Genomic DNA, 576716 nt, shown 5'->3' with positions numbered 1-576716 from the left:
TTGTTTTGCACACAGGACCACGACATACCATGTCTCTATGCCTTTGGCTGAAGAAGGGGCAGAGTCCACCACAGAATGAGATGTCAGAATAAGAAGCCACCAAGAGTCAGACAGTGGTGGCACATGCCTTGAATCCATGCACTCAGGAAGTAGAAGAAGGTGGATCTCTTTGAGTTCAAAGTCAGCTTGGTCAACAAAGTGAGTTTCATGACTGCCAGGGCTACACAGAGAAATCGTGTTTCCAAAAAACAAACAAAAAATAATGCATACAGAGAGGAAGGCAGAAGTTTTCTCAGATGTAAGGCTAACCCACCACTGTGTGGTGAGTCATTGATTGCTTGCCCCTCTGTGGCACAGACAGCTCCATCAGCAGGCGCTGACACCATCTTAGAAGTAGGGGCTCTGAGTACAGCATTAGTTCTTTTATATGAATTTCTCCATGTTTGGTACCTTTGCCTCCCTACTTTCAACCATTCTAAAGGTGAGTAAACATCCCTGGAAGGCAGTTTGGCAATGTGAAAAAAGAACCCTTTGGCCCATTCCAATTTCTAGGAACTTATGCAAGAAAACTCGTTGGAAAGACATAAACATTTATGGACCCAAAATTATCTTAGGGCTAAGTATTCCTGAATCAGAAACTAACCTAAAGGTCCAAAGAAGAAGAAATCTGTCCAGTGCGCTATCCACCTACAATGAAGTGTATTCATTGTGGAAGCACATTTAAGACATGGAAGGTTCTTGAGATGTAAGGTTGGATAAACAGTAAAGGTGTGACCCCGTGCTTTTGTTTGTTTTGTTTTGTTTTTTGAGATAGGCTTTCTCTATGTAGCTTTAGAGCCTGTCCTGGAACTCTCTCTGTAGACCAGGCTGGCCTCAAACTCACAGAGCTACCTGCCTCTGCCTCCCAAGTGCTGGGATTAAAGGCATGCACCACCACACCCAGATATATCTGTTTTGAATGCCTGTATTTTTTTTATAGGTTCAGTGTATTTTGTATTAGGAAGCAAAGACAGTCTGGCTTTCATTGGACAGGATGATTTTCTAACTTGTTAAAAATTTCATATAGATTATTTTTATTCTTCAAAAATTTCATACGGTGCATTTTGATCATACTCACCCTCATTTCTCCCCCTGACATCTGTATTTTGTTACAGGTATTTTCATATACAGTCTCTCATCTGAAATCCCTGTATGAAATAGGCAAGTTACTGCACTTAAGGCTGGGGATCCCAGATATGGAAAAGGAATATGGCTCCATTCAATACTTTTTTCATTCCTGTGACCACACGCCTGGGCAGTTAAGGAGGAATGGTCCATCTTTACTCAGGTCTGAGGACGCTGTGGCAGGATCCCGTCCATGGCAGCTGGAGGAGGTTTGCTCGCAGCTTGGCAGAACAGGAAGTGAAGAACGAGAAAGGCTGGTGTTGCCGTGATGCTTTTCTCTTTCCCCTTCTCTATGTATCCAGGATGCCATGTCATCACATGGTGCCCCCAACATTCAAGGTGAGCCTCTCTCTCTTCCTCAGTCAACCCTCTCTGAAAACACCTCCAGAGACAGGTGCAGAGGTGTCTCCTGAGTGATACTAAATCTAGTCAAGTGGGCGGTCGTGATTGATCCTTCCTGTGACTGATCCAAGTTCATGAGCTGACCCAGCTGTGTGTTCATCTCGGGCCCTTTGGCTTACACTGTTCCCTGAATGCATGACTCACGCTCTCAGTAATAAAAACTGCAATCACTCTGAACACTCCTCCATGGGACCCCTAGGACAGATGTTTGTTCCTCATTCCCTCGATCCTTGCCACCACTGTAAATGGCTCCTCAGTTGAATTTTCACATTGGACAAAACTGAAACTAATAGAAATTTGTCCAGTTTCACATAATAAACACTGAACTTGAGACTCCAATCAATATTGTCTGTCTCCAAAGCTTGGGACAGAGAGCTTGTCACCAAGAGTGTTACTAACAAAGAATGGGACTGGGAGGGGATTAATATCTATGCTGAACCCATTGAGCATTCTTTCTTAATGAGAGGGTGTTTATGTGTGTAGGGTGTTCATGTGTGTGCAAATATCTGGGTATATTCATGGGCACACAATCCTGGGTGTCATCCTCCGGAATACCAACCATCTCCTTCCTTTCAGACCAGGTCTCTCACTGGCCTTGAGCTTACCAAGTGGTCTAGACTGACCAGCCAAAGAGCTCCAGCCATCCTCCTGTGCTCTGCACAGACATTACAAATACACACCACCACGCCTGGCATTTTTACCTGGGTTTTGACATTGAATTCAGGTCCTCATGCCCACAAGGTTGCTTTACCAATGGAGCTATCTTTAACCCTTGGGACATTTTTAATACTTTTTGAAAGGTAACTAAAACCTGAGGTATCTGAGTGAGCCTGTGGCTGTGTGATCACCCATACAACACACTCAGAAGATCCTATACTTCACTAGGGCTCTGGTGTCCTCATCTTGGAAATTTTTAAAAATTTATTTATTTTTATGTGGTGTTTTGACAGTGTGTGTGTCTGTGTGAGGGTGCCAGATCTCCTGAAACTTGAAAAATGCTCAGCTGTGAGCTGCCATGTAGGTGCTGGGAAATGAACCGAGGTCCTCCAGAAGAGTAGTCAGTGCTTTTAACTGCTGAGCCATCTCTCCAGTACCCCATCTTGGAATTCTTTTTTTTTTTTTTTGAGACAGGGTTTCTCTGTGGCTTTGGAGCCTGTCCTGGAACTAACTCTGTAGACCAGGCTGGTCTCGAACTCACAGAGATCCACCTGCCTCTGCCTCCCGAGTGCTGGGATTAAAGGCGTGCGCCACCATCGCCCGGCCCCATCTTGGAATTCTTAATAATTTTATTTTTGTACATATTTTGTAAGTGAAGTCTGGGGAAACACTGGAACAGGTCTGTGGGTAGAGGAGACAGGCATGCCCACACTGTTCCGTGATGCCCCATCAATGAAAAGTACTTGCAATACTCATGGCACGCAATCCCAGTTGACCATGATATGTGGGACACTGGGTACCAAGTATGGGTCTGTGTGTTGTGGGGTATTCATTAGAGAAAACTGCTTGGGCATGGGTTTAAGCCCATAAAAAGTCTTTGTTAGCTGACTGCCAACTTCACTAGGTGCTCCAGATCCCAGTGCAGCATCCAGCCTTTCTCAGGTTGAGCTCTTAAACACAAAAGCCATGTTCTGGGTTGACATACTTCAGTTAAATAGACCAGGTCGCCAGAAGCAGAGCTACAGAAGCTAAAAAGCACATTACAGACCTTTGATGGGTTAGGTCTTTGTTTTCATTCTTGGCACGGGGTGCTGTCTATGTGCAGGGTCTTACAGCCTGAATGACACTTCCATCATGGAGTCAGTTGTGTTAAGGTCAGGTCTGGTCCCTATCACGAAAGACTGGGTTACCCAGTAGAGGCCACACTTTGGTTTCTAACCAGACCGTTCTCTAATGAGGAGAGATGGTAGCTGTTCTGAGAAATGCAGCCAAGCACAGAATCCTAGCTTATCCCGGCTCGTGTTAATTGCCTGTGTCGATGACGGCCTGAAAGTGATGAAGAAGAAAAACAAATGAGCCACCCCTGCTGTCTTTCCTTTCAGGCCCCCTGCCCTCTGCTCCCTCGCAGACAGAAGTCGAGCATTGGGAAAACACTCAGAATTTTAAACTAGCCCTGAAAGCCCAAGTGGTATTTTGACAAAACCCAGAATCATGAATGTTCTTATGGGTGATTTTTGTGGCTGTGGGCGTACACGATCATTAGAGAGACAAGTGTACCGTGAACCTTGAAACAACACAGTGCCAGCTATCAGCATTACTCATTTACAGCCTTGTTTCTGCCCCACCGTTCTCTCCTGTTACCTGCCTGCCAGGGAGATTTGCTCTTAAGGAAAACAATTTCATCCTGAGTCCGTGAGTGCCTGGTAGCCCTTGGAGGTTTGTCCCATTCACTCTGTTTTCTTTCTGAAGGCATGACGTGGGTGACTGTGATCTGGGCAGTTACATGAGGAGACAGAGGAGAATGGAGTGTTATATCTACTTGTAGAGATTAATATGAGTACTAGATTTTTCTTTATAAAATATAAAACATGAAGGAAATAGAAAACCATGCAGCCCTAAAATAATCCAATATGTAAAAATTTTTACTCATAATAGGTTTGCTGGTTAGCATCCCCACCCCTGCCACAATTGATGAAAAGACCAAGACCTGGCTATTATGTAACAGTTTCCTCCAAGGTTGAAACATTCCATGCCGCAGGAAGCTCCTCAACCCAGAGGGCAAACAATTAAAATAGCTCCAGGAAGTCCCTGAAGCTGAGCAGACCCACTGGGCCCCCTCACTGCCAGAGTAAGCAATAAAAGCTGAGCGTCCCTCTCAGACAAGTCAAGCAGCAAAGAAGTCTCTGAGACCAGACCAGGTGCCTGAGAGAAGTAGAAACCAGCCTGGTATACATAGTAAGTTCCTAGACATCCAGAGCTACATAGTGAGACCCTATCTCACAAAACAAAACAACAAAACAAGCTAAGATCATTCTTCAAGGTTTCAGCTAGACCCAACAGTGTGGGCCTTCAATGTAAAAATTAAGTAAAGATAAAGATGGACTGAGATAGCTCACCAGTGAAGGGCTCACCTGCCGTGGCTGAGACTGAGATAGCTCACCAGTGAAGGGCTCACCTGCCATGGCTGAGACTGAGATAGCTCACTGGTAGAGTGTTCACCTGCCGTGGCTGAGACTGAGATAGCTCACTGGTAGAGAGTTCACCTGCCATGGCTGAGACTGAGATAGCTCACCAGTGAAGGGCTCACCTGCCATGGCTGAGACTGAGATAGCTCACCAGTGAAGGGCTCACCTGCCGTGGCTGAGACTGAGATAGCTCACCAGTGAAGGGCTCACCTGCCATGGGTGAGACTGAGATAGCTCACCAGTGAAGGGCTCACCTGCCATGGCTGAGACTGAGATAGCTCACTGGTAGAGTGTTCACCTGCCGTGGCTGAGACTGAGATAGCTCACTGGTAGAGTGTTCACCTGCCGTGGCTGAGACTGAGATAGCTCACCAGTGAAGGGCTCACCTGCCATGGCTGAGACTGAGATAGCTCACTGGTAGAGTGTTCACCTGCCGTGGCTGAGACTGAGATAGCTCACTGGTAGAGTGTTCACCTGCCATGGCTGAGACTGAGATAGCTCACCAGTGAAGGGCTCACCTGCCATGGCTGAGACTGAGATAGCTCACCAGTGAAGGGCTCACCTGCCATGGCTGAGACTGAGATAGCTCACTGGTAGAGAGTTCACCTGCTGTGGCTGAGACTGAGATAGCTCACTGGTAGAGTGTTCACCTGCCGTGGCTGAGACTGAGATAGCTCACTGGTAGAGAGTTCACCTGCCATGGCTGAGACTGAGATAGCTCACCAGTGAAGGGCTCACCTGCCATGGCTGAGATTGAGATAGCTCACCAGTGAAGGGCTCACCTGCCATGGGTGAGGTCCTGATTCAGTCAACAGAACTAAAAAGACAAAAACAGAAACATAATTACATAATTTTCTAGAAAAAAAATGTGTTTGCCATTTCATAGGCAAAGGCTCTTCGCTGTGGCACAGAAGGGTGTTATGCACAGGGACTGACAAAAGCCAGGCCTGTCATCCAGGGGCCTGAAAGGGCTAGGGTGTTAGCTGTGGGGCATGGAAGCTAAAACCTTACCCACACATCCCCAAATGACGCTGCCTTGTCAACCTCACGACTCATGTGATAGTAAATCTTTAGCACTGAGCTCTCCGGGAGTTGAGAGATTAGGGCTGACTAGTATTGTTGGAGATCTCTGTGGCGTCTGCATGTACCCCCATGGCCCATACAAAAGAATGGCTGGACAACCTTCAGAATTAGGTGAAAGCATGTATTTATTCTATAAGAAGAACACATGCAGTTATGAAAAGGAAGGAACACACCCATAATCTGAGCACTCAGGAGCCTGAGCCAAGGGGATTACAGAGAAAAGGGGCTGGGCTGCACAGTAAGACCCTGCTGAGGACATGGATGAGAAGGAAGAGGAGGCCGTGGCAGAGGGAGCAGAGGCAGCAGAGGCTTGTATAAAGTGATCTGTTTGTCAGTGAATGAGGGCATCGCTTTCGGCTGGCACTGGACTGTAGGGCAGAAGCCATGTAGGGGAAAATACGATTAGGCTCTCTCACCTGGTTCTGCCGTCGACATTTACATGAACCAAGTAAGATAGCCATGTGTGCTGGACATTGGTTTCTAGAATCCTCCTTTAACCCATTCACAGAAGGCTGTTCTGAACCATAACACAGACACTACCGGCTCTAAAGAGCAAGCTTCGGAGCTTCCTAGATGAAAGGCCTCTGTGTCCTCCAATCTGAAAGGGGGAAAATAGTCACACGTGTAAGGTAAAGTTGTCCAAGAACCCAGTAACAGATTTAAAAAGCACAGTAAGACTACTTAATCGGAAGCGGGGGAGAGAGGTGTTAGAGAAGAAGAATTTTAATCGGTATTAATGTCATTTCCAAACTGGTGAATCAGTACACATAATTTAGAGCTAGTACACTTTGAGGCAGAAGTGTAATTATACTATTTATAATCACAGAGGCTAGTTTCTATAAGAGCAAATGACAAAAAAGTAATCGCTATGAATGAAAGCAGTCCCGGAAGATCCAAGGGCTGTCCAGAGACAACTCCATGGCAGTGATCAGCTGGCACTGGGGGAATGGGGTGACCGAGGGGGCAGCCACATGTATAGGCTCCTTCTGGAATGGGGTGACTGAGGGGGGCAGCCACATGTATAGGCTCCTTCTGGAATGGGGTGACTGAGGGGGGCAGCCACATGTATAGGCTCCTTCTGGAATGGGGTGACTGAGGGGGGCAGCCACATGTATAGGCTCCTTCTGGAATGGGGTGACTGAGGGGGCAGCCACATGTATAGGCTCCTTCTGGAATGGGGTGACTGAGGGGGGCAGCCACATGTATAGGCTCCTTCTGGAATGGGGTGACTGAGGGGGCAGCCACATGTATAGGCTTCTTCTGGAATGGGGTGACTGAGGGGGGCAGCCACATGTATAGGCTCCTTCTGGAATGGGGTGACTGAGGGGGCAGCCACATGTATAGGCTTCTTCTGGAATGGGGTGACTGAGGGGGGCAGCCACATGTATAGGCTCCTTCTGGAATGGGGTGACTGAGGGGGCAGCCACATGTATAGGCTCCTTCTGGAATGGGGTGACTGAGGGGGCAGCCACATGTATAGGCTCCTTCTGGAATGGGGTGACTGAGGGGGCAGCCACATGTATAGGCTCCTTCTGGAATGGGGTGACTGAGGGGGGCAGCCACATGTATAGGCTCCTTCTGGAATGGGGTGACTGAGGGGGGGCAGCCACATGTATAGGCTCCTTCTGGAATGGGGTGACTGAGGGGGCAGCCACATGTATAGGCTCCTTCTGGAATGGGGTGACTGAGGGGGGCAGCCACATGTATAGGCTCCTTCTGGGATGGGGTGACTGAGGGGGCAGCCACATGTATAGGCTCCTTCTGGAACAATGAAAATGTCTAAAGTCACGTACAGTGACAGTCATACTGCTCCATAAAGAGCTAAAAATCACTCTGTGTTGTTAATTCAAATATTTTACTTTATTGTTCTTTTGTTTCCTAAGAATTCATACAAGAGTATTTTATGTGTATTTCCATCACCTCTCCCCTCACTCATGACCACTTCTTCTACAATTATCATTACATATATGCATATATGTGTATAACATACAGAGAGATTCAACCTATTGAGTCCTGCCTCTCACTACTTTTGGAAACTTCGTATTTGGGAAGTGGACTAGTAGGTTTTGTATAATATTATCACTTCCTTTAGTTCGCTGTGACAAAATTATGCATTTGGGACAGTAATTCTCCAGGACCAGTATTAGGGCCTTCTCGGCCTGTCCTGTCTAGGACATGATGTCATGTCTTATTCTTGGTGGTGCTGGCCTGAGACTCTTGGTCAAGATGGCATCACTGTTTTTGTTTGTTAGTTTGTTTTGTTTAGTTTATACAGAGTTGCAGTTTTTCTTATTGACTTCAATGTCTTGGGGAGATGAAGCTAAGGTAAAAAAATTACTGATGGCCTCCCCAAAAAGTGATATACATTTAATATAAAGCAATTTGATTTTTCATTGATTTTTCTTACTTTGAGGCCATACATTTGGAAACCAAATATAGTGTCTTTTAGATGCTTTTCCCAACAATTTATAAATTACTGAACACTTCTTAGCATCAACTTGTTAAGTACGCGATGGCTCATTGGAGCACTAACAAGAAAGAAATATCCCCAAACAGTTCACCTTTATTTTCCAGGCATTAAACATAGATTTTCACAATACTATATGAAGTTACAAAGACAGATATCCAGAGTAATTCCCCAAGAAGCCATCACTAATGCTAAGCGTGGGAAAGTGAATGGTTTTGTACCGTTAGGCTTAAGTAGGACAATTATATACGTGTGAGCATTTCTTATATCAGATGATAAACTCTACATTATTGGCACATAAATCAGTAATGACTGAGGAATTGCCGCTTTCTTGCTTCACAATTTAGGATGCTCTTGACTTTATTTCCTCTCTTTTATGTGTGTACACACATGTGACGACTGGAAATTGACGTTGGGAATCTCCCTAACTTCTCCACCATATTCCAAGAGCTCACCGATTTGGCTGATCTGGCTAGCCAGCTTGCTCTGTGATCCTCCATCTCTGCCTCTGAGTGCTGGGATTATGGGCAGGCTGCCATGGCCACAGCATTTATGTGGGTTCTGGGGATCCGAACTCTGGTCATCACAGCCACACAGCAAGAGCTCACCCAGTGAGCCATCTCTCCAGCCCAGAATTTTTTTTTTTAAGACATCAAAGCAAACACCAAATAAATAGCAACGATCTCTGCTTCCTTTCTGGACTTGATGTAATTGCCCCGAAGAATTTTTCAGAATATTTTCCTAGCGTTTTGTGAAGCACTTTGAGTGTGTGCACCGCTTTTTGGACAGGCAGTGTGTGTGATGGGGGGGGGGGGGGGGGTTGTCTTTAAGAATCTTAGGGAGGAAAACTTGTCTGAGGAGAACTTTATTGTTTATTGTTTATATGTGGACTTTCAACATAAAAAGGTGAAGAGTTATTTGGTGTCCTTTATTTTCCACTTCTCCCAAAAAGTGATACATGCTTTTCTACAAAATGGTTTGATTTTTCATCAGTTTTTTATATTTTATTAGTCCCTTGAGAATTTTCTACAATGAAATTGACCGTATCCACCCCTCCCCCAGCTTCTCCCAGCCCCCACCCCCCAGCCTCTCTAGGCATTAACTTTGGGTTTATATGTTTTTTTTCTCTGCCTGTCAAGTCCAAGCAGTGGGGCTCATGTGCTCTTGGGAATGTGGCCTCCCGCTGGCATAAGGTCAGCCTCCCAGTGGCGATAACACTGTTTTTTAGAAAACCTGATTTTGCAGCATGATCTCACCTCATATGAGACCCTAGAGACCGAAGCACAGTGCACACGACCTGCCTGGGTCTGTGTAGGGTCCTCTGCGTGTATGTTACGGCTTCCAGTTTAGTAGTATGGGATTTCCGAGCATGCAAATGAGCCGGCTCTCTTGATTCTTCTGCTTTTCTTGGGCTATCTTCCTTTGGAGTTTTTGTTTGGTCCAATTGTTATGTTTTAGCTTTTGTTTTATCCTATTTTATTATTTTATTACTATTCCTTAGAAGCCCACTGTTTCCTAAAAAGAGACAGAAAGGGAGTGGATATGGATGGTAGCGGGAGGTGGGCAGGAACTCAGAGGAGTAGAGGGAGGGGAAACTGTAATCAGGATATATCATGTGAGAAAAAAAATCTATTTTCAATAAAAGGGGAAAAAAAGGAGAAAACCGTGATTCTCCTCCAGCAGCTATCAACTGCTAACAGCTCCTCGGTAGTGGCGGGGCTTCATGCCCATCTCCTCTCTCCTGGCGGGATCTGCTCAGGCTGGAGCTTGCATGGGTTGTATGCACGTTGTCCTAACTGCCGTCAGTCCCTATTGCAGCTGCCCTGTTATACCTGGAAGATACTGTTTCTTTGTGCACACCCACCAGCTCTGCTCTCACTGGAAGATACTGTTTCTTTGTTTGTGCACACCCACCAGCTCTGCTCTCACTGGAAGATACTGTTTCTTTGTGCACACTCACCAGCTCTGCTCTCACTGGAAGATACTGTTTCTTTGTGCACACTCACCAGCTCTGCTCTCACTGGAAGATACTGTTTCTTTGTGCACACCCACCAGCTCTGCTCTCACTGGAAGATACTGTTTCTTTGTGCACACTCACCAGCTCTGACTCTCACAGTCCTTCTGCCCTTTCTTACACAATGATTCCTGAGGCTTGGGGAGAGGACACAGTGTAGATGTTCCATTTAGGACTGAACATTCCTCAGTCTCCTGCTCTCTCCACCTTGGCCAGTTGGGTCTCTGTGTTATTCATCTACTGCAAACAGGAACTTCTCTGTGTGGACTGAGAGACGCATTGATCTATAGGTATAACAGTAAGTCCTTAGGAATCGGCTTAATGTACTACGTCCACTTTGCAGAACAATAGGAGTAGGTTTTCCCCTAGGGCCTGTGACAGCAATTTGTGGAGCAGAACTTAAATCCAATCAGAAAATGACTGGTAACTCCCTCGATGTCTGTGCCACTGTTGCTCCAGTGGGTACTGGTGTTCCTTCTTAACTTGAGGTAAGGCAGTGGTGTGCCCCTGGGGCATTGACTGTCATTGTTGCTGTCACTGTCGTCCTTCCTCCAGAGTGTGCTCTCCCTGGCCCCCCGAGCTTGCATCTGCACATGACTTTATTCATAGTTGCTAAAGCAGATGGTGGTACACAGAGTGAGACAGCTACAGCCCATCCATTCCCCTGAGGGGCGGCCAAGCCTCTCTGTGCATAGGAGAGGCCCTGCAACACCATCTCAGAGACAAAGCCCAGCTCTGAGATATTCCTCTCCTCTCGACTTCATAATGACGGTTCGTAAATTGGTGGCTTTTGCTCCCTCGGTGAAATGGAGCTATTTTAAGAAAAGGAGTGGCTGCTTACAGCTTGACTCGGTCTGCTTGTGCGGCTGTCACAGAACGCCACAGGTGGGGCGGGGGTTCTGAATAAAGAGTCTTAATTGACTTCTACAGTTCTGAAGGATGGGAGGCCCAAGGCCACTGGACCATGTCTGGTGAGGGGGCCCCTCACAGAGTCATAACACAGTAAAGTCCAGCACTTGGTGACAGAGGTCTCTAGTGAGAGTGTAAAAATACCACAACTCCTTGTGGATAATAACTCCCTCACTCCAGGAAAACAAGGGCATCGACCCAGTAAGGGGAGCAGACCTTGTCAGGCAGAGCAGGGGCAAAGGGCCCTCTGCAGCCATCTGCCTCCCAGGTATCACTCGCAATGTATAAATAAGAATCCCAGCTTCCTCTCAGACAGAAGCATGACTGACAGTCGGCGGCCCTGTTTCATATGGTTTAGTCTGTGGTTCTGATGCAGACAGCAGGCGGTTCCCTTGTCCAGAAAGAACGAGACAGTGGTAAAGAGAAAATACTGTTTTACACACTAGAGACCAGTCCGGAGCCATAGGCAAAAATGCAGTACAGACCTGAAGGCGGAGAAGATAAAGGGCAGGGATGCAGATGTGGCTCAGCTGGTACACTGCCTGCCCAGATGCGCAGAGCTCTGACTTTGAGCTCCAGGGTCACATAGACCAGGAATGTTGGCACTTGTCTGTAATACCAGCACTGGAGAGGTGGAGACAGGAGCATCAGAGGTCAAGGTCACCTCTGTGTGCACAGTGAGTTCAAGGTCATCTGGTGCAAAAACAGGAGCTCATGATGTATTTTTCTCATTTCTTATATTCTAGAAAATTCACAAACCAAAACATTGAAAAGCAAAACAGTGCTTTGAGGAAAGACCTGCCCAGGACGACAATGAATATTTTAATCATAGGACTTGCATATATTGTGATAAAGATGAATTACTACCAACTCTAGGGGGTAAGGATGACTGAGATCTAGACTTGAAAACAGAATCTGCCAAAAAATGTTGGGATTTTAAGTTCATTTGCTTAAGTTTAAAAAGTGTCAATTAACAACGATATGGAGTACCCAGTTATATTGCTGCATCGTTTTAATTTTTTAATTATTATTGTATCTTATGTGCATGGGTGCTTTGCTTGCATGCATGTCTGTGCACCATGTTAGTGGAGCTCAGAGAGGGCATCAGATGCCCTAGGACTAGAGTTGGCTGGGAGCCACCACATGGGCACTGGGAACTGAACCCAGGTCCTCTGGGAAAGCTGCAATGCTCTAAATGCTGAGCCGTCTCCAGTCCCATTTTGATGCATCTTGATGTGGTAAGCAGGGCACCACAGTTTGGCACAACACAAGGGTAGAACCGAGTCCTCTAAGAACCATGTTCTGGGTTTTGTTTCTTGATATTCTGAGGGCCGGAGGGCTAACAGACTCACACACACACACACACACACACACACACACACACATTTCTTCTGCCATCTCTTGGTTCCAGAGTCTCAGTGAGGGAGCCTGAACTTAGCTGCTTGTCCTCCTCCGTCTGTTTTCTAATAAACCTTATTGGCTGGAGATGTAGTTCAGTGGTAAGCACTTGCCTGTTGGAGTGTGACAGCCTGGGCTGGATCCTCAGCAACACCTCCCCAAATGTGTTTTCCTCAGACCAAATGATTTTCATTTCCTTATGCTTTAAATCTCCCCCTCCCTCGTCACTCAGAACCACTCTTCACGTGGATGGCCGTGGAACTCACTTGTGTTGCTTATTCCAAAGGCAAGCAGCCTCAGAGGAGAGAGACAGAGACAGCACAGAGGCGAGGGTATCTGAAGACAGAGGTGGAGGACGGGGTGCGGCCTCAGCGGGGACCACAGGAGCCTTCAGAAGCTGGAAGAGTGGAGGAGGGACCGTTCCTACGGTCTTCAGAGGGAGCGCACCACCCTGCTCTCCTTAGCACTTACTTTTACCTCCAGAGCCAGGAGAGAGTGCAGTTCTGGTATTTTAAGCGGCTGGGCGTTTTCATCTGTTAGAGAAGCTGGTGCTAAGATCTGGAGGGGTGAGGGCGGAAAGCGAGCACAGTGTGACTCTCCAAGTTGGTGTAGAGGACATAGACATCCCCAGATCTGCCGCCCCCACCACACACCAAGGAGCAGTCCAGCCTCTGGGAAACAAGCTCTGTGGACAAAGGACCGTGTTGTTTCCCAGTGTGCCTGATGCAGGCACCAGCCCTTGACCCTGGAAGTGATAAATGACTAATGTTTGAGCGAAGGGTTAAATAAGCAGAGGAGAGACAGCACAGGCCTCCCGCTTACTAAATCACCAGCCGCTGTCCAGGACCCCGAAGTCTCTGACTCTGTGGATGCCGGAGATGCTGCTACTGAACCAGGTCCACACTGAAACCCTGATGGGAGCGGGGGTGCTTTCCACGGAGCCCCTTGATGTCGAGGCTTAGGGATGCAACAACACAAAGTCCATCCTGCAGAGGAGACCAACCAAAGGAGGAGAAGGAGGAGCCAGCGGCCTCACCTCTGTCCCCACGGCTGAACAGGAAGTATCTGCCCACCTCCCCGTTGGCCTATGCCACCATCTGTGGTCCCTCCACCTGCAGTCACTAGTCTTCCAGTAAGTCAGCTGCTTGTCAGTGAGTATCAACCACTCAAGGGTGGACGAAGTTTCTTCCTCCTATGCCCACTGAAGGAAGGGGAAGGACAGATGCAGCCGCCTTTGAGAAAGGGCTTTCTCTGGCTTTGCCCACACACCACCACCTCCCAGCAGGGTGGCTGGGAGTTCCTGGGGCAGATGATAAGGATAGGTGAATGGATAAACAAGGTGAGGCATGAAATACAATAGAAGACATTGCCCTTAAAGAGAAGGAGTTCTGACCCTGCCAGCCCCACTAAGAGTGGATCTGCACAGTGCACCCACACAGGACACCCAGAGGGGTCTAACTCAGAGAAGGGAAGCAGTGGCTGCCAGGGACTGGGGGGATTAAACCGCAGAGTTGTTTAATGGGACAGAGCTTCGGTTCTGTAGATGGATGATGTTGGTGAGTACTTAATGTACTCTACCGGCTAAGGCGATCATGCTACCTTACGTATATCTCACTGCCATTTTCGGGGCAATTGCGGGGCACCTATAAGCTCAGCACTGGGGAGGCGGAAGCTGGGAACTCCTCAAAGCTGACCAGAAAGGAGAAAAATGGCCCGACCAGGTGCTCCAGTTTTGTAATCCCGGAGCTGGGGAGGGGCGAGCTGGGGCAACTGGACTCCAGGTCTCTTCGGCTGCAGAGCAAGTTTGAGGACCCAGACACAAAGTGTTTTCAGTCAGTTTTGCTTTCCCACACAGAGGTAGAGCGGACTCTGAGCTACAGTTTGCAAAGTGGGGTCCCAGGACCAGCACAAACACTTTAGACTGTCAAACATGAAGGTTCCCTGCCCCAATTTGGCTCTCTTGACTCAGCAAATCTCAAGGTGGTGCCTGGCGCCCGACATTTTAACAAGCCTCCAGGTGACCCCTCACGAAAGGAGTCCTCTCCAGCTGCCCCTGTTACGTGGGACAGTTGCACCTGCCCTTTCCGACAGGGTCTGGGAGCAGCCAGGAACAGGTATCCTGCAGCAGGGTTTGAGCTACGTTAAACTCGCTCCTCCAAGGGTGGAGCCCCGGCCGGCCCCGCCTCGCACTCCTACAGCCCCACAGGTAGCCTGCTGGGCAGGGCCTGGAAACAAAGTCAGGGAGGCTGAACTCCGGCTTGCCAGTCGCCAGCCAGGAACCTTGGAGTCGCCACCATGGGTACGTGTGCACGGGTAGCTGGGGCGGGGTCTCCGGGAGCAGGGACACGCGAGTGTCCCGGGCGCGCGGCACCGGGCGAGATTGCGAAGCAGGTGCCACCGGGCGGGGAGTGACTCGGCGCTGGCAGCAGGAAACGGACTGGCTGCAGGCTGGAAACCAGGCACAAAGTTTTGAAGTCCCCTCTAGGTGATCAGACGCCAAGGATGGGGGAATAAATGCTATACCTCCCCCCCACCCCCGCCTGCCTCTTAGAAACTCCGGTTTTCATTCTCTCGATGCCAAGTGGCTGTGGTCTCGGAGTTGGGCTGAGTTCTGCGAGAGATGGCAGGAAGGGGCGGTGCAGGGGGGCTTGGGGGGGGGGGGTCCTGGGGGCTTTGCTCTGCCCGTGCCTCTAGCTGAGAGAGTGATCCTGGAATTCTCTAGGAAATCCCTGGCCCCAGGGTAAGTCAAGTCGCTTCTCTGTGACCTCCGGGTTCTACCACAGCCCTCAGATTTAAAAGACACACAAATTCAGTAGCCCATCCTTGAGTAGGCCTGCTCTGCTTCAAAGCAAGCCGGCTCTGGAAGTGACTTAGACTCACAGACGAGGCCCTGAGGCCTCCAGTCCCTCAAAGCCGAGATAACAACGGGACTCTTCCAAAGTCCCCCCCGCGCGCGCGTTGATGGCCAGCGTCCGCTTTTCGGGTTGCTTGCGCGGGCAGAGGCCTCTGAGACCCCCACGTGGCCTGCTGGAATTGTGTTCATTTTACCTTGCTACCCTCCCCCTCCCGCCTCACTTCCTACTGGACCCACCAGGAGTTTTAGAAATAGCAGCAAGGGAGTGGGTCACACATTGAACGTTGGCTGTAGCAAAGTGCTGTTCCGGAAAGAGTTCTCCTGTCATTTTAGACGGAAGGCATCAGGCTGCCTACGGTACCCTGCTTCTAAGAGGAGCTCCTGATTGCACTCCCCCTGACACTCTTGTAACGTGGCTGGGAGCCGCTTTGAGCTGCTTATGTTGGACTCTGATGTCTGGTGCCTGGGTTATCACAGGATTCGCTTTGTGGGAGATGTGTTTTGCCCTTCTAACAGATAGCTCCGGTGAGGACAATTCTCAGAAACCTGGAAGAGAAGAATATTAATGTAAATTACTAGTGAATTGATGGATACTAATGACTTAATTATCGATTAATTATTAATTAATAGGGATAAATTGATCTTAATATTAAAAGCATAGTGCTCCAGAGGAATGGGCGTTTCCTTGTTTGTAAACTTCCTCAACTGGAGTTGTGCAGCAGAGGTTAGCATAGCATGAGAACAGCAGCCAGAGGTTTATGTTCAAACCAGGGTTTGATTTGTAGACATCTCAGCTTTTCAAGATCGAGAGCAAGGAAATGGATAATATAATTAAAAAGTGTTTTTGAGGCAAAAAAAAAAAGCTATAGTGACTTGCTGTCTTGAAAATAATTGTTGGCAATTAGAATAGGTCAAAAATGTTTCAGGTACTGTGAGATGGATGGTGAGTGAAATAGAGGAGAGCCTTCTTAGAGAGGCAGGTGTCCTGAGCCGGCTGGCTTCTTCATGTGTGGTTCCGTGTTCACACCGCAGAGCCTCCCTCCCCAGGAGCGAGAGGTCGGAGTGAGGATGACCAGGAAGGAGGGACCTGTGACTCTGTGGCACTCAGGCTGTGCAGGTGCCTGGACTGTGGATGTCACGGCCGAACCTGACCCGTGTCTGGTTGAAATCTTAAACCTCAGACTTGTTTCTAAGCAGAGATCGGCAGTCTTTTCTAAGCAGGGCCACGGTAGTGACAGCTGGGCTCTGTCCTTGGAGTGTAGAAACAGCCCCAGACACTCTGCCAATACGTGGGTGGAACTGTCCCAATAAAACCAGTTACAAGTACTCACTGTCAGACTTTGTATAGCTTTCTTTTCCCTTTTAGCTGGCTTTAAAAAAATACTCCTTTTAAGTTTTTATTGAATTTTATTGATTTATTGTGTATGTGTACGTGCTCACAACTCATCCACCCTGGTGGTTTTTGAGACAGAGTCTCATTCTGCAACCCAGACTGGCCTCACACCCATAGTAATCCTCCTGCTTCAACCTCCAGAATGCTAGGATTTCAAGTGTGAGCCAGCACACCTTGCATTTTATATAATTTCCAATTTTTTTCAATCACTTAAAAACAGTCCAGCATTCTTAGCTGCTGAACTGGATGCGGCACTGAGCCCATGTCTGCTGTTGGCTGACTGAAGGCACGCACACTGGACAAGAGGCTGTTTCCACACTGGCCTCTCGGAGTGTCTGGTCTCTGAACAACAGAAACTCTCGCAGATGAGCAGCAACCTCAGGAGAGAGCAGCGGCATCGCCTTTGGAAGGCTGAGGAGAGAGATGTGCATTCACTGTTTCTAAGACTTGGTTCTTTCCTGTCATCTCTCTTACCTAAAACTTTGCAGCAGCCGAGGCTGGATTAGATGCTGCTATCAAACACATTCCACCCTTCAGTTCACTGATGCTGACTTACTTACGTGGGCTGTGACAGTTAGCTCCCGCCTGTGTCCCAAAGCTCCGGGTTACTTGAGAAGTCTGCTTCCTTAGTGACGCCTGCTCTATTGCATACCCTTCCTCAGATCCAGCCTCGTTTGTGCGTCTAAGGAGTTTTTCCAAGTCAGCCTCTTGCTTGGGTGTGAAGGAATGTCCCAGCCTTGCCTTCCCTCCCACCTAGCCATCTAAAAGTCCTTCCTCATTCTCTCCAGTGTACAGGGCTGGAGAGGCAGGGAAGCTGGCATCCCGCTCCAGGCTGGGAGTGAGTAGCTGGCAGCTGAGGGTTCTACACATGGATGGAAGACCTGGCTAGCAGCAAGAAACGAGAGGGAGCTGCTAAGCTAGGCTCTTGCTAATATTTCTAATTGTATTTTTCCTTTTTTAACTTCTTTTTTGAGGCGGGGTCTCAATTCAAATGCTTTGGATCTGAAATGCTCTTGGGCTTCTCCTGTCTCCACTTCCACAGTGCTGGGGTTACAGATGCTCTCCACCCATCTTCTGTGACTTGCAAGGTCAAATCCAAGACTTCGCCCATGCTAGGCAGTCACTTTACCCACGGTGCTCCATCCCTAGGTGGCTTTCTAACTTTACACACATGAACACACCTGGGTGAGCGCCACCCCTCAGTGTGTGGCTCCATGGAACTGGGATAGGAGCCAAGGATGGGTTTCTACACAGTTCTCAGGACGCCCTTGCTGCTGGTCCCAGGACCACACTCTGAGAATGATGGCTTACAGTGACCCTAAGTGATCGTGACTGACTGCTTCCTCTTCTCCTTGACCCTTACCCATGTTTAAATGTTGCTATTGTGTTTTAGAAGTTAGATGGTAGGAATAATTAGTCCAGCCTGTCCCCTGGGTCTGTGTGCGGACATTTCCATTGTGATGGGAACATTTGTGGCAGTTTGAAAAATGACTGTGGAGACCAGGAGAATCAAAATGAAGTGATGGTCTCCTGGGCCTGGCAGAGTGGATATAAAGTCCCTGATTTACATAGATGCTTACTTCCCACAGAAGGTCATGGAGCAGCCCTCCTGGAGCAGATCGTATCCTCAGGGCAGGAACCGAAGTTCTTAGAAACACTTCTGTCCTCTGAATTAACATTTCCGCTAAGATATGACAGCAGAGGAAGCAGCAATGGAGATGGAGGAGTTGCTGCCATCTTCCTGCTAGACCTTGGCTTTGCTGTTCACACACCCACGGTGCCTCCTGGGGGGCGGACTCTAGAGAGAAATCACGCTTCTCGTTTTCTCGGATTTTCCAATTTTCATTCTGCCCTTGAGATTCCCGAGGCATCTCAGGGGGAGCAGATAGCAAGCTAGTCCACCTTCTGGGGAACCTTGCTAGCGGAAGGAAGGGCATGCTCCCATTCTACAGGGAGAACCGCTTGGGACAGCATGGAACTATGCTTAGAGGCTGTGACTCCTCTGCTCTGTTCCTACTCTGGGGCCAGAGCTCCACCACACAGTGGCAAGTGGATTCTACCTCTGCAGGAGGGAAAGTGGGTAGCTTTCTCAGGTGAGCTGATAAGGAAATAAAAACAAGGGTGAGTCCCGAGGGACAGCTGCACATTCCTCCCCCATGACAGAGACGAGGAAGAGCAATGTTATCGAGAGCAAGTGACAATGACTGACTCAGAGAATCCTGTAAGGCTGAGGTTGCAACACAAGGAACCAGAGTCTCTGTTTTGTAACTTCGTCCCTTGGTTTACAAGCGCAGCTGCTATTGGCTGTCAGGACAGAGGTAAAGCTCTGCTCAGCTTGGAAAATGCTGTTGCTGGGACTAGAAGGATGGCTCGGCAGTGATGAGTCCTTTCTGTTCTACAGAGGACCCAAGTTTGGTTCCCAGCATCCACATAAAATACCACCTGTAATTCCAGCTCCAGGGGCCTTACCGCCACCTTCTGGAATCTATGGGCACCTGCACTCACATGGCATGTATATGAGTGCACCTCTCTCTGTCTCTCTGTCTCTCTGTCTCTCTCTCTCTCTCTCACACACACACACACATAAAATAATCTTTTTTAAAAAACAGAAGAAGAAAAGGAAATACACTGTCCAGGGAGAAGAGGGAGGGCAGCTCCCTCACCAGATCGCAGGAGTTCTCAATGCAGGGAAGATTTCCAGCCACTGGATAGGAGGTGGGTAGAGGGGATAACGCACATGCGCCTCACTAGGAGGTTTTGGTTTAAGAATCAGATTCAGGGCTAGAAAGGATACAAAGTATTCTTAGGTGGGAAGACACAGGCAAGGTTCTGAAACCAAACCCTTTAAAATGCCTGCAGCCTGCCTTCAGTGACAAGCTTTTGTAACAAAGGGTTCACTTGTGATTTGAAACATTCTTGAGGGAAAGAACACGTGAATTTTTACTCCGTGGGCTCCTTTCCCAGGGCTCCTGGAACTGAAGTAGCGCAGGGTTCTATATCTGGGCAGAATTTAGGACTACTTCCCAGGTCTTTTGCTTCGCTACATACTAACTCTAGCCAGCTGATTTTTCCCTGCCATGAAGCAGTTTGGGACTGAGTGATCTCTGATCTTGTCCAAAGATAACTCGATCCTGCAGCCCACCAAGACCCTGTCTGCTGACTCGCAACAGAAGGTGTGGTCAGAGAATCATGTCTGGTTATAAGACAAGACTGTGTGTATGTAGGTGCACACGTGTGTAGAGACCAGAAAGTGATGTCAAGTACCTTTTTTGCTTGAAGTTTTTAAGTTTGTTTGTTTGAGACAAGGTATTACTATGTAGTCTTGCCTATCCTGGTGCTCACTATGTAGACCAGGCTGGGCTCAAACTCACAGAGATCCGCCTGCCCCTGCTTCCCAAGTGCTAGGATTAAAGGTGTAGTGTGTGCTACCATGTCTAACAATGTCAAGTGTCTTCCCTAATCTCTCTCCACCTTCTTTTCTCAGACAGTGTCTCTGTCTTTCCGGCTCATCAGCTGGCTGACCTGTGAGCTTCAGAGGCCCTCCTATCTCTGCCTCTGCGATGCTGAGATGTAGGTTTGCCATGCCTGGCTTTTCCTGTGAAAACCGAGAATCTGAATTGGGTCCTCAAGTTTGCACAGCAGGCGCTACTGACGAAGCCATCTCCCTGGTCCTTTAGAAACCATTTTAAAGGGCTGAGGATGTCGCAGCATAAAGTAACAAGTAGTAGATAACAAACAGCCTCTGACAATTAAGGGCTGGGATTTGCATCTCCAAAGTTCATATGTAGAGAAGTCCAGGCCCCCAGTGTCCTGAATGTGACGTCTCTAGAGACCAGGGGGTTTGCAAACGTGACTAATAAAGATGAGGCCATAGTAGAGTGGGATGGGCTGAGAGTTCAGAACACCTAATATCTTTATTATAGCGGAAATTGTGGGTATAGGTGCGCACATGAGAAGGATGCTGTGTGGGCATGAAGAAAACCAGGCGATGCTTCCGTCAACAGAGGAATCCCAGAAGAGGGGTCCAGAGCATTCTCCCACTCTGATAACACTTCTGATCTCAGACCTCTGGCTTCCAGGACTGTGAAACCCTGGATCTAGGCTGTTTTTGAGTCACCAGCATCATGCAGTACTTTGGATTATAACCCCACAAAATGCATATGCTGGCCAGGAGCTGTGCCCCAAGACTAAGCAGTGGATGCTAAGTTGAGATGAGGACCCAGCTGTGGTGCACGCACGAAACAGAGCGTGGTCTGACTGACAGATGGAAATGATATACAAGGGCACATTATCACCGAAGTAGGTCAAACAGAAAGAGCGCCCTGGCATCTGGCCCGCAACACAGACATGTCAGGAGCTGCTATTGGCACTCTGCGGTGTGTGGTACCCACTGCTGAGGAGCTGAAGCTAGGCAGCAGCTAAGTGGGCTTATTTTCCGTGTCCGTCTCCTGAGGAGCTGTACTGATAACCATCACACCTGTTCAGACTCAGCAGGTTCATGGGGTGTGGACTCAGATCAACGACCATGGCCAGTCAGGTCTTTGGTAAGGTTCCTAACATTGAGCTGATCCTTTTAGCAGTTAGGCAGTTTCTTTATTCTTGGGGTGTTTGGTTTTGGTTAAGACAGGTCTCTCTATGTAATGCTGGCTGTCCTAGGACTCACTATGTAGACCAGGCTGGCCTTGAACTCACTGATACCTGCCTGCCTCTGCCTCCCCAGAGCTAGGACCACCATGCTTGGCTTCCCTTGCCTTGGCAATGAATGGTACAGAAAGAACAGTCCCTGATGCCGTTATCATGCTGACTCTTCTTCTTGTGGTGTTTCTCTTCACCCACTGAACAACTCGAGATAAGGTCCATATTTCAAGGTCTGTAATCATCAGCAAAGTCCTTTTTTCCAGGGAAGGAAAAATGCCCAGAGCGTAGGACAAGGATATTTTTAGAAGGGGTAGGAAATAGTTTTCTCTCCCTCTGAAAGTGCTGGTTCCTTTCTCAGACCTCAGTGAAGGCTTTGTTCTTATCCAAGATCCCAAACCCAACTCCTGGGAGTGCACTGTGGGACCCGAGTGTTGCTGAGGAATCTCAGTCATATGACGTTCCGACCATGGGTGGCATATGCCCACGAGATTGCAATATACCGCCCCTCCAGGTTTGTGTAAATACACTCCCTGGTGTTTGAACAAGAATGAAAACATCATCACGATCTTTGCCATTGATGATGAGTTACGTTTCTCAGAACGCTTCTTCTTTATCCGCTATCACTGTATTGACATCTAGGTAACAAAGCACTACTTAGAGATCCTAACTCTACATGGTTTAAAATATGCTCTGCGTACATCCCAGTCCCGGGAAATGTCCCTGCTAACGGAGAAATGCTTTGAAGTAGTGGCTCTCACTAGAATCTCACTCTTCCCCCTGCTTTCTCTGTCCCTCCACCGCACTCCAAAGTTTGTATGAGAGACATGCGTACTGCGTCCTGACCGTCAGTAATTTTGTCTAAAATTTCTAGACAGTAGAAAGTCATATCTATTATGTCATATCTATCAGACATAGTGACAGCAAAAGCCAATGTTTAGTCAGTGGTTAGACACACTGGCTCCACTGAGCTCTCTAGATAAGGGCATCTGGAGTCTAGATGTGGCCCTGATCCTGCTCACATCTCCCAGGGCTCTAGGAACTGTTCTGGAAACGTCACTCCAGCCTGCTGAGTGAGTGTGGTAACCAGGACGACAACACAGCGATGGCCTAAAGTAGACAAGCCTTGTGGAAACTGAAATCTGAGTTCAGATCACGTCGGAGCTTGTGCCCCCAGGTTCTGCACTTGGCCTTTCTATGATAGCGGTCCTGTTGACACGGGGACATTCAGATAAGAAATGCTGACTTTGGTGTGCGGCCAGCAGAGAGCTCTGCAATCTATAAAAAGAACGGAGTGACCTCTGCCCCGGAATGATGAAGGCAGTTCTTGGGAAGTCACACCTTTCAAAACACAAAATGCTTCCCGTTGGTTGGCTGGGTCCCGCATCTCAGGGTTTTGCTTGAGTGAGGTCGGACACTCCTTTTCCATGATAAAATTCTAGATGTGATGAAAGGTCAGCTAAGGTCTCAGCCCACTAAATATTTCCCATAACCACATAAGCATTTAATGTAAATCAGTGCTAGGTAATATTTAATGGAAATGCACAGCTCCTGCCGTGGAGATACGGGGTCCTCCCCTGTGAACCAGAGTGCCTAGGGACATGAGAAGGGCCCTGTGGTGAAACTCGCCCTGGCTCTGTGGACTCTGGGCTGACCGCTCTTCCTCATGAGGACATCCTGGGCTCTAATGTCAGTCTCGCTCCCTGCTTTGTCCTTAGGCCATGGGGGGGCCACATGCTCTGAGGTTCAAGTAGATAGAACATTAGGGGCACTGCTGTTTCTTCAAGAACACAAGCCACCCTAGGATAAATCAGGACACTGAAGAACACCTGTAGCCTGGCTTGCCTCCTCTGACCTGCTCCCTGGTGACTTAAGACTCTTCCTTGTCTGCGGATGAACGCTGGCAGTGGAGAGTGTACAGCCCATCCCAGCAGGGAAGTCATGGCAGCCAAAGGATAGTCGCAAGGCCTCCACAGACAGGAAACACAGAGGAATGGCCTCTGGTGCTTAGCTTGTCTTCTCCTTGTTCCGTGAGCACTTGAGAGTGCCATTCAAGGTGGAAGGCTCTTGGCCATAGTGCCTCCATTTTACTAGTGCAGGAAGCCAGGTAGAGAAACCTTCACAGAGACTCTTTCTCCACAGTGTCTGCGTGAGCTCATGTGTGCATGCACGTTTGTATCAGTTGCAGGAAAGCTTGCAAGAGCCTGTTCTCTGAAAGTGTAGATTCTGTGAATGGAGCCTGTGTCTTCAACCTTGATCTCAGTGCCCTTCCCCTCTGGGCCTCTGGGCCATCCATCTTGTTGGCCCTTTGTGAGCTCTTACAAAGCAGGGGGCGTTGTTTATCTTTGTTTTGCTATCCAGTTACCCAGGCTTGCCCAGGACCCCGGATGCCAGCTGGCAGAACTGAGATTCAACCGCAAGTCTGACCCCCTGGCTCTCATTTTATGCATGGCACCTTCAAAGCAACCCTTTCCATTAACGAACTCTTAACTGAGGGGAAAAAACAGTTTGGTTATGGTGTGAAATCTCTGGCTCCAGCTTCAAGAGCAGGAAGATCTGGGAACTGGAGTCCTGGGAGATAAGGATGGTGTTATTTCCTTCCTTGGAGCAAGGGCTGAAATAACATCAAACACGCTGAAGTGGGGAGAAACACAAGACAGTCTGGTCTGATGTCTGGGGTCACGGCTGAGCTGGGCAAGTGGAGGGGTTCCCCAGCTCAGCTGACAGGAGTAGGGAGGGCTGTGCCTGCCAGGGAGGTGAACGGGGCCTGGTTGGGGGGAGGACTACATCGTCTAGGTCAAGAAAAGAGCTCCTCTTGCAGAACTGGGGTTTTGCTTGCTGTGGGACAGATGCGGGAGTCACACAGACTGACCGTACTTGGTGGCAGTTCTGAGGGAAGGATGTGAATGGGGAACAGAGACAGAGACGTGGAGCAGTGGCGGGTCAGTACCTGCCCAGCTTCTCCTTTGCTTCCTGATCTGGGCAGTTAGCTGGTCTTCCTGGTTCTCAGGGCCAGAGGAGTGATTATCTTTACATACAGAGATCTGCCAGGCAAGAATACCACAGCTGACATGCGCTTCTCAGAGTGTGAGGTCCCCAGACTGCAGCATCCAAGTCACCTTGGAGCTTATTTGACAGAGAGATCCTTCCTGTGTCTTGATACGAGACACAGTGACCAGAGCGGTTTCCAGCATAGCTGTGCAGGGTGTTCACCCTGCGCAGGGCAGCGTGCAGGGGCCACAGCCAGGGCTTCGGCATCACTTCTAATTCCCCCGTGCAGCAGTTTTCAATGCGTGCAACCCTGCGACTGGATAGAAAAATGCAGTCGCATGTGTCTGGCAGACCCATGGAGTCAGCAGCTCTGAGCTGGCCCAGCAGTCTGTTCCCACAAGCCCCCCAGAGAGTCTCAGAAACAGCCCAGCTTGTAACCCTTGACTGCTGAGCCATTGGCTCCTAACAGAGGCAGGGAGCCTCAGGAGCAAAGAACTCTAAGATGAGGTCAATGGAGTATGGGAAACGGGAAGAGGGTGGGTTCCCCTGAAAAGGGACACAGTATGATAAATATGGAGCAATATGTCATTTTTGGAAACAGAGAAGGTCTAGAGAAGACCAAAGACAAGGGTGTGAGACACCCCAAAATTCAGAGGAGGGAGACAGAGGAGCAGAGGTCTCTGCTTCTGAGGTCATGGGACTGAAGGATGCTCCTCAGATTTAGGAGGTAAAATGCCACACTAAGTTTGGAATCTCATGGTTCTTGTTTGCACCATATTCTCATTTGTTCTGCTGACAACAGCTGTTGTCACAGTGCGTAGCATAAAAGAGACAGGGATGTTAAGGTGTGTCGCATGCTTCTTCCACTGAGAGACTCAATCCCGTAGGGAGGTAAGAACAGGAATGACCCATCCTTACACCACACTGTGTGAAGGGAACGTCAACGCCAAGGCTAAAACTTGAGTGGAAAGGGACACATTAAAGGGGGTAGGGCACCCAGCAACTGGTGGCCATCTCCCATGTTACGAACTTTGAGAGAACACTCGGCATATTCAATGGACAAACAGTTGGGTTTCACAGGGTCTTTGCATGGAGAAGGGCCGGAAGGAAGGCAGGGTTAGGAACAGGAAAGAGTGGTTGAATCCTCTCTCTGAATTAGGCACCCAAAGCATGCTACACCTCAATGATCTAACCCTCAGAGGACTCTGAGGAGCTGTGAGGTAGTGAAGACCACACTGGAATGCTTGGGTTTTATACAGAGGTGGCCTTTGAAGTGTTTGAGGAAGAAATGGTTTGGTCATGATTTTCTGAGCGCTGGTTCTTTCTCCTCCTGAATGATCACAAGCATTGCCTGAGGACACCAGTCCTCACTGCAGATGTGATGGAAGAGTCCTGGCTAGGGATCCCAGAGAAGCCACGGGTGCTGACTCGAACACGACTTTAACATTGGTGTTCTGTTTTTCTTTCAGGGATGTCCAAGTCACGGGTAAGTATGCTTTGGCCTTCTCCTGTGTCTTTATCCTGGAGTTGTGCAGTGTTCTGTCCCTCGGTGGCTGCAAATGGGCTTTGTTCACTTGACACGCTGTGCTTGGGGTGTAAGGAGCGGTCCTGAGTTCTGCCGATGTCCTTTCATTTCCTGCTCATGCTGGTTGATTTATTTCACTGCAATCTATGTAGGGATGACAAGCACAAGCTGTAGAAATCACAGAATTCAAGATTCTGGGTCTGAATGGCACTGAGAATTTATTAAGTGTGCCGTGGATCTTTGCCCAGCCTCCCGTGCTGGCACGTGAGTGTGGATCAGTGATGGACATGTCTGGATATTATTTTCCTTTTTGTCAGAGCTGCTTTGGGTTTCCCGTGAGCATCTTCTTCATCGTGGTCAATGAATTCTGTGAAAGATTCTCCTACTATGGGATGCGTGGTAAGTCTCGGGCTCACCTTGCCCTTCTGTAAGAACGAGTGTTCCCTTCGCCAGCCCTAACTCAGTTCCTCTCTTCCATCTGCCCCTGCGAAAAGCACTCCTGGTCTTGTACTTCAGAAACTTCCTTCGCTGGGACGATGATCTGGCCACGGCCATCTACCACACGTTCGCTGCCCTGTGCTACCTGACTCCGATTCTCGGAGCCCTGATTGCAGACTCGTGGCTGGGGAAGTTCAAGTGAGTGACTGGAACTTTCTCATCACACAAGCGCAGACGCTCATTGTGAGCTTTGTGGTTTGGCAGGATAGGCGCGGGGAAGGAAGCGTCATGGAGAAGAAGCTTGTAGAACATCTGTGGCCTTGTTTCTGCTTGCTATCACGTTCCTAACACAGCACTGTGAACTCTAGAAGGTTGTGCGTTTATCATGGTTTGGTTTGGTTTGGTTTGTTTATGCCCAGCCCCAACCAAACTGTATCATTTTCAAATAGTAGCAGGGACACTGCAGAGATGGGACAACAAAAACTGCCTGATACTCAGGCCTTGCCGCCTCGTGTGGCTTGGTGGATGGAAAGCCACTGTGAGCACTCACCTAACCAGAGGACATCTCGTGGGACACTACCAGGCTCTCACCAGAATTTCATCCTGAGAGCTCACGTTTCTATCCAGTTTTGAAAAGTGGGCGGATCCATGACTGGGCGCTGGGAAGTTTTGCAGAATGGAAACAGACAGCTACCTGCAATAAAGTAGGATTCTCTCACCTTTCTAAACACAGGACAATTATTTCATTATCCATCGTCTACACTATTGGACAGATAGTCATCGCGGTGAGCTCCATTCACGACCTCACCGACCACAACCGTGATGGGACTCCTGACAGCCTTCCTGTGCACATGTGAGTCCATGGCTACTGTGCCCCACCCCCACCCCCTCACCCCCTCACTCCCTCACCCCCTTACCCTCTAACCCCCTTACCTCCTCACCTCTTCACCCCCTCACCTCCTCACCTCTCAGCCCTCACCCCCTCACTCCCTCACCCTTCATCCCTCACCTCCTCACCCCTTCACCTCTCACCCCTCACCTCTCACCCCCTTTCCCCTTACCTCTCACCCCCTTGCCCCCTTACCTCTCACCCCCTCATTCCCTCACCCCCTCACCTCTCACCCCCTCACTCCCTCACCCCCTCACCTCTTACCCCCTCACTCCCTCACCCCCTCACCCCCTCACCCCCTCACCCCCTCATTCCCTCACCCCCTCACTTCCTCACCCCCTCACTCCCTCACCCCCTCACCTCTCACCCCCTCACTCCCTCACCCCCTCACCCCCTCACCTCCTCACCCCCTCACCTCCCGACCCTGAGGGAGCAGAGACAGACAGACCAGGGGGGCTCACTGGCCAGCCAATGTAGCCAGGAGGAAGAACCCCAGACCAAGAGAGACTTCATCTATCTCATTTTAAATATTTTAAGCAACATTAGTAAAACATTACAAAACTTCAGATTTATAGTGCCTAACCTTGGGCAAAACTCTAAAATCCTAAATGCTATGGGTTTTTCCTTTTCAGATAATTTTTTAGGCCGGGCGATGGTGGCGCACGCCTTTAATCCCAGCACTCGGGAGGCAGAGGCAGGCGGATCTCTGTGAGTTCGAGACCAGCCTGGTCTACAGAGCTAGTTCCAGGACAGGCTCCAAAGCCACAGAGAAACCCTGTCTCGAAAAACCAAAAAAAAAAAAAAAAAAAAAAAAAAAAAAAAAAGCTCAGATAATTTTTTAGGTCAGCATATGAAGTAATGGTGACTTTTCATGCATGTGTCTTTATACTTTGTCATGATTCTTTCTGCTGCCCCATGGCCTCTTTTTTTAATCCAGGAGGTAAAATGTTTGCAGCTAACCTGGAAAATAACAAAACTAAAATTGAAATAGAGAGCCCTTGGTCCCACAACCTAGTCATAACCATTTCTCATTTGATCTGCTGCTCTCTGGCCTTTCCAAAGGGAGGAGATCGCAGCACCTGGTCAGATGGTCTGATTTGCAATTAAGTCATGTTTCCAATGTCATTCCATGACCATCACGAGTCCATTTTGATTGACACAAGGCTTACGTTGGTTCAGTTGGAATTTGTGTGTTTGCGTGTGTGCTGAGGACCACACCGTGCATACTAAGCATTGACTCTACCCCTGAGCTACACCCTCAGCCCTTTAAGGAATATTTTCATGTAATCTTTCTTTTATTAGAAATGATAAGGCCTCCCCAAAATCCACATATAAATCTTTGTTCAGATTTCAAGATATTTTCAATTTCGTGGGTGAAAAATGATTGGACAAAGATGTGACTTAAAGGCCTGTGGTGTCGTTTTCATTCAACACTCAGCCCGGGGTCCTGTGCATTCTCTGGGGTCCTGTGCATTCTCTGGGGTCCTGTGCATTACCCAGGTTGCTGGGCATTGAGGCAGAACCTTCAGGTGACAGCCGCTGCACCTGGTCCTTGTAGGGAGAGCATGGGGGAGGCTCCCTCCTCTGAGGACCTGCCCTCAAACCACTCCTTTCTCCAGAGCGCTGTCCATGATTGGCCTGATCCTGATAGCCTTTGGCACAGGAGGAATCAAGCCCTGTGTGTCTGCATTTGGTGGCGATCAGTTTGAAGAAGGTCAGGTAAGAATGTGAATTCTGCATGAGCCTCATTAATGACGGACAGCCCTCTAGAGATCAAATCTCTGGAACAAGTCAGATCTCTGTTCCATTCTTCTCCAGGATACTTGAAAGCAGAATACTAACCAGACTAAGTCGGCAGTGAGTTCAGCTCTGAGCTTATCATCTCCCGTGATTCCCAGCCAAATTGTCATGATCTAACTTTGTCCATTCCGTGACAGGAAAAGCAGCGGAACCAGTTCTTTTCCATCTATTATTTGGCCGTCAATGCTGGAAGTCTGATCTCCACGATTGTCACACCCATACTGAGGGGTAAGAACCATCTAGAAGGAGCTGGTTTTCTCTCTTTAATTATGAGAAAGTCAAGTAACAAAGGCCAAGTCTTCAAGGTTTGGTGGCACAACTTTAATCCCAACACTGGGGAGGCAGAAGCGGGTGGATCCCTGTGAGTCGGAGACCAGTCTGGTCTCTACTGGGAGTTCTGGCCCAGCCAGAGCTACTCAGTGAGACCCCTGTCTCAAAACAAAGGCTGGGTCCTCATCTTGTTGGTTTTGCTTTGTCCCTTTTTCCTCCAGTGGCCAAACTGCCACACACGCTGAGATACTTGTCAAAATCTAAACTGTAAACTTTCCTGCATGTTTTACCCACTTCCAATCTCTCTTGACTCCTTATTCTAGGACCCCTGGAGACCCCTAGTCATCCTTCCCACACCATCGATTTTCTAATATAAGATGTGTTACGTGGGGAACGATATTGTCCACAGCATTTTTGGGAAAACATATAGCAGGCTATGGCTGACTTTTGGTCCTTGCCTCTTTACCCTCCTGTGGTGTTTCAGTGAGTTGGGAACAACTTAGTGGGCAAGGTTTGTCCTTCAGTTTCCAAAAGAAATCCTCAGATGTGTGAGAGGAGTGTTGGCTTACACTTATAATCCCAGCACTTGGAAAGCAGAAGCAGGAAGCTGCAAGTTCAAGGCTAACCTAGGCTTGCAGTGAGACCCTACTCCACAGAACCAAGGGCATATAAGAAGAAATGGCGCCAAACCAGAGAAATAACAGAGATGAATATCAATAACTCTCAACCATGACCTAATCTTTGCTTGTTCACGCCCCACAGAGAGCTTGTGAGGTTTCCACGCAGAGTGGAAGGTTTTTCCGCTATTTGGACAAACTAACAAACCCTCAGTGTCTCGGGTTGAATCCAATTAAATTGTGAAGTTAGGATCATAGTTTGAAGATGGCAGACACTTCGCCCATCCTAATTTGGTTTTTATTCTTGAACTACAACTCCCTCACTTCCTCTCCCACTTCCAGGTTCTTCCGACCAATGAACATGTTTGAATTACAGAACAGGTCAAAGGAGTGGCTTCCTAAAGTAAAGTCACGACTGCACACGCATAGTAAAAGGAACGTGTGACGAACTGGGGAGCCACAACCCCTCAAACAGGGATTTGATTGACAGTGCTCGAGGGACAGGCCCTTCGGCTTTGTCATGAATGGGGACCACGTGTGCAGGCATGAGCAGGGACATCTACGCAACCATCACTTCCCACTAGTTAACTCTTCTCCACAGGATTGTGAAACACCCAGTTTAAGACAAGACCCAAATCCCTGTGGGATCCAGTCCTTCCAGAAGGCGCCAACATCCCACTGAAAGCATCTGAGGGTTTCTGCTCTCTGCCCTCGGTCAGAGTGACCAAGTATGGGTCACATCCAGGAACCTAGATATAGCCATCATGTAGGTCTGACTGCTTCCCCCTATGAAGGCAGAGTTGAGGAGTTGTGACCAAAGACAAATGGACCTGAAAGCCTAAAAATCAGTTACTGTCTGGCCCTTCCTAAATCATACGGCACTTAGCTACCATACTGACAGGACACTCGCGATATTGAAAGGTAGTGTCCTTGCCTTAATTCTCTGACCCACATATTCAAGTTAGAGTGTCCAGGTCATGGCTATCTCCACTGGTTAGAAAATTCACTGGTGAGGGGCCAGTGAGGTAGCTGCACAGGTAAAGGTGCTGACCCACACAGTAGGAGAGAATGGAATCCTGTCCTTTGACTTCCAGACGCACGCCATCACACACACACACACACACACACACACACACACACACACACACACACACACAGAGAGAGAGAGAGAGAGAGACAGAGACAGAGACAGACAGACAGAATAAATGTCAAAATTTAAAAATAAAACCCATAGAACAAGCTATAGAGGTAGTTTGCTCAGCTGGCAATGACATCATTGAAGCAAACAACTAAATCCAGAACATGAAGCAAAAACAATATGGTGTAATCAGGGAGGGTTTTTTTTTTTTAAGAAATGGGATATACTAGAAAAAATGATGCATTTTAATCATTATTTCTCCTTAGTTCAGGAATGTGGAATTCACACTCAACAAGCTTGTTACCCACTGGCCTTTGGGGTTCCGGCGGCTCTCATGGCTGTTTCCCTAAGTAAGTAAAAATGGGTTGAAGGGACACAAGCCCATGCCCGGGTCATGGCTAATTTTTTACGTCCATGTGCCAAGTTGTAAGAGAAAGTATTGTGAAGACCTGCATTGGATGTTTGGCATGCTCTCCCTCTAGGAGAGGAAAAAGTGAGGCGGCTATATTAGAGGAGGGAAACGGGATCAGCTTGAGTAAAGAATCTAGTTCAATGGCCACTAAATACTCCTGCTAGGATCTAAGTTCCCATTGTACATCATGCCAAGGGTGTCTACTCCACCCCTTTCCTGCTGGAAGGAATATATGTACTTAGTAGTTATATTTATTTGCGCATGTGTTTTTTATATCAGTGGCTGTATTTCTTTTTAGATTACTTTTAGCTGGTATGCAGAGAGAGAGATAAATGGATAGATGATAGATAGATGATTGATTGATAGATAGATAGATAGATAGATAGATAGATAGATAGATGATAGATAATTGGATAGATGGATGAACAGATAGATGATAGATAGATAGATAGATAGATAGATAGATGAATGATAGAATCTAGATTCTACACATGTGCATTAATTTTGAGTATTTTTTTCTTAAGAAATGAAAAGATGTAATCTGGAATGTTCTGAGTTGAGAGTTAGTGTGAGAAAGGCCTGGCCAATGGTCCTCTCAAGTCTCCACGGCTCCTTCGACCTTTCTCCAGGTTTTGTTTCCAGGTCTTACTAGTATATATATAGAACTATTTTTCCACCTCTTTTTATCATATTGAAGCAATTTTGCATTGTTTTACCATTATGAAACCATTGTCCTTACCCCTTCCCAACATCTCTTTTCTCCCATCATCCTTCAAAGATGGCCGCCCTCCTCTAAAGGGCTTACATACGCTTCTCTCAGTTCTGAGTAGAAAAAGACACTTCAGGTGAATTCTCATCTAGTCCATGTAAGTCATTCTTAAGAAAAAGATTCTGTCTCTTCTTATGAAAGAATTAAGACCACAGGCATCTGAAGCTCTTCTAGAAATTTCTGTGCTTGAGCTAGGCTTCAGTTTGTCAAAAAGCTGAAAGGTTAAAGTAGTGTTTAGCAAAGGGGAATGCTGGCATGTGCCAGCATCAGCAAGTTGGTCATGAAGGGCATCTGCAGAACAGTTTTGACCCTGAGGGCAGTGACTGTCAATGCCTCAGGCTTAACGAGAAGCACGCGATACATTGATGCTCTGAGTTATCAAATTGTGGCATTGGGTGATCTGGAAACCTAATGTAGGCTCTCCTACAGAAGTGCTGTCTTCCTGGGTTCTTTTCACAAAATGCCTATTATTACCAAGCCCCACAAAAGAATAATAGCCTCACTGAAAAGGGTCTCTCATAGTTATCAAAGCAGCCGTAGAAGCAATTAATTATAGCCCTGCTCCTTCTGTACAATAGTTGGAAGTGGGGATTCCACCATTGATGATTAAGTAAACCTTTCAACAGATTAATCCCTTTCTCCTGAATATTAAGAGCAGGAAGAAAATTCCTCTTGCTATTACAGCCAAAAATATTAACGCTGTATTTATTGTCTTTGTAGAATAATGTAAGCCAATGGCATGCAGAAGCTCCTGTGCCCTTGCTCTCCTTTAAATGGCTAGGACTTGTGTTCAGATAGCTGTGCTGAATGGCAGTGGGGGGGAGTGATAGAGGCGTGAGGCTGTGGTTTGTGTGTTGCAGCACAGATGTCCTGCTCCCCAGAGGCAGGAGCAGTTCTTTACCCGTGAGGCAGGGGAATGGCGCTATATGCAATCCCATGCTTCCAGACAACGGGATGGTACAGATACATGAGCGTCTTTCAGACCACAGGGAGCCCTGGCGCAGGCCACAGTGACACCTCTTCCTCTGCCCTGTACAGTTGTGTTTGTCCTCGGTAGTGGGATGTATAAGAAGTCCAAGCCCCAAGGCAACATCATGAGCAAAGTGGGCAAGTGCATCGGTGTAAGTGCTGTCTTCCCCTCCCCTCCCCCCTGCTCCTCCCCCCCTTCCCTGGCCACATTACATCATTCCAGAACTTTCCTCTGCCTTCCACCTCCTTCAAATCAAAGTTCAATTTAAAAAACAAAGAAAAATTCAACAAAGTTTTGATTTTCCCTTTAAGATGATTTTTTTAGGGCACTTGGGAGTTTTTTCTGTATACAACTTACCAAATAGAGCCAGGTGGTGGTGGCGCACATCTTTAATCCCAGCAGAGGCATAAAGGATTACGAAGGAGGCAGAGGCAGGTGTATATCTGAGTTCGAGGCCAACCTTGTCTACAAAGCAAGTTCCAGGGCAGCCAGGGCTGCACAGAGAAACCCTGTCTGGGACTGGGTTTTATGTATTTTGTTTTTGCTTGTTAATTGGCTGCAAGAAACTTAAATACAAATGTGTTGGAACATTCCTATTGAACATGCTTTTCTAGACAGACTAGGGGTAAAGTACTGACATGGGACCCGAACACAGGCGTCTGGATTAGAAAGAGAACTTGTTGAAGGTTTCAGCAAATGCGCCATGCTTGGTATCTACTAGTTAAAAATGGGCTTTTCCTCCCATCTTTGTCCATTAAGAGGGAAATCGTTGAAATGTATTTTTCTGGTATAGTTGATTCTCTTTTTAAATTAATTTTTCTTCCTTTCTTCAGTTTGCCATCAAAAACAGATTTAGGCATCGAAGTAAACAATTTCCCAAGAGGGAACACTGGCTGGACTGGGCTAAAGAGAAATACGACGTAAGTCACCTCTCCCATCTTCTCCAGTGGACCTGGCTGCTCAGGAAGCAGGCGTGAAAGGAAAGCTCAAAGCAGAGTGTTAGCTACATGGGCAACACCTTTAGCGTGTTCGCCTCGCACTTAATAGCACGTGAAGTACATCTCTGTATGGCTAATAACCAAAACAGTGGTTATCACTGGCCATGGTAGAAGTGAGCCTGTCTTAGCTGTCCACTCCGGTCAGCTTCCATTACGTGGAACAGAGGAGCGGGGGTGGTGGTAACCTTGGGATTGACATGGAGTAAGCTCTGGTGGCTGAACCCCTAAACAGCTGTTCTCCCTGGGACCGTCACGTGTGCAGAACATTCTGGTTTCCTAAAGCCTGTGGCCATGTTCCTTAGACCGAATAACCACCCCCAGCTTGTCCTAGATGCAAATATCCCAACTTTGCAACAGAGCAGCAAGTGCTGCCGACTCCAGCCTGGGCTGATTTCTCTCCGTGCAGGAGCGGCTTATCTCACAAGTTAAGATGGTCATGAAGGTGATGTTCCTGTATATCCCACTTCCCATGTTCTGGGCCTTGTTTGATCAGCAGGTATGTGTCTTGTTTCATCAGAAGGTAGTGAGTACTGCTAGGTCACCCGGTCACACTGCATGTTCAGCTCCTAAAAATCCTCTTCCAGTTTTTTTTTTTATTTTGCTGATTTAATTGTTGCATCAGATTGAGTTTATTGGTTAAAACATACCCTGAGAGGTTCCGTCCACATGTCTGTTGTGAATCAATGAAGAAAACGAGGTTTGTTTACTTAGAGTAACCCTGGGGAGATTGCCTCAGAGCGTCTGGGACCCTTGCCAGTCAGAACCGAGGGCAGGGTTTTGTTCTACTGACCCAGTACGGCAGGAAGGTATTAAAGAGATGTGTGCTAGATCTTCTTAAAAACAGAATAGTGAGCTCAAAGCACCAGACAGGCTTGGAAATGACTGGATCCAAGTCCTCCTAGTGCTTGACCAGACCAGACTTGTGGCTTTGTTCTTTTGCATTGTTGAAACAGTCACGCACTTATACAATGTATTTTGATCATATCCATACACAATCACCTCCTTCCAACTGACCCATCCCACGTACCTCTTGGCCTCATGTTCTCCTTTATTGTTGTGATGATAACCAAGGTCCCGTTAGTGCTTCCCATATGTGCACGGACGTGATTTGAGACCATGTGTAGGACACACACTGGGGTCTATACAATCATGTCAGTTAACCCAGCATACAACACTTGCTAGTTGAACAAGGAGATACTGTTTCTTCAAGAGACTAAACAGCTAGTCAACACTGTACAGACAGGACTAGCGGAAGGGAGGGCAGTCCCTGGAGAACATTTGAGCGTGCACACACCTCCTTGTCTGTAGTGTGAAGCACAGAGCATCCTGGCAGGACAAAGGAACCACCTTGCATGTTGGGTGGGAGTCTAACTGGAATCAGACTTGCACGAGAAGTACAGACATCCCCACAGCTGGGTGACTTGGCTCAGAACTGACCCCCCACCCACCTCTGCTGTGAGGCCCACATTGGACATCACACACAAGGCCCCCAGTGACTGGGGCATACTAAGAACTCAAACAACACAACTCTGCCATTTTCCTTGCTGTCTTCCCCATGGAGTCGATGGGTTTCTATTGATCCATTGAGTGTTTAGTTGGCCATAAAACATCATCACATCCTGTAAGAAACAGATGAACAGTTAGGCTGCCCAGATTTAAGGCCACCTCCGTCTTTGATGAGAAGCATTTAAACCCCCTCCCTAGCTTTCAGAAGATGGTTCTCAACAATTGTGATATTCGATACTGACACCAGCATACGTAGAACACCATGCCCCGATGAGCTCACCTGAGAGGAGATACCATGTATTCACACAGCCTTGTGCTTTCGCATCCTCTGAGGATTCCTTTGTCTTGGGTCCTTCATGAATCCCAGGGCAGAGTTAGGTCTGCGGGCGTACCGCTGGTCTCTGTCTTCTTAGTATTGTGATGGAGTAGAAGCCAGTTGGATGTTTGTGACGACTTCAAATCCCATACCATTTTTGTCCTGACTTAGAAGGTTCAGTGGTGGATCATCACATTCTAAAAAGCCACACACCCCCATAACACAATCAACGTGTTCATTTTCCAGGGCTCCAGGTGGACGCTGCAAGCAACAACCATGAGTGGGAAGATTGTAAGTCTGCCTGTCTTTGTGGTCCTTCTGTTCTGGTCACCACCTCTTCGTGTCAGTCCCCTGGCCCCCTTTCTCCCTCCCTTTTATGCCATTTTTTTCCAGTAATATTTTCCTCCTCTTTTTTAGGGAAGTATGGAAATTCAGCCAGACCAGATGCAGGTAGGAGAAACCCCTGGGGTCCCTTTCCAAGGTCCACGTGCTTATTGAGACAGCGCTAACGGCCCCTCTCCACTTCCTCCGCAGACTGTAAATGCCATCTTGATTGTCATCATGGTCCCCATCATGGATGCCGTGGTGTACCCTCTCATTGCGAAATGTTTCAATTTCACGTAGGTAGCTGCTTGATTGGGGTTGATGGAGATGCTATTTGGTTCAGGGTTTTGCAAAGACTCTGCTTCCAGAAGCATCCACCGAGATCAGCATTTCTCAACCTATGCATCATGACCTCTTTGGGGATCAAAAAACCCTTCACAGGGGTCACCTAAGCCCATCAGAAAACACAGCTATTCTTATTATGATTCATAACAGTAGCAATACTACGGTTATGAGGTAGCAACGGAAATCATTTTCTGGTTAGGGGCCACCACACATGAGGAAATGTATTAAGGGTGGCAGTGTTAGAAGGTTGAAAACCACTGACCTAGAAGGTGGGGCATTTGTTTATTTTTGCGGTACTGGAGATTGAATGAAGGAGACTCATACATGCCAAACAAATGTTCTTCTGTTGACGTAGAACCCCAAGCTTCTTTTTCCTTTCTATTTTGAGACAAGGTTAGTTTTAAATTTATTCTACAGTTCAGGTTGGCTCTGAACTTGCAAGCCACCCAGGGAGATGGCTTACAGGCTGTTCTACAAGGCCTGATGGTGGTGAAGACTTTAAAGAAATCAATTTAAGAGAGATCAGGGACATGGGGGATATCTCACTGGGTAAGAGACCTTGCTGTACAAGCTTTAAGGTCTTTGTTCAGACCCCTAGGACCTATGTCAAAAGCCAGGCATAGGCAGTGTGCGCCCACAACTTCAGAGCTGCAGGCAGAGACAGGCAAATCCCTCGAGTGTAGTGACTAACCGTTAAGCCAAACGTGATAAGCTACATATCACTGAGAGATCCTGCCTCATGGAAATAAGGTGGGCAGGGTCAGAAGACACCTGACAGCCTATGGCTTCCTCATGTGCATACATAGGCTTGTATAAATCCACACTCATTTGCATGATGCACGTATACAGTTTTAAAGGGAGATGTTTGTATTCAGTGTTTCTGAAAATGCTCTATTAATGGAAGCCTGAGAAAAGCTGATAATCAAGGCTATCATTTGTACATACATGAAGTGTTAGTTATGGCCACAGGATTTCTGGAAATTAAATGTGATAATACAGATAAGGGTTCTATTTGGCCTCACTAGTTCTGGCCATGAATAACAACAGGAAAAAACTCAGAGATGGCTCAGCCACGAGGAATGGTTGCCTCTCAAGCTCATGGTCCAGGGCACCCAATACCTGTGACTCCACTCCAGGGGATCTGACACGATCTTCTGGCCTTGAGAGTATCCTCACATGCGTGTGTACATACACTTAGAGCATAATTAATAAAGCCCAGAGACAGAAATTGGGGTTCAACCTGAAGATCAGAAAAGCAAAACAACCAGCCACTGGCTCTTTCTTCTACTCAGTCCAAAATGGCGATCCTGCCTCCAGGAATCTCAGAATGAGACTGTGAGTGAGAACTGTCTCCTCCTGTCTTATATTCCTCTCTAGTGCTGGGATTAAAGGCCTGCACCACCATCACCCAGTTTCTACAGCAAACTAGTGTGGCTACTGGGATTAACGGTGTGTGTCATCACTGCCTGGTCTGTAAGGCTGATCAGTGTGGCTGTTTCACTCTCTGAACTTCAGGCAAGCTTTATTTATTAAAATACAAATGAAATGTCCCTACATACACTCACAAAACAATGACAGCTCCAGAGGTGGCTATCTTTGCAGGGAAGTGGCCGGGCTGGGAGAGGCTGAGGCTTTCCCCTTAGGGCCCACTCTTGGTTTGTATGGGTGAGACGGGCTGATGTCCACTCTCCTCCTGTCTTCATCAGCTCCCTGAAGAAGATGACAGTTGGGATGTTCCTGGCTGCCATGGCCTTCGTGGCGGCTGCAATTGTGCAGGTGGAAATCGATGTGAGTTTTCTTCTGGACCCCTCGTGAGCTCTTTGGGACTGGGAAGATTCGAGGAGACAAGGGGGCTCTCCCCATAAGCAGTACGAACTGCTAGGGTAAAGGATAGTGGGAGGGTGCTGGTGGGGAGGAGGGTGCACAGTGGGTTCTGTCCTGGCAGGGCACAGGAGGTCCTGGGACTGATGGACAGGCTTCCTTAGTTGGAAAGACAGCGTGCGTAGCTTCTCTCTATAATACAGTTTCCCTATAGGGAGATGAGTTCACAGAGTTGTTCTGGACGCTTTGATGAGAAGAGGCTTATCGTTCACAGACAGGCACTTCAGAAATACATGCACTGTCCTTTTCAGGGAAAAACACATTTTGGATTTTAATATATCTACTAGGGATTAATGACTAAACCGATCCTGAAACCTGTTGGGTGCACTTTTTCTAAACCAGCCCAGTGCTGCCTGCTGGAGATAAGACTTTAGTTCTAGAGAAAAGGACAATGCGATTCATAAAACTGGAAGAGAAACTCTCTCTCTTCTCACACACAGTTCATGGCAGTGAACATTCACAAATGAAGTTTCCCGTCTTAACCATTTCTAAGCGCGCAGCTCAGTATGGTTCCCTTTACCATGGATCCCGCACCAAACATACTTCCAGAAATTTTCCATCTGCCCGAATGAAGCCTCTGTGCCGTTCAGAGCTAACGCCTCCCCCTCCCCTGGCCAGGCACCACTCTACAGTCTGTCTCTAGGATTCTGCTCTGAGCATCACAGGATCATAACTGTTGTATGATTTCTAATTGGTCTTAATAATAAAAACCCCGGGTCATATATAGGGGTAAATGCTGAAAGACCGGAAGTTGCTGATCCTTCCCTCTACCAAATCCTCAGACCAAATGGGGTATCCTGTCTCTAGGGATCCTCAGACTGAATGCCATGATCGCCTGTGTCCTCCCACCTTATATTCCTCTCTCTGCCCAACTGTATCCCTTCCTGTCTCCACCTTCCAAATGCTGGGGTTAAAGGCGTGTGACTCCCAAGAGCTGGAATTAAGGGTGTGAGCCACCACTGCCTGACCTCTATGGCTAACTAGCGTGGCTAGCTCCACACTCTGATCTTCAGGCAGGCTTTATTTGTTACAGCACAAAGAAAATATCACCACATATAATCACGGGGCATTTTCCTTTTGTGGTTGGCTTCTTTATAATGCCCTCAAGGTTTACCCTTTTTAGAGGATATAAGAAGATCCCCTTTGTTTTTAAGGCTAAATAATGCTCCATGGCTATGCCAGATGTAACCAGCGGCTTGTCCGGCTGTTTGCCTGTCTCCCTGGGTGCAGCTATAGGCTGCAGAGGAGAGTGAGCCCCAGACCCAGGGTGACAGTGGCTGTCCAGGAGTCCTCACTGTTGATATCCTTCTCTCTTTCCTAGAAAACTCTTCCCGTCTTCGCTACAGAAAATCAAGTCCAAATTAAAGTCTTGAACATAGGAAACGGTAACATGAATGTGTATCTTCCTGGAGAGAATGTGACCCTTGACCAAATGTCTCAAGTAAGTGAGAGGCCATGGGGCCTCCTTGTTCATCTTCTCCCCTGGCTTACAACCCAACTTGGAAGATCCGTTCTTGTATAAACCCCAAAGCCAGTCTAAGATTGTCACATGCCAATGCCCACGACATATTACTCTCTAGGCCAAAGGGCCTCTGACTTGAATGTGGGCACTCATCACGCTGGTACCCTGGAGGAGGCCAGAACTACTACATTTCCGTAACTTCCCGCGTGCTGCTGCTCTGGGAAGCTGCCCTTCCAGCAGCAGGGAGGTTCTGCGGCTCCAAACTGGGTTGACAGCATCCCTGAGGAGATTTTGAACAGTATCTACAGACAGTTCTTTGTCTTTACAAACCAAGAGTGTGATGCTGGCATTTCACGTATGGAAGCCAACAGGCGCTCAGCCTCCACAGGGAGGCACACACAGTGCTGTATAAAGAGGTATATCTGTCCTGGTGTTCACAATGCTGGTGTCAAAACCCTACTCTAAAGGTTATTGCCCTTGAATACTGGTTCCCAGCCTTGAGTCTGGTCACTTGGAGAACCTTGAGGTCCTAACCTCAATGGTGTGAGTTCATCTACTCCCATTCCTGGTCCACTGCACTTTGAGCAGTGAACTTAGACCTGACAAGCTGATGACCTTGTTGAAGGTGTTGGAAGCTTGGCTCCTGCTCATCAGGAAGCCCATATTGATGTTACCAGAGCCATTCCTTTTCCTCTGGTGGTTTTTGTTTATTTATTTATTTATTTTAATGTGCATGAGTGTTTTGCCTACATATGTGCCGGGTACCCTCAGAGGCCAGAGGAGGGTATCAAAGCCCTTGGAAATGGAGTTATACATGGTTGTGATCCACCATATGGATGTTGGGAATCAAACATAGATCCTCTGGAAGAACATCCACTTAACCGTTGAGCCATCTCTCCACCCCCAGTTCCTGGTACTGTTCTTTACATAGTTTTTTTTTTAATGCCCTGGCAATGCTGGAGCATGCATGGGCAGCCTATATATGGCCGTTCTGTTGAACTTGTCCATATTGGGTTTCATGGTCTAAGATGATGAGGACGACAGACCATGTCTCTTCCTCAAGAGGGCGCCAGATCTCATTACAGATGGTTGTGAGCCACCATGTGGTTGCTGGGAATTGAACTCAGGACCTTTGGAAGAGCAAGCAGTTCTCTTAACCACTGAACCATCTCTCCAGTGTACCATAAATGATTTCACAGAATGAGTTTCCTTAGAGCAAAACAAAATAAAGTGTTTGGTGAATGATATAATCCCTGTGGCAATGCAGAAGAACTGTATGGAAGGGTCTATGTGGGTGGGAGGCCAAGTGTGAAGTCACTACAAGGTATTGGATGTATATGAACGTGGATTGCCATGTAACATGGCATTACAGTGTTCAAATGCACAGTGCTAACTCTACCTCCTCCCCCACCTCACCCCCATCCAGACAAACGGTTTCATGACTTTTGATGTAGACAAGCTGACAAGCATAAACATATCTTCTCCTGGATCTCCAGTCACTAAAGTTGACCCTGATTTTGAGCCAGGCCAACGCTACACCCTTCTAGTATGGGCCCCCAGTGGTACGCTTGTGGTAAGTAGGCAATACGTTCAGCTTTCTCTTGGCTATTTGCAATATTAGAGACACAGATTTCAAGTTTAGATTTTATTCTGTGTTTGAGTATTTTATCTGTATACACATTATGTGCACCCCATGGGTACCTGGTGTCTGAGGAGGTCAAACAGGGCATCAGATCCCCTGGAAGTGGAGTTGTGGATAGTAGTAAACCACCATGTGGTGCTGGGAACCAAACCCAGGTCTCTGCAAGAGCAGCAAGTGCTCTTAACCACTGAGCCACCTCTCCAGGCTCAGGATACAGCTTTTTATTGGCATGACGTTGCTTTATCTATATAGAGTACTATATTAGCCAATCTTCTTTCTTCAAGAACACAGGTCATTTGACTTCCAGTAAAGGGTTTGGCTGGTGGATAGGAAGGATTAATATTAGTTATGATTTAAAAGGAAAACTAGGGCTCAGTTGTGCTGGTATGCCCCTTTTTCACCAGCTCTCAGGAGGCAGACACTAGCCTGGACTGGTAGCAAAGCCTTTCTCAGCTGGGCATAGTGCCACACGCCTCTAATGCCAGCACTCAGGGAAGATACAAAAGGATTTCCTTGACTTCCAGGTCAGTCAAAGTGACACAGAGGGACTCTGACTCAAAAAAGCAAAAACAATAAAAATGTAAAGGTAAATGATGTTTTGCTGTGATGAGTGTGTGCCCACACTTATGTGTGCCCACACTCTTTCGTGTACATGTGAAAACATCACATGGATACATATGTACATGTGTAAATATCGCATGGATACATATGTAATTCTCAGAGGCGTTTTGAGATAAATCACTTACTGTGTCTTTATTTGTGTGAGTCTTTTCAATGTGCCCTTCATTAGAGCAGTCTTACCAAAGTATGGCGTGCACAGCAAATACAAGGACGAAAATAATTACGGAATATTTGTTGACAAGATGCAGACATGTCATTTGGTATATGAAGAGTGAAGATGTATTTGAACCAAATAAAGGAACTTCAGTCAGTCTGAAGGGAATTTGAATATGAACACACAAAAAACTCGATGTGCAATTAATGCTATCGGCCATCTGCTTAATCAGGGAGCTGTTGAGGGGCTCGTTCTGTAAGGGGGTGTCCAGCCTGTGGCCCGCAGGCAGCACACACTCCAGGGTATCTCCGAGCGTGGCCCAGCACAAATGTGCGTACTTAAAGCTTTAGAAGAGTCGTTTGCAATGATTTTCCTGACTCATCTGCACGGCTCTCACACATGAGCTCTGTATTGACAACACAGTGTTGCAATGTCCGAAGGTCGGACAGTCTGAATTGTTGGAGAGTCATTCTCTTTGGAACCACTGACATTCAGAGATCAATAACAGCAGAAGCATGTGATAGCCTGGTGGGAATGCAGGGATGAAGAAAGGGAACCCTTATCTCCCAGGACAAGGGCCAATATCATGAACTCGAAGTCTGAAGTATTAGTGTGAATTGATTCTAATGAGCTAAATATTTGGAAATCATTTTATTGTCTTATTTATGTATGTGTGTATGAGTGTGTGTGTATTGTATGTGTAACGAGTCTTTCTCTGACCCACCAATCAGCTCCCAAATAACAACACAGAGACTTACATTAATTATGAAAGCTCAGCTTTTAGCTTAGGCTTGTCTCAACTAGCTCTTCTAGCTTAAATTAACTCATTTATATTAATCTGCCTTCTGCCACGTGTTGTTAGCTCTCTTTCATCTTGCACTTCCACTTGTTCAGTGTCTCCTCCTGTCCCCACCTTTCTTCTTCCCCACATCCTCTCTGCCCCCAAAATCTGCCTAGCTATTGACCATTTAGCTTTTTATTAAACCAACCAAAGTGACACATCTTCACAGTGTACAAAAAGATTATTCCACAGTCTATGTGTTTGTGTATATATGTGTGTTTATGTGTGTATATGCATGTGTATGTGCGTGTGTTGTGCATATGTGTGTATGCGTGTTGTATATGTGTATATGCATGTGTGTTGTATATATGTGTGAATGTGTGTTTGTGTGTATGTCTGTGAATGTGTGTATGTTTATGTGTATGTGTGTTTATTCATGTGTATGTATGTGTGTTTATGTGTGTGTATGCATATGTCTATGCATGTGTTGTATTATGTGTGTATATGTATGTATGCGTGTTGTATATGTGTATATGCATGTGTGTTGTATATATGTGTGAATGTGTGTTTGTGTGTATATTCTGTATGTTTATGTGTGTGTTAATTCGTGTGTATCTGTTTATATGTGTGTGCACGTGCACATGATGGCACATAAGAGAGCAGAGTGTGCCTGTCACAGTGTGTGTAAAGGCGTGAGAGGACAGCTGTGGCTTCCGGGGTGAACTCGGAGAGACAGGCTTGCCCAGCAAGGCCTTCCACACCAGCCCTCTCAACATCTCAGGAATATTTTTATATTATTTTTCTCTCTCTCTTAGGTGAAAGATGGGCTTAACCAGAAGCCAGAAAAAGGAGAAAATGGAATCAGGTATGGAGATTTCTGAAACTGTGCTTTAGCTTCTAGCAGAGCTTGGCACATTCCCGTCATCGAAGCTAGTTATAACACGGGCATGGAAGGGCTCCGTCCTCACCAAGAGTGCCGGCTGCTTCAGCCAACATAATCCATCATCTTAATAAATGAGAGCAGAAAGTCCACTTAAGCTTCTCAACTGATGTAGAAAATCAGTCTGGCAGAATTCAGGATTCATTCATCTCACACACACACTCTCTCTCTTACACACATACACACACTCACACACTCATACACACTCTCTCTCTTACACACACACATACACACACACTCACACACACATTCTCTCTTACACACACTCACACACATACACACTCATACACACTCTCTCTTACACACACACTCACACACACATTCTCTCTTACACACACTCACACACACACTCTCTCTCTTACACACATACACACACTCACACACTCATACACACTCTCTCTCTTACACACACACTCACACACACATTCTCTCTTACACACACTCACACACACACTCTCTCTCTTACACACATACACACACTCACACACTCATACACACTCTCTCTCTTACACACACACTCACACACACATTCTCTCTTACACACACTCACACACACACTCTCTCTTACACACATACACACACTCACACACTCATACACACTCTCTCTCTTACACACACACATACACACACACTCACACACACATTCTCTCTTACACACACTCACACACATACACACTCATACACACTCTCTCTTACACACACACTCACACACACATTCTCTCTTACACACACTCACACACACACTCTCTCTCTTACACACATACACACACTCACACACTCATACACACTCTCTCTCTTACACACACACTCACACACACATTCTCTCTTACACACACTCACACACACACTCTCTCTTACACACATACACACACTCACACACTCATACACACTCTCTCTCTTACACACACACATACACACACACTCACACACACATTCTCTCTTACACACACTCACACACATACACACTCATACACACTCTCTCTCTTACACACACACATACACACACACTCACACACACATTCTCTCTTACACACACTCACACACATACACACTCATACACACTCTCTCTCTTACACACACACATACACACACACTCACACACACATTCTCTCTTACACACACTCACACACATACACACTCATACACACTCTCTCTCTTACACACACACATACACACACACTCACACACACATTCTCTCTTACACACACTCACACACATACACACTCATACACACTCTCTCTCTTACACACACACATACACACACACTCACACACACATTCTCTCTTACACACACTCACACACATACACACTCATACACACTCTCTCTCTTACACACACACATACACACACACTCACACACACATTCTCTCTTACACACACTCACACACATACACACTCATACACTCTCTCTTACACACACACTCACACACACATTCTCTCTTACACACACTCACATGCTCACACACACTCACACACACTCTCTCACACACATATATTCTCACACACTCACATATACACACTCTCTCTCTCTCACATACGCTCCCACACAGATCTGCTCTGTGGTTTGTATTTGGCTCTGAACTGGAAGCACCTCTGGGGTTTCATTTTGTCCTCAGAACATTTCCATTGCTTTGATCCTTAGAAATGGCCCCTAACACTGGAAACCTTGGACAATGTAGATTATGGGATTTAGCCTATTTGTTTATGTGTATATTTGTATGTATATATGTATTCATTTATTTATTATGTATATATGTGGGTGTGGAGGTCAGAGGGCAACTTTCAGGACCTGTCTCCATCTTACAGCATGTGGGTCCTGGGGACCAATCTCAGGCCGTCAGGTCTGAAAACAATCGCCTTCACCCACTGAGAGACCTGCCAGTCTCTTTAAATCTTAGATAGCTTATTTAGTATGCGTGTGTTGGGGGCATGCGTGTGCCCCTGTGCGCGTGTCAGAGGACAGCTGTAGGAGTCAGCTCTCTCCTTTCACTGGTAGACTCCAGGAATCAAACTCAAGTTGGCGGCTCACTAGTACAAGGTGTTTAAAAGCTTTTGTGTGTGTCTGTGTGTGTGTCTGCGTGTATGCGTGCACACACTTACTGGAATCAGCTGTTCACGAGTACAACTGAAGTTTTTAAAACACGCATGCACACTAGGAAGCCAACCCTCGTGTTGGTCTTCACGGGTGTCCATGTTGTTTTTTGCCCTGGCTGGCACCTGGAATGCACCGGTCAGGCTGGCTGGCCAGTGAACCCCAACCTCTGCCCTCAAAGCTTCAAGTGTGCTGAGTCTCCTGCTTTAGAGGCAGGCGCTCAGCTGACTGAGCTACCTCTTCAGTCCCTAAAAGATTAATGTAAACAGTGTCTTTGTGTGTAGTCTACGTGATGAGGTTGTAAATATTAAAATATCTTCAATGGAGTCTTGAAGAAGAGAACTGCATAGTGTTCCCACCCACGTGTGTGGTAATAGACAAATCACGTTTCTGTTAACACTTTAGCCCCTCCCACCCACGTGTGTGGTTATACACAAATCACTTTTCTGTTACCTGGCAACAGGACTGATGGTTTCCATGGTGCCCTGGAGGCAATACGGAAAGTTCTAGAAGACTAGGAAAGGTTGATAAGCAGAATGGCTTCTAAACCTCCATGAAATCAGACTTCTGACTAATACATAAATTAAAGAAAGGAGACACAAAATTTCAAGCAAATAAGGTTTCAAGCAAATGTCATCAGCACATTGTGAGATTTAAATTGTCATGTTTTAAATAAATTGGCAAGAATTCATGCAAAAGTTGGCTGAGTGTCTGAGAGAAAGAGTTCTTCTCAGTTTAGAGCACACAGCCGGCTGCCCACAACCTCCCGTAGCTCTGACTTCAGGTGATCAGACATCCTCTCTGCCTCCGCTGACATCCACACGCATATGTCACACACCCAAGGGCCACACACACAGACAGAAATAAAAAGTAAAAATAAATCTTTTCAAAATTGGTTGAGAATTTGTTTCCCCCTGCATTTTCACTAGATATTGCTATATATTACATATTCATAACCAATGTTTCTTAGCATGCTTTTAAACATATACTAATATAAAAGTTATTGTCACCAGCATATATTGCTCTATAGTAATGCTACCAATAATATTATGTAACATGTATAACTTTACTATTACATATTGACATCTGCGTCCCTTATCTGTTCCCTTGACCACACACTGGCCTTCCATTGCTTAGATCTCTAGTCCAGGAAATTCAGCTCCTTCTTAGTTTCTTAAAACATAATCATAATCAGTATCCTCACCTTGTTCTTCATGTGGATATAGTTTCTCTATGGAAGTATTACTTAAATTTTTTATCATTTTTAGTAAAAAAAATATTGTGAACCTATATCCACTATATATAAATACAGTATCCATGGGGCTGAAGGGGGCTCAGCAGTTAAGACTAGGTACCACTCTTGCAGAAGATCCCAGTTTGATGACTAGAACCCAAGTCCAGCAATTTACACCTGCCTGTAACTCCAATTCCAAGGTATCTGATGTCCTCTTCTGGTCTCTGAGGGCACCTGCATGCAAACACACACACACACACACACACACACACACACACACACACACACACACACATTAAATGTTGATATGGCATCTTTTAAAAAAATTTTTTTGGCCAGGTGTGGTGGTACACTCGGGAGGCAGAGGCAGGCAAATATCTGTGAGTTCAAGGCCAACCTAATCTGCAGAATGAGTTCCAGGATATCTAGGGCTGTTACACAAGAAACCGTGTCTCAAAAATTATTTGTGTGTGTGTGTGTATAATTTATATATACAAATAATTATATAACTATAAATATAATATATATACACTATTCTATCAAATAAATGCCATGAAGCTGGTGAAACTGGGCCATATATTTCAGAGATACAGTGGTTAAGTTGTTCTTTATAGTACTTAGATGGCCATCATTACTTCTTGTTCTATGTATTGAACTATCTGCTATAGTCAGACAAAACAAACAACTCCCTTGGGGAAGCACCATGCTCATCCTTAGGGCGGTATAAGAATCTCAGAGTCTTCAGTAGCATAGAGTCTCTAGCCTATGCTATGGTTACATCTGTAACCATCTGTTCTCGCTGAAACATTCTGTATGGACCTAGGAAGGCAAATAGCTTACCTGCCTCCTCCTGAGGTTTAGCAAGGGACAATGTCAAGGCTGATTGATATGTAGGGGCATTCATTAACTAGGCATAGAAACAGGGACAGGTTCCCTTTCTTTCTAGAAGACAGCCAGGCTTTGTTGGTGCTGCTTGCATGGAAACTTTCAGAGTTCAACATGTGAAGGGCCAAAAAAATAAAAACCTTGCTGGAAGGGCGTTCTCATAAATGGGTGGGCAGAGACAACCGTAAGATAGCTAACTTCCTGCCTCTAGACCCCAGGAATTTTCTGTATGCATCTTAAATCCCTTCACAAAGGAACATAGCCTAACATGGGGTCCCAGACTTGGGACAGAGAAGAAATCATTCCATGGTTTGGTTACGCGACAGATGGCTTTCTGTTCCAGATTTGTCAACACCCTTACCGAGGCGCTAACCGTCACGATGAGTGGGAAAGTGTACGAAAACATTGCCAGTAACAATATCAGCAATTACCAGTTCTTTCCTTCTGGCCAGTAAGTACCTTTTCTGGGCAACTTGTTTCCAAATTCAAGGTTGCTTAGTATTTTTCTTTGAAAGAAAGAAAGAAAGAAAGAAAGAAAGAAAGAAAGAAAGAAAGAAAGAAGGGAGGGAGGGAGGGAGGGAGGGAGGGAGGGAGGGAGGGAGGGAGGGAGGGAGGAAGGAAGGAGGAAGGAAGGAAGGAAGGAAGGAAGGAAGGAAGGAAGGAAGAAAGGAAGGACGGAAGGAAGGAAGGAAGGAAAAGGATACTCTAATACCAAGAACCGTAACCTCTGTTTTCTTTCTTTTAATAGAAAAGAATACACAATAAACTCCACAGAGATTGCATCAACCTGTCCAAGCAACTTTAAATCCTCCAGCCTTGACTTCGGCAGTGCCTACACCTATGTGATCACAAGGGCGGTTAGTAGCTCATTCCAGCACAGCAGATAGCCCGTTCATCCTCCTCACAGGCACTCAGAATGTGCTTACGATTAACAAGAGGACTTGGGACCTGTAAATGGGCTTAGAACTAGTTCAACTCACCACTAATTCTTTTTTTTAATTGTGCAAGAGCATGTGTGCATGCGTGTGTGTGTGTGTGTGTGCGCACGCGTGTGTAGGTACAACCTTTAGGAATCCATTCTCTCTTTCCACTGTGTGGGTTGCAGGGTTCAAACTCAGGTTTTAGGTTTGGTGGCCCCTTTCCCCACTGGCCCACCACTGATTCTCTAACTTATTGTTGACTTTAGTTGACCCAGCAGACTTAGTTACACAGTAGCTCAATGTTCCTTCCAACCAGTATTTGATGCTTCCTTATGGACTGTTGACTTTAGGGTGCACGGTTTTAACTGACGGGCTTCCAACATTGTATTTAAAATGGGCACTGGCTTCATAAGGTGTGGGATTTAACCTTAGAAGGTCAACTCAATTTGTCTGTACGAACAGATGTTAGTCTAAAGGGTGTCTCTGCTTCCTTCTCAACCACCTGCTTGTTGCTTTGGTGGTCTAGAATGACGGCTGCCTGGAAGTGAAGGAATTTGAAGACATCCCACCCAACACGGTGAACATGGCTCTACAGATCCCGCAGTACTTCCTCCTCACCTGTGGCGAAGTGGTCTTCTCCGTCACGGGACTGGAGTTCTCCTATTCCCAGGTCTCTTGTTTCTTCCTCGCCTCTGCTGCCTGCTGCCCTCAGAAAACTGCTGAGGGAACTTGATTTGAATCTGGGATGTCCACAAGCTTAGAGCCTCTTTTGTTTGTTGGTTGTATAAGACTGGGTCTTAGTATGTAGCTCAGTTGATAAGAGTGTTTTCTAGCACACGTGCAGCCATGGGTTCAAACCCCAGCACTGTCTGAAACCAGGTGTGGTGGTGCCCTCCTGTAATCCCTGCCCTGGGGAGGTACAGGCAAGGAGGTCCGAACTTCAAGGTCATCCTTGACTATATAGGAAGTCTGAGGTCAGCAGAGATATATAACACCCTACCTCAGAAAAATACTACTTTTTTTTTTTTTGCTTTTACGTATATTTGGCTAAGTCTTATTTAGGGTTTCTGTTGTTGTGAAGAGACACCACGACCACAGCAACTCTTCTAAAGGAAAACATTTCACTGAGGTGGCAGCTTACAGTTTCAGGGGTTCAGTCCATTATCATCATAGTGGGGAGCATGGCGGTTGGTTGTGTGACGGCATGCAGGCAGACACGGTGCAGGAGAAGGAGCTGAGAATTCTGTCCACAACTTGATCTGAAGGCAACAGGAAGTGAACTGAACTAAGCATAGCTTGAGCGGAGGAGACCTCATAGCCCCCCCCACAGTGGCACACTCCTCCAACAAAGCCACACCCACTCCAACAAAGTCGCACCTTCTAATTTTGCCGCTTCCTATGAGGGGACAGTTACATTCAAACCACCACAGCTAATTAAACAAATTTTATTAGTACCCTAATTAGAGCTTAATATCTAAATATTTGTCGAAAGCGCAGTCAAAGCCATTCCATCCTGGCATCTTTTCCTTCAGTATTCGTGATGATCAGCATGGGCAGGTCGCCCTGTTCTGGGATGACCACACAGTCTGACAAACTGTGACATAACTGTCGAGAGCATGAGGAAGGACGTGGCAGAAGGCTAAGTTTGCAGCCCAGAGAGTAGTCCCCCTTTGGGGGAGAACATGCCACAAATGGCTTTGCCTAAAAGACTGTGAGCAAAGACCATTGCCTGTAGATCTGCCCGTTACTAAGACACTTGTGTGTGGAGAGAGGCCTCGCCTCAGGAGGGTTTTTGTGCTTCATCATGTAAGCGATACCCTCCTCATATTAAAATGACCCTGACCTTGTTTTTATTTACTTATACACATATTTATGTTTAGAACAGGGCCATGCCATGTTGCCGAGGGTGTCCTCAAACTCACGGTTTTCCTGCCTCAGCCTCCCAAGTGCTGGGTTCTAGGTGTGAGATACCACACCTGACTAAACCTGACTTCTAACCTGCACGTCCAGGATGCTGGGTGAAGGGAGAGGTAGATGGGGCTCTTCTGGCCTGAAGCAGGACTCGGGTCGTAATCCGTTCTGCTTTGCTCCCCCAGGCTCCTTCTAACATGAAGTCGGTGCTTCAGGCAGGCTGGCTTTTAACTGTGGCGGTTGGCAATATCATCGTGCTCATCGTGGCAGGGGCTGGTCACTTCGAGGAACAGGTACGAGGGAAAGAAGGTTGGGTGTGCCTATTTTTTTCTGTCTTTTTTGAGACCAGGTCTTACGTAGCCCAGCTTGGCTTCAAACTTGCTGTGTATCTGAGGCTGACTTTGAACTTGCTGGCTATTGGTGGTTATCACCATGACCCTCCCTAGCTATCTATAAATAAGTATCCATTCGAGTCAATGGCTGAATAACATTACCGGGCCTGTCTGCTCCAGCTGCCACACTGGTGCTGGGCAGAATCTCTGCTGACTCTTGTTGCTTGGAAACCGACACCAGATTAACCTCCTGATGGGGTCTACTATCAAAGGAAACACCCATTATCAATTCTGTGAATTCAACTCAAGAACCCTAAAAAATAGACATGTGGACTAGGGGTGTAGCCCCATGCTAGAGCACTTACCCAGCATGCACAAGGCTCCGGGTTCTAGTCCCAGCATTGGAAGAAGAAAAAAAGTAAAAAAACCAGAGTCCTTGTGCAGAAACTTCCCAACAACTGAAAGGCATTCTTTCAATAGCTACACCTTCCCATTTAGAGTACAATGAAACACAGGCTTGTCTGATGCTCAGCTTGGTTGCACACAAGGGCTACATTGTTTCCTGTGGCGGGAATGGCCATAGGGCTTCATGCTTTTGAGCCCAGGTACTGTCAAGAAATATTTATACATGTATGTGTGTGTGGCGGGGGGGAAGGGACCTGAATGCATATATGTATGCCATTCACCTGCAGATGCCCATGGAGGCCACAAGAGCACTCTGAACCCCTGGGCTGGAGTTTTGGGGTTGGTGGGTGTTCTGGGACCATTGGCAGATACTCAGAACCATGAAGCCATCTCTCCCACTCGTGTTCAGCACACTCTGTCCTGCAAGGCCACTGCTTGGTCGTTGGTGGTTCTCATCCCTCTGGCACCTGCCATAAACCTGAAGCATTTCAGAAAATTGCTGGGCGGTGGTGGTGCACACCTTTAATCCTAACCCTCAAAAGGCAGAGGCAGGCAGATGTCCGCAAGTCTCAGGGGTCTGCAGAGCAAGTTCCAGGGCAGCCAGAGTTGCACAGAGAAACCCTGTCTCAAAAAATCCAATAAAAAATCAGAAAATTTCTCTCATCTTCCCAAAAGTCTGGTGTTTCTACACCCCATGTTAGTAGGAAAATGTCCCCGTTCCTTGAACATTTGAGAAAACCCAGTGTGTCTCTGCTGGGTACCCCGCTTTTTCTAGCTGTTTCAAGGCGTCTTCCACCCAGAAGTAGCAAGGAGATGGGCATACAGTACCATGTTAATGTGACCTGTGGTTTGTTTTTGTTTCCTTGCTCCAACTGTGGTCCTCCCAAGTGGGCTGAGTACGTTCTGTTCGCCTCATTGCTCCTGGTTGTCTGTGTGATATTCGCCATCATGGCTCGATTCTACACCTACGTCAACCCAGCGGAGATCGAAGCTCAGTTCGATGAGGAAGAAAAGAAAAAGAGCATAGGAAAGGACAACCCCCTCTCCACACTGGAACCTGATTCACAGACAAAAATGTGAAGGTCGGGAGGCAAGGGAGTCACACAGAGTCCACGGTGCACCCTGACCTCTGCCCCAAGGGGGTAGGACACTCTATTGCGAGCCTTTGATGGGGAAGACTTCAGAATCATGAGCCAAAATATTAACTAATAACAAAGCTGTTTTCTAAGCTGCCAGTGGGAGCCTTTTAATCTTTTTTTAAATTTTTTTATTTTTATTATTTTTGGTTTTTCAAGACAGAGTTTCTCTTTGAACAGCCCTGGCTGTCCTGGAACTTATTTTGTAGACCAGGCTGGCCTTGAACTCAGAGATCCACCTGCCTCAGCATGTGCATGACCACCGCCTGGCTTTATTTAAAGCACACACTTTATTTTTCTCTAACACTGGGCCATGTCTTGCATTTCTGTCACAGAAGTGAACTGAGTTCAGACTAACTTAATTTTGAAAAGGTAACCATCCTGTTTATTTCTAACACTTTTATGAAAACAATGTTGAGTTTACAGAGGGCTTTTGAAAAAAAAATAGAAGATAGTGAGTGTCAGCAGTTTGAGCTGAAAACTGTGCCTTAGGTCTTGTTTGTTTGTTTTTCTAGTTTTCTTTGCCCTTCCTTTTTAAATTATGTGTCACTCAAAAGACCACCCAGTGAAGGCTAGTCATGAGCTGTGAAGTATCACTGGTGTGAAATAAATTCTTGTTCTTAAGGATATGAGTTTGCGTGTCTTATCTGGTCCAACTACTCAGTACATGCTCGTTAAGATGTTCTCAGAAGTTAATAAACACATTAACAAATGCAATACCGCATAGGGGAAACCCCAGGGACATGAAACACCAAAGTTTATTTCTTCTGTGTTGTAGGAGGCTGCTTGTTTGTTTCCAGCTGAATAATCACACAGAAACCATATTATTTAAACCATTGCTTGGCCAATAGCTTAAGCGTATTTCTAGCTAACTCTTATATCCTAAACTAACTCATCTCCACTATCTGTGTATTGCCACGTGGCTGTGGCTTACTGGCAAGTTTCCAGCAGGCAGCTCACATCTTTTTCCTCTGGTAGCTACATGGTGTCTCACTGACTCTGCCTTCTTTCTACCAGCATTCAGTTTAGTTTTCCCACCTAACTCTGCTCTGCTAAGCCACTGGCTGAAACAGATTCTTTATTCATTAACCTATAAAAGCAACACATATACAGAAGGACTTCCCACACCATTCCTGGTACTGTTTTTCCCCAGGGTGGAAAAAAAAAATTTGTCTTTTACCACTAATGTCTTTCTATGTACATATATGTATATATCTCATTCTGTTTTTCTTGAACTGATAAATATTCTGTACTTAAAGTAGAGGTTCCTTCTAAGATATTATACACACCTACTGCCTAATTCATCCTACAGATATTTGGTGCATTTTTTGTTTTGTTTTGTTCCCAAGACAGAGTTTCTCTGTGCAGCCCTGGGTGTTCCAGAACTTGCTCTGTAGACCAGGCTGGCCTTGAACTCACAAAGATCCGCTTGCCTCTGCCTCCTGAGTGCTGGGACGGAAGGTGTGCAACACCACCACCCGGCTTATTTGTTTGTTTTAAACTCCCACTCTTTTCTTTATGGGTGTGTCTTTTTATTGGTGTTGTGTCTGCGTCTGTGTGTGTCTGCCATATGTGTCTATATGTCTGTATGACATGTGTGTGTGTCTGTCTGTCTGCCTGCCATGTGTATGTTTTTGTGTCTGCCGTGTGAGTATGAGTAAACTTAGCCAGGCAAGGGTCTCATTGGAGCTGGAGTGACAGGCAGTAATAACAACAACACAGAAACTAGGGACTGAGCAGGGATCCCCTGGATAAGCAGACAGTGCTCTCACCGGCTGAGCCACCTCTTCAGCCCAGTTGTTTGTTTGGAGAGAGGGCCTCATGTATCCAGGCTGGCCTCAGGCTTGCTGTGTAGCTGAAGATCTTGAACATCTGAGCCTCCTGTCTCCACTGCCCAAACCCTGGAATTACAGGTATGTGCCACAATGCCCAAATTTAGTTGGTTCTGTGGACAGAACCCAAGGCTTTCTGTGTGGTAGACAAGTGTTCCATCAACTGATTTTCATCCCTAGTCTACTACATGGAATGGAGCTATAGTTTAACAATCCCTGATGCCAAGCCCAGGATGGTCCTAGCTTGTATTCCTGTGCAAACAGGCCACAGTGCTTAGACTTCATACAGGACACACAGGAAAGTGACTGTTAAACTTTGCCAAGATAAGGTAGAACAGTCCTTCAAATTTCCTGCTTCATAGAAGAGTCTACCAGATGTCCTAGGCCTGTAGGCTGAAGATGGATGCCCTAACATTGCAGAGGAACTTTGAGTGGCTGTCCAGGCAGTCAGATATCTCTGTTATTGGGTATATCCTTCTGGGGTCTTTGCTGGAATTAAAGACTAAATAGAGTTATAGTTTTCCTTAGTTATGATAAAAAGTAAACTAGGTATAAAACTTTGAACTCACTAAGATAGATAATAAAGAATTTTCTCTAAATTTGCTAAATACAAATGGACTAAATCATAAATGTAATTCTTGATATTTGTTTTTATTGTATAAAGTTTATGTCAAAGTTAAAACCTTTTCTTTTTATTTAGACATAAAGGGGAAATGTTGTAGAATGTTAGTTGGAGATGTGTTATATTTCTTTATGCTGGGGAACATTTGTTTTTTTTTTAATTTATTTATTTATTAAGGATTTCTGCCTCCTCCCCGCCACCGCCTCCCATTTCCCTCCCCCTCCCCCGATCAAGTCCCCTTCCCTCATCAGCTCGAAGAGCAATCAGGGTTCCCTGACCTGTGGGAAGTCCAAGGACCACCCACCTCCATCCAGGTCTAGTAAGGTGAGCGTCCAAACTGCCTAGGCTCCCCCAAAGCCAGTATGTGCAGTAGGATCAAAAACCCATTGCCATTGTTCTTGAGTTCTCAGTAGTCCTCATTGTCCGCTATGTTCAGCAAGTCCGGTTGTATCCCATGCTTTTTCAGATCCAGGCCAGCTGGCCTTGGTGAATTCCCAATAGAACATCCCCATTGTCTCAGTGTGTGGGTGTACCCCTCGCAGTCCTGAGTTCCTTGCTCGTGCTCCCTCTCCTTCTGCTTCTGATTTGGACCTTGAGATTTCTGTCCGGTGCTCCAATGTGGGTCTCTGTCTCTGTCTCCTTTCATCGCCTGATGAAGGTTAATATTCAGGAGGATGCCTTATATGTTTGTCTTTGGATTCACCTTCTTATTTAGCTTCTCTAAAATCGTGAATTATAAGCTCAATGTCCTTTATTTATGGCTAGAAACCAAATATGAGTGAGTACATCCCATGTTCCTCTTTTTGGGTCTGGCTTACCTCACTCAGGATAGTGTTTTCTATTTCCATCCATTTGTATGCAAAATTCAAGAAGTCCTTGTTTTTTACTGCTGAGTAATACTCTATATGTATATATTCCATACTTTCTTCATCCATTCTTCCATTGAAGGGCATCTAGGTTGTTTCCAGGTTCTGGCTATTACAAACAATGCTGCTATGAATATAGTTGAGCATATACTTTTGTTGTATGATAAGGCCTCTCTTGGGTATATTCCCAAGAGTGGTATTGCTGGGTCCAGGGGTAGGTTGATCGCTGGGGAACATTTGTTTAGTGATGCAAAGATGTGTTGCATTCTTTTATGTTGTGTTTGTTTAACTCTATGAAGTGTGTTACTTTGCCTGCCTAAAACACCTGATTGGCACAATAAAGAGCTGAAGAGCCAATAGCAAGGCAGGAGAAAGGATAGGTGGGGCTGGCAGGCAGAGAGAATAAATAGAAGGAGAAATCTGGGAAGAGAAGATTGAGAAACAAGAAAAGGGGGAGGAGAGGAGGACACCAGGAACCAGCCACACAGACAGCACAGAGTAAGAAGTAAAGAATATAGAATAAAGATAAAAGCCCAGAGGCAAAAGGTAGACAGGGTAAGTTTCAGTTAAGGAAAGCTGGTAGAAATGAGCCAAGGTAGGCTGGAGAGATGGCTCAGAGGTTAAGAGCACTGACTGCTTTTCAAGAGGTCCTGAGTTCAATTCCCGGCAACCACATGGTGGCTCACAACCATCTGTAATGGGATCTGATGCCCTCTTCTGGTGTGCAGGAAAACATGCTGTATATATAACCAATAAATAAATCTTTTTTTTAAAAAAAAAAGGAAGAAATGAGCCAAGGTAAGGCTGAGCCTTCATAAGAAAGAGTAAGACTCTATTTATTTATTTGGAACTGGGTAGCAGGGCTCCCAAAAAGTAAAGAGAAAATAAAAACGAACTCCACACTCCAGCCCCTCTTCCTCCATTTCCACACCACTCCTTGCAAGAGTTTTGCTGATCTTGTTCCCTGACACACTAAGTTCCATTGCCTCTCTGAGCTCCCAAAATGCCGACGATTCCCAGATGTCGGTTTCCCAGCTTTCTGACTCAGTTCTGGGAGCATCGTGTTCACCAGTCTCCACCGCGGACTGATCTTCCACTAAGTGGGGACTTTTGACTTCTCAGGCCTGGCTCTTTGCCTCTCTTGGCTCGTTCCTTGGACTGCAAATGCACCTGGCAACAACTCTAGTGTGAAAGCCTAGACTCGAGGGAACACTAATTCTGCCACTCTGTCTTCACCTGGCTCTTCTCCTTCCTGCAGCCTTTCTCTAAATTCCATGCTGATTGGCAACACCCAATTAGTGCGCTATCCAACTGTTTAAGTGCTGTTCTGCATAGGGAGGGAAACGCTAGAACAAACCTTACACCTTATCCCTAAAGTCCAGGACATTGTCAGTAGTTTTCAGTGTGGGGTGCTATGATCTCTTTCCATTGCCTTGGTCTCGTGCTGGCTCCACAGGACCCCTCTGTGTGTTTTGTTTGTTTTCGTTTTGCAGATGAAATCTGTCTCCAGGGACTAAGTATCTTTAAGTCGGTTTTAAATTTTAAAAATGCTTGAGAAATGCTTGACTATTGTTGGCTATTTTAACCATTATGGACTCTGCAAAAAAATTATATTCTCTTATGTTATGACAACCGGCTAAGGCTGAACATGCACTGAACAGTGGGCATGTGCAGACTGCCTATGGGCTCAGCAGTCTCCTGAATTACCCGCAAGTGTGGAAGCCAGCCACTGTCCTGCAGTGTGGCGAGTCGCCCACTCAAGGCCATCCCCACAGGCTCTCCATTTGCCAGCCCCACATCTGCTACCCTGTTTAACCTACTGTAAGGCAGGCGTCAATCTTAATCCTATTAACAATGAGGAATGTTTCACGACCTTCATTTTGGAGATAAGAAGCTTGAGGAAGAGGGCCGGAGAGAAGCTAGTCATTTAAATCATTCACTGCTCTTGCAGAGGACCCAGGCTTGATCCCAGTGTGGTTCAGGCATCTCTAACTCCAGTTCCAGGTGGTCTGATGCCCTCTTCTGGCCTCTGAAGGCCAGTGCACACATGCTCTTACAGGAAAACTGCTCACACATGTAAAATAAATCTAAACACACACACACACACAAACAAACAAAACACATTGTTTTAAACTGGCGAAGAGCAAACTTAAATAACTTGCCTCAGACACATGCCTAGTGACTGAGCCAAGATTTGAACTCAAGTATAACTGAGTCTTTTCCCAGGAGGCTCTAGCACCTGCCGCTTACCACAACCTGCCTGACCTCGAGATTATAGCAGCTCTGTCTCATAGCACAGTAAACTTGATGGTTAAGTTAGTGTAAAGGGAACCAGGGCAAGGCAGTGTGGATGACAGGGCCCTAGAGACAAGTGTTCACCACCAGCACCCCGGGATGGACACCCACAGCTGCCTTGATGACCGCCTGAGGGGATGCAAGACTGGAATGGTGGCTCGAAGGACAAATCAAGGAGGCAGGACGACCTTGACCGTCTCAGGGGAGGCTGGGGCTCTCCTCAGGCTCCACGCAGGCACTAACTTCCTCCCCAGGAGCCTGACTGGAGACACTCCCATCGCCAAGAGAGGTCGTGAAGGTAAACTCTGACCTCACCATGAAGAAGGCAGTGGCGGAGTGGTGGGCGGGGGAGCAGGGTACAGGGACACAGGTGTGGGACCCGTGAGACACAGGAGGAGAATGACAGTGGTAGTGTGGCCGGATCCCGTGCCTACCTGCTCAGAAAGCATTTAATCTTACAACTGTGGTGAGATACACAGGAAGTGGAGCTAATCCTTTATAAGGGTCCAGAACCATGGCGGAAGTCACACCGACACGATTGCGCAACCGTCCCCTCCATGAGTCGTCAAGACACTTTTCCCTGAAGAATCGAAACCCTGCGTTCGCTGAATCCCCACTTCCCCTCTTCGGGCCGCCAGAGTGAAGAAACAAAAAGGGCACATTCTCCTGCTGGCTTTCTGCCTCCACTCACCTGTACCCTGGGATACTGACCTCGGGCTTTCTGGAGAGTCCTGGGTGTCAGAGCTTCTGTCTCAACCCTGATCAGAGGCCACTAACGAGGCGACCTGGGCGTCTAGGGCTTCCAGCTTGTTTTTTTGTTTGTTGTTTGTTTGTTTTATTTTGTTTTTTCAATGAGGCCAGTACCATCACTGTCTGCTACAAGCAGGGACTGAGAGGCTTTGATGTGACCCTCTAGCATCCTGTGGGTACTGGCAATTTCAGGGTCACGTGAGTTTTTCATTCGCTTTAATGTCTGGCTTGTCTAATGAGACTTCTTGGCTCCATAGTTTAAAGGATCAAACAGAGCAGGAACCGAGTGTGGCAGCTGCTATTCTGGGGCCCCGAAACAAAGAGCCCCACTCTTCCTAGGGCTGAGTGTCCCGTCTGCTTAGTGGGAACCAAAGACAGGCCTGTGTGCTGGGGAAGCAGCCCATCCTTAGCACTGAGCCAAGACTTCTTCCTCCCTGTTCCCAATGTTTAGGTCTCTTGGTCTCCAGTTCACAGAAAGGCCAGCCAGCTCAGAACTGGGCTGACCGACTACACAATTGACCAGCAGAGGGAGCCAAGTCTCTTTCCCACATGGTGCCTGAGCGCAGTAGTAACTTCTTTTATTGTTTTGTTCTATTTTGGTTTGGTTTGGTTAATCCCAATGGCAAGAATAAGACCACTACCACAATTTGAGCTGAATTTCAAGCAAGCTTGATTTTTATTGGAGTGCACCCAAGAGCTGGCCAGTGACCGCCTCCTAAGTCGGACTAAAGAGAGTAGCCCTGAATTCATTTCTTGGGCCTTTTTTAAGGAGTAAAATCACTAGTAGTTTTACTGAAGAGATAATGGAGTAATAAGGAAATTAAAAAAATTCAAATTCATCATGTGTTCACCCATCCTGTGATGAGGAGGGTCACGGGAGGGCCAGGATGGGTCAAGGTATTCTCAAAAACAAATCAAGGTCATAGGCTGGGAAGGTCAGGTTCCAGGAAACAGAGCTACTACACTCTCACAGTAAATAGAAACTTATTTTTAAAAACACAGCATAACGGCTCCTGCTTTACAATGGAGTCAGGCAGGCTCCTCAGGTCCCTCTGAGTAGCCCTGGCTGTCCCACATCACACTGTAGACCAGGCTGGCTTTGAACTTGTAGATCTTCCTGTCTCTGTCTCCCGAGTGCATGCGCCACGGCCGCCAGACCTGATTTGTTGGTTTGTTTGTTTGTTTGAGACAGGGTCTCACTGTACAGACTTAGCTGGCCTGGAATCCACTAAATAGGTCGATCTGGCCTCCAACTCACAGAGCTCTTCCTGCCTCTCTGCCAGCTGAGATTAAAGGTGTGAGCCACCATGCCTGATGAGAAGAGACTCCCAAGTTCAGCAGCCCCCACCACTCAACCTCGATTTTAGCTCCAATATAAGTGACAACCAGTGGCTGACACACTAAGAAGACCACTGACCTCCAGTGGACCAAGCTTCAGAAAGCCACTAACTACAGTTTGACTTAGGTTCTTGGAACAGTATACAAACCTAGACAGACTTCGTGATAGGTCCCATGGTGTGCAAAAACCACAGCCCACGTGTGTTCAATAATTATTTACTAAGAACCACGCAGGCATCCAGGAGAAAGCTGGAAAGTCAGAGAGCTTAGAGAGAGAGGAGAGGAGGTGGGTGAGGAGAGAGGGAGGGAAGGAGAGAGAGAGAGTCCGATTGTCCCCAAAGAGCTCCCAAGAAAGATGAAATAAGGATATAAACAGAAGCTCTAGGTAAGAAACAGAAAGTACGCACAGTGCTGGGGGTGTAGAGCGTGGAGGAGGCTTCCACCCCAGAGCACGGCTGGACCGTATGACACACGGAGGGAGTGGAGGAGGCGTCCCCCAGGTAAGTGGAGTATTCTGACCAAAGTGTAACCAGTTTGAGAATATCTTGTGTATGGGTTTGAAGCACTGGGGAGGCTGTGGAAATGCTATGGAATAAGAGAAACACCATGAGCCGGACGGTGGTGGCTCACGCCTTTAATCCCAACACTCGGGAGGCAGAGGCAGGTGGATCTCTGTGAGTTCGAGGCCAGCCTGGTCTACAAGAGCTAGTTCCAGGACAGGAACCAAAAGCTATGGAGAAACTCTGTCTCGAAAAATCAAAAAAAAAAAAAGAGAGAGAGAGAGAGAAACACCATGAGTGTGCTCGCACGCGCACGCGCACACACACACACCACACATCACACATGCGCATGCACGCACAGCACACATCACACATGTGCATGCACACACAACACACACATCATGCATGCGCACACACACACACGCGCGCGCGCACACACGCACGCACGCACACGCACAAGGCTGGTCAGCCACCCTCCGAGGGCTGCTGTGAGGGGGCCAGGCCAGTCGAGTTCGTTCTCCGTTCAACCATTGCTTACTGATCACCCACCCTGAACCAACCCGGACTAGACACTCAGGGTACAACAGATATTAAAAGACCCGTCAGTGTGGCAGCATGGACAATAATGTGATCAACAAGGGACCCGTGGGCAAGGGTCTGATACCGGAGAAGGTGTTGAAGATTTAAAGGCTTGGACCAGGCTTAGAGATGTAGCTTAGCCGATAGTGTGTGCCTGCCAAGAAGCCCTGGACTTTCTCTAAATAATAAGGATGTCACTGGTCGGTAGAAAGGGCGCTGAGATCGATTACCCTTCAGGGAAGCTTTGTGGGGACGATTGGAGCCGTCTGGGTCGTGATGGAGGTCTGGAAGGGACACGGCCTGCAGTTCCAAGGGGCAAAGAGAATTTCTTGGTTTTGTTTCTATACCATGGTGAAAGTTCCATTCCATGGGACTTAGCCTGTGTACCAGGAGTCATCAGGCCCAAAGACACTAAATCAAAGCCAAGTTGTAACTCACGCTTGTCTTGGGGCTGGGGGAGGCTGGCTGGGCTTGCGGCTGTAATAGGGAGGGCATCTGCATAGCCACAGCAGGTGTTTAGGATCATCCTGGACTAGAGTGTGGAGTCTTCAGTAGGTGTGGATGATGGGGGAGGAGAGCACGGGAACAAGAGGTTCTCTTATAGAGATCTAACCGGTTGGATCCTCCTTCACAGTAAAACCCTGCACAGTGGCTCGTGCCTGTAACCCCAGCCCTTGGAGGTGGAGGCACAGGGGTCAAGAGTTCAGGTTATCATCAACTACAAAGAGAGTTAAGACTAGCCTGGACACATAAAAGGGCAACTCAAGAAAGGACGGTCAGAAAGCTCATAAACCACCCTCAGGGGGTTGAGGGCAGCAGTTGTTCAGGTCTATCCCCTGAGCCAAACTACTGCCATCTTCAGGAGTTCATCTGGGCCTGTTTGCCAAAGGTCATCAACGCCTGGCAGTTAATAGTCCCTGCTGGAAAGAGGGCGTGGTGAGGGTCATAAGACTTGTACCTGAGTATCCAGTACCCCCTCCCAGCCAGCTGTCTGCAATTCTGTCCTAATTGCACATGGAGTCTGGATCTTAAGGAAAAGTTAGAGGATGTAGGTGGAGACGGATCAGGGGAGTACCCCCTCTACATAGGCACTGAAGAGTCATAAGGCACATAGGTGCCAACCTCCTGTGCAGTCCTGTCTGTAACCTTGAACCCGTCGCTCCGTAAGAGAAGCTAATAAACCCTTTGGTTCCTCAGAATGAACCTGAGTGCAATCACTCTTGGCTGTGTGTGGGAGGTAGGAGGAGGAGGTGGGGGGTGTTTGCTTCTTCCCCATGGGAAGGCATTTTAGCCACAGAAGCCACCACCACCATAGCTGGGGGCAGAGAGGCCCGAGAGAGGGGACCACTGTTGGATGCCTAAAGAGGACATGTTTAGGGTCTTTGAGAAGTTGCAGGAGGCCATCACACAGGTTGAGAGCAAGGGAAGTGGTCAAGGGTGGGGACAGAAGGGCTGTATTCAGTCACAGCTTTATAGACATACTGAAGACAATAGTTTCTCAGAAAGGTCCCTCACACTGGCCGGTGCTGAGATGGGACCCCATTTAGCAGAAGAGGTCAAGCATTGAATTGGGATCCCTTGTGACATACAGAAGGGCAATTCAGACCAGTGCGGTGGTGGGCGAGGGCTGCTGGGGACACTTTGAAGGTGAATGAGGCCAGAGGATTCTATGGTGGACTGGATAAAGGAGATAAGAGGACATTGGGACTTTCAGGACGGCCCACCCTAAGGGCTCTGAGTGTTTAAATACTCAAAGTTGTCCTCAGCGGAAGTGGATCAGCATCTCCTGGCTGCCCCCAAGGAGGCTGAGGCATGCGGCAGTCAAGCAATGTGTGTGAGGGACCAGGTTTGCTCCTACAAAGAGATGTTCTAGCTCCCCTCTCATCTTTCCTTCCCTCTCCCTTCCCCTCCCCTCTCCTTTTCCTCTTCTCTCTCCACCATCATTATTCCGTTGTCTGCTTAACAAGTTTCGTCAGAGAGGACTAGAAGACACTTCTGGTTCCCTTTGTCCCTTCAGTCTTGGGAGCAGAGAAGAACCTACAAAGACCTTCTGCCAGAAGGAGTCATGTCTACAAGACTCCGCATTTGAGTGCCAGGGACAGTATCGAAGCGTGGTCACAGTTTACACTGCAGAAGCCAGGGTTTACCTTGAGGTCCATTTGCTCCTTATGTGTCCTCCACCGCCTGGACTGCACACCAGAACTGTGAGCGCTGACCCCCTGAAGTTCGTCTGGTCAGGCTGTAACAACGAGAAAAGTAACTAACGCAGGGAGCAAGCGCTTGCCATTCTGAAACTCAGTTCAGAAATATGGGTTGCCTGGCAGTGTTGCCCTCAGAGAGATGCTGTAAAATTTTAAATTACAAGGACCAACCATCCCCATTCGTCCAGAATTGAGGAGTTCCATGGACAGAGGTGAGCGAATAGCTTGAATGAAATGAAAGTGGACGTAGAAAGTGCATGGATTTTGCACATAGGAGGTGCTCCATATGAGCTGGTGATTGGCTCTGCACATAGTAGGTACTCTATACGAACTGCTGATTGGCTTTGCACATAGTAGGTACTCTATACGAGCTGGTGATTGGCTCTGCACATAGTAGGTACTCTATACGAGCTGGTGATTGGCTCTGCACATAGTAGGTACTCTATACGAGCTGGTGATTGGCTCTGCACATAGTAGGTACTCTATACGAGCTGGTGATTGGCTCTGCACATAGTAGGTACTCTATACGAGCTGGTGATTGGCTCTGCACATAGTAGGTACTCTATACGAGCTGCTGATTGGCTTTGCACATAGTAGGTACCCTATACAAGCTGGTGATTGGCTTTGCACATAGTAGGTGCTCTATACAGGCTGCTGATTGGCTTTGCACATAGTAGGTGCTCTATACAAGCTGGTCATTGTTTTATTTCTTCACCAACAAATTCTTAGCAAGCAGCTACTATATACCAAATGTGGTTTAGTCCGTGGAGGTGCAAAATGGATGCACCCTTGCCTGCTTTGATAGATTTTAAGGCATTTGATGAGCACTCAGACTAACTCCTTGGAGTTTGACCATGATTGAGTGAATAGTGAGGACTGTATGGCTGGACACTGGAGAGGTAGCCTTAGGCATTTTTTGTCTGTCCCCTGTAGATGCCATCAAGCATAACGGGCATCTCGGTGGTTTCCTATTTCTGCGTAATGGGCATCTCAGAGGCTGGGCAAGGACCAGAGCAACCCCAGATGCCCATAAATTTTGACTCAGGTGACCCTCATGTTTATCTGGGTCCTATCGTAGCCACAAGATGGCAGAAGAGTACATTTGTGGGTAGCAGTAACAACATTGTTTTGTAAATGTCAGACCTATCAGGACTTTTTCTTGTGTACACATCAGAAGGCCTTGTTAAACACTAAGCCTTTACGTTTCTAGACGTTTCGACCTTGAGATTGGTGGAAATGTACTTAACTGGTCCAGGGATTCCAGCAAGGGTTGCATTGCTCTTCCTCAGGATAGCACCAGGGGTACAGGACGGCACTGGGGGCACAGGACAGCAATGGAGTTTACTGAACTGGGGGATACTGAGGAAGTGACTCTCACCTGTGGGTTCTGTGTCATCTCACCAATGTCTTACCCGTTCATTTTCATTCACTATATATTGTTTTCCAGGCATTGATGCAGACCCCATGACCTAGCAAATACAGAGACAATGGTGGCTGTTGATGAATGCTAACAAAAGCTGAGCAAGAGTTCAGAGAATAGTGAATGACCACTATCATAATATTATAAATATACATTATCTATCAAAAAAATTTCTGTTGGTTTTAATATCTTGCAGTTTTTCCAGAACCTTCCACAAAATGCCATATTTCGGAGTTCCAGAGACGTCCTTTAGAAACAATCTTGGTGTATCCATTGCTTTTCTGGTCTGAATCCTCTTTTTGCCTTTCGTCCTCCTGGGATCTCTCAAGTCTGGAAATGTGCTTAGCTTCCTCTTCCTTTTGGTTGACGCTTTGCTGGGTACAGAAATCCAGATGGAGGTGGCTCTCTCTTGGGAATTTTGAGAGCATCCTTCCTTGACTTTCAGCTTCTGATGATGCTATTGAAAGCCCAGGCCAGTCTCCATATTTAATATTTTATTTGGTGTGTTAGCTACACATGGCTTCAACAAAATACCTGGCAAAAGGCAACATCGGTGAAGCAAGGTTTGTTTTGGCACAGTTTGAGAGAACAGCCCACCATGAGGAGAAGGCAGAGCAGCAGGGGCCTGAGGCAGCAGCTCACATTGGGACTGCAGTCAGGAAGCAGCGAGAGATGAACCCTGAGGCTCAGGTCGCTTGTTCCTTTCTAGTCAGTGCAGGACTCCAGCCCAAGGGGGGCGCCACAAACATCCTGGTTGGTTCTCCCCTGCTCAGTCAGTGTTTCTGGAAACACTCTCGTGGACACGTGAAGAGGTGTGTTAGCAGTGAAAATTAATGATTCGAACTTGGGAGCCGTTTTCTCCCTGGAAACACGTACGGGCATCCTTTGGATCTGTTACAAGTTGTTTATGCTGCATCCAAAATGCTGGAGATTCTCTTTATTCATTTATTTTTATATGTGCGCTGGTGTTTTGCCTGCATGTGTGTCTGTATGAAGGTGTCAGACCCCCTGGACCTGGAGCACAGAGAGTCGTGAGCTGTCGTGTGGGTGCTGGGAATTGAACCCGTGTTCTCTGGAAGAGCAGCCAGTGTTTTCAACCACTGAGCCATCTCTCCAGCCCCAATGCTGGAGATCCCTATGATAATGTTTTATTTAAATTAGAAACAGACTGCTTGGATTTGGGGATTACTTTTTATCAGTTTGGAGAATTTGTGTATATAAAATGAGATATCTTAGGGTGGGAATTTTTTTAATGTTTCTTATACAATTTATGCACACAATCTGAAAGTATTTTAAATTTATTTATTTATGCATTTATTTTTTATGTGGGGCCTCACTATACAGACCAGGCTATCCTGGAACTCACAGGTATCCACCTGACTCTACCTCTTGAGTGTGGAGATTAAAGATGTACATTATCACACCCAGCTCCCTGAAGAGCCATCTCCAGCCCCTGAGAGTCGATATACAGTATTTTTTACACATTTCCATTCTGACTGCCGCGTGCCACGTGAAGGCGGGTGTGGAATTTTCCACTTGCAGCTTTATATCAGCAGCCAAGAATTTTCAGACATTTAAGCATTTTAGATTTGACGTTTTGGATTAGGGATGCTCAGCCTGTAATTTGAAATTTCATGGTGATGTGTCTGGTGTGTCATTTTTATCCATTATGTTGGGTGTTCATGGAGTCTTGCAAATGAGAGCACATGTCCTTTGATTATCAGAAATTGTGATGATTTTATCTTTAATTTCTTCCCTTCCATTGCCCTGTTTGCTATAGAAGTCTTAACTCAGTGTTCTCGCTCCTTGTCCAGCCTCGGGTACTCTTACCCTGCATCAGGTCCTTCTAGTTCCTGCATTCTGTTTTGCTCTGAGATTGCCTCAGCTATGTTCCAGGCTTCCCCATAGATTTTTGTTTTTATTTCTGCCATCATGTATTATAAGGATCTTTTAAATTCTGACTTGAAAGCCAGTTGTGGTGATGCTCACCCATAATGCCAGCCCCTGCAAGGTGGTGGAAGAGGCTCCGAGACTCACCGTCATCTTCATCTATGTGTCTAATCTGAGACTAGCCTGGCCCATAAAGCCCTAGATAAATAGATAGGCAGGCAGACAGATAAGAATGGGTAATTTAGGTATTTGGGAGTCAGAGGCAGGAAGATCTCCTCAGTTGAAGGCCAGCCTAGGCTACAAAGTAAGTTCCAGACCATCCCAGGTGATATATTAGGATCCTGTCCCCCAAAAAGGAAAAAATCCACACACAATAAATTAATAAAACTGAATTGTTATCTGTTACAATACCTGGTAATATTTCATGGTTGCAACATCTTATAACAGAAGCTAACATTTTTACATCTTTCTTCCTGTATAGATTGTTTTCTCCAAACTGCTTTCTTATATCTTTTCTGATGTGCTTGTTCCTAGTATATTTTCCGAACTGTGTATTTCATGAAATGTCTGAGACTGTTGTCTGCCTGCCAAGAGCTAAGTCGCCAGCTCTAGGTACCGACTCACGTCGTCATTTGGGATTGTAAAGGGATAAACTTTTCCTTACAGAACTTCAAGGGCACTGTTGGTGCTATGGGGGTCACCCGATCCTGAGGAAGACACCCATGCACACTGTAGGTACGGTGTGATGGCTGTTCTTGGTTGTCAACCTGATTACATTCTGTTGGGTACACCGTGAGGAATTTTTCTTGATTGAATCACCTGAAGCGGAAGATCCACCTTTAATCTGGGCCACACCTTCTGGTGGCAGTGTGTGTAAAGGACACGGAAGTAGGCTGCCTGCTTGCCCTGTCTGTCACTGGCAAGTTCACTCCTTCCCTGGCGTTAGAGTCCAGGCGGGTGGACCTAGAAAGGCCATGGGAACTACAGAGCCAGGCACCAACAGGGATGGATTGTGGCATTGCCACAACCTGCTTAACAGAGAGACTCAGAATGCTGCAGGGAAGGGACCTGAGGGAGCCAATCAGCGCTGGAGGGGCCTGAGACAGCCAATCTGCGCTGGAGGGATACAGGTCCTAGTCATATAGCTACTTGTCTACTGGAGCCGACTTCGGCATGGAGGTTTCTGATTTTTCAACCGGCCACAAGGGTGTGGGAACAATGAGAGCAAAAGCGGTGAGGGCAGCGTGGAGGAGAAACGGGGGTCATGACGTCACGGTGGGTATGCCCTTGATGGAGAGAGCCCCTGTGGTCTCCCCTGTGTTCTTCCCAGCGCCTCAGATCCCACGCTGTCCTAGGACCACTTCCTTCCAGAGAACTCTGATCAAGCTTCTCATCCTGCTAAGTAGTCGATGTTAGCTAGCTTTTGGTTTCTAGGTTAGAACAGTTATCTTTTTTCCCTTTTAATACTATTTTATTTTAGTTAAAATATAATTACATCATTTTTCCCCTTCCCTTTCCTCCACTCCAGGGTCCTCCCCCTTTAAACCCCTCTAAGTCAGTGTTCTTTTGCTGTAAAGAGACTCCATGACCATAGCAACTCTTATAAAACAAAGCATTTAATTGGGATTTACTTACATTGAGAGATTTAGTCCATTGTCATGGTGGGAAGAAGGGCAGCCTGCAGGCAGACATGGTGCTGGAGAAGGAGCTGCGAGTTCTACATCAGCAGGCAGCAGGAAGAGGAAGATACTAGGACTGGCTTGAGCATCTGAAACTCCAAAGCCTACACACCCAACCCCATGATACACTTCCTCCAACAAGACCACACCTCCTAATCCCTCTCAAGAAGCACCACTCCCTAAGTACCATGCATTCAAATCTATGAATCTATGGGGAACATTCTTATCAAACCACGACAGCCCCCAGTTAGTTACTCTAAAACCTATGACCTTTTCATTATTACATATACTATGCATAAATATGTAAATACAACCTGCTGTTGCTTATACATAGGTGATCTCATGGCTGACCACTTGCTATTGGGTTGACCAGTTAGGGGGCTCATCCCTGGGGAAGACAAATTCACCCCCTCTCAGCAGCCCCTTGAGATTACCCCTTCCATATAAACATGCTCATTAGAGTTGACCTTGTCATGTCTGGCTCAGGCAGCCATGTTGTTGACACATCACGAGAGTTGCTTCCCTGTTGTTCTAGAAGACACAGCCTCACAACAGACTCTGGTTTCTAAAGCGTTTCTGCCCACCCCACTCCCCATCTTTCCTGAGCCTCAGGTATAGGAGCTGTCCTGTAGATGTAATACAACACATTATATCATGTGCTGCAGATGTATCCATTGGGGCGGAATACATGCTCACTTGTTCTCTGCCTTTTGGCCAGTGTGGCTTTCTGTAATTGTCTCTACTGCAAACAGAGACTTCTTAGATAAGGAGAGCCATGTATATAAGGTAAGTAGAAAGCACTTAGGACAATTTCTTGTTCTCTGGAGACAGGGTCTCACTGTGTAGGTCTGGCTGTCTGAAACTCACCATGTAGACCAGGCTGGTCTTGAAATCACAGAGATCACCTGCCTTTGCCTCCCAAGTGTTGAGATTGAAGGGCATGGCTGGCCGGCCTGGCCACTTAGAACAGTCTTAAGGAGCCATAGTAGAAACTGTTTTATTTTTAATGGTTTGACCTGAGAGAGGAGTTGGATTTAGATTAGGAGAACATGGCTTCTTTGTGGGATCCATGGGGACCAGGCTTGGCCTTTATTCTTGCCTCTGGTTATCCTACCAAGGGGTCTCTTAACATCACAGATCTCTTTCTGTGATTTGGATGTAGGCTTTAAAAACAAATAAACCTGTGGATGGTAACACACTTCAGAGGCTGAAGTGGGAGGATCACTGTGAGTCCCAGGCTAGCTTGGACTGCTCAGCAAGACCTTGTCCCAATCAGTCAATAGATAGACAGATAAGTAGGTAGGTAGGTAGATAATAAATTAGATAGATAGATAATGGATAGATGATAGATAGATAGATAGATAGATAGATAATAGATAGATGATAGATAGATAGATAGATAGATAAATAGAGATAGATAGATGATAGATCATTGATAGACAGACAGACAGACAGACAGACAGACAGATAAAAGTGGTCCAGTAAGATGGCTCGGGGGTAGAGGTGTTGACCATTGAACTTGACAACCTGACCTTGACCCCCAGAATTCCTGCAGTGAAGAGAACCGACTCCCAGAAGTTGTCCTCTGACCTCCACACATACAACACACACACGCACACATGCACAAATATATAAAATATTTAAAATAAAGGCTAGCCTATTGTTATAACAATTATTAAAACACTTTATTGCATTTGACCTAAATCACAAAGTGTTTAATATTAAAATGAGAGAGATTGAGAATTGGGAAAAAATACTTTACAGTAAAACAAATATCTGATTTCCAGCTAAACTGAGGACCGCAGCAGCCTCGGCCAGCTTTAATCTATGCAACCAACACTCTCAAGGACAGAGGACGAGGAATTACCACACCAGTTCTCCTCCAGAAGGAAGCCACCCACTCTGACCTCTCTGAATAATCAGGGCTTTTGTTCTCATTCTATTGTAAAATAATAATGATGATAATTAGGTAGTGACCTCTGTGAGATGTGAAAAGATTTTTCAATTAAAAGATAAACTTGAGGGCAAGAATTTTTATCGTTGATAATGACCACATTAGCCAAACTAATGAATTCATGGTCAGTAGGAGTCCAAGGAACTGTGTTTCTGTAATGTAAGAACTGTCTCAAGTTTCTCACAAATTAGGGTGCTTGGAATTGGGATTTTGAAAGCCAGCCAAGGTGAAGGCTCACGATCACACAGAAGAGGCAATGTAACACCACTGGCTACCAGCACGGAGCACACCTCACTGGCCCCTTGTGTTAACTCACTCTTCCCACAGGGCCTGGAGTTGGCTAATACCTGGTTTTGCCGATGGAGCTCAGCCAGCGCTTGGACATTCTGCTCTGCATCCTAACGCCTCAAAGGGGTTTTCTCGCCTGTTATTTAAAGCAAATCTAAGGTGTGTTTTTAGGAAGGGTTGCTCAAGTGCAACTCTGGAAGGACCTAGATTATGAAATTGAAGAAAATTGTTAAAAGGAAGCCGTGGACAAAAAGATGGACTCTCCCTACACTGCTGTGTAAAGTAACACAGAGACACGCCTTGCAAAGCTTTCTTGATTTGTTGAAGGACTTTATTGTGGAATGAAGAATTCTAAATTTACATGAGCAAATGAACACATAAAAATATGAAGGAGCCTCTTCAGAGCACCAAGGGCTGGAGAGAGTGCACTGCTCCTGCAGAGGACCATAGTTTGGTTCCTAGCACCCCACACCCAAGCAGGTGGCTCACAGTAGCCTCTCACTCCACTCCACGGGGTCTGACGCCCTCTTCTGGATTCCACGGGCACTGCACCCAAATAAGATTTTTTTTTTTTGAGGCAGGGTCTCTTGCTGTGGAATAATCCTCTTGAACACTGAAAAGAGTTGTCACTCAAATTGGTTTAATAAAATGCTGATTGACCAGTAGCCAGGCATGAAGTACAGGCAGAGCGGCAAAACCAAGAATGATGGGAAGAAGAAGGGTGGAGTTAGAGAATTTTGAGACCACGCCCCAGTGGGCTGGTATCTCAGCGGCTATTAGCTGAAGGAGCGGAAGGAGCTCCCACAACAGAGAATTGCTGGCAGCAGCAGAGAGATCAAGATAGGCAGCTGATCTGAGGAAAGGTGGCAAAGCAGAAATAGAAATATGGATTAATTTAGGTGTAAGAGTTAGCTAGTAACAAGCCTGAGCTATTGGCCGAGCATTAATAATTTATATTAAGCCTTCAAGTCAATTATTTGGAAAGCAACTGCCAGGTATTTGGGAACAGGCAGGTAGAAGAGAAATGTCCAGTTACAGTCTCTCTATATAGTCCTAGCTGTCCTGGAGCTCACAATGTAGACCAGGCTGGCCTAGAACTCACGGGGATCCAACTGCCTCTGCTTCCAGAGTACTGAGATTAAAAGCATGCACCGCCATGCTCAGTTTCTACACATTATTCTAAAATAATAATAAATCTTTTACAATAAAAAAGAAGAGCACCGAGGAAAGAGTATTCTGTAAGGTCAAGGACCATGAGGAATTAGGTTAGCCAGCCCCAGTTTCACGGTGCTGGAGGAAGACACCACAGGTGCAGGATTGCACTACAGACAGAGGCCTGAGGTCAGGAACCCAGATCTTCCTTAATGAGCTTGGCGTGCGTACTAGATTCAAGGCTGTTTGCTGTATCTTCCTTAAAAAATAGGCTGGAACTGGGTGGTAATGGCACACACCTTCAATCCCAGCTCTCAGGAGTCAAAGGCAGGCTCTGTGAATCCGAGGCCAGCCTGGTCTACAAAATGAGTTCCAGGGCAGGCTCCAAAGCTACACAGGAAAGCACTGTCTCAAAAACAAAAAGTCCAGAATGCAGACGCTTTCATCTCAGTAACTGTGCACACGTGTGAGTGAGACCAGAGACGACTGTCACAGATATCAGAGCAGACTCGGGAGGCCAGGTGTGTTGGCGCATGCCTGTAATCCCAGCACTGGGGAGGCTGAGGTTGTGTGTGGTTTGAGGCCAACCTGGGCTACATGTGAGGTCTTCCCGGGAGGGAGAGGGGGAAGGAGGCCCTAGTTATATGGGCATTTAAAGTGTAGTAAAGATGTCACCTCAAATCAATTGGACAAAACGTGGACTTTTCAACAAATGGCGGTAGGATAATAGAGCAACTCTACGTAGAAAAATTAAATTGGATTCAAATGTTACTCAGAATGAGTTCCAAATGAAGATTTAAATATTTTGAAAAAGAAGTAATGTGAAATTATACACATCAATGAAGTAATTATATATCCAATACTACTGGAGAATAGTAGGAGAACTTAGCTTGATATAAAATGTCCTCATTTTTTCCTTTTTCCATTTTATTGTGTGTGCTATGTTCAATATATATATTTTACACGTTTGTGGGCACCCATGGTTGTGGGTTCACATGTGTACTTGTGTGTGTAGGCAGAGATTGCTTGTTCGTTTCCTGGATGCCCAGACCTGAAATAATCACACAGAAACTGTATTAATTAAAACAGTGCTTGACCAATAGCTTAAGCATATTTCTAGCTAGCCCTTACATCTTAAATTAATCCATTCCTATTATTTTTTTATTTTACCATGAGGCTCATGGTTTAGCAGTACTTGTTCATGAGCATCTTTCTCCTTCAGTAGCTACACGGTGTCTCCTTGACTCCGCCTACTTTCTCTATTTCTTCCAGCCTGACTATATTCTTCCTTGCTATAGGCCAAAGCAGCTTCTTTTATTAACCAATGCTAATAGAACATATTCACAGCATACAGAGGGGAATCCCACATCATGAGTGTGTGCTCATGTAAGGCTCAATGTGCATGTCAGGAATCTTCCTCAATCTCCAATCTCCTTTATTCACAGAGGCAGGGTCTCTCAATCAAACCCAGAGCTCACTGATACAGCTAGTCCGGCTAGCTGGCTTGCTCTGAAATCCCCTATGTATTAGTTACTTTTCTGTTGTTGTAGCAACATAGTGTGACCAGAAGCGCCTCACAGAAGTGAACGTTTATTTGGGCTTGTGGTTCAAGAAGGTTTAAGGGTCCGTCGTGACAGAGGGACAGAGCAGCAAGCCCAGGCATGGCAGGAGGAACAAGAAGCTTATATCATCAAATGCAAGCACATTGAAGGAAACAAACTAAGTGGTGTAAACTCTCAAATGCGGCCCGAGCAGGGCTGTACTGCCCTATCGCAGCCCCAGACAGCACCACCGCCTGGTGCCCGAGAGCGCTTTCTTTACAACTGTTGCCCGCACCCCACCCCGTTTCACTTCCGCCTAGCGTTTCCATAGGTTCGGGGAGGGGGGGGGGGTTAAACCCTGGCTCTCGTGCTTGCTTGGTGAGCACTTTAACCACTGAGCCATCTTCCCAGCCCTGAAAGCTAAAAGAACTATGAATAACAAAGCCAGAATCCTTCGCATTCCAAATGCCGTCAGGACAGAGACTGATGAGGGCTAAGATGATGGGCGGATGCTAAGACTGCTGGGGAAAGCTTATCTGATGTGATGGCTAATTTGATGCCGCTCAAGATTAACCTTTAGATTGGTGTGGTTTAAAGCCTATCTGCCTTCGTGGGATTGGTGTGTGTGTGTGTATGTGTGTGTATGTATATGTGTGTGTATGTATATGTGTGTGCACGCGAGTGCGTGCATGGGGGGGGGGTGCCCATTCAGAGAGTTGGAAGCCTTAAAGATAGGAATCTCCCAAGGCAAAGAATTCTACCCCCAGACTAAATCCACTTTTTGTTTGTTTTTGTTTGTTTGAGACTGACTTTTCTATGCCAGTTCAGGCTGGCCTCAGACTTAGGGCAATCCTCCTGATATGAGCAACCACGCTATGGTGGTCTGAATGAGAATGGACCCCCATGGACTCAGAGATTTGAATGTTTGGTCACCAGGGAGTGGAACTATTTGAAAAGGATAAGGAGGTGTGGTCTTACTGAGGGGAGTGTGTTACTGGGGGTGGGCTCTGAAGCTACAAAAGCCCAATGTCTCTCTTATAGACCAGGGTGGCCTTGAACTCACAGAGATCCACCTGCCTTTGCCTCCCAAGTACTGGGATTAAAGGCGTGCATCACCAAGCTCGACCACAATAACTCCTTCTTTCCTTCCTTCCTTCCTTCCTTCCTTCCTTCCTTCCTTCCTTCCTTCCTTTCTTCCTTCTTTTCTTTCTTTCTTTTGGTTTTTTGAGACAAGGTTTCTCTATGTAACAGTTCTGGCTGTCCTGGAACTCACTTTGTAGACCAGGCTGGCCTCAAATTCACAGAAATCCACCAGCCTTTGCCTCCCAAGTGCTGGGATTAAAGGCGTGCACCACTACTGCCAGGCCACCTTAACTGGGGCTGTCTTACTGTTCAGTGAGCATGGTGGTGTACAGGCAGACATGGTGCTGGAGAGGTGTCTGAGAATTCCACATCTGGATCTACAGGCAGCAGAAAGAGAATGCCACACCTGGCACAGTTTGAGCATCTGCAATCTCAAAGCCCACCCCTCTTCCAACAAGGCCACACCTACTTCACTAAGGCCAGACCTCCTAATAGTGCCTCTTCTTATTAGTGGGGCATTTTTATTCAAACCACCACCACTCTGTCTCTTCATAGCAATAGAACAGTGACTAAGACGCATACTCAGCTTCTTTCTTTTCTTTTCTTTCTTTTATTTTTGGAGACATGGTCTTACTGTAAAGCCTGTCTCTATCTCATAGCAATCCTCCTGCCTCAGCCTCCAGAGATTACAGACATACACCAGCACATTAGCTTAAGAACTGCTGGTGCCAGTTAATGGTGGCGCAGGCCTTTAACCTCAGCACTCGGGAGGCAGAGGTAGGTTGATCTTTGTGAGCTCGGGGCTAACCTTATCTACAGAGATAATTCCAGGACAGCTGGGGCTGTTATACAGAAAAACCCTGTCTCAAAAGACCAAAAAACAAACGAACAAAAAAATAATTGCTGGTTGTGTTCTTTCTATTACTTATTACCTCTTTTGTGATGGTGGAACTTGAGCCCAGGGCCTTTTGCATGCTAAGGAAGCATGACGCTGAGCTACACCCCAGTGTGGACTAACCTCAGACTCAGGCTCCACCCCCTCCCTCACTTGCTCTTATTCCCCTGACGCATTTTCAAAGTTCTCCTGGCAACACATTGACTGAAGGAGAGGAAAGGGAACTCTGTAGTGGGGAGACCCTGGGGGCACCCAATAACTGAGCAATCGGCAGTGGTGGGACAGGCCTGTTGCCTCCTGATGTCCTGATGTCAGGCCCTGCTAAGGGGTGGCATCCTTTAGGCCGAAATCAAACCCCAAGAGGGCAACCCAGTTCCAATCAAGAGGAATGCAGATTGCAATCATGGGAGATCGAGCTCAGATGGGGAGGCATTGTCACAAAGAAATGGCCCATAGTCTTCAAAATATGCCAGTAGCACTAAAGGAAAAAGAAAAATCAGGCTGACAAACCGGTCCTAATTAAGGGAAAATAAAAAGGCATGTCAACAAGACCAGATTCTGAATCAAGGGGAAATCGTTACAAATACCGTCAATAGGAAATCCATTAGGTGATAGTATGTCATCATTATTATAAAATCCTCTAACTTCTGCTATAGTTTAAAAAAAGTTCTTGTTCTGAGAGAGAAGGGGGGGTTCTCCTTTTTCCAGTGTCAAATGACAAAAATTCAGATGTATCTAGGTATAGAGCATATCTATAATCCTGGCATCCAAAAAGCTAAGGCAAAAGGATTATGAGTTGAAGGCCAGCCTGGGCTACATAGTGAGTTCAAGGCCAGCCCAGGTTATAAAGTAGGCTGGAGGCTAGCCTGATTACCTAGCAAGACCATCACACACACACACACACACAGACGTATACAGACACACAAAGACATATACAGACACACACACAGAGATGTGTACAGACACACAAAGACATAAACACACACACAGAGACATGTTCAGACACACACAAAGACATATACAGACACACAGAGACACACACAGAGAGACAGAGAGCGAGACATGTACAGACACACACAGAGACACAGAGAGAGACGTGTACAGACACACAAAGACATATACAGACACACACACACACAGAGACATGTACAGACACATACAAAGACATATACAGACACACAGAGAGACACACACACACACACTTTAGCTCTTGAACTATAGGTATGATAAGCAGGGAGAATGTCAAGTCTTGACAAGATTCAAGAAGCAAGACCACATTGTCTAGGGTATGGACCACATTCCATGTGTTTTCATTACACCCTGACCTGGAGCATCAGTTCATGTCTGAACTACAGTTCGACACAATAAGTCTGCACGGTGTTCTTTGTTTGAATAACTGTTGTTACTACACTCACAATTCACGGTAACCTACGTGCACGAAGTCAGTATGTCCCCAGGGATAATGCAGTCAACTGCTTGAGCGTCCAAAGGCGAGCCTGACTTCAAAGCTGACTCACAGACACTCGCCAGTCAATCACCAAAGTCATGCTGGACCGTGGTTGGTCTGTGACCGGATGTTTGCAGGAAGACAGGAGTAGCAGGACTCAGACCTCCTCCAGGTGATGCCTGAGTCCTTTGGATTCCTAAATTCACACCTGGCATTCAGTCCCAACTGTGAGGCCACAGAGTACAGTCTGTCCTATGTCAGCCCCATAGAGAGCTGGTTGCTAGTAAGTTTCCATTGAAGGAATTATGTAGGGTGTGTGAATGAACGTTTGGTAGATTGGGGACCTGCTGATATTCAGTCATGGGTAGCTTTAAAGGCATCTGCAGTGACCTGTAGGGGACAGGTTTGATTATTCTTTGTTCTCTCTCTCTCTCTCTCTCTCTCTCTCTCTCTCTCTCTCTCTCTCTCTCTCTCTCTCTGTGTGTGTGTGTGTGTTTGTATGTGTGTGTGTTTGTATGTGTCTGTGTGTGTTTATGTGTCTGTGTGTGTCTGTGTGTATGTGTCTGTGTGTTTGTCTGTATGTTTATGTGTCTGTGTGTGTATGTGTTTGTGTGTGTATGTGTCTGTGTGTGTAGGTGCATGTGTGTATCCCACATCCAGACAGAAACCAGAAAAGGCAACCGAGTGTCCTTCATCAGGGCCACCAGCTTTTCTTCAGATACAGATCTTCCACTGGGACATGTTGGGAGCAGTAAGACCCCAGATCCTGAATTTCTTGTAATCCCCTGATCTGAGTGCCTACAGCTGCTCTGAGCACGGGACCTTCAGGAGTTCCTGATGGCAGGAGAGTGGTTTCTGGTGGGTTCGGCTGGGGTGTGGCTATCTCTATATAATCTGCCCCAGAACACAATAAAGGGGGTATTCTTGGGGAATTCAAGGATGACCCGTGTCGCAGTCTCTCTGTCTGTGTGTGTCTGTGTATTTTAACCTCCAGCCCCTTGCCTGAAGCTCAGTAACTGAGTGCCAGCGCACAGAACGCAGACACAGGGGCGTGGTGCGCGGCAGGGACATGGAACTCGCTGGTCAGGTTGCGCTAACTGACGAGCAAACCCCTGGGATCATCCTGTGTCTGTCTTCCTGACCCTGGGGTTGTAAGTACAAATGGCCATGCTCAGGATTTTATGTGGGTTCTGGGATCAAACTCGAGTTCTCGTGTAGAGATATCTCCCAGCCGATACTCCTTTTATGAGACAGGGACTCATGTAACCTAGGCTAGCCTAGGTCTTCCCACCTTCGCCTCCCAAATGCTAGGGTTACTATCATGAGCTACCATGCTCCACACCCTCTGTAGACGGGGATCTACAATCAGTTGATTTAAGAGTCTTTCCTTTCTTCTTCTGTCCTTCCCCCTTCTTTCTTTTCTGAGACAGAGTCTCACTCTGTAACCCTGGCTGGCCTAAAATTTGCTATGTGGACCAGGATGGCTTCGGATTCACAGAGACCCCCTGCCTCTGCCAGTGGAGTTCTGGAATTAAAGGTGTGTGCCAACATGCCCAGCTAAAGATCCTTTTAAATTATTTTGAGACGGCACAGGCATCTGGAAATAGCTTAGCAGAAAGGGCTGGGGTTGGTTTCCAGAAGGGAATATTCTCATGTGTGACACTACCCCCTCCTGCAGCTTCCTGTCCTCTGTCGAATGTCACCCTGGAGACCAGGGTTGCTCCCATCCACCCAGCGCTCTTCTCTGACTCAGCACCTGGCTTATGGGGTTGCTCTTGTTTTCTGTTATAGCAACCTTATCTGGTGAGTCAGGACCAGCTATGGAGGAGCACACTGAGGTTCTGGGGGAGGAGGCAAAGGCAGACTGTCCCCATGTTGGCCAGAAGGCTACTCTGGGAAGAATGGGCTATAGAGGGATTGGAACAAGGTCATTTCAAGGGGACAGTCCCTCTCTCTTTCCACAGTAACATCCACACCAGGCATGCCACTTTGAGAGATTTTCATCTGAGCATCTGAGTGCTCCTGAGGCTCCAGTCAGGACAAATGAAAGGAAAAACAACAATAACAACAACAAGCAAAAGAGCTGACAAGCTGGCTTGGTAGGTAAAGGCACCTGCCACCAGGCCTGATGACCTGAGTTCAATCCCCAGAATCCACACGGGGGGGAAGGAGGGAACTAACTCCCAACTGTGATCTCCACGTGTGCACCACGGTGCACACACATACACATGCACATACACAAACACACGTGCACATACACACAGATATGCATACACAGACGCACACACACACACACACACACACACTACACAAACAAATAATAAAGTAACAACGACAACAAAAAGGAGTGCAGTTCCTTCAATTGAAAGGAAGTCTCCTAACCTCTGCACTCACATCAATCCCTGCAGTTAGAGGGTGAAAGAAAGGCAGAGGTTTCTCCACTCTCTCAAACACATGTGCTTTCTTCTGGTGATAAGACAAGCACTCACCAACGTTATGACTCAAACATGTTTCTTCTTAGACTCAGGAGCCACTTCTTTCCAGTGGAATTGTCCTGAAGCCCTGTCCTGTCAATCTGGTTTGCAGATTCCAGGAAGAGGTGGGCCTGGCTCCACACAGGGAAGCCTGTGGTGTGAGGGGCTCCTCCTTAGGCAGGCTGTCCCCATGCTCAGCACATTCCAGTGGACGAGGAGCTATTCCCTCACTAATCACAGCATCTTTCTCTCTATCCTGAGAGAGAGGCTTCTGCCTTGGGAGTAGAGTCTAACCCCCCTCCCTGTGTGTATGTGTGTGCACTTGCATGTTTGAGGTTTGTGATAGCTAGGTTGTGTGTCAATTTATCACAAGTTAGGGTCATCTGAGAGGAAGTAGCCGCAATTGAGAAATGCCTCCATGAGATCAGGCTGTAAGCAAGCCTGTAGAACATTTTCTGAATTAACAATTTATGGAGGAGGGCTCAGGACACTGGGGCAATGCCTCCCCTGGTCCTGGGTTCTATAAGAAAGCAAACTGACCAAGTTATGAAGAGCAAGCCAGTAAGCCGCACCCCTCATGACCTTTGCATCAGTTCCCACTTCTGGGTTCCTGCCCTGTTTGAGTTCCTCTCTCAGTTTCCTTCAGTGAGGACCAGTGATACAAAACCCTTTCTTCCCCATATGGTTTCCAGACAAGGTGCTTCATGACAGCAATGACTACCCTAGAACAAGCTTGTTTGTGTATGCGCAGGTGTGTGTGTGTGTGTGTGTGTGTGTGTGTGTGTGTGTGTATGAAAGGTAACATTGGGTACTGTTCCTGGAACTGATTGGATGGGGCTGGCCATCCAGTGAGCCCTAGGGATCCACCAGACTCTACCACCCCATTTTTAATCTCATTTACCACAATATTTTTAGGCAGAATGGGCAGGAACTCATGTCAAAGCTAAGGCGGGAGATGCTGAACACATTGATCCACCCCCTGTAGCTTCCAGGTCCCCAGCTGTTGACAGAGGTTTCTGTCCCACCCAGTCCCGCAGCCATTCAGTCCCAAAGAAACACACAGAGGTCTACATTAATCATAAACTGGTTGGCCTATTAGCTCAGGCTTCTTTCTAACTCTTACATTAACCCATAATTCTTGTCTGTATTAGCAACGTGGCTTGGTACCTTTTATCAGCAGGGCATTCTCATCTTTCTTCCTCTGTGTCTGGATTACAACTGTAGACTGAGTCTTTCCTCTTCCCAGAATTCTCCTGTTCTTATTGCCCCACCTCTACTTCCTGCCTGGTCACCCCACCTATACTTCCTTCCTGGCTACTGGCCAATCAGCCTTTTATTAAAGCAATACAACTGATAAATCTTTACAGGGTACAAGACCATTGTCCCACAGCACTTCCCCCCTTTTGTATTTTTTCAAAACAAAAATTCTGAATTTAATCTCCTTTATTCAGCTTTATTCCTGACCATTATCCATAACAACTTGTAACCAACACTGTAAACAAAGAAAAACATCCATAATCCATTTTGGGGGGAAATGTGGGCTTGGTTTTCCAGGCTACTTCCTGGTGATTAGGAGCACTGATAATCTTACGGGGACCTAAAGAAAATTTTGAATTATGGTCACATACTGACTGGAATATTTTGTGAGGCTTTCTCATCTCATCCTGCAGTCTTGAGGCTGTTCTGGATGTAGAACTCAGACATCTGGGCCATCTGCTCCTATCAGAGATTTATAAGGGATCTTACTTGATCAAACCTGATTTTTCTTAGCCCAGAATGACTCTACAGCCTCTTATTTCCTGTGGAAACAAAAGCAAAACCTCTTCTCCAACATAACATAACTTTTGACTTTAATTTTGAAGTCAAGGCATTTTCAAAATATGTATGTTGGATTAATCCAGCAACATTTATAATCAAATGTCTTTTAGCAGCTTTTGCTCCTTCCTCAGCATTCAGACAATTCAAAGACAACACAATAATATACAGTGTCCAGATTTCCAGTGTATTTTCCATTTTTACCTGGCTTTATTTTAAACTCTTTTTTTTATTTTTAACTTTTGGTTTTTTGAGACAGGGTTTCTCTGTGTCTTTGGCTGTCCTGGAATTCACTCTGTAGAGCAGGCTGTTCTTGAACTCACAGAGATCTACCTGCTTCTGCCTCCCAAGTACTGAGATTAAAGGTGTGTGCCACCACACTCAACTACTCTCTCTCTTTCTTTATTTCTTTTTAAAAAAAAAACTTTGTCCTTTTTCTTTTCTCTCCCAAGCCTACATATATTTTTAAAACACACGCTAAACCATTTAGAGGTTTTCTTTATCTTTGAATCAATCTTTACTTTATATCTCTTTTTTTTTGACCACATGAGTCTTTAATTTGCTAAGCAGTATTGCTAGAATTAAAGCCGTGGTTTTGATGGCTGGATCCAGCCCATTCCTTAGCTTTTTGAAAGTCTAGACTCATGGCGGAGGTACTGGCAGGAGCCGTGTTTATTGTCATAACTCTATGGAGTTTCAAGGTCCCTGCTACCACTAAGAAGCATGCTGTCGGCTATTCATAAACACCATTTAAGTGTTGGTGGTAGGTCCTCTTAAAAGAGCTCCAAGGTTTTTGCAGCTAAAGCTGAATCAGGAAGCCTCTCTTAAATGAGATGCCCTTGCCTCTAGTAAACAGAGCTCACCTGAGAAAAAGCAGCTACCAAGAAGCTGTGCTTAACTTTGTTCTTTTGTGTCTAGAATTTCTTCCCAAATTCTCTCAGGTTTTATGTGGATGTAGTTGTCCACATTGGCACCATTTGTTAAATGATGCAGGTCAAAGAATACCAGGCTAACTCCAAGATAAACCAATTGTATTTTTCTTTATTATAAGGGGCAAACTCATGAAACAGGAACGAGAAGTCCAAGCTCAGCTGGGTAGCACAGGAACCACAGAAAGAGCCCAACCCTGGTGGACCAGCGTTTGTCTCCAGGTACCCAAAAGGTCCCACCCTAACCCGGTCCCACCTCTTAAAGATGACTGGCTGACAGCGATTCCCATCACCCAGTCACAGATATTTCCACTGGGGACTTGCTATTGAGGACAGAACACAACCTATGAGCACGAAAACACCAAATTGAAGTCCACAAGAACAGAGTTTCCCAAGTGACCAAGGACGGTTGTTGCTAGCCCACATGCCTGCTTTTGTCTTCAGCCTATAAAGCCAGGTAGATGGAAAAATCCCCGAGAACTGTGCCACTCTGGGTGGCGTCGGACCCATGAGGTATATTGTCCTATCACCCAGAAAACCTTGAGACCCCAGTATCACACTTCCCAGAACACCAAATATCCCTGTGATATTTTCTTCCATCCTACCTGGTGTGTTCCCTGGGTCACAAGCCCAGAACTCTCCTGATTGGAAACTCTATCACCTTCTGCAGGCTCCCTCCTTAGAGCCCCGAGTCACAGGGAAGGAGCTGCGAGCTCACGCCCACCTCCATCGCTTGCTTGTGCAATCCCTCCTCCAAGACTTCACTCTGAGCTCAGGCCCTTGAAAAGAGAAGCCGATGGCTGAAGAAAGGTGGAGAAGCAAGAAGTCACCCCAAGGAAGGGCAGGTAAGAGGAGGGGACCCTGGAGGGAGGTCTTATTCTGCAGCAAGGTCACCAACAGACAGTGACAGAATCCACGCAATGCAAGTGTAATCAGGCCAGTCTGCCTGGCTCCCTTTGTTCCCTTGTGATTTGATAATGGGACAAGATGTCTCTTTCACACTTGTTCCTTCCTGAGTATTGGTAGTCTCCAGGCTCTGGTCATTTCTTAAAGACACCTGAAGCAATAAGATCACTGCCAAGAGTCTGACAGCTAATAGAGCTTCTATGAGAACAGAGTTCCAGAGGCTGTGACTTGTAGGGATTCAGCAACCAGCCCAGAAAGCTGAGGGATTCCCCTCTGACGCCTAGGACTAGACAAATAACCTCAGTTTCTTTTCCCTCCTAACTTTGAACCAACCAGAGAAACGGGCCAACAGTAGTTGTGAAGCTGTCCCATTGGCTGGTGAACCCACTCCTGTGGGCTTTTTACCCAAATGACACTGAACCCGAGCAACTGGATTCCATTTTAGGACCTTTTTAGAGTCAGCAAGAATACTTTCAGGAAGCTTAAGACGAGACGTGTTGTGCTCTATCAGAACCCCTTATGGTTTCCATTATCTCCCAGCCCGTCTCGGTTGAACTGTGATGTTGGAGTCCATTACGACCCTGGGAGGCTTTCCCAGCCGTCTTCATTTAGAACCGTCAGCTCTCTTCACATCCGGTCCGGCTTTGTGCTTACTCACCTCGCTCCTTCCCGTCTAACCCCAACCTTAGTCTAGCATCGAGAGGCTCTGGCGCTATTAAAACCGCCGGAGAGCTGCAGCGCGCTTGCTAATGGAGGCTGCGAGACGCGTAGAGCGTGGCGTTCTTCGCATTAGAGGCGCTGAGAAGGGAAAAATAAGCCGCTTTGACCTGTGTGCCAGGAAATTTCTCGGTGCTCTAATGAAATGAAGACACTCTAGACCGGACAGATGACCAGCTGAAGAGCAGGTCATTGAAACGATCTTTTATTATGAAGAGTCAGGGTCGTTTATTTATTATTATTTTTTTTATAAAAATAGATCAACAAGGCTTCCCAGGCTAGGTCATGTTCCCTTCTCACTGAAAGTTGTGTGTCCTTGTGGACTGAGACTGTTCAAGGGACTCTGAATGCTTAATGGGAAGGTATGGGGGAGGCCTGGAGCCGACCCAGGCCGGCACAGTGTCCTGTAGGGAAAGTGGCTGACTGTGCCTGACCTCGGCTCTGCCTTCTTGATGGCTCTTCAGTGCAGTGTAAAAGAATAGGGTGCACCTCTAATCCCAGAGCTCGAGGGCGGGGGGTGGAGGGGCCCTGAGGCCAGAAGCCTGTTGCAAGTCTGAGGCCAGCCTGAGCCACATTGTGAGACCTTCCAAAAAAAACCCAAACCCAAACCAAACCAAAAACCCGTGCTGGGGAGATAGTTGAGTTGGTAAAGGGCACAGAGACATGTGTTTAATGCTCACAACTACTTTTTTAAAGCCCTAGCTCTTTGTACTCAACACAACCGAGAAAAGGAGACAGATGCCCTGGGCTCCATCAGAACCTGGTCTGCGATGCCCGGGCCAGTGAGAATGCAGAAAAAAGAAAGAAAAAGAGGTAGAAACTACCTGAGAAACAGTACACATGCGTGTGTATGAACACGTGCATACACTCAAGAGCGAGGGTGCCTCTTCGACCGCTTCAGCAGCAGGAACAGAACCAGCAGACCTGATGCAGTCGCTGCCTGTACACCAGCCAGGAACTTGGTGTTGTCCACCGTGCAAGGAGGCTTTCGCAAGGAGTGTTTCCCACCCCAACCATTTCTCAAGAGCAATCTTGTACATCAGGAGGCATCATCAAAGTTTAGTTTTAGTTTTCCATGGCACACCAAGATCTCCACAGGACATCCTAGGGCTCAGGGCCCCTCCATCTGGCTTTAGTGATTCTCCTAGAGCTCAGGATATGAATTGAAGAATGTCCGTGTGTCAAGTTCCGCCTGAAGGTGCACTCTGGGGTTGGCTTCCCTTCTCATAAGCATTGTTATAGAAAGCATGCCCTCTGCGTATCTTTCTCGCAGTGGGGATTGGACAGAGAGCCTCATGCATAGTAGGCAGGCTCCCTACCCTGAGCTCTGTGATGCTGACTGGAGCCTTGCCTTTCTCCCTGGACTTGAAGTTGCTGCTAGACTGCCATTCCTAGGACAGTTCTGTCCAGTCTGGGGGGCACTACCTGCCTCCACTGATTGGAATTCCTAAGTTTCCAGCCCTCAAGTTGACAAAAAGTGGTGGCATTCCTGTGCCAATCCACACATGAAGTAGCCTCACAGGACACCCAAGAGTCAGTGTCAGAGGGCTCAGGGGACAATGGCATTTGCTTATCCAGTCCAGTGCTTAGAAAGCATGGTCCCTGGGCTACAGCCTCTGAGAGACCCACCTGTGAGGTCCTCCCAGCATCACCTCCACAAGTCCCCAGGTGATTTCAGTGCTGATGAGGGAAGAAGTCAGGACTTCAAGGAGGCTTTGTTGGCATATGCTGCTCTTACTTACCTTCCGGAGATTCAAACTGACTCCCCAAGAAGACAGAGGTGATCAGACTCAAACTCCAGGGTGTCCTGCTGTATCCTGCCCCACATCCTAGCAGGAAAGCCACAGGTCCCATTGCCGGGGGCCCTGTGCAAAGCTGGCCCAGGGAATCCAGAGCTGGAGGTAAGGTAAGGCTTTGGTTTTGAATTTCATGCATCCCGTAATATATACGCACATATAGAACACATAGAGAACTTCAGATTTCCTGGAAAGTTGTCAGAATAAATTTCTCCTCTAGTTGTTTTATATCTATTGGCTCATGCGCTGAACAGTACCTGGTTGATTCTCAGAAATACCTCATCAGAAATATCTATTGACGGAGGGACCTGAGGCTAGCAGGAGGCTTTGCTTTTCTGTTCTTCCACTGGCCTGGGGTTTGCATAGTGCTGGATTCATGGTTTTAATTCTGATCGCAAAATGGGAAAAATGCCAAGTAAGTACCTGAAAAAGGAATTTTGGTTAGAATAATCACCCCCATTTTATGGGATCTGAGCAAAAAGCATAGAGAAATCCATCTCAGAATGTTCTCCACACTGATTGCAATCAGAACCACCTAGAAGATTTTAGAAAGACCTTGGAACCCTTCCTACCAACAGAGACCCGGGAGTTCAGTGAGCTGCAAGCATTCTTCTGCCATCAAGAGATGGGATCTGAACCAGATTGCTTGATTGCCAAACCCTAGTTCTGGTTATGACCCTAGCTCATGGAGTTCAAAAGTTAGGTGGCACCCAAGTCACATGGTAGACACACCATGAGATCATGCTGGGTCCCTACTGACTTCCTTCCCTGTGGAAATACTTGTCCCAGTAAGAACCGTGTTCTCCTGGTCGGGCCACTTCAGGACTCACTTCGCTGCCGTGCTGACCTCAGAGAGGAACCCTTTGGGACCCTTCTTACCAAAGGACTTATGGGACATTTTAGAGTGTAGTTTACTCGGCAGGATGTTGCTTGCCTCACATGTGCGAGCCCAGGGTTCAAGCTCTAGTGTGACGGCATGTACCCATCTCCTGGCACTGGGAAGGTAGAAGCAGAAAGATCAGAAGTTTACAGTCATCCTTAGCTGCATAGGTTGAGGTCAACCTAGGCTATGAGATCCTGCCCCCCAAACAAGAAGAGAGCAAGCTCACATGTCAGCCAATTGCTTGTGTTTTTTTTTTTTGAGGGGGGGGGGTAGGTGGGAGGAGGATTCGAGACATAGTTTCTCTGTGAAACAGTCCTGGCTGTCCTTAAACTCACTCTGTAGACCAGGCTGGCCTCAAACTCACAGAGATCCACCTGCCTCTGCCTCCCAAATGCTGGGATTAAAGGTGTGCGCCACCACTGCCTGGCCACTTGTAGGTCTGTACTGCTAAGCTGGCCCTTGTTTTCTCAGCTCCAAATCAAAAAGCATAACTGTCCTTGTAATGTTTTACACGTATTTATCTTGCATACGTGTATGTGGGTGTGCCCACGCCACACTGCACACGTGGAGGTCAGAGGACAGCTCGTAGGAGTCAGTCCCCTCCTCCCACCACGTGGGTTCCAGGAATCAAACTCAGGCCATTAGACGTCTTATTACTATGATAAAAAAAAAAAACACCATGACCATGGCAGTTTATAGAAGAAAGAGTATTTGGGCTTACAGTTCCTGGGGGCTAGAGGTCCATCATGGGACCAAAGCAGCAGGATAGGAACTGGAGCAGCAAGCTGAGGGGTCAAGATGTTCTTGAGCCACAAGCACGAAGTGGAAAGAGCTAGTGGAAATGGCTCCAGTGCCCAGACTCCCAAAGCTTACAAGACCACACCTCCTTAACCTCCACAAACAGTGCCACCAGCTGAGGGCCAAGCGTCCAAACACAGGAGCCTATGGGAGGCATTCTTGTTCAAAACTCACATCAGGCTTGATGACAAGAACCATTACCAGCTGAATTGTCCCCCCTGGCCCCTTTCTCTTTCCTTTTATCTCTTTCAAACATCAGCAGAAGGAAACCTCAGCTTGATTTCCCTGCCACACGGCTTCCTCACGGTTTCTTTGAATACCTCCCTATCCTGTCCTTTCCACAGCTGCTTGCCAAACTCCATGACTGACTTTCTCTCTCTTCTCCATCTCCTTCTTCCTGGCAGCCTCCTGCATTTTTATTTTGCCTGGCCTGTGTTTTCTTCTCAAATGCTACTGTAATTGTTCTCAGGTTTCAAAAAGGAAAGGAAGGAAGGGAAAAGGAAAGAGGAAAGCTCTGCCTCCTGGCGTCTGGTGGGGATGGGGCTGTATGTTGCCACACCCTTCATACTTACAAACTCTGCTCCCTCTTAGTCCAATGTCCTTGGACAAATTGCTTAACCTCCCAGTTCCTCAGTTTCCTCATCTGAACAATTGGGATGATGTAAGCAGCTGTCACCAAAGGTCTGTGAAACACTAGGAACACGGTGATCACGTGTGCAATGCCCAGTCACATCAGCACGGCTTGCACACCACGCTGAGGCTCAACATTTTCCCATCAGCTAGTAATCCAGAGCTAGCAGAGAGCCCAAGTTTCCCAGTCGCTGTAGAAAGGTCCCATTGTTTGAAATCGCCACTGAAGATGTCCTGTCTTCTTTCATCTGGGCCACCCAGTGGATGTCCAGTTGTGTCTATTTCCACGATCTCCACTAGATTATTTTTCTGTGTGTGCATCTGTGGTGTGCCTGCGTGTGTGTGTGTGTGTGTGTGTGTGTGTGCGCGCGCACGCGTGTGTGTGTGTGTGTGCATTGCATGCCTGCCTAGTGCCCACAGAAGCCTGAAGAGGGTGCCAGATTCCAAGGAACTGGATTTACTTATGGCTGAATTTGCCATGTGGATGCTGAAAACTGAACCTGGGTCCTCTGCAAGAGCAACAAGTGCTCTTAACCTGACAAGCCATTTTTTTTAATTATTGATTTTATATTTTGTTTTGATTCTTTACCTACTCAGTTTTTAATATTTGTAAAGGTAAACATAGTAATAGAAGGGCTGAGAGATAACTCAGCACCGAGTTTGTCTTACAAGCAGGAGGATCAGAATTCAATCCCCAGCACCCACGCGAGCATCTGGGTATGGTAGTGCATGCCTACAAGTCAGAAGTAGGAGGGTCCTTGGAGTTCACTGGTCGGCCAGTTTAGCCTAATAAGGTGAGCTTGAAACCAATGAAAAATGCTGTTTCAAAGACGTGGATGATGTTCCTGAGGATGACACCTAAGGTTGTCCTCTGGTTTACACATACACACCTACACACATCTGTACACATGCAAACACATACATGTGCATATGTAAAGCATATACATGCGATGCATATATACATACCACCTGACATACATATACATATATGTACAATCCACACATACATTGGCATACGTAACATGTGTTTGTGTGCATCTGTTGGGACCATTTGGAGTCCTGGCCTCCAGCTGCTCTTCCCTGCTGGAGATCTTTACTTTCCTTCTGATTTGAGTTATTGAAAGCTGTGTCAAAGTTGTTTACCAGCTCTGCTTCACGAGCACGTGTTGCCTTGGCCTTGAGGATCAGAGGATGAGGTTTTCACCTGCTGGCCCACCTGACTGTTGGGTATATAAGCCTCCATGGTGCTATTGAATAAGGGGCTTCTTACCAGTGACTAGAGATCCATGTCTCTGTCTCTCTGTGTGTCTTTGTATGTTTCACTCTCCAGCCCCTTGCCCGAAACTCGTGTACCGTATGGTAGCGCATAGAGCGCAGACAGGAGTTGTGCGCTGCAATTGGAGGTCCCATGGAGAGATCAGGAACTAGGGAATGCTGAGAGGTTGCCCTCAGAAGGTGAGGGTGGACTGGGGTATGTGTTAATCCTGACGTCCTCTGCTCGGGTTTCAGTTCCAGGCTGTGCAGGCAGCAAGTGAAAGCCCAACCAAGAAAGAGGGGTAAGCAGACAGGATCATTCCCGGCCAGCGGGGACATATTGGGGAATTAAGATGGGAATTGTTAGAGGTATCTTCTCTGCCTTGTTCAGAGAACAGTCAGTTAGTTGCTAGGGAGGAATTTGATGATTTCGAGTCTGTAGAGGATAGTGAGGAGTCATTGGAAGATGAGGAGGAAATAATACATAGGGAAATAAGAAATTTAAAATTTTAAAGAACCTGTATTATGCTTCCATTGGGTCGCATTACCCCAGGGTGTGTCAAAGAGCCCCACTATATGCCAATCTTATGTGGGAGCAGCACTACATCCTATTAGACAGAAAAATCCCCATCTTTATATAATTCATTATGTGGATGATATCCTATTGGGCACTAAATGTCTGGAAAAAGTACGCGATGCATTTGCTGATATGCAACAAGCCCTAGCAGCTGCCAGATTGATTATTGGAGCAGAAAAGATTCAAGGCATGCCTCCGTATTCTTATCCGGGATATATTTTTCAAAAAGGAGAAATTAAACCACAAAAGTTGTAGTTTGATTATGCTCATCTTAAAAGCTTACATGATTGGAAATGTTGTTGGGGTGACGTGCAATGGATGATTGGACTCTATTATCAACTGATGCAATAATTGATGGCCATTATCCCCAACATTCATTACTAAGTTTCTTTAAAAATCATCCTGTTATCTTTACACGGATAGTAAAACTTAGGCCTCTGGTGGGAGCTCGAACAGTTTTTACGGACGGTTTCCCAAAAGGAAATGCTGTGGTAGTTTCTCAAGGTCTAGTATTCCAAACACCTGTTGGCAATGTCTCTGCTCAAGCAGCTGAAATAATAGTCTGTATTCTAGCATTACAAATGTTTCCTGATAAGTCAATTAATTTATATCCTGATGGTATTTACATGTCTCACATTATTGCTCCTTTAGAAACTGCTCCTTATATTTCTCCCGTGTCCCGTATACCACAACAATTATGCTGTCTACAATATTTAGTATGATCCGGGCAGGATCCTATTTTTGTGAGTCATGTTAGAGGTCATACTTAATTATCTGGACCTCTGACCAAGGGTAATAAACTCGCAGATGCATATACCCTAATGTTATTTGCCAGCCCCGAAGAAAAGACTTCTAAACTCCATAAAAATATCACTTAAATGCTCGTTCTTTGCAGCACCGTACTGGTCGCTCCTGAGCCACTGCCTTACAAATGACCCCCCAATGTTCCGCCTGTGCTCCTTTTCATAATACACCCATTGCTGGAGTTAATCCTCGTGGTCTTACACCAAATGACATTTGGCAGATGGATGTTACCCGCCTACCCTCAGCTGGAAAGCTGAAATATATGCATGTTTCAGTAGATACTTGCTCTAAAGTAGTTTTTGCTTCGCTGCATAGTGGAGAGAAAAATGAAGGATGTGATAGCTCATTGCCTGCTGACTTTTGCTTATATGGGCTTACCTAATGTTATTAAAACAGATAATGGCCCTGCATATACTAGTGGAAAATTTCAAACTTTTTATGTAAATAATGATATTAAACATATTACAGGTATTCCATACAACCCTGCTGGACAAGCTATAGTAGAAAGAATGCATATGGTTATAAAACAGTATTTCACAAAAATAAATAGGGGGGAGTATATTCTCTCTCCCCATACACAATTGGCTTCTATTTTATTTATTCTAAATGTTTTAACTGTGGATTGTGAGGGTCACTTGGACATGGAAAGACATTGGAATAAAAGTTCTCAGTCCTTAGGATGGGTACGATGGAAAGACCTTATTACAGGACAGTGGAAGGGGCCCAGGCCCGTGTGGCTAGGGTGAGAGGAGCTGTTTGTAAACAGCCCCAGACTTCTGCGTGTACTTCTTAGTGTACTCCTTGGTTTCGTGTTTCTCATTCTCATTGCACTCCAGGTCCTCGGGTTCTTACAGAACTTCATGTCCTTATTCATGACTCTGTGAGTCAGCTTTCGAGCGAGGTGTTTGAAATGTTCATCTGTGATGATTCTGCCCCCCTTGCAGTCAGGTTTGTGGTAAGGATTCAGGCAGTGGACAATAAACTGAGGCATCTCCTTTCTGAATGCTTCCTTGCTTTTCTTTGCCAGCTCACTGGAAGTGTCTGCTTCTGCTGTCTTGGGCTTTTTTGATGTCTTCATGGGCTTCCCAGGTCCATCTCAGCTTCATGCTCAAGGCTTGCATCATTTGGGCTTTCCTAAGTGGGAGGACCCCACTGAGTCTGCCTTGTGATTACATGGTAGTAATAGATAATCCCTTCAGGATCTCAGGCTGTCTTCCAGTTGGGAAGTAAAACAATAGTTTTGGGGTTTTTTTTGGGGGGGGGGTTAAGTATTCCTTCTTTCCCAACCTTCTTTGATCCCTCTTCCTGCTCAGACATCCTAAATTTTCTTTGAGATTTCCAATTGCCTTTTATTTAAGAGGTCCTCTCTCTTTTATGTCATTTTTCTCAAAAATTTTTTTTTAAATCTTTCCTTTCATTCGTAACTAAAGAATCCTTAGTTGAATTGCTGCTTATTTCAGGTGTATTGAGTGGTGTGTGATTGGGATCCAGTCCACAAAGTACGTAGGAAAAATGGACAGTACAGCAAGTACATTCCCTGAGGCAGCTCCTTCCTCCGAGTCCGCAGCTGCTTCCTCCCAGTCAGCTGGTCCTCCAGGCTGAACCCAGAGCCTTCACCTACAGAAGAGGCACTCGCTGGATCCAACTTGCTCTAATCACTTTTCTCACCCTGCTCCTGATGTCTGGTCGGCGTGGTGGCAGAGCTCAGAGCACCCTTTATTACTGATATGACCTCATCTAGGTTTTTCATCTGCTTCTTAAACCTCTCGACCATTACAGACACACTGGAATGATCCATGGCAGCCAGCGCCTGGCCGAGAGCTTTGTTCCTCTCTGACATATTCTCATCCAATGTCACAGCTGTGTGCACCTTGGAAGCTACTTCATCCACACAGGACGCCATCCAGAGGCAATTGACACAAATATTCACAAATATTCTTTTTTTTTTTTTTTGGTTTTTCGAGACAGGGTTTCTCTGTGGCTTTGGATCCTGTCCTGGAACTAGCTCTGTAGACCAGGCTGGTCTCGAACTCACAGAGATCCGCCTGCCTCTGCCTCCTGAGTGCTGGGATTAAAGGCGTGCGCCACCATCGCCCGGCAATATTCTTCTTTTTGAGAGCAAGTTCAGAATGAACTTGGGCACACATCAGGTTTTTTAGCTGGTGGGCCTTTCTTGTTGGGAGAAGTGCCACCCTACATTTCTGTGCTCTTCTGATGAGTGCAAGCCATCCATCCGGGAAATGTCACAAGAGGAAGTTTAGATCTGTGTTTCCTGGTGCAGTTCTGTGCTACAATTTTAGTAATGAGAATGCAGGTGTCTTCTGGTGCAGGCCAGCAAATAAACTCCAGAGATTATCTCAGGCACCCTGGTGTTGACTCAACGGTTTTATTTATAACCAGCTGTGACATTACCTTTCGCAGAATGTCCTAACTGACAGCTTTTAGAAGACCAGTTTAATCAGGTTTACACACGGCACCAAAATACTGGTTTTGTAGCCTTTTTCCTGCTTCCAAAAGTCATGGAAATTAAGGTGAAGTTTGGCTATGGCAGTAGACTGCCAGTCCTTTTCTGGGGTACCATTTTTTTTTTAAAGAACAGGCACATAACACGAGCCAAAGATTATACCTTGATTACGTTCCCAAAAGGCAGATATGCTGCAAACATGCAGAAATTTAATTCATTTAATTTGGCACATGGAACTAAATTTTGTTCCCAATATCTGTGTATTTCAATTTGTTGTGCAGATTTTTGTCCAGGTTTACTGAGGGGAGGGCGTAACTCTGCAGTTGGTGGAGCTGTCTGTGAATGTGGAGACGTCACACCTTAGACAGTTGAGCACGGCTGTCCTCGACAGTGTACGGTTGTTGGAGACTGTGCAGGAGAGCACTGACAGGCTTGGTTTGAATCCCAGACACCATAATTCTGTCCTTGGACTGGCTCTGGAGCTTGTGCTGGCATTACCGGGACATTGGAGCCTTGGTGTGCCACACTTTCATGCTGAGCTCCATACTGTGAACTGGAGACTTCCACAGAGGCTGCCACCTGTGGCAGCACCGGCATTGTTGGAGGGGCAGCAAGGGATCCACACACAGGCACATACAAAACAATGTGCGTGTATACTTACACATATGTGCATATACGTTCTTCTTAAAGTAGCAATAGTGAACTCAGGAACGTAAGGAAAATCCTTCAGTAATCCTACTACACCTGGCACAAATCCTTGCTGTGGTTTGATACTGGGAGCACACAGTTCTTTGTTTTTTGTTTTTACAGACAGGGTTTCTCTGTGTATCCCTGGCTGTCCTAGAACTCGCTCTGCAGACCAGGTTGGCTCCAAACTCAGAGATCTGCCTGCTCCCTAGTCCTTGCCATGATCTGTCCCATCCTGCGAGTCAGAGAAGCCCCCGGAGAACTCATAAACTCACGTTCCTGGCAACCCAGCTGCTTCGATACCATCACCTCTGAGCACCATTTGGCTGCATTGCGAACATTCTGACCCTGTGCCAGGGCGCATTCTGAATAGGTAGCTTTCCTGGTTGCTCTATGAGATGCAAAGCTAGACTGGGGCCTCCACAGTGTGGCTTCTACCCACTGTCATGCTGTGTTCTCCTGCACAAAGCAGCGCTACCTTTCCACTGGCCATGCTGACCTCAGAAGGGGCATGGTCTAGCGGGTGAACACTCAGCGAAGGGGTGCCAGTCATTTCCGCTGATGGAAACTTTAAATCCGCTTAAGCTGTTTAATCCAGGCAAGTCTGAATGCGGTTAAGCCAAGGCAAGGATCCAGAGTGGAGAATTGGACCAAGATCTGAGCAGTCAGTCTCTACGCTCCCAACAAAGGCAAAATCTGGTGCATTGAAGTCAAACCTGCAGTGGTTCCAGAATCTGGTGTTCCAAGCCTTTGGAAGAAGGTCCAAACCACTGCAGGAGAAGCAAGGGTGAAGGCAGTGCTTACAACAGCACAGGGTTAAAGACTGCTCTGTGGCACTCTGAGAGCGAGCTCCCCTCTGTGCACTCGGCGCCCAAGGCACAGGGAGCCACGCTGACCTTGACTGTTAAGAGTCCTTCAATCTTTTTTTTTTTAAAGACAAGGTCAAGACTAGACTAGAGATCCACCTGCCTGTAACCTGCCAAGCGCTGGGATTAAAGGTGTGCATCACCACACCGTCAGGAAACCAGCCTTATGTGTATTGATTAGCATCCTGGCCCACTTCCATAGTTCAAAAGGTCCTCCCAGCCTGGCAAGAGAGCAGGTGAAAGTGCTTGCTGTGTCCCACCTCAAGATGGAGGAGAGAACCCGTCCCACAAAGACATCCTCTGACCTCATACACACAGCTTGCACACACCCTACACACATTCTCCCTCACACACATACAATAATAATGGTTTTCAGGCCCTCTCTTGTCTCCTACAAGGTTCCTTATTACTTCACTTCTTCCTTAATTAACTGTCAGAAGTCCTTAGCTGGACTGAGACCAAAGCCCTTCCACTGAGGAGAGAGAAAAGATGCTTAAGCAGCCAGAAGTGCTTCCATCGTCTTTGCAACAATGTTGCTATTGGCTGGGAGTCCGACAAGGTTTTAGGGAGCATGACCGCTGTGCACATCTGCGTCCACACACCCCTTCCCACTGAAACCCTGGTTAAGTGCTTGTTTCTCTAAAAGAGACTCCTGGCAGCTACAAGGTTCCTCCTCTTGTGGAGATTGCCAGAGGCCTCTGGCTGGGATTTCAGAACGCTTAATGTTAAAATTTCGATAACTCAGACTCAAGGATGAACAGACCTTTCACCCGGGTGAGTCTCAACACCGCCCAAAAGTTCTTTTATTCATTTAAGTAAAAGCAGTCTGTCTTCATCCTAACATGTCCACAGGAAAGCGTTTTCTCGAAAGAGCTGAGATCAGCACTGCGCGGTTGATATAAGATTAAAGCAAAGAGGCCAGCTGCTGTAAGATACACTCTTGTTGGGCCATGGCCTCCTAACAAGTTCCCGCTTTTCACTATCCAGTAATAGATATTTTAGATATTTTGTTTTTGTTTAGAGACGGGATCTCATTACAGCCAGGTCTGGCCCCAAACGCACTTAAGTAGCCAAGGATGACCTTGAACTCTTAATCCTCCATTTCACAAATGCCTGGATCACAGCAATACACTACCCCCACAGGGCTCAGATGTTATTTTTCCCATTTTATATGAGAAACAAGACCCTCACTTTGTAATATCAGATTCACGAGACTAGAAAAGGCCAATAGTTCTTAACATAAGATTCTGCAGACGAGGACTCCAGCAGGGTGTAAAGGCGGAGGGCTGGTGTGACAGTTTCGCTTCAGACTGGCTTTTAAGGCTCCTAATTCCGTGAAATCCTTGCTCTCCTTTCCCCACAGGCTGGTACTTCAGAGAGTTACAGTCCTCACACTCTCCAGCCTAGTTCCCTTCCCAATTCCCTGTCCCGTGAGATCAGGATGCAAAGCCTTATGGGATAAACGTCCTGAGGCAGCAGACTGCCTGCTCTTTTCTAACACTTAGACAAGTGGGTACCAGGCCCCAGCCAGGAGGGGAGAAGCCCTGGAGTCTCCTGCTTGTCTGTGACTTTGATGAGTTCTAAGCGCACCTCACACCATGGTACATTTACAGGGTCCATGACAATGCATGTTTACATCCAGAACCCTTTCCTGGGACTTTGACCAATCCCTTGCTCTTTCTCATCACTGTGCTTCAAGCCAAGGCTTAGAATGAAGCTCATGGAAACATCATGTCATGGTGGTTCTTTGGGTGGCCTTTGTGTCCACCTCAGTTGCACTTCCTCCTTACAACTTGGCCTGCTTCCAGGTCATTTCTGGTAACTTCTCTTGGGACCTGCTGCCAATTTCCCCTTTACCTAGAGCTCAGGCTCTGTCCAGACTGTCCTCTTGCAGCTCTGGGTTCATGATAGTATCAAGGATGAGACTAGGAAGCTAAGGCTGTGCAAACAGAACTCTGATGGGGGTGAGCTGGAGAAACTGGTTTTGTAGAAGCAGGCGTTCTGGAGAGGGATTGACATGAAGCAAGTCCTGAGGTGGGAATGCACACCGTGGTAACATTTGGGGGCACAGTCTGGTTCTTCCTGTAAGTGTGAGCATGTGTGTGTGTGCGCGCGTGTGTGTGTACGTGTGCTTGAGAGTCTTCATCCAGATACTACATCTCCAGGAGCTGTTGATGTGGTGGGCAGAGTTGCAAGATTGGCCTGTGTCCTTCATTAGACTTCCTCTGCCCTTTGTAAACAACGCCCTGCAGGACTAGGGACCGAAGCCTACACCCTGTTTTTGCTTCCCTTATCTGCAAAGTATGGCTTCTCAACGTGACTACTCTGGACATTTGGGGCTGGATAATTCTCTTTGGGGAAAGCGGTTCTTGGTAAACTACGTATCTGACAGAATGCCTCCCTCTGCCCATTAGCTGCCAATAGCAGTTTCCTCTTAGATGATGACCATATGTCTGTGGAATTCAAGAGATTCCCCGTGGACGGAATGCATTGCCAGAGAAACCAAAGCTGGGAATCACAAATCTAATAGTCACTGTGTCAGGAGAAGGTGGGGGGGGGGGCGGTTAGCAGGGACATGGGACATCAGGTTGTCACTGGGCCACAGAGTGAGGCTGGAGAGAAGCACCTGTCATTGTGAGCAGCCATCTTGACACACAGGGCTCAGGTGATACCCTGCTGTAAAATCTCAAAACCTCATCTGTGTGGCAAATTATTTAATATGCACGTATAGAATTCAGTCCTTGTTTTGTGTTTACTCACTCAGCCTAAACAAGATACTAAAAAACTTTTATATTTATTAATTTTATAATTTTCATATTCAATTTGTCCTTTAATCATTTCACACATATATGCATATACATCTATATACACATACACAAAGATATATATATACACATATATATATATGCACACACACATGCGCATATATACATGTATAATACATTCTGATTGCTCTCAATCCCCACCCTCTCTGGTCTCCCTACCACCCATCAGGCCCCTCCTCCATACAAATCCATTTCTCACTTTCATCTCTGTTTTATTTTGTACCCACTGAGTTTAACCAGGGGTGTTCTGTGTCACCATGGCTTTGGGACTGTTCACTGGAGGCTGGCGGGCTCAGCGGCAAGTACACAGTGACTTGTCCCTGTCCTAGAATCCATCAGTAGCCAAAGGCTTGGAAGGGAGGGATGAAGTCCCCTGAGCCCCTCCCCAACCACGACTGACCCTGACAGGCTCTCCTGTAGGTCTTGTGACCGCAGCTGCTGTTGAATCCATGGCTGCGATGGCTTTGTCATTTCTAGAAGGTAACGTTTCTTAGCCCTTCCCCATCTTCTGGCTCTTACATTCTCCCTGTCCTCTCTTCCGCAACATCATCCAGAAAAGCATCTTAAAATGAATATCACACTGAGGGCTGATCCCAAGATCTTCCCTAGAGCGCTAATCGAGCCCTCTACACTGAACTACAAAGTTTCGATTTTTTTGAGACCTTCTGTTTTCAGCGGTAGTGGGAAGCAGGTCACAGACAGCACCTCACTGCCCCCTCAGTGGCCTGAGGAGTTGTTTCCAGAGACCTCTACTGAGGTAAAGGAAGGATTCTTGACCTCACTGCAGAGAAGAGAAAGCATCGCTATGCAGTATGAGGTAGAGTTAAGTTTACTAAGGGAGTTTTAGCATCTCCCTGAGAAGGTTGGTGGGGAGCTTAGGGCAAGGGCTTCTCGGGAGAGAGTAGCAACCTACACACCCGCACAGCAGCCATGTGTGAGGTGGGTGGCTTCTGGTTACTCTCAAAGGGTTGCTAAGGAACTCCCCAGTAAATGAGGTCACAGGGCAGTTGCTGATGTGTGCTGCACAGGGTAACGACCCATGAGGTAAAAGTCCCAAGTCGCAAGGGCTGCACAGGAAGTTAAGATGTTTTTCAGATTTATTTTTATTGGGCTGGAGGGATGGTTCCACAGTTCAGAGTACTTGCTGCTAGAGTTCCATTCCCAGTAAAGATGTCTGGTAGCTCACAACCATCTAAAACTCCAACACCAGGCTCTCTGACACCCTCTCTACTCCCAGTGCAAGTGCACATGCATCACACACACACACACACACACACACACACACACACACCACATATGAAAAGAATAAAATCTTTCAAAAAGAGTTGCTTCATTGTTTCTGTTTATTTGTGTTTAAATGGATGCCGTGTGATGTGTGGGTGTCCACTGCAGCCAGAAGAGCATGTCCGAGCCTCTGGAACAGGAGTTGACAGGCAGCTGTGAGCCACCTCATGTAGGTTCTGGGAAACCAAATTTGGGTTCTCTTAAAAAGCAGCAATGGCTCTTCACCGCTGGGTCATCTTTCTAGCCCCAGGTTAATTTTTTGTTTTTTTTAGAGACAGGGTTTCTCCATGTAGCTCTGGCTGTCATGGAACTCACTTTTAAACCAGGCTGGCCTCTAACTCACAGAGATCCTCCTCTCTCTTTCTACTTTTGTGAGTCCTGGGGGACTGGAAGCAAGCTGTCAGGCTCACCTGCAAATGCCTTTACCAACTTGCTGGTCTGTTTCAGCATTCTTATCCGGGAACATCTACATAAAATAAATAAATACTCTGTCCCAGCAAACTTGATGGCAAGAGTTGTTACCTGTGCTAAATATTTTTAAATTTAAATGGAATGTATATTGGTGTTTTGCTTACTGGGCACCATTTGTGTGCCTGGTTCTTGGTGCCTGCAGAGGCTAGAAGAGGGCACCAGGCACTGACTGGATCCAGTGGTTAAGAGCCACCAGGAGGGGACTGGGAATCAAACCTGGGTCTTCTGCAAGAGCAGCCAGTGATCTTAACCACTGAGCCATCTCTCCAGCCCTATATGCTTGGAATTCTTTATTCTTGGCTGGAGAAAGACTTCCATTGGGACCCTAGAGTGAAGGATTCTTCTCTTCTCATGTCTCCTTGATCTTCTGTGTCCCTCTATGCTATCTCAGTCTAACTATTGTCCAGGCTGGCTGATAAAACTTCCAATCATGCCTCAGGCTCCAAAGTGCTAGAATCGCAGGCGTGTGCCACCACACGCAGCCGGATGTACCATTTTAAAAGCTTCCAAAGCTCTCAGCCCCAGACTTACCACTAGCATCTAACAGAGTGCTCTTGTGACTTGTTACTGCATAAACAATACTAAGGATAATTGAGAAACAAAAGCCTCTTGTTATTCCCCCCAACACCACAATCAAATGTTTTCATTTCTGTCTGGTCTTCACTAAATAAATACGTTTTTCTTATACATGCCATCTCTTCGATCATGTGCCTGCCCCCCCCCCCAACCACCACCACCAACAGTGAAATACAGTGACCCTCCTGAGGGTCTGGGGATGGTGGAGCACTCAGCTGGTAGAGCGTTTGCCTATAAGCACACAGCCCTGGGCTCCGATCCAGTCCTGCATAAATCCCAGTACGCAGGCGCTAGAGCAGAGGGTCAGGCCTCTGAGTTCATTCCTGACTGCGTAGAGCGTTCCAACAGAGGCAATCTGAAAAATAAATAAATACATAAATACCTTGAAGTAAATCTAACCTTAGGTTTCTGCCTTCTAACCAGCATTTAGGGGCTGATGTTACCGCGAGAGGCTCCTTTGGTGGGTAAGGATGTTCTGAGAGAAACTGCGAAGGATACAGGGATGCAGGGTTCACCCTCGCTAGGGATGATACACAGTGGCAGACCTCCGGGGGTTCACGCCCCCAGCGGATGATACACAGTGGCAGACTTCCGGGGAGACAGCTTCAATCCTATCTCACACACATCCACGTCACTTACTCACCAAAGGACTTTAAACTAGAAGTGTCCTTAGGTACCATCCAGAGTTCGCGCCTTACAGATAAGAGATACGTTGACTTTTCCAGATATCAGGAAGTGTCGATGACGAGGCTGGAAGAACCCCAAGCCTCCAGAGTCCCCGAAGCTGATGGATTTTCAGGGCACTCTTCCTTATTGTACGTACGTCCGTAAAGTTCTCTAAAGCACAATGAAGGAGGAGCTGGAGTGGGATTGTGTCCCCAGAGTTCATAGGTTGCAAACTGGAGTCTCCAATCAGTACATCGATGATGCTTAGGGTGGGGCCTTCGGGGGGCACTTGAGGATAGATGAGGTCGTGAGACAGGATGCCCGTGACCTCGCTAAGCTATAAGAAGAGCAGGGTGGAGAGATGGCTCAGCAGTTAGAAGCACTGGCTACTCTTCCAGAGGACTCAGGGTTGAGTTCCAGCACCTGTATGCGGCTCAGTGTCTGTAACTGCAATTCCAGGGGATCCCCTGTCGTCTTCAGTCACCAGGCACCAGCATGCTGTACAGGCAAAACATCCACACATGCAAATTGAATTAAAAAGAAGTAAATTAGAGAGAGCTGAGCTGCACCCTCACCACGGCCGTGTTGCGATGCATTGAGAAGGCCCTCATACCATGCTGGCGCCTTGCCGTTGTACTTCCTGGCCTCCAGGACCGCAGAGAATAAACTCTGTGTGAATTGCTGAGCATGTGTTATTCTGTCATAACATCAGAATTTAAGACAAGAGGCTCATAGAGTTGATTTACTGCAAAGGATTTTTATTTCTGTTTCCTGTACTGCAAGTGTTTGAGTCTCAGTCTGTAACATTTAATGGAAATTGTTCCCACCAAAAGTGAGAAAATATGGGTTTAATCTGTTCGCTACAGTTTATGAGTACCGAGCCCTAGGCTAGCTTAATTTCTTTGAGCCTTGGTTCTATTTGAAAAAAAAAAAAAAACAGCAAAGTCCAAGAGTCAATGAAAACTTGAGAATAGGTATCAAATGTTCTGTCCTTTGACCTAGTAGCCCCTCACTTCTGGAAATCAAAATAACTCTGTGTTGGAGAAACCACATGCTCACCCTCCTTGGATTACAGCTCCTGTTTTCTGAGCCTGCCAGTATGTGTGCCCTAGCCGGTGTGTGCCATTGTGTCGTTAGACACGGGCATTGCGGGGTTACAGGAAAGATTGCTGTCCACAGGAAAAAACTGCCTTGTCTGGAAATATGTAAGACGTCAGAGGCAGAAACAGGAGTTAAGCTCCCATCTGCCTCCCTCACAGCCCATTTCTTTCTAATATGTTGGTGTGTGTGTGTGTGTGTGTGTGTGTGTGTGAGAGAGAGAGAGAGAGAGAGAGAGAGAGAGAGAGAGAGAGAGAGAGAGAAGGTTATTTAAGACGTCCGCAGTGGTAACTGGGGAGGTGTTTTAGTGGACAAAGCACTTGGCCTATGAGGACTGGAGTTTGAACCCCAGCACCCACATAAAAACCAGACAGCTATCACTGCCAACCTGCAACCCCAGCAGAGACGGGATTTCCAAGACCTGTTGCTAACTAGACTAACCAATCAGCAAGCTCTTGGCTCATTGAGAGGCCTTGTCCCACCCCACAACTGGCAATGTGTAGTTTTTATTCATTAAAGTATTGATTCTGGTTTTGTTTTATTTTCCTGTTCCTTTCCTTTCAGTTAAGATTTACTTTGCAGCTCAGGCTGGCCTACAACTCTTGCCTCAACCTCCCCAGTCTTAAACGATATTTAAGCCTCCTCCTGTGGCTTAAGTACCATTATCTTGAAGGTTTTTAGTGTGGATTCCTCAGCTAGTTCTGCTGGGAGGCACCAGGGTAAAAGGAGAGTATCTCCATGTCCAGGACCTGAACACAGATAGCACTGAATGCGACAGCCTATCGATAGCATTGCTGGGCTTGGGACGGGGGTGGGCAGCAGCCACGTTCTGTGGATCAAAGAGCTAAAGTTTGTAAGTTCTGGTCTATTCGTGAGGGTTTGATTCAGTTACTCTAAAGTAGAATCTTCTACTTAATATGTGGAAGTGCAATTTTGTTTGAAACTATTTGCTTCTTGCTCATTAATTTCTGTTTTTTTTTTGTTTTTTGTTTTTTGGTTTTTTTTTTGCTTTAAGATAGGGTCTTACTACGTAGCCCAAGCTGACTTAAAACTCACTATCCTCCTGCCTCAACTTTCTGAGGTGTACCCCATGAAACAGCTGAAAATTAGACTTCTTGCAGGACATCCCATGGTTGTCAAAGCCCCTATCACCTTCTGTCTGTGGCTTTGGTATCCTCGGCTTCTGTCCCACTGATTGCTCTACCACATACATTCCAGCCAGGCAGATGGGGGAGGAATAAGGGAACACCTCTACTTTTAGGGCCACTACGCGGAAGTTACAATCAGCAGTTCTAGGCATATCATGTTGCCTAGAATTTGGTTACAGAGGATTCTGGGAAATGTAGTCCTTATTGGAGTCACCACAATTCTATCAAATAGGGGAAGAACGGATGTTGAGGGGTGTTGTAGTACGGCCGCTTGTTTATTCCTGGCTGCCTTGCAACTCAGCCCTGAAATAATCACACAGAAACGGTATTCTTTTTTTAAAAACATTTATTTATTTATTTATTATGTATACAATATTCTGTCTGTGTGTATGCCTGCAGGCCAGAAGAGGGCACCAGACCTCACTACAGATGGTTGTGAGCCACCATGTGGTTGCTGGGAATTGAACTCAGGACCTTTGGAAGAACAGCTCGCGCTCTTAACCTTTGAGCCATCTCTCTAGCCCCAGAAACCATATTCTTTAAAACACTGCTTGGCCTATTAGTTCTAGCTTCTTATTGGCTAGCTCTTACATATTAATTTAACCCATCTCTATCAATCTGTGTATCACCACATGGCTGTGGCTTAACAACAAAGATTCAGCATGTCTGTCTCTGGCAGCGGCTCCATGGCTTCTCCTCACTCCGTCTTCTCCCAGCATTCAGTTTAGTTTTCCCAGCCTAGCTAAGTTCTGCCCTGCTATACATCCAAAGCAGTTTCTTTATTCATTAATGGTAATCACAGCATACAGAGGGGAATCCCACATCAGAGGGACACTTCCCACAGAAGACTGTGGGAAAGCAAGCCAGGGGAGAACCATGGTCCTGGTACACTCTCTGAGGACCAGGAAGGGAGTGCTGATAGTGGAACCCAACAATATATCCTCAGTCTAACACGTTTCCTGTGCTGAAGAATGAATCCCCGTCTCAGGGATGCTCGGAAAGCCCTCTCACTGAGCAACAGCCTAGCATGTTTTTTGTTTTTTGAGACAGGGTCTCACCATGTAGTCTTGAATTCACCGTATAGCCCAGGCTAGCCCAGAATTCTCAACCTTCCTGCCCCACCTCATCTCCTATATATTGAGGTGACCACAGTTGTGTGCCACCTCATCTGGTATGTACCACCTCAACTGGCTTCAGTCCGTCTTACACTAAGTTCCCACTAAGGGCTCTTGTTTACCTGTGTGTTGGTGCCCCTAACACTTCAGGATCCAGTAAGTCAAACTCTGTATTATTTGCCTGGGCCTTTAAAAGTCCTTGTGTGTTTTTTATCAGAGAAGACGCCTGGCTCTAGTGGAGGCTGGAGGGAATGTACGTTAGATTGTTTGGCAAGATCTATCATCAAATATGTCCTTTGACCCTGGCATATTTATTCTACATATGCACCGTGAATAAAATCTAGTCAAGGTTATTCCTTACAGCCTTTTTCTAATAGCCAAAGAATGAAAACTAGCCAAACCCTATCGGCAAGAGACTAAGTAAATAATGGAAGGAAGCCATCCAATGAACTGATCCAGAGCCATCAACAAGAGCGATACCCTGCTACGGACATATTTCAATACACAGTCACACAGGAAGTTTGGGCCAATGGAGCACATATATTATAACACTCCCACAAGATTATATTACCCAGTGTCCTTGTCACCATCTCAGTTCAAGTAAAGATATTTCTGGGCTGACTTTCCACGACCATGACATTTCACAATGACGTAATTCTCAGGATAGGCTGCCCCTTTAAGTGATATATTTTAAAACGAGCCAAAGAAAACGGAATATGTTGTGTATAATTTTTGTGTAAAAGGTAAAAGGTATAGTGGTGGCGCTTGTACCGTACAGAGAAACTCTAGACTAACGGGCAGCCACATAGTAGAATGAGCAGAAGCTTCCACAGCGAGCAAGGGCTGTGCCAAAGTAGCAGGCCTCCTGAGCACGAGAGAGCAGAGGAAAGCAAGGTGGGAAAGGAGAAGACTGGGAAGGAAATGTGGGGTGTGGGACCACTTTAAGGTTCTGGGAGGATCTAGAACAATGTTACGTCCGTGTTCTCATCTCTCACATGGAAATATGCAGGTTTGATGGGGTGGCTCAGTGATGACCTGAGGACGGACTCGGGGACCCACGTGATGGAAGGAGAGAACCATCCCTCAAGTTGTTCTCTGACCTTCACCAAGTGTCATGAGTGCTATACATATACATCAAGACCTCGTCAAAAAGGGAAAGGAAGAAGCTGGTGAGAGGGCTCCGAGGGAAAAGGTACCTGCCAACCAAGCCTGGCAACCTGAGTTTGCTCCCTGGAACACACGGTAGGAGAAGAGGACCGACTTCCATAGTTGCCTTCTGACTTCCATACACTCGCCGGGGGCTCACACTTACTCCCCTGTAAATAAACAAACATAATTTAAAAATTTAAGGAAGGAGTCTTGGTCTGTGCTATAATAACATGGATGAACCTTAGGGAAATTACACTAAGTGAGATGAGGCAGTCACGGAAGGACACACATGACAGGATTCAACTTAAGTGAGATGCTTCGTGTGGTCTGGTCCATGGAGATTGAAAATGACAGAACGGAGAGAGAGACTAAAAGGAGGAAGCCCTAAGGATGGTGGGCGGAGAGAGGGATCAGATGAGGAACAAGAACTCATTTCCAGGCCGGCGTGTGATCCACATCTCCTCCCAGAAAGGAATAATTGGAGTCTTTGGGCCAACTTCAGGATTGTATGAAGGAGGAAGCTGCAGCCTGAGAGATGGAGAAGCAGCTTCCAGAAGGTTCTAGGGTGGTTCTCCTTGATATTTCTAATTTTTAAAATGCTGCCCGGTCATTGTATAATGTGTTCTCTTTACAACGGGAATACTGCGTCTATTCATGGAAAAGTCTCTTTATTGAGTAATATAACATTTTTTTTAAATCACAGCTAGGGAGAAACCTAACAATATTATTTCAGGGCTTTTAGAAAAGGACAACAGAGAACTCTCAGTCTCGAGTCAGGGAGCCATCATTCCAGGCAGGCTACAGTGAAAGAAACACAGCTGCAAGGAGAGACCTAGGCTTGCTTTTATTAGTTTATTTATTTATTGGGGGTGGCAGGTACATGCTCCACAGTGGAGGGCAGAGGGCAGCTTGGAGGAATCAGTACCCTCCTTCACCATGTAGGTCCTGAGGACCAAACTCAGGACTGCAGGTTTGGTGGCAAGTACCTTAGCCAGCTGAGTTGTCTTTCTAGTTCCTTTCCTTCCTTCCTTCTTTCTTTCTTTTCTTCCTTCCTTCCTTCCTTTTCAAGACAGGTTTTCTCTGTGTAACAGCCCTGGCTATCCTGGAATTCTCTCTGTAGACCAGGCTGGCCCTGAACTCACAGAGATCCACCTGCCTTTGCCTCCTGAGTGCTGGGATTAAAGTCCTGTGCCACCACGGCCATCTCTTTCTTAGGCTTTTGAGTAAATGGGAAAGATATGTAATTTTCATTAAGTTTTTTAAAGCTCTTGGTTACAGTTAAAGTTTTTTCTAAAACAAGAGCGACACACATAAGTATGTATATAAGCCATGCACTTTGTATAAATAAATATAATGTATATTTAGCCTTCGAATGTTTGGAAATAAACACAAAAGTATACATGTAGGCGAAACCAGCAGGAATGAGTGACAGGCAAGCCCGTATATCCTGAACTTGTCTGCTGGCAATCTGTCTCTCGCTTGGAGCGTCTGGAAAGCACAGCCCACGGGGAAGGCACTGGAACTGGGCAAGGGTCAGAGACAGTGACGTCCGGAGTGAGTGTGGGTCCCTGGGTCAATGTGTTGGGGGTAGCGAGCAAAGGAAACTGGCTTGCTCAAATTTAGCCCAAATGGGAAGTGGGTTGACACTCAGAAGGTCACAGAACCCACAGGCCAGAAGAGCCTTGGTTTCCACAAGGGACAGGAACCAGAGGGAACAATGTCACAGGCCAGGCCACTCGGTTTCCCAGGACCTCCTGTTTCCCATCTGCGGCCCTGCATGAGCAATACCAGGAAAGGCACATTATAAAAAGTTGTGCACGCAGGAGACAGACGATGTACCGCAGAACCAAGTGAATACGAAATCTAGCCCTGAGGAAACAGAGCAGAAACCCAAAGACTTGAATACCCAAGCTCAGAAAAACAGGTCCAAAGAAATCAGACAGAGGCAAGTCAGTGCTTGCTACAGTATAGCAATCGAGAGTGTGGGAGGGCGGGTTCTTCAGACGGCTGGGAGGTGCTGGCGGTGCCTGCCTGCTGCGTAACTGTGTGATTGTGCTGATATTTATCCACTTAAAAGAAGAAATCTCCATGTTAAATTCTTTCCTCTTTTTTTCTTTTTGGCTCTTGGTTCTCTCTGTCTCTCTGTCTCTCTCTCTTTTTTTTTTTTTGGTTTTCGAGACAGGGTTTTTCTGTAGCTTTGGTTCCTGTCCTGGAACTAGCTCTTGTAGACCAGGCTGGCCTCGAACTCACAGAGATCCGCCTGCCTCTGCCTCCCGAGTGCTGGGATTAAAGGTGTGCGCCACCACCGCCCGGCTACTTGAGTATGTTCTTTGGCTCTGCAATGAACTTCTTTCCAATTTCCTTTTTAAAGAGTCAAGCAATGAAGGAAAAAGGGGGACTGAATAACAACAGTGTAGTAATGTAGTATTTTTTAAACAGTGAGGAATGTTCCAACAGAATCCTCCAGACACTGAAAGAGCAGGCAGAGGCCTCTGCAGAGCAGCCGCTGAGCCGCTGAAAGGGGAGGGCCTACAGCTCTAGGGCTCTAGGCCAAAGGTTACAGCTCTTCCAGAAAGTGTCTAGCAGGCTTTCTGGTTCTTAGCAGAAAACCACCCCTAGAGTGAAGCGGGGGAGGTGCAGGGGACTCCAGGTCCCACAGACTTAGATGCATGTCCCTGGAGCCACTGCCAAGGGCAGAGAAATCCAGAGAAGCTTCGAAAGACAGAAGCTGGATCAGTGAGTAAACATTAGAGTCAGAAATCAGAGGTGCTGGTGGCACCAGCTTTAATCCCAGTACTTGGGAGGTAGAAGCAGGTTCAAGGCCAGCCTGGTCAACAGAGCAAATACCCAACAGCTAGGACTATGTAATGAGAACCTGTCTCAAAACTTTTTTAAAAAGAGAAGAAAAAAAAAAGGAGGCTGTTTGCAGAACCAGTCCTTGGCCCTGGGGAACAGCCTTTTGCTGGAGATGGGATACACAGGTAGGGATGTGGTAACGACTGAGCAGAGCCCGAGCAGAATTCTCAGAGAAAAAGGTCAAGTTCCCCTAACGGACCTAAAACTACTGTAAACACAGGTCCTCGGACTAGGGGTGTGGCTTTGCAGTTCAACACTTGCCTTGCCTGTCTGAAGCCCTGGGGTTCCACTGTGAGCCTCGCAGCCACAAAAACTCTTCAAACCTGTCTCATTCTTACCTCAGTTGCTCACATCCAAGTCAGGTGGTCATTTTACAAACGGCACAGAATCCGCGAGACAGGACAATGGGCTTGGATATATATGTTCCTAGCGACTTTCTCTCCTCTGATCCACCAAGGAGGTGAGGTCTTTGCCACACCCCCTTCCGACCCACACCTCCTTCCTCCTCCTCCTCCTCTTCCCCCACCCCACCTCCTACCCTAGGTCCTCAGCAGAAGCTCAGGCTGCTTCATCTGAAACAGTATCTCTGAAAGTTGCCTTCCTCTTTGGTTTTGTTTTCTTAAACTGAAGAGACGATAGTTTTTCCTCTTTCAAAAAATGTTTTCTTTACTTTTGAAAATTTTATCACACGCGTGTATATTGAAATATGTGACCCCAATTTCCCCCTTCCTACTCTCCCCATATACTCTCAACTCCTCCTCCACTTCATGTCTTTTTCTTGATAACCCAACCAAGTCCAGTTTATTCTGTCTATATGTGCATGAGTGTGGAGAGAGTGATGGGCTTAAGATGACAAATGATGTGAATGGAAATATCACAGTGAAACCCTTTATTTCATCTAATCGACATATGCTAAGAAGAAAACAAAGCAAACAGAAAGAGAAGCGCAGGGTTTCCCACGTTCGTGGTGTTTTCAGTTGCTGCCTGCCCATGCAGTCAGCGCCGGCTTCTCTGACTTGGTTTGACAGTGCCCTCTCCCAAGGGCTGGCCTCTGAAGTAGTTATAAATCTACAGCATAAATCCAGAGGGACAGCAGCAGACCAGCGGCTGCCAGGAACAGAATGAGGAAGGATGTAAGGAGACGGTGGAGGGTGGGAGACACATTCATTATCTCAGTGGTGGTGGTTTCCTGGTATTTACATATGTCTAAGCCTGTCAAATTTGTATTTTATGTGTGTGATTCATAATTGTATTTCTTACAAAGAAAGAAAGAAAAGAGGGGCTGGAGATGGCTCAGCAGACAAATGTGCTTGCCACTTGAAGCCTAACAGCCTGAGTTTGATTCCCAGAACCAACAGGGTGGGAGAGATCAGACTCCCAGAACCAACAGGGTGGAAGGAGAAATCAGACTCCCAGAAGCTCTCCTCTGACTGCCACACATGCACTGTGATATACGTGCACACACACACGCACACACACACAAAGTAAATAAGTAAAATGTAATTTAAAAATGTAAGCCAGAGGATGAAGCTAGAGAGGTTGCTTTGTGGTTAAGAGCATGGACTGTCCCAGAAGACCCAAGTTTTCTTCCTAGCACCCACATTGGGCTGCTCACACCTCTGTAACTCCAAGGAGATATAACACCCTCTTTTGGCCTCCATGGATACTGGACACACAGAATACACCTATTAACTAAATAATAATACATAATAAATAAATAAAATACATAATTAAAAATAAGTTATGACCATATGAAAGTAGTTACCGGGAAGATAAATATTTTTAAAACCAGAATAAGGGAAGCTAATTAAGTTAAATAAGCATGAACTAACAGCTGCATACAAGAAAATTTATAAAATAAGCAAAGGCATGGAGGAGCCGGGCAGTGGTGGCGCACGCCTTTAATCCCAGCACTCGGGAGGCAGAGGCAGGTGGATCTCTGTGAGTTCGAGGCCAGCCTGGTCTACAAGAGCTAGTTCCAGGACAGAAACCAAACAGCTACGGAGAAACCTTGTCTCGAAAAAAAAAAAAGGCATGGAGGAAAAATACTTACAAAGAATATTTGATAAAGGAGCTACATTGATTTGGAATTGGAGATACTGGTGTTGACCAATGATTGCTTGATAGATTGTGTTTACCTGGGTCTAATCCCCTCACTCATCTTTATCACCATAGTAACAATGTCAGAAGACATTCTCAGGTAGAAAAATAAATTCGTACGGGTGCTAATGAGCGGGTGTGTCTCCTAACCCCACAGATCCCCAAGCTTGTTACTGAAACATCGTAGGGTTATCTGATGGCAGTGAGATTGCCTGGTGCACACACCCCTGTGCAGCAGCTGTCCTCCATCAAAGGAACTACAGAGGCCAAGAGTCAGTTCTGGGTTTAAAAAGCTGTGTACGTGCGTGCGCATGCGTGCGTGTGTGCGTGTGTGTGTGTGTGTGTGTGTGTGTGTGCGCGCGCGTGTGTGTGTGCGTGTGTGAGTGCGCGCGCGTGTGCGTGTGTGCGTGTGTGTGTGTGTGTACGTGCGTGCATGTGTGTGTGTGTGCGTGTGTGTGCGTGCGCGCGTGTGTGTGTGTGTGTGCGCGCGCGTGTGCGTGTGCGCGTGCGCGTGCGTGTGTGCACGCGCGTGTGTGTACGTGTGTGCGTGTGTGTGCGCGTGCGTGTGCGTGTGTGAGTGCGCGCGCGTGTGTGAGTGCGCGCGCGCGCGTGTGTGTGTGTGCGCGCGCGTGTGTGTGCGTGCGTGCGTGCGCGCGTGTGTGCATGTGTGCATGCGTGTGTGCGTGTGTGTGCGTGCGCGTGTGTGCGTGTGTGCGAGCGCGTGTGCGTGTGTGCATAGCATAGCACATGTGTGGAAGTCAGCAGACAACATTTGAGAGTCTGTGGGTCCTGGAGAAGGAAATCAGGTCACCCACCAACCCCGGATTCTGGCTATATTCTGAAGGCAGTCTAAAGGTTTGCTGGCAAGTATCTAGGAGAGAAAGAGTGAGATCAGCAACGCCTCTGGGGCTTTTGACCTGAGGTCCCCGGGGGAAATGACCTCTCCATTACTGAAACAGGGAAAGTAGATGAAGAGCTACGAGAGGGAGAATTGAGGATGTGGCTTAAGGTCTGCTCATAGGTGTGTCACATGCATCAGGCACTGGATACAGCCCCTAGTCCAGAGGGAACTCTGGAGTCATCACCATTGCATACTGGATCTTACCTAAGATTACAGTATGGCTATGGGAGGAGGAGGATGGGTAGAGGAAGCGTATGTGTGGGGGGGTAATATGTGTGTAAAGAAGCAAGAGCTTAGTAGTCAACAGAAAGCCAATGATTGATAGGCAACTTAAAAAAAAAGCAAGCAATTACTGAATATATACTAATAGAAATAACTTGCTTGGTATCATTAAGACCATTTTTGCCTCTCTGGGACATAATTTTTCACAGGATCATTGAGACATAATTCACACATCAGACAATTCATCTATTTAAAGTGTACAATTCAGGGGCCAGCAAGATGGCCCTACAACTAAAGTCTGGTGGCCTGAGTTCAATCCCCACAAAGGTGGAAGGAAAGAACTCACTCCACAAATGTGTTCTCTGGCTTCTATATAGACACTGTGACCTGCACTAGTATAGTAGTAGTAGTAATAGTAATAATAATGATGATGATAATGAAGTTAATTTTTTAGAACCAAAAAGGACAATTTGGTGCCTTTCATGTATTCATAGATTAGTGCAACCATTATCATTATAACAAAACTGAGAACATTTTCATTGTTTTAGAGAAGAGTACTGACCATTAGCTGACAGCCCCTAAATCTCTAACCCTTTGACCATGAAGTATTACTTAATGGGAAAGTAATATTCTACATCCTATCCTATGGGTCTACATCCTATCTTATGGGTCCGCATCCTATCCTATGGGTCCACATCCCATCCTATGGGTCCGCATCCTATCCTATGGGTCCGCATCCTATCCTATGGGTCCGCATCCTATCCTATGGGTCCGCATCCTATCCTATGGGTCCGCATCCTATCCTATGGGTCCGCATCCTATCCTATGGGTCCACATCCCATCCTATGGGTCCGCATCCTATCCTATGGGTCTGCATCCTATCCTATGGGTCTGCATTCTATCCTATGGGTCTGCATCCTGGATATTTCCATATAAACAAAATCATGCAGCAGGTGGTGCTTGCAAACTGGCTCCTCTTCCTGAGCAGTTGTAAGAATTTTTTATCTTTCTGCTAGCTACCCAGTACTCTTCCTAGGACAGAACTTTTTGGAAGAGTTTCCTTCAGTCTTTCTCTGTACTCTGCTTGCTGGGAGCTGGGTTATTTTGTGATTTAAACCAGCATGAACTTTGTAAGTGTTTATCAGCATTCAGCGGAGACATGGCACCATTGGAATAGCATCTGCTTAACATACACGAGGTCCTGGATTTGCTCCTCAAACACATCACCACTCTGTGGTAGGACACGCCTGCAGTTCCAGCATTTAGAGGGTGAAAACAGAAGGATAAAACATTTAAGTTATGGGGAGAGGGATGGCTCATTGGTCAAGCGCACAAAACTGCTCTTGCAGAGGCTCCAAGTCAGGTCCAAGAGTCCGTGTTAGGTGGGGATCCGACACCCTTTTCTGGCCTCCGCGTGTATCTGAACTCAAGTGCACACACTCACACTCATTTAATTCAAGGTTCTAATTGGCTACATGCAGAGTTTGAAGCCAGCCTGGGCAACACAAGACCTTGTCTCTAAAATAAAATCTATAGGGTGACGTGTGGTGGGGCACGTCTTTAATCCTAGCACCTGGGAGACAGAGGCAGGCAGATCTCTGTGAGTTCCATGCCAGGCCAGTCTACACAGAGAGTTCCGAGCCAGGCATGGCTACAGTGAGATTCTATCTCAATAAAATAAAGTAGTAAAAGGAAGTTTATTATTTTTCCCTGTGAGCCCAGTGTACTGTGTAAGGGGCAGACCTTCTGCACTTCTGTTGAATCATGTATTAAAGTTTGTTGGGTGTGAGACAGGAAGACTCCTTAAAGCTCAGGCCGGCTTGGCTTCAGAGCGAGACTTTGTTTCAAAAATACTGGAGGGAAAAAAAAAAAACCCTGCTTTTGATCCCCAGAACTGAAGAAACCAGCAGTAGCGGCACACCAGTAATCCCAGTACCTAGAATGTGGAGGTAGAAGGATTAGTAATTCAAGGTCATCCGTGGCTACACAGAGAATCTGCAGCCAGCCTGGGCTATGTGCTTCAAAACCAAAGCAGCAGCAACAACAATTAAACCCCCCAGATTCAGATTCAGCGGTGCTGTTTTTGTTTCGTGAGTCCAGAAGTTCCCGTGACAACAGCTTATTCTTCCGTGCTGGCACTTGACGTGGCAATATGCGGGACATATTTGGTAAGTCAGATGATGGCCTTTTACAGAAGTGGCTTCATGTTTGGGATGGAGTCTCCCTCATAAAAAACAAAAACAAACAAACAAACAAAAACCCCATTAGAATGAGTCTTCTTTGCTTGCAGCTTTCAGGTCTCCATGTTATCCATCCGAAAGGACGATTTATCGAGTTTGCCAAAGGCATTTCATTTCACATGTGTTTGCTACATGAAGAAATTTTGTGAACTGAAAATTCTTTTCCAAAGCAAATAGAACATTTACCCTCCCCACCAAACACAGTTAACTACACGTCTCTTGAGTTAAAGCCTTGTTACAGCTCGAATCAGAAAGCTCCTCCTGCTCCAGGGGACGTGTTGAGTAGCTGTTCCCCAGCTGGTGGTGGCTATTTGGGAAGTGGGGCTTGACTGGTGTAGGGAGAATGGGCCTTTGAAAGACAGAGCCTAGCTCTACTCTCTGTCCTGTTCTATTTCTCATCCGTTCCCTGATGGGGTCTCTGTGTCTTCCCCACAACGATGGATCGAATTCCCTCTGAAACCATGAGCCAAAAGAAAACCTCTTTCCTTAAGCCGTGCCTGTCAGGCCTTTGCTCACAGGTAATTACACAGCATACAATCACTTGTAACTCTGACACCCTTTTCTGGCTTCTCTGGGTACCACACTCTTTTTTAAAAAATATTTATTTATTTATTGTGTATATAATATTCTGTCTGTGTGTATGCCTGCAGGCCAGAAGAGGGCACCAGACCTTAATACAGATGGTTGTGAGCCACCATGTGATTGCTGGGAATTGAACTCAGGATCTTTGGAAGAACAAGCAATGCTCTTAACCTCTGAGCCATCTCTCCAGCCCCTGGGTATCACACTCTTATGACGTATATTCTCTCTCTCTCTCTCTCTCTCTCTCTCTCTCTCTCTCTCTCTCTCTCTCTCTCATACGCACACAGCTGTTAAATATTTTTTGGCCGTAAAAGATATACAGGAAAGATGGAAGACAAAAGGACCATAATGTCCTGAGCCACTCTCAGAAAATGTTCTTTATTCTAAGAAGAATGGGGAACTGCCAAAGACTTCTGTGTGAGAACAATGAGGTGTTGGGAGCAGTGAACCCCCAGATCCTGAATTTCTTGTAAACAACTGTTTTCCCCTGATCTGAGTGCCTACAGCTGCTCTGAGCACGAGACCCTCAAGGGGTTCCTGATGGCAGGAGAGTGGTTTCTGGTGCGTTCGGCTGGGGCATGGCTATCAGCGAAGGATCCCTATATAAGCTGCCCCTGTACACAATAAAGGGGCATTCTGGCTTCAAGGATGACCTGTGTCTCTGTCTGTCTGTCTCTGTGAGTCATCGTGTGTTTCACTATCCAGCCCCTTGCCGGGTTCACAAACTGTATGGCGGTATAAAGAGCACGGACGGGCATGGAAGAGCCAGAGCTGAAGGCCAGGGAGAAAGATTTCGGGGTTTGGAAGTGACACACAATCCTGGTGTGTACCCAGTCAGTCACCTGCGTCTTCTTAGCCCTGGGCTCTGGTCAGTGAGTTTGGAGTCTGGCTGGAAAATACTGTGTGGGTAACCAGCCCCCAGGGGAATGAATGCTCCTCGAGGTGGGGCACAAAAACAGCAAGGCTTTAGAGCAGGGGCAGCAGATGGGTTAGAAAATAGGCTGATGGAACTGACTCAACAGGAGAAAGGGCAGTGAGGGCCAAGGGTGCGTCTCAGGATTCTGAGCAGGTATGCGCGAGTTAGACCAGGCCAAGGACACAAGAGAAGCAAGGTCATGTTATAGTAGCCCCAAATGGACTTCAAAAGATGTCAACAGTGGGTCATGCTTCAAGAAAGCAACAGAGTCACCCACGTTAGGGTCTTAAATGAAGAGAAAGACAGTCAGTTGCCCGTGAGCTATGTCTGTGTAGGTCATCAGTGAATGGAACACAGTTTCTGTGGGGTGGTCCGCTGTGCACCGGATTGGATGGGTCTCAGTGAATGGAACACAGTTTCTGTGGGGTGGTCCGCTGTGCACCGGATTGGATGGCTCTGACAGTATGGACCAAAAAAACCTGTCATGAACGGACCAAGTGATGAACAGATGCTTAAAAGAAATCCCACACTAGCTCAGAAATGAGAAATATTTATTTAGGGGTAAACTCACAAATCAGAATTCTCTGTTTGAACTATGGACCTAGATGGAATCCAGCAATCCAACAATCCGAACAATTAGCCAGCAGCCAGTGAAAAGGAGGGAAAAGGGGCCGGACACAGGTTCTGCATCCCCATATTTAGTACAAGAGGCCACGCCCCAGTAGGTGGGTAACCACAAGCTACAAGCCTTCCTGCAGCAAACCTGTATAACTGGAAGTTTCTCTCCCAACCACTAGTTCCCAAATAAACACTTAGAGGCTTTTATTTGAAATTACCTGGTGTGAGTGAGAAGGAAACACAGAACACGCAACAAACCCACTTAGGGGTTTATTAGAGGGGGCGTGCACAGGCCTGGGGAAGTCAGTGTGCAGAGGGAGAGAGGGCTGAAGATGGCCCTCCAGCTTTTAAGGGCTGCCTAGTGCAAGTGCACAGGAGATGGCGTGGTTATGTCATATGCAGATGACGGAGCACACACATGCATGCAAGGGCTCATGCAGCTGCACCATACGTAGATGATGCAACCAGGCGAGGGGGGGGTCCTTTAACATTCCCAGGGCCATTAGGCACTTGAGGGCTTGTCCACACATGTGTGGCCCTGGAACCCGGAAGTGTAAGCCATGTTGTGTGGCTGATTCATTTCAATATTAATAATGAAAGTTTGGCTGATGGCTCAGGCTTGTTACTATGTTGCTCTTGCCTTTAACCCATTTCTATTAGTTTATATTTTACTCTGAGGCTCAGGCTTGTTACTATGTTGCTCTTGCCTTTAACCCATTTCTATTAGTTTACATTTTACTCTGAGGCTCAGGCTTATTACTATGTTGCTCTTGCCTTTAACCCATTTCTATTAGTTTATATTTTACTCTGAGGCTCAGGCTTATTACTATGTTGCTCTTGCCTTAATTAACCCATTTCTATTAGTTTATATTTTACTCTGAGGCTCAGGCTTGTTACTATGTTGCTCTTGCCTTTAACCCATTTCTATTTATATTTTACTCTGAGGATCATGGCTTGCTACCTCACATCTTCTCAGGTGGCTGCTGGCGTCTCTCTCAACCCCTCTTTTTTTCTCCCTGTCTTCAGTTTGGCTTTCGTGTCCAGCTATATTCTGCCCCGTCATAGGACAAAGCAGCTTTATTATTAACCAATGAAAGCAACCCATATTTGTAGCACACTGAAGGGCATCCCACAGCAAACATAAGTGGGGCTGTAAGTGTGGCCTGAAGCAGATCAGTTCTCAGCCCTGAAATGCCAGGTACCTGAAGGCCCCTTTGATCCTTTGTGGGTCTGTTTTTATTTTGTTCTTTGTTTTGTTGCCACAACAAGGAGGCAAATCCACAGCCCTGAGATCTTTTCCTTCTCCCCCTGTAGCTCAGTTTCTAATTGGTCTTCATAATAAAGTCAGTTATTAGGGGTGAAAGAAGAAAGATAAGAAAAACAGACCAGCCAGCCACTAGTTCTTATCAGTGAGCTATGACTGCAAGTTTTTCAATTTAAGCATTTTCTAAATAACATAATTGTAAATTTTTAAACTTACACATGTCCAACTATAAATAAACACGTATTAATTAAATGATTCGTCTGCTGCCTCATGCCAGAATATTCTTGGATCACAAGGAAACAAAGTAAACCCAGATTTCTACCTTATAGGCTGCATTTTTTCATGTGTGTATGCGCATGCAAGTATGCATGTGTGTGCGTGTACATGTGTGTGTGTATGCAGTCTTGGGTGGTGTGTGTGGTCTTGATTGGTGTGGGATACCTCCTGTATCTATTTCTCAAATTCTGAGATTACAGGTCTGTGCCCCACACTTGATTTATGTCACGCTGTAGATTGAACCCAGGGCCTCTTGCATTCTAGGCAATCATTCTCCCAATTAAGCTACATTACTAACCCAGTCCCTCGCAATTCTACTCCTAATACTTGACTGTGTCTAAATTTAAAACATCTATCTCAGCCAGGGGTATGCTTCAGTAACCCCAGCCCTTGGGAGGCAGAAGCAGGGGGATTGTAACTCCATGGGCAGTCTGCTACATAGGGACAACCTCAGAATTACAAGGGCAGGGATGTAGGTCAGAAGTGACACACCCAGCACGCACAGGACCCTGGATTTGGATCCCAGCACACAAACAAGACAGACAAGGAGAACCTGTATCTTTTCAGTTATGTAAGACAATAGTCTTCCTATTAAAGCTGGTTTTGGCAAATTTCTCATCATCTGAAATCAACAGTTTAGAGAAAGAGAAGACTTGGATCGGGAATAGAAGGCGTCAGAGAAAGAATGGACTGAGAAACTGGCCTGGGCAATGTGGAAAGCAGCTGGAAGGCCTGGCTGGGAAGCTGGTGTTCCCTGATAGCCGTGAGACTCAGTCTGAAGCAGGTTGCCTTGCATTAGGAGATGAATTGTTTGTAGAGTTTGGACTCTGTAGGGTCCTCATAGTGTCTACATACCCACAAAGAGTAGCATAGCATTTGGAAGGCCTGCTGATCTAACAGACAAGGATGCTCCCTGCCAGATGACAGTGCTCCCTACCAGTTGAAGATGCTCCCTACCAGTTGAAGGTGCTCCCTACCAGATAAGGTACTCCCAATCAGAAGAGGGTGTTTCCTGGCAGATGAAGATGCTCCCTACCATATGAAGGTCCTCCCTGCCAGAAAAGGGTGCTCCCAGCCAAAGACAATTGGCCAGGAGCTCTGGAACCTCAGGTGTTGTCCTGTTGCCTGGGACCACGGGCGTGGACACTACTTCCCGTTGTATCACAGCCTGACACTCAGGGCGCTCTTAGTCTCAAAATAGTAAAGTGTGCTGCTTTCTTCAGTGTCCTTGAGTAAATTGCAAAAAGAAACAAACAGCCCTCAGCCAAGTTGGTCATCAGGAAGCTCTGCTGTCTTGGAACACAGCCACGCAGTACCGCTCTAGAGGACCTGCAGGTCCGTTCCAACAATCCCACATCCGAGGTGTGCTTCTTGCCAAAGGCACAATTACGTTATCGTGAGTGAGAGTGAGCCAGAAAAGCAGGTGAACACCCGGAAGTAAACATGGGTCCAGATGGGCACGTCACACGTGTCGTCTCACGTGGTCCTGCTCTTAAGACAGCGTTTGGCTCCCTGCTCTGCTCTCACGGTCTTGACATCCCTGTTGTGGGTCACGCTGCTACTCTGCAGCTCGGGCTGGCTTCCAGCTAAAGGCAGCTCTGCTCTAAGTGCCGGGAGTATAGGTGCGAGCCACCACACCTGTGTCACGTATGTGTGTGGTCATGTGGTCTACACATACATGCAGGACAGAAGTCAACATTGAATGTCTTTCTCAGCCGCCACTCTGCATCTTTATTAATCAGTTGTTTGAGACAGGGCCTCTTGGTGAACATGGAGCTCACCATTCTGCTATGATGGCTGGCCAGAGGGCTGTAGAGATCTGCCTGACTCTGTCTCCCGGCTGAGGGTTTGCAGATACTTGGTGCTTCAGATGGGCGCCGAGTCTCTGACTACGGGCCTTCCTGCTTGAACAAGCACCTTTCTGACTGAGGATCTCCTCAACGACTTGGTGTTTCTTTGTTCTCGTTGTTGTTTGCTTTATTATTATTATTATTATTATTATTATTATGTTGTTGTTGTTGTTGTTGTTGTTGTTGTTGTTGTTGAGATAGGGCTTCAGGGAGCCTGGCTGGCCTCAAACTCATATCTGGCATTGTCTTTACCCTCCTGCTTCTACCTCCCAAGTGCTGGGATTGCAGGTGAGACAATGCACCAAGCTTTTGAATGGTTGACACATTTTCATGTGGTATCCCCCCCACTTAGTACTCTGGAGAAGCCAGAGAAGCAAGTGAGCCTGCTCCTCCAGCTTCTTCAAAACATTCCCAGGCTCCTCCTCCTTCCTGCTGAATGGGGCCATAATTTTCCCCATGGCCAAGGGTCTCATCAGCCTATGTGTGAAATTTACACTGTAATATCTTGACTCAACAGGCTTGGCCTTGATCTCTACTTGGTTTGTCTAATCCTTAAAACTCAATAGTTCCTAAACTCTGATCCAAGAGGCTCTTGGGTACAGCTGAAGATTCAGAAGTACCATGTGATATCTTATGGAAAATACAGCAAGACTAGACATCTGTCAGACACCACACTGACAGGGGCTAATACTGTTTCAACATTAGATCATACAATATTTTTTGCAATGAAGTCATGTCATTTGCAAAGTCAATGCTATATTTTTGGCAGTTGATGAGATTAAAAAAAACACAAAAAAATTCAATGTGGACAAGAAACGAAGGTCGTGGTGTCTATTATGGCTCTAAGGTTCGGACATTATACAGTGTTCAACAGGAATACATTCCTTTCAGTCAGTGAGATGGTTCAGGAGCAGAATTAAAATCTTACTTTAAGGGACTGGAGAAATGGTTCAGTAGTCGGATGTGTTGTGTTCTTCCAGAGGACCTGGGCTTGGTTCCCTGCACCCAAGGGCAGCTCAGAATCACCAGTGTGGAGTTCTGGGAGATCTGATGCCCTCTTCTGGTCTCCACAAGCACTGTACATATATGGTGCCCAGATTCACACATAGGCAAAACACACATACATATAAAATAAAAATAGCAAAATTAAAAAATATGTTATTTAGACATTTATAGTACTTTCTCCTGCTCTCTGTGTATATATGCATGTATGTACACATTCATATGTACAGGCACATGTATTCTGTGTATATATGTGTATGTAAGTATGTATGTATTCATGTACATAGGTGCATGCACGTGTGTGGATGTATACACACATATATATGTGCATCCGTGTATACAGGAGCATATATGTGCGTATAATTACATATATACATTTATATGTACATATGCATGTATATGTGCATTCATGTGTGTAGAGACATGTATATGTGTGAGTATATTTATACATGCATGTACACATTCGTGGGTATAGGCACATGTGTATATGTATGCATATGTGTATGCATGTAAGTATTCATGTGTTCAGGTGCATGTGTGTTTATGTATGCATGTATGCATTCATGTGTCCAGGTACATGTATGGATGGATGTATGTAGAGATTAGGGGTCACTCTTGGGTGCTGTTTGTCAGAAACCATACACCTTATTGCTTTTTTAAAAAAGCAATTTTATTTACTTATTTATGCTTAGTCTTTGTTTATTGTTGGGGAATGTGCACATGACATGTATGTGGAGGTCAGAGAACGATTTTGTCGAGTTGGTTCTTTCCTTCCACTGAAGATCAAACTCAAGTTGCTGAGTGTGCACAGCAAGTGCCTTTGCTGGCTGAGCCGTCTCACTGGCCCTCACCTTGTCTGTTTGTTTGTAGGCAGGGTGTCTTACTGGGACCTGAGCTCATCAGTTAGACCAGGCTGCCTAGTCAGAGCCTTCCTTGAAATTTACAACTCTGTCTGTCTCCACGTTCCTGGGATTACAGGCACATTCCACCATGCCCTGATTTTTATATGAACCCTGAGGATTGAACTCAGGGCTCCATGATTTTGCAGCAAAAGTGAACTAAGCCGTCTCCCCCTACATTATTAAGGTAGAAGTATTGTTAAGTTATTTATACATGTTTTTTCTTCCCTCCGTCCCTCCCTCTGTCCTTCCCTCCCTTCCCATTTGGTTTCTTGAGACAGGGATTCTCTATCTGGCTGTTCTGGAAATCTCTGTAGATCAGGTTGGCCTTGAACTCAGAAATCTGCCTGGCTATACATGGTTTCTTAACTTGTCTGTTAGGTATTTCTTTGGGCTAAGAGGTGTTATGAAAAAAAATCAAGGCATTATAAGGAGGATATATAAGAGAAAAATCTGCGACCTCTGTCCTAGAATAATGACCCCACATCCTCCCTACCCAGAGCCAGAAAGGCTCTTGTGCTTTGATCCCCTCCCAGGAGGCTGTGGGGCCACAGAACAGAGGGTGTCCCTCAAGGAGACTGGGCTGGCAGCGACACCTGCTCATCTCCCTTTTCCCTTCCAAATGACAGCCTTTAAAGTAGTTATCACAGCGTTCTCCCCCAAAGGAGGGGATTCTGCTTCCCTTGGGCGATCAACTGCTGCCCTGGGAAGGGCCCACTGACACCTGAGTAACAGAGATGCCTGCTGTTCAGAGACCCAGGAGATGGGAAATTCTGTAGAAGCACTGGCATTGAACTTGACTACTCAAAGGGTTGGCAAGAGTCAGCTGCACTATTACGGGATGGAGGCACACACATGGAGTTACTATAGTGTATGTGGAAGTTTCTTCCGGGTTGGATATGGCCATTGCTATCTTAATGTTTTTACATTCATTCATTCATTAATTCATTCAATCACTCATTGTGCGTGTCTGTTCCAGTGTGTGGAGATCAGAGGACAGCCTGTTGGAGTCTGTCCTCTCCTTACCCTTTGGGATCGAACTCCAGTTGCCAGGCTCGGGAGCACCTCCTTTACCCACCTCACCAGCTGCAGACCATGGCCATCTCTGATTCAGAGCAGCTGTCATAGCCGGCAGGTGACTCTCCAGTCATTAGCATTGCCCTGTGTGGGCATCAGAGAGGCTTACTGGGGTCCCAGGCCCACGGCCCACCATCCTGGAGTTCCTCAGGAGGCCCGCCCCTCCTGAGCTGCGAAGGGGCGAACACTGGACTGGGACCTCTCCAACAGTGTAGCCCAGGGGTGACGCAGCCGCGTTCGAATCACCGTGTTCTTGTTAGCGAACCCAATAAACGTGTGGTGTCACCAGGCTGGATCCTTTCACGGTGGGCTCTCAGTGTGGTCTCTACTTGAAGTGAATAGACATGTCTTACACTTCCCCAGGAAAATCATACGAGTTGTATGTGTGTAAAGGCACATTGTATGAGCAGACGTGTGTGTGTGTGTGTCCTGTGTCCATACATGTGCTGGGCAGCCTCAGGGCAGGTCATATCATGCCTAGAATCTTTTCCCTCTGCAGAATGGCCCCCCACCTTGCAGCATGGCAGGCCATCTGGATCGGGTTCTTCCCCACAAACTTAGCTTTATCCAGTGAGATTTCATATACGCTCCTTCGCCCCCCCCCCCCCCGCAAAGATACTCTTCTCTCTGGAATTACGAGGACCCACAGAGTAGCTCTTGACGTCATACGCAGAGAGCAGATGAGGGTTGTACCTGATGAGAACTTGAAAGGAGAGAAGAGAAAGGGCTCTGTCCTTGCCCCCGAGTCCACCCGCACTAGTTATGTCTGTGCTACTGAAACCAAACACCCAGTAGCAACAACTGGAGAAAGATTTCTTTCTTTCTCAGTGGATTTCAGTCCTTTACAGACAAAAGGCATGAAGGCAGGGAGGCTCAACATGTGGCAGTAGGAGTGTGTGCTAATAGCTGTCCATGTCCACACACAGGAGGCACAGAGCTACTGGAATCCGGTGGGGATGACCTATAAGTGACCCCAGTGACCTTGCAGCTTCCTAAAGGTGCTTCAAACCTCACAATAGTCACCAGATTGGGGAGAGGTACTGAAAACATGAGCCTGCTTTCTCTGTGGTCCTTGTCTATAAAGCTAACACTTGGGGGTAGAAGCAGGAGGATAGGTAGTTCAGTTACATAATGAGTTCTAGGCCAGCCTAAGCTATGTGAGATCTTGTTTTAGAGAGATATTACACTCTTAAAAACAAAGCCAAAAAAGGTGGGTCCAGGCAACTCCTTCTTTGCTAACACGGGCGGCACAGTAGTACCTACGCTCCTGCAGAAGTCAGAAGTGTGGCTTCTTGCAAGGTCAGAGGCTGGGGAAACAGGAGCAGGGTTTGAAAATTGCATTGTCAGTGGAGAAGACCAGCAAGAGGAAGACAAGATTCTTGTGGGTGACAGGACAGAGAAGGAGGGGTGTCAGGGTACATCCAAGAAGTCATGTTGCAATCACGAGCTGAAACACTTAAGTAACCTACTAGTGCGGCCCAGCTGAGGACCTCGGTAAGGTGCAGGGAAGCTGGGGAAGACTTGGAGGATGAAGCCGAGGGAGAATGTGAACAATACAGTAGGGTTGGGAACTGTGTTATCTCTGAGGTTCCTGGTGTTCCGATGAGTCAGGATGGGTATTTTTAGAATTTGAAAGAGTCGAATCAGCAAGTCGTTGATCTGAATGGGAGGTATTTTGGTAGATGGGCGGTAAAAGTGTGTTTCTAAAGTTCCGTTAAATTCAGGATCTTGGTTCTGGTCCAGCAATTTGATTTTAAGAGCTAGCATCCCCTCTAGAGACCCCACGCTAACTGCATTCTGAGCGGTGAGGTGTGTTGCTTCTCTGGCTGTGACTCTGAGACTGGATGCCCTTTAAGAAGATTTGTTGATGATTCCTTTCTATTTTGTGTTGCTTTTAATTCAGTATAAAAATAGTTGAAAAGATTGGGGGAGGGGGGCACCAGGAAGATGAGTCTTTGGGTAAAGTGTTTTCAGTGCAAGAATAAGGACTGTTTGATTGGCCGTGGTAGTACACACCTTTAATTCCAACACTCAAAAGGGCAGATCTCTGTGAGTTCAAGGCCAGCCTGGTCTATACAGTAAGACCCTGTTTCAAAAGAAAACAAAAACCGCTCCTAAATAAATAAGTAAAAGGACTGGCATGCAGATCCCCAGATCCTACGGAAAAGCCAGGCAAGCATAGTGGACATATGTAATTCCAGAATTCCAGAGGCTACTAGCTAAACTTACTGGAATCAGTGAGCTCCAGGTTTAGTGAGAGACCCTTCTTCAGTAAGGTGAGAGCAATTGCAAAAGATGCCTGTTGTAAACTTTGGTTATTTATTTATTTATTTATTTATTTATTTATTTAAGATTTCTGCCTCCTCCCCCGTTGTCAACTTTGATTTAAAAAAGAAACCTAATGGGGCTGGAGAGATGGCTCAGTGGTTAAGAGCCCTGGCTGCCCTTTCAGAGGACCTGAGTTCAGTTCCCAGAACCCACATGGCGTCTCACAACCATCTGTAATGACATCTGATACCCTCTTCTGGCCCACAGGGATACATACAGGCAGAATATTGTATACATAATAAATAAATAAATCTTTAAAAAAAAAAGAAACCTAATGTCAACTTTGCGCAGGCATAACACACACACACACACACACACACATCAAAAACAACCCCAAAATACCAAAAACAACCCAAAGCAAAATAGGCCCCCAAACCAACTAACCATAAAACAATGACAAATGAGCCTGCTGGAAACATTTCAGATTGAAACCATAACATCACTTCAAGTTTGGCTTTGTTTTACTCAAGTGAAAAATTCTCCCTTGTACTTGCTGAGGTTGGAGGGAAGTTCTTGGTACTTGTTATGCAAAGGGCCTCAATAGCATTACTAACCTAACTAGGAAACCAAAAAAAAAAAAAAGGGCTGGAAAGTCTATGTATGCTATATACGTCTTTTTCGCAGGAGAATCCTTGAAGGCAGGGTCATTTCTGCAATGACGTCAGGCTTACTGAAGTCATTTGTATTCTGACTCTGAAACTTTGACTCCTTGGCACATTTTACTTTGTGCAACTATACAGCGTTCTTTGGGCTCATAATTCTGCAGACCTGATTAAAGTGAAAATTAAAATCATCTTTTTTAAAATTGATTTTTATTGAGCTATATACATTTCTCTCTGCTCCCCTCCCTGACTCGCCCCTCTCCTTCAACCTTCTTCCCAAGGTCCCCATGTCCCCAATTTACTCAGGAGATCTTGTCTTTTTCTACTTCCCATGTAGATTAGATCCATGTATGTCTCTCTTAGGGTCCTCATTGTTGTCTAGGTTCTCTGGAATTGTAATTTGTGGGCTGGTTTTCTTTGCTTTATGTTTAAAAACCACTTATAAGTGAGTACATGTGATATTTGTCTTTCTGGGTCTGGGTTACCTCACTCAAAATGATGTTTTCTAGCTCCATCCATTTGCCTGCAAAATTCAAGATGTCATTAATTAAAATCATCTTCCACAATGTATTTCCCTTGTCAGGAGCCAGGGCCAGGAGGTTTCGAGCAGCGGAGTGGCAGCCTGTTCTTGTAGGATGAATGACATCACGCTTTGGGGGATGATTTTGTTTGTGTCCTTTCTGAGTCTACTGGAGAGCAAACCCAGCCTATTGGAGGGAAACCTACACCCAGCCTCGAGAGGGAGGGAAACCCACACACACAGCACTCCATGAGGCTTTGTGTACTGAAGCCTTTAGAAGTTGATTGGCAGGGTCAAGTGGCCACTGTTCAGAGTGTGACAAGCCTTGTTAATTGGCTCTTTGCTGAGAAAAATCTCACACGAGAATTTTTCTAGTGAGCCTGTTCTAGTAGGCGCGTCTAAACTGCCTACAGTTCCGTAGGGGCTGACCCCCGATGCAACCAAGAGCTTCCCTGCCTGGATAAGGTTTTGAGATTCTGCTCTTCTGGGACATTGCATTTCCAAACTGTAGTCACACACAGGGACAGAGCTGGAGCTGAGGGGAAAGCTCAGTGCTTATGTGTCCCCTGGATCCATTAAACTCTTCCCTGGGAGTTCCTGTTGCGCATTCCAAGTGATTTCTTTGCCTTGGGGGCACTCATCAGAGAAACTTTCTAAGTTCCAGGACAGAGGGGTGGTGTCCCAGCTTCCCTGCATGATAAAACCACTGGACTACACCCTAGGAAAGATGAAGCAATACCTGCCCACAGGCATGGGAAAGGAGAGTGGAGGCTAGCTCATTCCACCAGCTGAGACTGGGAAAACCCTGGAACAAACTCCAAGTGACAGCTTGTGCAAATGGGGTTACATTTGTCCTTCCTTGCAATTCAGAAGTCCTAACCCTCACCAACCGAAAGCGAGCAGAAATGTGTCTGTTCTTGGAGACAGGGTAGATTAGGGTACCCCTTATCTAATCTGTTCTGATTGCTGTCCTTAAAAAGAGATCAGGACAAAACACACTCAGAAGACGGGGGAGGGGAGCCAGCCTGGAGCCTCAGAAGAAACCACCTTTGCCAGCACCCTGACCTCAGACCCCGCAGACTAACGCAGGCTGCAATGAAAAGGTGATCTGGGAGTTGTGTCCTGTGGGAGCCTCCTTGGCCGCTGTATGATGCTTTACTCGTGCCTGCTCCCGTGTAGCTGGTGTCCTTGCTATATGTCACGGGACAACAATGGCATGTGTTCTTCACATAGATGCTAATCATCTGTCTCCAGGTCCTAGACAAGTGTAAGAATTGCCAAGTAGCTATTGGCTACTTATCAATCTGCTCATCTACTCATATTTGTATTCTACCTTATGAGGCCAAACCAGCTTCATTATTAACCAATGGTATTCACAGCATACAGTGGGGAATCCCACATCCTCTCTCTCTCTCCCTCTCTCTTTTGGGGGTTTCTCTGTATAGATTTTTGGAGCCTGTCCTGGAACTCGCTCTGTAGATCCGCCTGCCTCTGCCTCCCAAGTGCTGAGATTAAAGGCATGTGCCACCACTGCCCAGCTCACATTTCTCTCTTAAAGTTCACTGTGTAAGCCCCTTTCTTTAATCTGTGCATTTAAATTGCTGATGACTGGGTTGCCTAGCTGTTCTTTATAAAGGGACATTTGGGGGTGTTTATCTTTCCGACTCAGAAAGTCAAGAATGAGAGTTATTGTTGAACTCTTGTTTTATGCCTTGCTCTTCAAGCTTGGTAGAGACTAGAATTGGTTTAGGGGAGACTGATAAACGGGGAGCCCCTTATGTGGAAAAGGTTCCATGTAGGCATGTGGAAGTGTTCTGTGTGGCCCAGAATACATGTCAAGAGCACAATTCATTGCTCAGTTCATGTCTTTAAGTGAACATGAAAGGCAAAGAAAGGGATTAAAATAATTTGATGTATTAGTATCTCCATGGAGACCAGAGCCATGCATAATCTTTATGGAGCCCCTCACAGTCTCTTTTTGGAATCAGGGAAGTGTACAATCTGTCATAATTATGTATTGGAGGTGCAGAGAAAATGATAGGAAGCAGAGATGATGATCGCTCCCCCACTTAGCCGCAAAAGCAGCTATTATAACCGAGTTATGGTATTGTATACTTCCAAAGTTAGGAACTGGGGAGACTCGGTTTCTAGGATGGCATCAGGAAAGTGTCCAGGTTCCAGGGTTTGCATGCCCAGCCTTGGACTGTAGGCTTGGCAGGTAGTTCTCATTCACAACAGGTGGGGTGAATGAATGAATATATGCAAGCAATTCGCTGTTGGGCAGGATCTGATTCTGTACGGGGGTCCTGTCAACCTTCTCTGCTCTGGGCAAAGAAGGGAAGGAGCCATCCACTGTCCTGCGGACACTGAGTAACACCTGCAAAGGTTGTATGCGAACCGGCAACTCCCACATGACTGACTGCTTCTCTTTCCAGGAACGTGGTACTCAGTAGTACAATGAGGCCCAAGATCAGTCAGTAAGGGAGTCACAGCCACTGAACGCCGGTCACTGTGCCCAGGTCAGTCAGATCCCATTGTGAGTGACAAGTTCACCGTGATGGGGTACAAAAGGAGATGCTGATCATGTTCTGTAAATAATGTCGCATTGCACCCCCAGTCTCTTGTGGCCTCTCTGCTGAAACTTAGCCCAGCAAAGGCATTTCTAAGTTCTCTACAGTCATCGGTCAGAGCTCTGTAGCATTCCAACTGTCTCCCTTCTTCCCATCACCGCCATGCTATAGGCCTGCCTGAGTGTGCTGACCCTTGGCAAATATTTATTTTAGTACGACGTCTTCATAGGCCTGGGTTAGCAGTGACTGAAGAAATCATTTTCAAGTACAAGGAAAATTGGGTGTATAATTGGGCTTCTCTCTCTTTCCCTCTCTCTGTGTATGTGTGTGTGTAAATATTACCTTTTTATTTTTTTATTTACCTATTTATTATTCTGGTCTCACATAGCCCAGGCTGGTATGTAGCTCAGTATGTTGGAGAGACTGGCCTTGGACTCCCGATTTCCTTTTTCTACCTCCCAGTGCTGGAGTTTCGGATTACATACATGTTTTTCTGTGTCCTGTATCTTTCCTGACAATATGTAAGGAAAATATCTATATTATTGTATTAGTTACAGTTTCGTTGCTGTGACAAGACACCATGACTTAGGCAACTTTTATAAGAAAGTGTCTGTTGGGGCTTGTTGTTCCAGAGGGACTCTGCCATGGCAGCTGAGGGCAGGAAGTTGAGAGCTCACATTTGGGAAGGGCACCAGACTCTGACACTTGAAATCCCACTGCCAGTGACTACTTCCTTCAGCAAGGCTGAGCCACCTATACCTCTCCCCTAACAGTACCCACCACCTGGGGATCAAGTGTACAAACAGACGAGCCTGTAAGGGACATTATCATTCAGCCACCACAACTATGAAACATGGAACCTAATGAAATCTGACTAGCCCTGGCTGTCTTGGCACTACGTAGACCAGGTTGTCCCTGAACTCACAGAGCTCTGCCTGCCTCTGCCTCCCAAGTGTTGGGATTCAAGGTGTGCGCCACCACACCCGGAACTCTCTTTCCAGGTGGCCTTGTACTTGTGGAGATCTGCCTGCCTCTGCCGCCCAACTACTCACTACACCCTTGAAACACATCACAAGGTACTTTCCTCAAGGCTGAAGTCTCTTAGCAGAGACTCTCCTGTATTTTCCTTTGAGTTACTCTGGGCAGGACCCACACCCTGCCCCCCTTTTTCTTTATGTGCTTTTTTGTTTTGTTTTTAGGTTCGGACTGTTTGTGTAACACATAAACTCTTGGGTATCGGGGTTCATACTTTCAATGCTTTTTAGTTCACTCTTGAAAGGTAGCAAAGCTTCTCAGGTGACCCAGCGTCATCCATCATGAAGACTTTTGGAAGGATACTGGAGGATGCGTAGGCAGTTGTCCGGGTTTCCAAACAGAATCGGGTTGACATTCTCTCCTGATGCAGGGCCCGGAGGGAGCCCGTGCTCTTGGAACACCTTGGAATACAAGGACACCTCAGCGAATAATCTCTTCCCCACCTCAGTTGCGGATTTATGCCTGGCCTCCTATTTCTGACCCTTGGGAACTCATTTGGCATGCCTAACCTTGCACAGCCGTGGTGCAGAATGGCCATTCATGAAGGAGGCCTCAGGGCTCCTAGACTGTGAGACGCAGCGATTCTGAAAGACTCTTCGACCACTTCCTATTTGCCACTTGTAAATAAAGTACTTCCTGGAGGCGCACGGACCCAGTCCATTCTTCCTTGTTGGCTGCAGAAGAGGCAGGCTAGAAGGCGGGCAGAACTGGTGCCCAGAGTGGGCCTGGTGGCTTCAGGAGCAGTGAAGCGAGGGGAGGGCTGGGTTAGAGTCTAGACGCGGTTTCCTTCTATTGTCTACCCTTCCTCCGTCACCCCTCCGCACCCCACTTTCCCTTTCTTGTGCTCTGCTAGAGATGGCAGGGGTGGAGGGGAGTGCGGGGAGCAGCCCTTCCTCGTCTGGTTAAGTTTCCACACCCGGCGGCCCAGGCGAGGCTGAGTTCAGTAGCCAAGACACCGAACACCAACCCTCTCTATCTACCCTTGGGGTTTCCTTCTTGGTCAGGATGGAAACTTCGCCCAGATAGAGAAGACGCATCCGCCCGGGTCTTTGGGAACAGGCCCCTGGCTAGGCCACTCCAGGGACACCCCGAGTGCAGACTCCGGCCTCTGGAGGGCCTGGGAGGGTGCAGAGGGAAGAGCAGGAGGGGGCAGTGCTCTCCGCTCCCCCACTCCGCTAGCGAGGCCCGCCCGCTTCTGGGTCCCGAAGACCACCCCCTGCGCGCACTGCCCCACGCGCGACCCGCGGAACCCCCGTGGATCTCCGCTCTCCCGGCCGCTCGCTCACCCGCCCGCAGGGAGGCGCGACTGCGGCCTAGGGCGCCCGGCGGCTCCTCCTCTCCCCATCCCCCTCCCGGAAGCGCGGGGCGGGGTCCCCGGCCGGGCCGCGGGGGCGGGCGCGGGGGCCGGGCCGGGGCGGGGCGCGGCGGGCTGTGCGCGCCCACTCGGCTCCAGGCGGCCAGCGTTCGCGGGCCCAGGCCGCCGGCCTCTACCCGAGCACCGCGGCGGAGCAGCGGCGGGAGCCCCGGGAGAAGCAGCCGCAGTCGCGCGAGGCTCCTCCTCCACCCCCGCGCGCGCCCCTCGCCGCCCGCCCCGGGCTCCGTGTATGGGGACGCGGCTCGCCAGCCTCCGTTGAGACCGTCCCCCGGGTACGGTGGCCTCGGGCTCCAGAGCCCGCCCCGCCACCCGAGGGCTGCGCGCGGCCCCGGGCCTGCTCGCTGCGCGGCTCCGCGCGTCCCGGGCCAGGAAGTGGCGGCGCTGAGCGCCATGGCCCACTCCCCGGTGCAGTCGGGCCTTCCGGGCATGCAGGTAGGCTGGGGCGGCCGGGGCGGGCGAGCTGCGGCCGGGGCGGAAGCTGGCAACTTGGCGGTGTCAACACGGCCGCCTACTCCCCCCCCCCCCACGCGGCGGGCCCGTTTCCCCCGGGATCTTCGCCAGAGTCTCGGGCGGTGGGGCTCTCTCCGGTGTGTGTGCACGTGAAGGGGCCGTGGGGTCCGCGGCCTGGGGCCGAGGCGGAGTGCGGGAGGGAGCTTTGCGCTCCCCAACTCCGACGCGCAGGCAGACGGCCCATCCGGGGCAGGAGTGTGAACTAGTGCCCTTGGAGGCCCCGCTTGGGTGCCCGGGCCCTGTGTGGGCCTGGGACGGAGGCAGCGCGACTCCGAGGTCCCCAAGAGTCTCCCTCCCCGGACTCACCCCCCCCCCCCCCGACTGGAGACCCGAGCGCAGGGCGGGGAGCGCGTCCCGGCTGCTCCCAGGCCGGGCGGGCCGCAGGGCGGGGTGCAGGAAGGTGTAACCTCGCTGGGGAGCCTGGTGCGGAAAAGTGCGAGGCTGCGAAGCAGGGAGGCGGAATCCACACCTCCGGGTGCGCCCTGGTGTGCAGAGCCCAGGTTCGCCCCTCTGGTGCCAGGACTCCGCGGCTGGACTTTTCACCCCGGCTTGTCCCAGCCCATACTTTGTGTCTTCTTTGCCTGCCCCGTGACTTTTCTGTGAAGGGGATGGGGGGGGGGCGTGAGGGAGTTGAGTTTCAAATTTACATGAATGCACGGACATTTTTTTTTCCCCCGTCATTGAGGACTGCTTTCGGTTCTTGGAAAAACAATCACTAGTCTGTTCTCAACTTGTGAAGTTTGTAAGCGCACAAATGCTGACAGAAGATTGCGACTGAGACCGCAGGACCAGTCAGAGTTTTGCTTTCCCAAGCGAGTCAACGGAAGACTTTTGCTAAAACCCCGAATATTGACGATTATCGTTTTATAGATGCAACAGGCGCGTTTTCTCTGGTTCAGGATTGAGTTGCAGTGTCCCAGGCCTTGGCCCTTACCGCTTCTGCCCGCCTCTTCTGAGGTTATTTCTTATCCTCCTCCCTTTTTTAATTTTTTTTTATTCATACCTCGAGAAGAAAACTGGATTTCATTGACCAGGTTTGAACTCTAGAAAAATAGAAACTTAAAGTCAGCACTTTAGTGACCACTAGAACCCTAGTCATTTTAATTTATTTAGGGATGATAAAGTTGGAGTTAAGAGCGACTGGAAAAAGATGGTCGTGGAGCCTCACCTTGTGCTTGTAAAATCCTGATGTTGCCGGCCATTAGTTAGTTACAAGTCAGCTGCGGCCTCCTACAGCTTTGCTTTGGTTTGAATTTAGAGGCAAGAGATGAGGGTGGACTGAATGAGAAACACTTTCTTAGGACCTCTTGGGACATTAACCGTTTCTTCAGCGTTTCCTTTTCCTGGCTACTACAGTGTCTTAATGGGGACCCACATTGGCTCCCACTAACCTCAGCCTTTGTAAAAGAAAGTGTTTGAAAAGATGCATAATCCTGGCACAGTGCTGCGAAGCCGGCTCTCTCCCTTTTGTTTTTAAAGAATGGGCCAAAATTCTTCATACTAGGAAAAGAAAAAAGTCAATAACTCCCCCCCCCCGCCCCCCCTCCGTGTATTTTCTCAGTGGTCTTGTTTTTTGTTTTTCAGTATAAAGATAGTAACTTTTCAGTAGATTAAATTTTTTTTTTGTCGGTTTTGGTTCCATAGAGGAGGGAAAGTGGCTTCCCACAGTCATTCCTGCCCTTGTATACATCTTCAAACCACATGATAATTTTTTGGCACCCTATTGGAGAAAGAGCACCCCCCCCCCCCCAGGAAAGTCAAATGAGAACGTTTGTTTGCCTCCTGGAGTCAGCAGCTGCGGCCTCTCTAGGAGCTCTTTGGAGGATTACATTAAAGGCACACCTGGCCTTGACTCTAGCCAGTATAAAACTGGGGAGAAATAGGCACCCCCTTTGCCATGATTCTTATGAGGAACCGCGATCTCACCTCTGGGCTAGGACTTAGGAGATGGGTTAAATTCTTTGTCAAGCTGGGTGCAATATTGGCTGTCTATAATCCCAGCCCTCAGAAGGCAGAGGCAGGTGACTCTTGTCAGTTGAAGGCTGGTCTTGTTTACGTTATTGAGTTCCAGGCCAGCTAAGGCTTCGAATGAGACCCTTGATCAAACAAACAAGACAAAGTTTGGCAAGACCAGGGAGCAGCTTCAGACAGCCCAAGGAAGATGTTAAGAAAATTCACCTGAATTCAGGAATGCTTTAGTATAAGGACTATTTTTATGGCATCTGTTGATTATTACAGATGAAGAAAGATAGTATCTCTACCTTTTTATAGCTCTGTGAGGTAGGAGTTGAATGGACCAAGGTAAACTGGTGTAGGTGGGTGGCTCTTCATTGCCCTCAAGACAGCACCCATTCTCCATGCTCCGCCTTATTGTTCCTTTGGCGACTGGTACACATCATTTTATTTTAGGTTGAGTGGTTGATTGACAGCTCTTCCGTGGTCCTTGGTGAGGGGGTGGGCGGTGGCACACCTGGCTGGTTTTTGTTTATTTACATGCATTGGCTTTTTTTGCCTGCATGTATGTCCATGCGAGGGCGGCAGATCCCCTGGAATTGGAGTTACAGGCAGTTATAAACTGCTATGTGGGGTGCTGGGAATTGAACCTGGGTCCTCTGAAAGAGCAGCCAGTGCTCATAAGCACTGAGCCATCTCTCCAGCCTCAACCTGACTGTTTTGATGAAACTTTAGGGGATTTTCTTGGTTTTGTGATGGAGGATAATTAGATTACAAGCTGAGGGTGGCAGCTGAGTTGTGGCTGTAAGTACCCCTGCCGTCATTGTAGCGAGCAGCCCTTGCTTTGTGCGTTTGAGTTCCAGTGAACATAAAGACCTAAGCTGGAGGTGGGAGCACCCATTTCACGCTAGAGTTTGCATTAAGTTATGGTGCAAAAAATTAGCTTTTTGCTTATAAAATTCTTGGGTAAAAGAATTTTTGCCGGGGGTGGGGTGAAGTGGGGGTGGGGATGATGGCACACGCCTTTAATCCCAGCACTCAGGGGGACCCCTGTGAGTTTGAGGCTAGGCTGGTCTACAGAGTGAGTTCCAGAACAGCCAGGGCTACACAGAGAAACCCTGTCTCAAGAAATGAAATTTATGTGTATGTAATGTGCACTAGGCGTGTGAAGGGTGCTGAGAACCAGACTTGGCAGGGGTCCGTTTCTGCGGTACTGTGTATTTGTGTATGGGATTCTGTAGCACTTTTAAGGCTTTCCTGGGCTGTGACCCTTGTGTAAGAGAGAGGCTGGAAGCAAAAGCTTCAGATCCTAGCTCTGTTTCCTTACTCCTTGTGTTAATATGCAGTCTGGCACGTTAAGAAAAAGCTGGTTTTAACAGTGAATTGATTGCACAGCCTACAGGTTCATGACCCCAAGTTTAAAATGTACTGAATTAGGGAAGTGATGTGAATAAGAGGGCTGGCGTGAAGTCAGCATGCTTTGAGGTTTTGAGTTAAGAGACCTTGTGTTTGCAAGTATAGGTGATTTAAAGGGATAGTTAAGGAATCTTAACTATCTACTTGCTGATGTTATCCTGTGTCCCTTCTGGAGCTCCTGGGCAGCAAGCCCTTGCTGTGAGGAGACCTGTGCACTGGGTCGCCAGGAAGGGTGTTCACTAGTACGTTGGAAGTCTGGAAAATAAGACATCAAGACCATTGCAGTTAATTCTGCCTCTGGCCTCCCCATCCCCTCGTGTGGTGTATTTTACAGGGCTGTGCTCTCGCCGTCTCCCCTAACTGCCCTCCTGGAGATACCTGCTCCTATTGTTGCCCTGCTCGGAACTGCACCCCGGGGGTGGTTGGGTGCCTTAGGGACTTTCAGTGAAGTGGCGAGGCCTAGGTTCCAAGAGCTTCATGGGTGAGGCTGCACACAGAAGGAGGTTTAGCACTTTCTGGCCCTCCTGTTGATGAGTCACAGGGAACCAACCATACAAGGGCTCCAGATATGCAGGTCTCTGGCCTCAGATGGTCAGCAACCCTTGCAGGATGAGCCCTAAGAAGGTTCTGGTGACTGGGGCCCAGGAGACCAGGCACAGGCTTGGAAAGCGTCAGGCTTCCTGAATGCAGAGACAGGGTGTCTAGGGGCCTGGAGCTGAAGCCCGAGGTTCTTTGTGTTGTCTGTGTTCTCAGGCGTAGGTGATGGGGAGAGTGGGTTCTGGGTGTGTGCCCGGTGTGAGGATGCCCAGGGACGGTGGGAACTTTGGTGTTCCTGAACAGCTAACTGATGCCCTGTAGGATTCTCACAGACCTTGGTGACTTGAATTTGGTGACTTCTGTCACACACTTTGCCTTACTCTGCGGTCTTGTGTGATCGCAGAATAACTGAGGAAAGTCAGGTACATACATCTTCCTGTTACTTACGTCTTTTTCTCCCCAAGACGAGTTCTTCATGTTGTCCAGGTTTGCCTTGAACTCAGCCTCCTGCTTCCCTCCCCGTTGGTTGGATGACTTACAGTTTATACAGTGCTTGGCCGGTGCTTGACCCCAGCCCTTGCACCTCTCAGTCTTTCTGTACCTATGTCCATTCTTTTTTTTTTTTTAAATAAAGCGCCATTTCTTTTTTAATTAATTAATTTATTTATTATGTATACAATATTCTGTCTGTGTGTATGTCTACAGGCCAGAAGAGGGCACCAGATCTCATTACAGATGCTTGTGGGCCACCATGTGGTTGCTGGGAATTGAACTTAGGACCTCTGGAAGAGCAGGCAATGCTCTTAACCACTGAGCCATCTCTCCAGCCCCCCCATGTCCATTCTTAACGCTCCCTCATCGCTAAGAAATTGTTTTGCTTGACCCCTTTGTCTATGTTATTCCGCTGAGCCACATACTGTTCCCATCCCTGAAATGTCCTCCCTACCCCCCTGTAGGGAATGGGCAAGGCTGTAAATTATTTTTTAATATTTATTTTATGCACATGTGTTTGCTCTGCGGTTATCTCCTCGGATCCCCGGACCTGGAGTTAACAGGCAGTTGTGAGCAGTTCCCTGTGTGTGTTGGGAACCGAACCCTGGTCCTCTGCAAGAGCAGCAAGTGCTCTTTACTGCTGACCCATCCCTCCAGCTCCGAGACTAAAACAGTTCTGTGTGTGTGTGTGCAGATGTGCATGTCCTCGTGCCGTGGCCTGTGTGGAGGTCAGAGACCCAGTTTCTGGAGTTGGTTCTTTCCTACCGTGTGCGAGATCCAGGATGAACTCAGGGTGTCAGGCATGGTGGACCCATCTTCATGTTTTTTAAACATTAATAGCTTTTGGTTCTAGTCCCAGACCAGGGAATGTACTTTATTTTTTCTTTTGAGACAGGGTTTCTCTGTGTATCCCTGCTGTCCTGGAACAGGGGAACCTCCAGCTCGGAGCAGCCTATCTCACCCAGTCTCCCAGGTGCTGACTCAGGGAAGGTTAGTGATAGTGATAGATACAGGCACCTAGTTACCTTCAAGATTGAAGAGCTAATGTCTCTGAAAGTAGTGTTTCTGGGCATGGCGGTCTCCTGGTGTCCTGATTTGGGCGCGTTTTGTCCTCTTGGCGCTGCTGTGCCCACTGTGGAGCTGAGCTGCCTCTCTGGTCTGGTGCAAGTTGGTGGAGTTCTTCTGTTGGTCCATGGCAAGGTGCGGTATGAGCAGCTAGTAAGGGGTGAGCCTGTTCCGTCTTCCTGTGGTTTTATGGGGCACACCCTCCAGGCCCTGGTCCAGGAGTCTGGTCTCTTGCCACACAACTGTGTTTGGGTGATTTTTCCTCGTGATTCAGACTTGCCTGCTTGGAAACGGGTACCTGCAGGAAGTGGGCCCCGCCCGGTCTCCCTGCTAATGGTCTCTGTGCTGCCCTAGCTGGGGTGATTACCACTAATGGAATCCTGTGGCTGGAGTGTGTGCGGGAAGTAGACCTGCATGTGTTACTCCTGCTGTGGAGAGCCTGCGCTGGCCTGGCGTCCGGTGGTCATAGTCACTCTCATAACTGATTTTTACAGTGCAATCTACCAACGTGTCTTGGTGTCAAATGGCTTCAGATAAGAAAATGAGGCCATTGGAACATCCGACTGGTAGGGGACTGTGCCCAATCCTAAATTGCTCTTGGAACTGGACATTGGCTCATGCCTACTGTTGTAGCGTTTGGAAAGCTAGGCGAGAGGTGTGCTGTGAGTTAAAGTCCGGACTTGACGGTCATTTCCAGGCCAGCCTGGACTGGAGTGTAAGACTTTACTCTGGGCAAATCAAGATGTGACCTAGCTTGCTGCAGAGAATACTGGAGCCTCTGCAGAGGCCTAAAGACGTGTGATGGATTCAGAGACTTTCCCTCATGTTTTCTCAAGGCTTATGGTCAGCAAAAGAAACTAGCGTTGAAAGCTACCCGGGTGTCTTAGTGAGTGGCCTGACACGGTAAGTTTTATGCAAACGCTTACCAAAGTGTAGGTAGGTAGTTTACGTCTCTTCCTGTTTGTACAGAGGAATTTTAGACTCTGAGGTTTGAAGGTCTGGTGGGGCTCCCTGCCCTTTTTGTTTTTACTCAGGTTTTGCTTAGTCTTTATTGAAAACATAGATTGGATGCACATGGTTTTGCTGGGAAACATGGCGCTTGCCTGTCCCTGCTGCCAGTTCTTACTCCCCAAAGGCCTCCCTCTGAACCCTGTGTGACCTGTGCCATCATTCCTCGGCTGGTGTGGACTCAAGTTGCTGCTTGTTTCTAGTTCTCGGAGTGCTCCCTGGACCCAGGATTCTGCAGATGAGGATTTAGGTCTGGGTCTGTCACCTTCTCCTCACAGCACCTCGGTCCTGGCAGAGCTCCTGTTGTGACCTTGGTCAGCTCTGCCAGCAGCGTCTACCTCACCAGGTATCCTGAGCTCTGCTGGGCTGGGGCCCTCCAGCGTGGTCCACTGCTCCCCTCTGGTCTCTTGGCTGTGTTCCCTAGGTTCCTTCGCTGCTGTTTCCTGGTGGACATCTATGTGTACCCTGTCTTTGCTGGCACCCTTGGGTGGGGTGGTGGGGTAGTGGGGTAGTGCAGCATGCACTCCCCTAGTGAATGAATTAGGGCGTGAGCTCTTTATGTTTACCTGTCGGTTGGTGGTGTGGCGTAGTGTGAAGTTGTAGGTTTTCTTGCAGAATTGTGTTTTCAGTCCCAAGGGATAAGACAGCGTCTCATGTTCTAGGCAAACACTTAGCTACTGAGCTATATCTCCTTGTAGTTATTTTTTTGTTTGTTTTGAGACAGGGTGATGATCTGTAGCCGAGACTGACCTCCAGCCCACTCTTCTGAACCTGGTGATACAAGCGTGTATGCCAGTGTCCTGCGGCCTCCTCTAGGGAATTTGAAGATTGCTGTGTTCTAGCTGTGTTCTGTTGGAGTGCAGTGTGCACCAGGACTGGTTCCACCCACACAAGCCCTCCTGCCCTTGAGTCAGGAACAGCTCCTTTGTGCTGTGAAGGTCCACGGCTATGTCTTGGTGTGAGTGTTGTCTTTTTTTTATTTTTATTTATTTATTTTTTTTGCAGGCACTCAGGAGGCCTGCAGTCAGGCAGCTGGTGTCTTGTGATGAGTTTTTTTTTTCCTCCCTTTTTGAAACCACCATTTGGATGCTGTGCCTTCTCATCTGGTCCTTACCCTGTGATCTTACCCTGTTAGAGCTATTTTCTGTCCCTTGTCTTTGTCACTGGCTTTCTGGGCCATTGTCTCAGCTTTTCAAGTCTCCCAGTGAGCATTTCTGCGCCTGCTTTCTTTTCTTTTCTTTTTCCTTCCCTTCCCTTCCTTTCTTCCTTTTATTATTTGTTTTACATACCAACCATAGTTCCCCCTCCATCCCCTTCTCCCACTCCTCCCCTCCCTTCCTCCCATGGGGAGTCAACAAAGCCTGGCACATCAAGTTAAGACAGGACCAAGTCCTTTCCCCCTGCATCAAGGCTGAGCAAGGCATCCATCCCACCATAGGGAATGGGCTTCCAAAAAGCCAGCTCAAGCACCAGGGATAGATTCTGGTCCCTCAAATAGACCAAGCTACACAACTGTCTCCTATCTGCAGGGGCCTAGTGTGGTCCCATGGCGGCTCCACAGCTGTCAGTCTAGAGTTGTGAGTTCCCACGAGCTTGGGTCAGCTGTCTCTGTGTTTCCTCACCCAGTCATGATCTTGACCTCTCCCACTTGCTCATATAGTCCCCCTTCCTCACTTTGACAGGTCTCCTGGAGCTCTGCCCAGTGCTCAGCTGTGGATCTCTGCATCTGCTTCCATCAGTGACTGGATGAAGGTTCTCTGTTGACAATTGCACCCACCTCCCATGCTCCTAGTTTACCCAGGATCTCGTCTGTTTCACCTTCCCAGGGTGATCCATGTATCCCTCTAGGGTCCTCCTTGTTACCTAGCTTCTCTGGGGCTGTGGATGGTAGCCTGGTTATCCTTTGCTTTACATCTAATACCCACTCATGAGTGAGTACATCCCCTATTTGTCCTTCTGGATCTGGGATACCTCACTCAGGATGATTTTTTTTTCTAGTTCCTTTTGCCTGCAAATGTTATGATGTCATTATTATTATTATTATTATTTTTTGGTTTTTCGAGACAGGGTTTCTCTGGTTTTGGAGCCTGTCCTGGAACTAGCTCTTGTAGACCAGGCTGGCCTCGAACTCACAGAGATCCGCCTGCCTCTGCCTCCCAAGCGCTGGGATTAAAGGCGTGCGCCACCACCGCCCGGCGATTTCATTATTTTTTACACCTGAGTAATACTCCATTGCTCCATTGTGTAAATGTATCACATTTTCTTTATCTATTCTTTGGTTGAGGGCATCTAGGTTGTTACCAGGTTCTGGCTATTATGAATAATGCTGCTGTGAACATAGTTGAGCAAGTGTCCTTGTAATATGGTTGAGCATCCATGCTAATGCTGGGTCCTGAGGTAGATTGAGTTCCAATTTTCTGAGAAATCGCCGTACTGATTTCAAGTGACTGTACAAATTTGTACTCCCACCAGCAATGAAGGAGTGTTCCCCTTACCCCACGTACTCTCCAGCATAAACTGTCATCAGTGTATTTGATCTTAGCCGCTCTGACAGGTATAACATGGAATCTCAGAGTTGTTTTGATTTGCATTTCCCTGATGACTAAGGATGTTGAGCAATTTCTTAAATGTCTTTTGGCCATTTGAGATTCTTCTGTTGAGAGTTCTCTGTTTAGGTCTATACCCCACTTTTAAATTGGATTGTTGGTATTTTGATATCTAGTTTCTTGAGTTCTTTATATATTTGGAGAGCAGTCCTCTGTCACATGTGGGGTTGGTGAAGCTCTTCCCCCATTCTGTAAACTGGGCTGTGTTTACCTGTTTTCCTAGACTCTGACAACTTTTGTGATTCTCAGTGTTCCTCATCATAGTTGATTTTCCTTTTTGTTTGAAGTATGTTTTCTGTCCTGGGCATAATTCTTTCCAAATGTCTACTTTTTTCCTTTATTTTTCTCTTCCTCCCTCCCCTTCCCCCTGTAGGGTCTCATTTTGTATCCTTAAAGTAGGAAATGTTGCCCAGGCTGTGCTTGAACTCACATCTTCTTACCTTCATCTGAGTGCTTCACCACACTGGCTGTGGGGAGTTGACCGTAGTGTTTTCTGTCAGTCATTCCTGCTGGACAAGCCCGGTGGCAATGGTCTTCTAAAGTTGCTACCTTTTCCCCCACTCACCTAAGTGGAGCTGCCTGGGGCGCAGGGATAGACACAGGGGCCGTTGAGCTGTTTGAGGACTTCTACATCAGACTTCCCTTGCTGGGTCACTGACTCCAGGCACCTCTGTGGGGATGTCTCTGCGGAGAGACTAGGACACAGTCCCTGACAGAAGCCGCAGTGTAAGGAAGGAAGGGCTTATACTTGAGGAGAGCGCCCCGTCATGGACTGGAAACTGGTGGGGGGTGAGAACCAGCTGGCCACCTGTGTCTCCAGACAAGAAGCAAAGGGATGTTGGTGTTCAGCTGGCTTTTTCCTTCTGGTTTCTTTTTTTTAAAATTTATTTATTTATTAATTATGTATACAATATTCTGGTGTGTGTCTGCCTGTAGGCCAGAAGAGGGCATCAGATCTCATTTCAGATGGTTGTGAGCCACCATGTGGTTGCTGGGAATTGAACTCAGGACCTTTGGAAGAGCAGGCAATGCTCTTAACCGCTGAGCCATCTCTCCAGCCCCTTTCCTTCCGGTTTCTAATCAGTTCTGGGCCCCGATGGTGCCAGGAGGTTCCGTGTGGGCCGGCCTTCAGTTAAACGTCTATGCAAACTCCCTCAGATACACCGGGATGTGCTCTTAGGCGATCATGCCTGCCCACCGAATGGGGTACCTCCGAGAAACCCTCGCCGCCAGTTTCTGGTTGTTGGGGTCAGTGCTTTTTCCACTGGAGCTCACAAGCTGGGAAATCTCAGATGCGCATTTTCATGGTTAGGATGTGTAGCTTCTGGGAAGCAGGGGTTGACGAGATCATAGTACAGTCATTAGAATGGGGTGGATCTGTGGGGAGGAGACTCCTGGGCTGGCATGTCCCCATTATTGCTTTGTGGTCCCTGGCCCTTGAACTTGCCATCCTGGGCTATGAGAGTTAGCTTGTCCTGTAAATGACTAGTCTGCAGTGTTCCCTTCCGGTATCAGGACAGGCTTCAGCGCTCTCTCTGCGCTCCCTAGCAGGAGCAGTCTCCTGGCCCGGGCAGGTGGAACAGCCAGGTCTTGCCTTTGGCTGGATGATAATGAGGACCTGGTTGAAGGGTCCACACTGAACCTGGCCATGGGGCTGGGGATGGGGAGAGGAAGGGAAGGGAGGCCCAGCCTGTGGGGTCTGATCTCCTTGAGTGCTGTGCTGGTGAGACCTGGGGTGGGCTGCAGCGGGAAGAAGGGCTGGTGGCATCGTTCAGTAGGTTCTAGCACGGAGGATCCTTGGCTCTGCTGTGAGGAGAGCCCTGGCTTTGGGTCCAGTGTTGTGTTTTCCTCTTCCAGGTGTTTGATTTCTCTTGCTGTGCTTCCCAGCGTGCCCAGTGCAGAGCTGGGCTCTATTTTCAATATGTATATACTTTCATTTTTAGAGTTTTAAGTGATGGGGACCCAGGGCCTTTTGGGAGCATTCTGCATCAGAGCCACACCCTAGCGTCAGTATGCGAATACTTTTAAAGAAGAGGAGGAGTTTCACACGTGGTCATCACTGTTTTCATTACTTTTGAGAACAAGTCTTCCCCAGTTAGTGATAGGGCCGTCCGTTGCCGTGGTGGTCTTCTGTCTGGGCTGCTGCAAACTTGGTGGTAGTAGTTGTTCTTGTTTGCCTGACTGCTAATGACGGGAGCCTGCCAAGGGTGCCCAGCCTTCCTGGAACAGTGCAGGGATAGCGGGGAGCTTGCTCTCTGCTGCCACCCTCCAGCCTGTGAGTGAGTGCCCAGGCTGACTGAGGATCTTCAGGCCCTCAGACAGTAGCCTTGTTCCTCCTGGTTAGGAGTTGAGCTCCAGGTTAGTTTCTTGGAATTATGGATTGAGGGTGTGGTTCCCTAGGCCGCTCATCTCCTTTCTGCTGAGCCCTGTAGGTCTCAACTCTTTTTGGGGGTGTTGAGTAACTTTCACAGGGGGTCACCTAAGACCATCAGAAAACTGATGTTTACATTATGATTCATAACAGTAGCAATAAATGAACACTTAAGAAGTAGCAACGAATCTAATTTTATGGTTGGTGGGGGTGGGGTTCCACAGCATGAGGAGCTGTATTAAAGGGTCACAGCATTAGGAAGGTGGAGAGCACTGCCAAAGCTGGCTCCCTACACTGCCTGTCAGGTATTGTCCAGAATGAGTTGTTGCGGACAGGGAAGAAGCCCTGGCGGAGGTTGCTGGGCTGCTCTCTCCCTACCGCTTTGATTCTGAGGTGGGGTTACAGGTCTGTGCAGGTCCCAGGTGTGTTGCTGCCCCCGCTGTTGTGCCTCCTTGGAGTCACAGTCACACTGGGAAAGCAGCACGGTGGCTCCTGTGTGTGATCTGTGCGGTTCCAGGCCGGCCCGTGTGTCACAGGACAACCAGGTCACCTGGCCGCTGAGTTAAGATCAGTGCCTGCGAGCGGAGGCTTGCATTTTATCTGGGAAAACTGACTTTGGAACCTCTGTTGTAGATTTGGGGCAAAGATACCTTTAAGCTGCAGAGCTTGGCCTTTTCCTCTTGGAGCGTGCACTTCCAAACTGTGGGTTGCTGCAATGTGTTCATTTCTTTTTGACCCTGGAAACTTCTTGTTTAAGGAGCACGTTGTTTGGAAATTGCCTGGATAGCTTATCCCTTGTGTAGACTTTCGTATGATTTCCACTGAAGCCACTTTCTGGTTCTTCTAGATCTGGGATAACCCGGCTTCTCATGGGCTGTTTTGCCTCTGTGTTGGGTCATCTCAGTCTCCCCATACACCAGCCTTTGGTTTCCTGAGTTTGGATCTGTCCCTTTGAGTCCATGGCTGTGCCTCTTAGCTGGTAGCTCCAGATCACACAGCTGCACACACCAGATCCCTGGCCTTGTAACCACCTGTGTTCTGCCTTGTGGTGATGCCCAGGACAGCGGCTCGCAGGCACTTTTCTCTGTCTGGGATCCAGGGTTCTCTGCCATCAGCATTGACACTTCTCTTGAAGTTCAACACTGAACAGAGCACATGCTGTGCCTGCAGGACCTCCTTCCCTGCGTGCGTGTTGTTCCTCAGTACCCTCTAGTTTGTTTATTGAGCTGGAGTTTCTCCTGGCCTGAACTCACACTGAGCAGGCTCGCTGACTGGCCAGCTGAGCCCCAGGTCCCTGTCTACACCACCTGGTGCCAGGATCTACGCACCTGGGTTCTGGGGAGCGAGCTCAGGTCTGAGCACTTTCCTTGCCTCCATCTGTATTTTAGTCAGTGTGTGCTCTGTGCCCCAGTCTGAACTTAATACCCTTTTGCCTAAGCTGGACTCTGCTGTTTTTCCCAGCATTAAATATATTTCTGAACTGAGAAAGAAAAAACAAAACAGTCCAGTGTTGTTGTTTTTTTTAATTTTTTTAACTTTTATTTTTAACTTTGTTTTTTTTTTTTTTTTGAAATCGGGTTTCTCTGTGTAAGAGTCTTGGCTGTCCTGGAACTCTTATTTTTTAACTGTTTGCACTGTTAAGAGTAGTTCATGTACAAGTGACTGAAGTAACTGATTGATTGGCTGTTTAGTCCAGAAGTGACGGCTATACTTGTATTAACTCTTCTGAGCTCGTTAGATTATACTTCCAAACTTGGAGGATTTGGAACTTGATATTTTTTTAATTTTAATTGCAGTGTGACAGTTGTGGAATTTGTTAGAGTTGTTCATTATGTGTGTGTTTGAGCCCCAGGGCAGACAGCACAGGGTCGTCAGTGAATGCCTGCTACCCGGAAGCTGGAGGAGCACCCTCGTTACGCAGAGTCAGGAATGCTGTCTTCCGCCGTGTATCTGGGCAGAGATGAAGAGCTCACATGACATGAAGCTGCACGTTTCTCGGCAGTGAGCTGGCAGAGGTGGAGGCGTGGGTGTGTGGACAGAGTGGACGCAGTTAGCGTCCTCCAGATTGGCCTGGGCTGCAGCAGGTGTGCCTGGTGCCAGTTCATTCCCTGAGGCGTGGAGCAGAGGCCTCTTTGTGCTCACACGGCTGGAAACCGTTTTCCCTTCCCTGCGACTGTTTAGACAGAGCACACAATCCTGTTTGTGTGCGACTGTTTAGACAGAGCACACAATCCTGTTTGTGTGCGACTGTTTAGACAGAGCACACAACCCTGTGTGTGTGCGACTGTTTAGACAGAGCACACAACCCTGTTTGTGTGCGACTGTTTAGACAGAGCACACAACCCTGTTTGTGTGCGACTGTTTAGACAGAGCACACAACCCTGTTTGTGTGCGACTGTTTAGACAGAGCACACAACCCTGTTTGTGTGCGACTGTTTAGACAGAGCACACAACCCTGTTTGTGTGCGACTGTTTAGACAGAGCACACAACCCTGTTTGTGTGCGACTGTTTAGACAGAGCACACAACCCTGTTTGTGTGCGACTGTTTAGACAGAGCACACAACCCTGTTTGTGTGCGACTGTTTAGACAGAGCACACAATCCTGTTTGTGTACGACTGTTTAGACAGAGCACACAATCCTGTTTGTGTACAGGATTGAGACGGCCCTCCCACTTGTGTAAGTTTGGTCTGTTGTGTTCTTACACAGTGTGGGATGTGCTGGTTCTACTGTCCCGTGGGAGGTTTTTGTTGTGGTAGCCGTCAGTTCACCCTCGGCATCTCAGAGCGACTGGTGTGAGAAGTCAAGATGACGTAGGAATGGCAAGCTTTTGGTTGAGACTGGGACTCTTGGTGTCCTGGAGCTTGTGTGTAGACGGACCAAATGCGAGTGGCACACATCCAGCTCACTTCCCTCTCTTTTATGTGTGGCCTGTTGCACAGATAGTTCTTCAGTGGTAGCTTTCTGGGAGCAGCTCTGGTCCTCCATCTGTGTACAGCGGAGCATGGGTCAGCCCGTCTCTGCTGGGCGACTGTGATGTCGAGGCCTTTGAGACCTGGTGGAAGGGCCTGCTCTGCTGTTCCTTATCTACCCGGTCTGCCTGCCCCTTTCCTGCACAGGCCTTGCAGTCTGGGCATAGTCTGTTTGAGCAATGTGAACTGGGTGTGGGGCCTGGGAGAGGCCTGGGCACTCCCTTCCCCCAGGAAACACGCAACCCTGCCCTGAATATAGCAGGTTTCCCTTTGCCCATTTCCCCGTGTACGTGAAACTTTATGTAGTGGCACTCATAACATCGACACCCATCCATGGGACCATAAACACTCCTGAATTTCTATAGACTCAGGGTGGAGTAGTTCAGGTCTTCACAGGCTTCCGTCCGCCTGTAATGCAAGACCTACCTCGTCTTCAGGGCAGATTTTTTTTTTAAAGAATCTTTCTCTCTTGCTCGCTTGCTCACTCGTGTGTGTGTGTGTATGTGTATGTATATGTATACGTGTGTGTATGTCTATATGTCTGTGTGGTTGTATGGGGTGGTTCATCCACAACAGACTTGCAGAGGTTATGGTTCCGTACAGTGTGGTTCGGTGCACGTGAGCGTTTGGGGCTGTGAATGTCTTCCTCAGTCACACTCCATCTTGTTCTTTGAGACAATCTCACTTCTCTTGGAGGTGTGGATTTCTTTAAAATGAACTAGCCAGCACCGGGGAGGGAGCTGCCTTTCACCGTGACCTCTCTGACCTCTCTGGTACTGGGAGCACGGATGCTGGGTATCTTTATGTTTGCATGGCAAATGCTTTTCCTGACTGGAGTCTCCCCAGCCCTCACCCTCCCTCTTTGGACAGGGCTTTATTTATACTAGTCCAGGCAGGCCTTGAACTCTCTGTAGCTGGAGACGAAGAGCTCAAGTGTCTGCTTTCATCTCCCAGATGCTGGGCTTAGAGCAGTGTGTGTCAAGTGTGTGCACACCCAGTGTTAGAATTGTGTTTGAATTGTCTGTCATACGACCATTTGGTGATTAACATTCTTGTTTTTAAATAGCCTTTAAAAAAACAGACTTCTATTTTGTGTGAATGGTTCTTTTGCTTGTGTGTGTCTGTGCACCATATCCATGCATGTCCAGTGCCTGTGGAGATCAAAAGAAGGCATTGGGGTCCCTGGAGCTGGAGTTAACAGACGGTTGTAAGCTGCATGTGGGTGCTGAGAATCGATCCTGGACCCCCATCCCCCACCCCCACTGAGTTCTCTTTCCAGTCCCTGGTTTTTGTTTTCCAAATTTTGCTCCGATTTGTTTCTTTCTCTTCCTTCCTGACATGATCTTACTGTGTAGTGCAGGATGGTTTGGTCTTGAACTGCCTCCACCTCCACAGTGCTGGGGTTAAAGGTGTGCACCACCGCTGCCCAGCTTTTGTGATTGCTTCTTGAGTTTTCAGAAAGAAGCATCTTTTCCCTCTGGTTTTCCGAGAGTGGGCTAGTCCAGCTGAACCCGAAGCCAGGAAGCTAGTCCCAATAAGAGTTAGGAGGACCAAGTTATTTTATTTTATTATTTTATTTTTTTTGTTTGTTTTTTAAAGAACACTTTGGTTCAGGATGGCACTGTGGTGTGTGGATGTTAGTTCCGATTGGTCAGGAGAAGTGTGAGCTTGACTTGCGGGACCTGTCTCCTCTCCTCTTCTGTGGCCTCCTGTGTCCATAGCTCTGGGCTGCACTATCTCTTTCGCTAGCTTGAGTTTTCCTTTTGAGATTCGTAGTTCAAGTAAGCTGCAGTCCTTGGTTATTAGAGGAAAGGGCATGCGTTGGTCTAAGTATCACAAATGAAAACTTTGCAGTCTCCTGAGGGAGGTGGAGGGCGGCTGCTAGTGTCCCAGTCCTGGGGCTTTGGGTGTAGGAAGCCAACGGAGCATGTTGTTGTTTTCTTTGAGTTGGATCTGTAGTCCAGGATGGCTCAGAATTTGTCCTGGTACAGGAGAGCCTTCTGCTCACAGCGGTTTGTCTGTCTTAGTGTCCTGGTGGCTGAGAGTCCAAGCAGGTTGTACAAAAGCATAGACTTGAAGTGGAATTAAGTGCCCGGATACAAACAAGGAGCTGGATTTTCCAGAACTTGGACTGGAAGGAAGGAGGGGACGATGTGAAGTCACAGGTTGTCCTGTTGTGTGGCTTGGTCTGTAGCCTGCAATAGTGGGAAATTCTTGGTCTGTAGCCTGCGATGGTGGGAAATTCTTGGTCTGTAGCCTGTGATGGTGGGAAATTCTTGGGTTTTTTTTCTTACTTACTCCTTGAATTTTGAGGTGTTTGAATTGATGAGCAGCTGTGGATTGGTACCGTGTGGTGGACTGGGCAGGAAGAGTGAGCTGTGCTGTTCCTGTCTTGAAGTAGGGAGGCTGGTGGGAGGAGGCATGTGCAGGAAGGGCAGGCATGGTGATGGAGTGTGCATTTGTGGGTTAGCAGACACGGGCCCACTCACTGGCACAGAGCGTGGAAGGTGAAGAACCTGTGGTGACAGATAGGGAATTCTGCAAGTGGACTGAAGCAGAGGGTGTGGACAGCCAGGTCCACAAATGGGTTTGGACTTGGAAGAGTCCAGGCCAGGGAGTGACTTGCTAAGTAGGTCAGTGGCTTCAAGCAATGTAGGAATGGGTGTGACCCCCTGAGTGACTAAGAGGGAGGAGCCCTTGGGGTTGGTCACCAGGCTTTACCTCCCCATCCTGGAGTTCTGCACTGAGACCTCTAGGCCGAGCCCTGCTGCCCCTGCTGACCACAAGTGCCCAGGTGGATCCTGTAAACGGAGGCTGCACTTTCATTTCCTGGCCTCCCAGACCCGAATAATCACACAGAAACTGTGCTAGTATTTGATCAGTGGCTTAGGCATAATCCTAGCTCTTACATCCTAAATTAACCCATTTCTATTAATCTGTGTATCGCGGTGAGGCTGTGGCTTACCGACAATGTTCAGGCTTCTTTCTCCTTTGGTGGCTACGAGGTGACTCCTTGACTCCGTCTACTCTCTATCTCTGTTCGGATTTTTACTTTGGAGCTATTGGCCAAAACAGTTTTATTCATTAACTAGTAAAAACAACACATATATAGAAGGAATTCCCACATCAGAAATTTTGAAAGCTTAAAAATTTGTTTTTATGTTGGGAGTGTTTTATTTGCATGCAGTGCCCTTGGAGGCCAGAAGAGGGCATGGGATCCCTCAGAACTGGAGTTACAGACTGTAATGAACTGCCATGTTGGAGGTGGGAATCCAGCCAGTGCTCTTAACTGGAGAGCCATCGCTCCAGCCCCCTTTGAGAGGTCTACTGAAGGAAATCCTATGTCAGAGCCCCTCATACCAATTATGTCTGTCTCGTTTGGCTCTGAATCTCCTCGGCAGATAGTTTAGTGTCACTCATGGAGGAGGTCACGGCGAGTTGGCGGCAACCCTTAGCAGGGAGGCTGTTTAAAGTCTTGGTCTTGGGTTCGTCATCAGAACTCAGCTGGCGTCTCTTACAGACTGTCACATAGGCTTTCATTGTGAGTGGAGTGTATGAGTCTGTGGTCCCAGAGCTGCTGTTTGTAGTTGGGTTTGGTGTTGCCCAGAGCACATGGGGTTTTCTGGTGGTGGATACTCATTACTGGTGATTGTGGTTTGCTGTGGTAGTTTTTCTTACCCAGTTTGTGCAAAGAGGAGACTAACTTGAACACACCCCTGAAAGGCCAGATTTGATTTCCTGTGTCCTGTTCCTGCTCACAGGGACCCTGTGGCTCTCCCATGTGTCAGATGGTTCTCGTACCTTTTCTGAGGGGATCCTGGGGACAAGGAACACTCTGCCAGTACTGCTGGGACAGGGTCTTAGGAAAGTGCTTGTTGGCCACACAGTGTCCCTAACCCAGAGCAAACCCTCTGACAAGGTTGGGACCCTGGCCAGTTTCTTCCTTACACCCTTGAAGCCAGGTTACCAACTGTCCCCCAAGGTAGGGCAGAGAAGTCCCAACGGAGAGTTCTCTCTCCCTCAGGTTGCATCTTCTCGGGGTGGCTTCCTTCCTCATACATTGCCAGGGAATGCTGGAAAGAGCCTCACTGAAGAGCTCCGTCTGTAGCAGAGCAAGGCCGGCATATGCAGGGAGTTCCTTTAAACAGAAGTGACAAAAAATAATTTAATATGAAAAACATCCAGAATACACTCATTCTAACACTGCTCTTACCATTCATCCTTCCTCTCCTGGGACTACGCCCACAACTGTGGCCCTGGCTGCCATCTTCAACAGCCACATGGTGGACCCAGGGTCCTCCTCAGTCACAGCTGACACCGGTGCTCAGGATACACACACAACTCTAGTACGGGATGCTGGGCTGAAAACTGCCTCCAGCAGCAAACCCCTGAGCCGTTTTCTCCAAATAACAACTCCCTGCATATGCCGGTTTTAATGGGAAAGAGATTTGGGGCATCTCTTAAGTTGATTTCTTGTTTTCTTTGTCCTGCAAGAGGCACTGTGCTGACGGTGATATGGAGATGACAATGGACAGAACCTGCTGCTCTTAGGAGAGGCCGCGCTACTGTCTCAGGCAAAGAGCAGCGAGTGCGCGGGAAGCTGAGCTCTCCGGGGTTTGGATCGTGGCAGCGTTTACTGCCCTAGCCTTGTTTTATACCAGGGCCAGAAACTCATCTTGGTATGGGGTGATCCTGGCCCCTTAGCTCAGTGTGCCGCAGAGAAGGCCATCTTTTGAGAGGCCAGCCTGCGGACTGTTACTATGCTCTCAGAGGCAGGGCGGGGGGAGGGGGCGATTCCCCAGACACTGCTTAAAGCCACTCACACGTGGGGTCTGGAGACTGAGAAGGTTAACAGGAGGGGGTCTCTGTCTGTGTGGCTCTGGGGAAACCATGCTTCATGCTGGGTGGAGACTTGCTGCAGCTGCTGAGGGGTCGCCCGAGAATGTGAAGTCAGTGAACACGTTGTTCCCCAGGGTGAAGTTGGGTTTGTTGTAGGAGCCTTAGAAGATGAGGGCCAACACTGGTCAGCTCTCTCCAGGAAGCGAGGTGCCATGTGCCCTCCCCAGACAGCTGAGCCTGACCAGGAGAGTCAGTGGGGTGCTTCTGCAATACCGTCTGTCTTCTTTCTGTCCATGTGTTCCCGTGGAGATGGGACTGTCTCCTTATCTAGGTTTGCTCATGGAGATCGGGGCTCCTCTCAGCCAGGCCTCTTTGCTTTGGTTTTCCTCATAGGACCTTCCCAGTTGAGTCTTAGGGTGAGCCCTCTCCAGAGTGAGTAAGGCAGGGGACTGGTTCCCCAGGGCTTCTGTACATGGCCTGCTTTCACCTCTCAGTTTGATGTCTAAACAAATTTCCCAAGGCACTGAATTTGGTGTTCAGGTCCCTGTCCTGTCCTGGTTCCTGTGGTGGCTGTTGGTCTACATGATGTCTTCTCCCCAAAGAGTATGGGTTCTTTTTTAGTGAACCTTTAGCTCCAGAGGCTGGAGCTGGAGGATGAGTTGGTGGTCAGCCTGGGCTACAAACAATGTTTCAGAACAAGGATGATGGTGTACAGCTCTTGCTTAGGGTGGCTAGGCCTTCCATCTTCTCTTCAGCTCTTTCTTTGTGTGTGTGCGTGTGTAATGTAAGGTCAGTAGTAAAATGAAACCGTTGAGCTGTCTGTCTTTGCTCTAAGGAAGAAAGTCCAAGAGCTGCGGGGAAGGTCATGTGACTTTATTTTCCTTTCCTGACAGTTTCCATTTGAGATTCATCGACCTCTGACCCGTACTTAAACCTCTGTCAGTACTTAAAGTGCTTTCTCCATCTTGAGATATGGTTCTTGGACCACTAAGATTTATTGCTTGTCTGCTTTGTGTAACACGTGTGCTGGAGCCGGAGAATGCTCTCAGGCCACACCCAGTGCTGTGACTGACACGTGTGCTGGAGCCGGAGAATGCTCTCAGGCCACACCCAGTGCTGTGACTGACACGTGTGCTGGAGCCGGAGAATGCTCTCAGGCCACACCCAGTGCTGTGACTGACACGTGTGCTGGAGCCGGAGAATGCTCTCAGGCCACACCCAGTGCTGTGACTGACACGTGTGCTGGAGCCAGAGAATGCTCTCAGGCCACACCCAGTGCTGTGACTGACACTTGTGCTGGAGCCGGAGAATGCTCTCAGGCCACACCCAGTGCTGTGACTGACACGTGTGCTGGAGCCGGAGAATACTCACAGGCCACACCCAGTGCTGTGACTGACACGTGTGCTGGAGCCGGAGAATACTCACAGGCCACACCCAGTGCTGTGACTGACACGTGTGCTGGAGCCGGAGAATACTCACAGGCCACACCCAGTGCTGTGACTGACACGTGTGCTGGAGCCGGAGAATGCTCTCAGGCCACACCCAGTGCTGTGACTGACACGTGTGCTGGAGCCGGAGAATGCTCACAGGCCACACCCAGTGCTGTGACTGACACGTGTGCTGGAGCCGGAGAATGCTCTCAGGCCACACCCAGTGCTGTGACTGACACGTGTGCTGGAGCCGGAGAATACTCACAGGCCACACCCAGTGCTGTGACTGACACTTGGCAAGCCGCCCTTGCTGGGGAGCATAGAATGTGTGGGTGGAGTATGGACTTGGGTGACAGGCACAAAAGAGAAGGACACCCCCCCCCCCCCCCCCCCCCCCCCCCCCGTGACCTGGGAAAGAACAGGTGTCAGAAAGGGGTAGAAGTGGTACAAAGTAAATATGGGATGGGGTGTCACCTCCTTGTCGATATGGTTATTTGGTTCAGATCATCCCTGATGTGGCTATGGTGGCTACTTTGCTTATTTCTGATTTGCTTAAGGGGCAGAGAGGAAGCCTGGGTAGGTCTCCATTTATATGTGTGGGTGTGGGTGTTATGCCTGCATGTGTGTCTGTGCATGCGTAGTATCCAGGGAAGCTAGAAGAGGGCCTTGGGTTCTTGGGCATTGGAGTTCCAGGGTGGTTGTGAGCTGCCATATGGGGGCTGGAAATCAAACCCAGGTCCCTGGGAGAGCAGTCAGTGCTGCTCTTTACTGCTGGGCTGTCTCCAGCCCTGCAGATATATTTTAAATTGAACTTAATCCTTACTGTAAGTAGGAAATTGAGTGACTGACGATGTCTGCTTATTGGTGAGATGTTAGTTGAATGTGACTGACAGAAGACCGCTTAAATGGCTCAGTTTTACTTGGCCAGAGTCTAGCCTCTGAAATGAGCATTTAATGCAAAAATAATATTAAAAAATATAATTTCAACTCTGAGCCAGTCACAATGCCCCTGAGAAAGACTGGTGGTTCATGGGATACCAGTGTTGGCTCAAAGTTGGTGTGGTGTTGTTGCTGTGTTGTGTGCAGGAAGATGAACCTGCAGAGGGACAGAGCTGTTTCTGCTTAAAACAGGAAGTGGAGCCACAGACTTTGACCTCATGTCAAGAATTCTTTCAGTTTTGGGTGACTAGCAGTCGGATTGATGTCCAAACCTAGAATGTAGACCTTTGGAGCGTCTACAGGACATAGGTGGTCTATAGTGTAGTGTGTAGTCCTAGCGTCTGCAGGACGTAGGTGGTCTATAGTGTAGTGTGTAGTCCTAGCGTCTGCAGGACATAGGTGGTCTATAGTGTGTAGTCCTAGCGTCTGCAGGACATAGGTGGTCTATAGTGTAGTGTGTAGTCCTAGCGTCTGCAGGACATAGGTGGTCTATAGTGTGTAGTCCTAGCGTCTGCAGGACATAGGTGGTCTATAGTGTAGTGTGTAGTCCTAGCGTCTGCAGGACATAGGTGGTCTATAGTGTAGTGTGTAGTCCTAGCGTCTGCAGGACGTAGGTGGTCTATAGTGTAGTGTGTAGTCCTAGCGTCTGCAGGACATAGGTGGTCTATAGTGTGTAGTCCTAGCGTCTGCAGGACATAGGTGGTCTATAGTGTAGTGTGTAGTCCTAGCGTCTGCAGGACATAGGTGGTCTATAGTGTAGTGTGTAGTCCTAGCGTCTACAGGACATAGGTGGTCTATAGTGTAGTGTGTAGTCCTAGCGTCTGCAGGACATAGGTGGTCTATAGTGTGTAGTCCTAGCGTCTGCAGGACATAGGTGGTCTATAGTGTAGTGTGTAGTCCTAGCGTCTGCAGGACATAGGTGGTCTATAGTGTAGTGTGTAGTCCTAGCGTCTGCAGGACATAGGTGGTCTATAGTGTAGTGTGTAGTCCTAGCGTCTGCAGGACGTAGGTGGTCTATAGTGTAGTGTGTAGTCCTAGCGTCTGCAGGACATAGGTGGTCTATAGTGTGTAGTCCTAGCGTCTACAGGACATAGGTGGTCTATAGTATAGTGTGTAGTTCCAGCGTCTACAGGACGTAGGTGGTCTATAGTGTAGTGTATAGTCCTAGCGTCTACAGGACGTAGGTGGTCTATAGTATAGTGTGTAGTCCAACAGTGTCTCACCTTTAGGTGCTATAAATAAGCCATTAACGCGTTAGCAACATGCCTGAGGAAGGACGTGGAGGTGCAGTGACCGTGGAGTCGGGAAAGGAATAGGTAGGCAGCACTGTGGTCTGTTTGTCCCCAGATTACATATCAGTCTCCAAGGCTAGAACCAAATCCCCAGGTGATAGTGAAGGTGGGGCTGTTTGTTACCTGAGCAGATCCATGCTAGTTTTAGGTCAGCTTGAGCTATACATTGAGTGGGGAAGAGAACATTTGGGATGTATTGGTGAGGATAGAGAGACCTCACAGATGCGGTTAGTATCTGTGTATAAAAGAGGGGCTTGCTAGTCCCTTCTGCCATGTGCCAACTCTGAGGAACAAACAGACCCTTGCCTCTCAGATCTGCTGGGACCTTGTGTTGAGGGTTTCCATCTTCCAGAGCTGTAAGCAGTGTGTTTGTGTTGTTTGTAAGTTGCCTAGTCTATGGCACTTGGTTCTAGCAGATGGCATCAGGGCCATGGCGGACACTGTGAGTCCAACTGTGTTCATCAGCTGTGTGTGCTAGCTATTCAGAGCTGCTGGTTACTGGAGAGAGTGCCTGGGAGAGCTTATGTCTGCTTGGTGGCATGAGGGGCTAATGAAGTGCGTGCATGGTCACGTGTGTGATCTGGGGTAAACTCTGGAGATGGTCATCCTTTTGTCCCTTGCATGAGTTATTGTCCCATATGCAGCCACCAGTGAAAATGTCCAGAGTTGTCTGTGATTCTCTGCTATTGCAGATGTAGCTCAGGAAAAAAAAATGCATTGAAAGCTTTGGAATAAAGTACAATGGGAACATTTGTTATTACCAGTAAAGAAAAAAACCCACAAAGCATGTTGGGTCCAGTGTGATGGCTCAGGATAGTGCTTCTATTGACTCCGACAACTGAGTTCAGTCCTCAGGACCCACATGGTAGGAGGGAAAGTCTCAGAAAAGTTGCCTTCCATCTGACCTCTCCATCCGTGCCCTTGAACGTCCAATTGCATATTTATATACAACTTACACACTCATAAGATATGAATTCAAAGCCTTTGTGCTGGGTGTGGTGACTCACACCTTTAATTCCAGCACTAAAGGGTCAGAGACAGGAGGATCTCTCTGTTTGAGGCCAGCCTGGTCTATATAGTGAGTTCCAGGCCAGCCAGGGCTAAATAATGAGACCCTGTCTCTTGGGGAGGGGGTAAACCACCACTATCACAACAGAATGAAATCTCTTGAGGGGTGGTGGTGCATGCCTTTAATGCCAGCACTCGGGAGGGAGGCAGAGGCAGGCCAGCCAGGGCTACACAGAGAAAACCCTATCTCGAACAAACAAAAAACAAAAGTTCTTCCTATTTTATTACTGTGTGTGTAGTTTGTGTCTGGTTAACACACGGGAAGAGGAAGGTGGAGAGGCAGATGGCCAGGAGGAGGGGGCCATGCACTTGACGCACGTGTTCTGTCTCACACATGTCAAGTTCTCCAGAGGGGTTTGCCCACTGGAGAGGAGAGAGTTAGGGTCTCAAGAAGCAGGGCACAGGGAATGGTGAGCCTCGGCATGGTGCCGTATGGCTGAGAAAGAACTACAGCTTGGGCTGAGTTTACTGGAGTGTGCGGTGTGTGTGCGGTGGAGGCTGTGGTCCTGGGGTGTAGGAAGACGTGAGCCGCGCCGTTCACCTGGTTGGTTGATTAGAGAGAGTTGGCAGCAAGGCCATACTACTTGATGCACCCATCAAGTAGTTCATAGCTGGGTTCATAGGCTGAGCTCTTTACCCATGGCATGCCAGAACACGAATCATGGACTGGAAAACCAGCCTTACCCCTCCTCTGCTAAGTCATTGAGTTCCCCATCTCCATCATAAAAGTTGCCTTTACAAACCTTTAGGGAGAAAGGGGGAATCGAGATGTTGGAGATCTTGGAGATAGGGTGTGAATGCCTCAGCAGGAGCAGCAGGAAGGGTCAGTGTGTTCTGTCTGTCTGTAGTTGACAACACCCGCGTTTGGTTCTTTAGAGGTTGCTGCTGCTTGCTTTTGGCACACCAGAGCAGGAGAGAAGTGGACATTTCTCTGATGGAGGTTGCCCCGCCTGCGCTTGTGGGATAAGGTCCATTGTGGGAGACTGTAGACAGATACGCTGCCTTGTTTATCTTTGGGTTGTTGAACCACAGACCAAGTAGGTCTGGTCTGTGAGGGTGATAAGGGTCCTAGGGCTGGTCTGGAGACTGAAGAAAGCCCCAACCCATCATAGCTCTTCCCTTCTGGTAAGCTGTTCCCCTGGTCTGATTTCATCGTTTAAGAAAGAAAAGCAAAGTTACTAGCAGCCCTTTAAAATGACCCTGGGAATGTCAGTTTGCCTTTGCAGCTCTTGGTGGCCCCGGAAGAGCAGACCTTTGAAAATGAGAAAGCTTTCCTCATTTGAGCTCTGCTGCAGCTCCCATGCTGCGTGAATGTGATGCAACCCCTCCGTCTGTGCATGGTTGCAGGGGACCTGTGTGCATGCCTGCCTCCTCTGCCTTCACCATAGTGAATGTCGGTGACATTCCAAGACACAAGTTCTGCAGTCTTAGGCCTTTTGTGGAGAGACAGAAGGCTTCAGGAGGGCCAGAGATGCTCAGTGGTTAAGAGCACTTGTTGCTCTTGCAGAAGACCTGCGTCTGGTGCCTGTTTGGCAGTCCACCATCTGTGCCCACAGTTCCTGGATCTGATACTCTGTCTGGTCTCCACGGGCACTGCACACATGTGGCACATACATTTACATGCAGGCGAACACTTATAAACATCGAATTAAATTGCAGGATGTGGTGCACAGGCCTTTAATCCCGGCACTTAGGAGGTGAGTTCACGGCTGGCCTAGTCTGGCCTCACAACACTCTTGGTCCCATTGCCACATCTCTCTAGACTCCCATCTCAACTTCAGAAAGTCAGCAGTGAAATGTAAACAGATATTTAGTGGGTTTGTTTATTTTTTGAGCATTTTTATCTTATTTGTTGATTTTCCTCATGGAAAGAATTGTTTGAGAACAATACAAGCACAGTGCTTGATGTCACACAATTCAAAATATCTAATGTTCTGTATAAGATCACTCATCCAGCCTGGTTTAGGGTGGTGAATCTGTCTGCTCGCCGACCTCCGCACCAGCAGGATTTGATCCAGGAATAAACAGTGTTTCTGAACTCAACTCCGGCCTGTTATATCTGCCATTTTCTCTGTGTGGATGTGTGCACACATGTGTGAGGGCAATGCTGGAAGAGGTGTGTGGATGTGTGCACACGTGTGAGGGCAGTGCTGGAAGAGGTGTGTGGATGTGTGCACACATGTGAGGCAGTGCTGGTGGAGGTGTGTGGGTGTGCACACACGTGTGAGGCAGTGCTGGAGGAGGTGTGTGGATGTGCACACACACGTGTGAGGCAGTGCTGGTGGAGGTGTGTGGGTGTGCACACGTGTGAGGCAGTGCTGGAGGAGGTGTGTGGATGTATGCACACACACGTGTGAGGCAGTGCTGGTGGAGGTGTGTGGGTGTGCACACACGTGTGAGGCAGTGCTGGAGGAGGTGTGTGGATGTGTGCACACGTGTGAGGCAGTGCTGGTGGAGGTGTGTGGATGTGCACACACACGTGTGAGGCAGTGCTGGAGGAGGTGTGTGGATGTGTGCACACGTGTGAGGCAGTGCTGGAGGAGGTGTGTGGATGTGTGCACACATGTGAGGCAGTGCTGGCGGAGGTGTGTGCACACGTGTGAGGCAGTGCTGGTGGAGGTGTGTGGATGTGCACACACGCGTGTGAGGCAGTGCTGGCGGAGGTGTGTGCACACACACATGTGAGGCAGTGCTGGAGGAGGTGTGTGGATGTGTGCACACGTGTGAGGCAGTGCTGGAGGAGGTGTGTGGATGTGCACACACACATGTGAGGCAGTGCTGGCGGAGGTGTGTGCACACGTGTGAGGCAGTGCTGGTGGAGGTGTGTGGATGTGCACACACGCGTGTGAGGCAGTGCTGGTGGAGGTGTGTGGATGTGCACACATGTGAGGCAGTGCTGGTGGAGGTGTGTGGGTGTGTGCACACACACGTGTGAGGCAGTGCTGGTGGAGGTGTGTGGGTGTGCACACACACACGTGTGAGGCAGTGCTGGAGGAGGTGTGTGGATGTGTGCACACACGTGTGAGGCAGTGCTGGTGGAGGTGTGTGGATGTGCACACACGTGTGAGGCAGTGCTGGAGGAGGTGTGTGGATGTGCACACACACACGTGTGAGGCAGTGCTGGTGGAGGTGTGTGGATGTGCACACACGTGTGAGGCAGTGCTGGAGGAGGTGTGTGGATGTGCACACACGTGTGAGGCAGTGCTGGAAGAGGTGTGTGGATGTGTGCACACATGTGAGGCAGTGCTGGTGGAGGTGTGTGGATGTGTGCACACACACGTGAGGCAGTGCTGGCGGAGGTGTGTGGATGTGCACACACACGTGTGAGGCAGTGCTGGTGGAGGTGTGTGGATGTATGCACACGTGTGAGGCAGTGCTGGTGGAGGTGTGTGGATGTGTGCACACACGTGTGAGGCAGTGCTGGTGGAGGTGTGTGGATGTGTGCACACACGTGTGAGGCAGTGCTGGAGGAGGTGTGTGGATGTGCACACACGTGTGAGGCAGTGCTGGTGGAGGTGTGTGGATGTGCACACATGTGAGGCAGTGCTGGTGGAGGTGTGTGGATGTGCACACACACGTGTGAGGCAGTGCTGGTGGAGGTGTGTGGATGTGCACACACACGTGTGAGGCAGTGCTGGCGGAGGTGTGTGGATGTGTGCACACACGTGTGAGGCAGTGCTGGTGGAGGTGTGTGGATGTGTGCACACACACGTGTGAGGCAGTGCTGGTGGAGGTGTGTGGATGTGTGCACACACACATGTGAGGCAGTGCTGGTGGAGGTGTGTGGATGTGCACACGTGTGAGGCAGTGCTGGTGGAGGTGTGTGGATGTGCACACACACGTGTGAGGCAGTGCTGGAGGAGGTGTGTGGATGTATGCACACACACGTGTGAGGCAGTGCTGGTGGAGGTGTGTGGATGTGCACACACACGTGTGAGGCAGTGCTGGTGGAGGTGTGTGGATGTGTGCACACACACATGTGAGGCAGTGCTGGTGGAGGTGTGTGGATGTGCACACGTGTGAGGCAGTGCGGGTGGAGGTGTGTGGATGTGTGCACACACATGTGAGGCAGTGCTGCTGGAGGTGTGTGGATGTGCACACACATGTGAGGCAGTGCTGGTGGAGGTGTGTGGATGTGTGCACACACGTGTGAGGCAGTGCTGGTGGAGGTGTGTGGATGTGTGCACACACATGTGAGGCAGTGCTGGAGGAGGTGTGTGGATATGCACACACACGTGTGAGGCAGTGCTGGCGGAGGTGTGTGGATGTGTGCACACACGTGTGAGGCAGTGCTGGTGGAGGTGTGTGGATATATGCACACACACGTGTGAGGCAGTGCTGGTGGAGGTGTGTGGATGTGCACACACACGTGTGAGGCAGTGCTGGTGGAGGTGTGTGGATGTTCACACACGTGTGAGGCAGTGCTGGAGGAGGTGTGTGGATGTATGCACACACACGTGTGAGGCAGTGCTGGAGGAGGTGTGTGGATGTGTGCACACACGTGTGAGGCAGTGCTGGCGGAGGTGTGTGGATGTGTGCACACGTGTGAGGCAGTGCTGGTGGAGGTGTGTGGATGTGCACACACACGTGTGAGGCAGTGCTGGCGGAGGTGTGTGGATGTGCACACACACACGTGTGAGGCAGTGCTGGCGGAGGTGTGTGGATGTGCACACACACGTGTGAGGCAGTGCTGGAGGAGGTGTGTGGATGTGCACACACACACGTGTGAGGCAGTGCTGGCGGAGGTGTGTGGATGTGTGCACACGTGTGAGGCAGTGCTGGTGGAGGTGTGTGGATGTTCACACACGTGTGAGGCAGTGCTGGCGGAGGTGTGTGGATGTTCACACACGTGTGAGGCAGTGCTGGCGGAGGTGCGTGGATGTGTGCACACACATGTGAGGCTGGCGGAGGCCAGAGGTTGGATCTCGGGAACAGGAGTCCCAGGCAGCTGGGAGCCAGCGTGTGGCCGTGACTGTGGAGCTGTCTCTCCAGCCCCGGCCTGGCCTTTCGATCTCTCATAAGCTCCTCTCCTCCAGAGCAGACGTGTTGAAGCCCTGCTTTCCTCACAGAATAAATGAGTAAGAAACAATAAGTTTAGTGTTAACTCTTGGGACAAGGAGAGTCGATAACCACTGTTAGCATTTTAGTGTCCGTCTTTCTAGACTTATGTAAGTGTGTATGAGACAGAATCAATCCCTGTAATTAATGCTATCTGTCCCTCTCAGGCTTGTGTGGTGAATACCTATCTCTGGTGGCAGGCCTGTGTGTTGAATGCCTATCTCTGGCTATTGTCAGGCCTGTGTGATGAATACCTATCTCTGGCTGATGGCTGATGGGAATTGTGGAAATCAGAGGTTGACAAACCTACCCGGAAGAAGTAGGCCCCAGGGGTGTGCCTTTGATGCAGATGTCTGGTCCGACCTGTCTGTGTTCTGTCCGTTCTCCTCCACGTGTTCCCACTCAGTGATATTTTGCTGAAGTTCATGGATCTGAGAAGTGGGGGTAAAATCTGAGCCAGAGCAAACTTTCCCCTTTATGTTCTTAGATGGGTTCTACACGGGAGTAACTGATGTAAATAGTTTAAAGGTTACAAAAAAAAAAAGATGAAACATTTGAGTGACCCCATGTGTCTAGTTCCTTCTCTCCCTTCCTTCCTCCTCTTCCCCTCAGTCTTGTCTTCTGAGGCTGATGTTCTGGCTCTAGTCTCAGTCAAGGCTGACCTTGACTTAGTGGTCCTCCTGCCAACACCCATTTTCCTCCCACTTGTCTAATTCTTACTCTCTGGGAGTGGGGATTTTTGCTGTTACTTCCATTCATTTACAAGTGTGATAAAGGCACGTGTGTGCGCGCGCGTGTTTGTGTGTCTGTGCCTCTTGTGATCCCTTTTCTTCTTTTCTCTCCTGGAAACGCTTCTCTACTTCTCTTGGCAGCGTGAGATGCCTGGGTGACTCTGGGTCATGGCACGACTGTCCCTCCACCAGGAATCCTGTTGGTGACTTTGGTCCTGCATCCCTAGAAAAGGACGAGCGCAAACCGCTGCCTTGTAGGGGTCTGGAGACCTGCCCGCCTGGTCTCACTTCCTCCCTGCGTGGGGCAGGTCTTGGGTGCCTCCCCTCCCCCCCACACCTCCTCTTCATTGTCTGGTTTCAGAGGAAAGCTGCATGAAGCCAGTGCTTTCTGCTGGAAGTCTCTTTAGACTCAGGTTCTTCAGTGTCACCAAGTCCACGTTAGGGACGTTATTCTCTTATGGCTTGTGTATGATACATGGTTTACTCTACACATTAGTTGCTTTCCTTCCACAGAAGGGAGGAAGGCTTGGTTTTGTTCATTTGGAGGTTATGGTCCATCGTGGTAGGGAACAAATGGCAGGAGTCGGGGTCACATGTGTCTGCAGTCAGGGAGTGGAGAGAGATGAACACAGTACTGACACTCAGCCTGTTCTTTGCTCTGCTACTCCAGTCTGCAGGATGGAGCTGCCTGCCTTCTTGAGTCTTGTCTGTTTGGCTAAACCTCTCTGGAAACACAGACAGAGGTGTATGCCCTGGTGGTTCCAGTGGAGTCTGGCTGGCAGTGAGGGTGGACCACCAGTGTGGACCAGTCTGTGTGGGCGATGACTCGACCAGATCCCAGGTAGTAAATGTTATTTTGATGCCGGGACTTTCGAAGATGGGCATCCAGGTTAGAGTCGTGTTCCCTGGTTTCTCATTGGTGGCAGGGAATGGCTGTTCTGGTCTGACTGGCCCGGCCTGTCCCATTCTGCAGCGACTTCCTTGATGTGTTTGCAGAACTGAAGACACTGAGGAGACTTTCGGGGAGCTGTGTTTTGTCCCTGGTGATGAGGTCTGTTGGGAAGGCTGAGCCAGGGTTGTACCGCAGACAGGTGCTTCAGAGCCTCAGTGCCCTGGAGTTTATTTAAACAAAGAGGAAAAGGCCATAATGGGATCAGACAAGTTGCACCTGGCACTTTGATTGACGTGGCAAATAGAGAAGTTGGAGAAGGCAGCATTTTCGGTCCATCCCAAGCCTGACTGAAGGGCTGTAGTAACTGAAGGAACAGCAGGCAGCTCACAAGGAAGGTCGGCCCTAGCTGGGCCTTCGGAGACAGGCCAGAGAAGCGGGAGAAACCACAGCAAACCCTTCAAAGGAACAAAAACCATATATCAAGGAAAGGAGCATGGGATTGATTTTTTTTTTTTTTAAACAACCTCTGTACAGCGTTTAGCTTAGCTCCAAACACTGAAGCTAACACACCCCTCTGGTACTTTGGTGAGAACTCCGTGGTAAACTCAGATGGAGCCCCCACCCCTGTAAGGTGGACTGACTTTTCTGACTTATTTGATGTAGAGAACAGATTTGTCACCTGTCTGTCCTTTAGGCTCCCTGGAATGTTGATGTTCTGTGTAGCTGGTTCATCTTTCTCATGGGCTCCCTCCTGCCAGTCTCTGCTTTCTCTTGTCTGTGCTTCATCCGTGTTGAATATTGGTTGCCGTTTTTGCAAGAATGTTGTGAGCCCTGTCTTCATGGAAAATTAAATCCATTTCCTGAATTCCTGGCCAGTGTTTCCAGGGACACTTGACCCAGAAGTTAACTTTCTGAGGCGTCTATAAAGAATGCACGGATCTACTAAAGATAACATCATATAGTCTAGAAGTCAGTCTACTGCCCGGGTCGCTCTTCTAGGAGGCTGTAGACACCTCATTGTCATATGTTAAAAGCAAAGTCTCCCTGACAGTGGCTGTCCTGTGTCTTCACTGCAGGCCTGATAGGACCTCTCTCAGATTGTTCAAGACAGAGAGTGGACGGACTTAGCTAGGTGGGTGCTGGTGCAGAGTGGGCTGAGGGTTCACCTGTGAGCATACATCTGTGTTAAGCATTTAGTACAGTGCTTTTGGGCTTCCCTGCCGGAATGGCTGTCCTTTCCTTGCGGTGAGACTCTCGGCTGCTGGGGACCCTGATGGCAGGCAGCACCCCCCCCCCCCCCCCGTGCGCTCTTTTTTCTTCTCTGTGGCCTGAAGCCATTTCTTGGGGTTGGCACCCTGGTCTGCTGCTTCTCATCTGGCAGTTTCTCCTGTGTTCCTTAAGGACCAGAACACGAGAAGGGGCCGAGGTCCCCTGTGCAGTGCTGAACGTGAGACCTCAATTGGGTTTCAGGTGGTGTGGTTTTGTGTCGGGAGGCCATTTTTAGAACGGTGTCCTTCTGAAGGGCTGAGGTTTGTCAGAGTCGAGTTACTATACCTGACTGAGAGCTACAGTTCAATACACCTGTGCCTATGGGCCGGCCTAGGGAACAAATTTGTTTTATTCATTGGATTTGGCTTTCAGGGACTTAGGTCTTCTTTCGCGGGGATGGGTAGAGGGGTTTTGTTGGAGGGTGGTGTACGTAGCTATTTTTTCTTAGCTGGAGAGCAGGGTCACGCCTGCCCTCCCCCTCGCTGGCATTTTTAGGCCCAGAGGAGCTGAAGGCAGGGCAGGCTCCTGTGCGTGCTGGCTGGAGTTCTGAGATTTTGCCCACAAATCCACCTGCTGTTACTGGGCTGTATATTTGGAGTTGGGCTGAGAGGTTGAGTTGAGTTGTGGTGGCCATACATGGTTAAGTCTTCACGGTTGGTGCGTAGACAGGAAGTGTAATGAAGAAGTGGGGAGGAGGCTCTGCTTTCAGGCCTCACTCTTGACCTCCAGGGAGAGGGGCTTAGCAGAGAGCTGTGTGGGGCGGAGGACCCAGGAAATCCACTTCTTTGCCATGTGGTTTAATGTTTGATTTCTTAATCTGATATTAGTGAATCACCCTGAAAACAGCTACTTAAACGACGGTCCGCTGACAAGCACCAGTGGACTTGAACCCCAAATCTGTGCTGTGTTTGGATGAAGTTCGAGTGTGTGCCCCGGGGCTTGTGTTGGAAGGTTGGTCCCCAGTGTGACTGTGTTAAAACGAGGTGGGAATTGATTGCCCTGGGAAGAGAGGGCGGTTAGAAGAACGAAGAGCCCATCCCTAAAGTGTTCCGGCTTCACCTCTTTCCGCGTGTGCTTTCTGTGTGGCCCATGCGCCCGTGTGACACAGTTCAGGAGCCAGCACTCTGCCTTTGACCTTCAAAACTGTGAACTAAATAAACATCTTTACTTTCTGATCCAACCTCAGGCATTTTGTTGCAGGCACAGAAAACGGGCTTACATAGTTGATGGAGTTCACCTGTGTTTCGGTTAACATGGATAACATGGATAAACTGGGACTGGAGCTGGAACTAGCAGAGGGTTTTTTCTGGTGCGGTTGTTTGAAGGACTGCCTGGGTTTAGTTGGTCCTTTGTCCTTTTCCTAAAGAGGAAGTAGCCTGGGGACAGTGCCCGTTCCGCAGCGTTTATTTAGGATTGTGCCTCCCTAAAGCATTCCCGTGTCCAGAGCGCAGTGCAGTCAAGCGTGGCCTTCTGTCTTCGAGCGGGTAGAAATATAAAGTTATAAACAGGCTGTGGCTGCTCACCATGGGGATGCTGGGGAACAGTGGAGAGAAACAGAAGCCGTGACTCCTGCTGCTGTTTCTGGGCAGTCTCTGGAGAGTGAGTGTGTTTCAAAGGCCGTGCTTAGAGGGAACTGAGTCATTCTCGTTTTCAAATGCAAGACTTTATTTCTGTGCTGCAACAGCACCAAGGCACCTACAGTAGGTGTGAACATGGGATACACTGCACACACTGAGAGTCAGCGGCTTTCAGGAAGACTTACACCCCGTGCTATTGAGGTGTGGCCTCAAATCTTGTCTCAGCCAGAGCTTACTTCATGACCTTGGCAAGTCTTTGAAGTGGTGAGGATTAGGCAATTTACCTTTTGGCATAGGGCATATCTCTAGAGAGGTAAATACTAAATTCGCTATTAATAAGTAAGAAGTAACAAATAGCTAAAAGGAAGTAATTTTAAATTTTCCCTTAAGCCTCTGCATCCTGGCCTGATCCTTCTACATCATGAGCTTTGTTTCTCCTTATCAAAACTTCCTCAGACCACTCAAGGGAAAACTTTAGGGAAGGGTGTTAACGTTGGGGGGGGGGGGTAACCACTGAACTTCCCCACCGTGCTTCAGGGCGTTTCATTCATCTGGAGGCGGGATCTTGTGTGTAGGCCAGCCTTGAACTTGAGATCCTCCTGGCGTCATGGTGGGGGGCAGCTCCAGTTGTGCGCCATTGCCAGTCTCAGAGTACTCCATGAATACCGGGCCTCCCGGTTTTGGTCAGTTCCAGCTTTAGCACCTCTGCTGCCTGTTGGCTGCCTAGTGAAGACCAGATGTGAAGTATGTTTAAGTCAGCAAGCTACGAACCAACACAGCAGTTTTTTGTTTTTTTTCAAAAGTTCGTCCGTTCACTGGAGTTGTCCGCTGTTACCCTGTATTTTCCCAGAGGCGTTTGATCTTAGGGATGCTGCGGTCTTTCTGTGTAAAGATGGGTCAAGTGTAGTCACAGCTTTGCTGAGATGTGTGTGTATCTGCATGCTCTTTTCAGGTGTGCAGTTCAGCGTGTGTCCCCAGAACTTCACCAAATGGCGTCCTTGTCTTAACTCTCTGACAGTCCCTTCACACTCTCTTCACATCCCAGCCAAGGTGACAGCAAGTCTACTTTGTCTACTGTGGATCTGTAACTTTGCCTTTCCTGTCTCCATATGAGTTGAGACACACGCCATTGTCTCTTTTTATACCATGTGGTGATGGTCTTCTGGGAACTGAGCCGTGTGCTTAACTACATAGGTTCTCCACTTAGCACGTAGCCTGTGCCCCAGCCTCTTCTTATTTGGAGAGAGGTTCTCAGTAGTCTACAGCCAAGGCAGGCCTTGATTCATCTGCTTTAGCCTCCTGCAGAGCTGGGGTTGCAAACTCAACAAAGATAAGCCTACCCCTGCCTCACACTACCGTTTTAGGTTTTGAGAAATGGCCATACTGCTTTCTGACCTTGCTTTGTCTTTGAACAGCAGCAGTTTGGGTGGTCCTGTTTCTCTGCCCTGACCACCTGGTGGGCAGCGTCTTAAACAGTGGGCTTTTGCAGGAATGGCTTCCCTGTTTGCCAGAAGAGCAGAGCCAGGCTCAACTGGACACAGAACTTGAGGCTTCCCAGGAGGGCCTGCAGGTCTGGGCCCAGCTGGAGCTGAGTAGATTAGCAGCAATGGCCCTCACTCAGCAGCCCCAGCTGTTGTTGGTGATTGTCCTCACAGAAGAGGGATGTAGGCACAGAAAGTGCATGGCCTGGCCAGGGTCCCCTCATCGTGGGAGCCCGGGGTTGGTTCCTTAGTGTGTATCTAAGAGGCGGTAGGATGTTCCAGGTAAGAAAGACTTAATGCCTTCCCTGCTCCTTGCCTCTACTGAGCACTGCCGTTCCCCTGCCTGCTGGCCCTTCCAGGGTCATCCTTCTGTCACATCAGCCGGCCTTGTGGACTGTCTTCTGTCTGTCAGACTCTCTCCTCTTTTTTTGAGCTCAGTGTAAGAGACAATTCAAAGTAAATGGTGCAGTGGCCCAGAGGTGAGAGTCCATTCATTCCAGGTGGGGTTCCTGCCTCAGATGGGTTATGTGTGCTGTTAGAGACGTGAGGATGAGCAATCTGAGAGGACCAGCTGAGCTCGGACAGCTGTCTCTGTGTGCGTGTCCTGGGGAGCCATGGTGACGTGGGACAGGAAGAACTCAGTGTGCTCACCACTGTGTTTCTCTCCTTTCATTGGGCAGCTGGAGCACTGGTAGTCTTATGACAGATGCGTTTCTCAGTGCACAAAAATGCACAAAATGCTCTGGAGATCGTGGCAGTTCCTGGTTGTCCTGTCTCTGATCTGCAGTATAAGCCGGCACGGTCCTGGTTAGGAGATGGACCAGTGCTGCACCAGACGTCCTGAATTCTCTGAAATGCACACTGAACCTCTTACAGAAGTGTCCTGACCCAGTCAGCTTGGCGTGTCACCACAGAGGTCTCATTCTTCCCACGGTTGCACCGGACAGCTGGCTTGGTGCCAGTTGCCCAAGAGCTCCACAGAGAGCCTCAGGGTTTCAGTGGGAAGCAGGGCTTGGTTAACCTGAATGCCTCGTGATCAGTGCCGCCCTTGCAGTCCCTGTTGTCGGTCTCTTCCCTTCTCCTGGAGCTGGGAGGCCCCTCAGCAGGACTTGTGCAGTCCTGGTCAGGCTTTTGAGTCAGGTGAGCTTCTTAGCTGCCTTTAAAAGCCAAGCCCCCTTAGATAAAGGAAATTCCTCATTGATTGAAGTCTGCATATCCCCAACTGTTTGGTCTGATTCTTAGACTGCTTGGTTTCTTGACACTCACTGACTGTCTCTGCTTTTGTAAAATATTCATGTGGGCAGGTGAGCTGGCCTGTGAGGGTGTGGAGGCCGCATCGGGTTTATTCCTGATGGTGTTCTAGTGTGACATGGGTGTGCTTTGCCAGGCAGGCACCCCGTGAAGTGTGCTGTGTGGCTTACTGCGCTTTGCTGAATTCTGCTCCCAGGTACAGGAGACGCGGCTTCTATCCTGCTCCCTTGAGCCTGAGGTTGTGCAAGATTTGACCTCGACTTTTCTGGGGCCTGCTGTGAAGTCCGTGTTCCCTTTCTTACGGTATTGTTATGGAGTCTAGGTAGGAGTGCTTTTAAGTCAGCCCAGCATGTTGCATTTTTTAAAAAAATTTAAAAACTTGTTTTACATCTGGCTGTGGTTTCACCTCCCTCCTCTCCTTCCAGTCTCCCCCTGCCTCTTCTCTCTACACCCCATCCACTTCTCTGCTTTTGTTCAGGAAAGAGGAGGTTCCCCAATGATATCAACAAAGCATGGCATACCAAGTTGCCATAAGATCTCCTGTGTATTAAGGCTGGACAAGGCGACCCAGTATGAGGAGTAGGGTCCCAAAGTTGTGTAGCATGTTGCCCCTCCACCCCCCGACAGGGTTTCTCTGTAGCTTCGGAGCCTATCCTGAAACTTGCTCTGTAGATCAGGCTGGTCTGGAACTCACAGAGATCCGCCTGCCTCTGCCTCCCGAGTGCTGGGATTAAAGGCGTGCGCCACCACCGCCGTCTGACACGTTGCCTTCATAAGGCAGCAGAGCTGATGTTCGTAGGAATTATGTGCCCGGACTGCATATGCATGAACGTGGGTCTTTATTAAAAATTCCAATATTCAGTTCCCAGTGAACTATCTAATTTATTTGGAAGTCCGTATGGTTTTTCAAACGTTTGCCCAACGTTACTAGCCCTGACTTCATCTCTGGGCCTGCTCAGTGCCTGGGCAAAAACCCTGACCTCTATTCTCTTTCTCTGTCTCTGACTGTTGTGTGTGTGCACACACGCCCATGTGTGCAGTATGTACAGAGGCAGAGGAGAATGTTGTAGCCTGTGCTGTCACCCTCTGTCTTACTCCCTGGTGACTTGAGCTAGGGCGTCTCCAGAGCTCCCACTGATGACCACTAGGGGAGCTAGGAAGCTGCAGAGGGTTCATCCTTGGGACTTGGGTGGCAGTGTCCTCTGGGTGGGGATTTTGTTGGAGAATTGTGACCACAGGCTAGTTGAAGGCCAGAGCTTTGGGTCTCATTTGGATTCCCTGGCTAGCTTGGGACCCTAATGAAGCTCAGGCTGGCCTCGACGTTGGAACTCTCCAATGAAGACAGGTCTGGTACCTTCTGCTGTCAGATGCTGGGATTTAAGACAAGCACCGCCATGCCCAGTCCCCCTTAGTTTACCGGGCCCGAGTTTGTCTTGTTCCCAGTCAGCATTTATCCCATCTACCTCCTGCCTCTGGTCTCTTACCTCCGTATAGACCTTTCTTGCCGTGTAGCTGGGTGACTGGCCCTCAAGTCCTCCTCTCCTTTTCCTTGTGTTTATCATCTCTGAATGCCAGCCCCTCCCGTCTCTCTCCTGCCTAGCTGTTGGCCATTCTACTCTTTATTAGTCCAATCAGGTGTTATAGACAAGCAGAGTAACAACAAATGTTCCACAGTGTAAACATTGTAACATCTCCAACAGTCTCCTAGTTGTCTGGACATGCAGGCTGGCATTTAAAGTCTCTCTGTCTCACTTTATTATCTGCTGATTCAGTGGAATGATTATTCAGGTTTCTTTCTAGCCTACGTGGTTGTGGTCGATGCTGGGGTGTGGGACTGAGTTTATTAAGCAGAATAATGTGAGACAGCCCAAGGCGGTTTAGGTGGAGAGCCGCTGCTGACGGGAATAGAGCTCACCTCATAGTGGTCCTTGGCCAGCTAGTAGCAGCGCCGATGACTTTGAGAGAACGTTGATGACCGCAGCTGACTGCCGGCTCTGTGAGCCTCTTTGAGCCGTTTGCTAAAGATGAGATTGTGCTGGCTCATTTTTTGTCAACCGGACATAAACTAGAGTCACCTGGGAAGAGAGGCTGTCCACTGAGATGGTGCCTCCATTAGGCTGAGCTCTAGGGAAGTCAGAGGGCAATCATGATTAGTGATTGAGGTGGGAGGGCCCAGCCAGTGTGGGTGATGTTACCCTTGGGATTCTCATTCAAATCACAACCCTGGCCACGGGCTGAGCTGAAACCGCAGGTGAGTCTAGAGACTGCAAGATGAGAACTGAGCTGCCAGGCACCTCCCCTTCCTGCTGTCACTCACGTGGGCCTTTTCCAGATGCCCCTGGAGCTGGGCTGGAAGCTGTATGTGTCTTACTGGTGTAGGCTGCCTGCTGAGGTCAAGTCAGCCTGCTGAGCTAGGCCACTGGGTGCTCTTTGGCCATACCCTACAATCTTGCAAGAGCATAACCTCACGGCGATGCTGTGTTCATCTCCCCAAAGGTTCAGATTCAGCTGACCAGGCTGCGACACGAAGGCGGCCCAGGTGGAGAACCTCTCCCTAGCAGGGAGGCCTGCTTGTCAGGGCATCTCTGTTCAGAGCAGAGAGAGCCCCACAGCCCTGTGAGGGCCTGTGGCTGTTGGTATCAGCACCTCTCACCAAGACTGAGAACTGTGGAGGAGTGGCAGGCCCTGTGGGGTGCTGGTGGTGATGTCCACCCAAGCCCACTCACACATTAGCATGTTTGAGGACGAGGTCCAGGTCGGAGGAACCACACCAGGAACCCACGGTGGCCAGGGTCAGGGAGGGTGGCTGCAGCCAGGAGCTTCCAGTCCTGTGTTCGTGACAGAATGACCTGACGTGGGTCTGGGCACAGGCACTCAGGTGAGGGTCCCTGTAAAGTGGGGCAGCCAGGAGGCTGTGACTGTCTTTGTTAGCCGTGTGTTGGGAGCTGCAGAGACCTCTGTTGGCTGCAGGTTTCCCTGGATAACTCCCTATAAGAGGACACTTGGCTTTTATTAGGTCTTTTGATGTATAAGCTTTATGTTGACTTCTGTGTGTATATGTCTGAGTTCATAAAAAGAACAGGTGTGGGGGAACTGTGTTTGAACTTTAACCCTGGCAGAGTGTGGGAGCTTCCGGTTGGCAGACCCCATGCGTGCAGACTGCCAGGACTACCGTCCCCACCGAGAGCTGATGGAGACTGATGTGCAGCTTAGCCCGCAGAGTGGGGCTCAGGAATGTCTTTTGCTTGCCAGTTATCTTGAAGGTTTGTTACCCACGAGGAAAATCATTGTATTAAAAATTAGAAACATAGTATGAAGTTCACCTGGAAAAAGTTCAGCCTAAGGAAATAGCCCAGCTGTGTTGTCTGTGCAGGGTGCGTGCATACGTGTGCATCTGTGTGCGTGGTGTGCTCATTGTGTTGTTTGTTGCCTGTGTCCTCTTGTTGATCATTTTGACCAGACCTTTGAAGTAGGTGGAGGGGAGGCCGCTGTAAAGATGGAGGGTTTGGAGAAATCATTTAGAAGAACGGTGGTCATAGTTTTAGGTGTAAGGGTAAGAAAGGAATTGGGAACAGGGTTTCTGGTAGGTAGTCATGAATGTCATTGGCAATCTTGTGTGGGAGAGCCAGGGACACAGAAATACACCCCCCCCAATTTTTTTTTTTTGGTGGGGGAGACAAAATTTCTGAGTAACTATGGAATCTAGTTAGGGAGAAGTGTTGGAATATTATTGTCAGTTGTGTGACTTTTGTTTATGCTGCATTTGTTTAACTCTGTGAAGCTGTGATTCTTTTCCTGTCTAAAACACCTGATGGTCCTAATAAAGAGCTGAATGGCCAATAGTGAGGCAGGAGCAAGGATGGGCGGGGCTGGCGGGCAGAGAGAATAAATAGAAGGGGAACCAAGAGGAAGGAGAGGAGAGCATCAGGGGTCAGCCACCCAGTCACCGGGAAAGAAGGAAAGTAAGGTTTACAGAATTAAGAAAGATAAAAGCCCAGAGACAAAAGGTAGTTGGGGATTATTTAAGAAAAGCTGGTAAGAAACAAGCTAAGCCAAGTCTGAGCATTCATACCTAAGAATAGCCTCCATGTGTGAGTTGCTTGGGAGCTGGGTTGTGGCCCCAAGAGGAAAGATCCAAAAGAGTGAAAACCAGCAGCAGTGAAAGGCGGGGATTCTGTGACCCAGTTCACCTTCAGGAGAATGAGCTCTAGGCTGAGGTTGTCTGCCAGGTTCAGAGGAGTAGGTTGCCATGCCTGCTACCAACTTATTTCCCTGGTCCAGACCCGTGAAGCATCCTGTAGTGTCAGGGATGGTGATTGACATAGACCTAGGCAGGGGCTTTGCTTTCATGGAGAGACTAGGGGATGCTTAGCTTCAGCTGTGGTGGGAGTGTGTGCTTGCCCTGAGCAGAGTGGGCTCTTAGAGCCGAGCACCGAGCACCACAGGGCTTGTGAGGACTTCAGCTTTCACTACCAGGATGGCTTGAAAGAAAATGGTAATAGCTATTCAGGTTTAAAGCACAAAGTACTCAAGTCATCATAGAACTATTGTAATGAATTCTCTCCAGGGGTCTGAAGTATAGTAAGTGCTGCAGAAGCCTGGGCCCCGTGTGGTAGGGCACTGCACACCGCGTTTTCTCAGAGGCCCCAGAAGCCCTAGAAGCCCTCCTGCACGGAGAGGTCAGGCTCTGCTTCCTATTAGGGGGGAGAAAGAGAGAGAGAGAGAGAGAGAGAGAGAGAGAGAGAGAGAGAGAGAGAGCGAGCGCGAGCGAGCGCACGCGCTGAAGTACCCACTGTGCACAGAGTGAATATACAGTAGAGAAATGCTCTCAGATGGTCTTTATCATTTACTTGAAATCCGGTCACCATCCTGGGTCGATGTTCAGTTGCTCCTGGACTTGGATGCACAAATTGTTCTCTTGAGACTGTAGCTAGACGCTGTCTAACCTACAGGGCACCATAGGCAGGCAGCAGGGCTGCCAAGAGAGCACCAGCTGTTTGCCGTTGACCAGAGATTGACCGCCAGCTGTACTGTGTGCTCCGAGAGCGGATACTAGGACATGTACTAGCTGCCGGGCCTTGTGTGCGCTAGGTATGTGCTGGACCACATCTGTGTCCCGGCAGGCCATTTCCATGACACGCTTGGCAAGCCAGGTGAGTCTTAAGCCAGCTTTCCTTTAGGAATGGCTGCTCGAGGCCTTCTGCTGCTACCTTGCTCTTCAGGGGGCCTCTTGCCTGGATAACAGCCAGTTGTCCTAACGTCCCTCTAGGCTTTGGTGTGGTCTGAGATGGGCTGTTCATGAAGGCTTAGGAGATGTGGCCTTACTGGAGGAGAGGTGTCATTGGGACCCCAGTGGGCTCTCAGGTTCCAAAGCCCGTGCCAGGCCCAGTCTCCCTTGCTGTGCCTTGAACTTTCCAGTAAGGTGTGAACTCTCAGCTGTTGCTCCAGTGCCTGTCCCGCCCCCCCCCCCCCAAGATGTTGTGGACTGACCCAAGGAAACTGTGCCTGCCTTAATGGGTGTCTTGGTCATGGTGTCTCTACAGAGATAGAACAGTAACTAGACAAGCTCATTACCATCTCGTCTGGATGGAACTTAAAGCTTTTCACAGTGAAAAAGTAAAAGGTTCTTTGTGTGCGCAAAAAGCAGAGTTGAGAGTAAAGGAGACGTAGGTGGCAAACATTTTATGTGGGAGTTGGCCACTTATCTTTCTTTCAAGGCTCATTTCTGAGCATCTGGATTTAGAGAGGCCTTAGATGTCCATGGTGGCTCAGGCCTTTCCTTTAGACTTCCATGGTGGTGCAGGTCTTTCCCTTAGACGTCCATGGTGGCTCAGGCCTTTCCCTTAGACGTCCATGGTGACGCGGGCCTTTGTTGGAGCCTGTTGTGCCTTCTCAGCAGTGAGGGCACTGATCCAGCTCCACAGCGCGGTATATTCATTCTATGTACGTGACCGTTGTCCATACCAGCTTTTCTAGGGAGAACCCAGGCTGTCCGCACCCACTGAAGAGTTTCTGTGAAGGTGTTGACTCCAGGCTCTTCTGGATGCCTTCACTGGCTTCTTAGGGTTCGAGAAGCTGGGCATGGTGGGGAAAAGTTTGGCATATTCTCAGAGTCTAGGCTCAAACTGATTATTTTGGTTAGTTATTAAGAGTTCTGACCTTTATGTGATTAAATATTATAAATAACTGGAGCTTTTCTAAATCTGTCCAGATTAGAAAGAAACAAGATAAGGTTTGCGTGTGTGTGGAGGCTGGAAAGTCAGACTGAGAGCTAGCGACACGGCCTTCTCTGGGAGAAGGGTGGGAAGTTAGGACGACAGCCACCAGAGCCGCAAGGCACGTGCCCTCCGCGCTTCCATCCGACTCCCGAGGCCCAGACTTCTTAGCTGGCAAAGGTTTTGTGATTTAGAGAAATCAGTGCTTTAGTGTCGTCATCCATTTTTAGTTACTTTAACTGATTACCTCAGATTCGTGAAATATAGACGTGCTGTCATTTCCAGAGTGGCAGGGCGCCTGCTGTGTGTCCCGTGACAGAAAGGCCAAAGGAGCTGGAGACGGAAGAGTCTGCCTGGCTCATGTTTTCTTCATGACTCTGACCCGTCAAGAGTGCAGCCCCTGCATCCACACCGTCCCTCGGGGTTCCCACCATTTCAGTGTGAGGTTTGGGGGACACACGCCAGCCATAGCACATGCCTCTGGTCTGCAGACATTGCCCTCAGTTATGCCAGGCTTCCTGATTGGGGGACACAGAGTCTACACTCTTAGTTGTATGAGAGAGAGGTGGGGCAGAGGAACATTCTGCTCCTGTTTCAACATCCCAGCTCTTTCTTACAGAAGGCGATTGAGGCCTGTGAGGGTCTCAGTCAGGACTAGATGCCGTGGGACCATCATTGCCTTTCAGAGCATTGGTTCCTTATGTCTCGTGGACTGGGGATTCCCGCCTGCAGCCGTGCTGATGACTGAACCTTGGGTACCATGACTGGTCGTTTTCCCCTAGAGGGGCCATGCGTGTGTCCGTGTATGTATCTCTTGACCTTCCTCTATGTTAGAGAAGGCTGAGCCTCCTGGCCCCTGACGCCTGCCCTGGGGACCAGTGGGCCTCCTGCAGCCAGGTTCTGCTTCCCTTCAGGGACACAGAGAAGCTGCATATTTTCTGGTTGGAGGATGTGACTTCTCAGCTCAGCCCAGTCTTTTCTACGAAGGAAACTCTCAGGGTGGTTGGGCATTTCTTGTCCCCCCCACTCCTGTCAAGGAGGTGTTTTCCTCAGAGAACAAATTCCGCCAGTAAAACCCTGAGCTTCCCTTTTCAGATGGGTTACCTTTCTCATTGCTTTTTTCCTGGCCGGGGACGACACCAGCCATGTAATGAGCTTATTCAAGAATTGCCCGGGTACGGGGCCTTGACCTTGTGGGAAAGGCTGTCTGTGGAGCTCTGCTCTGTTCACCTTAGGTGACTCCCTCCTTGCCAAGGGCAGTGTTCAGTGGCACATTTGAGCAGATATGAGGTGTCACATTGGACAAACATCTGCTTTCCAAACCATCATAGACCGGGTGAAAGGAAAATGGGGGATAGATTACAACCAACCCCCCTCTCCATTTAGGAAACTCCCTCCCCAGTACATTTCCCCTACAGTGTTCTCTTTACACTACAGTTTATCTCTTAACACTGTTTTGTTGAGCCACAGGCCATCACAGGACTGGGTGCCTCTCACACTACTTCTTTTCTATCACTGTGATAAAGCAGCTCACACACATGCTTATTTGGGTTTACAGCTCCAGGAGACTAAAGTCTGTGGTGGCAGGGACAGCTCACAGGGAGTGGCAGGAGTTAAAGCCTGCCTGCATCTGACACACCTCCTCCAACTAGACCACACCTCTTGATCCTTCCCAAACCGTTCCACTAACTGGAGACCTAGTATTCAGCCATATGCAAACCTATGGGGACCATTTTTTACTCAAGCCGCCACACCATTCTCCCACCCCGTCTCTCAGTGTGGGTGTGTGTGGGTGGTGGGTGGGTATGGGTGTATGCATGCGCCTGTGTACCCTGTGGCTAGTGGCTGCGGTTAGCTGGAGTGCCTGTGCAGCTGCTCCAGGGGCCAGAACAGGCTTCTTTGTGTTGATGCAGGTGCTCAAGAGGCTTCAGTTGAGAACTGTGTGGTCCTGTAAGACTTGACCTTGTCAGCTGTTCAGGGTTTGAAGAAATCCCAGGCAGACACAGGTTCTGGGGTGATAGTTTAGTGTTTGCTAGAATAGCAGACACAGGTGCATGAGGTTGAAGGCCTGGGGTCAGTGACTTCTTGGGGCACTCTGCTAGTGTACCTCCTGCTGCTAAGGGCTGTGTTCCACACACGCGCACAGTGTGCCCTTGTGGTTCAGCACCAAACTGCATCAGGCTGCAACTTCTGTCTCTTCAGGGGTCTGTGACCTGAGGTGCCGTCATCTCAGCCCTCGGTGGCTTCCATCCTCACTCTGTACTAACTGTTTTGTGGAGTAACAGACAAGCCAGGCAGCTTCCAGTTTCTGCGTCTGTGGGTGCTGGGCAGGAATGAGCTCATGCACGTGCCAGGGCTCCAGGTCGCACCACCGACTACAAGGACACTGGCGCTCATTTGCCGCCATGTGTGTAGGGCAGGCTGGATTCTTAGGCAGGGAACCTAGTAACAGTGGCTTCCACTGGCCTCTTCGGTGTTGGAAGGGTTTTCTGTAAATTATTATTATTTTTTAAAAAAAAACTCTGCAAAGGAAGTACCAGCGTTTACACATGAGGATTGAGCAGTCAGCAGGCCAGCAGTTGGCGTGCCCAGGCTGGCTTTGCCCTTCTCAGGAGCCCTTCTCTAAGTTCGTCAGGGGATAGTCTCAGAGAGAGGTTATTCTGTGATTTCTGATGTGGGTCTGGTTGGTGTCTACGTGAACCAGGTTTTCTTACTGCTCAGGGAACATTTACTCTCAGTTTCATGCCACCCTTGGTGTGGCTACTTGGATATAGAGGTGAATGAGGCCTGGCCCTCAAACTTCCTCAGCTTATTCTAGAACATAAGGCAGTGCGGAAGAGGCGGGTCGTGGGAAGACAGTTCAGTAGGGTGAGTGACAGTGTCTGGGAAGAGCTCATACCTAGTAAGCGTCCCATTCAGACTGGTAGCAGAGTGGGAGCGGACAGTGCGGTGTTGGCCTGTCATCTATGGTGGTGGAAAGGAGTTCTCAGAACCTTCTGGAATGCTTAAAAAAGTGGATTGGATGCAGCTCCCCCAACACTCACTAGGTTGAGTGATTAGTATCCCAGTTGATTCTGTTCATCTGGGTGGGGGAATCTCCAGCCCACACGCTGGGCCCCAGAACTGGCTGGCATCCCTGGGAGAAGGAATAGAGAAAGAATGGAAGGATGGGGTTAGGTCTCGGTGGTTTCCTGGACTGAGGGCAGGCTGTGGAGGCCAGGTTACAAGGGGCGGAGGGAGTGGCTGATGAAGCTCCAAGGAGGTTGCTGCATCATTGGTGACCAGCTTGCCAGACTGCGTGGCCAGGGCAGGCGGGCGCAGAGGGCGGTCAGGAACCTTCAGCAGAGAAGCATGTGAAGTGGGGGAACTGATGAGGCCGAATGGGGTGCTTCTTGTCTGTCCGAAGTGGGAGGAACCTGAGCGTGCTGCCCGGGGCAAGGAGCCAGTAGACAGGGATAGTGGGAAGGAGAGCTGCCCGAAGGGCTGCTGGTGAACCTTTGTACAGAGATGGATTCCAAAGTCCCGAGATTAGTGTCAGCCTTGAAGAAAAGGAAGGCCACTCCACTGCACCCTGGAGGGAAGGAGGTAAGAGGCTTGGGGCTGCCAGGCTGTTGGAGGAGGGACATGGATGCCCCCACCCAGGTCTTTGGTCCTAGCTCCCTGTGTGTGGGTACCAGCTGAGTTGATGCAACATGCTGCCCCACCCATGTTCTCCAGCCTCCTTTGGGGATATTTCCAGAAATGATTTTGAAGAGTGCTTGCCTAGTAAACCTGGCAAGTTTAAAAATGGAGGAAAATTTAAAGTTTTCCTACCAGCTTTCAAAACAGCCCCCACTTCGGGAGCCTACCCTCAGGTCCGAGCACTTTCTCAGACTGTCTTGGAGAAAGTCGTGAGTGGCAGGACTGGAAACGGCAGCTGTTCAGTTCAGGACTGCTCTGTCTGTCACCCCGCTAAGCCGCAGAATGCTGAGTTTCAAGTGCAAAGGAAGGTGAATGGGGTTGAGTGCATTTAGCTTCCTGTGAGCCTGTGTGTGACAGGGCAGCCCCTTCCATTGTGCTGAGTGACAGCCTTTTTCCATGTGTTGTGTGGAACTCCACAGCACATTTCACTTCGTGTGTACCATGTCCAGCATGTAGACACCCTCTGCCTCCATGTGATTATCAGTGCCTGGTTCTTGTTATACGGTGTAGCTCAGCGAGGCTCCCAAGTTACACACTGTTGTAAGCCAGATGTTTGGAACTTCAGCTCTGAAAGCGTGTGAGTGGCTGGCACCCAGTGACAGCAAGGTCATTGTCATTGTGTTGCTGGTGTAGGCATGTCCTGTGCCTTTGACCTACCTTGTCACTGCTCAGTGATAACCTTCTTTTGTGCCTCCTTCTCAGCCCCCCTCATTGCTCTCTTTCTTGCCCCCCCCCCCATGCGATTTCTTTGAAGGATTAATAATAGACTTTTAAGGATCAGCCAGCATCCTCTTCTTTCAGTAGGAAAATGTGTTTACCAGACTGGCTTTGGGGCTTCTCATGTCCTTGGGAGTTACAGGTTTTGGGTGTCAATGGTATTTTGCTCTGGGCAGGACTGTGTCTTGTCCCCTGTTTGACACAGAATGACTGCCCCTGCTGAGAGCCCTGGGACATGGCTGTGTGGGTGTTGGGACCCAGCATCCAGATTATTGTTAGGACATGGGTGCTGCATGTAGTGGCACCTTCAGGCTGATTCATGCGCAAGTGCTCTAAATGTATTTTAGTGGTTACGTCCTGTGGGCAGTGGGATCTGGCTGTAGTTATGGTGAAGAGAATAGCTGTAAGGGACAAGTAGGGCTGTATCTATTTGGGGTGGAAAGAGTCTGTTAGAATTAGACTGTGGTCCCGTTCCCCCCGCCCTCCCGTTAGGTGAGAGCTGATCCACTTGTAGTTTAGCGAATGTTCATCTGTGTTAGGACATGCTGGAGATGGGTTGAGAAAAAAATGGATCCCTTTTGCTTGGAAAAGACTAACTTCTCACCTCTTCCCTCCCTTGCCTCCTGAACCCAGGGATTCACAATACTACGCAGCCTTCTACTGCAGATCAGTGCCAGCCCAGGATCATGTTTTTAAAGTAGCTAAATATTTACCCTGGTACATTTCAGTATAGATTTCAGGCTTTGCCTTCTTTATTCAAAGTTTGCGTTGTTCTTGTCCCACACTTGCTGTGTTTGTTTAACCCGCATGGGTAGACACGACCCAGGCCTAGATCCTGACCCTGGAGAGTGTAGTTGCAGCAGCCTGGTCCTCCTCGTCCCTCCCAGGCCCTGTTCACACCATTCAGGGTAGAGTGTGGGTTCAGCTGTGGCCCTGGGAACACACACCATTGTAGGGACCCACTGTGACTCTGGGAATTCTGACATCTCCTTCCTTCTCTTCCGCAGAACCTCAAAGCGGATCCAGAGGAGCTTTTTACCAAGCTGGAGAAAATTGGAAAGGGCTCTTTTGGTGAGGTGTTCAAAGGCATTGACAATCGGACTCAGAAAGTGGTTGCCATAAAGATCATTGATCTGGAAGAAGCTGAAGATGAGATAGAGGACATTCAACAAGAGATCACAGTGCTGAGTCAGTGCGACAGCCCATATGTAACCAAATACTATGGATCCTATCTGAAGGTAAGGCTTAAAAATAACGCTGCTTCCCCTTGTGCCGCACTGGGCTGAGCGGGGGAGTGGCCGTGTCCATGGAGGACTCTGATAACACAGCAGGTTTCCAGAGCAAGGAGAGAGTCTTTGACCTTTGCGTTCAAGACGTGGCTTTGATGGCACCATTATCATTGAAAATGCCACTCACCAGATTTTATTTTTGGTGAAAGCAGTTGGTGTTGACATTCTGTTTCAGAGAAGAAGCTGAGGGGGCTTTGTTGAAACTGTTGATTAATTTATGACAGTAGCCACTGATCACTCAGGGTGGCTGCGAGTGAAGAACCTCCTGCCACCCTAGCCCGTGTGTCTTCATAGTTAAGTTGTCGGCTGTGCCCTACGGCAGCGGTGCTGTTTTCATGCTGCAGAGCGTTGATGGTGTTGATGAGGTAGCAGAGTAACTAGTGTCTACTCTCAGCTTGTAAGAAGCCAGGTGAATCAGTAATCAGGTCAGCAGAAGGAACAGTAGTGGAACACTACGGAGGGTCCCTGGCCCCCCATTCTTTGAGGGGTGAAGGTGTATTAGTAGTAATATAATGTGGGTGTCAACCCCTTTGGTAGCCTGTGACCATCGGCAAACACAGATATTTACATTAGGATCACTACAGCAAAATTACAATTGTGAAGTAGCATTGGAAATAATCGTATGGTTGGGGTCACCGCAGCATGAGGAACTGTATTAAGGGCTGCAGCCTTAGGGTTGGGAACCGCTGCATTCATGTGGTTTGACCCTGAATAGAAACTCTCATGGTGGATCTCCTAGGGTCATTCATCCATCACTGAGAGAGCCCAGGGCGACTCCTGTGTTCAGGCCCTGGACATGGAGTCCTTAAAATGGAGATGTATTTAGAACACTTAAGAACTGGTGCAAAAACATCTCTTGATTTCTGTGGAAGCCAGAACCTCCTATCCTATGTAGAAGCGAGTGTTTGCTAAGGAAGATGGCAGAGGTGAGTCTGTCCCTCCTGGCTGTTTGCTGGACACATCTACTCTGGTGTGAAGGGAGAGAAGAGGGTTTGGTTCTTATGGAAATGTGACGGTTATCAGTCTGAGGTTGAAAATTTTGAGATCCCTCGGTTTACCAAAATGAGTATCAGGAAATGAGAACGAGGAGGTAATGCTATTCCCTTGTTGCTGTGAGAGAGAATGGCAGTCAGCTTTTAACTGAAAATGGTGACTTGTAGGGTTAGGTGGCGCCGGGTTTGAACCTCGTCAGCATTCGTTTTTAGTGTGGGGCTGCTGGAGCTTGTTCTCTTTCTGATCCCTGCTTCCTCGTTTGTGAAATGGGAAAAAAACCAAACCATGGTAAGCACGTGGAGGCTGCAAAGACGAAATGGGGATTAGTAAGTGAAAGCTGTCCTTCCCTCCGCTTCCTCATCAGATCACCCTGCCTCACTCCTGCGTGTGTGTCCAGTGAGGGCAAACAATGGCGCCACCGCAAGAGGCGTGCTGTGGGGGACCCGGCTCAGCTCTGGGGAATGCCCAGGCCTGTGCAGCCTTAGACGGCCCTGGTTGATCTCACGGAGGTTGCTGTGAGGTGTGGAAGAGTCTTACAGAATTTGGATATTTGCAGCTGGATGGTTATGGGTGGCTGTAAAACCTTGTTTTGTTTTGTTTTTTTTTCCATTCTTTACTACTAATACAGTTAGCTTATATTTTAGCAAATACTTATCTGAAGTTAGGAAATTTTGGAGATAGGGTCAGGAAAAAGTGGAATTTTTGCTTAGAGTGAACCAATCTCCCTTCTCTTCTTTTTCCTGGGGATTGAATCTAGGGCTTCTCGTACACCAGATAATCTATACTTATGTCATAGAACTGTAGAATAATTTTTTTTCTTCCAAGGTTAAAATTATGACCATTGGGACTGTTGGTTTTAATTGTCAGCTTGACACGGTTCACCGCAGAGGTCCTCACTGAGGCTCCTCTACATCAGGCTGGCCTGCAGACATGGGCTCAGTGGGACGGTCTTAGAATAACTGACATGGAAAGACGCACCCCACTGTGGGCAATACATTCCCTAGACAGAAGACCTGTGGAGTTGGTTGTTTTTACTCTCTGTTGGGGGGTGGGGGTGAGGAGAGCTGCCACCAAGCTCCCAGATAAATACACAGGTTTATTCTTACTTACGAATGTCCATCTTTAGCTTCTTCCTAGCCAGCTTGTCTTAAGTTATCCTGTCTACCTTTGCCCCTGGGCTCTCACCTTCCCCTGGGCTCTGTACCCTTGATGTCCTCTCTCCCTCTCCTCCCAGATTTCTCCTCCTGTTTATTCTCTCTGCCCGCAACCGCATATATCCTTCCTTTCTGCCAAGCTGTTGGCCATTCAGCTCTTTTGTTAGGCAAAGCAGCGCAGTAGCATAAGGGGAAAGACAGCACGGCATCCAAGCTCTCCCCTTAGGAGAATACGTAAGGCATGGGAAGGTCTGAAAAGTGACGACATACCATTTCAACAGAATTCACTGCTGTTCAGGTATTTAATTTGGGGAAAAGTAAATCAGCTCAGATATTAACCAGGTGTCTCTGCCTCCTCCTCCCCGGGCCACTGTACTGACCTTTGTACCACAGCACACGAGGACTAACGGGACGGGGTGGGGCTGCTGTGGAGTTGTCGATGGTCGGTGTGGTTGGGGTACAGAGGATCCTGCTGCTGTATTTGGTGGTGTTGGCTAGCCTACCAGATCTCTGTGTTGAGGGTCTCTGCTCCGATCCTCCGCAGTGCTCCACCGACAGGCAGCCTCTCCGCTGACCACTGCTAGAGGATTGGGCTTACCTCAGCCACATGACTCGGAATTCATGTCTAAGAGCTCACTGTTAGTGTGCTAAAGTGGGTTGTCCGGCTCTTTTAGAAACATTTCCCTGGTCTCTGCCATCATCCCAGTTCTAAAGCAGGTCACACGTGAGACCCTGGTCATTTTCACTGGCTGTGTTTTCTTGTCAGAGTGTCACTATTAAGGACACTTCCCACATGGGGTCATTATCTCATTTTGGGTTCAGATCCTGAGTTTACAGTGAGGGTTTTAAATTTTTTTTTTTTTTTTTTTTTGAAAATCAGTTCCTAAAAGTTGTTAAGGTGTTTTACCCACAAGATTCACTGAAGTTAATACTGAAAAGGTCCCCGAGGACTTCTGGGAAGGACCTATTCTGGTGAAGGGTCAGTGTGCTGGGTGCATTCCACACCTTGCTTTAGAGTGGCATTTCTCTGCCATATTCTCTCTTTAAAAAAAAAAAAGTTGAGAAACAACTTTATTTATGAAAGGTGGCCAGAGTCCTCTCAGAACTTGTGAAACTGCTCCTTGGTGGCCTTGAGCACATCAAAGCGCAGGGGCCTGCACGCTCCCGTGGTGACAGTGTTGTCATCTGCACATCCCTGAAATGGGAACAGGTGCACAGACATGCTCTTGTGGTACTTCTCAAAGCCATTATACTTGTGGATGTAAGATAGTCCCAGCCAATGACAGTGGGCGTCTGTATCTTCATCCCTGAAATGGGAACAGGTGCACAGACATGCTCTTGTGGTACTTCTCAAAGCCATTGTACTTGTAGATGTAAGATAGTCCCAGCCCATGACAGTGCGCGTCTGTATCTTCGTCTGGGTTACAGCACCAGATGGGGTTCGACCTCGGATGGAGACGTTACCATTTAAAGGACAGTTCTTCTCTATATAGCTGTCCTCCATGGCCTCCTTGCGTGTCTTATAGAGCCGAGACCAATGTTTTTGCAGTACTGAGGGAGCTTCTCCCAGCAGAACACACTTCTTGGTTTGAAAGATTGAGGATTGCTTTTGGTAAGCATGCTCGGTCTGAATGCCCATCATCTTCCCGGCAGGAGAGGAAAAGAGGTGTGCCAGCTCCCAGGTTTCCTCCCTCACTGCCTGCCCTAGAGGAAATGAGAAACCAGTCTTTATACTGCCCGGGAAAGAGAGAGAAAGACGTTGGTGTGAGTGGCCAGTGTCTGTCTGTCCAGGTCTGGACTATCTCCTCCAGCATAGTACATGGCCACTTTCTTGACCTTAGATATTCTGAATTAGCACAACAGAATGCACTTAGCTTCTGTGTGTAGCTGTGTGCTGGCTAGTCTTATGTCAGCTTGGCACATGCTAGAGCCATTTTGGAAGAGGTAACTTCAGTTTGAGGAAATGCCTCTGTCAGATTGGTCCATGGCAGTTGGGCATTTGATTGGTGTGGGAGGGTCCAGCTCACTACAGACAGCGCCACCTCTGTGCCATTGGTCTTGAATGCTATAAAAAAGCAGGCTGAGGAAGCCATGAGGAGCAAGCCAGTAAGTGGCATTCCTTCAATGCCTCTGCTTCAGTCCCTGCTTCCAGGCTCCTGCCCTGACTTCCCTGAATGCTGGACTGCCAGCTGTAAGATGAGATGACTCCCCCCCTCCCCCAACACACAAAGTTGCTTTTGGTCATGGTTTTATCACAGCAATACAAACAAACCCTAAGACACTCTCTAGGGAGACACCCATAGCACACACTGTGGCTCTTTGCCTTGCCTGTACTGTGTTACAATCAGAGGAACATTAGGTCCTGTTAGAACCGGACAGATATTTCCCTTCATTCGGACCTTCTTCTAGCTGTTTCTCAGAGAGCCGACCCCTGGTTTTGTCCCAGTTCCAGCCCATTTAGGGATTCTGATGGCTGCTCACTAAGGTGTGCGTCTTGTTCAGATACAGAAATCTACACCTAGTCTCATCAAAGCGCAGGCTTTCTTACTCTTATTTCTAAAGACAGAATCCCACCATGTTTTACTGGAGTGGAAGAAATAAGATATTGTTTTAATATTGGTACACGGGAAATGATTTGACATTTTGGGACTGGAGTCACTGCACCAGGTTAAAGGGCCAGGGGAAGTCACAGCTCGCCCGTGTGGAGGGTGTGCGTGAACCGTGGGTGTAGCTTGTGGCCCTGTCTCACAGGCAGTCCTTCTAGGCATTTGCTTTCTGAAAACTGCCAGGAGAATTTCCTGTGTGAAGAAAGCTCCCTCCTGGTAGTTAGAGCTGTGTACGATGTCCAATGTCTGTGTGTTTGGATCCTGAGGCGGTCCTCTGTGACCCTTGGCCCTTGGATGGCTGTCGGGCCCTGCCTCAGGGTTACATGTGGCTACCATGCAGAGAGAACATGAAGTGGCCTTGCTCCCAGAACCTCTTAGATATAGTGAAGCAAAGACAGGCCACCTCAATCTGGGCTCTGAATGCTTGTGGGGGTAAGGGCGGTCAGTGGGGGCAAGGGCGGTCAGTTGTGCTTGGTGAACACTGCAAAAGGTCACATCTGGGGCAGGAGGGGAAAGGTCGGGGCTAGTTTCCTGGTCTGCAGAGAGAGTTGCGCCAGAGAGACCTTGTCTCGAAAAACAAAAACAAAAAAGAAGGAAACTGAACTGACTCTACCGGGTAGGGGGTGGGGAGGTAATGCTAGTTTCCCAGGGCTGTGTTGTAGGCGCGAAGTCCAGGTTCTCTGGCTGCTGCTGCTCAGTGCATCAGGGCCACAGTGAGCTCAGCTAGCCGCATCCCCAGGTCCTGAAAGTTAGAGACTTGAGTTTGAAATCGCATGGGGTGTGAGTGACAGCGTCCTCTCCTTCCTTTCAGAGTTGGAGCACAGTGTGACTGACCAGGTTGGTCTTAGGAAGACTGTGTGGGTGAATCTGATGTGATGTCACTGTGTGCAGAGAGGAAGGGTGGCCACTGGAGGACATGGGGATGAACTTTAGAGGTCGAGGTGCGTGCGCCGTGTGTGCGTTGTATGTGGCGGTGCTGGTGGTATTCCAAGACTCTGGAGGCTGGAGATGGGCAGGAAGATCACATGTGTGAATCCAGACTGGACTCTTGAGAAAGACCCTGTACAAACTCACTCTGGGTGTGTTGTCCTGTGGAGTTTCTGGAGTGACGTGGTGTGTGGCTTATGTACATCGCTGTACTGAGCTAGGCCCAGCACCTGACACTGTCTCCTGGAGGCAGCTGGCTCTGGCCTGGAGTGGGCGCTGGCTGGAAGCTCTGGGCTGCCTTTGGAGCTACAGTGCTTCAGAGGAGAAGCAGTAGGTGCTGCCCTATGAAGTAAGTTTGGCGTGTCTGGGCTAGCAGGCTTGATAGCATGTTCTCGAGAGCTTGCCAGGCTCTAAGGAAGGCTTGGTGTGCAGCATTCCTGAAGGATTTAATGTGTCACTCCCTTCTCCCTGGAGATGTCAACGTCCAGGTTCTGGATCACTTGCCTGGTCTCTAGCCTGAGCACTTGATCTGTCTGGGAGACTGGAAGCCTTGGTAGGAGCCCAGTTTGGTGAGGCCAACTTAGCACCAACAGGTGGCTCTCTCCTGTCTGTCTGCTCCCAACCCTCCCGATCCATCTTTTCAATCTTGGGTGGTAGCTAACAGTGTGGGAGTGTACACACTTTACAGACCCTTCAACGATACACGTGTGTAGTGTTTACATTGATGCCTGTCAGGTTGTCTAGCTATGGTTTTAGCGCATATGAGAGACTATTATGTCATATTGTGTCATATAATCTAAGGGGCTTGAGTTCTCCCTATGACTCTCTGAGATGGCTTGCTCTTGGAGCTTTGTGGTAGTTTGAAGAGGTTCCTTGAATGTATGGTTTGTCTGCCATTGGAGACAGGGTCTTGAACTCTAGGTTCCCCTTGCTTTCAAATGTTGAGGTGACAGGTGCCTATTGCCACCCACCTCTGGAAAATGGTTTAAAATGTGGCTGACAGGACAAAGGGCCATGAAACATTACTAAGACAGCTACTGAAATTTTCTTAGGGTAAAATATAGTTGTTTCCAGGGTGGGGATGCTGTGAGGTTTGTGTATATTCTACACAGGGGAGGTAGAGCAGTCTAGCACTCGAGAAACCCCAGGAGGTGAACGCTGACTGACATCTGGGTGTCTGTCACTGTGAAGCTTTTCTGTCAGACTTGTGTTGAATCTGTGCGCAGACATTTCTGAGGTTTCTCTGACCTTGGGTGTGGGGGCTTACTTTCCCTGCCATAAGCTTGGAATTAGGGAGTCATGTGATACAGTCCTTTCAGAGTGGTCATGACCTTTGCCCTTAGGTCTGGCAGGGTGACCTCTCACATCCACCTAGTCCTACTTATTGCCTTCCCTGGCTCTGCTACCTCTTGGCAGGCTCACAGGTTTAGCACCTCGCTTGGCCTCAGGTCCTGGGGAGACAGCTTCTGCAGCAGCTCGCGGAGCCTCACATTTGGTCTGCCTTACCTGTGCTTTCGTTTTATTTTTAAACCTTCATTTTGGACCCCAGGTTTTCTGCCTCAGTCTCTCCAGAGCTGGCACTGCAGGTGCGAATGAGCTGGGCCTCAGTGAACCAGCTGGGGATTGGTGAGAACAGGGTGATACTTTAACTGAGAACACATCAGTCCACAGGGACCTGCTTCACAGAGCAGACCTTAAAGGGCAGGCTGGAGAGCCTTGGTGAGGGGTGGGTGGAGGAGAAACTCCCGGTGTCTCAGTGTAGCGGGGAACTGTGGTTGGCCACAGTTAGTTGGTGTTTTCTGCATTGCTCGCGGAGAAGATTTTGAACCTTTTCCCATCCTGAGGGAGTGATGCAGAGTGAGGTGAAATACCAGTTACCTCGGCGTCACCAGTTTGCCCTGCGTGTGCCTTGAGGTGCCACACTGCTCCGTGAATGCGTGCAGTTATGGCGCGTCAAGGAAAGTAATAAAGACTTTGCGGGGGTGAACAGGTTGAGGATGCGAGGTCCTTACTTGTAGCTGCTTTCAGGGAAACTGCTAGGAACGTCTCCCAATGGAGATAGAAGGGAAACTGGCCACAGCCACAGGACCTCTCCGCATTCCTGGCGGCTTCTCCCTCTCTCCCAGTCCTGTCCTCTCAGTGAGCTCACAGGACATGTCGGGTAGTGGATACCCGACAGCTGGAGGGGTGCGCTGACCGAATACTCTTCCCCGGTCTCAGGTCTCCTCTGCTAGGCCTCCTCACTCCCACTGGAACTCCGCAGGGTTTGCATGCTGATCTTCATCAGCATGTTCTCAGCGTCTCCATTCCAGCTCATAGGATGCCACTCTCCTAGTCGGTGACCTCACGCAGCGCCACAGTCTTCAAGGTTGAGAGCTTGCCTTGTGCTGCAGCCCAGCACGTCACAAGACTGCTCTTGCCTTGATTCTTGAGGCTGCAGGGCATACTGTCCCCAGGCACACCTTACAGCAGCACAGGCTGGTTCTGATAGGCAGGGCTTGCTTTGATCATTTGCTCCTCTGTTCTTTTGTTCAGGCTTTAACCACAGCAGTGGCAGTAAACTGATGGTCATTTGTCCCCTTCTCTCTTAGGAAGTAGCTTAAGAGAGTATCTAATAATTGATACCCGAGTCCAGAGGGCTGACCTCTGAGAAGCTGGCTGTGTGGAGGCTGTGTGCTGGGCGGTGCTGTGTGCTGGGCTAGGTGGATCTTTGAGCGTCCTTGAGCATCTGTCAGCTTAGGCCAGTTGAGCTCCAGCTTCAGTGAGACACCCTGCCTCAGAGATAAGGGGAAGGCCAGCCAGAGAGCGCAGCAGGCAGCACTTTCTGCTAAGTAGGCCCAGTTCTTGTCTGTTGTTCTCTGACCTGTCTGCTGTTGAGCAAGTACACTTGTATGCACATAGTCCTTCTGTAGACTGTGAATATATATTCCTCTTAGTGGTTATAATAAAACTGAATTTACCTATAGCCAGGCAGAATAAGGCTAGGCGGGAAAGCTAAATGGAGATCAGGGAGAGCAAAGGGCGGAGTCAAGAGATGGGAGCCAGCCGCCAGAGGAACACATCCTGTGCCTGCAGTGAGCATCAGAGCGGTTCTCTCTTGCACATGGGCTGTGTGGCCTGGAGAGGAGGATGAGCTGGCTCCCCCTGTGTTACTGTGCACTCAGCTGCTTAAAACTGACCAGGGGACCCCTGCCCTCCCTGTCCTGTGCCGCAGTCAGGGCCCCTTCTCTGTGTGGGCGACCAGGGGACCCCGCCCTCCCTGTCCTGTGCCGCAGTCAGGGCCCCTTCTCTGTGTGGGCGACCAGGGGACCCCGCCCTCCCTATGCAGCAGTCAGGGCCCCTCCTCTGTGTGGGCGACCAGGGGACCCCGCCCTCCCTGTGCAGCAGTCAGGGCCCCTTCTCTGTGCGGGCGACCAGGGGACCCCGCCCTCCCTGTGCAGCAGTCAGGGCCCCTTCTCTGTGCGGGCGACCAGGGGACCCCTGTCCTCCCTGTGCCGCAGTCAGGGCCCCTTCTCTGTGCGGGCGACCAGGGGACCCCTGTCCTCCCTGTGCCGCAGTCAGGGCCCCTTCTCTGTGCGGGCGACCAGGGGACCCCTGTCCTCCCTGTGCCGCAGTCAGGGCCCCTTCTCTGTGCGGGCGACCAGGGGACCCCGTCCTCCCTGTGCCGCAGTCAGGGCCCCTTCTCTGTGTGGGCGACCAGGGGACCCCGCCCTCCCTGTCCTGTGCCGCAGTCAGTCTTCTCCACCATAAGCTGCTCCAGTTTGTCTGGCACAGCTGCCATGGCTGTGCAAACATGGTTGTTTTCTGCGTAGTAAATTTCAGACGAAAGCAGTTACCCTCGTCCTGGAGAAAATCAGAACGGCTTGTGGAATCCGTGATGTCACAAAGCAGAGACCCTCACTTGCTCCCGATGGACTAACAGCAGCATGGGGATCTTGCTTTGAGATCACGAGGGAATGCTTACTTCACTGTCAGCTATGGGGCAGGCTCAGTGCCAAGGAGTTTATAAACTGTGCTGTCTCTGAGGCTGGGCCCAGAATTATTTCTCTCCTGAACACACTGTGCTAGTGTAATTGAAGAAGGTCCCTGGAGACATGTGGCAGTTTTGCTTGGAGTTTTTATCTAAAAGACTGAATCGAAATAAAACCCCACTTAGGCTAAATATTTTACAGAAATGCAGCTGTTTTCAGGGTGATATTACCTATAACTTAAATATTAATGAACTTTGTAGTTCTTTTTGTTCCAACACATTCATATTTTGCATATGTAAACCTCAGTGTGGGATCTAAACACTGTGCTGAGCAGTGATGCCGCATGCTCTCTGTTCCCCAGCTGCTGTGCTCCTGAGACATGGTGTGTGGTAGGGAGTCGAATATTAACTATTATACAGTGGCTGCCTGCTGAAGAGAAGGCTTAGTTCTAGGGGGTCCCACGCCGTGCTCAGGCTGGAGGCTGGACGACATCTGTTAGGAATATACCGAGTGGATGGCAGGACAAGGCCCTTTGCCTAAGACTCCCCAGAGGCTCCCTGCTAGGTTTTCAATGCCCTAGTGGTCCCTGGGCAATGTGTTAAGTAGGCAGTACTAGACTGTAATCCCAGGAGTTCAGGGTCATCACCAGCCACACAGTTTGAGGTCTTCCTAGGCAAGGTGAGCCTTTCTTTCAAAAACACAAAAGCATCTGGAGAAACAGACAAAACTCTCAATTCTAAAACAAGCTAAGCCAAACTTAAGAGGTAGGAGGTGGCTCAGTGGTTAAGAGTGTTTATCAGTATGTAATAACCTTATCCCCTGTTTATTTGTGTGTGATGACCCCGCCTCTTGTTTAACTGTGTGATAACCCCACCTCCTTGTTTAACTGTGTGTGATAACCCCGCCTCCTTGTTTAACTGTGTGATAACCCCACCTCCTTGTTCCTTGTTTAACTGTGTGATAACCCCACCTCCTTGTTTAACTGTGTGTGATAACCCCACCTCCTTGTTTAACTGTGTGTGATAACCCCACCTCCTTGTTTAACTGTGTGTGATAACCCCACCTCCTTGTTTAACTGTGTGTGATAACCCCACCTCCTTGTTTAACTGTGTGTGATAACCCCACCTCCTTGTTTAACTGTGTGTGATAACCCACCTCCTTGTTTAACTGTGTGTGATAACCCCACCTCCTTGTTTAACTGTGTGTGATAACCCCACCTCCTTGTTTAACTGTGTGTGATAACCCCACCTCCTTGTTTAACTGTGTGTGATAACCCCGCCTCCTTGTTTAACTCTGTGTGATAACCCCGCCTCCTTGTTTAACTGTGTGTGATAACCCCGCCTCCTTGTTTAACTGTGTGTGATAACCCCACCTCCTTGTTTAACTGTGTGTGATAACCCCACCTCCTTGTTTAACTGTGTGTGATAATTGTCTTCCTGTTCAACTGTATATAATAAACAAGGGTGCTGAGGTTTCTCTATCCGAGAGCTCAGTCCACTTGACCTCAGCTTTTCTCTGTCCATGTGTCTGTCTTTTTTTCATTCTCTTGTTTTCCCCATCAGGCTCATCCCTGGAGCCGGTATAGACTTGATTGGTTTGTGTAAGAAGTTCAACTGTACATTAAGAGAGCACAAACATTTCTGAGCTGCCCCAACCCCCCACAGAGTAATCAGTGATTAATACTCATCTTAGTTTGTGGGCTGCCACATCAGAGTACACAGTGAGCAGTCCTAATTGCCAAAATTGGAAATGGGAGGTGCTTCGCTGTCGGGAATGTATGGTGACACCACAGAGTGCTGCCTGCAATTCTGATGAGTGTCAGTCAGAATACAGGCGCATCCAAAGTACAATGAAAACCCCGTCAGATTGTGTGTGTGCGATGTGTGCACAACATTAGATGAAGTGTGTTCAGGCTGGGCCTCTTCTGTAAGATCTACTCCACAAATCCCACACACATCTGACCTCAAGCCCTTTCCAGTAATGGATGGTCAGCATGTTCCACAAACATCACCCCATGGTGTAAACGGAGACCGTGTTTTGTTTCCCAGCCGCCCAGACCCAAATAATCACACAGAAACTAGTAATTACAACACTGTTTGGCCATGGCTCAGATGTGTTCCTAGCTAGCTCTTACATCGTAAATCTGTTAATCTGTGTATCACTGTGGCCTACTGGTAATGTTTGACATCTTTCTCCTTCGGTGGCTACATGGCATCTCCTCAACCCCGCCTACTCTCTCTGTGTGTCTCTGTTTGGATTTCTGTATAGCTTTACTCTGCTGAGCAACTGGCCAAAACAGTTTTATTCATAACAACAGCAACACATGTACAGAAGAAATCCCACACCACCATAGTTCTGGAGACTGGATGTGGGGGACCATGGCTCGGCAGGTTTGTTTGCTTCTCCTCCTGTCCTCGTGAGAGCTGCACTTTGTGCTGTGTCCTCATGGACTTCTCTAGCGACACCGTGCACTGCCACCCTGATACTCTCATTGTTACTTCATCCTCCCCTTTCAAAGATGCTGTTTCCAAATACAGCCATGTTCTGGGGTACGGGGGCGAGGGGGTTAGTGTAGCTGGAGTTTTAGGGCGAAAGGCCCAGCTCGCTCTGTTCATTGGGCCCAGTCTCAGCCCCCCCCCCCCACTGAACCAGAATAAGAAAGTAACAGTGACTGCCAGATAAAGAGGTCCAGTGACCCAAAGTTAACCTTTGGGGTTCTGTCCTGGGCTTTAGGTTTAAAAGAAGGAAGAACTGGGGCCAAGGGCAAGGAGGAAGTGTGATTAAGAAGTCTGGTTGATCTTCACCTCAGATCTAGTTCTGCAAAATAGTCCAGAAGTTATCATGTTGTCTCTGAGGGGAGCAGCCTTGTCCTAAGGAAGAACGGACTTCGTTCTAGAGTACAGGCTCCTGTCACAGGTCAGCGGGCAGGCAGTCTTTTCTGCTTCTGGACAGACAGGGAGGTGGGGTAGGACAGGTGTCACTGGCTTTGAGATGAGTGATTTCCTTGAATTGAATCAAGCAGAAATATGACAAAATAGGCTGAGTTTCCTGGGTCAGCCCCAGAAGTCTGGGTTTCATACCTGGTCCCATGAACCAATAAAGACACAGTAGTGAGAGGTGGAGAAAGGGCAGTGACTCCCAGCCCCATCGCCTCATGTCTGCCTTTGGACCTGGGAACTGACGTGTTTAGATTTCAGGGAAGGCGAGCGGCACACACCACTGAGCAGTCTTGTCAGAGGTGTGGTCTCATCCGTCACAGGCTCTGCCACTGTCTTAACTCCATGGTGTCCTGCAAGGTGGCCTGATGAATAGTCTGTGGATCTCTTCCTGTCAGACAGGCTCCTCCTCGTAAGCATGGGGTGTGTGTGTGGGGGGTATCTATTCTAAGATACCTTCTCCTGTTCCACACTGTCACAGACACACATAAAATGGAGGAAGAAATGCCAGGTCATCTGCTTCTAATTACCTTGTAGACAGTGAGGTAATTTTTTGTTTTTATTTTTTTTAAACATAAATAGCTTCTAAGTGCCTATCATATTAGGATTTCAGAGGGTGAGGTGGGGGCATGTATTAGGGTTTCTGTTGCTGTGAGGAGGCACTCTTATAAAGGAAAAACATGTAACTGGGGTGTTTTACAGTTTCAGAAGTTAGTCCATTATCATCATGGTGGTGGAGAGGGAGCTGAGAGTTCTGCATCTTGCACAGGCAACAGGAAGTGGTCTGTCTCTCTGGGAGTAGCTTGAGCATAGGCAAGACCTCAAAGCCCGCCCCCACAGTGACATACTTCCAACAAGGCCATATCCTCTCTAACAAGGCCACATCTCCTGATGGTGCCCCTCCCTTTGAGCACTTTCAAACCACCCCAGGGGCGTGAAGTTAACACTTTGGGGGAGCTAAGGTAGGAGGGTTCTAAGTTCCAGAACAGTATTAGTGAGCTGTGACTTCACCTTAAAACCTCAACCTGCCAGCTAACCGAACCCAAACAGCAGCAATGCGAATGCCCTGTGTGGTGCAGGCAGGGTGAGCATTTGGACATTGTTGGAGGCTGTGGTTTACAGTGTCTACAAGTGTAGTCATTGGTCAGCTACCTGTTAAAATTGAGCTGGATTTTCTGATCAGTTCTTATGGGAGAATGATGGTTATGTGAGTTCCTCAGTGACTCCTGATTGGTCTCAGACTAATCTATGCTGTCTGTAGGGCTAGGACTAGTTATGACAAAAGACACAAACCCTCTGATGGTGTCTGTAGGGCTAGGACTAGTTATGGCAAGGGACACAAACCCTCTGATGGTGTCTGTAGGGCTAGGACTAGTTATGGCAAGGGACGCAAACCCTTTATGGTTTCTAGAGATCCTTTCTAGCAAAGTTTCAGTGGAAAAGAAAGTATGCCCCTGTGAGTAGGGTGTTAGCATTTTGTTAACAGGGGATTTTTACAGTGTGTGTGCACACGCCTGTACATGCGTGGACCATTTCTCTGAGGGATGCAAGACACCACGGTAATTTGACAGTCCTGTGGTTGGCAGCTTGGGGGCTGTGGGTGGCAGGGAAGCTCCTCACTGTATATATACTTTGGTACTTTAAGAATAATTTTTGACTCCTAAATTGACTTAGTAAGCAGATTATTGAGTAGTGATCTTATTTCCCTGAGAAGAGGGTCACTGATGGTTTACATGGAAGTTACCGTAAAAATTATTCTGTAAACTTTGTTGTCGTCGCCATTGGCCTGCTTGTGTGTTTTCTGGCGTTCACGTCCCACTAGGAACATTTGTTATGAGGTCTGAGGTCAGTGGTCCTCCTGAGTAGTCCAGCACAGGCTCTGCAGACTTCCTCACCCCGACTGAGGCCTCTGGTAAAGATGAGTCATTTTCAGGTTTCGTTTTGCTTTCAACCGTTTGATCTGGTTAATTGGGCCAGTTTGGTTTCACCAGGTTATTTCCAGGCGTTTGTGGGTGCTGGCGTGACTGGTGTTTGCTTAGTGAACTTCAGAGTGTTTCCATTTCATTATCTCTGGGTCACACGAACTGTGAGGTTTGAGTTACTGAGGGAGGGGTGTGTGTGAGAGAGAGACAGAGAGAGAACACATCTCCTATCTCCTGCCTGGAACCCTTGCAGCACAGGCTGGCGTTGAACTCATGGTGGTCTGTGTGCCTGGTCCCCCAGGTGCTGGCACTATGGGGTGAGTCCCTGCTCCAGGCCCAGGCTACCTTCCAGCTCAGCTTGGCAGGGTGGCCCTTGTGTGGCGTTGGGGGATTGAGAGGTAGTGAGTGCGGCTGTGGAGAGGACGCTGCCAGCTTTCAGGGCAGCCGAGTGGCCACTCTGCTTGCTCACCTTCTGATTGCCCAGACAGGTTAGCCCTCTTCCTGGTGGGGCGAGAATGGAGCGAGGAGACGCTGGTGCTTTGGACCCTTGGTGTTCTCAGGTGCAGCTGCTCTGCTGGGCCCTGTGCCTGGGCAGTGCCCTGCCTGGTCTAGGAGGAAGCGGGACAGAAATGGGGTGCTCATCTTTCTGTATCTTCTTGGCCTTTAACCGTTCGGCTGTTAAGTCCCTGGTAGTCTTGGGATGACAGAAACTGTCCCAGTGCCCCTGTGTATCAGGAGAGTGTTTGGTTTCCTTGGTGGGCAGGTTCAGGAGGAAAGCGGGAGCTGTGGGCAGCTGTGGGAGGTGGCCCTTTGAGAGGTCTGAGGGGCAAGGACACCGTCACTGGGTTTTGTTTTTCAGGAAGAATTGGGGTGGCAGCAGAAAGGTTGCTTCCCTGGGCACCATTGCACAGTGGTGGGGTGGAGGAGGGGGCAGACACTGGGTGGGGTGGAGGGGGTGGAGGACCCTGGGTGGGGTGGAGGAGGGGGCAGATACTGGGTGGAGGAGGGGGCGGACACTGGGTGGAGGAGGGGGTGGGGGAGGGGGCGGACACTGGGTGGAGGAGGGGGTGGGGGAGGGGGCGGACACTGGGTGGGGGAGGGGATGGGGGAGGGGGCGGACACTGGGTGGAGGAGGGGGCGGACATTGGGTAGGGTGGAGGAGGGGGGTGGACACTGGGTGGAGGAGGGGGTGGGGGAGGGGGCGGACACTGGGTGGAGGAGGGGGTGGAGGAGGGGGTGGAGGAGGGGGCAGACACTGGGTAGGGTGGAGGAGGGGGTGGGAACAAGAGAGATGGGAGCTCAGTCAAACCAGTCCGGTCATGAAGCCATGAAGGAAGAGACCCAGGGCCGCTCCACTCATCCCTCGTTCAGAAAGCAGCTTCCCTGCAGGAAGAGTGAGCTGAGGGACGCCTGCCCACAAGCTTGTTTGTGGGATGAGGTTCGGGTTTTCTTGAATGTGTTGGGGGATTATTTTTGTTCATTTGAGGACAGTTTCGCACTTTGGCCTTGATGGCCTATAATTTACTCAGTAGCCAAGACTATCCTTGAACTCCCTGCCTCTGGTTGCCAGGCTGTGTGCCCAGAGCCACTGTGCTGCTGCCCCCCCCCCCCCCCCGAGTCAGCGTGCACACTGGCATCTCCACAGAGCATCACGCTTGTCCTTGCCCATCCTTCTACTTAAGTTTCTTAAGACTCGAATAAACACCGTGTGTGTGACACAGTGGATCCCAGCACGCCGTCCAGGGCCTGGTGCTGCCCTCCAGCCTGTCCTTGCCTTTGTATATTAATAATCCAGCACCTTAAAGGCTTAGGAAAATACTCTTCATGCACTGGCTTCAGATGGCAGAAGTGACATGTGGGTCGTATGTGACTGTCAGGGAGGTGACATGTGGGTCGTATGTGACTGTCAGGGAGGTGACATGTGGGTCGTATGTGACTGTCAGGGAGGTGACATGTGGGTCGTATGTGGGTGTCAGGGAGGTGACATGTGGGTCGTATGTGACTGTCAGGGAGGTGACATGTGGGTCGTATGTGGGTGTCAGGGAGGTGACATGTGGGTCGTATGTGGGTGTCAGGGAGGTGACATGTGGGTCGTATGTGACTGTCAGGGAGGTGACATGTGGGTCGTATGTGACTGTCAGGGAGGTGACATGTGGGTCGTATGGTGATTCTGGGTGTGTTGGATCTGAAGCCACCTTAGGGTTCATGGGCTGAGCGCATGCTCTTCCCTTTGCTCATGGGGGCTTGAGAAGTTGGGTGTCTTGAGCTGCTGTGGTGATGGTGGATCAGAAGTGTCCTGTTCCTGACTGCTGCATTCAAACCCTGACTTAGCTCCAGGTCCTCAAACTGGGCTGTGTGAGGGTGCCCAGTGGGGTCATTTCAAGACAGAAGTGCCCTCAGTCCTCTTCTCCAGCAGGGATCCAGGCCAGTGCTGTGCTCAAGGTCATAGTGCAGGAGGGTCTGTGTCCGATTGTCATTTGCACATTTGCTTTGGTGTTTATAGAAATGTGTGAGTCCAACATAATAACAACGTCTTCTTTCCAATTGCTTAAATACTTTTTCTAGTTTTGTTTTAAAACTAACTCCCCCCTCTTTGTTCTGCTTCTGTAGGACACTAAATTATGGATAATAATGGAATATCTTGGCGGAGGCTCTGCCCTGGATCTGGTAAGTATCACTGTAGCTTTGTAGCACAACTCAACCTGTTCCCCTGTGGCTATGCAACACACCTCAGCCTGTTCCCCTCTGGCTGTGTAACACACCTCAGCCTGTTCCCCTGTGGCTATGCAACACACCTCAGCCTGTTCCCCTGTGGCTATGCAACACACCTCAGCCTGTTCCCCCTGGCTATGCAACACACCTCAGCCTGTTCCCCGTGGCTGTGCAACACACCTCAGCCTGTTCCCCGTGGCCATACAACACACCTCAGCCTGTTCCCCTGTGGCTGTGCAACACACCTCAGCCTGTTCCCCGTGGCCATACAACACACCTCAGCCTGTTCCCCCTGGCTATGCAACACACCTCAGCCTGTTCCCCTGTGGCCATACAGCACCCCCTCAGCCTGTTCCCCCGTGGCTGTACAATATGCCTCAGCCTGTTCCCCGTTGCCATACAACACACCCTCAGCCTGTTCTTACTCATTGTTGGCTTGATCAGGAATTCTTTATCCATTTCACTTCTTTTAAGGAAACATAAAACTATCCCTAACCTGTTTTTGTTTCTTACACAGAATTTAAAATTATAGTGCTGTTTTGAAAGCACTGGTGTAGTAGTAGGAGCCCGCGGGGCTGCGTCCCGACCGCCTGCTAGCTTATGCCCAGAAATAATTACACGGACACTGTATTCTTTTAAACACTGCTTGGCCCATTATATCTAGCCTCTTCTAAGCTAACTCTCGCACCTGGACTAGCCCATTTCTAATAAAGTGTGTAGCACCGAGGTGAGCTTACTGGGAAGATTCTAGCCTACGTCCATCCTGGGCTGGAGCTTGATTGCATCTGCCCGGGAGAGGGGAGCATGGCGTCTCTGGTCCAGAGAGCAGAGCTGTTGAGTCTGAGCTCACTTCCTCTTCCTCCCATCATTCTGTTCTGTTTACTCCACCCACCTATGTTCTAACCAATAAAATGGGCCAAGGCAGTTTATTAGCCAATGACCTTCCTCCATCACACTGGGGGAGAGGGTTGCTTTGTGATAAATCAGTAAATTAGTCTGCAGAGCAATGAAGACTTTTTTCTGTGGTTGATTATTTTATATTAGGGCTAGTGTATTTTTCTTATCAAAATCATCACCCTCTGGTAGAGTAGCTATTACTACTGTAATAGCCACCATAGGTTTTTGGTTCTGTTTTTTAAAGTTTTCTGTGTATGGGTGTTGTGCCTGCATGTATGTCAGTATGCCTCTTCCATGCCTAGTGCATGAAGGGTCCAGAGAGGGCTTTGGATCCCCGGGAACTGAAGTAACAGGCACTTGTGAGTCTCTGTGGAGGTGCTGGGGAGGGAACCCCTGTGTTCTAGAAGAGCAGCAAGAGCTCCTAATTGCTGGACCTTCTCTCCAGCCTGCTGCCATGGTTCTTATGTTTCAGATGGGAACAGCTCCCAGCCTAAGCTCATCACATCTTCATTCCCAGAATCGGGGCAGAATCTGATTATTGAGGTTTGGCATCAGGCAAGATGTCGCACACCTTTGATCTTGCCCATAGCGCACCAGGATGGAGAAAATAGTGCCTTACTGTTGACTCTTTTCTGTTCTGCCTGGTTTCTGTCCTCCCACCAGGTCCTAAAGAAACCACACAGGTCTATATTAATTATAAACTGATTGGCCCATTAGTTCAGGCTTCTTATTAACTCTTATAACTTATATTAACCCATTATTCTTATGTATGTTAGCCACATGGCTTGGTACCTTTTTCAGCGGGGCAATCACATCTTCCTTTTTCTGTGGTTGAGACAGTACTGGGAAGGAATGGATTTCCTCCTTCCCAGAATCCTGGGACATCAGAGCCCAGGCTGGCCTGGAACTTGGGGCAGTCCTGCTGTTAGGACCGCCTTTTAAAGGGCTAGCTGGCCACACAGGTCTGTGTCTTCTCCTGGCTTAGGGGACCTACTCTGTAAGAGCTGCTGTTAGGGCTTCTGTGTCTGTACACTGTCTCAGTGCCATGAGTTCAGTGACCTTTCCCACAAGTGAGGATGGATGCACTGTGTCTTACGAATGGAGCCCCCTTGCTGTCTGCTGCTTTTTCTGCTTTTCCTTTTTCTTTAGTTTTTCAAGTCAAGGTTCTGTCTGTTTTTAAACAGGGATTGTACACATTACATTGCTTCCTTACAACTTCTTACGAATTGATACCAAGGAGTCAAGAGAAACAGCTCCTTTGAGTTTCTCAGAATTAAAGTAATGACTCTCCCAATTAAAGCTAATGATGTTTTATGTGTGCATTCTATAGCATGTTCTGAAAGTCTTGGGGATTGAAGTTCTGGTGAGGGGTAGCTTGAGGAAGGAGTGGCTCACACTCTCCTCACAAGGTGCCCGTCCAGCCTCCTCCTCTGAGTCTTGGCCAGTGCTCTCCACTGAACTGATTCTCAGGCTAGCAAACATTTTCTATAGTTGTCCCCGCCTCAAATTTAAGTAGAATTAATTGTTAACTTTTTGGTTTTTAGCAACAGGGTTTCATTATGTAGACCCAGCTGACCTTGAACTTGCAGAGACCTGCTGTTTCTGAATCCCAAGTGCACCATGACGCCTGGCCCTTTAATAGATTTCAATTGTTGAGGCAAAATATCTGCTTTATGTGAAGATGTCTTTCATTTTAATTATGTTGTCTATTTAGCATGGATTTTGTTTCTTAAACCGTGTGTACGATAGCTTCTAAATGACTATCTTTTTCTCTTGTTAGTTAGAACCTGGCCCTTTAGATGAAATTCAGATTGCTACCATATTACGAGAAATTCTGAAAGGACTCGATTATCTACACTCGGAGAAGAAAATCCACAGAGATATTAAAGGTGGGACCTACTCTTGTTTTTATTTATTTATTTTTTTGAAACACCAAAGTGGTCAAACTCTCTGTACGTCTGTCCTGCCCACTCTGTCTGTCAGGGTCAGGCAGGCTGTTGTAAACCCCAGGGCACCTTGCTGTCATGGGCCCTCGTGCCCAGTGGGGAGAGCATGCGTGGACTCCCAAGGTGACCCTGAATATAATTGTATATAATAATGTCCTCCTGCTTGGTTGTCTTGTAGCGGCCAATGTTCTGCTCTCTGAACATGGAGAGGTGAAGCTGGCTGACTTTGGAGTAGCTGGCCAGCTGACCGATACCCAGATAAAAAGGAACACCTTCGTGGGCACTCCCTTCTGGATGGCGCCTGAGGTCATTAAGCAGTCAGCCTATGACTCAAAGGTGAGAGCCCGGACCACACCCAGATATTTGTCCCTTTGGTTTGCATATGTAGTGTTCCTTTGTGGTAGCTGGTAGGCCACAGAGGTAATTTTGTGACCTTGGTTCACGTCAGCTTCCTTCTCCACCTCCCCACGTGCCATTGGCGACCTTGTCCTTCTGGTCTCTGTGACTGTTTGATGTGGTGGGGACCAGGAAGGCGCGGGTATGAGAGTGGGCGCAGGCGGCCTTCTGAGACTGCAGACCCTAGATATCGATAGCTTAGGGCAGGCAGTGCTGTGCACAGGAAGACAGTAGATGGGGGCCAGGGCCTGGACAGAGCTCAGCTGCTCTATGTAGGGCATCTGGAGGGAATCAGCGAGCCCACAGACAATCCCACAGCAGGATGGAGCAATCGTGGTTCTTTAGTGACTGCCACCATTTGTTCTGTTTTGGGTCTCGGGACCTTTATTCCCAGAGGCTCTCGAACCGCAGGAGACTGGAGGTGTTGCTCGTCAGGCTGCCTGCTTGTTCCTGTGTTTTCTTGCTTTTGTCCTTTAATTCTCTAAAACCTTGTGATAGCTCATTCCGTTTCCTCCGGTCAACGGCCCATGTGCAGTAAACATGGTCATGGCAGAGAATTGGCCTTCCTAAGCCCCAGACTTCTACACAAAAACAAATTTAACCCAGAGACGAGCATAGGTTGGACATTGCTCTTTGTCTTTCATGTGTTTACATCTTGTCTGTGTGGGTATGCACGTACGGTGCTGGCGCTCTGGAAGGCATGAGATCCCCGAGATGGCATGGATGCTGGGACACAGCTAGGCTTCTTGTGAGAACAGTATGTGCTCTTAAATGCGGAGCTGTCTTTCCAGCCCCTCAAAAAAAGAAAAAAAGATTAATTTATTCCCCCTCCCCTTTGGAGACAGTTTTGCTCTGAGAGCTAAGCCTGACAAACTGGTCACCTACCCGCTTTGGGATTGCAAGTATGTGTTAGCATGCCAGACCCCTGCCTTTGTTTTTCTTTCTTCCTTTTTTTTAATAGGACCCTCCTCCGTGTGTAGCAGATTTCCTGCCTCATTAAATGATGCTTGAAGCATAGGATAACTTGCCTTTGGGACTCTTGTAAGGTATATGACATTACAGCATGCCGTAATGTAGAGGTATCTCTTGCTCTGGCTTGGTGAACTGTGGTGATACTGTAGCTCAGGTAGACGCTCAGGCCCCGGACCCAGCAAGCAGCAGACGTGATCAGGTTTCTCATTTCTGTCTCTGCATTTGCTGCTCGCTGGTCCCGAGTCTTCTGGGAAGTAGATGACCTCATGACTACTTCTCTGAAGTCCCGTCTTGTCCTTTCCCCCCCGAGTTCTGTCATGTAGGAAGGTAGGTGTATTGTCTGCTGTTCACTGTCAGCGTTCATGTCTGAATTTTGGTAGAAGAGAGACTAGAATAACTACCGTGGTCATTCTTTTTCAGTTGTAGTAAATTAGCTTTTCAACCTTGGCCCTTAGGACTTGGGACCCAAGTCACCCATTTCTGTTGTAGCCATGGCCACTCCCTTCTTGTTTCCCAGATCTTTCCTGGTCTTCTCGCCACGGTGCGTCTCTGCCATGGCTCCTTGGTGCAGTCCACTCTGGTTGTTTTGGATAGGCTGTCCTGCCCTCCCCTGATTTTTACTTGAATCCCCAGGTGCGCATGTCCTAAATATAGCGGTAGACATGCGGTTATGTTGGCTGGGACTTGCTGTGGTTCTTTATTTTGGAAACTTCATTAAGTTAATTGGTTGTTCTGAGCTGGACTAAGTAGCGCTGCTGGCTGAGTGTTTGGGAAGGCCTCTTCTGTCTTCCTGCTCCTATTTATTAGGGTGGTGATGTGGGATGCCCCTCTGTATGCTACGATTACCATTGGTTAATAAAGAAACTGCGTTGGGCCTGCACAGGGAATGGGGGAGGACTAAAATGAATGCTGGGAGAAAGGAGGCGGAGTTTAGGGAGAAGCCATGGAGCCCCACCAGAGACAGACGCCGGAGGGAACTTTACCCAGTAAGCCACAGCCACATGACAGTATACAGATTAATGGAGACAGGTTAAATTAATATGTAAGAGTTAGCCAATAAAAAGCTAGATCTAATGGGCCAAGCAATGATTTAATTAATGCAGTTTCTGTGTGATTATTTCGGGGCTAAGCAGCCGGGAACTAACTAGTGGCCTCCTCCTCCAGGGTAGATTGGGTTTAAACATGGATCTTTATTGTGGTCTTTGGTTATATGCCAGATGACTTGATACTAAATGGACGTGCCAGCTCAGTCCGTGTTTGTCAGTGGGTGCCCGATGCAGGCAGGGGGGCTGCACAGGTCCCTGCGCAGGTCTGGCTGGTGCTGGAGGTCCAGGGTCATGCCGGGTTGTTCTTGGTTAGGTTTAGGTCACCCCATGTGTGGGAGCCTGAGGAAGCAGGGCCAGCTCCTTTCTGCCTTGCCCCCACTTTCAAAGTTCTCAGGCCTCTGGGTGCCGCCAGGGCACAGCTCACCTGAAGCAGAGACCATCTCTGCCAGGTCTTGTAATGGGGTCAGCTGAGCTGATTGTGCTGTGCCCAGAGGTCTGGGTGGAGACCCATTGCCACAGGCCCTGTGGACACACGGTGGTGGATACGCGGTGGTGTCATGCTGTGCCTCAGAGTCACACACACTTCACAGGGGACAGGCGAGAGACTGGCCTGCTGGGATGCAGCTCCCTTTCCTTCTTGCCACCTTCAGGCTCGACTGGGGCGCGGCGGTGAGGGTTTCTGGTTGCAGAATGGCAGGTGAGTCCACTCCAAGGGGCTAAGGGTCAGGGATTGTCCTAGTCCTGTGACCCCCCTGGAGGAGCCACAGTAGCTGTCCCTTTAGGGCCTGCACTGGTGATGTTTTATGAGGCAGTGATGAGCAGAGGGGCCTCTAGCACAGTCCCCATGTCCTGCTCACCATAGAGTGCCCTGAGACTGCTGTGCTCCGTTCACTACAGTGACCATTTAAGGAACCCAGTGTGCGCACTGACATGATTGTACGTGGGCTTGGGCAGCAGGGCCACCCCAGGGCTGCTGAGTCTCACTGCAGGGTCCACAAGACCTTAGGCTGGGAATAGATGTCACAGAGTCTTAGTCAGGGCAGGAGCTGACGCAGAGACCACGGGCACTGTTGACTGGCTTGCTCCTCATGACGGCTTACTTTCTTTCTCATATACCCCTGGGCCACCAGTCCAGGGGTAATGGCACTGCCCACAGTGGTCTGGGCCCTTCCACATCAGTCATTAATCAGGGAAATAAAAAGCCTCATAGGCTTTGCCTATTGGCCAGTCTGATGGGGGCATGTTCTGAATTAAGGGTCTCCTTCCCAGATGACTCTGGTTTGCTAAGTTGATAGAAATCCAACCAGTACAGAAACTACAAACAGAGAAGGACTTGACCTTTTTGTTAACGGCACCAGGGAAATTGGCAGTGGAGACTGTTAGAGGGGAAAGAACCTTGGGTAGCCTAGCCGTCCCCTGGGACATGTGGACACCGTCCGGATCCTAATTCAGATAAAGCAACTGTGGAAGGTTTTCTGTTCCTTTTTTTTTTTTTTTTAAATAAGCAGTTGGAAAAGCTTAGTTACTACCTGATAGACTTATAGATGTGCCAGGCAGTGTTGGCACACATCTTTAATCCCTGCATTTGAGGCAGAGGCAGAGGCAGGTGGATCTCAGCGAGTTTGAGGCCAGCCTGGTCTACAACTGTTACATAGACAAATCCTGTCTGTAGCGCGGGAGTGGGGTGGGGTGTGTGTGTGAGGACAACTTATAGACGCTTCTAGATAAACTCACTGCAAGTTGGAAGTACTGAGTTGAGGCCGCATTGGTCGTGTGTGCCGCCCCCCCCCGCCCCCGTTTTCCTCTTGTCCAGTCTGGTGGCTGTTGTTGCCCAGGCCACAAAAGAGAATTGCCCTGCACACTGCCCGAGAGAGCTCCAGTGCAGTAAGCTGCATTTCTGCTGATCGCATGTTGGTGTTGTGGACTCACTAGTTGAGAACTACCAGTGTTGCTAATTTTAGTGTCAGTGTGTAAGCGAGCCTTGTTTGGTTGGCATATTGAAGCGGGGTGTGTGTGTGTGTGTCGAGACCCTGCTGTGTAGTGCTAGGTCTTACAGTCACTTGTGTGTGTAGCTTGTACAGTGTGCTGGGATGACAGGCCACGAGGCACAGTGGCTTATACGATGCAGATATGCAGCCGTATGGAGGGCATCGTATTAATGTTTTCCATGTCTGTGTGTTTGACCATTTTTAATAGTAAACATTCTGTTGGGTTGGTAGAGCGTTTGCCTAGCTGTTGTAATAGGAGCAGCGGGGCTGCATCCCCGGCACCCGGCCGCCCACATGGCTAGCTTATGCCCCGAAATAATTACACAGACACTGTATTCTTTTAAACACTGCCTGGCCTCTTATTGGCTAGCTCTTACATATCGATCTAACCTATTTCTAATATCCCTGTAACACCATGAGGTGTCTTACCAGGGAAGATCTTAACCTGCATCTGTATCCGGTAGGAGAATCATGGCGACTCCTTGACTCAGCTTCTTTCTCCCAGCATTCTGTTCTGTTTACTCCGCCTACCTAATTTTATGTCCTATTAAAGGGCCAAGGCAGTCTCTTTATTTAACCAATGAAATTAACACAAAACAGAAGACTCTCCCCCATCACCTAGTGTGCATGAGGTCCTAGGTTCGGTTCCCAGCACTGCAAAAGCAAACAGAACAAACTATGTTAAGTTCCAGGCACAGTGGTCAGCCCTTTACACACCCTCCTGTAACTGCCTCCCCCCTGAAGAGGCAGCTGTCCAGTCTATGTTAAGTTCAGGGCACAGGGGTCAGCCCTTTATACACCCTCCTCTAGCTGCCTCCCTCCTGAAAAGGCAGTTGTCCAGTCCCACGAGACCTTGATTGCAAAGCTGGTGTGGGGACCAAGGTGCCCACTGGATCTGCACAGCCGTGCACCAGGTGCTGCTCAAGGGTTGACGACCATAGAGATGACAGTCAGGATTGCTCTGTAGGGTAGGGGTATGTCGGTAAATCTGTCCACTCGTTTTCTGGGCTTATATTTCTTATTTAAAATGATTGTCTTTCAGAACCTGAGATTAAAACACACACCCACCACACTTGTCTGAATATACTCTTGTTCTCTCTGGCCCTTACAGGCAGACATCTGGTCCCTCGGCATCACAGCAATAGAACTGGCCAAAGGAGAGCCCCCACATTCCGAGCTGCACCCCATGAAGGTGTTATTCCTCATCCCAAAGAACAACCCTCCCACACTGGAAGGAAACTACAGCAAACCCCTCAAGGAGTTTGTGGAGGCCTGTTTGAATAAGGAGCCAAGCTTTGTGAGTGTACCCCTTTCTGTGGTCTCAAGCCGGGGTGAATTTGCTCTGTGGGGATGGTTTCAGTCATCGCTGGCTGTCTCCCTGATCTCACACAACTTTGCAGATGAGTTTGATTTCTTTAAATTACGGTGACTTTGTTATTGTTGTCATTTTACTTGTTAGAGATTTAAGTTGTAATTATTTTGTTAAAAATTTTCTAGCATCTCGTATCCTGTTGTCCCTGAGGGGTTTTCTCCTCGGTGTGGGGGTGGGATCCTGGTTTTGTTTACAGACAAAAGTCAGGATGGGAACTGGGAAGCTGCTTCAGCAAGAGCAGAGGCTGACCTGAAGATTGTGCTAGGAGACAGACAGGATACTCGTCACCCACCGTCTCTGCTTCCTCTCTCTTTCCCTCCGAGTTTACTGTAGTGACAAAGCCCGGGAATTAGCTGCTGGGAGCTCTGCCTCATTTCCTGGAGAACTGGGACTTTTCTTAAAGAAGCCTGTGTACCTGTGTCCCAGGTAGCATCGTATGTGGGTTTCTGTGAGCAGAGTTATCTGGACCTCAAGAATATTCATGAGGGGGCCCTTAAACCCTTGTCTAAAAGTGACGAGAAAAATAAATATTTCACAATAGCATCATGTAATTCCCCCATAGGGTACCAGTTCTGGCAAAGGAATTCATCAGGCTCTAAAGCACCATGGGGGCTGCGGGTTGAGGGCAGCAGATCAACGTTTGGTTACTGGGTTGGTCAGGGCATGGCGAGTGTGGTCTTCGTGCAGTCCAGTTGTTTGTTTATATCAGGGTAGTACAGTGGCGCTCGGGAAGAGACCCAAGTGTGTAGTATATTCTTCTAAAGCTGGTCCAGTCCTCATTTATTCCTGGGGTACACCCTCCGCTTCGGCTTGAGAAGCCTCGAAACTGAAAACATGGCACTTGGTTGTGTTTGGAGTGTCACGGGCAGTGGGTGGAGGGGGAGGGATTGCTGAGGCCACCCGGTTCTCAGGGATCATGGTAGAGTACATGCTGTTCTTGTTAAGAAAAAACATAGATTCCTGGAGCAGGGGGACTGTGGGGTACCGGGCGGGCCTCTGTGTCTGCTGCCCCTGCTTGGGCCACTCTGCATGTTGAGGGAGCTTTGTGCCGGCAGGTGGGGAAGCCATGGCTAAGCTGGGTGAGTTGTTAGGTTGGAGCTGTACCATGTCCAGGTGGTTATCTAGCTGTTGGCCCCAGTCGCGGGGTGGGGATCGTAGGTTCACATGTCTGCTTTTCTAAACTGGAAGTGCTGGTGACCACGGGAACCTGGCTGGGTCTCTCCTGACTCTGCCCTAACCTGTTATAGATGAGTCGAGTCATCGACTTCATTTTAATTTGTGGTATTAGCCCAGCCCTATAGGAAGTCATGAAGAGTATGTGTTTCCTTACTCAGCATCTGTCATGAGGTACACTGTAAACCAGGAGATGCACGCTCTTGGGCAGTACCATGTAAACCAGGAGATGCGCGCTCCCAGGCAGTACCACATAAACCAGGAGATGCGCGCTCTCAGGCAGTACCACATAAACCAGGAGATGCGCGCTCTCGGGCAGTACCACGTAAACCAGAGTTCTTTTGTGATGTTACAGGTAGGCGTGTTCTTTCTTTGGTTGAATGGTTCTGGTAGACCGTTTTTGTCCTTGTTGGAACTCCCTGTCAGGTCTACCTTGTGCGGGTAGGCTCAGGCTCGGGAGTGGTGCAACTCCTTTGGAATAAGCCTGCAGAGGAAGCAGACTCAGTAGAACCAGTGCTGTGTGGTGCAGCTGTCCGACATTTTAGTCCAGAAGCCTGGCTGTTCAGGTGGAACAGAGTAGAATATTTGGGCACGTGTGTTTTCCAGAGACCCACTGCTAAGGAGCTGTTGAAGCACAAGTTCATAATCCGCAATGCAAAGAAGACGTCCTACTTGACGGAGCTCATCGACCGGTACAAGAGGTGGAAGGCGGAACAGAGCCATGACGACTCCAGCTCAGAGGACTCGGATGTGTAAGTTGTCCCCTTGAGGTCTCCATGCTTCTCTGCGGGGGTATGCATGCCTGTGTGTGGGTAGTTTAGTTCCTCATGCATGCGAGGCCGGCCCTGTGCATGGAGCTGTATCCCGGCCCTCTGGACTGATGCTGAGTTCCATGTTGTACCCATGGCCTTGTTTGGGGTTCTTTGACCCAGTGCACTGCCATGGAGTTTGAGTGACATCTGTATTAATAGGAGCTTGCACAGGACCGTGGCGAGGCTTCTGCTCTTCATTACCCCCTGCCATCAAGGTCCCAACAGACAGTGTCCTTGTGTGCAGTTCTGAAGAGAAAAGAAAGATTGATTTGGGGACTCTCGGTGTTGCCAAGCTTTGTATGGGGCAGTTACTCACTGAGTGTGGGTTCCCCACTCAGCACCCACATTTGTTGACTGGGGTGTGAAGCGATTGAGACCACTGACTGGAAGGTCATTGGGATGCTGTTGCTGGGAGACTAGTGTCAGCTGCAGGGTGGGCCAGGCTGCGGCAGGGGTCTGCATGGAGGTGCCATCCCAGCGCATCTCAGGTGCCAGGGACTTCCAGACTTAAAAGCAAGTTAGTGAAACTGTCTGAAAATAAAATACACAGAGTGGCGGGATTGTTGCTTAGTACCTGGCCGGCATGTTAGCGGCCCCGGGTTTCAGCTCCAGTGAAGGGTTTGGTGCAGGAGGCAGGGATGTTGTCCAGTTTTCCGCAGCACAGGGAGTGGTGTCACAGCAGTAAGGGGTCAGAAACAGTTAGAGCTGCTTATGGAGTGTGTAGAAGACGCATAGCTTAAAGCGCTGTTGCACCATGGAGAGCAGGCAAAAGACACAGACCTGTGTACACTTGGAGCCATGAGAGCAAATGGTGTCACTCGGGGTATAGGCCTTAGGGAAGGGGCCAGCCCCTGGGTCAGAGTAAAGCTGGGACATGGAAGCCAGACTGAGCAGGCCGGCTCTGTGGGTGGGAAAGGATGGGGGCAGCAGGCAGGCCCGGTCATCGCCATAAGGACTGAGAAGGCCCTGACTGAGCAGGGAGTGGGCACCTTGTCTGGCAGTCTGTAGAGCAGTAGAGCCTTGGTGGTGGCACCCAGGGCAGAAGCGGGCTGTGGACTTGGGGACAGTGACAGAGATAGCAAGAGGAGGCCACTTCTCCACCATGAAGCTGTGTGGCAGCAGTAGGGCAAAAGAGGACATTTTGAGCCATGGCCAGAAAGAGGTTCTTGGAAAGAAACCAAGGTTCAAGGGAGACTGACAGAGAAGTAGAGGAGGAGGTGGCCCTAGAATAGTGGCACTGTCTGCTAGTGCAAGGGCAATCCCAGAAGCCATGTTCCTTCCTGTCTGCTGTGCTGTGTGGCGCGGCTGCAGGTGACTTGGTGTGAATGGGCTGTGTCAGTGGGCTGGGCAGTTTAGTTCGAAGCCCAGCCCACGTTGGTGAACTTGGTGGGATTTCTGTGTCAAGGGAAACAGATGGCCAGGCATCTGGAGGCAGCGACTCTGGGGACTGGATCTTCACAATCCGGGAGAAAGATCCCAAGAATCTAGAGAATGGAACTCTTCAGCCATCAGACTTGGAAAGAAATAAGGTATGATAGTGGCTCAAGCCTGCTCCTGTGCCCGCACTCGCCAGCCAGTGGCACACACAGCGAGCCTGCTGCGGGAGTGAGGTGTGGGACTGGGAGTGAGGTACTGCTGTGTCCCGTCTCCTCCTGACCCTCAGCCGCATGGTGGAGTAGGATGTGGGGTGAAGCTCACACATGAAATAAAGCTCCTGCCGGACTTCAACCAACTCTGATTTTATGCTGGCGTTTTAATTTTGGACCCCTAAAAATGAGTGTTGTGTTTAGAGATTTAATTTTGATGGGGTGGTTTTCAGCCCACTTAAATCTACAAGAAGCTGTATCTTAAAGATCTTGTGGAGCACAGAGGTTCAGTTTGTCAGGCCGTGTGGACCAGTAGCCACCTCTGGGGTCCCACAGGTCTCCTGATGGGGTGATGGGAACTGGGCCTCTTGTATAGGGACTGCATGGAGTTCCTGGCACTAGCCTTCTGGAGTGATTTCCCGTGGGTGCCCAGCTTCACAGGTGGCCCCTTGACCATCTCTCTCACATAGTGAGCCCGAAGGGTTTCCAGGAGGAGACTGCAGAATCCTTACCTGGTCCTGTTTCTGACGATGCCCTCTTCTTCCCCAAGGTGAAGGACATCCCAAAGAGGCCTTTCTCTCAGTGTTTATCCACCATTATTTCCCCTCTCTTTGCTGAGGTAAGATCCCTGGCTGCCTTTCTTGGGGGTGGGGCTAAGGTTAGGAGGGAAGAAGAGGGGACCAGGGCTGTCCTTTGTAGGTGGCTGCCAGTACGATGGGGGCAGAGGCAGGCTCAGCTTCTGCCTTGGCATCCATGCCAACCACTGGCCATGGGCCCTGCCTTCCATAAGCCAGGCCGATGAGCAGGGAAGGCTGTGTGGATTTTCTGATCTGTCAGGGGCTGTGCAGGTTTTACTGGACTCAAGCTGCTGAATTATTCCTCAGGGACAATCTCAAATCCACCAGAATGAGGTAATATCCAGGAAGTCAGTGTCATTAGGGGTAGTCGGCCATAACTAGAGGTGAGGATTCAGTGCTTGTAATAGTCATCGAAGCTCAGTAAACAGCCTGTTCAACACATGAGCACAATCCACAGTGGAATGTTCCCATCGCTGCTACTCTGCCTATGTCAGGACGATCGTACACATTAGTGATGCAGCCATTGCATCCAGCACTGTTGTGGTGAAGGGGGCCAGGGCTCTGGTTCTCCTATCTTTCTTTGCTTCTGCTTTGAGACACAGATCAGAGGCAGGTGAGTGGCAGGGACTGTTAGCTAACACAACGCCACAATGGGCCCTGCTTCTGTGGGCCTCCCCAGTGTGGCCCCTTAGAGACAATGTAAGGAATCCCATGCTCTTAGGGCGACAGTGGTCTGGTTGTTCTCAGCATCCTCAGAGTCAAAGCTGTGTTTTCAGGCGTGTTTACAGACGTGGATGAGGGAGACTGGGGACTGAGCTGCTAATGTCAGTGCTGGGAGGTCTGTAATCCTGAACTGAGCTCAGCCTTGATGTGAGGGACTCTTGTGTTCTGTGCTGTGAGCACCTCCAGGAGAAGGACTTGGAGTTGGTCTTCATGCTGGGAGGTGTGTCTAAGCACACAGTTGTGACTCTCACGGAGCACAGGACAGTGTTGCCCGAGTCCCAGGACTCAGGGTTACCACCTGACAGCGCTCTTGACCCCAAAGGCTGTGTGTCTGAGTTCTGCCCTGACCCACGGTAACCCTTAAGGAGTGACCAGGGTTGCGTGTGGTTGGCATTGATAGCACTTTCTGGGGTAAGGTGAGGGCTGCACAAGGGAGGAAACTGAGTTCACCGTCTGAATCGTGTGTGGAGGTGTGCTGGGGGCTGTGCACGGTCAGGCTCATGTGTGAAGAGTTGTGTAGAGTTGCTTGCCTGCATTCTGGCCTGGAGGAGTCAGGCGAGGGCCTTCTTTTGCTCTATAGACACGATGTTCACAGAGACCCAAGATGGCCCCAAGTGTCAGCAGCCACAGAGCTCAGGCCTGATTCCTTATCAGCCTTGCTTGGCGGTGGGGGGATGGCGTCAGGGTTGCTGCCCGGTCTGTGCACATGCGTCTCACTGTTTGTGTGCGTTTTCAGCTGAAAGAGAAGAGCCAGGCATGCGGAGGAAACTTGGGGTCGATAGAAGAGCTGCGGGGAGCCATCTACTTGGCGGAAGAGGCCTGCCCTGGGATCTCTGACACCATGGTGGCTCAGCTCGTGCAGCGGCTGCAGAGGTAACGGGCTCTGGGCTAGAGCTGGGCTGTAGGAGAGCCTGGTGGTGCAGGCATGGCTTCTGGGACTAGACAGCTGCCACAGGCTGCAGCTGGGTGTCTCCTGGATGCTTCATCCTTGTCTGTTCCTGTTGTCCCCCCAGACCACGGCTTACAGCAAAACCTCTGGGGAAAGGCTTGTTCTGAACTGCACACAGGAAAGAGGTGACTCCGGAAAGGACCCCAGAGTCTTGCCTTTATAGTTCTTACCAGAGAAAGGCACGCTGCCTTAACACACCTCTGCAGTGGTCTAGGGAGCAGAGAGGTAAAGCCCAGCCACACTGCCTTGTTCAGATACCAGCGGATTCAGTGCAGCGGACTCCGAGCCAGGCCTGGAGTCTTGCCTGTAGGTCTGTGCTCTGGCCTCAGCGAGCTCCCATCCCTGTTCAGTGGCTTTGGGCACATAGCCTTCATGTTGAATAGATCTTACTGTTAGGGCTAAAATATAAAAATGACTATTTTGGTGGCTCCCAGTCTTGAGGCCATTGAAGGAGAGAGAGGTCTTTTTCAGACTGCCCCTGGTTTGCGTCTGAAGGTAACAACAGCTCATCACAAAAATAAAGGAAATTACAGCTTAAAACCAGCTGTATCCTCATCCAACAGGTCGTTGTAAGTTCTTAACTATATTTGATAATTTCCTTTGCTAACTTATAATCATTATAAACAATTATCTAGTGAGATATTTTGCATTGTTTTCTTTGGAATCAAGCCTTTGAAATCTGATGTGAATTCTATATGGCTACATCTTTCTCAGTCCAAACTCAGATTTCAAGTAGACACCCATGGCCTTTGTAGTAAGTGGGCCCTCCTAAGTCATCAGATGAGTGGTGGGGTCCTGATCTTGTCTCTGTGAACATGGCTATGGCTTTCCATTTTTCTCCTTGGTGTTCCTGAAGGCCAACCAGCCACAGGGTGGTGCTCACCGGTGCCCATCATTTGGGCTTCTTCCTAGCTCATTCCCTCATGACTTGTTTCAGACAGTCTCCCCAGAGTGACTTCTGTATGAAGTGTCTTCAGTGAGAGCACTGCGTCCACCACAGGAGGAGCGGCTCAACCATAGCGGGGCATCTGTAGTTCTTGATGTTTGAGTCTTAGATGTGGCTCAAGTGTGCTGCTAAGAGCATCCTGTGGACCCGTTTGAGTATGTTCAGTGTATTATAAAGGGACTCTGGGAGTCTCCTGTGATGTGATGTCAGTTTGGAATGACATTATCTTGGCCATGGCACTTATACCATTTAGCATTTAAAAGCAAGACAACACAGACTTTTTCTTATTTTTTAAACAAATGGCATGGATCCTATGGTTATAACCCAGTTATTACTATCTCTTCTGATGTTATATGCAAGGTGTTCATGCAGACACACAGACCCTTCTGGGCCATGATTTCGAATGCTCCTAGGACGTGGCTCACCTGGCCTGCATTTGTAAATTGCTGAGTTTAGACTCAAACTGGCCTGAGTTCTCTGTCCTTGGTAGCACCAGTTTTCAGAAATAGATCCTGGGCTGGAGCAGGCTCGGCATAGCACGTTAGGTGCATTCTACAAACAGGAGTGTAGGCCAGCACCATACGCTGGCTTCGCATGCTGCTGTGTGGCTGTAACTCCAGCATGGGATGGGAAGTTGGCCACAGAGACACAGGTGGATTCTGGCAGCTTGCTGGCCGGCTCGCAACCAGAAGGGTAAGCTCTAACCAGTCGGACAGGCTGCCTGGAGGATGGTAGAGGGAGAGCCTGTGAGTGGGCCCTTGGTGTCATTTGGTGACCTAGTGACTGCCCTTTTCCACAGAGGCTGAACACAGCCTCTTTTTATGTATTACGAGTTTTTGTGTTAGAACCAGAACTTTCTTGAATGATAGATCTGTTAACCTGTTGATTCTTGTGCTTGGTTCTTGGACATTTTGCCCTGGTGTCAAAACTGATGTTTACTAATGTCTCTCTTTGCTTTCCCTTAGATACTCCTTGAGTGGCGGAGGAACGTCAGCTCACTGAAATGCCTTTTGCATCATCTGGGTTTGCTCTTTCCTTTCTTCTTCATCTTCCTTCTTTTTAAAAGTCAGTAAGAGCCTTTGCTGACTCTGCGAAGAGGTGTCATGGAGGCCCACCCTCCTGTAGCCGCCAGCACCTGCCCAGGGACAGGGTCCTCACCGTGCCACACCAGGTGGAGTCCTTCCGATGGGGTGGGGGGCTACTCCTTCAAGCAATTATTTTATTTTTTTATTGTTTTTAATTTTAATCATAGTGCACATATTCAAAGAAAGTATCTTTAACAAACCCTGAAATGTATATTTGGGTTGTGACAAGGCGGTTGAAGACTTGCGACCTCAGGTACCTGCTTTATGTTGCTTGCGCCTCCCCCGGGAGACGAGTTGCTCTGGTGGATCAGTGTACAGATTTGTATATAGCGTCATTTTTACGGAAAAACTTTTGGCGTGCATAAGGAATCACTGTGTACACATTGGCCAAGTGCTTCTGTAGATAATGTCTGTGGAGTAAATATTTGACAGGCCAGAACTTGAGTCTATTGCCTTGCCTTTATTACATGTAAATTTTGAATTTCGTGACCAGTGATTTGGACTTTATTTTGTATTTACAGGGTCTGTCATTAATAATAATTACCCTCCCCCATGGAACACTCCTGATTGTACCTCAGCAGATGCAAACTTCCCTCTGGGTTTCCCTGTGCCCCCTTTGGTACACTTGGAAGTTTTTCTTTCTCATCAATGGTACTGTTTCTTAGTGTTGCAGTTGGAACACATCTTGTCTCTCAGAGCTTTAAATTATTCTGATCTCTCCCGGATGAAGTGCTCTCGTCTAATCTTTGTTGGGTTGTGCCACTGTGTCTGCACCAGATGCACCGTCCTGTCCACTCCTTTCCGTGGAGCCTTGTCGTAGAATCTGCACATCATCCACCCCACCTGGAAGTGTCTGAATGCTCACACAAATAAATTTTATAACTCACTCATTTTGCATACCATTCTTGAAACATGGCACTGCAGAGCAGACGGGGCACCTGCTCTGCACGTTTGTGGTTGTGTGTGTATAGAGACCCCAGGGAAAAGTGCCCAGATGTCCAAAAGCCAAATGTCCAGGTTAGTGCCCTATGCAATTGTGTGTTGGTCACTGAGGTGTGGCCAGTGCTGTGGTTTGTGGAACTGCTGAAGCTCTTGCTGGGGACGTGAATGGTGGTTTCAGTTCTCTTCAAGGAGCTGGGTCTGCTGGTGATGTCTGCCAGGCTCCCTGTTTCTTCATGTGCTACAAAGCATTGCTTGGCAGGGTGGAAATTCTTGAGTTCTCAGAGCAGTTCTTGCTAGTCTTACTCAGACCGCTATAGTGTTTTTGCTTTGATGCTAATTCTTGTCCTCTTGTTGGAGCACTAGGTCTCGAGGAAGATAGATAGGTTTTGGAGCAGGACCTTTGGGACATCTGCGTGGCCTTGTGCCTGGTGTATGGTGGCCTCAACGTTACAGGAAGGGCAGGCCAGTGCTAGAGGTGTTGGCTGTGAGACGATTGCTTAGAATAAGTGGGGGTAGGGTCTAGGTTTTTAGACTATTAAATTGTGATAGTCTAAAAGTAGATTTGGGTTGGATTAATAATTTCAATCAATACACTTTGGGTAGGGGAAATAGAACCACAATTGTTAGTTTTCGGATTTTTTGTTTTGTTTTCGAGTCTATGGGTGTTTTGCCTGTATGTATGTCTGTACATCACATGTGTGCAGTACCCTTGGAGGCCAGACGAGGGCGTTGGATCCCTTGGGACTAGAGTTGTGAGCTGCCATGTGGGTGCTGGGAACAGAATCCGTGTCCTCTGCAAGAGCAGCCAGTGCTCTTAACCTCTGAGCCATCACTTTGGCCCCAGTACTGTTATTTTGTACCAAGAATGTTACCCTGAACCATGAAGTTTGAGACTATTTGATGTTTTCTAGAGTACTCTGTGCTGCAGTACCCTGTGCTTTCCTGTATGAGGCTATTGCAGGACTCACTCAGAGGGTCAGTCTGTTCTGCGGAGGAGCATCCTGAGGGCAGCAGACATTCTACTGTCTGGAGCCCTGCAGTCTTACAAATGGGTAGCAATATAAATATTGATAGTGAAGCCAGTTTCTTCTTCCTTTGTAGCACTGGGACATGAGCCAGGGCTTGCTATGTGTTGGGTGAGGGCTTTCCTTGTAATGCCTTCCACCTGTCTTTAACACGAGCCACTGTGGTTGAGCTGCTGATGTGTGTTGTGTGACCGCAGGCAGATCCTCTGCAGTCCCTAGACTGTATGTAAGGTACAGCCTCCTTGTGAAAGCAACACATGATTCTTTGTAGTTTATTGGAAACTCTGCTGGGGATGTGGGGTTTGACAGTTTGAAAGGATCGAGTGAAGTGTTCCAAGGATACATTGTTTAGCTGAAGGTTGTGTTTTCACCTGTCCTTTGTTCAGAGCAGGGCCCATTTTAGATCTACCACCCGTGCCTGCCTTGGCATCACAGGCTGTGGTGGGTGAGCTCAGCATCTCCCAGAAGTCCCTCAGTGCTACATGCAAGCTGTTCACAGCTCACGGGCAGTTTCTGGTGGTGACGAGGCCACCAGTCTGGGAGAATGAGTGCCGTGTAGTTTGAGGCTTCAGGTCTGGCTCGAGAGACAGATGGTCATTTGGGAGCTCAGGATGGCTAGGAACTCAGGATCCTTTTGCCTTGGCCTCCTGAGAGCTGGGATTACAGGTGTGCACTGCCATGCCAGCTCATTGATGGCTCTGTCCCAGGGGGTAACAGCCTCTTGATTGATCCACCAGTGAATATGGGAGATTGTGGGTTCCTGGCAGCTGGGGTTTCTCTGTGGAAGAAGCCCACTGTTCTGTTCCCGAGTTGCTCATCAAGGTTCCTGTTTGGTTCTCTGTGTAGTGTTTTATACTTTCTTGGGCAAAACCTGTAATTGGTTTATATGCATTATATTTCTTAAAAAACCTGGCTTCTATGTTTCTGCTATAAGATGTGGCAATGAAGGTGGAAACAGTCTGGAGGTCCGAGTACCATGCTGTCATCAGAGGTCAATAAAGCTCTCAGAAGTGACTGCTGTGTTTGTGTTTTGGGGCCATCAGACTCTTGAGCTTCCCTGCAGCTGTATGGAGGCCAGAAATGCCAGTCACACAGTCTGGAATCACACTGAAGAAGTCATCTTGTCTCCAGCCCTCCAGGAATTTGGTAACTCAGGGAGCCTGTTCCCAGCACTGCTGGTGCCCGGTGATGGGGCCAGGAGGACTCACCGCAGAGTCTGCATGGCCATGACCTCTAACCTCCCCCTTCTCACTTGGGTGTGTTTTCATCAATGTGCCAGAGTGTTGTATCTCAGTACCATGCCTGGTGGGTGTCCTGTCCCCTTTCCCGCCCACCAGTACCCCCTTCTCCCACCACACAAAGACAAGACAGAGCTCTTGGTTTTGCCTTCAGACTTCCGTGTGCTGGATTGTGGCATGAGGTATTTTTATTCCCTTTTGTTAGTACTTAGAACCATCTGGTACATTGTAAGGCAAATGATTAACACATCTCACTCCTCATCCATCGTGAGTCATGGACACTAGCCACAGCCCCTTGACTTTGGTGGGGGTCTGCTTCTGGGATGCAGGGCACCGGGTGAGGACTGTGCTGATCTGGCCAGCTTGCACTGTAGAGGGCTCTGCATGAAGGGAATGGCAGCCACCCAGTCACCCTAGGGAACAGGGCAAAGTTTTCCACTGGGAGACTCAGGTAGCGTTTGGCAGCCAGGTCCCCAGAGGAGTCTGTACAGGACGTGGGCTGTCCTCCTGTCCGTACCCCATGCCCAGAAGGAATGAGTATAGAAGGAAAGACTTGAAGACAGGCACCGTAAGAGACTACTAGAGAGTGTGCAGGTTCAAACCATGGCGTCAGGAGGAACTGGGTCCAGTCACCAGGGCTGGGACTACGTACCATGACCATACAGTGCTTCCCCGGGAAGCTCACTCAACGCCCCATAACGTAACAGCACAAATGGCCCCGGTCAACAACATACAGCTTCTCATGCTTGTGAAACAGACAGGAAAACATCACAGCCTAAGAGCCCCCACTGTACACACCACGGTCAGACAGTGACGCCCAGGTATTGCACTGGAAATCCGCTTCTCTTAACAGAAAACAACCCCACTACAGTTTGTAAATAGGAATCACAAACAATTTGGTCAGCTTCCACCAAGAAAATGGGTCTGGTAACCAGGTCTCCCTGGAGCCAGACCCCTCGGTGGAATGGAGTGTGCCGCCATTGCTTATTAGTTGAAAGTGAGTCCTACCAGTGTCCTATTATTATAAAAGTAGAAAGACTGGAAAAGAAATGAAATCCGAAAATGATCTCATTTGCTTAAGACTGCGCCATGTGTTGTAGACCCTGGGAAAGTCCATTCTGGAAAATAGCAGTCCGCAGGTGAAAAGACAACGCAACCCTTCCCTAGGAAAAGCGCACTTGTGTCTCAGGTGAATGGATGCGTGGGCCCTGCCCTGGGGTGCACCTGCAGGGCAGAGACGGGCATTTGGCACTCTTGATGACAATATCTCAATACTGACACAAGCTAAAGCGTCCCACGAGAATGGCAAGCAAGCCCTCCCATCCCTAGGCCTGGAGGGGAAAGACTGCTGAAGGAGAGATTAGTACTGGAGAAGACAAGGTTTGGAGAGAGGCCTGTGGAGGGAGGTGGGCGGGAGCCATTGCGCATCTTCAGTGTGTTCAGACCGGTGTGGATTTTGCTAGGCTTCCTTATAACTCCCAAGAGAGCAGCCGTGGCTGGAACAGCCAGTGTGTCCAGCCATCAGTACAGGTGAGATTCTTTGTGACTCAGGATGTGGGCCCGGGAGGCTGAACTGGTAGCACTTCGTATGACTTCCATCCACCTAAACAACGGAGAGGACATTTTACCTTGGGCGTCTTTATATGCCTATGTCGGTTTATGATAACGTTTGAGAACCATAGCAAGCCTTACATGACACAATTCCAAGGGCCGTGTAGGGCTACCGTCCCATATGACAGGACTGTCGTTTGGGACACACCAAGTCTGGCACTGCTGGTTGTCACAGTTGGGGGTGTTACTGGCACCAGCTCCCAGGGTTTGGGGATACATATGCTCAGAATAATCTATCCCCAGTGACTCGGTTCAACATGTCTTGGGTGTATATATAGAGGAGGTCACTGCTCTTAGGATTCAGCATGGTAAGGCTAGTTGGTGATGCAGACTGAGAATCGCTGTCTTCTGGGCCCATCTGCAAGCATTCCTAGGGTCTCCTGGTGGATCGAGAAATGCTTTGGGCCAGGGAAGAAACAAGCAACAAGGCCAGAAGAGAACTCCCAAGGTGGGGAGCTGGCACGCTGGGGCCCCTGGTGCTAGGGGATGCGCTGCCAAGAGTTCACATCCGGTCATCTGGCCACCTGTTTCACTGCTGGCTTCCTGGCTAGAAGATGACCCCTGCACCAGCGCTCAACTCACTAGGTCCATGGGGACTGCGTGTGCACCGGCTTCCTGGCATGGTGGGCGCATGGTGGAGGACCCGGCAGTGTGGGCACGTGCTCACCATGTGTGGTAAGGACGGAAGTCACTGAGGAGTTGGGATGCCACCCTGTGTAGCCAGGCCTACAGAGCACACACTAACTTCCCTAGAGAAAAGCCCTGATGTCGGGAAGAGGATCACTGTCCTGAGCATACACAGGAGGGGGCACCTACCTCTCGAACGTGTATTCGCTTTCAGCCCTGAAGTAGTACACGTGGGACTTGAAGTGCAGCTTAAACACATAGTCCTTGTGAATGTTCTCGGATTCTGAGGGGATGGTGAGTGAGTAGCCCAGCAGAGGCAGGCTGGCGAGGGGGTGATTGTCCTGCAAACGGAGAGGTGGCTTTGAGGAAGTGGGCAATAGTTAATCAAGGGCTAATCTTGAAAGCCAGTCTTGGCCGGTGTGCCATGGTCAGGTGAGTGAGTCTGTAAAGAACACGGTCTCTCTCTAGGAGAAGACATTCTCTGTCTCCTCCCTTAAGAGCCAGACACCTGGCTCGGAGCCCCCCCTAGGAGGTGTGTTCACCTCAAGACAATGTCTCCCCATAGTGCCAGTGCCTGGAGTCACCATGAGGTCTGCCTTCCTGAGTCCTCGAGGACTCAGAGAAGCAGCATCAGTCCTTTGGGTGTTGGCTAGAGCCTAATACACTTTTAAATTCCCTACCAGTGCTTTGGGCTCCCTTGCTCTTTGGAAAAACGCCCCCCCCCCCCCCCCAGCTGGTGGCTGGCCCACCGCAGGCCCCGGTATTGTCCTTTTCCTCGAGTTCCTACTTGGGTCCGCTCTTCGTCCCTGAACATCTGTTTGTGTCTACTGTTAAAATTCAAGAACACCAAGAGGGACCCCAAGTCTTGTGTTCAACACCCCCCCCCTTCTGAGCAGCGGCTGTAAGGGAGAGTGTAGAGGCCATCTGAACAAGACGGGCCCAAGATCTCGATGGACGTGGCTGGCTGGAACCCCGCACTGCCCGACATCTGCGTGTGCTTCATGGAGGCACTGCGCTCTGCTGGAGCAGGCAGACCCCAGGTCAGGGCCAGCTGCCCTGTGGGCACTCACTTGGTGTGATTTGTAGAAGAACAGGCAGAAGTTGGTGAACACGACCCACAGCTTCTGCCATCCGTTGCTGTTCTTGAACTTCCTCAGCAAGTTCCCAGACAGCTGGTTCTGAAAGACAAGTGGGGGCGTCGGGAACACGGATCCTTGCCATCCACTGCATCTCAGGAGCCTCTGAGGGTGGGTCCTGAAGACCCAGCCCTAAGAGCAGGTTTCTCACGGCAAGGAATCCTTAACGGTAGTCACCCTTGAATGTGACTAATTTAGGGAGTAGGGGGTGGCAGGTATTGTGGTTAGTTACAACTAGTCATGCTAAGAAGGGCCCTAACGAAGTGATTCAGGGGCACCATGCAACAATAGACTGTCAGGAATGGCTGGGATTCTGGTCTTTTCCCTGGGAAACCAAGGATTGAAGGAGGCCTTCCTGAGCGGCTCTATGCTGCCACCTAGTGGGAATGTCCAGAAGTCACGCCAAGCCCCTGATTCCTTGAATACACTGTAGGTTCCTGTAACAATTCTACAGGGCAAGGACACAGGCTCCCCTGACAGGACAACCTTTCCTCCCTCTGTCAAGGTGACGCGAGCAGAGGGTGGTGAAGCAAGCTGGAAGGGTAATGGTAATGAAAGGTAATTAGTACCGCCCACAGTGCACGGAAAACGGTTAGGTGGCATTATTGCACATCTTAAACAACCAGGCTGGAAAGAGCAGCAGCACATTCTGCCGAGGACCAGAGTCGGGTTCCCAGCACAGGCATGGCAGTCACATTCATAGAACCCCATACCCCGCCATACTTCAAAACAAAACTTGGAGATAACTTCACGTCTGATTTACTCCATTTTCATAAATGCCACTGTCGGTAAGACCCCAGAGACTAGGAATCGGTATGGGAACATTTAGGGGTCCTACCCTTCAGCCGCTCAGCCTGACGGAAGAAGCAGATGTGAACAGTGCGAGTTGAGGGGGTGCTTCAGCTATCCCTCCAGATGCCATTGCTGCAGGAAGGGCAAGGGGGTGTCCAGGGAGTAGCAAGCCCCCCCCCACACCCTTCTGCTGGCCTTCCTCTTAGAACCCTCGCTAAACAGTGTCGCTGCTTTGTCCTTGTGGCATCTCTGGTCACCTCCCCAGTGAAGGTTCTAGCAACGTCTGGCCTGTCAAATGCCACCATGCTGAGCCCACATTCATAGGGATGGCTCGGCTCAGCCTCCAGCTGTTTGGGCTGGATTCTGAAACAGCAGGCACCCTAACTTGTTGCCCTTCAGGGACTGATACAGCTTCAAGTTCAAGTCTACCGTCCCCACCTCCAGGGAATATGGTCCATCACAAGTGACAATCCTACAAGCAGATACCCAGATGCAGGCCAGAAGCAAGGGCAGCAAGCAGCCCCTCGTCAGGCAGGGAGCTGGGAATGTGACCACAGGACACCAAGGGAGAGCTAGGGCCTTGGGTCCCAGATGGGTTCCCTTGAAAACGTCTTTAGGGCACAGCTGCTGTAGGAAACTCAGTGAAGGCCACTTGCAGAAACACAATCCCAAGACTAAGAGCTTAAAGCACATCTCCAAACTGCTGTTGTCCTTGGCTCACACTATATGACCCAGGCAAGTCACCCCCGTGACTAGAGGAGACTAGAGCCTCGAGCTGGCAGGTGGCGTTGGCAACACGATGGGACAGCTTTGGAAAGGTCTAGAAGTAATCCAGAGGGAAGGCTCACCTTCAAAGCACCTATTCAGGCATGAGTCACAGAGCCCAAGCAGAGAGCCTGTCTTGGGACGTGTCCTGTGAGCTGTAACCTGGCCCTTCTAGAACCACCTCATCCGGCTTCAGACATGGCTGTCCTCTGGTGTACCCCATTTCCCAGGGACCCGCAGCTCACAGCTGCTGAGGTAGGTATCAGGCTATTGGTTGGCTTTGGGCTACACTGCTGTACCTGAGCACACTTCCCCGTTCTGAGTCCACAAAACAAAGGGAAACGTGGAGAACAAAGGAGCCTGGCGAGGCTTAGCAGTGGCGGGAAGAGCCACGCGGCATCTACAAAGGAGTGCGCCCACTAGCCCAGTGGTGGAGACGGCTCTCCGCTCACTCCGTACCTCTACCGCGATGCTGAAGTCCACCATGGAGACGCTGGTGTTGCGGTGCCAGCACACGTGCACCATCGTGTTGCCACGGTGAGGGGCCTGGCGCTCCAGCGAGGTCCGTGAGGCGCTCAGATCATCCTCGGACTCCTGGTCAGCCGCTGTGGCCTCATCTGGGGACTCTGCAGGAAGTCGTGAAAGGTGGTGTGGATACCGTCCCCTCCCCTCTGATACAAGCTTGCCATCGTCCTCACACCCCAGAGTGCCGAAGAAAGCGGGGTGGGAGCTCCCAGTACGGCCCAAGAGGCCCAATGGGTCGGAGTCTAATGAAGCATCCTCCCAGTATCCTCTGCGGTGGCTGGGAATCCTTCCTGTCAGCGGACCACTGGGCCTGTAGCCTGCTCCCCTCCATAAATACCGGCCGATACATGGCACCCTGGGCTTGGAAGAGATGGCGTACCCATTCTCACAGCCACTTGAACACTGATGCCAAGGGCACGGACAGGAGGCCTACCGCTCAGAGGTTCTGCCTAGTGTGCTCTGTCCCCTGGGAAGCGGAGCCCCACACCTCCCCATGTGGGCACATCCCCACCACTTACTGTTGTCAGGGGGACTGCTAGCCAGGAGCTCAGGGGTGGGCCCATTGCTTTTCTCTGCCAGGGCAATGGCCATCTGGATGTCCTCCGTCCACTTTTCCATCTCCGACCGGGAACTGCGGACAGAGATGGCGTCAGCTTTTCAGACCGCGGAAGGTCAGAGGCAAACTGTACAGGTCGGGTTCAGGAGTTACCTGGCGGCCACGATGATGGACTGCCGCTGGCCGCGGAGGGTCAGACAGTGGGGCACACCCCACTCCTCTTCGCTCTCCTCGACCTGTGGAAGAGTCGTTAAGTCAGTGGTGAGCAGCCAGCCAGGCACCTGCTGCATCTGTGGACACCAGACTGGCTACCAGGCAAGGCAGAGTTCAGAGCGGCCTCGGGGCCACAGGAGACCTTCCCACAGTCAGGGAAGGTCTCAGAAAGGCTAAGGGACATTCTGCATTAACTCCTTCTGGCAGCTCACGCAATTCCTCTCTACCTTCTGAGAAGGTTGGCATAGCCAGGTATATACACAGAGGCAGGTGCCCTGTGGACACCTGCTCACCAGGATGTGTGGGGTCTGCCTCAGTGAGGAAAAGTTGGCTTTGTCTTCACTGAAAGGGCGACTAGGGTTAGCCATGAGGCACAGGCGAATTTGTACCATATGGCTTGAGTTAACTTGCCCTGGAGTCTAGAAAGACCGTCCTGTAGCCCATGGGTGCAGAAGAGGTAGTGTTTCTAGGGCCCTCCTTGATAGTGAACACGGAAGTACCTGCTCTTCACGAGGAGGGCATGCAGGGCTGGACACTTACCGTCATCCCGTACAGTGGGAGCTGTCCATGGACTTTAAACTGATTGGATGCCGTTAGCCCCCGGCTGGTGTACAGCAGGACATCGTTGAACTAGAGGGACAAGCAGAAGTGTGTGGGGAAAGGGTCCCTCTTACCTCTCAGTCCTCCCCAGCCACGGGACCCTCCTCGCCCACTGGGCGACATGGTTCTGGGACTGTTGAGGACGCACGGCTCGCCTACTCACCAGAAAGAACATTCGCTGCTGGAGCCCCTTCCCGGAGAGCTTGCTGAGGCTGCCCAGGCGGATGAACTCCTGTGGAGCACACAGAGCCTCAGTTTACCCAGAGTGTGAGAGGCTGAGCTGGTGCCTGGATTCTAGCCTCTGAACCCTGAGACCCCTGACCCATGATACGTATGGCACTAAGTGGGCAAGTTCTGATTGGGCAACACTGAGACAGCACTGGTTACGAGTGGTGGATTTTATGTGCGTTTTACTCCGATCTTCACCTGTTTTTCAGCTGGACACTAGTGCATGGCTGTAATTCCAGATACTTCAGAGGCTGAGGTAGGAGAATCAGTTAAGCTCATGAGTTGGGGGCCAGCCTGGCAAGACTCCCATTTTAGGCCAGCATGGTTGCACCTCAATTCCAGCATTTGGGAGGCAGAGGCAGGTCAGTCTCTGTGAGTTCAAGACCAGTCTAGTCTATGTAGCTACACAGTCTCTAAGAGCTTCTCAGTTGACTGCGAACAGTTTAGGGCAGCAGCTTGACGAGCCAATGACCGCACTTGTAAGGGCGCTGAAGTTGGTGGGGCCATGCCGATTCTACCCTCACGCGTAAATGCGTTCCCTTTGCTGAGCCGGTGGCACACGTCAGGCACACGCCTTGTGCCCCTGTTAGCGCCATACAGGAGCCTGAAGTTCCGTGCTATTCCCATGTCCAGACACATGAGCAAAATGCTTGCCCAGGAGCACCTTCGTGGCTGTCACCCATGACAAAGCCTGTGACGCTTGGCTGTATGATTGCCATTCCAGGCTCACTCAGAGCGTGGCTGTTACTGCCGTGGGGCGGGCTGGGCTCAGAGCGTGGCTGCTGGGGCCTCCAAGCAAGTAGGAGAATCCTACTTTAATGAGCATCTGGGGTCTGTCCCTTAGTGAGCAGACTGCCAATCTCAAGAAGAACCCTATTCCTCAGTAAAACAGAGCTGCCTGCCCCACAGGGGAAGCCCACCTGACAGGACCTAACCTAACTCCTGAAGCCACAGGAGACTGATCCAGTGCTCTCTCCACAGTGAGCAACTTTACAGACGGTCTCTGCACCGGGCAGCATAGTATGGTATGTATTTTATAATGTTCAGACAATATAAATGATTCCATAAAGACTGCAGATAAGGCCCCGGTAGAACCAGAGCGGGGACCACGGAACTCACGGTCTCTCAACTTGCTTCCCAGACACTTTCTTGGTGAGGTTTGCTGACAGAAATACCTAAGGCGTCTCCCATGGGTCACATGGATTAAAAACTGCCTGTGCAGGGGCTGGGGACTCTCTGGGTACAGTGTCTGCTATGCATGCTGGGGGACCTGAGCGTGGACCTTAAAATCCATGTAAGCAGGCAGGCGTGGTGAGGTGCACCTGTGATTCCAGTGCTGGAGGGGTGGGGAGGGGGAAGGGTGGGGGAAGGATGGGGACAGGGAGGGAGTGGAGTGGGGATAAGGTATCCCTAGGACTCGATGGCCACCGAACCTAGCCTACCCTGTAAGGCCCAGGCTAGTAAAAGGTGTCTCAAAAACACAAAAATAGCCAAGGTGAGCCACACTGGAGAAAGCTCTTTAGCGATGAACTCTGGCTTTCTTTCTTTCTCTCTCTCTCTCTCTCTCTCTCTCTCTCTCTCTCTCTCTCTCGCGCGCGCGCGCGCACTTGCCCTGGCAGAGCTGACTGTGACAGATCATACCCTAGTACTCAGGACCAAGAGCTTTCCCCCCTTCCCTCCTCCCTCAGGGGCTGGAGGAGACTGAGGCCCTCTGACGTTACTCCAACACCTTGAGCTTACCCTTCCTGGGATCACAAGATTGTCGATGCCAATCAAATCTTTCTTGAGCTCGTGCAGCTTCTGGAAGTTCTCCATCTTGATCATTGTCCCGTGCAGCTGTGCCACCATCTCTGTGATCTCTGCCAGTGCAGCTGAGGAAGGGAGACAGGCTGCAGGTTAGCCCAGGCTGGACCTGCGGCCCCATGTTCCAGGATGGCCTTGTCACGGGATGCTTTGTCTCAGCTGGTGTGACAAACTCCAGGCCTGCTCCATCCTCAGCCATGACCACCCAGTTTGGTCCAACAGACATTTACTGGAAATCCAGTGGTCAGCAGGATGGGAAGAGGCTGTGGCTACAATGATGGTGTCATGGCCCCATGGTGCTCACGCACAGAGGGGCAGTCTCTATCTTCATGGGATTCTGCATCCCAGTCCCTCAGCAAGGCCACCTATGTCTCAAGTCAGTTAGTCCACTTAACTGCCAAGGGTTGCACAGTCTTCTCCCCTTGTGAGCGACAACCTCAAAGTTGGGAGGGGCCTTTAGCCATCTCACGTTGGCACAGCTGACTGGTAATACCGGTGCCACAAGACAAGGAGGAAGAGAGAGCAAGAGCAGCCCAACAGAGGGTCAGGCAGAGGTTAAGGCTCTCGGAGGAAGATTCCATCAGAAGGGTTAATGAAGGGGAGACATGGACCCAGGAGGCTGGAATCACACACCGAGGGTCACAGGCAACAGCAGTGGGCTCCTTTCAAAGCCTGGGGTACAGGACGGCACTGTGCCTGGAGCATTTCCTCCCACAGATTAGCAACCCCAAGCTTTACTTTGTCAAGTGTAGAGCCAGGAGTGCAGTGCACACATAATCCCAGCCTTAGGGAAGTAGAGACTGTAGAGACTGTACTTCTGTGGATGTGAGTTCTAAGCCAGCCTGGCTTTCATAGCGAGTTCCGCGAGTTCCAGGACAGCTGCAGCTAATAGTGAGACCCTGTCTCAAAAAACCAAACCTCTGTGTTGGACTCCTCTGTATATTCTAGAGAAAGTCTCAGGTCCACATTCTTCTGCTCCTCGGCAAGGCCCTGTAGGGTTCTAGACTGTGTGGTCTGTGTTCACTGCCTCAGCCTCACTCCCCGCCCCATCCATACCAGAGCTCAGGGAGCATCCACTCTCTGGAATGAGCACTGAGCTCTCGTCAAAGCTATTTTTGGCTGAACGGTCCTGCGGTCTTGGGATAAAGCACCTCACGCAGGTGTTCTACACAAGTTGATTGTTTTGAGACAGGCTCTCGTGTGTCTGTGGTAGTTTTGAATGTATTTGTCCCCTGTATCTTGTAGGGAGTAGCACTATTAGGAGGTGTGGCCTTGCTGGAGTGGGTGTGGTCTTGCTGGAGGAAGTGTGTCACTGTGAGGGTGGGCTCTGCGGTCTCACATGCTCAAGATACAGCTGAGCATGTCTGTATGCAGTCTGGCTGGCCTGTGCCACCATGCCTGGCTCTGTAACACTTTAGGTAAGAGCCAGGGCCTTGGCATGATGGTGGATGCACACATTCATATAATGCATTCAGGAGCCGCCTGCACAGGGCCCATGCTGTGCACAGTCCTAGCCTGATACCTGAGGGGACTCAGTAGACCTGGCCCTTGACAGGACTTAGGGTGAGCCCAGGGTATGCAAACTTCAACCATCTAGACAGAACATGGGACAAAACCAGCTTGGGTCAGAGAACCCTGGCTCAGTGAGACAAACGTGTGTGGGATTCTAGCTCTGACCTTGTCCTGAATGACACTTGCAAGTCCCCAAGCCTCAGTTTCCTTCAAAATGGGCAACCCCAGTGATCTCCTAGCACTATAAAAGGAGGCTTGGTACAAGGCTGGGCACTACACCAGGCAGGGAGCTGAGCAAGCTCAGGTAGAAAACACGAGGGGCTGGGCTGAGTGAACAGGGCGCTAGGTCTGGGCTCCAATTGTTTGCTTCCCCACTGTGTGACCAAGCACAGGTTTCTTAGTCTTTCTGGCCTCAGCTGTTACCGTCTATAAAATGAGCTACCCCGAGACTCAGGCTGTGGCCGAAGCCCAGAAATAACAAGCAACCTGAGTCCATCAGCTATTTCCTCGGCAGGCCTAAGGTGGGAGTCTAAGTCTCATGTAGACAGGTGGAGGCCGGCCTCTGGGAATGGGCTGGCTAGAGATGACGTTCTCCCAGGGTCCTTTGTCCCTGACCACCTGGCTCCGAAGGAGAGGATGCATGCAAACAGGGAAGGAAAGACATTCCAACTACCTGCATCCCCTCCCCACAGGAAGATCAAGATGCAACCCTGCCGTGACAGAAACCAGACCTTTAGCAGGTGGTCCGCAGAGACCCCAGGGCGCACAGCAGCACAGCAGTCCTTACCTCGGCAGTCCCTAAAGTCAGCATGGCTCGGAGGGTGGTGCTTGCAGAGCCGTTCCAGGACCTGCTTGTAGTGCATGAGCCGGTGCAGCGGGCGCAGGAGGAAGGTGTTGAGTGGCAGGTAACACACCTTCTGCAGCTCGAAGTCTCGGCAGAAATGCTCCAGCCGCCGGGAGCCCTTGATGGACGTCTCCAGTGCCTCCAGGGCTTCGCTGTGCTTCCACAGGTGGGCTGCCAGGTGCTTGGGGAGGAAGGGGAGACCGTCCTGGTCAGCACGTTCACACCAGTGTGACTCACGGAGACGGGCAAACCTTTGTGCTCATTATTTTATTGCAGTTCATTTTTTTTTTCTTTTCCAGATGGGGATGTGACCACAGGTCAAGCTCTCCTGGTCATGTCATGAAGAGGACCCCAACTTGTGCCAGGACTGTACAGAGCTGAATGCACACAGTGAGGGCACATGTGATGGACTCCATTTGGACATGTGTCCCTGCGAGCTGGCCAAACGAACCAGCTGAGCATGCTTAAGCATGTGCAGATGCATTTAGTGCCTGGGCTGGGAGTGGGGCAGGAAAGACCCTGCAGGCAGGCATTGCGCTAACCCAGTACACTGCATTTCTGGAAATTGCTGCCCTCCACACTGTATAAAGTAATGCCAACAATAAAACAAAATGAGCAAACTAACAAATGTAAAGAGAAAGGCGGCAGTGCCCTCCCTAACCTGTTTTGCCTTCGCAGAGCCCCACGCTGCAAACCCGTGCGGTGCAGGCATGGTGCTGCAATGCCGTTGCAGCTGAGGAGGGTGGCAGAGCACAGAATGCCAGCCTGCAGAAAGTGGGGAGAGGCGCTCAGAAGAGAGGTGCAAGAAGGTGTATTTTTAGGTCTTCCACGCTGGTTAATGGGCGAAGGCATGAGAAGACACATGGTGGCTGGTGATCAGTAAGTCAAGGAGACGTCCCTGGGGTGGGGGAAGGGCCAGACGCGTCTCCCCCGCCACTCCCAAGGCCCACAGTAGGGTCTTGCAGGCTGTGCTCCCAAATAAGGGGAATTTGATTTTATTGTTTTTCAAACCAAGTGGCAGGAGAAGAGGCATCTTAGGAATGGGCAATGACCGGAAGTACCATGGTAATCAAATCACACCATGGAAGAAATGAAAAGCCCACGGGATCAGCAAGAATGAGCTACACGCGGACCATCCCAACCACAGGGCATCCTGGGAAGGATAGACTATGGAGGTGGTGGGATCAGTGTGGGGACAGAGAGGGGAGCAGAGGGCCTAGGCAGGGTCTCATGACCACAGTCCAGACTGGTCTTGAACTTGACTTCCTGCCTCAGCCTCCTGAGCAGCTGGGATCACAGGCCTCTGCCACCAGGCCCAGCTCCATGGCGTGTGTTTTTAAAGGCATTACTTAAAATGATTCTGTATGGTACTCTTACGGTGGATGCTTGTCCCCCACTCAGAATGTCCAGTACCAAGAGTGAGCTCCAGCACGGACAGGAGGCTTTGGACAATGGTTACACAGCAATCCTGGGTCCTCAGCCTTATTAGCTGAATTATACCCATGAGAAACGTTAAGATTTGGGTGTGTGGGTGAGCACCCTACACACTGATTAAAACTTAACATTTTTAAAAGGCTCTAAGACGCCTGTTACTACACCCCTGAGTTTGGTGCAGCTGCCTCACTGTGCAGAGACTTTGGCTGTGGCGCCCGCCAGGCTATTCTTGCTGTGCTGGATCTGCACCTAACTTCACCGTCTGCCACGGCTGCTTGCCTATGCTGCCCCACACTGCCGCAGGGTGTGCCTTGGACATGGTGAGGCAGGGAGGGATGCCTAGGATCCAGGAAGTTACATCTCGGTCTTAGTTAAGGAACTGGGGAGAGCCAGGCGGTACTGGGTTGCACCTTTAATCCCAGCACCTGGGAGTCAGAGGTAGGCAGTTCACAGAGTGAGTTCCAAGACAGCCAAAGGAAACTGTATCTCAAAAAAAAAAAAAAAAGAAAGAAAGAAAGAAAGAAAAGGAAGGAAGGAAGGAAGGAAGGAACTGGGGAGGGCTGGAGATGTGGCTGACAGGTAGAATGCTTGCCGGATATCTGTGAGGCCCTAGGCCAGTCTCCCAACACATAAACTGATACCACACACACACCTCCACAGATACGACACGCCCCCCACACCCACACCCACACACCCCATACATACCATCCCCACCTCCCCCACCCCAACCCCCGCACATCCACCATACACATCCCCACACAGACACCCCCACACACTCCACAGCAAGGTGCTGACAAGACTTGAGTAACCCAGCAACCTAGCCAAATGGATGATGGGAATGAAGGACCCCCAATTCTGTGAGAGCCCTCCTACATAGTAGGTTCTTGTTTACGCTGGACATACATCATGGTAGCAGCATGAGTGGCTGCCTTCTTGGGGATCACCCCTTTTCTGGGACAGTTATTAGGTCCTGAGGTCCTAACATGCCCCAGCAGCTGAGACTTAACACGTCCTCTTAGGAACGCAGACAGATGTGTTCAGCAGATGAGCAGTGTGGATCAAAGCCTTCTGTATCGCAGGCACTGCTAAATGCGTCCAAATGAACAAGAATCTCAGACATTTGTAGGAGAGGCTTGTGGGCTAGAACTCCTTAGCTCCCTTAGGAGGAGGGAGTTTTCATTGTTTGCTCCTATTTAAAGAGAGATTTGCCTTTGATGGGTTTAAAGACACAGAATTTACTGGAATGCTCAGATACTTTGGCAACTACGATTTTGTTATGCACAAAGGAACCCAAAATAATGGACTGAAAATGAAACGTACAGTTTTGTGTATGTCGTTTTTAAGGTCAGGAATGACCTGTGTATAAACTCCTGTTGCTTGTCTGCAAGGTGGAGCTTTTAAATCAGACAGCTATTATGCTCTGTCCAGTAACATTCCTTAGAACGGTGGAGGACAGTCTGACCACACGCTCATCCTTGATGCTTCCTGCAGGTTGACAGGCCAGGCAGTGCACGCCCAAAGAAGGGGCTCCTACCCCTTCCCTCCTCCCCAACCGGCTCACCTTCATGCCCTGGATGTTCTTAAGCATGACATCCCCGATTCTTTGGTAATCTCCTCTGATGTGGGCATTTGAGCGGCCTTCCCTGGGGCAGCAAAGGGAGAAACACAAAGTGTTAGCAATGAAACACCCACTTCGATATCTCCCTTCTAATCACCCATCTGGACCCCTCACCAGTGACTCCTGGTGCTGGGAAAAAGAATTCCTTTTCCATGCACTGGGGAGGCTGTGGTAGGAAGACAACAAACCAACAGAACTCCACGTGTGTGAAGGAGAACCTTGGTTGGGTCCGGTAGAACTGTTTCCCTTCTACACACGGGTTTGGGAGATCGGTCAGCATAAAGGTCACTTACACCAATTGGCTTTTGAACCGATTCAGTCCTTGAGACTAGCAGATACTGGCAGAGAGCAAGGCACGACTCCTAAATCAGGGCTTCTGTCCCAAGAGCCCTCAGCCTGAACGAACAGTGACTGAGGACAGTCGGGACAGCCATTCCTGGAGGGGAGGGGAAGGACGGGTGGCCAGCTGCAGGGGAGGTGGTGAGGGACCTCCCTCACATGGAGTACTAGGGCACCGCCTGGGCACCTCAATTGCCCACCTCAGCACCTCAGATGGCATTCCTAACTCAGGGTTCAACCAGCGAAGAGCAAAGGTGCCAGTATTTACTGACCATCCCCACACGCCCAATGATAAGATGACCATGACCTAGGCGCTGGCTCAATGCAGTCCTCAAAGCAAACTTGGGAGGCAAGCGCGGACCTTCCGCCTTTTATTGCCAGGGAGGCTGAGATCCACGCCTCCCCTGCCACGAGGCAATGAGCTTGCCCTTGGCCACGCTACCACAGTCTCTAGGGCGGCACCTGTACCGCCACGCCAGTGCATCTCCTAATCTAGTGGTAAGAATGGAGTAATAAATGAGGCTTGTACTGACACCCATTGCTAAGGCTACCCCGAGGCCAACTTACAGCGAAGAGATGAGCTAACAAACGAAACGGCAAGAGCCAGGCACGGGATGTCAAGTTGAATATACCAGGTGCCCAGGGAGCAATAAATGAGCCCGTGGCTGAAGTGACAGAGACGGGAGCTCCTGATCCCCCAGCACCGAGAAAGGACTTCTGGGGCCGCATGTGACGCTTTCTCTAGTGGGTGCTTCCGTCTGTGGCTCACCAGAGTTGGGGTGGGCAGGGCCTGTGCACAGGTCTCATAAGTCAAGTCCAGGAGCGGTCGTGCCAGTGGACTGGTGACTGCCTCCACCCTGAGCCCCGGGTTTCTGCACTGTACCCGCACACATGTGGCATGGAGCATGATTGAAGCCATACAGAGCAGGGTGGAGCAGGAGAGAGGCAGGAAGGGAGTCCCAAAGGACGCCATATCTACACTTCACTTTTCTTCAGACCTAGCGACCCAGGGCCCTTGTTTCTCAGACCTTCAGGTGGCTTTCTAAGGCCACTGGGGATGGATGACTCCTGCCCCTGACTCAGACCCAGGCTCTTCCCCGGGAAGCCTTGGCCAACAGCTAAATCCTGCTTATAATTCCATCCCTCAGATGCAAGTCTGTCGTGTCCCTGGCGTTTCTGGTTGTTAAATGCCCACTGAGTATACGGGTCATTTTGCTGATCCAGGCTTGGTTGGTCATTTAATGGCTGCTCCACCTAAACACTTGACATAGAGAAGGAATTAAATTCACAGGACGTCTAGCCTAGAGGATGCCTTCCGTTGTTCAGAGCATCCCGTTGCTCCTTCATCTGGGTTCTGGTCAGAACTGGGAAGTTCTTTCCTCTCCTGCTACCCTTCATACCGAACCGAGAAGAAATTCCACTCAAAGGAAGACCCTTCTCTAAGCCGGATGTTCAACTTTCTGACAAAATGGCATACACTCAGACAGAAGGAAGACTCAGCTTACACATGGAGATGTCCTGGAATCTGCCTGCATAGATGACTCAGAATTTACAAATGGGTGTGCCATTCGGTGGCACACGTATGAAGTCTCCTCAGTTCAAAGAATGCAATTTACAACGAGCTTAAATAAAGACCCTTGTTCAAGACAAAATCAAATTCAAATATTAGCAGGCAGAGAATAAGAGTGGGAACCAGAGTTAATTATTCCATGCCCTCCATTTTGAGGTGTGATCTCAAACTGGTGGTGACCCTTCTGCCTCAGCTTTCCGAGACCGCCAAAGATTACAGGCATGCGCCCATGGCCTCCCATGTCTGCCAACTGCTTACTTTAAAAACTCTACTACTCTTAAAACTTTCAGCAGAGGACTTTCCTTCTTACGTCTACTTGTTATCAGAGCTCTTCCCCCTCCTCCTGCGCAATCTGGACTCTTGCTGTACAGAGAACACTACGTGGGAGGCAGTGATTGGTCCTCATGCAACATACAGCCACTGATACTCCCTCCCCCCCTTTACTGGGCATCAGCTCTGGGTGATGTCATGGGAACAGGCTGCAGACAAAGCCCCCGGGCAGTGAGTTCAAACACAGGACAAACCCCTGGGACCGGGGACAAGCCCCAAAGTCTTGCTGCCCCATGTGAGACTCATGTGTGACCACTCTCCTCCACTGGCTGCCTCTAAGTCTACAAATCTAAGGCATGTGTCTTACTAAGAACAGCCCAAAGGTCACTGCATTATCAAGATCATGAAAAAGTCATTATAACTTGTCCAGAACATCCTCCGGATGTCAACCCCACAAGAAAAGGGTCCTTGTTCGTAAGGCAGGGCCACATAGCTGTTGGCTGGACAATTACCACACACTAACCAGAGTTGAAAATTCTTTTGACAATTTCGCTAGGAAAACCAAGACTCACACAATGTAATTAATTTACTTCCAAGAGCAGCTACATGTGACCTCAGCAAAGGACCTTGCATGCAGACACACAGGGACAAATGTCACACATTTCTGAGGCCTTCTGGTCCCGAAGGGACACTTCTTTCACCGGTGTGAGCTGGTCAGTCATTTGGCATCAGACTGACCAGGAAGGGGCTCGTGGACGTCTCATCTGATCCTCTTGCACTGTTTTCAGGGGGACCCTACCCAGGTTTCTACCTTCCCCCCAATTCTCAGTGGCCCATGGACATCTCATCTGATCTTGCACTGTTTTCAGGGGGACCCTACCCAGGTTTCTACCTTCCCCCCAATTCTCAGTGGCCCATGGACATCTCATCTGATCTTGCACTGTTTTCAGGGGGACCCTACCCAGGTTTCTACCCAGCTGCCCCTTCTTGGTAACTGTGTGTGGCATGCACAGCCTAGCATGATGGTGTTCATATGATCACCCACGGCTCTCAGTTCCCTTCTGCCTGTCCGCACACCGGCAGGATCTGCCCACTGAGCCCCTCGGCACCCAGAAGGCTGAGTGGCTTTCTCTGTGTGGGTTTGAGCAGCCGAGTGAACAGTCCCTAGTGTTCAAAAGGAAAAAGCATTCCAGCCACTTTTCAGAGCTCAACAAACCAGTTACTATTTTTGGGGATGGTGTAAGTTGGTTTTTGCCAGCCTGAAGCAGGCCTTGGTCCTCCACTTCTGCGGCCTACGCATTCCAGAACATTTCCTGGTATTGGTTCTGCCTGGGAAAATCATGGTGACCACTACGCATGTACCAATCTGGGGAACTTTTGATACAGGGAAAACTCTAGATTTCTTTCTTTTAACAGTAGTAATTGAAAATGGCAAGGGACTGGGTGTGGTGGCACATAATTCAATCCCAACACACAGGAGGCAGAGGCAGGGGGATTGCTTTGAGTTTCAGGCCAGGATGGCCTGATCTACAAAGCAAGTTCTAGGAAAAACCAAAACCAAACCGAAAAAAATCCCAAACCTAGAAAATAGCATGGAATAAAGTCTAGAGTTTGATACCAGCAACATGACACCATTGCTTTCTTTGTTTGTGACCTCCATGGACACAAATATAATGAATGCTCGCTGAAGGAAAAAAGAGGGGAAGAGGTCTGTGCAGGAAGTCTACCACATCAGCAAATCTAAAAGTATTCCAGATTCAGGTAACGTTTTAGAAAGCTTAGTTTGGGCCCAGGAGACGGCTCAGTGGCAAGTTCAGAAGTTGCCAAAGCCTGAAGACCCAAGTTCAACTCCTGGGACCCATGTTAAAAATGCTGGGTGTGGCTGCTTGCATGTGTTAGTCCTAGACAGAAGGTGGGGGCAGCAGCATCGCACAGAATCACGGGGGCCAGTTAGCCTGGAGTGCACGGCACAACAGAGACAGGAGACCCCCATCACAGTCAGACAGAGGGCAAGAACCAACTCCCAAATGTTATCCTCGGTCCTCCATATGTCCACCATGGCAGGAACCCATTCACGCCTATGTATCACGCATACATCCACACAATAACAAATTCAGAACGCCAGCGTCTTCTCATGTATGAAACAGTCCTAGGAGGACCAGACCCCGACGCACAGTTTAGACGTGAGCAAATACTGCTCTGCCGTGGACGGCCAACCGTTTACCTGATTCCGCTGTGAGCGTCAAGCAGCGCCGGGGGTTGAACTCAGGGCCTCTTTCTGTGTGTGCTAGCAAAGTGTTCCTGGTCTCCACGTTTGTTCCTTAACTATCTTAATTAACACGAGCCAACCTGTGTTTCCCGTGTCACAATAAGTAAAAGTATGAACCCCGACTAAGTCTGTGTGTGTGTGTGTGTGTGTGTGTGTGAATAACTGTGCAAACTGGCCTCCATAAGAAACTTGTCTGTACCCCGTTCTTATCGACTGTATTCAGTCTGTGGTTGCCTGTTTTATGCAGGCATTACTGTATTCCATGTCCTCCAAAGCCAAGCTGGCAGGAGACAGTTTATAGAACAGTTCATGTAGGTTCCTGGCTTTGGGCCTTGGGTAGGAACACATAGAAATGATGGGAATGCCTGTTCTAACACCTCAAGCCAGGAGGCTGACTGGACAGGCCCCGGGGCCCACAGGACGCATGTACCCCATGACCTAAGAAGCCCCACAGACTCCGCCTCCCGGAGTCCTTTGGGAATCAATCCTTTAACAAGCAAATCCTAAGTGTTCCAGTCATTCCTGAACTCAAACATTTTGTCATGCTTGTAGACAGAAGGAAGAAAAATAATTCGATCCACTCTGAAATGCATACCAAAGAATCCCAGATTCAGCATCTGCCAGAGGCACTGGGTAGGGGTGCCAACCGTTCCCCAAATACAAATCTCATCCCCAAAGTTCACACTAAGCAGGGCTGACAGGAGCCCAGAAATCTCCACTTTTCAAATCCCCTCCATGGTCTTCAAGTATGGCCGGTGATGGAGTTTGCATCCTGGATAACTACTTTCTGGAAATGGACAGGCGCCCTCTGCTGGAGAGCCAGAGTAGTGGCGTGCACCGCGCACCGCTGAGCAGTTCTGCGGGGCTGTGTCTCAACTCTGTCCTCTGGTACAGAAAGGACGACATTCACGCTTCTCACAGGACTAGCCTACAGGCACTAGAAAAGTTGTCATGTATTCGAGGCTCAGGCCCCCATTCTTCCAGTCATTTCATTCTGGATGGGATACAACCTCACTACTTCCTTTTGGGGGGAACAGGGTCTCTCTGTGATGCGGGAACTCACTCTGTAGACCAGGCTGGCCTCGAACTCTCACAGAGTTCCATCCCTGACTCTGGAGTGCTGGGATTAAAGGCCTGCGCCACCACTGCCTAGCACTGCCTTATTTCGAATGTGAGCCTCAGGTTGAACGTTTTGGCTTCAGACCATCAGCAATCCTCCTGCCTCTGTCTGACGAGTGCTGGGATGACAGGGTGGAGCCCCTACCGTTCCCACTCCCATCTGCCTTCACAGGAGGCAGCAATGAAGCCTGGGAACGCCTCAGCCGAATGAGCCCTGCTGAGTGGCGTTCTACATTCCTTGTTCTCAGCAAGGCCAATGTTGTACTCTGTGTTCATTCTGATTGTATTCTGCCCATCCCACCAACACCACTCAAGGGAAGGCCATTTTATACCACCCAGATATAAAATGCTACAAAGCCAGGCACCTCTTAGGTCATGCTGGACCTGCCCGCTGATCTCATGAAGCAGGGGTGAGGCTTTGCTTCTCTCTTAAAGGAACATTCGAAGGCCCCAGTCTAGCACCATGAGAGGGACGAGCCACAGAGCAGGCTCCTTCAGGACCCACAGTCACCAAGTGCCCCCTCCCCGCCCGCCACTTCTGATCAGAAAGCAAGGAGGGCAGAGCACACAATGCCTCTGTGGTTGCACATCACACAGCGGCTCTGCTGCAGCAGGAGCGGCCCAATGCCTGTCACAGCACATCACACAGCGGCTCTACTGCAGCAGGAGCGGCCCAATGCCTGTGGCTGCACATCACACAGAGGCTCTACTGCAGCAGGAGCGGCCCAATGCCTGTCACTGCACATCACACAGAGGCTCTACTGCAGCAGGAGCGGCCCAATGCCTGTCACTGCACATCACACAGCGGCTCTACTGCAGCAGGAGCGGCCCAATGCCCGTGGCTGCACATCACACAGAGGCTCTACTGCAGCAGGAGCGGCCCAATGCCTGTGGCTGCACATCACACAGCAGCTCTACTGCAGCAGGAGCGGCCCAATGCCTGTCACTGCACATCACACAGCGGCTCTACTGCAGCAGGAGCGGCGCAATGCCTGTCACTGCACATCACACAGAGGCTCTACTGCAGCAGGAGCAGCCCAATGCCTGTCACTGCACATCACACAGAGGGTCTACTGCAGCAGGAGCGGCCCAATGCCTGTCACTGCACATCACACAGCGGCTCTACTGCAGCAGGAGCGGCCCAATGCCTGTCGCTGCACATCACACAGAGGCTCTACTGCAGCAGGAGCGGCCCAATGCCTGTCACTGCACATCACACAGAGGCTCTACTGCAGCAGGAGCGGCCCAATGCCTGTCACTGCACATCACACAGAGGCTCTACTGCAGCAGGAGCGGCCCAATGCCTGTCACTGCACATCACACAGCGGCTCTACTGCAGCAGGAGCGGCCCAATGCCTGTCACTGCACATCACACAGAGGCTCTACTGCAGCAGGAGCGGCCCAATGCCTGTCACTGCACATCACACAGAGGGTCTACTGCAGCAGGAGCGGCCCAATGCCTGTCACTGCACATCACACAGCAGCTCTACTGCAGCAGGAGCGGCCCAATGCCTGTCACTGCACATCACACAGCGGCTCTACTGCAGCAGGAGCGGCCCGATGCCCGTGGCTGCACATCACACAGCGGCTCTACTGCAGCAGGAGCGGCCCAATGCCTGTCACTGCACATCACACAGAGGCTCTACTGCAGCAGGAACGGCCCAATGCCTGTCACTGCACATCACACAGAGGCTCTACTGCAGCAGGAGCGGCCCAATGCCTGTCACTGCACATCACACAGAGGCTCTACTGCAGCAGGAGCGGCCCAATGCCTGTCACTGCACATCACACAGAGGCTCTACTGCAGCAGGAGCGGCCCAATGCCTGTGGCTGCACATCACACAGAGGCTCTACTGCAGCAGGAGCGGCCCAATGCCTGTCGCTGCACATCACACAGAGGCTCTACTGCAGCAGGAGCGGCCCAATGCCCGTGGCTGCACATCACACAGAGGCTCTACTGCAGCAGGAGCGGCCCAATGCCTGTCACTGCACATCACACAGAGGCTCTACTGCAGCAGGAGCGGCCCAATGCCCGTGGCTGCACATCACACAGAGGCTCTACTGCAGCAGGAGCGGCCCAATGCCTGTGGCTGCACATCACACAGAGGCTCTACTGCAGCAGGAGCGGCCCAATGCCTGTCACTGCACATCACACAGAGGCTCTACTGCAGCAGGAGCGGCCCAATGCCCGTGGCTGCACATCACACAGAGGCTCTACCGCAGCAGGAACGGCCCAATGCCTGTCACTGCACATCACACAGAGGCTCTACTGCAGCAGGAGCGGCCCAATGCCCGTGGCTGCACATCACACAGAGGCTCTACTGCAGCAGGAGCGGCCCAATGCCCGTCACTGCACATCACACAGAGGCTCTACTGCAGCAGGAGCGGCCCAATGCCTGTCGCTGCACATCACACAGAGGCTCTACTGCAGCAGGAGCGGCCCAATGCCTGTGGCTGCACATCACACAGAGGCTCTACTGCAGCAGGAGCAGCCCAATGCCCGTGGCTGCACATCACACAGAGGCTCTACTGCAGCAGGAGCGGCCCAATGCCCGTGGCTGCACATCACACAGAGGCTCTACTGCAGCAGGAGCGGCCCAATGCCTGTCACTGCACATCACACAGAGGCTCTACTGCAGCAGGAGCGGCCAAATGCCCGTGGCTGCACATCACACAGAGGCTCTACTGCAGGAGGAGCGGCCCAATGCCTGTCACTGCACATCACACAGAGGCTCTACTGCAGCAGGAGCGGCCCAATGCCTGTCACTGCACATCACACAGCGGCTCTACTGCAGCAGGAGCGGCCCAATGCCTGTCACTGCACATCACACAGAGGCTCTACTGCAGCAGGAACGGCCCAATGCCTGTCACTGCACATCACACAGAGGCTCTACTGCAGCAGGAGCGGCCCAATGCCTGTGGCTGCACATCACACAGAGGCTCTACTGCAGCAGGAGCGGCCCAATGCCTGTCACTGCACATCACACAGAGGCTCTACTGCAGCAGGAGCGGCCCAATGCCCGTGGCTGCACATCACACAGAGGCTCTACTGCAGCAGGAGCGGCCCAATGCCTGTCACTGCACATCACACAGCGGCTCTACTGCAGCAGGAGCGGCCCAATGCCTGTCACTGCACATCACACAGAGGCTCTACTGCAGCAGGAGCGGCCCAATGCCTGTCACTGCACATCACACAGAGGCTCTACTGCAGCAGGAGCGGCCCAATGCCTGTCGCTGCACATCACACAGAGGCTCTACTGCAGCAGGAGCGGCCCAATGCCTGTGGCTGCACATCACACAGAGGCTCTACTGCAGCAGGAGCGGCCCAATGCCTGTCACTGCACATCACACAGAGGCTCTACTGCAGCAGGAGCGGCCCAATGCCTGTCACTGCACATCACACAGAGGCTCTACTGCAGCAGGAGCGGCCCAATGCCTGTCACTGCACATCACACAGAGGGTCTACTGCAGCAGGAGCGGCCCAATGCCTGTCACTGCACATTACACAGAGGCTCTACTGCAGCAGGAGCGGCCCAATGCCTGTCACTGCACATCACACAGAGGCTCTACTGCAGCAGGAGCGGCCCAATGCCCGTGGCTGCACATCACACAGAGGCTCTACTGCAGCAGGAGCGGCCCAATGCCCGTGGCTGCACATCACACAGAGGCTCTACTGCAGCAGGAGCGGCCCAATGCCTGTCACTGCACATCACACAGAGGCTCTACTGCAGCAGGAGCGGCCCAATGCCTGTCACTGCACATCACACAGAGGCTCTACTGCAGCAGGAGCGGCCCAATGCCTGTCACTGCACATCACACAGAGGCTCTACTGCAGCAGGAGCGGCCCAATGCCTGTCACTGCACATCACACAGAGGCTCTACTGCAGCAGGAGCGGCCCAATGCCTGTCGCTGCACATCACACAGAGGCTCTACTGCAGCAGGAGCGGCCCAATGTCTGTCACTGCACATCACACAGAGGCTCTACTGCAGCAGGAGCGGCCCAATGCCCGTGGCTGCACATCACACAGCGGCTCTACTGCAGCAGGAGCGGCCCAATGCCTGTCACTGCACATCACACAGCGGCTCTACTGCAGCAGGAGCGGCCCAATGCCTGTCACTGCACATCACACAGCGGCTCTACTGCAGCAGGAGCGGCCCAATGCCTGTCACTGCACATCACACAGAGGCTCTACTGCAGCAGGAGTGGCCCAATGCCTGTGGCTGCACATCACACAGAGGCTCTACTGCAGCAGGAGCGGCCCAATGCCTGTCACTGCACATCACACAGCAGCTCTACTGCAGCAGGAGCGGCCCTTTGCTATCTTTCCTGCATGTTCAAATGCATGCTTGGCAGACAATCAACTCTCCCCACTCTAGTGCATAGGCCTGCATATAACTTATCCTTAATAATGTGAAAGGCTCTATTTTAGGTAAAGTTTTATCAGATTTTTCCATTCTGTAGTATGCAGATATTTCCAGTTTATATATATTCATCTGCATCTCCCAGGTCAGGATTTTATTTGGTATTTAGTGGAGAGCCTCAGTATTATTTTTAACTGCTTTTTTATTGGTGATATTTAGGTCACCCTAATGTTTTAATTTTGTGATGATGTCTTCGCTCATGTCATGATATTAAAACATATCCTTATGAGGCTGCAGAGATGGGTCAGCAGGACAGGGTGCTTGCTGGACAGCCATGAGGACTGGAGTTCAGGTCCCAGCATCCATGTAATGTCGGGTTGTTTCCTGTAACTCCCAGCTCCCAGGCATCCACTGCCATCTTCCGTTCTCCGTCTGCACACAGACATGCATGTAGACTTGCACACGCGCGCGCGCACACACACACACCTAAAAACATTATACCCTGTGCTGTTAAGTTGGCTCAGTGGATAAAAATGCTTTTCACGTGTCTGGTGACCTGCGTTTGACCTCCAGAACCCACATAAAGGTGGGAGAAGCAGTTCCGCAGAGTTGTCTCTGAACTCCGCCTACACACTGTAGCCTGTCTACACACAGAAACATGTACATCTACAGCAGCAACAAAACAAAAATATTTATATTCTTATGATAATTAAAACTGTGTGTATGTGTGTGTCATAGACTTTGTATTTTCAAAGTATTCTTTAACCTCTTAGATACAGTACAGCATTTTCTATGTATATGAATGCATACAACATATACGCAACATATAAAACACACAGCAATGACACGCCAGCTCACAAATCCTTTGCATCCCTGCCCATCCCAGCTTGCCTGAAGATCAGAGAGTAAAACAGCCCCACAGGTCAGCCTTACAGGCAGTGGTGGCACACACCTTTAATCCTAGCACCAAAGAGGAATATAAGACAGGAGACCGCTCTCACTCCCAGTCTCATTCTGAGATTCCTGGAGACAGGATCGCCATTTCGGACTGAGGTAGAGGTAAGAGCTAGTGGCTGGCTGTTTTGCTTTTCTGACCTTTAAGTTGAACCCCAATATCTGTTTCTGGATTTTTATTATTGTGCTAAAAGAACATGTGGTTTGAAGAGTTTGCAATCAAAGGTATTTGTTGTTGTTGATGTTTATTTGATTTTTGAGACAAGGTTTCTCTGTGTAGCCCTGGCTGTCCTGGAACTCACTCTGCAGACCAGGGTGCCCTGAAACTCAGAGACCCTCCTGCTTCTGCCTTCTGAGCGCTGGGCCTAAAGGCAGCGCCACCACTCTTGGTGGCTGTTACTGTTTCCCATTGGAGATACTTTAAGGATGGCTTGCTTCAGGCCTGTCTGACTTCATCTCTGCTGCACACATGGGACAAAGTGGAACACAGGAAGGACAGAGGGAGGGAGCGGGGTGCAGACGGGACACACAGACTTCAGACTGGTCAGTACTCACCACAGGGCAAGTCGCTGCTCGATTTCCTTGAGAAAATTGGTATGAAACTTGTGCAAAGGTTCAAAATTCGGGAAAATGAGACTTTTCAGGGCTTCAGGCATGGAGTCGTCTTTGCTGACTGTGCTCTGAAACCACTGGGGATAAAAGGGGGAACAACTCAGAAGCACGCAGAGGGGTGAATGTTTGCGGGGAGGAGGCCATGAACCTTCCCACAGGATCCTGAGCATTTCAGGACTGTCACAGGCGGGGGCAGGCCTTCCTGATCCCCCACTCCACTCCAACTGTTACAGGTGGACATAAGCCTTCCTGAACCCCCCCTCCACTCTAGGACTGTCACAGGTGGGGGCAGGTTTTTCTGATTCCCCCCCTCCACTCCAGGACTGTTACAGGTGGACATAGGCCTTCCTGCCCCCCCCCCCCCACTCCAGGACTGTCACAGGTGGGGGCAGGTTTTTCTGATCCCCCCCTCCACTCCAGGACTGTTACAGGTGGACATAGGCCTTCCTGAAACCCCCTCCACTCCAGGACTGTCACAGGCGGGGGCAGGCCTTCCCGATTCCCCCCAGCCCCCTCTGATGGGAAAAGAGTCTATCTCTTTCTGACTGCTCTCTCCAATGGTTCTCCAAGGCTTGCTCAAGCCGGGGCTGAATTTCTCATGAGCAACTACTTGAACCAAGTCCCCTCTCAGGCCAGCTCACTAGGGAACCGTGAGTTCGAGGTCATAGGTTACTCTTTGTTCATCCCATAAGGAGATGCCCTGCCCACTCCTTCATAAAAATGTTGGGCATGGGGTGGCACAAACTACTGTCCACAGTCACACATGTCACCAACATGAGTGGGAACCGGGTCCCAGTATTTGCAAAGCACTAAACACAAACCTCATCCCAACCATGTGGGTGTCCCTCTTTATGGGCTATAAAATCACGGGGTCCAAGTGCCCAGGAGCCCCCAGCTTGGCTCCTGAGACTGGACAGGCCAGACGACAGCAGTCAAGGCACAACTTACTATAAAGACAACCCGAAGTCTCCCTCAAGCAACATGATCAGTTACAGACGATGACCGAAACCCAGAAGATAGCAGACTGTCTACTTCTCAGTTTCCTCTGCTTCAGGAACATCTTTCCTGTGCGCTCACAAACCACCATCATAATATTTTTAAGAGATAATTCCAAATTAAATATACAATTGGTGGGCTGGAGAGATGGCTCAGAGGGTAAGAGCACTGGTTGCTCTTCCAGAGGTCCTGAGTTCAATTCCCAGCAACCACATGGTGGCTCACAACCATCTGTAATGAGATCTGGTGCCTTCCTTGCCAGCAGCACATTATATGCTTAATAAATATTTAAAAATAAATAAATAAATATACAATTGGCATTAATTGCCATGACCATGATCAGGATCCGCAATCCTTGCAGTCAGGCAGCCTAACTCTTCGGTGCCCCCCACCTCTCCCAGCACGGGAGCTGAGAACTAGTTTAACTGTGGCAGAGGAAGAGCTGTACACACCGAAGCGATGACCTCGAGGTCCTTCAGGTACGTTCGCTCAGTGGTGGACACTTCCTTAGCAATGAAGTAGGCCTTGTCGGTCGGGAATCTCTGCAAAATCCAGAAGAGAACAAGACTGAGCAGTCACGTTTGGGTGGCAGTCTCTTGAGAATGCCTTGATGGGAGACGGTGGTTCACTGATAGGTAAATAACGGGTAGGTCCCTTGTTAGCTACAATCAAGTCTAAAGCTTTCTTCCCTGTGTGTGTGAGATGTGGGATGTCCTTCTGTATGTGGGTTGCTTTTATTAGTTAATGAATGAAGCTCCTTTGGCCCATGGCAGGGCAGAATATAGCCAGGCTGGAAGAGATCTATAGAGAGAGTAGGTGGAGTCAAAGCAGATGCAGAAGGATACAGAGGCCATGTAGCTTCCCAAAAAGCAAGAGGTAACAAACCACGAGCCTCGTGGCAAAATATAAAATACTAGAAATGGGTAACTGTGATATGTAAGAGTTAGCTAGAAATACACCTAAGCTATTGGCCAAACAGTGTTGTAATTAACATGGTCTGTGCAGCCAGGAAATTAACAAGGTCTCTGTTTACATAGGCGTGTGCTGGGGGAGCAGGCTAAAAGATGGCTTTCGATATATAAATAGCATCAGCTAGAGGACCCTAACTAACTAGGCAAGGGTTACACAATCTCCAAGGAAACTCAGCCATGAGAAATCAGCATCCCGAGACCTGGTGCCACGAGCTGCGGTTGAGGTGTTACAAGAAGGCATTTGCAGTGAATGTCAGTGGCTGGATCAGAAGGAGATGGGGATGGCAGCGAGTCTTGGCTCCCTGGTGCCTGGGACCCAAAGCGGGCCACTATTCATGTCTTGTTTTTTCCTTAAGCAGTAAGTAAAAGGAAACCTTGGCAAGTGTCGTGATATTTTGTTTGTAATCTAGTAAGTCTTGCCTGAAGATCAGAGAAGTAGAGTCGTCAATCACTGGAGAGTTCTTACCTCTACCAATGATCAGACCAAAGGAATGATCCTCTCTCTCTCTACTAATCCCCAGACTGCATCTGTCGAGCTCCTGTCTCCTCCTACTTTATATTCCCCTCTCTGCCCAGCCACATCCCTCCTCTCCACCTTCCTATTGCTGGGATTAAAGTCGTGGGATGCCAAGTGCTGGGATCACCTTTGTGTAAGCTCCATTTCTCTTTTAGACAAATTCAATCTCGTGTAGCCCAGGGTGGCCTTGAACTCACAGAGATCCATCTGCCCCTGTCTCCCAAGTGCTGGGATTAAAGGTGTGCGCCACCACTGCCCGACCTCTGTGGCTAACTAGTGGCTTAGCTCTGCACTCTGATCTTCAGGCAAGCTTTGTTAGAGCACAAACAAATACCACTGCAGACAAGTCTGGGGGTATTCATGTTCACAGCAGTGTCAGACACAACAGCAACATACGAGATGAATAAAAGCTGCACCCTGAGGGCTGGGTCAACAAAGTGTGCTCCGTCTGCACGATAGCTCCAGCCACGTGGGAGGAGGCATTCTGATCCACGCCACAGAACAGGGATGGACCCCAAGGACGTGAAAGAAGCCGGTCAGAAACAGACAGCTGCGGTGAGCAGTCCGGGTGGGTTGTCAAGGAATGGGGAATTATTAGTCGACAGGACAGAGGTTTTTTGGGGGGCTATGAAAAGGCTATGAAAACGGAATCCTGGTGGTCCTGGGGCAGCTGTATATTGAAAGCTGGCATGGTTTACATTGTGGTTATTGTCCTATCCCCCCTCCCCCATGGATCTGCACCTTTCGCCGGCCCTCTTCCTCATCATCGGTCCTCGGGCATGCTTGGTCATTCAGGAGCGGGCTGACCAAGGGGGAGGCCTGCTTGGTGTCGGGACTCAGGTTGGGAGACAAGGTCGCGTTGGTCGGGGCAACTCCTCCCTGTGAGTTGATGGACAGTTCTGAAAGGTGAGGACTGCCAGTCAGGGAGCCTGTTCGGGGGGAGAAGTTTTAAAAGAAAAAGAGTAATTCCTTCTGGGCAACCGTCACTTCTGTAAATCTCAGAACATGGCTACCACATGACAAACGTAAGGCACTGCTAAGTTTCCCGCCCTCTATGTCGTAGCCGCCTTGAGAGGAAGGGTACCCAAAGTCCGCCTCACTCAATGCAGCCCCAGTTACGTAATTAAAGATAAGACAGAGACCTGTGCAAAGGTCACAATTAAGGGCGCTTAACAGCATAGCACAATCCTATTTTTATCTCGTAACTACCACTTCCGCTTCTAGAAACTACTCCAGGGAGTCGTGGGATCTACGTCACAGGGAGACACAGAAAGAATGCTTAGCACTAAGCTAACAGGCATCTAAGCAGCTGGTACTCAGGACAGGGCCACATCTGGTGACAAGGCGTCACAGCTAACGGAGGTCAAGCAGCTAAATTCCCCACGCTACAGAGAACAGAAGCAAGCTCGTGTACCTGCTTGTGATGTCACTCCATGTCTGCTACTGATTGGGACAGAAACACTAGCATTACACGCAACGGTGGTCATTTAAAGACGCAAGCCGGAGATGCCATTAGCACAGTTCCCCTTTGTGACTCAGAAGTGACAGGCCGTAAGTTAGTCCTCTAGAAAGGATATCGTGTTAAACAACAGGAAAACGCAGGTTACCTAGTACAGACAGTCGCAGAGGTTACACACGGGACGCTCAACCCTTTGGGGCTACGTGAGGTGTTTCAGAGCACACTTCTAAGCTGTGTATCCAGACCTGACGTATTGGTAATTCTGATGCAGAGTCGACCCTGGGTGAATGGTTTCTGATAAGGAAATGAAGGCAGTGCCTGCCCCCACGTTCAGTTCTGATCCATCGCTCCTTGCTACCCACTACTTGGTTAAGGATCTCCATAGGAAAGAGTTTTCTGGGAATATCCTCATGCCCCTGACACCATTTCCCCCCTCTTTAGTTGTTCGTGTGGATCCTGGAAGTACAGGTTACAGCAGGCTAGAGTGGCTACTGCAGGGTGACAGTGACTGTGGTCCGAGCAGGCACAAATCATGAGGAAATCACCGCATCTCCCCTGCTCCCAGGTTGCTCCGTGAATGACATCACCCACACAGAGGTGAGGAGCCACTGCACCCAGAAAACAGCAAAAAGCAGCTGCCATGGCTACTGACAGCTGGTCAGTGATCCTTGGAAAACAGGATTAGAGAAGGTGAAGGCTTGCAGAAGTCTGAATTAAAAAAAAAAAACCTCACATTTTGAATAAACCTCACTGAAATAAAGTCCTGGTGTTAGATAAAGTCCCCATCACCCCCACACACCACCAGATCCCAGAAATCCCGGAGAAAAAGGCCAGAAATCACTTCACAAATGTCAATTTTATTGACACTAGTGCACAGCTGCATACAATGGTTAGGAAAGAATGGAACTTGTTAAATAGAAATAGTGACACACTGGAATTGCAATTGTTTCAAGATACTACGCTACCCTCTTAAAAAAAATTCACAGAAAAATGTTACCACTATAAACAGAAGTTAGAAAAGCAAAAATTCTGGCAGTTTGTGTCAGATCGAAACATCCCATGCATTTGTGAGAGGCTGAGAGTCACTGAACTGTCCACCAGTCACCTGGTTACATGTGGGGCTTACCGTCAGCTTGCACGAGATCGGGTGGGCCAGGCATAAGGGACAGCATGCTGGGCCTGGGGCTGCAGTGCGGACAGAGAGAGGTGGAGCCAAGGATAAAGAGTGGTTAGAAAGCTAGCTTCAGATGGGGCAGGCTGCGAGGAGACCGTTACCAGCATGCTGTGGACAGCTTCCAGTGACAGAGAGCAAGCTGCCACGCAGAGGAGAGATAAAGTGCACACATTCAGAGACAACCACATCCACCCTCCACAGGTGAAAGGGGCGTCCCCTGGCTAAGCTCCCCCTTGAACGCTTGCAAGTTAGCTGACTGGGCAGATTGGAAGCCTAAGGCCACAGACGGGTTCCTGGAGAGGTGACCTGACAACTTTTAAAGAAGAGAGTTGGTTAGATCTGGAAGAATTCCCATTGGATAGGATGATGGAAGGCCGGACATGGATGCTCTGGTCACCCAAGGTACAGATAAAGTTGGCACAGCTCAGGTCTGTCCACAGGGTTCTACACACGCAACCTAACCACATCTGATCATCTGATTTATAGGTGCAGTCTGGGGTAGTTAGTTCCCTTTTCCCAAGAGGAAGAGTGCGGGGTGTGTAAGCCGCCAGACCAAGACGTGGAGGAACACGGATACTCTGACCTAGGAATCCACCAGCAAGGCTAGGAAGGAGAAGGCCCAAGTTTCTGCAGTTCAGCTTCACAAATACCAACTGGACCTATGGAGACGAGAGGTTTTGAAACTTTCCAAGTGTCTTAGGGCCCCAAGAAGAAGTCACTGCTCGCCACTCGGCAACCAATGAGATATGCTGACAAGAGCAATTGGTGAGTCATTACAATTCCCTTATTGACCTCGGGACGGGATGCTGACAACCCTGTGTCGAGAAGCAGGCGTGAAGGGTTTGTCTAAAGCAAGCCATAGTTCAAGGTTACACAGAGCTAGTGCTGTGGCTACACAGAATTGGTTTTTGGATGAAGTTGCCCACGTTTCCTGGGGAAGGATTAACAAAGCTTGTTCAGCCTGCTGTCTGTTTGGAAGGCACAGTTCCAGGGGGTGGGAGCAGGGAGAAGAAACACAGGATTCATCTTCACCCTTCCTTGCTCAGTGCAATGACTGAGCTTGGGCTTATTTTTTTCTCCCAAATGACTTTTCTCTGATAACAAATGGACATAAGGTAAATTTCTTATCAGTGAGCTACAGGCAAATACATCCACAGGGCCCTCTGAGGAAGTGCCTGGACATTAAGGCAAAAGGTGGGAAGAAGTTTAAATATATTAGGGAAAAGATCAATTGCTCACTAAACCTCTGGAAATTTTGAATGGCTTAAGAACGATTTTTTCCTTACTTCTAAAAGTTGCCCTGCATTATCTTAGGCACCAGGGCCAGTAACTCTCAAGCCCCTGTATCTCCCAACCATTTCATTTCTTCTCGCACTCATCTGGATGAAGAGGTCCGAGTTTATGTCATCCCCAGTGGACAGCAACCCCAGCCAAAAGCGCTCTTGAGGCGTGCAGTTCCGGCAATTGCCTTTTCAAATCTCCTTAAATGGACACTTCGCCGCCCCACAAGTAATTATGTGACTTCAAATTAGCCCTGCTATATTTATGGATTTCAATCTATCACCCAGCTCACAGCCTGCCTTTATAGCTTTATCGTTTTCATTTAGAATACATTCATAATTCTTTTCCTGGCCTACGGGGAGGCTGAGCTCAGAGTCTAGGGACAGGCTCTTCATCAGAAGAGATGAAATAAATGGCCGTGGGCAGAAGAGGGGTAGAGGCTTCTAGAAGTGAGCCAGCTTCCTGCCTGTCCCCTCTGAGGACTGGGCACAAGCTTCCCTTTGACCATCGACATCTTCAGCTGTGCCAAGGCCTTGTAAACAAACTTACCCGATCCTGGGAAGGAGAGGGGCAGGTAGTTTAAAAATGGCATTTCAAATACTTGTAGACCTGTCCTGTCTTGTAAATAGTCAATAAGCTGATTAATATCTAAGTTTTAACTTGATAGGGTTTTGTGTGTTTTTCCTGTAAAAGAGAAGTAGAAAATCTCACAATTTAAAAACTAGAACCTCACCATTTGTTAGGCACTGAAAATGAGAACGTGAATGGCCATATTATTTCTACTTTCAATTTTCCCACTATTCCCTCAGATAAACTTACTTCTTTTCCAAGTTTCTAGATCCTATGATTCTTTCTCTCTTGTTCATGACTCTAAAATAGTTTACCTAGGTACTCAGAGTATGTCAGAGGCATGCGTAGGAAAGACAGCAAAAAATTCAGGGCTCTTTTAAAACCCACAACCTCTCGTTAAAAGAGAAGATAACAGAACCTCACTGGAGGTGGCCGATTCAGAGAGCTCACCATCACACTGAATCAGAGATGGCTTGAGGTGACATCGCGTCTCTCCATGGGAATAGCTAGCACTAGCTGCTGAAACAAGGTTCCCACGTGAAAAATCAGAGCAGCTGACCAAGGCTAGAGAGTATCCGCTTCTTGATACCTTAGGTGGCTGGGGGTAAGTGACATGTGCCACTCAGACCCAGTGTCTTAAGGAAAACAGCTAAGCATCTTGTCACACTTCACTATCAAGCCATTCAGAAAAGCAACGGGGATGCAGAAAAATCCCGACTTGCAGAAAAATCGAGAGAAATGTCACTAATGTCACTAAGGGTCAAATGGCAGTGGATGCACATGGCTGTTCTTACTTATACGGCAAAGACATAGGAGAAGTCCTGCTTTGTTTCAAGATGGCAGGGAACTGGTGAACTTGGTGGCGCTGTTTGGGATGAGGAACACGGAGCCTCGTACCAATAAAAAAAATTACCATCGTGTATGAAGGACAAAGATTCAGCCATCAGTGGGAAGGAACAATTACAGTTTTTTGTTTGTTTTTGTTTTACAGCAAGATGCCTGTTAGAACAAGGTTATAAGGCCTCGAGTTTAGATTAACATGAGATATTAATACCATGCAAACAGTTTACATGAGTTTGGCCTTCCATGCTTGGTCACCAAACTCATGCTTCTCAGAGCCAACAGAGAGCTTCCTGGTGATAGAATCCATGCTGTGCCAAGGCAGCGCGCTGGCCCGCAGCGCAGAAGGCAAGCAGAGCGCATCCGTGCGAGCATGCAGTGAGGGTGCCCGCTGACAGGACAAGGGGCTTACCCGCTGGAGAAGCCGCAGCCCACACTCTACTCCCTCCCGACAAAATCAGTCCACACAAGGGTCTCACTCCCATTGAGAACACGAAAGTCTGTGTCCTCTGTTGGTCAGCTGTGTGAGCCCCCAGTGCAAGCTGCTGTCAGGGATGCGCTCTGCTCCAGTGACATCCGTCCCCCCTTTACAGCAATCCTGCTCTCTTCCAAGGGCTGGCCCCACCCCCACAGCTACCCCTGTAAGGAGAGGAGGAGGCCACAAGTCTGCCTGCCTTCTCCCAGCACCCTGATGAACGTTTCTGTCTGCCATTGAGTGAGCAGGATTGCTGTGTTCTAGAAGAAATGAGTACTCCAGGTACAAACTGGTATTTAAGCAGGGTTTTGGGCTGTTTTAAAGAAAGGACATCAAACAGTGCTCCAACAATGCAGGGGACAGAAGGTACGCCATGCTCCGAGGATCAAGACAGAACGTTGAAGAGAAAGGTTTCTCCCCCAGGTAGGTACATGCCGGCCAAACACTGTGTACAACGGACAATGGAAAGAAGGTTTTCTCAGATTTATTAAACAAATGACAAAAATGAGAATGAAGTCCCCAGCCTTTCTACTTGAGGATTGATTCAATGCATTAGAAAATTTTAATACAGCATATCATTGGCTAGAGGATTAAGTGCGCATACAGAGAGAGCAGGAGGAAACTGGGTTAAAAACATGGGCCAAGCTCGTGAGAGTTGGTTAGTTAGGCCTGCAGCAGCTTCCCAAGGCAAGAGGAGGTGAGAGCAAGGGGTGGCCCCTTATCCACTCTGGGTGCTTCTGGAGAGAGAGGCTGCTCATCCTTAATAACTGAAGGACTAAGTGGCCTTCCTAGAACCCCACAGGCAGAGGGGTCAAAGGAGCGACAGGTGCCGGTGCTCTTCTGTGAGTGACAACAGACAGGCCAGCACTGCACCACACACTCCTAAGGGACCTTCTAATGTCTGCTACTTGAGAGCCAGCTGACCCAACACAGACTCGAAGCCTCAGAGCTCCCTGTACCCTGCGTGCCCCATGCCCACTCCAGTCTCTGTACACGTCCTGTTCCATTCTGCAGTTTTCCACTGCCCTTCCGTATCCTGAACCGGCTCTGCCCGGCCCCAGCAGGAGGCTCAAGGATCTCCTGGCACCAGCTCCCGCAAGCATCACTAGCTTGGCTCCGTCAAGCTAACCTTTCCAACCCCATCCCAATCGTGCTAGATCAGGTTTCCCAAGCCAACAGCTGAGCTTCAATCCTCCTGCCGTCTGGAGCCATCGCAGAGCAACAAACCTGACCAAGAGCCCTCATGAAGAAATGTAAGCGCTGCCTTCCATGGGGAGTTACTGTCCAATACCACAAGAGGGATGCAGGGGAGCCTCCTTTCAGGCTATGCTGGGAGGCCAGCATGGGCTCGGTGTAGTCATCCTGAAGAAAGGAAAGCCTAGGCTCTTTGGAGAGTTGGCCTCCCTGGCTTCTGGTCAGGGGTTTAATTGTTTGCATGGAGAGAAAACAGTTCATGTGTGACAGGCTTCATGGATGGCCTTCTGGGAGTGCTATGCTGCTCATGCCTAAGGACCCACACCTTTCCCTGCCCCTGCCACAGCTGGCCCACGTACAAACCCACACTTTCAACCCTTGCTGCCAGGAGACACACGGAAGTCTCCCTAGGTTCCTAAAGGAAGAACCACACAGCTTTCTGTCTGATTCATAAGGATCTTTGCTCTAGACTCCGTGTCTGAACTATTAGGAAACTTTAAAAATGCTTTTCACTGTTACCTCTTTAAGAGAAAACTGATACTAAGTGGCATGCTAACTGTGGTCAGAATGTCAGGACTTCCTGCTAACAACCAGCACCTGGTGGTTCGTCTCCAGTGAACTCATTTCCCTGTCTGACATTTCAGCTGATCCCACGGAAAGGGGTGGATTAAACTAACAAGAGCGGTGCCAGTCACTGCTCTGAGAAGCCAGCGCCCCACTGATCATGCCTTTCCCTCTGTGTGTTCGTCTGGGTTTGGCCAACGTGAAGCCATAGTCTGTTCTTCAAAGATCAAAGGGACTGGCTCAATTATCAGGACGTTTATGAAAACTCCTGCATTTCATTTTCAGAATGTGCAGCAACAACAGACAGACTGGAGCCAGGCCATGGGGTGAAGGCCAGCCCTGAGGGATGCAGAGGAACAATGAGAGAGGGAGAGAGGGGGGGAGGGAGAGGGAGGCAGGGAGGGAGGGAGAGAGAGGGAGAGAGGGAGAGGAGGGAAACGGAAAGAGAGAGAGAGGGAGGGAGGAAGAGGGAGGAAGGGAGGGGAGGGAGGGGGAGAGAGAGGGAGGGGGAGAGAGAGGGAGGGAGAGAGGGAGGGAGAGAGAGAGGGAGGAAGAGAGAGAGGGAGGGAGGGAGGGGGAGGGAGGGAGGGGGAGAGAGAGAAGAGGAGAGGAGAGGAGAGGAGAGGAGAGGAGAGGAGAGGAGAGGAGAGGAGAGGAGAGGAGATCAGGAAACAAGTTCCTTTGGGAATGTCAAAGCAAGGACTGGAAATTCTGGCTAACCAAAGCAAAGTACAGGGCACAGGCAAAGCCAAGCCATCAAGACAAGAACACAGAAAGCAAACTACACCTGCCTGGTTCATTCCTGCTCAGTGTACCTGAACTCAGAGGCTCTGCACTTAGAGTTACGGCCGCCCTTGGATGCCCATTTTAAGTGGTAAAGCCAAGCATAAGTACATGGTCAGCGAGTCCAGACAGAGCAACGACAAAACAGACCTCTCGGCACATTTGATATCATTTTACCAATGCTAAGAACGTTTCCTGTCTGGATTTTATCCCTTCTTCAGAAAAGGGCTGATGACACCGGGTCAGGATGACTCCAAGGCTAATGCGACCCCTCCAACTCCAGGGGACCAGCTGACTCCACATTCTTGTTATAAGTGTGAAACGGTTTAAACCTTCAGCAATGTTCGAGCAGAGAGTGGTTATTATTCACATCTGAGGCACAGGCTGAGCAGCACTGTGTGAGGAACTCCTGGATGTGAAGTGCACATGGAGGAGAATCCGCTCCACAGACTTCCTCGTCTAATAAAACCCCACCGATGGCACCCAGATGACCATTCCAGGGGGCTGGGACAGTTCATGCTCTGGATCTCATTAAATGCATCTCCTCATGCTGAAGGAATCTCTTGCCCTTTCAGTTTGCTCTTAAGGAGGATCAACTCGGGAAACCACAAACGCGTCGATACATATTTCACAATAAAATCCTACAGAATACAATAATCTAAAGGGGCCCTAGCATAGGAAGCCCCTGGAAATCCGAAGGATCCTCCATTCTAGTCCATGCTATGTATTTTTCACAGCCAACCCTATTATTGGATTCCCTTACCTTAGTTCACTTGACACAAAGGTAGGCCCTTTTTAAGTCCCAGGTTGAGACTTTGTGGGTTTGGGAAAGCCTCGGAGCCCAATCTACAGTGGCTGGGAAGGGGTGCTCACTTTGCTGTGCTTCACACGGGGACAGTGGGGAGGGTGCGTGACCTGCAACCCCGCTACACTCAGCGCCCCGAATCCTGACTCGCGCTCTGGAGTCTATGAGCAGAGGATAAGCTCCATTCTCAGCATGACAGGTGCGTGGCCTTGGAACAAACCTGTCCCCAGTTCTTTTAGGCACTAATAACTTGCTGGGACTGTCGCCTTCACAAATTCTAGCCAAGAAACAGAACTGAAATTGCCCAGCTGGTACGAAACCACTGAAGAGGAAACTCTGCCTTACACAAGCAAAAGGTGACGCCAGTCACCTGGGCACACAAGGATGGGTCAGCCGCTTGAAAACACAGAGGTAAAGCCACTTCTGTGGGAAAAGGCAAAGCAAAAAAACTGCAAGAACATGCTTGGCTCTCCAGGGTCATAGGTACGATTTCTGCTGTGTTCACACGACAAGATCAACAGCACGCATTCCTGTTTCAGTACAGACTTCTGTCTATGGAGAGTAAGGACAAGCCCTCTAGAGAAATCACTGTCACAGTTAAACTAATCAAATGACTGACTTGGCTCAACTCCTAACGGACGTAAGTTTTCCTACGGCAAATTGATAGCTTTTCTTAAGACCAGATAGAATATACAAAAACAAGTTAAATCTGACAGCCCCCTATAGTAGGAAGAGCGGCCATTCGCATATAATTATCCTTGTCATTCAGGATTTTCACATCTAATTTTAATGAGAAATACAGACAAGCGTCTCCAAAATTAAAATGGGGAGTCTGGAAAGTCTGAGGGCATTAGGAAATCATGAGAGAGAAGAGCAACGCCAGGTGACTAAGGGGATGGTCGCAGTTCTGAGGCACAACACTTGGCGCCTTGCGAAGTCGCCTAACCCCCGGAAATGAGCTTGCTCACCTACAGTGAAGGTTTGCCTAGGTGAGTGCCGAAGCCTCCACCCGGCTCTGCAAGCCTTCTGAACATACAGGTTATCTACGGTAAGGTAGGGGAAGACTGCCTCCGCGAACAACTGCCGACCCCTCTCCAGTTAACTGGATCAGCTATGAAGGAAAAAGCAAAAATGCTTGCATAAAAAAGAAGTCTTCTGAATATTTAAAACTTGGCTTCTCAGTATTCCTGCTGACAAGATTCTGAGATCCACAGGCCAAGCTTGACTTCACTTCCTGAACAAGCTCAGCTTTCCGTCTGCGATGCAGCCACAGGAGGGGAGGGGGTGTCTCCTAAGATGTTACAACTCTTCTCAAAAGTTTGTCATTACTTCAGATCTAAAAATGTTTTTCTATGATTAAAAAATTATCAAAGACTGAAAAATACAAACGGAGGCATTTTAAGACAGCAGTGACCCTGCTAACATTCTCACTCCACCCTAGGAGAGTCTCCAGGGTTGGCAGGTCTGACAGAGAACGGACCCTGGCTGTCCCCACAGAGCCATCTGGGAAGTCCAAGCTGGAACCCTGGCCAGCAGATCCAGTCTCTTGGGTGAGAATCAGGCACTACTTATCTGAGAATGGCTCAGGGGACACCACAGGACAGTCAAGGAAAACCAACGAGAGAATTGAAGCCCCAGCCCCTTGATCTACAGCGCAGAAAGGCAGGTGCCAGGCAGGGGCCTGCACAGTTTTGAAAAAGTCATAGAAATATCCAGGTGTCAGCGTTCCCAGTGGGGTGGCTGTTCATCAGAGCACAAAAGCCAAGGGCAGTGATGAGGCTAGGCACTGTGTGACAAACAGGCGGGCAGGCACGCGGCTGGCTAACCTGCCGGAGACAACAGTGCCCATGGCGAGGTACTGATTTTTCTCTGCCTTACCACTCAGGAGTATTTCTGGTTCACCAAGAGGTTCTGAGAGTCAGAGAGCCATTTTCTAAAAAGAAGCCTAATGATTTGACCCAGTAATGTAAACCCCAACCAACGGAGCAAACCCAGGTAAATAAATGGTCGTGTTTGGGGATCTGACAACATCCACAGCATTTCACAGGAGACCAAAAGGACCCCACGGTCTTCCCATTAAGATTTCCCCTTTCTCTCCAGGATGATTTTACCAACACAATCTCAGCTTCCAACCAACTTCCACTTGGCCTCAGATTTGTCCGTGCCTCCTTACAAGGTCCCAGAAGACGGCCCCCCTTTTACAGAGGGAAAAGGCATGTGAAGGTCAACACTTTTCTGTGACCTCAGTGACATCTCAAAACTCGCAGCCAATAGGAGGGGAACCTGCACACACAACTGAACACACAGAGAAAACGACCAAGTCAACATGATACACTGTTCACACTATCTGACCCATCGTAAGCTAATTCCTACTCCCTTCGGCCAGCAACGCAAACCTTCAGCAACTCGCTGTTAGTCTTCCTGGACACTTCGCACCATGCTTTCTAGAAAGCAAGCCACATGTGTGACGTTTGTGCTCCTCAAAAGTAGGGGGAGTCAGGCATAATCCATAGATGTGTGCCTATTCCAAACGTCGTCTAACAAATGTTCACCAGAAACGAACAAGTCACTGAGACGGACCCTCTGTGCGGCAACCCGGATTCTACGACTATGGAATCAACAGCTGGCCGCCTGCCTCCTCCCAGTCTTCCTCACTCATCCTCCCCCTCCTCCTCACTCAGCCGCAAGCCATGCAAGCCCTTCTGACTCTTCCTCTTGGACGCAGAGCTCGGACTGGTTGGGCAGTCAAACGCCAAGGACTTCCTTGAAGGGCTCACCATGGCAGAGTCCGAATCACTGGATTCAGTCCCACTGCCGGTAGAACACTCGGTCACTTGCAGAGGCGCCCGCTGACCCACCACACTGCTGGCGCACACAGCCTGCGTGAGGGAAACCTCTGCGGTGGGGCCTGTCCCAGAGGTACCATTGGCTAGCATCCTACCCTGGGGAGCAGCCACATTGGCCAACCCTTCTTCCTCTTCCTGGTCACCAAGCCTCTCCATGGCCTCTGGGGTGGGGGCTGCCTGGCTAAGGATGAGAGGATCTGTCTCTGACTTGTTATACCTACTGGGAAGATTCCGCAGGTAGGGCCTTTGCAGGGCGGGGGAACAGTCTTCATAGGGAGGACCCTGCTTTGGGGTGGTATCTTCTCCCATACTCTTTCCCCTAAGGTCATGTCCGTTTTCAGAAACATAGCCTTGGGACCCAGTTCTGTCCCAGCTCATATCTGGGCTTGAACTTCTGCTGCAGGGGGACAGTGGGGTGGCCAGGGGGCTGTGGCCAGCGGAGGCCCTGAACATTTCATCTATCAGGGAACTATGTCTCGGGAGCCCAGGGCTCCCACTCAGATCAAAGGTAATATCGGCTGAGTCGTCATCAAGGAACTCTCTAGAAGGAGGCCGGGAAGACTTGGTGGAGGGAGGGGAAGTCCTGTGCCTAGCCTCTGCTCGCCTCTCGTCCCTGGACAGCAGGTAAACACCACTGGTCAAATCACCCTCATTGTTGTCATTTGTTTGGGAGCGTGACTGGGACCCTGGTTCTCTGAGAAGGTCGTATTCACTATCTACATCACTACAGTCAATGAAGGGAATGGAAGCACTGCTGCCTCCGGCAGCCCGGGATGCTGGACCTGTGCTTGGCTGTGGGGGCTGACGTTGACTTGGCTGGGCGCCCTCCTTGCCACCCTCCTCCTCTTCCTCTTCTTCGGGCGGCACCACGGCGGGTCCGTCTGCAGCTCTGCTCCCGGGAGAGCTCTTGGACGGAGGAGCGGGGCTTTGGTGTGGTCCCGACTCCAAGGTAGAGACTTTCGCTTCCTTGGCTTGCTGGCAGCTCTGGCGGCCGGGAGACTCAGACCCTTCTCCAAATGTAAGGCTGGCGTTCTGTGGAGACTGGGCAGAGAGAACAGGGAAGGGCAGAGGGAGATGGTTACACCAGAGCGGAGGGCAGAGAGAACAGGTGAAGGATGGAGGGAGATGGTTGCACCGGAGTGGACAAAGGGTGAGGAAGTGCGGTTTAATTTAAAAGTCTCTCCTTCGAATTCCAGAAGCTGGAAGGAAAGGCACGGAGAGGCCAGTGTGGCCTCCTCAGAGCAGGAACTGTGTGCTCAGGCAGAAAGTGAAACTCATGACCTTCGAGGTGGAGATGCGCACCAGGCTGGGTCCCCAGCACACGAGCTATACACTGCTTTCCAGGACCCTGATCTCAAGTGGGGATTCCAGGGGTCTATGTAGCGGATGGCTCTTTCGGCCTATGAAAGCCTTCCTAGAAGGGCCGATGGGACAGCAGAGAAAGCCGTGACGAAGACCCTAGGAAAGTCACAGGCAACTGCACTTGAGAGAAAGGATAATATGACAGGTGCAAGTTTGATGTCAAGAGTCACACAATGAGAACACCTTCTCAAGTTCTTTCTCAAACCAACTGCTAGTCTCTGAGAGAAAATCCTGAAAACAGTGTACGAAGACGCCAGTGCTGGGGTCAGCGAGCACTTGCCACACTCAGAGTAAAGGTGACAATATTTCCTGCTGTTGCCTGATCACTAACACAAGTCCTTGGGATTCTGTCGGCAGAGTCTTCTCAGCAGGAACTATACCCAGCATTATCTCTACAGGTCCCTATCAGTCACAAAACATTTAGCTGGTAGGTAGGTTTGGTCTCATGAACTGCCATGTGTGTTTCAAGTCTCAAGCTCAGAAGATAAGCCAGCAACTGAGAAGCTGCATGACAGCCTTGCTGCGCACAGCCAGGCTCGGTTCAGAGCCAAATCCCAGAGCAAAGAAAGGAGACAGGACCAGAAAATACTGTCGGCAAGCCCAAAGCTCAAAGAATTGAGGAAAAGAGCTCCGGCTGTCCACGACTACCCACTGACCTGTTTTGGCACTTCTGAGTTCGATGCTGTGGGCTGTGAAGAAAGGCTCCTGGTGGAATGGATCTTGCTGTGTTTTCTGAGGGAAATCATACAAGGTAGCTAAAGTTAGGACAGCTCTGATTAAATGAAGCAAACACCTTCTGTTTGACACATTAAGTCCCTTTTCGATCAGGAAGGTACCCAAAGCTACCTTTGTGTGTGTGACATACGCACAGTACCTCAGAACATCTGTGTCACTGGGGATTATATGTCACTCCTCCTGAGCATCCTGTCCTAGCTGCTGAAGGACCACGGATGCCTGAGCTCTGTCTGTTAGCCATGGGGAAAGTCAAGGGATAGGAGTAGCCACCAGGCATCTGGGACGGAACTGCAAGCTAATAACACGAGCATCCTTGTGCCTTTGGTTCACTATTTTCTAGATCAGATGTATGACAAGGGTAAGGACCACGTAACATCTTATTCTTAGAAAACGTAAACCCAGGAGACAAAGGCCTGTAGGGAAATGGAGACTCAAGGGAGGGCCTAGAGGGCCCCCGGCACAGGCCCTCGATTGTCCTCTGTATCCACTGAACAACTCATGGGATGGTTTAAATACACCCCAGTGTACACTAGTCTCTTCTTCACAAGGGAAGGTCCCAGGGTGTCTGTGGACCGTCAGAGCTGCCTCCTGCACGGTCATCAGCATCGCAACTGCTAACAGCTAGGAAAATGACAGGAGTATTATCCTTGGATACATCAACAAGGCTGTTTCTGGTGAGCTAGTGGCTTTGATACACAGAGGCAAAAGTTTCCTGACATCCTGAAACACCATGAGGGATTCATGGCTTATTTTTAGCAAAATTAGACAAAAGCATCAAAATGACTTGAACATCTGTTAATAGGGAGTGAGATCAATAAGATGTAAGCACCCTAATTCTCTAGAGCTCAAAGACAACAAGTTAACAAAGCAAATTAGTGTTGCATGTATTGTATGCATGCGTTTATATAAAATGACAGCATGTATATAAAAGAGGTGCCACACACCCAGGGCAATCCTCCAGTTTTTTAAATTAATAAGTATTGAAACCCAGAAGGAACATAAATCTAGAGGTTTCTTTTTGAAAAGAGAGGTAGGAATTAAAAAAGGTTGCGACCCAAGGTAGTTTTATCTACTTCTGTTAGCTGTAGGAGCAACAAACAAAAAGAACTAAATATATCAAATACTAACACATGTTAGCATCCTGTCCTCTGCAGTTTAGGAGCAGAAGTATTTGGATTTTGGAATATTTACACTTATACAACGAGATGGCATAGAAACAGCATCCTAGTCTGAACGTGAAATTAATTTGTTTCTTATGCACTTTAAACACACAGCTTGAAGGTTATTTCATATAATATTTATAATTTTGTGTATTTTTGACTGGGATCAAGTGTGGAATTTTCCACGCAGGAGTTTTAGGGTGGAGCTCAAAGTTCAGATTCCTCCAGCTCTTGTCAATGTGAAGTTGTAAGAACTCGAGTATCCGCTACGTCCTGTCTATATTCTAGGGTGAATATCCAATGCAGTAACACGGGAAACAGAAGGAGATTAAGAACGGCACTCACAGGCAGCGGAGAGGGCGGAGGCCATGATGTCACTCCTCGCCTTCACCTTAGTCTCCCTTGGGAGGCCGAGAAGTGCGGACAGGCTCTAGGCTCTGGAGCTCAGGAGACCTGTGCTACTCGCTCTGTGTGTTAATCTCAGGGTTTCCATGTTTAATCAGAGAATAAATGACCACTGACCATGCAGGGCCAGCATGAAGCCAGGAGCCCTGAGCAGAGCCTGGTGAACACCTTAAGCCACGAGCGTCTGCTGCAAACAGTGATAGCCACAAATCCTGCGGGTTCTCTCCCGACCTTACCTGACTAAAGTTAACAGAAACCTCAAGCTGCATCCTCAAGTGTGTCCTCTTGACCAGGACAGGCCTGGAAGACACTGTCATCTCTACACTGGGCCCACTCGGCTCTCTATCAGCTCTCCCCCATTACCTGCTACTGTATCCTCTCCTCACCCTACCTTGAGGGAGCACCCAGGGTCCTAAAACGTGGTCCAACCCTCGACTTGCCGAGGTTGACTGTGTGGTTGACTGACTCACCCCAGACTGGATGAAGGAGCATTAGCTCCTCAGAGAGAATGGCACTGGCTAGAAAGGGCTCCTTACCTTTCAAACTGCACCTTCTTGTGGCCTCCTTCTTTAACATAGTCGAGAACTTGCTTCTGAGTCCGACCACTGAAACAAAGACCAGGAAAGCAAAGGGAGATGACTTGGAGGCATTTGCACTTAAACACATCTTCTTGCCGGGAACCTTTAATCCCAGCAGAGGCAGGCAGATGGCTGTGAGTTTAAGGCCAGCCTAGTCTACAGAGTCCCAGGACAGCCAGAGCCACACAGAGAAACCCTGCCTTGACAAGAGAAAACCAAAACCACATCTTCTCAGGCAGGTAAGAATAAGAGCAATTCTAAGAACCTTTGGGTTTCTGTCCATTTGACCTCTTGCTATTTTCCTTATAGATAATAAGACAAAACATCCAACTAAATAAACCCACGTAACCATGGTTGGTCGTGAGGCTGCCGTCCCGGGAGTCTGCATCTGTGAGGGTGGAGAAAAGGAACACTGTACTTAGACCAGTGTTCCTCATAGCACAGTGTCAGTATTGTTTGAAAAATAAACAAAAACGTGATCCTAAGATGGCCAAGTCTTTGCCCGTATATGACATGATGCCTGAGAAATGACACTCTTGCCTACATAAATAAACCGCTTTCTGCAGGAGAGGGGCTAGGGGTTGACTCAGTGGTAAACGCTTTCCTGGAATGCACAATACCCCTGGACTGAAGCCCCCAGAACTGTTAAAAACCACACTCACACAAGGAGCTACAGGCAATGGGCGGAGGAAGAGTCAGTTTTCCCCGGGGACAGCCTCTTACAGGTTGTCCTTGCTCCAGTGGACGGTCCTACACCCAACCACATAGGGGCAGCACTAAGTGGACACAGTGGGCTTAAGAGAGAAATGAGAAGCTGGGAAGGGAACTACAGGGGAAAGAATGGGCATGGGTTCGAACAAAACACGTTGTATTCATGTGTGAGATTCTTAAATGATATAAAAAGTTCATCTCGAGACTTATGCTGGGATTTGACTGTGAACGGGAGATGGCTAAGTCATTCCCAAAAGCTAAAACAGAACCTCGAAAGGCAACACAGAGCAGGCTGGCATAAGCAAGCCAGTGCCTCCATTGGCCGTAGACCCAACCGTGGTTTGCCTTATTCATCTGCTGTGACCGCAATAGCCATGATGGGTGGAGTCTCAGGAAAACGTCCACATGGCGATTACACGGGCTCGTGAAGCGGCACCCTCACCTGAACCGGAACGACGACCCTCGGCTGAAGAGAACTGGCTTTGGTTTTGGCTTGGGTTCTTCAAAGAGTCTAAAAAAGGCGTGATGCTCCACACAGATTTTCCAGAAGGCCTTGCAGAAGTCTCGGCCGGCCATCAGGAATTCCAGGGTGTCTTGGTATGAGCTCTGAAAAGAAATACAGCTTTTATTTTCCCTGTACCGCTCATAAGCATCCTGATGAAATGTGAAAAAAAAACAAAAGAAATTAATTTGTCCAATAAAATAGGAACTGTGTATTTAATGACAAGATCATTAATCCAAAGATTGAGGAAAATATGCTCGTTCGCAATGACGAGGCAGGTCCCTTTCCTGCCACCTTCTCTGCAGACTCTTAGGAACTACTGGGAACAGTAGTGGACTCCATAAACTGCATTTTCTTGGCTTCTGCTGCCTCTTTAAAAATAGTTCAAGTATAAACACACATCCCTTCCTTAAAATATCTGACCTGTGTCTCTTTTTTCTGTTTTCTTCCTCATGGCTCCTATCCAGGTTGACCTTTTTCCTCATTTTATAAAATGGTGGATGTCACAGGCCTCCAAGTGATCCCAAGAACTACGGAGGAAATGAAGCCCCTACTTGTCCAGTACAAAAGTATTAATGACTCTCAGGTGACGAACTTCTGTCTTTTGATTCTGGAAGGAATATGGCAATTTTCTACTCCTACGCTCAATGTTTCCAACTTCAATGGCCATGTTACATAAACAAAAGCTCCCAGAGTCCTCAGCATTCCCAGCAGCTCTGGCTATTTTGGGGGTTCTCAGAGTTTGCACAAACCCAACTTCAGTGTATGCTGTGGCCGTTCCCACATAAATGGGTTTCTGGAACTGGAACTGCATTTTCCCACAGAGAATCACTTATTGGGGGGTTTGCTTCCCAGTCAGGCCTATGAATCCACTCCACACAGTGTATCTGAATTCTGAACCTAGACTGCCCCGGTCAGCCCTGCCTTATGGGATAAAGGATCAGTTTCAGATGGGGTCATACATCAGGAATGTATTATGTATGCATCTCCTGTGTGGCTTTTGGCAGATGAAGAAGACACTCTTCTCTTTCTGGAACCCACCTCAGGGTAGGTGGCAGTTTTGGGGATTCTGGGGGAACTAAAAGAGATAATTCAGTCCACAAGAACGTGCTTCCCAAAAGTGCAAGGCAGCAACAGGAACGAGCAAGTCAGGACTGCTTCTGAGCAGGGGAGGATAGCCAGGACGTGGCAGACTGCTGACTGGGGTCCCAGGGCGGGGCCGCAGGTGGACGTGCAGCCACAGCCTGGCTCAAGTTGTTTGTCAGGAAGGTGAAGGGTCTTCTCCTTAAGTATGCATCCTTTTATCCCTCCTTGCAGAACTCAAGCTATCTGATACACAGTTCTCCCCAGCCCACCCTTACAGGCCAGCCGCCAGGAAAGCCTGCCTCATTCACAGCTCGGCTGGTCCCCCCATTATGTTCCCGAGTGACTTACGTTCACATCCGGTCGGAGCTTGATAAGAAAGCGCTTCCTCTTGAAGCTCAGTTTCCGCACCTTGGCCCAGTTAAAAGCATTGATTTTCGTGAAACCCTAAGAAGGAAGAGCAACCTGTGAGCCTGGCCATACACACGAGGCCCATGGGAACCCCAGGCGGAGAGAGGGCCAGGGGCCAGGTCAATGGCTCAGGAAAAGCCTTTGATGGATGATTCCCAGGCTCAGTGTCTACTGACTGCCATATTCTCTTACACTGTTATTGCTCACTAATTATAGAGTTTGGCATTCAAACCATGTCTGCCTTCATGCGGGGAAGGCACTGGTCAAGGTAATGAAAAGAAGATAAATAAAAACGAAACCATGACAACCACCATACCCATAACAACCGTCTCTCGTGGAGGTGGAGGACCAGGTATTGTATTTAGACTGTATCTCATCAGACCACACACAAAACTCAGCAAGACAGATTTATTATCTTCATTTCACAGAAAAAGCGAAACTGAAAAAATGTCTCTGTGAATGTAAAAGGAGCCCTAAGAACGCCATGCCCAGCCATCAGAAGTGGTGGGAACAGAGCAGCAGCCGCAGACCAGGGATCCACGCCACAAGAGTCCCTTCTGCACACAACTTAACTGCCTAGCAATGTTCAACATTTAGATCATATTAAACACACCCAAAGCACAGGAATTAAATCACGGTACTTCTTTCCTCTCTCCGTGACCTCTGGAAATGCTTAAAAGCTTGTTTTTGAAATTTAACAGTCATGACAGAACACTAGGTTTTACTGTTCTTTTTCTTTCTTTTTCCTTTTTTTAAAAAATTTTGTTTTTCATGACAGGGTTTCTCTATGTAGCCCTGGCTGTCCTAGAACTCACTCTTAGACCAGGCTGGCCTCAAACTCACAGAGATCCACCTGCCTCTGCCTCCTGAGTGCTGGGGTTAATGATGTGCACTTGTTAAAAGTTTGTTTTATTGCTCTTTAAAATCAGGTATTCGTGGATGATCTGTGCGGGTGAAAACTACTTCCTCAGATACCATACTACTTTTCAAAACATCCTTCCTACGACACCCAAGCTCCAACTGTTAAGGATGTGGTTGTGCGATATTTAGTGTGTGCCATGAACAGATTCTATTCACGAGCAGGGGGCTGCTACAACTCATGTGTGTAAGTTTGTGTGTGAGTTCGTGTGAGTGTGTATTTGTGAATTTATGAGAATATGTGTGAGTGTGTGAGTACATGTATGTGGTATGTGAGAGAGAGGGGGAAGGAGGGAGGGAGGGAGGGAGAGAGCGTGTGTGCACGCGCTTGGTCACAGAGACAGGGTTCTATTGACCCTGTAAGCTCACTGACTGGGATGGCTCTAGCAACCCCTCTCCTATCTCCTCCCCAGGGCTAAGATGTCAGCTGCAGGACACCAGGCTCAGCCTTTTAAGTACATGCTTGCGACCGCAGGTCTCCATGTTTTCCCGACTGAGCTGCCTCCCTCTCCAGCTCCTTTGTAGCTCAGGAAATAAGCAGAGCTGTCCGAGCTCACAAAGGCATTTATGCTGCGTGCACCCTTACAACTTTAAACCTGGGCAGACTCTGAGCAACTTCATAAAAACAGGTATCACTGTCTAAACAACCACTCACAAATAGACTACCTACTTATGCTTATTTTTAATTTTAAAATTACATTTATTCACTCATGTGTGGGAGGACACACAGATGTGGAGGCCAGCAGACAATACTACTGCATCCCAGGGACTGAACTCTGGGCCCTAGGCTGGAGAGCAGGTGCCTTTACCTATGGACTGATCTCACTGCTCCTGTCCTCTGTGCTTAAAGAAAAGCACTGTGGAAGGATTGAGGGGGGTAGATTGTGGTTTGGATACAGTCTAAAGGTTCATATGCTGGGGGTTTGGTCACCAGGCGACATTAAGAGGTAACAGGATATAGAAAAACGAGTTGGGGCTGTGGTGTGTGCTTTAGCCCGTGAGAGAGAGAGGGGGTCGGGATGGTGGTGTGCTGTGTGGAATTTTAGTTCTCCACGCTGTAAACTTTGTTCTTTTCTGCTAGGTAGTTCGGGTGGTTTTGCATAACAGAAAAGGGGTTACCAATACAAGGGTGGTCATCATTGTGTTTTTATAAGATTCTAAATCTAGATAAATGCATTTGTGAAGCTGCACGCTAACTATGGGCAGGCATGCAAATCATACCTGAAGGCAGGCAGGCAGGCAGAGAAAAGCGTTGCTCAGAGAAAGCCATCCCATAGTACGGGCAGGGGATGAAGACCACGCACATCGACGAGCAAAGGACAGGACAGGCTAAGAATGCAGGGGCAGAGTCTGTCTAGTGCGGGCAGGGGATGAAGACCACACGCATCGACAAGGAAAGGACAGGACAGGCTAAGAATGCAGGGGCAGAGTCTGTCTCTCTGAAAAGTTATCGTGATGCTGTTCTTTCCCAAAAGCACATCAGCTTTTAAAACTGGGCAAATTAAAGTCCCGAATAAGCTGACTGAACACAAATTAATGTGAAAGGGGAATAAAGGATCAATTTTTAACTAAGTGTGAAGATGTCACCTCTGAGTATGGGAGGCGATCGTTCCTGTACACTGTGTTCTCAGCACAGGCCTACTGGGAGTCATTAGGGTCTATGTTCTGAAAGATCTATTAAACCCAAACAAATCTCTAGCGTGGAGTCTCCAAGCAGGACAAGGAGGAATGCAGAAACAAGCGGACAAACGCACACACAGTCTAGAAGCCGAAGGCTTTCTTGTTCACTTGGAAGTAACTACCAGAGGCCTGAGCCTGGCCACCTGCATGAACCTGGGGGAAGAGCCCACTCCCCTCCCTCCCTCCATCCACAAGGGAAAGGCGCTGTGTTCTCCACACCTGAAACACTAGAATTCCTGTGTTGGCGACAGCCAGGTTGATCTTGGTGCCTTCCCTGTCCTTGGCAGGGTGCAACCGGATTCCGTACATCTCCAGCCGCCGGGCCACCTCCAGGAGCTGGAAATCTGACTCTGCCGGGGTTTGTCCACTGACAAAGCAAGGAAGGAAGAGAAAGGCTGGGGGATTTGAATTCCCCATCTCTATTAATTTCAGATTAAGTGCTCCTCCTGAGAAATAAAAGGCACTTCATGGCGAGCCGCAGGGCTGCCCGATCGGATGGCACCCAGCTTCCACCCGCTAACCCCAAAGCCTCACAGTGAGGACAAAAGCCCCATTGCCAGGGTAACACGAAACCCACAGTCCATCTCCACGCCAGGCAGCTTTTTAGGATCTCAGTTTCCTCTAGATCACGCAAAAGTGAACCACTACTGTGTTAATCAAGTTGAACTTGGAGCAGAACGCAAGGCCCCTCCTAACTCTCTGGGTGCAAAGGCCTCGGAGCCACAGGGGGAAAGGTGTTCAGTGTCCTTTGAAAACATTCTCCTGACCAGACCAAAAAACGGGCATGTGAGGAACATTCTGCAGTTTCCCCACATTTAACACGATGCCTGGCTTGACACACACGTCCCTGTGCTCCATTGAGATGATCATCCGAGCTCCTCAAGTCTTACACACTCCCCTACGTTCAAGGGTCATTCTGTCTCAGAGCGAGGGTCTCAAACACTCAACTCTGTAGTTTTTGAGTGCCCAGAATGGACTATAATACCCCAGTGAAACTCTATACTCCTTCCTTCAGCCTTTGGTATATGTCGCTCAGCACGTGTGTGCGTGCGTGTGTGTGTGTGTGTACACCTGTATGTGCACACGTGCACACCCATGTGCCAGGAGGCAGAAAGCGAGAACCGGAGGGCAATAGGAACCCAAGCACGCAACTCACATGTGGCTGTGGTGGAACTCCACGATTTTGTCTTCCAGCGCATCCTGCTGAGGTACATACTTATTTTTTGCTAAGTGTTCTCTGTCCAAGGCTTCATCAAAATCCCCAATCTCGGCTACAAAGAAACAGAAAAGAAAATGGGCCACACAGGGCAAACCGTTCAGAATGTGTTACGGTCCCAGACTGGCAAACCCAAAGGTGACCCTGGATGAGCACAGCTGGTGGGGACCGTGAGGAGAGCAACCTCAGAGCAGGGATGGAGCGCATTTCACAGGTAGAGCAACACGGAAGGTGACTGCTGCTCCTCCTTGATGCTAGGAGTTGTGAAGAAAACTTCATGATTTCCCATCTCATATGCTGGTTTCTTCTTTGTTATAATGCTATCCTGACACACGGTAACTGCACACACCAGCAGGGCACCGTGTTTACGGTAACTGCACACACCAGCAGGGCACCGTGTTTACGGTAACTGCACACACCAGCAGGGCACCGTGTTTATGGTAACTGCACACACCAGCAGGGCACCGTGTTTACGGTAACTGCACACACCAGCAGGGCACCGTGTTTACGGTAACTGCACACACCAGCAGGGCACCGTGTTTACGGTAACTGCACACACCAGCAGGGAACCGTGTTTATGGTAACTGCACACACCAGCAGGGCACCGTGTTTACGGTAACTGCACACACCAGCAGGGAACCGTGTTTACGGTAACTGCACACACCAGCAGGGAACCGTGTTTACGGTAACTGCACACACCAACAGGGAACCGTGTTTACGGTAACTGCACACACCAGCAGGGAACCGTGTTTATGGTAACTGCACACACCAGCAGGGCACCGTGTTTACGGTAACTGCACACACCAGCAGGGCACCGTGTTTACGGTAACTGCACACACCAGCAGGGCACCGTGTGGCCTCATGAAACAAACGCACAATAAGAGGTGGGATCCTCGGGGTCACTGTTGAACCATCAGCTTAGATATTCATCATTCTTTTCCGAGAAAATCCTATCTCATAGTGACTCTGAAGGATTCCGCTGTCAACACATCTACCCAGCTGCGCTGTGGGAAACTGGGAGTTCTTTCTTTCTCCCTATTCATCCTATACATGTGGACGATTGTTGAGTGATTCAGTGTAAACAGACCTAGGAGCTTCAGGACTTACAAAACAAATTGTTGAAACTCTTACATGTGACAGCCCAAATCCATTGTCACAGAAGAGATGTCACTGGGAGGAAAAGTAAACATTATGGTTTTTGTTGTCATTGTTGTTTTACCTTAAGAGTTTACCAAATTTCTTACCCTGTCAGAAGTAACAGGTCGGAGTGCAACTGTGTAGACTTTTCACCCACAGGCAACACAATGGGTTTTCTTGGGCAACCTCAACATTGTCTGGAAATCGCTGTACCATAGACACGCCTGGCCCTGGGCCTTAAAGGACAATTGCGCTCAAGCACCAGCGAGCAAATGCCTGTCGGACTCTGGGAGGCACGTCCCTCCTGTGCGCCCTATTACTGGTGTAACTGGCTACTAGACTGTGGAGGGCCCTGAACTAATGGAGCAAGTGTGGTCACTATGACGTGAAGCAGCCTGCCACATCCAGCCCGTTCACCCGCTGTCACCATGCACGGCCTGCACGCTGGTCACACGGCTCTACTGAGACTGCTTGTCCTGCGCTAAGCTGTGCCGACTCACCCAGCAACACTTACCAGCTGCCTCTGCCACAACAGGTCACCTTGTTCCCTAACTACCTCTTCTGGATTAAATCTCCATTCCATCACAGAAAATGGTGCCCAGAACTGAAGGGCGCCCTGGCCTGCAGACACGGTTATCAGCGCCCTGCACGGGAGCTTTGATCTCTTGCTATGGCTTCTTCTGTCTGGTTAGAAAGCACAGCTGATTCCCAATATTCAAGATAGATCCAGGGGCTGGACAGATGGCTCAGTGGTTAAGAGCACTTACTGCTTTTCCCAGAACCCCTATGGTAGCTCCCAACCACCCGTAACTCCAGGGAACCCTCTGCAGTCTTGGTACCTCTGTGTGTACCTGGCACACGTATGGTCCACATACACACATGGAGGCAAACACTCCTAAAACAAACGAGGGGGATGGCTCAGTGGTTAAGAGCACCTGCTGCTCTTTCAGAGGATCCGAGTTCAGATCCCACATCGGAAGGCTCACAAGCACCTGTAACTATAGCAGACTTTATGCTCTTTGGCCTCTAAGGGCACCTACATATGCTACATATACATAAATACACATGAAGTAAAAAATCCAATCTTCAGAAAAATTAATCATGAGTTATAAAGTCTCTGTGAACGATGAATTAGCAATCAGTGCATGTTGTTCTGAAGGGAAACCTGGGGTCAGATTTCTGAAAAATCTCAACACGTTGGCATGAACTGACTTTGGTGTTTCTGTGTGGCTCTATTAAGAAAGTGCTGTCTAATACACACTCTTGACTCATCCACGCAGAACTCATGCCCAAATGAAGCTCATTCAGTACACATATGTTCTCTACAACATATATCACAGTGTGCTTAGGGACAAAGGCAGCACTCACGTGCTCAAGGCAACCAGATTTCCACCATCTTACGTGTGTCCGCAAAGGACGCTGAAGGCACAAATGTATTGGTTTGGGGATATATTTCTGTATCCAGGCTGTATCTGAAATGAGGCTGTGCAGTGAAGACAAAGTCTAAACTTTGTAGGGGACTAAGTTTGGGCTTCTCAGCTCTGAGCAAACTCTTTTCCATCCTGAGGATAGAAATGAGGTCGGTTTAAGGGCTCATTCAGCTTTTGCTTTGGCGTCAGGGTGAACACGCACCCTGGTCTCTTCCAGGTCACCTGTTTGTGGTCCTCCTCAAATGCAATCGCTGCATGGGTGTGAAATAAACTCACTTCCGGAGCGTTCCCCTCTGTGAATTACTTGGGACGGAAGTGAAGTCCGCAGCAGTCTTGTGTCCTAACACTAATGACGAATACTGGACCACTAGATACAAGGACAGGACAGGGTGGATTTGGTGCACTTGTCCACTGCCCACCCACCCTTGTCCTTTAAGACAACTGAGATAACCCTGTATACCTGTCCTTAAAACAATCAAGCCGGGCAGTTGAAGTGCAGCCTTTAAGCTCAGCACTCAGGAAGCAGAGGCAGGCGGATCTCCATGAGTTCGAAATCAGCCTCTGTACAGAGGTCTACAGAGTGAGTTCCAGGACAGCCAGGGCTATTATACTGAGAAATCTTGCCTCGAAAAACCAAAATAAACAAATAAATAAATAAACAAAATTGTTGAGTGCACTTAGTGTCTCTGCTCTACTGAAGGCATCCACAGTAACACAAAGACAACACAGATATTCTTGACTGTGCTTCTGTGTGCCTTGGACTCCTCCATCAGACCACCGTCGGTCCAAGAGGGTTCTCAAAGGGATTCCAAAGAACTTACACTGTACGATATGTGAGATCAGGAGGGCAGCGCTGGTGTCGTTACATGTCAGCCTGCCCTGAGCCAAGTCCTGCTTCACCTGCAGAGCGAACAGGTACCTGTGAAAGTCAACAGAGATGCAGGTTACATGGGTGAAGGCAACGGGAGGGCAAAGCCAACGGGAGTCCAGAGGCAGCTTCTTCCTGGCAATCTGAACACACAGTAAGAAATTAGAGAAAGGTACGCACAACCAGGTAAAGAAACAGCTTAGAGACACTGAGGGGCAGTGAAGGGAGCGTGAGCTCAGAATCGCTGGTTTTCCATGGAAGCACGCCCTCCTAAGTATGGTGTATCGAAGGTACCTCCAAAGCCAGATCTGTGACAATCTGACCAGAACAAGAATGATTAATATAGATTAAAACATACTGAGTTTATGAATTAGTAAATTATGAATTAATGAAAATTCATGAGTCCACAGTGACTGGGGGTTGGTGAAAGAACAAAGAATTTAATATATCATATTCCACAGTCCATGCGAACATGCTACATAAGAGGGAAGAGGTATTTCTAGGGTTTTAGTGTTATTAATAGTTCTAACTTTCTATAGTGTACACTTACTTTGTAAAACAAAAGACTGCTTTGTTACATTTTAGGGTGTTGCAGTGGAACCTCAGGTCTCGCACACGTGAGGTGTGGTGGTCTGGACAACAACATCCCCCACAGGCCCAGATGTTTGAATCTTGGTCACCAGTTCATGGTGACGCTGGGGAGGTTTAGGAGGTGTGGCCTTTGGAGGAAGGGTGTCACTGGGCCGGGGGGGGGGGGGTTGATATTTCAAGTTTAGCATTTTGGCCTCCTGCTTGTGCTTCAAGATGTGAGCTCTCAGCTTGCTGTTTAGCCACCACCCCCCGCCACCTGTAACCTCTGCTTGGTCATTCTCGCCTCTACCTGTCTGGAACCATAGAGACTTTCCTCTGAGTTTCCTTGGTCGTGGTTCTGTATCAGAGCCACAGAGAGGCGCCTGAAACACAGGCCGGTGCCCGGCTGCTGAACCACCCGCTAATTAATTCTAAAAAAGAAAAAGCCCTTAACAATATCAGCCACATAGACTTCCATAAGAACTAAACGGGGTATAGCGGGGAGCTCACCAGGTTGGCCATGCAGATGGAGTGTCCCAAACCCATAGTCACATGGACAACCCTGGTTAGACTCGGTGTGTGTCGTGGTGGTGGAAGGGGGTCTCTGTCACACACACACACACACACACACACACACACACACACAAAGCCAACAGACAGGAATGCCCCCAAATGACACAAATATGGAACAGGGACTTGGGGTGCTAGACTGACAGGAGTAGGAGGGACATAAGCGGGGAGGGGGAAGAAGTCACAATGTGTATTATATACAAGCATGAATCTGCCAAAGAACAAATTTATCAGATAGGATAACCCATGGGGAGAAAGTAGTTGAAACAATTCAACAAATATTAACTTAAAAAAGTAGCAACCAATCTTCTTTAAATTGTTTAGGGCATTTCATGGTTAACAACTAAAAATGCAAAGGATAAAATAAAAAAATACAAAAAGGGTGACCATCGCATAGGCAGAAAACAAAATCACCAGCAGCCGACAGAGGGGCTTCCCAAACTTCCTTCCTGCACGTGTGCCCTGTCCTGTGTGTGCCCCTACTACCTGCTGTCCTGCCTCAAAAGCCACAGGGAAGAAAAGTGGGGAACAACCTGCTTGTGAGCACGGGGCTCCTGGAGGAAGGGTCGGCCTCATCTTTCCGGATCGGGCGGTGGTGACGGCTCACTGAACCCGATACTTCACAGACCCATCCTGTTGTTCATTTTCAGACCACCAAGAGGGTTTTATGTTTTAAAAGCATTGCACTTTGAATAATTTATCAACGCAGACACAAGGTCCTGTGTCTACACAGAAGTGTTTTGGGACTATTTCTGGCCAGAGTCTAGCAGGCTTTGTGGGTATTGGTGACAACCCCAAGAGGCCAGCGTGACAACAGAGGGCCTTGGACGTGTCTACACGTGTGTGGTGGGTACGTGTTTTCCGAAGGCTGCAGGAGCTTGTCACCTTCAGCTATGCTCAGTCTCTGATCTCAGGCCGGGGTAACATGAGAAACAGCTTCCTGGGCCTGACTCCATGGCCTCTGCTAACCGCATGGGCTGAAAGTGGAAGGCACTGGCTGTTCTTGCTTTCAGAACTTAGCAACACCTCCGGGGCTATAAATGGAAGCAATCCCGGCAGGCCCAGGGAGCCAGGCTCACTCTTTCTCAGGAGGCACTGAACACAGCTAAACGGTGACAACAGAAAATGCTTCCCACGGATGGGCTGTGTCTGGGACAGTGAGACAGGAATGGCCAAAGCCTTTGCTTCTGGAGATGGCATGCCCACATTACACACACAATCCCCCTGCCTCATACCCTGTTGGCAACACACTGATGCTGTGATTCGTATCATTTGGAAAGTCTTAATAGTGTTCCTATTCGTACTAAGTAAGATTAATTCAGCTTTCCTGGCGGTTAGCGGGAACCTCTGCAGGCAGTCTACAGCAGGATTCTGGTAGAATCTATTCTGCTGGATGAAGACAGACAGAGGAAAAGGGAAAGGCAAAGTGGCTCTGTGCATCGGCACAAGGGACAAGTCTGAGCTCTGCCACAAGAAAAACTGGGAGTGGGGTGGGGCTGGAGAGACGGCTCAGTGGCTAAGAGCGCTTCTCATGGGTAGACACAGTAACTGCTTGCTCACCTGGATCCCACGAGACTTCCAGCCCCACACTCTAGCATCCCCAGGGCAGCCAGTTTTCAACATTACCTACCACTGGGATGCTTTCTCATCTTGATGTGTATTCCCCACACCCCGGCCTCTGTGGCCTTCTGCAAGTGTTTGGACGTACGGTGTTTGTTCCTGCCGTGGACACTGTCAAATTCACCTACCTAGGGCAGCAAGGAAGATGCAGTCTTTATTTTAAAATCCCCCCATACCATGTGTGTGCGCGCGTGTTTGCGTACGTGTGTGTGTGTGTGTGTGTGTGTGTGTGTGTGTGTGTGTGTGTGTGAAGCTATCCAGAGAAGCCAGAAGAGGGTATCAGATCTCCTGGAACTGGAGTTACAGATGGTTGTGAGCTGCCCAATTTTGTGTGCTGGGAACTGAATTCAGATCCTTTCAGGCACTCTTAACAGAATTCAGAATGGCTTCACAAAAGAGAACCCTAAAACTGACTCGGGTTATAACAGATTGGGCGGGGGATTGATGCTGACTGGGGCTAAGATCACTTTCCTTCGTGGTCAGTCGCAAAGAAACCAGGTTGCAGGAAGAGCATGTCCTTCTCCTTCATCTTGTAGGCAGAGATGGAAGAGAGGAGCGTTAAACATCTAAGCGCTGAAGAGACACGGTCAAATAAACATTATGGAAAATATTTGGCCAATAGAAACTAGTTTGCTTTTCCTCTTTACACTACAGTGAAAAATGTCCAGTTGACAGCTACTAACCTTGTGAGTTCCTCTTGGAGTTGTGTGTGGTCAGGTGGGAAGAATTTCACCACAAACTTAAGAACAACATGCTTTGGCCCTGAAAAGAACAAAAAACATCATTAAGGTGTGTAGTGATGACCGTTTCCCAAATCACCAAAGAACGAGACTTTCCGAAGCTCATCATTGCCCCTCCCAGGTTCCCAGAGTCTAGCCATAGCTGCTAACACACATCTTCAGGTAACAGGAATTCAGCTTTCTAAGACAGGACGCTGACGAGAACTCTACACACGGTTGATGGTTCCACAGATCCCTCTGGAGCTGAGTTACACTTGGGTTTTTAAATCAGCCAGCTGTATTTCACAGGATACTTTTGGTTTGTTGCTTGTTTTAAACAGGATCTTAGTATGTGGTTCCAGTCAGCTTCACACTCACGGAGAGCTGCCTGTTCTGAGTCCCGAGGGCTGGGATTAAAGGCAAATGCCACCACACTTCACAGACCAGCCTCAAACTGTCTGAAGGGGAGACAATGAAAATGTAGAACACAGTTGAGGATATGCAGCTGTCTACAAAGCCTGGCTGCTACCGCTATCCAGCGTGCAGCTAGCTCATGAGCCCCGAGGAGGAAATAAAAAAGGGTGGGTTCTGTCTATGTCAGCCAGTCAAGGGCTTTACTGTCTCGTGCCTATTTCTAAGGAGTTGGGACAAAATCAGGAAGTAGCTGGGGATTGCAGGGAGAAAGTGACAGAAAACTTCGGGATTAAAGCATTGGGCGTTGTATGCAAGGAGTACACAGACAGAGGAAACACACTCTGCACACATGCATGCAAGGAGCGCACAGACAGAGGAAACACACTCTGCATACATGCATGCAAGGAGTGTACAGGTAGAGGAAACACACTCTGCACACATGCATGCAAGGAGTGCACAGATAGAGGAAACACACTCTGCACACATGCATGCAAGGAGTGCACAGATAGAGGAAACACACTCTGCACACATGCATGCAAGGAGTGCACAGATAGAGGAAACACACTCTGCACACATGCATGCAAGGAGTGTACAGGTAGAGGAAACACACTCTGCACACATGCATGCAAGGAGTGCACAGACAGAGGAAACACACTCTGCACACATGCATGCAAGGAGTGTACAGGTAGAGGAAACACACTCTGCACACATGCATGCAAGGAGTGCACAGACAGAGGAAACACACTCTGCACACATGCATGCAAGGAGTATACAGGTAGAGGAAACACACTCTGCACACATGCATGCAAGGAGTGTACAGGTAGAGGAAACACACTCTACACACATGCATGAAAGGAGTGCACAGATGGAAGAAACACACTCTGCACACATGCATGCAAGGAGTACACAGACAGAGGAAACACACTCTGTACACACTTTTTATTTAAGTCAAAACAGAAAAACCGACGCTAAGGATCTTGAAATATTCCTCACTTAACTCTAAAAATGAGGGGAATGGCGGCACAAGCTGCAAGTCTTCGGCCAGCCTGGGGACAGGGAGAGGGAGGGAGGACGTCTACCCTTTCATGTCTGTCAGTCACTGACTGAGCACAAAACAACCACAGTCGGACGAGTCAGACAAAGGCCACTGCCATTTCCACACCCACGGGGCCATTCAGGTCCAAAGGAGCCCAAAGCTGGGAAAATCTTTATGTCAAAGCCAAGTGATGGTTTTGTCACACAGAGCCAGGATCCAGTTATGACCTCACGACTGCGGATGCTGTGCCACCACAAGGGGGCGCCTCACGCATCACTACAAAGATAGGGGACACTCTAGGGCCTGCCAGTCGTGGGGGCTGCTCTCGGTAATGTGTCCCCCAGCTCCACTAGCTATATCACAGAAACATGAGGGAACACAGCCTCTCGTTACTTAGCGTGAGTCACTGCTTACTTTAAATACCTGGAGAAGAGCATCAATTCCAACTGCAGGAGCACCCCCCCCCCCCCACCGCTGCAGTCTTTACCTCCACAGCAATGCCTAGGAGTGGCCCAGAGGGGTTTCCCTAATCAGAGAAAGCCAGTTAGGGTGTGGGGTGAGCTTCAGGTGCAGCCAAAGCCTTCAGCTCCAGTCTCACCGACTTGATCTGGGCCCTTTGGGCTGACTTTAAGATCACAGCTTATCTCAAAGCAGTGAGAACGATAGCCAGAGATAGAGAGGGGGAAACAAGCTTCCTCTCTCCCAGTGTTTTCAGGGCCCTACTGATCTCTTCAAGCATGCATGCTGCACTCACATGAAGCTCTGCTCGACAATCAGACACACACACGCACATGCCCCACTAACACACACCCTTACATACCCCACACACTCCACTAACACACACCCTCACACATCACACACACACACACACCACACATACACACAAACTGCTCACACACACCACACACTTCACACAGTCCTCACACCACACATATCACACACACTCTATACACACACCCTCACAAGCATACCACCCCCAACACACACTACACACACAAACCACACACACTTCACAGAGTCCACACATTCTATATACACACACATACCATTAACACACATTCTCACACACCACACACACAAACCACTCTTACACACCACTCTACTCACACACAATACACACACTCCATACACACCCTCACACATATACTACCCCCCCACTTACACACACACAGCACACACTTTATACACACACACTCCATACACACCCTCACACATATACTACCCCCCCACTTACATACACACAGCACACACTTTATACACACACACTCCATACACACCACACACTTACACACACACAGCACACACTTTATACACACACACTCCATACACACCCTCACACATATACTACCCCCCCACTTACACACACACAGCACACACTTTATACACACACACTCCATACACACCCTCACACATATACTACCCCCCCACTTACACACACACAGCACACACTTATACACACACACTCTATACATACACACCACACACTTACACACACACACTACACACCCCCTCACACACATACCCCCACACACACAATTAAGCACTTTCTCCTCAGCCAAAACCAGCATCTGATTTCATAGGCTTTGCAGAGGGAGATTAGAAACCCTCAAATCTATTTTATGAATACACGGCTCCACCCTTCCCCGGGGAACACGACAGTAACAGAAACCAGCATAGAGCAGACAAGCTCAATTATTCCGAGGCTTCATAGCAAGCATTAGTCACAAATCAAGTTTATTACAGAGTACGATGTATGAAAACGGCAGACGCCCACACTTTAGCACGTGTGGGTTAGTGGTACGATGTATGAAAACGGCAGACGCCCACACTTTAGCACGTGTGGGTTAGTGGTACGATGTATGAAAACGGCAGACGCCCCATACTTTAGCACGTGTGGGTTAGCGGTACGATGTATGAAAACGGCAGACGCCCACACTTTAGCACGTGTGGGTTAGCGGTACGATGTATGAAAACGGCAGACGCCCCATACTTTAGCACGTGTGGGTTAGCGGGTGACGACAGGCTGTCACAAGAGAAAGACAAATCTGCATCTCTAGTGTTTCATGTCACAGGAAGACACCCCTGTGGGAGTCACCTGGCCTTATGTCTGCCACAGCGGTGAGCATGAAGGGTATACTTACTTCGGATCTGTTTCGCAATGGGCTTCAGGAGGTCCAGCCACACCTAAGGAGAGGAAGAGCAAAAGGAGGTTTCAGTGGGAGTGCAAAGATCTGAGACCATGCCGAGCTACTGAAATGAAGACACGTTCGAGAATCTCAGGTTGTGAGCATTGGTTTTCCCTCTATTTCCTTTAAAATGTTTCTATTTTATCATCTTCTGTGTGTGGGCATGCTGCCTGCACGGATGTCTGTGCACCACATACACGCAGTGCTCCTAAAAGTCAGCAGGGGGCGTCGGATGCCCTAGAACTGAAGTTACATGTGTCTGCTGGATACCGAACCCAGGTCCTCTGGAAGAGGACCGTCATTCCAGTCTCTGCTAGCTTCTTTTGTATAATCCGCAGAATCTATGCCTGAATCTGACAATTAAAACCGTTTTGAGGGTATGGGGAGTGGCAGAGGTTAAGAGCACTGACTGTTCTTCTGTAGGACTTAGATTCAACCAACACCCACATGGCAGTTCACAACAGCCAGTAACTCCAGCTCTAGGGGACCGGACACCCTCTACTGGTCTCTGTGTGTAATACATGGATGTGGTACACTAATACATGTAGGCAAAACACATAGACTACACATACAAACACTTACATAGAACATATATATATAAACACCCTTCTCTAAGTTCAGGTGAATAGCTAACAGGGATAGACAGTGCCTTCCACAGCAGCCCGCTTAGTAGATAGGAGGCTCAGGGCAGTGCAAAAAAGTTAAAACACTAAAAAGTAAGAAAGTTTTGGGGCTGCTGAGATGCTCAGCAGCTAGGAGCTCAGAGGACCCAAGTACAGTGCCCGGCACCCATGTCAGACAGCTCACGACCATCTGCAACTCCAGCTCCAGGGGCTCTGATATTCTGAGCCTCTATGGGCATCTCCACTCCTGTGTACATACCAACATGTACACACACACCCACACAAATGGAAAAGCCTGATAAAAATAAAGATTTTAGAAAAGGAAGACATTTCCTACTCTTATTTGTGCTTTTTCATATTTCCCGTTGAGAAAATATTAACGAGTGAGTGATAATGAGTGATCCATGTTCCTAGCCGAGTCTAACAGGCACACTTCTTTGAGAAATGAAATCCATACGTGGATACATATACACAGGATAGGAAATCCTTGAGGGACAAGAGAGGGGAGTAAGCACTTAGAGACTATCATACTTCGCATGTTCCCGAAACTTCGCCAAACGAGCCAATGGGATTCCTGATATCCAGGAGAGAAACCCGAGCCATGTGTGGTGCAGAATGTGTCCCAGGTGCCCCAACCAGAACTCAGAGGCAGACTGAGCTGGGTTCACCCACCCCCAAGTCCTAGCCCTCTTTTGCCCACATGCCCGCTCCCTGTATAAAGTTCAAATCAGAAAAAAACAGCTGGCTGCGCTAATAAAACCTAAGTTAAGCACACAAGTCCGTTTTATGGACTCTTTTTAAAAAGATCTCCTTGAACTGACAGGGATTCTCTTTGCATATCGAATAGAAACAAGGTTAACGTCCTCAAGGTGAGAGGAAAGGTTAGAGAAGGGAGTCTCGTGGAGAAAGCCGTGTCAAGAATGACAGATATTTGCAAAGAGAAAATTTCAAAGGCAAAGAAGAAAATGCTGACTTTAGGGAATGATTTGTGCTAGAAATGCAAACCGAAACAATGAAATGCCGACTTGATACACACATGTGCTAACCGTGTGTGCGTGCCCATGTGTGTATATGTGTCTGTATGCGCAGTGGTCACGGAGGACAGCCAGGGCACGGGGGGGCATCCCCTTACTCTTATGGCCAGGTGGATGTATGGGTATGTGTGTGTGTGTATGTACTGAGCTGTTCCAGAAGGTGACCATTCAAACCTTCCTCTATTGAGTCCTCCACTTCTGGAAACTGTGCATACCTATTATTAGGTATATATAAAAATATATATAAATATATATATAAATATATAAATTTATGCACACAGAAATGCATACTTAGAGAGTGCTAATTTTTAACATTTTTATGAATGAAATTTTTTTTTACAATAGTCTAACTAAAGCAAGTAAATGGAATAAGGTGCATGATGTATTAGCAGGTAGGCACTAAAAATTATGGTCTTGATTATTTTTGTTTGTTTGAGACAGTCTCACTTCGGGGTCTTGCCAGCTTTCACTACTCAGCCTCAGGTAGGCACACGAGAGAACAAGGCTGTTATCTGGTTCCTGTTCCATCAGGCAGGCAGGCCAGCAGTCTCCTTATCTGAGAACCAACGGGACTTATTGATAAGCTGCAGATGACAGGTACAGGAAAAGACAATGATCAGAATGACACCAAGGTTTCTGCTATGAGCGTCTGGCTAGTCACTGCCATCATTCCTAGTCCTGGGAAAAGACCAGGGACTGAAGGACCGAGAGACGTCCTAGATCAGCTGAGAAGGGGTGGGGAATGGGAGGGTGGGTGTGTCTAGAGCTCAGGAGAGGCTGACAAGTAATTTCTCATTTGGGATTTGTTCTGTGTTGACTCTACACCTGTTGAGCCCTGACAGCGACAAGACACACACGGGTGAACATCTTTGAGACCTGTCTTAAGCCACCTGGGCTGCTATAACAAAATGTCACAGGCTGGTCGGCTTATAAACAACAGGAACGGATATCTCATAATCCTAGGGTCTGGAAGTCCCAGAGAAGGCCCAGGTCCTGGTTCAAGGCATCTTTCAGTTGTACGCTCACATGGAAGAAAGGGTGAAACAGTCCAACACCCTTGGTACTCCCTTACGCTCCATCCCTTTCTGAGGTGGGATATTACCATGGACCTCCCTCACGCTCCATCTTTCTGAGGTGGGATATTACCGTGGTCCTCCCTCACGCTCCATCCCTTTCTGAGGTAGGATATTACCATGGTCCTCCCTCACGTTCCATCCTCCCTCATGCTCCATCTTTCTGAGGTGGGATATTACCGTGGTCCTCCCTCACGCTCCATCCCTTTCTGAGGTAGGATATCACCATAGTCCTCCCTCACGCTCCATCCCTTTCTGAGGTGGGATATTACCATGGACCTCCCTCACGCTCCATCTTTCTGAGGTGGGATATTACCGTGGTCCTCCCTCACACTCCATCCCTTTCTGAGGTAGGATATTACCGTGGTCCTCCCTCACGCTCCATCCCTTTCTGAGGTAGGATATTACCATGGTCCTCCCTCACACTCCATCCTCCCTCATGCTCCATCTTTCTGAGGTGGGATATTACCGTGGTCCTCCCTCACGCTCCATCCCTTTCTGAGGTAGGATATTACCATGGTTCTCCCTCACGTTCCATCCTCCCTCATGCTCCATCTTTCTGAGGTGGGATATTACCGTGGTCCTCCCTCACGCTCCATCCCTTTCTGAGGTAGGATATCACCATAGTCCTCCCTCACTCCATCCCTTTCTGAGGTGGGATATTACCATGGACCTCCCTCACGCTCCATCTTTCTGAGGTGGGATATTACCGTGGTCCTCCCTCACACTCCATCCCTTTCTGAGGTAGGATATTACCGTGGTCCTCCCTCACGCTCCATCCCTTTCTGAGGTAGGATATTACCATGGTCCTCCCTCACACTCCATCCTCCCTCATGCTCCATCTTTCTGAGGTGGGATATTACCGTGGTCCTCCCTCACGCTCCATCCCTTTCTGAGGTATTTTTTTTCCTGTGATATTACCTTGTAGCTTTGTTAGGCCTGGAACTCGATCTGCTGACCAGGCTGGTCTTGAGCTCAGAGATCTGCCCAGCCTCTGCCTTCTGAGTGCTAGGATTAAAGGCATGAGTCACTAACACCAGACTCCTCTGACCTCTCTTAAATGGACCCTACACCATCCACAAGGGGCTCTGACCGTGTGATCCAATCACCTTGTAAATGCCCTGGCTCCTAACACTGTTGACTTGTGGCTTAGGCTGGTGACACACGAATTCTGCAGACATATAAACACTCATGGGATAGTCAGGAGTAGCAGATCTTGTGTACCAGGGAACGGCAGTGTGTTCAGAAGGATGAACATGCAGCTGCCAAGCCAGAGGCGTTTGCCAGTCCACGTGGGAGACTCTCAGTTCAGCAGTGGCCTGGAAGTTCAGTGGGCAGTGAAGGGGTGTGAGCATTCCTGAGTGTCTCTGCTGAGAGGGAAGGGAACGGAGGCAAGGGACCTGCAGTTTGTAACTCAGAAAACACTCAGGTAAGACTAGCTCGGATGAGGGGTCGAACATACAGACAAGAGGAGCTGGGAGCCCGCGGGTGTGAGGACCAGAAAGAATGTTTTCCATGCCGTAAGAGAGGAAAACATATCTAAGGCAGACCCAGGGAGGTGACATTGCTAATCTATGCGTCACTCTGCTTCCCTACGACGTCAGAGGACCCAAGGCTCCCAACAGCCACAGTGTGAGAGAGAGGGCTTTTCTGGGATCCTTCTGTGAACCCTGTGACCCTCAGTCCCTGTAGCTCCACGGAGGCCCCGTCACCAAGAGCTCTCTTGCTGCTGACGCTCAGAGAACTCGCCTACCAGACTTCTGCAAAGGGCAGAGCTACCACGTGCTGGCAACAGAGTCTCCAATTTTACGAATTGTTTTTAAACATCCCTCCCTCTGTTTTTGGCAATTCTCTGGAAGCATCAAATTCACATGGTGGTTTGAGCCAAACCGAGCATGTGGCTTTGTAGCTTACAGGTCTGTGAACATGAGCTCCATGTGAGTTAAGCGGGCTTGAGCTGAGGAGCCCTGCGGTGATGGCACCCCAAGGCATCAATCATACCCCAGCTGAGCTGAGCCAGGGGAGAGGCGCCCGGCCAGCCGAGCAAACAACGGCTGAGGGAGATGGGCTCGCCTACTGTCTTAGGGTTTCTACTGCTGTGAAGAGACACCATGACAATAGCATCTTTTATAAAGGAACACATTTAATCCGGCTGATTTACAGTTCAGAGGTTTAGTCTATTATTGCCATGGCGGGAAGCACGGTGGTGTGCAGGCGTTTATGATGCTAGAGAAGGAGCTGAGAGTTCTACATCTTGATCCCCAGGCAGCAGGAGAGACTGTGAGACTCTGAGCCTAGCTTGAACATCTGAAACCTCAAATCCCGCCCCCAGCGACACACTTCCTCCAACAAAACCACACCTCCTAATAGTGCTACTTCCTATGAGCCGGTGGGGCCATTTTCTTTCAATGTGATGCGGGATCTGCGCCTCAGTGATTGAATGAGCGTGGAACAGTTGGATGTTCTGGGGACTCTCCACCAAAGCAAAGCGACCTGGACTCCATCCTGGACAGGTCACAGGAGCCCACCCAAAGCGGAGCCAACTGTGCTGCCGGTGGGTGTCTGGAGGTGGAAGCCTGGAATTCTCTGACCTCTCTGAAATCAGTCCTGCTGTCTCCTGGGCATGTGGCTCCAACCAGCCTGTGGGGTTCAAGGAGTTGAACATCTTTGCCTGTTGAGATCTGCTGCTTTAGTTTATCCAGGCTGTGGTAAGAACCCAAACTACTCCTGATGCCCAGAAAGACAGTGCCAGGATGGTGATGCGCCTCCCCTCCCCTCCCCTCCCCCATCCCTTACTCCAACTCATCACACCCTCACCTACCTCACCCCCACCTCCCCTCCCATCCCCCCACCTCCCCTGCCCTCTCCCTCCCCCCCTTGACACTTGAGTGTGAAATCACTTCCTAACACAGTCTATGCATTCATTGCACACTCTCTAAAGTGGGAAAGGAACCTTAGAGACAAAACAGATTTGGATAGAGACTAAGAACTGACTGAGATATAGGCAAGCCAGGGAAGATGGGCTGGGAAGCCATGTTGAACTGACCTGTAGAAACTCTTAGCTGCATCTGTTTGCTGACATTCCAGGGCCCAACACCCAGGGCCTCAGCATGGGAGTGCCATTAGGAGAAGTGACCTTTAAAAAAGTGGCTGGGTTAAATTGAGGGCATTAGTGTAGACCCTAATCCGGTCTGTCTCTAGTCCTAAGAAGAGACCCTGTGAGCACAGAAGGTCACAGTGGGTGGCAGCCTCTGGCAAAAACAAGCAGAGCTGTGTGGAAGTAGATTCTGTTATTTAAAAATCCCAGGTCCCTGACCAGGTGTGTGTGTGTGTGTGTGTGTGTGTGTGTGTGTGTGTGTGTGTGTGTGTGTGTGTGTTCAAATGCCTGTCCTGTCTGGAGCATAAAAGGCTTCCTTCGAAGGTTAATGACTCGATATAAGTTCATCTCTCTCCCTGGTTTGTCATCCTGTAATTGTGAGCATATATATGTGAACACACGCGCACACTAGAGGGGCTCGTGTGCGTCTGTGCACATGGAGATTAGAGGCCAACATCAGATGTCTTTTGGATATTATGGCTAACTCATTTAATGTGTCAGGGAGCCTCAGCATGAGACAGGCCTGCCATCTCAGCACATTCTGAAGTATAGAATATTGGCTCACAGAAAGCCTGACCGCTGGGGCCTGCCCTGTCCCTCTGACCACCTGTTGGCACAGACAGCGCCAGATGCTGTGGTGACAGAGGCACACTTCCTCACCTCCTCCGGCTCACCTGTTCTGGGTGCCCTTCACCCTGCTGAACTGTTAACCCATACACCTGGCATGTTCTTCACGGGGCCCCCAGCTCACCTCAGATCCAGCCCTTGGGGAAGAAGCAAGGTGAGGGACGGTGAGTATTCATAAATAAAGGACATCTAGCAAGGGACACCTGCCATGCCAAATGACTGTGGTTTCTGACACAAAAACCATCAAAAGCACACTTGCCACGGGCAGTACTTTTCTCCCGGCCACAAGGGACACAGAAAACGAATGGCAAATGTCAGTTTTTTCCCATGAGTACCCACACTGGCTTTTAAGAAATCAGATCATTTCTCAGACCCAGAAACTATGCCACTCAAGACTGGCAGGCTACCTTAGAGGAGTCTTAGTTACAATTCAAGGACAGACTCCAAGAGAGAGCTGTGGGTCTTCTAGGTGGCAGGTGCTCACCCACTGCCGGAGGAATGGATGTTCCCACCCAGCTGTCTGGGATGGGTGGAGTGGCATCCTTAACACAAGGTCTGGGGACAGGCAGCAAAAGTAACACTCAGGACACGGGGCTTGGCTGAGCAGACAGAGGCGGATCAGCTACCGGCTTCATTGTGAAGGCCTGGGTAAGAGCGTCTCTGAATTTGTCTGCTGTGATGTACGGATGGGAGGACACCCACCCGGAGGAATAAAACAAAGCAGAAATTGGCAACTGGGGTATGTATGCATCAAATCTGGACCGTGGCCTGTTTTGGTATAGTTCTAGAGCAAATGGGCTGTTTTAAGTAGGGGTGAAAAACTTCAATGAAGAATTCTATCTCATGATATGTAAAAGCCATAGGACATCCAAACTTTCGTGGCCACAAACAAGGTGTGTTTTCCCCATGTGTGTGCTTGTGCAGGTACACATGTGATGACCAGAGAGAGACCTCAGGTATCATTCCTCAGACGACTGTCTACCTTACTTTTGACACCAAGCCTCTCACTGGCCTAGAACTCAGCCGTCAGGCTAGGCAGGCTGACCAACAAGCTCTGGGGACCTGGCCATCTTGTCTCTACACAGGATGGTCACCTGGGACACGGCACACCCTTTTGCTCACAGAGTCTGTGGCTGTTTCTGTGTGGCCAGGGCAGAGGTGGGTCCATCAAGGCCTTTCTTCTATCAGACCAGCCAAGTTCTGCTGAGCCTTTCTGGTCACCAGGCCTCCACTTCAGGCTTCTGTGTCCACTGTTATCAAAAACTACCTTTGATCAGCCTCAGACCCAAAGTACAAGGTCTTGATGTTTAGATCAATAGCACTCCAGGCAAAGACCCAACCTATTTTTTTAAAGGCTGATAAAAAAGACTTCTCTGCTCTACAGAGAGATCCTTCAGGAACAGAAACTGCCTGGACCAGAAGGCAACAGGAAGCACACTCACTATGGCCGCAGCAATGACCTCTGCTAACTGAGAAACTACAGGGCAAGAGCCCAACTGACAACTTAATAATCACCACTTTCTTGTTGACGGCCTCAAGGAACACGCCTTATACTACAGAAAGCCTTCATTTTCCTTCCTAGGAAAAACAATGTTCTGGGTTGGAGGTGGAATTCTGTGGTAGAGTGTCTTCTTAGCATGGGCTTGGCCCTGGGTTTGATATGATGTGAGGGAGGGAGGGAGGGAGGGAGGGAGGGAGGGAGGGAGGGAGCAAAGGGAGGGAGGGAGGGAGGGAGAAAGGGAGGGAGGAAGGGAGGGAGGAAGGGAGGGAGAAAGGGAGGGAGGGAGGAAGGGAGGGAGAAAGGGAGGGAGGGAGGGAGAAAAGGAGGGAGGAGGGAGAAAAGGAGGGAGGAGGGAGGGAGGGAGGGAGAAAGGGAGGGAGGGAGAAAGGGAGGGAGAAAGGGAGGGAGGGAGGGAGAAAGGGAGGGAGGGAGGGAGGGAGGGAGAAAGGGAGGGAGAAAGGGAGGGAGGGAGGGAGAAAAGGAGGGAGGGAGGGAGGGAGAAAGGGAGGGAGGGAGAAAGGGAGGGAGAAAGGGAGGGAGGGAGGGAGAAAGGGAGGGAGGGAGGGAGGGAGAAAGGGAGGGAGAAAGGGAGGGAGAAAGGGAGGGAGGGAGGGACTTGGCGTGAGTATTTAAAACAATGAGAAGAGAGGCAACAGGAATTCAAGTTGCCCGAATCTGACACTTTCTCACCCAGGGTCAAAAGGCATAACCCTAAACCTAGTCTGGCAGGGACCGCGAGGAACAGTTGAGAGTTCCCCATGTATCCTACACAGAAAACTACGCAAAGCTAACTGAGACAGTCCCAGGATTAGGCAGCTGTGAACGGCCTTCTGTTGAGGACTGTGGACCCCTAGACCTTGAATTTCCTGTAAGCAGCTTGTTATGCTTATAGCATCCAGGTAAAGCTATGGAGGCACAGCCAGGACCTCACTAGGACACAAGTGTTCTAAAGAGATGGAGACACAGTCAGGACCACACTCAGACACCAGTGTTCTAAAGAGATGGAGACACAGTCAGGACCAACTCGGACACCAGTGTTCTGAAGAGATGGAGACACAGTCAGGACCACACTCGGACACCAGTGTTCTGAAGAGATGGAGACACAGTCAGGACCAACTCAGACACCAGTGTTCTAAAGAGATGGAGACACAGTCAGGACCACACTCAGACACCAGTGTTCTAAAGAGATGGAGACACAGCCAGGACCACACTCAGACACCAGTGTTCTGAAGAGATGGAGACACAGCCAGGACCACACTCAGACACCAGTGTTCTAAAGAGATGGAGACACAGCCAGGACCTCACTAGGACACCAGTGTTCTGAAGAGATGGAGACACAGTCAGGACCACACTCGGACACCAGTGTTCTGAAGAGATGGAGACACAGTCAGGACCACACTAGGACACCAGTGTTCTAAAGAGATGGAGACACAGCCAGGACCTCACTAGGACACCAGTGTTCTGAAGAGATGGAGACACAGTCAGGACCACACTCGGACACCAGTGTTCTGAAGAGATGGAGACACAGTCAGGACCACACTCAGACACCAGTGTTCTAAAGAGATGGAGACACAGCCAGGACCTCACTAGGACACCAGTGTTCTGAAGAGATGGAGACACAGTCAGGACCACACTCGGACACCAGTGTTCTAAAGAGATGGAGGCACAGTCAGGACCACACTAGGACACCAGTGTTCTAAAGAGATGGAGGCACAGTCAGGACCACACTAGGACACCAGTGTTCTAAAGAGATGGAGACACAGCCAGGACCTCACTAGGACACCAGTGTTCTGAAGAGATGGAGACACAGTCAGGACCACACTCGGACACCAGTGTTCTGAAGAGATGGAGACACAGTCAGGACCACACTCGGACACCAGTGTTCTGAAGAGATGGAGACACAGTCAGGACCACACTCGGACACCAGTGTTCTAAAGAGATGGAGACACAGTCAGGACCACACTCGGACACCAGTGTTCTGAAGAGATGGAGACACAGTCAGGACCACACTCGGACACCAGTGTTCTGAAGAGATGGAGACACAATCAGGACCACACTCGGACACCAGTGTTCTGAAGAGATGGAGACACAGCCAGGACCTCACTCAGACACCAGTGTTCTAAAGAGATGGAGGCACAGTCAGGACCACACTAGGACACCAGTGTTCTGAAGAGATGGAGACACAGCCAGGACCTCACTCAGACACCAGTGTTCTAAAGAGATGGAGGCACAGTCAGGACCACACTAGGACACCAGTGTTCTGAAGAGATGGAGACACAGCCAGGACCTCACTCAGACACCAGTGTTCTAAAGAGATGGAGGCACAGTCAGGACCACACTCGGACACCAGTGTTCTGAAGAGATGGAGACACAGTCAGGACCACACTCGGACACCAGTGTTCTAAAGAGATGGAGACACAGCCAGGACCACACTCGGACACCAGTGTTCTAAAGAGATGGAGGCACAGTCAGGACCACACTAGGACACCAGTGTTCTAAAGAGATGGAGACACAGCCAGGACCACACTCGGACACCAGTGTTCTAAAGAGATGGAGGCACAGTCAGGACCACACTAGGACACCAGTGTTCTAAAGAGATGGAGACACAGTCAGGACCACACTCGGACACCAGTGTTCTAAAGAGATGGAGGCACAGTCAGGACCACACTCGGACACTGTTGCTCACTTACAAGGTCCCCTTCAATGCTGCCGATCAATTTCATGAGAACAACTTGTTTTTACCATTCTACGAAATCAGCTCCTAGGCAGACACTGACGAGGACAGAACACAGAGACAGGACAGAAGAGAACGATGACAGAATTCCAGTCCATCTCCAGCTTCCTACCAGTGTCTCTGCAGAACTTCCACAACCTGAGCTCTGATACCAAAACTAAAGAGATGCTGAGGATAAACCTGAGACGGAGCGGGGCATGACGTACTACTCCTCAGAGCAGGTACGTGCAGATGGCTGCTTCTGTCTGTCACATGCTGTTTAGAACGGGTCCTGTCTGCCATCGCAGCAGAACGCTGAGGCACACTGTAAGTGCGCGTATACTGTTACGCACTGTAGTATCTGAATGGATGGGGAGTCTGGGAATCAAACCCACAGCCTGCGTGTTTGCTACTGCTGAGTTACACCCTCGAGTCTCATGGTTGGCCTGTCTCTTTCAGCCATCACCGTTACCTTCTGTTCTGCTTTTGTAGGTGTGCACATTTTTAAGGACGATCGTGAGTCCTAACAATCAAGCCGCATTACCCCTTAAAGGAGTCCGTAAGCCTAGGGTAGAGACATTCCTATGGCTACACAGAAAGGCACAGAGTCGGAAGGGTGCGGCTGGAGCCCCATCTGCCATTAGCGAACTGACAGCCCATGCGTGGAGCCGATTGCAGACTCTCATGCCAGCGCCAACTTCAGCCGCAAAAGGCAACTCTGGTAGACAAGACTTGTATACTCCTGGGGATGGGAGAGCCATTAGGAGCATGCAGCATTTGGGCTTAGCAGGCTTGTTAGGAGTAACAAGCTAGCTGTCTTTGGGAGTTTGGAGGGCCGTTATTTTAACATAAAATGAGCTTATGAAACAAGGCTGCAGCCAGTGGCAATGCTCCGACCTGCCTACGTGGTAATCGCTTCTTTCTGGACTCTCTAATGAACGGGAACTCGGTCTCTCACCATCTGACTCCTCATGTTTCTTCTGTATTCACGACTCAGCGGAGACACAAAATTGACAGGGAAACGGGGACTTACGAATTAGCAGGTCTGGAGCTACTTGCCACATCAAAGAAAGGACCGGGCCAGGGAAGCTTACAATTATGGTCCAGACTAAAAAAACGACAGCGTGGGCTGGGAGTGAAGTTTGCATAGCCTAGTGAATGAAAATCCTTAGACAAGGCGGGGCTAATGGCAGGCTGTGTGGCAGTGGCATCAGCAGAGAGACATCACCTGCGTCACTTTAGGTTCCCGGCTCACGTGCCAGTGGCTGCGGGCAGAGCACAGGACAGCAGCCAGGGCCTCCGCATTGCCCAATCTTTCCCTGGGACACACTCCTCTCAGGGTTTGACTCTGCCAGCTCTGGTCACCTCTAGCTACCATCGGCTCTGATTTTGTCCTCTTCCTTCAGCGTCTTCCTTCCTTCTCAGCCTCTTTTCTTACCTCTCTGATCTTGTTTCAAAGTTTCGGTTGATTCTTAAAACAATACCAGTTGTCTAGACTCCAAACTTCTACTCCTATGCTCTAAGGAATTCACCCTCTAGTCCTGCTTATTGGCCACGCCCATCAGCGTGGGACCTCCGATGAGCCCTAGCTCAGGTCTGGTGAGATCTGTCATCTCCCAAACACAGTCCTCTGCTAGGCTTCCCCTCTTCCACCAACAGGCAGAAACCTCCTTAGACCACAAACTGGGCCACTCTGAGCCCCGCTTCCCTCACTGCTCCAACGATCCCACCTAATCCTAGCACCTACGCACCACGCTTCAGGTTCCAGGCCACACTAACACAGCAGGTCCCGATGGCTGTCCTGAGCCCAGACTCTCCGACTGCAGTTAGATGCAGTGGCCTTCCACATTCAGGAACCAAATCGTGCCCCACGCAGCCTCAAATGCACCAGCAGCTGCCCAAGCCAGCAACCTGGCACGGCCCTGGAAATTCATAGTCACGGCCCCTGAGCACTGCAGTCACAGACAGGAGGGACCCACAGGAGCTGGCATCAAACACACAGGTAGGATTTGACAACTGGGTATGACAAAAATGACAATATGAGAATAACTTTTTCATAGTTACTGAGCTGAGTTATATAGTAAACGACAATGCCTTGGATACAAACATAGATAAAATACATCTTAAGACGTATTCCTCCCAGTTGATTAGATCGCCTCTGTAAACTACGTAGGAGCTAGAACAATGTGGGGGGCGGGAGGAGGGGGGTTCAGCAGTGAGGAACACTGGCTGGTTTCCCAGGAGACCTGGGTTTGATTCTCAGCAGCCACATGGCTGCTCATAACTGTCACTCTAGTACCAGGGGATCCAACGCCCTCTTCTGGCCTCCACAAGCATTGCATCCACATTGTAAACAGATATGCATGCAGGCCAAAAAAACCACCCAAATACCTGTGGGTCGTGACCCCTTTGGGAGAGGAAGGCAGGGCAGAGGGAGGCTTCCAGCCTCAGACACTGCTGGCAGAGGCACAAATTACCTTTACACGTAGTCTGGACATTCGATCAAATATATATTTAAAATACAACCAGGGCTTTCTGGGAGTTTTCCTTCTACTTCCTTCTGCATGGCCAGAGAAGTAGGGATTCCTCCCCACCCCTGAACAGTGGGCAGGTGGGGATGTTCAGCTGGCGTCCCTGGTGTCTCCTACCATGATCTTTTTGTGGTCAGGGAACTCCAGGCCAAAGTAGTCGCCCTCCACGAGATTGAGGTGGTTGCACACGGCGTCCAGCAGCACCTTCCCGGGAGCTCGTTGCTATGGACAGAAAGAAGCGGTGTTAGAGATGGCCTCTCTGCGTGTGGCCAGGCACACAGACCACACTGCTCCCAGTTCCCGCATCAGCGGGGCTCACAAGGGGCACGCAGGACTCGCCACCATCCACCCCGTGAATCCTGGGTGCCATGTCTGTGTCTGTGTTCTTGCTGAGTCTGGACCAAGATAAAGCGATTTCCCCGACCTCAACCCCAGCCACAGCATCTCTCCTTTTCTAGTAACAAACTGCTTCAGTTTCTAGAAGGAGTGTGCTGCTGTGTTACTGTGTGTTGCTGTGTGCCGCTGTGTGTTGCTGTGTGATGCTGTGACTGGCCGCTGTGTGGCCAGCCTGGTCTTGAACACACTGTCCTTCTGCCTTAGCCTCCTGAGAGCTGGGACAGCAGACATAGAAGAACATGCCTGGAGTCTGTTTCTGAGAACAGTACTGGGTTTGCTGCACACAGAGCAGGGATCTCAGTTTCTTTAACTGCCCCGTGCAATTGTTACCCTAGGGCAGGGGAGACGGCTCAGCAGGTAAAAGAGCTTGCCGCCAAGGCTGGCAACCGACCTGAGTTCAGCTCTCAGGTCTGCACGACAGGAGAGAAGGGGGTGACATGGAGAATACCCCAACTTAGAATCATGCCTCGGTTTCTCTTTGTAACTCCATGGACTCCTAAGACCTTGCTGGTAAGATGGATCAAGTCCTACCACACACACCAAACCTCAGCGGGCAGGTGTGACGAGATCGCTGGTTCCAACACACACACAACAGTTTAGGCTAACTCGAGATGCTGAATGACAGTGAGGGCTGGAGCTGACAGGTACCGTGACGGCGTGCCCATTAGCCTGTCCTCACAGGGCCACCGGGGCCAATGAAGATGGCTCAGTGTGGGGCATCACACCTCCATTGCTCTAACAGACGCCCCTTTACGGCCCCATAGTTGCCGTCACGGCAATCTAGAAGATACCCACAGCTACGTGCAGCATCACAACATCCTCTGTGGAAGATGTCAGGTCACGGGTCATGGTCCAGCCATTCCACACGCACAGCTGGCAGGAGTAAGACGTGGCCACCAGAGACCCCCTTCTTCCCTATGACATGCATTCCTGTGCACATTTCTCCAAAGAGAGAGACGTGAGAGAGGACGGCGGGCTACGGGTCACCAACCCTGCTTTCTGTCACCATGTGCTGTCATCTGGTGCCTCTGACATGCTACGTGCACACAGTCATTCCCAGTTAGGCTGACGGATGCTGACAGTAACCTGCTTACACCAACCCTTCATTCTAGGTTCACTTCTCACACCAGTAGGCAAGAAGCCCCATGATTAGCTTATGGACAGTCACATCTTCTAGAACCTTCTTTCCTTCAGTAACTTCAGCAAAAGCCGGAGACTTTTTAACAAAAACATTTTTAAAATGGGCCCAGGAGTAAAACGTTGTGGAAGAATTACTATATTGTACAGTGTAGAGTTTCACAACCTCCAACGCTGTCTGTTTTTTTTTTTTTTTTTTTTTAAAAAAGGATTTGCCAATTATCTGCCCAGCTGGCGGGCACTCATATTTCCCCAAGAATTCCTGGAACTAAGGGAATCTGATAACCTCAACTAGATTTACAGACTCTGAGAAATGAGACTTCACGGTTCAACACTAGAAATTTAAATACAAGCAGAGAGAAGTCAGGACACAATTAATGTTTCTACAGACAAGGGTATTAGACTAATACTCGTCATAGAGAGGTGGGGAGCTTCCATTGACACTGAGGCCTTCATGAGTCAGTACAGGTGTCCAGGGTCACGGCTAACTTCCTGCTCAACCCCAGGCTACCTCAGCCCTGCAAATGCCACCTGCGTGCTGTCACAGAGCAGCAGAAGGGACTGCCTGCCTGCGGTGTGGGTCGTAGTTAACAGTGGATCGCATTCCTTTTTTAAGGTTTACTTATTTATGTATATGAGTGCTCTACCTGCATGCATGCCTGTATGACAGAAGAGGGCGCCAGATCCCATTACAGATGGTTGTGAGCCACCACGTGGTTGCTGGGAATTGAACTCAGGACCTCTGGAAGCACAGAGTCATCTCCAGTCCCTGGATCTCATTTCTTAAAATATTCTGAAAATTTACTTTTTTGTGCATATTTACACACACGCCTCTTCCGTGGTCCTGGAGCTGCCGACTCAAAGCCCAAGTGACCGCTTTCTGGCCCGAGATCCACTGAGGATGGATGACCAGGAAGCATCCTGAATCCCCCGTGAATTCACAGGTAAATGATACCCTGATGTCTTCCAGGAACGCACCATCAACGTTGATTCCAGTGGGTATCAGGCCACTACAGCCTAAAATGCCTACGAGTAGCAAACCATGGCGATTCAGAAGTCTTTTATTGAAAGAGAGAGGTAGGAGGGGGGAAATAAAGAGAAAAGGAGACAAGAGACAGAAAGACAGAAAGAGACAGACAGACAGAGAGAGAGAGAGAGAGAGAGAGAGAGAGAGAGAGAGAGAGAGAGAGAGAGAGAGAGATTGGGGAGAAGGCTCAGTCTATATAGCACCTGCCACACAGGTGTAAGGAACTGAGCTGGCACCCCAGAACCTACATAGAAGCTGGCCATAATGCCATGTCTGCACCCTATTGCTGTGCTGCTGGAGGAACAAAGACAAAGGAACCCTCCAAGCTCACTGGCCATGTCCTCTAGTCAATTGTGAGCTGGAGGTTCAGTGAGAGACTGAGAGTATTAGAAACCCAACATCAGCCTCTGGTCCATACACACGCACATGCAAACACACACGTGTGCACACCTGTAAACAGTCTAATCTGAGTGGTGGGCAAATGGCTTGGCTACCATGCAATTAGCCCCCACCCCCATTTAATTCCCAACCTGTATAAAACAGGTGTGTGCCTGGGATTCCAGCACTTGGGAGGTAGGGGCGAAAATATTTTAAGTTCAAGGTCACCTTCAATAACACAGGGAGTGGGAAGACAGCCTGGGCTACTTGAGACTCTGTTTCTAAATAAACAGATAAGGTACTGTGTTGGGGTGGGGGTGGGGGTGGCGAGAGCAGCATCATTTAAGAAGGCAAACCACAAAGACAGTGATGAAACATCTAGAAAAACATTTTCTAAGAGTGGCCTTGTTATCAGGTGACATTTCTATGTATGACAATAGGGATTTAATATGACAGTGCCCTGCTACGGAGATTTTATCTGTCTGTCCATCCATCATCCGTCCATCTGTCCATCCATCTACCCACCCATCGACCAGCTTACCTACCTACCTATCGACTGGGTTTTCAAGATGAGGTTTCTCTGTGTAACAGCTCTGGCTGTCCTGGAACTTGCTTTATAAACCAAGTTGGCCTCAAACTCACAGAGATCCACCTGTCTCTGTCTCCTGAGTGCTGGAATTAAAGGAGTATACCACCACCACTTGGCGACATTTTTTTAAAATTTTTATTTTATGTATATGAGTGTTTTGCTTGCACGTATGCTTGTGCACATGTGTAAGCCTGGTGCCCTTGGAAGCCAGAAGAGGGCATCAGATCCCCTATAGCTGGAATTACAGATGGCTGCAGGCCACCATGTGGGTGTTAGAAATTGAACCCAGGTCTCCTCTAAGAGCAGCAAGTACTCTTAACCACTGAGCCAACTCTCCAGACCCCTGTGGGTGTTTCCTCAAATATCCCCATAAGGCTGTACTTTTGCAGATCACCAAGGTTCCCATGGCCTATGGAAATCTGAATCCAGCCAACCCCATATTCCAGTAGTCCTGATAAAATATTCTAGAAGTATTTCCCTTATGAGAGGTCAAAGCGTAACTATGATATTTCATTCTAGAGAACAAATTGGCAATAAATGAAACCACATAATCAAATCTCTTTCATTTTTTTCTTATTGGCTACTCTTAATTAAGCTCCAAGAGCATTTGAATTTTAATCTATTGCACAAACAAGTTGGCGGACTCCACACTATGGTCCCCGTTGCCTTCTCCATTTTAAATTGGACTTTCATTGGGCCCTATGAAATCACATTAGTGGGGCGTTCACAGGCTTGGGAAGCAATCCCTGAATCCTAAATGGTGCAAATATTCACAGACAGGGTCTAGCAAACAGAACCTCAGGACCGAGGGCATGAGTACTGCATCTCCCCCCGCCCCCCAGCTCTTGTGTTCTCAGGTTATCCGTACATTTCCATGCAAGGACACTTCTGCTCCCCGAAAGACTAAAGCTGCAGTTCTGCAGATGAGGGGCACAGCCTCTCTTTTCCTCACCTCCCTAAAGGACTGAATGAATGAGTCTCCTACTGGAGAAAGCTTTCGGGAATTCTCTCACAGACAGAAATCTACATCTGTCCAGGCTTACAAAATTTCCATCTGCTCAGGTTTTGGAAAGCCATCTACGGGAGTGTTCCCCACTCCTCTTTTGAGGTTTAGTGTAACCATGGCAACCAGGGCACACACACACACACTTACCCAACAGAAAGAAATGGCTTCTCTCTAAAGCCTTGCCAGTCTTCCTAGCAACAGAAGCGTTGAGAATACCGTTCTAAGTCCCGTATTCCACTGTCTACCAGTCTGACCATAGGGCACTACAACGCCCCATGGATTTTCTTAAGTCTTACAGTCTTCTTTCTTGGACCATCTCTGAATGGGTAAACAGAGCTATTAATAAGCACTACAGCTGGAGAAGGCTGAGATATTCTGACTAAGGGAGTGAGGTCGAGTGTGGCCATTATGCTATGAATAGGAAAATGATTTCCACTAAGTCCCTGGTATAAACAAATAATTAGGTAAATTAGATCGGGCGGTAAGTGCTACTTGCTAAGTTCTAGGCCAGTGAGAGACTGTTTCTAAAAATAGGGTGGACAGCACCCAAGGAACAGCACCTGAAGATGTCCTTTCAGTACGTATTACACAGGCAGGGGCAATGCTGGAAGCTGAAGGAGGCTGGGAAGGACGGTGCGCAGCTTCTCAGAGCAAACAGGTCCTGATGGTACTCCGGTAGACTGTCGTTAGCATGCTATCCCGTGTCTAGTGCTCTGCCATCTGGTCCTAATACACGAACAGCCACTCTAGGGCCTGGTTCTCAGCCCATGAAGACAGACGGTGCATGTTTGGGACTGTCCCTTTAGGAGGTGACAAGGAGATAATGCCTGGCTAGGCAGACTGGGGAAAATTCCAGCCTTCACAAGTCCTACACCTCAAGCTAACTACAGGAGGTGATTTATTTTTCTCATGGCTAAAAAACCCCCACCCCTTTACTGCCATTATTCTGTATGTAAACCATGCTCCACAGTTCAAGATCTATTTCATCATCTCTTGTGAAAGATTCACACTGGGTCTCGGCATCTCTCAGCTATGTTCTCAGGACGCCCATTAATTCAGCTGGGCCCTTCCTATGCTCCTGGCTCCACAGTCCCCAGCTCCAGAGACCAGCTATCCTTGAAGTGCAAGCCAAGGAGGACACAGACTGAGAAATTCCACAAGAATCTGGATCTCTGTGTAAATGCCCACGGTTTTTTGCCTGTTCCTAGAAGGATTAGCACAAGGCCACTGTCAGCCTGGGCTTAAAGCAAACTAGGGGGAAACGTCAGACTTGGGGCTAAATATAGCAAAATGAACACATGCAACGTGTCTCAACTGTTTCCAGACACCCTGCTAAAATGACAGTCGAAGAATAAAAAGAAAAAAAAAACATTTTTTAAATTTAAAAAAAGGAGCAAGTTCTTAGAAGAAAATGAGAGGGGGACATCAGGTGAGAGATGTCTTCGGAATTCTGGGAGATGACAGAGAAGCAAGCAGAAATCTAATTACAGAGGAGAGGAGGAGAGGAGCCTGGAGTCAGGAGCAATCAGAGGAGGAAGAATGCTCAATGCTGGCAACGGAGGATGCTGCGTGTCTGGTAGCTTGGGACTTGGAAGTTCTCTTCAAAGCATGTGTGCTCACAAGCCTGAGAGCCTACAGGTTCCTGAACACCAACGACAGTGAAACCCGGAAGGCTGTAAAGGAGGGTGGATGGCTGGTGATCATGAAAGAGCTCTCAGGACTAAACAAGGCAAGGCAGAAATAAAATCTCCTGAGAGTCAGAAGGTAAAGCCAGACCGCCCAGCAGGAGAGAACAGGAACCAGGCCAAGCACTAGACGCCAGAGCTCGGGGTGGGCGACACCTCGGAGTTCTGAACCTGAGCTCCATGCCAAAGGCCACGGAGAATGGAAATCAGCTAGCAGGAAAGGAGACACATCAGAGAGGAATCCCAGAGGGGTATCGCAGAGTGGAGGAGCAAGGCTGGTCTCAAAGCCGAAAAGAAGTGTGAAGGTAATTCTCAAGGTCCAAGCTGGTGTGGGAATTCTGGAAAGCTCAGCTACACTGACCGCTGGATGAGAAGTTCCCAGAGCATGTCTTGGTGGCTCTGACATGGTCACAAAACACCACAGAGTGCACTTCCCCAGCCTATGACATGCCCCACAACACACCTACACTATGAATACTTCAGCAGATGCTGTACAGTTGTATGTATTCGGTACAGCCCACTGCCAAGTGCACACAGTATATACACACTACTATGTCTCTTATTATCACTATTGCTATGCCCTGTACAGAATTCCAGAGCTGGCCGGGCGATGGTGGCGCACGCCTTTAATCCCAGCACTCGGGAGGCAGAGGCAGGCGGATCTCTGTGAATTCGAGACCAGCCTGGTCTACAGAGCTAGTTCCAGGACAGGCTCCAAAGCCACAGAGAAACCCTGTCTCGAAAAAAAACAAAAACAAAAACAGAATTCCTGAGCTGTACTTTCCTAACTCTGCAGTCAGTGGTTGGTTGGTTTACACCGGCATGACCACAGACCACGAAGGAAGTGTCACGGCTCTCCTGTCACAGGGCACCAGGGATCCTTCGGCTCCATCATAATCCCATGGGACCGCCATCGTGGCTGGCAGTCCGTAATGGAGAAGGTGTTTTATGTGGTGTGTAGCTATGGAGTAGAAACAGTCACAGGCCTTGGCTGAAGGTTTCACTTCAGGGAACATTTGCAGTGATGCCTATGGAATCAGACACTTAACATCCGCAGGGATCCATAGGTGGACCTCATCTACGTGTCACACGTGGGCCATTTCGGCACGGAGGCCATCATGCCACGGTTGCACTCATGCGAGCCAAGCTACTCTGCCACAGGACCGGGGACCCTAAGCACCCAGAACTCAGTATACTACGGTGATGGCCACAATGCCACGGAGGAACAAAAGACTACAGATAACTCAGGAATCAAAGAGCTGTCTGGTACCCAGGGCAGGAAGGAGTGTGATCACTAGAGACAGGAAATAAGACTTCACACCTCAGCTCTGGGGAGCCGGGACAAAGCTGTCATTGGACGGATGTAGCTAGATGTTTAGGTCTGCCCATTAGTCTGCACACAAACGCTGCCTTTCTCCCCCTTAAGGAGGCTCTCGGGTGGCCACGCCGCCTGCAAGGGCACACTGTCTCCTTGTTCCCCTCGGCACTGAGCCTCGGTGTTCAGAACACTCATTAAACACACATCGGATTGGGTTTCAGGGAGTCCCCGAATCCAGGACAGGAGAGAATGGGCCCTTTCAGCTTCACCGTACGTAATTCATGGGTGTTGTAACCAGAGTGCTGGGCGCAGAACTTCCTTCGCTATGCATCCCAGGGCCATGCACAGAACGTGTGTGCACGTAGGGCTGGGGATATCTACTGCTCTCCTGAAAACCTGTCATGAGGAGGGGCTGGGGAGAGAAGCCAGTCTTTCAGGGCTGTGTTAGTCTGCTCCTAACACTAGGGCTTTATTGTCCTTGAGTATTAAGAATGTCTAAATTTTATTAACAAAAAAAGACCCTGCTTAGGGGCTAGAGAGATGGCTCAGAGGCTAAGAGCACCAGCTGCTTTTCAGAAGTGAAACCGCCATGGCACACGCTTTAACATACACAACCATAACACACTCCAAATTTACACCTTCCAAACACTATCTGTGCACACTACAGAGGAAAGGCCCACCACAGCTGAACGGGTAAAGTCCAGGACCCTATTTCCCCTTCTTTTCTTGTCCCAGTCAGTGGCCACTTTGCCTCTACCTTGGGTAGTTCTAGGGATAGATCACGTCCGTGAACATGGTGGCACACTGGTTCTGGATGACTAGGGCTGTCAGGGGATTTGATGACTGGGGGTTCTGTCACCCCAGTGCTACTGTGGGATTGCTTAACCATACTGAAGAGAGGGCTGTAAAATGTATACACGTCTATTATATATAAGCACTATGTGACATATATAAACATTCTGTGTAAGTTTCATGATTCCACTCAAAACGCTATCTTCAGACGTGATCTCTCATCTTCTTATGAATGTTATAATCTGTAACCTTCCTCGGGTTACATTTTTTAATCTTTTGAGAATTTCATACATACCTGTGTTGTAGTTCCATAATTTCCAGCCGCCCTCTCAGTTCCTCCCATATCCATATCATCCCCTCTAGAACCTATGACCGTCTATACAGACCACCATGCCACACATACGTACACTCACACACACCACACACTATGACCACACATACATACACTCACACACACCACACACTATGACCACACATATGTACACCCACACACACCCCACACTATGACCACACATACATACACTCACACACACCACACACTATGACCACACACACGTACACCCCCACACACCCCACACTATGACCACACATACACCCCCACACACCCCACACTATGACCACACATATGTACACTCACACACACCACACACTATGACCACACATACGTACACCCCCACACACCCCACACTATGACCACACATACATACACCCCCACACACCCCACACTATGACCACACATATGTACACTCACACACACCACACACTATGACCACACATACATACACCCCCACACACCCCACACTATGACCACACATATGTACACTCACACACACCCCACACTATGACCACACATACATACACTCACACACACCACACACTATGACCACACATACGTACACTCACACACACCCCACACTATGACCACACATACGTACACCCACACACACCCCACACTATGACCACACATACACACACCCCCACACACCCCACACTATGACCACACATATGTACACCCACACACACCCCACACTATGACCACACATACATACACCCCCACACACCCCACACTATGACCACACATACGTACACTCACACACACCACACACTATGACCACACATACGTACACTCACACACACCACACACTATGACCACACATACGTACACTCACACACACCACACACTATGACCACACATACGTACACTCACACACACCACACACTATGACCACACATACATACACCCCCACACACCCCACACTATGACCACACATATGTACACTCACACACACCACACACTATGACCACACATACGTACACTCACACACACCACACACTATGACCACACATACATACACCCCCACACACCCCACACTATGACCACACATACGTACACTCACACACACCACACACTATGACCACACATATGTACACCCACACACACCCCACACTATGACCACACATACGTACACTCACACACACCACACACTATGACCACACATATGTACACTCACACACACCACACACTATGACCACACATACGTACACTCACACACACCACACACTATGACCACACATACGTACACTCACACACACCACACACTGAATCTGGGGACCCAGCATCTTCTTTGTTAATTCACACTGGTTTGCAGCCCCAGGCTCAGTGTCCTTCCCACAGAATGGATGCCAGTCATGGCAGCAGGAACACTGAAGACAGATGGCAGACAGGACAAACACCAAGGCTACAGTTTACCACCTTACATGAAACCCCACCCAAACAAACAGCACTGTAGAGCAGCATGAGCCGCCCACAGCGGCCCAGCAGCAGCACTTACTCAAAGGCTGTGTTAAAAAACAGGGATGGTTCAGAGGAAATAAAGCCAGTGGGAACTGTGAGCTTTAAAAGAAAAGAATCTCTCTAAGTCTTCCATGTTTGAACTCTAATCTACAAGGGCTGTGGACAGGAAGGAATGCAGCCAGCTAGAGACTAGCACTTGTCCCTTCTTAGAGCAAGGTCACCAGGACCGACAGGACTCCACCCACACTCTGAACTCCTGCTCAGGGATGCCACTGCCTCCCAGAAATCAATAGTTTAAAATAACTAAAGGACTATGAGAAACAAAGGTTCAACCATCTTCTGAAAATTAAACCTGTTGTCAAAAGAAAAATTCACAGTTTACAAAAATTGCTGAGGCTAAGTCCGACCAACCGCGGAGACGAAAGATCTCGTCCTAAAAGCTTCGATCTGTCTTCCGTGCCAGATTTCCGAGTTTAGCATGAAGTAACTTCCACACATTTTACACAGTGATACCAGAGGACGAGCTGACTTCAGCGGCACGCACTCATGCATGTTCTAGACTACGGAAACCGCAGCGAAGGGTCAACATGCTGGTTTTCCTCCTCCTCAACGGCATGGCGGATCCAAGTGACATTGAAAGAGGAGAGAAGCCTTGGGATCAAACGGATTTGCAAAGGAGCAGCTCGGAGCAAATCCACAGCAGCAGAAAAAGCGAGGATGGGGGTAAGAAGGGGGCGCTGTTGAGCAGGCATGGAGGTCAGAACTGCGGGGTGACAAGGTCCCAGAAAAAAACAGACAGCAACGGAGGTTAGTTCTCCATACACGACTGGGCCTCTGAGAAAGAACTTTGTCGTAATAAACGCCAGTCGCTAGGAATGAAAAATAAGAAAAGCAGAAACAAACACAACAGGCACCAGCAACACACCTGCATTTGAACATCTTCTTGTGTACTTTACCCGCAGAGAAAGCCATCTGTTCCCCGAAAAATCCACTTTCCTCCATCCTTCAAAGCCACCCCCCCCCATGGACAGATCTCCCCTCCCCCCTCCACCAAAAAACAAAAAATCCAACACTGCATTCTATTGCTCTGCAGGCCATTCAGGGAGACCCCAAAGAGCGGGGACAGAAGCTGCCCTGCTTCCCAGGCAGGGGGCCGTGGGGGCCCTGCAGGTCAAAGCACACAGCAGTGCCTTCAGTTTCTACTGGCTTTGTGAGATTTGAAATGTTTTATAAACACAAGGCCCAACTTTCACCAAGTCCTCAGCCACACATGCATACTGTACAGCAGCCCCAAAGACCAAACAAGACAAGCTAGATGCATGGTAAGATAAATATTCTTGGGAAATCTTCAGACTACAGGGACTTGTGTGTGTGCCTCCCTGGTTTCCTAATGTCTTTAAAAATATTGTAGAATAATGGATTAAGAAAGCAGGTTCTGGGGCATGGGAGATACTCAGTGAGTAAAGACCCAAGTTCGAATCCCAAGTACCCACATAGAAAACCAGCCATGGTCGTATGTTCCCGTGACCCGGCATTGCAGGGCTGAGAAAGGGAGATTTTGAGAGTGTGCCCATGAGCCTGCTTAGCCCAGTCAGTGAGCTTTGGTTCAGTGACAGGCCCGGTCTTAAGGGACACTCTGTGCTATCCTTCACAGGGGCATACTGACATGCACACCATGTAGTCAGTGGGAAAACACTACCACAAACAAACAAACAAAAAACAAGAAGCAGCCAGGTTCTGAGTACCTATCTACCCCCATAGCCCGCCCAAGCTTACCCTGCAAGCCGATGCATCAGGCAGGAGCCTCAGTGTTAAAGACAACCGAGTACATGAACAGTGTATAAAAGAGAGGCCAGGGACAAAGGACCACCGGTGGTGGTGTCAATCAAACCAGTACCGCAGGGAATACGGAGACAGACTAACTCTGTTGTACCAATGATGAGCTGCGTCTAGAAGCAGTGCCTTCAATTATCATGGAGACACGGCTTGTTGAAATATAGAAACAAAAGTTCCTTCAATTTTGACATCAAGTGCAAAATTACACTATTCACGGCTCATTTCCACAAATCTTCCTCATGAGCTAATTGCTCGCCTACACGGAAAGCTCTGTAATTCTCCACCTGTTCACGGCAAATGTCTGGAACAGCCTCAGCAACATCCACTTTATGTTCTCGACTAATCTGCCGAGGAAAAGAGTGCCACGGAGGAGCCAAAAAGCACAGCCTCCGAAGCTCACCATCGACAAGATTCAACAGCAGTGGAGGAGAGGTGGGGCCAATGCATCTGTACGACTTCACCGGATGACCCGTGTCTCTGTCTCTCTCTGTCTCTCTCTGTCTCTCTGTCTCTCTCTCTCTCTCTCTCTCTCTCTCTCACACACACACACACACACACACACACACACACACACACACACACTGAAAGATACCAGAATCAAAGTTCCACAAACTCAGCTTCTGAAGCGCCCAGGGGTCTTTACTGATCCGAGTTAACAAGGGTTTGAAAACGGACAGGAATTTGACAAGGGGAGGGTGGGCTCAAAAGGACACCAAGCAGTCAACACAACTGATCACAGAAAATATCCTCCAAATTAGGGAACCTTTTCTTTAAGTCTAAAGACACTAAGGAGGGGCTGGAGAGATGGCTCAGTGGTTAAGAGCACTGGCTGCTCTTCCAGAGGTTCTGAGTTCAATTCCCAGCAACCACATGGTGGCTTACAACCATTTGTAATGAGATCTGGCTCCCTCTTCTGGCATGTGGGCATACACGGAGGCAGAATGTTGTATACATAATAAATAAATAAATAAATCTTTAAAAAAAAAAAAAAAAAAAAAAAAAAAAGGACAGGAATTTGACAAGGGGAGGGTGGGCTCAAAAGGACACCAAGCAGTCAACACAACTGATCACAGAAAATATCCTCCAAATTAGGGAACCTTTTCTTTAAGTCTAAAGACACTAAGGAGGGGCTGGAGAGATGGCTCAGAGGTTAAAAGCACTGTCTGCTCTTCCAGAGGTCCTGAGTTCAATTCCCAGCAACCACATGGTGGCTCCAAACCATCTGTAATGAGATCTGGCGCCCTCCTCTATACATGGAGGCAGAAAGTTGTATATATAATAAATGAATATATCTTTAAAAAAATAAATAAAGACACTAAGGAAAAGAAAAGAAGAAAAGAAAAAAAAAACAACTCCGCAAGGGCCCAATTTCAAAGGGCAACTTTACAGCAAATGTCAAGTCTACCAACTGGCAGATCAGGAAGTGAGAGGCTTGGCAACAACCTGCAGACAGACAGATGTGAAGACTTTAATGCCAAGGTTACAAAATCACACTCACTCTGGTGAGTGGGGAGGAGGGAGGGACAGTGTCCCCCAGATCCTGAGGACCCACTACAGTGCTCCAAGGCTGCCTCATGGAAAGGGGATTTCCTTCACCGGAGGCTGGGAGATACAACGTGAGAGTATCTTTAGCTTATTTTCTGAACCCTTTCTCAGCCACAGATTCAAAGGCAAAGAAAAGCAAGAGCCATCTGGGATGGAGGAGCCATTTTTGCAACAGGCATTGTATAAAATTCAATATGCAAATTGCTGTGGGAGAATATTCTGCTCTTTCAGCCAATAGCATTTAAGATACCAGCCCACTTGGGCATGGTCTCTTATACTGCAAATGCAGCTGTAAAGTGTGCGTATGCTCACAGCTGCTGGACTCTGTTCCCCATTCGTGTGAGAACTGTTATCTAGGACAGTGATTTGTAAGTTTCCTTTAAATAAATAAACCTTTATTATTCATAATTCTGAACTAGTGTGGGATTATTTTGTGACTTCCGCCTTCAACAAACGAAACGAGGAGAAAGGTTCCTTGCTCAGGGGTTGAGAGCACTGGCTGCTCTTCCAGAGAACCCTGCCTGGGCCAATTCCTAGCACCCACATGACGGCTTGTAATTTTCTGTAACTCCAGTGGATCCAACGCCCTCTTCTGGCCTCTGGAGGTACTTCATGCACCTGGTGCAGAGACACAGAGGCAGACAACTATACACATACAATCTCCTAAACAAGAGGGACAGGCTGTTTAAATCAAGTCGCAAACCCATTTTTGTTTATTCCCTTCAGATATGACTCAGCTGCGCCGGAACTCAGGATGTATATTAGTTATAAATATAAAGATGACTAAATTCTATTTTGGTTCAAGTATTTAAGCACTCTGGAGTTGATGCTCCTAATATGGATTCTGGGGGAAAAATACTGTTGACACTCAACAGGAAGACAAAATTATGCGGGTGTGGATTCTGGAAAAGAAGTGACTTTTCCTGTAGTGACTAAGCAAAATTCACTGCAAACAGCATGCAAAATTTCAGTTATTTTGTAGAAAAAGACAAATTAATTAGACGTATGTTTTCTGTTTAAAGATCTATTTTTGTAGTTTTTTTTTAAAAGTTAAAAAAAAGTTAATATGTCAGTGAGCCTCTCAACACTGTAATTAAATACCAAGAGGAACAATTGAAACAAAGAGAAGATTCATCTGGGCTCACGGTTTCAGTCCAAGGTTGGCGGGAGTCATTGCTCGGGGCCCTGAGTCGAGGCAGAATTACTGTGACATCAGGCATCTGTGGGTGTGTGATTCACGACAGCCATGAGGCAGAGACGTGGGGAAAAGATCAGGGCAAGATGTGGCCTTTGTGTAAGCACTTTTTTCATTTTTAAACGTGTATGTATGTACCTCGGTGTGTGTGTGTGTGTGTGTACGCATGCGCACAGGGACCCACGAAGGCCAGAAAAGGGCACCAGATCCCCTGCAGCTGGAGTCACAGGCAGCTGTGAGCCACTGACAGGAATACCAGGAACAGGACTCTGGACCTACTGCACCATCATCACTCCATCACAGATATGCCTGCCCCTTGAAAAAGACATTATTGTATTTCATGTGTATGAGTGTTTTCCTTGAATGTATGTAGGTGCACTATGTGTGTCCCCAGGCCAGGAGAGGGCACTGGATGCCCAGGGATAAGAGTTAAGAGCAGCTGGGAACCACTATGTGGGTGCTGGGAATCAAACTCCGCCCCTTCACTGCTAAGCAATCTCTCCAGCCCCAAGATCTGCTGCACAATGTCCGGAGACAGCTTCTCAGAGCTCCTCCTCATCCTCTAGGTCTTGGGGAAGACAGGGTGGGTACAGATGTCCCATTCAAGGCTGCACTCACAGTCGATCAGTCTGACCAGTTACGAGTCTGCATTAACTGCTGCTCTCTGCAAATGAAGACCCTCTGACAGAGGTGACAAGCAGCACAGATGTATGGCGAGACCTGCGGCACCAAAAAGAAAGGTGACGTCCTCCAATCCCTCCGGCTCCAGCAGGTTCCACCTGGTGCTGAGGCTAGGGAGGAGCAGTTGGTCTGCCGCCTCCACACTCTGTGAGGTTCTACAGTGACGACGTGGCTGCTGGGGGTTCGAACTCAGTTCCTCTGGCTGCAGAACAAGGGCTCTTAGCCACTGAGTCGTCTTCCCGGCCTTCGCATTTATTTATTTATTTATTTATTTATTATTTATTTTACAATGTTCTGTCTGTATGCCTGCAGGCCAGAAGAGGGCGCCAGACCTCATTACGGATGGTTGTGAGCCACCATGTGTTTGCTGGGAATTGAACTCAGGACCTCTGGAAGAGCAGCCAATGCTCTTAACCGCTGAGCCATCTCTCCAGCCCTCTTTGTGCCTTTTTTTTTTTTTTTTTTTTTTTTTGGTTTTTCAAGACAGGGTTTCTCTGTGGCTTTGGAGCCTATCCTGGAACTAGCTCTTGTAGACCAGGCTGGCCTTGAACTCACAGAGATCTGCCTGCCTCTGCCTCCCGAGTGCTGGGATTAAAGGCCTGCGCCACCACCGCCCGGCTCCTCTTCGCACTTTTTAAACATAGACTTACTCATAGCTTTTCCTACTGAGAATCCAAGCACTCGTCTCAGTGCTATGAAGAACAGCTACTCTGCCAGACGTGCTGGAGAAGCCAGCGTGTGAACCAGTCACGTGTTATGGTTATTAACGTGTATCTTCAGTTAACTTGGGTGGCATACAGGGGTGGGGGTTGAGCATGTGTTCGGTGGTTCGGCTTTCTGCCCTTTCTTGAGTATGCTTGTAGTACACCAGGTGCCATTTAAAATTTGTGGAAGGCACAGGTTTAGAATGTCCTTGTAGAGGTTGTGTGTGTGTGTGTGTGTGTGTGTGTGTATGTGTGTGCACGCGTGCGCGCGTGTGGAGGCCGGAGGTTGACAGGTGTCTTCCTTGGTCACTCACTGAACCTCGAGCAAAGATTCAGCTAGACCAGCTGGCCAGCAAGCTCCAGTGAGCTGCCCAACTCTGCCCCAGTCCCCTTTTACATGGGCACTGGGATCTCACCTTGGGCCCTCATACTTACCCAGCATGCATTTGACAGCTGAGCCATCTCATCTCCTCAGCCCTGAGATGTTCTTTGTGAACAATTCTCAGGTGACAGCTCCTACCCTGTCCCTCTGCCATGCTCCTCAGTTGCTTTCTGCTCTATGCAGGCCCATCTGAACCTGGGGTACACGGCATCAGACAAAACTGAACTCAGGCAGAGCCTTGACAACGGGATGTTAAACATATAAACCTATGGCTGATGTCCAGTATGGCAGCTGGTGGTCCACATCCCAGTGTTCCCATGAGAAGTGGACATGGGTCAGCGCTAGCCTGATGTCCAGGCCAGGCATGGCTGTGTCTACTAAGCATCCCTTACATGGTATTACATGGCATTACTTCTCATAAAGACCCTTTCATGAACAGCACTAACTTTAAATTAGGTTTAGATGCTGGTTGGAAGTGTGTGGTATATGGCTCACAGATTCTACCCGAGGACTTGGATGGGCAGGGAAGGTGGACAGTCTGAGGCTGGCACAGATGCCACCGCTGTGAATAATCTCGGGCTTGCCTAGTTCCAAAGCTTTGCCTAAGCAGATGCTGAAATGTAGCTCTTGGATGACTACCCAGTTCAAATAGTTTTTTTTTTAGTCCGTAAAATTTCCAAATGCCTTCTTTTAATAACCGAGGAGTTGAGACAGGAAAGCTAATGAGCAAGGTTTCCCTCCACCAGTCTCTGAGGTGGGTCAGTCTTGGATGGCACGGTTGGTTTCTTCCCCCTCTCTCTCCATCTCGACGGCAACACATTTCTTCTGCAATGACACTGAGTCGCCTTCTCTGGAAGGTGATAGGCTCTGTGGCTTTTGTCACACACCTAACGGGCTGCCACCAGCTTGCCCCATGTCCTCACTGTCCTGTGTCCACCCCGTCCTGTGTCCCCACTGTCCTGTGTCTACCCCATCCTGTGTCCCCACTGTCCTGTGTGTCTTTATTCTGCCAACACTCAAGAAATAAGAAGTTGATTTTTGAGTTTGTCTCCTGCCTCATTTTATTTTAGATTTTTGTTTTTTAAATTATGTGTGGGGGTGGGCGGGGTATGTGCAAGATAGCGCAGGTCCCAGTGGAAGCCAGAAGAGGGCAACAGATCCCCTAGAGCTGGAGTTACAGGGAGTGGCCAGCTGCCTGACACAGGTCCTGAGAACTGAGCTCCAGTCCTGGGGAGAACGGTGTTTGCTTTAACTGCAGCGCCATCCTCAGCCCATCCTCCCACTTCTCAAACGTTTAAAGACGTCTGCTTTACTTCTCAGTTGCTTCTCACTCTACGTGTTCCACCGTTCCTAGCAAGAAAAGAGACACTGTGCGTCCTGACCTATCCACTGCAATGGAGCAACGGTCCCACAGGCCCTGGTCGGGAGCCCACAGCTCTGTCCGTCCAGCCCATCTGTTACTTGCTCCCCAGCTTCAGGGCTTGCATCTTCTGGGCTCCCCCATGAGGGGACTGGTACTTTACCAGGAAAGGGCTTTTGCTTCCAACTTCCCAACCATCTGCTGCTGCCTGTAAAGGCCCAGGAAAGCTCTCTCTCTCCAGCAGTACCCACAACACTTAAAATTCAGCTCCCTAATTGGATCACTCTGCATCTCCAGCAGAGCCCTAGGAAATGCCACCTTGGGGGGGTCACTGGGGCTGGGTTATTCATGAAGCCTAATTGCCTCAAACAGAAACCAGCCACTGAAAGGCTGTCAAGTCCGATTGCGTGGGATTCCAGCAGACTCTCCCTCCTCCTGTGTGCTGGCCTCAGAGCGGTAGAAAGGAGCAGTGGTGTTTGGAGAGCCCAGTGCCGTCCGTCCAGCACTTATCCCTACCTGTGTTATTTGGTTCCTAAGTCTGCCCATGTGGAGAACGGAAAGCTACCATTTATTGAGCACCCACTGAATGCCTGTGGGTTGGAACTTGGCACATCGCCGTGGTGACTAACTCTAACGGTATCTCGAAGAGGTAGGAATGACTCTGGGAAAGTTTAATTATTAACAGGTCACTTGAGAAGTCTCGGGGTGCCAGTGTAGTCCTGAAGTGCTTTAAAAGATGAAATAAGACAAATTTTCATCATCTGGGTGGTTGGTGCACGCCTATAAGCCTCACGCTCAGGAGCCTGGAGAGTAGGAAGCCAAGTAAAGAAACACACAGCAAGTCCCTGCCTCAGAAACATCCCAGTGCCTACCCGAGTACCAGGATCACAAGGGGCTCTGGGCAAAACACTGATCCTTTCCCGTCCTGCTGATAGAGACCTGCACAACTAGCTTCATGGGGCATCCAAGACCAGAGCCAGGGCTCAGGCCCAGGTCACCGGGCTCGCTGGATCCACAAGGGTCGCATTGACCAAAGGGGCACTTACACCCCCCTCCTCTCATTAGCCCCTTCCACACATGGGCAGCTAGAGTCTCAGGCTCAGCACCTGGCCAAGGAGCCACGAAGGGGCGGATATCCCAAGTATCTGCTTAGAGCCAAGGGCTTTCAAGGCAGCTTTCTCCTTTGCTGAGCACAGACGAGAGGAAGATTGGAGCCGTCCTTGCCTCTCGACCCTTCCGGATGTCATTTGCTGCCTCCTTCTTTCTGCTCACATCTTTTCCCAGGGACACTGCCCTCTTCTCTTGTGGGGACAATAGATCCACACAGCAAGGCTTATAGGACTGAGCATGGGTCTCCCTTCCGGGGGTGCAAGGGAAGCCTCACAGGGACACAGTGAGTTCAGCCTCCCCAAGTGCCAACTGCAAGGGCTGACACGGCGGAAACCTTAAGGCAGGCTGCCATCACAGGGCTGGTTCCGCCCACCAGGAGGTCCTGAGAGAACCTGTTTTGGCATCTCCTCTAGTGGGGGTTTGGCTGGCAGGTGTACTGCTCCATCCTCCCCCACCAAGTTGACAACTGGATTGGATTACGGGCCCAGCAGACCCAGCCCCGCCTCATCTTCACTGACATCTTCATTACAGTGATGAAGTAATTTCCATCCCTCGTTAACCTGAGTTTAGAACTTGGATGCATCTTTGTTTTAGACTGTTATTATTTTGTGGGGTATTTTATTTGTTCCTGTTAGAGATAGAGTCCTGTGTTTTACCCCAGGCTGGCCCAGGCTGAAATCTTCTAGCCTGAGCTCCCTCCAAGGTGCTGGGATAATAGATGTGGCCACACCCATGGCTCTTTTGAGGAGGTAGAGATCCAACCCACTCCTGAGCACTGCATGAAGGAAAAACCGCTCCACTCAACCAACTTATGTCTCCAACGAAATCAGAAATTAAGTCTTAAAAGCACTGAACTGCCTGATGGGAGTAGCTTGGAGCTGGTGGGCAGAGTCCCAGCACAGAGCAATCTAGGGCAACTTCTCTGCCCTGTTGGAAGATTTACTCCTGGTCTTGGATAAGACATGATTTTCCAACTTGTATCCTTCTCAACCCTATGTACAAAAAAGGGCTCTGTCTTCCAGAGCGGCCTCTATTTAGAAAGTCACTGCCCTGCAGGGGCTCATTATTCCCGAGTTCCTTTAACCTCTTTTCAAATGAGCAGGAACATTCCACAATTTCTTCCCACCGGGTTAAAATTAAAACAAAAATGCTAGCAGCAACCTGCCCCTTTCTCTAGCTCAGACCTCCACAATGCAGAGAGCAAACACCAGCCTTGGCCACTGAACAATGGTTTTGGCGAGAGGGATGCTCATCACCCAGGAGGGAAGGTGGGTGTTTGAGCAGCGCCAGTGACCCAAGCCCAAGGAAGTGGAGACAGACGGAGGCTGCCTGGGCTCCTTAACCAGGCAATTGGGGTTGAATCGGCAAGCTCTAGATTGAATAAGACCCTGTAAAATTAACTAATTAACTAATTAAATGAGGAGCTGAAGAGATGCTAGTGGTGAAGAATTCTGGCTGCTCTTGGAGAGGACCAGGTCTTAACTCCGAGCACCACGCAGGGAACTCACAACTGCCTGTAACTCCAGTTCCAAGGGGCGGCTGACTTCTGGCCTGTGTAGGTATCTGCACGCTTATGGTATGCATATATACACTCAGGCTCAGACACACACACATGCACACACTCAGGCTCACACACACGCACACTCAGGCTGCACACACATGCATACACTGAGGCTTGGACACATAATAATGCATCTTTTTGAAAAATAAGGTACAGCTGGGTGTGACGGTGCATGCCTTCAATCCCAGCACTCAAGAGTCAGGCTGATCCTTTTGAGTTCCAGGACAGCCTACTCTATATCATGAGTTCTGGGACAGCCTAGTCTATATCATGAGTTCTGGGATAGCCTAGTCTATATGGTGAGTTCTGGGTCAGCATAGTCTATATTGTGAGGTCTGAGACAGCCTAGTCCATATCATGAGTTCCAAGACAGCCTAATCTATATTGTGAGTTCCAGGCCAGACAGAGCCACACAGACTCTGTCTCAAAACAAAACAAAAAAAACCAAACAAGATTGGAAGCAACTGAAGAAGATACTCATGTTAGCCTCGGGCCTACACATATACAAGCATAAATGTGCATATAATTACATGTGCACAAGCTTACTTATATGTGCATATAGCTACATATCCTGTCAACCAACTTAAGATATGCTTTCTGCCCATCCTATTTTTAGAAGACTAAAAACCATAAAGAATTGTGGGAATCCCTGTCACATACTGAGACACGTCTACCCTGGGCGAGGGGAAGGGAGGCTGACGGACTGTCCACACTAGCCTGCTACTTTCCCAGGAGGCACAGGGAAACCTGGGCAGGACGGCCCTGGAAAGGACACTCCGGGCAGCACAAGGGCCAAGCGGTGAGTGAATGGTGATGAACAGCACGTCCTTGTCAAAGCAGCAAGATAAATCAACTTTGATCAGCCGGCCACGCACAGTCGCAGAATTCTTAATCATCCGCCTTTCTTCCTGGTTTCTGTTTTCCGGTTCTTAACCTTTAAAGTCCTTTCCGAATGGGAGATTATAGAATTTCACACCTTTTAAACCTATTGATTTTACTAACTTGTACTGAACACAAATATCTCAATTGGCATGACTTTCACGTACATTAAAATCTCACATCCTACGCACGGGAACGATGAATGGATGCACATATTAGGTATTTCAGATGGTGAAAACGGGAGTCACGGTGCCTATTACTGTCGGGATGTAAGTTCGGTTCAGGACAGGACTTCTGTGTTTAAAAGCACCACGTCTGGGCAAGAGAGAAAACTCTGTGGGAGCGACTGCTTGTTCTAATCCCCGGCTCCCACACACACGGTCAGGCATGGCTGCACATGCCTGTGATCCAGACTGGGGGTGGAGACAAGCGATACTGAGAACTCGCCTGAACAGCAAACCTGGAAAGGTGAACGCCCACCTCAGTGGAAGACCCTCTTTCTTCCAGGGCAGCGAGGCAGAGAGCAACAGAGGAAAACAGTCTCAAGTCGCGCCGTGGCCTGAGTGTGTGGGTACCTGCCTGCTTACACTCATCCGCACACTCAAGTGCATGCACTGCACATAGGCACGCCGCACACCCCCAAAATAAAAACAACAAGTAAAAGTTCCAAATCTTGGGCTGGAGAGATGGCTCAGAGGTTAAGAGCATTGCCTGCTCTTCCAAAGGTCCTAAGTTCAATTCCCAGCAACCACATGGTGGCTCACAACTATCTGTAATGGGGTTTGGTGCCCTCTTCTGGCCTGCAGCCATACAGACAGAATATTGTATACATAATAAATAAATAAATATTTTTTTAAAAAAGTTCCAAATCTTACAACTTAAGAAAGGGGACTATCAGGGTAGGAAGTGGAGAGGGAGAGGCTGGGGGAGGTGCTGAGTAAGGACAGGAAGGGAAAGGCTGTAATGGGACCTGTAACTGTATACAAACAACATGGATCCAACTCTCCAAGTCCTATCAGTGCCGTTCCCAAGCATGCTTCCCCAACCCAGAATGAACATGAAAGATGACTTCATCCCGTACAAACCTTTCTGTTGGTCCTCCACCCTCGCTACGAACCCTACACAAACTTCAAAGTGCCACACTAATATTTGCTCCTGGAGCAAATATACATTCAGTCAAGTCCAACCCCTAGAAATATACCATCATTTTTTAAAGTAAGATGGTGCAAACACCCCCACAGTCAAGTGCAAAAATACTTCTGTCTCCCTTGAGGCAGCTGGAAGGTGAGAGACACCCTTTCCCAAGCCCAGATAACAACTACCCATCTGTCTGCCTGAGGCCAGAGCACTTCCCATTAAAAGAGTCAACCAACAGAGAATCTTTCATGTCTGACTTAAAATAAAAAACATACTTAAATTTTTTTGAGAATTCCATACATGAGTATTTATATCAATTTAAGACCCTTTTAAAAATTAGTTACACTTTGTATGTATGTATGTGTATGTGTGTATATATACACACATACACATGTATACATATATATATGAATACAACCCATCGGGTCCCTTTAGTGTTGCCTGTATGGACATATATTTAGGGCTGACCACTCGGGATTGGATAACCCATCTGGAAACTCGCGCCTGCAAAGACTGGCTTTCCCTTGCTCGGCAATCACTGATTGTAGCCTTTCATCTAGGGGTGGCGTTTTATGGGATTTCCCTCATCGGTACCGGCAAGACAACCAGCATTTCCTTTATGCAGGTCCTTTTAGGCAACGATCTTGAGATTTCAAAACTCCTGCCACTTAGCATGCTTCTGAGGTCTGTGAACACTGAGCACGGCACATCTCATAGATATAAATGTCACTGAGATTCCCTTTACAATCAAAGAGGCCGTGTTCCTCACAAAGAACCACCGTAAAAATCATGAAGACTCCCTGGGGCCCACTAATCACCTCCTCCCTACCAGAAGAATCCAGACCCCAACCCTGGGCCTGAGCTGAGACTCTTCACATGGTGGCTTGTCTGACTGCTCGCTACTCCACTGAGCTACAGCTACGGGAATCTGCAGGGGCTTCTCTCCGGGGCAGAGGGGTAGCCTCAAGCTGACTCTACTTCCTCGGCGTCCCTGAACTGGTCACCGCGGGCTTCATTTCATGCCAATGGGATCTAAGCAGTCTCGTCTCTACATGGACCACCACGCTAAGGGAAAACTGCCCCAACACAGAGGCCATGGTGCCCATGGACCAGGGAAAAGGTGACTGGCATGTGATGATTACCATCAGGAGGAAGGGCTACAATGACACCCATCTGTGCCTCACCTGGTGACCTGCCCTTGGAGGATGGACCGATCACCTTTGTCTATTCTGGTCCTCAATGCTTCAACCAATGAAGGTAATGGGAGCTGAAAATGGAACCAAGGAGAAAGCAAAAGGATGGACATGAGCGGCAAATTCTTCCAGAGGGCACAGTGTAGCGGCGTAAACGAATGCAGACAGTTTGTAAAAATATATATATAGTTTTAATGTAGAAATAGACTTACAGAACCACCGTTCCCGCGGAGACCAGGAGAGTAGAAGCGGAAGCTCGGAGCACGCTTGCCAAATTTATAGGCAGACATTAGCCCGAGGCGAACACGCCCCCTAAGGGGCGGGACTTACCCCTACAGCACAGCACTGGGCACAGCAGACATGGAGATGAATTTCTCTGCGCGCCCTCATCAGACCTAACTATGGGAGTAACAGTCCCCTGGCCAGTGAGTTTTTATGCCAAGGGGTGGCAGATGAACTCAGAGTACCTCTCCACTTCCTTCCGCACTACAGGGGAGGTAAGGAGGGACTCTGCCTAGATCTGTGCAGGGGTCAAAATTAAGGTGTTCCTACAATCGGGCCTCCTTAAAAGGAATCCAGCGGGAAGGAAAAGGACGTTTGCCTGTGAATTTTAATGGCTATAACCCTGCTGATCTGTTTTGTTTGTGAAATTCGGTCAGTCTAATTAGTGAGGTTGCTCCAGGCAACCTCCCCATCATCTCCCCGCCCTCCTCCTGCTTGGAGGACAGCCTTCATCTGTGCTTTGCAAAGAGGTTCAAGCCACGTGATACCACGGATGCATGCATGAATACATAGACAGTAGAAAGCCCTGTTTCTGTCTCATCTTTCTCTGTGTGCCGATGCTTCATGTGGCAGGCACGGGAACCGCATGTGCCAGAGCACACATGTAGAAAACAGAGAATTACCTTCTAGTTCACACTGCCGGGCTAGCGGGCCCATGCTGCCTGTGCCAGGCTAGCGGGCCCACATGCTTCTGGGGAATCTTCTTGTCTTCGTCTCCCATCTTAAAGTAGGAACATGGAGATTGCCGACGTGCACATGTCCGGGGAGCCAAACTCAGTCTTCATGCTTACATGGTAAGAGCTTTACCCATGGAGAGCTCCCCGGCCCAACACCTGCTCTTAAGGAACGTCAAGCATCTCGTGTACGCATCATTCCTGGGCCTAATTCCTGCCAAAAGGCAAGAGAGCTCTACAGCCAGCTTCACTGGTTTCCTGGCCTGGCTCTCTTAGGCATTTGGCTCTAGAAAGGTTGAAGGAAGCCCTATCAACGATGTAGGGAAACATACCTTGACTATACAACGAACAACAAATGTCAGGAAAATCCTAAAACAAGAGAAGAAAATGGGTCCGTGTGCACCTGCTGCACCACAGCAAGCCTGTGGTGTTGCCCACTGTAGGCCTCCCCCCAGCAGAACCAGCAGTAAACAGCATTAGCAGCTACACATAAGGCAGGGAAGCCCTACAAGCCCAGAAGAGAAAAGCAAGTTCAGTCAGGCCGCTGGAGCTGCTGTTGCCTGTTTCAGGCTTCCTCTAGCCCGGGGTCTGTGCCATCACCACACGGCTGGCCTCTAGGGTCCATGGTCTCTGCGGCCAACCATATTACACACTGTGGGTGCTCACTGTGGGGTGGTAAGCATTGTCCTAGCCTCTTCCCAGGTGTCCTTAGAAGACCCACACTGGCTCCAAGGTGCTGACCACTGGTCCACGCCAACTTCAGGACTGACAGTCTCGGGTTTAGAAAGAGTAGGGAGATTATCTAGGCCAAGACCCGTCTCTCAGGAGGCAGCACAGACTCCCTCTATGGTAGCTCTCTAAGGGCAGAGATCTGAAGGGCTTGATCAGGCCAAGTGGACAGCGTCTCTCCTCAGGACTTAAGAAACTGACAGTGTCTTTCAAAGAACTGAGAAACAGAAAGAGCACCACATGGATTTGAAAAACACAGCATGGTTTTCAAAATGGCATTAATGATATTGCTCTTTTTATTAGAAAAAAATTGAATGGATAAATGGGAAGAGGGTCGGTCCTTCAGCTCCAGGGATGAGACTTCTAGAACTCTGAGGAATGCCAAGGTGCCTGTGGGTTTAGAACACACATGTACGCTCATGAATTGTATTACAGAACACAACACTCCTCTGGAAGCCAATCCATCTGAGACGTGCCGGACACATACACCCAGGGCGCTGTACCAAGAGAGTCCTAAGTACCTGCCTGCCTCCTTCCACAGCCCCTGAAGCAGCATGAAAACTCTGTGGCTTGGACTCACTGCTCAGTGACGGGAAAGACACTGACCCCCACCTCTTCAGTTCAGAACCCTGAGCAGACGCTGTCAGTAATCATAAAACCACTGATGTCATCCACATCCCACAATGCCAACTTAGCCAGACAGCACAGACGACCATCCTCACACCTCCAGAAAGTTCTGGACCAAAGTTCTCAGAGGTTATGAACTGACGTTTTGGAGGATATTTTGGAACAAAGGCTTTAATGTAGTTCTTTAGCCATTATCATCCTGCCCGGAATCACAACGCTGTGTGCAATGCTCAAGACTTCTGAGTCTTCTGTAGACTGAACGGGGGAAGAAAGAATTTGAATGTATAATGTCAAAGCTCTTACTTCAACAAGAAGCCCTACGCTTCCCACATACACCTGCTGGGAGTCATCTACGGAACGGAGCCAGCCGAAGCATGCTTTTATGTCTCCTGGCTGGGGACTGACCTGTTCGTAGTGCACAGCCGAGGTGGTGAGTACACAGGCAGAGGAAAGGCAGCATTCAGCAAAGGTCAATATTAACAGGATATTCAACGTAGGGAAAACACAGACACCGAACTTATCATAATGGCTAGCTCTGCATGGTAGAATTCTTTTCTACTTTCTTTTGTTAAGTTTGTGTGAACTTAAAAAAACTTCTTTTACAGGGAATGCAATGCTTTCTTTGCCAGAACTCAAAACAATTTAATAGCTTTATTTATATTTTATTTTTTTTTTTTTAAAAAAAAAGGAGTTTAGTTGATAGTTTCTGAAATCGTGCACCATGGAGCTGCAGTGCTCAGAGTTCTATCACTGTGCGCCCAACAGCGCCACACTTCTGACCTCCCCCTAGACGACTCTTAGCAGCAGTGCTCAGCTACCGGTCTGCAAAGCCCAATCACCACACACTGTCTACTTCCTGTCTCCACGAGCCTATGAGAAGCCTGCTACTCATTCCCTGGTGACGGCTGAAGCTCATCTGCATCCCTACTGAAGCTGACTTCATGCTGCTCCTAGCTCCCACAAGGCTGGGGACTGTGTTCAACTCTTCCTTTGCAGTGAGCGGACATCAATAGCCAAAGCATTAGTAAGTACAGGATGAGAATAAGTCTCTACATGAAGGGGCAGAAGTGTTGACACACAGAACCGGCACAGACAAGGACTTCCTGTATTCCTGGGAACAGCTGGCAGACAAAGCACAATATAACCCAAGGCAAAGGTAAGCTGCAAAGAGCCCAGCTGGTGGCTTCACCCCCACCTGGTCACACAAGCAAGTGATGGAAAAAGACAGGAGTGTCAATGGTCATCCTGAGCCAGGCTCCATGAGACCATGGAGCCCATAGTCAGAACCATATTGCAGGCCACCGACAGGAACATGAAGGGACGTGAAACCTCGGGCAAGGCGAACAGAAGCCACAGCTCCTTCACTTTTCATTGGTAAAACAGGGATAACTAAACTTTCTCTAAGATGCTACTTTAGGGGCCGAGAGGCTTGGTAGAGAGTGGCTTGCCACACGAGTGTGAAGAACAGAGTTCGGATCCCTAAAGCCGATGCACACGCAGGTGGTGTGCAATTCCAGGGCCGGCAAGGCTGAGGCAGGAAGTCACAGAGCGCACTGGCTAGCTCTGGCTCAGGGGGAGAAACTGTTTTGATGACTAGGGTGGGATGTTGCTAGGAACCGCTTGCTTATCCCGGCCATCCAGAACTGAAATAATCACATAGAAACTCTATTAATTAAATCACTGCTTGGCCTGTTAGCTCTAGCTTCTTATTGACTAACTCTTACATCTTAATTTAACTCATTTCTAGTAATCTGTGTATCACCACAAGGTCGTGGCCTACCAGCAAAGTTTCAGCACATCTATCTTGGCAGCGGATCCATGGCATCTTCCTGACTCTGCCCTCCTTTCTGCCAGCATTCAGTCCAGTTTTCCCCACCTACCTAAGTTCTGCCCTATGAATAGGCCAAGGCAGTTTCTTTATTCATTAATGTAATCACGGCACGCAAAGGGGACTCCCACATGACTAAAGATGACTCCTGACAGCAGCCTAGGACCTTATACATGTGTGCATGTGTACAATCTGCATGTGTACCCTCACACTCACACATGCACACCCACATATATGTGAACATGCATAGATACATATGTGCACAACACCAAATTTTATTTTATTTCTTTTTTTTGTTTTTTTGAGACAGAGTTTCTCTGTGTATATCTGGCTATCCTGAAACTCTCTTTATAGACCAGGCTAGCCTTGAACTGAGATCTACCTGCCTCTACCTCTCAAGTGCTAGGGTTAAAAGGCGTGCACCACCACCACTCAGTTCCTAAAAATGTTTTAATTAAAAAAAATCAAAATGATACTACAGGGGGCTTAGGAGAAGAAATGTTCACAAAATTCCTAGTATACACGATAGGTCCTCAAAAGCAGGGGGCATACCCAGAACCACTCAGCGGTCTCGTCTGGGCCTAGGGGCCCCCCAGCACAGCCTCACAGCCATGCAGGGGAGTCTGGGTTGCCCCTGCCCTTTGCGCACGCTTTATGGCTCATCTGTTTCTGCTCCCCTGAGCTCATCGGTCAAGGCTAACGTGCACCTTTGTCGGAGGTGGCTCAGAGGCCAGGGGCTTTCAGCATGGAGCCTGGCAAGCTGAGTTCCACCCCTGAAGGGGAACACACCAGATGAAGGGCAAATAGAGTATAATAAGGGGTCCTTTATTTAAGAGGGGACTCAGATCATAACAGGGATCATGAACGTAATCCAGCATCCAGGTATGGGGGTGGGGGGAGCACAGGCCATGCCTTTTTGGTGCCCAAAGCCACGCCCAACCTGGTCCAGTCTCTCAAAGGCCATTGGCTGCAGGAGGTTCCCCATCACACCCCAGGGCCCAAATGTTGGAAAGAGAGACCCCACCTCAGAAGGCTGACCTGGGACTTTCATTTGCTACAACAATGTCCCCTGTCCCTCCAGATAAATGAATGTAAAACCAATAATAAATGCAAACTATTGGCCAGCTGGCTCTAGGGAGATGAAGGACTCCGGAAATGGCTCTGGCAGAGATGTAGGACAATGGAGAACATGATGGATGCTCACTCCAGAGCCACCCCAGAGGGACAGAGTTCTGTTGTCATATGTGCCCAGCCTGTGTGAGGCTTTGGGGGCCACACGGTACAACACCCCCCATTAAATCCTCAAAGGAGATCTGAACATCATGTTTAACTTCTTTTTCTTATTTTGTATTTTGGGGTACCAAGTTTCACACAGCCATGGCTGCCGTGTGAGCTTTGTATGTAATTGATTAAGAATGACCTTGAACGTACAGGTGAATGCCACCCCAGCGATCCTAAAGAAGCATTTGAAAGGGTTTGGGGACAGGGTGCTGAGGGAAGGCAGGCGCCTCCTCCAACCGTACACACCACCCCGGTTTTGCTGGCATTCCAGAAAGTTCAGAGACACCACCCTCCTTCTGTACCAGAAAGGCTTTAAAGAGAATTGGGAAGATTTTTTCTGAGGATTTTATTTAAAATTAGAGCAGGCTGACATGCTAAAATTATTGTATACAGCTGGCTACAGCTGCAGTAAGTGTCTTTCCTTCCACCTCAGGCTGTGTTAAATTCCAAACAACTGGTATGAACAAGAGCCTGGGAATAGCACGAAGCCGGTGCTAGGGTCAGAATGCCGGCTGTTTCACCAAATAATTAAGCCCTGACTTCATCCCATCGCACACCTGCAACCTAATTGCTTCACAAACCACACACGCAGACGGCTGCGAGAGCTGCAGGTCCATGTAATAAAGTCTGAGGGCATTATTTGGACAAGGATGGACCCACAGAACCCCTGCCCCGGGCAAACGCATCCACTAATTAACGGCAGTGGGCTCTCTGTGCTGCCAGCTTCCACACGGACTGGGAGACTGGACATTCTGTTCCCTCCTCACGGGAGGCTCCCCAGCAACCTGCGGGGCGATTAGCCAGTGCTCTAAATAATAAATAACGCACCAGGGTCCCCAGTCTGATTCGGACTCAGAGGAAGGTAACAAATGGAGATTCATCTGCTGTCATTTAAAAACCATCATTTGAAAATCATTTCAATCAGCGTCCTCGGAAGCCATTTAAATCACTTTACAGTTGTGACACTGCTTTACAGTCTACAGGAACTTTAATGGGGCTCAGAGGCGAAGCAGCTGCTCTTCCCAGGCACCAACTCAACAGCAAGTGTTGTCTGAACACGATTTGTATGAGGAGAAGGGCAGGAACAGCGTCCTTGTCTGCGGCAGCCCTTGAGATGTAAAAGAATTCCCATGTCAGCCCAGCCTGGGGAGGAGTGCTCACTCTAATCCAGAAGAACTGTTATGTTATCCAGAGAACTGGAATGGAAGGGCAGGAGAAATACTATTGAAGGCAGAGAACAGAGAGTACAAACGCCAAACCAGGAAGAGGAGAATGAGAATGTGCAGGGAGGAGCCTGAGCTTGTGCAGGGAGGAGCCTGAGCTTGTGCAGGGAGGAGCCTGAGCTTGTGCAGGGAGGAGCCTGAGCTTGTGCAGGGAGGAAGCCTAAGCATGAGCAGGGAGGAGCCTGAGCTTGTGCAGGGAGGAAGCCTAAGCAAGAGCAGGGAGGAGCCTGCATCTAGAGAATCTGGAAAAGGGAGGATGATGGGATCCAGACTGGGGGAGTAAACTCCAGGATGTTCTTATTGGTGGTTAGAGATGAGGAGATAACCGAGATTTTCTCAGGCCAGGGCTTCCTTTAAGCCCATAGGTGTCTGTCACTAGGTGTCTGTCACATGCCACCTGGACATCCCTATTCATTCAAAAGCTCCCCAGGGACTCCAAGGACAAACAATGGGCCAGAGACTAGGCAGTTGCCTAAGGTCATCCCAGTTCATGGCCCTTTGTTGTGCTCAGAATAACTCCAAGTAAGTCCTGTGTAAATTCTAAGCAAAACACAAAAGTCTCAGAATAACAAATACACAGATACTCTAACATCGCAGAAATAAGTATTATTGACTAAGAATTTTAACATTCATTACGTCTCAGGATAAACATCCTAACTAACACAGTTTAGTTACCCAATCGGAGCTGACCTTTACTTCTGGGCTGCAGTGTTTAGCTTAGAAAAACAACACCCATCACCAAGGGTAGAGGGAACCATTCAAGGCCCCCCTGAACACAACCAACCAATCAAATGTGCCTACCACCTGACTCACCTAACGTGGACCCTGAGAGGTTAGTCTTACCAGAAGACTTCCAGAGCTTTCAAGTCTCTCGCTGACAAACGAGGACTTTATGAGCAGAAGGGTGACTCACTCAGTAAATACTCTGCAACTCCTGGCTGTCTCCAGGGAGCAAGGACATCAAGACTGGGCCATGCTGCCTGCTCTGAATCCTCATGTCTGCTGAGAACACCGTGAAGGGTGCTGCCTGCTCCGAATCCTCATGTCTGCTGAGAACACCGTGAAAGGTGCTGCCTGCTCTGAATCCTCATGTCTGCTGAGAACACCGTGAAGGGTGCTGCCTGCTCTCTTTCTTATGAACGAGTTGCCTCGGCCACCACCTATCAACTGGACTTGGCAGAGGATTCAAACCGATGTATGAAGTTTGTTCCACAGTTTAGAAAAGAGACCTGCTAAGATGGCTTGCAAAACTACCAGCTTAGCCCAGGCGAGATGCCCCAAACAGTGATCCTATCCAGCATGCTCAAAACCCAGTCCGTCAGATAAGTACATACACCTGGAAGGAAATAAAGTCTTTGGGGACACGAAGTTTTGTTGTGTTTTAAAGGATGATATGCTCTCTGCTCCTGCCAGGACACAGATGAAACCAAACTCTCTGGAACTGACTTCTGGGCATCTGTTCCAAATGTAACGATTTGGGGTTGTGTCTATCCAGCCCGTCTTTCCTCACAGAGGAGGAAATAGTAACGGGCGGATGGGTTTCTATCTACTCAAGGATACTCATTGGCAAGGAATAAAAGACAGTGTCACATTTAACTCACAGTCCAAGAGCGGCTGGAAACCTAATCCTGATCAAAACAGGTTGTGGACTCAGGTGTAGGAGAAACCTAAGACCTGGACACGTGAAATGGCTGCTTGCTATGAAATGGCTGTCTCCACTAAACAGCACCATGAATCCTTCTGCCTTCTGGACAGCAAAGAGCACCTTCTGCGCCCAAGGAGGTCATCTCCTTTTGCGGCACCACACTGTGCCACAGCAACATCCTGGCTTGATTTCCACACATCCAGGTGAGTAGTGAGTATGGGGCTCACCCATGTCACCGTCTCTTCAGGCGACTGGAAGGCACGCTCGAGCCTTTCTCGGGACTATGACGCCTGCAATTCTTCCCGCGAATTTCTAAGTCACCACTGAATGTTTCTTGGTACCTGAGAGCAGGGGCCCTGTGTCCTTAGGGTTATTTTGTCTTTTCCTTAGGCAGCCTCTCTTCCCTTCCCCTGAAATGTAACTTAGAGTCTCGTGGTTTGGCTGGCACCGACTGCATGAAGCTGTGCTCAGCTATGAGGAGAATGCTACCCCCTCTTGGGCAGCCACAACCGAGTCCTGTTCTTGCAGGCCTTGTCGGCTTAGTAAATATTTATCCAGCATGCTGGGTCTAAGTGAGAACAGGAGAGCCACCTTTCTCCTGCTCCTCACCAGCAAAGAAAACAACTGAGTGCCAGGTGAGTAATCCAGCCACATTTATAAAGACCCCCTCCTGCCCCCAGACCAGCACACACATGGAAGCTTCAGGAGGTGATGCTGGCTCGGCTTCCTGTGTCTTCCTATCTCATGCATTTAAAACATTTCTTCCATTTCTTGTTAAAACCATTCCTATTCTCTACCTACGTGTTCTGCAAGACAGCAACCATATTGCCTGAACAGGATTATGTACGACACAGTTACTAAGCTCAAACAACACTAGAATCAGCATACATGATAAGAAAAGAGATGCAAAAACATCGAGCCCCTGTACTACCCTGGGATGGTCATCACAGAGCAAGATGTTTTTCAGTCCTCTCAGTGACCAGACACTGGATGACAATGAATAACACCGGTCTCTGATGAGTCTTAAGTTGTATTTTATACCAGTGGTGCCCAGGTACAGTGTTCCAGGATAAAGGGAATGTTTCAAAGCTGAGCTAAATGAGTAGAGGCTCCCACACACTGTTTTTACACAACTGTATTTGAGATTTTACTTCATTTATAGACTGTGAGCAGGTACCAAAGGAGGCAATTCTAGAGCCTGAGACACACTTATCAGCATGCTGTTGAATAGTTTAACAAACGCAAAATTTCCCCCTATGGCTTCTTCTACCCAACACATCGTTCTTGCTAAGTACTCTGCAGTGTCTGCTGTGACTCGGGGACTCCATTTCTTTAACAAAATTACAAGGTTATTCTATTATTCTAATAGAAATATATTAAGACTTTGGGTTAAAATTCAGTGGTTCTCGCGACCCCAAACTTGCATACTAAATGGCTACTTTTTGCATTCTCTCAAGCATGTATGCTGTGCTGTGACGGCTGTGGATGCTTCCAGAACCGCACACTGAAGGGCACACACACAGTACGCTCTGCAGACCAGGAAATGTCAACAGAAAAACCCCTGCAGGGGAGATAATTACACTCTGCTTCCTACTCTTGGGAAAGCCTTTCCAAGGTCCACCCACTCAGTTTAGTTTGCGCTCCAGAGAGGTTCTTGTGAGGAACACAGAGGTTATTGTTTTCTGTAAGGACTCTCCTCAAGGGAAGCTTTGTCTCCTCCTTCTTCTTCAAGACACTCTCCAAGAAAATATGGAGGAAAATCTGGGCCAAAGGCTGTCAACTTGGAGCTGTTTACACAGACCTTTCTCTTGAGTAGCCAAGATGGAACCAGGAGGGGCACTCACTCTGAGGACTTAGAGACCTGGAGGTCAGGAAAGTCACACACACAAAAGGCTGAGAGAAGCTAGCTGTGAGAGGCTGAGGAGATGTAGGGGGTTCTGTGCTAGCTAAGCGCGCACGGTGTGTGTGTGTGTGTGTGTGTGTGTGTGTGTGTGTGTGTGTGTGTGTCGGGGGGGTGCCACGAAACTGTCCCCACAAAGGCCTACATTCTAAAGGCCAGGCTACAGCCTAGGGGATTGCTGGGATTTCTAGGTTAGGGCCTAGGAGAAAGAAATTAGGTCACTAGGGACTACACCCTTGGGATACTAAAGACTTTGGCCCTCCTCACTTTTTCTCTCTTTGCTTCTTGTAGCCATAAAGTGACTGACTTTCTCAGCCACATGGTACTACAGGCCCAAGCGGTGATGGACATAACTTCTTAAACCCTCAGACCAAAGAGACCTTTAGCCCAATTCTATTGATAATTTATCACAACGATCAGAAGAGAGCACGGTGAGGGAGGCCCAAGAGAGTGCTCCCAGTGCCAGGAGGCAGACTGTGACCCTACAAAAGGCACCTCCTGCAGAAAGCTGCCTATCCTGACATTTACTTGGGTCCACGGATCTGCACGCGCAACAAACCATTTTGTTGAAGAACAAGACGAAAACCTTGGTCAAGTCTATGAGTTAGGGAGGAGGTGTGCCCATAGCACTGGTCTCAGCCATGGAGAGTGGGAGAGCCATCTAGAAGCAAAGCTTGCCTGGTGATAAGTCACCATGTGCTAACCTCATTCCCCCACAGGAAATTTATCTCCATCCACCCACACCAAAGGTTTGAACTAGACTATAGGATGAAAGAGGGGAGAAACAGGGGTAGCCGCTTCTTTTTCTGTTACAAAGGCAGGCTTCTCCCAGCCCTACCCAGTCTAGCACCAATTCCATCTCATGGGTCCCTGTAGTGATGGATGCTGATGGTCCTAGATACAGGACCTTCAGGGAGACAGCATCGCTTCCTCCCTTGGGACTAAACTCAATGACAACCTTCAGGATGGGGCCGGCTCTTCTACAGTCCCATGAAAGGAAAACCTTATGAAAGTCACAGCACCCGGCAGCTGCTTGTCTAGAAGGGGGTCCTCTGAGATAATTTCACCTTCTGCTTTCTCTGGCCCAGGTGTCACACACACCAAACTGAACAGAGCAAAAGCAACAGCACCTCTTACAGGCTGTTGTGAAATGGTCCCGATGGACGTCTTCATGTAACACAACGCCTCTTACAGGCTGCTTGTGAAATGGTCCCGATGGATGCCTTCATCTATCACAGGAAACCGGCATTATAGGCAGGACACTGGGCATAAAACTCATGCAGGTAGGCATAAAATAAATGAAATTGTTTTCCAGGGCAGGACTAACCCCTTAAGACCTCTCCTATTGCGCCAAACTTCAGTCCTTATCACTAGTCAGTCTTAACACTAACACTGAATTTTTCTTTTGGGGTTTGCTGGACTTACTTGCCCACGTGGATGAACCCCAGGCCAGGCGCATGGCTCCTGCTGGCCACTGGATTCACACCAAGTCTTGGCGTAGATCTCACCTGGCACGAAAGTAGGTTTTGATGATCTGCAGGACAGATACCAGTGACAGCAGACAGCTGGCAGCGGATATTTGAGTACACAGTACCACAAACATTAATGAGTTATAAAATACCATCCCACTGAGGGAAACGGTTCAGACAGAGGGGAGAAAAAGCAGTAGGAACTGCTGTTCCCACAATGTCCAGAAATAGAATTCATAGCATATGACGGGCCTAATTAAGACATTTGGGAACCTGGTAAAAATAAATAATTATGTAATGGAGACTGTGATGACTTAGAACAAGCATTTAGATTCCATGCAAGCCAATGTCTCGCCCAACACATACACCTCATTTACTGGATCTCTGGCTGGGATTACTCTGAACACTGCAACCAGGTGCTGCTACCTCTACTAAAACAAAAACAATGCCTGCCTTTGTAAGCACTCGAAACCATCAGGCTGACACCATGTGCCAGGAATCATGAGAGACATTAAGGATAAAATAAAAGAAGGCATCATATCTGCCCCCAGCTGTCTTGAAATCTATTCAGAGGAGAAAACAACATAAGGCAGGCTCACAATAAAGTGAGCACACCAAGGGACACGGGAAACAGCCACTGAGGGACACGGGAAACAGCCACTGAGGACACGGGAAACAGCCACTGAGGGACACGGGAAACAGCCACTGAGGGACACGGGAAACAGCCACTGAGGGACACGGGAAACCGCCACTGAGGGACACGGGAAACCGCCACTGAGGGACACGGGAAACAGCCACTGAGGGACACGGGAAACAGCCACTGAGGGACACGGGAAATAGTCACGGAGAAACACAAGAAATAGCCATCAAGAGACATAGGAGACAGGCACCGAGGAAGACAGGAAGTAGCCATTTGGAATAGAAAGGCTCGCTGGGATATGCTAGCTTTTAGGTCAATACTGGTGAACTTAAAAGGAAGTGACAAGTATTTCATAAGCCTCAACCAGTTCAAGAAGGCCTGGTGGGCATGGTGAGCTATTTGCATTTTGTTCCAAAGATGAAGGAAAACGGCATGCAGATACGCATGAATGGATATATGACTCACTTGTGCATGATGTAATGCCATTCTTCCTCTGGCTCCAAAGACCTTAAGCTCAGAGAGGACAAAATTATAGAAGTTTTCTTCACCAACATATTCATTCATTCCTAGTATTAAGTGAGGAGATATTAAGCAAACACCAGATAATCAATCGGCCAATCTGAGGAGTGAAGTAGGATAAGGGAGGCGGGAGGACACGCTGGCCATGAGCAATTGACAGGGCAACAGGGAGGCTGTTCTAAGGGAGAAGGGTAGAGGCAGCAGGAAGCAGGAGCACAGATCTGATGACCCCCTGCTGATAAAACAATAGGGAAACGGGAAGGACTGCCAGGGCTCTGGTACCCACACTATACAGAAGAAACAGCAACTCCAGAACAAGAGTACCGGACACAGGAAAACTGAGTAGCTTCCGCTGTCCACTCATTCATCTAAGCATTCATGAACCAGCAAGGGACCTGTCTGGTCTACATGAGTCTGTACTGACATCATCTAGGGGCCAGTGCAGACACCGCCTAAGGGAGCTCAAAACCTCGGGTGACGATGGAGGTTGTCATGGAGCCTGGCTTCAACCTATGTTATCAAGAAGATCGGGCTTGTCCCGTGTCTGATGATGGCTTAGGTCAAGTTGGGTTATGACCATAAAGTGCCATAGGAAAGAAACCACTGGTCCCATTATAGCATCCGCTGCATCAGTTTCAGCTCTGACAGCTCTCGAGAGCCAAAGCGTGAGGAGGTCTCCATGAAGGGAGACCGTGGGAGTGAGGACTGGCGTATTTCCAAGCAGGCTGAAGGCACACAGAAATCACCCAGCTCTCTGCAGCGCTGCTGACTCTCTCATGACAAGTGCAACCCACGCGGAGTTTGAATTTCTGTGGGAACGAGGAAACAGATTCGAGGGAGTGCGGCGTGTGCACCTGCCTCTCTCAGTCTGCAAGGGACGCCACGCAATTATCACCCTCTCTTCCTTGGGGTTTGGAGATGAAAAGGCCAAGAGTTCTGAATGAAATCAACCAAGCAGCTGAGCCAGCAAAAAAGAGAGGAAGTTGTTATAGGAAGCAGCTGCTATCCCAGACGGAAAAACAAAACTCAAAATTCATTCCACACCAGTTCTTTGCACTTGTTTCTATGTGTGTGAGTTGGTAGCGTGCACATATGTGCTTACATCTGTAGAGAAGCGTGTGTAAGGGTGTGAATTATGTGTGCTTACATCTGTAGAGAAGCGTGTGTAAGGGTGTGAATCGTGTGTGCTTACATCTGTAGAGAAGCGTGTGTAAGGGTGTAAATCATGTGTGCTTACGTCTGTAGAGAAGCGTGTGTAAGGGTGTGAATCGTGTGTGCTTACGTCTGTAGAGAAGCGTGTGTAAGGGTGTGAATCGTGTGTGCTTACGTCTGTAGAGAAGCGTGTGTAAGGGTGTGAATCGTGTGTGCTTACGTCTGTAGAGAAGCGTGTGTAAGGGTGTGAATCGTGTGTGCTTACGTCTGTAGAGAAGCGTGTGTAAGGGTGTAAATCATGTGTGCTTACGTCTGTAGAGAAGCGTGTGTAAGGGTGTAAATCATGTGTGCTTACGTCTGTAGAGAAGCGTGTGTAAGGGTGTGAATCGTGTGTGCATGCGGAGCCCACACTTTTGTTTATTGAAGCCAGAGTTCACCGATTCCAGCTGGCCTAGCTGTCCAGTTTGCCTCGAAGATACCATTTTCAGGATGTGTGCTGAGGTTACTGGTGGCTGCCGCACCTGCCTGGTTTACTCTAGTTCAGGACAAGGAAGATGCTTGTCTACAGATGCGTGGAAGGGAGGGCTCTTCCACGCTGATAACACATTTAGCAAAAAGCAAAAATACAAACACAGTTTCACATTTGCCTTCAAAATTAAAAAAAAATCTTAAATTCTATAAGGATACATGTGCACTGTTGCAATCTGGATTACTTCACTTCATCAAATGAAAAACAAGAAAGCAAGCACTGTGTTACGCATCAGACACGAAGACAGCAATATTCACACTTATTTGAAAGGCCTAGCAACATGAGCGCAGCAATCCAAGCCTCTCATTTCAAAGTCGGGTCAAGATCATGGGTGAGAAGAGCCCTGTGTAGCTTTCAGGATCCCAAGGTACTCATCTCTGTCCCTAGTGTGACAACTCAAGACTCAGCACTGCCACTTGGGAGGTTCTGCGAGGCTGCGACAGGTGGGATTTTAGCTTCCATTTGTTACCTTGCCTTTCTGTGGGGTTGCCTAGGTGATTCCATCAGCACTGTCGTGGACCGGAGTTTTCTTACGCACTTACAGGAAACGCTCATCTTATAATCTGTGTGTGTGGCACTTTTTCCAGAATAGTGTCCTACCCTCAGGAAGTTGAAGACAGCCACAGCTGTCCTCATAATTCCAACTGTTTTTTGACGTTAAATTCACACAAACCCCTTCCTCTAGGCTTTTCTCTGACTCAATGAGATGCCCTCATTTTCCCCTTAGGACAATTCCAAACTAAGTCAGATTACAAAAAAAAAAAAAATCGATTCCCCCCCCCCCCCCCAGAAAATCTCAGCTCCAGATTACAGCATTTGTGTAATCATCCTGCTTAATCAAGTCAAAAGTGATCCCTCTGTTCAAGTTCATAAAGACAAATCCTCCAGGGCACATAAAGGCTTCCTTATTCACACACAAAACATCCTAACAGAGACCTATAAGCATCACTACTTCAGAGAAGTCCATCTTGACAGCTCATATTTTTCAGAAATGTCAAAAACCCATTCATTAGAAAGAATTTTCTAGAAATTATTTCTTAAGATTAAACTTTTTAAAATCTTCTTGGAAAATGTTTCAAAACAGTTATATATTTCTTTAAGTTTTAAGTAGGAAGTGGGTTGTGAACTTTTCACAGAACCCCAATGGCTATTGCTAATCCAGCCACAGTACTGTGAGCCTGTGTCAGGCTGTTCAGGCTCTCTCAACTTCCTCAAACACGGAGCTGAGCTGTCATCCCCACAGCCTGTACTGTCCAGTGCTTGGGGCTCACACTCTGCAGGTCCTGGGAATGACAGCTGGGCTGTGTGGGTTAACTGAGTTAATCGTACTTTTAATAAGAGCTAAGGGGGAAGGCGTGTGGCTGGCGTGTACAGTACACCTGCTAACACGGGGCTCCCAGCTCCTTGGGCTCCTCCTGGAGCCTTCTGCATGCTCGAGGTGGGACAGCCCCACAGGACGCCTTTCAAATAACTGCTAAAATCCAAGTCTCAATCAAAACCGAAGCCAAGTGAGGGGTTAGGGAAGAGCTGAGCCTATAAAGTGTTTGCTGCACACATGTGAGGACCGGAGTGTGACCCTCGAAAACCACGTACGAAGTCAGATGTAGTGGGGCACACTTGTGATCCCAGGGCCAGGGTTTGAGAGACGCAGGAAGATCCCTGGGGCTTAATGATTGGCCAATGGAGTCTAATCAGACAAGCCATAGGCCAGGAAGACCCTGTTCTAAGCCACAAGGGGAACAGAGCTGAGGAATAGCAATCAAGGCTGTCTAGACACACACACACACAGGGGGTGGGAGAGGGGGAGAGGGAGGGAGGGAGAGAGGGAGAGAGGGAGGGAGGGAGAGCGAGAGAGCAAGAGACAGAGAGAGAGAGAGAGAGAGAGAGAGAGAGAGAGAGAGAGCGCACGCACAGCCAGAGGCACAGCTCACTAATGGCCGCGGCAGGCCTCTACCAGACAGTCTCAAATGTCAGAGTAACTCGAACGCTGGTCCTGCTACGGCTCTTCTCTTCGCAGCTGACACAAGTTAATTTTTACTCCTTAAACTTAGCTGGTGCTAAAAAAAAGACGTCAGTGCTCCAGTTTAGAGACGTCCATGATGTCTTTACAGGAGAAACCTAGCACCGACGACAGAGATCAGTTGTAGGGACAGTAGATGACCTTGCAGGCAGGGCAAAAGAAGTCCAGCTAGAGGGTGAATGACCGCGTCCAGACTTCAAAGGGCCGGTGGCAAGGACTGCAAATGCCAGCGCTTTCCAGAACGAATGGTTTTTATTATCGGTTGTGATTAATCTGGTTAATTTGGTTGTGTGGTGTATCTATTTATTTACAAGGGTTTTTTATTTAAAAAAAACCCTTATTTTTAAAAATGAAATTTAAAAAGTTGGATTAATAAATTTCTTTCTCCATGCCATGTATTTACTGTTTATCATAGTCTACATGCTCAGCTTTGCTTCACATGAAGCAAGCCAGTCTGTTTTATCAGAAACACAGCCCGACTATCACACTGCGTTTCTACACAATGAGTGTGAAGTCAATGAAACCGAGCAAAACATCCACTGATAAGTTTGAGAGAAAAAACCTCCAGGCAGTTGGGTTTTCTGTAAAAACGCATTTGTTTGCCAAAGTTAGGATTTAAAGAACTGAATGCAAATAGCAAGCAAAAACAAAACAAAAACCAGAAATCCATCCAAAGTCTGAGCTTACTGATGTCCAGCTAGATTACACTGCTTATTTGCCAGTCACAGCCGTTCCACTTGGGTTAGTGGATCCACAGGAACCAGAGGGGAGAGAGACAAGGGGTTACAGTGTGGGGTCCATGAAGGAAGGGCACGGACACACACACACGCATGCACGCAAGTCAGACATGAGTCAAGGCAGCAGTGAGCGGCAGGTGAATTTACAACATAGCCCATGAAATCAAGAACACCATCATTGTGGAATTGCTACATTTTATGTTTCCCCGCCCAGCAAGCCCTAGGAGTCTTTTTAAATGTGTTTGCTGAGGAGGCAGCACTATCACGCCAACAAATATGATCCATGAACCAGCAAAGAGCTGCTCCGGCAAGGGGGGGGGATGATGCAATGGCCTAGAACTCAGCTTTTCTCTTGCACTAAGATCACACTACACACACATGCACACACATATGTGCACGCACACACACATGCATGCACACACACCCCATTCCCCTCTCAGCCCATGTCTTCAGAATGGGCTGGACGAGGCTAGTGGGGATATCTCTATGTATAATGAATCCCTAAGAAGAGTCTTGTCATGCAGACAGGGCAGGAAGCTTCCATTACAGATGATCCAGACCTTGTTCATATTCCCTGAGCCCCATACCGCAGTCTCAGTGTGGTCTGGGAAAGAAACACCACCCTCTTAATGGTAACACATATCTCCCTTGAACTCAAACTAAGCTTGCAGGAGTTTTGACTCTGGCTGTGACTGGAATCTCCTGGGAACCTCTTGGAAAAATAACCATCCTAGGCCCGTTTGATCAGTTCAATCAGAATCTGGCAGCAGGAAAAAGGGACTGAATGGTGTCACTAGACTTCTGGGTGACTTAGCAGCACATAGCTGGGACCCAGAACTGTTGTAGTAGAAGAACTGAATGTCACATGGTGGTTAATTTTGTTTGTCAACTTGATGGGATCTAGAATCACCATGGAAAAACATCTGTGGGTTAACGGAGGTGGGAACTGCCATGAAGGCAGCACCATTCCACGGGCTGTGATCCTGGGCTGAATGGAGGGAAAAGCTTGTGTGTTTGTGCTATGCATACAGGCTGAGACCAGAGACAACTTGTGGGAGTGGGTTCTCGACTTCACCACGTATGTGGGTGCAAAGGATCAACACCTATCTGTCTGCCGTCTGTCTGATAGTCACATACGAATTTTTATCATCAACACAAAATACAGTCTTAAAATCAACAACAGAACAGGAAATGATCCCATATATGAACGGCCAACTGCAGCTGCTTCTATCACCTCCCACCCCGGCCCTGCGTCCCTGCTGGGACATACAGCCATCAGGTGAGGGTCGGGGCGGGGCGGGGCGGGGTGCCTGCCTCATCTTCCAACTGAGGGCATCGTTCAGGCCTGTGGGAAAGCACCAGGATTTCTAGACCCAGCGTAATTAAATTATGGACTCATTTCTTCTTCCCAGGAAACTAACACAAAACCACTTGCGAAGCAACAGGAGGAGGAAAAAAAAATGGAACTTTCTGAATACAAAAAGTTGATTTATTTTTTCATACGGTAAAGTTGTTAGACCAAGAGAAAAAAATGTTTTCATTCCATAAGTCGGATTTCACTGTTCTTGCTGACAATACTGTCTTCGAGATTTGTAAAATGTCATACACATTGGCAAATACCTAAAAACAATTATTCACTAGTTTAAAAAAAAAACCCACCTTCCCCAACACATTCGACACAGTCAAAGTTAAAAGCAAACAACAGAGTCAGAGAGAGGACTTAGCAGTTAAAGCCATTAGCCATCAGCCAGAACCCATGACCTGGGTCCAACCCCTTCACCCCTACCTGTGAGCGAGACAGACCTGACTCCCGCATTCAAGGTGGTGAGTGCAGAGGACACACACACACACACACACACACACACGGACACACACACACGGACACACACCATTAACATGTTCCAGACCATGTCTAAAATGACAGCTTTAAACAAACCTTTTAGATTACCCATCCTCATTTCGCACTAACCTAAGTGGATGTAATTTATTTATGCCTTCTGCTTTGTCTGCTGTACACCACCAGATCACGTCTACAACCAAGGCACATCTATCATCTTGTGCTTTGTTTCTCTCGGCCGTCGCTATGCCACAGTACTGTGGAAGAAGCCGCTCTGTAATGGGCAGAGTAGCACGTACTGCCCGGTGGGGATTCTTGCCCTTCTCACTGCCAGCTGTGTACAAACCCTGAATACGCGGGCAAGACTGCAGGCGCCGACAGAAACTTCAAATGTCTTTTTCAGTGGATCTTGTCCTTGGCATTTTGGTTCCTCATTTCATCTGTTACTTCAGTAGGGGAAAGGCTGGGTAGAGAAGTACCCCTTCCCCCAGTGTTTAACGTCATAGCCATAGGCTGGCCAGGGAGCCAACTGGGTGCTTCCAGAACAACAGAGCCGCCAGCATAACCCCTACATCCTTGCTAGAAAACAAGCCAGATTCCTAGGGCCACTAATGACCACCCCCACCAGGACATTTCAACAGCCGCTTCCTAGCACTGCTGGCTCCACACTGCAGATCAAAATAGGAGCAGTGTCTCAGTGAAAATGCTTGCAGAAGGCAGCAGAAACCCATGCAGTCAAGTATGCTTTCTGTTCCTCTGCTAATGTTTAAACATCTAAGATACCACACAGCTCTATCCAGCCCGCAGAGAACAGGTCACATGCCAGTCCCTCATCAGCCAGGATTTAGTCTCTTCTCATGCCTGAAATTGCTCAACCAGCTACTCACCGGGAAAGTGGAATATTTTATATTACCTTATAACAGTCTCTCAGAGGGCTACACACCCACCCATGCGTGCATACAGGGAAGGGAGACCACTTTTAAGTCCTAAAAATGTAGGGAATTGCTTTAACATACCAAACATTTCCCACACAAGAAACTTTTGTAGAATTTTTGTTTTTTAGAAAATACAATTTGACCCGTTACAATGCTCAATTGTGGGATATTTTAAAACCAGATATGCCTATGTCTGGTTTTATTATCAGTGCTCAGTTTACAATTAACAAGAGCTGGAGAGATGGTTCAAAGATGGAGATCACATCCTGCTCTTAGAGAGGCCATGAGTTAGGGTCTCAGCACCCACAGAGGGCAGCTCATGCTCATGCACCAAAGATCAGATGCCTGCTTCTAACCTCCGCAGGCACCCACACTCACACGCACAAACCCCACACAGACAGGGTTTTAATAAGTTCATAAACTATACACACTCCCACACGCCTATTGTATGCAGAAGCAAATTCCGGATAGCCTTCATTTCGTGAACATACACTTCACGGCATTAAACCCACTGGTAAAAGGCAATAGTGTGCGATCGTTTGTTAGTGTTTTACATCACCATCACCCTGTAACATTAAAGTCTAAGTAACGGCGTTAACTTGATTAGGGCTGCACAGAGGAAAACCAGAGTCCCGGCCTTGGCTGCGCACAGCTGTCACTCCTGAAAACCATTCAGCAGCAGCCTGGCTCACATGCGAGCCGGTCACTAGCTCAAGACTGGTAAGAAGAGGGCCGAAGGGTTTTGTTTTGTTTTAATGAAATGATATTTATTATCTGACAAATCACATCAGAGTCAATACCTAGTAACCTACTCAAATGAACAGCCTGCAAGAGACGGGAATTGACAGGAAAAGCCAGCTTACCTGCTGGCCCTGACATAGAGAACAAAGTTTCTCTTACTTGAATGATACTAGTTTCTGCCAGACTTTGTTTCAAGTCAGCCGTGACCAACCAAAGTGGCTGGTAACCATTCTAATGTCTAAGATTAGACTAGACTCCTGTCTTTAATACTGTCCAGGCCCTTTTACCTAACAGAGAAGGGGAGGATGCAAAAAGGAGAAAAAGCATGTGAGGGAAACTTATTTGGCTAACACATTTGCTCTTTAAAGAAAGCCACAATGGGGGTTGAAGTTGGGAAGATGAACTTTTAAGTGTCTCCCCTGGAAGTACTCAGTGAGGTAGGTCAGACCTTCCTTCCTCCCCAGGTCTCCCCTGATCCCAGGAACCTGAGCTCAGCAGGGTGGTGGGAGGCCAGCCCTGAGACAAAGGGGAACTGGAGGAGGCTGCCTGCTTTCTACCCCAGGGCTGGCTTCGAGCACCAGAGCAGGCTCCAGGGAATCGGCCTGAATCACCCGAGGGGTCTCATGGCCTCACTTATCCAGTCTAGATCTTCTGCTGTAAAGATCACTGGGACAAAACTGGAAAGGCTACCCAAGGTGGTGAGGAAAATGCTGAAGACAATGGCATCCGGCCAGTGGGGAGGAAGGGCCTGTCTATTCAGAAGAGGCCGCCTCTAGCAAACTCTGTTTATGCCTAACCAGGTCAAACGGACTTTTCTCACTTTTGAAACTGCCTAGATGTAACTCCACCCACGACCAGGCATTCTGGCCTTTTCTTTTGAAGTCTTACTAGTTTTTTAAATTTATGTGTAAGTGTGTGTGTGTGTCCATGAGTTTGTGTGCACCATATGCATGCAGGTGCCCACAAAGACCCAGAAGCAGGTTTTGGGTCACCCGGAACTGGAGGTATAGGCAGCCATGAGCCATCTAATGTGGATGCTGGGAACCAGATGTGGTTCTTTCCAAGAATAGTAAGTGTGCCTAAGTCCAGCTCCTCACATCTCCTCCTAGTGAAGGAAGAATGAGCATGGTCATGGGGTCAAATCCAAGTTCAAATCCCTTATCCATCTTCATCAACGATACTGAAACATGAACTTAGGAAGCCATTTTGTCAGACATTTAAGTACAGGGAGAAGAAATGAGACTCCCAGTCCCCTCATAGCTCAATCCCAGTCAGACCAGAGACCACTCTAGCGCTGGACCAACTGAGCGTCCATTCCCTGGTACCCTCTCTGAGTTCAACCAGGATCTTCATTCTGTTCCAAGCCCTCATTCTGCTCCCAGTCCTTGATAATCCTCTGTACACACCTGTAAAATGGACATCACCACCTCCTGCAGCCACTCCGTCCCTCAACTCAACTCCAAACAGCCGCTGCCAACTGACTACACGCTGTCAATGCTGGCACGTATCATACCAAAAATGTCCACATATGTATACTTTAATATAAAGATCCCTTAAGATCTCACCCACAAAAGAAGACCAAGGAAGAGACTGAGAAGCAAATATACTACGAGCTGTCCCCGAATTAGTGCGCCTCCCTCTAGCTACAACTGTTCGCTACCCCAGTGACTGGAGGGCTCCTGATCCCGCGCGAGGAGCCCAGTTGTGAGCACGTGCTGACTTCCTCCAGCTCGGGTGAGTGAACGGTGCCCAACAGACCCTTCACAGGTCCTCACTGAATGAATTGCAGCATACACCCTCTCTCACACTCACTGTGTGCGGCACACACCCTCTCTCACACTCACTGTGTGCGGCACACACCCTCTCTCACACTCACTGTGGTGCAGTGCACACCCTGTTTCACACTCGCTGTTGTGAGGCACACACCCTGTTTCACACTCACTGTTGTGAGGCACACACCCTCTCTCACACTCGCTGTTGTGAGGCACACACCCTGTTTCACACTCGCTGTTGTGAGGCACACACCCTCTCTTTCACACTCGCTGTTGTGAGGCACACACCCTGTTTCACACTCGCTGTTGTGAGGCACACACCCTCTTTCACACTCACTGTTGTGAGGCACACACCCTGTTTCACACTCGCTGTTGTGAGGCACACACCCTGTTTCACACTCGCTGTTGTGAGGCACACACCCTCTCTCACACTCGCTGTTGTGAGGCACACACCCTCTCTCACACTCGCTGTTGTGAGGCACACACCCTGTTTCACACTCGCTGTTGTGAGGCACACACCCTGTTTCACACTCGCTGTTGTGAGGCACACACCCTGTTTCACACTCGCTGTTGTGAGGCACACACACTCTGTTTCACACTCGCTGTTGTGAGACACACACCCTGTTTCACACTCGCTGTTGTGAGGCACACACCCTGTTTCACACTCACTGTGGTGCAGTGCACACCCTGTTTCACACTCGCTGTTGTGAGGCACACACCCTCTCTCTCACACTCACTGTTGTGAGGCACACACCCTCTCTCTCACACTCGCTGTTGTGAGGCACACACCCTGTTTCACACTCGCTGTTGTGAGGCACACACCCTGTTTCACACTCGCTGTTGTGAGGCACACACCCTGTTTCACACTCACTGTGGTGCAGTGCACACCCTCTCTTTCACACTCAGGTTTCTCAGATGACAGACACCAGTTCTATCAAGGTGAGGGGTGTTTCTTAATTCACACATGTCTACACGACAGCCCATCTCCCTGTTTTTCCCATTTCCGTCCTGCTGACCTCGGTCTGGTCGTCACAGGAGTGACGGACACCTGGGGCTCACACAAAGGCAGGAGAGGGCGTTTCCAGCTACAAGAGGAGGCTCTGATCCAGTTGGGGTTTAGGACATTTGTGGGTTCAAGTACTGAATAGGTTATTGGAAGAGGAACGGGGAGGTGTGCACCGGCTAAAGGAAGTGGATTTCCGGGGTGTGTCCCTGAGGTCACACCTGGTCCTAGCTCCGTCCTGCCTCCCTTTTGCTTCAGCTGATGTGAATAGTTTCCTCTTGCCTTGGGATGATCCTAAAAGGGATCCAGCCAGCCACAGCAAAATGCTTCAAAAATCATGAGCCCGGTACACCATTTTTCTCTGAAACTGTCGTTCAAAACACACACACACACTCACACATGGACACGCTCTCATTCTTATAGGTTAACACACATTCATACATACACACTCATACATACATACTCTGTCTCACACACACACATGTACACACTCACACATACACACACATGGAATGCTCTCATTTTTATACGTTCACACACATTTATACATACACACTCATACATACATACTCTGTCTCACACTCACACATACACACTCACACATTCTCTCACATGCACACACACACAGGTATACTCTCATACATGTGCATACACTCACACATGGACACGCTCTCTCACTATTATACATTCACACACTCATACATACTCTCATACACACTCTCCTACACACACATGTACACACTCACACATACACACTCTCACATGCACACACAGGTATACTCTCTCATACATGTGCACACACACTCACATGTACACACTCTCACACACAGATATACTCTCTCATTCATGTGCACACACACATGTACACACACACACGGACACACGCACACATACACACACTTTACATCTCCTGAGACTTCTGTCACGGAAAATGACATCAGCAGAGTTTACAACAGTCAGAAAGAGAGTTGTCTGCATATGCCACACTGTCTCCATCCGCTGCCTCCCACGTGGGACTCATTGGAAAAAGACAATAGGAGCTTGTGTACACACACTCAGTCCCAGTTTCTGAGGCGTCCCACTCTTCAGACTGAGACACCGTTCTCAGTAGGAAAGCCGGCTTTCATTTTCTACATCCTTAACTCCAGAAGGGTCTAAGTCACGTGCGTGTGAGTGTGACGAGGGCACACACGCAGCCCGGCCTCAGCATAGCAGAGCGGGGGGGCAATGACAGGATGGATTTTTCCATGAGACATGTATGCAGGCACGACGTCATGCAGCTTAGAAGACGAGACCAGAACAGGGAGAGGAGTGCGACCTAACAGCCCACACCCAGGAGGCAGGCTAGCCTGGTCTACACAGAGTCTGAGGGCAGCCTGGGCAACACAGCAGGACCCTGCCTTGAAATAAAAACAAAGCAAAGCCAAGCCCACCAACAAAGCCCATGTGCACATCTAACACTGGACGTGCAAAGCTGGAGTGTGGCTGAGTATTCAGAGTGCGTGCCCAACATGCAGGAGCCCTGGTGGACCCCAGCGCACACGCCTGTGATGTGGAACACCAGTGGTCGGGAGGACGAGGAAAAAGGATTCTAGGCTACAGAGCAGCTGTTCAAGCCAGCCTAGGCTCCGTCAGATCCCATATCAGAAATAAAACAAACAGGCACCCTAGCATTGTCCACGCAAAGAATCCAGGGCAGCCTGAGAGTGTGCTCGGAAAGCAAGCATGAGTTGTTCTGCCAGGAACACTTGTGTTCTATGAACGGTGTGAACAGCTCTGTCTCCATGGAGACCATTGAGCAGGGAAGACGGGGCCTCATACCTGTTCCTCTCTGTGGACAAAGTATGAAGTGCCATCGGAAAATAACCAAAAGCCACCTAAGAAGAGTGACTGTCTTTGCAGTCAGGTTAAACCGGAGACTCCATACAATCTCCCTTTCTAATGAATTAACTGTTTGGGGGCAAGCATGGTAGGCCATGCATTTAATCCTAGCACTTGGGAGACAAAGGAAGGCAGATCTCCAGGCCAGTCAGGACTACATAGTGAGACACTGTCTCAAAAACAAGGGAAGGAGGGAGGAGGGAGAGAGGAAGGAAAGAAGGAGAGAACTGTGTTCTCAGGCTAAGAGCGTGGGTTGGTGGTAGAACTCTCTCCAACAGACATGGGAAGGTGAATCTCTGAAGACCACTGCCGTCAGCCTGCCCACGCTGCCACAGAACCTACGAGTTACACCAGGAGCAGGGCACAGCCAAGCCTTACCAAGAGACACATTTTCTTCCTGTGACATTCATTTGCTTAACACCTAGGTGACATTACTCTTTCCCTCAAGTGCCCCATGCTTTCCTTTCCCGGTTTTCCACGGTTTTACTGGGGCTTGAACAGCATCTCTTTAATCTGGAAATTTCACAGGCTGCTTTGAAATCTGACTTCAAGCCACCTTCCAAGGACGGCCATTGCAGACAGGAACGCCTCGTGGCTCCGGCCTCCTACCCCTTCTTCTGCAGCGGGCCAGTGAGAGAGCAAGTTATGAGTGTTAATGTTCAAACTTCATAACCAGAGCTGGCATTCATTTACTGTGCACAGCAAACTGGCCCCAGAGCTTGACCGAGGCCTTCAAAGAGCAAAGTCTGGTGTGGGCATCCTGCTTTCACGGAGGACAGAGGCTCAGAGCAAACCGCCTGAGGCCACAAGGCAGGTGAGTGGCTACCCTGGGAAAAGGGCCCAGATCTCTGACATGAAAATTAATGTGTCCTGTCTCATCCATTCCCTACTCCCACTCCCCATCCTCCCATTTCTGTCTTGCTGCTCTTTGGACTTATCACACAGGAAAAGGCTCAAATAACGTGACAACTCTTGCTACAGTGAGCTGGGAAAACCACTTGGGTGGAATGCTATGCTTTCAATCACCCAGGCTCCCTGGCTCACTCCCTGTATCAGAAAGGAGCGGGACTGGGAGCAACGGCATCAATTCATTTCGTGACCCTTGACATCCATTTTGCCTCGTTAGTCCGTCACCCTTGGGAGAAAAAAAAATTAAAATGCACTTAAAAGTCATGTGACTATTTTAGCTTAATTTTACTGTCACGAAGAATGATCTACACCACCCCCGGGACGCCAGAGACTACACCGGCAAGGCCGAGAACATCACTAGGGTCACAGAAAATGGACTAGTCCCAGCACACCGCCTGACCCCGCAGGTTTACACGTGGAGTTAGCGCTGCTAGGGCTGTCTCCCCATCTGAGGACAAAGCCACATGGACACAAGTCCTGCCGACGGGACTCAAATTCTTTTCTGAATAGAGCACCAAAGGCTCGGGGCCAGCTCAGAAACGCACAATGAAATTAAAGAATTTTAGGAAGCTAAGCGGCTAGAGGAGATGCTGTGCAGGCGGATGCAGATCCACCACGCAGCAAGCGTGTGCCATGCACATGTGAGGACCAGGGCCCCTCACACAAAAAGATGTGGGAAGATCACTGATTATAACCAGGGATGCAAAGCAGCTCATCCGCACATGGTCCGTGATCTGCGTACTTCTCTGGTGCCTGCAGCTCAGCTCATTTCTGCAAACTCTTCATGAGGTCCCGACACACACCAGGCTGGGCTACAGTCCTGCTTAGACACTGGTGGCACTTATCACCAATCTCTGAGAACGAAGTCACCTAAGAGTCATGCGGCTGTCTTTACCTTACTTCTACTATCACCTTTGGAAAGCTGGGCCCTACCACCCTGACCAGGTTCCACAGAATCCAGAGGCAGGCAAGGCATGAGGGGAGGACGGGCGTCTCCAGATGGTCCCTGAACTGCCAGTGGGAGATAAGGAATTATCAACTAGGGCAGAGGGAGGTGTCACGGGCTCTGCACTGTGGGGTTCTGTCCATATCTTAACGTTCTGGTTTGAGTGGGAATTGTCTCCCATAGGTGCACGCACTTGAGAGCTTGGTTTGTGGAAGATGAAGACCATTTGAAAAGGTTGTGACATTTCCTGGAGGTGGAGCCTTGCTGGAGAAAGTGAGGAAAGAGCCTTAAAGCCTGACAGCCAGGCCCACTTCCTGTTCACTCTCTACTTCCTGGCGCAGATACCATATGACAGCCTACCTCATTCTCCTGCTGCCATGGTGGGTTCCTTCTCAAATGATAAGCTCCCTCAAGTTGTTGGTTTCCTGGGTATCTAGACACCATAGCAACTGATGCAGCCTGTGCTCTGCCACGTGCTTGGGCCTCAACAAATGGAAACTTACTTGTCAGCCAAGGGAAGCGATTTGCCCAAGGCCACAGCAAATTAATCACTGCATAAAAATTAGAATCAAGATGCTCAAGCTTATCACAAGTCCTCCGAGTTCCAAACCAGACAGACGAATAAAAAGTGAGAGAAAAACACCCTGAAATAAAGAGCAGAAGGGAGATTAAGAGATGCCCGTCAGAAGGAAAATAAAGAGCAGGGAAGAACGGCTTGCTTTACGATGTGTATGGTTTGCCCAGTCCCACTCTGTCGGATTCCACAAATCTCTGTACAGCATGTGCAGACCTAAGCCAAAATCCTCCAAAGAACATTGACCGATCAAAGAACTATGGGACACAGTATGTATCCGTTCACAAGTGACAGTTTCTTCTCTTCTGAGCTCCTCATGCTCACCTCATCCTTTGCTGCCGTCAGGAATCCGACACCAATTCTTTGCCTTCTATAACAGAACGCCGTCCAGTCACCTAAACCTGATCATAAACATTTGTTTGTGCCTTTTCCTCTAGAAAAACCCAACAACTAATGGTTGTCCTTGTACCTGACTTCTCCAAGAGAACCAGAGGGGCCCGCACAGATAAATACTGTAGTGTATGATGGTAAAACTCGCCAGGAAAGCGGCACTGGGGAGGTGGCTCGTGGCGAACCCCTCTCCCTACGATGTCACGATCCACAGACATCTACGCTTCGCTAGCTAGAGCAAGGCTCTGACTCTCTGACCAGATGGAACAACCCCCCAACCTACTGAGCAGATGGAATGACCTAGAGAGGACAGATGAATTCTGGCAGAGAACAGGAGTGGTTCTCATTGTTCTAATGCTACTTCTTGGAGAAAATCAGGGGGGCTGGTGAGATATCTCCACAGGTATAGGCACCGTGCCTGATGACCGCTGAGTTTTCCCAGAATCCACAGAGTGGGAATAAAAAGCTGACTCCAGTAAAGATCAGAATACTCAAGGTCATCCTCAGTTATATACCGAGTTCAAAGGCAACCTGAGACATCAGACACTGTCTCACATAGATAGATAGATTGATGATAGATAGATAGATGATAGATAGAATAGATAAATAGATAGATAGATAGATGATAGATAGATAGATAGATGATAGATAGAGGATAGATAGAGATAAATAGACATAGATAGATAAATAGATATAGATAGATGATAGAGAGAGAGATAGATGATAGAAAGATAGAGGATAGAGATAGATAGATAGATAGATAGATAGAGATAGATAGATAGATAGATAGATAGATAGATAGATAGATAGATCATAGACAGACAAACAGAAAGTGCTGAAAGAAAAACTAAGTTTTAAATGAAGCAATGTTTTACACTTGAACGGGCAACAGACAAATTTGAGCATCATGAAACATAAGACAGGCTTCACGTATTGTCAACAGCTAGATGAGTGATGTGTAACTAAATATATCCACAGCTCAGGCACGATATGTAGTTTCTATGGTGCCCGGACCCCTTACGGGACAACCAGTCAGTGGTCAAAGTCATAAATAAGAAAGAGAGTGAAGAGACAGCTTTTTGAGTATTCTGATATACTCAATCAAGTCACAAGAGGAACATAAAAACTCCTCTCGGCACCAGAAGACGCCAAGTATTTTGTCAAAATTTAAGTGTCCCCTCCAGACAGCAGGAAATACAGACAATAGGGGCCAGCGCAGCAAACGTGGTATCATGAACGTGACTGGGAGGAGGGGAGGTCTGCAGCTATTCAACATGAGACTTGGCTGCTGAGGCCACAGGGCTACACGCACACGCACACACACACACACACACACACACACACACACACACACGTCCCAATTTTATGGTCTTGGTGTTTTCTGCGGCTAGTACACAGTATCACAAACGGGGTTAGTTACTGACAACAGAAGTTTGTTTGTTCATGGTTTTAGATGCAGGGAAAACCACAACAATGATGGGTGTGGAAAACAGAAGTAGACATGCAGCCGAATTCATCCTCTTAACCAGGAAGCCACCCCTACAGCTCAACATGAATACATGCGTGAGAAACATAACCACCGCTTAAAGGGGCATTTCAGTTCAGCATTTATAGGCAGTCAGGAAATTCTCTGAGTTTAAGGCCAGCCTGATCTATATAGCAAGACCAGCAGGGCTACAAGTGAGACCCTGTCTCCAAATAAAAAGCGGCAAAGCTTCAGAGCACCGAGTCTTAAAGGCAACGTTCAAATCACAGCAAATCCCCAGGCTATCTTGCTGTAATACAACCCAAAATCCTTGAGCGTAAAATTTAAGCCAAGTGCACTTGGCCTCCACCATGGATGATTCTGATGCTTTCCTGAGGTAGGCAAGGAGTCACGTGTTCAAGCATCCATCTTAGAAATCAAAGCCAAACGCTATTAGCAGAGTTTTTAACACCTCAAGATGTACACTTATAATCAAATGCTGTGAGAGTAGGAAGGTTCTAAAGCTCTCTCCTGCCCTGCCTATTATTTCTTCCTCTTCCTCTTCCTCCTGCCCTTCCCTCATTTTTTTCTTGTTAATTTTTGAAAGTCTCACATAGACAAAGCAATGATACTTTGTAGCCAAGGGTGACCTTGAACTTCTGATGTGGGTCTCTTCGTCAACTTTAGTCTTAATTCATAGTTGAAATGCTACATTAGTTGTGTACACTGTCGAGTCTGGTGTGTGAATACACGAAAGAATGGCTAAATCAGGTTCATTTGGCATCTACATTACTACATCACTTCATAACTACCCATTCTGTTTTCAACACAGGATGCCAGTTTCTATAATACAGCAAAGGTTTTAGGCTTGGCCATGGTCACCACGCTGTCTGGAAGCAGGAAGAAGGGTTCAGGATGATGCTAAGGCAAGGCAAACAGGAAGAAGAAGAGGCAATTAAGTGTTTTTCTTTTCAAATGATTGGGCTACAGCAGCAGCTAGGGGTATATAGCTCAGAGTGCAAAGTTTGTCTACCAAAAAGGAGGTTCTGGATTTGATCCCAGTTAGTGTGTGTGTGTGTGTGTGTTTGTAGGGGGTGTCTGAAAGTCCACAGAGTAAAGAAGCACGGGTACCGCTCTCTAAGCATTTCCTAGACTGTGTCAGCAAGACCGTGAACCTACCACATTCCCATCCAGGACACATTTGTCATCACGGACTGACTACACCTGCCAAGGCGGTTGTAGTCTTAAAGACAAGATGATTCCATCTCAGAACGGTGTGTGCTGGGGGAAACAAGCTGATGTGGAGAAAATGTGCCTTTTTACTCGATACCAAGGAACTGATTTGTTACCTAGACAGGGCTTCACTGTATAGGGCTGCCAACTCGTGGCAATCCTCCAGCCTCGGACTTGCAAGTGCTGGGGTAATGTGTGAGCCACCACTTAAAGCATGAATCTTTAGTGTTATAGGGTGTGGTGGTAGGACGGTGTTGTTTTTAACTTGATCTTTTAGGGAGACACATTGAAATAATTTTAATCAAAAAACCAGTCTTTCCAAAAGTAAAGTATTTTAATTGGTATTAAAAATTTGTTTTAAAATTATTGTTATTCAATGTTTGTTATGTTTTCTACCTTATAGAACTAGGATAAATTAAACATAACATTTATGTTTTAACAGATTTCAAGGTATACAGTTCAGTGGTATTAAACGCAATCCCACTGCCATGTGGCCATCACCCCCCCCCCCCTTCAGAATGTCTCCTCTTGCAGAACCACAGACATTTCCACCACCCCTCCCACCCTCACCGCTCACTGCAAGCATCGTTCTCCAGTTTTCCTCTACCACGCATTCACATGTTTGCTGGTGCTGTGACTTCAAAGTTCTCAGCTTGCAAATACTGATGGGTTCCATAAAATACACTACACTACATCTGGGCCATTCCTGCCGCTTTCAGTCACACAGAAATGTGTATGGGCAAAGCCGCCCGTGTGTGACTAAGCCGGCCCTCCAGAGGATTTCCCACGCTCCCGTGAACATCGGTGGGCGAGCCTTTTACTCTACTATCTCTAACAGCCCTTCCAGAACCAGCTAGAGCAAAGTTGTGCACATCCGTAGGATTTCTGACATCACCAGAGGGCTGCCGCTCCGTTTGCTGATGCTTTATCTACCGAAGTTTCTAATATTTACATAGACGGCTCTAGATCTGAGATGCGTGGAGGCCGGCTAAGCCCGAACAGTGGCTTACATTCTAGGAAATGCTCGCACTTCCTTGTTCTCATGCGAGGCTTTCTCACGTGAGTTCTGCCTGATGGGTAGTATGAGAATCCTGCAGAGGTTAGGGATGTGAGGAGCTAGACGTCCATAGGGTGACTTTTTAAAAATGAAGTAGAAGGTCTGACATCTCCTTAACTCCTAAATCTGAACCATGGAAGGAGAATAAAAGAGGCAGCTGAAGTTGGCACATATGGTAATCCCTACACTCAGCAGACCAAGGCAGGGAGGTCACGAGTACAAGGCCAGCCTGGGTGCAGAGTGAGGCCCTGTCCGGAGGGAGGGAGGGAGGGAGGGAGGGAGGGAGGGAGGGAGGGAGGGAGGGAGGAAATGCAAGGGCAAAACAACAAATGAGAATGAAAATGATAAATGATGCATATCATCATTAATACAAACATGTTCAAAACAGGTTATAAAAGTAAATTCATTTAAAATAGTTGTCATTTTATGGCATTTTAAGATATCAGCAAGTCAGTATGCATCATGATTATGCAGCAGCTACTTTGGAATTTACAAGAAAAAACATTGTTAAAACTAGGATGGGGGTATGGTTCAGTCAATGCTTCCACATTTGTGAAACAAAGAAAGTGCGGTGTGACGGCTGGGATTTGTCATAGCAGCGCTGGGGAGCCCTGAAGAACCCTGCCACTCTCTGGGCCACTCTCCAAACCAGTGACACTCTGTCTTGGAATTAAAAAGAAAAAAGGTAGATGGTGCCTAAGGACCAACTCTCAAGGCTGTCCTCCGTCCATGCTAACACACACACACACAGAGGGACATACGCACACATACATTCACACACAGAGGGACATACGTGCACATACATTCACACACACAGAGGGACATACGTGCACATACATTCACACACACAGAGGGACATACGTGCACATACATTCACACACAGAGGGACATACGCACACATACATTCACACACACAGAGGGACATACGTGCACATACATTCACACACACAGAGGGACATACGCACACATACATTCACACACAGAGGCACATACGCACACATACATTCACACACAGAGGGACATACGCACATATACATTCACACACACAGAGGGACATACGTGCACATACATTCACACACACAGAGGGACATACGCACACATACATTCACACACAGAGGCACATACGCACACATACATTTATTCACACACACAGAGGGACATACGTGCACATACATTCATTCACACACACAGAGGGACATATGCACACATACATTCATTCACACAGAGGGACATACGCACACATACATTCATTCACACAGAGGCACATACGTGCACATACATTCATTCACACAGAGGGACATACGCACACATACATTCATTCACACACAGAGGGACATACGCACACATACATTCACACACACAGAGGCACATACGCACACATACATTCACACACACAGAGGCACATACGCACACATACATTCATTCACACACAGAGGGACATACGCACACATACATTCACACACAGAGGCACATACGCGCACATACATTCATTCACACACAGAGGCACATACGCACACATACATTCATTCACACACAGAGGCACATACGCACACACACATTCATTCACACACAGAGGCACATACGTGCACATACATTCACACACACAGAGGGACATACGCACACATACATTCATTCACACACAGAGGCACATACGCACACATACATTCATTCACACACAGAGGCACATACGCACACATACATTCACACACACAGAGGCACATACGCACACATACATTCACACACACAGAGGCACATACGCACACATACATTCATTCACACACAGAGGCACATACGTGCACATACATTCACACACAGAGGCACATACGCACACATACATTCACACACAGAGGGACATACGCACACATACATTCATTCACACACAGAGGGACATACGCACACATACATTCATTCACACACAGAGGCACATACGCACACATACATTCACACACACAGAGGCACATACGCACACATACATTCACACACACAGAGGCACATACGCACACATACATTCACACACACAGAGGCACATACGCACACATACATTCATTCACACACAGAGGCACATACGTGCACATACATTCACACACAGAGGCACATACGCACACATACATTCACACACAGAGGGACATACGCACACATACATTCATTCACACACAGAGGGACATACGCACACATACATTCATTCACACACAGAGGCACATACGCACACATACATTCACACACACAGAGGCACATACGCACACATACATTCACACACACAGAGGCACATACGCACACACACATTCATTCACACACAGAGGCACATACGTGCACATACATTCACACACACAATCCACCCACAAACAATCCACCCACCCACACTCACACGCACTCACATATGCGCATACACACACGCACTCACACACACGCATACACACACACGCATACACACACACACACAGAGGGACATACGCACACATACATTCATTCACACACAGAGGCACATACGTGCACATACATTCACACACACAATCCACCCACAAACAATCCACCCACCCACACTCACACGCACTCACATATGCGCATACACACACACGCACACACACACACGCGCATACACACACGCGCATACACACACACGCACGTGTGCACAGATATACACATAAAACAAAAAGGAAAGAAAACAAATAACAACAAGAAATCGCTTTCCAAACCAGCATTGCCTACATTAATTTTAATGTCCTATTTTTTTTTATTTTTTAAATTTTTATCTTATTTTATTTTGAGACACGGTCTTACTATGTAGCCCTAGCTGTCCTGGAACTCACAGGGTAGACCAGGCTGGCTCCACACTCACAGAGATCCTCCTGCCTCTGCCTCTAGAGTGCCGGGATGAGAGGTGTGTGCCACAGAGCCTGCTTTAGTGTCTTATGCATTCGCAGAGCTCACGTAGAGTGGCCAGGAGCCCCAAAAGAGCTCTGTTCTTTTTATTCATTTAAGACAATTACAAAAGCTCATTGTTTATTTTTTAAAAAAATCCTTCTAGAAATAGAAAGAAAAATGCTATTCTTTGCTTTTCAATGCATAGAAAAAAAGTAAAACCTCAAGGAGGGAAAAAAAAGGAACTGCACAAAAGGAACTTTGTCCTAAATGCCCTTTATTCTCTGCCTGGCTGTGGCCAAGCCACCATCTCTCCACCGTGAGGTTGCTCCTGACTGTCCCAGGGTTCCTTCTCCTCCCCCATCTCCATTGCCATTATTCTAACATGTGTTTTCATTTATGGCGTTATGGATATGCTCTCGACAGTCCGTTGGAGAGAAATTGATCCCAGCAGTGAGCAGTGATCCTGAATTCTCAGTTTTTTCCCGTGGAATCATGGGAAGACTATTTATACGGAGACATGATGTGCAAACAGCTGGAGGGGGGGGCTCGTCTCCTGCATTAAGAGCAACAAAGGCAGAGACTGCAGTTCTCAGCTAGCTCACCTCACATTCTACAGCAGTTCTGTGGGTATCACTGGGAGAGAGCACCCAGCGCAGGACAGGTCCCAGGAGTGGTGGGGGCCTCTTCACATGCACCACCAGTCCTTCGGGAGCAGGCACTATCACTGACAAAGCAGGAGACAGGTTTTGTTTCCAACCACACTCTCCAGGGGATGTGATTGAGAAGGGGAAATGTGAAGATCCACTCAGGATCCATGACGGTGTGTGAAGTGCAAAATATTCGTCCCTCTCTCTTCTCTCATTCCAACCTCAAAAGCGTCACTGCTAACAATGCCGTGAAAGGCATGCATTGGCACAGCACTGTCAGGCCAGCATCTAGAGATGAGGGAAGGAGACAGAGCTGCAGGGCTGCCTAAGCATGACCGTCACTCACACAACCAGAATGACATGGACAGGAAGTAGAGAGGCTGTCATTTTCAGAGCTCTTGTAGAACTATTTGATAAGACCCACTGGATACTGCCAACAAAACGGCCCATTCATTTGTTCTAAAATCCACTCTGAAAAATATGCATGCATACTCACGGACTCAGGCAGACAGAAGGACAACAGCCAGCTACACAGATAGACAGACACACACACAGACACACACACACACACACACTCTCTCTCTCTACAAGGTAGACTCAAACCAGAAACTCTTGCCTCCATCAACTGTTCCTTCTTTTACTGAGAATCTAAAACCAACCGCATGGCTCAGTTTACACCGGATATTCACTGTGAACTGAAGCAGCGAGGAGGATGGGAAGTAAGAAGCTGGCAGTATGACCTTGGATGGAAAACTGCAAAGCCAGAGAGAGCTGGTATTCACTGCGGCCGGCTTCCGTATGCTTGAGTGTTATCTCATTTAACCTCACAACCATGTTTCCAGGTCGGATCTGCTACCCCATCTTGCTGAATGGCAAGCCCTGAGTCATAGTTTCGTCTGGGATGTGACCGTAGCTGGTGTCTGTCAGCAGCGCAGTCTAGGAAGGAAGTCTTAGCTTCCTTATGGGTACACATCACTGGGTTCGGCGGTCACTCTGAGCACTCCCTGAGAATTCAATGGTGAGAGTCCGTGTGGTAACCGCAGTGACCGACGCTAGCACACAGTCACCAGCACCCACACCAGCGGCGCCATCGGCTCCGGCACCCACACCAGCGGCGCCGTCGGCCTTGCCATCCCGTTTCGGAGGTCCAGGAGGCTAACCTCGAGTTACTGCCAATGAGTCTGACAGCCATTTTCCTTTCCTTCAACACCTTCTCAAACACCAGAAAACTAGAGTTTTCCTCACTGAACAAACTTGGCTTACAGTTGCTGCTGTGGCTGCCTAAGTCAATAGGGAGCTATGAAGTCACCACACGCTACACTCTCAACTCTGATACCACCAGGACCTCTCCAACCATTGGAATTCTCCTTCCTCAGAACCAAGTAGCTGGCATTGTTTTGATAAGCTTTAAAAACCTCAGGGGCTGATGGCTGCCAAAATCAAACTGAAAAAAATACCAGTACCACACCATTTGAACGAGTTCTAAAAATAACACCCTGAGAACTTGGACAGTCACATTCTTCTAGAACTTACATGACCACCAGGACTCACGGGCACAGGCCAGAAGAGCATAGGAACAGCTGATGAAGGTGTTCAGAAATGCCTAGAGAACCAAAGAGCATGCTGGAGCCAGTCGGCACCTCCTGCCCTGCCCATGCGGTCCAGCACTGTACCTCATTCACGGGGCTGTCATCTTTGGGCTACACGTTAAAGCTTCTCAGGTAAATAACTCTCTGGAGCCTACTAAGTCTATATGAGTATCAACCAGTAAGGACTGACCCCAAAGGGTTAAGCTATGGAGAGATGCCACGGACACCAATTTTCCTTCCGCTAGAGGACTCTCACAGTGAGTCATCAGGAAGGTCGGGCAGACGAAATAACTGTCTGCAGAGGTTCGACTACCAAAGTCAGCGTATTTTCTACATTCCCACCTAGTACTGTTGTTGAATGCGTGATTCAACTCGGTCTGCCACAGACTTTGCGAAACTGTGATGTGTCAGATCCTTCTGTACCTATTGGCCCCTCTCTCTGCTGAGAGGGACTTCTCTATACACTTAGATAAAACCATCCCGACTTCCTGAATGAAGATACGTTGGAAGGGTGATGGTGTGTCCTTGCGAAGTCCTGGGCAAGGTGAATGACACAGGCCAGTGCTAGCTGATCACAGGCAGGCAGCCATCTTTCAGCCTCTTTGTCTCTTCTGTAAAGGGGCATGTGGGTAGATTTCCAGCAGCCATCCTGCCAAGTGCATGCACCAAGAGCAAAGCTCAGCACTGCCCACAAAATAAAACGTTAGCACACCCTTCTCCTATCACAACGCAAACACACACATTTAACGTACCCATAAAGTATAGATGAGACTTATATATCACAAGTTATTAATTTATTTTTATAAAAATAAATGTGATTCATTTAAGTAGTGCATGAGCATCCCTGTCAGGGCACCGGGCTAAGCTATAAATGAGACAAAGGGCAGGACCCATAGGGATCAATTCCTCTCCTCAGAGTTAAGTGCGTGGGATGTGCATCCAGTCAGGAATTCAAACCAAATGCTGTGGTTTTAAATTAGCCATATGTGTGTTCCCGTGCAAAGAGAAGCAAGTCAATGATCAAAACAGAATCTGACCTATGGTAATGAGAGATGGTGAAGAGAAAGGCGAAGGGGGTCGTGGGGTGACAGGGCATGGCACCGTGCTATAGTCCACGGGATGTCTGTGTTAAACTAGTTTATTAAACCCTATAGACCTCTTGATCCTCTTCACAAAGTGCCTGCTTTTCTGATTAGGTCACTGGGCCAGCCTGACGTTACTTGTTCCGAAATCATGGTGAATCAATCTCACAAGGAAACATAAAGTAAGGCATGACCAAATTCATATAAAATAATCTTTTACCAAATGCACACCCAGGTCTGAGGCTCAAGGGCTTGGAAAATCTAGACGTATTGAAAATTAATTTGTCAGAAAGGTCAGTGGCCTCAAGCTGTTCCGAAGACTTCCAGCAGAAGTCTGTGAAGGGGCATCCATACATGTATCTTGAAAGAAGAGCTGCGGGTGACCAGACTGCTCGCTCCCCACAGAACCCCTGGAATCCATCGCTGCCCCTTCCTGTCTGGATGCCCAATGACAGGTATAATGGGCCTGTACCCTCTCCTTGGCAGACACGCATCTGGTTCTTTTCTGCCTCCTCCTCAGACACAAGCCTGTGTGACATCAATCACTGGGACAGCTGAACAATTTGTGTCATCAAAGGACCTCCACTGGGGGGGAGAACTAAGATTTCTTTTGCTAAAATGTCTCCCCATGGCCACAGGTCCAGAATCAAACTGACTCAGCTCAGTTATTTTTAATGATGGATCCCTTGAATAAAAATAGAAACGTCTTTTTCTTTCAATAAAGGAGTCAGGCTGACTCTTGTAAAAAGGTTTTTGACTTATGATAAAATCAATCATTAAAAAGATTATTTTCCAAAATTTTACTAATTATTTTAACAATAGAATCAGTTCTCTGAATCCATAAGTTTGGCATCTAAGGATTCCCCACTCAGACAGGATGCGTGCAGCTTAAATTATCTCTGTGTGTGAAAGCTTCTGTGGGTGTATACACGTGTGTGTGTGCACACAGGATGCACACACATTTATACACACACTTCTACAGGCCATCAATAAGTGTCTTCATTTATTGCTTTCAATCTTATTCTTTGAAACTGGGTTTCTTCCTTCCTTGCTGCTTTGGCTAGTGTGGAAGCCCAGAAGCCACCGGGATCTATCTGCCTGTCTCAATGGCACTCCTCCCATCCGGGGGTATCAGAGGTACACACGGCTTTTACGTGGGTGCTGGGGACCTGAACTTGGGTCCTCATGCTTCCACAGCAAGCGCTATAGCCCCCAGCGTCTCCCCACCCCAAATGAAGCTTAAAACTTCATTTTTAAAACTTAGGTTTGGGGCTGGAGAGATGGCTCAGAGGTTAAGAGCACTGACTGCTCTTCCAGAGGTCCTGAGTTCAATTCCCAGCAACCACATAGTGGCTCACAGCCATCTATAATGAGATCTGGTGCCCTCTTCTGGCACGCAAGCATAAATGTTGTATACATAATAAGTAAATAAATCTTTAAAAAAAACAACAACAAACTTAGGTTTGGCCAGACGGTAGTGATACATGCCTTTAATCCCAGCACCCAGGAGGCAGAGACAGGAGGATCTCTATAAGTTCAAGGCCAGCCTGATCTACAGAGTGAGTTTCAGGACAGCAAGAACTGTAACATAGAGAAACCTTGTCTCAGAAAATAAAAACAAAACAAAAAACTTAGGTTTGTAGTGAACATATACAAACGTTTTCTCCTTTTCATTCTGCCATAAACAAATCTTTACATACGATTTCACTGGGTTAGGCATTGCAGGTAAACTCACGGTGGTCGGACGTACACAAGAGGGTGTGCGCAGCTTAAGAGCTGATTCCTTTTCTGTTTGGAGAGAGACTCATGCGCCCACGAATCTGTGTTCATTCTGAACCAATCATCAGAGGTTAACAATGACTACATTTGAATATTTTCAAGAGTAAATCTTAACAGTAAAACAGGTTAGTTAGTGAACCATCTGATCTATGCTCATTTGTATGAAAGATGTATAACACTTTCCGTCTCTGACTATTAAACAATCAAGTTTAAAAAACTGATACAGGAAGCTAATCCCTTAACTTGGGTTCCCACCTAATAGAAATGCAATTGAGTCTTGTTAGTTAATGCAATTACAGTCTATGAAGTCATCACTAAATCAGCGACTGAACCATTGCTCCTATGGGAAACACAGGGCCTGGCGCCTGTGAGCCTCAACTCACGTTTTCATCGATGCATCAATACATACTCATTCTGTGCATGCGTCTGCTGACAGACATGTCACTGAACACGAGCTGCTGGTTTGTCAGCACAGGGCTCACTGCGACAGCATTAGTCCATGCCTAACGGAGTCTGATACATACCGATCGCATCCTTGGGAACAGCGGGTAAGTACTACATTAGCGCTTGGGGGGGGGGTGTTTATAAACAGTGGAATCATTTTTAAAGGCATAAAAATGCAAAAGAACAAACTCACAGCACTACATAATCAGAGCTGAAACATGGAGGCCAGGCATGGCTCCAGCACACATGGTCCTGGTCCTGGTTGTCTATGATTAAAAACTAGGCCTTGTCATTTAAGGTCCAGTATGAGTGGATTGACTCTTAAAGAGATGCTAAAGAAATTGTACCTGGAGACCAAACCTCTCCATAACAGCCAGGGTAGCAGATATCAGTCAGCAGTGCACTCTGGAGCGGATATTTTTGGCCATGACAGGAGACAGGGTACAAAAATCTCAGAAGGCTCTATGTACCAAATACATAGGGTGACTCACGGACCCCCGGGACAGCTGGATTCTTTTCATTTTTAAGATGAATTAACAACTACTGTTCCATTTCAGTGCTCTGGTCAGCTAGGAACAGACAAAGCCTCTCTTCATGTTCCTAGGTGACATCATAGCACGTTTGCAATTTAAGTACCTGATTAAAATTAAACTTTGTTAAACACCGCTCTCACAGCATTTCCACATCCATGACGAAGAACTCCGAGCTGTTGATTTCCAGAATAAGGAATACCACATGTAAACAACACACACGTGCACACACACAGAGGCATGCACGCACACGTACCTACCCCAACAACAAAAATAACTGTTACCTTTCCTAGACAAGCGCCACAGACTCTAATTTACACGTGTACATGCACGTGTGAACATGAGTGGAGGCCGGAATTCAATGCTGGATGTGTCTTCTTCAACTGCTCCCCACCGTGTGTAGACGGGGGTCTCTCCGTGAACCTGAAACTCATCACCTAGGCCAGACGGTGTGATCCGTGAGCTCCGGGGATCAGCCTGTCTCCCATCCCTGGGGCCACTGTGCTGGGCTCTGCTGGGTGCTGGGGTCTGAACCAGCTCCTTGGCCCAATAGAAACGGCTAAGCTCATACCTCTGATCTCCTTCAGTAATTAAGAATTTTTTTATCTCAAAAGTCACTGGAGGAGGGACATGTCTGTCTTTTCTGTACTACTCGCAAGGTGTCCCTCCAGGAAGCCACATAACAGTCTGTGATTACAAAACTGGTGTTTCTTTTTGAAGAACTGCCCTGGGAACCCTAGGAGATTTCTCAAGTGTGAATAATGACATAAACACCTGGCATTCAAATTTTCCTCTGGGCATCATCTTCCACTTACTCTCAGAGGGGAACCGAAGGAGGCTTTGTGACACGAAGCCTTGAGTTATGTAAGAACCAAATGTCCCACGCCTGTCACTCTGTCTCCAAGGTTTCCCCCTCCCACCGATTAGGGAGCATATGACTTTATCTTATAAAAAGCTGGATTAAGCGTGGGCTCTCAAAAGGTGTGCTGTCATCAAAATGAACTGTTTGCACACAAACACCCTGAAGAAAACGTCTTCAGCAGGTAAGACAAATGTGGGTTTAAATGTAGACATTTGGTTGTCTTAGTCATCAAATGCATTTGCAATTAATAATCCATTCTGCTAATTTAAAAGCACTGCAAAGCCCACGATGGAACACGGTAATGCGGCAAATAAAGAAGTTCCTTATAAAAATCTAAACCTTTCATGAATTAAACTTCAGCAATTCCAATTAACATTTAAGAACTAATGAATGTAATTAAGAGACCACTTGGGAAAGGGAGACGGCTTTTAACTTCTACACTAACAATAAACCAGATTCCTCTCTTTGGTCTAATTTACAACTACAACAGACGTGGATATTCCCCGGAAGCACATAAGCCAGGACAAAAAGCTGCCTTGTTCCCTTTGAGAGGTGGAAGGGGACCACGCAGAGCAGAGCCCAGGGACCGAGCCAGGAGCAGGCCTGCTCTTGTCCAGGGCTTCACACACCTGCAGGAGCTCCCACCCCAGAAAGGGAGTGAGATGTATTGCCATTTAATCTGCCTCCAGCCATGGCTGATCAATTTCTCCCAGGGAACAGACCTCTCACCACGGGGCCAGCAACCTTCTTATCTGCGCGTTCTCACTGACTTCCAATTTCCACTCCCAGTGTCAGCTGTCTGAGAGGACCTTAAATCCCACTCTTATGCAGAGAGGGCGGCTCCTCATCAAAGGCTAAGCTCTCACTTCTAACCCAATTTACAGGAAAGCCCTTCCCTCCGAAGAGCTAAACTCTCTTCCCAAGCTCCTGCAAGCATGGCTTTGCAGTCTCGCAATACACGCAGCAAGAGGACGGGGATTCTGAGGTCCCAGGGAAGAAGGCCGGCACTCCTGCAGAAGAGGGTGGGCACTGCCCCTCAGGAAAGGGCACAGTTCTGTTGTTTATGGAAACGACAATTTTCAGGAGCCTCAGCAGGCACATCCATTTCCGTGCTGGGTGGTGAGGGTGGACAGAGTCAAACCTATGCCCTGACCTACCTGCCATGTATATTAAAATTATGTCACTTTTTTCTATACAAGGCAGACCACAATAAATTTTAAAAAAGACGTAAGAAAAAACTGGGCCCTGTGTGGTGGCACACGCCTACAAATCCCAACACTTAAGAATCTAAGGCAGGAGGACTGCCACAAGTTCAAAGCCTGCCTGGAATACATAGTAAGGCCTTAAGGGTGGAAAACAGACCAAAAGATAAAGACAGGGCACTTGTTGGCTAAATTCATCACAAATTATATGATAGACAGCCTGCCCATCATTAATTATATCCAGTTCTCTTCTACTTTACAATTACACAGAACTCTCTAGAATTTCCCGGCATGCATTTTAATCAAGGAGGCATCCCTGAACTTTAAATGAAATTCAAATGGCTCAGAACTGGATCATTGATGGGTATTCCTGTCAAGAGACTGTGGGAGGGGTGCTGGAATGGGATTTGTAGGTCCTTTTAGGAATCTGGTTTAAACTGTATCCCGAAATCTAAAGTAATTGGGAGGAACAGAAGAGAGGTCAAAACAGGATGGACTCAAAAGGGATAACTGCAAATTCAAACCTCAGGTCCAGTTTTACCAAGAAAGGGAGCGACAGTCAATACTGACAATCTAAATTTTAGAGAGAGCAAAGGCAGCCAGGCTGCTGGGCTTCTAACTCAATGTGACACAGGCCTGATAGTCAGCGCTTCATAGCCACCCTCAAGGCCGCATGCCCGGCACCTGTCTGGTAGCAGCCGATATCCCACACTGGGCATCAACACGTGTCCGTCATTAGTAATTTTGGTGCAGCTTTATCATTCCTTTATTTTACCACGATTTTTTACATCACTTTATTTCACTTAGACAACGCTTCCCAAGGCCTGGAGGAAACAGACAACCGTTCTCACCCCCACACAAAGCTCAAGTTTTTACGCGTGATGTTTAAGCGCTCTCGCTCTCCGCACTGGAGAATGAACAGTAGGTTTGGAAACAAAAATAAAAAAGTCAAACCCCACCTCCTCCTCCTCCTCCTCTGCCAGCCTCCTTCCCAAAAGCCCCTCTCCAGCTGGGTCCAGAAGTGCAAATCTGTAACACCAGCACTCAGGAAGCAGGGGCAGGGGGATTGTTGCAAGCCCAAGTCCAGCCTGGTACACACTAAAAACAAAAGATCCCATCTAGCAAAAGGCATGTCCTTAACTTGTTTTCTGTGGCTGTATTAGACACCATGAGCAAAAGCAACTTGGAGAGGAGAGGGTTATCTGGCCCACGGTCTATCTCTGGGGAACGCCGAGGGCTGAACTTGGAGCATGGACCACGGAGGAACCTTACTTACCAGCCTCCTCCTTGCTCACTTGCCCAGGCCCTTCGGCATCAATTTGCAATTTAGAAGATGCTCGCAGACACGCCCAGGGGCCAATGTGATGGAGGCAGTTCCTCGGTTGAGATCATCTCTACTTTAGTTTCTGTCAAGTTGACAAAACTAACATAAGCCGTATCATACGCCACCCGATAACCTGAAGGCAACAGCTCTCAACTCAAGGGTTGCGAGCCTTTGGCAAACCTCTATCTCCAAAAAATATTTGCATTATGACTCATAACAGTAGCAAAACTACAGTTATGAAAGAGCAACAAAACATAATCTTATGGTTGGGGTCAGCACAGCATGAGAAACTGTGTTAAAGGGCTGAGCGTTAGGAGGGTTGAGAGCCACAGCTCTGAGGCCTCTTCTGAAGCTCCCTCGCCTACACGGCCCCTCTTCCAGTCTGGATCCTACAAGAGAATCTTACAGCCCAGCTTACCTGCCTCGGTCCTATCCAAGCGGGAGGACCAGCCCTCTACTGTCTCCCCTCCCTGAACTTCTTTACATGATGTCCTGGTAGAGACAATATTTTCACACTGAAAACTGCTTGAGGATAAATTACAAACTCCATCCTTGTCAAGGAGCTTCTGATCAAACAGGACAGTAACAACTCCGGGCCAAAGAGCTCAAACCATCAGCAACAGAGATGTGGTGTCACCTTCTGCTCTGAGCATCTCTGTCACGCCAGGGACGCCGGGCTCCAAGGTGGTCTAATGAGGAAAGGGAAAACAGCTGGAAGCCTACAGCGCCTGATGCACTTTCCCCGTGGGATCCTTCCTGGATGTGTAAGTATTTCAAGGGTTCTCAAGGATGTGTAAGTATTTCAAGTGTTCCCAAGAACTGAGTTGGGGGGTGGAAACAGTCTAAATGCCCTTCCTGATATTCAGAAGGAACCACAACTCTCCTAAGTATAAAAACATCCCATATCTTTTTTTTTTACTCCATCTTTCCCACTGGGCAGTTGGCTCCCCCCATAAATAACTTCCTTTGCTAGTGTTATTCAAACCCTGGTAAATACCGTGAAGAAACACACATGGGAAATTTACCAATGTCTCTGCCTTTCTGTCCATTTCAGTAAAACTCTGATCAGATATGATAGTATCAGATTTATGACTGTATACACCTCTAATGACATCTCACAAGGCAGCATATTTCTTTTTCCTAAGTATTTACACACGGGGAATTTAATGCAAATCTTCATACCATAACCAAGCCAGTATTAAATGCCATACAACGGAGTTGCAGTGAAACATACTTCTACCATGTTTCTGTCCTAAGGTTGATGTAACCAATGGTTCTCAGTGAGGTTAGAAAGGCAGCCTGTCCCCACAGACTATACACTATGTATGGTTTTGTTGCTATAAAATGGACCAGAAGAGGCAAATCTAGGAGAGACAGGAATGGAGAACAGTTTCTACAGCAGGAAGACAAGGGAAACCTATTAGGGCGATGGCTGCCCACCCCGGTGGAAACGCTATAATTCACTGAACTGTCAAGAGTGTCTCCTGGCTGGGTGTGGCACACACCTGTAACCTCAGCTCTCAGGAGGCTGAAGCAGGAGGGTTATAAGTTTGAGGATGACCTGAGCTAACAGCAAAGACTTGTCTAACACACAAACAACAGAGCAGGCTGTACGAATGCTGTGACAGAAAGCCATGTAAAAGGAAGGGGAAGTGGCCTGGACGGCCAGCTGGGGGACACGGGGAGGTGAAAGGGCTTGGCGAGACGACAGGCACGGCACTCTGTTCCTCTGGTGCACACAGTGTGGAAACACTCGGGAACACTAGTGAACTGTGAGCTTCAAAACAGACGAGACAGGGTGTAAACATGGGGAGAGTGAAGACCAAGAGTGGCTACATATAAATGGGGGCAGGGGGGCAAAGGATGCATGGGACGTGAAAGAGGAAAGGAACACCCATGCTGGGCACAGGGAGGTTGCAGGAATCACAGGAAAAGGCGAATCTACCAACACACTTTGCCCCAAAATGACAATGCTATCTACCAAGTTATAAGCTAATCTTAAAATTTGTTAAATGGCTAAGACAGTAAATTCTGTTTTCTCCAATTAAGGGAAACAACTTTCAGTGGGTAGCACCTGGTTTGAACCCACCATGGGATAGTCTGCTCCCCTCCCCCACCTCAAACATCCATCACCATGGAGTGGGGCATCGTTCTCCAGCACTGTCTTTATACGGTGTGCTCACTGGTAGCGAATCCTTCCACCTCACAGTTGTGTGTGTGTGTGTTGTGTGGTGTGCCCATGAGCATGCACACCCATACACACACACACACACACACACACACACAAAGACAGCTCCATCAGAATCTAAATTTGTGAATTAGTAAAATCCGAATTAATAAGCTTTCACCACAAGAGACATATATAAATTGTAAACTCTATCAGCACTTGCTCCATTCTTTTGGAAATATTTTGAGCAATAACAGATTATAAGCATTTTCAGTCACAACAATGGTTGCTAATTTGCATCTTCTGTTTACACACACATATTTACTGACGAGATGCAAACGACACTCTGCCACCAGTCTGCGTGCAGACTGTGCTTGGCCCTGCTCCCCAGGAGCGAGCTGGGTTCCTGTGGTTTGGGATGGAGCCAGGGGGCTCTACATTTCTAACCAGTGCTCAGGTGGATGCTGCCTGAAGGCTACAATCTGAGAGGAGACTCATAGCTCAGTGCCACACATGGTCCACAAGGCTCAGTCTCTGGGGTGGTCCAAAGCCAGGGTGTTCAGAGAAAGTAAACACAATATTGTTTATAGGATTCAGAATTGGGGTGCAAACATTGAGGTAAGCTGCTTGGTTTACTGGTATGGGCATGATGGATCACCTCTCTTATCCAGCATCCGGAAGGCTGGATCAGGGCTGCTCTGAGTGTGAGGCCAGCCTGGGCTGCACAGTTCCTTGGCTAGCCTGGGCTACTGTGTAAGACATTGACTCAAAACAACAGGAAAAATGAAATAAAAATAAATAAAACAGATAAAGCAAGTGTGTGACTGCAATCCAAACACTGTAGAAACCGAGGCAGAGGGACTGTGGTCCATCTGGAACCAGCAGGGTTAAAAACAGCAAGCACTAGGCCCGTTTTAGACACTGTCTCGAAAGATCAGGCAGAAAATACTGCTATAACCCGACTCATCGTAAGTATCAAGTAAGGCCTATGGGCAAACATGCTAGCCAGTCAGCGGGACCCAGGGGGCTGGTATTACACCTCCAAACCAGGCTTACACTGAGTACGGAGGGAGGCAGTGACTGCTCACAGGGAAGCAAGCCTTTTGAAAACCCAGCTGCTCAGAGATATGAGCAGTAGCGTCAAACATGGGTCAAAGCGCACAGGACATTCGTGTGAGAGCTCACTGCCCACGACGGCCTGTGACATGGCTCTTACAGAAATGAGGGTTTCCAAAAGCCACACGGGTCAAGTATGATGAAGCAAAAGCCGGGGCAGTTAGGAGCGGGCTTACAGGTGTGCCAGCGTCACGGATGCACATGAACGCCTCTACAGAAGAAGTCCATGCGGAGGACTCTCCTGAACGTCCACAGGGGACAGTGCTTCCATTCTATTGGGGTGGCTGCCACCTCCAGCTGACTCTACAGATGTGGACTTTCACATCCCATCAGACTTCAGACTCTGAACAAATTTACCACCCAAACCCACTAACGATACTAGACCGTGAAGGGCAGGAAAGAATAAACAGATATTATGGTTGCTAATGATACTATAAATATAACAGATCATTTTTAGGAGTGCTTGAGAGTCAATCCAGGGCCTCATGCATACCAGGCAAGCACCCACCATAGTGTTACACTTCAAGCCCAGATAGAATTTGTTAATAATCTCTTCAACTACTGTTGAAAACAGAAGTCCAAACGCAGAAGAAAACAAAAAAGAGGGCCTCATTATATGGGCCCTCCAGTCCAGCAGCCCCAAGGTGCTAAGGGAAGGGCAGAGGAGCAGGGGAGGAGAGAGAACACAGGAACAAGAATGTCCAAACTGTCACAAACTCAAAGACACCAGCCATGTCTTCACAGTGTTTCACTCAACATCCCTGAAGCAAGACAGGTTTTCTCAACTCATTGCTCCACACTGGTAAACCCTGAAGGTGCAGAGCTAGACGAACTCAGCTTAACACCCCAAAGTCTTTCCCTCCTCCAATGTGCTGACGGGGTGCTCGGCTCAAGTTAGCATTCCTTCCCTGCCTGAACCGAGTGCACCCAAGAGCTCCTACACAGAAGAGGACGAGCTACTCCCGAAGTCCTACATTCTAGCAGATGCCACTGCTTCTCATGGTCATTAACTTATTTGTCTCCACCATCACCCCAAAATACAGATGACCACCCTGGACACAGGGCCTTCAGACCCTGGACTCACGCTGAATACTATTCATGTACCATGGTGTTACGTGTGGTGCAGGGGAGGGGGGCCCCAGAACAGATGAGGGGAACAGAAGAAACATCCCCACCTCCAAAATGACCTTCTCTTCTAAGATCAAACCAAGACTACCTCTGCCAGGAACCCGGACCAACATGCCTGGGGCCTTGTGTGATCCCTTCACTAAAAATGGCTCCCCCAAGGACAGTCAGACAGTGGGCACAGCTACCCTAAGAAGGCAGGAATGAGATAAAGGGGTAGAAGGAAGGGGTGGGATCCCAAGCTAGAGAACCCACCCCACCCTGGGAAACAGGTGCATGTTCTGACTTCCCCCTCCCCAGAGCCACAGTCCTCTGGAATCCCACACAGCCTGTTTCACGAATCACACACAACTGAAATTACGACGTCTCATTATTCTGAAGGAAGGGGGCCAAGTAATTAGGGCTCACATTTTCTAATAGCACGGGCACTCTGAGAACTGCTAGGCAAAGGACAAATATCTGACACGTTCCTCTGTTGGGCCTATTTGCATGCCTTAGCACATGTATGTGGAGGTAAAATGAAAACTTAGGGGAGCCAGTCCTCTCTCTCCACTGTGTGAGTCTCAAGGCTTAAACTCAGGCCATGCACTTTGGCTGCAAGCCATCTGTCTCAGCGGCCCCACCTTACTTTTAGAGACAGGGTTTCAACGAGCCTGGACCACAGTGATAAACAAGACTGGCTTGCCAGGGTCCCAGGGCTCCTCTGTCTCTAGTTCCCTAGAACTGCTATTGCAGGTATAGATCACCAATGGGGCTCTTCAATGTGGGTTTTAGGGACCAAACCCAGGTTCTCATGCTAGCGTGGCAAATGTTTACTGACTGAGCTCTCTCAGCCCCCAAACTCGTTATTAAACCCAGAACAGTTCCTCTCCTCAGCTCTACCCCCTCAGTTTGCTCCCAGGTGCTGCTGCAGCTTGTCAGATACTTGTGGAACCTGTAATGGCAGAGTGGGTTCCTGTAAGACTCGGTCCCGCCAAATTCTGCAACTCCCCAGCAAAGTGCTTCGCGGACATGAAAGGGAGCATTTAATGGCAAATTGAGAAGTAATTATTATAAATATAAGCTGATTAGCACTCCCCGCCCCCGACAACATGCCCTGACTAAACCCAGCCTGGGGTGTTTGCGGGAGAACAGTCTAAATTAGACTCAACCCACGGGAGCCCCTCACAGGAAAAGCAAAGAAAGAATGGAGAAGCTGGACAATGAATGACCACTGCCCATCATCCTCTCTTATATAGCCCCAGAGTTTCCACACGGCCCTGGCCGTGTGAATAGTTCACTGCGTGTGTTTTTATGTCTTATTTTCGCACTTGCAGCGAGGATACTCATCTGTGCATCTGTCTGAAAACTGTTCTCGTCTCTTATAGAGAATGGAAAAGTTGAGTTTCTTCTTCCGAATAGATGGCACAGTGTGTGAGCATCATTTACCAAAGAAAGGGTTTATGTCTCCCACTTTAAATAAATGTGTGTGTGTGTGTGTGTGTGTGTGTGTGTGTGTGTGTGTGTGTGTAGAAGACAAGCTCAATGCGGAGACCAAGCTAGCCCCAAACTCAGAGAACCTCTTGCCGCTGCCCCCTGAGTGCCAGGATTAAAGGCGGGAGTCCTCACGTTTGGTTTCAATCACTTTGTACTTGGCCTCCCAGAGTTCCTCCCACGTGACCCTACATCTAACCACACTGAGTCTGAGGCTACAGCACCTGAGGGGCAAGGCCCACCCAGCTCACAGGTATAGAAATGCCTTCGGTGTTTACACATTCTTTCTATCCCATGAACTTCATATTATTTTTCTGGTTCCCTGTCTTCTAGACTCCGCCCCCATTCCAATCCATGATTAAAGCATTAAATGTACATAGAATTCCTTCGGGAGAATTAGTATTTCATATTGCCCTCCCCTCCAGGGGGTTGGTATATTCATTTCCCGTCAGCTAAGTCTTGCTGCAAATTGTTTTTAACAGTGCATGTGAGCGCGTGCACGTCATGGCATATAGGGAGGTTAAAAGACAATGTGTTGGCTGGCAAGATGGCTCTCATCGGGTAAAGGCGCTTGCCACCACGCCTGATGACCGAGTTCAATTCCTGTGACCTAAACAGTCGGAGAATGAACTTCAGCTGACCTCTGACCTCTACAGGTGTGCTGAGGTAGAGACACACCCCCACACCCTGTGCAAGTGGGTTCTCCCTGACCACGCACGTCCTGGGAACCGAGCTCAAGGTTGTCAGGCTAGACAGCCAACTCTTCACCCGCTGGGTCACGCACTCTTCACCCGCTGGGTCACGCCACCAGCCCATGCAGTCCCGTGCCACCCTCATCCGACGTGTGTTTTGCCCGTTAAGCTCATTTCTAATTCTTTTACTCTTGGTATCAATTTTGAAATGTCTTTCTTATATCTGTAAGATCACCCCAAGTATACATGAAAACCAACTTCTATATTTTTTCTTTATGCACTTTCAAAAAGGATCTTGTTTCCAAAATGATGGAGATTATTTTTTTTAAGTTATACAATAATAACCTTTGAAAATACAAATGATTTGATCTTCCCATTTCCTTTTTTTCCAAAAGATTTATTTACTTATTTATTTATGCAGGCAATGCTCTGCCCGCATGTGTCCCTGCAGGTTAGGGAATGGCACCAGATCTCATTACAGACGGTTGTGAGCCACCATGTGGTTGCTGGGAACTGAACTCAGAACCTCTGGAAGAGCAGTCAGTACTCTTAACTGCTGAGCCATCTCTCCAGCCCAGTCTTTCCATTTCTTACTACATCATAAGCTGAAACCTTGACATTAACAGTGCATATCAGCTCATTCGAGAACGGCCATGAATCTGGCTGGCTGGATTGAGAATGTCTTCAGTAGTCCACCATTGAGTTGAGTATCTGCCGCTGGGTTTTGGCAATTAGTCTTCACCATATTGAAGTCATGTCCTCCTGCTTTGCTCAGATACTAAAAGGCATGCTCAAAAACATTCATAAGCTTTTAAAAAGATTTTCCCCCTTTAATTTCCTCTATTACTTTGAAAACTTCCCTGACTGCTGAGTCATCCCTGCACTCATGGAATAAGTCTTAGTCTCAATGTGCTCCTTCAGCCGAGCCCTGGGCCGAGCTCAGGAGTTCAGCTGAAGAGTGGGAGCAGGGATTGTATGAACAAGGAGGGTCGAGATCACGATGGGGAAACCCACGGAGACAGCTGACCTGAGCTTGTGGGGGCTCACGGACTCTGGACTGACAGCTGGGCGGTTGGCATGGGACCAGCCTAGGCCCTCTGCATCTGGGTGACGGTTCTGTAGCTTGGTCTTCTGTGGGGCCCCGGCAGTGGGACCAGGATCTGATGTATGAACTGGCTTTCTGGAGCCCATTCCCTATGGTGGGATGCCTGGCCCGGCCTTGCCGCAACGGGGAGGTGCTTGGTCCTGCCTCAACTTGATGTGCCAGGCTTTGTTGATTCCCACGGGAGGCCTGCCCCTTTCTGAATGGAGATGGAGGAGGAGTGGATTGGGGGGGGGGATAAAAAGGAGTGGAGAAATGGGAGGAGAGGAGAGGGGTAACTGTGGTTGATATGTAAAATAAATTAACAAAATGATGAATAAAAAATATGCTCCTTCTTTGTGGTTTTTGAAGGGAGAGAGTATTGGTTTTTTGTTTTTTTGGTTTTGTTTTGGTTTTGTTTTGCAGGCAGAGTCTTGCTGTTTAGTCCAGGCTGGTCTTGAACTCACAATCTTCCCATTCCTGGCTCCTGAATGCTGGTTTACAAGCATGGACCTAAGAGCTTCCTGGCTCTAATTCACTAGTATTTTACTTGCGATTAGGGCTCTTATATTTGTCAGTATAGTTTCCATGCCCACGGCATCGATTAAGTTTTGTGGTTATATTATGCTCCTAATAGTATAGAAAATACCTGGCTCGTTTAAGGATTGCCTATAAAACTGTGTGGGCCTGGTGCTCTTGAACAAATGAATATGGGTGAACTCACCCTGAAGAAATGTAAGGAGCCATCGATAAGCATTTATAGACATGGCCGCTTGTGCTGGCATGAAACCTGGAAATATCTCAAATGTCTATCAACAGAAAATAAATTGAATAAATTATGGCTTATCTAAACTATGAGTTACTATGTAGCTATTAAGAAGAATTAGATTGCTATCTGTGGATCTGGAAAGGTGTCTATAATGAAAAGAATGAATCTACACACATACGCACACGCTGACAAGAAGGGGCCGCTCTGAGGGAGTGCGGGCAGCTGCGGGGAGGGAGAGCATTGTATTAGAAGGGAGAGAAATTCTAAAAGAATGACACAAACGTACATCAAATTCTTACAATAATTGCCTCAGAATGATGGGACTACAAGCGGCTTCTCCTTTCCATAATTACGAGTGTTGTATGAATCACACTTGAAATTCAGTGCAGGGGAGGGTCCATGCCCCTCACTCTTGTCTTTAAGTGTCTGCAGGTGGTAAGCAGCAAGCCCTCGCACTTCATGTTCCCTCCTCCAGGGTGAAATCCCCTCTACCCACACCAGTTTGCTAAGGATTTGCTCTTTCTGATCAGGAGCACGAGCGAGTGCCCAGAGACCCCCATCCCTGTGTTTCTCTGTCTATGGTCAAGAACTTTCCTTTCCGGTTTCACACTGCCTGTTTACCAGCTTCCTGGTCCCACCCACGGCTTCTAGGAACAGAACTCTCTGAGAATCAGGAAAGAGAATTTAGGGAGCTAAGAGGAATTATGACAGGCAATGCTCGCTGGGAAACAAACACCTGACCTGCTGAGGTGTCCACCCGCGGGACTCAGCCAAGATGCTGGTACCAGGGAGCAGACGCAACCCTTCCCGAGCGGGGAGAGATCCCCACGGGAGGACTGTCCACACACATCTTGAAAGCATCGATGACTATTCCCCCCAACAAACAATTTCTACTTGTTGAACCATGAGACTCCATCTTTCTAAAACCTCCTGAGCAGCATGGGCTGCTCTACTGGGGAGTGACGGCCAAGCCATTTCCAGTCTGCAGTGCTGGCAGAGGCCAATTCTGGAGTCCAGTTTCTTTGGACTTGAGATGTCAGCATCCTGGGTGATTCCTCAGTGAAAGTAATTTTTAGGATTGAAAAACTGTTAAAAACTCAAAATGTCTGCTAGGCAGTGATGGTGCACACCTTTAATCTCAGTAGTTGGGAGCAGAAGCAGGCAGATCTCTGAGTTTGAGGCCGGCCTGGTCTACAAAGCAAGTTCCAGGACAGCCAAGGCTACACAGAGAAAACCCGTCTCAAAAACAAACAAAACACTCCCAAGGCAGAAGGCATCTGACCTCTCTGTTACAGGGCAATCTGGTCTACACAGTGAAGCCCAGGCCATTCAGGACTACATAATAAGATCCTGTCTGTCCTAGTTGGGGCTACTGTTGCAGTGATAAATACCATGAGCAAAAACAACTTGCAGAGGAAAAGGTTTGGCTTGCATACACTAAACAACAGTCCACTGAGAGAAGCCAAAGCAGGAGCTCACACAGGGCAGGAACCTGGGGGGCAGGAGCTGATGCAGAGACCAGAGAGGATGCTGCTTACTGGCTTGGTCCCCAAGCTTGCATAGCCCGCTTTCTTACAGCCCAGGGGTGGCATCATCCAGTGACCTGGGACCTCCCAGATACGTCACTAATTAAGACACTGCTCTACAGGCTTGCCTGCAGTCTGACCTCAGGGAGACATTCATTTCTCAACTGAGATTCCTCCCTCTCGATGGCTCCAGCCTGTGTCAAGTAGACATAAAACTAGCCAATGCACTCCATCCATCTGTCCATCCATCCATCCGTCCGTCCGTCCGTCCGTCCGTCCATCTGGTCCATCCATCCATCCATCTGTCCATTTGTCTGTCCATCCATCCGTCCATCCGTCCGTCCGTCCATCCATCCATCTGTCCATCCATCCATCCACCCGTCCGTCCGTCCATCCGTCCATCCATCTGTCCATTTGTCCGTCCATCCGTCCATCCATCCATCCTACAATCACTTTTGGAAAGGTTCATACCTGGTTTCTGAAGGTGAATAAGGGTGAATGTTTCAACTTTCCCGACTTATTCCTAGACATGACCAGAAGCTACCAGACCACCTGCTGGGAAATGCCAAGAATACCCAGAGACTAAAATCCAGTCAGTCAGTCCGTTTTCTTGAGGCCCAGGCTCTTCAGTGGTCGTTTCCGGAGCGCGGCCCTCATCCTCTGTCCAGTCGCTGACACGGGCCGCAAAAGAACTCCATCCTTTTTACAAAAGTCAGCCCCTAGGATCTCAGCACATGTCTGGCCCCTGACATTGGTTCCTGTTATCACACAGGATAGCTAAAAGGCCTCCAGCGTGAACAGCACAGATAAAAGGGGGTTCTTAATGGAGACAGGTACTCAGGTGGTACATTTGTAGACACAGCCTTTACAGTTCATCCAAAAGTAAAAAAATAAAATATCCTGGAAACATTGTGTGTTTCCAGGGATCTAAGACGGTGGCATAAATACCGTCCTGGTCTGTCCCGAGAGTGCAAAGAAAGGAGCGTGTACGGTGTAGAGAACAGGACAGGGATCAAAGAGCTGCGTAGTGTATTACTCAAAAACAAGGTACAGGGGTGGGATTTGCATTCCAAGTGTGGCAAGGAAACACAACTTAGCTTGGTGTGCAAGAGAAGTTCACTGTGAGTAAAAGTTCAAGTTTTTAGAGCCTGAGCCTTAAGTCCACATTTTATTTTTGGTGACAGAGTCTCACTACATAGCTCTGGTTAGACAAGCAATTGGAATATAGACCAGGCTAGCCCTACACTCGCAGCAGATCATCTTGCCTGTGCCTCCCATAGTATCTGGCACTGTAGGCATTTGCGCCAATCGGCTGCTGGACACCTGTCCCTTACTGGTCTGTTCACAGGGTGCGTGTTAGGATTCTGGGCTGAGATACACTATGTGTGTTAACGTGATATCTGTACGAGGTTTTTTCAGTCGTTAGCTTAAAATCAGTAAATCCTACGGAGGAGAACAGACGCTTAGTGTCCAGCAGCTCAGCGAACACAAGGGCTCTGTGTGTTGAGTCCTGACTCCTGGGATGCACTGGACACTGTTCGTCATACCTGGGAGGTCACACAGAACCCAGTTCCAGACAGAAAAGAATTTGGCATGTCTCTAGGCATCAAAATTCATAAATAGTGACTACCAAAATATAAATAGGAGATTCTAAAAACCAGAATGAGTGAGGTCCAGAGTGTAAACAAATGCCAAATGGACTATGTCAGCTACCTTCCAGCTGATTGCTACACAACATAATTTTTCGTGATTTTAATGAAATAACGAGAAATCTACCATCTTGCCCATGTTTAAACATTCAGGAAAGTAGTGCCAAGTATAAACACACTGGTCCCTACGGGTCTGTTGTAGGAAGTCGCTTGCTTGTTCCCAGCTGCTCAGCCCCGAAATAATCACATAGAAACCTATTATTTGTAGTACTGTTTGGCCAATAGCTTAAGCGTATTTCTGGCTAACTCATATCTTAAATTAACCCATCTCTATTAATCTATGTATCGCCATATGGCTGTGGCTTTCTGGGTAAAGTTCCATCCAGCGTATGTCTCTGGCAGGGCTGCATGGCTTCTCCCTGACTCTGCCTTCTTTCTCCCAGCATTCAGTTTAGTTTTCCCCACCTAGTTCTACTCTGCCCTATCATGCCAAGCCAGTTTCTTTATTCATTAACCAGTAAAGAAACACATAGACAGAAGGCCCTCCCACATCACAGGACCAGCTACTCAGCCTGATATCTGCTGCTGGTTATGCAGGGAGTGCATCTCGTACACTCCCCTCCCACACACTGGTCATTCTTTATGACTTGCTTATTCCAAGCACCAGATGTTCTCGGGGCTCACCTTTCTCTTCTACAGCTGTGTAATGCTCCCTCTGTCATACATACACCGCATGTTCCTTATCTGTTCATCTGTGGATGGATGCTTGCGTTGCTTCTATGTCATGGCTGTTGCCAATAAGGCTGTTATGAATGCATGTGGGCAACTGCCTCTTCATGATCAACTCTCGTCAACTCCCCCGAGGTGAGATTATAGGGTCTTAATTCCCTGGATGAAGTTATGTCATTCCCAGCCACAGTGAGCAAAGGCCCCAGTTTCTGCACTCCCTAATAGGACCTGTCATGTCCTGTTGGGTTAGTGGATGGATTAGAGGCCGTGTGTGGTGGTATCTCCTTGAGACCTCCAACTGTACTGCTCAAACCATGGATGGATTAGAGGCTGTCCTACTGCCGTGCGAGGTGATGTCTCCTTGAGACCTCCACCTGTACTGCTCAAATAATGAGTGATGCTCTAGGATGCTCACCAGGCAGTTCAAGAAAAAGGGGGTAGCAGCAAGGTCTTGCTTTTCTTTAGGAACTTGAAAAAGGAGTTCAGTGGCCTGGTCATTGGGTTAAGTACTTGCCAGAGAAGTCTGACAGCCTGAGTTAGAACCACATAAAGGTAAAAAGTTAAAAAAAAAAATTAAGCCAAAAAATATAAAAATTCACCCCCAAAACAAACTTGAGAAAGGAAGAAGAAGTGCTTATGTTTGGGCTCAGAGTCTGAGTGCAATCCATCGTGGTGGAGAGGACACGACGGCAGGAGGGTCAGACAGCTGTCACTGTACACCCAGAGTCAGGAGAGAGAGGTACACGGAGCTCTCACTCAGTCCAGGACCCCCAACCTCAGAAGAGAGCTGCTCCCATTCAGGACTGGCCTTCCCACCATGTTTAAAAACCCTTCACAGACATAAGCAGGGCTGGGTCTCTGAGGTGATTGTAAACAAAGTCAAGACTGACCATCATAGCCAGCAAAACCTCAGAAGCTGAGAAACACGGGCACATCCCTTCCCAAAGCCTCCGGACTAGCACAGAACAGAACGCCAGTCTGCAACACTGTCTAAAGCCATTAGTATAGTGATACTTTGTAACAGCAGCCATGGAGACTAAGAAATACACGATCCATTCATGGAGGCCAAATTAAACCACTACTCCATTGATGCCAGAAGAAAAGGACCACAGCTCAAGCCGCACCTCAATGCCACAGCGGAGAGTGGTGCCAGAAGGGTCCCGAGGATAGAGGACACAGAGAAAAGGTACTTGTTCTCATCTGGTACCCTGTGTCCTGCCAGACAATGACCAGAAAGCCAACTCTCAGAGGCCCCAAAGGACAGCATTTCTGAGCCAGACTAAAGGGCAAAAAAGCAAGTGTGGAAGCTGGGCGCTGTGGCGTGTACCCACTGAAAGGCTCCCACTCTAAGCAGCCCTGGGTTGGCAGGACGCTAAAGCGTTGCTGGCAGCATCTTGGTTTCTATTGAAGAAAATCAGAACATTATTTTGGAGCCTGCATGCCCCTTCCAGAGCTTTCAAAGAGGAGCCTGAAGGAGGGCAGTAACGGAAAGGTCCACCTGACAGAAACTGTCTGGAAAACAGGAAGAAAGGAAAGTTCATGAAGACAATTACATCAGGTCAATATGGTCTAAATTTCCTGTGAGAACGAAACATTCCACCTGCAGGGAAGCTCCATAAGCAGGAAGCTAAACAACTCAGAATAGCTTCAGGGAATCCTTGAAACCGATCAGATTCACTAGCCCCCTCTCTACCAGAGAAAGAAGTTGAAGATGTCATCCCAGGCAATCAATCAATCAATCAATCAATCAATCACTCAATCACTCAATCAATCATCAATCAATAGAAGAAGATTAAAAAGAAGATTCCAAGACCAAGCTGCCTAGAAGAGTTCTGGACCAGCTGAAGCACCCGGAAGGGATAGTTTCCACCTTGTTGAGTACCTGTAGACTGTGCAGTGTGTTCCAGGCTCCCAGCTTTGTGAGCTGTCACTAGGGCTGGGGTGGGCTTTGGTGATGCCGCTGTATTTGGGTCATTTCTGTTCCTTTAAGCAACCCCATAGCCTGAGTAACCCCAATAAAACTCATGGTTCACCAAGTGGACTCCGGAGGTGTCCGACTTTGGTCGGCCCCGGGCTCCTCTCTGGGGTGGGTACATGTGTGTGCGGCTCCTCAGTTTTGCCACACATCAGTCTTCTCTTCAGTCGGTGAGAGCTGAACAGACCACAAGAGCATCTGCAGAGCAGTGGTGTGAACCCCAGCACTTGTCATGTGATCAACGCATGGGAAACCAGTATCTTTGTTAGCAAATTTACCTGGAACTCAATGAGCAATTACATACGACAGAACCTGAATTAATAAAGGCAAAGAGCTTTTCATGAAAGCAGAGATCCCTCCTACCCATTCTGATGATTTGTGTCTTCTAGCTGCTCACAAGAATACTTATACCAAGTGGCAATGAGAAGACCGTCCAGAAAGCATCTGACTTGTTTCAATGACTTTAATCAGCATCAGCTATAGTTAATCAGGAAAACGTCCTTCTGTTATTATCGTCACTTGAATTTTGCTATTGACAGGGGCCACAAACAAGCATCTGCCCGAGAGTCACAGGATTTACATGAACAAAAGGTGTGTTCTGTTGGTCCTACCAGTGAGGCCTACAGGTGACAAGGCTGAAGAGTCAAAGCAGAGAAGTCTTCAATGTTCTGTGGGTTCGTTTGATCAAAAACAGCTTAGGGAGGAAAGGGCTTATATGTCTGACAGGGTATGCTCAAGCATCAAGGGAATTTGGAGCAGGCACTCGGCACAGGGACCCGAGGGAGGACCTGAAGAATGAAGAAGAGCCTGCGGAGGAACACTGCCGACTGGCTCGCTCAGCTTTGCTTCTTATGGAACCCAGGGCTGGCACTGCTCACAGTGGACCAGGTCCTCTCCCATCCATCACCAATCAAGAAAGCGCCTTCTACTTGAGCTCACAGCCCAACCTAATGGAGTCAATTCCTTAACGGAATTCTCTACTCTCTTCCCGAGGACCCCAGTGTGTGCCAAGCTGACAAAAGCTGCCAGCACATTCCTCAGGCATTCTTGGCTTTCTCCTGAGGGCACATGTCCTGTGAGAGACTGTCTCACTGCAGGACCCCTCGGCTCAGCTCCTCTGCTCTGGGGCTGCTGCCTGGAGTCTGCAGATAGTAGGCATGGGTGGGAAGACAGAGGGGCTGGTTCACCATCTTCCCATTTCCAGAGTGTGCCAGGTCTATGCTGTCGCAGTTACCCAGTAGGCAGTGGCTATGACGACATCATAAGCAACTGCTCCAGCTTTTAAGTCGGTTTCTCCTTTTCAGGGCTTGTGACTGCCTGGAAACTCTGAAAACACTCTCCTAGTGTGTCCAGATCAAAGGTAATTGAAATTTCACCCTCAGCCCATTTGTTGACAGAAATCCACACAGATGAGCCACCATAACCTATATGATGGCTCATATTTCAAGTGAATTCCACCGAAATTACACAACAAGCTACGCAGTACAAACCGTGAACACAATCCTTGGAAAACCGATCGAAGCATTTCCATCTTGGGCTTCACTCAGGTAGGACAAGCCAACATCGGTGGTTTCTGGGATGATGAGGATATTTAAAAGGATTAAACGGAAAAGCACGTTGGACCTTAGTAACCAACCTCTATTTCCTACACCTAGTGTCATCTCTAAAATCAGGAGGTGAGGCGAGGCCGGAGCCGTGCATTCAGGTCAATAATAACTCAGTAATGACGCTGGAGATGTGGACCAGCTGCTACGGTGCTAGTTACCAACATGAGGGCTGAGTTTGAGTTACATGAAAGCAGACACAATTATACAGGCCTGCAGTCACCACCCAGGTGGAGACTGGAGGATCCCAAGGGCGTGATGGTCAGTTCAGCTGAATCTCCAGGCTCAAGGTGAGACCATGCTCCAAAAATAAGGTGGACAGCAAGTGAGAAAGACACGTGACTGCAACCTCTGGCCTCCACAGCTGCAAAGACACACGTGTACACTCGCATGCGTACCACACACACACACACACACACGGCCCTCCTTACCTCAGCAGTGTTTCTAACATGTGCCCATTTAAAGAAGACAATCTCTCATGATATTTGTCTGTCCAAAGACACACGAATACACACACACACACACACACACACACACACACGCACACATGGCACTCCTTACCGACCTCAGCAGTGTTTCTAACACATACCCACTAAAGGAAGACAACCTCTCATGAATTTGTCCGTCGCTTGGTCCTTGGTGACCGCATGGAGCCGCCCAAGCTGTAAACTTATGGTCTATACACCTACGGTTTCCAGGCAGTGGTAGCTCCTTGCTCCCAACCCATCTACTGCAGTCTTTCAATTGCATCCCCAGGATCTCTATTTCAGCTCCCTGCCACTCAGTCTAAAACCTAACTCAAGCTCGAGCTCAGCCTTTATTGTTACCACCACCCCGTGCCACAGCATCCTCCCACAGACACAGGCCCTCCTCTGGCACAACTGAGCACCTGTGTCATCCCCATGGCTCCTGTGGCCTCCAGCAGCAGGTGAAGACCAGACTGAAGGCGGGAGGCCCTGGAGTAGGACTCTGGCTCCCTCGCTCCTCTCTCGCGCCCCACCCCAACACTTGCGCTCCCCAGCGCAGACTTCACAGATTAGCTCAAGAGAAAACAACTGTCCCTTTCACAGCACCTAGAGGAAGACCTTTGCCAGACGCTTGCCTGTGCCAGCTCACCGCCTACTCATAAATAATGCCCGTCCTTTCTACAAAGACCAGTTGTCATTTTCTCCACGTTCTTATCACTGGCAGCACCTTGCCGCTCCTGTAGATAAAACTTATGGAACCTGGATCATGTTTCCAAGGTCACAGTCCATAAATAAAACCAGAGCCACAGAATCCCACTGTGGGTATCTGGTCCAACTTCCTGTTCATACAGAGGAGGAAACACCTCAGCGTGTGAAGCTCTCGAACACAATTTCAAAAGTTAGCGAAGGCTTTGAGAACTGTTCTTTTCCACAATCGTCTATCCACAGAAAACTTCCAACTTGAGGGAACCATTCCATATCCTCTTTAGGATTTACAGCCACCACGCCCAACTCAAATGTTCAAAGTAATAAAAATAAAAACACGGCTGGATCGGAGAGTCCAACTTGTAAGCACCTGCCTTCATATCTGCAATCAAAGAGAAGAGCACCCCTTCCATGGACATACCAAACCCACACGGCGAGAGGGATCTCAGAATCCTAAGACTATCTCAGATGTCTTGTCCAGTCTGCATGAGACAGATGCAGGGACCCCCAACTCAAGGAAAGCAGACATGTCTCGGGAATCAGAAAATAAAACAGACCAAGAAATCAACAAAGCAAAATTGTATATAAAGTTCTAAGGTGGAAAAATCCCCGTTTTATTTTTTTTCTCTTATTTTGTGCTTTTTGAGAGTGTTTGTTGAGCAGCTCTGGCAGGCCTAGATAGCCTAGGGGCCTCAGAATCACAGCAACCTTCTGCCCTCAGAGTACCACCTGTGTGTGTGTGTGTGTGTGTGTGTGTGTGTGTGTGTGTGTGTGCATGTGCGTGCCACAGACCCCGGCTCCCCCTCGAGGCCCAGGGAAGTTGCCGTGGGTCCAGGACACAGCGGCCCACCTGCTCAGCAGAAACAGGGCTACAGGCACACTTGGGTCTCACAGACCGGCAGAAAACCAACAGGACACGTGACTAGCTTAGGTAACCGCTAGCACCCATCTAAAGAAAGCCCCAGGCTGGTGTGGAGCTGCCCGGAAGACAATGACCCCTGACACAGCGTGCCAGTCTTTATCTTAGAGAGCTCGGGCATGCTTTTTTATGGCATTCACCCATGCAGCCCTGACGTAAGAGCCTCAACCAGGCTCCATGAACATGAAATGCCAGTTACGGCGAGAAGAGCAGGCTTGCCTTCCTGGGAACAGCGTGTCTCTGCCACACATTCTACAAAATACTCCATTGTAGTGCCACACTCAGTGCTGAGGTCAGCGTTCCTCCTGTGTACATGACCAAGCCACACAGCTGGACCCAGGGGCCTTCCACACCTCCCTTTCCCAGTCTTCTTAGATGTAACTATGAGATTTCAGGATTTCCATTTAAAGGAAGAAGAAAAAAAAAACAAGTCAAGCTTCCTGCTTGTGGCTGTTTTAATGTCAGAGAGGAGCATTCTTAATTACCATCTATTCTTTTATTTATTGGGCTCTACTGAGTAAAATTTTTTTCCTTGGAAGAAAATAGCAAACAGCTGTTAGAACATGGCCACATCCCTTCTGAGCTGCGTGAGCGGCTTTGATCACCAGAGCCACTAAAACCGAAAGGCGAGCACACAAGCGTTTCAGGCCCACATCTCAATCCGCCTCTTTGCGTCTAAGGAGCCGGGAGGGAAGGTTAAACAGTATTTATCTGGAATGATTTATGAAAAAAAGAAAAACATTTTTTTTTTACTCCATTAAAATAGCCTTTCAATTTAACCTCAGGAGGCTAGACCCAGACAGGCCCCATTTATCATCCTAAGTTAAATAACGCACAGAAACGGCCAGGCCCAGCGGAGTGGGCTTCAGAACTATTCCAGAAAGTTGGCTAAAGAGCCAAGAGCAACACGGATAAGGAGAAAGAAACTCTGGCTTGTTTTTAAAGAGCCCAGCGGACCTGTGAAACTCCCTACGCTTGTTCTCACCGTGGGCTGACACTTAAGAGGCAGCGTGTGCTCTGGGCCTTGGCTTTAAATAGCCAATTAAATTTTATGTAGGTCTATCCTGCTCCTCCAGGAGAGCCAGAAATGTGGCAAGAGGGAGGGCATGCTTTCCCACACAGGTGGACTTCATCTCTCCGAGGGGCACGTGGGACTCTCAGGCTCACAGGGGCTTGTCCACCAGGACTCACTCCAAAGAAAGAGAAATGGAACTCCATGAAATCCAAAAAGGACAAAGACTCATTGAATGTTCGGCCTGGGCTCTTCTAGGGCCACAAAGACAAGACACAGGGTTGTCTCAAGAGGGCAAACAGAGCCCAAGGATCAGGATGGTACCTGTCACCACCAAGGCTCTCTCTACAGCCAGACAGCTTGGACGAACAAGCCTCCACTGAGGACCTGCCCAGGTTTCTGTGAGGGTCAGAGCAATGAAAACCTGTCCTGTCACACAGGTAATAAAATGAAAACCCTGTTTAATCACTGAAGGCCTTACTTCAGAACATTCCTAATTAAGGCTCCAAAATAGCTTGACCAATTTTGCGACCAACAAAAAAGTAGAAAATTCGATGTCCTCTCTTCTGTGATTTCCAAAGACACGTGTAAAAATCCTCTGTAGCCTCAACAAACTTGCTGGAGTTTTTGTCAGCAAGGTGTTCCTGGGAAAACATGTGGTTTATTTCGGTCTCCTATCTTCCACTGCCAAGGGATTCAGGGAGCGTTAGGGCGACCACCCACTTCCCTTAGCTGCAGTTCCAGGACTCCTGACACCTTGTAAGGTCTTCCGTGCCTGCACTCAGCAAGTCCTTTTCTGTTAGCACTCGCTAGGCACACCGTGACGATGACCGGATTGGATCAGACCTTGGGTGTGCTGTCTGCTTTAATACCCCCCAGGCAGAGGTGGCACAGACCTGTCTCAGAAGTGAGACAGGACGATTTTTAATTTGAGACTAGCTTGGGCCCACAGAGCTCTGTCCCAAAAACAAAAACAAATCAAAAGAACCAATGACAACAACGAGCCCCAGTGTTTACAATCTTGCTGGAGAATTCCAAAACACAGGCACAAAAAGCTGACTCATCTACAAGAAGGCCAACATGGCATTCCGACTTCCAAAAGGACAGAAAAGGAGGACAGGGTTTTATATCGGGACCGAACACCTCATACTGCAGATTAGGAAACTGAGTCTGATCTCAGGGATACAGAGGCTCAGAGCCAGATGGGAGACAGAGATTTCTAGGCTAATTAGAAGGACAAATGCTGGGAAGGAAGAACACTGCCCTCTCTCTGATGGAGCCTGGCCAGGTAGGGCCTATGGGTGGCATTTTGATAAATGAGTTAGGTGGATGTTGGGGCTAAAGAGGGAGGGCAGTGACTCAAACAGCCCAGACTGAGAATCTGCAGTGGGGTGACCGGCTGAAACAGGGACCTCCTGGCAGATACAGCTAGAACTACAGAAGCAAGCTGAAGCAGGTCTCTGTGGGGTCAAGGCTACCCTGGCAGAAACAGTGAAAGTCCAGGCTAACCGGAGCGGCACAGCGAAATACTGTCTCACAAAGACTAGCAGGGGCTGGAGGGACCCTGTGTACCGGGTGCCACCGCCACCAGGCCTTGGTGTAACCTGAGTTGAGTTCCCAAGCACTCCTCGGAACCTGCTGTGAGAGTCCAGAAAGCTTCACAGCTGGCCAGCAACGCCAAGTCGGGACCCAAGCACACGCGTCTGCTATGGGTTGTGAGAAACAAAGCCTTGCCTACAAGGTGCTCCCATTCTACTGCCATCCTTAATCAGGCAAACAAGTTTGACTTCTCCATGGTGCGCTAATGCAAAAGCTAAAGTGGAAGCCAATGGCTCAGAAGTGTTACAGAAAGAGGGGTTCATGCTTCCAGTAGACCCCTAAGGGGCCAGAATTCTGCTTTCTCCCAGGATTCCCAGAAGTCAAAATATTCACCCTTAGTCTGCAGGCAAAGGAGAGCAAGCTACACAAACTTTGAGAGCTATGATAGCTTCTAAGGAAATCAAGGAGAAGACGCAAACATAGTTAAGAAGCCAGTCTGATTTCCTGCCCTGACCACTGGAGAGGCCATTCTGTCAACTGCCCATACCACCACTCCTGCTGACCCCCAAAGGCACGTAGCGTCTTCTCGTCACCTGCTGTATTGACCTTAGGCGACCAGGCCTGCTGGAAGGCAAAGCCAGGATCTACTTTCCTCTATGGCTCTCCCAGGTCTTCCTACAGTGACCAGCTGAGGAGAAGCCAAACACTGGGAGAACTGGCCATCTGCCTCTCCAGCCGTCTTCCCTGGTGGAGCAGTGTTTGTTTACCAGAAGGGTCAGGAGAACCAGACACACAAAACCTTCTCAGGGACCTTCGCAGAAGGCGGCCTGATGGGGGAAGGGAGCCCCAGGCCTGGGACCCACCAGGCTTTATAACCTTCAGGAGAAGAGAAAGCTGTGTTATCAGACAGAGAGGTGTGGTTTATTTGCATGTTGTTTTCAACATCAAGAAGAGAAACCGCCAGGCAAGAGCTTCCTATAAATGTTGGTTTTGAACTTTCCATTGTGTGGAGGAAGTACCCAAAAAGTCATCCAAGTTCAACACTACAAGAGGCTCGCCCAGCTAGTCCTGAGTGGAAAAGACTGATGTCTACTCCCCTGGTTCCCAAGAGGCTCAACTCTTTATTAAAAATTTTCTAAAGGGTTAAAAAAAAAAAGACAAAAACCATCACTAAGAATATGGTTTGTTCTCTTGTGCAGGAGCTGGTCAGGGAGCTTGTATTTAAAATGACTGCTTTGGCAGCATCTGTACGTGAACACAAAAGTAGTAAGAATAGGTCTAGAAGACCTGATCCCCAGGGAAAGATAGGGCTCATTAAAGACAGATCCCGCCCCTCCCCCCAACACACACTGCCTCTGCTTCCCAAGGAAGTTGCAGAAGCTTCTGGCTTCATGCCCTGCCCCTTCTCAGGACAAACGCTTCCGTGCAATGAGAATAAGTCCACCAGGATGTCCCATCCTGCCCTTGAGGGAGAGGGTCAGACGGCGGCCTTGGCGAATTCTTAGCAAAAGCTTTGAAGCAAAGATAGTAAAGCAATTATCGGGAGCTGGTCTTGTCCCTACAATCCTGAAGCCACGGTCCGTCCCTCCTCCCTTCCCATTCTTGGAATGACTGAACCACCAGGAGGCCTCACTGGCTTGGAGCTGTGGGATGGCCTGGACTCTAGCTGTTCTTAAAGAGCGCAAGGCGGAGACCTAGAGTCTGCTCTAGCCAGGGACACGCTGGTCTATCCATCTGCCTTTCCACAGCCAGTTTAAGGAAAACATCTGTTGTCCATGGGCTGAGGAGGCACACTCTAACCTACATAGAAAAAGACAGATAAAACACCGGTGAAAGAGACGTGTTAAAACTACCAAGCCCTGCCTGTAAAACAGATTCGCTGCAGCATCCCATCAGCAAACACTCGATGACCACCAATCGTCCATCTGCCTGGCTACATGGGGGCGGAGGTGGGGCCCTGAGAAGCCAGCAGCCAGCGGCAAAGGCATATATATAAATGCCACAAATCCTACCTACTAACAGCCCAAGGTGCACCCAAAACACTGTAGCTGTTTTATGTGAATCGTCTTTTTAGTCGTGAAACAAGAAGCATTGTTTCCTATTGCCTCTCTTCACGGATTTGAAGGCAGTTTCTAAGAGGTTAAGAACGCTGCCCAAATACCAGTAGGAGAAAGTGAAATTTTCACCCCGGGCTCAACCTTGACAAGGGCACAGAGAGGCCTGCACAGCCAGAAGGGAGCAGCCACTGCCTAAGGCAGCACGCTAAACTAACAGGGCCATAAAGGGCACAGGAGTGGCAGGGGGGATGAAATGGAAAGAACGGCTATCAAAAATCATGAAGGTAAGTACCCCTGGGTGTTCACGTGTGTGCACGTGCATGCATGTATGAACATGTGTGTACATGTATGCGCATGTGTGTGCACATATGAGCATGTGTATATGAACATGTGTGTGCGTGTATGAGTGTGTGTATGCATGTATGTGCATGTGTGAGCATGTGAGCACGTGTGTGCACATATGAGCTTGTGTGCGAAGGCCAGAGAATGACCTCAGCAGCACCATCTACCTTCTTTATTTTGAGACAGAATCACTCACAGGCCAGGAACTGACCAAACAGGCTAGGAGGGCCTGCCAGTGAGCCCAAGGGATTCTCTTGTCTCCAAGGCCTCGACCCTGAGGTTACAAGTACACTGCCCAGACAGGATTTCTTTTCTTTTTTTAAACATGGGTTCTGGACACTCAAATCAGGTTGTGTGTGTGCTTTTATTTATGATTTATTACTACATAGTGCCTGCGCAGTTTCTGCTCAGATGGTAGCTGTGCGGAGTGGTGACCTTGGCCTTCTGTGAGCCCCTCTAACAGGACACTGTGTATAGAGAGGTGGCTGCAGCCTGGGCTCCTCACAGGTCCAAAAAGCAAAGAGAAATGAATACTTCACCAAACTGGTCTGGCAAGGCAGAGAATACTGGGGGCAGGGAGAAGAAGGGCCACTCCTTCCAGAGGGCAGAATTCTCAGCCGGTGGCAGGTGCTTTCCCAACCTAGTCTACAGTTCCAGAAATCAGCAGCAGCTTTGCTCACTGGAATAGGAAGTCCTATTCCTAGGCCAAGTCCTTGAAAGATGAATTCCACAGCAAGGAAATCAAAAAGGGACAAAGGCCGTTCGCAATGTGCGATCCAATTGGCAGTTTTAAAACACAGCCAGCCACTGTGAGGTTCATCTTTCTCTGAGACACTTAAATTCACACTCCCTGAACAATGTTCTGTGAAATAAATATAATTTACTGAATCACATCCCATAAATGATTAAATGATGGGTTACCACCGTTAATGCCGACTATTAAATTTCAGACACTCTAGCCAACAGAAATAATGAACGGATTGCCTCCCTGTCAGAAACAGGTGTGTTCCAGAGGGCTGTCTCTGTCGGCTGCTTAGAGTCAAGACCGATTTTCTCCCTCTACAATCAACAACCAACGCCGGGACCGTAGCCAAGATAGAACACCAAAGGTGAGACAGAGGGCTGAGGGGTCAAGAGGGGCAATCTCTGTTCTGGGGACCTCGACAGGCTACACCCCCATAACGGCAGGGCGCCTTAGTCTCTAGCAACAGATGCTTAGGCAGGGAGGAGACTGAGGCAGGGCTCTCCGTAAGCAGCAGGGGTGCTAAGGTTCCTTTCATGGCGCCTGGGATGTAGGGGTGGAGCTCTTGCTTCACTTGGACAGGAAGCTCACTTGCTCCCAACTTCCTCATGTAGAATTTTGATGGCTTTCTCAGGATGATGTCCATGGGTCCAACACAGGCTCACACCAGTGAGAGAACTTGTTGGGATAGCAACAAATTAAATCACAATCCACTGAAAGTACCACCCTTTCCTCCAGTGCCACCGTGAACATATATATTACACATCTTTAGATGCAGTTATACTCGATATACATAGGCATGCTATGTATAATACATAAAATACACATACACACGTGATGCACCATGGGAAGTCACAGTAAAACTGCAGCTAAACCATCCATGTCACTATACGTACACGTGACTCATTCATAGATCTGAAAAACAGATCACTCAGAACCAGAATGATCGATGAATGATGCCCCGTTGTGAGTGAGCAGTGAGGTACCTGAGCATACAGACCCTCTCTGTAGATCTCATGTCACTGGGCCATCAGTGACCTTCCCAATGCCTGCTGGGCGTGAGGATTGAGGTACCTGAGCACACAGACCCTCTCTGTAGATCTCACGTCACTGGGCCATCAGTGACCTTCCCAATGCCTGCTGGGCGTGAGGATTGAGGTACCTGAGCACACAGACCCTCTCTGGACATCTCATGTTACTGGGCCATCGGTGACCTCCCCATTTCCAGGTGCCCACACCCTTGAACAAACCCCTGGCTTACTGGAACTTCAAAGGTCTCCTGGGTGTCATCCAGCATCTGGATTTTGACGGTCATGAGTTTTCCTGAAGGTGTGGGCGGCGGTTTCTGTCCTCGTTCCAAGGTGCTGATCCCCGAATTCTCCGGGGCCCCCAGACGTGATGCAGGGGTGGGCTTCTGTTCTATTTCTCCCATGATGAAAGCAGCTTATATGATATCTGCAGAAAACAATAAGAGAGATGGATCAGAAGGAAAGACTCCTCCACGTAACTCTTGCTGTGTCTCTTCCTGCTTTGAGACTCTGCACCAGGTGAGAGACCCTCCATGCTTCTCCACACAGGAACCACACACTGCAGCCCTGGGTGTACCTGCTGCCTGAAACGTCACAGTTAGACATTCAGGTCTTTCTGCATGGGGTCCATGTGCATTTTTGCATACTGAATGTCGTATTCCTTCCTAGCTTCACGGTCAGCTCTCAGTTACTCATGCGACAGACTGGGTTGGGTTTTGCTCTGCCATTGGATATCTCCAATCACCAGCTCTACTTTCTCTACCTTTAAAGTCGGGTGGGAAGATGCAAACAGGACCTGGGCTCTATTATTAAAGCCCACTAATTATTGTGTAGGGACTCGGCCCCATACTAGAGAATGTGGTCATTCTGCAGACGAGAGGACAACTAAGGCTCCCCAGTTGGTAAACTGAGGAAACACACAGAGAGAGGCAGATGAAGACTGAACAGGGCTTTGCTCTCCATTCCTAAAACTCATTCTTTGTTTTGTTTTGTTTTTCGAGACTGGGTTTCTCATAGCTTTGGAGCCTATCCGAAACTCGGTCTGTAGACCTGGCTGCCTCTGCCTCTCAAGTGCTCGGATTAAAGGCATGCGCCATCACCGCCCAACCTTTAACCTGTTTTGATGGCAAGAACTTTGCCATTCACCTCCTTCTTGCCATCCAACCTCTCCAGCTTGCCCCCTTTTCCAAGAAGCCACTGTACATATTATAAGTATGGACACAGGCATTTTTCTACAGCCAGACAATCCTCTGTGCTCCCCAAGCAGTCTGCCCTTCTCTGGGGGTACCCGCCTCGGTCCTCTCCTCCCATGCTGTCGCAGGCTCCCCCAGACTGAACACTCTTTCTTCACCTGGAAACTTAACTGCTTTAAACCTCCGATCAAATGTCACTTCCTGGACACTGGGGGCAGAGCTTGGTGCTGTGCTCACGGTTTAACGGCTCCATATGGTCGAATCTTTTTACCTCCCCGCATGCACACGGCACAAGAAACACCCCCCAAAGTCCCCAGTCTTGAGTGTCTCCGTTCTTCAGTACCTACTGAGTCTCCATTTGGCACAAAGCTCAAAATGGCTGCTGGATGACTGACCATCAGCAGGGCAGCTGTCTGGCTGCAAATTCTGTCATCAAGTCACACGTGAAAGAGACGGCAATTCTGTGTCAAGTCACACGTGAATGAGATGTCAATTCAAGCTACAACAGTTGGTGTGGGGAGGGCGGGGGGTCTCTACCCAGGAAGAGGGGGAACTGAACTCAGTTTGACATCAAACCTTGGATAACACATAAAAAAGCAGGAAGCACAGATAGGAAAGACGTTCCAGATAAGTGCACAGCACTTTGTGGGGGAACCTAAGAGAGTGTGGGGCTGGGGAGAGAGCTGCTGGCAAAACACACTTGCCAGGCTCATCCCCGGGACTGAGGAAGCAGAGATGGGAAGACCCTCGGAGCACACAGGCTAACCACAAGCAGATCAGTGAACCCCATGTTAAGAGAGATCCTGTCTCAAAAACAAGGTGGAGAGCAGCTGAGGCAGACACCCCACATGGATCTGGGACCTCCGTGCATGTACACTCCTACATACATGAGTACATGTCTGTACACTCCTACATACATGAGTACACACATGTACACTGCTACATACACGAATACGTACATGTACACTCTACATACATGAGCGCATGCATGTACATTCTACATAAATGAGCACATGCATGTACACTCTACATACATGAGCGCATGCATGTACACTCTATATACATGAATACATACATGTACACTCTACATACATGAGCGCATGCATGTACACTCTACATACATGAGCGCATGCATGTACACTCTACATACATGAGTGCGTGCATGTACACTCTACATACATGAGTGCGTGCATGTACACTCTACATACACGAATACATATGTGTACACTCTACATACATGAGCGCATGCATGTACACTCTACATACATGAGTGCGTGCATGTACACTCTACATACACGAATACATATGTGTACACTCTACATACACGAATACATACGTGTACACTCTACATACATGAGCGCATGCATGTACACTCTACATACATGAGCACATGCATGAACAGAGAAGGAGCCGCTGGAGGAGGAAGGAAAGGAAGAGATGAAGAAAGGAAGCAGAGGGAGAAAGGAGGGAGGGACAGAAGAAAGAAGAGGAGGGGGAAAGATATGGCAAGTCGGAAGGATAGTGTGAACCAAGACTAAAGAGTGCGAGGTAAACTTTGTCAGTGGGCCAAAATTAGACAACCAGGACCCTCAGAGGCCTGGCTGAAACCAGTCGGCAGCACTGAGCCACAAGGACAGGCACAAGGACACCACTGAAACACAACGTTAGGAAAACGGGGCAGAAGAGGACATATGACGTGGGAACTAGGGGGAGGGTGGAGGGAATCCAACTTCAGAGCAACTGTGATGACTCATACATGAGATAATAACTTGGACAGAGAGATGGAAATAGAAAGATTGCATGATATGTCCGCTTTTGTGGACACAATTACGTGGCTAGCAACTGGGAGAATGGGAGAGATTGGGACGATGGGAAAGAGTGAAATAGGGCAAGAGGGAGGCAGAGTACGGGAGTGGCCCATCTCGGGCTTTCATGGAGGGAGGGATGGGCACAGGCTCCGGGCTCAGCGCTCATCTTACTCTGTGTTTTAGTTAGGGATTCTAATGTTGTAATGAAACACCACGGCCAAAAAGCAAGCTGGGGAGGAAAGGGTTTATTTGGCTCACACTTCAGCATTGCTGTTCATCACTGTAGAAGTCAGAACCGGAACTCAAACAGGGCAGGAACCAGGAGGCAGGAGCTGATGCAGAAGCCATAGAGGAGAGCTGCTTACTGGCTTGTGTCCCATGTCCACCTTCTAACAAAACTCAAGACCACCAGCCCGGGGACAGCACCACCCACTGATCACTAAATGAGAAAATGCCTGACAGCTGGATCTCAAGAAGGCATTTCCTCAACTGAGGCTCTTCCTCTCGGATGGCTCTAGCTTGTGTCAAGTTGACACACAAAACCAGCTAGTACACTGTATAAGTAAAAATCATGGGTATTCACACCAAAGGGGGTGATTACGGAACCCCCAAAGCAAAAACCATGTCTTACCATGAAGGTCAATGGAGGACAAGAAGCCAGAAAGAATGGAGAAAGAATGGAGACAGAGACAGCCAAGAAGGGGGCATCACAGGGTCACGAGGTGGCAGGCATGGAGCAGGGACTGCATCTGACACCTCTGGAACAAGCCCACACTCCAGCTCTGAACCTTGGCTGGTAAGCCTCATTCCAGTAGGTTCCCTGCCCAGCTCATCCTGCTCCCTCTCCTGTAGAGGCAAGTCCCCAGAAGTTTCTCAGGAGCTTCCTGATAGGACTTACATCTCTTCACGGCAAAATCCTTCACAGTCTCAAATACACAGAGAGTGGTCCAGAGACATCAGAGCAGAGCACAGAGCCCCACCCACAATCGATATCATTGTCCCCTTCATAATCTCACAATACACAGAGTGGTCCAGAGACATGAGCAGAGCATGGAGAACCACCCACCATCTACATCACTGACCCCTTCATAATCTCAAATACGCGGAGTGGTCCAGAGACATCAGAGCAGAGCACAGAGCCCCGCCCACCATCTACATCACTGACCCCCTTCATAATCTCAAATACACGGAGTGGTCCAGAGACATCAGAGCAGAGCACAGAGCCCCGCCCACCATCTACATCACTGACCCCTTCATAATCTCAAATACACGGAGTGGTCCAGAGACATCAGAGCAGAGCACAGAGCCCCGCCCACAATCGATATCACTGACCCCTTCATAATCTCAAATACACGGAGTGGTCCAGACACACCAGAGCAGCGCACAGAGCCCCGCCCACAATCGATATCATTGTCCCCTTCATAATCTCACAATACACGGAGTGGTCCAGACACACCAGAGCAGCGCACAGAGCCCCGCCCACAATCGATATCATTGTCCCCTTCATAATCTCACAATACACGGAGTGGTCCAGACACACCAGAGCAGAGCACAGAGCCCCGCCCACCATCTGCACCAGACTCCAATGATTAGGATCTATATCCCATGACCCACCAGAAAGGGACATGAGCACATTTTAGGAAGTTCCTTGCCACTTGCTTGTCCCACCCCCATTACCCCACAATGAAACAGGTGAGAGGCCACTACTGATTTCTAATAGAGCCCTGAAAAGCTGGGTCCCAGGACAGGGAACAGTGAGTTACAGACCGGCTTTAGGAGGACAGGCCACTCCTTCCTACACACCCACTACAGATTCTACTCAGTTAGCCGATGTCTTTTAGTCTCTGACACAAATAAACGTTCACCAAACTCCTACAATCCGCTTGGTTGTGCGGTCTAGGCTCTAGCAGCTCACCTCAATGTACTGGAGATAAGACTGCCAACCTACAGTTCTGAGTGTGGTATCTTCTGTGGAGCAGAAGACAGAACACCCAAGGGTGCTCAATGAGTCAGGTGTGGGTGCTGATGTATGAAATCGACTGGGCTAAAGATCGTCTTCATCAACCACGCAAAATGACTTCCACAGATGTGTTCTTATTTGATGTCTTGTGGTTAAAAGAAATATTCTTCCCTATTCCCAGCCGTGTGTGTGTGTGTGTGTGTGTGTGTGTGTGTGTGTGTGTGTACTGAGTGCTGAACCCAAGCCAGGGAGCTGATGCCAGGCAGGAAGGGAGGGACCCTATTCTCCCACATCACTCCCCCACCCAAGCAAGGTGCTGGAGTTAGGGCCCAACCCTCCCAGCTCTCCCATCCCCCAGCACTGCCTACAAACACACACCTTTTGTCCTTATCTCCAGAGAGGAATGCCTTCAGTCCCGAGACCCTCCGGTGTCTGTACACTCTTTCTTCGCACTTTGGCGTCTAAGCCTCTGCTGGAGTCTGTGCTGAGGAGACCTGGCATCTTAACGTTCCTTCTCTACAGCCCTCAGCTGACCCCATCCTGTACCTACCTCTGAGTATCGTCATTTCCCAGAGGATGTCATACTTGCCTTCTGTTCATGTGCTAGCATGTGGTCGGTTGAACATAAAAAGCCCTGCTGAATTCACATGGAAACCCAGGCAGGTTCCCAAGACACACGCGAAGCGAGCCCAGAGAACATCACAGCCCAAGTGCTGCACATCCAAACGAGAAACCCACAATCCTGCAGCGTTGTCTTCTGGGGAAACAAGCCTGTGCATACATTAACTCTGCTGACTTCTCCAGAATCCCCCGAGGGACCGTCAACAGAGGACAAGTTACCAGGTCTGTGGCATTCCACATCTGAAAGTTAGGAGCTTACAGAGCTGCCTTGTTCCTCACGGCTCCTTGAAACGTTACTTCAACCGAGTAAAGGAACAAAAGGTTTGTCTGGCAGAGAAAGAAGCTAGAGCTGTCCTTCCGCAATATCCCTGCTGAAAGAGTTCCTCTTGGAACTCACCCAAAAGCAATAAGGAGCTCAACATAAAACACACACTCCTTCCCTGAGATGCGGAGACATCTGGACTCCCAAGGGGTGGCCAGACTTCAGGGAAGGCCAGAGAGATGGGACGTGCCTGCTGCAGATCTCAGACCAATGGAAAGCCTGGTTTTCCTAAACAGACAGAACACCCCCGGCTACACCGGCAGTGGTGTTCTCAGAGTGCAGAGCAGCTTCCCTGGGCACCGGCAGAATGCAGGGAGGAACCCCATAAGTAAGCCATATGGAGAGGGGAAAACCTCACACTGAGGCAAGGGAAGGCTGAGACCACAGGATAAACACTGCCAGCCTTCACCAAGTGTTTCTGTAACACACACCAGAAGGCAGAAGAACACCTATTATTAGCAGGGGCAGAGCCCTATCAGCCTCCTAGGTGTGAGATTCCTACAAACAGCTAGCTGATGAAACAACAAACAAACAAACAAAGCAAACGGGGAGACAACCCCTCCTCTATTACCCAAGATGGCTCCCAATAAGATACTGGGAGAAGAAAGCCAGCAGTGGGCGGGGCACACCTGAAATTCGAGCTTTTGGGAGGCAGAACCAAGAGCACAGTTAAGTTTGGAGCCAGCCTAGGGCTACATAGCAAGACACCCCTGTCTCAAAATGACAAAAACAAAACAGAAAGCAGTCATACAAATGTCAGAATGTCACCAACTGAAATGTCACTTGCAACAGACTGAAATTTTGCCCAGAGTGCACTCGGTGGCACACAACTGAAATTGAAAACCTGGAGGCAGGGCAGAGACAGGAGGGTCTGCGGCTCGAGGCAGCTCCACCTGCTGAACTGCCCAAACACACCATCGTAAATCCGCAAGCTTCAAAAAGTGAATGAGATCACACACAAAAGCAGATAAGGGCCTAGGAAAACCAAGATCAGCAGCAGGAAACAAGCAGTGTAGTTAAAAACAGGAATAAAATTCCCAACTCCAAATCTGAAACATTACCAACCCAAAACTTTGGTAGACAGCGTCTCACTAGGTAACTCTGGCTCCCCTGGAACTTGCTAGGTAGACCAGTTGACCTCAAAATCACTGCCTGCCCCTGTCTCCTAGCAACGGGACTAAAGGTGTGCAAGAACATGGCCCAAATCCAACTTTCTAAGCACCATGATGGCTCCAGTGGGAAATTCCAGATCGCACCCTGTGTGACAGTCTGGAACACTCAACACTTACATTTGGGCTATCCACATAAGATGGAACGGCAAGCCACCTTGTGTTCGGAGGGTAAGAGCTCATCCCAAAATATTCCGGTATCTAAACAACCCACGAGCTATCCCACTTGAGGTCTTGGAGATTTGGGATAAAAAAGTCTCCAGCCAGTATCACAAAAATGCGGGCCAAGTGGAAAGCCACTAAAAGGAGCTGTGTTCAGATGAAATGGTGGGCACTTAAGGGAAAGTGCTTAAGGGAGATAGAAGGGCTGAAAACGGAAGAAAAAAAACAAGATACAGAAGACAAGGTGTGATCTGCATGCCCCAGAAGACTCGGGAAAGGGGGACCAAAGTTTAAATAAAAAAAAAAGTTGTTTAGGGCATGATTTAGGAAAACATTCCAGAAATAAGAGACAAGTTTCTAGCATAAAAAAAAAAGCACATTTGAGGATGGGAGACGGCTCAGTAGGTAGGTAAAGCACCTGCCACCAAGGCTAATGACCCGAATTCAGCACCTGGGACCCAAAAGCATGGTGAGATTGTGCTGTAACAAAGCCTGCCTGAAGATCAGAGTGCGGAGCCAGCCACGCTAGTCAGCCAGAGAGGCCGGGCATTCAGTGGAGCAAAGAACTACTAGTGGATGGCTGCTCTGCCTCTCTGGTCTTTCAGCATTTACCCCTATGTCTGTCTCTGAGTTTTTATTATTACGACTGATTAGAATTCACGCTCCACACAGGCTGATGGGAAATTGATCTTCACAAGGCATGCTTCAGCTCCAAACATACAAACAAATGAAAGAGGAAATTTTAAAACGTCTTCAAAAGCAACCACACCCTAATAGTAAGTAACGACTACCACCAAGACATAATAAAAAATTATTTAGACACCTGAACAAGACGCTCAGAACAGAGAACAAAGGCATGATTTCTTCACAGCCACATCTAAAGACTAAGTGCCAAAAATAACCTCAACCATTTGGAGACTCAAAAATTTAAGCAAGGGCAAAGATGCGGTCAAATATAATCAGCTTAATGTGCTCAATGGATGAGAACTCTGAGAAACGCGACTCACACCCTTTAAAAAGAAACTACGAGAAGTTAAACTTCAAGAAAATAAGAAGTAGCCATAATCAATTAAAAAAAAAGTTCATTCAGAAGCCACTTACACTGTAAGAGAAAGGCTGAAACAATTACAAAAGCTGTAAGACACCAAAACTCCTGAAAACATAAAGAATACAACTAAAACCTGGTAGGAAAAGTAGAAACCAAAAACAGCGGAAACTTCACGTTTTAAAACCGCGATAGGGTCTGTCTCTAGAGATGTATGATGGCCAGCACCATTAATCACTAGGAAATACAAATTACACCACAGCAGGGTATGCTGCATATCCACTAGAATGGCTCTAATTTTAGAGAGATAAGAGTAAGTGTTATCAAGAATGTAAAGAAATGGGAACTCCTCCATACTGCCAATGGCCAAGGGGAATAAAAACAGTACAAGGTGGAGAACATTTTGGAAGCTTTTTAAAAGTTTGCTCATAAATTTAGCATCCAATCCATAAAACCCTTCCCCTAATAACTCAGAAATTTCACTCCTAGGCATCTCCCCAAGACAAAGAGACATGGATGGATGGATGGATGGATGGATGGATGGATGGATGGATGGATGGATGCATGGATGGATGGATGGATGGATGGATGGATGGATGGATGGATGGATGGACGGACGGATGGGTGGACCCAAACGTTCATCAACTGGCTTGGTACAGAAACAAAAGTGTGGCAACATCTACACAAAGGGAACATTATTCAGCAACAAGAAAATCAGTGTTGATACACGATGTGGATGAACCCCCACGGCCCCCCATAAAAGATTTTACAACATAAAGGAGGCCAGAGACAAGACGATACACACGTGATCCTATTTTCCTTCTAAAGCAAAGGCTCAAAGGCCACTCACACATAATAAGCCTGAGCAACAGGCCAAACAGTTTATAATTAATGTAAGTCTCTGTGTGTTTATTTGGGACTGAATGGCTGTGGGACTGGGTGTGACAGAAACTTCTGTCTACACTGGGAGGGATTTTACGTCTAAACCATAAGAGTCGGTGTTGGTGCCTACGGACACAGAACCCTCTAGATTCTAGAGTCTAGAAGAACAGCAAAGCATTAGGAAGGACTGTTGCAGCTGCCCGGTCGTCTTAGTTAGGCTTTCTATTGCTGCAACGAAACACCACGACCAAAAAGCAAATTGGGAGGAACGGGTTTATTTGGCTCACAATTTCACAGCACTGTTCATCACTGAAGGAAATCAGGACAGGAACTAAACAGGACAGGATCCTGGAGACAGGAGCTGATAGAGGTCATGGAGGATGCTGCTTACTGGCCTGCTCCTCAAGGCTTGCTCGGCCTGCTTTCTTATTGAACCCAGGATCACCTGCCCAGGGATGGCACCACTCACCAAGGGCCGGGCCGTCCCCCACTGATCCCTAATTAAGAAAAGGCCTTACAGCTAGAGAGTTTCTCAATGGAGGCTGCTGCCTTTTCAAATCACTCTAGTTTGTGTTAAGCTCACACAAGACTCGGCAGCACATTGGTGAAGGCTAACACGGGGAGGTGGAGGGGGGTATTTGAAACTCATTGTTTATTGCACGTTTTTCCTGACGTTTTGAGTTTTGTGGCTCAGCGATGAAGAAAGTCCGCTACATAAGCGCGAGGACGTGAGTTTGGATCCCTAGAACCAACAGAAAGGCCAGGCACAGCAGCCCCAGCAATGGGTGGAGGACGAGACAGGAACCAGGTTCAGCCAGAGATCCTGCCTCAAAGATTAGATAGATAGATAGATAGATAGATAGATAGATAGATAGATAGATAGATAGATAGGTGATGATAGATATAGATAGATGATAGATAGATAGATAGATAAATGATAGATAAAATATGGTGTAGAGCAATAGAGAAAACTCTATTTTCAGTCACCCTCTAGCCTTTGTATGAGCACCCACATGTGGGCGCGCACACACACGCACACAGGCACGCATAGCCAGGACAGTGAGACGCGTCATCAGATAAAGGTACTTTGCCCACAATCCTGACAAACTCTATGATTTTCAGGACTCCCATGAGAGGAGAAAGTCAACTCCTGACAGCTGTCCTCTGGCCACACGCACACAAACAAATGCAATAAAAAAAAAACAACTCACTTTTGCAAAATTATACCCTATATTACCTATGAGGATATGCGTAAACAACTTTTCCTTTCTTGGTACTGCTGAGGATTCTAGTCCCACCTAGAACATCAATCTATGACATACAATCAGTGAAAAGGGCCACCTATAAATCAAAACGGTGGAAAGGAAGTGTGCACACAGCAGTCCTCCCTTCCAGTTTAGAAAGTAAGCAGCTTACAAGGTCCAGCTTAAGAAAAACGCACCCCAAGTTGTTCCTCACAGGAGAAACCCCAGAGGAAGATTGGCAGGAGCGGAGAGGCTGCCACCTGGAGCCCCTGGGACATCTCTGGAGGCCACACATGGAGAGCACAGAAGTGTGCAAGTGCCATGCTGTGGGACCAAAGTCAGGTGTGTCAGACACCTGGCAGCACAAGTGGACAGCTCAGTCCATCTGCTCGGACAAAGACACCCTGTGTTCCTGGTCCCTTCGCCAGGCCCCACAAGGAGGGGGTGGGTGGAGACAAACCAGACCTCTGCCTGCCAGGGACAGCACCTCAACAGACCACACAGCTCAGCCTGGCTTCTCCTGGACACTTACTTTATGGAAGGCGTTCTGAGAGCGCTCAGCAGCAGCCATGGCAGCTGACAGATTTTCCTATATAAGAGAAACAACTGTCTACCACCCAGGTAGTTCAGAAGGGAGGGTGGCTCTGAGCTGCTGATTGTCCAAGAGCATCTCCAAGTCACATGGTCTATCCAGCAGCTGGGAGGGAAAGAGGGACTAAGAAAATACAACTGAAATCAGCACCTCCAGTCTTCCTCAGCGACCAAAGTAAACACGAAGAACAAGTAATGTGGTATACTGCTTTAAACCAGTGCTGGGTGCATCCCCGCAGGAGAAGCAGAAGCATCAGAAGTTCAAGGTCATTCCCAGCTACATAATGACCCTGCAGCACATGAGAGTGTCTGGGGGAACATAGTTATTTTAATTAAATCTAAATTAAATACTTGTGGGAGAATGCTCTTGTACACTGTAAAGATTTGTCATTGTATAGGTTTAATAAGACACTGATTGGCCAGTAGCCAGGCAGGAAGTATAGGTGGGGCAAGCAGACTAGGAGAATTCTGGGAAGAGGAAAGGCAGAGAGGCAGTCACCAGGTAATGCAGAGGAAGTAAGATGAAAATGCCTCACTGAGTAAGGTAACAAGCTAAACATAGACAAAAATTTTGGGTTAAGTAATAAGAGCTAGTTAACAATAAGCCTGAGCTAATAGGGCTGCCAGTTTATAATTAATATAAGCCCCCCCCTCTCTCCCTCTCCCTCTCCCTCTCCCTCTCTTTCTCTCTCTCTCTCTCTCTCTCTCTCTCTCTCTCTGTGTGTGTGTGTGTGTGTGTGTGTGTGTGTGTGTGTGTGTGTGTGTGTGTGTGTGTTTTGGACTGTGCAGGTAGGACAGAAACTTCTGTCTACAAACACTCCCAAAAATTTCTAGGGAACACTTCTAAAGACACTGAACAAAAGGAGCATTTCTATTCTTTTAGTGTTTTCACACATTATTTCAGAAATCAAATTTTGGGTCTCCAGTACCTGTACCCTAGGGAAGAAAAAAAAATTTCAAATGTCCATGTCCTTAACTAAAAACCCGAGTCTAATCAATGCCAAGTAAAATGTCCAGAAGCCCAGCTATGCACTTCACTATTCTTTAGTCCTTGTTCCACGTGAACTAAACAGGGCTTAGCCCACTGGGCATGACGCTGTGTGCTCACCCCTCCTTCCTGCAAGGCTGTCCCCACCTCCGGCAGACCCCTCCCCAATTCCTCTCTTCTTTTCCTCACTCTATTCCCCTGGAGTTAGGTGTGTATTACTAACTTATATTCACACATTGTCAAGGCCTTTCTCCTCTTTGGGCCTTAGCAGAAGATTCCAGGTACCAGGAGCACAGAAAGGGCTCTACGTCCCCTGTGATGTGACATCAGGTCTCTTGTTTCATTGGAAGAGTGGGCAGGGGGTCTGGGCACTCTGGATTCTCTTCCTCACCTGCCATCTCTGCAGAGCCACTCGAGTCAGACGAGAGCAGTTCCACCCGAGAGCCCATTAGACACACCAGTTCTCCATCTCAGCCAGAACCCACGTCTGTGTGTTAGGAAGCCTTTGAGTGGTCCAATGCAGGCTCCAGCCTAGGACTCACTGTTCATTTCTGTTCTACTGAGACAAGACCCCCACAGTCCCTACATTGGCTTGGAACTCATAACACAACTGACAATGACCTTGAATTCTTGACCCTCCCATCTCTCTCCCAAATGCCCCGAGTGGTGGGATGACAGGTATGTGCCACCTCCCCAGCTTGGAATCACAGTCCTGATGCCACAGCTCTGATGCTCAGAGGGTCAGTGCGACAAGACGTGTAGGCCCACCATCATTACACAAACTGACCCCTTCCCCAAGAGCTCACTCACCTCCCTGCCTGGGAAACCTCCACACACGCTAAAGAAAGTGTCTGCTTCCCACAGCTCATAGCATGAAAAGAGGCCAACCCATGCCAATCAATTTCCAATTTACACTCTAATCTTCTCTCAGCGAAGATGCTACCTTTGTTGACATTCCCACTGTTCCGAGTGAGCGCGTGGCATTTCAAGGATGTGCAATGACAAAATGCAACCGAGAAATGAAAGCCCCTTTGTCCGACAAGAGAGCAGGAAACCAGGGCAGAAAAGAAAAACCCAGAAAACAACCAAACAAAGCAATAATTCAAATTCTGAAGACAGTCAGCTGCAGATTCTGATTGCCAAACATTCCTTCAGCCCTATTTCACCTTCATGTAAAAAAGCCGTGTGTTAGTCTGCTTCCTACTGAAATGACAAAACCTCCTGACCAAAAGCAATGGGGAGGGGGGGAGAGCTCATTTCTTCTTTCATCTTAGAGTTTACATTTCATCCATCATGAAAGAAAGTCAGAGCAGGAATTTAAGGCAGGAACTGTTGTAAAGACCATGGGAAAATGTTGCTTACTGGCTTGCTCCCCGAGACATACTCAGCCTGTTTTCTTATATACGCCAGGACCACCTGCCAGGGTTGACTTCTGTAGCTGAGCCCTCCCCATCAATCATTAATCAAGAACATGCCCCCAAAAATTTGTCCACAGGCCAGTCTGATGGAGGTGCCTCTGCCCAGATGACTCTACAGCTGTTTCAAGTTGACAAAAGACGAACCAGGACAGCCAGGGTGAAGAGAATGTCAGGTGCAAGCGGATTCCTGTAAGGGCGCCACAGCTGCCAGCCCCTCTCAGTATCCCAAGAACAAAGTCCCAACAATGTCATCTGGGCACATTTCTTAGGCTGAGCCAAACTCGCTCTCTAATCACAGGCTCTTGCCAAAAAGTCCTCTTCCTAAATGACACAGGACAGCCTCTCCAAAAGTGGGGAGAGACCAACCCCTGGCAGCCTGGCCCACAGTGGAGGCCAATCTGTTTCCAGATTTAGTCACTCAACATCTACACAAGCAGCCACCCGACATCTAAGGTATACTGTCACCTGAGGGTCACCATGATGGACTCATCACCATTAGCAGGAATTTGCAGGGCTCCCCGCAATGCAGCCATTGCATGGGTACTTTACGGGATGGGCAACCCATGATTTGTTTCTATCAAAATGGGTCTGTCCTTACGAAGGTGGAAGAGAGAGGATGAGAGGGAGGGGTAGGTGCTCCAAGCTGACTGTGGAGCCGCATGCTTACTTCAACACAGGACAGTCCCTGAGGATCTGCCACCTGAGCTGAACCCTGAAAACAGGAACAGGTTGGATATAGGGGTCCACACCTGTAATTCCAGAGCCTGAGAGGGAGTCACAGGAACTCTGTGAATTGGAGGTCACCCTGAGCTACGTGGGGCAGTGCTATATCTGAAAGGGAGAAACACCAATGGTTTTTAAGGATCAGTGGTGGCAGGTGGCCCAACTGTCTTCACTACGCATGCTTCTGCTCAACTGTCTTCACTAAGCATGCTTCTGTGCTCAGCTGTTTTCACTAAGCACGCTTCTGTGCTCACTAAGCATGCTCCTGTGCTCAACTGTCTTCACTAAGCATGCTGGAGCTGGCCAGGTGCTAAATCCAGGTGAAGAGAGGCAAGAAAATGAAAACATAGAGACTGAGAGACAAGGGAAACCTATCTGGAATGGAGGAGAGTTAGAAAAGCCCTTTAGCTCTGGTGCTACATGTTCCCACCCAGCAGACGGTCACACGGACACCAAGTACCTCCGTCTGTACTGAATAAAGAGAGTTCTTTTCATAGCCGTTGTTTAGAAAGACTGGACAGACAGGAGCATTTCCCACACACCCTTTCTCTTGATATGGCTTCCCACCTGTTCATATCTTTCATGAGTGTGGTATATCTTTGATAGGTGGTGGCTGGACCAACAGTGATTATTAACTATGGTGTGTTGCTTGCATTGGGGCCTCATGTTTGTGCAACACACGTCACGGGTTTGACAACTGTACAATAAAGCCACCACTGCAGGGACATTCAGAAGACTGTGCCCAAACATCTGCTCTCTATTTGTTCATCCTTCCTTCCCTAACCTTGGCCCAGATAAGCACTCTGTATCTATCTCTTCTCCTGAAGAGCATCAGTGAGAACCGCACAGTGTAAAGCTCTCTTGGCATGCCATCGCTGTGAAGAGCTACCACAACCACGGAAACAATTATAAAGGAAGGCACTTAGCTGGGGAGGGGGCTGCTTACAGTTCCAGAGGCTTAGCCCATTATCATCACGGTGGGGAGCATGCCTCCTGCTTAGGCAGGCGTGATGATGGAGAAGTAGCTGAGAGCTTTGCATCCTAATCTAATCCTCAGGCAGCAGGCAGAGAGCCACTGGACTGGCCTGAGTTTTTGAAACCTAAAAATCCACTTCCAGTCCCACACCTCTTCCAACAAGACCACACTTCCTAATGGTCTCCAAACGGTTCACCAACTGGCAACCAAGCATGCAACTATGAGTCTACAGGGGCCACGGTCATTCAAACCACCACGCAGCCCTCTTACCTAAGCCTCATAGTTTTAAGGTGTCTGTGACTTGATAGCTCATTTCCTTATATTACTGAGTACTGACTCCACTGAATGGGTGTACCACTGTTTGCTTAACCATCTTCTACTGAAGGAAAGCATGGTTTCGTACAGGTTTTATTTACTCCACTGAATGGGTGTACCACTGTTTGTTTAACCATCTTCTACTGAAGGAAAGCATGGTTTCGTCCAGGTTTTACTGACTCCACTGAATGGGTGTACCCCTGTTTGTTTAACCACCTTCTACTAAAGGAAAGCATGGTTTCGTACAGGTTTTATTTACTCCACTGAATGGGTGTACCACTGTTTGCTTAACCTTCTTCTACTGAAGGAAAGCATGGTTTCGTACAGGTTTTATTGACTCCACTGAATGGGTGTACCACTGTTTGCTTAACCATCTTCTACTGAAGGAAAGCATGGTTTCGTACAGGTTTTATTGACTCCACTGAATGGGTGTACCACTGTTTGCTTAACCATCTTCTACTGAAGGAAAGCATGGTTTCGTACAGGTTTTATTTACTCCACTGAATGGGTGTACCACTGTTTGTTTAACCATCTCTTACTGAAGAACAGCATGGCTGCGTCCAGGTTTTTGATTACTTTGAGAAACTTTCCAGTTAAGTGGAAGGGAGTAGATGTGACCTACAGGGGGGCAGGCTCCACCTGAGGTGAGAAATGGCAGGCCAAGCCTGAGGGTTCAGTGGGCAGACACTGCTCATCAGCTTCTAGCTCTTCCCAGCTCAGATCTCACTCCCAGCTGGTTATTTAGCTGTCCTGACTTGTGAGGTAATTGAGCTTATCGCAAAGGTCCTGGGAGATAAGATGTCTCCTTCAGTTCGTGAGAAAAATGGAAGACTTAGAAACGAACTACAGAGATCCGGACTACACAGCAACAAAACCCACTAGGTATTTCCTTTAATAGGTCACAAAGCCAAGTTTGCTTCTAAATCAAGCCAATATATTCCCAGGAGCCTCATTATTTAATAAAGAAGTATCCAATAAAAACTTTGCATGCCCTTATGATCTCTCCGATTCTCTGTTGAGGTTTCATGCTCTCTGGAATGAATACTATAGAAAAATGAATGCCTGGTTACCCAGCTCAGCTGGTGCCTACCTAGCAAGCGAGATGCTCGGAATCTTTCCAGTCACTGTGTAAAACAAGGGTAGTGAGAGAGACAGGGCTGTAACCCCAGCATTTGGGAAGGGGAGGCAGAAGGATTATAAATAAATTCAAGATCATCCTCACTACATAGCAGGTTCAAGGCCAGCCTCAGTTCCTGAAGATCCTATCTCAAAATAGAGTTAGTAGATAACAGAGTGCACCAACAGGAAAGTAATGTCCAAACTAAATGATTCTATAGTCTGTGTCCTATTCGCTGACATAAGAAACCACTCGAATAAAGCTTGCCAAATCACAAAGTACAAATGAGAGGTCTCCCCTCCCCTCACGATGAAGTCACTGGAAACAGACTACTCCACTCACCAAAGGCTTCACTCTTATTTGAATAATCAACTGTGCCGTATCACCATAAGGCAAAGACACAATAAAACACAACTGTAAAGGGTACCAAGTCCTTCCTTGAGAATCGATGATTAATTACAATAGTGAAATGTCAGGGAATACATATATATATAATAAGAAAGCCAAACCCCTCGTGAAGTAATGAGGGGGTCTAAATGTCAGCCTGGTTGACACATGAGGTATTCAATTAAACACTGTTGTCCATGTTAAACATTAATGACTAGGAATAGCACACTCTTGTAGTTTGCTTCAAGAGAGAAGCAAAGACTGGAGTTCACCCCACGGAACAAGGGATGACACCTGGGCTGCCTGGCTCAATCCGATCAGGACCATCTGGAATGTTCCGTAAAGCTAAGTTAATCATTCGTATAGTGTGTGTGTGTGGGGGGGGAGTTCTTAGTTAGGGTTTCTGTTGCTGTGAAGAGATACCATGACCAGAGCAGACTCTTATAAAGGATAGTATTTAACTGGCTTACAGTTCAGAGCTATAGTCAGCACGCAGGCAGACAGTGCTGGAGGAGTAGTTGAGCATTCCACATCCAGATCAGGAAGAGAGACTGGCACTGGGCCTGGCTTGAGCATTTGAAACCTCAAAGCCTGTCCCCCAGGGACACACTTCCTTCAATAAGGCCACACCTCCCCAAAACAGGGTATATTAATTTAAGCTAACCAGCCAACACTTATGTTGTGCTTTCTCCACCAAATAGTCCTAAGGGCTTTCGAACTCCCTACATCCTCACAACCTCCATCGGATGAGCTGAGTCCCTGTGACAGATGAGGAAACTGAGGCAACACCCGGGGAACCCCCAGCTGCCATGTGGCAGTCAGGGAATGAGATCCAGATGATGTTCAGGGAGTCATAACCCACGGCCTGTGTGGGATGGCCACTCCAGGGATATTAAGATTCAGCCTCTCTAGGTGCCATCACAGCTTCCTGAATGCTCTCCTTGCCTCTCACACAAGTATCAGTCAAGCTTGGTGCCGCAAAAACCACTAAAAACACTGTGGCAAGAATCTTTCCTGGGGAAATCTGGACAAACTCACCAGCGCCAAAGCAAACTAGGATCCAACAAAGTCCAACTCAGAGAACTGGGGAGTATCATGGGCGCACAGGACAGTGGGTGACCCCGAAGCAGCCACCCCAGCCAGACAGTCTCTCCCCGGCATGGATGACAGTCACACCAGCCAGCCAGTCTCACCCCAGCAAGGATGCAGCCACACCAGCCAGTCTCACCCCAGCAAGGATGCAGCCACCCCAGCCAGACAGTCTCACCCCGCATAGACGCAGCCACACCAGACAGCCTCACCCCGGCATAGACGCAGCCACACCAGCCAGACAGTCTCACCCCAGCAAGGATGCAGCCACACCAGACAGTCTCACCCCAGCAAGGATGCAGCCACACCAGCCAGTCTCACCCCAGCAAGGATGCAGCCACCCCAGCCAGACAGTCTCACCCCGCATAGACGCAGCCACACCAGACAGCCTCACCCCGGCATAGACGCAGCCACACCAGCCAGACAGTCTCACCCCAGCAAGGATGCAGCCACCCCAGCCAGACAGTCTCACCCCGCATAGACGCAGCCACACCAGACAGCCTCACCCCGGCATAGACGCAGCCACACCAGCCAGACAGTCTCACCCCAGCAAGGCTGCAGCCACACCAGCCAGACAGTCTCACCCCGGCATGGATGCAGCCACACCAGCCAGACAGTCTCACCCCAGCAAGGATGCAGCCACACCAGACAGACAGTCTCACCCCAGCATAGCCGCAGCCACCCCAGCCAGACAGTCTCACCCCGCATAGACGCAGCCACACCAGCCAGACAGCCTCACCCCGGCATAGACGCAGCCACACCAGCCAGTCTCACCCCGGCAAGGATGCAGCCACACCAGCCAGACAGTCTCACCCCGCATAGACGCAGCCACCCCAGCCAGACAGCCTCACCCCAGCAAGGATGCAGCCACACCAGCCAGACAGCCTCACCCCAGCAAGGATGCAGCCACCCCAGCCAGACAGCCTCACCCCAGCAAGGATGCAGCCACACCAGACAGTCTCACCCCGCATAGACGCAACCACACCAGCGAGACAGTCTCACCCCAGCAAGGATGCAGCCACACCAGCCAGACAGTCTCACCCCGGCATAGACGCAGCCACACCAGCCAGACAGTCTCACCCCAGCAAGGATGCAGCCACACCAGACAGTCTCACCCCGCATAGACGCAACCACACCAGCGAGACAGTCTCACCCCAGCAAGGATGCAGCCACACCAGCCAGACAGCCTCACCCCAGCAAGGATGCAGCCACACCAGACAGTCTCACCCCAGCAAGGATGCAGCCACCCCAGCCAGACAGTCTCACCCCAGCAAGGCTGCAGCCACCCCAGCCAGACAGTCTCACCCCGGTATAGACGCAGCCACACCAGCCAGTCTCACCCCGCATAGACGCAGCCACACCAGACAGACAGTCTCACTCCAGCATAGACACAGCCACGCCACTCAGTCCCACCCCAGCATGGATGACAGCTGTGTAGACGGAGCCCATCCCCCGACCCCGTTTAATGAAATCCTCTATACTCTATACTCTAACACCGCCTCAGACTACGAGGCCACAGCCACCTGGACAAAATTACATACAGCTGGGAGACAGGCGCAGGAAGGAATGGCTGGAATCTCAGGTGAGGGACTAATGACCCTCTCTATCCCCTTTTCTAAGAAGAAATGTCAGCAGGCAAATCTTGAGGGTCTCTTTCCAGTAGACACAGCTACCGTGACAGAGGTGGCAATTTAGCATGTTATGTATTCTACAACAGACACCAATGGAAGAAACCCGGCAATTGTCGATTTGTTTGCTGGGTGACTATTAGATTTACATAGTGTTTGGTAAGCTATTTATAATTCTAAACCAGGAGCTTCCAGAACGTTTGAAAATCTTTCTCACGTCTATTGGCAATATGATAAAACTCCATGCATCCAGAGTCAGGGCCACACAGACTACAGGGCGCGTGCTAATTAAGTGTGTCTCCTTCGTGCCTATTGGCCTTCTGTCCATGAGCGCACCCAGTGCTGGGCATGGTGGTGCACTAGGGAGGCAGAGGCAGGCGAATCTCTGTGAGTTCGAGGCCAGGATGGTCTATCAGAGCTAGTTCCAGGACAGCTAGGGCTGTTCCACAAAGAAACCTACCTCAAAAACCAAAACCAAACAAACAAACAAGAGCACCCAGCCAGCACTGTGGAAGGCCCTCCTGGCCTGAGTTAGTCTTTGGACAACAATACACAGGTGAAGTCCTGTCCCTCCGGAATCAATGCTGCAGCTTCAGGAAATGCTAAGAGACACAGCAACACCGTACAGATAGCGTCCAAAATCACCAAGATGACGCCTCCTCCTTCCCAAAGCCAAACTTGGTGCCAGTGGACATCGGCTATCACAGAGAACTGAACCTCACCCTCGGCCCTGCGTCACCGAGGACAGGCAGTGCTGCCGTGTGGGGACTGAGCTCAATACGGCTCTGGGGTGAGGGCAAGTGAGCGAGCACTCGTGCGGACATCAAAGCCCTGTGGCTGCTCACACCTCATCTCCCCACAAACCCTCCTACCCACGCGCAAACGCCATTCACCAAACGCGTAGTTAGTGACTAGTCAGATTCTACACTGGGAATCCAGGCGGGTGCTCAGAGAAGAGACCGTGTCTGGGAGCATGCCTGAAAAACTAGAGTCAATAAGCATAAGGGGAAGGCCAAGAAAACTGGTCAAATGCCAGGCTGTTGAGCCCTTCATGAGCAGGCCTCCCGAGAGGTTACACAAAGATGAAAACATCTACTCCCCAGTACTGACCAGAGAATTCCACCAAAATGCAACTTGGTAAACCGATGAATTTTATCAAACTCACTTGTAGAGCAGGGTGAGGGCTTACTTACAAGAGCTTGGGGGAGCCAAATGCAGCTGCATCACCAAGAAGCTTCACACAAGGCGGTTAACGACTCCCCTTAGCTGCATAGAGTCCGAGCTCAGTTAAGCTTCCACACGCTGTATATGCTAGCGCCTCCCACAAGCCACGAGACCGTGTGGTTTGGGCAGAATGACACACAGCTGGGAGGACCACGTGGGAAGGAGTCACTGGGCTTTCTGGTGCAGGACTAGAGATCCTGCCCACCCACTTCTAAGAGACCCACATCAGACGGAAGACAACATCGGGCATACTGCCAGCACTCAGGAGGCTGAGGCAGGAGGCTTGCTCTAAGTTCAAGCTCCAGCCCAGCTACAAAGACCCTGCACCAAACAAATAAGAAGGTGCTACCAGTCTGCAAGCCACCTTTACAAAACTCAGGACAGGAAGTGAGGTCAGAGGAGACAAATGATCAGACCAGGGAATGCCAAGTAAGAAAAATGCATGCATTTCCTTAAATTATATTCCGGTTTTTCAAGTAATAACTGAGTTTTAACACAAACACTAAACTATCACACCACAGCAGTCCTAGCTATGCATGTGTTAGACATTCTCAGACCATAAAGCAGGCAGACAGGAACAGGAACACAAAAGCTGGATCATTATTTGCAAATGAGAACACCTATTTTAGAGAAAATCATTGCTTGAGTGAGCATTTTTAAAAAATAAGGTGACTATGAATATTTCAATTAGACATCGTGACTCGTGCCTGTAATTTCAGTGCTTGGGAGGCTGAGGCCAGCCTGGGCTACACAGTGAGGTCCAGTCTAGCCTGGTCTAAAGAGTGAGACCATCTCAAACAACTAAGAAAAGTCTCCCTCTGTTGAAATACGGAGCGGCGGGCTGTGTCCCGCCACCCGGCTAGCTTTACCCGAAATAATTACAGGGAAACTGTATTCTTTTAAACACTGCCTGACCCATTAGTTTTAGTTTCTTATTGGCTAGCTTTTACATATTGATCTAACCCATTTCTATTAATCTGTGTAGCCCACGAGCTGGCTTACCAGGAATGATCTTAACCTGCATCTGTCTGGAGTGGGAGAACCATGGCGACTCCCTGACTCAGCTTCTTTCTCCCAGCATTCCGTTCTGTTTACTCCGCCTACCTAAGGGTTGGCCTATCAAATGGGTCTAGGCAGTTTCTTTATTAATAAGAAATCACTCCCACATCACCTCTGAAATGGTCTCCTACCAAACTCTCCATGAAATAAACAAGTTTTCTATATGAGCAGAAGAACAATGAACAAGGACCGCAAAGACAAGACAAAACCAAAATCAAGAGCAGGCAGAAATTAAACAACCAAGGAATTTACAATCTGTTACAGAAAATACAGAAAGACCAAAAGAAAATACACGAGAAAACAATTACAGAATTTCCCTTTCATCTCTGTGTATGTAAATAACTATGCCTGAGAATTTTTTTCAAACTTCAAAAGTTTCAGATAAACAGTTTTTTTAAAAAAAAAAATCCTAAACTTATTAACTTCAGCCAAAGCAGAACAAGAGTGTTTTGAAAGAATGTATAAAGTCCGACTTGACCCTGGATCAGCCTGGACTACAACAGGCAGATCTCCTCTTAAAAACTGAAGGGAGAAAAAAACCCTCCCAAGGGAACAGAAAACACTCAAAAGGAGTAGTACTGCACAAAATGCTGGACTTGAAGACTTTATGCACCTGTGTGTGTGTGGGGGGGGTGATGGAGGTGGGTCATTTGTCTATCTGTTGCTTTCATTGGTTAATTAATAAAGAAACTGCTTGGCCTTTGATTGGACAGAAAATTAGGTAGGCGGAGTAGACAGAACAGAATGCTGGGAGAAAGAAGCCAAGTCAGGGAGTCGCCATGGTTCTCCCACTCCAGACAGAGGCAGGTTAAGATCTTCCCTGGTAAACCACCTCGTGGGCTACACAGATTATTAGAAATGGGTTAGATCAATATGTAAGAGCTAGCCAACAAGAGGCTACAGATAATGGGCCAGGCAGTGTTTAAAAGAATACAGTTTCCCTGTAATTATTTTGGGTATAAAGCTAGCCGTGCGGGCGGCTGGGTGCCGGGAACATAGCCCTCGCTCCTATTTCAACAGGGGGGATATATGTACATGGGCACACATGCATGAACTTGCATGAAGAAGCTCGTACCAGGCGTCATCTTCTATTGCTCTCCATTTATTCTATAAAGACCCCTGAAGTTTTATATTCATAAGACCATACTCTTTAAAAACTACCACCCTAACAGTTTTACCCTATTAGATGTTTAAATTGTGATTCATAATTATCTTGACCAATGCTCACAACCAACTGTAGCTAATCAGCAACGTAACGATGGCACAGTAAGGAAAGAGACAACACTATCCAGAAGGAACCAAGATAGTCCCTCTAGCCACGATCTCAATTCATGATGTGAATTTGCAGCAATGCACACGCACACACATGCACACACATTCAATGATTAAGTGGACAGCTAGCTACTTGAAGAAAGTGCCACAAGAGTTTTGAAGGAAGACATCTTCCTAAATTTGGTTCTTTAAAAAAAAAAAAAACTCCATTCACTGGGCAGGGGTGGTGAACACCTTTGATTCCAGGACTCAGGAGGCAGAGGCATGCAGAGATCCAAGAGTTCGAGGCCAGCCTGGCCTATAGAGTGAGTTCCAGAACACTCAACGCCACAGAAGAAACCTCGTTTGAAAAATCAAAAAAAGATAAAAAAAAGACTCCATTGATGTGGGATGTCCTTCTGTATATGTGTTGCTTTTATTAGTTTTTACTGGTTGATGGATAAAGCAATTTCAGCAATGGCTTAGCATTTAAGCCAGCAGGAAATCCGAACAGAGATATAAATAGAGTGTGCAGAGTCAAGAAGACGCCAGCCAGTCATAGAGGAAACAAGACATGTAGAAAATGAGGTAAGCCATGACCACACAGCAATACATACACTAATAGAAATGGGTTAATTTAAGATGCAAGAGCCAGCTATAAATATGCCTGAGTCATTGGCCAAACAGTGGTGCAATTAATATTGTTTCTGTGTGGTTATTCGGGTCTGGGCAGCCAGGGAACAAAAGTGCTCCGACCTTGTAACACATCAGCTCTCTGACCACCTGCTTCACTGCAGCTTCCATAGCAGCAGATCACAGTTCTGAATGACAAACCGTATCACAGAGACCGCCGGGAGGAAACAAAACAGGGATACGCCAAGCCCCACACATCCCATCTTTCTGTAAGCTCTTATCCCACCCACTCTGACAGGTCGCTCTAAATAAAGGAGGCAGCTGGCTGCTCCCTCTGGCACGCGCCTGCGTGAAGGGAAATGAAAACAAAGCATGTTTGCTCATGACTCAGCACCCATAATTATCAGGAGACAAGAGTGAGCTGTTCATCTCTCTTGTGAAAGGCTGCTGAGCCTTGGTACACACATACATGGTCACACACTCATACATGCACAAATACATATACACGCATATGCTCACTCACACACATACATATACACAAGACACATGCACACTGGCACATGAGTGTATACACACAGGCCTGCACACATAGGCACTTGGACAAACATACAGGCACACATACACACAGGCATATAAATGTATATGCACACATGCACACACATACACACACCCATATATGCACAAATACATACACACACATGCTCACACACATACATACAAGACACATATACATACACATGCACACTGGCACATGAGTGTATACACACAGGCCTGCACACATAGGCACTTGGACAAACATACAGGCACACATACACACGGGCATATAAATGTATAGGCACACATGCACACACATACACACACCCATATATGCACAAATACATATACATGTATATGCTCTTTTGCGCACACATATATACACACAAGACACATATACATACACATGCACACAGGCACGTAAGTGTATATACACATGGGCAGGCGTGCACACAGGCACTTGGGCACACATGCATGCACACAAAGGCGCACATACACATAGGCGCACATGCACATAGGCATGTAAATGTATGGACACACATGCACACGCCTATACACATTCGTATGTGCACAAATACATATGTATGTATGTGCTCATTTTAACACACACACATATACACACCCAAGACACATGCACATAGGCACATAAATGTGCACACACAGGCAAGCATACACATAGGCATGTAAATGTATGGACACACATGCACACATACACACACACACAACTCATAGCTCAGGTAAAGTTCTGAACAAAGAGATCTCTTAAAATTCATCTCACTTGATAAAAATGAGAACTTAAGCCAGGCATGGTGGCTCACACCTGCAATGCCAGCAGTCAGGAGGCCACGGTAGAAGTGCTCCATGACCAAGGCTAGCCCGGGATATAGTGAGTTACAGACCAACCTGGCCTAGAAATTATGACCCTGTCTCAAAACAAAACAACCTGGAAAACTGCCAGTTTAAGATTAGAGAGCTACTTTTACTTGCTGGCAAGTTTTGTGTTTTGGTTTGAGGGTTTTCCATGGGTTTTGAGGGTTTTATTGTTTTGTTTTTTGTTTGTCAAACTTGGGTCATCTGGGAAGAGGGAACCTGAACTGAGAATGCCTGCATCAGACTGGCCTGTGGCATTTTCATAATGATTGATGTGGGGGAGCCCAGCCCACTACAGGTGATGCCACCCCTGGGCAGGTGGTTCTGGGTTAGTGATATTTGTATTTTAATAAATAAAGCTTGCCTGAAGTTCAGAGAGTAAAACGGCCATACTGATCAGCCTTACAGACCAGGCAGTGGTGACACACACCGTTAATCCCGGTAGCCACACTAGTTTGCTGTAGAAACCGGGTGGGAATGGTGCACGCCTTTAATCCCATCACCACAGAGGAATAGAAGATGGGAGGAGACAGCTCTCATCCTGAGACACTCATTCTGAGGATTCCTGAAGGCAGGATCGCCATTCTAGACTGAGGTAGAGGTAAGAGCCAATGGCTGGCAGTTTTGCTTTTCTGACCTTCAGTTGAACCCCAATATCTGTCTCCGGGATTATGTGAATTGTGCTACATGTCTCCTATTCACTCCCACCACCGAGAGACAGAAAAAGATCAACAGAGGGAAAGACTCAAGGCAGAAGCCTCTCCGAGCCCCACTGTCTAGTGAATTAATGTCTAGAGAGCGCATGCTAAGAAGAAGGGAAATTTTTAGACTTTCACCACTTCTTAAGACGCAGTAAAGACACAACAGAGACACAGAACCCATCTGAAAAGACCAGCATAGTAACTTCCTGTGTGTTAGCTTCTTACATCAAGAAATGACAAGGGAGTGGGGGTGGTTTTAATCCCATCACTGTTACCACCCGATCAGCTCAAAGGGAGAGAGTTAACAGAGGCCATCACAGACAGGGTCTTGAAACCAACGTCTGGGACAAGAGGCAAGGACATTAACAACAAGTCAATTTTCGCTAAATACGGGACACTCTGGTAAAATAACCAGCAGAAATGGGAGCATAAGATGTTTGCTCACCAGGCAGGAGGAGGCTTAGCCACAGATAAATCGCCCTCGTTTCTCTTCTTAGACCAACCCCACAGCTCAACTGTTGCCCCCTAAACCGTGAATGTTTTATATACTAAGAAATCTTACCTGGGAAACTGAAAATAAAGCATGCAAAAAATATTCATTACGCAAGACTTCCAACTCACTTTGAAATGGAAAACAGTTCTGATGGATTTGCAAAGCTGTTTTTTGTTTGTTTGTTTGTTAAGATAAGAGTTTCTATGTGTAGTTCTGGCAGTCCTGGAACCCACTTTGTCAACCAGGCTGGCCTTGAACTCACAGAAATCTGCCTGCCTCTGACTCCTCAGTGCTGGGATTAAAAGCATGCGTCACACCACTCAGCTCTACAAAGCCATTTTTAGTAAGCAAGGAAATACCAAATATTCTTTGTGGAATATAAATTTAATTTAAATATATATTGGATTTGTTAGGGAACTTTTATTCCTACGATTTACATAATCCAGTTAGCTAGTTTACCATTAACCCAAACCCCTTTCTCTGCTGCTTTTCATAACACCGGGTCTCTTAAGAGAATCCTTAATTACTCCTCATCATCCAAAGCAGCTTTGGGCTTTCTAGTCCAGGCTCGGGCTTTCTAGTCCAGGCTCGAAGAGGATTCCAGCAACACCCGAGCCACAGGCCGTGCGGCAGGGGCCGGGGGACTCAACGGACCAGATGGCAACCAGGGCTGCAGCTCGCCTGGGAAGTACAGTCGAGCTGACCCTGCTGGAGGAGGTGTGGGGTAGCCAGGCCCAATGTGAGCATGGGAGAGCGGTCCCCATTTCTCATCTGTCTTGTGGTGTATGAGCAGGAGAGAGATGCAGGCACACACACATTGACGTCTGAGGAGCTGTTCCTGCCCCTCATCAGCTGCGGCCCTCAGCGGAACAGGCCCTGCACCTCACCTTAGCAGAGCTGCCCTGAAGGTGTAGGTGTGAGAAGGGAGACACCTAGGACTTGAAATCCTGAGAACCTGCCCCCGCCACCCCTTGTTCACTGCTTCAGGGGATGAACTGGCCAGGGTGATGCTGGAGAGCTCACCCTGGTGGTGAGACAGAGGAGAACTGGCAGGCTGGCCAACCTTGCTACCCAGGCTCAGAACCAGAGCCATGTGTTGGCGCACCCCAACATCCACCCCAGTTGAGATCAGCTGGAGCATAGTGGTGGGGGTGTCAGTCCTGTGGACCCACATACGCAGGATCTCCGTGACACAGGTCAGCAACGGGGTATCCAGGAAGAGTCCCAGTGAGGGCCCAGTGTTGACGGTGCAGAAGAGACCAGGGGCCTCGAGCCAGATTCTTTCCAATAAGCGCCTGAATGTAAAAATGTATGGATAAAATTATTCACTATGTGACTTGCTGTGTCACACTGTAGCTTCCATGAAGAGATTTTCCCCTTCTTCCTTTTTTCCCTCTCTTTTCTCTTAAGTTTAATTTTGCTTGGTTTGGGTATTGGGGAGGGAAATGGGTGGGATCAAACCTTGAAGCATGTTCCTCCTTTATCAAAGCTTGTCTTAAATGCCACATCTTTCATGAACCTTTCCATGTTCCCTTCCTTCCATTTGACAGCCCAGAACATCCTGCATTTCCCTCTGGCTTTTTTCACAGCCTGCCCCATCTCACATCTCTATAGACTTAATTGGGCTGAAAATGTACATCACAGTTTAGACATTCAAATCCGTTCAAAGACTATGATCACAAAAGACAGCGACTACAGAAAGATGTTCTCTGCCTGGAAAAGAATCTATCAAAATCAAGGCAATCAGCTTGAAAATACAGCACTGGTTTCTAGGCAAGAGAAAAAGAAAGGAGACAGAGAAAATAGCCCAGCAAGTCAGGCAGTGGTGGCGCACGCCTTTAATCCCAGCACTCAGGAGGCAGAGGCAGGCAGATCTGAGTTCAAAGCCAGCACAGTCTACAGAGTGAGTTTCAGGACAGCCAGAGGTACACAGAGAAATGCTGTCTCAAAATTCAAAAACAAAAAAGGAATAGAAAAAGAAAATGTCCCAAAAAATGAAACACAGAATTAGCATCTGAGGCAGCAATGGAACTCGTGGTTCACACTCATGTGAGTATACATTGCACACTCGTGATTACTGCGACTTTCTTCACAATAGCCAGGGTTGGGAGCCACCCACATGTTCACTGGCAAACAGTGGGACAACACAGTGTGGCATGTGTACAACGGACTACAATGGACTATTATGCACCTTACAAAGGAAACTACGATACATACTACAGCACAGACTAACCACGGGCATACACACACACACACACACACACACACACGAGAGAGAGAGAAGGGTTAAAATGCACATACACTTTAGACATGTAAATATTTCTGTCTTACGAAGATGTAAAAACTTTAACAACACAAACCTGATGGATTGTCAAGAGAATCAGAACCATCTGCTATCTAGTCAGCCCGTCCTGAAAGAATAGACGCCGCTTTCCAGGAACGGAACCCAGAGAAAGGCTGGGCGCTGTGCAGTGGGTGTACAAACGCAGAACCTCAAACAGAAGAGCAACCCTCAGTGGGAGGAGTCCTGGGCTGCACCGCCTCGTCCTTCCCTGCTCTCCTGTCCTTGTCATTCTTAAACACGAGACTCCCACTCAGTGACACCAAGCTGCTCTGTGTCAGCATACAGGAGCCAGTGTCAGATTTCCAGGAATTACCAGCCATTGTTTAATAAAACCATAATTCAAGTGTGTGTGGTGTGTGTGCGTGTGTATTCACTCAAGATTGCCACCCCACCATTATTTTACTTTGACCTATGACCTGAAGGGTTTCGTCTTTCTTCTTGTCTCTTGTTCCCTTATAGTGAAATTCTCAAGAATGTGATGGTACAAGTATCCCTGAATTTTCAGTTGAACAATACCCAGCCCAAATGGTTCATGGGCAAAATGGCTACACCATGGTGGGAAGTGGTAAACAATGGGACACTAAGCTTTGTTTTTGTTTTTCAAGAGAACCAGACGTAAATCCTGTCTCCCCATTCAACCTAGGCCATCAATACAACCATTTCCTTCACAGGGTTAAAACAATCGTGTGTGCCTTCAACAAGATAGAAGCATGTGGTAGACAGTCGCAGGGTGGTTGGGTATGTATGTATGTAGTATGTAGCATGTGAGTTCAATCCCCTGGTGTGGGAAGTCCTTCTGTATATGTGTTTCTTTTATTGGTTAATCAACAAAGAAGCTCTTTTGGCCTATGATAGGGCAGAGTAGAGCTGGGGGGGGGGCGGGCACTAAACTGAATGCTGGGAAGAAGAAGGTGGAGTCAGTGAGACACTATGTAGCTGCGAGAGGGGAAAGGCATGAACTGCCAGCTAGAACTTTGCTGGTAGGCCATGAGCCTCGTGGTAAAATATAAAATAATGGAAATGGGTTAATACTAGATGTAAGAGTTGGCTAACAATACACTTAAACTATTAGCCAAACAGAAAGACTTCTAGTAGTCAAATACTGAAGGAGGTTTTTCCCTGTTCAACTGAACTACTCAAAGAAAGCAAAGAATATGAAAAATGGTTTCATGTTCTTCTTGCCATAGCCTTCTGGACCCTCAGCACCACCGGCTTCTGTGACAGACAGCTCAACTGCATTCAAACATGAGTTATCACTGGGTGCGAACGCAGGCAAAGGAAGATGATAAATACATGGTGGCTGTGATCAGGAGGTGTTGATGGGATGAAAATGAAGCATCCACCAGGGAAAAATTAGTTTCAAAACCGATGGCTCAGTATTCATTAATTCAGGAACAGGCCCTTTATAAAACAAGCCTGTCCCAAGTGGTGGGGACTCCCAGACTAGATCCGTTCCAAAGACCTGATAAACAGTGACTGTGGACCTTTAAAATGACTGACAGAGCTGACAAAAGGGGCCAGAAAGAACTGCAGAAAGGAAGCCACAAAATTACCAGGAGAGCACAGAACAAGCACCTGGAGACACAGACAAGGAGAAGGAAGTGAGGGGTGGTAAATCACTCAATTAAACGAAAGGAAATGGAGATCCATAAACAATCACAGAGCAGGGGCTGGATCGGGAGACTGAGGGAACAGGAAGCAGTGACTCCAGTCCCTGAAGAGTAAACAGCATTCAAAACATATGCAGAAATATTCAAAGTCCACGAGACTCTCCCCTACAAAGCCAGGCTCGCACCCACAGGTATAAGAGCACAGCAGAGTCTCAAGAAAGTGGCATACTGGTTCTGCAGACCTGCTGGAAGTGTTTGAACTTTGAAATGAATGAAAGGATTACATGGGCACATCCAATGGAAAAGGCTAGTCATGTACAGGCAGAAAAAACACCGACTGGGTCTCCGCTTCCTGCTCCAGAACTATCCCACGCCAAAAGAGAATTCAAAACAAATGCTCTGAGATTCTGGCGGCTAGAGAGCCTGAACCAAGAGCTCGCCAAATGGGCTGACAAATACCAGACATGAACTAGAAACCCCAAGAAGACAATCTCCATCAGAACCTCAATAGAAAAGTTTAAAATCCAGGCCAACCCAGAAATGGATCAAAATAAAATCTCAGAAATGGCAGATTTTCAGTAGGACAGTTGGTAATGAATACATAAAATGTCCCCAGAAAGGGCGCCGAAATGGAGGTTGGGCTGGAACACAAACTTTCCCATCGTACAACTCAGGATTAACTAATGAGATGTTGGGAGCAGAGGAGAGGGCCGAACCTGGAGTTGGAGCTTTTTTAAGACTTCAAAGGAGAAAGCTGGTATCTTAATTTGTAACATGAAACTTACGAGAAAGAATTATAATTTCTTAAGATGTATTACCCTTTTCTTAGAAGTCTGATCTCTAAAGGATACCTCGAATCTCCCTTGATGTCAGAAACCCTTTGTCTCACTTTAGCTTTTCTTTCTCAAGTCCGTTTTTGCATCTTTATGTTAAACTTCCATCATCTTTCAGAATCTGCCTGTGGCAAGTTCTAAACAGAGTTCCCAAAATATTAAGAAACCTGGACCAGAGAGAAGGCTCAGGAAGTAAAGGTGTTTGCTGCCAAGCCTTACAAGCTGTTTGAACTCGGGTGTGCACACACAGGTGCACATCCACACACACGTGCAAATAAATAATAAATTAATGTTAACAAAACTGCTTGTAAATGATGGGATTTACGATGGCTTTGTTTTATTTTTTTTTTTCTCTAGCACTTCTTTTGAAACCAGATCTCCTATAGCCTAGGGTGGCCTCACATTCCCTTTGTAGCTGAGGATGGCTTCAAACTCATTTCCTGCCACCATTTCCTGAGTTCCAATTCCGAGGGTTATAGGTACGCAATGCCAACATGGCTTCTTTATACATAGCAAATTGGTTCTGGTTCGTTTGGTTGTTTGGTTTGGTATCTTGGTAGTAAAAACACAGCATTTCCATTCCTCCCCCGATACGTTACTTTTAAACAAGGCCATTCATCATTATTAATGAAGAAACCAATAAAACTCACTTCTTCATTCCTGCCAACAAGGCCAAAATCTACACTTCAGACCCTCAGCGCGTACTGATCTTATCCCCTTACACCTTGTGGGGTTGACACTCAAGCTCAGAGTGGCTAAGTCACTGGATCGAGGTCACTCAGCGAGGATGGGACCCAGGCGGCAGGCTTCACAATGCGTGGTTGACGGAACTTCTTAGATCCACTGGTTCACCCCATTGCCCTCCCACATCGCCTGCTCCCGCCACCCACGTCAGTGGCACATTCTGTACGGACTGGCAGATGGCAGGGTTCTCCAAACTGAGTAGTTCCTTCCTTGTCCAGTGGCAAAGCACTTCTGTTTGGTTTTTTTGTTTTTGTTTTTTGAGACAGTGTTTCTCTGTGTAGCCCTGGCTGCCCTAGAACTCACTCTGAAGATCAAGCTGGCCTTGAACTCAGGGATCTGCCTGTCTCTGTCTCCTGAGTACTGGGATTAAAGGTATGTGCCACCATGCCCTGCAATAGAGCACCTTCAAAAAGGGAAGCACAAAGATGTATACTTTATCGTGCTTGTCTACTTAAGTACAGAAAGTCTATGTCTAGGAATTTAACCTAAGAAAACAACAGTAAAGACAGAACTACACAGGCAAAGATATTAAATGGGAAGTTTTAATAGTAGAAATCATCGAACAACTGGCTGGATCAGTAAGAATTTGAAAAACCATCACCATGAAGGCATTAAGACATACATCACGGAGAAGATGCTGAGGGACCGCTCCCGTTCACTCATCCCGATCCAGCATCTTACACTCGGGTATCCTCCAGCTTCTCCTGGGTATCCTGGGAAGATGCTGAGGGCCAGCTCCTGTTCACTCATCCCAATCCAGCATCTTACACTCGGGTATCCTTCTCCAGCTTCTCCTGGGTATCCTGGGAAGATGCTGAGGGACCGCTCCCATTCACTCATCCCAATCCAGCATCTTACACTCGGGCATTCTTCTCCAACCTCTCCTGGAACTCCTTAAAATGACAGCCATCAAGCTGAAAGGGAAGTATCCACAAAAGAGCAGGGCTCTACAGAAAGCAAGAATATGGTTGATATTCTAGAAGAAAGTGAACTGAAGGAAGCTACTGACTGAGAAAGAAGCTAAACCGGAATTGCAGAGGGTACTAACAAGAAGCTACAAAACAGGGCGAGGCTCAGCAGTGAACACGGCGTGAAGACCAGGACCTGAAAATGACAAGGGGGAAAGGAGGCAGGAGGTGTGGCTCAGTCGAGCTCTGTATAAAACCTGGTGTGGTGACACCTGCAATCCTAGCACTCCGGAGGTGGAGATTGGAGAGTTGGAAATTCAAGGTCATCCAAGGCCACCCTGGGATACAAGAGACCCTGTCTCAAGGGTAAGTTTTATATTATGTAAGTTTTAGCCACATTCAAGCTTTGTTTTTCAAAAATGCCAAAACAGAAGAATGACCGAAAGAGAGAGGCAAAGATGGGGCTCAAGACCTAGAGAAGTGTGGGGAAGGAGCAGGAGACAGAAGGACATCTCATGGCTCCCAGTCTGTCCAGCAGACATTGACATTCTATAACTGAAGACAGAAACCTCATCTCCCAGGACAAGTCCAGTTTAAAAAAATGTAGTGAGCCGCTAGGGAGCCTGGGTGAGCCGCGACCCCAGCACCCTCTGCAAACTGCACTGCCCCAGTGACCCCAGCACCCTCTGCTGACTGCATTGCCCCAGTGACCCCAGCACCCTCTGCAGACTGCATTGCCCCAGTGACCCCAGCACCCTCTGCAGACTGCATTGCCCCAGTGACCCCAGCACCCTCTGCAGACTGCACTGCCCTAAGGAGCCCGTGTGAGCAGCGACCCCAGCACCCTCTGCAGACTGCACTGCCCTAAGGAGCCCATGTCAGCTGTGACCCCAGCACCCACTGCAAACTGCACTGCCTCACCCACCCGACTTGGAACCAATCTACCACTCCCACCCCGCAGGTTTCCATGAAAAGCATGGTTGAGGCCAAGGACACAACCACAGGTGCCCCACTGTGCTCAAACAGCTGTGTGGCTATGGACAGCTACTCTGCTTCCCGGTGCCTCAGTTTCCTTGTGTGCAATGCTATCTACCTCCCCTCAGATTTAGGGAGAAACCAATTGGCAAATTAAAAACATCTGCAAAGTATTCGGTATCATCCACGAAGGAAAATGGCAGCTTGACTAGAGACGAGACGGTTCAAGCACCCCATAAGTGCAAGCCATTCATCTGATGCTTCACAACAAGAGCTCGCTCCAAGAACGGCCTTTGCCAAAGCTAACAATGCTGTGAACAATGGCTGGGCCCTTCACCCACCCCTCGCTTTCTGTTGGTTCTATCAAAGGGCTGTTCTGTTCACTACGGCCTTCTAAAGGCTTCTGGGATGTGTGCAGACATTCAGAAAAAGGCTCCACTCTAGGGTTCGCCATGCAGTGCTCACTGGAGTGTGCTCAGCACCCTCCGGTACATTTTAACCTCCTGGCGTGTCCTACACAGACATCGTGAACTGGAGTACCAAGACCTCTAAGACATCAAGTCTTTGAAAACATTCTGACCAAATGCTAACATATGACGAGAGAGATAAACAAGTCTCTCTCTCTCTCTCTCTCTCTCTCTCTCTCTCTCTCTCTCTCTCTCGCACGTGTGTGTGTGTGTGTGTGTGTGTGTGTGTGTGTGTGATTCCATTTTTAAGTAACATGCAGACAATCACTGAAAAGCATTGCTAAATCTGGTAATTTGGTTTCATGATGTCTAAACCAAACTGTTAACATATTGGTCAATTACCTTCCAATCCTTTCTCTGTGTACTTGTGTGCGACACATGCACACGCACGTGCATGCACACACACGTGCATGCACACACACGTGCATGCACACACGCGTGCATGCCTGCAAGTGCCTGTGGAGAAAGCTCAGTCTCAAGTGTTGTTCCCCAGCACTGCCCATCCCGGTTTCTGAGACAGGGTCTCTCACTGGCCTAGAGTTTGCCATGGAGGCTACACTGGGGGGCCAGTGAGCCCCAGATATCCACGTGTTTCTATGTTCCGCCTCTCCAGCACTAGGGCTACAAACCCGTGCCCCGTGCCTGGCTTTGCTTCTCTTTGTCGTTGCTGCTGGTGGTTTGTAATACAGGTACTGGGGACAGAACTTAGGTCCTCAAGGCAGCTACCTGGACATTAAATATACAAAATAAACATTCTGGACTTAGAAATCCAGGCAGGCTAGTGGACACCTGTAATCCCAGCACCTGGAAGGACGCAATATCTGACACCAGCCTGGACTACATGTGAACTGTCTCAGGGCAGTGGGGAGAACGAGAACGCCAGGACTCCAGGAAACTCTGCCACCTTACCCTAATATCACAAAGCTTCAGTGAACCCCTCATAGCCCTTGCTTAAGTCACTATGAACAAGATGGACGGTCGTCAGCACGGCCTACCTCATCTGCATGCGGCTGGGACTTAAACCCTGGGTGTGGGAACAGCTGGTCTTTGGTTACTAACTGTAGTGTGCTTTATCCCATCTGAATCTAGGTCCCCCTCACCAGTCTCCACCTTGCCCACCCCATGCCCACCCCCTGTGCAAAAGAATGCAGCAGCAGCCTGAGTTCCCTCCTGTCCGTTAGGACACAGGACCATGGGACGGGGTGGCGGGTGGCTGCATTGTGCATCCTCCACGCTCGCTCAATACCCCATCTTTTCTTGAGACGGGGTGTCTTACTGAATCTGGACCTCAGTACTTGACAAGACTGGCTGGCCAGGGAGGTCCATGAAGCGGCTGTTCTGCAGCCCAACACTGGGCCACACATGGCCATGCCTAGCTTTTGGTGTGGGTTCTGAGATCAGATCTTAAGTCCCTCGGCTGGCACGGCAGGTGCTTTGCCAACAGCCATGCCCCTGGCCTCCCACAGGCTGCTCTGACCCTGTCCTTAGGCCCTGCACTGAGGCAGCACCTGCTGACATCCCAAAAACACCTCACAGATCTCATCCCAGGATCACAAACGACTTAGGATTCAAAGGCTCCAGGTGGAGAGGCAAAAACCCACAACACAGAGCCACCGTCCCTGGCTGGTCGCTATCCTGAGGATATCCCAAATGTTACAGCAAGTATAGGAACAGCGGTGCTGTCTGACTTTATGGGTGCCAACTGCCCATAAGTATCCTCCCTTTGCTTGGCAGTGCAGGAACAGAACTCTCCAGAACAAACAACCTGATTAAGGCTGAGCTGTCCAGGCTGGGAGATGCCCTAAAAAGCTGCTGAATTTGGAGGTGAGGAGCTAAGCCACGCGGATGCAGTGGACCTGCTGGGCTGATGATCAACACCGGGGATAACACGGGAGACTGGCAGACGGCCCTACCCGCTTTTATTTACGAAATAACCAGAATCAGGCCCCCCCCCACGCTCGTCGGCTGCACATTTTTCAGAATGTGCTGATGCAGCACGATGAAGCATCTTTTTGGCAGAACGCACAGGTCTGCCTCGGCTGCTGGGCCGCTGCCAGCGCGATACAATGGTGTGGATCTGTCGGCGCTCATCCCAGCTTTGTGGAATGCCCTAAATTATCCCACACTCTCTCTGGGCTCTAGACCCCCACCCTAACAGATCGACACAGATGTTCAAGGAGAAAGCTTCTCTTCCCCCCACCCACCTGGAACACACGTCAAGGGCCCGGCAAAATCCTGTACAAAGAAATACAAAAGTCAGCAATGCCTTGAAAAGCCCGTGATGAGATCACTTCCTCCTCTCTCCAGCTCCTCCACTCACAAACGCAAACAAAGAAACAGTCATACTTGCCACCATCTAAAGCAAAGCAGAGCGGACAGGTGAGGGGCCCACGGGTAATTTCTCTCTGCTCCTTTATTTGATGCCACCGGGCATATTGGTGTCTGGGCAGCTTTGTGATTCTTACTTTTTTCATTACAAGCCTTAGGGAGGTGAAGTTATGGGGGAAATTCTGAGGTCTGGAAACCAGAAACCCAGAACCACTCAGGTGCCTATGTGAGCCCAGGCAGCTCCACGGCACCCAGCTTTTGGATCTCGCCCACCCTACCAGCTTCTCCTTCCTCCCAGGCCTCCGTGAATAGAAGCCACACCCCACTTAATGGGAGGTTAATCAGAACTGGAATTCTCAGGCTTTTTCCCACCCCAAACAGCCAACAGCAAAGCTGTGGAGAGACCGGAGGATTTCAGCCTGAATCCCCAGAGGACATCTCTCTGTTTCATTCAGAAGAAACTAAGAAACTGCCACGCTGATGTGAGGCTGACCAACACCCACAGAGGGAGCAGAAACAACCACAGAGAAAAGACTCCTTGGGCTACACCTGCTGCTCCAGGTGACGAGAGAAAGGGGCGGAGAAGTGGAAACCTGATATACATTCAGGGGTACCTAAAGGTGAATCCGAACATGTCACCCACAAGGAATGCTGTTTCAAAGATGCAGCAAGTGGGGTCAGGCATGAGCTAATCTAGCAATAACTGCAAGTTTGGTGTCAATTTTATTAATCAGTCTGATAATAAACTTCAGTTCTTAGAGTAAACCTTCAAGTTGCCCCACCTTAGACCTTGATAAAATAAGATGCGCTTCCAAATAAACTTGGCTATTAACCTCCCTGCTGTGAAAACGTCAGTGGAGTAGTTGTTTGTTTTTGAAAGGATGAGGAGAGAGCAGCAGAGGCGAGGGCAGAGTGGATGATTGGTACCCTTAGTGGAACTCAAAGCCACCCATTAGCCCCTGCGGCTCACCTCGGTGCAGACATAGAATTGGAGTAAACCCCAGAGCTCCCCTGGAGCTACTTACCCTCAAAAAGGTTTATTATTCAGAATAAAAAGTGAACCAGAGAAATCAGAAACTCACATATTCAAGACAGAAGAAAAGAGGATATGGGATTCGGGGCTGAAAAAGAGGCAAGATATGAGAGGAATTATGGAGAATCTACTCACTGCACCACAGCCCACAGTCCCCTCCTCTGGGTTGCTTCTAGAACACTTGAAGCTTATCCAGGCTTATCCCAGGCAGAGCGGCCGGAATTATTCCCTATGAACACTCAGCCTCACGTCTGAGTTTCCTGTAACAAAATGACCAGCGAGTAGCTCCTCCATCATTGAGGGGAAATTAGTTAATAAGACAGTCCTGGCTTGCAGGGGAAACACTCAGATCTGATTTCGACAGCTTTAAATACCTGTCCCTTGACAGACGGCCAGGAATCACATCTGCGTATTTTATAGAAGAGCATGCGAAATAAGTCAGAAAAAAAAGGAAGAAAGAAAACACCTAAAACCACGACATGGTAAGGAACAGAGTGTTTATACTAATACAGAATGCCCAGAGAGGTTGGGAACTGCCTCTGGAGTGCATCAGGAAACGACAGAACACTTAGCCTTCCATACGGACGGCTCCTGTCATTGCTACGATCTGCTCAAAAGTCAGCGAAATCAGGCGGAAAATCAAGGGAAGACTGATAGACGGAAACCTTATAAAGCAGAAGACCCGGTACTCAAATGATAGGAATTAGAGGGGGAAATTAAACAAGTCAGTTGGAAAATCGGCTGGTTGAAGTTATTTAGGAAAGAAATACACAGAAAAAAAATCAAACACATACTCATCAGCTTTCCATCATTAACACAAAATACCCGAGATGGTTAACTTATATTATGAAGCTCATGTCTCTGGAGATTTCCATCCCAAGACTGGGCAGTCCCTGGTAGGACAGAAGGACCACCCACATCCCAAGCCAGAAAGCAGAGAAAAGTTGAGATGGGGCCTACTGCTCCCCTTCCAGGGGCTGCCTGCCGCAATGAGCTGAGGCAGTCCCAGTAATTTCCACTATCTGTACACAGTGTCACCCTGAGGGAGTAAGCCTTTTATAGCTTATTCTTACTACAGCATCAAAAAATTTTATCACATGTATTTAATGAGTGTGTGCGCGTGCATGCATGCGTGTGTGCGTGCATGCGTGAGCTCAATCCCATGCAGAGACCAGAGGGTAACCTTGCAGAAGTTGGTTCTCTCCTTCTACTATGTGGATCACAGGGACTGAACTCGGGTCATCAGGCTGGACAAGTGCATTTACCCACTGATCCATCTGACCACCACCATCCCCCAATCTTTTTTAATCAATTATTTCTAGGGAAAAAAAAAGTTTTTAGAGCAGTTTCTGACTAGTTCAGCCATGAACGGCTCCACACAATCCCAAAGACAGGCTCGCAGTACTGACTCAACCGAGGACTGCCCAAGAACCACCCCGTGAAGGTGCCCTGTGGACGGTCACTCCTCCTGCCTGGTGCAGAAAGCACAGGGAACCTGGACATTTCGTTTCCTCAGCAGAGGACTAGCCATCCTGTCCCAGAGACCCACAGCTCAGAACACTCTCCAGCCCACACACTAGTCTTCTCTATGATGGGAATGCAGAAACCTGGGGCTGCAAGAGACAAGACTGCAGAAGCTACGGGCAAGGGAACTCCATCGTGAGACAGGCCCAGAATGACAGCAAGGGCAGTCTAGTGCCACCCAGCCCAGAGAGCAGTCCAACCCCATCAGGAGAGGTTCAGAAGACCTCAGGACCAGGGCTCTCTGAGGACGATGCCGAGAGCCGGAGGATCTGAGGAGTCCTGAACAGACTGACAAGGACTCGGGCATCCGCCGGAGCTTTGCGGTGAGTTAGCCAAGGGCTCCCAACGTGAGGAAGAAAATAGCAAGACAGCTATGGACTCTAAGGAAAACCAAATTGGGCAACAAGGAAAATTAGTCACGGTGCATTCATGAGCCACGTGGCTCCTGATACAGCCCAGTGGTCAGCAGGCACAGCAGAGTCACAGGAGCAGCGCGGCCATCGATTGGCGGCCTTTGCTGGGGAGTGGCAGACATCATAGCCGTCATCACTGAAAGGAAAGCCGGGTCTAAGGCCACTCTTTAAACCGACATATACTTTAAATAAGAAGCCATAAAGTTCTGGCACAGCATACGGCTTCCTTTTACAGCACTCTCGCCCTGCGGAAGGTCTCTCCAACCCTCCAAACCTGGCTTTAATCCCAAACTCCACAAAGAAAAGGCTGGTGAGCACAAAACCAAATGACACCCCACAACAGCAAACCTGGGGTGCACAGCACCAATGGCAGACTCTCTTCATATGCAAAGGAACCCCTAAAATTGATTAAGAAATATAGCATCTAGTAGAAAATGGGCAAAGGACAGATTTAAAAAACACCCAACAGCTGGAACAGTTGACTATGTGTTCAATTCCAACTCGGAAGGAGTAGAAGCAGGAAGGTGAGGAGTTCACGGTTGCCCTCAGCTACTGAGGCTAACCTGGAACACACAAGAGTTAGTCTCAAAAAAAGGGGAGGGTATGAGTTAGAAAAGGAAAACTATGCCAGGAACGCTTAAAGGCACACACCTTTAATCGCAGCATTCTGGAGGCAGGAAGATCTCTGAGTTCGAGGCCAGCCTGGTCTACAGGGTGAGTTCTAGGACAGTTACACAGAAACCCTGTCTCAAAAGACAAAACATCTTCCAGGTGTAGCAGATCATACTAGCACTGGGGAGATGCAGACGGGAGAACTGAGTTCAAGGCCAGCCCGGACCTGAGGTGAGTTTCAGGAGGACCTGAGGTGAGTTTCAGGACCATCCGAGATGCACTGTGAAACTTTCCTCAAAGGAAAAGATAGGGAAAGGGGAGAGGGGGAGACTGGTTTCTGACTGGCCGGATCGGGAAAGATGAAGCCACCTCACAGCGCTGTGGGGCCCTGAGGTGTGAGAGGCAGCCCTGGTTAGCAATACAACTGCTTGAAGCTCACAGTGGAGCCGGATGAAATCTGAGCTCATCCCTCAGAGCAGAGGTGGAGCGTGGGTAAGTTACTTCCTCTTAAACTCTGCGGTGCCAGCTGCGGAGCTTGTGGTGACCCCCGAGGAATGCTGAAGAACAAACAGCAAATTCTTTGTCACGTCTTACAAAACCTAGCGCACAGCAGTCCGTAACACACACACACACACACACACACACACACACACACACACACACGTATCATCCTCAGAGAGAAAGGATCAAAGAACTCTGAAGGCAGAGGCGGGTGGATCTCTGGGAGTTCAAGGCCAGCCTGGCCTACACAGAGACCTTGCTGTAGCTCTGTTACACAGAGACCTTGCTGTAGCTCTGTTACACAGAGACCTTGCTGTAGCTCTGTTACACAGAGCTGGCCTAGCATGGCTAAGGCCGCGGGTTCAACACCCAGCATAGAAAGAGGGGTGGGGGAATAAACGGGTGTCATTAGCAAAACGTCTCAAGCTGTATTTCCCCTCGGCTCCCAGTCTGAGGGATTCTCTGACGCTTGAAGAACATTTGTAGTCTTCCTCTTTATCTCCAGCATCTACAAAGACTTAATTAACTCCACTCCAACCAGAGACTTGGGCTGGAGAGAGTACTCACCAAGGATGGAGGTCCTGAGTTCAGGTCTACAGCACTTACATAAAAGGCCAATGGTGTACACTAATAACCCTAGTGCTGAGGACGCAGGGACCAGAGGACTCCTGGGGCTCAATGGCCAGTCTGGCTGGCTGAATCGCTGAGCTCCAGTTTCAGTGAGAAACCATGTCTCAAAAAAAAAAAAAATTGGAGAGTAGAAGACACCCAATGATTGACCTTTGACCTCTACACTCACGAGCACATACATACATATATGCACACATGCATGTACACACACGCAAACCATAGAGACCTGCAGGGACCTGACCTCCTAGCACGGATTGTGCTAGTCTCACATCTGGGCTCTGCAGTGGCATCCCTGGGACATAGTTCTTAGAAAGAACAGTGGTCCCCTCCTCCACTCTGCATCTTCAGATTGAGAATTCTGCTGCTTTCATTTTGCTCCCTCAAAGTCGGGGTTGTCTCGTGAGACGCTGCTCACAAGACCCGGAAGGTAAAGTGCCAGCCCCTGCCTGCCCTTGTGCAAACTGTACTGTGCCTTTCTGATCATGTGGCCGGTACAAGACAGGCATCTAAAAGCGCTTGTCTACTGAGGATGGTTGTCTGCCATGTCCTGCCTGAAACCTGAGTATCTATGAAAATAATACAGTTTGGCTTGGGAAGAAAAGAAAAGGACCTGCAACAGAGCCTCTGGCCACTGGCAGCGCCGGACTTGTTCTTACTAGCTGACTGTTCCAAACAACACAGACACCTATCAGTAGGACTTACGGATCATCAGTGGTGCCCATACAAAGAATGAGATAGGGGGTTCAGAATGTGGTTCTGTGGTTCTGTGGTAGAGAGCTCTAGCATCAGACAGGTCCTAACTGCCCATGCCTAGCACAGAAAAAAAAGACTAAAGAGATCTGAAAACTGTTTGCTCTGCAAGCCTGAAGACTTGAACTTCAACCTCAGAACCCTGCAACTGCAACCCCAGCACTGGGGAGGGACCACCAGCACCCATGGACAAGCAACTGTAACCCCAGTACTGGGAGGGGACCACCAGCACCCATGATAAGCAACTGTAACCCCAGTACTGGGAGGGGACCACCAGCACCCATGGACAAGCAACTGTAACCCCAGTACTGGGAGGAGACCACCAGCACCCATGGACAAGCAACTGTAACCCCAATACTGGGAGGGGACCACCAACACCCATGGACAAGCAACTGTAACCCCAGTACTGGGAGGGGACCACCAGCACCCATGGACAAGCAACTGTCACCCTAGCATTGAGGAGGGGAACCATAGTATCACTGGGGCTTTCTGAACAACCAGTCTAGCCAAACCATGATCTCCATGGTCAGTGAGAGACCGGCTCAGCAGAAAAGACAGAAAGTGACTGAGGAAGACATAATTACTGTGTGTGTGTGGTGTGTGTGTGTTGTATGTGTGGTATGTGTGTGTTGTATTGTGGTGTGTGTGCACTGCGTGTGTGCTGTATGTGTGTTGTGTATGTTGTGTGGTATGTGTGTGGTGTGTGGTATGTGCGTGTTGTGTGTGATTTTTACTCCCATCAGGCTTGGCCACAAATATCTTCACCCTCTGAGCTACACAGCCAGTCCTAGAAGGATAATTTTAGTGACAGGGAAATACCACATTAAAGTGCCACTGGGCTTCTCTTAAGGGATAAGACAGGCAAAGCTGCAAGGGTGGGAAACCAGTCCTGCCTCCCGTCAGCTTCCCAGGGGTAACTTTATTTCCAACGAGTCTTTTCTCCACAGCATTATGAACAGCATTTTTTCTCAGAACTGTTTTATTTCCTGTGGCTGGGGTGACAGGATCATGTTACCCAAGTGTAGAGACCAGAGCTCAGAGCCCCAGATCCCTCACAAAAGCATCCATGATCTCCGAGCTCCTGCAGGAGATAGGAGGTGGGGACAAGAGGACTTGTGGGCTAGCCTGAGACACACAGTGGAGAAACCAATAAAGACCCTGTCCCGAACACGTGGAGGGTAAGGATCAGCACTCACCTGTTATGCCACACTCAGCAATTACACACACACACTGTACGTGAAATTATACAGCAAAAGCAAATTTCTAAAGAGAAACTCAAAAGCAAGCCCAACTCTGTCAAGTACACCGAAAATCTGAGTTCTCTAAAAGACCAATAAATCTTCCCCCCCCCTCCCAGAGGTCACAGCAGGAGGTAGAGACAGGGAGAAGGCCAGATGTGTTACTTTGTTGTTTAATCAAATACAAACTGCAAGCTTTAAACCTCCAGATTTATTCAAGCTGACTCCCACTGTTTGCTTGTGCACATCTGCAGAAGGCACCCAGACTCCCCAATCTTCCCATCTAGAACAAAAATGCTCCTAATTCCTCTCCCCCAAGTGAGTCCCAGAAACACTGCCCAATGCCTGTCAGATAGACGCAGTTCAGGTGCTCAAGGACCCTCCACGTGGCTCAAACCAATGCTTCTATCAGGCCAGCCAATCGGCTAATGCCACACACACACACACACACACACACACACACACACACACACACACACGCACACCAGTTCCCTTCCCGGGTACACACAGGGGCTCTGGCCAGCAGATGACTCATAAAGGTAGCCTACAGTCGGTAGTTTTCTTGGAATTAAGCTGAAGGCCGTAATCATGGGTGTTTATAGAGAGGTCATGCTAAGTTGAATTTCTAAGTCACTAACGCATGATATCATAGGACCAAAGAAGCATTTTCTTTTTCTCTGTCTAAAAAGGGTATAGTTTTTAAGCGCTCGAAGCTCCCAACTTGAAGATCATTGCTAAAGCCCTCCTGACTTTGCCAGAGACCAACCTGGCCTCTGCAGTTGAGAGAAACACTTCGAAAGCTAAAGGAGTACACACACACACACACACACACCCTGGAGGGTTAAGAACACAGAACAATACGAATCTGCCACCAGTGTGTGTCTCCACATCCCTGGCTTTCACAGCTGAGGTCAAACAGCTGCTGAGGTCAGCTCCCCTCTGAGAGGTTTGGGGTCCTTTTTCCAGAAATTCCGAAAGGGAGACTCCCTTTTGCTATTCAGCAGAGATTTATGAATGTGTGGCCTTAGCTAGGCAGAAGTTTCTCTCTAATGCACCCCAGGCCCAACGCTGCCCAGCTATTGTCCAGGCTGCAGGGCGCAGGAGAGTTAACTGCAACCCATGCCCGACTCTGACTTAGGCAAGCCTTCACATTTAAGACTGTGCTGGAAAAAGATTCCTGCTTTGGCTCTAACTCCAGAGGAGACCAAACGCTTTGACCCCAAGAGAATCCCAACCCCCACCCCACTACCAAAAGCGGGGAGAAGGGACTTCAGTGATAAAAGAGATGGGAGGGGCCGAGCCCTCCAGGGCTGTAAGTGCTTCTAAACTTACCCTGGGAATCTCCATGTGATAAATATCACAAACTAAGCCACCCCTCCCCATCATGTGAACAGAAGGCAAATTCTTCTGAGCAAAGGTCAACAGGAAATGACCTGAAGAGACCTTTGACCTTAATCGTGTTGATTTAAGGATTACTGAGGCAAGATTATTGGGGGGGAGTGAAATTCGCAAAACATATGTAGACTAGATTATAATTGAAAAAAGGAAACGCTGTTAAAAAAATTTAATTAAGGAAAGAAAGTACAGGATGTTTATAATAAAAGGGTGGAGGGCAGATATGGGAACTAACTTCTGCTCCATGCTGCTGTGAACCTAAAGCTACCCCAAAAGACTGGAAAAAGGAAGGGGTCTGGGTGAGGGGCCGGGCAAGTGAGCATATGCTATGTATACGTCTTGCCTGATTGCTCGTCTTCATCTTTTTAGACATGTTCACAGTGGCTTTATTATTTTTGCATTTGAAAATAAATAATGGAGTCTGGTGTGGTAACCAGACCTATGATCCCAGCACTCTGGCACCTGAGGCAGGAGGATCGCCATGGTTGAGGCCAGCCAGGGCTGTAAAGGAAGACCCTATCTCAAAACAACAGACCCGGGTGTAGCCACAGGGACTCCTAGCACATGGGACCTGGAGGCAGGAGGATCAGGAGTGGGAGGCCAGCCTGAGTACCCGCTCAGGTTTAGGAATTACTTCCACCTCAAAAGCCAATGCATCCCACTCTTTGAAGGAAAGATCTCTACCCTTCAACTTCCAAGCCACAAAGAGAACGCCTTGGCCTAACCACCAGATGAAGAACCCGTGCCCTCCCCAAGCATGCTTGGGCAAGCAAAGGGGCATTGGTTCCCATGACGGCAGCAATAAATGTGCAATGCTGTGTGTCCTGTAAGCACAACTGTGTCGGATTCGATTTGCTCTCACGTGTGCAAACTCAGCCCAGCCCTCTAAGAGTGGAGGAGGAACTCTACGATAGTCCCAAGTCTCCAGAAAACGTTCAGTCCAAAAGTAGAAACCACAGCAAAACGTGGGCGCATGCACCTTTAATCACACACTCAGAAGGCACAGGCTGGGGAGCTGTGTGAGTGTGAGGCCAACCTGCTCTAAACAGGGAGTTCCAGGCAGTCAAGGCCACACTGCCTTGTCTCAAAAACATAAAACAAATATTTCATCAAAATACTGATCAGAAAGACATCACAAGCAATTCATGTACAACACACAAGTCACACCTCAGTGTACAGCACACCTCAGTGTGCAGTGTTCTCAGTGTGCAGTGTTCTCAGTGTGCAGTGTTCTCAGTGTGCAGTGTTTTCAGTGTGCAGTGTTCTCAGTGTACAGTGTTCTCAGTGTGCAGTGTTCTCAGTGTACAGCGCACCTCAGTGTGCAGTGTTCTCAGTGTGCAGTGTTCTCAGTGTGCAGTGTTCTCAGTGTGCAGTGTTTTCAGTGTGCAGTGTTCTCAGTGTACAGTGTTCTCAGTGTGCAGTGTTCTCAGTGTGCAGTGTTCTCAGTGTGCAGTGTTCTCAGTGTGCAGTGTTCTCAGTGTACAGTGTTCTCAGTGTACAGTGTTCTCAGTGTGCAGTGTTCTCAGTGTACAGCGCACCTCAGTGTGCAGTGTTCTCAGTGTGCAGTGTTCTCAGTGTGCAGTGTTCTCAGTGTGCAGTGTTTTCAGTGTGCAGTGTTCTCAGTGTACAGTGTTCTCAGTGTGCAGTGTTCTCAGTGTGCAGTGTTTTCAGTGTACAGTGTTCTCAGTGTGCAGTGTTCTCAGTGTGCAGTGTTCTCAGTGTACAGTGTTCTCAGTGTGCAGTGTTCTCAGTGTGCAGTGTTCTCAGTGTACAGTGTTCTCAGTGTACAGTGTTCTCAGTGTAGTGTATCTCAGTGTACAGTGTTCTCAGTGTACAGTGTTCTCAGTGTACAGTGTTCTCAGTGTACAGCGCACCTCAGTGTACAGTGTTCTCAGTGTACAGTGTTCTCAGTGTACAGTGTTCTCAGTGTGCAGTGTTCTCAGTGTACAGTGTTCTCAGTGTGCAGTGTTCTCAGTGTACAGTGTTCTCAGTGTACAGTGTTCTCAGTGTACAGTGTTCTCAGTGTGCAGTGTTCTCAGTGTACAGTGTTCTCAGTGTACAGCGCACCTCAGTGTACAGTGTTCTCAGTGTACAGTGTTCTCAGTGTACAGTGTTCTCAGTGTGCAGTGTTCTCAGTGTGCAGTGTTCTCAGTGTACAGTGTATCTCAGTGTACAGTGTTCTCAGTGTGCAGTGTTCTCAGTGTACAGTGTTCTCAGTGTGCAGTGTTCTCAGTGTGCAGTGTTCTCAGTGTACAGTGTATCTCAGTGTACAGTGTTCTCAGTGTGCAGTGTTCTCAGTGTGCAGTGTTCTCAGTGTACAGTGTATCTCAGTGTACAGTGTATCTCAGTGTACAGTGTTCTCAGTGTGCAGTGTTCTCAGTGTACAGTGTTCTCAGTGTACAGTGTTCTCAGTGTGCAGTGTTCTCAGTGTACAGTGTTCTCAGTGTAGTGTATCTCAGTGTACAGTGTTCTCAGTGTGCAGTGTTCTCAGTGTGCAGTGTTCTCAGTGTGCAGTGTTCTCAGTGTGCAGTGTTCTCAGTGTGCAGTGTTCTCAGTGTGCAGTGTTCTCAGTGTGCAGTGTTCTCAGTGTGCAGTGTTCTCAGTGTACAGCGCACCTCAGTGTACAGTGTTCTCAGTGTGCAGTGTTCTCAGTGTGCAGTGTTCTCAGTGTGCAGTGTTCTCAGTGTGCAGTATAATCAGTGTACAGTGTTCTCAGTGTACAGTGTTCTCAGTGTGCAGTGTTCTCAGTGTGCAGTGTTCTCAGTGTACAGTGTTCTCAGTGTGCAGTGTTCTCAGTGTGCAGTGTTCTCAGTGTACAGTGTTCTCAGTGTAGTGTATCTCAGTGTGCAGTGTTCTCAGTGTGCAGTGTTCTCAGTGTACAGTGTTCTCAGTGTGCAGTGTTCTCAGTGTGCAGTGTTCTCAGTGTACAGTGTTCTCAGTGTACAGTGTTCTCAGTGTACAGCGCACCTCAGTGTACAGTGTTCTCAGTGTACAGTGTTCTCAGTGTACAGTGTTCTCAGTGTGCAGTGTTCTCAGTGTACAGTGTTCTCAGTGTGCAGTGTTCTCAGTGTGCAGTGTTCTCAGTGTACAGTGTTCTCAGTGTGCAGTGTTCTCAGTGTACAGTGTTCTCAGTGTGCAGTGTTCTCAGTGTGCAGTGTTCTCAGTGTACAGTGTTCTCAGTGTGCAGTGTTCTCAGTGTACAGTGTTCTCAGTGTACAGTGTTCTCAGTGTGCAGTGTTCTCAGTGTACAGTGTTCTCAGTGTACAGTGTTCTCAGTGTACAGTGTTCTCAGTGTGCAGTGTTCTCAGTGTGCAGTGTTCTCAGTGTACAGTGTTCTCAGTGTACAGTGTTCTCAGTGTGCAGTGTTCTCAGTGTAGTGTATCTCAGTGTACAGTGTTCTCAGTGTGCAGTGTTCTCAGTGTACAGTGTTCTCAGTGTGCAGTGTTCTCAGTGTAGTGTATCTCAGTGTACAGTGTTCTCAGTGTACAGCGCACCTCAGTGTACAGTGTTCTCAGTGTACAGTGTTCTCAGTGTGCAGTGTTCTCAGTGTACAGTGTTCTCAGTGTGCAGTGTTCTCAGTGTACAGTGTTCTCAGTGTGCAGTGTTCTCAGTGTGCAGTGTTCTCAGTGTACAGTGTTCTCAGTGTACAGTGTTCTCAGTGTACAGCGCACCTCAGTGTACAGTGTTCTCAGTGTACAGTGTTCTCAGTGTGCAGTGTTCTCAGTGTGCAGTGTTCTCAGTGTACAGTGTATCTCAGTACAGTGTTCTCAGTGTGCAGTGTTCTCAGTGTGCAGTGTTCTCAGTGTACAGTGTATCTCAGTGTACAGTGTATCTCAGTGTACAGTGTTCTCAGTGTGCAGTGTTCTCAGTGTACAGTGTTCTCAGTGTGCAGTGTTCTCAGTGTGCAGTGTTCTCAGTGTACAGTGTTCTCAGTGTGCAGTGTTCTCAGTGTGCAGTGTTCTCAGTGTGCAGTGTTCTCAGTGTACAGTGTTCTCAGTGTACAGTGTTCTCAGTGTGCAGTGTTCTCAGTGTACAGTGTTCTCAGTGTACAGTGTTCTCAGTGTGCAGTGTTCTCAGTGTGCAGTGTTCTCAGTGTGCAGTGTATCTCAGTGTACAGTGTATCTCAGTGTACAGTGTTCTCAGTGTGCAGTGTTCTCAGTGTACAGTGTTCTCAGTGTAGTGTATCTCAGTGTGCAGTGTTCTCAGTGTACAGCGCACCTCAGTGTACAGTGTTCTCAGTGTACAGTGTTCTCAGTGTGCAGTGTTCTCAGTGTACAGTGTTCTCAGTGTGCAGTGTTCTCAGTGTGCAGTGTTCTCAGTGTAGTGTATCTCAGTGTACAGTGTTCTCAGTGTGCAGTGTTCTCAGTGTGCAGTGTTCTCAGTGTGCAGTGTTCTCAGTGTACAGTGTTCTCAGTGTGCAGTGTTCTCAGTGTGCAGTGTTCTCAGTGTAGTGTATCTCAGTGTACAGTGTTCTCAGTGTGCAGTGTTCTCAGTGTACAGTGTTCTCAGTGTGCAGTGTTCTCAGTGTGCAGTGTTCTCAGTGTGCAGTGTTCTCAGTGTGCAGTGTTCTCAGTGTGCAGTGTTCTCAGTGTGCAGTGTTCTCAGTGTACAGCGCACCTCAGTGTACAGTGTTCTCAGTGTGCAGTGTTCTCAGTGTGCAGTGTTCTCAGTGTGCAGTGTTCTCAGTGTGCAGTATAATCAGTGTACAGTGTTCTCAGTGTACAGTGTTCTCAGTGTGCAGTGTTCTCAGTGTGCAGTGTTCTCAGTGTACAGTGTTCTCAGTGTGCAGTGTTCTCAGTGTGCAGTGTTCTCAGTGTACAGTGTTCTCAGTGTAGTGTATCTCAGTGTGCAGTGTTCTCAGTGTGCAGTGTTCTCAGTGTACAGTGTTCTCAGTGTGCAGTGTTCTCAGTGTGCAGTGTTCTCAGTGTACAGTGTTCTCAGTGTACAGTGTTCTCAGTGTACAGCGCACCTCAGTGTACAGTGTTCTCAGTGTACAGTGTTCTCAGTGTACAGTGTTCTCAGTGTGCAGTGTTCTCAGTGTACAGTGTTCTCAGTGTGCAGTGTTCTCAGTGTACAGTGTTCTCAGTGTACAGTGTTCTCAGTGTGCAGTGTTCTCAGTGTACAGTGTTCTCAGTGTGCAGTGTTCTCAGTGTGCAGTGTTCTCAGTGTACAGTGTTCTCAGTGTGCAGTGTTCTCAGTGTACAGTGTTCTCAGTGTACAGTGTTCTCAGTGTGCAGTGTTCTCAGTGTACAGTGTTCTCAGTGTACAGTGTTCTCAGTGTACAGTGTTCTCAGTGTGCAGTGTTCTCAGTGTGCAGTGTTCTCAGTGTACAGTGTTCTCAGTGTACAGTGTTCTCAGTGTGCAGTGTTCTCAGTGTAGTGTATCTCAGTGTACAGTGTTCTCAGTGTGCAGTGTTCTCAGTGTACAGTGTTCTCAGTGTGCAGTGTTCTCAGTGTAGTGTATCTCAGTGTACAGTGTTCTCAGTGTACAGCGCACCTCAGTGTACAGTGTTCTCAGTGTACAGTGTTCTCAGTGTGCAGTGTTCTCAGTGTACAGTGTTCTCAGTGTGCAGTGTTCTCAGTGTACAGTGTTCTCAGTGTGCAGTGTTCTCAGTGTGCAGTGTTCTCAGTGTACAGTGTTCTCAGTGTACAGTGTTCTCAGTGTACAGCGCACCTCAGTGTACAGTGTTCTCAGTGTACAGTGTTCTCAGTGTGCAGTGTTCTCAGTGTGCAGTGTTCTCAGTGTACAGTGTATCTCAGTGTACAGTGTTCTCAGTGTGCAGTGTTCTCAGTGTGCAGTGTTCTCAGTGTACAGTGTATCTCAGTGTACAGTGTATCTCAGTGTACAGTGTTCTCAGTGTGCAGTGTTCTCAGTGTACAGTGTTCTCAGTGTGCAGTGTTCTCAGTGTGCAGTGTTCTCAGTGTACAGTGTTCTCAGTGTGCAGTGTTCTCAGTGTGCAGTGTTCTCAGTGTGCAGTGTTCTCAGTGTACAGTGTTCTCAGTGTACAGTGTTCTCAGTGTGCAGTGTTCTCAGTGTACAGTGTTCTCAGTGTACAGTGTTCTCAGTGTGCAGTGTTCTCAGTGTGCAGTGTTCTCAGTGTGCAGTGTATCTCAGTGTACAGTGTATCTCAGTGTACAGTGTTCTCAGTGTGCAGTGTTCTCAGTGTACAGTGTTCTCAGTGTAGTGTATCTCAGTGTGCAGTGTTCTCAGTGTACAGCGCACCTCAGTGTACAGTGTTCTCAGTGTACAGTGTTCTCAGTGTGCAGTGTTCTCAGTGTACAGTGTTCTCAGTGTGCAGTGTTCTCAGTGTGCAGTGTTCTCAGTGTAGTGTATCTCAGTGTACAGTGTTCTCAGTGTGCAGTGTTCTCAGTGTGCAGTGTTCTCAGTGTGCAGTGTTCTCAGTGTACAGTGTTCTCAGTGTGCAGTGTTCTCAGTGTGCAGTGTTCTCAGTGTAGTGTATCTCAGTGTACAGTGTTCTCAGTGTGCAGTGTTCTCAGTGTACAGTGTTCTCAGTGTGCAGTGTTCTCAGTGTGCAGTGTTCTCAGTGTGCAGTGTTCTCAGTGTGCAGTGTTCTCAGTGTACAGCGCACCTCAGTGTACAGTGTTCTCAGTGTGCAGTGTTCTCAGTGTGCAGTGTTCTCAGTGTGCAGTGTTCTCAGTGTACAGTGTTCTCAGTGTACAGTGTTCTCAGTGTGCAGTGTATCTCAGTGTACAGTGTTCTCAGTGTGCAGTGTTCTCAGTGTGCAGTGTTCTCAGTGTGCAGTATAATCAGTGTAGTACAGTTACTGGCTCTGTTTTAAAATATGAGTAAAAGCTGCCACTCCAAAAGGAAAAATTTTTTCTACTGGACTACAGGAAGATGGCTGATTTCTCAGGTGGCTGGAAGCCAGTTTCCACGGTCACACCCATCGGGTCCTGCCTACTGGCACCCACACTCTGTGAGATCACCTCCCACGGCTTCATGGCTGGCCCGGTGACCAAGCAGACTGTGAAAATGGCAGCTTGGGACTTCCAAGACTCATAAATGTCACAACAGCCTATCAGGGCTTCTTGGAGGACTCTCATTTCACCACAAGCTGCGACCCATGTTGTGGGGAGCACCACCCCGCCCATGGAGCCCCTTGAGGTTCCTTAGGAAAAGATCTTACAGCGCTAGCTGACATCTTTATTGCAAACGTCTGAGCCAGAACTGATGACCAAAATCCACTCCCAAGCCCTCAGCACAAAAGCTATGAAAGGTCATTTGCTGCCGCTTTCAACCACTAAGCTCGGACGCCATAAACAGCAATGGCCCCAGGCCTGTGTGCTTTTCCCCAGGACACCCATCTTACAGCTGCTTTGTAATTTCATTAGCACTGAAAACTCATGTCAGTTGAGAAAATTAACCTGTATCCCTAAGTACCCTCAGGAGTGAGTTGTTCCTGATTCCTTCCTGCTGACAGGGATGTGGAGGACGGGACTGTTTCTGCATTCCACTGCCCTTCGTGATGTGCCCTGCAACCAACAAGCAGCCATTCTAAGAGATCTCTCTGTTACACAGACCATAAGTCATCTCCTAGAGTAAGCCCCTCTAAAACTTTCCTCTGTATTTTTAGTTTTAAAAGTAACCAGTGTAAGATATTTACTACATGCCATTTAAAAAGGCTAAAAAATAGGGCTGGCGATAGTAACTGCTGGCAAGATATGTACTCCTGGAACACCAAAACCATGTTCATATGAAAATTTGCAATCACGGTAGCTCTGCATTTACAGACGACATACTCAGAACTGTTCGAAGGGAAACGACCCCAATGCCCTTCAGCAGGTGGACGGCCAGACACCTTCAGTGTGTCCACGCAATAGCCACTACTCAGAAGGAAAAGCAAAGTCTCCCAGACAGTTCGGAGAGGCCAGCCAACAGGCTTTGCTGTGTGTTAACGTGTGATATCGTGGACACGATCAAATGACACTGAATGAAAGAATAACTAGCAGGGGCTGGGGGACCACAGGGGCAACACAGGGAGATTTCAGAAGAGATGGAAACGGCCATGTCTTGACTGTGTGGTTGATGAGGCCGTTCTAGGCATGTGTTAAAACACAGTGCTGTAGACTTGATGCGGAATAAGTCACTTTGATAATATTAACATACAGTCTACGTTAATATTAAATATATACATATATACATACTATATACTTTTTAATGTTCTACAAGAGCATATATATCCTCTTAACCACTGGGCCATCTCTGTAGCCTTTATATATACTTTTTCGAGGATTCTTTAAGTGGGGGGGGGTTAGTTGGAAGTTTTTTTTACACTATGTCATCCTAGCTAGCCTGGAACTTTCTGTATAGACCAAACTGGCCTCAGACTTATGGAGATCTCTGCCTCCTAAGTGCTCAGATTAAAGGCGTGCACCACCACACCCCATTTTCCTTTCTTTCTGAGAAACAATTTCAATTATATTCTGCTTTAAAGAGAAATATGTTCACTTCTTAAATTGCCTTCAGGGCCTATGGCTCCCTTGACTTTCAAACCTTTCCTTTGTAAAATTCCAGCTCTAGGAATCTTCACAAGCAAGCTATTTAAATCCATCGGTGTATCTCAGGACACTTGTTGGCTGACTCTGGAGACAGAACTCTTGCTGTGTCCCCCAAGAACATTCTCCTAAAGTTCAAAGGTGATTAAAGACCCAAGATGTGGGAGAGTGCACCCCTGGCATGCATGAGACTTGGGGTTCAATCTTGCACGGGTGCTCAATAAAAATCAGAGAAAATGGATTCACTCCTGAGGTCACAGCAGTTTTCTTTACCTGTTCCTGAAGCTCCTAAGAGCACCTGTCTGAGGGACTCTGGAAGAAAGAAAACAGCCAACACAATTAGCACGGCCTGTCAACATCAGAAAGTCTCGACCCATTTCTACAAGGACTTTGTCTCTTTTATTCACTGAGGCAAATAAAAATCACTTCCTGCCAAGTGTGCCCATCTTTAAAATAGCATCCCTTCCATTGCTTGCAAATCTGTGCAGAGTCCTGGAATCTAAGGGGTTCGGACTGCCAGGTTACTCGTGGACACACCTTAAGACTTGCACTTACCAACCAAAGCACAGAAAAACTATGGCTGCAGTTGAAGACATCACAGTTTCCGATACGCAGGAACTAACTGGCAGGACAAGTAAAGTTAGATGGAAGGGAATAACTGTGCATGATGCGAGTGGTGGCCCTGAACCCTGAACTCTGCACAGCGCTCTCCAGACGAACGGCATCCCTAGCCGTGTGTCTGTACTCTTGAACAGTGTCCTTCCAAGGTGTGCCAAAGGGAGAAACAGACATCACCTCGGCCAGGACTTTGATGGATGGCCAAGGCTTGGGTGTGCCAAACTGAGTATCTTTCTGTCAACAGACTAGAATTATCACTCAAGGGCCCCTGCTCCCTGGAGATGGATTAGGGCTGAGAGCAATAACAACTTTGGTCGCTGGCACCTGTGACAAATGGGGACAGCAGGGCAGGGGATGGGCCTTACCATGTGGTGCTATGCACAGCGACCCTTCCCAAGATCCCCTAGAGCTACAGGCAGTTACACTGACCGCACTCCACCTTCTCCTAGATGCACGGGGATGCTCTGCCGTGACCCTGAGCAGGCGACCACTCTTCCCTTGTCATCGACAGGTGTGTCTGGACATGGACAGGAAGAACACGGCTATGGCAACAATAGATCAGAAGGGCAGCAGGCAGGTATGGTGACACAAACCTGTGATCCCAGCACTTAGCGGGCAGAGACAAGAGGCCCAGGATTTAATAAGGGTACGCTGCTGATTTACTCAGCTACACAGCAAGTTCAAAGCCAGAAACGGCTACATGAAATCAATTAATTAATTATTAATCATTAAAAAATAAAAAGGCAAGCATTGATGTGTCATGAACTTCCCCAGCTTCAGCGAACTCTTGCCGCTGGGGAGAGACTCCTGCTGAGCCACTTTCTGCTGTCTGCTTTGTTTTCCTTCATTTGTATGTAGGTATTCTGTCCATCTTGTTAAGCAACTGAGGTCAGGGCAGGCCTGTGATCTGGCTCTTCTCACACCAAGAAGGCCCATGCCTGGATAACCCTGGAGGGGACAGGGAAGGGTGGCGGTTCAGATGCATTATGGAATCTCATCCCAGCAGGACTGGAGTTTTCTTCCCAGGGCACTGAAAACACAGGAAGTGAGCTGGACGAGGGCTCAGTAGCCAAGGGCTGCCCCTGCCCCTGCAGAGGACCTAAACACAGTTCCCACGACCCCCATCAGATGGCTCACGACAGCCTGAAACTCCACCCAGCTTCAGGGAGATGCTCAGTTTTGTCATCTGTGAGCAACTGCAAGTATGGACACACACATACACACACACACACACACACACACACACACACACAGAGAGAGAGAGAGAGAGAGAGAGAGAGAGAGAGAGAGAGAGAGAGAGAGAGAGAGAGAGAGAGCAGGGACCAGACACAAGGTCCCATGCCACAGGGCTGGAGGTGTGCGGCAGCTCTCAGGCCCCAGGATGCCTCTGCTCCTTCTCTGCTTGGTCCCACGAGCTAAGAAGAACTAAACACTCTCGTACCCTGCTGCACAGGGCTCAAGCTAGGCTTTTGTTCTTTGGGGTGAAAATAAAAGATAGAGGGAGATGGTCACCCCATGGTTATGCACAGCATTGCAAAGGCAAGCGAACCAATGGTGATAAAGGAAGGGGGCTGAATGGCTTGCAAGCTGGCCAGGGAGCCCCAGGGCCCTGTTAGCCTCCACCTCCCCATCGGCAAGCTCTTCACCAAACAAGCCACCACCCAGATCCTTAGGAGTTTTTTTTTTTTTTGGGGGGGGGGGTGTTGGTGATGCGAAGGCTCTAACATAGGGCTTCACACAGGCTAGGCAAGCGCCTCCTTGACTGCTTTTGAAAGATTGTATCTATTAAATGAAAAGATAAGAGCATTGTTGATCTACATTCCACAACTGTCTGGACACATGGTTTTTATCTGCAGCTGCTGCTAAAATTCCTTCTCAGGAGAGGACATAAACAATATCTACCCCTCCTCCTAAGGTCACAAGTGCAGGCCAAGGCACAATTCCACCAAAGTTCACTCTGGGGGAGCCAATGAGTTTACTGGGCTTACTTACGGAGCAAGGGTAAGGGGTTATCTACAGGGGTGTGGATACTCCTCCCCCAAAAGGTCACACCAGAATTTTTATCCCACAGGAATAAGGGATTCTCCATAACCATGTAGATGGAGCCCCTCTCTCCCAATCTTTCTTGGCCTTATACTTAGCCCCTCCCCCAAATCCCTAGCAAGCAGGGCTGTGTGGCGTACCAGGTGCTATGAACACTGGCTGTACACTCAAGTGAGGGTCCCCTTCTCTGAGTAGGGGTGAACCATCAACAAGCCCAACCAGGATGAATTTTTACAAGTGAGCATACCCTCCAAGATAGAGAGGTGGCTGGCTTTGAGAAGCAGTTCTCAACCTGTGGGTATCGACCCTTTTAGGGATCAAATGACCCTTTCACAGGGGTCACCTAAGACAATTGGAAAACACAGACATTTACATTATGATTCATTACCATAGCAAAACTACAGGCATGAAGCCCCACTGAAATAATGTTGTGGTTCACCACAGCGCGAGAGGCTGTATTGAAGGGTCACGGAGCTAGGAAGGTTGAGAGCTGCAGATCCAGTCTCCACCAACCCTTGGAGGGTAGTTTTATACAGCAGCAACTCATGGGGTAAATATTAGGGCTCGCTCTTACTAAGTCAGCTTTCCTTCAGAAATTCAACAAGATCACCGTCTCCTGGAGTAACCTCTTCTGTAAAATCCTTTCCTTGTTGTGGGATCAAATGCCAACAGGAAGTAACCTCAAGGAGGAGGGGCTTATTTTAACAGGAAGCAACTTCAAGGAGGAGGGGCTTATTATAACAGGAAGCAACTTCAAGGAGGAGGGCTGATTTTAGCCCACAGTTTGAGGGGACAGAGTCTGTCCTGGGAGGAGGTAGCTCCATGGTGGCAGGGGTATATGGGTAGGCCCTTACATCTTGACAGAAACAGAAATTGGACATCATGCAGAAAGTACAGCCCCCTTAACAATCTCAAGGGCCAATCACAAGTCTACTTCCTCCAGCAAGTCTCACCTTCCAAACAGGGCCACCAGCTGCAGGCCGGGAGAGTTCTGACACAAGAGCATTCAAACCACACCAGCTCCGGTTTTCCCTGAATGGCCTTTCTCCTTCCCAGAGTCCTCGCTGTCCCTACAAGTCCCGCCTAACCTCTTCCTGCCTAGCTATTAAAACATTCAGCTCTTTATTAAACCAATCAGAAGGCACCTGGGCAAAGACACATCTTCACAGTGTGAGCAAATATTCCCGACTCCTCTTATAGTCAAGAGTTCCTTCTACTTGGCCCCCTCTAGAATCTGATGCTAGACATTTGAGGCTTTGACTAAAAGAAAATATATCAGCCCCCAGAGGAGTGTCCTCACCAACTCCCTCAACAATATAAACGTTCATGCAAAAGCCGTGCCGGGTGGAAGAAATGGCAGGCACCACCTCTTTCCCTTAAAGGACTCCGGGGATGGTCCAAACTGCCAAAGGTCACTTCCAAGATGATGAGCAGCGATGCCACCTCCGAAAGAGACAAATTCAAGGAGAGCTAGCCGAATGTTAGCATACTCGGTCAAACCCTCCTAGAACAGTTTGCTTCTCAGACAGCTTGACCTGCCCAATGTCTTAAGTTCCTTTTCCTGTTGCCATGGTAAAATACCCCAACCAAAACTTAACAAGTGGGGGGGGCTTATTTCATCTCACAGTTCATTATAGCATCCACACTGGGGTTATGTCACATCCACAGTGAGGAAGCAGAGAGAAAGGGACACCAGCTGCTGAGGGGCTCCTCTCTCCAGTCATCCCAAGGGCTGTAGCAAAGGGAATAGCACCGCCCACAGTGGGTAGGTATTCTCACCTAATTCACATAATAAACATAATCCCCCAGAGGCTATCTCTCTCCCAGGGGGTTGGGGATCTACCATCACATCCACAAAAGTCACATTTTCCCCAAAAATTGTGCTATATGGCAGATGAAAGATAAACTCTTTCAGTGATGTTTTGAATGGGAATCCTCCTTAGAAAGGACAATTCCAGGAGGAACAGAAAATACAAAAATGCATTATTTAGTGCAGGTTAATACTATTTAACCAACTAGGCACGGATGCGTGGAGCCTGCAGGCCTCTACAGTGCACTTACAGGCTCTGGCTGCATCTCTGTTCTCCTTTTGCCCAAACCACAATACAGCTGCTGTGGCCACAGGCATCCAATCTGGTCTTGGAGGCTCTTTTTGAACATTTCCAAGAACCCACATCAGCAACCTTCCCAGATGCTGGGGGCTTCTGGGAAGGAATTGGAGCTTCGAGGAGCCTGAGCCACGGTGGCTTTAACAACCACCAAGTGACAGTGTGCAGTAAGGAGTTGCAGGAGCCATCGGCTAATTAGGCTGCAGCATCTAACCAACCAGAGGTAACAAGCCCAAGGGCAAAAAGCAACATGCTAGGAACGACAGGGTAGGACAGAAAGCACCTCCTCCTCAGCAACACGGACGGACGCGGTGGGAGCCCACCTACAGCCTACCATTCCTAGAGGCCTCTATTTGGTAAGTTAAAGATCTCATCAGCCAGACGTTCTGCCCTGGGCATCCAGGGAGTCTTACGCATTCCCTTGAAGTTTGTGAAGTTTGACCTGCCCGACAGGACAAAGAAGGAAGCCAGTTACAAGCGGGTCCTGCTAAGGGCAAGTCCTGCTACTTTGGCACCTCTATCCCAGCTTCAATTACCTTGGAAGGTACCTGCTTGTTTAATAAGCTCTCAGTCCAGTTAGCCAATGTCTATCATTTATATTAAATAGACAGGACAATCAAGAATTAGGAGGATGTTCATCCTGGTCTCATGTTACTCTCCTGATCTAGGCTTTGTGCTCCAAAGATGGCTGTGAACACGGAAGCCAGGGAGCACCTGCAGGCGCCCACGCGCCTCTCTGCTGTAGTTAAGGAGCTGGAGGGATGTTCAGTGGTTAAGGGCGTGCATTGCTCTTGCAGAGAACCCATGTTCAGTTCCCAGCACCCAAACTGGGATGTTCACAGCTGTCTATACCTCCAGTTCTGGAAATACCAAACGCCTCTGACCTCTGTGGTCGCCTGTACTCATACACACATACACAGACACAAATAATTTTTTCTTGTTGTTGTTGCTTTGTTTTATTATGAGACAGGTTCTCTATACAGCCCTGGCTGTCCTGAACTCACCACTATGCAGACCAGGCTGGCCTGAATTTACAGAGATTCACCTGCCTCTGCCGCTAGGGTGTTGGGATTAAAGGCATGCGTGCCATCAAGCCCTGCTACGAATTATTTTTTAAAAACAGAATGTTAAAACTTGCTTTTTCCCAGAGTCCGACCAGTTTGTTGTTCTTAACTGATTACAAAACCACTTTTTTCCTCATAATCCTTTCATCTATGAAATGATACAACCTAATTTGAATTTTATTTTAAAAATCTATTTACTTGCTTGTAATATTAACCACCCATTTGCCTCTATTTTCCAAATAACCAGGATTTTTTTTTGTCTCTAATCTTCTACGTGAGTTGACTTGGGGAAGAAAAAAGCTGCCCCAAGAAACGCAACGACGGGAGGAGCATAGCCATGGTAGCTTCTCCCTTCCTTGCACACCAGAATACATTTCCTGACCATTCATACATTCAATAATCAAATTGTGTAAAATTTTGCAAGAATGTCTGCTCTTCAAAAGACACCAACAAAAAATGAAGAGGGGTTGACAAGATGGCCCAGCAGGTAAAGGCTCTTGCTGCCAAGCTTGCCAGCTCACAGGGACGGGGAGAACCAGCTCCAGCAAGTTGTCCTCAGACTGCCATATCACACTGTACCAACACACATGCGCACACACACACACACACACACACACTAGTACAAAAGACACATAGGAATTAAAGAGTGACGAGAATAAACATGTGAACAGATGAAAATATTAACAAGACACAGGCAGAACAAAGGGTGTGTATCTAGAGACAGATCACAGCTATAGGCAAGGTGGGACTGGGTACGAGCTGTTTACTCAGGACAATTGTACTCAGCACAGCTGCAGAACACAGACACACACACACACACACACACACACACACACACACACACACTGTGTGTGCATGTACAGAAAGCAGACAGACAATTGACTGAGAAACGCACGGGATGATTCCAAGAGTCATCAGGAATACACAAACTAGAACCACCTCACACAGTTACTACGTGCTCCCCTAAAGGGCTAAAATGAAAAAGACGGACCATTTCAAATGCAGGCAAAGAACAGTCACAAAAGTTTCTGGAGCCTAGTGGGTGGGAACATAAAACAGAAGAAGCCCCTCAGAACACACATAGCAGTTAAGAGCCCAGCACAAATGATGAGAACATACTTCCACACAAAGACCAGTCTACAAGTGTTCTTAAGACCTTGGGTCGTGAGCACCAAACTCAAAAACGACCTAGTGGTCACATCTTGGGATCACAACCCCAGTGCTGTTAAGAATCACTGAGAAGAAAGGAACTGCCTGGAAGTAGAGGAGGGGAAAAAAGACAGAAATGACACCTGCATCCATTATAGTGAAACAGCAGAACTCCAGAAAGAAAAGCCAGGCCATTCACAAATAACAAATCACTGGTTGAGTAACAGGAAAACCGCCATGAGAATTCCAAATCCTGACAATCCATCCTTCTGAAACAAAGATATCTAAGGAGCTCAGAAAAGGAGGTTACCACGGACAGGTGTGTGAATGGAACTCTAAGAGGCAATGCTCCCAGGAAGGAAAGCATCCAGAAACCTCTGTGCTCAAGGAGGCCCTATCCAGGAAGAAGCTGCAGAGATCCACTCAAGTTGGGGAAAACGACCAAATGAAAAGATGATCAGGCAACATCAAAACATTAGCGGAAGCATCTGCTAGGAGGCGGTAGGTTACAGTCAAGTCTGATTTCCTCCATGTTTCATCGCATCATCTTTATGTCCGTGTAAAACATGACTGTGTCTTTTTCACATCAGCCAGCTTTAAGGAACAAATTGCTCAGTTACAAAGAAATGATATATAAACTCAAATATCAAATTTTCACATTCCCAGAACTGCAACCTAGTGCTGCTAAGGTCAAGTCTCCCATATTAAAAAACAAAACAAAACAACAACAACAACCCAGGAACTAACTTAAAAGAGCCTTAAAAGCTAGGCATACTAATTCAAGGGTTTGCTATGTTCCCGGCACTGTCCTAGACCCGGAAATAACAGGGTGAGAAGGAAAAACTGAAAGTTTCATACTACTGACTTCTAAGTCTTCCTTTGAAGTTGATAATAAATCACCGTTATGAAAAGCATTTCTCCAAAAGTCTTCAAGCAAAACGACGTGACCATGGCCATGCTGGGTTTATTGGCGCTCCACAGCGTGCATTAAAGACAGCCTAGCTGGGCCTGGGGCATTTGTGTTTTAATGTATGCACAAGTGACAGATTAACACACGAAATTAATTCCGTGCAAGTGAAGAATCCCACACTAACTCCAAACGCTGCAGTCTATAATTTCCATACCACAGCAAAACTGCAACACCACTGTAAGCTCCTGAGCCTGCGCCCAACGTGAGTCAAATGGATGGTTGGTCCTTGTTTTTATTCCACAAGCGGCATGCTCAGAGTACCATGTTTAAACAATGTATCAATCATCCACTTCTTGAAAAGTATCCCCTCCAAAACATTTCTACTGACTCAAACAGAAAAAGGATATTTCCCTAGTAACAACTAATCTCTCTCCATTGAAATGAGCATTTTGCTGGGGGCTTTTTGATTTAAAAACGAAAGTGACAATTGGTGTAAGTGGATAGAGACGTTGGCATTTTCGTTTCTTAATGGAAACCATTTGGCTTACCTTGGCCACATGGAAGTGGTTAACGAGGGTTAACAACCAAATCTGCGTCACAAAGGGCCAGAGGACTATGATGGAGTAATGCCTCAGCACAAATGTTAGCCATTAAAGGCAGAAAACTGCAACCACATATGTTCAAGAGTCAACTGGGAGAGCTCTCCTTTCTGTGTGTGTGTCTGTCTCTGTGTGTGTGTGTCTGTGTGTGTGCGCGCACGTGCACGCACGCACATGTGCAAATCTAATCCAGGCTGGCCTCGAACTCACTGTGCAGCAGCAAGCAGAACCAAGGACGACCTTGAACACCTGATCCCCCCCCCACACACACACACCCCTCCAGAATGCCAGTATAGTAGGCCGTGCTGGCACAACCGGTTTATTGGCAGCTAGAAACAGAACCCAGGATGAACACTCCACGTTTACACCTCCTGGCCATCAAATGCACCAAAACACAGGAGAAAGGCAGCCAGGAAGAGTCCAGCCTCCTGAGGCCCTCCTCCTCACCCAGGCAAGAGGCCACCAACACTGGGAATACTTGCCAGCCCTTGGAAGAAAGGACCCCAAAGGACTATGTCACAGGGCTGTGGGGGGCCTCTTTGTTTACTGTTACCATCTTCTTTTAGAGAGGAAAGTGCAGTTCTCAAAAATACTCATTTATTCTCTGCAGCAAGCAAGGCAATCACAAAAGATTGGTAAAAGAGGCCGGGTGCATCAAGCCAGCAAAACACAAGGTCCGTATAAAGTCAGTCTCCATGGTCCTCGGACATATCCCCAGGCTGGTTTTACAAAATAAAACCAACATGCAAAAATTAGGTTTTGTCTTTCTTATCTAGAGTTCATCTACTCATTTTTCCAAATGAAATAAACTATTAAGCATTCCTTTTCCCTTTTTTTATCCATTCTGTTACTGAGATTATGGAGTTAAGGCTGACCTTGAGTTAACTACACAGCCAAGGCTGGCCTGTAACCTATGAGCCTCCTGCTTCTGCCTCCAGAATGCTGGGGTTACATATCTGGCCCCCACACCTTAACCTTTTCAATATTACTTTTAATCTTATCTTCATCTTTAAATATTTTTCCCTTGGATAATTCCTTTAATGAAAAACAAGATAAAAAATAATCCAAAACAATGATCCCAATATCAATGCCCAGAAAGAGAATATCGGTGCAGAAAAGTACATTACAAACAGGTGTCAATACATGCACACTTGGGGAGGCTGAACCTGGAGGATCTCCAATTGGACCAGCCAGGGATACGCTGTCCTATCCTATCTCAAAAGGAAGTGGGGGTACTTAACTTCAGAAGGCTCCCTAACATACAGAACTCCTACATCTAACAGCAAATCCCGAATCAGAGGAGCACACTAGAGTTCTGCGTTCACCCGGAGGAGGTGGTTACCTCATTGATGACCAAGTATTTCTAGCTTCCTGTGGGCTTGGCAGACATCTGCTGGCTATCTACACCACCAACTCCCCCAGTAGGCCAGTCACTGCCCAATAATGCTTCTATTTATTTTACCCAGAAGCAGAGCTATTAGCCAGACATACTAAAAACACAAACGTTTCATTGTGCTTGGAGTAGGTCCAATATTAGTGTCTTGCTGCAGACCGATGCAGCAGGAATATAAAGTGAGCCGTGTGGATACCATACCCACAGAAGACGTGCATTGGCAGGGACCCACCCACCTGAAAAGCTGAGGATAAGGCCCCAGCGAGAACAGTGGGGCTGAGCAAAGACGGCTGGGATCTGAGAAGAGCCCCATCTCATCCTTAAAAAAACCAAGCCAATTTTTAAGGCGACTCCCCACTAGAGCTTCCAGAACCCAAAAGGCGTTTTCTTTCTTTCTTTCTTTCTCCATTCCTTGTTCAGATAGAAAAAGAAAAGCAAGAAGACAACGCTGGGGTAATATTCTGAAGTGGGCTTGGCAAGTCCCCACGTGCGAAGCACATTAACATGGCATGGGTCGAGGTTAGGCTCAGAAATCGCTGCCCGCTGGAAGGTGGAGACGGTGGTCTCTGGGGTACCCAAGGTCAGGGGCCAGAGCTAAGGGAGTCTAACGCGGGAAACTAGCGAGGAGGAACGCAGGAACAAAAATAAATGAAACAGCCCGAGGCCACCGAACTCCGGAGAGGGGGGAGGGGTACGAGAGGTTGAGCACGGTAAACTGTTCCAGATGAGAGGCAGGCACTCGCTCTCCTACATCTCCACCAGCAAGCAAGTCTCAAAACCTCGTTTCTTTGTGAACCCTACCTCCCTTTTTTTCCTTTTTTTTTTTAGGAGACTACGAAATCCCCACCAGCAGCTGGTCTTCAGGTCCCATCAATGAAACGCGTATCCCCCCACGACTCTGAAGTATAAAACACTCACTCAGAGGGGTCCGGATGGATCACACGGCTAAAGTTTCCCGAACTTAAAATCGTAAAAATCACAACCAGAAGTTCTGAAATGCCTCACGCACATAAAAAAAATAAGAAAAAAAATATACATATCCTGTGCTTTCAAGAGAAAAAAAACTTTCCCCTCGGTAAGGCATACAGCAAAGAGACACAAGATCTAACTTAAGAGGGTGTGTTCCTCTTTGTCACCCACCGGGAAGCTCTCGCCGCGCGTGGGCGAGCTGCGGGGACCCAGCGGCACGGCGGCACCCGCGCCTCGGCGGCCGGGGAACCGACCTCCGGGGCTGAGATTGCAGCCCTAGGTCCGGAAGAGGCGTCGGGGTCGCTGTCACCGGGCAGGGTGGGAAGGGAGGAAGCGGGGGAAGGGCGCCCGCCGAGTGGAGGCCGGGGAGGTTGGGGGGTCCACAAGCTCAGAGCCCCGCAGCCCAGGTCCGCGGAGGTGAGCGCCACGGGCGCCCAGGGAGCTCCGGCTCCCGATATTGTTGCAGGGCCCTGCGGCCGCCGGCTACAGGCGGGACCGTCCCCGCGGATCCCGCGGCCAGCTCGGCCCGCACCCGGGGCCGCGGCCGCAGGGACTCTCACAAGTTGCCGCCTCGGCCGGGTCCACCCCGGCGGCCGCCCTCCAGCCGCGGTCATTGTTCGCCGCGCGCCTCCTACCTCGGCGGTTCCGGCGGCTCCGGGTCCGGGCTGCGTGCTGGGGGCTGCGGGCTGCAGGGCTGGCGAGGGCGCGGCGGCGGCGGCGGCGAGCGAGGGGTCCCCGCGGGCGGCGGGCGCGCGAGCTAGGCAGGCGGCGGCCGGCCGAGGTCCGAGCCATCAAAGGTGGCGCGGGGCGGAGGGGAGGGCGGAGCAGGCGGGGTGGGTGGGGAGCGCGCTCCCGGTCGCCGTGGCCGCCTCGACGCCCGGTCGGAGCGCCACTCGCACGGAGAGGAGCGGCGCAGAGCGGGCGGCGGCCGCTTCCCCGCCCCGCACCTTCTTCGCCCCGCTCCCCGCTCTCCGCAGCTGCTGCGCCCGCGCCGGGACCAGCCACCTCCGAGGCTGGCGAGCGGGAAGTGCGGGGCACCACCGCCCCTCCCTGGGCCTGGGCCGGGCCCTCGGCAGGGGGAGCCTGGGCACAGCCTGGGGACAGCGGAGAACCACAGCCCCCTCCAGCGTCCGAGCCGTGACCTGCGCCGGCGCGCCCGGCCCCGCCCCGTTCTCTCCGCCCGGGAGGCAGGTGCGCAGAGAGGTGGCCCGCAGGCAGGGCCGCGCCGCCCAGCCCAGAAACGGTGCCTTACTTGGGCATGCGGCCAGAGCCGCTCTCCGAGCTGCGCCACCAAGCCGAGCGCCGGAAGAAGAGCCACCGCCGAGAGGCGAGCGCTGGTCCCTAGTGAGTGGAATGCCGAGGGCCTGAGACAGGCGCACCCAAGAAGCCAGCAGCAGATGGCAGGAGATCCGTGGCACCGATTCCTCAGGTCGCTTTGGCAAGCCCAGCTAGGGCTGCGACATTGCGTGGAAAACGTTTTGCAAAGACACCTTCCCCGCACCCCCCCTTCGGGCTACTCGCGCAGGCTTCCGGCACCACCCCAAGCTGCGCGGGAGTCTATGCCAGAGGCGCAGGTGCCACCTCTGATGCTGCCTAGGCCCAGAGTCCGCCAGAACGAATCCCACGACAGTGATCACCCCCATCACCCTTCGGCCAGGGGACAGCAGAGCGCCCCGCGAGGGTGGCCTGCTATAGGTGTTCTGTCCTCTTCTTGTTTTCCAGAACTTGGTGATAAAGGGGGAAAATCTGGACAGAGAAGGCCCAGGACCCTAGGTGACTTTCGGTCCCTGCCCCCACCTACCAGGTGCCTTTTAAATTTTTTTGTTTTTGTTTTTGTTTTTCCTTTTATCCCCCTTCCCAGCTTCTGCTCTCTGCTCACCACTGGGAGAGGTCTTAGGTCATTGAACATATGAAACAGGAAACCCCCGTTCTGCTGGATCCAGAAGCTGGTGTGTTCCCACCTCTAGCGCCAGTCTGGCTCAGAATCTGGTCACTTTGCGCCCTGGAGCAATTCACTGACTTCAGGCCCAAGGGGCACACTGTAAAGGAGAAGCTTGGCGAATGGGAACTGCCCCTGTGGGAAGGGAGGCTTGAGATGAGAAAGCTCGGTTACCCAGAGAGGGGCACATCATGGGGCTAGAAAGCCGCCTACTGAGGATCGGGGCTCCTTCTTTCATGCTGCACACTCGAAGTTAAGTTCCCCTGGCTCCGGAAAACCAGGAAGGCCTTGGGCAGTTTGCTGGAAAGAAAATGGGTGGGTCGCAAGCCGGCTCCGTGGCCAAACTGTGTGTGGCTTTACAAGTACGGACGAGCTATTTTCAGCCAGCCATTTTCTTAAGGGTAGTGGTTGGACCACCAAGAGCAGCAGTAGCCGCACTCAGTTTTAAGGAATGGAAATTACTCTCCATCGCTCCCCAGAAAGAGGCTCCTTATGTAGTCCAGGCTGGTCCGCATGCCTCTGCCCCTCAAACATTACAGTCTGAACCACTAGGCCCAGTGAAAGCATGAAATTAACTTCTTGGTAATCGGCCACGGGCCTACCAAGCCCTCACATCTAGTTACCATACCCGGAGAGCCACTGTGTTAGGGTCAGACCTCAGATTCACGGGGTCTTCTCACAGAAACAAGGTAGCAAGGCCCAGACTGATTGCTGAGTCTGTGACACAGCCTACATAGTTTTAAAGTTACGGCAGGTGATTCCCAGCATGGGGCCCAGTTAGCTAAGAACCCCTAGAGCTGAGGTGGAAATCACCTGGGAGTCTTGTTCTGGTGCAGATTCTGGATCTGCCTGGTTCTAACACATTCCAGGTGGCATGCTTTGGTTGATCCAGGGACTGTGTTGGCTGTAATGTGCTGTGTCTCATGAATTAAAGCAAAATGGTAGGTGTTACAAAAAGACAAACAATAGCATCTTCCCAGTGGTCCTCATTGAAGATCAACATTTCCTTCCTTCCTTCCTTCCTTCCTTCCTTCCTTCCTTCCTTCCTTCCTTCCTTCCTTCCTTCCTTCCTTCCAATTTGGGTTTTCAAGACAGGATTTCTCTTTGTAGCCCTGGCTCTCCTGGAACTTGCTCCGTAGACGACACTAGTCTCAAACCTGGAGATCCAGCTGCCTTTGCCTCCTGATTGCTGGGATTAAAGGCCTGTGTCACCACGGCCCAGCATGCAGTTTTTGGCTCAATTGTTTTGTATTTCTGGGATAAGAATGGTTTGGTTTGGTTTTGCTTTTAGAGCTATTTGTTGGTTGTGTGAACGTTGGGTGTGTACACGTTGAGTGGTGTGTGCATGCTGGGTGGTATGTGCACGTGGAGTGTGTGCACATGGGGTGTGTGCATGCTGGGTGGTGTGTGCACGTGGAGTGTGTGCATGTGGAGTGTGTGCATGTGGGGTGTGTGCATGCTGGGTGGTGTGTGCACGTGGAGTGTGTGCATGTGGAGTGTGTGCACGTGGAGTGTGTGCATGTGGAGTGTGTGCATGTGGGGTGTGTGCATGTTAGGGGGTGTGCATGTGTGGTGTGTGCATGCTGGGTGGTGTGTGCACGTGGGGTGTGTGCACGTGGGGTGTGTGCACGTGGGGTGTGTGCATGCTGGGTGGTGTGTGCACGTGGAGTGTGTGCATGTGGGGTGTGTGCATGCTGGTGTGTGCATGCTGGTGTGTGCATGCTGGGTGGTGTGTGCACGTGGAGTGTGTGCATGCTGGCTGGTGTGTGCACGTGGAGTGTGTGCATGTGGGGTGTGTGTGCACGTGGAGTGTGTGCATGTGGGGTGTGTGCATGTTAGGGGGTGTGCATGTGTGGTGTGTGCATGCTGGGTGGTGTGTGCATGCTGGGTGGTGTGTGCACGTGGAGTGTGTGCATGCTGGGTGGTGTGTGCACGTGGAGTGTGTGCATGCTGGGTGGTGTGTGCATGCTGGTGTGTGCACGTGGAGTGTGTGCATGCTGGGTGGTGTGTGCATGCTGGTGTGTGCACGTGGAGTGTGTGCATGCTGGGTGGTGTGTGCATGCTGGTGTGTGCACGTGGAGTGTGTGCATGCTGGGTGGTGTGTGCACGTGGAGTGTGTGCATGCTGGGTGGTGTGTGCACGTGGAGTGTGTGCATGCTGGGTGGTGTGTGCACGTGGAGTGTGTGCATGTGGGGTGTGTGCATGTTAGGGGGTGTGCATGTGTGGTGTGTGCATGTTAGGGGGTGTGCATGTGTGGTGTGTGCATGCTGGGTGGTGTGTGCATGCTGGGTGGTGTGTACACGTGGAGTGTGTGCATGCTGGGTGGTGTGTGCACGTGGAGTGTGTGCATGTTGGGTGGTGTGTGCACGTGGAGTGTGTGCATGTGGGGTGGTGTGTGCACGTGGAGTGTGTGCATGCTGGGTGGTGTGTGCACGTGGAGTGTGTGCATGTGGGGTGGTGTGTGCACGTGGAGTGTGTGCATGCTGGGTGGTGTGTGCACGTGGAGTGTGTGCATGCTGGGTGGTGTGTGCACGTGGAGTGTGTGCATGTGGGGTGTGTGCATGTTAGGGGGTGTGCATGTGTGGTGTGTGCATGCTGGGTGGTGTGTGCATGCTGGGTGGTGTGTACACGTGGAGTGTGTGCATGCTGGGTGGTGTGTGCACGTGGAGTGTGTGCATGTGGGGTGGTGTGTGCACATGGAGTGTGTGCATGTGGGGTGGTGTGTGCACGTGGAGTGTGTGCATGCTGGGTGGTGTGTGCACGTGGGGTGTGCATGCTGGTATGTGCATGCTGGTGTGTGCATGCTTGTAGTAATATGGGCGGCGGCGGGGTTGCATCCCCAAACACCCCAGCCGCCTGCCCGGCTAGCTTTACCCGAAATAATTACACAGACACTGTATTCATTTAAACACTACTTTGGCCCATTTCTATCTAGCCTCTTCTAGGCTAATTCTCACATATTAATTTAGCCCATTTCTAATCATCTGTGTAGCGCCCCTAGGTGCGCTTACCGGGAAGATTCTAGCCTATGTCCATCCTGGGTCGGAGCTTCATAGCGTGCATCTTCCCTGGAGTGGGCAGCATGGTGTCTCTCCTGCGTCTGCTTCGGAGAGGAGAGCTGTCGAGTCTGACCTCACTTCCTCTTCCTCCCAGCGTTTTGTTCTGTTTACTCCTCCCACCTATCTCCTAACCAATGAGAGCCAAGCAGCTTCTTTTTATTTAACCAATGACCTTCCTCCATCACATGCTGGGTGGTATGTGCATGTGGGGTGTGCATGCTGGGTGGTGTGTGCACGTGGGGTGTGCATGCTGGTATGTGCATGCTGGTGTGTGCATGCTGGGTGGTGTGTACACGTGGGGTGTGTGCATGCTGGGTGGTATGCGCACGTGGGCTGTGTGTATGCTGGTATGTGCATGCTGAGTGTGTGCATGCATGCACTATGCATCAAAGTGGGGGTCAGAGGGCAACTTCTGGGCGTTGTTTCTCCTTCCATGAAGTGGGTTCCAGGGACGGAGCTCCGGTTGTCAGGATTGGTAACAAGCACCCTGACCCGCCGAGCCATCTCATGGACTCCTGTCATGCTGTTTTGTTATCTCAAAGTTAATAACTTAAGAAAGTAACTTTTACTGGAGACAGGAGGAGAGAGCCAGAAGACTGAGTAGGAGTTGATGCAAAGAGTGAGTGCGGGAAAGAAGAGCAAGGGAATTAGGAAGGGGTGAGCGAGGCGGCCCAGAGGACCTGCCTAGTGTAGAATGCACGCTTTAGGTTGTCTCTATTACTTTAGCCACCGGAAACCAAGCTGTCCCTTGTCACGGTGACCAGCTGCTGCCTCACCTTCAGAATATAAATATTTACGACACCCCAAACTGTAGGTAGAGCTATTTAGTAAGCTATTACTGAGACCCTTTTATTAAATTTATTTTTTTAATTTTTTAATTATTTACTGTGTATACAGTGTTCTGCCTGAAGAGGGCACCAGATCTCATTACAGATGGTTGTGAGCCACCATGTGGTTGCTGGGAACTGAACTCAGGACCTCTGGAAGAGCAGCCAGTGCTCTCAACCTCTGAGCCATCTCTCCATCCCCTAATTTTACCTTTTGTAAAGTGGTTCATACCTATAGTTCTGTGACAGTCTTTTCTGGGGAGACACAAAACACAGCTCCCCCCTTCCCGGAAAGGGGGCAGACCAAAGTGACAGCTGCACCCAGGCACAGCTTGGCGAGCGGGTGAGATTTTCCTACTGACCAGAGTGTGGGTGAGGAACAGGGTGGCATAAAGCAGCTACGTGATCAAGAGCGCACCGAGCACAGACGACAGTGGGTGAAAGCTGCCATCCGGAACTTTCTGCAGAACCGGCAGGACTGATGGGAGAAGCAAGGAGCCGGTGGTCGTCTCTCGGCTTCGCAGACCTGTGAGAGTCTCAAGTGCCTCCCCCTCTCCCTGATGGAGGGAATGTTTCAACTCAGGGGAAATTTCTGACCAACAGATGGCAAGTTCAAGACTAGCCTGAATTTCATAGTCACACCATGTCTCAAACAAACAAACAAAACTCCACACAAACAGGATGTTTGTTTGCAGATGGCCTGAGGTCGGTAACCAGCACCCACGTGATGGCTCACAGTCGCCTGTAACTACAGCTCTTCCACACATACACACACATATATCTTTAAAAACAAAAACAGGTGGGTATGTGTTGACCGAGGTTTTCTGTCCCCCCCAGTCCTGCAGCTGTTAAGTCCTAAAGAATCACACAGAAGTCTACATTAGTTATAAACTGATTGGCCCATTGGCTCAGGCTCCTTATTAACTAAATCTTATATATTACACTAGCCCATAATTCTTGTCTGTGACTTGGTACCTTTTTTGGCAAGGATGTCACATCTTCCTTCCTCTGAGGCTGGGTCACGACTGCCGACTGAAACTTCCTCTTCCCAGAATTCTCGTTGCCACGCCTCTACTTCCTGCCAGGCTATTGGCCAATCAGTACTTTATTAAAAATAATACAAGTGACAGGATAAAAGACCATTGTCCCACAGCAGGTATGGTGGTGTGTACCTTTAATCCTAGCACTAGCCAGATAGAAGCAAGTGGATCTCTATGTGTTTGAGGGTAGCCTGGTCACTATAGTGAATTTCAAACCAGTCAGGCCTACATAGTGAGACCCTGTCTCTCTCTTACACACACACACACACACACACACTATGGAACAATCCCGTGTTCACATGGTAAAATGTAATGCAGAATGCTGCCAAGCAACCACTCCCTATCTGTACCCGGTATCATTTCTCGGAGGTAGTTTTCCCGTCCGCTTTTAGACATCTGAAATGTTCTGGCCTTATACAAAGGGGAGGGACACTGAACAGTTGGATCACTTAAGCAGTTAAGAACACTTGCTGCTCTTGCAGAAGACCAAGGTTCAGTTCCCAGCATGCACGTTGGCTCACGACTACCCATAACTCCAGTTCCAGGGGACCCAATACCTTCTGACCTTTTGCTTTATTGATAGAGATTTACGGTCAATTTTGTTATATGTATAAATGTTTCTGATGTAACCTTTACTTGATAACTGTTTTGTTATATGTAATTTTGCTATGTTAAGGTTAAAGCCTTCCTTTTTTTGTTTAAACAGAAAAAGGGGAAGTGATGTGGGAGTGTCATATATCAATCTGTTGATTTCATTGGCTAAGCAATAAAGAAACTGCTAGGCCCATTGGATGGCCCTAGGTGGGTGGAGTAAACAGAACAGAATGCCGGGAGGAAGAGGAAGTGAGGTCAGACTCCACAGCTCTGCTCTCCGGAGCAGACGCAGGAGAGACGCCATGCTACCTGCTCCAGGGAAGACGCACGCTATGAAGCTCCGACCCAGGATGGACTTAGGCTAGATTCTTCCCGGTAAGCGCACCTAGGGGCGCTACACAGATGATTAGAAATGGGCTAAATTAATATGTGACAATTAGCCAGTAAGGGCTAGAGCTAAGGGCCAAGCAGTGTTTAAAAGAATACAGTGTCTGTGTAATTATTTCGGGCATAAGCTAGCCGGGCAGGGCTGGCGGCTGGGGTGTTTGGGGACGCAGCCCCGCCGCCGCTCCATATTACTACACTGACCTGTGCAAGCAACGGGCATGTATGAAGTACATATGCAAGCAAAACAATCAGAATCAGATATTTTTTTTAAATGCTTGTGCACAAATCTTTACTGTGAAGAGCTCATGTGTTACTTTAAAGACAAACTTCTCCCACGGTTAGCATCCACTCCCCTGGCAAACATCACTGTTCTTTAGTCGGGAATCTCAGGGTTTGGGACCATGCTGCTTCCTGGACCTGCAGTTTTGCAAGGTCAGTACCTGAGGAGCCTGCAGCCAGGCCCTCGGCAAGAAAGAGGCTCTGCCTGAAGCCCCTATGGACGAGAGCTCTGGTTTACTCATGGTCTATATATCCTACAGATGCTCTGGTCTTCAGGTCACGGTGACTCAGTGCCATGGCAAAGGGAAAATTGAAGAGGTCACGTGTGTGGTTAGGTTACAGCATATGTGACTTCCTACTTAGGGCCACCGTTACTGTGATGAAACACCACAACCAAAAGCAAGGTGTGGAGGAAAGAGTTTATTTGGCTCACACTTCCACATCACTGTTCATCACGGAAGGAAGTCAGGACAGGAACTCAAACAGGGCAGGAACCTGGAGGCAGGAGCTGATGCAGAGGCCACAGAGGGATGCTGCTGACTGACTTGCTTATAGTGGCTTGTTCAGCCTGCTTTCTTATAGACCTAGCGTCAACAGCCCAGGGATGGTACCACCTGCAATGGGTTGGGCCATCCCAGATCAGTCGCTATTTAAGAAGACACCCTACAGGTTTGCCGACAGCCGGATCTCATGGAGGGTCTTCTCCATAGAGGCTCTTTCCTTTCAGAAGACTCTGGCTTTTGTCAAACTGACAGAAACAGCCAGTTTAGTGACTTCTATTGCATCTGTTCCCTTTTGCTGTGATGTATACAAGAAGCAACTTCAGGGAGAAAAAAAAAAACTTCAGGGAGAAAGGCATTGGCTCGAAGTTTGTGGGCATACAGTCCATTACAGAGGGGAAAACAGGGTGGCTGGTGACTCCATAGTGGCAGGAAGGCAGAGCTGAGACTTGACTTTACCTCTTGACAGAAGAAAAAGCAGATGGCTGATTGGAAGTTGAACCTACCTGTCTAAACTCAGGGTCCACCCACATGATCAATCCCTTCAGCAAAGCTTCACCTCCTAAAGGCTCCAAACCCTAAAGGCTCCAAACCTTCCCCAAACAGCTCACCATCTGGGAGCCAAGCATTCAAACATGTGACTCTATCAGGGACACTTGACACCCAAACTAGAACCACCATCTTGTTTGCATTCTCTTTCTAGTGACTTGCCCTTACCCGCTCTCTGGCTTCCCTTTTAGCATGATGTCAAGGTGGGAGCTGCTTCTCCAGAGTCATAGACAATAGAGGGGGCTTTTCCTGCCAGGGGCTCCTAAGGAATTGAGAACTTAGTCCAATGGCCTCTGAGTTGTGGAGCCTTGTCATAATTCATGTGAGTGGACCAAAGCGGGGAGCATTCCAGGCGAGCCTTGAAATAATTGCAGAACCAGCAGATCCAACTAAGCAATTCCTCTGTGCTTGACCCTTGAAATCTGTGAGATGAGACATGTTATGGGCACTGTATTTGGGGGTGACTTGCTTTGCAATACTTAGCTGTCATATCATAATGTGGTAGAAACAAGAGTGTTCAATGTTCAAGGTCATATTATCTGGAAGAATATGAGTCTCTCTGTCTAAATGGCAGCGCATCTTGGGTGTTTGAATTGAATTTAATTTCAGCTGCTCACCCTGCGAACTCTGCCCCTTTGGGGGGTACCTCCTGTAGGCCCATATTTCTACATGGTATGGTGACCAGAAGCCCAAGCCACAGTTTGCACCTGCCACACACGAGGTGGTCACCTAGCCTGTTGCCATCCCTAACAAAGGGTCAGGATGTTGTTCTGCTCCTTCTTTGTAATTTGGAGGACACCTGAGAAGAGATGCTAATTCAGCCTACGTGTCAGAGCTGGCATAGGGAGCAGGAAGACAGGGAGATGACAGAACGGGCATTGAAAGGTGTGGTCAGAGACATTTGCCTGGTTACCTAGGAAACCGAATGCTAATGAATTTCCCCCTCAGTTCATGTTTTGGGATATAAGACTGGAGAATAAACGGAGGAATTTTCAGGATGTGAACTCAGGATTTCATGAGGGATCACTGAGAATCTCCCTCCTGATAAAGTCACGTGAGTTGTGTCTTTATTCCCACACCTCCCCACTGGTCTGGAGAAATAATTTAGGGTCCGGGCTGGCACTGGACCCTCCTGTCTATGGCATTGGAGTTAGCAACTCCTGAATCGACCTAATGAAGCTAAGCTGCCAAGAGAGCGACTGGCATGCTGTGAACCCCTGGGGTTGGAGCGCTTCAGGGCTGCTCGGCAATGTCTGGAGGTGAGACCTCGGTTCTTCTGCAGGGGGAGTTTCAGACTTGAGAAGAGGAAGCCATGGCAGTGACAGACCTGGGTCAGGGAAAGGGCAAAGAGGGGTGGGAGAGCAGAAACTGGGGATCAAAGGAATGCCTGAGGGACATCTCCGTTAGTCACACTCCAGTGAGTGTCCAGTCATGTGTCCTTCCACTCTGCAGATCTCAAACATGTCCGCCATAGTGAACATTCCATCACTGATCTGCTCTTTGAAGCTGGGCCAGCTGTCAATCTTTCGGTTAATAAAGGACAGTAGACTCAGTGCCATGAGGCCTTTATGACCAACTCAGAAAGACCATGTGGCTTCTTTTTTTGTTTTGTTTTGTTTTTCGAGACAGGGTTTCTCTGTAGCTTTGGAGCCTGTCCTGAAACTAGCTCTTGTAGACCAGGCTTGCCTCGAACTCACAGAAATAAGCCTGACTCTGCCTCCCGAGTGCTGTGATTAAAGGCCTGTGCCACCACCATCAGGCTGACCATGTTGTTTCTAACTTGTTCTCAGTACAGACTTTCTCAGAGAGACGTGTTCCACGTCACAAGTCCAAACTCTCCCAAGACTGTCATGCTCAAGCCATCTGGAGGTATGTTAGGCACAGTCCTGGGAGCCCAGGATTCATCCTGGCCCATGTGGCAGGGTATGAGGGAGGTAGGTGTCTCAGAGTAGCTTCACCCTACTATCCCTAGGGTCTCCCACCAGCCCAACCTTTGGATCCCTCCAGCTCCTGCCAGGCCACAGAGCAGAGAAGCATCCCAGTCATACCCTGTCCAAATTCTTGTTCCCAATGTCTTAGTCACTGTTCTGTTGCTCTGAGAAGACACCATGACCACGGCTACTCAGAGAAGAGTCTAATTGGGACTCATGAATTGCGAGGGTTAGAGCCAGGACCTTGTTGGCAGAGAGAGTGACAACCAGCAGGCAGGCCCTGGAACAGAGACTGAGAGCTCACGTTTTGATCCACACACATGGGGCAGAGAGCACTAACTGGGCATGCATGAGCTTCAGAAACCTCAAAGCCCACCCAAGGCTACACCTCATAATCCTTCCCAAACAGTTCCACCAACTCAGGACGGAGCATTCCAATACATGTGGTCCTGTCAGGTCTGTTCTCGCTCAGATCTCCCACACGGCACTCGGCATCTGGATGAGGTGGGTGTTTTAGGTCATTATGCCATGAGACAGCAGGTGACAGGAATGTCCACAAACAGAGATGGCACGGCAATTTTTTTTTAAAGATTTGTTACTTCTGTATGTGTGTGTATGAGGATGTATCTACACCTTGGAGTGCAGAGGTCAGATGGGAGAGGTGTCGGACCTCTCAGAGTTGAAACTGTACACAGCCACAGAGAGGCAGTTCCCAGGACACCTAGTTTGCTATGTGAATGCTGGGATCAGCGCCTGGCCCTCATGACTGAGAAAACACTTCTAAGCACTGAGCAGTCTCCACATATCCATGGCAATCTTCTAAATCTTGTCATTCTAAAAATTAAAATTAAAAATATGCCTGGAGAACAATTTCTTAGTGTTTAAAGAAAAAGTCCCCGGGCAGGCAAACTGTAAATCTCGGCAGCCACCCAGAGGAGACAGATGAGGAGGAGAAGAGAGAGAAAAACCATGTCCTATGTGAGGAGGGGGCATCAGAGACAGTGAAAGAGCCCAAAGCCCGGCACAAACACACTGAAGCTCTGGCCATGGGTCTGAAGGAAGGAGACACCGAGAAGAAACGGGAATGCTTACGGTTCTCCCAGTCCAGCCCCAGAAATGCAGAACTTCACAGCAGCTCCGTGGTGATGACCAGTGCTTGTCGCTGCTGCAAGAGAAAACAGCGCCATCATCTTAAAATGGTCACCTCTTTTTATATTTATTTCCTTATTTTACATTTCATTTTTTGAGACAAGTTCTCACTCATGGAGAGCCACCTGCTTCTGCCTCCCGAGTGCTGGGACTAAAGGCGTGCGCAGCCACACTCAACTCCGCGTTCACCTTCTCTGTGAACCATCCCTTGTGTCCCTCCATCTTGCCATCCAGTGGGTAACTGGTCCTTTGCTTTTTTCTCAGATAGTATCTTTGAGGTGTTGAGGTCCTCAGCCCTTGAGGTCCTGCAGGGAATGTGCTTCTCTGGCTTTGGTTTACGGTACATTGTGTGGCAAGTTCCCCCTCTTTATTGTGTCATGGTTTTCTGATGTTTGCTTTTATAGTTTCATGGGTTTTTTTTACTTGAAAAAGCCCTCCTTACTCAAGTTATTTAAAAAACATCCTTTCCATTTCTACAGTTTAATCTTATATTTTATCATTGATCTATATGGTATTTATTTTGACATGAGAAATAAGATGTGGAGCCAACTTTTGTCTTTTTCCCCTGTGGCTCTATAGACACCATCTGAATATCCTATCTCATTCATGATTGTTTAAGATGCTAACTTCAGACAGGAGGATGGCTCAATGGGTAAAAGGTGCTAACTGCCAAGTCTACCGACCTGAATTCAATCCTTGGGCCCACATGGGAAAAGAAAAGAACCAAACAAAGAAATACCAAATATTCTTTGTTGAATATAAATTTAATTTAAATATATATTGTATTTTTTAGGGAATTTTTATTTCTATGACATAATCCAGTTAACTAATTTATCTTTAACCTTTCTCTGCTGCTTTTCATAACACCGGGTCTCTTAAGAGAATCCTTAATTACTCCCTCATCATCAAAAGCAGTTTTTGGGCTTTCTAGTCCAGGCTTGAAGAGGATTCCAGCAACATCCGAGCCACAGGCCGTGCGGCAGGGGCTGGGGGACTCAATGGACCAGAGGGCAGCCAAGGCTACACCTCACCTGGGCAGCACAGTAGAGCTGACCCTACTGGCGAAGGTGTGGGGGAGCCAGGCCCAATGTTAGCAGGGGAGAGATGTCTTCAGAATATCCCACTTCACAGAAAAGTCTGTCAGGTATGCTAGGCCTGTGGGCTGAAGATGGATGCCCCAACATTGCAGAAGAACCCTAGGTGACTGTCCAGGCAGCCAGCTGTTTCTGTCATTTCTCACAGTTTTTGGAAGTTGCTTGCTCACCCTTCCTGCTGATTCAGTTAGTATTATTTCCTTTTCAGGTCTCTGGTGGAGTTGAAGACTTTATAGTTATAGTTTTCTTTGTTACCAGGTTCAGAAAAGAGGTTTAAAGTGTATAAGGGCGAGAGACATTAAAAGACAGCTTTGGTAATGCAAGTTAGAATAAAAAGTGAATTAAGGTCAACTTTTGGGCTCATCAAGGTAAGACAGATATGGAGTATTTTCTCTGAATTTGTCACATGGACTAGACATTGTTGATGTATTCATTGCCTGTATTTTTGTATATAGCTATTGTTTCTTTTGCATAAAGTTTTTCTTATAACCTTTTTTATTTTAGACAAAAAAGGGAAAATGTGGTAATTTTCAGTTTGTATTCCAACAAATAAAGCTTGCCTAAAGATCAGAGGAGGGAGCTAGCTTCTAGTTAGCCGTAGAGGTCTGGATATCTGTACAGATAGACAGGAAGTGATATGGCCAGACAGTGAGAGGAATATAAGGTGGGAGGAGACAGGAGCTCAGCCCTTTTTGGCTGAGGAGTTAGCAAGGTAAGAGTTGGCTATGGCTTGCTCCTTTCTCTCTCTGATCTTTCAGCATTTGCCCTGATATCTGGCTCCAGGATTTTACTAGTAAGACCAATTAGAAATAGTACAGCAAATGGTGCCCAACGTGCAGCAACTACATCCACATAAAACCTGAGAGCTTGGGAAGTCAAGGATGGCTTCTTGATAGCAACAGTTTCCCAAGTGGGCTCTGTTTGCTAGAGGCAAGGCTCCTTTAAGAGATGCTTCCTGACTCAGCATTAGCACAAAAACCTCATGGCTCCTTTAAGAGGCCCTGCTACCAGACTTAAATGGTGTTTATGAGCAGCTGGTGGCATGCTCTTGCCGGTGGCGTAGACCTAGAGATGCCACAGAGTTGTAGCAATAAACTTGGCTCCCACCAGTACCTCCACCATGAACCTTCTCAAGAAGAAAAGGATTTGGGCAAAATCAGCTACCAAAGCCACCACTTTAATCCTAGCCACACCCACTTAGCAGATTAAAGACTCATGTGCTCAGAAAAAGGTAGAGATACACAATAAAAACAGATTCAGACTAAAAATCCTCAAACAGTTTACAGTGTATTTAAATATATACATAGACTTGGGAGAGAAAAGAGAAAAGATAGAGAAAGCCCTTAAAAAAGAAATAGAATAATAATAATTTTAAAAAGCCTCATAAAGATGGAAAACACACAAAGAATCTGGATACTGTATGTTATTGTGTTGTCGTTGAATTGTTTGACTGCTGAGGAAGGAGCAACAGCTGCTAAAAGACATTTGATTATAAATGCTGCTGGATTAAACCAACCTATATATCTTAATAATATCTTGACTTCAAAATTTAAGTAAAAAAGTTTGTTACTTTGGGAAAGAGGTTCTGCTTTTATTTTCACAGGAAATGAGAGGCTATGGATTCTTACCGTGTTAAGAAAATTCAGGTTTGATCAAGAAAGACCCCCTGAAAAATCTCTGTTAAGGGTCAGTGGCCCGTATGATCCAACATTTCAGAACACCTCTGTTGCAGTTGCCTCTGAGTGCTACATCCAGAACAGCTTCAAAAAGAGTAGCTGAGGTGATCCAGCCTCACAGAATACTCCAGTCAAGATTCAACCATAACCCTAAATTTTCTCAGAGTTCCCAAAAGATTATCAGCACCCCCAATTAGCAGGAAGTGGCATAGGAAACTATTCCCATGTTCCCCAAAATTGGATTGTGGATGTTGTCTTTGTTTAGAGTGTTGTTTGCAACTTGTTATGGATAATGGTCAGGGGAAAAAAAAAAGCTAAGCAAAGGAGATTAGATTCAGGCTTCTTGTTTTGAAAAGAAAAAAAAAAGGAAAATCCTGTGGGATAATGCTCTTGTATTGGTTTAATAAAATGTTGATTGGCCCATAGCCAAGCAAGAAGTATAGGCAAGACAACCAGACAAGAAGAATTCTGGGAAGAGGAAAAGCAGAGTCACAGTCACCACCCAGAAGCAGAGGAAGCAAGATGAGAATGCCTCACTGAGAAAAGGTGCCAAGTCACATGACTAAACACAGATAGGAATTATGGGTTCATTGAAGTTGTAAGAGCTAGATAGTAATAAGCCTGAGCAATAAGCCAAATAATTTATAATTAATATAAGTCTCTGTGTATTTAATTGGGACTGAATGGCTGTAGAACTAGGTGGGCCAGAAAATTTCATTTACAAATGAATTCCAGTCTCAATAATTCTACTCCAGTTTAGTTAGAATCTCCTTCAAGTTGTAACTGTTAACTTCAACTCCTAGAACTTCTTCCTTTTTACTCAGAACTATTAAAGTAGGCTTAGCTTTTATAGCTTTAGTGGAAATTAACTCACTTGACTGACACATCACCCTATGAAATTGGAGCTATATTATAATACCTGTTTTATAGAGAATGAATCAGACACAGAGAGGCTAAGTAGCTTACCAGCAGTCACACAGCTATTTAGACGCAGGATTCCAACATGGGAGTTGAGTTTTAGAGGCCATTCTCTTAGCCTCGGTCTTCAGAAATCCCAGACAGATGGGGAAAGTCCTGGAATAGAAAACAGAATGGGATGAAAAGATACAGTTTAAGTGTGGCTCTCACCTCTCCTCAAAGAAACACTGTTTGTGCAACAGATGGAGATGGTTATGGAGATGCAGAACTGATCATACTGCAGAGAAAAAGTGGCTGTGGGGTACCCAGCTCCATCTGAGAAATCTGCAGTATAACTTCTTCCTCCTCTTAAAGCTCAGGGGAAATCACAGAAGAGGGAACAGACAGATTGTAAGAGCCAGAGGACCCTAGGCATGACAGGGAAGCTATGCACAGTGTGGGTACCTGAACAATACCAGCATAAAGCTGACCTGGCAATGTGGACAGGGAAATTCCACATGGTCATACCCCTAAATGAAGAGCTATAGGCGGCCAATGCCTGCAGGGAAGGGAGAGTCCGTCCAGGGATGAGCTTCCACACAGATTGTCCAGTCCAGAGTGGACAGCCCTGAACACGTACATACGTGCAAGTTAAATGGACTTGGTAGGTTATATGTATACCTGTGCATATGTACACACACATATGTGTAAGAATAATTAAGAAACCATGGATTTAGGAGGGAGGGACAAGGGAGGAGATGGAGAGGGAGAAGAAGAACGGATTGTGCGTGTGCCATGCTTGTGCAGGAAGTCCTCAAAAGATAACTTTTTAAAAGAGCAAGAACTTCGGATTATTTTCATTTCAACTTCACTGTCCCTACTTGAGCCCTAACAAATTTAGGAGGACCACAGACTGCACTTGTCTGGCGTCTAGCCCATCATGTTCTTTAGGAGAGGATACACCATGCCTGAGAGGAAGTCTGAGAATTTTCATTGCTCGGAAGTGTAGGCTTTCTGTCTTCTTGACAGCTGTCACATGATCTCACCACTGTGGAACGGTAACAAGTTTCAGGGAAGCAAAGAGCAGAACAGGGGTTTCCAGAGTCTGTGGACAGAGTCTGTGGGGACCAGGAGGGACAGGGAGGCTGGCCAGTCCTGTGACATGCTATTGTGCAGTACAATGGCTGGGGCAAATTGTAATATACTGGATTTTTTTAAGATAGAAGAAGAGTTTTGAATGTTTTCACCATGAAGAAATAACAAAAGCTTGAGATAATTAGAAGTGTCACTCACACTGGGACAGAGTCAGTCTCTCTCTCTCTCTCTCTCTCTCTCTCTTTCTCTCTCTCTCTCTCTCTCCCACACACACACACACACCTCTCTCTTGCTCATGTGTATATGCATGTGTGTAGGGCACATGGTATCTTATAAACATACACAGTTTTGTTTGTGTCTACTGAGTTCGTTCATGCACGGAATACGGCATATCCACTTAGACACACTTTTTAAAGATGTAACTAGGGCCACACCAAAAAAAACCCTGTCTCAAAACACACACACACACATACACATGCGCACACACACACACAAACACATGCACTCACAGACACACATATATACATATAACACATCACAAAAACACTCATACACACACACACCGCACACACAGACACTCACACACACACGTGGGTGCATGCACACACACACACACACAATTACTTATTTGAGGCTTCAGAGATGGCTTTCTGTTTAAGAGTGCTTACTCTTCCAGAGGGCAGACATTCGATTCCTAGCACCCACAGGCAGCTTACAACTGCCTGTAACTCTAGTTCTGGGGGATCCAGTGTCCTCTTCTAGCCTTTGAGAGTATCCTAGATACTCTCAAAGATATGCACAGGCAAACACACACATATATAATTTGAACATTTGTAAAAACTGTTTATTGATGGACATTTAAAACTTTGCTAGTATACCAGGTGCTCCTATGGCCAGCTCCACCCATGTAATTTTGCACACGCAGATGTGTAATTGTTAGATAAATTCTTAGAAGCAAAATGGTAGGGTCAAAAGGCTGTGCTTTTTAGTTTTGGTAAATTTAACTTAATGAGCAATCCCTATCACGTGCGGTCAGGCACACATCCTCCCCATGGCCTCACCACACACAGAACTGTCATACTTTCCCTTTTCTTGCCAATCTAACATTTAAAAATGATTCCTCAGTCTATTTCAGGTCTCCACTTCCCCGTTCCCACTCTAGAACGTCTGCACCTTCCCCTGTGTTTAGCATCCTAGGATATATGGGTATATGATTCACCTTCTATAAACAGACGCCAATAAGTTAGCCATCCTCCTCAGGTCCAAACACAGGCATGGACAGGCAGGCAGACGATGGACACTCCCTCTCTTGGGTAGAATAAATGACACTGGGGCTGGAGAGAGGGTTGGCTGCTAGGCATTGACGTCTGGCCTCAACACATGACGGACACACAAACACAGCTCACACAGATGAGCATGTATCCACACAGAGAGACTCACGTGGTTCACATGCCCCTGGGGGTCATTTTACCACCTTCATTCTGTTCATTCTCACTGAATGCCTACAATCTACAAAGTTATCCTACGGATGGAAGAGCAAGGGGACTAGGGATGTGCAGCTACGCAATTGGGGAAGTCTTTCCAATCCCTACACATTCCATTTTTATGACTATTGATGGGCAATTATAACATCGTTAGCTATAATTAAATTCTCATTTTGTCCTTTTCAAAATTTTCTTATTTTAAGCTATACCAATAAAAAGTAATTATCTGAAACATTCCTTGGAACTATCCCTGTACATATGGACCTTTAATACTTTGGACATCTTGCACATTTATTTTTGATTTTGTGGATGTGTCTGTGCACACATTTGTGTCTGAATGTGTGCCCCACAGTGAGAGGGAGGAGTTCAGAGGACAGCTTTCCTTCTGCCATATAGGTCTGGGAGATTGAACTCCTGTCGCCAGGCTTGGCACCAAGTGCTTCTACGGGATGAGTTAGCCCAAAAGTCCCTGGGCATTGCTTCTCTACAGTCTAAAGGTGGTGTCTAGTGTCCCTGCAAAGGTTTTCTTGACTAAAGAATTCGTGTCTCTAATTCTCTGTTTAGTTTGTTTTCTTCCCATGTAAACCTGAAGATTGAGAAAGATGTTCTAGTGGCATCTGGTTGGTCCGTAGGCTTCTTGCCTGGACCAAGATGATCAAGTTCCCCTGTTTTTAAAACATCTGCAGGGCTGAAGAGTTGGTCAGCAGTTCAAGAACAATTGCTGCTCTTTCAGAGGACCCAGATCAGTTCCCAGAACCTGGTGGTCCATAACCATAACCGTAACCATAACCGTGGATCTGCTGTTTTGTTTCTTCTGGTATCTTTGTGCACCAGGCACTCACATGGTGCACAAATACACATGCATGCACTCACACACAAAAACAATTTTTAAAAACCAACAATGCAAAACCTAAAATAAAATTTCCAAAAAGATTCTTTTTGTCAGCCATTCTTCCAGCATGGTAATTATCATCATTCCGCTAATATACCCCTTCCTTAGGCCCCCACCCCCATCTCACAGAGGTCTCGCTGCCCCTGTCCCCCATTTCACAGAGGTCTCACTGTCCCCCATTTCACGGAGGTCTCGCTGGCCCCTGGCCCCCATCTCACGGAGGTCTCACTGCCCCTGTCCCCCATTACACGGAGGTCTCGCTGCCCATCTAAAGGGACTGGCTGCTGATTGTGCTCCTGTTCTTCAGTCCGTGAGCTAGTCATCACAGCTAGTCATCACAGCAGATTTGCAGTATAATTAACTCCCGGCTTTGATTTTTTTTTTAATGGCAGAATTAACAGAGTGAATTTTTTCCGTGGTAGAACCACACTCTATATTTATTCTTCTTTAAATAAATGTTTCCAAATTCAGGAATGCAAGATCTATCACTTCATTTCTATTCCAAACCCCATTCCAAAGCCAAGAAGAAACTCAGCCGCAGCGGCTGGTGGCTCGGTTCTCTGATCTCCCGCAGTCCGGATCCCAAGCGGCACAAAGTGTGCAGAGACTGTGTTACTCAGACGTTATGTTGGTGACTAAGACCCCAGACAAACATTCAGAAGAAGGGAGGGACTGAACTGGGGTCGTGGCTTCAGTCTGTAGCCGTCTGGTCCCCTTGCTTTCAGGCTGTGGTGAGCCACAAATATGGAAGGACACAGAAGAGGAAAGGTGCTCACCTCAGGGTGCAGTGATCTTTCATTTGTGTTTTATCAAATAGAGCTTGGCTGAAGATCAGAGTGCAGAGCTGAACCCAGGTGATGCTGGCTCAGCCTTTAGTCCCAGTATTTGGGAGTCCTGTGCCTTTAATCCCAGCACTAGGGAGGTGGAGACAGGAAAGGATGTGGCTGGGCAGAGAGAGGACTACAAGGAGGGAGCAGACAAGAGCAAGGTTTGGTGGAGACAGATGCAGCCTGGTGATGCAGTCTGAGGACAGGGCTGTCCCTTCGATCTGAGCATCAGTAGAGGTAAAAGATCTCTCTAGTGGCCTGCACTGTGCCTCTCTGATCTTCAGCATTAACCCCTACATCTGACACTGGGATTTTATTATAAGGACCAACTAGAACTCATGCTACATCATAGTACCCAAAGAGGAGAAACAGGAGCCACCATGATGGTTCAATCGAGAAAGATGCTTGTTGTCAAGACAGACAACCTGAGTTTGATCCCGGAAACCACAGAGTAGGAGAGAACTGACTCCCAAAGGTTGTTTGCTGACCTCCATATGCCCAGCACAGTGCTAACACACACACACACACACACACACACACACACACACACACACACACACACACACACACACAATAATGTGTAAACTAAAATTTAGACAACAGAAAAGAGAAGTGACACACAAGTGAACTGAGCCCCTGATGAGGTCAGCGTCCTCATGATCTGTCACCCTAGCCCACACACCTCAAGCCGTACTGGACAAATCTCCTGTCTCTCCAGTCAAGCTGACCGTCAAGGTCAACCATCAGAGAGACCCTGTCCACACCACCGCCCAGCTACATGTTGGTGAGTGCAGCTGTCCCGTGATTGCTACGCTCTGCTTCGGCAGGACGAGTCCCTGCTGCTTACTGGACCACAGACCCATCTTTCCTTTCAGTCTCAACGAAATCTCTTCTTGTTCTCTTCTTCAGAGATACTGCCTCAGCTTCTGTTTCAGCTGTAGAACACTGAACTTAGGCTCTGAGCTTCTGAAAACCTGATGTTGCAAAAAAGGAAGAAGGAAAGGAAGAAAGGAAGGAAGGAAGGAAGGAAGGAAGACAAAAGTCCACCATCTATTTTTTTATTCCCCCGACACACATTCAAATGGAGAGTATCCAGAAGGTCCTGGACTAGAAAGTTCCTACCCTGAGGAGGTGACAGCATCCAGGAAGAGAGAGATCAGCTCTGGACTGTAGTAATATGGACGGCAGCGGGGCTGCGTCCCCGAATCCCCAGCCGCCTGGCTCGGCTAGCTTATGCCCCAAATAATTACACGGACACTGTATTCTTTTAAACACTGCTCTGGCCCATTTCTAATCATCTGTGTAGCGCCCCTAGGTGCGCTTACCGGGAAGATTCTAGCCTAAGTCCATCCTGGGTTGGAGCTTCATAGCGTGCGTCTTCCCTGGAGCAGGTAGCATGGCGTCTCTCTCTGAGGTGTCTGCTCTGGAGAGGAGAGCTGCGGAGTCTGACCTCACTTCCTCTTCCTCCTGGCATTCTGTTCTGTCTACTCCTCCCACCTATCTTCTAACCAATGAAATGGGCCGAGGCAGTTCCTTTATTGCTTAGCCAATGAAATCAACAGATTGATATATGACATCCCACATCACTTCCCCTTTTTCTGTTTAAACAAAAAAAGGAAGGCTTTAACCTTAACATAGCAAAATTACATATAACAAAAGTTATCAAGTAAAAGTTACATCAGAAACATTTATACATATAACAAAATTGACCGAAATCTCTATCAATAAAGCAAAATATATACTAATGCAAATTATTCATGTCTATATCATATCCCCCTTTAAATGTAAAAGAACGTTTATAAACCATATTTGGGAACATGGGCGCAGCTTTTTCTCTCCAAACTGCTTCCTGCTGAATGGGGGCGTCGTTAATTAGGTCTTTCATGGTATAACCTGTGTGCTAGTTTCATCTCAGTTGGCAGTTGAGCAGAGCAATTTTCTGAAGATATTCACAGCAACCCTTCAGGAGGACGTGGTCCATCATACCAAATCGGAATAGATGCAATCCATAGAGTCTCATCCTCTGTGAAAACAAAATAAGAAACTCCTTTCCAAAGCATCATGTCCTTAGACCCAAATTCTGAAATCATAATACCCTTATCATATCCGTTCTGGTTTAGCTTGGCAGCCCATGTAATGAAATATCTCTCTGTACTTAGCTCCTTCACAGTCAAAAATTTTAAAGAAAACACAATGTACATAATCCAGACTCTCTGTGAATTTTCCATCTTTACGCGGCTTATTTTTATTTATATCTATAACTATCTGTACTCTGTCTCTTTAAAGACTTTACTTTTACTTTTTTCTTTTTAAACCATTAACTTTATTCTCTATATTCTTTTTCTTCTCTCTCCCAAGCCTACGTACATTCATCCAACAGTGTGACTCATTTAGTGGTCTGAATCTGTCCTATTGTGAATCTGCAATTTTTTACTATCCAGGAGCACTTTTGATTTACACCTTTAAATCACTAGGCGCTAAGCTGCGACATTTCTAGGTTAACTTTTTGCTTTTTGAGCGTACATCTTTGACCAGGCTGTCTTTGAACTCTCAGAGATCCGCCCGTCTCTGCCTCCCAGGCATTGGGATTAAAGGTGTTTGCAACTACACCTTGAACTCACAGAGATCTGTTCGTCTCTGCCTTCTAGGCACTGGGATTAAAGGCGTGTGCTACCACACCTTGAAGTCACAGAGGTTTACTTTAAGAATTTTAACTTTTAGTCTGTATATATTTTTAACACTGTAAATAATTTAAAATTTTTCTTTGTCTTTGAATCTCTTTACTGTATCTCTCTCTGTTTTTCTGACCACAAGAGCCTTTAATTTACCAAGCAATATCAGTAGGACTGAAGGCGTGGCTTTGCCAGCTAGATCCAGTCCATTCCTTAACTTTCCAGCCTCATGGCCTTTCAAGGTCCCTGCCAGCAAGCGAGCTACAACAGACAACACTCAAGTCCTCTCTCGGTAGCCAGCCCTCCTGCCTCAAACAGTCAGAGTTTTCCCTGGCAGGATGGCCCAGAAAGCCGGCATTTTTAAATGGCACAGCTTTTTTCCTGCTACGGCTGAAAACCCGAAAAGCATGTGTTCAGCTTTTCATCAACACCGTTTAAGTGTTTCGTGGCAGGACCTCTTAATGAGCCGCAGGGTTTTGCAGCTAAAGCTGAGTCAGGAAGCCTCTCTTAGATGAGAGCGCTTGCTTGCCTCTAGCAAGCAGAGTAGACCCAAGAAATCGCTACTATCAATAAAACATGCTTTACTCTTTCCCAGGCTTTTTCAGGCTTTCTGTGGATTCAGTTGGCCCCACGTTGGGCGCCATCTGTAGTAATATGGACGGCAGCGAGGCTGCGTCCCCGAATCCCCAGCCGCCTGGCTCGGCTAGCTTATGCCCCAAATAATTACACGGACACTGTATTCTTTTAAACACTGCTCTGGCCCATTTCTAATCATCTGTGTAGCGCCCCTAGGTGCGCTTACCGGGAAGATTCTAGCCTAAGTCCATCCTGGGTTGGAGCTTCATAGCGTGCGTCTTCCCTGGAGCAGGTAGCATGGCGTCTCTCTCTGAGGTGTCTGCTCTGGAGAGGAGAGCTGCGGAGTCTGACCTCACTTCCTCTTCCTCCTGGCATTCTGTTCTGTCTACTCCTCCCACCTATCTTCTAACCAATGAAATGGGCCGAGGCAGTTCCTTTATTGCTTAGCCAATGAAATCAACAGATTGATATATGACATCCCACATCACTGGACAAGTGCTTGACAAGCAGGTGTATCCACCTGGGGGAGAGGGCAATGGCAACCTCTGGACAGAAGCTGGGTTCTGAATAGACAGGTAAGAGTTGTGAGCTTAGCCGACAGCAGAAAAATGGGCCCAGAAGGCTCGAGTTCATGGGTGTTCTCTGCTCAAGTACGTGTGGATGGAGTGCATGCTAGCCAAGCCCTAGGAGCTCTGAGAACATCTGAGTTTTTGACACATTTTTTTCAGAAAGTCAAAAAAGTGATACCACTAAGCTTGGGGAGACTTTTCTATCCAGTTGAAGTTTTGGGGGTGCCTTTTAATATACAACCATACCTTGAACTAGAAGCTGGGCCTGAGACCGATGGAACCCATTTGGTTGGTATCTGTCCCTCAAACTCAGAAGTGGCTGTCAGCAACTGCTTCCTGCATATGGACTGGGAAACTGGGGCCTCTCCATTAGCCATGTAAAGAAAGTTGAGAAGTTCAGAGGGAGGCAGAGGGCAGGACAGAAAGGCGGCTCAGCTCCCTGGGCTGCTGAAACAAAATGCTGAAGATTGGCTTTGACAGCAGCGGCTGAACCCCTCTCAGGGTCTGAAGTCAAGGGGCCGCTCCCTCTGCAGGCTCACAGAGCTGACCAGTTCTGTGCTGTTGTCAGTTCCTGGGGTCGGAGGTGATCCCTGGTGCCCATCTGTCTGCCTCCGGGTTTGCGTGTGCCCTTCCCTCCTTTGGCTGTCTGTATCCTCCCACAAGGTCACTAGCTATGCCGGACCAGGCCTAGTGTGCCTGAGTGTGGCTTCATTTCAACTTCACTAGATCTGTAAAGAATTTACAGATACTCCACAAATTATGATGAGGTGACATCACCATAAACTGGTGAGGCTGATTTGTAACTGGTGGTCATAAGTCGAGACTATCGTAAATAAAATATAGCATGCAGCTTATCAATACATACAGAGCCAGGCATGGTGAGTACATATCTGTAATCCCAGCACTCAGGAGGATCTCTATGAGTTCAAGGCCAGCCTGCTCCACATAGTGAGTTCCATGTCTGCCAGAACTACACAGTGAGATCCTGTTTCAAATAATAACAACAATAAATCCCACAGCGCACTGTAGCATGCCAATCCAACCTTCCACCTATGGGGTGCATGCATCCGGGGATAACTACAAATGTTGTCCAGTGCACTTGTAGATGGTAGTGTCATGTCACAAATGTCAAAAAGTTTGACACCTGGGGGCTGGAGAGATGGCTCAGTGGTTAAGAGCATTGCCTGCTCTTCCAAAGGTCCTGAGTTCAATTCCCAGCAACCACATGGTGGCTCACAACCATCTGTAATGAGGTCTGGCGCCCTCTTCTGGCCTTCAGGCATACACACAGAATATTGTATACATAATAAATAAATAAATTTAAAAAAAAAAAGTTTGACACCTCTGCAAGTAGAACGTTGGTAGTTTTCCCTGACCATCACTGAGTTACCATACCCAGTGTACTGAGAAAGGATTACACCACACATGCTAGCTGGAAAAAGTCAGAATCACACTTACAGACAGTATCAGTTCACACCACCACTCAGTCAGAACCACACTTCCTACAAGACAGTATCACTTCACACCACCACTCAGTCAGAATCACACTTTCTACAGACTGCATCACTTCACACCACCACTCAGTCAGAATCACACTTACAGACAGTATCAGTTCACACCACCACTCAGTCAGAACCACACTTCCTACAAGACAGTATCACTTCACACCACCACTCAGTCAGAACCACACTTCCTACAAGACAGTATCACTTCACACCACCACTCAGTCAGAATCACACTTACAGACAGTATCAGTTCACACCACCACTCAGTCAGAACCACACTTCCTACAAGACAGTATCACTTCACACCACCACTCAAAGTCAGAATCACACTTTCTACAGACAGTATCACTTCACACCACCACTCAGTCAGAATCACACTTACAGACAGTATCAGTTCACACCACCACTCAGTCAGAATCACACTTTCTACAGACAGTACCACCTCACACCACTACTCAGTCAGAATCACACTTTCTACAGATTGTATCACTTCACACCATAACTCAGTCAGAATCACACTTTCTACAGATTGTATCACTTCACACCATAACTCAGTCAGAATCACACTTTCTACAGACTGCATCACTTCACACCACTACTCAGTCAGAATCACACTTTCTACAGACTGCATCACTTCACACCACTACTCAGTCAGAATCACACTTTCTACAGACTGCATCACTTCACACCACTACTCAGTCAGAATCACACTTTCTACAGACTGCATCACTTCACACCACTACTCAGTCAGAATCACACTTTCTACAGACTGCATCACTTCACACCACTACTCAGTCAGAATCACACTTTCTACAGACTGCATCACTTCACACCACTACTCAGTCAGAATCACACTTTCTACAGACTGCATCACTTCACACCACTACTCAGTCAGAATCACACTTTCTACAGACTGCATCACTTCACACCACTACTCAGTCAGAATCACACTTTCTACAGACTGCATCACTTCACACCACTACTCAGTCAGAATCACACTTTCTACAGACTGCATCACTTCACACCACTACTCAGTCAGAATCACACTTTCTACAGACTGCATCACTTCACACCACTACTCAGTCAGAATCACACTTTCTACAGACTGCATCACTTCACACCACTACTCAGTCAGAATCACACTTTCTACAGACTGCATCACTTCACACCACCACTCAGTCAGAATCACACTTTCTACAGACTGCATCACTTCACACCACCACTCAGTCAGAATCACACTTTCTACAGATTGTATCACTTCACACCATAACTCAGTCAGAATCACACGTTCTACAGACCGTATTACTTCACACCACCACACTCTCTGCTGCTGTTGTTCCTTTCTCATTAGTGGAAAGAAAATTCAAGGTTAATAAAGCATTGTACAATCTTTAAAAAAAAGACAGTATTTCCCAAATATCATATAAAATGGTGTTTGATGAAAAAAATAACAACAAAAGTAGAAATCACTGCATTTTAAATCTATTTTTTAAATGGAATATATCCCCTCTTCTGGCCCCCACAGTCACCTCCAAACACATGGCACACACACAAACATAGAAGAGGAAATAAGGCCTAAGGAGACTTTACAAGTTAAAACAGTAAGCCTGGGACCGGGAAGAAGGTTCAGTCAATAAAGTCCTTGCCACACAAGCATGACAGCTGGAGTCTGAACCCTAGCACTCACACAAGCAGGGTCCCGCAGTATGCACTGAAATTGCAGCATTGGGGAATAGGATGTAGGAAGAGGGTGCCTAGAGCTATCCATCCAGTCTGGCTGAACTGGCAAGGCCAGGTTCTATGAGAGATTTTGCTGAAAGAAACAAAGACAAGAAAATGGTTCAATGGTAAAGGTGCCCTATGTCCTGCATCCAATCTCCAGGCCCCAGTGGTAGAGGGAGAGGAACCACTCATGAAAGCTGTTCTGTGAGGAGGCTGAGTGTGGTTCATGCCTTTAATCCTGACACTTGGAAGGCAGAGGTAGATGGGCCTCTTGTGAATTCAAGGTCTCAGATTTCTAGGTCAGCCAGAATTACACAGTGAAAGCCTGTCTCAACAAAAGGAAAAAACAGAGTTATTGAGGAAAACGCTGATGTAGACCTCTGGCTTCCACACACGTACACACACACACACTTATAGACACACACGTACACACACATTTACATAACACATGAACACATACACACATGAACACACATACTTACGTACAAACACACACATACACTTACATACACACACGCACACACACTTACATACACACACACACACACACACACACCAGCGAGCCAAGATTGGAAACAGTTTTTTCTCCCATTTTACCAGAAGACCCCATAACTAAATTTTGACAGTCACATTCAGTAGTCACACACACGAAATTGATACTTTACTGTAGAATATCTACCTCTGAAATTATCTAAGTTTTCAGCCATTTTCAGAGGACCTTCTGCGAACCAGAGCTGACTGAAACACTCCAGTCACAAAGGTAATTCCTGTACCTTGACCTCGGCCTGTCAAAACGCACAAGCTCAATCATTATCTTTAGGAGCATTGACCACAATCTATCAGGTCCCACACAGCAAGTCACAGGCAAGAAAACAAGATGCTCCCTGTTCCCCAGTCCTGTGTTTCCATGTGTTCTTGCTTTGTTTTTAATGTTTAATTTACTTTTATGTGTATGAGTGTTTGCCTGAATGTATGTGTGCATCATGTGTGTGCCTTGTATCCACAAAAGCCAGAAGAGCGTGTCAAATCCCCTGGAAGGGGAGCTCAGATGATTGCGAGCTGCCGTGTGGATCCTGGGCACCACCTGGGTCCCCTGCAAGAGCAACAAGTGCTCCTCACCGCCGAGCCCTTTTACTTTTTAAATTACTTTTGATTTATTTATCTACCTACCTAGTTACTTTTGTGTTGTATGTGCATGCATGCAAGCACGCCCCAGCACACATTTAGAGGCTTCAGAACAAGGTGTGGAATTGGCTCTCCCCTTCCACTAGGTGAGTTCTGGGAATTGAACTCAGGCGGTTGTGCTTGTGGCAGACACTGTACCTTCTGCATCACCTTGACAACACGCCATGTATTTTCGGCCAGACTATATTTCCTCTGTTTGTGCGAGTTTAATTTTTGTTCTCTCATTTGTTCCAATTTATGTTTTTGAAATAAGCATTTTTTTAGTTTAGTTTTTTTTTTTAAAAAAAAGTATTACACAACAAATGGCATGGGAAAGAAAGGAAGGGAGCTGCTCTAGATTTTAAGAGAAATGATATCTACCAGAAGGCTATGTGTGCATAATTTGAGGAGATTCAAGTAAAACAAACCTAGAGTGATAGCCAGCGGGTTCTGATTGTGGATTGCAGATCATGGTTTCAAGAATCAAGTGATTCAGAGCTGGAGGGGTGGCTCAGCAGTTAGAGGACTGACTGCTCTTCCTTCCTTCCTTCCTTCCTTCCTTCCTTCCTTCCTTCCTTCCTTCCTTCCTTCCTTCCTTCCGTTCCTTCCTTTTCTTACTTGTCTTCCTTCCCTTCCTCCCCTCCCCTCCCTCCCTTCCCTCCCTTCCCCCCTCCCTCCCTCTCCCCCTCCCCAAGTTATCTTCTCCTGTCACTTCCCATGAAAAGTGGGCAGAATACTTTCCTGATGCTACAATATTAAACACAGCAAAGGAAGATGAGAAAAATGTCCCCAAGATTATAGGGTGTGTTCCTGGGTCTGGTAGCGACAACTTGAAAAAGGGAAAGACTTCCGGACCAGAGAGCCACCAGGGTCAAATGAATGTGCCTCATAAATGTTCCAGGTCCTTCTTAACCCCAAATGGAGAATGCACATTAGCCTTTGAAAGAGCTGCTGAGCTTTAGAACAGGTGATGAGGGTAGGGTTCTCGAGGGTGGCAGTGGCGGGATTAGCGGTATTAGTAAGAAACGCCTCCCCTCTCACCTCCCTCCCTGCTGCCAACTGTGGACAGTCACCACAGCGACACGTCTTCAACAACACCTGACTGGATGAGGCTCCTGAGCCAACTGTGGACAGTCACCACAGAGACACGTCTTCAACAACACCTGACTGGATGAGGCTCCTAAGCCAACTGTGGACAGTCACCACAGCGACACGTCTTCAACAACACCTGACTGGATGAGGCTCCTGAGCCAACTGTGGACAGTCACCACAGAGACACGTCTTCAACAACACCTGACTGGATGAGGCTCCTAAGCCAACTGTGGACAGTCACCACAGAGACACGTCTTCAACAACACCTGACTGGATGAGGCTCCTAAGCCAACTGTGGACAGTCACCACAGAGACACGTCTTCAACAACACCTGACTGGATGAGGCTCCTAAGCCAACTGTGGACAGTCACCACAACTAAACATGTCTTCAACAGCACTAACTTGGCTGACTGGGTACGGCAGCATGGCCTGACCTGGGTGACACAGAACTATCCCCCCGACAGAGCAGAAGTACCCACCCTTGAGGGAAAGAGGGGCCAGACTCCATGTGTACCCCCATTTACCTGGCATGGTAGAAGTGAGCTGTACTCCAGTGAGCTGTCCTTGGACACTGGGCCTTCTGGTCAGTGCTGACCTCACATGATCTCAAAATCTGACCCCTTCCCCACACCAGCACTGGGTCTCCTATAGTTTAGGCTGTTCTTGGACTTGGGACCCTCCTCTCACCATCTCCCAGAGGACCCACGTCAAGCAGCTCACGACAGCCTGTAACTCTCTAGAGGGGAGCTGACACCCTCTGGCCTCTGCAGGCACCAGGCCCACACACATACACATGAACAACAATAAACACACAAATATTTCTCAAAATAAACAAATGAAACCTGAGGAATTTTTGTCAAAAGTATTTTTGTCAAGGTGCTTATTTCTTTTTAAAGAAATGGGCACATTTGTCGTGACTTTTGCTCCCTCTTCGCTGATTTTTGACATAAGCCACAAATGTTGGTAATAACACCGCGCGGCATGGCAGTGGAACCCGCTCAAGGAAAAGATGTAATTATTGACGAATCGTGGCATAATTCTCCCAGCGTGTTCGCAGAGTAGACTCTAGACCGTTATTAGCATCAAACCATGACAACTACCCACTCTTTGGAGGTGCTGAAAAGAGAAACCGCCCCCCTGAAGTTGAGAATTTATCTTCATCAAATTAAAATACATAAAGCATTAAGTTCTCTCGCTTCTTTCAGCCTCTACTCCCACTTCAGAGGCAGTAGGATATTTTAACACTCCCCGAGAAGGTTTAAGTTGGAGGGGAAGCACGCTAGTGAATATGCACTTAGGTAAAGGAACGGATGTCACTTTAAAAATAAAATTAGCCCCTAAAAAGACTCAGGCACTGGAAGGGCTGACACACGCCTTTGATCCCAGCACTTGGGAGGTTGAGGCAGGTGGATCTCTGTGAGTTCAAGATCGCTCTTGTCTGCGTATTAAATTCCAACCGAGCCCGAGCTATATAGTTAGACCCAGCCTTGTGAAATAAAATTTAAACTAAATTTTAAAACTTTAAAACCTCATAAGAAACAAGGATTTAACTGTCGATTCAGGGGTAAAATAAAGAAAAGAGCCAACATTTCTTCCGGTTCTGGACCTGTACTTCTGTCCTTCTGCCCTAAAATGAGGCGGCAGCAGACTGTGAGACCCGGCTCCGGGGTCCTGAGCGGAAGCCTAAGAAATCACAGTGCTGGTTCCATGACAGCAAATTTAGTCAGAGCCCAAGAACCTGCCTGGAAGAGAACACTGGCAAAGACTAAGTAGGCCAGAGGCACTGGTGTGAGCCACACAGGGAGGAATAAAAATCAGCCCCCAGAAGACAAGGGCTGACCTAATTTCAAGGCAGGTGGATAACAAAACATTGTCTCGCACCCAGAGAAAACAACGTCGGTATTCAGACGAACCACGCTGAAACAGTGAAGACTTTTAAGACCCTGGGAGAAGAATATTAAATATTTAAGAATGACCTGCTATTTAGGAATGGATTGGTTCTGCTTGGTAAAATGCATGCTTGATTGTTCTCAAAGGCTAATGTGGTTTATCAATCTAGACTTCTGCTCTGATTTAGGAGGCTTTGGCTGCCTCGGGACTCTTCTGAGAGAAGCCAGATTCCCCAGCGAGGTGAAAAGTAGCCAGACCTGTGTGCGCCAGGAAGTGGTGGGACTGCCGTGGGGGCAGGGGCCTTTTCATTCTGACCTTGCACCACCTCCAACACAGTTACCTGCACTCCCAGAGCGTCTTTTATGGTAATGTGGCCAAAGGAGCACTGTTTAATCGTGCTGCAGAGTTCTTAGAGGACACGTTATCCCTAAGAGAGACTGGAGAGGGCTCTTATCTGAGACCTAACTTCAAATCTATTATAGGCGAGCACCTTGGCCCACACCCTCACCCTTGTAGACGGTACTTAGGTAGACACAGAGCAGTGGTTCTCAACCTGATGCTCATGACCTCTCTAGGCTGCCAAAGACCATCGGGAAACACAGACATTTGCCTTGCAATTCATAACAGTAGCAAAATTACAGTCACGAAGGAGCAATGAAAATAACTTTATGGTTGGGGGCCACCACAACACGAGGAACTGTGTTAAAGGGTCCCAGAGTTGGAGGTTGGAATACTGGCACAGAGGATGTGTTTGTTCGTTCATTCATTCTGCTCTTTGCTTATGGAAATTTTTTGACGTATTCCGCAATCCAGCTTCACCGTACACCAACTGCCCACCCTGCCACCCGCACCCCATCCGGCCCCTTCCCCAGGGGCACACAATTATTTTGAAGAATACTCTAGATACTGCCTATTTACATCTGTAAATACTTCGGTTTATTTTAGATGTACCTGTGTACATGTTGGGACCATTTGGAGTCCTGGCCTCCACTGTTCTTCCCTGCTAGAGATCTTTACTTTCCTTCTGATTTGAGTTACTGAAAGCTGTGTCAAAGTTGTTTACCAGCTCTGCTTCACGAGCACGTGTTGCCTTGCCTTGAGGATCAGAGGATAAGGCTTTCACCTGTTGGCCCACCTGACTGTTGGGTCTATAAGCCTCCATGGTGCTATTGAATAAAGGGCTTCTTACCAGTGACTAGAGGTCCGTGTCTCTGTCTCTCTGTGTGTCTGTGTGTTTCAACCTCCAGCCTCTTGCCCGAAGCTCGTGAACTGTATGGTAGTGCATAGAGCACAGACAGGCATTGTGCGCTGCATGTATGTACATGACAATTTCGAGATGTGATCACAATATCATCTTAACTAAAAAATATTCACATTATTCCTTTGCTTGGTGTTTCATGAATGTTTTGGATAGTTGGCTTGAGGCAGGCTCTAAACAAGGTCTGAATGTTGTACTTCATTTATTTATTTTTGTGAGTCTGAGTCTCTTGTAGGCCAGCCTGGCTTCAAACTCGCTTTGCAGTTGAGATGACCTTGAATTTTTGACCTGTAGTCTCCACTGCCTTGGTGCTGGGATTCCAACCAGGAGCCACCACGCCCAGTTTATGATCTGTAGTCTCCACCTCCTTGGTGTTGGGATTCCAATCATGAGCCATTCTGTCCAGACAGTTTACTTAGTGCTGGGGATTGATGGCCTCCTAGGCAAGGATTCTGCCATGTGAACTACATCCCCAGTCCTGAATGTGGCTGTTTATTGCCATGTCTGTTCTTCAGCATTGGGGTTGAACCAGCACTCTGTACTTACCTGGCAAGGGCTCTGTCTCTGTGCTGCATCCCTATCTTTATATATATATATATCTTGTCTTTTTCTAAACTATAGGTTCTTTCTAGTTTTCCCCTTACAGAGGTTTTTTCAGTGTGAAGAAACCAGGCCATTTGCCTCGGATAGCTTCCCACATTTTTTATTTTGCCGACTACATTCTCATGGAATAGCACACTGTTACTGTTCTGACTCCAGAATTTCCGGTAACCAGCAATTAGATTCAAATACTTGCTCTAATTCAAGCCAGTCTTGGATGCAGGAAGAGGATATTGTGATATCTAGCAGAACCTCTGGCCTCTAGATCAATTCTGTGTCCTTTGGAAATTCTTCATTTGTAAACATTTGAATTTAACTGTTTATTTTTAGATGTGGTAATTTGATTCCATGCATTTAAAAATCTTACTGACTGATTGATTCATTTGTTTTAATTTTTATTTTTAGAAAGATTTATTTTATGTGTATGAATGTTTTGCCTATATATGTATCACACACTTGCCCTGCATTTGTGGAGGCCAGAGAGAGTGTCAGAGCCCATGGGGATGGTGTTACAGACATGAGCTACCAGGTGGGGGCTGGGACCCAAACCTGGGGTGATCTGCCTCTCCAGCCTACAGAAAGTTAAATGACAGTTTGCTCTACAATAGTGAGTTCCAGGGCAGCCAGGGTTGGGTAGAAAGATTGTCACAGAGAGAGGGGCAGGGTAGACAGACTATGATCAACCATCAAATATAAGACTCTCAAAACTGGAGGACTCAAAGTCCTGGAAATAAACCTCATTAAGGCCACTGCAGACCTTTATTAGAGATAATTACCATGTCCTAGCAAATGCAAGGCATTAACAATCTCATAAGCATCAAGTTTTCTAATTCCTAGTAGGTGATTTGGTATGTCCTTAGTGAAACACACAGCATGGCTACAGGCACACAGCTTTCCAGGGAAAGACAGGCCATGGTCCTGAGCCTGGCCATGGGAGAGCGGAAGGGACCTTGGAGGGCCCAGCGCATGACTGGTTTGACCCCTGGATTGATTATAGGTTTTGTTTTGTGTCTTAGGATGCTTAGATCTCCCATAGGGGCCTTATGGATCTGGGGACAGTTGCTCCTCCCTGAGATGACTCACTCCTGAGGGAAACAGCTTGCCTGGTGGTGGGAGGAAAACTTAGATTGTGCAGCTGGACCTAAGAATCAGTCGAACATCAAATAGCTTAATAAGGAACAAACATGCAAATGTATTTAATATTTTTATGCACACATGGGCTTTTGGAAGAAATGTGAAGATAAAAATAAGAGACAAGGCTCAAGAGTTTACAGAGTTCTTTTCACAGTGAGTAAGAAGCTGTGGGGAAAAGGCAAGCTAAGCTGTGGACACTAACAAGTATATACATGAGGGGACCCAGAGGAACATGTGGGTGGTTTTAGAGAACAGACTGTATAGGCCCTGAATTAGTTATTTTTCTATTGCTGTGATAAAACACAAGGGCCAAGGGTGCTTACAGAGGAGAGCATGGAACTTACAGATCCAGAGAGGTAGGATCCATGGCAGAACACAGGCACTGGGGACTGTGTGAGGCTTTTGAAACTTCAGAGCCCACCCCCCATCATATACTTCCTCATCCTTCCCAAACAGGTCCACCAACCAGGACCAAATATAAGCCTGTGGGACCATTCTCATCCAGTGCAATTCTCACCGCATTGCACTCCCTGGCGTCCAAAGGCTTCTGGTCATATCATAAAGCAAAATGCATTTGCTCCAGCTACAAAGTTCCCATATTCTTTCAGTCTCAACACCGTTCAAAAGTCCAAAGTTCAAAGTCTCTTATGAGACTTAGAGACCTCTCTTAACTGCAAACTCTTGCAAAATCAAAAGGCAAATTACATGTTTCCAACATGCAGTGGCACACAATATAAAATGGTAAATATAATACATTACCATTCCAGAAGGAAGGAAAGGGATGGGGTAAGGAAATACTGTCCCAAAGCAAGACTCAAATGCAGCTGCACAAACTCCAGATCCTGAGGTTTTATGTCCTGCGACAAAGGGCTTAGGTGGCTCTGTCCTTCCCGCTGTGTTGGCTGTACACACTTCTCTCTTGGCCTGGCTCCACTCTCTCTGCAGCTCTCCTTGGCATGGATCTCCTGGCTCTCACATCCCCAGACTCTCAGAGTCTTCAACACAAGCCAGGCTTCACCTTCACAGCAGCTCACAAAGGCCTCTCCCCAGGACCTCCGTGCAGGAACAGCCATGTCACACATCGCTGGCCTCAGTGGCTTTCCATAAACACAACCCTTTACTTGTGTCCTTCCTAACTCTAAAGTCAGAGCCACAGGGACAACACACCCAAGTCCTCCAGCGTCCTTGGGATGGAGCCTGGCCTTCTTGAGTCTCATTTGCAGCAGACATTTTCCTCTCAGTGATAGAAGCTCAGCTGGGGTGTGGGGCTTGCCCTGAGGGTGCACCTCCCTTTATCCTGGTCGAGATCAAGACACGCCTCAACCTCTGTAAATGTTTCAGTAGAAGCCTTGACTCCAACGTGACATTTCCTACCGTCTTTTTCTCTTCAAACTGTACACTTTTTATTTCTTTTTGCTCCACTTGCTCTTCCTTCCTTGTAGACCTGCACAAGAATGATTACTAACAACCATGAGTCAGAATCGGCATTAGGGCTGTCTCTAAATCTCCACCAAAGAAATTAGCCCATTACTTTCTAATTTTAGCCTCAGGCAAGTTCTTAGGGAGAGTGCAGGAAGCAGCCACACTCTTTGCCAAAATCCTACAGGAAGAGTCCTAGCAAAGATGCTCATTGTTCTCGTTAGAAGTCACTTGAGCTGGGCCTCCACAGTCTGGATGGCTGTCTATACTAGTGTCTCCTACAGGATAATGTTTCTCGTCCAAAGCACCCCCAAAACAAATGGTTTTTGTTTTTCTGTCAGAGAAATAGCCCACTCCCTGTTGAGATAAACTGTGGACCTGACAAGGAAACACATTGGGGGGATTGGTGGGAAACAAAGGTTATTTTAGAAAATAAATTCATATTGGCCTTTCAAGTGTCTACTCCCAGGCCCTATAGTGAGAATGCACTTTAAAAATTATTTTAATTTAAAGTTATTTGTGTGTGTGTGTGTGTGTGTGTGTGTGTGGTGGTGGTGGTGGTGGTGGTGGTTTATGTATGGGAATGCAGGTACCTGCAGAGTCTAGAAGGGGGTGTCAGATCCTGTCCTAGTTAGCACTCTATTGCTGTGAAGAGACACCATGACCACAACAACTCTTATAAAGGAAACATTTAATTAGGGACTTGCTTACAGTTTCAGAGAGTTAGTCCATAATCACCATGGCAGGAAGCATGGCAGCACACAGGCAGACATGGTGCTGGAGAGGAGCTGAGAGTTCTAGATCCAGATCCACAGGCAGCAGAGATGGACTTTTTGAAATCTCAAAGCCCACCCCCAGTGACACACTGTTTCTGAAAGGGACACAGATCACAGGCCCTCTCAAGTGATGACTAAGCATTCAGATAGATGAGCCTATGAGGGCCATTGCTATTCAAACCACCACAATCCCCTGGAGCCAAAGTTACAGGCAGTTATGGGTCTCCTGCCTAGGTCCTGGGAACTAAAATCAGGTTTCCTACAAAAGAGGTACAGGCTCTTAGCTGCTGAACTACCTCTCCGGTTCCCATTCTTTTCATCCTGGCATAGAGTGGGTCCCTTCTTCATGAGTGAAGGGAGGAGAGGGGAGGCCACAGAGGCCTTTGGGCTCTACCGATGCTCAGGTGCCTTCTGCGCTGAGGAAATGGGGGCCAAAATGCTGTGGCACAGGGTGGTATACGGATGTGACAAAGTCTCTCAAGTTCTCTTAAGTTCAAGGCCTGCCTGAGCTCTGTGAGTTCAGGGCAAGCTTGGGCACTGAGTAAGCTCTGTCTCAGGTAAAGAGGAGGTAGGTGCTCTAGTGTAGCATGGGTTACACAAACACATGGGTTCAAACCCTAGCACCACCACCAAAAGAAGACACAATCCCTTCCCCAGAGTTTTCAGATTTCCCCTTACATGCCACCAAAGTCAGCAATGGATGGATTCCATTTTCGACGTAGAAAGACCCTCTCACATGCCCTGGACCGTAGGACCCGTCTTAAGGTCACCTGCACTTCAAAAGACATTCTCGAGTCCAAGTTGTTTACTTGTGCTTTTGATCCACGAGATGTAAATAGGAGTTCACACAGCCCCCCTCCTCAAGTTCAGATAATCTGCTCAGCAGGCTCACAGAACTCAGGGAAACACGTGTGTTTCTGATTTATTATCGAGGATATCTCAAAGGACACAGAGGAGAGAGATGTAGAGCTATCCTGTCTTCAGGTGCTTGACCCTGTTCAGCAAGCTGGATGGTCCCTGAACCTCACTGTCCTTTAGAAATGTCATGGAGATGTAGTTGCTAAATTGCTGGATGGGGAGAGCCAGAAAGGATTGTCTGGATTCTTTCTGTTCTAGAAACCCTCCCTTGAGACACAGGAAAAATCCCTGAAGGACGAGGAGAGTCTTGTGACCTACTGCCAGACACGGAAGTCAGAGCCTTTCTTTATTTCTAAAGTTGGGAAAAGCAGAATAGATGGCCGGGAGGAGGAGGTCATATGCAAGGAACCGCGGACAAAGCCGGTGAGTACACACTGTGATATGGGACACAGGTTCTCAGCTCCTTCACCCAGAACTTGCCTTTTCACAGGAAAAAACTGTTCCTCCTCCACCTTTCTTCTGCACACCAAGCCAGGATTTCTCCCACCTGCCTTAAGCCACCCCAAGGACCTAGTACCAAGTAGCTAGAGACTTCACTATATGCCTCCTTTCTCAGAGTAGCAAATCCTAAACTCCTCTCCCTCCTACATGTCTCCATGGAAACCCAATGAAGATGTTGAGCAGTACCCTCCCCATCTCCTGCTTCTGTCTCCTAGTCTTCTGACTGGGATAATGCTGTGGGATAATGCTCATGTACCCTGTAAAGATTTGTCACTCAAATTGGTTTAATAAAACACTGACCAGTAGCCAGGCAGGAGCAACCAGATTAGGAAAATTCTGGGAAGAGAAAAGGCTCTGTCTGCAGTCGCCACCCAGATGCAGAGGAAGCAAGAACAAAATGCTGCACAGAGAAATGGTACCAAGCCACGTGGCTAAACATAGATAAGAATTACAGTTTAATTTAAGTTGTAAGAGCTAGTTAAAAATAAGCTTGAGCTAATAGTCCAAACAGTTTATAATTAATATAAGCCTCTGTGTGTTTCTTTGGAACTAAACGACTGCAGGACCAGGTGGGACAGAAACTTCCATCTACAAATTAAAAACAGAGTCAAGCACAGCTTCTTGGCAACCATCTTTTCTCCAGTAGGCTCTGTATGCTAGAGGCAAGCAGAGGCGCGGTTCCTTTAAGAGAGGCTTCCTAGTCAGGCAGATGGTGCACTCCTTTAATCCCAGCACTGTGGAAGTGGAGACGGGAGTGATATGGCTGGGCAGAGAGAGGAGTATAAGGAAGGAGGAGACAGGAGCTCAGTGCAGTCTGATGTTTGGTGGAGACAACTGTAAGCTGAGGATGCCGTCTGAGGTGGCAGTCTGAGGTGGTCGGTCAGAGGACACAGTCTGAGGACAGGATCGTCCTTTCTGTCTGAGGACTCTGTAGAAGTAAAAGGTCTCTTGGCTGCACTCCACCTGTCTCTGCCTTCTGAGTGCGGGGATTAAAGGTGTACACTATCACACCAGGCATTATTTTTAATTTTTAATCATGTGTCTGTCTGTGTACCTATATGGGGTTATGTTCACATGAGTGCAATGCCCACGGAGGCCAGAAGAGGGTGCTGGAGCTCCTGGTGCTGGAGTTGCAGGCAGTTGTGGGTGCTGTGCAAGAGGAATGCATGCTTTTAACCACGGAGCCATCTCTGCAGTACCCAGCTTCCCGGTTTATTAAGTCTGCACATGACTCTGCATATTATAGTTTGTGAAATGCACACACACACACACTCACACACACACACACACACACACACTGTTTAAGGCCTTACATATATAACTGTCATGAGCCTTGGGATCAGGCTAAGATAAGGTGGGGCTTAGAACCAGAAAAGCAGCCAATGACTCAGTAACTATGATAACTGGTTTGAGCTGACTCCTCAGTAAGAAACCAGCAAGATCTGCTCCTGGGCAGAGTGTGTGATGCACAGGGCACCTGCTGGAAGACACAGCGAACCCTGGGAAGGAGACAGCCCCATCCCAGTGCAGACCTTTCTAGAGTTAGTTCTCACACACCACCTTGCTGAATCAGGGTTTTCTTGTTTCTTCTGCTGTGCTGCATCAGAGTAGCTGCCCCTCCCCCCAGGCCTTCCAAGGACTTGCCTCCATCTTTCTGTAGGTGTGCTGAGTTCACAGATGTGCTATAATAGCTGGTTTGTTTCTGGGTCCCAGGTGTGGGGAATGGGTGGTCTGCTTTGTGCTGAACCACTTCCCTGACCCTTATGAGTGAAGTTGTAAGGTGGTGTTCTGGGGTACACGGTGTATTGTTTGATCTAGAGAGGGGCTGACGCACTTTACTTGGGGCTACAAACACTGTAGCCCAAAGTAAGCATGGGCTGTGTCTAACATCCTTGCCTGACAGGTCTGTAGGGAAACAGGTTCTATCTCCATGGCCAATCTTGGTTTTATCAGTTGTCTTGAAGTTGCTTGACTTAGCAGGAAATACAAGCTAGATTCCAGAGCGAAGGGCTCCAGCGTGAAGGGTGTCTCTCCCTTCCACGCCTTTTAAAACCTTTTCTTTCTATTTTATCTCAGGCTGAAACTGAGAAGTATGCCATATATTGAATGGTTTCTGGCAGAAAGACGCATTCAGCTCCTGACGGTATTTGTGAATGGAGCCTTGAAAATAGGAAACTGGCCCTAATGCAACGTGATGTGTGTTCTTTTTTTTTTAATTATTTATTTATTATGTATACAACATTCTGCCTCGATGTATGCCCTCACGCCAGAGCAGGGCACCAGATCTCATTACAGATGGTTGTGAGCCACCATGTGGTTACTGGGAATTGAACTCAGGACCTCCGGAAGAGCAGCCAGTGCTCTTAACCTCTGAGCCATCAGATGTGTGTTCTTATGGGAAGGACAAGAGGCACAGACTTGAGAGCAGCAAGAGTCAGAGAAGACTGATGTGCTCTGTCTGAAGATGGCCGTCACATCTCCAGGAGCTGGAGTCGAGGCCAAGGGCACGCACGCTGCACTAAGAGCCTCTGCGAAGGGGCCAGGCTTTAGCATCTATCAGCACGACAGAGTACATTTCTGTTTATACCACCCAGTTTGGAGCAGTTTTTTTGGTCTACAGATTTTTTTCAAATTTTTTGGTGGTTGGTTGGGTTTGAACCTAGGACCTCATGAATGTTGGGCAAGCACTCTACCTCAAACCTACATCTCTAACCCTAGTAGCTTCCACACACTGAACTAAAATGGTGTGAAATGTAGAAGGTGCCATGGAAGGAAGGTACTCCGTGTCATCACTGTGCTGTGTTTGTCTAGGAGACTGAGGGAGGCTCATGTTCTATACAGCTTTATCCTGAGGAGTGTGAGCCAAACACACTGATGGCTAACTTTGATAGATTCAACTCTCCTTCTTTGGCCAACATTCCCTGTTAGGAATCTTTTTTTTTATTTTTAATATTTATTTATTATGTATACAATATTTTGTCTGTATGCCTGAAGGCCAGAAGAGGGTGCCAGACCTCTTTACAAATGGTTGTGAGCCACCATGTGGTTGCTGGGAACTCAGGACCTTTGGAAGAGCAGGCAATGCTCTTAACCACTGAGCCATCTCTCCAGCCCCCCCCCCTTAGGAATCTTAAAGCCAGATTGCAGTAGACAATTCTTGATCTCTCTAGAACATTCCAGAAGCTGGGAAGAATTAGTCATTAGCTGAACACACCTCAGGGTGGAGGGGTTAGTTACACTTCCCTAGGAAGATAAAGAAGATAAGATACAGGAAGGTCATCAGTAAGGACCCCGTGCTCAGATCTGGCTTACAATCCTGACTTTCCTCTCTCAAAACCAATACAACACAATTTTTCTTGAAGCAAAGAGCTGAGGGACGATGAAATACAAATTATACGGATTGAGGAGAAAAGGAGTTGCCGGGGAATGCAATCGAGGTTCTGCATTCAAGGAGATAAACAGATTAAAGAAAAACCTGATAACAAGCGGAATAAAGGAACTAAGAGATCTCATTCACAAAAAGGAATTAAAGAAAATCTTTAATCCCAGCTTTAATCCCACACCCCAGAGGCAGAGAGGGTTGATCTCTAAATCCAAGGCCAGCCTGGTCTGCAGACTGAGCTTCAGGACAACCAAGCTCAGTCAGGAAGGAAGCATTGAAAACAGAAAGCTGGTAAGGATGTAATTGAGTGAGGGGGCCATGGTCCAGCCCCAGCAAGCAGCAGAACTTGGTGGCTTCAGCCTCATGGTTCTGAGTTTAGAGTCAAAGACAGAAGAAAGGGTCATGGAATCTCCCTCTGTGACTAAGGAAAGTCACTGAGACCAGGCGTGTGTCAGGGGTGTCCCGGCATGGAGGCCCAGAGAGGCCATTGTGTGAAGCTGTGAAGCTGAAGCCTGGATTGCATTGGAGATCCCAAGATGTTGGAGATGCCAGAGCCATGGGATACCTGCTGAGGAGAGCTGCCAACAGGGAGTGGAACCAGCCCAAGAGAGAGAAGTTTGTTGCAGTCAACAAAGTTGAATGGAGGTGAAGATCTAAAGAGTATTTGTGGTGTGTCTGTGTGTATGTGGTATATGTGTGTGTAGTGTGTCTGTGTGTGTGGTGTGTGTATGTGTGGTGTGCCTTGTGTGTATAGTATTGTGTGTGTGTGTGTGTGTGATGTGTGTGGTGTATGTGTATATGGTATTGTGGTGTATGTGTATATGGTATTGTGGTGTATGTGTATATGGTATTGTGGTGTATGTGTATATGGTATTGTGGTGTATGTATGGATATAAAAGCCAGTGGAGAGGGCCAGGCATCCTCTATTGCTCCCCACCTTATGCCTTTGGGGGTCTCTCTTTGGACTCAGAGCTTGCTTTTTTCTTTTTTTCTCTTTAGTTAGGCTTGAAACCAGCAAACCCATGATCCTCTCTGTCTCTGTCTTACTCAGGGCCCAGTGCCACACCCTGCTTGCTCCATAGATGTTGGGATCCGAACTCTGGCCACAGAAGAGCTTGTGCAGCAAGCACTTGTACCCACCGAGCCATCTCTCTAGCTTGACAATCCGTTTTGAGTTTGCGGCTCTCGCTTTTTGTTAGTCTGGTTTTTAGTTTAAGGTCATTCAGAGCAGACAACTAAAAGCAGTGCTTGGAGTTTTCCCTCTTCCCTTGCTTTGCAGACCGTCCTGGTGTATGGCAGCTTGCTGATCTAAGAAGAAGAAAGGGAATGCAATGGCGGTCATCTCCCGCAGGGTTTCAAAAGAAGCCACTTCCTGTAAAGGTGAGATAGGGCCACCTGTGCCCCCTCTGAGCACACTGAAAGATGAAAGAAAATCTGAGGCCCCGCTTTTCCTGTTCTTTTGAGGCATTTGCAGAGCAGACTGCTGGAGTGCTTCTAGGCGAGGCAAGGAAGAAGGAACAATGGCTACATCTTAAAATCAGCTGGAGGAGGGTCGGGGCCATGCTAGCAGCCTGCTGGTCTAGCCTGCCTCCCCTCCATCACGTAGGGGCTCTGCTGGCAGCCTGCTGGTCTAGCCTGCCTCCCCTCCATCACGTAGGGTCTGTGCTGGCAGCCTGCTGGTCTAGCCTGCCTCCCCTCCATCACGTAGGGGCTCTGCTGGCAGCCTGCTGGTCTAGCCTGCCTCCCCTCCATCACGTAGGGGCTCTGCTGGCAGCCTGCTGGTCTAGCCTGCCTCCCCTCCATCATGTAGGGGCTCTGCTGGCAGCCTGCTGGTCTAGCCTGCCTCCCCTCCATCATGTATCACCAAAGAGAATCTGACTGCCATTTCCTATCCTTAACAGCAAAACTGGGGACACTGAGGTGGCTCAGTGTGCAGAGGTGCTCGCTGCCAAGCCTGGTGACTGGAGTTTGATCCTCAGGGGTTGTAGAGTAGAAGGAGAAACTGGGCTCTGGAAAGACATCCTTTGACCTCCTTACCCATGCAGTGTCATGTCTCTGCAACACACGTACACACACACACACATGCACACACGCACGCACACTAAATAGATATAAGTTTTTAAATAAAGAATAAAAGCCAATTGTATCATATTCTGCAGCTGCTCAGACCAGCACAAACTGAACAGGAAGATTAATGCTACATAAATCCGAATACCAGAGCACTGATTTATGATGATAAACCAGCTGCCTTGTTCAGTTCCCATCAGCCCGCTCTGAGAGGGCCAAGCATCCTTGCTGGACATTCATGCCCTGGCTGTTCATTGCCAGGCATTGAGGTTCTGAGGCAGCCAAATCAGAGGCCAGAAGGAGGCATGCCTTGCAGACACAGTGAGTCTGATGCCATTCCCACTGAGGGGAGGCCACAGCAGCTCGCTCCTGAAGAGACTGCTATCATCCTCTGGAGCAAGCATCGCGTGGTGCACAGATTTAGAATTACCCCTTTTCCATTATTTTATCGAGGTTCATGGCCTACTGGCAAGATTCCAGCTGGCAGCTCGCGTCCTTCCCCTCTGGTTGTTAATAGCGTCTCTAGACTCTGCCTTCTTTCTCCCAGCATTCAGTTTAGTTTTCCCCACCTACCTCTATTCTGCCCTGCACAGGCCTAATACGGGTTCTTTATTAACCAATGGTATTCACAGCATACAGAGGGGAATCCCACATCAAGTAAGGATACTACAACCCGTGACAGTATTATACAAAGTATCTCAGCAGTCAAAATACTGAGGGCAAAATACTGAGACTTGGATAGCTTATCTGGTAAAGATCCTTGGTCAGGGCAAGTGTAAGGAGCTGAGTTCTGTCCCTGGGGAGGCAGAGACGGGAGGATTCCTGGGTCTTCCCGACCACAGCATAGCTAACTTGCCAAGGTATAGGCCAGTGAGAGGTACTATCTTAAAAAACAAAATGGACAGTCTTTGAGGAAGAATACCTCAGGCTGCCCTCTGGCCTTCATATCCACGTAACACATACATACACAAACACACACACAATGGGCAGATACTATACAATTCTGTGCATGTGAATATTCTGAGAACAGGAAGTAGGAATGTAGTTGGAGACTAGTTCATTTCCCTGCAGCCCAGCCCGAAATAATCACACAGAAACTATATTAACTGCAATACCATTTGGCCAATAGCTTAAGCATATTTCTAGTTAACTCTTACATCTTAAATTAACCCATTTCTATTATTTTATGTTTTACCACGAGGCTTGTGGCCTACCAGTGAGGTTCTGTCTGGTTGTCTTCTTCCACTACTATGTGGCGTCTCTCTGACTCCACCTACTCTCTCTCTCTCCACATCTCTGTCCAGATTTCCTGTCTGGCTTTACTCTGCTAAGCCATAGGCTGAAAGCAGCTTCTTTATTCACCAATGGCAATAAAACATATTCACAGCATACAGAGGAGAATCCTCATCATAGGACGGGGCTGCCAGAGTCTGAGCAAAGAAAGGACTTCCGGGAAGTATCATTTAAGGAGTACAAAATTTTTGTTTCAGAAAATAAAACGAAGTCTGCAGATGAAGGACGGTAAATGTGTCAAATTCTATGTGAGACAGAGTAGTGGGTAAAGCTGTTGGTTGCACAAAGGCCCTGAGTCCAATCCCTGGCTCTATGTGTGTGTGTGTGTGTGTGTGTGTGTGTGTGTGTGTGTGTGCTTGTATGTGTACAACATAAAAATCATTTACTTTAAAGAAGTTATGGAATAAAAAGGATGCCTCCCACTTCATTCCCATTGGTAGTTTGGGTGAGGATGATTCCTATAGACTCATGTATATGAATGCTTGATCCCAGTTGGTGGAACTGTTTGGGAAGGATTAGGAGGTGTGGCCTTGCTGGAGGAGGTGTGTCACTGAGGTTCCAAAAGACTCTGCTCCCTTCCCAGTGTGCTCTCTGCTTCCTGCTCTGCCTCCTGCTTGTGGTTCAAGATGTACAGTCTTAGCTGTTCTGACCACCATGCCTTTACCATCTTGGACTCTGAATCCTTGAGCCCAATTAAATGGCTTTTTAATTAATTAATTAATTAATTTCTTATACAGTGCCTTGATTTTAGTGTTTTATCACAGCAATAGAAATGTAACACTTGGCTGGGCAGTGGTATCACATGCCTTTAATCCCAGCACTTGGGAGGCAGAGACAGGTCTGTGAGTTCAGATCAGCCTGGTCCAGAAAGTGAGTTCCAGGACAGCCAGGGCTACACACAGAGAAACCCTGTCTCAAAAAGCCAAGAGAGAGAGAGAGAGAGAGAGAGAGAGAGAGAGAGAGAGAGAGAGGCAATGCTTGCACCCACTTCTAAATTTTTATAAATTCACTGTAGTTCCTTCCAGTAGAAAATTATTTAACAGAGGAATTATGCACTAATAAAACCTTTGTAAGGTCTGGATGAGGCAGTGTCTGAAAGGAACCCCTAGAGTGATGGAGCCACCCCTAGAGTGATGATGGAGCCACCTCTAGAGTGATGGGGCCACCATAGAGTGATGGAACCACCCCCAGAGTGATGGGGCCACCCCTAGAATGATGATGGAGCTACCTCTAGAGTGATGATGGAGTCACCTCTAGAGTGATGATGGAGTCACCTCTAGAGTGATGATGGAGTCACCTCTAGAGTGATGATGGAGTCACCTCTAGAATGATGATGGAGTCACCTCTAGAGTGATGATGGAGTCACCTCTAGAGTGATGATGGAGTCACCTCTAGAGTGATGATGGAGTCACCCCTAGAATGATGATGGAGCCACCTCTAGAGTGATGATGGAGTCACCTCTAGAGTGATGATGGAGTCACCTCTAGAGTGATGATGGAGTCACCTCTAGAATGATGATGGAGTCACCTCTAGAGTGATGATGGAGTCACCTCTAGAGTGATGATGGAGTCACCTCTAGAGTGATGATGGAGTCACCTCTAGAGTGATGGGGCCACCATAGAGTGATGGAGCCACTCCCGGAGTGATGGAGCCACCCCTAGAATGATAATAGAGCCACCTCTAGAGTGATGGGGCCACCCCTAGAGTAATAGAATCACTCCTAAAATGATGGAGCCACCACAGGAGTGATGATGGAGCCACTCTCAGAGTGATGGAGCCATCCCTGAAGTAATGGAGCCACCGCTGGGATGATAAAGCCATCTCCAGAGTGATGGAGCCACCGGGACTATGCTCCAGAATTCACGTAGCATCCAGTTTCTGCCACCACTCTCACCCACCCCAGAATGAATACTGGTCACGGAATATGGAGCTTAGCCACACATGTCCCACGGCCTCACTTAGCTGGTGACCCAGCAGCAAGATGACAACTGTGCTTCCTGTCTCTTTCCCAAATCTTTTTTTTTTTTTTTTGGTTTTTCGAGACAGGGTTTCTCTGTGGCTTTGGAGCCTGTCCTGGAACTAGCTCTGTAGACCAGGCTGGTCTCGAACTCACAGAGATCCGCCTGCCTCTGCCTCCCGAGTGCTGGGATTAAAGGCGTGCACCACCACCGCCCGGCTTCTTTCCCAAATCTTGTGTGGGTGGGTCCCACAGAGAGTCAGGATGTAGCAGCCATGGTTAAACCCAGAGTCCCAGAGCATCTTTAAATGAGGGTGGAGAGCAAGATGAGAGAACCCACCAGGATCCCATGAACCTTCCACCAGCAGCCACAGCTGTGAATTACCAGAAGCTTTTCCAGTTGTGAGGGTGGGTTCCTTCCTGTGCGAGTGTGTGCATGCCACCGTGTATGTGTAGAAGTCATGGGACAATCCTCTGGGATGGTCCTCTCCTACTTTGTTTAAAACAGGTTTCTTGGCCCCTGAGTTCCCAGGCATTCCCCTGCCTCCACCTCCCACCTTGTTGGTATGACAGCCATGGACTACAACATTTGGCTTTGTGTGGGTCCTGGGGATTGGAACTCAGGTTCTTAGACTTTCCTCACTGAGCCGCCTCTCTGGCCCTCACCTGAGGTTGTGTGGATGCAGGGATTACCTCCAGATAATTGCCTTCCATGTGACAAAAATTTAAACATTCAAAACAATGTGCCATACTCATTCCCCCATCCTTCACGCTGCTTTTCCCTCAACCAAATAACCCAACACATGTCAAGAACATAGTTCTATATCATTCTCTTGAATGAAAAATAGAACTGTCGACATTTCTAATTTTGTCACATTAAGGGAGTTTGATACAGTTGGCTGCATGTTCATATGGTAATTTTAAAAAACGGAATAATTTGAATAGAATAGCCTTGACGTATGGAAACACGTGGTCTTTGCTGCCGTGTACCCCACTCACCCCCTGCATGTGTCAGGTGATGATTGTTCTAGACCAAACAGGGACCTGGCTACTTGGCAGTCTGTCTTCTCTAATTATAGCCATCTCGGGGAATTACGCCCTCCACGGTGGCTGAATAAAATTCACACTGGGAGAGGCCATCTGTGCTGCGTCCAGATCTACTGGGCAGGAACCAGTTTTCCATGAGTGCTGGCCCAGCTTTCAATTTTCTCTCTCAACCACAACAATCCCAAGAAGTTTTCAGCTCTGCCTGGCCCTTGCACCTAGGCACACCAACCTCCCTTCCTTGCTTATATGAGCATGCTTGCACAAAGACACCCAGGATTACAGAAAGAGTAATTTTTCTTGGCGCGATGGGTCAGTGGATAAAGTGTTTGCTGTGTAAGCAGGAGTTCAGATCCTCAGCATCCATGAAAAAGACAAGGTTTACAACCAGAGGTCTGTAACAGAAGCCTTGGAAAGGGAAGGTCAGCGGCCTTCACACCTTGAGCCTGGAGCCTCGCTGACCAGCCGGTCCGGCCCATATCGTGAGCTCAAGATTCAGTGAGAAATCCTTGCCCCAAACATGTTCTGGAGAGCACAGAGGATGATCTCCAAAGCTGACTTTTGCCTACCACCCCCAAACCTTTTTACAGATGGTGGACAGGACCCCTAAAGGCTACTACTGTCCATTCAGACAGGTGCTGATTGATCTTGGGATCCAGGGGCTAAAAATCAGCAAGCTTCAGCGTGGGATGGAAATCTCTTGAATCAACTATTTCCTTTGTTTTGTTTTTGTTTCTTTGAGACAAGTTCTTATTACTTAGTCTTGGAGGCATTGATTAGGCTGACCTTGAACTCAACCTTGACTGTCTTGCCTTTCCCCCGAATACTGGGGATTAAAGGCATGTGCCACCACTTCCAGCTCAACTGTTTAGTTAAAGATCAATATTGGGTGTGGGAGTGTGGGTGGGAGACACTGTTCTAGCTCACTGTAATTCACAATCATTCTCCACGAGCCATCCCATTTCCTCACCCTGGGGTACTTCCTCTGGACCACTGAACATCCCTCCAGGATGGGCTCAGTGAGGTGACTCAGTGCTGCTTTGTCTAGCATGGGACCAAAGCGGAGCTGGACCATGTTCTTGCCTACGTCCTGACTACTATACTCCAACTGATTCTGCTCCCTGGCATGCTCCGGGCTGGTGTAGTAACTACTCCTTCTCCACAAACCACCCCTGGGTGCTCAAAGAGCCCAAGCTGGGTGAGCAACCTCCACCGTTGGGAGAGAAATGTATACAGCATACTCTGGGGTGATAACTCCAGCTCCCAAGGTTAGCTCATTTCCTCCTGGACCAGTCTATCTCCATAGCTACCCAATAATGCCGATTGCCCTTGATGCTCTTGGGACCCACCAGTAACTAAGGCATACTTAGCCCCGGTATTCACTCATGACCAAATAGTTTGCATATCAGTAGAAAACCAATAAATCCAGAATTCAACATGGGGCACTGTCCTCAACAGTAGGCACTGCCCTCAACAGTAGGCACTGCCCTCAACAGTAGGCACTGCCCTCAACAGTAGGCACTGTCCTCAACAATAGGCACTGCCCTCGACAGTAGGCACTGCCCTCAACAGTAGGCACTGTCCTCAACAGTAGGCACTATCCTCAACAGTAGGCACTGTCCTCAACAGTAGGTACTGTCCTCAACAGTAGGCACTGTCCTCAACAGTAGGCACTGTCCTCAACAGTAGGCACTGTCCTCAACAGTAGGCACTGTCCTCAACAGTAGGCACTGTCCTCAACAGTAGGCACTGCCCTCAACATTAGGCACTGCCCTCAACAGTAGGCACTGTCCTCAACAGTAGGCACTGTCCTCAACAGTAGGCACTGTCCTCAACAGTAGGCACTGTCCTCAACAGTAGGCACTGCCCTCAACATTAGGCACTGCCCTCAACAGTAGGCACTGTCCTCAACAGTAGGCACTGCCCTCGACAGTAGGCACTGTCCTCAACAGTAGGCACTGTCCTCAACATTAGGCACTGCCCTCAACAGTAGGCACTGTCCTCAACAGTAGGCACTGTCCTCAACAGTAGGTACTGTCCTCAACAGTAGGCACTGTCCTCAACAGTAGGCACTGCCCTCAACAGTAGGCACTGCCCTCAACAGTAGGTACTGTCCTCAACAGTAGGCACTGTCCTCAACAGTAGGTACTGTCCTCAACAGTAGGCACTGTCCTCAACAGTAGGCACTGTCCTCAACAGTAGGCACTGTCCTCAACAGTAGGCACTGTCCTCAACAGTAGGCACTGTCCTCAACAGTAGGCACTGTCCTCAACAGTAGGCACTGTCCTCAACAGTAGGCACTGTCCTCGACAGTAGGCACTGCCCTCAACAGTAGGCACTGTCCTCAACAGTAGGCACTGTCCTCAACAGTAGGCACTGTCCTCAACAGTAGGCACTGCCCTCAACATTAGGCACTGCCCTCGACAGTAGGCACTGTCCTCGACAGTAGGCACTGCCCTCGACAGTAGGAACTGTCCTGTCCTCAACAGTAGGCACTGTCCTCAACAGTAGGCACTGCCCTCAACAGTAGGCACTGTCCTCAACAGTAGGCACTGTCCTCAACAGTAGGCACTGCCCTCAACAGTAGGCACTGCCCTTGACAGCAGGTGATCTGTTGCGGGAGGTCCTCCCACTCCTCCAGCCTATCGCCGCTGAGATACCAGCCCCTTGGGGCGTGGTCTCTCTCCCTTTAAAAAAGCGGCCACTTCCCTCTCCTCTCTCTCTTCACTTCCTGCTCCGCCGGCGACTAGACTCCTGGTCGCGTAGAGGGCTGTTGCCTGGGACAGTGATCTGTAAGTTTTTCCCCTTTAAATAAATATCACCCAAATTGGTGTGGCATTGTTTGTGACTTACGCCTTCATTTGGCACCCAACGTTTGGTTTTAGAACCTCTCCCGGCTCGCAGCCGCGAGTTCGGCTTGGCAGCCGGAAGTTCAGCTTGGCGGCCGCAAGTTCGGCTTGGCGGCCGCAAGTTTGGCTTGGCGGGAGCCCTTGCTTCCTCAGCCGCTGCCTGTGCCTTGCAGCGGCGGCCTTGGCCTCCCGTGGTTTGCTCTTTTCTGAATTGTTTTTAAATCTCTCTTGCAAGCACAGCTCTTAAAGTGGCGCAAACCAGAGCACGCGGTTGCTGAAAGCTGCAACCCCTCAGGGTGACTCTGTCACGTGGAGGCATAAGCAGCTTCCAGATTGCTCTTCTCTACCCCTGGATTCTGGGTTTCTGGTTCCGTCTCTGGAATTGATTTAATTACATTTACTTTGTTGAGAAACTTGCGTTTTCCAGTTTTTAACATCTACTAAGGCACTGAAACAGGACCATGTTTTCATCGCGATTCTGCAACAGCGCCACCTGCTGGACAATAGGTAATATGGCAATTTTCGTTTCTAACGCAAATTTTACTGCTTTGTTTTCACTAATACAATGGATTAGTAATTTTATATTTACTAATACAATGAATTACATCATACAAGGTTTATATGAGTATGGGAATACCTTAATTTGCTTGTTACTAGGCTTCAGTTTTCTTTTCCATATTCTATCATTAAGGAAGAATATGGCACTCCTAAGAATGATTGAATCTTTACATACTAATAATGAACAGAAAAATATGGCACTCCTAAGAATGATAGAATCTTTACAAACTAATAATGAACAGAAGAATATGGCACTCCTAAGAATGATAGAATCTTTACGAACTAATAATGAACAACTAATTGACAGGATTAAAATTATTGAAAATCAGAAGTTATCTGAACAAGTGGATACTATGACAGACAAAATTGATTCCATATCCAAGGGTATTAGAAAGTTACCTGAAAGGGTTCAGGCTGTTGAATTTGACCTTCAGAGTTTATCACAAAGTTTTGATAAGGTAACAGACAGAATGTACCTCCAAGATGGGAATCTACATGATATACAAGAAAAGTTTAAGGAGGACATGTTATCTTTGAAGGAAAAAATTAAAGCTTTGGAATCACAGGTGCAGAATGGGGACCAAAAAATTGATACCTCAGTGAAATCACTGGAAATATATACAGGTCAGGAGATTCAGGATTTAAGAGAGACAATGATAAAAAGGTTTGAAAAGATTGGAGAAATTATTGCAGCTGGTGAACAGAGTAAGGAGGCACAAGGACAGGATACAATGCCTCCACCAGCTATTAGAACTGGCTTACCCAGGGTTCTAGCGACATACCCTGTACTTAATTCTGACAAAGCGTCAACTTCTAAAGGCTCAAAGGGAGTCAGAGAAGCTAGATGGACACCAATAGCAATGAATGATCTGAAAGAAATTAAGCAAGCTGTTGTTAATTTTGGCTTGCACAATGCATATGTAAAGGAAATGATAAAGACTTGGGCTTCTAATGCTAGAGCTATCCCCCATGATTTCCATCAGTTAGTGTCTGCAGTTTTAGATAAGGGACCTTCCTTGATGTTTGGAATTTATTTCAGAGAAGAATCCAAACATATGGAACAGCAAGGAAGAGCAAAAGGTATTGAGGTTTCCCAAGATCAAATTCTTGGTGCAGGAGAATATGCTGATCCACAGGTCCAAGCTCTTTATGACGATGAAGTACTGTGTCTATGTCACCAAGCAGCTTTAAATGCTTTGAATAGGATACAAGATCCAGCAAAAAGGGTTGAATCATATACCAGAATTAGGCAGGGACAGAGAGAACCCTTTATTGACTTTTTGCAAAGATTGATTAAGGCTCTGGACATAGGGGTAACAGACCCAGAATCTAGACGAATACTTCTTGAATCTCTAGCTTTTGAGAATGCAAACATAGAATGCAAAAAGATAATTGGGCCTTTAAAGTCTAGATCAGCACCTATGGATGAATGGATTCAGCATACGATGAATGTTGAGACGTTTAGCTATAATGATGAATCTTGGGTAGGAGAAGTGATTTCCAAAGCAATGAGGAGACATCAAACTGCCAGGTGTTTTAATTGTGGTAAATTAGGACATTTACAAAGGGATTGCAGGCAAAGAATTTCTAGGAATAATATCTCTTCTGGGAATGACAAAAATAGGAGACCTCGGCCTTCAGGTATATGTAGGAGATGTGGTAAAGGCAGGCATTGGTCCAACGAATGTAGGTCAACAACAGATAGACGGGGCAATCCGATATCATCGGGAAACTCCATGGGGGGCCTCTCGCAGGCCCCCAAGCCAACAGTGGCCCAGTCATTCCCAGTCACAGTGGAGAACGTGCCTCACCAAGAAAATTAAAAGCTCCAATTTCTGCTGTAAAAAGTAATACTGGTCTAAATGATGAATTACGTGTGGAGGATGAGTCAAAAAACCCAGTAGGACAGAGTAAACGTATATTTTGGCAGACTTCTATTAATGATCAAAGACCAAAGCTAAGAGTCTGTATAAATGGCACTTTTATTGAAGGCTTATTAGACACAGGTGCGGATGTAAGTATCATTACCCCAGAATCTTGGCATCCGAACTGGCCTCTTCAAGAGGTAGATGTTCAGTTCCTAGGAATTGGAACCCTATCTCGTGTAAAACAAAGCACAAGATGGGTTGAATGCATAGGGCCCGAAGGGCAAATAGGAAGACTAAGGCCATATATAGCCAATATTGCCATAAATTTATGGGGCCGTGACCTGCTACAGCAATGGAATACCCAGATTAACATTCCTGTATTTCCAGGAATTCATAATTCGGGGAAGGATATGATGAGGTATTATGGAAAAAGGTCACCAGCCATTCAGGCTGTACAAGAACATACAGCAAATACCAAACCTTTAGAGGTACCAACAGCCCTACCTTTAAAATGGCTAACTGAGAAGCCAATATGGATCAAACAGTGGCCTCTAGCTGAAGATAAACTACAGGCATTGGAACAGCTGGTACAAGAGCAACTAGATGCTCACCATATTGAAGAATCAACCAGCCCTTGGAATTCTCCTGTGTTTGTTGTAAAAAAGAAATCTGGTAAATGGAGAATGGTGACAGATCTAAGAGCTGTCAACAAAGTAATTCAACCTATGGGCCCACTACAGTCTGGAATTCCTTTGCCTTCTCTGTTACCAAAAGGATGGCCTCTTATAGTTATTGATTTGAAAGATTGTTTTTTCACTATACCGTTACAAGAAAAGGATAGAGAAAAATTTGCCTTCACAGTGCCTACTTATAATAATTCTCAGCCTAATAAGAGATATCAGTGGACTGTCCTCCCACAGGGTATGCTCAATAGTCCTACACTGTGCCAATATTTTGTAAGTAAGCCATTGGAAATAATTCGTAAACAATTCCCCAAGTCCATCATTTATCATTACATGGATGACATCTTGTTATCTGATTCAAATAAAGATACTTTAGAAAGGATGTTTGAAGAAGTAAAGAAAGTCTTGCCTAGGTGGGGATTACAAATTGCCCCTGAAAAGATTCAAAGAGGAAACTCTATTAATTACCTAGGTTACAGAATAGGGTTAGAGAAAATTAAAACGCAAAAGGCACAAATTAGGAGAGACCGCTTAAAGACTCTTAATGACTTCCAAAGATTGTTAGGAGACATTTCCAGTCTACGACCAGCTGTTGGGATAACACCTGATCTAGTAGTTCATTTAAACAAAACCTTAGATGGTGATAAAGATTTGAATAGTCCAAGAGAACTGACAGCTGAAGCAGAAAAGGAACTGACAATGATTGAGGAAAAATTACAGGAGGCACATGTGGATAGGGTGAACCCAAATCTTAGCTGCATCCTAGTCATATTGCCTTCCAGAATTTCTCCTACAGGGATTCTAATGCAGAGGGAAGATATTATTTTAGAGTGGATATTTATACCTAATAAACCAAGTAAAAAATTAAAAACTTATGTGGAAAAAGTCTCTGAATTAATTATAAAAGGTAAGCTGAGACTTCGTCAACTAGCAGGTATAGACCCAGCAGAAATTATAGTGCCTTTTACTACTGAAGAAATAAAAAAGTTATGGGAAGACAATGAACCGTGGCAAAGAGCTTGTGCTAATTTTTTGGGAGAAATTAATAGCAACTATCCCAAAAGTGGTAGACTTAACCTCATAAAAAGAACTTCTTGGATTCTTCCTAGAATTGTACGTGATGCTCCAATAACTGGAGCCCGTACTTTCTATACTGATGCAAATAAATCAGGGAAAGCAGGTTACAAGTCAGATGAATTGAGTAAGGTGGAACAAAGCCCTTATAATTCTGTCCAGAAGGCAGAATTATATGCCATTCTTATGGTGCTAAGGGATTTTAAAGAACCTCTTAATATAGTTACAGATTCACAATATGCAGAAAGAGTTATCTTGCATATTGAGACAGCTGAATTTATACCAGATGACACAGAGTTGACTTCATTGTTTATCCAGGTACAAGACATAATCAGGAACAGGCTTTGTCCGATGTACATAACACACATCCGGTCCCATACAGGTCTGCCTGGTCCTCTAGCCCAAGGCAATGCTGAGATTGATCAATTATTGATTGGAAGTGTGTTGCAGGCCTCAGAATTTCATAAGAAGCATCATGTCAATAGTAAAGGCCTAAAGAAAGAATTTTCCATTACTTGGCAGCAAGCTAAGGACATTATAAAGAGATGTCCTACTTGTTCTTTCTATAATCAAACACCGTTGCCTGCAGGGAGTAACCCAAAGGGCACTAAGAGAAATGAAATCTGGCAGATGGATGTGTTCCACTTTATAGAATTTGGTAAATTAAAATATGTACACCACACCATAGACACGTATTCAGGTTTTCAATGGGCTACTGCCCTGAGCTCAGAAAAGGCTGATTCAGTAATCACACATTTATTGGAAGTTATGGCCATCATGGGTATACCTGCACAAATAAAGACAGATAATGGTCCAGCATATGTATCTAAGAAAATGAAATGCTTTTTTGATTATTATAATATAAAACACATTACAGGTATACCAAACAATCCTACAGGTCAGGCAGTTATAGAAAGATCAAATCGTACTATAAAGGATATGCTGAACAAACAGAAAGGGACTGAAAATACCCCCAGAAATAGATTACATAATGCTTTATTAACCTTGAATTTTCTTAACGCTAATGAGAAAGGAACGACAGCAGCAGAGAGACATTGGATAATGGAAAAGTCTGCTGAACTAAATCAACCGATTTATTTCAAAGATGTGCTGACCTCTCAATGGAAGCCAGGAGATGTGCTACGTTGGGGAAGGGGTTTTGCTCTTGTTTCCACAGGAGAAGAAAAATTGTGGATACCATCAAAATTAATAAAGTTTCGATTTGAAGAGGAGAAACCTCTTGGAAAGGAGAAATGACAACTTATCTACAATGATGATATTCATACAGATGGTAAGAAAAACATATAGAATGGGGGCAGGGTTCTGTTCTTATCTCCACAGGAAAACACTCATCTTTGAAAAATTCAAGGGACCCTGGATATTTGGACACTGACAGATGGAAAAATACCTGCCCAATAGGAAATATCAAGAAAACTGAAAGGGTTGTGTAAGTAATATTAAACCATATTTCTAAATTTATAAAGCTGGTTTTGAAGTTGGACTCTGGCTCAGTCCCTCTCCAATTCCAAGCCTGTTGGTAAGAGAAAAACCCAGAGTTTCTGGAGTTTCTGTCTCATGTCAAGAGCCATGATATGGGACAGAAAGAAATATGAGTTTAGAAAACATCTTTGCTTTTCTTCATATCTATCATACTTTTCATTGAACATATCTATCATGCCTTTCAGTGAATATGTATATATATGTCTATATATGTCTATATGATTAATGTTTAAGTTTTTCACAATGAACAATGAGTTTTTCCTGAAGTGACATTTGAAGTTTCCAGGAAGAAGATGGGGCCCCATAACAACAACTCCACCTGGTTGATATGACGTCATGATACTGATAGCGCTACTACAAGACCTGCTTTGGGTACCAGCTGCACAAGACAGTTCCAACTTGGTTAGCTGAAATGGTGCACATCTTATACAACATTTTGGCCAGACCTGCACAAAATACTCAGAGACTATTGGCAATTTTAAAAGACATTGATCTTGAAATTTAACCATCATTTTACTTTCACAGGATCCCCCAGAAAGAACGTCGCCCCTATGACAGCTGGAAGTAATTTTAGAGGACGACGTCCCCTCTCCCAGTAAAGTTTGCCCTTGGGTTTAGGGACATCATTTAGGGGTTGATTATAATTAGTATACGATTGGGGGTTGGGGGAGGCATTTTATAAGCTCAGGGATCATTTTGAAAAAAAAAAAGAGGGATGATGGGATAATAGATTTGTAATTGTGAGTTACTGTTGTTAGACAAATATATTGATATAGATTCTTGTATATTGATACAAAGTTAAATTGTATTGACTATTGTATGCATTCATGTTTCTACCTCTATTTAAAACATTTTTTATGTATTGACATATATTGTATTGATATATATTGTATATATTTACCATATTGCAGTGTACATTTCTATCTCTGATTAAGATACTTATATAGTGTTTGTGTATTGATATATATTTACCTACTGCAATGTATATTTGTACATTGTTTATATTTGGAGGTCATTGTCCTCATTTGTTTCACAGTCGTTTATTGTCTTAGTCTTTAAGTTAGATAGATATTGAGAATTATATAGACTAATAGTCATCTAAATTTGTCATTTATAATTAGACTAATCAGGTTCTTTAGATATATAGAGATTATACTCAGTATAGATAGATAATCTTCAACTTCTTCAAAGAGCTGTAGAAAATGGCCTTTAATCTAACTCAGAGTTTTGTGGTAGTGAGACACAATTGCTCCTGGCAACACCACTCTATTCCCGAGAGAATGTTGAGCACCAAAGACACTCCACCTGGAGCATTTCTTTTTGGCAGAACTGGCCTTGGGGCAAAGAAATGCCCATACCTCAACCACTGACAAAGATACAGAGCGTGCATCAATGGATAAAACAGGGCTGTCTTATCCTGCCAAGACAGGGTAAGATAGTTTTGAAAGTTGCTTGCCTTTGAAAATGGTGTGTCAGTTATGTTAGGCCTTAGCCAAAGTTGGTTGCTTCAACGCTGCTAATGTGACTTTGGGTGATTGCCTAGGTAGCTAGTTGTCTCTGTGATTTGTTGCATGTTTTGGAAGTTGTTTTACTGAACTTCCTAATTACCCAGGTAACATTATTTCCCTTCTCAGATCTTTGATGGGGTTGAAGACTATATAAATGTAGTTACTTTCTCTCATGACTTGGCCAAGTTATTTATTATACAAGACCTAAGCTAGTTAGAATAGGATATTTGTACTTATTGTATATAATTTCATAGTAGGTTTAGAACTCTCTTATTTAAACAGAAGGGGGAGGTGTTGCGGGAGGTCCTCCCACTCCTCCAGCCTATCGCCGCTGAGATACCAGCCCCTTGGGGCGTGGTCTCTCTCCCTTTAAAAAAGCGGCCACTTCCCTCTCCTCTCTCTCTTCACTTCCTGCTCCGCCGGCGACTAGACTCCTGGTCGCGTAGAGGGCTGTTGCCTGGGACAGTGATCTGTAAGTTTTTCCCCTTTAAATAAATATCACCCAAATTGGTGTGGCATTGTTTGTGACTTACGCCTTCAGTGATCTTGGCCTCCTCATTAGGAAAACAGCTGCTGTATTTCTACAGCAGGAGATAACCTTCCTCCACAGCAGCTGGTACAGCGCCCTTCTCTGGTATCTCCATGTTATCCACTGCCCTGTAAACTGCTGTTTAGGCTTTAGAGCCTTGCAAGTTCCTATGCATAGCGTCTGGCTTCCTGTTGGTTCTCCCCCTGCCCTGCTCTAGGAGCCTCTGCTTTACACAAATCTTTCTGCCCCTTCATCTGCTCTACATTCTCATCCCCTCTTGATGGCTTTAGACGCTCACAAACCCGATTTGCATGCTGATTTAAACCATCCCTCCTCTAGAGACACTCAGACATAGCGGAAAGTGCGCCTCCTCCTGGGGCACAGGGGAGCCACAAGGCCCCTGGTGAATGACCACCCTATTAACTCTTCATGGATCACTGTCTGCTTCTCTGACCCGCTGAGCTGGGCAGCACACACGACCTCTCTCACGCCCCTTCCCTTACTGTCATTTCTGCACGTTTTCTCACGCCTCGCTGTTTGAGTCTTTCCACGGACCCACATGGTGTGGGACAAATGTCTATATTCTGTCAATTTTATTTTAAATAAATGCTGATTGGCCAGTAGCCAGGCAGGAAGTATAGGCGGGTCAAGGAGAACAGGAGAATTCTGGGAAGAAGGAAGCTCATTCCTCAGCAGTCCCTGGCCCAGCCACAGAAGAAGCAAGATGTGACTGCCTCACTGAAAAAGGTACCAAGCCATGTGGCTAACACAGATAAGAATAATGGCTAATATAGTTATAAGAGTTAGTAAGAAGCCTGAGCTGGGCCAGCTGTGACTCTTTCAGTCAGTAAAGGACAGTAGAGTCGGTGCCGTGAGTTTGACTCTGCCTACTCTCTAGATCTCTGTTCAGATTTCCAGCCTCGCTTTACTCTACTAAGCCATTGGCCAAAACAGCTTCTTTAATAACCAATATTTTACAATATTTTACAATATTTTATACTATAGAGAGGAAAATCCCATTACCACTGAGCAAATAAAAATACAAAATGTGAAGATTGAGAAAAAGGCCCCAGGAAGTGGAATAGAGCTAAATTCTGTGCTTAAGGATTAAGCAATGGAATAAAGGGAGTGATGATCACGGGTCACAGATCCCACCCTGCTAAGTTTCTAACTGTGAAAGGAATTAAAGAAAAGTTTAGAACTGGGTGTGGTGATGAACACCTTTAATCTCAGCACTGGGAAGACAGAGACTGGCAGATCTCTGAGTTTGAGACCAGCCTGGTCTAGAGATCCAGTTTCAGGCACACCAAACTTAGGCAATGAAGGAAACCATGGGAAACAGAAAGCTGGTGAGGATGTAATTGAGAAAGGGGGCCACGTTCCAGCCCCAGTATACAGCAGAACTTGGCAGCTTAAGCTAGCAAGTTAAGGATAGGAGAAAGGGACTGTGGAATTTGCTCCTGAGACTAAGCTTATGTCAGGGGTGTCCCTGAATGGAGGCCCAGAGAGGCCATTGTGTGAAGCTGTGAAGGTGAAGCCTGGGTTGCCTTGGAGACCCCAAGATGTTGGAGATGCCAGAGCCATGGGATACCTGCCGAGGAGAGCTGCTAACAGGGAGTGGTACCAGCCTAAGACAAAGAGGTGTGTTGTAGTCAACAAAGCTGAAAGGAGTTGGAGATCTGAAGAGCGTTTTGACATCAGACAAGCATGGAGATGTAGAATTTTGAATTTTCCCAGCTGTTTTTCAGTCTTGCTTTGGTCCAGTGTTTTCTCACTATGCCCCGTTCCCTACATTTTGGAGTGGTAATGTATATTCTGTGCCATTATATGTTGGGAGTATGTGATCTGAATTTTGACTTTGATTTTACAGGGGATTACAGTTAAGAGATTGTATGACTCTCAGAAGACTTTGAACTACACTACAAGGACTTTTGAAGTTGGACTAAATGCATTTTTGTATTATGATATTGTCAAAAGCTTATTGGGGGCCAGGAAGTAAAATATGGTCGTTTCAATGTAATTGGCCCCCATAAACTCATAAGGAGTGGCAATATATAGGAGGTGTGGCCTTGTTGGAGTAAATGTGGTCTTATTAAAGGAAGTGTGTCACTGTGGATGCAGACTTTGAGGTCTCATATATGCTCAAGCCGTGCCTAGTGAGACAGACCACTTCCTGTCACCCGCACAAGATGTAGGACTCTCAGCTCCCTCTCTGGCACCATGTCTGCCTGCATACAGCCATGTCCTGCCATGATGATAATGGACTGAACCTCTGAACTGTAAGCTGTCACCTCAATAAAATGTTTTCCTTTATAAGAATTGCTATAGCCAGGCGGTGATGGCGCACGCCTTTAATCCCAGTACTCAGGAGGCAGAGGCAGGCGGATCTCTGTGAGTTCGAGGCCAGCCTGGTCTACAAGAGCTAGTTCCGGGACAGGCACCAAAGCTACAGAGAAACCCTGTCTCAAAGAAACCAAAAAAAAAAAAATTTGCTGTGGTCATGGTGTCTCTTCACAGAAAGCCCAACTAAGACACACTGTAAAACAAAAAAGCCGTCATCTTACCCTGACCACTGCTCAGCTTAGTCCCCATGCATAGTAGGCTTGTTGCTGCTCAGTTTCTTCTACTTAGTCAATAACTGGACTTTGTTTTTCAGAAATTTGTTTTATCGTTTTTAAAAATATCCCTTTTATTACTTTTAAATATTCATGTGTGTGTGTGTGCCTGCAAGTCTGTATTGTACCACATGCATGTAGGATTCCAGAGGAGTCCAGAAGAGGGTGCTGGATCCCCTGGTGCTGGAGTTACAGGGGTTTGTGAGTCGCTGGACAAATGTGCTGGGAATTAAACGTGGGTCCTCCTTAGGAGCACCATGCACTCTTGACTGCCAAACCACCTCTCTGGTCTATCGACGACTGTATTCTTAATAAAGTCTGCCCTTTGCTGCTCTATAGTTCCTCGTATTCTTCTTGTTTCTAGGAGCCTCTGGTCAATCCATATTAAATCTTTCTCACAAATCTTCTCGGCAGGAATCAAAGCTACAGACAACTCTATAATATTAAATAACAAACATCCAAGCGGCAGACGGCGAGGGTTCTAAAATCAGACGTGGTTTTGAATTTGCAGTATTATATTCAGCTGGCCTGGGGCAAGTAATTTAAACTCTCCAAACTTCAATTCCCACAGCCATAAAATTGTGGAAATATACCTCGTGAAGGTCCCATAAAGAAACAGTTAATATCAGCCAAATAATTGCTAAATGCCAGGCTCAGATTTAAGGGCTAAAAGTAGTAACTCATTTAGGAATTTACAAGCACCTCAGGAGAGTCCTGGACTGCCATCTTTCTGAGGATGAAGAGCGTGAAGGGGCCGGAGAGATGGCTCAGCTCCGTTCCAGTTCCAGCAGCTACATCAGGTGGTTCCTAACTGCTCGGAACGCCAATTCCCGGGGATCTGACATCCTTGTCTGGCCTCCAGGCACTTACATGAGTGTGGTACATATCATACATTCAGTCACACATACAAACACATAAAATGAAAATAAAAAAATTGTTTCTTAAAGTGAGGCTGAAAGGGGATTTAGAAAATAAATCAGTGGAATTGTAGAGACACAAGCTGAGCCAAACGGCCTGACCACAAAGCCCAGACCCCAGAGCGCTGATCCTTCCAGCACAAAGCTCCCGCTGAAAGTGACGGGCACAGAGGAGCTATCAGTGTGGTACATTTCACATAATCCCTCTCAAGCAGAGGTACCCAGCCTGTGATCCAAGGCATCATGGGATGTGCTCCAACGTGTGTGTAGGTGCAAACACACATCTCCATGTCAACAGATTGGATACCCCCGATCTAGATACGGCAAGGTATATCACTGAGTCTGGTATAGGGCATTTCATTCTTCGTCTGCTACCAGACACCTCTCTAGTGACAGACAGACAAGTCAAAACTGTTATACATAGACAGACCAGACCAGCACGCTGTACATTTGACAAAGCAACAAAAACCAACTGGTGGACGTGGTGGGTCACACCTGTAATGGCTGCACTCAGGAGGCCAAGGCTAACCTGAGCTACACTGTAAACTTCAAGCCAGCCTGGGCACCAGCGTGAGATTCTGTCTCAACAAGAATGAAGGGAATAAATGTGTGTGTGTGTGTGTGTGTGTGTGTGTGTGTGTGAGAGAGAGAGAGAGAGAGAGAGAGAGAGAGAGAGAGAGAGAGAGAGAGAGAGAGAGATTACTGTAATTGGGCATGTGGCTCACTTGGTTGAGGGCTTGCCTAGTGTAAAAGCCCTGTGTAATTCCCAGCACCTCATGAAACCTGGCATGGTGGCAGATGCCTGTGATCCTAGTCCTTGAGCAGTGGAGGCTGGAGGATCAGAAGTTCCAAGTCAGGGTTGGGGAGATAGCTTGGTCAGCAAAGTGCTTGCTGCACAAGCCTGATGGTCTGAGGGTGACTCCAGAACCCACATCCAAAAGCTGGGTGCAGGGGCTTACACTTGCAGCCCCACAACTACGCAGCTAGAGATGGGAGGCCAGCCATCAGGCCAGCGAGAAAGCATGTCTCAAACAAACAAAACTGAGGTGCATGGCTCATAAGGAACAACACCCAAGTTTGTGCTCTGGCCTCTAGGCACATGGACGCATGCATGAACACACACACATGCACGCTCACACACACACATACACACACAGGGCAGGGGGAGGTGAGACCCTAACTCATCAACAACAAATATAAATGCAATTTATATATAGATTGCAAATTTTTGAGTTCTCCCACAGAAGAGCCTAGTTTCTGGAAGGGACCCAGCAAACTGCCTCGGTGGCAGCACCAGAACCCCCCCCCCAGGTGGTTTCGAAGAGCAGGTGGACTGGGGACAAGGAGCTGAGGAGACTGACAAGGCCCATGTCCTGCCTTGAAATCCAATTCCAAGAATCCCCAAGGAACAGCAGCATCCTGCCACTCCCAGAGACTCTGCTGGCTCAGTGGCCGTCCGGAACAGCCCTCCGCTGTCTAATCGCTGCATCATTCCGGCAGCTCGCTTTGTGAGAGGCTTTTATTATTCTCTAGGGAGTGTGAAAACCTCCTAATGAATATCTCATCCAGATGCCAGAGGCAAGACTGACTCCGCAGGGATCTGTGGCAGACGCAGTTCTGTGAGCTAGGAGGCTGGCTGCCCTTATTTCAGGGGTCGACTGGTTGTCATCACAAACCTAAGACAATACACCTGGCCACATGTGCGGCGCTTTGGTCTCATAGGTGCGAGCAAATCCGAAACCTCTGTCTCGACCCAGCTGCGTCTTGTATCACACCGTGGGCTTGTATAACTGAGTCTCACCCCCATGAGGACATAAATATTTTATTTACCACACGGATGTTGCAAAAGGCACTCCAGTGCTGCCATTTCATACTGGGTAACTAAGTGTAGCTAACTGCGAAGATCCTTTCTCAGAAAACTCTAATTTCTAAAACAAGATTTATTTATTTATTCTTACTTTACATGAATGTGTGTGTGCCCAAGTGTATGTGTGTACATGTAGTGCCAACGCCCTCAGGGACCAGACGAGGGCATCAAAACCCCTGAAACTGGAGCTAAGGTTCTAAGTGCACGTGGGTGCTGGGATCTGAACCTGGGCCTTCTGCAGGAGGAGCAAATGCTCTTAGCTGATGAGCTTTCCCATCTCCAGAAATTCTTTTTGCTAAGAATTGTCAGTACGTTTCTGAGCTATGACAGAATGCCCCAGGCTGGGTGACTTATGCACAAGAGGCATCATCTTCTCATCTTATTCTCGACTGTCTGGACACTGTGAAGTCTAAGATGGAGGCATGGGAAGTGGCTCGGCCAGTAAAAGCACGTGCCACCCAGGCTGACGGTTTGAGTTGGCTCCCTGGGAACCACACGAAGAGCTAGATGCTGGTATGTGCATCTGTAATCCCGGACTGCCTACAGTGAGATGGGAGATGAAGTAGAAGTGGGTCAGGGTTTCCTTAGCGTTTCTGATGCTGCAATGAAACACCATGAACAAAGCAAGCTGGAGAAAAGGGTTTATTTGGCGTCCACTCTCACGTCACTGTTTATCACAGAAGGAAGTCAGGACAGGAACTCAAATAGGGCAGGAACCTGGAGGCAGGAGCTGATGCAGAGGCCATGGAGGGTGCTGCTTACTGGCTTGTTCCTCTAGTCTTGCTCAGCCTGCTTTCTTATAGAACCCAGGATCACTTGCCCAGGGATAGCACCGCCCACAATGGGCTGGGCCCTCTCCCATCAATTACTAATTGAGAGATGACCTGCAACTTGCTTATAGCCTATAACATGGAGGTATTTTCTTAACTGAGATTTCCTCCCCCCAGATGAGCTCAGCCTGGGTCAAGTTGCAGTCGTTTAGCCTGAAGTACATGATACAACAGGACTAACAAGAGAAACTCTGCCTCAATAAAGAACCAGCTTCCAAAGACGGTTATCCCCTGACCTATACACACACCATGGTACATGCATGCTCACACTCACACACTTAAAGCATGAGCACACACAAAATAAATAAAAAGTCTGAAGAAAGGTGTGTCTCTCATTAGCGTTGTGCTATTACCCTCTCGTGGCAAAAGCCAGATTCTCCTCTGTAAAGACCATGTGTTGGTTGCTTTTGAAATACCAACAATAACTAGCTTAAGGGAGGAAGGGTTTGTCTTGGCTTGCAATTGTAGGGGACACAGTCCACTGTGGCGGGGAAGGCGTGGCGCTGCGAGTGGGAGGCAGTGGCTTATATTCCACCTGATGTCAGGAAGCAGAGAGTAAACTGTAAGTAGGGTTCCTCAGTGACCCGCATCCTTGCTGAGGCTCCTCCTTAAAGGTCCCGCAGCCATCCTAAATAGCAGCACCACTTAGGACTCACGCATGATATGATCCCGTGGGGCAGATTTTGATTCAAAGCACTAGGGACTCTAATCTCATCCACAAGGCTCTGACCTGTCAAGCTGCCTGCAGGTACGAGAGCTCCGGGGACAGCTCTGACAAGCCATCACCCATGCTGGGGGACTTGTGGGTGATGTAGCTGCCTTTCAGTCCTTCACACTCCTGGATGGAATCCCTTATCATAGGTTGCTTTCTACTGATGTACTAAAACGCCATGACCAAAAGCAGCCTGGGAAGGAACGCCTTTATTTAGCTTAAACGTTACAGTATATCATCAGGGGAAGACAAGACAGAAACTCAAGGCAGAAACCTGGAGGCAGGACCTGAGGCAGACACCATTGAGGAACACTGCTTGCTGGCTTTCTTAGTCACCCCAGGGCCATCTGCCCAAGAGTGGCATTGTCCACAGGGGGTGGAGCCCTTCCACATCAATCATCAATCAAGAAAATGCTCTACAGGCTTGTCTAGCCAATCTGATGGAGGCATTTTCTTTCTCACTTGAGATTTCTCTTCTCTGTTAGCGCTAGCTTGAGTCAGCTTGATGAAAACTAACCAGGACACTTCATAGGTTTACCAAAATGGACGCCAGTTTAATCGGTACACTCCAGCAGCTAACCAAGACAGTAGAAAAACACAGGACTCCCAACTCAAGAGAACAATAAGGTTCTGAGAATAATAATCCCAGGGTGAGGGTGGGAAGGTATTTCTGGATGCTGTTTGCCCCTGACATACACCTGCTGGCCCGTCCATTGATTGATTAACTCAGAGCAAAGCAACCCAGATTGGGCCTAATGGTCGACTCCTGTGATCCTAGCGCTCAGGAGGATCAGGAGTTCAAGGTCACCTGCAGCTATGGAGCAAGTTCTATGCCAAGTTGGGCTACATGAGATCTTGTCTTAAAAGGGGGGTTTACGGCCTAGATAGAGTAAGGAATTCACTGGGGACCTACATTGGAGGCCAGATATTGACAATCACGTTCCTGTACCTCTTTCCTCCTCCTTCTGGTCTCCACAGTGTAAACTACATGGCTCCCCCAGTCCTTCCCTGAATCACAGACTATCAGATCCAGAACTGTGGGCCAGTACCAATCACCCCACATGATGCTTATGTCATACATTTTGAGATGGCTCAGTGGTTAAGAGCACTGCTTGCTCTTCCAAAGGTCCTGAGCTCAATTCCCAGCAACCACAATGATGGTTCATGACCATCTGTAATGAGACCTGGTGAGTCGTCCTCATCAACTTAAACCATGAGACCCCATATGGGTAAGTTCAACAGAACCATCATATACCGGCTGCCCATTCATGCTTCAGCATTGTCAGGGCATAAATTTCATCCATTTCAACGAAAAATAACTAACACATCACATATGGTTGTTACATGCCTGTAATTTCATGAGATTTTAGCACTGAATAAAACCTACCCAGAACTTCCCTGTACTATCTCTTATCAATCCAGGTGAATCAGGATATCAAAATAAAAATTTTGTTTTTAAACAATGGGGGGCCAGAGAGATGGCTCAGAGGGCAGGAGCCTGAGTCTCCTCATAGGGTATAGCAACATATGGCATCATTTCTAGAGGACCAGTGCCCAAAACACATGACCCAAGGTGAAGGGTATTCTATTAAACCACAGTGTAGCCATATGCAAATGTGTCGAGGCCATAGAAGACTAGAGGACCGTCACAGTACTTCAGGGACAGCTCAGAGGTTAGGAGAGAATGCTGCTCTTCTAAAACCCAAGTTTAATTCCCAGCATCCGCATCAGGCAGCTCACAACTGCCTCTAACTCCAGCCCTAGGGACCTAACATCTCCTCTTCTGGCCTCCACAGGTACTGCACTCTTGTGCACATTCTCATGCATACACACATTAGTTCAAGATAAAATATTAAAGACAAACACCTACTGACAAACAAACAAACAAAAGTTTAAAAGCAACAGACAGAAGACTGACAGATGTCTGCAAGGGAGTATCAAAGGAACACGGAAAAGTTTCTCAGCATCTCCATCATTAAAAAAGTACAAATTAAAACCACAGAGTTGATTGGCACCTGCCAATGAGCATGGGAGCTCTTTCAATCTAGATCATGTATGATTTATTAATCTTCTTCAAAGGTAGTCGGAGATACATAACTCTGTTTAGAAATCTCTCCATCTGAGTGTGGCAGCTCACACCTGTAATCTTAGCACTCAGCAGGCTGAGGCAGGAGGATTCAAAGTTTGAAGCCAGAGTAGACTACAGAGTATAAGTGTCAGGAGTGCTGGGCCAGGAGAGGCCAGAGGTCCTGGGCAGGCTCTGACAAGGCAGGTGGCCGGCTGGAGACTTCTACACTGACCACTTCACAGTGGGGGACTAAGTGGGGTGCCGTGCAGGTAAGAGATGACTTATGCCGTGGGACTGCTGGGGACAGTGGTTTGGGTTGTGGTAAGGACCACCCAGCGGCCTGCAGAAGCAGCTGCCTCTGGCCTGACCCTGATGACCTGCTCTGAGGAGCTGTTCTCAGCAGTTTACCAGAAGCTACTACTTAAATAAAACCAAGGGAATTAATTGGTGATAAGAAGCAAGGTTAAGAGTAGGCGGAGACTACAGGATCTTGAGTCCAGGAACACGCAGCTCATTTCCTTTCTGTGTGTCTTTGTATTTGAATGGCAGGCTCTTTGAGGGACTCTTCTTTTTCCCAGGAGAATGCAGTCCACAGTGTGACAGTCATGTGACGCTGTGGCTCTCTGTTGTGTGGGGTTTTACCTGGTTGAGGCATGCTTTGTGTAACTAGGAGGTCACATGACTTTTTGACCCTTTGTCGTTGTTGCAGGTTGTGTACTGCCTTAGTGTAGAACTCACCTGGTCTCTCTCTCTCTCTCTCTCTCACACACACACACACACACACACACACACACACACACACACACTTTTACATAGACCCCTTCTTCCTCGACAACCCACAAGACTGTCCTCCCAAGGGACTAAGGACACAGGATGGAGCCAGCGCCTCCTACCCACATCCCAGCCTACTGCTGTCTTGGCTGTCTTGTCTTGTTTCTTTTCCCAACCAAGACAGCTCTGCCCTCTGGGAAGCCCTTGCCTACCATTTCTGATCTCATCTCCCACCCTAAACACATTTCTCCAAAAGCAAATTTTTTGAGTTTATCCCCCTCCATCTTAATATATTTGTAGGATTAAATTTCAGACAATCTAAAAGGAGTATCTTTTTTTTTCCCAGAAGAAATCAAGAAAAAAGAATTGCTCTGGGAGACTAATGTCTTGCTTCTCAAAACACAGTTTGTGGAGCAGCAGAGCCCAGTGCCTACCCGAGGCCAGCATCAGCTGTGTGCTGGGACAGTTGCTTATGCATTGTATTTAAACGGGGCGGCTTAAGGACCTCTTTCAGGGATTACAGGCAGGGCCACAGTGCCTGGCTTATGAGGCTTTGGGTGGAACCCAGTGGTTTAGGCACACTAGGTGTGCACTGCACCTACAGAGCAACTTTTGTGTGTGAATTGTTTTTCCTTCGCCATCGTGCGCCACCTGCCCGCCTAGCCTTCTCTCCATGTCTTCTCACAAGACTTTCAGAATCAAGCGATTCCTGGCTAAGAAACAAAAGCAAAATCGTCCTATTCCTCAGTGGATTCGGATGAAAACTGGCAACAAAATCAGGTACAACTCCAAGAGAAGACACTGGAGGAGAACGAAGCTGGGTCTGTAAGGAGTCAACAATGAATGGCAAAACAATTAATGATGAATCATGATCCTTGATGAGTGGTTACAAGATGAAGTTCAACATTTTCAATCTGGAGACTTGATCATGTTTAAGTTGGGAGTGGTTTCTCCAGTAATAAAACGTAGAACCTTTTGAAAGAAAAAAAGATTTATTTGAGCCGGGCGGTGGTGGCGCACGCCTTTAATCCCAGCACTCGGGAGGCAGAGGCAGGCGGATCTCTGTGAGTTCGAGACCAGCCTGGTCTACAAGAGCTAGTTCCGGGACAGGCACCAAAGCTACAGAGAAACCCTGTCTCGAAAAACCAAAAAAAAAAAAAAAAGATTTATTTACTTACTGTGTATACAGTATTCTGCCTGTATGTATGCCAACAGGTCAGAAGAGGGCACTAAACCTCACTATGGATGGTTGTGAGCCACCATGTGGTGCTGGGAATTGAACTCAGGACCTCTGGAAGAGCAGCCAGTGCTCTCAACCTCTGAGCTGTCTCTCCGGCCCCTTATGTGTGAATTTTTAGAATCAGTTTGAAGTTCCTTTGGAGGGACAATTGCTTCATTGTGTTCCACCATATTTTGTTAAATCTTTCATAGGATTCCTTTCCAGTCTTTTCCTTTTTCCTTTTGGATTTCATTATACACCACAGTTTCCATTAAGACAAAAGATAATAATTTGTCCTATCAAACTTGCCTCATTTTTTATCCTGACAAATTTATCTTTCCTTTGAGTCTATGTTTGAAATGCAAATTAAATTGTCCATTTTTAATAATTTCTGAAACGGATGATTTTTAATGGTAACCTTCCCTGTTTTTACGATTTCTAAATGTTGTTTCTTGTATTTTAACTTTTGAAGCCAAGCAACCTCACAGGGTGGCTGAGCCGAGCTGGTGACACCTGGCCTTAACTCCTCTGCAAATACCGTGCCTGGTGTTAGGACGTGGAATGGAGGCTGCTGTTCTACACACCGTGAACGGCAGGCAGCTCCTTTACTCTGCGGCCTGCAGTGACCTTTAAAAGCTATTGGTAACATAAAGGTAGAGACAACCAGTTTGTAAGAGCTGTAGGTAAGAGGAGCCGCTGCAGAGTGAAATACCGCTGTAAGCATTCAGGCGGTGTGTGCCGCCTTCCTTCATCTTTATCTATTTATTTAGACAGGTCTCTATCATAGGCTGGACTCCAACTCCCTTCGTAGCCAGGAATGGGTTTGAGTTTCTGACCCTCCTGCCTTCACCTCCCAGGCTCTGGAATGCTAGGCAAGTGACACACACGCAGTCTTAGGTATCCCTAAGGATGGAACCCGGGCTTCCTGCAGGACTCTGCCAAAGGAGCCACACCCCCAGACCTTGCCTTGATCTCCTGGAACCCCACAGTGCTCCACTCCAAGCTCACCTCTGAGACTCCTTGAGCCCCACAGGAAAGCTCCTCCCAACTTTTTATCGATGTCATTCGTCTGTTTCCATTTCCCGTTTTTTCGTCCCATCTTTGTTCAGACAAAACAGCCACACTGGAGAGCAAGGGCCAGGGCAGCTCACACGTCCCGCACACCCAGTCTCCTGGAACTCTGCCTGGGTCACTGGGCTGGAGCCGTGGTTGCCTGCTGTGAGTCCCCGAGTGAGTGTGATGGGTGTGTCCACCTCTGCTGGCCACTGTCATGGGCTGCCTAGCGTGGGGACCATCTCTTTTAGAACAGTGAGCAACAGGCAGAAGGGCAGACAAGTGCAAAGCTCAGACAGGAGAGATTTCAGACTGGCACGGTGGTGCTTGCAATAACCTCAGCACCTGGCAGAGGCTACGGCAAGGGGACGCTCGAATGTGAGTTCAGGCCAGACAGGGTGACGTGTCTGAAACAATAAGCGAAAAAGAAAACCAAACTCTTTAATTATTCCCAAAATACATACGAGTAGACTTAAACGAGATATTCTTTGGATAACTCGACATTTTAGGGGTTTTGTGGGTTTGTTTGTTTTGTTTGTTTTTTTTTTGAGACAGGGTTTCCTCTGTGAAACAGTCCTGGCTGTCTTGGAACTTTCTTTGTAGACCAGGCTGGCCTCGAATTCCCAAAGATCCACCTGCCTCTGCCTCCTGAGTGCTGGGACTAAAGGTGTGCGCCACCACCACTGCCAAGCTACATATTAATTTTTCATTTCATGTGTATGAGTGTTTTGCTTGAATGTCTGTGCATGTGTGTTGCATGCATGCAGTACCCACAGAAGTCGGGGGGGGGGGTACTGGATACCCTGAAACCGAAGTTAGATGATTATAAGCTGCCATGTGGATGCTGGGAACTGAGCCCAGGTCTTCCGCAATAACAAGCGTTCATAACTGCTACGTCATCACTCCAGCCCCAATTTATGGTCTCATGGATCCCAGGCTGGCCTCAAACTTTTCAGGTAGCCAAATATGACCTTGAACTCCTGATCCCTCTGACCTCACTCATAAGTGGCTTTTAGACATAAAGCAAAGAAAACCAGCCTACAAATCACAATCCCAGAGAACCTAGACAACAATGAGGACACTAAGAGAGACATACATGGATTTATCTATATGGGAAGTAGAAAAAGACAAGATCTCCTGGGTATATTGAGAACATGGGGACCTTAGAGAGGGTAGAAGGGGAAAGAGGGAGGGAGGGGGCAGAGAAAAATATATAGCTCAGTAAAAAAATTTAAAAAAAGAATATCAGCTCTCCCTAAAGTTAGTGACAAACTCATCCACCTTCCCCACATCAAGAGTGCCACCAGGAAAGGACAGAGAAAATCCACTGAGCACCACAGGAAACTATTACTACCAAGCCAACATCACTTAGTAGGTTTATCCCTCGTGTAGCCTCTGAGTAGGGCGGCGCAGTACATGTTTGTGTGCTCACAGGGTGGCGCAAGCGGTGGCCCCAGAACTCAGGAGGGTGAGGCAGAGTGACGTCAGGCCAGATAGCCACGCCCTCTTTAAAGCACTCTAACCAAATAAAAACGCTTTGCTTCATTAAACGATTAAACACTGTGTATGTGTGTGTGTACGCTCACATGAGGGCAGCAGACTAGACACGCCTCTTTTGGCGTCTTTAAATTTTTTCATAATGAAAAATCAAGGGGTGGGGTGCTGGCGAGATGGCTTGGTGATTAAGAGTGTTTGCCGCTCTTGCAGAGGTCCTAAGTTTGGGTCCTGTTAGAGGCTGGCACCCCCTTTTCTGCCTTCACTATTGACTTCAATATGGGTTAGATAATTTACTTCATCTGGTAAAAAAACAAGCCAGAGAGCCTCCGTTCCCCCATTATTCAGCTCCTAGGCTTGCTTCCAGAATCCTGATGTCTGTACTTGTGTTTCTGGGTGAAATGAAATTCACACTCCTATTGTGTAGACTCTTCTCAACCAACAGACCACAAAGACCGTCTGAAAAACCAGGTCGACCTGACGAGGCTTTCTGGAACTGGCCAGTCGCAATGACGTCAAAAGCTTTAACAATGTATTTGTGCTAAATGGCAACAGGAAGAAGTTCTGCTTTTGCTGAAGCTTCGCTGACCTGCAAAGGTCACAAAAGACCTGTGTAAGATTCTCCGCCGCAGCCAAGGGCTGCTTGGATTCTCCTGCTCCAAGTTAGGCCCAGCCATGAACACATTTCAGCCTGCAATGTCCTGGTGTTAGCTCCTGCTCCTGGTAGTCAACACCGTAAGAGTTCCCAGCGTGAACACGGCGCTTTACAACCCCCGTAACTCCCACCAGGAGATCTGATATTCCCTTCCCGCCTCCGTGGGCACTACACGTGTGAACTCACATGTAGCATGCGTTTCTAATAGGGTCTTAATAATAAAAGCCTGGAGTCAGATATAGGGGAAACTGCTGAGAGATCATAGAGACAAAGGCGCAAAACCACAGCCACCTTACCTGTCAACTTTGCAGCCGAAAGGAGACTGAGACTTCTCCCGCCTTATCCCTTCCTGTCTCTACAGACCTCCAGACCTCTATGGTTAGCTAGTGGCTAGCTCTGCCCTTGGATCTTCAGGCAAGCCTTGTTTGCACAAACAAGATATCAACACAAGTACACATGCATACATGCAGGCAAACACATGTACACATAAAAGCAAATAAATTTTTAAAGATTTTAAAGATGTAAAATGGCTCGGTCAACTCAGACACGTTTAATAATTGGCTTATATTCTATACTTACACATTTATACAGTGTATACACATATACACCACTGAAAATAAAAAGCTAAGACATTCCTGGAGAGACAACCCAGCAATTGAGAGCACTGGCTGGTCTCGTAGAAGATGGGATATCAGTTCCCAGCATCCTCTTTGGGTGATTTACAACGCCATGTAACTCCAGCTTTGGGAGGGCACCCACACACATGTGAACTTACATATGTAGGTATATGTTCACATATATAAGTAAAATTACTTTTAAAAATAAATAAAAAAATAAAAACAAACTATCACCAACAAGAAATTAATTAATTGTGAATGTTTCAAAGATAAATAAAAATGTTGATGTGTGTTCTGGCATCTGTCGTGTTTGGGTATGTTGGTTCTGTATCACGGGGCACTGCAAGCTCACGCACATGTCCCACTGTGTAGCCTTGGAACTTGGTGTGCACTAGGTTGACCTTCATAATCCTCCTGCTTCAATGTACTTTCCTTTTCCTTCCTTCCTTCCTCCCTCCCTCCCTCCCTCCGCCCTTCCTTCCTTCCTTCCTTCCTTCCTTCCTTCCTTCCTTCCTTCCTTCCTTCCTTCCTTCCTTCCTTTCTTCCCTCCCTTCCTCCCTCCCTCCCTCCCTCCCTCCCTTCCTTCCTTCCTTCCTTCCTTCCTTCCTTCCTTGGATTTCAACCCCCCTCAAAATCTGGACCTTCCCCTGATAAAAACAAATATAGATTGTTTCCCACCTTTGATAAACAGAGCTTTCCATGCACTGAAGAAGCCCACCAGGGCTCAGCTCTGGAACTGGGCCTCAGGGGTGCCCTCCCTTTCCAGGGTTACAGAAACTTGGCCGAGGCTCAGAGCTCATCATCAATGCCCATTTTGCTCTTAGAGCACTGATGGTGACTGGCGCTTCCTGGGATGGAGAACGTGGTGTTGGCATCTAGGCCTGTAAACCGAAGAGGAGCCTGCTTGCAGGCTGCAGGCACCTCAGGAAGCGGCTCCAGCTGGAAGTGATTTCAATGAACACAAAGCAAACGACTTCCTGATGTCCTTACTGTGTAGGTGCCCTGTGAACCCAGCAATTCCACCACTAATGTCTTATCTTGGAGGAAACCGAGGAAAGCCGATTCCATTGAAATATAGAAAGAGAATCTTTTATTTGCTTCCGGAGACAGTCTTGGTTAGCTAGGCCCGTGGGAAAAGGGAGCCTGGCTGTACAGCTAATTATTTCCAGGCTTTGATTGTCTCCTCAGCTGGAGAGCTGTAGTGATGAGGCTGAGGCTTGGGCTGTTCTCACGTGGAGAAGTGACCTTGGCTCCTAACATTGCTGTAAGGAGCTCTTTGACTTCAGTGTCCCAGGATGCAGAAATGTCCCTGACCCAGGGATGTCGGGGGAGGCTGTTCGTTCATTCCTGGCTGCTCAGACCCCAAATAATCACTCAGAAACTATATTATTTGCTATACTGTTTGGCCAATAGCTTAAGCATATTTCTAGCTTGCTCTTTTATCTTAAGTTAACCCATTTCTATTCATCTGTGTATCACCACGTGGCTGTGGCTTACCGGGTAAAGTTCTATCCGGCATCTGTCTCCAGCAGGCCTACATGGTTTTTCTCTGACTTGGCCTACTCTCTTTCTCTATTTCTCTTCCAGCCTAGCTATATTCTGTTAAGCCATTGGTTGAAGGCAGCTTCTTTATTAACCAATAAAAGCAACACATATACAGAAGGACTTCCCACATCCCTCAGAGGACCTGATGGGATAATATGGTATATTGTCAATCACAACTGAAAACAATTTAAATGTACATGACTTACTGATTTTTGAGTTGTCAAGGCCCTCTTTTAAATGAGAGACAGAATCAGAGGGTTCATACCCCACACACCCAGTTTTGAGTTCTAGTGTGTAGTCGGTGTGTGTGCGCTCATGGGTGTGAGGGCAGACGTCTATTTTGGGGTCCTCCATGCCCAAATGATTACTCCTGAGTCAGGGTCTGTCTCTGAATCCAGGGTCTACTGAGTGAGGACTGCCTGTCTTCTGGAAGATCCCTGGAATCACCTGAGCACACCTGCTCAGTTTCTTAGGCAAGTTCGGGGCATTCAGTCCAATTCTCCTGCTGCACGGCAAGCGCTTTATCTGCCAGGTCATCTCCCTAGCCTCTGCTTCTTGTGTTCTTGGCCAAGAACAAAGGCTTCCTCAAACATCCAGTCAGTGCTTGGTCTTGCTATTGGTTGCATAATTCCCGAAGGGAAAAGGAACCAAAGAAGAGACACAGCTATAAAGACCATTATCCTCCAGTTAGAAACCTGTTGGTCCAGTTCCCCACCCCCAATCCGGGATCCACCTCTTCCCTAGTTTATCTTTGCTCGCGAAGACAATCACCGTACATTTTAGCACACACATGATTTGACTACCCCGAGGCTGCAGGTCGAGTGCTCTTACCGTGTGCTTTGTGTAGTAGAAGTGCACGCATTCAGACAGGCTCTAAGTTAAGTCTAGCATCGTGTCAAAAATCACATATTTTTATCGTAAAAGTTGATTTTTTAAACAGGCATATGTTGGATTTCTAACCACGTGAAACCCTTTCTCCAGACGGTACACGATTCCTTTGCAGAAATGTGTTCCACGCTGGGTGGGCTGGCTCACATCTGTCTCGGGGTGGGGGTGGGGCTGTTGAAGGGGGAATGGCTGGAGTTGGAGGCTAGCCTTGTCTGGGGGGGGCTGTTGAAGGGGGAATGGCTGGAGTTGGAGGCTAGCCTTGTCTGGGGGGGATGTTGAAGGAGGCTAGCCTTGGCTAGAGCGAGACCCTGTTCAGCAGATAGAGCTAGCTTCTACATTTGTTGCATCTTCTAATGTTTCGCTTTGATGCTTTCTTTGAACTTTCTAGTATTTTATTACTGTTTCGCCACGAGAACTCTCATGATTCGTCCCAATTCCTCTTACTTCTTTGCTTAGCCATACCACCCCGGACTAAAACTCTGATGAGAATGACACATTGCCTTCCAGGCAACAGGAGAGGGTGGGGCAGCTTAGGGTTGAGAGCAGTGCTGCATTCACAGAGGACCTGGGTTTGTTTCCAGCACCCATGAGAGGTGGACCTGACTGCAACCCCTGTTCCAGGGGATCTGATGCCCTCTTCTGGATGCTGTGGGTGACGGGAATACACATGGTGCACAGACATACACGCAGGTAAAGCGCGCGCACACACACACACACACACACACACACACACACACACGCACACACACACACACCGAGTAACATTAGGTCATCAAACAGTATTTTGACACATAGCCAAAGTAGCTGCCACTTACCAGACACTGGGTAGAGGAAAAGGCCATTTTTACAACTCTCCTGATGGCTATATGCAAATTCAGTCCCCAGCTCACCACCTTTAGCTTCCTTCCCAATTAGAACACTTCTGCCGGATGTAGAGGATCAGTGGATACAATACAAACAGGCAACTACCGCGAGCAGCTGGGCCAGAAGCAGGTGTGTGCACATCTGTGTGGTCACAAATCCACAAGCTACAACAGTTTCCTTGGTGAAATTTGGAAGTAGTCCGCCCCTCCCCCACTCCACTGCTGGCAAACACAGGGCATTTTACTTGAATCTTTAAAAAGTTTATCCTCGCCGGGCGGTGGTGGCGCATGCCTTTAATCCCAGCACTTGGGAGGCAGAGGCAGGCGGATCTCTGTGAGTTCGAGACCAGCCTGGTCTACAGAGCTAGTTCCAGGACAGGTTCCAAAGCCACAGAGAAACCCTGTCTCAAGAAACCAAAAACACAAAAAAAAAAAAAACAAAAAAAAAAAGTTTATCCTCTCTGCCCGCCAGCCCTGCCTGTCCTTGCCTTGCTGTTGGCCGTTCAGCTCTTTATCAGGACCATCAGGTGTTTTAGACGGGCCAAGAGTCACAGCTTCACAGAGTTAAACAAACGCAGCACGAACAAAAGTCACACATCTTAAAATAATATTCCCCGACATGAGACTGGTTCAGAGGAGCCCCGAAGGCTGTGTTTTCCACGATGCTAACCCGCCACGCGAGGCTCCACAAGCTGAGAAAGCCTCTGCTGCTCCCAGAGACACCACAGGTTTTTCCACACCGCTTTGAAAAATTTAAAAAGATTTATTTTTAAGGATGTGTATGGTGTGGGTGTGTGGACACGAGAGCAGCACCCTTGGGAGCCAGGAGACATCAGATCTCCTGGAGAAGGAGCTAGAGGCGGTTGTAGCAACCGTGCCTGACATGGGTGCTGGGAACTGAATTCTGGCTTTCCCCAGGAACAGTGCGGGCTCTTACCTGCTGATCCATCTCTGCAGCCCTTCTCTTGGCCTTGCTTAGCACACCTGGTGGCTGAAAAGTAGGCTTCAGCTTTGCAGTATTGCAGTATAATCTATAATAGATTTTTCAGAAACAGCCTAGCCTTAGCATGAGTTAGTGGTGTTTTTTTTTCCCAAAATGGGAAAAATCTAAGTGCTATTGTTCCCAAATTTATTCAAACAGCGATGTTCCTCTACTGCCCTCTCAAGGTTTTCACAGCTTTCTCCATTAACAAAACTTGAAATCACCCAATTAGCCTCTTTAAACCTAAGCTGCTCATCATGTAAACTGTGGCTCTTTGCCTTTTAAAGAACTTCAGCGACATTACCTTTATCTCAGGTAGGGTTTCAATGGCTGTGAAGACACCATTGCTGTGGGACAATGGTTTTACTCTGCAAAGATTTGTTTCTTGTACTTGTTTAATAAAACGCTGATTGGCCAGTAGCTAGGCAGGAAGTAGAGACAGGGTGACCAGGCAGGAAGTAGAGGCAGGGCACCAGGCAGGAAGTATAGGCAGGGTGACCAGGCAGGAAGTAGAGGTGGGGCAAAGAGAACAAGAGGATTCTGGGAAGAGTGTTAGTCTGCAGTTGTCACCCAGACACAGAGGAAGCAGCATGTGGCTGCCTCACCAAAAAAGTACCAAGCCACGTGGCTAACACAGTCAAGAATAATGGATTAATGTAAGATGTAAGAATTAATAAGAACCCTGAGCTACTAGGCCAACCAGCTTATGATTAATGTAGACCTCTGTGTGTTTATTTGGGACTAAATGGCTGTAGGACCTGGTGGGACAGAAAACTTCAGTCAACACACCATGTCCATAGCAACTCTTATAAAGGAAAAATATTTAATTGGGGCTAGCTTACAGTTCAGAGGTTTAGTCCATTATCATCTTGTTGGGAAGCAAGGCAGCATGCAGGCAGACATGGTGCTAGAGAAGGAGCTGAGAGTTCTTACTCACAGACAACAGGAAGTGGTCTGAAATACTAGGCATGGCTTGAGCATATATGAGAGCTCAAAGCCTGCTTCCACACTGACGCACTTTCCCAAACAAGGCCACACCTTCTAATAGTGCCACTCCCTTTGGGGGTGCATTTTCCTTCAAACCACCATAGCCTTGTTGTGAGGGTAACTGTTTATGTTCCAGTAAGATCATTTGGGGGTGGGGCTGGAGAGGTGGTTCTGTGGTTAAGAGAGCTTGCTCCTCTTTCAGAGAAACTAGTTGAGTTCCCAGCATCTGCACACCCACACAGGGTGGCTCACAAGCTGTAACTCCAGCTCTGGATCTGATGCCCTCTTCTGGCCTCTGTAGGCACTGCGCTCACATGCACAAACCCCCACGAACACATACACATAACTGAAAAAACCTATTACTCAAGGACTTTTGAATCCTTCAATACACAACAAAAATACTTTGCCTACATATTAATAGAAAGGAGCAAAAATCTTCCCTTAGACATAATTCTAAGGTTTTAAATCCCAACACTGCTGCTTTCAGCCACACACACACAAATCTGGACCAATAGAGAGCAGCGTGGCCCCTGTGTAAGAATGATACGCAAATTCCTGCTTGATTATTTTAAGGCATTTAGTTTACAAATTGTGCACCTGTAAGGTTTATCACCAATAAGATAGAAAACTCAGTGAGCATAATTTTATAGGGAAAAACAATCTACTTATCATTTATATTTATTTAAATATGTGTATGGATATGTGCATATGTGGAGGGTATGTGTACATGAATGTACTATTTTATTGATGAAAAAGAATACATTTTATTATATGTATATTATATACATTTTATATTTTATTGATAAAAAACCTATAATATTAGCAGATTTATCTATTTATTTTTGGTTTTGTGGGACAGGGTCTCTCTGTATAGTCCTGGCTGACCTAGAACTCTCTCTGTATACTAGGCTGACCTCAAACTCACAGAGATTCGTCTGCCTCTGCCTCCTGAGTGCTGGGATTGAAGGTGTGTGCCACTACCACCCAGCATATTGGCAGTTTTAAGGAATAAAAAAGAAATACGAACAATAAAATTCTTCTGTTGGCTGTGATTGGTCACTTCATAAAGAAATCAAGTTATACATTAAGAGCATTTACTATTTTTGCAGAGGACCTGAGTTCATTTTCTGGTGCTCTCACAGGCCTCCAGCTCCAGGGGATCTGATGCTCTCTTCTGGTCTCTGTGGGCTCCTGCATTCATGTGCACACTCCCCATATATACACACACTCATACGCATATTAAAAAAGTAAAAAATATAACCACAGTCAAGAACAAGGGTAACCACAATATAAATGACAAGTCCCATTATTTTACTGTATTTACCACCAACCTCTCTACTGAATTTGTGGAGATATGACTGACGAGATTCTGTAAAGGTCTCAGTTAGTATAAGACTCCTTCCTGCTGCTCTCTGGACAAAAGGGGGACATTTCATGTGCAGGGTTTCAGGAGGACTCACGTGAGGGGAGGAGAGCAGGTCGGGGAAATCAGCCACACCTGCCATCGCAGCACTTTAAGGGCCAGCCTCAGCTACATAGTCACTGTGGAATTTGAGGCCTGCCTAGGCTGCATGAGACAGTTTCAAGACAAAACAAAGAAAATCCCCAAATCTAAATAGGCAGCCTGGGAGGGGAGCTTAAGCTGGCTTCCTGATTTGGGGGGCACTAGGAGAATGAACTCAGGACTTCTGCATGGTAGGAAAATGAACGACCCCGAACCCTCTTTCTCCTCTAACACAGGGTCCCACCAAGTTGTCCAGGCAGGTCTTGGACTTCTAATCCTCTTGCCTCTACTTCCCTAGTAGCTAGGCTGGGTTAAGTTAGCTTTTCCCATCTGCACAATTTCTGTCTCACCTCCAGAACTGTGGCTGTTTACATTAGAATTTTATAAAACCAATCTGCTGACATTTATTTCACTATTTTTACCTCTCAGCCACCATGTGCTTGTGTTCCTTTCTGGGCTGCAGTGTGGTGCTTTGGTACAGGTGCAGACTGTGCAGTGATGTAATCTCGGCAAGTGACATTTTCGGCACACCTTGGCCACTTATTGTGCAGAGGTCTGTGGAGGGGAATGAATGAGAACGGCTCCCATAGGCTCATACATTTGTAAGCTGAGTCACCAGGGAGTGGAAGATTAAAAAGATTAGGAGGTGCAGCCTTGTTTGTGCAAATGTAGCCCTAGTGGAGGAAAGTGGCCATTGAGGTCTCAAGAGTCATACGAGACCCAGTCTCTTTCTGGGGATCAGGATACAGAACTCTCAGCGACCTCTCCAGCACTATGTCCGCTTTCATGCCTCCACGTTCCCCACCATGATAATAATGGACTGAGCCTCCGAAACTGTGAGCAAGCCCCAATGAAACCATTCCCTTTATCCAAGTTGCCTTGGGGGCTGGGGAGATGGCTCAGCAGTTGAGAGCAGTGGCTGCTTTTCCAGAGGTCCTGAGTTCAATTCCCAGCACCCACAGGATAGCTCACAACCATCCGTAGTGGATCGGATGCCCTCTTCTGGCTGGCAGGTGTACATGCACATAGAGCACACATTCTGAAACCATAGTGTCTGTCTATGGCAATGGAACTCTCAGACACGAGTTGGCACCAGGGCGTGGCATATTGCTGTGCTAGAGCTGACTGTGCTGCTTGTTGGAGGGACGTGGAAGACCCTGGAAAAGCAGTTGACTGATTCAAGCAGGGTGGAGTAGGCTATCCTGGTGGGGCATGGGCAGTCGTGCCGAGGCCGTGTGAACTGGGGTGGCCCAGCTCAAGAAGTTTAAGAGGGAAAAATACTAGCAGCTGGCTTAAGAGACTATCCTTGTTGTATTTTGGCAAAGAATGGCTGCTTTTTGCCATTGCCGTAAAGATCTGCCTGAGGTTAAATTGGAGAATTCTGGATTCATGGTGTTGGCAGAGATTTCCAGACAGCCTACTATTGACTGTGTCATGTGGTTACTAGTTATCACTAGTATTGACTGTCATGTGGTTACTAGTTATCACTAGTATTGACTGTGTCATGTGGTTACTAGTTATCACTAGTATCGACTGTCCTGTGGTTACTAGTTATCACTAGTATTGACTGTCCTGTGGTTACTAGTCATCACTAGTATTGACTGTCCTGTGGTTACTAGTTATCACTAGTATTGACCTGTGGTTACTAGTTATCACTAGTATTGATGGTCCTGTGGTTACTAGTCATCACTAGTATTGACTGTGTCATATGGTTACTAGTCATCACTAGTATTGACTGTCCTGTGGTTACTAGTTATCACTAGTATTGATGGTCCTGTGGTTACTAGTCATCACTAGTATTGACTGTGTCATATGGTTACTAGTCATCACTAGTATTGACTGTCCTGTGGTTACTAGTCATCACTAGTATTGACTGTCCTGTGGTTACTAGTCATCACTAGTATTGACTGTCCTGTGGTTACTAGTCATCACTAGTATTGACTGTCCTGTGGTTACTAGTCATCACTAGTATTGACTGTCCTGTGGTTACTAGTCGTCACTAGTATTGACTGTCCTGTGGTTACTAGTTATCACTAGTATTGACTGTGTCATATGGTTACTAGTCATCACTAGTATTGACGGTCCTGTGGTTGCTAGTTATCACTAGTATCGACTGTCCTGTGGTTACTAGTTATCACTAGTATTGACTGTCCTGTGGTTACTAGTTATCACTAGTATTGACCTGTGGTTACTAGTCATCACTAGTATTGATGGTCCTGTGGTTACTAGTCATCACTAGTATTGACTGTCCTGTGGTTACTAGTTATCACTAGTATTGACTGTCCTGTGGTTACTAGTTATCACTAGTATCGACTGTCCTGTGGTTACTAGTCATCACTAGTATTGACTGTCCTGTGGTTACTAGTTGTCACTAGTATTGACTGTCCTGTGGTTACTAGTTATCACTAGTATCGACTGTCCTGTGGTTACTAGTCATCACTAGTATTGACTGTCCTGTGGTTACTAGTCATCACTAGTATCGACTGTCCTGTGGTTACTAGTCATCACTAGTATTGACTGTCCTGTGGTTACTAGTCATCACTAGTATTGACTGTCCTGTGGTTACTAGTTGTCACTAGTATTGACTGTCCTGTGGTTACTAGTTATCACTAGTATCGACTGTCCTGTGGTTACTAGTTATCACTAGTATCGACTGTCCTGTGGTTACTAGTCATCACTAGTATCGACTGTCCTGTGGTTACTAGTCATCACTAGTATTGACTGTGTCATATGGTTACTAGTCATCACTAGTATTGACTGTCCTGTGGTTACTAGTTATCACTAGTATTGATGGTCCTGTGGTTACTAGTCATCACTAGTATCGACTGTCCTGTGGTTACTAGTCATCACTAGTATTGACGGTCCTGTGGTTGCTAGTTATCACTTTTATGCAGATCTCTACTGAAAAAGGGTGAGTGGGACAAGTAGTGATGTTCACTTTGAGGGAAAAGGAGCAGGAAGTGTACTGGTGCCAAGTCCTGTACTCAAGGAAATAGAGTTTAAAGAAAAGTCTGATGCTAAATGGAATAAAGAAGACCCTGCCAGCTAAGCTTCCAAATTGAGAAAGGGAATTAAAGGAAAGCTTAAGTAGCAAAACCAAAACAAAACAAAGACCCAGCAAGAACATAAAGGTTATGAAATGTAATGCAGGGAGGGGCCCAGGTTCCAGCCACAGCGAGCTGAACTTAGCAGCTTTGGCCTCACAGTCCTGCCTAAGGGTCACAGGTTGACCTTCCTCTGTTGTTAATGAAAACCAAGGCCAACCAGTTGGCAGGGCAGTCCCTGCATGAAGACCCAGAGAGGCCATTGTACAAAGCTGGGAAGGGTAAGCCTGGTTGTACTGGAGACTGTGATATGAGAGATGTCGGTCATAGGATGCCTGCCAAGAAGGGCTGCCAACAGGTGTGGAAGCAGCCTGAGAGAGAAGTGTCCTAGTCAACAGGAGTTGGAAATCTGTAGAACATCAGAACCTTTTTACGTGCATTGGTGTGAAGGTGTCAGATCTACAGGAACTAGAGTTACAGTTATGACTGCCATTTGGGAATTGAACCCAGATCCTCTGAAAGAGGAACCAGTGCCCTTAACCTCCGAGCTCTCTCTCTAGCAATCAAGATAAATCACTGGTTGTGCCCAATTCAATACCTGAGCTAAATCATCCCAGTTATCAACTCTGCCACAAATGGTGACCAGGAAACCTTTGGAGGCCCCGGTAGGGGAGAACTGCCCTGGATCCCACAGGAGGAAGTATGGCTGTGGTGGGGTGTTGTCTAGGCAGCTTTGGGAGGAGCAGAGAGCCGCTGAGCTGGGAGCAGAGTTCCTTCATCCGCAGTCATGGGACAATGTCTAACTACAACTGGATGAGACAACCAGGACCCCACATGCCACCCCTCTTGCTTTGTGCTCTGTTGCCGGACTTCATGGAGTTTACCTTTTAGCGGAGATTGGCAGGCCACCAGCCAGCTGGGCACTTCACTCGGCTTCCCGTGGATGAGATGGCCAGGCTCTGTCCCTCGTGAAGCAGAGGGGAGCTGTGGCAGCCAGCAGACATGCCCAGGATCCTCCACTCTCGCAGTCCAGTCAGGCACTGCTCCTTAGAGCTTCTCCCCTCAGTTAATTTCCATTTTTTCCTGGCTCATCGTCATTATCTTCAGCCATTTATAACAATGCAAGCATCTGGCTTTTGCTGTATTTGTTGTGGCAACCTTTCCCCAGGATAAACAGTTCACAGAGACTACTGATGGTCTGTATTTTACCATCACTGGGAATACACCCAGGGTCTTTCACGTGCCACCGCTGAAATACCCAGCAGGAAGGACATCTGTGGCACTGACCCTTTCACTTGGGCCACACCTGCTCAGGAAGTTTCACCTCTTCCTGTTCCCGAAGACCAAACCCAGGGCTCCACACTTGCTAGACTGTGGTGCCAGCCCTCCTCCTTTTGAGTATGGAGGCAGGATCTCATGTAGCCCAGGCTACCTTCCAATCTGCTATGTAGCCAAGGATGGTCTTAAATTTCTGATCCTCCTGTCTTCCGACTGCAGGCATGTGGTAATATGCTAGTTTACAAGACGCTGGGGACTGAAGCCAGGATTCAGGCACGCTAGACAAGCACTAAGCCGGCTGAGCCACGTGGGTAAAGGTGCCTGCTGCCAAGTGTGACAGCCTGAACTTGAGCCTAGAACTTACACAGTGAGAGCAGAGAACCAGCTCTAGCAACTTGCCCTCTGCTTTCCATACAACATGCATACTAATACATGTACTAGAATAACTAAAAAAAAAAAACTCTAGCAACTTATCCTGACCTCCATACGAACCACAGAACATGCATATTAATACATTTAATTAAAAAACAAAACAAAGATCTAGTAGGAGCTTGAGATGGCTCAGCAGTTGTATTGCTCCTACAGAGGACTGGAATTTAGTCCCCAGCAACCACCTGGAGTTCACGACCATCTCCAGTTCCTGCGATCTGACGCCCTCTTCTGGCCTCCTCAGGACTTGCACGCAAATGGGACCCAGACACGCAAGGCAAACTAACCCTGTCAAGAGAAGAGGAAACTACCGGAATAATCTAGGTAGATGTGGCAGGGCTAATTGAGAAAACATTTAGGTGGCTACTCGGCCTTTTGAATAATCTACTTGTAACTTCAAATGGATAATCCTGTAAGATAAATAGGTCATTAGATCTAGAGTGCCCCCCCCCAATTTATTTCGCTGCAACCTGAGTGGTGATGGTGACTCACGTAATCCATCCAGTTACCACTGAGAGCATTAAAAATACTCAAGTGAGTTATACTGTGTGTGCTGTTACAAAATTTCCAGAAAGGGGGGGGGGGCATAAGCTTCCTCCCTCTAAAAGTTTGAATTCATAGAATGTATCACTCACTGGCATGCAAGGCCACTTAAAGTGGTCCAGACAGGGAAACCGCTGATTCTCATAGTCCAAGTGCGTATCCAGACAGTATAGTGTCACGGCCACCCTCGACCCGCAAGGATGACGCGACCACCGGAGCTCTTTTTGCAGCAGTTTTCAGGACTTTATTCACAGCAATTCATCTCCTTCTCCTCTCTCTCTTTGACCTCTCTCTCTGGGCAAACCCTCTCCCAGCCCTTAAGTAGGCATGGGCTGCCAACCCCGAACTGCCAGGTGGGCACTGTCCATAGGCTCACGCATATGCAGGCAGCTGATAGGTCAGGCCTTAGCCATCTCAGGAGTTGATTATACATCTCCATCAGGTGTGACACCATGCAGCTCGCTACAATAAAGAACTTAAGTTCCTGGGGCGTCTTAAGTTGGTGGTGCAGCACGTGTGCTGCCAATGTACTTCTCAGGGCTCGTGGGCCTTGCTATTGCTTACTTTAATGGGGAGGAGCTTGTTGTCACAAGTACTTACCCAGCGAGTTCACTAACTCTCCCCAAACACCCCTGACCTCACTACCACCTCAACTTGGCAGGTGGCCAGTTTTTCATGAGTCCCTTTTCTGAAAGTACGGGCACCGGGTGCTGCTTCAGACTGGAGTACAGAGCTGCTGCATTGTCCCTCTGCCATGAGGCCCAATGCACCAGACAAAAGCACTGATTGCTGCCAAAGTCACTGACATATTTCCAGATCTGGAAGCATCCTGACTGACCATGTGGTGGTTAGAGGCTGAACATATATCCTAAGGACACGTGCTAACCATACATAGAATCCATTATCTTCCATTTCATTCCAAATTTTGTTTTAATGAAGTAATGCAAATCATTTAAAGAAAGAAATGTTTAATTTTAAATTCTGATTTATGCATAAAACTCATTTTTGTATCACAGTTAATTTTAGTACAAACTATGAAAATGTTAACACTGAGGTTTCCACAGAAATCTATTAAGATCCCTTAGAAAATTATTTAAAGAAACAACAGCTAGTCACTTACTGTTCTGAGATTAATACATAAAGGAAAAAATTTCACACATTTTACTGAAATTTTCAGTAAATAATTTTAGCCATAATACTTGTAAAATTAAAAATTCAAATGCTGTGTGTTCCTCTAAAGCAATTACATTCTGCAATGAAAACACTAAGCCGAAATCTTTTTGATCTATCAGAACAATTCTAGTTTTAAAAGCTGATTGAATTTGAGAACTTGAACAGAATAGTGGCGTCGTAACTGAGCTTTAAATAAAGGTGGAGACGGTGAGGACAAACACTCTCAAGGCTGCGATGCAGAGAGAAAATGTGGAGGTAAAACATTCAGGGCCAGAACTATCACCTTAAAAAAATATCAGATCCCTCTTATATTAAAACATGAAAGAAATCAAAGACAGACAGTACTGAAGTTTTACACAAGCCTCTTGGTATTTCAATGCTGTTTATTGAGGAGTGAACGAGACTACTGCAGACATGCCAACGGTACTTCACATTCAAGGGCCGGACGTGGGGCAGGCTCCACACCTGGTCACTGCATGAGCCTTTGGGGAGGAACCAGCAGTGACATCAGTGACAGCTGGTCACCACTTGTTCTCAGCCGGTTGACGGGCAAAGGCTTCTTACTGTCCCCCACACTCTCACTCCAATATACAATGAACACTAGGTTGTCTCCCAGTCTCTTTAGCACACATCTATGTGGATTAACTGATCTGAAAGTCGATCTCCTTACATTTCTGTAGGTGTAGGTCTACCGAGAAAAAGTAATCGTCTCCTCTGTCCCTTCACACGGTGGGCACAGCAATAGAAAAATACCCTGCAGTGCTACTGTGGGGCTTACAGGGACCTCTTCTGTGGGTCAGATACGATCCACGGCAGTTCACTCTGCACACAGGGCTGCTTTTCCTGCGGCACCGGAAGAATGGCCTACACACAACACTACTGCTCTCTTGCTCAAAAACAAAACAAAGAAACCTAAACAAAAGGGTAAACGTTTATTTGGAGTTAGTTTTCTGGCAGGTGGTGTTAAGGCCGTCAGGCAGAGTTCAGGAGCTCCTGTATGGCGGCCTGCTGCTCCGGACTGAGCTGTGCTATGCACTCGGTCCACAATCCTCCAGAAGTCTAGGGTAAAGGACAGACATTCAGACAGTCATCACTCTGAGTATAAACTGCACACACAGAAGTCTAGGGGTAAAGGACAGACATTCAGACAGTCATCACTCTGAGTATAAACTGCACACACAGAAGTCTAGGGGTAAAGGACAGACATTCAGACAGTCATCACTCTGAGTATAAACTGCACACACAGAAGTCTAGGGATAAAGGACAGACATTCAGACAGTCATCACTCTGAGTATAAACTGCACACACAGAAGTCTAGGGGTAAAGGACAGACATTCAGACAGTCATCACTCTGAGTATAAACTGCACACACAGACTGCCAACAATGCCTAGACTCTACTACTTAGTCTGATATTATCGTAAAACCACTAAGAAATCTGTTCATTTCTTCAAAGTCCATTTTATTTACAGAAAATTCTGTTTCTAAATCAATAAAACTATCCCATCAGCTGGCACCTTAAATCAAATCAATCTATATACTACATGAAGTCAAAGTAAGTCATTTCTAGCATTTTTTTTTTTTGGTTCTGACACATTATTAAACTTTATCGATATTCTGAGAGTAACAGCCATCTCTAAACACCAGGACTTGATATGCTCCTGGTACCTGACAGTGGAACACATGGGCAGGCATGTTAATAACCCATTTCAGAGATTCTGATTTAAAAACAAATCTCCACAGCTCATTAAATCTAAGTTCCTGCTGTCTATTAAAAGCCAGTAGAGCCCCTGACATTGTGATTTACTTGTCCCCTGTCCTTTTCCAGTTCAACAAAAGCAGCTTACCTGTACTTGGCGAACTACATTGGCCAGGCGCTTGGCACAGGGGTCTTCATGTTTAATGGCCTCATGCATTTCTCCTTCCGCAATTATACTGAATATTTTGGGTAGATTGGTATTGTTTGGGCCAAGAACAATTGGGTGATTACTGACAAAAACAAAAAACAAAAAAGATGAATTATTCCCGACCACACTTCACTTCCCTGTTCTTTGGCACACAACAGTCATGTTCATAGAGAACGAACGGCCCAATGTTTAGTAGACTCGGCAGGCCTGCAGTCTCTTCCTATGTAACTCAGGAAAAAACACTCATCTTTCAGAATTCTTTTTTAGGGTCAAACAAGAACTAAATGCTCAGTATTAAAACAATCTGCATTGTGTCAAACACAAAACAAACAAGTCCCAGACAGTCTTGTTTCAAGTCTGTAAACCGAGCTAAGAGGAGACTCAGGGGTAGGACTGCCAAGGTCAGGCTGGGCAACTTAGTGAGACTTTGATTCAAAGATGCAAGTCTGCTGGGTCTGTTTTCTGATGCACCACAGCTTCAGGGGCTTACTTGTGTGTTTCAAGAGTGAACTAGGGATAAACTTCAGGCAGGCTTAATGGGATCTGAATGGAAGCCACTGGCAGTTGTTACTTCAGACCCAGGGCAGTGCAGTCTGAGGGTGACATCACCTCGGTAGGGACACACACAGTATGAATCTGAATCAAGTAGGCATGAAGGAATACCCTAAAAAATTCCAGGAATTCTGTTGGATTTATGAATGAATAAACTATACACTATAACTAAACATATAATTAACAGTGAAAGCCAAGATAAAAGTCATGGTTAAAAGCTGTGGAGTAAGAAAGACACCAGGAATTTCTTCGATCCTGACGTTTCTAAGGCCACTATGATGCTGCAGTTAAATACGCAGGGCACAAAACAGAATTAGTGACATCACAGCTCAGGGCCAGATCCCAATGGCTGCCTGGTGGACTCCTCTTAGAGCAGATCTGTTAGCCCCCATTTTCTTCTTGAGACAGGTGATCTTGTTATGTAGGCAAGGATAGCCTTGAACTTTAGCCCTCTTGGCCCCTCAAGCTCCACAGTGCTGAAATTCTATGCACTACCATACCTGGCTACCACTGACTCTTGCTCCACAGTAAATGTGGCGGGCAGCAAAACAGTTGATGGTAACTCTCCTAATATAATAAATGCTAACATGATTCCACAAAGAACTCCAAGTTAGATTTTTTATTTTTTTAAAATTTATTTATTTATTAAAGATTTCTGTCTCTTCCCCGCCACTGCCTCCCATTTCCCTCCCCATCCCCCAATTAAGTCCCCCTCCCTTGTCAGCCCAAAGAGCAATCAGGGTTCCCTGCCCTGTGGGAAGTCCAAGGAACTCCCACCTCCATCCAGGTCTAGTAAGGTGAGCATCCAAACTGCCTAGGCTCCCACAAAGCCAGTACGTGCAGTAGGATCAGAAACCCATTGCCATTGTTCTTGAGTTCTCAGTAGTCCTCATTGTCAGCTATCCAAGTTAGATTTTTATACAAGAGCTAAAGAGTGACGGGGCTAACATGCCTTACAAGCAAGCATTACTTCAAATATACATAACCCCCGACTGGCCAAGAGTGAGGTTCACCTTGTTTGAGTGACAAGGAAAGAGATAAAACCAGCTGGTTTTCGCGTACCTTTCAATCAGGTCGCACAGATAACTGAAGGTCTGGACAGCTTCTTCTTTATCTTCGTGTAGTGGAAGCCAAGACAACCAGTGTGGTAAGACTTCTTCAACGTTTACACAGTCAGGCTTGAACTTCATGATTTTCCCCACCGCAGAGATGCAGTTCTCTGTAGCATTGACGTTTTCTTTGGTCTTAGAATCTGCAGACTGAATAACTCTTACAAGCAGGGGGAGTGCTTCTAAAATAAACACACAAAAACACATCAGCCAAACCTCACGCTGACGCAGATGGACAGTCACTCTTGGATTCACTGGACAGAGCTGTGATGGAGGGACAGCGAGCACGGGCAGGAGCTGCAGAGCTACAGCGGAGAGCCTGCACACGCCTGCAGTCTCACAGTTACTGCCGACACCCAAGGGCCTATGCCTCCACCCCATGCTTATTTAGATTCTACTTCGCTCTTGTTCCCATCTCTATGAGAATAAGCACGAAGCAGTTCGTGTTATAGATGAGGGAGGGGGAATAAAATCCAAAAGGAATTAAAAAACAAGATAGGGGTGCATGGGTGGAGGAGAATAAAGCAGCAACCACAACAGAATGCTTACTGGCGTGGTGACAGTAAGGCTGCTGGAATGACACACACAAGCGAAACACAATACCTGTACAGAAAGGGCCGTAGTTGTCTCCACCATATTGTGCCATGACGCCAAGGCCATATGCCGCAGCTTGCCTGACTTCTGGGCTGTTGTCACACACATACTGAAGCATTGGCCTTAAGAAATATTCTGCATACTTAAATGAGGCTGGACTACAGTGTTCTATGACATCATCGAAGATACACAATCCCCACTGTCTGTCTGGCCATGGTCTATGTGGACACTAGAAGAGAGATTCCCTGTTAAGTACTAAATACTGGTACAATAGATGTAAGCAATTCACTATGAACTACCTGCTTACAGACTGTACCCAATACAGGAAATGGAAACATAGGAACTTCTCACAGTGACAACATCAGAAGGGAACACACATTTAAAGTAACTTCACAATACAAGACTTGTGTGATTTGTTACAGAATCCCACCTATGACCACGTATGCAGGAGGAACTGACAGGGAAGAGGTGCTCATACACTTACTTCTAAGAAAAGAGGTGGGGTAGAGGGAGCAGTCAAGTACAGAGTACCGTGCAATCCCCGATACCCAGGAGGTTAGGTCGAGAGATCACTCTAGCCCAGTAGTTACTGACCCTCCACTGGGCCTGGTGGCAAAGGCCTGCAGACCCAGCTACTTAGGATGGAACAAGAGGATCCCAAGTTTCATACCAGTCTGGGCTATGTAGCAAGACTATCTCAGAACAGAGTGACAAGGTGATGTGCGTGTGTGTGTGTCAGTGTGTGTGTGTATGTATGTGCGTGTGTGTGTCTGTGTAGGAGGCAGGAGGAAGAGGGGCTGGCAACAGAGCCTGGCAGCTGAGTGCTTGCCAGGCGCGTGTACAGTCCTGCACTCTACACCCTACCATCCGACTGTAGCTACCGGGGGACAGGAAGCTGTGCCTGTGCGGGAGCGGACGTAGGTGAAATCTACTTGTGTTTACTCTGTTAATCTCAAAGTGTTCCAAAATGTAATGTCTGTAAGGTACTTAAATGTCAAGTAGATAAATTATCAGCCACGGTCACTACTGCAGACCGTGACAGTAACGCCATTGTTGCAGGAAGACAGACACAGAGGGCAATGCACCACAGAGAGTTAACAAAGTATGATGCGAGTGCAAGAACGACGTCATTACACACAGCAATCAGAGTTCCAGGTTAACACTTACAATCAGGTTGACAATCAATGGAAGCAGCTGTTCAAACCATGGCAACACCTTTTCTTTGTAGCTGCTGAATATTGAGTGTAAAATATCTGACACTTTGGTCAGAATATAGACATCATTATCATCCTAAAACAGAGGCAGAACACAGGCACATGGTTAGAAACCATCTCCGTGAGCAGCAGTAAACCTACAAACCCAGGAAATGACCATCTTCCCTTTAAGACCCCTGAGAACCTGGGGCCGAAGGGACCCGCGGTCTGACTCCAGGCCGCTGCCTGGAAAGGAGGCATTGAGAAGGCAAGGCTGGGCTTGCTGGAGCGGCCTTGGCCTGACTTACTTTTAGAAGAATGTCACCTTATTTTGGGGTGTGATGGTGGGGACACAGGGACAGGGCAATGCAGATCTACGCACTGGAGGCACACACACACATACACACACACACGCACGCACGCACTCTCGAGGGCTGTCTCTGCCCCCCATCTTAACAGATTAGGATGGAGGAGATAACTGAGAAACATGGTAAAGAAAGCCACAGCCGAGCCCGCTAGTGAGGTAGCCTTCTGATCCCAAATACTTGGGAGGCAAACTCCAATCTGGGCAACAAAACTTTAGGGGCTATCAGCCACCTGGGGGTAGAATGCTTGCCCACAGAGCACTGAGCCTCGGTCAGTCACCAGGCACTCTGGACACCAGTGAACATGGAAAAACACCATTAACCACAAATGGCATTCGCAAACAACAGCTTTTAACCCATGGCATTTGATGTGTGAGATACTGGGGGAAAAAGTTCATTTCAAAAGACTTGTTTAATAAACACCAGATTCTTCTGCTCAAAACACCAGATTCTATCAGAATAGGGAAGATGAACAAGAAACTGAAGCATTTAAAAATATGTAAGATGCAAATGGCCACAACCGAGGTTCTGAAGGAAGAATTACCTCATCCTGTAGTGACTCCTCAACCTGCTCATCATAGTCTTCATCTTGTCTTTTAACTAAAACATACCCAAACACACGTTTTTAAGCGATCACATTGAGGCCAGTACTTTGCTCAGAAATGAAAAGTACTGAAAATTTACCTTGCCGCAATTCTTGATTTTTGAAATGTTCTTCAAGTTTGGCTTTCAATATACCTCCCAGCTCCTCAAAGTGCTCGTTGTTCAGACATCCGTCTCCCATGACTTCTATGCACTGAGGGAAAGAAAACACCCGAGGTGTGAGAAATTGTAACAACGTCACCCCGAGACTAGGACCAATGACTCGGTGCACACTTCAGCAGGGACTTCCAACAGGACTCGTGTCATGCTGAGGGGTCAAAGCCAAGAGACACCATCACCTCCTATCACACCCATACACTTCTGGTACTGATAGATGAAAGGGGGAGAGGACTTAGGCCTTCACAGGACCTACACAAAAAGGCACAACACTGGCAGTTAGAAGCATCAGCCTTTCTTCTGTGATCCTGGAATGTACACCAACTGCTTGAAGTGACGGAAGTTACAACTGTCCAAGAATGATTTAAAGTCCCCTGTGTAACTCATCTCTCCTCCCCCTGTAACCGTACTCCCAGTGTGATGACAAAGTCCACCTCCCCCCATAACCGTGCTCCCAGTGTGATTCCACAAAGTCCACCTCTCCTCCACCTGTTACAGTCCTCCCTGTCTGGTCTCCCTATTTCTCAAAAGCTTACTTCCTAAACAGCAAAAATATTTCAGAACAAAAAACTTCAACATTTTCAGCAAAAAATGATTGCTGTCTAATATATGGAAAACCCCTTTAACGCCCCTAATCTGCTCAGCAGAGAATTACACAAACATGCCTTATAAAGTGGAGGGAGACAGACACGCCGAGAAAACACTCACCTTCGCGAACGAGTGCATGATCTCTGAGAGCACATCTGAGTCAGGCTCCGTGCCAATAGCTTTGATGAGCGCATCGCACATGAAGTGCCACATCTGCGTGAGGTACTCGGGACCCCGGACTCGCGCACACTCCAGCAGAAGGGGCATAGACTCCGCGGCTGCCACTCGGACCCGTTCTGTCGTTAAGGAACTACACCACCAAGGGACCTCTTACATGCTAAGGAACACGTTAGCAGAGACTGGGGGCAAGCCCGGCTTATCTAAGCTGGATGTCGGTGTTAATGTGGAGTGGGCACAAAACAGCCCAGGCTCCCCAACCTGTGTCCACTGTGGTCTGTCTGCTAACGGAGTGAGGGTCCTCTCACTGCTCTGTGTCCACTGTGGTCTGTCTGCTAACGGAGTGAGGGTCCTCTCACTGCTGTGTCCACTGTAGTCTGTCTGCTAACGGAGTGAGGGTCCTCTCACTGCCCTGTGTCCACTGTAGTCTGTCTGCTAACGGAGTGAGGGTCCTCTCACTGCCCTGTGTCCACTGTGGTCTGTCTGCTAACGGAGTGAGGGTCCTCTCACTGCCCTGTGTCCACTGTAGTCTGTCTGCTAACGGAGTGAGGGTCCTCTCACTGCTTCTCTGTACAGCATGCAATGAAATCTGCAGCTTTCCTAAGAACTACTAAGGACTCCTACACAGATCACCCTGATTTCAACAGAAGCACACTTTTCTATTATCATTTATAAAATAAAAAGCCCTGGTAACCCCCTCCTAAAAGCAATCTCCTAAAAGCTGGAGAGATAGCTCAGTTGATTAAAGTATTTGTTACTTTTACAGAGGACTGGGGTTCAGTGCCCCAAATTCACATGACGATTCATAACCATCCCTAACTCCAGCTCTAGGGAATCTAATGTCTTCTTCTGACCTCCCCAGGCACCAGAACACATGGCCACATTCATTCAATTTTAAATATAAAACAAATAAGTTTTTAAAAAAATTCTACACCACCAAGGGACCTCTTACATGCTAAGGAACACGTTAGCAGAGACTGGGGGCAAGCCCAGCTTATCTAAGCTGGATGTCTAAGTGGTTCAGAGCACTGGCCTTCAGAACCTCCAGGTTTGACTCTCAGCGCCCACATGGAGGCTCACAACCATCTGTTAACTCCAGTTCTAGGGGATCTGATGCCACCGTCTGGCCTCTTCTGGATAAGCACACACGCAGTGCACAGAAGCACCCACACTAATATCATAAGGGTGACTACTTCCTCCTCTGCATGAATGACAGGGACCTGCTGGCACACCACTCTGTGGAGGACACCAGATAGAAAAAGGGCTTTCGGGTTGGTGTGGTTTTCTTTTACCTACTTTATGCATTAATTAATCTATCAGGAACTCAAGGATGAAGACATCTATTGCACATTTACCAAGAAGCCCTCAGCAGTGTTACCCACATTAGTGTGATAGGAGTCTCTCAGATACACCAGGAGGTATCCAACAAGTACTGTGGACATCTGCTCATAAAATGTCAGTTGGTGCAGTTCTCATAAAGGTCACGGGAAGCTGACTCTGTCTTTCATGCCTTTGGTAAAAGGTGAAAGAAATGGAGGCACATGGAGGGCAGAAGCAGAGAGCTGACTACAGCAAAGGAGCAGTGATGAGATCGCAGTTCAGGTCACAGCACCACAGCCTATGACATCCACACGGGCTTCACACTCAACACTACAGCCTACTACATCCAGACTCTTTACACTCAACACTACAGCCTATGACATCCAGACTCTTTACACTCAACACTACAGCCTACTACATCCAGACTCTTTACACTCAACACTACAGCCTATGACATCCAGACTCTCTACACTCAACACTACAGCCTATGACATCCAGACTCTTTACACTCAACACTACAGCCTACTACATCCAGACTCTTTACACTCAACACTACAGCCTATGACATCCAGACTCTTTACACTCAACACTACAGCCTACTACATCCAGACTCTTTACACTCAACACTACAGCCTATGACATCCAGACTCTTTACACTCAACACTACAGCCTATGACATCCAGACTCTTTACACTCAACACTACAGCCTACTACATCCAGACTCTTCACACTCAACACTACAGCCCTACTACATCCAGACTCTTTACACTCAACACTACAGCCCTACTACATGTAGGATGAAGGATATCATCGTGGAAGTAAAACTTGAGCAGAGGGACCATCAGTTTGACAACCTGTTCAGTGTACTCCACAAAACCTTCCTTTAACTCCTTAGCATAGCAAACCTGGAAAAGAAGAAATCAAGGCCCCTGTTATAGGGTTTCAAAAGGATAACACTGATCCTCTGACCATGTTGTTTTACACAACTGAAACCAGACTAGCTTAGCTTTTCTTTTAATACCATAAGCACATTACTGTTAATTTATTCCAGTGATATTCTCAGCCATGTACTATAGAATTGCCCAAAATAGACAAAATCCACAAAATTCCTTCATTCCCAAACATGGGGATGGCTCTGGGTGCAAGCACTTGCTATGCAAGGCTAATGACTGAGGTCCTCTTAGATTGTATGGTGGAAAGAAAAGACCTTAGTGAAGATTACAGTATCATACCAACATCTGGCAAGCAGTTGACTTTTCTTCTAGTCCTGCAGTTTTAATACCAAAACTCTGCTGATCTCCGAGGTTCACAAATTCCCACCCATCATCATCACTCATATTCTCCATGTCCTGGGTGTCGAGAAGGGCTACTTCCGGCTTAATCGAAGCGGTCTTCATCAGCGGCCCCATGACCACGGGAAGGTACTGCTGGAACTCTTTCCCAAGGATTTTGCACATTCTGGCCCATGCGGAGATCATGTAAGAGATCTGGGAGGAAATTCCAAACAGGCTGTAAGGCAATGGTAACTAAGACAGCTAGAGCTGTTTTTCCATCTTGAGGAAACACGGACTCATGGACATCCTACTGAAACCCAACACACCACCCCATGTTTAACACCAGCATAAGGAACAGGTTTCATTACGTCATCTTCATGCTGTCCAGTGGTGGCCCTTCACTTCCCCCAGGCCTGCCGCCTGTACCCTTTTACCAACAGTGTACCCTCCATTCCTGTCATCGCTTCCCAACTTAGTAAAATCCTGTTTGGCACTCATGGTCATCACCCACTGGGATGCTGACGCACAGCCAGGCTGGTTCTGTTTCTCCTTGCTACTGTTACTAGAGATATGGTAAACATGGATGTATGAATTATCTATGACATGAAGTCCTTTGGGTATATGCCCAGGAGGAGCATATAGGTAGGTCAGGTCATACAGCAATATAGCGGCGCTATTTTTTTTCCTTCTCTTTTTGAGACAAGGTCTCACTGGGTAGCCCTGGCTTCCCTGGAACCCTTTATGTAGACTAGTCTGCCCTGCCTCCCTGTGCTGGGATTAAAGTCAGGGCATGGGTGACCATGACAGATTTTCAGACAGACTTTCTCTGTTCAGTCCTGGCTTGGCTGTCCTGGAACTCAGAGGTCTGCTTGTCTCTGCCTCCTGAGTGCTGGGATTAGTGTGCGACTACTGCCTGCCCAAGCTTAGTCTTTTCAGAAACCTTCACGCTTATTTCCATAGTGGCCACACCATTTACCATTCCCAAGATGGATGAGGAAGGACTCCCAACTCTCCACATCCTCGAGGCTACCGTAATCTAGCAGGCTGTCATTTGTTTTCTTGAATGACAACCACTCTGCCGGAGGTAGAAATGAAATGAACTAGTGTTCACTGTCAAGCCCATCCGCACTCCACAATTCCAGTAAGAAACGCACAGCCACGGTCCTTACACCTTCCTCAGCTCCTCATAGTCCCTGAGCTGTCTACTATGTATCTGCAGGCTCCCACTCAGTGAAGAAAGGAAGAGGGGTGCTGTGCCTTTGCACATGGTGCTCTCCAGTCAAGGAAGCCAGTGTAGGTCATTCAGTGCCACATCAGATAGACGCTGTCAGCGTCATCACAACTAGGATAAACACTAGTCATGCCACTATGGTAATGTAAGGACCACTGAGAAACACACAAGAAAGCTTTCCAAAGTGACTCAACCAGGAGTGTGCACACAGGTGTGTGAATATACACCTGCTCACATGGGTGTGGAGAGCGGTCACGTGCGCACCGAGGGCTGAGACTGCTGGGTTTTCGTGCCTCTTTCAACAAGGGGAATAAGTCAATGGCAAATGGCCAAGAGACACCCAACAGAAAAATTTCAGTGAGGTAGTTGAGAAAGATCTGAGTCCTAAGTCTGCAGGAGAATCTACAGCACAATCAAAAGCAACAAACCCGAGAATCAGAGAAATCAGGAGCAACCAACAAAGGACGGAGAAGCCTGGCTCCAGAACAGGCTGTGGCAGTGTCTTTGGGACCAGAGACTAAATTAAGAGCGTCTGTATGAAGCTGTCACTCATTTAAAAATTACAAATAATTGGGCTGGAAATAGGGCTCAGTGGTTAAGAGCACTTGTTGTTCTTGCAGAAGACCTGGGTTCAATTCTCAGCACCCACTCCCTAAAACCACAGACACCAAACAAACCTGTACTCAGGGCCAGCAAGATGGTTCTGTAGAAGCTTGCAGCCAAGCCCGACAACCTGAGTTCAGTCCTCAAGAGTCCACAGGATGGAAGGAGAACACTGACCCCAAAAGTTTTGCCTCTGACCTTCATATGCATGTTGTGATATTCCCCCATCCACCCCAAAAAATAAAGATTAATTTTTTTGACTCACAACCTTCAACAGGCATGCATACGTACAGACAAAATACGTAACACAAAACACACAAACACAAAACCAACCAACCAACCAACCACCACACACCGTATGAGGCATTCAGTGCCCTGCTCACCTGAGGGTCGTCGTCTTCCATGTCACTGAAGTCTGTCTGGGTCTTCAGCAAGAGCTGCATCACATCTGAAGCATCCTGCATGAACTAGAATACGAGGGAAAACATCCGTGTTATCAATGCATATGCCAGAGACACACTTATTCTTGCCACTCAGTTTTGCTTCTTCTATAATAATAGAAAGGCAAAGCAGTAACTGTTGCCCCCTATACTCCCTAAAACCACAGACACCAAACAAACCTGTACTCAGGGCCAGCAAGATGGTTCTGTAGAAGCTTGCAGCCAAGCCCGACAACCTGAGTTCAGTCCTCAAGAGTCCACAGGATGGAAGGAGAACACTGACCCCAAAAGTTTTGCCTCTGACCTTCATATGCATGTTGTGATATTCCCCCATCCACCCCAAAAAATAAAGATTAATTTTTAAAAAAATCTGTATGTTCCTTTTAGATTAGTTTTGCAGATAAAATTATTCAGAAAAATTCTTATCTGTATTATATAACTAGCATAATGTTCTTTCTAAGAAAGAATTACTTCAAGCAAGAAAATTCTAATGGCATTAAAATTTAATTTACAGATAATGTTATTTTAAGAAGTAAAATTTAATTCAAATCTAGGGAGAAAATTTTAGATCGCTTTATAGAAGCCACTGCATAAAGATTTTGTATGATTTCTATTTGACTACAGCTTTGGCAATCTTCACTGTAATCAATCACGCAGTGTTTAAAGTCAGATATGCAGACTATGAGACACAAACAATGGAATGCTATGGGCTTTGGAATGGTTAACACAGTGAGTGAGAAGGACAACGAGGTGGCGTGGTGTGGACACGCCCAGAACCCAGCACTCAGGTCCCAGGTCAGCCTGTACTCGGGTCATGTTAAGTGCACACAGCCTTCCCGTCTTATGGTAGCTGACTTTGGACTACCAAGCAACTGGCTTGTTTCTCAGCACATGTGTAAACGAAACAAAGCATATGGGTATGGCCTCTAAATAACTCATGACGCAGGCTGCACTGTGGAAGGGAACAGGCCAAGAATCCTTAATAGTGAGCTGGGCCACGGTGGTGCACACCTTTAATCCCAGCACTCGGAGGCAGATGCAGGTGGAGCTCTGAGTTTGAGGCCAGACTGGTTTACAGAGTGCCAGGATAGCCAGTACTATACAGAGAAATTGTCTTAAAAAATAAACCATCAAACAAGAAAGAATCCCTAACAGAATAACAAACAAAAACAATCCAGCATTCAGAGAGAACCATTGCCAGCCAATCTAACAACACAGACCACCCACCTTCTCCTTCCCCACGGCCAGGCTGATCTAACAGAGACCACCCACCTTCTCCTTCCCCACGGCCAAGCCGATAAGGCTGACACACTCGATCGTCTTCCCCCTCAGGAGCCTCAGCTCCTTCTGGACTGCGTTCTCCACGATGTGCTTCAGGGACGGCATGAACAGGTCATAGTAGGGAACAAACTTCTCTTCTGCGGTATCTGCAACCGATGCGATGGACGTCACAACCTGCTCCAGGACTAACTTGGTGCCTTTCTGGATCAGCTGCAGGAAGACACGAGTCACTTCAGCAACTCCAGATGTCGGGGTCACAGCTCTGCTCTGCCGCAGACAGAAGCCAGCTTTCCCTCACTGAGTTAAGTATTCTATGTTGTGCTGCCCTACTGTGTCTACCATCCTATCCTAGAGCTGCAGCGACTGAACCAGGCCCATTCCTTATTGTTCTGATCCCTCCAGGGAAGGCTTGCTTTTCCTCCTCCACGTTTCTTTCTTGAAGAAAAAATGACATTCTGCTTGCACCAGAGACCTAACCAGAGAGCTCACCCTGTCTACTGGCAATATTCTACGGCAGGTCTTGAGAGTCTCTTTATTTCTCTTGTCGATGGCAACAGTCTTTCTCCTAGGCCACCCCCAGTACCTCTGAACACGGTCCTCCTCCGAGTACTCCTTAACTAACTCTTCAGCAGAGTCCTTATATGCCCAGCACGTGGGCCCCCTGGGGACTGAGAAGGCCGTTCATCTTCGCGCTCAAGTTCTATCCACACCCACTTCCAAAGCCATGTTGGATCTATTTATTACTGATTTTAGCAGCAGCTTTGTTCATCAGCACTGAGACTTCATCTTTCTCCCATCTTTGTATCTGTTCACTGTGATCCGACACGGAACGCTTAGGCCCTTTTTTAAGCTCCTCTGCTAAGGCTGCTGAGACTTTGATTCTTCCCATACCTGCTCTCTAACCTGTCGCCCCACGTGCACGCTGCTGCCTATGGTGGGTGTGTCACAGGTGGTCCATTCTAAGTACAAAAGTTGAATTGTGTGACCTTGTGTGACAGTGAGTTCAGGTCTGCTGAGCCCAACAGAGCAAAGGAGTCTGTTATTTTCTATGCTTAGCATTCATTCTCTCTTAGGACAGGGTCAATGGTCATTTTCTTGCTCTAGTCTCCCAGGTGCTGGCATTCCAGCCCATCTTTTCTAGCTTGCCTCACAGCCAACAGCAGGCCGCGAGGCCGTCTCTCAGCTGTTCTCAGGTTGCTGCAGCCACTCTAACTGGCTACTCCTATAATCCTAGAGATTGTGAGGCAGGCGCATGAAGACCACAAATTATTGTTGGCCACAGAAGCTAACTTGAGGCCATCCTGGACTTGATTCAGTGACGCAAAAACAAACAAAATCATAAGAAAAAAAGGGCATTGTGGTCCAAATGTTTGCCATTTCTGGCACTCTGGTTAGTCACCATTTTCTCTCTGCCCCCCAACCCAAATTCACACATTGATTAAACTTTAGTACTTACCAATGCCTCTACCAAACCAAAAGTACTTCATGGAGAACACCCTGGAGTGCCTTCCTCGAACGCTAGCTCTCTGCCCCGTGGTCTTGTTGGAAGCCCTGTCTCGGGTCTTACCCATCTAGGTAGGCTCTGACGATCTGGAGACTTACCTCCTGAAGTTTGAGGACCATAATTGAATGCAGGTGCTTCACCAGGTTATCCAAGTACGGGATGAGCAGCGATTTGGGACAGTCTTCAGTGAAATTAATGAGAGCAGCCGCCGCATGGGCCTGCACCCTTTGGTTGCCTTGATCTTCCATGGTTTGAAGCAAAGCTGCAATCACCTAAAAAATGGAAAGTGTTTTGAGATGCGAGCCCTCCCTTTAAAGAGTAGCTAAGGACTTGTTACGTACCTTCTCATGGAATTTCTTTTGAAAACCAGGTGCAAAATCCGTAGCCATCTGACCCACAGCGTTGCAGGCTGCATACCGGACTCTTGGGTGCTGGAACATGATCCCCGTGTTAGTAATGGCAACATTACTTAATTTCAACAGGAAACTAAAACAAGGTTTGTGCAATACTATTGGTACTTACAGGATCCTGGAGAAAAAGCAAGACAAAGTTCACGATCTCATTCAGAATTCCCTCCATTTGCTGATGGCATCCTTCTCCGATGGCAGATAAGGCCATCAATCCTGCATGCCGGTACTTCCAGTCAGCTGTGAAAAAGAATTAAACACAAAGCAACAGTAATTAGACACTCGTTCTAATTCTGATAGACACAAGTGTAAAAAATTATTTGTACTTGGAAAAAGATATTAAAATCTTTCCTATGGCCACACCACCCTGAAGGAGCCCCATCTTGTTTGTCTTCAGAGACTAAGCAGGGCTGGGCCTCCTTAGAACAATGTCACATACATATATAAATCAGAGAAAGGGACTTTGGCCTAACTGGATGCTTCTCTTTCCTACTGCCACTGTCAGCCTGGAACTGGCCACCATCCCACCTCACTCTAGCTAATGCTGGGAAGACAGGTATACCATGGCACCCACCTTACTGTCTGACTTCTCCTGGGGTGGGGCTACAGCTTTCTCAGTGGTAGAATGCTTACACACCAGACAGAGGCTCTGGGTTCCAACTCAGTGACCAAATAAACAAAAATGCAAAACAATGCAAAAACAATTTTTCCTGCAAGATTCACTGTAAACAGCAAACACTGGGACTTCCATGTAACGAGCTGCCATGTTTACTAGCTAAGAGACTCCAAGGGGAAAGATACTCTTTCTCCAAAAATTGCTATTGGATAAATCTTATTGTATTCTAGCAGTAATAATGGCTAGCTGCTTTTTGGTTAACAGAACATTAACTCAGCACTGTTTATTTTAGTGGACCTGCATGTTTGTTTCTGGGGTTTATTAAATACGAATTGTAGCTGGGCACTGTGGTATACAACTTCAACCCCAGCCTTCCAGAGGCAGAGATGGGATCAGGAATTTAATTAGCCAGCCTTAGCTATACCAAGGCCTATCTCAAAGATACAATGACGGTCCAACAAGATGGTTCACCAGGTAATGGCCTGCCACCAAGCCCAATCGACCTAAGTTCGGTTCCTTGAGCCCACATGATGGAAGAAAAGACTCCCACTAAAGTGCTCTTTGTGCCTACATAGGAGGCACATATTCACCCAAAAAAGAATTAGCCATTTGATACTTAACTAAGTAAGTGGAATTGAATTTTAAAAACTATTGAGCAATGGAGGGCAGGGAAGCTGTACAACAGTTTAACACACGGGATAACTAGGTCAGTAAGTGCTGCATATGCTAAGTGCTTTCTACCCTAAGATACACCCTGGTCCATTTCTAAACACTCCTGTTTATTACATTATACAATACAGGCTTATGTAGCTTCAAATTCTTTGTAGAATTGTACACATAAATAGTACGATTATAGCAATGCTGAGGATAGTTCAGTGCCAAAGAACCCCTAAGTTCTTTCTCAAGTGGTTTTACAAGGTCAAACCTATTTCCATATCTTTTTGCTCTTCTTTGAGAAACAAAATACAACATTCCAGAGATTATGTGTAAAACCCGATGACCAGACAGCTATGGTAAGGAACAAGAGAACTCACCTAAAGTATTTAAGAGTATTCACGTAAATGCAGTAATTTTTGCAACTCTCCCTTTGCTTTATTAAGTTATTCTTTACAATAATAGTATTTCTAGCAAGGCCTAGTGTTGAATCCTTTACTTCCAGAGGCAGAGGGATTACTCTAAATTCAAGGTCAATCAGCCTGGTCTACTAGCAAGATCCAGGCTTGTCAAGAGTGCACAGTAAGACCCTAACTCAAACACACAGTTATTTCCATGAATAGATAAGGAGTGTGCTACCACATCCAACTTGGTTAAATATAGTGACAGTGTGGTCAGGTGTCCTTTCATCCTAGCACCCAGGAGGCAGAGACAGGCAGATCTGAGTTCCAGGCCAGCCAGGGATTCACAGCTAGATCCTAACTCCTTAAATAAAACAGTTTAGGGTTGGAACTAGCAGATGGCTAAGTGAGTCAAAGGTGCCAGGCCTGATAACCTGAGCACACATGATGGAGAGAACCTCCACACACAATAGTGCGCATGTGCAGGTACACTATGTACACACTCAGTTCATCAAAGTACAGGTTGGGAGAGGTTGAGGATCACATCATTTAACGGCTTTAAGGGTTTTTTTTTTTTTTTTTTAGGATCTATAATTTCTCTCCCTGTGTTATGTTACTAATTCTAGAGGTAAACTTTGAGACAGTCTTATTATATAGTTTAATTTGGCACTGAACTTAAGAGCTCCTAACAGGTTCCCAGCTCCTGTAAAGATATTCTTTAGCTTTAGACTGGGAAGAATCTCATCAGTAGAATATAATTAGGTTAAGCATTCCATGAACAAGCAGATTAACTCAACAGTACAGACACTGTCAGAGACTGTCTAAGCTTTAGAGGGAACATCACCACGCATCATCTGAGCACACGGAGCTTACGGTTTTGAAGCATCTGCATAATGTGTTCCTTGATCATTGGCAAAACAAGCTTTCCACCAAGTCCACAGGCCATCCGGTCCAAGGCACTCTCACCAGCAACTGCATTGCTAAACACACAGCAAAACAATGTGTTCAACACCAATAGAATAAGCACAAAAAAGTACAGAATCAATACTTATAAACATGTTATCAGACCAAAGCTGAGAAGAATTAAGCCTTTGTATGTAAAATTGTGAGCAGAAAATCCTTTAGGTAGCGAAGGCAAAACTCAGGTAAATAAAAACTTTGTGTGCTAAATTGGGGATGGATGCTGAGGCACTGTGTGCACAAGGTAGGCATCCGACGCTGACCTGTGCACCTCTAGCCGTCTATTTTTAGTGCTCATTTTTCAAGATTTAAGCAAAAGCAACTGAGGAAAGTCGTGTTTCTCTTCCTAAAAACACATTCGGCTCACCTGCGGCAGAGGGCAAACAACTAAGCAGGAGAGAGACTCGGGCTCCACGGAGGTCTTGGGTATTCCCAGGATGCACACCACTAACAGACCACAGGGACACTCCTCCCACAAGCTCAAGTGCTGACTGGGGCACTACACATTTTCAACACGTGCATGCAAGTGCTGTGGAATATTGTTTTAGCTGGGTAAAGGTGTGTTACAGTTGTTTATGATGCATTTGTATAATGATGTAAGGTCATGCTTTTGTTTATGCTGCATTTGTTCAATTATGTAAAGATGGGTTGCCATTTATCTCAGCTTGCCTGCATAAGGCACATGAACGGCCAACATGCCACAGTAGAGGGCTAGGCAAGGCTGGTGGGCAGAGAATAAACAGGAGAAATCTAGGTTTGGAAATGAGGAACAAGAAAAGGAGGAAAGAATGAGTGATGCCTGGGGCTAGAAGCAAACACTAAAAGAAATGAAATTAAGATATATGGAAGAAAAAGTAAAAAGCCCCAAGGCAAAGGGTAGGTAAAGAGAAAACAGGTTAAGTTAAAAGAGTTAGCCAAATTCAAACCTAAGTCTCTGTACAGACACACGAGAGGAGAGAGAGAGAGAGAGAGAGAGAGAGAGAATATTTTATGGAGCCGGGTGTTGGGGGCGCACCCATTAATCCCAGGTGGAGCTCTGTGAGTTTGAGGCCAGCCTGGTCTACAAGAGCTAGTTCCAAGACAGGCTCCAAAGCTAAGAGAAACTTCATCTTGAAAAACCAAACCAAACCAACAACAACAAAGAACAAACAGAAACAAAAATAAAAAAACAATTTTATCATTTCCAGAAAAAGCAGTTTGGTGGTGCCAGGCTTTTCTCCCAGGATAAAAGCAGGTGGATCTCTGAGACTGAGGCCACTACAGAGTTCCAGGACAGCCAGGACAATCCCTATCTCGAAAACAAATAAACAAGAATAATTTTTTTTTTTTAAAGTTGGGTGGTGGTGGCGCATGCCTTTAATCCCAGCACTTGGGAGGCAGAGGTAGGCGGATCTCTGTGAGTTCAACACCAGCCTGGTCTATAGAGTAAATTCCAGGATAAGCCAGGGCGGTTTCAAAAGGAAACCCTGTCTCAAAAAGCCAAAACCAATTTTACAAAGTAGTTTCTTAAATCAACTGAACCTAAGTGCTGCTCATAGCGCAGGTAGAGGCCAGCAGCAACACGTCAGACACCGAGAGCAACACAGCCGAGCCTTGGTGCTGCTTCCCAGCCATGCTCCTAACACAGCACACTCTGTGAGTCAGACGTGCGGAGCTCCGGTTCTGTTAAATTAGCAGCTTATACTGAATGATGAACTAGAAAGAACAAGAAAAATGGCTACGTGACCCTGAACAACAAACCTCTCAGCACTGACTTCCCATTTTGGTCTGACTTTGCCATATGAATCTATTCTTGGTGGCATCCAAAGCCAAAATAAATCATGGCAAATCTGGTCACCCCTGCATCACTATGAAATTAACCTTACCTTGTAATGGGAACTATGGCACTTCCTGGGGAATTCTGCTGAAACTAAGTGAGCACTAGCTTTATTACAACACACCTATACCTCCAACCCCACCCTACCCCCTCAATCTTAAACTTAATTCTTGAAGAGAAGCCCAGACTAATACAAACACTTCTGTTGCCATGGATATTTTTCATGATGAAAAAATAGGTTTCTTTTAAACTTCTATTTACTAGTTTTCTGAAAACCCATTAAAAATGTAAACTTTATTAACACAAACACAAACAGACGGCAAATCTTCACTCAGCTGCAGCAAGGAGAGAAAAAGAACAAGGCCTAGCCTCAGAGCCCTCAGGCCTCACTCTGAGCCTCCTCCAGCCCAGGGTTTGGTGTGCGCTTACCTATCGAAGTCATCATCTTCTAGCTCATCAGCATTTGCCCAGTCCTCGTCTTCTTCTAGATCAACCATCATGGCCAGCATCTGAGGAACTAAAGTCAAGAATTTGTAGATCAATACTGAACTTTAATTTTAAATGAGACTGACTTTCTCCAAGGGAACACATTTCCAGCCATCCCTCCATAAACACAGGTTTCACATGCTTGTGTGTAAGCAAACTCATTCAGGAATGCTCATGATGAGCTGGTGAGACTGCTGGGGGAGAGGTGTTTGCCCAGTGACAGTGCGGTTGTCCAGTAGTGCTTTAGCTAAGAGGACACAAAAGGGCTGGCCATGCAGCTGTCCCACGGAGGCCTCGAGTGCCTGTGAGTGCTGTAAATCACTTTCGTGACTACCGCGGTACAACAGCATGTGTCCCCAAAATAGGTTTGGTTTTGCCCTCCAATTTTAACTTTTAGCAATAACTGTTTTAATTCTTTTATTTGAATTTTTTGTTTTGTTTTGTTTTTCGAGACAAGGTTTCTCTGTAGCTTTGGAGCCTGTCCTGAAACTAGTTCTTGTAGACCAGGCTGGCCTCGAACTCACAGAGATCTGCCTGCCTCTGCCTCCCGAATGTTGGGATTAAAGGCGTGTGCTATCACTGCCTAGCTAATTCTTTTATTTTTTTTTTTTAAGAGGCTGTAAGGATAATCAAACTTTCCTCGGAACTTCCCCAGTTCACAGACGGAAGTTGAAGAGACTTGTGCTCCTAGCTCCCTCCCTTTCCACCATCATCATCATCAACTCTTAAGACATATTTCATAATCATTCTTGTTTGTATTGAGACTTAGCAGTGCTAAGCCAGAATCTTGTCTTATGAATTTCTATTTCTAGAAATTAAAGCTTTTTTGTTTGTTTATTTAGCTTATGGTTTTGTTGATGTTGAGAGAGGGTCTCAAGTAGACCAGGTAGGCCTGCAATATGCTAGTTTTGAACCTTGTCTTTTGACAGATGGTTGATCAAAAATTTTTTCTTAGAATTTACAAATATAGCAATGTCTGTATTTCTAAATCTTACTCCCATTAAAATTTACTTATAAAACCTATCTATATTTAGGCCTTTCATCAACCCTGAACTTTTTTTAAAGCATATCTGAGGTTGAGATTTCTCTTCTACAAACAGTTGTCCCAGAACCCCCAATGAATTATCTCCCAGGTCAGATCTGCTTCTATGTGAGCCACATACTCTGCTCTTCCTATCTCACCCATTGGTTCCTATACCTCCACCAATAAATCCTACATTCAACTCAAGTCCAATGCATCAAAGACCTCAACATAAAACCAACCACACTGAACCTCATAGAAGAGAAGGTGGGAAGTACACTTGAATGCATTGGCACATAAGACTACTTCCTAAATATAACCCCAGTAGCACAGAGTAGACACTGAGTGAAACAATTAATAAATGGATGGGAATTCCTGAAACTGAGAAGCTTCTATAAAGCCAAGGACAGGGTCAACAAGACAAAATGGCAGCCTACCGAAAGGGTATACCAACCCCACATTGGACAGAGGGCTGATCTCCAAAATATACAAGGAACTCAAGAAACTTGACGTCAAAAGGAGAAATAATTCAACAACAACAACAAAAAAAATGGGGTAAAGAGCAAAACAGAGAACTCAACAGACGAATCTCAAATGGCTGAAAGACACTTAAGGAAATGCTCAACATCCCTAGCCATCAGAGAAATCTTACACCTGTGAGAATAGCCAATGACAATTTATGTTGGAAAGGATGTGGGGTAAGGGGAACACTTCTGCATTGTTGGTGGGAGTGCAAACTTGTACTGCCCTTTGGAAATCAGCATGGCAATTTCTCAGAAAATTAGAAATCAATCTACCTCAAGACTTAGCAATATCGCTAGTGGGTATATACCCAAAAGATTCTCAATCATACCACAAGGACATGTGCTCAACTATGTTCATAGCAGCATTATTTCTAATAACCAGAACCTGGGAACAACCTAAATGCCCCTCAAATGAAGAATGGATAAGGAAAATGTGGTACATTTACACAATGGAGTACTATACAACAGAAAAAAATAACAATATCTTGAAATTTGCAGTCAAATGGATGGATCTAGAAAAAAACATTTTGAGCGAGGTAACCTAAACCCAGAAAGACAAATATCATATGTACACATTCGTAAGCAGCTTTTAGACAAAGCAAAGAAAGCCAGCCTACAATTCACAATCCCAGAGAACCTAGACAACAATGAGGACTCTAAGAGATACACATATGGATCTAAATAGGAAGGAGAAAAAGATAAGATCTTCTGAGTAAATTGGGAGCATGGGGGTCATAGGTGAGGGTAGGAGGGAGGAGGAAGGGAGTGGAGCAGAGAAAAATGCATAGCCCAATAAAAAACAATAAAAAGATTTAAAGTGAAAAAAAAAAATCCTTTATGTTCATCTAAACCATTCTGGCTACTCAGGACTGTGTTCCTCCAAGTACCTCTGATCAGGTCTATCAGCATGGGCTGTTAGAATTCTGACTGAGACAGTGTAGTGTTCAGATTGACCTGAGGATGGTTCGTCTTGGAATGGTGACCAAATGGTTCTCATCCACTAAGGGATTATCTCTAATTGTGTTTAGTGTTCTTCTCACAGCAGTGACCTAGGATCAGTTCTAACACCACGTAACAACCTGAGTATGTTACTGTTACATTTCGTCTGGAATTGTCAATACAAACACTAACAGTGAGGTTCTTTCCTTGTTCCTACAAGATTTTAAAACTCATCACCCAGTGTAGAAACTGCAAACGTCTCGGGTACAGTCACTTCCTGAGTCTAGCTCAAACATCTACTAATTCATGAAGAAAGGACCAGGCTGTCTCTAGCAAGACGATATCCATAGCATAACTACGGACATGTGTGCCTCTCCTGTGAGGCTGTGTGTGAGCAAAGCTACGCTAAGGGCACAGGCAGCCCTCCCTCATCAGTGTGCTGCGGTCCTGCCTTCCAGTTTGCTGTCATGCCTGTCCTCTCTGCACTGCCTTTCACTCAAGCAGTTGTGGAGATGATTTGAGAATGCCAGTTTTAATTCTAACACCAGGATTCAGGGATCTGCAAAGTCCTAAAGGCAGATCCACAAGATTAGATTCATGCAAACAAGGACAGAATACTCCCCAGATCCATCTAATCCTCAACACAGTCTCATATTCTGAATAAATCTGAGAAACCACACAAACCCTAGCAAATTTACTCAACATTTTTGCCTCGTTACTGAAGTATTTGGAGAGTTTTGACTTACTAGTCTGCGCAATAATATTGGTATGCTTTCTTAACATGGCAGCTGCGGTCTCAGACAGGGTCACGATCACTTCGAGGGCAAGTTGGCGCTGCATATTGTTGAGGTTGGTGTCTCCACACAACTACAAGGACAAATTTGTACATATTCAGTAGTTCAGACAATCACTCACGTCTATCAACATTTATTGAGGGTTTAACTTGCCTTCAGACTTAGCTGTAGAGTTGCTTCTAAATGAGGACGCAAATACTTTGGAACAGTGTCCGCTATCTCCACAAGAGACTTGAGGACCGAGTCATCGTTCTGGTAGCACGAGTCATTGACAGCCTAAACGACAAGACAGAAAGCACGGTGTGAAAGGACGCCTCAGCAGCTACAACATTCCTGGGAAGCACTGAGTATTTGACCAATGCAATTACGCAAATACAAATATTCCACCTGGAGTCAAAAGGATAGCTTTTCAGGAATGTTAGGCACATTCACAAAATAGACTGAAGCCCAAGTCATGGGAAAAGCAAACCAAAATCATACGAAAACAGCATCTTCACTGTGTAAAAAGGCTTAGCAACCATAAGACACTGGTTGGGACTTGTGGAGTTTTCTCAAAACACAAAACCAAAAACCACAACACTAGCACTACCCCATTACAGTGTAGCAACCCTACCACTAGGCATGCATGTGTGTGTGTGTGCGTGCGTGTGTGTATGTATGTATATGTATATATAAAGAAATTAAGCATCAGTGTGATTAAGGCGTGGCTCATAATCCTAGCACAGTGGAGACAGAAGCAGGAGGATAAAAAGTTCAAGGCCAGCCACAGCTACAGAGACCTCATCTTTCAAAATCAACAAACTACTGGAGGACTGTGCCTGAGGAGGGACGCCTAGGATGCTCTCTGCAGTCCACCAGCACCTCCAGTCTCAACAAGTCAGTGTGCAGACTGCTGTCTGCACCGCACGGTTACTACTCAACAGCTAGGACTGAGGCTGTCACTTCCACGGCGAGGGTGGAAGATGTGGCACACGCTGTTCAATCCTTGGTACTAGAGCTTGAACCCAAGAGCCTGCACTGGGAGTCACAAACACTCGTGACTTTCTAGCCTTTGTGAGCACAAGCAAAGAAAATGAAATAAATCTTAAATAGATTTTAGTCACAACAGTCAAGACGCAGGAGCAGACGGATCTCTGAGTTCCAAGGCAGCTGTGGTCCTTAACGTGTGGGTGGTGACCCCTTGGGTGAACCCCCAAAATATTGACATTAAGATAACAGTAGCGAAATACAGTTATGAAATAGCAATGAAAATAATACTAGGGCTAGGGTTCACTACAACATGTTGCTACCTTAGGGAGGTTGAGAACTACTGTGGACGGTTATGGGCCAGCCAGGGCTATGTATTGGGACCCATATGATGTTATCCTTTTACACACACATACACACACACCGACTCCTGCCTAAAAATAAAATAAATAAATAAATAAAAACACTACCTTCTCACTTCTCAGAAGTAGAGTACAACAGTGGTTGCCAGAGCCTGAAAGCTGTGTAGGGGTGGAGGGGGCAGTGGCTAATGGGCAGTGCCTATCACTGGGCAGAAGGATTAACTTCCAGGTTCTACAGAGTGATGGCAGGGAAACTGGTTAACAAACTGATGACATCTGTTAGTTCAAAACAGCTAGCAACGAAGACAGATTTTCAAGGTCCCTACTACAGAGAAGTAATGGTGCCAGTGTGCCAGCTACTCTGCCTGAATCTAACTGTGCACACGCACGGAAGCGGCACACTGTAGCATGAGCATCTGTGTCAAGCTAGGTGAAAAGTAAAACCACAATGAAACCGAAGACGGCCATGGAATTCTTCTCAGTCTGTCTTTTCCTTATCCCGTGTCGTAATCTTTCTCATACACACAAAAGCTAGTTTCCCTGAAACAATTCAAGTACCCAGGTCAGAGATGTCTCAGTAGACAAAGATGTCTGATGTCAGGTCTGACAAGCGAGGAGAGAAGCAGTTCTCAATCTATACTTGGCCTTCACATGCACAAGTATACACAGACACAGACACCAGTAACAGCATATGGAAACATTACCATCTGATTCCCAGTTCATTAAAGTTTGGTCCCTGTAACACTCATTCAAATTGTGTGTATTTCTTATCTACTATCAATTTCTGCTGAATAATCTTCACTTACTATAAATTCACAGGCTCAAGAAGTAACCTGAAATTTCAGATAACTAAAATAATAATAGCATGTTACACAGCTAAAGTTTTTGATACTCCTGAAAGTGTCTTCAGTGTAAAAATCTGGGAGGAAAGTCACCAAACCCTGTGAGTGACCTTTTGTCATGTGGAAATCTGATTTCTCCAAGTCCTAACTCAGTGGTCCTCGAACAGAAGGCAATTTCTTTCTAGGAGACAGTTCTCACTCGCCATGTGACCAAGGTCAAGAACAGTAAGCACAGGCACAGGGCCTCTGGGACTCACAAGATTTTCTCATCATAGATCTCCCATGATCACAAATGCCAACTATCTCTAAAATTGGGAAATCGCATGATCTAAGCCTAGAATCTAGCAACTTATTTTTAGCTTTCGTTGTATCCACAGGTTGAGCCGTTTACAGCCAAAAATAGAGGAGAAACTGTATGTGGTGGACATGCACGGCCTCTGCCTTGTCTCCCAAGTGCAGAGATGCAGAGTGGGCCAGGCACCCAGCCCAGGCTTCTTCCCACTCCTTCCTAAGCAACACAACTGCGATGCAGCACTTGCTTCCAGTGCACCAGATCACACAGGGTCACATGCAAATTCCACAGCATTTAACCTAAAGGACTTTGGGGCTCACAGATGTGGAGGCCAGAGGTCCAACACCAGGCATCTTCCCTTATCACTTCCCACCTTAAGACAGCATTTCTCACTGAGCCCCACAGCTCCACCTTCTCAGGGACACTGTGGTGCATCTTTCTGGCTGAGCCTTCTGCCCTGGTCCTGTCAAGAAATCTTACCAACTGTAAAAGCAAAGTGGTGCTTCATTTATCAACATTACTTTTTTGTTGGTTTTGGTTTTGAGACAGGGCTTCTTGGCGGCGTTAACAGTGTTAGCTATCCTGACTAGGTCTTGTAGACATGGTTGGCCTTGAACTAGAGATCTGCCTGCCCCAGCCTCCCAGGTGCTGGGATTAAAGGTGTGCGCCACCAACTGGCCCTATCAACTCTATCTTTATCTGTAAAATGTTTGCTCTGGGCACTGTTCACAGACTAAGCACTTGTTGGGCACACACATGGCATTTAAGACCTGCACTCACTTTGTGTGTCACATCACCATTTCGTTGTAGGGTGACATCATCTATTTGCTAAAATGCAGGAGCTTGGTACTGGACAAGACTGAGAATCACAGTGATTTGTGACTGAGGTTGGGGCAGCCTTAGAACAATAACTTGTCACAGGGAGCTAACAATGCAAACTAATCACAAGCTTGATAGTTTATGTGTGGCCGAGCCAACAAGCATTCCTTCTGTAGTCCTGATATTCTCACTTCCAGGACAGCGCTCAGGAAAAGGTGCTCTTTCCACCTTAGCTTCTTGTACTCATAGGCTATCTGGTAATTCAATAAGGAGAGTTTTATACTACCTCCACAACAGAAAATGCTGCAGTTATTACGGACTAAAGAAGTCTTTTAGGGGTTGGTGATGTAGTTCAACCAGTGCTTGTCTAGTATGCAGGGAGGCCCTGTCCCACCCTCACTCCTCATACAACCAATGTAAACCCAGGAGTCAGGGTGATCAGATGTTCAAAGTTATCCTTGACTACCTAGCAAGTAAGAGGCACATAGAGTCTACCTTGGATTCTCCCTCAGAAAACAAAATCATAAAATCCCCGAGGAACAATCAACAACCAAATCCAAAGGATTTGAGTCTGAGGTAAAGCTAGGCTCAGCAGGTAAGGACTGGATCCCCATTTGCCCTGATGCCCACACACCAGAGCCCTTTCGAGGGCGGTGAACACAGCACGAGGGGAGCCATCTCCATGCTCGCTACTGTTGCTAATGCCAGCACTACAGGCAATAAACACTGACCGAAGAAACCAAACAACAACTATACAACTAATGAAGACTGAATCCCTTAGAAACCCACACGAGACAGGATTGTCTGTTTGAAGGTGTTCTCTTACCTGTAAGAACCCAGGTAGCAGGTCTGCAAAGTGTTTGAACAGAGCGACATTATGCTCATTGGCAAGTATGAAGGCGGCTGTAGCTCTGGCCGACAACGTCCGGATCTAAAATGGAGGTCGTATGAGGTCACAGATGAGAACACGTGTCAGACTCAAGCTGAATCGTCAGTGAACCCAGCATTCACATTTTTAAGGTACAAAAGTAAAACTGGGGGTGGGGGTGCTGGCAAGATGGCTAAGGGGGTAACTGTTTGCAGCACAAGCCTGGTCCCCAACACAAAGGTGGAAGGGGAAAAAAATCAACTCCTCAAAGGTGCCCCCTTCTTATTGGCGTGGGCATGCCAACACTCACACACCCACAGGAGTAAACAAAACTGAAAAGAAGAAGGGGAAGAAAAGTGGAAACAGCCTTTACTGCACTAATTCAGTGCACAGCTTAGACCTGAAGCAGACAGTAACCGTGGAAGTGAACTCTTTACCGAAGGATGCTCTTGATCTTGCATACACTGAACTAACATCCGCTTGATGACATCCAAATAGTGCTGCTGTTGGTTCCCAAAAATCCCAGGAAAGTTCCTAAAAAGATTCAAATAAGTCTTTAAAACCTACCATATCTTTGTGGTGTGGACTAAACCCATTAAACCACGTCAGAGTGCCTACACACACTCGAAGTGGCCTTCTCTCGGCACCCAATGAATGCAAACAACATGGTGGTCGAGGCCGCACATTCCAGGGCCCTGTGCTCGATTTATCCTTTCACCCATCTCTCTGACCTCCTAGTCTTGGGGACCCAGGGCATGCAAGCTGTTCTACTTTACATTTAGCAAACACTAAATGAAACATTTTTACTCAATCTGGATAAGGTAAACTCACAACTACAGCAGTCATGTGGCTTCTAAAGCTGTTGGGGTGTATTTAAATAGAGCAATGTAACAGCAGAGCAATCAGTCACCAAATGCTGAGCTCTAATCACTGCTTCTCCACACAGTTTATTATAAAACATGACCACAAAGACCCAGGAAACAGTTTCCAAGCATTCCCATCAAAATATCTTCACCAAAGTGCTTTTCCCAAAGTTACAGTTGGTCCTGTGTTCAAATGAATGCGTGGAAAGATCCAGAACTGTCAGAAACACACAACTGCCAAGTGTGACATGGCAGCTGTTTCTCCTTCAAACTTGTTTCTAAAACAAATACAACTTAAGAAATTATTTCAACTCTCAAAGCTGCTGGGCTAAAAACAAGGAGCTAAAATGTTTTAGGTGTTAATGACATTAAAATCTTAAAAATCTTAGAACAGATTATATACCAAAATATGTGAAGGGCAGCTTCCCGGAGTCCCATGCTCTGTGAGCTGACGGAATCAAAGAGGAACTTCAAACCCTCAGGCCACTGGTTGTTGCCATCCTCATCTACAATACAAAGTCCAGGCATGAAGTGTGCAGCTCAAACTTCAAAACATTGTGTCTGGATCAAAATGCATTCTAGTGCAAATGCTCCTGTGCTATTAAGAATCCATTAAAGCAGCACTGTAGGTTGAGAAGACAACTGTGCATTTAAAGGTTCATGTTGAGAAACCACTGCTTATGCTCAGACGATAGAGAGGCAGGACTTTCATTTGCTTAAGTATTTGGTAGTAAATCCAAGCATAAACACAGTTAGGCAGAGCCAAACTTGAAATCAAAGTAATTATCACTTTCAAATGGAGAGAGCACTGAGTCCCAGGGCCCACAGTTGTTTGTTGCTGGCAGGGCCACTATACAGTCCCAGACTGGCCTTGTCCTCTGTTAACACAGTCATGGGGACAGCATACACTGTACAGTGTAAGTGCTATGGGGTGCCGTCAATGTTTACTTAACAAGACTGAAAAATACAAATTTTAAGCCAGATCTGGTGGGGCAGGTCTACAATCCTAACTATTCAAGAGGTTAGGACAGGGAAACCACAAGTTCAAGGACAGTTTAAGGACAGTGGAATGTTTTGCCCAGCATGTATGAGGCTGGAAATTAAAAAGAGAACTGTGCTCTTGTTTCTTCCTTCCATTTGTGGTCCAAGGCATTACATCCTAAGCCCAGAGCATCCTAGTAAGTACTACTCCTAACAACACAATACCAACCTAAGGACGACTGCACGCATAGTAAGACAGGTACAAAGACAGGACATCCCACCGCACACACTAACTTTTCCCAGGGGCTTCAGTTGTAGCTCCGACATGTACAAGGTTGTACTCCAAACTCAGGGGGGAAAAAAAAAACCTTAAAACATCGGTATAGCAACACATGCCTGGAATCCTAGCACCTAGAATGAGGAGGCAGTTAGCAAGTTTAAAGCAAGCCTGTGCTACATGAGACCCTGAATCACAAAAACAAAAAAGTCTACATTGGTACTTTGAAAAGAACTTGTTAAAGGCATTAGAATTAGATTTCATAAACATCTGTAATTTTTGGCTTTAAATGCAGAGTCTATAATCATACTCATTTTGGATAGAACAGTTCTTTGGTATCTATACATATTGTAAAATATTACAGTTTGGAGTAGGGGCAGGACTGGTGGGAAGCCTGCCTGGCCTGTACAGATCCTGTCTCAAGAGGTGAAAGGAAAGAAGAGAAAAAAGGGCCAGGCATGTTGGCACACACTTGTAACCCAGTACGCAGAAGGGGCAGGGAACTGTGTATTATATGTCAATCTGAGCTACAGGGGAGTTCTAGAACAATTTAAGATTAATCAAGATCTTGTCTCAAAAAACACACAACAAACACAAGCAACAAATACACCTTCCCCTGACTGTGCACACCTATTAAATTCCTGGCCAATTCTGCAGCAATATCACAGACTTTCTTCCTCATGCTAGATTGTGTCTCCATCTGAATAATCATTAGCAGTTCACTCTTGATGGCAGTCTGGACATCTGATGGCAGAGTTGGATAGACTTCATCGAAGGCCGAGGACAAAAGACGCCTTAGGAGAACAGCGGCCATTTGTCTAGCCTATAAATAGATAACACTGTTATTAACCTTATGTCTTACCAGAGAAAACATTTCCGACCCTCTGCCATGGACGGTCTCCCTGTCCCACTTTTACAGTTCATTTCAAGGCACCTTTTAGTTTTTAGGAACATATGTAACTCTTTCTACACTCGATTGAGGGTTCAGTGCAATACCCTGCCTGGACACTCTTACTAGAACTGTAATCCACCTGCCAACCTGACTTTGCTCTATAGCAGGGGCCTTTCCTACCCAACCTTCTGCTCAGTTTGGAGTACTCACATCACGTAAACTTCATTTAGTCTCTGGTAAAATGTTATGAAATCCTTATCTCTATGATTCTCTAGTGTGAGTAAACCCACAGGGTTGCAGTACTGAAAAGCTGATTGATCTCATGTGTACGTTCTTAGTTTCACATCTAAAGTTTGTGGAGTGCCTTTTATTTAAGATGGCTTCTGTGGAATATTCCCTAAGTTTAGCAAACAAAAGCTGAGACAAATGCCACAATCAAGACTTGGAGGCTAGTTCACAGCTACTGTCTGCTTCACAATCTTAGGGAGCTGTCTTGTTAACCAAGCTCACCCTGTGTAGAAGCACTAGCTGTCACCTATTTTGTAGGAAGGGGAGAGGCTATCTCATACCGTTTTCTAAGTGTAGCAAACATCACCAGAAGCATTTATGGAGTGTTTTTCCAGAGAGGCCTCTGTGACCGCTGTGTAGGCAGGGGGGTCAATCAATACTTTCCAAGTAAGAGGAATCCAATACTATAAGGATATTACTTTATGGTAGGAAACAATGAAAACTGGGTACTAACCACTCAAGAATAGCAAACTATAAGAGCCCAGTTAATAGCTCCATTTTACCACAGGGGAAATGCATTAAAATCCCAGTACATCTGGATCTTGTACACAGATAATTCACTAAGAGTCCCTGCCTAGGCAGACAGAGAAGACTGTCACAATTAAAGCTGGCCTTGGCGACAGTGGAGACTTTTTTTTTTTAAAGAAGGTGGGCTGAGAAGAGATGGCTCAGTTGGCAAAGTACTTGTAAAAAGCCAGGTATGTAACATATGCTTATAATCCCAGTACTGGGAAACAACCAGGAGAAAGTGACTGGCTTACTTTGCTGACCAGGCAGTCTAGCCAAATCAGTAAGTTCCAGGTTCAGTGAGAGGTTCCATCTCAAAAGACAGTGAAATGAAATTGTGAAGAGACCTGAAGTCAGCCTGTGGCCTCCAAATGTACATGCACACACACAGGAAGACACACGCATTCTAGAGCCTCCAAATGCACACGCACACACAGGAAGACACACGCATTCTAAAGAGCCTCCAAATGTACATGCACACACACAGGAAGACACACGCATTCTAAAGAGCCTCCAAATGTACATGCACACACACAGGAAGACACACGCATTCTAGAGCCTCCAAATGCACACACAAACACAGGAAGACACACGCATTCTAAAGAGCCTCCAAATGCACACGCACACACAGGAAGACACACGCATTCTAAAGAGCCTCCAAATGTACATGCACACACACAGGAAGACACACGCATTCTAAAGAGCCTCCAAATGTACATGCACACACACAGGAAGACACACGCATTCTAGAGCCTCCAAATGCACACACAAACACAGGAAGACACACGCATTCTAAAGAGCCTCCAAATGCACACGCACACACAGGAAGACACACGCATTCTAAAGAGCCTCCAAATGCACACGCACACACAGGAAGACACACGCATTCTAAAGAGCCTCCAAATGTACACGCACACACACAGGAAGACACACGCATTCTAGAGCCTCCAAATGCACACACAAACACAGGAAGACACACGCATTCTAAAGAGCCTCCAAATGCACACGCACACACAGGAAGACACACGCATTCTAAAGAGCCTCCAAATGCACACGCACACACAGGAAGACACACGCATTCTAGAGCCTCCAAATGCACACGCACACACAGGAAGACACACGCATTCTAAAGAGCCTCCAAATGCACACGCACACACAGGAAGACACACGCATTCTAGAGCCTCCAAATGCACATGCACACACAGGAAGACACACGCATTCTAAAGAGCCTCCAAATGCACATACTGCAAAGACAAGAACCCCAAATCAGCCCCTGGCCTCCAAATACACACACACACACACACACACACACACACACACACACACACGTAAAGACATGGATCTGGGGCGTCTCTTTTTGGGTACCCTTCTCTTTTGTGCTTAAATCTACTCCAAAATGGGCCTTCTAAATGTGTGTGTATATCAACAGCCGGGTGTGGTGGCACACGCCTTTAATCCCAGCACTGGGGGAAGGGGCGCAGAGGCAGGTGTCTGAGTTTGAGGTCAGCCAGGGCTACAAAGACCCTAAAACCTGTTCCCATGTTTCTCTTCAACACACGTTTCATCTAGAGATAGATGGTCATATACATACATCTTATAAATTTACTTTCAAAATATAGATTAACATTAAAATGCTATGTGAGGGGCTGGAGATGGCTCAGCAGTTAAAAGCACTTGCTGTTCTTGAGGAAAATCTGGTTCCATTCCTAGCACCCACATGCTGGTTGGTTCGCAGCAATCCATAGGCACATGTGAGGCGCACAAATAATACATGCATGCAACACACTCGTGTACACAAAATAAATCTGAAAAACTTCCCCAAATGCTTTATGAATAGAACTTTCTTCCTTCATTTGAGATAGTTCAGTGAAAGAAACCAATTTTTTTTAAAAACATTTATTTACTTTATTATGTATACAATATTCTGTCTGTGTGTATACCTGCAGGCCAGAAGAGGGCACCAGACCTCATTACAGACGGTTGTGAGCCACCACGTGGTTGCTGGGAATTGAACTCAGGACCTTTGGAAGAGCAGTAAGTGCTCTTAACCGCTGAGCCATCTCTCCAGCCCAAGAAACCAATTTTTATAGCTACAGAAATTATTTGCTGTGTATGTAATGCCAAGCACTTAGGTAGAGACAGGAGGATTATGAATTCTGCAAGTCAGCCTGGGATACACTGATCCCCATTTCAAATTGAAATAAAAATTATGCATAAAGCTACTAACTTTCATCTACCTTAAAAATATCTAGGTTGTAGAAAGGAAATTCTCATATTTAATAACAAATAGTTAAAATTCTTGTTAGGACTCTGACCATAACCTAATACTACCATTTACTTCATGAGAATTATTTTCAAACCAAATATTCAAGTGTTACCTCCTCAGCAGCTGTTGTATTTCTGATGGCTTGTAAGAGGAACGTGATCTTGGATTGGCCTGGAATATTCTCATAGGTTTCCTGCACGAGAGATAATGCAAGGTTGGAACATAATGTCAGAATCCAATGAGCAAGTCAGCGAGGAAATAAAGACTGGATGCAGACGGTCGACTGATGCTGAGCTTCTCGTGACGAGAAGTTCTCTAGACAGGTGAGCAGCTCTCCACTCACCTCTTCATTTCGTGTGTCTTCAAAATTTACATCTTCTGGTCAACAAAAACTGACATCCCACAATCATAAAAACAATTGTCAAGTCTGGATCTAGAAGGCAACTTAGAAGTTAGAGCACAGACTGCTTTTACAGAAGACCTGGGTTTGATTATCAGTATGTACACTGTGGGCCTCAACAGTCAAATCCAGTTCCAGGAGATCCAACATCCTCTTTTAGTCTCCATGGACACCAAACACCCAGATAATTAAAAAACAAAAACAAAAAAACCAACCCAAAAATCCAAAACTATCAACTATAGCTTGAGCATAATAGAACACCACAAAATACGTGCTCTGCCGTCACTGTAAGGAACTACATTGTCTTGTCAACACTGTTGACTATGGAACGCTGATGCCAATCAGTTATGACAACATCAAATCCATACCTTAGATACAGCAACAGAACAGGGAAAGCATCCAAATCCTTGATGCTGTGTTTTTAGGGACGGATTATTCTAATACCTTATTATATAATTAAAAACATCAAATAATTGTAGTCCAGACAGAAACTTGCCCCCTCCCAACTCAACCAACACCAGGATTATATCTGGACCTATTTAAAAAGGTTTTGTGAGTCCAGAATGCTTTCCTTTTCCTCTTAATAGTATCAGAACAAACTTGCTGGCAATTAAAAAGGCAGATGATGCCAGATGGTGGTGGCGCACGCCTTTAATCCCAGCATTTGGGAGGCAGAGGCAGGCGGATCTCTGTGAGTTTGAGGCCAGCGTGGTCTACAAGAGCTAAAAGGCTCCAAAGCTAGAGAAATCCTGTCTTGAAAAATCAAAAAGGTAGACGACATCAGTCAAAAGCAGTCAGCCCTGAGAACATACATACAAGTAACACAGAGACTGGGCAAGTCATATTTAGGAATATATGCACATACACATAGGCATGCAGGAACAAATGTGGAGAAGCAGGAAAGGGTACATGGGTGGGTTGAGCGAGAAACGTAATGACATTAAAATCCCAAACAATAGGGCTGGAGAGATGGCTCAGCGGTTAAGAGCATTGCCTGCTCTTCCAAAGGTCCTGAGTTCAATTCCCGGCAACCACATGGTGGCTCACAATCATCTGTAATGAGGTCTAGTGCCCTCTTCTGGCCTACAGGCGTACATGTAGAGAGAATGTTGTAGACATAATAAATAAATATTAAAAAAAATCCCAAACAATAAAAAATAAGCCAATTGCTGGACTAGATTACAAACAAGTCTTAACTTATGTTGGCAAGAATTCACGTGCAGAGCTCTGCCTGACAATGGGCCTCTTTCCCTGGAACCCTAGATCATGTAAGCATATCTGGAACACCTCACCTGGAGAAGCCTTTTGTGATGACCTCTTCCCGCCTACTAGGGAGATTTTAAGTTCTTAGCAGTCTAAGTCTGGAGGAGATCTTGCCTACTGTCACTGGGTTTTCAACTCATGAAGGAGGACAAAGCCTATGGCGTGTCTCCCTTATGCACTTCTAAGGGCTTCCCATTGCCTACTTAGTACCCGCGTGTCTCCCTTCCGCCCTTCTAAGGGCTTCCCAGCACCTGAGACACTGACAGACAAGGGATCACGTTCCACACCTTGAGTGACAAGATGAAGCAGAATGACAGAAAGCTCATCTTCCAAGGCAACCATCCTTTGAATCTGTCTGGTACCGAGAGCTCTGGGTTTCATTCTGGGGACTAGCCGACTCAAAGACCTCTGTTTATATAGGCTCACACCATCTTTAAAGTCCTTGACCATCTCAGTCTGAGGAAAAACAGATCTTTACAAGGGAAGGTGGGCCTACCCACAGCCCCACTGTAATAAAATATGGATTTACTAATGCTGAAAACTGTGCTCAAAGGTATGCACAACTGAGAAGCTGGGATGAATTTATTTACACAAAAAATGAGATAATTTATGTAAAAGATATTCATAAGGCTGATTACAAAAATGGATATGTATCTTGAAATTTTTCACTTAATTTTCACCAAAGCAACTAAAAATCCAGCAAAGCTGTCACTAAAGAAAGGTCTCATGGAGCTGGTTATGGTGGCTCATGCTTATAATTACAGCACTAAGGAGGCCAATTTGAAGGTAACATTGCCTGAAGTTCAAGGCCAGCCTGGGTTACAGGGTGAGACTCTAAAATTTAAAGATGCCTAAAAAACAAAAATACAAATAGTAAGCAGGCGACAAAATATCCCCCCACCCACCCCCCACCCCTGAAAAGCCCCATGAATAGTAACAATGTAATAACCATCTCTTGATTCCTTGCACCTAGCACTCAGACCCACTGCAGAGGCTACCAACAATTAACATGTAAATCTCCTTGCTCTGATAGGTTATTGAAAACAATTTCTCCCCTGGGCAATCATTCTTGAAAAGCCCAGCATAATTTGAGGATCGCCATCTTTACCCAGGTGGGGATATTGGTGCCACTACGTCAGTTCTTACACAATATGAAGATCATTAGTCAAATAGTCACAGTTCCAGGATAAATTCATGACAGGAAAATTCAGTATGAATGTCATGGAACTAGTGAAAGAGGGTCTGTCCATTGTATGTCCAACGGTAGGAAACATGTTACAGCCACTTCAGAGAAGCAGCAGAGTGAGGGCTTGGAGCAAAGGAACAAGCCGGGTCAGGCCTATCTTCTTAGCCAAGACCAAGATACACAAAGGCAGGCATCGAGTTTGCTCATTTTTTCTATCTCAAGTGTCCAGGACACTGAAATACAAGAACTATTCCTAGCATCACTCTGCCATGTCCAGTGTTCATTGCAGGCTTGGGGCAAATGAAATTTCGACCCTATGATTCCATATACCTGTATATGGATGACATGATGTGTATACAACACATCAAGATATTTGGCTCCCCTCCCTGCTCACAATGGAGAGATGTTAAGAAGTATCTCAGTCACTCCATAAATATTTATGATAGTTCTCTGCATGAAAAAATGCAAGAGGGAAGGAACTCTATTTTATAAACACCTTGGCTCCTTAATAATGTATATTTTCCAATGTTACCCTTCTTCAACATAAATATTAATGATGAAGAGTATTAAGAATTAAAATTCACAGCTGGGCTGTGGTGACGCATGCCTTTAATCCCAGCACTTGGGAGGCAGAGGCAGGTGGATTTCTGAGTTCGAGACCAGCCTGGTCTACAAAACTAGTTCCAGGACAGGCTCCAAAGCTAAAGAGAAACCCTGTCTTAAAAAACCAACAACAACAATAAAAAAGATTAAAATTCACATACAATTAAGAAATACATTATATGTCAGATAAAAATGTTCAGTTATAAATACCATAGGTGCCTTTGAATTGCTTGTTAATTATTTATTTAATTGCTTATTTGTGTTAAATATTGTATTCTGAGACATGCGGGAATTCAAAAATCTTTTTTCTTTCTTTTTGCTTTGAAATAGGGTCTCTATGTAGCCCTTGTTGGCAGGACTGGAACTCAATAGCCCAGGCTGGCCTTGAAAAGAGATCCAACTGCCTCTGCCTCCCAGTCCTGGAATTAAAGGTGTATGCTACCACACCCGGCTCAAAATCATTTCCTTAAATATGAGAAACATTGTCTGTAAAGTTGGAAAGACCTTGTAGATTTTGTACAAATGGAGAAACAGCCTAGAAGATGTCAAGTCTTTCACAAAGCACAACAGTGTGACTTTCACTGTACCTGACTTCATAGATGAGTAAAAGTGACCCCAACCAAGACTTCTTATATTTTTATTTTGGCTGAGTAAATTACAAATATATTCACAGAGCCCATGTCAATTTTTCAGCTGCAGCAAAACATTTCCATATTTGTTTTATCAGACTTAGTATTCAATTTTGTTTAGGCTACCTATAAAAAGGTTTACTTCCCCAAGCAAAAGGGGGGAATTTTCCCTCCAATATTTGCTTTTCTAGAGAGCTATATTTACAACTTCGTAGACTATCTGGTATCAAGGAGCCCCCACAACCCAGATTTACTCTTTTGTCAAACTAAGAAAAATTCTGTATCACAGCACTTACTTTCTCAGATCTATTAAGCAAAAGCGCAGTATCTGAATGTTTCCTCTAGGAACAGACACGGACTGAGTACTCAGTACTTATTTCCAACTGTTCTTTATGAGAAAATGTGCTGAGTGCTACTGACTATCCCTAAAGTGATGTAACAGATAAAGGATTTACAACAGGCACCAAATTGGAATTCAAGCTGAACCAGACACTGGTATTTAGTTCAATAGAAGAGAGATTCCCCACCAGGCTTGACAATAGAGACTTAAGCAACTGGAGGGAAGGGGCTGAATTAAACTAGCTTACTAATTACAATGCAGTTCTGCTCGGCAACACAGGGAAGTTTCTATTATAGGGTGGGATTAAGAACTTGCTTTGGTTTAAAAAAATTTCCTCGAGTTTGCAGAAAGTATCAAAATGTTCAGTATCATCATATCCCAAGTGCAAACTGTTGCAAGTAACATGAGCACGCTACTTCTAAATACCTACATCACCTTACAAATAAACCTTGCAAAGCATGCACAGACAAGTATGCGCAGAGTTCTATGAGCAGTACTCTTTGAAGACACTAGAAGCACCCAGTTATAAGGAGATGCTGATATAAACAATGCACCTATCTATATAATGTAACGTCTTCGCGGTGACAATGTAAAATGAACCGAGTGGAAAATCCAAATTGCAGAATAAGGTGTACTGTAAACAAACCCACTCAGATAGCACTGGTGTGCACACGAATGCTTATTACATTCCCAAGGAAGACTCACGAAATAGTAACGTGGAGAACGGGTTAAAAACTGCGCTGTTTTCACTTCATGAATAAGGCAGGCATGGGAACGCATGCCCGTAATCCCAACACTCAGGAAGCATAACAACACTCAGGGGTACTGTCACAAGTTTGAGGGTCTGTGTAAACTACAGGCAGTCATCTCCCCTCCCCAAAAATTAATTTTTTTTAAAAAAGACACAGTTACAGCTCTGTTTCATACTGAATTAAATTTCCAACACATTTACTTACTAAACTACTAAGTGTGACTGGAATACCCTTTCTACTCAAAAGCAGAATTAACTTCAAAAGACAGCTCTCAACTTGAGATCGGTAAATATAAAAGACATGCCAACTTCACTAGCTCCACGTAAAATACATCTTCGTTGTGCAAAGGTATCCAAACACTTCAGTGAGTCTCCAAAAAACTTCAGGCACATGGTCGCAAAGAACACCACGTATCGACTTTCCTAGAAGTTACCTCACAAAAATCCCGGTCTCAACATTAACAATGTATCACCCGTCTTCTATTGAACCAACAATCTGACTTACAAATGACTGACAATTGCGTCAGAAATGAAACTCTCTTACAACTAAGACAGAGAACGGTATGGGTTCTATGAAAAGACTCGGTACTGGCCCAGTTAGACGGCCACAGTCCCCAGTATATCCCATTTATAAACCCTAATCTCTAGAGATCAGACAAAATTCGAAGGAAGAGCAGAGCGAGGTGGTTAGCAAGAATCCCTTAAAGGCAACTTCCCACGAGCTTGGAGTCACCGGCTTGTTGCAGTTCGTTCTAGAAACCAGAAAGGGGTTTTAAGGGGAAGCCGCTGCCAGGCAGCGACAGGCAGGACGGACACGCGCGTTTCCCAAGGCCGGGCTGTAGGAAGGCAGAGACACCGGTGGGGGAAGCGGGCCCGGGCCCGGGGATGCGGGGGTCTGGCCGCTCGGGTGGGCCAGGCGGGAAGAGCGGGAACAGGGTGCGGGGCTCGTCGGCGGCCGAGCGGGCGGGGCGGCGCGTCAGGCGCGGCGGCACGTGTGCGCGGGGCGGCGGGGAGGCAACCGGCGCCGCCGCGGCACGAGCCGGAAGGGCCGGGGCCGGGCGGGAGCGGCGCACGTGGGCTGCGGGGCCGCTGTCCGCCCAGCCTGGCCAGACCTGCGCCGCTCGGCCGACGAGCTCCGAGGGCCACCGGGCCGAGCCGGCAGAGGACGTGGTGGCGGTGGCGGGGGAGGAAGGATCGGCTCGCCGGGCGGCCGGGGCCGCCGATTGGCTTACCTCCGCCTGTTTCCGGACCACATTGTCGGGGCTGAGCAGGTTTCCCAGGAGCAGGTAGAACTGTTGCTGCTCCGCCGCGGCCGCCGCCATTGCGCTAGGCGTGAGAGAGAGAAGGAGGGAGCCGTGAGGCGCGCTGGCGGGCCGGCGGGAGGGTTGGGGGCGGGCCCAGCGCGGCGACCGGCACCAGCGGCGGCGCGGGGCTAAGGGGCCGGGCGGGCAGGGCGGGGCCGAGGGGGGTAAGGGGAGGCCGGGGCGGGGCCTCGCGCCCTCTCACCCCGCCGCGGCCGCCGGCGCCGGCGCCTCATTGGCTCGCGGCTCTGGGAGGGGCGTGTCCGAGCCCGCCCCTCCCGGAGGGCCGCGCCGATTGGCCACGCACCCCGCGGTGTCGTCACTCCAGCGCGCGCCGGGAGGCGGGGCCTGCGGGTGTGTGTGGCGGCCGGCGGGGCGGCTGCGCGGCTTGGTGGGGGGGGGGGGGGGAGTTCTGGAGAGTCGCGGGGCAGGTGGGGCGGAGCCGGCCGGGCCAGGCCGCCTGCCAGGGCGTGAGGCCGGGCCTGGGAGGAGGGGCCAGCTCCTGAGCGCGGGAGATTTCGGCGCCGCCGCCGGGAGTCCCTTCCGCGCGTGGCCCGGGCTGGGGCCGCGCCCTCGGGGTTTGGAGCTCCTGCGTCCTCCCATCCCGATCGCCCCAGCAGCCGGCCCCTCCGGCCTCCAGCCCCTGCAGACCCCTCCGTCCGTCTGTCCCTACGATCTCCACCACCCCCGGGTTGTGACTCAAGCCGCCCCTTCCCGCCGCTGCCCGGTGACTCACGTCCCAGAGCTGCCCCGGAGAGGGACGGCTCATCCTGGGACTCTCCCGCCACACCCCTCCGCCCGCGATCGCAGCACACAGGCTCTCACGCGGCCCCCGCGACCGATCCCGGGGTTTGGGACTTCTTGGCTCTCTAAGGTTGGGAGAAGTCGTGAGACATCCCGTAACTAACTGATCTTAGGGAAAGTTGATGCGGGCCAGCATGGAGGGGCCCAGAGAGAGTCACCATCTCTCCGTCTACCTCCCCCCAGTTTCTCTCTCCCTCCCTCAATCTCTCTGTCTCTCTGTCTTCCACTCTCTCCTCTCTCCACTCCAATGCTTGGACACTAACCCCGGTCTACCTTTCTAGCTGGAGCTGCCTAAGCCGGAGAGAACAGAGCTCAAATCAAGGAACTGGAGGAAGACGCCTACTCAGAATCATGACCACCATTCACAATCGCAAATGTTCATATCAAAATAAAAGAATCGACTCCCAGATTAATGTATGAAATGGCCTGATATTGGGAAAAAAAAGAAAAGAAAAAGATTATCTCAAGTTGGAAACTAGTTCTACAAAATAGATGTGCTAGCTTCCTGTGGAGAAAGAACCCAATCAGGGTTGTGGAACTTTCTCCAGAAATCAGATTCTGTTGTAAAAACCTTGGCTGGCTCTCACAGCTACAGGATGATTTCAGGGCTATTGCCCAGACTCTGCTGAGAACCTACTGTGTGTCCAAAGCATTGCCTAGGCCGAGGATGACAGTGGGTGAAGAGAAATGTGTCCTAAGGAACAGGTTTCCCAGCCTGTGGCCTGCAGGTAAGATGAGCAAAGGACACTACCTCCCCTAAGGAACAGGTTTTCACAGCATGTGGCCTGCGGGTAAGATCAGCAACTCGTAGGATTTAACTTGAAGTTTTTATTTCTTGTTGGTGTTTCTGCTCTTGGAAAATCTTAAATATTTTCTCTTAGGTGATTTTAAAGATTGCATCACCCCGACCCAGGGCTTGCAGATTCTGGCCAGAGGCCCCGGGATCCACTTGGAAGTGTGAGAGCCAGCCACGACGTTTACAATGGAATTTGGCTGATTTCTGGAGAAAGATTGCTCCTCTGGTTTTAGCTGCCAGGCTGGCAGAGTTCTTTCTCCACAGGAGGCCAGCACAACTGTTTTGTAGAATTGGTTTCCTCAGAATTCATTCTTTGGCCACATTATTTTTTCAAGGTCAGACCATTTCTTAACATTAATTTGGAGTCGATTTATTTTGATATACACATTTATGTGTGTGAATAGTGGATTTGATTCTGAGTAGATGTCCTCCTCATTCAAAGTTCTTAAATTTGGGAAAATTACATACTGATTTTTTAACTAACTAGGGTAACAATGAAATAAAAATTATGTAGAGGCTTGCTCAGGCTATGCCTGATTTCAAGTTTTTGCTTAGTACCTGCTATAAATATATTATAGATACTTATTACATAATACAATGGATTTAATTATATACAATATAAAATATATTTAGCTTGTATATTTTAATATATATATGTATATATATGTATATATATTTAAATGGCAGTTGATCCATTGCACGTACGCAGGGATAGGGAATATAAATCAGTTGGTAGCATGCTTGCCTAGCATGCATGAGGCCCTGGGTTTGACAACACTGCTTTAAAGGAAGTCTGAAGATTCATGCCTGTAATCCCAGCACTCCGG

General features: G+C 48.0%; 5 protein-coding genes and 1 non-coding gene across 10 annotated transcripts; 4 read left to right on the top strand and 2 right to left on the bottom strand.

Moving 5' to 3' along the window:
* The first annotated feature begins 25903 nt into the window (after window positions 1-25903).
* Slc15a1 (solute carrier family 15 member 1) lies at window positions 25904-53089 on the top strand. Its single transcript, XM_075949327.1, has 22 exons — window positions 25904-25918; window positions 26275-26356; window positions 26452-26593; window positions 27129-27248; window positions 28904-29003; window positions 29222-29312; window positions 31376-31459; window positions 33329-33411; window positions 34094-34180; window positions 34665-34736; window positions 36327-36371; window positions 36498-36530; window positions 36615-36700; window positions 38456-38537; window positions 39952-40071; window positions 41519-41665; window positions 44106-44155; window positions 48785-48892; window positions 49190-49298; window positions 49888-50031; window positions 51458-51565; window positions 52898-53089. Exons 1-22 carry the CDS (start codon window positions 25904-25906, stop codon window positions 53087-53089), a joined length of 2100 nt encoding a protein of 699 aa, XP_075805442.1.
* A 54871-nt stretch (window positions 53090-107960) lies between these two features.
* Window positions 107961-108023, top strand: LOC142836234 (U7 small nuclear RNA). Its single transcript, XR_012908027.1, has one exon. It is a non-coding gene; the product is annotated as a U7 small nuclear RNA (small nuclear RNA).
* A 22206-nt stretch (window positions 108024-130229) lies between these two features.
* Stk24 (serine/threonine kinase 24) lies at window positions 130230-213876 on the top strand. Its single transcript, XM_075950071.1, has 11 exons — window positions 130230-131074; window positions 179019-179249; window positions 196420-196476; window positions 199199-199307; window positions 199543-199700; window positions 204878-205063; window positions 206918-207063; window positions 208529-208652; window positions 209260-209328; window positions 210747-210883; window positions 212871-213876. The coding sequence occupies exons 1-11, from the start codon at window positions 131033-131035 to the stop codon at window positions 212905-212907; spliced, it is 1296 nt and encodes a 431-aa protein (XP_075806186.1). The 5' UTR covers window positions 130230-131032; the 3' UTR covers window positions 212908-213876.
* A 2459-nt stretch (window positions 213877-216335) lies between these two features.
* Window positions 216336-449274, bottom strand: Farp1 (FERM, ARH/RhoGEF and pleckstrin domain protein 1). 5 transcript variants are annotated; one of them, XM_075950066.1, is made up of 27 exons: window positions 449012-449274; window positions 383916-384109; window positions 291058-291162; window positions 277697-277739; window positions 274070-274148; window positions 270580-270677; window positions 267132-267246; window positions 266195-266342; window positions 263318-263413; window positions 261824-261987; window positions 260629-260697; window positions 258449-258524; window positions 257213-257471; window positions 245181-245368; window positions 243404-243493; window positions 241899-242032; window positions 230403-230484; window positions 227351-227588; window positions 224989-225119; window positions 223184-223252; window positions 222961-223050; window positions 222361-222443; window positions 222170-222282; window positions 221586-221752; window positions 219504-219611; window positions 218623-218774; window positions 216336-217798 (listed from the first exon to the last, which is right to left on the bottom strand). In XM_075950066.1, the coding sequence occupies exons 2-27, from the start codon at window positions 384084-384086 to the stop codon at window positions 217717-217719; spliced, it is 3150 nt and encodes a 1049-aa protein (XP_075806181.1). In that variant the 5' UTR covers window positions 384087-384109; window positions 449012-449274; the 3' UTR covers window positions 216336-217716. The 5 variants fall into 5 exon arrangements, with proteins under 5 accessions (XP_075806181.1, XP_075806184.1, XP_075806180.1 ...); XM_075950069.1 differs by lacking the exon at window positions 449012-449274 and adding an exon at window positions 448395-448523 and having other exon boundaries at window positions 256526-257471; XM_075950065.1 differs by lacking the exon at window positions 449012-449274 and adding an exon at window positions 448395-448523.
* Window positions 449275-516440: 67166 nt separating this feature from the next.
* LOC142835808 (large ribosomal subunit protein eL39) lies at window positions 516441-516685 on the top strand. Its single transcript, XM_075949585.1, has one exon. The coding sequence runs from the start codon at window positions 516480-516482 to the stop codon at window positions 516633-516635; it is 156 nt and encodes a 51-aa protein (XP_075805700.1). The 5' UTR covers window positions 516441-516479; the 3' UTR covers window positions 516636-516685.
* An 18308-nt stretch (window positions 516686-534993) lies between these two features.
* Ipo5 (importin 5) lies at window positions 534994-574435 on the bottom strand. Its single transcript, XM_075948969.1, has 25 exons — window positions 574221-574435; window positions 567929-568009; window positions 564494-564686; window positions 563009-563111; window positions 562180-562276; window positions 561701-561805; window positions 557747-557869; window positions 557546-557666; window positions 554259-554346; window positions 551927-552033; window positions 549498-549622; window positions 549317-549406; window positions 549074-549247; window positions 547463-547681; window positions 546134-546217; window positions 543875-544129; window positions 543451-543547; window positions 541266-541438; window positions 540483-540594; window positions 540343-540398; window positions 539408-539530; window positions 538250-538469; window positions 537600-537828; window positions 535926-536067; window positions 534994-535139 (listed from the first exon to the last, which is right to left on the bottom strand). Exons 1-25 carry the CDS (start codon window positions 574308-574310, stop codon window positions 535053-535055), a joined length of 3294 nt encoding a protein of 1097 aa, XP_075805084.1. The 5' UTR covers window positions 574311-574435; the 3' UTR covers window positions 534994-535052.
* Between the last annotated feature and the right edge of the window lie 2281 nt (window positions 574436-576716).

Source organism: Microtus pennsylvanicus, chromosome 15 (genome assembly GCF_037038515.1).
Source record: "Microtus pennsylvanicus isolate mMicPen1 chromosome 15, mMicPen1.hap1, whole genome shotgun sequence".
NCBI lineage: Eukaryota > Metazoa > Chordata > Mammalia > Rodentia > Cricetidae > Microtus > Microtus pennsylvanicus.
Note: the sequence above shows the minus strand (reverse complement) of the source record. Positions and strands in the feature narration are given on the sequence as shown.

Coding starts and splice junctions, on each gene's coding strand:
- Slc15a1 (XM_075949327.1), top strand. Junction 44,156..48,784: donor AAAGGAGAAAATGGAATCAG/GTATGGAGATTT, acceptor TTTCTGTTCCAG/ATTTGTCAACACCCTTACCG. Junction 50,032..51,457: donor TGGAGTTCTCCTATTCCCAG/GTCTCTTGTTTC, acceptor TTGCTCCCCCAG/GCTCCTTCTAACATGAAGTC.
- Stk24 (XM_075950071.1), top strand. CDS start 131,033: ATGGCCCACTCCCCGGTGCAGTCGGGCCTTCCGGGCATGCAG. Junction 205,064..206,917: donor TGAATAAGGAGCCAAGCTTT/GTGAGTGTACCC, acceptor TGTGTTTTCCAG/AGACCCACTGCTAAGGAGCT. Junction 207,064..208,528: donor AGCTCAGAGGACTCGGATGT/GTAAGTTGTCCC, acceptor TTCTGTGTCAAG/GGAAACAGATGGCCAGGCAT.
- Farp1 (XM_075950069.1), bottom strand. CDS start 384,086: ATGGGAGAAATAGAACAGAAGCCCACCCCTGCATCACGTCTGGGGGCC. Junction 263,414..266,194: donor CAGGAATTCTAGTGTTTCAG/GTGTGGAGAACA, acceptor CTTCCTTCTTAG/GGTTTCACGAAAATCAATGC. Junction 223,253..224,988: donor ATCTTGTGATCCCAGGAAGG/GTAAGCTCAAGG, acceptor TGTGCTCCACAG/GAGTTCATCCGCCTGGGCAG.
- LOC142835808 (XM_075949585.1), top strand. CDS start 516,480: ATGTCTTCTCACAAGACTTTCAGAATCAAGCGATTCCTGGCTAAGAAA.
- Ipo5 (XM_075948969.1), bottom strand. CDS start 574,310: ATGGCGGCGGCCGCGGCGGAGCAGCAACAGTTCTACCTGCTCCTGGGA. Junction 564,687..567,928: donor ATACAACAGCTGCTGAGGAG/GTAACACTTGAA, acceptor ATCTATTTATAG/GCTAGACAAATGGCCGCTGT. Junction 549,248..549,316: donor AAAAGAAATTCCATGAGAAG/GTACGTAACAAG, acceptor TCCATTTTTTAG/GTGATTGCAGCTTTGCTTCA.